The sequence below is a fragment of the Prionailurus viverrinus genome, chromosome A2, assembly GCF_022837055.1.
Source record: "Prionailurus viverrinus isolate Anna chromosome A2, UM_Priviv_1.0, whole genome shotgun sequence".
In the NCBI taxonomy this organism is placed as follows: Eukaryota; Metazoa; Chordata; class Mammalia; order Carnivora; family Felidae; genus Prionailurus; species Prionailurus viverrinus.
Window position 1 is genome coordinate 144,798,480 of NC_062562.1, and position 576,716 is coordinate 145,375,195.

General features: G+C 45.3%; 2 protein-coding genes, 3 long non-coding RNA genes and 3 pseudogenes across 5 annotated transcripts; 2 read left to right on the forward strand and 6 right to left on the reverse strand.

Moving 5' to 3' along the window:
- Nucleotides 1–15,160: 15,160 nt before the first annotated feature.
- LOC125160680 (uncharacterized) lies at nucleotides 15,161–22,951 on the reverse strand. Its single transcript, XR_007150341.1, has 4 exons — nucleotides 22,649–22,951; nucleotides 18,965–19,062; nucleotides 17,904–18,012; nucleotides 15,161–15,613 (listed from the first exon to the last, which is right to left on the reverse strand). It is a non-coding gene; the product is annotated as an uncharacterized LOC125160680 (long non-coding RNA).
- Nucleotides 22,952–23,267: 316 nt separating this feature from the next.
- On the forward strand, nucleotides 23,268–447,045 carry SND1 (staphylococcal nuclease and tudor domain containing 1). The gene is made up of 24 exons (XM_047848727.1): nucleotides 23,268–23,566; nucleotides 52,140–52,289; nucleotides 58,479–58,599; nucleotides 63,697–63,775; nucleotides 66,175–66,335; nucleotides 67,054–67,145; nucleotides 67,800–67,958; nucleotides 69,507–69,613; nucleotides 71,899–71,989; nucleotides 84,588–84,701; nucleotides 175,535–175,624; nucleotides 212,573–212,673; nucleotides 254,667–254,777; nucleotides 273,596–273,668; nucleotides 295,799–295,940; nucleotides 350,509–350,618; nucleotides 430,725–430,913; nucleotides 437,236–437,377; nucleotides 440,613–440,736; nucleotides 441,635–441,704; nucleotides 442,797–442,910; nucleotides 444,488–444,691; nucleotides 446,292–446,336; nucleotides 446,430–447,045. The coding sequence occupies exons 1-24, from the start codon at nucleotides 23,489–23,491 to the stop codon at nucleotides 446,493–446,495; spliced, it is 2,733 nt and encodes a 910-aa protein (XP_047704683.1). The 5' UTR covers nucleotides 23,268–23,488; the 3' UTR covers nucleotides 446,496–447,045.
- LOC125161396 (uncharacterized) lies at nucleotides 42,408–42,520 on the reverse strand (annotated as a pseudogene).
- LOC125161137 (bublin coiled-coil protein-like) lies at nucleotides 189,156–210,841 on the reverse strand (annotated as a pseudogene).
- On the reverse strand, nucleotides 228,571–231,490 carry LOC125160108 (40S ribosomal protein S8-like; annotated as a pseudogene).
- Nucleotides 277,874–279,365, forward strand: LOC125160109 (uncharacterized). Its single transcript, XR_007150136.1, has 3 exons — nucleotides 277,874–277,961; nucleotides 278,531–278,591; nucleotides 279,270–279,365. It is a non-coding gene; the product is annotated as an uncharacterized LOC125160109 (long non-coding RNA).
- LRRC4 (leucine rich repeat containing 4) lies at nucleotides 386,101–389,469 on the reverse strand. Its single transcript, XM_047848729.1, has 2 exons — nucleotides 388,714–389,469; nucleotides 386,101–388,535 (listed from the first exon to the last, which is right to left on the reverse strand). The coding sequence occupies exon 2, from the start codon at nucleotides 388,433–388,435 to the stop codon at nucleotides 386,483–386,485; it is 1,953 nt and encodes a 650-aa protein (XP_047704685.1). The 5' UTR covers nucleotides 388,436–388,535; nucleotides 388,714–389,469; the 3' UTR covers nucleotides 386,101–386,482.
- A 41,716-nt stretch (nucleotides 447,046–488,761) lies between the features above and the next one.
- On the reverse strand, nucleotides 488,762–510,266 carry LOC125160648 (uncharacterized). Its single transcript, XR_007150330.1, has 3 exons — nucleotides 509,080–510,266; nucleotides 489,206–489,448; nucleotides 488,762–489,099 (listed from the first exon to the last, which is right to left on the reverse strand). It is a non-coding gene; the product is annotated as an uncharacterized LOC125160648 (long non-coding RNA).
- Nucleotides 510,267–576,716: the final 66,450 nt, after the last annotated feature.

The following is a 576,716-nucleotide window of genomic DNA, read 5'->3' on the forward strand; positions in this document are numbered from 1 at the left end:
AAAGATATCACCATACTTATAGACTTCATTTTTTTTAGACCAGTTTTAAGTTCACAGCAAAATTAAGAGGAAGGCACAGGAATTTCCTGCAGACCCCCTACCCTCCACAAGGCATAGCCTCCCCTATTTTCAGTATCCCCCATTTGTTACAACTGATGAACCTAAGCTGTAGATTGTGTGGACATTCTTTATCAGGTTGAAGTAGTTTCTCTGTAATCCTAGTTTCCTGAGAGTTTTTATCATGAATGGATTTTGTTAAATGCTTTTTCTACGTCAGTTGGTACAACTTTTTTTATTCTTTAGCCTACTGGTGTGGTGGATCATATTGATTAATCTTTAAAATGTTGAACCAGCTTTGCATACCTGGAATAAATCCACTTGGTCACGGTGTACAATTCTTTTTATACATTATTGGGTTCAGTTTGCTGATATTTTGTTGAGGATATGTTAATAAGACATATTGGCCTTCAGTTTTCCTTTCTTTTATGTCTTTATCTCCTTGGGTATTAGGGTAATTAATGTTGGTCTCATACATTGAGTTAGGAGGTGTTACCTCAGATAGCCAACTTTGAGAATGAAGGTATAGTCTGTCAAGCGGATGTAACTCAGGCTGAAAGAGACACATAAAGCTCGTCTCCTGTAAGTGCATCCGGGGCAGTTCGACTCAGTAATTAACAGTGGGACCTTTATATCCATCAAACCTCAATTCCTATCCTATCCCTGCTATGTTAACGGCATGATCTTGGACCAATTCACTGTTAATTTAACCAATGATTATTGAACACCTACTATGTGCCAGACACTGGGGATAGTGGCAGGGAATAGTCAGAGAAAGACCCTTACCATGTGATTTCACTCATATGTGGAATTTAAGAAACAAAACAAACGAGCAAGGGAAAAGAAAATAAGAGAAAGAGAGAGAGAGAAACAAGCCAAGAAACAGACTACAGAGAACAAACTTATGGTTACCAGAGAGAAAGGGGGGTGGGTGAAACAGATGATGGGGGATTAAGTAATGTACTTGTCAAGGCGCCTGGGTGGCTCAGTCGGTTAAGCGGTTAAGCTTTTGATTCTTGATTTCAGCTCAGATCATGATCTCATGGTTCATGATTAGTTCAAGCTCCCAGTTCGAGTCTGCTTCGGATTCTCTCTGCCCCTCCCCTCCCACGCTGCCCCACACGCTCTCTCTCTCAAAATAAATAAACACACTTTAAATGAAATAAAAGAAAAAAGAAGTACACTTGTGATGAGCACTGGGTTATGTATGGAATTATTGAATCACTGTATTGTGCTTCTGAAACTAATAAAACACTGTATGTTAACTATACTGGAATTAAAATTAAATTAAATTAAATTAAATTAAGAATATAGGGGAGCCTGGGTGGCTCAGTAGGTTTATTATCCGACTCTTGATGTCGGCTCAGGACTTGACCTCATGGGTAGTGGGATCCAGCCCTGTGTTGGGCTCTGCACTGACAGTGCAGAGCCTGCTTGGGATTCTCTCGCTACCCCTCTCTCTGCCCCTGCCTCGATCGCGCGCGCTCTCTCTCTCAAAATAAAGAAATAAACTCTAAAAAAAAATTAAAAAAGAAAAAGACAAATCCTAGCCCTCTGGGAAAGTGTCTTTTTTTTTGGCTTACATCTTAAAAATTTCTGTGCTTCAGTTTCCACATCTTTAAAATGGGACTATGGTAGTACCTACCTTGTAGGACTGTTGTATTATATAAGTTAATATACATAAAGAACATTCTATATGAGTATTATATTATTATTGTTATTACTGTTATTACCACTACTGTTATATGCCAGTAAGTAATACCATTATCTGTTGACTGAGTTCAGTAGTTCTAGTCTAGGAAATTCCTAGTGCCCCCCGCCCCCCACTTGTTGCCCTTACTCTGCACTCCTGTCATTTCTGCCTATATGCTTCTTCAGTTGACCCTCCTGATCTCTGGGTGCATGAAGCCTATTGTATGAAATTCCTTCTCTGACCTAGAGTTACCTTACTGGGAGGTAGTTGAGTGGCTATCTTTCTGCTGCCTTTGAAATACACTAAAAGTTTTGCATTTTTGAAAGGGAGGGGGTGAGGAACAAAAGTCATCAGTGATCCAAGGTCTTTGTTTGTATGTTTTCTGAAGATTGTGGGCGCTTGGCCGAGCCTAGGACAGAGTGAGAGGGGACTGTGTTACTTTAGTCTAGCCATCACTGAAACTAGATCTGTAACAAGTCCTACGTGAGAGAGCTCAGTGCTCCCACTTGGGTAACTTTCCACTGCTTTGCAAGACCAAAGGCAATGGGGAGAAGACTCCCTCCCTAAGGATAAGGATCTTACCTCTGTCCCAGAAATCCAGAGCTCTTAATCTTTACTGTGCCTCCAAAGACCTCCCAAGCAACAGCTTCTCGGGCCAACAGAAGTCACTACCCTATCCAGAGATCAAGCTATGTAAAGATAGGTGGTTGTAAAGAAAGTCTCATTATTGTCTCTGGCTTGGCACCATCAGACACAATAACCAGACTCTGGATGGTCCATGGTCCCAGGTTTCATCGTCAGCCCACCCGGCATCCCCTCTGCCACCATCCTCAGCCCACCTGGTACCTCCTTTCTGGTCCTTGGGTCCGCTCACTCTTGGTTCTACATCAAACTGCCCTCACTTTCAAGTCTCCACTATCTGGAATCAATGATTTTAGCCTTCCCTGCATCGCAACACATTCCCTCCCCGCCCCCCTTCTTTTTTTCCTGGAAGACATGCAGCACTAATGCTTAGGGGAAGCCTCTGTTTATTCTCTAGTTCGCTTTCCTTCTCCCACTCCCCAGCATGTAGAGCGCCCACTGCAGCCCTGATTTACTCCACCCACTATGTCGCTTTCTCTTCAGTCACCTGGTGCCTTGAGTTCTTTCTGTCTCTTAGTTTTCATTATATTTTTTAATAATTCAATGTATAATAATAATTGTCCCAACCAAACGGTGGTTGGAGAGAAAGCTGGGTATTGCTGCTTGACCCCGCTGAGATCAGTCACTTGGGAGCCTGGCAGATGGAGGAGGTGGCCCTCTGTGTCTGCAGGCGGGCTCCCCCTGCAGCCTGCCCAGCGCTCTGCGTTTGGTGCAGACAGCCTGACAGTAGCTATGGGTGACCCAGAAAGATCCCATCTCACCTGAAAGCCTGAGCAGAGTGACTGTCAGGGGAGTCAGCACTAGGTCAGAAGGGTCAAAGGAGATACACACTTGGGAAAGACTTGGCAATTGCGAGTGCCCTGAAGCACCAGGTCCCCTCCAACCCCACATTCTCCCAGATCTACTCCCCGCATCTTGCATCACGTGTCTTTCTGCCTCCAGGGATGGAATTGAAAAGACAGACTCTGGAACCCAACAGAGTAAAATCTTTGGGGTATTATTGTCACTGTTAGAGGAAGCAGGTTTGAGAATAGAATTCCCCCCTCATTTTTTTTTTTCAAAAGAAAGCAGGGAATTTATTTTAAAACAACCAGTACAAATATCAGCCAAATTATCTAATATAAATGCCCAAAGGTATTAATCTCGGTAACTCAGAAAAAAAAAAATTGTAATTATGTAGGATCAGTAAAAATGCTGATTTTACCTCTGGTGATTTTTTTTTTCCCATCGCATGAAAATATACACAACATAAAGCTTACCACTTTAACCATTTCTTAAATGTGTGTAAGTGTGCAGTTCAGTGGCATTAAGCCATTCACAATGTCGTATCATCACCCTCCATTTCCAGAACTTTTCATCATCCTAAATTCTGCACCCATTAAATCGTAATTCTGCATTCCTCCCTCCCCCAAGCCTCGGAGCTCCACACTACTTTCTCTCCATGAATCTGCCTATTCTGGGCACCACGTGTAAGTGGGATCATGCAATATTTGTCCTTTTATGTCTGGCTCATTTCGTTTGGCGTGATGTTTTTGAGAAGGAAGCTCTTGAACGTGCTTCCATGTTCCCTTCTCCTCATTACCTTGGTGTCAAAAACTTAAAGCTGTTTTGGGGATTGTTGGTGGGGGCTTGAGGAAGAATGGAGGTGTCAGTTTATGAAGATAATGGGTAAAAACAAAGCAAGTCTGTAAAGATGTCAGTGTATCAAACCAGAGCCAACACCCTTATAGTTCTGAGTTCATATATCTTGAGTACTGGGAGAACCCCAGCTGAGAGAGAAGACAAGGCCAGAGACTGTAACAAAATACCACAAACTGGGAGGCTTAAACAACATAAATTTATCGTCTCATAGCTCTGGAAGCTAGAAGTCTGACATCAAGGTGTCAGCAGGACCACGCTGCCTCTGCGGCTCTGGGGCAGGACCTGTCTTAGGTCTTTCTCCAAACTTCTGGTAGTTCATTGGCTTGTGGCTGCCTAACTCCCGTGTTCACATGGTGTTCTTCCCGTGTATCTATCTCCTTACAAGGCATTTTTCATTAGGACACCTGTCATATTGGATTGGGGCCTACCATACTCCGGGATGACCTAATTTTAATGAAACTAATTACATCCACAATGACCCTGTCTCCATGTACAGTCACATTCTAAGGTCCTGGGGGCAAGGGCTTCATCACATGAATTTTGTGGGGGACACAGTTCAACCCATAGCAAGACCGATTCCATTGTTTCAATCAGAACCTTTCCTAAGGTAACCTCTGAGCACTGAGGCCTGGAGAGAGATAATTAGGCCAGAAAGGACCTAGGGTAAGGAGGAGATCAGGAGCTATCCAGGGTCCATCTGATAAAAAGTCCTCCAGTTAACTGACTGCGTCCTGCAAACACCTTGACCATCCTATGACATCTGGAATATGTGACTTGGGATGGAGAAAGAGGACGTGAGCTAAGCACTGGGCACGCTCTGCCAACAAGGCTTTGCTGGGCAGCCAGAGGGGAGTATTTGGCCATCAAGAAGGGGCAAAAGCCCTGGATGTGGGGATAGAGCTGGAACAAGCAAGGACTATTAAAGCAAATCTCCTCCTTAAAAATCATTCCCAAGAGTTCCATACCTTCTCAGATATTGTCAGCTCTGCCTGAACCCAAGAGGGAATTTAGAGGAGATTCCCTCTAATCTCGCTGTGTAGGAACAGAAAATTCTTTGGCAGAAAAGGGACAATCAAGTTGGAGAAAATGGAAAAAAATTTCCCAAGGAGCTAGATAAGTTTCTGTAGGAGGAGCACAGAGAATTGCCACAGAGGCTGGCAACAATGACTCACCTCACCAGCATTTTTTTTCTAGGACTGAAATAAAAAAGATCATTTGATGGGGAAAATAAAAGATAAGCAGGAAGCCTTGTGAAGTAAGAAACAAATGGGCAGATAAATAAGGTGAATGTTATTAAATGGAGGAAGTTTTTGACAAAGACTTCAACCTTTGGGTGGGGTGGGATGGACTCCTAAGGCTTCCAAAACAATGCTTCATGAATAGATTAGCTGATAGAAGGATTAAGATCTTGAATTTAGTAGTCAAACGGAGCTGAGTTGGACTCCTGTCCTGAGCCTCAATGTTATTGTCTTTACAATGGAAACATTCCCCCATGGGATTATTTTAGCAATTTCAGGAGATAATATAATATATTCAAAATACCTGGTACTATGCCTCCTACCTTGTAGAGACTGAATAAAAGGTAGTGTTTGTAATTTACAGAAGCACCAACAGAAGGCAACAAGAAGCTTCTTTGTTACCAAAAATGATGAACATGTGGGTTACGCAGGCATACTGAAGTGATGTCATGCAAAATCAGGCTAAACAAACAGCTCAAGTGGGAAAGAGTCTTCTGCAGTTTTTCTAGGCTGATGGTTTACAATCAATGGGGCTCACTCCTATCCATTCTCCCTCATCTGGGTGAATGCTGAGCTAGAAGCTAGAAAGGTGTTACTATCAATCATGCTGCCACTGGGGAGAAGCAATTTGCTCTTTTTCCATGGTGTACTCTGGGTTGTGCTGGCCAGTAGGCAGGGCTGGTGCAACTGAGTCCTGCAGAGTGGCCACAACACTATCTGAGTGATCAGGGCTGAATTTCTGGGCTTTTCTATAGCATTATAAACCGGCACCCCCCCAGAGGAGTGCTGACTCTTAAAAATGCTCTCCCTACAGAAGCTGGGGGTGGGAGGGAGGTGAGGTCCTCTGTGATCACCCAAACACTTCAACATTGCCTTGTTGGAGAAAAACTCTTCAGCCACCTACCTCCTAACCTCCTAACCAATTACAACCCTTTTCTCTTAGCATTTATTATGCTCCCACTATGGTTTTTTTTATATATATATAATTTTTTTAGTTTATTTATTTATTTTGAGAGAGACAGAGACACCAGGAGTGCAGGAGGGGCAGAGAGAGAGAGAGGGAGAGAGAGAATCCCAAGCAGACTCTGCACTGTCAGCACAGAGCCCGACATGGGGCTTGAACCCATGAAACCGTGAGATCATGATCTGAGCCGAAACCAAGAGGAGGACACTTAACCAACTGAGCCACCCAGGCGCCCCTGCTCCCACTATGTTTTGACTCTTTTTCTGTCTCTTGCATTTCCTGGCCCTAAAAAAGTTCTTATATTTTAGGTTGAAAGTCTTAAGAGAAAAAAGCTTGGGGGTGGACTTTTTGTATTGGGGGCGTCTGATTACAATGTGTTTGTTTTTAGTTTGGGGAAAGAGACAAAGTCATTTAGGAAGGTGAAGGAATCATAAGCAAGAAGAAAGATGAATGAGAGGAAGAGAGGAAGGAAGGGAAATGAATGATTAGGGGTGTCTAGGCAGCAGCAAACATTAGGGTAAGTGAACAGATTTTCCCACTGGTCTGTCATAGCTAGGAAGAAGAAGTTTGTCCCACATCTTAGAGAAGAGCAGCCTGGAGATCTAACCTCACTGGAATCCCATGGATAATAATTCCTGGGAAGAGAAGCCATCTTAATCTTTCCAGGGGAACTCAAACACTCAGATGTAAAGTGTCTAAAGTTACAGTTAAAATGAACTGACATCCTCGCATTTGCCCCTAAATCTGAGAATCCAGAGTTCAGAAGAGTTAGTGGCCTTGTCCTGCCCACAAGCTCTAGATGGGAAAGGAAACATTTATGTTTGTTCGGCTATCACAGTGACAAAGGTTGAAAGCCACAGGTTCAAGTACAACTTGGTTTGGAGCAGAGGTCTGAGATGGGGAGAACAGAGTGATTTGCTAACCTCTTGTTAGAGTTTGGGTCCCAAATGATTAAGTTGGACTAGGGTACTTGAAGAATAAAGAGTTTACTCTTTTAAGATTTGTATTTTATCAGTTGGTTTACAATTATGAATTTCTAAGCTCTGGGAGCAGGAGAATTTTCCCAAGGTTAAATCTCTCACCCTCCTATCTCATTTTGGATTAGGATAGCATGTAAATGGCTACAATCCCAAAAGATGCACTGAAGGGAGACAAATGAAATGATTCACAGTATCTCTAGAATTGTTGCTATGGATGTGATTGGTAAAAGAAAAAGCTCCTGGAATACAGGAGAATATCTTCATGACCAAATGCCAAATATACATAATTTAAAATGCCAGCCCTCATTAGAAATTAGGGAAATGCCAATTAAGACAATAATGGGATACTATTGTGGGAGTCTAACTTGGTACAACCACTTTGGAAAAAGTTTGGCATTATTCACCAGGGTTAAAGATATTCACAACCTATGGCCCCCTCTTCTTCCCCCAAAGAAATTCATGTGCATGAATTTTTGTTTATAGTATCTAAGAATTATATACAATACTGTTCTAGACACTGTTTCTGTGTTTTCAAACAATCCAAACTTAGAGGCATAAAACTCCCACCATTTTGTTATGCGTATGGATTCTGTAAGTCCGGAGTTCAGAAAGAAAGGACCTAAAGAAGATTGCTTGTCTCAGCTCTGTAATGTCCGTGGCTTCTGCTGCGAGGCTCAGAGGCTGTGACTCAGTGGTGAGGGGCTTGAGTCATCCCTGTTCTGGCTGTTGATGCCAGCTATTGACAGGAATTCAGCTGAGGCTAGGGACCCAAACACCTGAACGCAGCTTCTCTGTGCTATCTCACAGCACGGTAGCTATGTTCTGAGTACAAGCATCCCAAAAGAGCAAGGTGGAGGACGTACAGGGCATATTTTATGAAGTGACTTAAGAAATCAGTTTTGCTATAGTTTATGGGCAGAGGCAGAATAAAGGCTCACCCAGATTCCAAGGGAGGGGACATAGATTCCACCTCTTACTGGGAGGAATGTCAAGGTCACTTTGTAAAAGAGATACGTCTGTGGCCATCCTTTGGAAAATACAATCTGCCATAAGCCAAATGTCCATCAACAGTAGAATGGATAGATAGATTGTGGTGTATTTGTTACAATGGCACACCATATGACAATGAAGATGAACAAACCCCAGCTACATGAAAGGACAGGGATGAATCCCACAAACGTAATGTTGAGTAAAAAAAGCCACACAAAGGAATGCATATTGTTTAATTTCAGTTATAAATTTGTAAAAACACGAGCAAAATTACGGTGTTTTGCGATCCATGCTCAGAGAGAGCAATAATTAGGAGAGAGGGTTCCGGGGATGCTGCTGTCATTTTCTCAGCTTGGGTGGTAGGTAATTAATTACACCGGTGTTCACTTTGTGATAAATCATTAAGTTGTACATTTTCGTTTGGGGGACTTTCCTGTGTCTTATATTTCACAATAAAATAAGAAAGTGATTTCTATAATTATATGTGATTCTTTCAAAATAAGAAATGAATCTCTTGGCACTGAGAACTAGGTTTATTTGAAAAAGAATTCATTATGAACATTAGAAACAATAGCCAGAAAACTGACACATCATTAAACTCTATTAAAAATTCTGTTGAGGGGGCGCCTGGGTGGCTCAGTCGGTTGAGCGTCCAACTTCAGCTTAAGTCATGATCTCGTGGTTTGTGGGTTCAAGCACTGCATCGGGCTCTGTGCTGACAGCTCAGAGCCTGCAGCCTGCTTTGGATTCTGTGTCTCTCCCTCTCTCCACCCCTCCCTTGCTCGTGCTCTGTCTCTCTCAAAAATAAAAATAAACATTAAAAAAATTTTTTTTAATTATTTTGGGTTATTTTAATATATATATATATATACATATATATATTTTTTAATGTTTATTTTTGAGAGAGAGAGAGAACAAGTGGGGGAGGGGCAGAGAGAGGGAGACACAGAATCCGAGGCAGCCTCCAAGCTCTGAGCTGTCAGCACAGAGCCGGATGCAGGATCTGGACTCACAAACAGTGAGATCATGATCTGAGCCAAAGTCAGATGCTTAACCAACTGAGCCCCCCCAGGTGCCCCTGTTGGGTTATTTTTAATGTAGATATGTCTTCTTGTCTCGTTATAATCAATATGTAGAACTCTTTCATGTCCTGGGCACTATGCAGATAGTTTACACACATGTCATTTTAATAGCTACCTAGTATTTCATTGTGTTTACATACCACATATTTTCTTAACTATTTTCATATCTTTGGGGCTGTAGTGACTTAAAATTTTCAAGATCTTCATTATCGTCATCACTTTTACCAAACTTATTAAGAGCTCCCTAGATCCCAGGCACTGTAAGTAGAACTTTTTATTCATTGTCTCATTTAATATCACAACAACCTAATGAGACAGGTTCTATTTTTATTCCTATTTTACAGATGAGGAAACTGAGACTTGAAGAGGTTAAATAACTTAGACATTTTGCAAAGCACAAGTTTCGCAAACAGTTCATTCTCTGGCAATCACATCCCAGCGCCCTTACTCTCTACCCCTTTGTCAGAATACTTGATTTGGACTCCTCCCACCCTGACCCGGAACATTTTTTTTCCTTGGGATTTCCCAAAGTGGAACTGCCAAGTTAAACGTCTTAAGCAATTTTAGAAGGCTCTTATACATCTTCCAGATTATTCTTCATACACTCCAAACCAATTTAAAATGACATTGGGAGAGTTTAGTGACGGTTCAGGGTCACGTCAGGTTTAGGGAATCCAATTATACAGCCTCTCCATATATCTTCCCCTAGCAAAATGGTACGTGCCGGTGAATGATTTAACATTATTCTCTACACTCGACCCACTTAGAATATTATAGGTCTTGTTTTCCCTTTCTTACATGTTTTGCTTGACTGTCAGTACCTGGAGTTAGATATTTTGCCCTCTTTTTTCAAGCATATTTTTTTCCTTTATAATGATTGCAGCTTCCTTTCAAACTCTTGCTGAATTACTAACCAATAGTATTTCTTTAGGTTTTATGTGAACTTTTTATAAGAAAGAGCCACATTTCTGCATTTCTTTCAAAACTCTGCTAAAAACATCACCCATTATATTACTCATTGATTGCTCTTTAGATACGAGTCATGTAATGAAAACTTTCTAGAATGCAATGTCAAGGGAAAAGTCTGTCTCTTCCCACAAAATAATATGCTTCCTTTAGTCAGAGAGTGAGACACATATAACCTTAATGTGTCTTTTTGAATTTTTGCCTTTGTTGCAAATACCTCTAATCCAAATTTAAAGTTCAGCCATCATAATTATCCCAACCCAATTTTCTAATATTAGAATGTAAGCTCCCAGAAGGCAGAGATTTTGTCCCTTTTCTTCCTTGTTGCAGGGACAGAGCTCCAGGCAGAGGGAAACTGCTCAAAGGCCTTGCACTGAAAAAGAGAGAGAGGAAAAAAAAAAGGCATGTAAACATCACATAACTCTATGGTTGTTTAGCCTGTTTCAATTGCAGCATAAAGCAACATCCTGTCCTCTGAAGTACTCTTAAGAGAGCAAACTCTATTAACTGCTCTCCACTGAACAACAGGGTGTAGTATAATTTTAGAATTATCTTGCCTTTTCATAAAATCATTTCTTATTGGAATTTATGCCACTCTCGAATGCATGAAACAAAGACTTGGGTGAAGAGGAAAGTGAGGTGATTTTTCTGACATCAGAATGTCCCTGTGGAATTTTGTGGAATGTGACTGTACTATTTGACTTGAAATAGCTTTCTTTCGAGTGAATTAAGCTGGGAGAAATCCCGAACAGAGTACCTGAAAAAAAAAAAAAAATGCATGGATCGTCCTGAAGTTCGAGCCCCTTCAAGCTGCCACCTGAACCCTGGCCTCTTGCCTTAGCTCCACCCCTGCTCTTTCACCCTCATCCGATGACAAGTCTGCCTGGACTCTGGTCACTTAATGCTGGCAGCTCCAAAACCCCCACATTCCAGTTGCCCTGTCTCTGTCCCCCAAGCCCAATGCCCAGTTCCTAAGTCCTCATGTTTCCCCTACATTCCGCACCATCATCTCTCCCCTAGATCCCAACCTCTTGCAAGTGGGGCCTCTTTGTCATTCTGGCCCCTCAGCTCTGGCAGTTGACACTGGCTGTCCTGGTGGGGACTGCTGGCTATTCCAGGCCATAGACCTCCCTGGAAAGGGTCTCCTCATCAATCCCGGAGTCACTGCTTCCGCAGGAACGCATCCTGTCCGCTGTCTCCCAAGTTCTCCTGACTTTGTGTAGAAGATTGAGAACATCCAATGTGACCACCTCATTGTCTTTCTTCTCTTCCACAAAATGTTTCTGCATCATTACATAATCCCTCTTCCTTTGCTCTTGACTTTAAAGGACAGTTCTGTTAGAGTCCCTGTTAATGGACAGAAGAGCTGCAACCAGCCTGGGCCTTTGGGTGACTGTGCGGCTGGGCTGCTATGTGAGAGAGAATTACACCTCTGTATTATTTAAGTCACTGAATAATTGTTGTTTCTTTTGCTTCTGCAGCTGGCCAACCCTGCCTAAGCAGAGGGAAAAACTAAAGTTAAGGTATATGTGGTTGCCAGGGTTCAAGAAGAGGTGGAGACACAGACGATTGCTGGCAGGAGTTAAATCAGATTCACACCTCAGTTGAACTGCCTTGTGTCTGGACTTGTCCACTGATAATACCCCCCACTATAATCCCCAGCTTCCACCTTAAACACCCCAACATTCTCAATTTCGATTTCTAGCAAACACAAAAAGGGGCACCTGCGTGGCTCAGTCGGTTGAGCTTCCAACTTCAGTGCAGGTCATGATCTCATGGTTTGTGGGTTTGAGCCCCACACCGGGCTCGCTGCTGTCAGCACAAAGCCTGCTTTGGATCCTCTGTCTCTCTCTCTCTGCCCCACCCCTGTTCGTGCTGTCTCTCAAAAATAAATTTTATTTATTTATTTATTTATTTATTTTTTAAATGTTCATATTTAAGAGACAGAGATAGAGACAGAGAGAGAGAGAAAGAGAAAGCAGAGGAGGGGCAGAGAGAGAGGGAGACACAGAATCCAAAGCAGGCTCCAGGCTCCGAGCTATTAGCACAGAGCCTGATGCGGGGCTCAAACTCATGAACCGCGAGATCATTACCTGAGCTGAAGTCGGACGCTTAACCGACTGAGCCACCCAGGCACCCCATCTCAAAAATAAATTTTAAAAAAGGGGCGCCTGGGTGGCTCAGTTGGTTGGGCGCCCGACTACAGCTCAGGTGATGATCTTGTGGTCTGTGAGTTCAAGCCCCTCATCGGGCTCTGTGCTGACAGCTCAGAGCCTGGAGCCTGCTTCTAATTCTGTGTCTCCCTCTCTCTCTGCTTCTTCCCTGCTTGCTCTCTGTCTCTCTCTCTCTGTCTCTCTCTCTCTCTCAAAAATAATAAACATTAAAAATTTTTTTTAATAAATAAATTAATTTAAAAAACTTTCAAAAAAGGTTTTTTTTTTAAAGCAAAGTGGCATAATGCAAACTTAAAAAAAAGAAAACACAAAAAACTATGTGATGAAATATGGGAAGAAAAGAGAAGGTAAATAAGGTATCTCAGTCATTCATACAGACTGAATACTTCCATTTCATTCAAAATACACTCACTACACTCACTAAATAAGAGTGCTTATTCTTTACAAGGCTGTTCCAGGTCTGTAGGGAACACAAAAACTAACAAGATGCAGAGGTGCCTGTTATCAAAAGGCTCACTGGCCGGTACAACCGTTGCACAAATAACTGTGACACAGGAAGAGTATAGTACACACAATTGGAAAGGTATGACCCGAGGGGCCTAGGGATACAGGGGAGGTAGAAGTCATTTCTAATTGCAGGTGTCGCAGAAGATTTTATAGGAAAAGCTGTGTCTGCACCGAATGGAAGGGCAATCCAAGTGGAGGGAATTGGGCTCTGGGTATATTTAGACTGAGTTTTCTAGTGCTGCTAGAGCTGCTGCGGCCACGGTGAGCAACACAGGGCAGTGCAACACGTGGTTCTGGCTCAGTGACTAGAAGGCTTTTCCATAGGCAGAGAAGGTGGACAAGTGGAGGAAGTCCACATTCCCTCCCCTCCACAGAGGCAGGGCCTTTCATAGAGGAGATTACAGTCCAGAGACAGCAGAGAGGAAAGACAGGCTTTCTGCTTTTGGCTTTTTTAGTCTGGAAAGCATGAACGGACAATATTCTTCCTTGAGGAAGGAAATGGGGCTTAGAAATAGGCCAGGGGCGTCTGGGTGGTTCAGTCACTGGAGCATCCGACTCAGGTCAGGTCATGATCTCATGGTTTGTGAGTTCGAGCCCCGCATCGGGCTCTGTGCTGACAGCTCAGAGCCTGCAGCCTGCTTCGGATTCTGTGTGTGTCTCTCTTTCTGCCCCTCCCCGCCTCTCACTCTCTTAATAAAAATTAAAAAAAAAAAAAAAAAAAAAAAAAAAAGAAATAAGCCAGAGTTCTAGGGAGGGCAGACCAGGGCCAGAAGCAAAGAAGATGTCCAGTGCTCGGGCCTGCCCCCAGCATCCATTCTGGAATCCTTCTCCATTGTCAATCTAAGGGCCTTCTCAGCCTCCCCTGGAGCAACGTGAAGCCTAGGCCAGAGACTTTGGGAAGACTTTTGCTTTCCTGATAAAAATGGGCAGGTATTTTTGGTACTGGTCTTTTCCCTCTTTCTTGCCTTCTTCTCACAGTGTCTGGACCTGAAGCAGCTATTTTGCAACCACAAGGGAAAAGCTAACAAGATTACAAAGATACCACCCTGGGATGATTGAGCCTCTAAACAAATACCTCCAACCTCTTGATCTGTGAAAGAAAAAAGTATATGCTTAATCTATGGTTCCTCTAGTTTGCTATTACTTGCTCGAATGTTCCTAACTCTTGAGTTTGCTAGCCAGAGACTCCAGGACTTGAGGACAGAGAAGAGGAATCCTTAGGTTCCATCCCTGCTTGACCATCTCAGGTTGCAGAGAGGAGACAGATTCAGAGCAGCAAGCTGCTCTGTGATAAAGATGGCACCTCTGGGGCTCTCCTTATGCTTTTTTTCTTAGAGGTTTGAGTAGGGCAGGGAGGTCCAAGGTGACAAAACTCAACAGTGGTTAAAATTATGGCTGTAGCAGGAGAAAAATCAATATACAATTATCTAAGGTTGCTGAGAACCCAGAGGCATTGATTAATGGCATTTGGGAAAATGGAATTAAGGTTGGTCTTGCCATTACATGACAACAAAACAGGGTACAAAGTTCATGCACTAACTGAAATTTTGTAACTTTTGCCCAAAGAATTAATATAGTTGCATAAATGTGTATTACATCTTTTGAAATCCTTTACATTGACTTACTATATAGACAGGGCAAATTGGGAAGCACACATGATCTTTCTTAAGTTGATAGGAATTTTGTCCTAAGGTTTGTAAAGTTTGGGAAATAATGTCTAAGTCTCAAGCACAGGATAATTTCCCTTTCTTTCTTTTTTTCTTTCTTTATTTCTTTCTTCCTTTTTTCAAACAGGATTTAAGTTCTACTTTTAATGTTATAAACTTATTTTGTTGTTTCTTAAGTTTTTTTTTTAAGGGTGCCTTAAGCATTTTAATCATGTTTGGACTACACAAGGAATATAGAAATCACTTAATTTAAAAACTTATATAGAAAATTATGGCATCAGATATTCAAGTGTAATCAAGATTCAAGGTCAATCACCTACACTAGTGCAGTGTAATAATACATTAGTCACTAGCCTCATGGAGTTATTTAAACTTAAATTAATTAAACCTAAATAACAATAAAAATTCAGCTCAGTTGCATTAACTGAATTTCTTTCTTTCTTTTTTTTTAATGTTTATTTATTTTTGAGAGAGAGACAGAGACGGAGTGTGAGCGGGGGGAGGCGCAGAGAGAGGGAGGCACAGAATGTGAAGCAGGCTCCAGGCTCTGAGTTGTCAGCACACAGCCCGATGTGGGGCTTGAGCTCAAACTGTGAGATCATGACCTGAGCTGAAGTCAGACGCTCAACTGACTGAGCCACCCAGGTGCCCCTGCACTGGCTGAATTTCAAGTCCTCATTAGCCACGTGTAGCTGGTGACTACTGTGTTGGGCAGAGCATATACAGAATATTTCCACCTTCACAGAAAGTTCTTCTGATCAGGGCTGATCTGGACAACTTGGGTTTGGAGGCTTTTCTTTTAAGTAAACATACAGTGAAACTTTGTACTGGTCAGTTTGGACTAACAACATACTACAAAATGGGTGGCTTAAAAACCAGAAACGTGTTCTCATAACTCTGGAGGCTAGAAGTCCAAGATTAAGGTGTCAGAGTTGTCTGGTGAGAAGTCTCCTTCTGGCTTGCAGACGGCCATCTTCTCACTGTGCCCTCCAATGGTCTTTCCTCTGTGCGCCTGCAGGGAGAAAGAAAGAGATCTGGTCTCTTCCTCTTCTTCCTCTTTTTTTTTTTTTAACGTTTATTTATTTTTGAGAGAGAGAGAGCACGTGCATATGAGTGGAGGAGGGGCAGAGAGAGAGGGGGAGACACAGAATCTGAAGCAGTCTCCGGGCTCCAAGCACAAAGCCCGACGCAGGGCTTGAACTCACAAACCATGAGATCATGACCTGAGCTAAAGTCAGACACTTAACCCACTGGGCTACCCCGGGGCCTCTAGTCTCTTTTTCTTCTTAAAAGGACACGAATCCTATGAGATGAGGGCCTTATTCTTCCGACTTCATTTAACATTAATTCCTTCCATAAAGTCCCTATCTCCAAATTCAGTCACACCAGGGGTTTAGGCTTCAACGTATGAATCTGGGGGAGACACAATTCCTTCCACAATAAACATACAAAACAAAGAGGCAGAGAAAAGGAAGAGAAGGAAGAGAAGGAAGAAAAGCAGATCAGGGCCAGATTGTAAGGGCCTCGTGTGCTATGCTGTGGGGTTGAAAGTACCCTGAAACAGAAAGGGAGCCACTGCAGTGTTGAGGAGGGTTTCTGTGTCACTGGGATTTGCATTTTATTTCATTTATTTTTCATTTTTAATGTTTATTTTTGAGAGAGAGAGAGCACGAGCAGGGGAGGGGCAGAGAGGGAGGGAGACAAAGAATCTGAAGCAGGCTCCAGGCTCTGAGCTGCCAGCACAGAACCCAACACGGGGCTCAAACTTGAGGCTTGAACTCATGAACTGCGAGATCATGACCTGACCTGAAGTCGGACACTTAACCAAGACACTGAGCCACCCAAGTACCACTGGGATTTGCGTTTTGAAAGAATACCAGGTAACAGTGTGGATGATGGGTTGAAGTTGGAGGTGCATCAGGGAGAATGGAGGCAGGGTTACTCTAGTGCTGAGATTTCTCCTGTTTCCCTCAAGGAAGGTTACTGGAGAGTTGAAAACTCCTTCTTTGCCCAGCCTCCAGATCCTACAAGTGCAGGAGGAGGGCATGCTTGGTCACCTTAGAAGTCGGTTGGTTACATAGTTAACAGCAGACTATGGTCAGAAAGTTCTGGGTTCAAATTTTGATCCATCCCTTATTTGGTATTGACCTAAAGTTGGCTGCTTACCTTTTCTAAGCATTATGTCCTTTGTAGAAAGAGATTGATCATATCCATTTCAAAGGGCTGGTCTACAGATTAAAACATGTGAGGCAGATAAAAGCATTTATTTATTTTTAAAAATTTTTCAATGTTTATTTATTTTTGAGAGACAGAGAGAAACAGAGGAAGGGGTGGGGGCAGAGAGAGAGACACAGAGTCCAATGCAGGCTCTAGGCTCTGATCTGTCAGCACAGAGCCTGATGCGGGGCTTGGACCCACGAACTGAGAGATCATGACCTGAGCCGAAGTTGGGTGTTTAACCGACTGAGCCAACTAGGTGCCCTAGATAAAAACATTTAGCACAAAGTCTGTTGTTATTTATTTATTTATTTATTTCCCCTCCCCTAGTATAAAGTCTGGTGCTTATGTTTAGTGCTTAATATATTTTGGCTAATATTACTACCAGGATATATTTCCTAAATTTGCTCTCGAAGGAATACAGGAAGCAGGGTGTTTTGTTTGGTTGTTTAAATGAGTCTTGTCTGTCTCTAGACTCTGTGTGTGTGTGTGTGTGTGTGTGTGTGTGTGCGCGCCGCGTGCACCACACAGGAGTTACCTTTAAGGATTTCAAAGTCTCTTTCTCTCTTTTTCGCAAGTGGCTCCACTTATTTGAATAAATAGCTTGTAAATAAATCATTGGTAAACATTACAAAATTAAATTCCTTTTCAAAATCTTGCCAGTATACACAAAATTCACAAACATGCTAGATCCTTTAAAAAATAAAATACATTCAGAGCAGCCATGATATAAAATGCCTGACCCCTGTCTGGGGCCAGGGCCACCCAGAGACATCTTACAGCAGGTGTTTCTGCAGGGAGGTGGAAATGGGGGCTTTTAGACGGAAGGAAGTTTGTACTCTGGCCTTTTACCCCATCTGCTTGCATCTGACTTTTGATCCTTTTTCAAGGAGCTGCTACATGACTGAGAGAGGTGGCTCAGGTGCCCCAGGCTTAGTTCCAAGCAAGGGGTTGGGGTGCACCGTTAGGACCAGGAGCCTCACTATATTACACTAGGGGAAACCAGAGATTCAATCTCTACCATGTTTCTAAAACAGCAAATGCTGCTCTATCAACTTTCTTGAGAGAAGGTGAGGATTTCTTACCTCTACACCTGCTCGGTACTGCGTTCACCCACTGCCTCTGGTCTAATGCTGCCCAGGCACAGAAGCGACCAGAATCTACTTCTAAGGAAGATCAAAGTCTCTTTCCTTCCTGTAAAGGCAAAGTGAGCATGAGCTTTAGAGTCACAAGAACTGGTGTCAAATCCCTTCTCTGCCACTTACTTGCTCTGTGACCTTCAACAAACATCCTCCATGAGGCTCTAGCTCCTTATAGGTAAAATGAACATGATAATACTTTGGTCTCATTCATTTATTAACAAATATTGGCCGACCAGCTATGTTGAATTCCCAGACATTGGGCTGGGGATTCCACTGTCAATAAATCAGACTGAGTCTGATGACATTTTAGAGGGCAAAGAGACAATTATGTTCCAATCTGATAAATGCTTTGATAAACCAAAAATAGGAGGCAAGAGAACTAAACCTGTCATCTTCTCAATGCCTTTCAGGGGAGAAAGGGGAGAATGGTTTCCAAGTAGGAAGCTGAAGGATATGGAGGTGGTAGTCACGTGGAGTGAGAAGGGTGGAGAGGAGGACAAAGGGGTGGAAAGAGAGATCCAGGCAGACACAAAAGTATGTGCAAAGGCCTGGAGACAAGTGTTTCCTTGAAAGACCAAAACCAAGTTCACTTGGTCTGTTAGCTGTTTGAAGGGTAGAGCTGTGACAGGAGATCTGGGGTGAATAAATCACATGAGAGAATCAAGGAGAAGAGAAATGAGCAGATCTGCATTTTAGAAATGCCACTTTGACTACCATAGCAAGAATGGATGGGGTATAGGTAGGGAAGACTGGCATCGGGGATCTCTAGTATCAGCCTGGTGCAGTAGTAGTTCAGGTAAAAATAAGCCAAGTTTAAGCAATAGGATATATTAAATAATCATCATAAAAGTTTAACCCAGAGATGATCCAGACAGTGTTCTATGTATTTAACATTTACTAACTCATATAATCTTCAAGACCAGAACAACCCTAGGAGGAAGGTCCTATTATCATCTTTATTTGACAGAGGAGACAGCCATCGAACAGAGATACATATAACTTACTCAAGGTTATACAACGTTGGGATGTGAACCCAGGTGGTCGGGTTCTGGGGCCTGTGTGCTTGACTGTGCCGCTGTGGATCCAACATTTCAGATGTTGACTAGGAAGTGAGGAATGAAAAAGGGGAGGTGTCACTGATGATCTCCAGATTTCTGGTTTGCAACTGGGTAACTTCTGGTGTCATTATTGGGGCTGTGACACGTACTAGGGAAGAGCAGGTTTGAGAGGAAAGATAATGAGTTTCTTGTGAGACATGTTGAATTTGAATTCCCAAGGGGCTAGGTTATTATTATTGAACATAGGATCTGCAGCTGAAGAAAGAGATTTAGACAGGAGCTATATACCTATATTTAGGAATCCTTAGCATGCAGCCAGGGGAGTGGCTAAGATGTCTTAGGAAGAATGTTTCAATGATTGTTTATTTTTGAAAGAGAGAGAGAGAGAGAGAGAGAGAGAGAGAGAGAGAGAGAATGAATGGGGGAGGGGCAGATGGAGAGGGAGACATAAATCTGCCCAGAGCTGTCTGCCCAGAGCCTGACGCAGGGCTTGAACTCACGAACCATGAGGTCACGGCCTGAGCTGAAGTTGGATGCTCAACCAACTAAGCCACCCAGGTGCCCCAAGAATGTTTCAAATTAGAAAGGAAGACGCTTTGAGAAGAACCCAGAGGAACATCAATATCAAGTAGAAGCAAAAGAAATCATTCCCAATGGTGATGAGGAGGAGCAGCTAGATAGATGGGAGGAATACAAGGAATGTGGGAAGGAAAAAGGCATTTTGAGGAGCAAATAGTGTCAAATGTTATGGAGGAGGTGTGAGGTGTGAGAAGGAGGAGGTCAGTATTGACCTTGGAGAGAACAGTTTCAGTAAATTGATAAGAGCAATAGAGTGCAGTGTTCTGACAATTGAATGCAGGGTGAAGATATAGAAAGCAACAAAGAATTTCACAGAGGGGGTTTGTCTGTGAAGGGAGGAGAAGAGCTATCGAAAGAGGGATGTGGAGAAAGGGAAGATTTATTTAATTATTTTCACTATGCAAGAAATTGGGAGAATATTTAAATGCTAATAAGAAGAATCCAGATAAACTGAGAAGGTGTAAAAACAGGAGAGAGAATTATCTATTAAGAGAGTTCTTGACAAGGTGGAGGGGGGGTGGATCCAGAACATAGATAGAGGGGTTAGCCTAAGAAGTAGGGGGAAGTTTTGCTTTGTAATGAGGAAGAAGGAGAGGGATGAGAAAAAAGGTAAGGTTCCAGATTTGGTGTGGGAAATGGAGGCAGTTCTTGATGGCTTTTATTCTCTCTCAAGTAGAAGGCCTATCACTATCTGAGAGGGTGGGAGCCAGTGGAGTTGGAGTTAAGAGGGAAATAGAGAAGGTTTAAAACAGACTCACTGATATTTATTTTATTTTTAAGGTCATTTATTTACTTTCAGAGAGAATCCCAAGCAGGCTCTGCACTGTCAGCACAGAGCTCGACGTGGGGCTCAATCTCATGAACTGTGAGATCATGACCTGAGCCAAAATCGAGAGTCGGCCGCTTAACTGACTGAGCCACCCAGGTGCCCCTTATTTTATTTTTTAATATATATATATTTGCAACCTCCCTCTCCCTCCAGACTCACTGATTTTTAGGGCAGTGACACTACTCTGCATGACATCATAAAAGTCCATATGTCATTATACATTTGTCCAAACCCACAGAATGTACATCAAGAGTGAACCCTAATGTAAATTATGTCCTCTGGGTGATTGTTATGTGTCAGCATAGGTTCATCAACTGTAGAAAGTGCACCAGTCCGGTGAGGGGTATTGATAATGGCAGAGGCTATGCATGTGTATGGTCTGGGAGCATATGGGAAATCTCTACCTTTCCCTTACTACTGCTTTAAACCTAAAACTGCTCTCAAAAAATAAACTAAACAACAACAGCAACCAGACCTAGCGACCAAAGTGACTGAGGAAACAGAAGAACTCCAGGCAATGTGGGAGGGCCCATGAATTCACTGTGGCACCAATGTGCGCATTTGTGTGTTTTCTGTAGCTAAGTGGTAGGTTTGGAGAAGGCAGAAGGATCTAGAATTGGAGTTTTGACAGGTAGGTCGGATGGAAGACAATGGGAATTAGAGATGAGGACACTGAGAAGAGAGAGCAAAATGACAAGAGTCTAACCAAGGATTCAGGAGAAAGCAAAAGGGAACAGATTACAAAGATAGAGAGGTTCAGGGACTTTGAATTCTATGTAAAATTAAATAACAGTGTGTGATCGGCAGCCTCTAAGATGATCCCCAGTGATCCTGCCTCCTAGTATTTATGCGCCTGGATAATCCTCTCCCCTTGAAAGTAGTGTGAACCAAATGACTTTTCTAAGGAACAGCATACGGCAAAAGCAGCAAAAGCAATGGGATGTTACTTCTGAGATTAGGTTCAAAAAGACTCTGGCTTGCTTGTCTTTCTTGCTCTGTCACTTGCCTGCTCTGATAGAAACCAGCTACCAGGTGAGCTGCCCTATGGAGAGGTCCACTAACAAGGAACTGAGGCCCTCAGTCCAATGCTCTTGAGGAACTGAATCCTGCCAATGACTATGTGAATGAATTTGGAAGTAGAGCCTCTGTCAGCTAATAGACCTGCATGAGAACCCAACTCCCAATGACACCTTGATTACCGCCTTGTGAAAGACCTCGAGGCAAAGGTATTCAGCTAAGCCACGCAGAGATTATAAATGATCATTGTTTAATACCTAAGTTTTGGGGTAAATTGTTATGCAGCAATAGATAAGACAAGGTGTAAGAGAAGTAACTAAGTGAGAAAGTAGAAAGGGCAGCAATTATGATCAGAGAATGGGGTATCTGGAGTTCACAATTTCAGCTATGGAACAATTGCCATACTTTATCTGTACTGAACAGGGTGGCTAAACGGGGTGCACAGAGGTGAAGTTCACTGAAGATGAGGTAAAGGAGCTGAGAGGCCAGGGTATTGGACAAGTCAGGCTCATAAATGTTGAAATCATTCAGGATCACCGGGTGGAGAAGTGTGCACCAGGTGTTGATTTCAACGAATGACAAGGTGGGAGTTAAGGCAGAGAAGACAAGAACCTTAATGAGATAAGAGTGGTATAAATCTGGTGGAATGAGCCTTCACAAAGTTGTTGTTTTTCTGGAGAGGGTAGCAAGTTAATGGTATGGAAAGGGCAGCACTAAGGATCTAGGAAGATTGGTGGCCCCAAAACTTCACTGGGATATGTGAAGTGTGGAAGTATAGACAACCTCTTCTCAAAAGAGCTACAGGTGAAGTGGTATCCTCAACGTGGAGCCAGGTTTGAAGATTAAGATTAAACGGCATAAGGTCCTTGGCTCCACATAGTGAGCACTTGACGGATTATTAGTTGCCTTTAAACATTCACTTGCTCCGCACGCCTCTCCCCCAATCTCTTTATTCAGAAGAGACTAGGGCCAGGTTAAGGGATGGGATCAGGTGGTTGGAACCGGCATGGCTCTTCACAAGCGATCAAGGGACTGCCTCCTCTAGGCCCAGGGAGAGCTTGTACCATGGCTTTCCCTAACCTTCATTGGCGAAGCTGAGAAGAGCCCGAAAACGAGGGCCATTCTCTCCCGTGCACAGGGCACATCACCCCCTAAGAGAGATTTACCCAACCTCCCCCCCCCCCAACATTAATCGAGAGCCTTACAAGTGCCAGACACCGGCTACACAAACACGAGAGATACACTCCCAACTACAGGAAGGGTGCCTGGCCGCGTTCCGTCAACGCCAGCATCCGCAGATTTAACGATGCTCAGACTTTTCCAAGTCCTCCCCACACTTTTAGCTGACGTAAAATGTCGGAATTAGGTGTGCAGCCTGTACGGAGATTGTTCAGGTCCTCGCCTCCTTGGCTCCGGATTCCCCAAACCGCGCTCCCCAATCCGGGTGCGCCCTCCTGGAACTCAGCAGTACACGTGGGCTCCCCGCTGGCCCGCGGGGCGGGGCGCAATGGGCGGGACTAGACTGGAAGGAGAGGCTGTCCCCGCCCCCGGGGCTCCCATGGCCCCCCGCGCCCCGCGGCCAGATGCTGACGTGTCCTTTCCTTCCCACTACACCTCCCGACACTACCTACTACGGCTGCCCCGGAAGTCCCGCCTCATACATAACCCGTCACCGCAAATCAGCTCTTTCAGCGCTTCCTGGAGCTTGCCACCCGTTTTGGGACTAAGGGGCGGGGCTCCGAGAGCAGGGTGCCTATTGGCTTGAGGTCCGGCAGGCCCTGGGTGCTAATTGGCTGGAGGGCGGTGGCGCTCTGGCACGCTTGCGCGGCGAGTAGAACGTGTGGCGGCGGCGGAGAACGCGTCCCCTCTTTCGCTCTCAGTCCCGCTGCTGCTCTTGTGAGCGCCTGCCGCGTCCGTGCCGTCCATTGCCCGAAACCCGTCGCCTGCCAGCTCCCTGCCGCGGCGGCCTCCCACCAACACCGACACCCACATTGACACCTCCAAGCCGGCCCACCGCCTTACTTGCTGCCTTTCTATCTCTACACATGGCCTCCTCCGCGCAGAGCGGCGGCACCTCCGGGGGACCCGCGGTCCCCACCGTGCAGCGGGGCATCGTCAAGATGGTGAGAGCGGGGACCCGGACACTGACCCCACCGCCCGCCTCCGGGCGGGTTTTGGCGCTGGCTCTTCTTCCCCTTCCGCCAGTCTGCGTTGTCTCCTAGATCCCTTCCTCTACCCCTTTTCTCACTTTTCACCCATTCTCGGAATTCCCTTCCTAGACGGAACCCGACACGGTCTCCCCTTGGTACTTTGCTTCCGGACACCCTGGCATCAGGGGTCACAGTGATTTCCGTGGTCGCGGCACTCAGATCTGCTGTTTACTAGGACAGATCGATTACTTAATTGATTAACGGAGATAATAAATTGATATCTGCCCTCCCATCCCCCCGTTCTTCTGTTTGTTTTGACATCTGCTGAGCAGTTTGCAGCTTTTCGAGATCCTAACATCCTCTCTTCTCTGAAACTAAGCACTTGGCCATCTTGAAGATTTTCAGTTTCCACCGACGCTCACTTAACTCCCAAGTTTTCTGGCTCTTTGGCCCTCATATTCCGTCTTTTTCTCTCCACCTCTGGTGTCAAGTGTGCAATCCCAAGAGCTTTTAGTATTTGTGTTCCCTCTCCTTTTGACCCTTAAATGTTAGGCCAGTAGAAATCTTAGAGATCATTATTGTTCCTCCACCTCTTACGCCTAAGGAGACTGGTTTGAAGAGGGCAGTGACTTGCCTAAGGTCATCGCATGGTGGTGGCTTGGATTAGGGCCAGGACTAGAGCCCCAAGTGTTCGGATTCCCAGTCCACCGCGGTAACACTTGATTCTGCCTTATTTTTATATACCCTCACTCTCTCAATTCTTGAATTTTGAATTTAAAACCCTGCAAGGCTCATTCTTAAAAATTTACCGCCAACTCCATGATAATTTTGTAGTATAAATTCTTATTATCACTTGTCTCCTCTTTTCTCTCCCAAATGCTCCCAAATCCAGGAACTTGACATTTCTTGGTTAACAGATTTTCCATTTGTGATGACCACAGACTAATAGATTTCATTTCAGACTTCAATACTGACTTCCTTCTGGAACAACAGATATTCTTTGTGACATTTTCTCCCAAAGCTCCACAGTTTTTTGTAGTTGCAGGAAGTTTAAAAAACATTTTGTTTTCTTGGCTCATTGTCAGGGTTAAAATGTTCTTTAGCTTGCGTGTGTGTGTGTGTAAAAATTAGATTTTGAGGTTTTTCTTCCCAGCCTGATTCTCATGTGTTCATTTCTTGGGTGATGTTCTGCCACCAGTTGAAATTTCCAAGGTTTTCAGTATTGTTTCCCCCTTTATACATAATTGGAGAGTCAGAATTTATTAGAAACTGATTGAGAAGGGAATTTCCAAGGTTCACATATTTTCCCTTCTTTGAAATATTGATCTGACCCATGAGTAGATCCTTTTAAATTAGCTTTTTCATTTGCACTGGTCTTTCCCTTCACCATAAGGACACAGCATTGCTTGGCTGTCTGGTGGTGCGATTGGCAGCATTGAGTGGATCTGAGTGTTTTCCTTTGCTAAGGCTTGAACTTTTCTTAAAGGTCTCTCTCATTTGTGGCGTGGGAATGAGGCTGAACACGTTTTTGTTTCTACCAATGCTACAGGCTTTCAGGGTATCTGGATTCTATGAGGTGACCATGCCTGACAGATTACCCCCATGGATACTGAATATCAACATCACTTGTTTATTAAGGGTCACGTCTTGTGTTGAGTGTCTTGTTTATATTATTGCATTTGTAACACCTAACAAGTAGATCGCATTTTTGGCTGCATTTTACAGATGTGTAATCTGAGGTTTAGAAAGACTAGTTCACACAAGGACAGGCACTTTTTATTGGTAATAAGAGGCAGAGATGAGACTTGAACCCAGGCCTGTCTACCAAAGCATGTACTGTTTGACATGCTATGCTGCTTCTGCCTCCAGGGCAAGACTTTATAATGTGGAGGGTGGGGCCAGTGATGTATGACCACAAAATTGCAGGAAAGTGAAGCTGACTGTAATCAAGTTAAGGAAAGATTAGATGTTACTCCTTGCCTTATCCTCGAGCTGTTATTGTGGTCAGAGGCTTCATTATGTGCTTAGGAGAGTCATGTGGAAGACACATTTGAATCTGGGAGGAAGCTTTTATTTTTATTTATTTATTTAGTTATTTGGGAGGAAGCTTTTAAAATTCAGCCATTGAATAGTCTATACTGCTGGGTTTTTTTTCGTTTTTTTGTTTTTTTGTTTTTTTTGTCTGTGACCAAACTGCAGGGATGGGTGGGTGAGTTGAAGTAGGGATTAGGGGAGGGAAGCTGGATGAACTGCAGAGTGACTGGCCGATTTATGCCAGGTGTAAAGCCTTCTCTGGAATGAAAAATCGACCACTGGAAAATTGCTCTGTGTGAAGCTCTTCTGCTAAGCAAAGTTTTATTTTCCTGGAGAGTCATCATTTCCAGTGGTACTAGGAACTGCTTTGTAAGAAGTCCAGAAAGGAAGATGGAGCTCTGTGACAGGAAAGCGAGAAGGAAATAGTAGTTTGAAGAATTGGAAAATAGTAGTTACTGCCACTGGGAGAAGGGTAGAAACCGGAACACTGACTAACCAGGGGTGTGCTTTTCAGGGTGAGCCCTCCACATGTGTCTGGACTAAGGCCGAGTTGCAGGTCTGAAATGGTCTAGGGATGAGCTTTGCTGCAGTGAAGAGGAAAAGTCCTTCCTCTGTTTGAGGGGGCAAAACTCGGATTATAGGGCCACGGAAGGTGCAAGTTTCTAGTAAGTCCTTTGTTACTTTTTTAAGGTTAAAGAAGAATGAACTTGGAAAAAAAAAAAAAAGAAGAATGAACTTGGGAATCAAGTTGTAAAAAAAAATCTTTGCATTTGACCGGTTTTTAAAAACGATGGCGAAGGTAGAGGCTCTGTCTGCTCTGAGAGTGGGAGCAAGGGGACAGAAACAGAGTTGGTTCTGGAATGTGTTTAAGGAGGAAGTGGGCAGTAAGTTGACACAAGCATTTTGGAGCTGTTCTGTTACTGAAAAGGCAGTGAGGATGATGGAAAAACTGAAGGTGGATTTATATTTCTTGAGTTGGGATGAGACTGGCAAGTGTGTGGGCAGACAAAATATAACCTGGAAAAGTAAATGTCTTTGTTAAATCAGATACTGTTTTCTCAAAGTCCTGAAAGATTCTAACTCTGGATTTCTTTGAATGATATGCTAGACTTTCTGTTATCTCAGCAGATTATTTTCAGCACATGTTAAATGGATGAGGTTGAGAGAAGTCTTGGGGTACTTAGTATAGAATTTGGTCACCACACTTAGCAGCTATTAGAGATGGCTGTTTTCTCTGGTTTTATGCACCTGATTTACTTTCTGTTTTGAGGATAGAGCCCTTTTCTATGTCTTTTCACCCTAATTTTCCCATCTAACTTGTATTTGTGTGTCTTTCCAAGCAGGAGCACATGGATTGCTTTCAGGACAGCAGAGTGAGTCTGCCATGGTTCTTGAAGCTGTGTGCTTAGCAGAAGTGGCTATGGAAGCAGCATATCTGCACCTGCTTATGGTGTAGAAGGCCAGAGAGAGGACAGTGCGAAAACATTTCACCCCACCGCATGTAATTGCCTTAAGGAGAAAGGAACCCCTCTGCCAGTCTTTGGTTTTATGCTAAGAACCAAGATTCTCTACTGGACGACTAAGGCAGAGGGTCATCCAAAGGAGAAGATGGCCACAAGTTTCCTCCTTCAATGGGAAGTGTGCTGCCAGGTTGTTCTAAAGTGGGATGTAGGCTTCCTGGTGAGTAGCTTAGTGGAAATTTCTCCAGTGTACAGCTTGTAGGAAATGCTGTCTATAATTTAGATCTTAGGTTTCTGAACTAAGAAGTATGTGTCTTTCCAGAGTGTAGTGGGGACAAAAGTAGTAGTCCGTTGATCTGCTCCTTCCTACGTGCACTTAGCTCATGCAGACCGAAAGAAAAAAAAACACATCTTTCTTAAGCTACTTAAAATAGTCTTATCCTGCTACTCAAAGGGACAAGGTGGCTGAATAATATTTTAGTAGAGCCATTCGCAAAGAACTAGGTAGAATAGGATGGCAGGCTTTTCCCTATAGTCTTAAAATTGCCCACATCTCAGCAGGTGAGCATGGTGGCTTCCAATCAAGATTGCGAGTAAAAGAGTACTAAGTTTTTACTGTATCTTAAATGTTTTCTGTCATTTTTTTTCTGTATGAAAAGGAAGCATCCAGCTGGTTCTAGTCATGCTAACAGTGGCTGCTGCCATGTACTAACTAATGATACAGAATGATGAGCAATCATACTTCCTTTCTTTCTTGAACAAATTGTGCATCTAGCATTGTGTGGGTATTGGAGAAACAGTAGTAAAAAGTAGACCAGATTCCTGCCCTTATGGTTTATGAAGGAGACAGACAATAAACAGGTAAACAAGAAATGCACGATATTATGAGATAGTGATTTCAGGTAGGGGGATGGGACGGGGTGGTTGGGACTAAGGGAGGGAGTGGCTCCGTTAGATAAGGTGTTTAGGAAAGGTTAAAAAAATGCTGTTCGTCAGCATTTGTGCTGAGATCTGATGGACAAGAAAGAATCAACCGTAGGAGAAGTGTGTTCTTGGTAGAGAGAACAGCAAGTGCAAAAGCTGTAGGGTCCCCATGGATGTTTATCTTCAGTATTTTTATAGTATCTCTTTAATTTCTTCAAGTTCAGGGTGCCACATAAGTGGTATGGGTTTAACGTGAGCTATTCATTTGTGTTTTAGGGTGATAGAAGGCAAAAAAAGCAGCGCAGGTGGTTGTTCTGGTACCTTGGTGAGATCAGTATCTGACATTAACTTCACTAAATACACGTAAACAATGGAGAACTGATAAAAAAAAAATTTGCTGTTGGTCATATTCATGTCTCTTAAGGGGCCAAGACTAAGCTTTTTTGACTTCCGGTCAGCCAGTCCTGTGTATTCCTAAGGTTACCATCTTTCAACGAAAGGTACTTAGCTGAAAAGATAAAGGCCAAGAGCAGGCTCAATGAGAGTTAAATGGCATGCAGAACTTGTCCTTGTTTATATTTCTGTTAGCATTTTATTGCTACATGGAATAGTCTGCTGCTCCGGCCTCTGGCAGTACTTTTTAAAAAAATGTTTTTTCATGTTTATTTATCTTAGAGACAGAGAGAGCACAAGTGGGGGAGAGGCAGAGAGAATCAGAGACAGAATCTGAAATAGGCTGCAGGCTCTGAGCTGTCAGCACAGAGCCCAATGCAGGGCTCGAACTCACAAACTGAGAAGTCGAGCTGAAGTCGTACATTTAACCGACTGAGCCACCTAGTTGCCCCCCTGTGGCACCACTTTTAACCTAGCAAGCTGTAAGGAACAGTGATGGTGAAGCACAGAGTAGCGTGCTTCAGAGCTCAAACTAATGGTCAGAAAGGAACTAGCTCATGCACAGTGTGGCTTATTATCATGAGGGAAGACTCCTAAGGTTTGGTGGTGATCGGTGCTGGTAATAAATGGGCAAATGATTTAAAAAAAAATTTTTTTTTTTTTTACATTTATTTATTTTTGAGAAACAGAGTAAGACAAAGCGTGAGCAGGGGAGGGGGCAGAGAGAGAGAAGGAGACACAGAATCCGAAGCAGGCTCCAGGCTCTGAGCAAGCTGTCAGCACAGAGCCTGGTGCGGGGCTCGAACCCACGAACTGTGAGATCATGACCTGAGCTGAAATTGGATGCTTAACCGACTGAGCCACCCAGGCACCCCTAAGTGGGCAAATGATTTGGTGGAGTCTATGCCTCAGTTTACTTGGAGGGTGAAATTTGGGAAATGAGTGAAGGTTCCAAGGCCTTTTGTGTACCCACCTTCCAGTGGGTTAGCGGTCTAGCTGACAGGTGTGGTTCTAGCAGGGGGTGCAGTAGATATTCTTTGGAATCTGGTCTTTGGATTTATTTTATTTCATTTCTCCCAGGAACAGCATAGCTAATAAATATTGTAGGAAATTCTTTGTCTTATCCAGGACAAGGAATGAAGGGATTCAACTCTTAAGGGGCTTAATGTAGCTTTTCCTCTTATTTCTTGTTGGGAAATGGATAGACACCCAGTTTCTGTTGCTAATTCCTCTCTTGGGAGACTGACATATGCTTTTTGTTTTTACAGCACAAATTAATGCAGAATCACAGGTTGTGAACATTTGATGCAGATGGAGTGTTGTGGGATTTCACTTTCAGTGAGACTCAATATGATATACTAATGTTTTTTACACTTAGCTCTGATGTTTGGGGAAAAAAACAGTGGTTTCTGTTGGCATTTTTTGAAAATTAGGAAGGAAAACAACTTCTAGGTGAACATCATATGAAAATTTAGGTGACATTTTCACATGTCATTTTTGAGATGTTCAGTCAGTGATATAAACTGGACTTGGCACATTGTCTCCGTTTACAAGCTTATGACGAGTGATTTAAGGCACCATCTCCTCTCTTTATGCCTTGACACATTTTGAGGTGCTTTGGGTTCTCTCTGTGTGGGAAGTAGTCTCCTTGGGATGGGCTTGTAACACCAACCTCCTGTGTAAGGGGAGGAATTGAGGAGACTGGAAAATCTGTGCTTAAAGTTAATAAGCTTTATTAATTTATTAACATTAATATGAATTTATTAACATTAATTTATTAACTAATTTCTTAACATTGTCTCTGGGAAGCAACCTGGCAGAGAAGAGAGATCGTTGGCCTAGGATTCAGGGGATACAGGTTCTAGCCCAGATGCTGCTATTCTCCACTTGGGTGATGTGGGGTAAGACATTTCACCTCTGTCTCCCTCCCGTCCTCCCTCCTTTCCTTCCTAGCTTATTTATTTCAAAAGAGAGTGCGAGAGCGAGCAAGCGGGTGAGGGGCAGAGAGGGAGAGAGAGGATCCCAAGTAGGCTCTGTGCTGTCAGTGCAGAGCCTCGCGCAGGGCTCAAACCACAAACTGAGATCCGTTACCTGAGCTGAAATCAAGAGTCAGATGCTTAACCGACTGAGCCGCTTGGGTGCCCCTCAGACTCTTTCTTTTTTAAACGAAGTGGTAAACCTGTTGTCTCTAAGCTCCCAACAGTCCCAAAGGCTGTGATTGTATAAGAAACCTTACAATGCGTGTCTTTTAGGCATGATGAACCCAAACTGAGAAATCTACCTTATGGTAGGCTTCACTTTGAGTTGCTGCTTATTCTGCATGAAACATGTTTTCTGTTCCTGTTCCTGTTGCTTTTTTTTTTTTCTTTTTTTTTGAGACAGTAGATTATGAAATATGAAATGTGGTAATGTGGTTTTTGTAGTGTGGAAGACGAGAGTTAAAATTTGAATTAGACTAAGTGATTGGATAGTGGAGTGGGTTGAAGGTGGATAGAAATGAACTAGGGAATAGAACTAGGGATAGAAATGAACCAGTACTGGCTTCAGTACTGGTATCAGGATAGACTAGTGGGAGTGCTTGTTGGGGACCTAGAGAAACATGCCAGCGGTGGGTTTTAATCACACAGTCTCACCTCTGCATTGGAACACCCTGACATTCTCCTGGGGCTATAAGTCTTGAATGGAGAAGGGTAGAGATGAGGAGGGCACCCTGGGAACCTGTAGCTCATGGGGAGAGTTTATTCTGGCCCTGCTCTTAATTGGAGGAATCTCGGGGGGCTTGGTAGGGTTCTTAGCTTTTTCACACTTCAAGGCTGAAACTTCTTCCTGTAGGTGATCCTAATTGTCTTTTGCAGATCTTTTCCACTTTGTTTAATGTACAAGTATAGGAATCATAATCTGTTCTTGGTAATTCCTCACATGGTTTCTTTTCTTTTGAATTTATTTTTTATTGTACGCTTTCTTAAATCCTTTCTGCGAGTAGATTTAGAGAGAGGCCTCCCAGTGATTTCCTGAACAGATCCATGCTTCAGGACCACCTAGAAGGGCCTTTCAGAGGCACAGAAATAGAATCTCTGTGAGTGTGGCCTGGGAATCTGTTTTTTTTTTTAAAGCCTCTCCTAAGTGTTTCTGAAAGAGTCGTTTTTTGGATGGATCTGGGGACTGGCATTTGAGACCCACTGATCTTGTTTAACTCCTTTTCTGTATGTAGTTGAAGGGGCAGGACACAAATGACAGAAGGAACATAGTGTGTGGGGGGCGGGTACATCAGAATTTAATGAGGGGAGGATACTAGTTTCGCTTTCTTTTTAGCACTTATCTTGATGGCTGCCAGGACACTTTGCATTGCTTTTAATCTGTACTTCAGTATTAGGCTGATATCCTCAGGGGTCCGTTTACAGTGACTCCGAGATCATATTCTTGGGTCATAACTGACAGCTGAGAAGTTGTTGTTTTCTGTGCCTGATTTAGGCCATATGCTTATTTTAACACTCATCTGCCACTTTTCCTTTTATTTGCTTAGGTTCCTAGGATCTTCCTATAATTTGGCGCCAATAACTTGGCACATTATTACTCTGGAAGTCTTTAGTGTCCTCTACAAACATGATTCTGTGCTGCTCACTTTCTGCTTTTGTAATCCTTGGGAGCCACACACTTAGGCCTTCTGGTTTGTCTCTATCCTGTTTCTTGTTTATAAGCCCCATTGTTAACAACATCAGTAAAACCCCAAATGACCTCTTTGGTGGTCTCAGTTTTTACTTTTTATTCCACTTGTTTGTCTAATATGGAAATAAAATTTTCTTTATAATTCTCAAGTCTTTGAAGTCCTTATGATTAAGGGTTACATCTATAATTCCCTTTGTGGCTTTTCCTTGTTTTGAGCAGCAGTTTCCTAGTTCATCCCTGAATTCCTTCAGAATGTTCAGGTGAATGCCAACTAGCATTAATTATTTAATAATTACCAGTATTTAAGTTTTGGACTTAAAACCTGCTCATAAGATTTCAAATAGCGTAGAAGTATGTAAATTAAATATAAAAATCTCCCTCTGCCCTTCTCGGTTTTCTGTCATTCATTCTCATTCCCCTAAGAAAATGTGTTTCCAAACTTTTCATGCAGAAATGTAATACATGCTGTCTCTTTTTTTAAGAAACAGAAATGGGGTCATAATATATGTTTCCTGCAACTTTAAAAAAAAATTGTAATGGCTATCTATTATATCTCATTATAGATCCTACCTCATTCTTTAATGGTTGCAGAGTATTCCATCATTTGGGTGTATTTACTTACCCACTTTTTTGCTGATGTATGTTTTAAGTTTTTCATGATTCTAAACATTGCTACACTGACTGAATGTTGTTTTTACATCTTTGTGTTCTTGTTATTGGCATTTCTGTAAGATACATTCCTGGAAGTGCAGTTGCTGGTACGCTTTAATGTCAGTTAATGGTTTTGGTGGTTGTAGGGGGGCTTTACTTAAACTTAACCTGTTTATTTCTTACAAATACCATCTTAGATAAAATTTAGGGCAAACTACAGCTTAATATCTTATTATTCATTAATCACTGCATGTTTGGTAGTCCTGTTTCTCCAGGGTATCCTTGAACACCATTTTATCTCTTTGGCAGAGAGCAGGGCTTAACCACCTGGGGATCATTAAATAACTCCTTTTTACTTGCTTGAAGACCTTCAATTGTTTCAAGGTCCTGGTGTTTATTTATTTATTTAAATGTTTATTTATTTTTTGAGAGAGAGAGAGACACAGAGTGTGAGTGGGGGAGGGGCAGAGAGAGAGAGGGAGGCACAGAATGGGAAGCAGGCTCCAGGCTCTGAGCTGTCAGCACAGAGCCTGATGCGGGGCGCAAACTCATGAACCACGGGATCATGACCTGAACCGAAGTCGGATGCTTAACCGACTGAGCTACGCAAGCATCCCAAGGTCCTGCTATTTAAAGGAGAGTAGGCTCTTTGACCTTTGGCCTCATCTGCTTTCTCTGGGTTCTAGAGAGCTCCATGACTAAGGAAGTGTGCAGCTACTGAGCTACAGATGACATGAGGAGGTGAGAGGCAAGGTCACGTGGGAGGTTTGACTTTCCTGTGGCCTGGCACACAGCTTTTCCTCCTTTTTCTTCTCGGATGAGAAGGTGGCGATGGGAGGTGGTGGTAAGCATGACCACATCCTGTATGGGGAAACTGCCATTTTTAGAGTGGTTTGGAGAGACTGAACCAGGGGAGTTAGTGTTGGCAGCCTCTCAGTCAAGTGCTGATCCCAACCTTGGTGTTATGGGTTACCTCAGGTTTGCTGGGCTTCAGATGTGTGTGTATTCCTACCATGGTTTTGGCATGGGAACACTGCCTCTGCTTCTATTTCGTTTGAAAATCTTTTGGCAATCAACTATTCTGAAAATTGGAGTATTATTTTATTAAAGAAACTTTTTAATGTTTATTTTTGAGAGAGAGAGAGAGCACAAGGCGGGGGAGGTGCAGAGATTGAGAGAGACAGAGACAGAGGATCTGAAGTGGGTTCTGCTCTGACAGCAGAATGCGATGCAGGGCTCGAACTCAGAAACCGTGAGATCAGGACCTGAGCTGAAGTCGGATGCTCAAATCACTGAGCCACCCGGGCGCCCCGAAATATTATTTTTAAAGCAAACTTAATTTCACTATTGACAATGGGAAACCAGTGTTACTTGCCATAACTAGAAAGTACCTTAAAAAATGCACAATGAAAACAAAGTGTTATTAAATTCTAGCTTGGTATGGTGTTTTGCAGAAGGCTATGAAGAAAGTTTAACAAGTGATGAAGATGTGCTAAAGGCTTCTTGCCACCAGACTGGAACTTTCTTCTTCATTTAATAGGAATGACTGAAGGAGAATTGGAAAGGGGACAGTTCTTATGTGTGTGTAAATATTAAATTCTGGTATATATAACAGTTTTTCACTGCGATGTAAAACATTTTCTATTTTCTTTATCCCCCAGGGGAACCAAATAATCCAAATTTGTTTGGGGGTTTTGTGGTTCTCTATGCCAGTTCTCTAAACCTCCAGTCTCCCAGCAAGAACATAAATTAGTTATTTGCAAGGAACAGCTCCTTTACCTGGCCTTGGCACCTTTGTAATGACAGGGCAGCTTCCATCCCAGTCTGCCTGGGCTCTTGCTGTTCACACCTGTTGTCTTGGCATAATTATCAGTAACACCTCTTTTCACTTCAGAGTATGTGATTCCAGTGATGAAATGGATGTTTACTGTGCTTAGTAAGAACAGTTAAATCTGGGAGAGTGTGGGGTCACAAAGTTCGCAGAGACCTAAATAAACAGAAGGTAGGTGTTTCTGTAAATCTAGCAACTAGGATGGCTGAGGGGAGGGTCTCATGGCTAAGGAAAGCCTTTAATGGAGAGTAGGCAGCCTAGGCTTGAGACCTCAGGTTATGTGCTTGGTTCTGGGAAGAGCTTTGGTCTGATGAAATTTTAGTTGTCAGTCTTATTAAAATGTTGCTGTTAAATAGAGGTAGGTAGCTTTGTTTTATGGTGGAAAGGGGAACTTGTGAATTTAAGTATTGATGTTTTTTAGAGAATGGACGCATTGGAAAATCAAATGTCATATTTTCATATCCATTTGTTTTAAAAATCTTTTCTGGGAAGGTGGTGAAAGTGACAGGTCTTGACAGAGGCAGAGGAATAAAATGGATGAGATAAAAGGCAGGAGATATGGCTAAGTACAGGTGGGAATACTCAGATGGTCTTGAAAGCAGCTGTGAGTAATCCGGATGCAATGTGTAAGGTTAAGGCAACTTGCCTAAAGTGACTAAGTGTTGCTGGAAGTTTGTAGTAGAGAAAGGAACAAGAAGCGAGGCTCTGAGTCTTTGTTCCTAGTCTCTGGAATGGGAGGTTAGTGAACTTTTAAACTTTATGAATTCTGTTCCAGGAGAGGGAAAATCCATTGTTTTATAGCCTTTAATACCAGGGGCATTTTTATTTTTGGTAACAACCCAAAACAGTGAATTACTATGCCAAGTGTAATTTATCTGCTTACCTAATAGGACTCTCCAAGGTCTTCATGAAAAGTGGTGCATTCTTTCCCTACCTCCCTTTCCTTCCCTCTGTGGAAGGGGGGACTCTGGAGTGCTTGGGTCCTGGAATCCTGCTGAGATCTATTATTCTGTGTGCAGTAATTGCTTGTGTTATTACTCCTGGCAGGTGAGCCCTTTCACAGCCCAGAGGCCAGGAGGTTGCCTCTATTACTTTAAAGCCCAGTTATCTTGTTAAACTCCTCTCTTGTGAGAGCTTTAGAATCTCCTGAGACCTCCCGCAGGCTCTCTGTGGGGCACAGGCCCAGCTCCTGCCTGGGTAAGCCTGCCCTGCCCCAGTGTCAGTCATCAGATTCTAGCTTTGGAGGAATAACTTTCCTTTACGTGGCCAAGCAGCTATAGGGCTGTTGGCTCGACTGCTTGGTTTCCATTTAATTCTTAAGTGTTCCCTTATCAGTGCTCTTAATGAGAGTATCTCTCTCTCTCTTGTGTGGTAGAAAATGCGTTTCTTTGATTGTCAACAGGAGAAGCTGAAAGCCAATGTAGGGACAATAAGAAGCTTGGGACTTAGATTATCTGAGGGACAGGAACTTAGAAAATTGGTTTTTGAAAGTGGTTGATGGTAATGCTGAAAGTAAAGATGCTCTGTGTCTGTGAGCTGTCCGTAAACTTGGATTTGAAATTTCTATGCTTTATATGTTAAAGAAATGTATTTATTTTGTTATTCATTAGAGAGTGTGCTCCCCCAAAGGTGAGGGGAATCAGAGAGCTGGACTTTATGGTTAGCATAGGATATGTAGAATATTATGGATGTTTTTAATAAAAATGGAGGGGCAGTACCTGCAGTGAAGATAATGCAAGGAAATTCCAGATAGGCTAGATACCTTCTGTTTAGCTTCTTGAGGAGGTATGCAAATCTGTGCCTTGTGCTGGAGGATGGAGGGACTAGGCTGGGCCACCAGCAGGTAGTAGGGTGATCTCCAGGTGTGTTAGATGATTGGAGACTTCCATTTTTAATCCCCCATCATAGTTTTCCTAGGATTTTAATTATAAGAATCCTGGGATGGTGCATTAATTTAGCAATAAAGGACTCTGAAATGTTTATGGTAGATTTGTGATTTGTACTTTATTTTGACATCTAAAATTGACCATGAACGTTTCAAATAGGAAAAGTTTCCAAACAAATCTGGAAAATAAAATGGGAAAATTAATGTTTTTCATGGGTAGCATAGAAATTGAAGTGCATCCTAAGTTCTGCAGTCAGTCCTGCATATAAATCAAAATAAACGTATTAGATGTCCTTTAGAGATGATTCACTCTGAATAGTGCTGAGTATTATGCTTTATAAGCTGGCATCCCTATTGCTGTAAGTTCATTCTGAGGAAAAATGCATAGGACTTCGTGGAAACAAGCCTGAGAAATACTCAAGGTACTAATCTTCATTTCTCTTGGGTATTTCGGGATCTCTGGTGTGCTTTCATTTAGCTGTTTCTAGTGTCAGCCCTCTTAACCCTCCTTATCATTGGACTATGATGTGACCTATTGTACTCAGGGCCACTATGCCAGCAGTGCTGTGAGGAGTCAGGGATGGCAGCCACGGGAGCTGCCCTCTGGCCGCTGCCTCCCTGGATCAGGAATCATGGGGGTACTTCCCTCCTTCCTCTGAGCATTGGTCCTGAGGAGTCAGGAGTCAGAGTGGGGATGAGGGCTGGATGGATGATCCAGTAACCGAGTAGCTCCTGGAATGCACTCCCAGGCTTCTCCACCCTACCTTGGCCACTGCTGGTTCACCTCTCAGTTACTGCGCAGAGGAGGGGAGGTCTTGTTTGGGATCAGGAACAACTTTTTCTTGGGTTTCCTTAAGAGAAGAAGCCTGTGTCTTTGGGGATTTGCCTCCACTACCTGTGGTGAACACACAGAAGTTCAAGAGGCATATGATCTTCAACCCTCCTCTTATATGACTATCCGTATGCAGTAGTTCTGAAATGCAGAGTGGGCATGTATATGAAATGTATGGAAACAGAAAAACTGCATCAGTTATTGAAACCCGTAAGATAGGCTGAGGCCAGTTACCTTAGAAGTGTATATTTTGAAATGTTTAAGAAAAAGTACAAATCTGTAACTTAAAAAAATTTTTTTTAATGTTTATTTATTTTTGAGAGAGAAAGACACAGAGCGCAAGTGGAGGAAGGGCAGAGAGAGGGAGACACAGAATCTGAAGCAGGTTCCAGGCTCTGAGCTGTCAGCACAGAGCCCAACGCGGGGCTCAAACCCACGAAGCGTGAGATCATGACCTGAGCCGAAGTTGGAATGCTCAGCCGACTGAGCCACCCAGGCGCCCCCACAAATCAGTAACTTTTGAAAGTGCTTTTAGTGCTTTAAAATTTCTGATAGTCCCCAACCAAATCTTTGGATTAGGGCTCCTGTCCATCATTGTTTGGTAATCACTGTTACAGGTTGGGATGTGGAAAACATTCAGAAGGCACAGGCCTTGGAATTGTTAACCCTGCCCGTGACCCGCACAGGAACACATCTATAATACAGTGCTTCATCAGAGTCCTAGAGTCTAGAATTTGATTTTTTTAGTGGCTGCGTTGGACTCCAACTGGGATCTGGTGGTGGTGGGGGGAGGGTGTGAAAGGGTGGGGGGGGGGTTGGATTATGAGCCTGTTGCCAACAGCTGTGAGCAGCTGTGAGCTGGCTTGATGGTGGCCTAAGCTTGCCGGTGCCTTCTCTCAGCACTTCTGTCCCTGTCATGGTGTGTTCTTTCCCTGTCTGCTTACGTTTCTCTGTGAGTTGCTTCTCTGATGATTAAAAGGAAATAGTGTTACTTTCGTTGCTACCAGGTAAGGAATTCAAATATGTTTTTGTTACCTTAGGTATTTGGATATAGACTTTGGGGTGTAAATCTACCGAGAGATGCTTGTCTGTTAAATAAGAATAAATATAAGAATCGTGGAGAATATAATCATAGATGAAATTACTGCATTTGCTTAGTGTCCCTTTGGGGGATATGGGAAATGACTGAGGAAAGTGGGAAGGCAATTGAATATTGAACAGTTAATTGGGAGATTCTCCAGTGTGGTCTGGGATATAGATTTGAGTGGTTTCTGTTGAATAGAGTAGACTTGACAGCTCACAGGAAACAATCAATTGAGTGGTTACAAAGGAGTCAGGTAAGACATTCTTGAAGGAGGTAACAAGGGAAATTCGACATCACGTAATAAGAGGATTGTTGAGGGAAGGGGGTGCTGAGGAAAATGTTCTCAGCAGCAGCACAGACTTCCTAGGGGAGAATGGAATGATGCTGAGGACTTGGAGCTGCGTTATAGAGGGCAGAGAGAAGGCTGGACAAGGGACTGAACTCCGGGAGTGGAGAATACGGGATGAAGCGGACTGGGTGAGGACATGCCTGCCTGTGGATCATGCCAAGGGGGTGGGTGGAAGGCCTTGGAGAACATTTGGGCTACCTGTTGTCATTTGGCAGAGAAATAGGAAAACAGCTGTGAGTGTGGCACGTGCTCTTGAGATCCTGGCTCTCGTTAGCTTTGGCAAAAATCCACTAAGCTAGGAGTTGTTTAAGGACAAGGACCATGTCTTGATTGTTCTTGTCCCTTCTCTCCAGAATCTGGCACTGTGCTTTTTACACAGTAGGGCCATTCATTTATTCAAAGAATACTTATTGAATGCTGACTTTGTCTCTGGTCTTGTTTTGGGCTCGGGGGCTATCAGGGTGAGTAACATAGACCTGGTCCTTGCCGTTATAGATCTTGTAGCTTAGAGAGGAAAGCCAGTACTAAACAACTATACTATTTAGTGTTGAGATGAATTCCATGAGTAGAAGTATGGGGTAGTCAGAGAGCACACGTAGCAAGGCTGTCTGACCCAGTTCGGGGATTTGGAAGGCCTCTTTGTGGAGATAGTTTAAGCTGAATTTGCTGGAGAACATGTTTCTAAGCCAGGGAGTTAGGGTGGGGATAAAGAGGCAGGGAATTAATAACTTTATTGTGCATACCCATCACTCAAGGATCTTATTGAAATGCAGGTTCTGCTTCTGTAGGTCCTGGGTGGAATTGGTGTGTCTGCATTTCTAACAGGCTCTCCCGTGATTTCTGGTCTGTAATTTTTTTCAGAGGCTTTCTGTGCACCCTTCTCACTTCTGCCTTTTTTATTCTTTTGTTTCAGTTGAAAGATGATGGGACTCAACTGAGTCATTTTTCTCTCTACTCTGTAGCCATGGTGGCTGCAGTGACATAACTGTTCAGTGCTTTCAAGCTATAGTTGATTAGCAGTAGAGACTCTTCTTCCTGTCCCCTCCACATGCTGGCTGAAAATACTAGTCTACATTTTGATCTGGACAATCCACATTGTGGAGAAGGCCAAAGGTATGGAGGACGGGAGGAGGAAATTTTAGAATTCGGTTAAGAACGAAAGAAAATCCGGTGTCTTGCAAATTAACAGAATTTCTTTTGGCATCTCCCAAAACCACTCCTTGTAGATGAGAGAGGGGGGACTCAGGCATTGTTTTTGATAATCCCATTCCTCTATGATGATAAGGCCAACTCTGAGAGGTAAAGAGATTACAACCAAGATTCCAAGGCTTCACTGAAACCAAAAATGTGGATGGTGCTCTCCTCTCTTACAGAATGTTCTTAATTATTGTAACTGAACTTCCATCAGTTTTTCCTTAAAACTTTAGAGATGTTGAGGAGCTTCTGGCTTTCCTGACTATACAGCCTAATTAGACCACATATGTAAATTTTTAAAATTCCCACCAGATAACTAGCATAGGAAGAAAGAGGGACTCTCTTTAAAACCCAAGATCCTTTTTGGGTGTGATAGCCTTTTTGAACTGTGTGCTTAGAGAAGGTTTCAATTCTGTGATTCCAAAGCATTTTAGGGGTGCCTGGGTGGCTCAGTTGGTTTAGCGTCTGACTCTTGATTTCAGCTCAGGTCATGATCTCACGGTTTGTGGGATCGAGCCCCATGTTGGGCTGTGTGCTGAGTGTGCAGCCTGCTTGGGTTTCTCTCTCCCTCTGCCCCTTCCGTGCTTGTGCACTCTCTCTCTCTCCCTCAAAATAAAAATAAGAAAAAATAAATTTAAACAAAATCTCCAACAAAAAGCCCTGTTCACTACAGTAATTTTTCATCTTTAATATAGTGTAAGTACTTGACCTTAAGCATTTGGTAGAGGGGTCAAAATCCTTTAAGTGATAATCTTTTATGTTCTGAAGTCAATTTTTGCTTCTTTCTTTGGTAATTTTCGCACGTGACTGTTGCCCACTTTGAGATTTTCTTTTGACAACTGAAATGGATTTCTCTGAAATGACACATTTGCCTGACATACAGTTCTTCCTGAGTTCTCTTATTTCTGCATAACTGTGTCTCGATCTCTGGATCCTTGACAACAGCGGGGCTCAGCATTGAGTAGTGAGAACTTGGCTCTGCAGAGGACCATCATCCTGGGGACATCCTGGTACAGGCTTCCTGGAGATTGAGTCAGTTCCTTCATGGTGAGGCTTTATTTGTGCAGAAGTTACAACCTTGGTGTTTTATGTAAGCTATATATTAGTATATATATTAGTTTCGGTTGTACGGCATAACAGTTGGATATATAAAATGTTCACAATAAGGCTAGTTAGAATCTGTCACTGTACATAGTTACAGATTTTTTTTTCTTGTGATGAGATCTTTTAAGCTCTCTTTGCACCTTTCAAATATGCAATACAGTAGTTGCCATGCTGTGCATTGCATCTCCACGACTTACTTTGTTTTATAATTAGAAGTTTGTACCTTTTGACTCTCTTCACCTATTTTGCCCTCTGCCACCAATTTTTGACTCCCATTTCATATATATTTAGTATTTGGGGTTTATTGGAAGTGTGCTGGGAAGACGTGTGTCCTAGCTCTGATGCCATCGTATAAGTGCCACCGTTTCCTCAGAAAGTGAGGAGAATGGTGCCTGCTCTGCTTCCTCAGAGCATGGTTATGAGGATGCAGAGGGGTGGAGGATAGGAAGGAAGGGAAGGGAAGGGAAGGGTTAGGGGAAGGGGAGGGAAGGGAAAGGTTAGGGGAAGGGAAGGGAAGGGTTAGGGGAAGGGAAGGGAAGGGTTAGGGGAAGGGAAGGGAAGGGAAGGGAAGGGGACCAATGTGCCCTTAAGGTTACTGAGTACCTGCTAGGAGTCAGGTGCCGTGAGGCATCTCACTTAGTAATCCTCACAATCCAGAGAAGATGGTGGTCGTAGTATTGCCCTCATTTATTTATACAGGAGGGAACATCACAGTGCTTGGAATGGTTTTTACTTGAATTTGTTTTCAGACTCAAGACTGATTTCACAGTTCATGGTCACCTGAGGCTTTGATCGCCACCACTCTTTGTCAGGGATGAAGTTCAGTGCAGACATAAGATATGATACTTAACATTACCTTTGAGGACAAAAGTTCTGACAAACACATAACATTTACCTCTCTAGGGAGGGGGTATCTTATCTGGCAAATGGGGAAGGTAGATTATGGGTTATTTAATCCTTTTTTTAACATGTAAATAATATGAATTTAATAGTAATAACATTGGAAGTTTTTGAGCACAGACTTGTTCACTTCTTTAAGTCAATAAATTATTACTTAAGGAATTTTACATGTGATTCCTTCCAGTACCAACCCCTGCAGTTCCTCCAAAGTCAGAATCATAATCTTCAAAATAGCCCTTTTGAAAAGAATCAATCCATGGTTGTCACTGTCAGCCCAGGGTTCTTTCAGTTCGGCTTCTTTGATCTCCACTTGCATATGGACGTTCTTCAGATATTCCCCACCTGTAATCTTTGTGATCCAGTTCCTTTACTTTATGGCCCTAGAAGTAAAATTGTAGGAAGTACATTGATTGCTATTTTGGCAAATGATCTAAAATTATTATTCTTTAGTTCCTTCTGGTATTGAAAAGTTTTGCTACTTCCACTCTGCTTCATGAGCCTAGCAGGAAGTGTTACAGGTCTCACTGTCACCACTTCAATAAACTTGCTGTCATGGAAGCATCCCCTGTGTCTCAGTGTAGCCACTATTTAATCCTTTTTGACTGAATTCAGTTGTGGGAGAATTTCCATGATTTTGATATCTTCTTTTATACTCCTGGAGGAAATGTCCACCTTTTTCTATTGTACATACTCTTACAGTCTTTACTTGTGACTACAGTCTGAGCTGTTTTCTTCTTTTTTTTTTAAATAATGTTTTTAAAAGTTTATTTCTTTTGAGAGAGAGGGAGAGCATGCACAGGAGGAGCAGAGAGAGAATCCCAAGCAGGCTCTTCACTGTCAGCGCAGAGCCCAACGTGGGCTCCCAACCCATGAACCGTGAGATCGTGACCTGAGCCAAAATCAAGAGTCTGATGCTTAACTGACTGAGCCACCCAGGCTCCCCTCTTTTTTGTTTGTTTATTTTGAGAGTGAGTGGGCACAAGTGGGGGAAGAGCAGAGAGAGAGAGAGAGAGAGATAATCAGAAGCAGGTGCTCTGCGTGTCATCAGCTGTCAGCGTGGAGCCCAGTATGGGGCTCCATCTCACGAGCCACAAGATCATGACCTGAGCCGAAATCAAGAATCTGCCATTTAACTGAATGAGCCATTCAGGTGCCCCTTGAGCCATTTCTTATAACAATATTGGCGTTATGTATTGGGTCTTTTGATCAGCCTCTGTGCTCAGTGCTTTTATTCTCGTTTAGGTTTCGTAACAACTCTCGTGGGTATTCTTACATGTTTTGTGAACATTTATAAATGAGGAAACTGAGGCTGATAGAGCCAATTAACCACTGACACTGCTTTGACTCTGAAACTAAATTCTTTTTTTTTTTTTTAAATCTTTTTTTTAACGTTTATTTATTTTTGAGACAGAGAGAGACAGAGCATGAACGGGGGAGGGTCAGAGAGAGGGAGACACAGAATCTGAAACAGGCTCCGGGCTCTGAGCTGTCAGCACAGAGCCCGACGCGGGGCTCGATCTCATGGACCGTGAGATCATGACCTGAGCCGAAGTCGGCCGCTCAACCGACTGAGCCACCCAGGCGCCCCTCTGAAACTAAATTCTTATTGTCATATACCTCTGTTCTTCTCTGATTTCAAAAAGGAGCAGTTTGTATAACTTGAAGTGGTAGTCCTGAATTTATTTTTGCTGTGCACTTGCTATTTAGACTTCCATAACACTAGTTTTTATCTCCTTTCCTTGTCATGTCATAATATATAAGAGGTTGGCAAAGTGACTCTGTAAAGGGCCAGGTAGTAAATATTTTAGGCTTTGCAGGCCATACGGTCTCTGTTGAAGCTACTCAACTCTGCTGTTCCAGTGTGAAAGGAGCCATAGACAATTATGTAAATAAATGATCTTGGCCATATTCCAATAAAACTTTATTTATGGACACTGAAATTTGAATTTCATACTCTTTTCATATGTTACATAATACCCTTTTGATTTTTTTTTTCCCCCAGCCATTTAAAAATGTAAAAACCATTTTTAGCTCTTGGGTTGTACAAAAGCAGGCAGTGGGATGGATTTGGCCAGTGGGCTGTAGTTTGCCAATCCTGTTTTTATCATTCTGGAGTTTTCTTCCTTTGTGCTTCTTTTTTGGGTGTTCTTTTGTAATATTAGACTCTTAAGTCTCTGCTTGCGTTGCATATGGTGGTATTTAACAAGTGTTGGTTTGATTTGGAGCAGTAAGCTCATGGAAGCTTTACTTGCTTAGTCTTTGACACCTGCTCTGCTGACACATAAAAATGGAGATTTTACTTGGGAAAAAGATCTAACCAGTAGGTAACTTCAGATACCGTTTTAATAGATGTCAGCCCCCCCCCCCCCCCAAGCTTGTTTCTACATGCAGCATGGTGGAACATCAGGATTGGGGGGCTTTATGTCTAGTCCTTGCTCGGCCGTCAATACTTTATTGTAAGCAAAAGTCATTTTACTTGTTTTGCTTGCAGATTTTCACCTCTAAAATAAAAGGGCCTGGATGAGATCTTCTCTTAGTGGCCCTCTCTCTGTAGATGACCCTTCTGGTCCCTCTGAGATGTAAACTCCCCAGATTTCAAACTGAGGACCTTGTGGTATAGCTGGCCCCCGGAGCAGCTGCTTACTTACACTCATCTCTGCTGGATGCGCTGGTGCTCCTGCAGCAACTGAAATGGCCTGCCATGAGTCCAGGGGCTTCCAGTTCATTGTGTTTGATTGCTGGCCCTCTAATTTAGGTTTGCCTCTTGCTGTTGCCAGAAAAAGAAAGAAAAAGCTGGCTGTGTTGGCGAGTATTCTGGGAAAGACCTCCCAGACCACACAGCTTATGTTCTTTTGGGATTGCTTGCTCTTTGTCTCAATGACTTTTTAATTTTCAAGAGATGATTCTTCTTGTGGAGGCAACGGTGCTGGCTGCCAAGAAGTTTTTTCCTGATACACTTTTTCCGAAATTTTCCACAATTTAGTTTCTCTTCAGTTACTCTTACTTTAATCCTGGTTTTTTTTTAATAGTTTTTTGCTTCATGAAAATGTATTTAATGAAAGCTTTCCTACCCCATCCACAACAGCTTCTTCTTGATCCCCTGATGGTATTTTCAGGTAGAGAAGATTTCTTGTCCAGGGAAGGGTCCCTGGCCTGCTTCTCTGTCACTCTGACATACAGCCCCTGCACGTGCAACCTGGGTTGTGGCAGTTGCATGCTTCCAGATGGCACTGTGGATCTTTCAGCCCAGTGACTTTCCTCGTTCTTCTTTCTGTGCCACAGAGGGAAAGGAGTGCATTCTCATTGCTGTGTGGTTTCTCAGAAAAAGCTTCTATTGTTTTCAGCCATTTTCATCATTTTTGAGCTTTGTAGATTTTGCTGAAGTCCTGCTTCCTTCCTGTCACTTCTACCTTGTTATTTCTAGAGGACTGGAAAGTTTACAGTGGCCCTCCATTCTTTGGTGAGTCACCATGGCTGGCTTTTGCTACTGAGTCAACTGCCTTTTTTAAAACATTTTTTTGTTAGGGTTGTTCAGCAAAGCACCTAACCTTTCTGCTAGATATGGCAATCCTCTGTAGCGAAGTATATGTTTTATATCCTCAAGTTTTTGTACTTCCATGTTGGATGTTAAAAAAGTTTTTTCTTTAGAAATAAATTCACATACCATAAAATTCACCCTTTTAAAGCATACAATTCAGTGGCTTTTCCTGTATTTATACAACGTTCACCATTGTCTAATTCTAGAACATTTTCTTCAGTACTGAAAAGAGAAAGAAACCCTAAACCCATCTGCTCCCCTCCCTCCAGTCTTTGGGAACCACCAATCTACTTTCTGCCTATGGATTTGCCTATTCTAGACATTTCATAGAAATGAAATCATTAAGGGTGTAGCTGTTTCCATCGGGCTTCGTTCACTTATTGTAATGTTTTCAAGGTTCATTCATGTTGCAGTATCAATCAGTACTTCACTTCTTATTTCTGAATAATACTCCATTTTATGGATAGGCCACATTCTATTTATCCGTTCATCACTTGATGAACATTTGGGTTATTTTCCACTCTTCTTGGCTATTATGAACAACATTGTAATGAACATTTGTGTACAAGTTTTTGTGTGGACATATTTTATTCTCTTGGGTATATACCTAGGAGTGGAATTGCTGGGTCCTGTGCTAATGCTTTGTTTAACTTTTAAGGCACTGCCAGGCTGTTTTCCAAAATATCTGCATCACCAACAACGTATGAGGGATCTAATTTCTCCACATCCTTGCCAACACTTACTATTGTCTCTCTTATTGCTTATAGCTTTCCTAGTGGCTGTGAAGTGATATGTCATTGTGGCTTTGATTTGCATTTCCATGTACTTACTGGCCATTTGTGTATCTTCTTTGGGTAAACGTATTCCTATCTTTTCCCCGCTTTTTTTAAAGTTCGAGAGAGTGTGAGCAGGGGAGGGGCAGAAAGAGGGAGAGAGAAAACTCCAAGCAGGCTCTGCATCAGCCTGATGTGGGGCTCTCATGAACTGTGAGATCATGACATGAGCTGAAATCAAGAGTCCTACACTTAACCGACTGAGCCACCCAGGCCCCCTTTCCCATTTTTAATTGCGTCATTATTTATTTTTTTTTTATTTATTAAAAAAAAATTTTTTTTAACGTTTATTTATTTTTGAGACGGAGAGAGAGAGAGCATGAGCAGGGGAGGGTCAGAGAAAGAGGGAGACACAGAATCTGAAACAGGCTCCAGGCTCTGAGCTGTCAGCACAGAACCCAATGCGAGGCTCGAACCCACAGACTGTGAGATCATGACCTGAGCTGAAGTCGGATGCTTAGCCGACTGAGCCACCCAGGCGCCCCAATTGCTTTGTTTTTTAAATTGAGTTACAGTATTTCCTTATTCTAGGTACTAGACCCCTATCAGATATGTTTTGTAAATGTTGTCTTTTCACTGTCTTTATAGTGTCCCTGAGTCACTTTTTTGTGTTTTTTTTAAAGAGCATGCCAGCGGTGGAGAGGGGTATTGGGAGGGGGAGAGAGAGAGAGAGAGAGAGAGAGAGAGAAAGAGAGAGTGAGTCAGGGGGGAGAGAGAGAGAGAGAGAGAGAGAGAGAGGGAGAGAGAGAGAGAGAGAAAGAGAAAATCTCAAGCAGGTTCATCATGCTCTGCACAGAGCTCATTGCGGGGCTTGATTCCATGACCCTGGGATCTTGACCTGAGCCGATATCGAGAGTTGGACGCTTAATGGATTGAGCCACCGAGGCGCCCCTGAGTCACTGTTTTAATTTTGACGGCCATTTTATCTTGTTTTTGGTTACTTGTGCTTTGTAAGATGGTGTCTTATCTTAGAAATCATTACCAAATCCAAGGTCATGAAGATTTATACCTGCATTTTCTTCTAAGAGTTTTATAGTTTAACTCTTAAAGTTGGATACTTTCTGAGCTAAGTTTTGTATGTGGTATGAAGTAGAGGTCCAACTTCATTATTTTGTATGTGGATATTCAGTTTTCTAGCCCATTTTTGTTGAAAAGATTCTTTTCCCACTGAATTACCTTGGTACCCTTTTTGAAAGTCATTTGGCTGTAAACATTAGGGTTTATTTCAGGCCTTTTGGGAACATGTTAGTGTTCATCAGGTGGCTGCCCTTATTCTTTATATTAGGTCTTCATACTGGCAGGTGTTGCTAAGATATTTCTCTTGAATCTTAACAGGCAGATAGGGGCGCCTGGGTGGCTCAGTCGGTTAAGCGTCCGACTTCGGCTCAGGTCATGATCTCACGGTCCGTGAGTTCGAGCCCCGCATCGGGCTCTGTGCTGACAGCTCAGAGCCTGGAGCCTGTTTCAGTCTGTGTCTCCCTCTCTCTCTGACCCTCCCCCATTCATGCTCTGTCTCTCCCTGTCTCAAAAATAAATAAAATGTTAAAAAAAAAAATTAAAAAAAAAAAGAATCTTAACAGGCAGATATATATGTTAAGCTAGTTCTTCTTGCAGAGCTTAATGAGATGTTCTCAGCTAATAAGATTCCATTCTCAGGCCAAGATGATTTTTATTCTTGGTACTATGGAAAAAATATTGGCTTTACTGATATACTTAAATGGATTTCTGTACCATCACCTTCTTAACCAGTATACATGCTAAGTGTAGCATGACTAGGGTTTTCTATAAGTTTTCTGTCTTCCTCATGTCTGTGGTCTGGGGGTTTAAGACTTATGTGCACCAAATTGTCAGGGTCTAGTGAAGATTTAATGTGGTGTTCTGTTGCTGGGCAACATGTTAGTGGCTGCCCATAAAGCGTTTGACTTTAGGTAACTCTCCCAATAAACCTGTATGTGGGTGTGAACAGTTTGAGTTCCCATTTTCCTTCTCAGCTGGCTTGTCTCAGCCTTTGTCACCGTCCAACTTATGCCCTGAAGCCAGGTCCTCTGAATCACACCACGTCCCTTTGCAGCCTTTATTGGCAGAGCCGAGAAATGTCTAATCCATTACCTCAGTCAAACTGATTCATTGTGACAGCTGTTTTCACAAACCTCCTGCTGTATCAGGTAGGGCTAAGATCATTTTTCTAGAATATGTCATTTTATTAATATAATTGGATAAAGCAGTTACCATATGACTTGCTTTCTATGCCCTATAAATTAGCAATTAAGGATAATTACTGCATCCATGAAAGTTTGCAACGTGAATCAGTACAGCTTTGGCAGAACAATTATCCGTGACAGTTTCCTCTCAATCTTAACCTTATTCTTCTGAAATTAAAATTCTGATAAACTAACAATGTATTTTATTTACTTGTTATGTTTATTGTTTGTCTCCCCCTACTAGGATGTCCGCTCTCTAAGAGAAGATTTTTTGGTCTGTTATATTTCACTGAGTATGCCACTAGCCTGGAACGATACCTGGCACATAGTAGGCACTCATATTTGCATTGAATTAACCAATGAATAAATGAATCCGTCAATGAATAAAATTTAAAAAATTAATCCGCTTAGATGTCAGGTCTTTCACAGAGGAAAAAATGACTTGTTTTGGTGCTATAGGAGATAGAGTTTAAATTTGATACATAAACCTTGGTCTTTTTAGATTTTTTTCCAATGGAGCTACTTCTTCTTGGCTTTATTTGGTGAAGAACGTTGGATAAGAGAAGGCCATTAATATATTTTTATTGAGGAAGAAGTTGAGTAAAGACTATTGGCAAATGAGGCAGGTGAAAGGAGTTTAACAATTCTTAGAAGGAGAAATGGAGATAGCAAGAAGGAGGTGTAGTGTGTGTTGAACTATTTCAGTTCTATAAATAGTAGGAAGGAAACTAGTTCCTCTCTTATAGATAGGTCTCTTCTTTCTTAATGGTCTGCAGATGGTCTTTTCCTACTTTTCTACCAAGGCCATGCCTAAATGAGGGGGAGCAAGTTTTACTGGAGAGATGTACACGTGTCAGCCTTTTCCTCCTGGGGAGATAGGAATGGCAATGTCTCCCACGATGAATATCTATTCTTGTTGCTTAGGAGGTTGAATTGGTGCCTGCTGCTTGAATTTGTATACTCAGTAGTATAAAAGGTGTCAAGCAACCTGTAAAGTAAAAGTCTCCTCTCTCTAGTATTAATCCAAGCATTGACTATTGTCTGAATGGCATATTTGGTGCAGTAATGCAGAGATGTTCTGACAGCAGTCTTCAGAATAGCATTCAGGGAGAGAGGAAGAGGTACAAAGGAAGTTTTGCAAAATTCCTATGCACAAGTTGTTTGCCAGGGTAATAGTTATAGACCTATTGTCTCCCAGGGACCTGGGTTATTCGGTAGAGGCATTAGAGATAGCACCTTTCTGATATTTAGGGGACAAAGGAGGGTTCTTCTCATCAGTCATTCTGTTCTTAAGCTTTTCAGTGTGGTGTGTGTTTGTTTTGTTTTGTTTTGTTGGTTTTATTTTTTTATTTTTTTATTTTGTTTGGTTTTTGGTCAGACTTGAGAAATCAGGACTTTATTTTTTTTTCTTTTTCCTAGCGTGGGTCATTGCTCACTCATCAGGGTTTAACCTTGATCAACCAAGGTGGGTTTTCTTATACGTGGGCCTTAGCTTTTCCAGCTGGGCTTACTGAGAAGCACTAGGTCTCCTGGGAGTACTTTATTACTTTTTGTGAAAAGTTGACTAAAACTGAGGTGGAGGCATTGGGGACAGATGCTCTGGTTTGTATGCTGGATGTAGTTTGGCTCTCCTCAGCCCCATTTGGAATTTGTGCGTCAGTGATTTCAAGTACAGGTACTCTGCAATGTGCTATTCTCCTGATTATGACGAATTGGCTATAAATGAATCAGATGCAGACTCTTTTCCTTTACTTCCTTTGGTGCTTCTCATTTCAGGAACCCCAGACATCCTGTGCTCTAGGATACCTGTTCTTTCCTGGCTTCACTTTGAGAGCCTGTCTTTTTTAGAGTGTCAGTTCCCAGGGATGATGCCCAGGGCATGGGTTCTCAGGAGAGGCAGTTAGAAAGGCTGTCTGGTTGGAAGCTATAGAGTTTAATTGCTGGTGACTGGTGACACTTGATCAGAAAGGATATAAATGAAGAGCAGGACTTGCCATATATAAAGAAGACCATCATTTATTATATGTGTCCTGGTATAGCCAAGGAAGAGCCATTTAGACCAAGGTATGTGCTTCAGGTATTGGTGATACTGAGGCATTCATCAGAACGCTATTTTTTTTTAATTGGAATGTGTATATTTGTTGGACAGAGTTTCTGTAAGAAGGTAGTAGATTGGATAAATATGTTCTATTCATACAATGAAATATATAGCGATGAAAGTGAATAAACAGGTGTTTTACATCAACATCTATGAGTTTCACCAAAACAACATCAACAAAAACCCAAAACAGAAACAAAAAACAAAGGGCAAAAGAAGCAAGTGACATATGGGCACACACAGTAGACTCACTTTAGAGAGAGTTCGGAAATAGGAAAAATGAAGCTACATTGTATAGAGATGTATACCTAGATGGTAAAACTGTATAGGAAAGTAAGGGAGGGGTGGTCATAATGGCGGCGGGGAAGGGGCTACAAGTAGAGTAGGGCACAGAAGGGAGCTTAGGTTCTAGCATGTTCTAGTTCTTCACTTGGGTGGTGGTTATTCAGTTTGCTCATTTTTTTAAGTGTACATAGGTGCTTAAATGTGCTTCTGTATTTATATAAATATTTCATAATTTAAAGAATTAATTACAGTGGAGAGGTGAGGGAGAAATGTCAGCTAAGCAAATGTACATAGGGGTGGCTTCCTTTCCAAGCATCGTTCCTTTATGGAGAACTCTGCCGTGCTGTGTACCGAAGGGCTCTATGTTGGCAGATCTCGCCAGCCTATCACTAATTTTTCAGCACCTATTCCTTGTTCTGAAGCGTGAGATTGGGCGTCTTTTAGATCTAGTGAAGCCAGTGCTCCGTCCATCTGTTCATTAAATTGTGCCTTGCTGAGCAAAGACAACTTGAATAGCTTGGGTGACGTTTGTCATTTTTTTCTATACGCCTTTTCTTCTGTTCTCCCACTTGAGATCCTCCCTTCTCCCCTGCAGATATTTTAAGTTAAATCCTAGTGAGCTTCAGAGCTCTTTTGCAAGTGGGTTCTATGCCTGATGCCTTTGATTAGAGAGATAAAAGGAGCTACTGTGCTTGGGAGCTATAAGGTGCCTCGTAGAGCTAGAAGGTTTTAATCCTAGAGAGCGTGGATTTTCTGGATCACTTTGTGTGTCTCCCTTGGCCTAGACTGAGTGCTGTCCGCAAGGGACGTGCAGCATTGGGTGTACTTGGCCTCTTGTGGGTGGAGTGTAGGGGCTTCTTCCTTCAGCTTCCCCTTTTCTTAGGCCTTCCGTTGCTTGCTTCCCTCCTAAACGGGATGTGTGTGGGTGGAGACATTAACTTCTTAATAATTGAAAAGAGCATGGGTGGTGGTGCTTGCTGGCATGAAATTTCAGAGGTCCTTCGTCTCCATGTCTCACATGCCCTTTATCCTGAACAGTCTATTTCTTTTATGACTTTTCTGTTGTTTGTTTAATTCCTACTACTATTTCTGGGTCTGTCATTTCAGAATGTAGCCCAGCGTTTCCTGTGGGTGTTTCTCATAATGAAATTAAGAACAATCCCATTCGTTTATTTGAATGCCTCCAAGGTGCCAAGTATGTTGGGGATACGGTGAGGGAACACCTTACATTATGGTGAGATTACCTCTAGACCACTAATTTTCTCTTTTTCTCCCCCTCCGTAGGTCCTCTCAGGGTGTGCTATCATTGTCCGCGGACAGCCCCGTGGAGGGCCTCCTCCTGAGAGGCAGATCAACCTTAGCAACATTCGAGCTGGAAATCTTGCCCGCCGGGCAGCTGCCACACAGCCTGATGCAAAAGATACACCGGATGAGGTGGGTGCTTCCAGAGGCTTCCCTGAGGCTGCGGACCCGAGTTCTAGCCTAATGTCTTTGACTGATGCACATTTGTACTCTTTGTTTTCCTGTGTATTTTGAGTATTTTTGTGTCACAGGAACGATGACTCTGGACGCACCCGTGTGGCTGGCAGAGTTCACACACTCAACACCGCTAGCAGTGAATCCCTGGCCCAGCCTGTCTCTCCTGCCTTTCCTGCCTTTTCCCATAGGCTTCCCACCTCTGCACACTTGTCGGCATTGTCACTCCTTCTCATGGGACATAGGTTGGAATATTTCCTAGGTAGTCTCTCAGCCATTGGAGGCTGCCGTTGGTTATGGCAGCGTTCTTTTATTAATTTGTGTTTGAATTCTTCATTCACGTTCAAAATTCAGAAGGATATGGAGTGAAAAATCCAGTTCTCTCCAGGGACTACTGATGTCATTAGTGTCTTGTGTCTCCTTCCAGAGATACATTATCGCCTGTCCAAGCAGACATTCTCACTTCCGTAAATGGGAGTGTATTGAATGCCTGTGATTTATTACAGATTCCTAATCTTGGATCCATCTGTGAACCCCTTGAAATTGTTTGCAAAGTTTTGTGTAAACATGCATTGTTAAGGGAGGGAGTTTTTAAATTTATTTTTTATTTTTTAACATTCATTTTTGAGTGAGAGAGACAGGGCGTGAGTGGGGGAGGAGTAGAGAGAGGGGGAGACAAAGAATCCGAAGCAGGCTCCAGGCTCTGAGCTGTCAGCACAGAGCCCGAGGTGGGGCTCAAACCCATGAACCGTGAGATCATGACCTGAGCTGAAGTTGGACGCTTAACCGACTGAGCCACCCAGGTACCCCAAGGGAGGGAGTTTTTAATTGGTTTCTCAAGGTAGCTTATGGCTCAGTAGTCAAGAACCATTGTGTTATGGCAATTTGAGAGACTTACGAGCTTGTCCTGCCTTCCCCTCCTTTGCCCTATCACTCTACCTCTGTCTGTGGTCTACCTTGAACTCCTTGAGTTCTTCCATCTCCTAGTAGCTGCTGTGAGTCCAAATTTGGTATGGTCTAGTCTTCTTGGCTCCTATACTTTGAAACCTCAGTTCTTGTCTCTTCTTAAGTAGTGCTTTGGCTATCATTAGAAGTGAAATTTCTGGGTTCTAATTACTTGTCCTTTCCCCAACTTGATGATGTTGGGCAAGTTTGGTAGCTCAGCTTTCCTCTGCTGTTTCCTGACGTGGAAGTAAAGAAAAAAAGGGAGTTCATGGTGGATCTTCTGTTTAAGGAAAACATGTGTTTTAAAGAATCTATAATAAAAGGGGCATTTTGTTTGAATTACAGTAGTGAAGCAATATTATAGAAAATAGTGATAGAGACAACTTACCCATAGTTCTGCTGTCAACAGTAATCCAGTTAGATTCTTGGGATAATGACAAAGTAGATCAAAGAAATTCTTTTTCATTGGTCCTCCATCAGTGACCACAACTGTTGGGAATAGTGATAGTGTAGACATTGTTTGGGAGACTTAAACAAGATCATGTGAAGCACTTAGCACATGTCTATAATGTACTTGATGAATGTTACTTGTAATCTCTACTGCTATTTGTTAATTTGTTATAAATACTCCTAGTACTGTTAGACTTAATCCCTGAAGATTAATTCTCTCATAGCACTTTTCAAATTTTGCATGCTATAAGTGCTTTTCTTGACCAGCATTTTCAATAGTTCTTTACCTTTCAATTGTGTGTTGTGTAACAGCTTGAGTGCTCCTGTGAGGAGAAGTGTTGACCCTGGCTGGCTAGGGCTGATCAAGTTCATTGCCCCAGAAGAAAGAAGCAATGTAGTCTCTAAGAAAGAAGGGTTGGGTTTTAATTTCCTGTTTCGTGGATGGGAATCTAGGGCAGAGAAACACAAGGCCAGTTGGAACTTGTTCTAAAATATTTTAACTGTATCCTATGTAACAGTACAATAAAATCTTACAGGAACTCTTCTAGCTGAGAGAATACTCCGTGATCTGATCCCAGCCCTTATTATAGCTTCATGTATTTATACAGTGTGGTGCTTTTTTTTTTTTTTCTTCCCCCTCTTCCAGAGCAACCCTGTCTCACTAAGTTTCTCCTGGTAACTCTTCAAAGGTCCCTGAGACATGAAGTATTTGATGGCTACAGATTTCACCCTTTCTTAGCCACAGTCACTTCTTCTCTGTCCTGATAATCTAGTCTCTCTTTTCCCTGCTGTGATCTGGTTTTCTCCCCTTACTGTGCTTTTGAAGCTGCTCCGGCTCAAGGGACCAGTGATGCCCACTGATAACCCAAATCAGAAACCTGATTTCCCTTGCTGTCTCCTTGCCCTGTGACGTCCAGGCCTTTATCAAGACCTAGAGAGTCTGCCTCCTTTAAGATCTCTTCTCCATCCTTGAAACTTCATTACTACTCCTATTGTTCTTTGTTTCACTCTGATAGTGTGCTTGGAATGCTGAAATAATGGTGCTTCTGCCTTCAGTCTCCTCCCCTCTAAGCCTTTCTCTATATGCTCCCAGATCTTTTTGAAACAAAGTTTCATTTATTCCCTTGCTAGATATTATTCTCACATTCATTCCTTGCTTATATGTCTTTCTCTGCAACACTGTAAGTTCGTCTAGGGGAAGGACCTTATCTCTCATCTCTCTTCTTGTGCCCAGTCAGTGCCCAACACAAAACTGATACACAGTGAACCAACATGTGAACAATGAGGGTAAAAAACCTGAGCGTTTCCTTTGGGGGATCAGTGGATTGTGGAATGTGGCAGTGCCCTTTCTTTCTGGCTTTTTGCTGTTTTGGAGCAGGTTGCCCATTTTTTTCACATTCAGGTAGAGTCCAGGATGGTATTGCTCATTTGCTTCCCTTTGTATCACTGTCCCAAATATCATTTAGTTGATTATTCTCTGCCTTCCCACATCATACTTCCCTCATCATATCTTCTTTCAAAGAGGCTCAGCTCTCCCAAGCCGTGTGGCAGTAAAAGCGGCTCCACTGTATGTTCCCAGGCCTCTCTGCCCTGTTGCAGGCTAATCTCCAGTGTTGCCTAGCTACTCTAGGCAGCCTAGATACTGCATTGATGGGCATTGTGGGAATTACATACTTATTTCCCACAGATTTATTGAGTTCTGTTATGTGTGAAGCTCTGTGTTGGTTTCAGGAGAAATACAGAAATGAGTGTTAACAGTCCTGCTTTCAGTGGGCCTTTTGAGAATTAGGGTGGTAGGGTCGTGGGGCCTTGAGGGATTAGTTACATACACATGTGGCACAGTGGGTGGGGTGATAAGAAGGTGGGACAAGACGTATTGAGTACTGGGCCATGGCCAAAAGTAGCTAGTTTTAAGGATTTACACTCTCACAGTAATTCAGCAGTCCATCTGGTTCGAAGAAAAGATGGGAATTAAAAAACTCATTTCATCGTGGTAGACCTCAGACCTTGCTTGAGGCAGGGAGCAGAGTGCAAGCTGCTAGATTGCCAGCCGTTGGGCATTCTAAAGGAAAAAGGGAATTTTGAGTCTCAACTGCTTACTAGCCATTTGCTTCTTAGATTGAGCTCTGAGACATCATGAAAGGACCACAGCTGTTCTTCCTATTAGGCCATTCTGGAGCTTCCTTGATAAATGCTTTGGGCAACTTTCCCATTCTTGTTCCTAGAGTTGTTCTGGGAGGCTGTGTTGGGATAGCCCTCTCTAGCAGACAGCCGTCTGCAGGCTGTCCTCTGTATGGACACTTGCACAAAGATTTGTCCTGGAATGCCCTGTTGCCCTTGTGAGGAGTGGTTTGATCAGTAGCTCTCATGGGTCCCTGTTGCCTCTCTTCATAGCTAGTCTTGTGCAGTTAGTGAATTTGCCCAACCCTAGATGGAACACAACTTGAGAAGACTGGTTTAAGAAAGCAAGATTACAGAAATTAAATTAGTTTTCTTATAGGATTAAGTATATGTCCTTTCCAAGACCTAGAGTATGGCTTTCTCTTATTGCCTAGTGACTGACCAACTGTAAAACATGTCCTAAGAAAAGGGTGCTCCTTCAGCAAGTCTTAAAATCTGTTAGTAATTTTGTTTAGTTGGTAGAAATTGGAAGTTTCCTCATAGGTGCTACATAGTTCCTTGTGAACTGACCCGTGATAAATGAGTTTTTAATCAAGTTCCTTTAAGATTACTTGTTTTGTCAGAGCTTATGCAAGTTTTAGGCAAAGCGTGTATTACTGAATTTTAGATATTTATTAGCGTGCTACTCAAAACTGAATCCTGAACATCAGACCTGTAGCCGAGGATGTTTTTTAAGTGGATCACTAAGGTAATAAAAATGGAGGACGCTGTGCTAGTTTATTCAGTACTGTTTTTGCGATGTGGCTGATAATTGGGCTCATTTTTCAATTAAAAGACTCTTTTTGGTGACAGGTGGCTGTTTTCATTTTAAGGGGGTAGAGATGGGACATGAAAATGCGGTGAACTTTCTATGACCATTGAGTAATTGGCTCTTTTGCTCTTGGGTGCTTTGAGGAGAGAGCATTAGATGAGTGAGGATAAGCTTGTTTTTCTGTCTTTGAGAGCACTTACACAGGATCAGTTCTTCCTAGAAGCGTTCAGAACTGATGTTATACAACAGTACTAGTTTTGTGAACACCAGTCCGGCGGGTTGGTGAACTGCCATCTTTTGATTGACTTCTGGTTTCTGGGAAGTCATATGGGCGTTTTCTTTTAGAAAAGCTTGTTGGATAACTCCTTGGAATAATCTTAATGGCCTGAAAAGGTTAGCAGAGGCTTCCTTCCCAGGCCAGTCATGTACTATTTGCCTTTACTATGTGTAGCCCCAGCCCTGTGGCTCCAGGCGATTGTAACAGGCAGCGTACGCATGTTGTATACACTTTTCCTTTTTGTACTTTGCATTTTTCCTGCACGTGAGCTCCTGCAGATCATATATTCCTTGAACTCATACGCCCTCCTTCCTCATTTCTGTTCTGAGGGAACTTGGGGGCACTGAGCTAGGTCTAGACTGTAAATTCAAGTGTAGGTGGCTGCTGACATAGGACTGCTTCAGAGGAGACGTCTCCCTTTGTACCATCCTAGAAGTGATGGGGTGGGGATCTGGAGGTCACATGGAGACTCCTTGGCATTATGTGGATATGTGGCTCAACTCCTGTGTCAGAGCCTTAGATGGGTGACAGGAAAGAACCACAGTTGTCAAGATGACCCCTTACCAGGGCGTGTTACTGGTGTCTTCCCTGAGGTTGTGGGACCTGGGTCCCACAGGCACAGCCTCAGACTACAGCAGGAAAAGGAGACATTTTGGGGAGAATAGATCTTGCCCTTCTCAACTCTGTTGTTCTTAAAAAAGGTAGGGGGATTGGGTATAAGCAAGGCTCTTTCTTCTTTTTTTTTTTTTTAAGTTTTTTTAATGTTTATTTTAGAGAGATAGAGACAGAGCGTGAGCAGGGGAGGTGGCAGAGACAGAGAGACACAGAATCTGAAGCAGGCTCCAGGCTCTGAGCCGTCAGCACAGAGCCCAACATGGGGCCCGAAACCACGTACTGTGGGATCATGATCTGAGCTGAAGTCGGATGCTTAACCGACCGAACCACCCAGGTGCGCCAGCAAAGCTGTTTCTTGAGCAGGATACTCACTCTGGGAAATAGGAGCACTAGAACCTTGCACTTACTCTGACAGTGCCTTTAGCTGCTTTCAGGCTAGTTTAATAATTTGTGAAAGCACTTTGCAAACTGGAAAGAGACAAACAAATGGAGGTGGTTGTTCTTTATGTTTTCCCTTTGACTAGGTGAGTTCCTGGAGCCTGGACTTCCCATTCAGGAGTGGGCTGATAAATACAAAGCATTTAGAGTAGTGGCTGGCTCATGGCAAGTGCTGTAAAATTATTGGCAATTATTATTCATGAAGTAAACTATAGATCTGAATAGAAAGTGGTGGAGGAGAAAGTACTACTGCCAATATCTGGGAAGCTGTGAGGCCTGTTTTCAGGGCCTGTGCTAGTTAAGTCAACTGCTAGATTCTCCTTTTTTATGAGCCCCCTAAGTGTGCAATCTGTGTTGTGTGCATTTCATTTTTATATTCCCCTCAGGGCTTAGCATAGGGCCAGGGTATTGAAGGAATGAAGTTGCTTGAATGCTGATTATAGTCGGGAACTAGGCAGTTCTTACGTGACACATTTGTTTTGTCTTTCAGCCCTGGGCATTTCCTGCCCGAGAGTTCCTTCGGAAGAAGCTGATTGGGAAGGAAGTCTGTTTCACAATAGAAAACAAGACTCCCCAGGGGCGAGAGTATGGCATGATCTACCTTGGAAAAGGTGAGTTAGCAAGGAGAAAAGGACTCCTTTCTATCTATGTCTAAAGTTTCTCCAAAGATCTGATTTTATCTGGTGGAAGTCCAGAGTGAGTTCTGGTGGCGGGAGTTCTAGGACAGTTGGCTGTAGGTGTAATTGAAAGTCCTTTGAGTATCAGAGGTCAAGGTACAAAGGTGCAGGGGATTTCTCCCGATTCCTGCTCCTTGTTTACTCCTGTGTCTGCTTTCCTGGCCTGGTTTAAATGTGTGTACTACACCATAGCATTCTTCCTTATATTAGCCATCAGCCTGTGGAACTCCGTGGCTCTGTGCTTCTAGGTCATAGTGCTAATTGAATTCCTATAGATTTCCTATTGCATCTTCTATTTCCTTTATCTGTCTTGTGGCTTTTCTTCTCCTGGGGCTTTTTAAGAAAGGAAGAGTTGTTTGGGGCTTGTGGGATTTTGCAAGCCACTTGGTTTGTAATGAAATGGAAAGAACACAGGCTTTGGAGTTTTGTAGATGTGGATTAGAATTCTGGCTTCTGTTGGGGTGCCTGGGTGGCTCAGTCGGTTAGGCATCTGACTTCAGCTCAGGTCATGATATCGCAGTTTGAGGGTTCGAGCCCCACGTCGGGCTCTTTGCCGGCAGGCAGTTCAGAGCCTGGAGCCTGCTTTGAATTCTGTGTGTTCCTCTCTCTCTGCCCCTCCCCTGCTCACACTCTGTCTCTCTAAAAAATAAACATTAAAAAAAAATAAATAAAAAAAAAGAATTCTGGCTTCTGTTATCGTGTACCCTTACTTAAATCTTAACCTTTGTAAGTTCTAGTTTCATCTGTAAGCTATTGAGAGAGTTGAAAGAGATAGTATATGTAAAACAGTTGTAAAACAGATAGTATATGCAAAACAGCAGAGTATGTACTCAGTGTATGTGCGTGGGCGCACATATACCTATTGTTTCACTGGGCCAGATGGCTCATGGGACATTAGGTGTTCTGATCTTTTTTGGATTAGGTAGAGGGAGAGGAGAGTATGATTGTGGGATGGAGTTTGAACAGAAATCAGACATTGAAAGGATTGATTGGGAGGATATTCTCCGTAAAGCAGCCATTTTGGGAGTTATTTTGGGAGCAGATAGGGTTTTGTTTTGTTTTGTTTTGTTTTTTTATAATCTTTGATTAAGTTCTGTGATTTTTTTTTTTCTTAAATTTTTTTTTTTTTATTGTTTATTTATGTTTGAGAGAGAGAGTGACACAGACTGTGAGTGGGGGAGGGCCAGAGAGAGGGAGACACAGAATTGGAAGCAGGCTCCGGGTTCTGAGCTGTCAGCACAGAGCCCGACACAAGGCTCGAACCATGAACTGTGAGAGCATGACCTGAGCCAAAGTCAGACGCCCAACCGACTGAGCCACCGAGGCTCCCCAATTCTGTGATTCTTTGATGTAGTAACCTTCCTACTGAGCTGCTTTAGATAATCTTTTGACTTGGGTAGCAAGTAGTTGGAAATAAGTAAACAGGGTATGTGGCATGGCTAACAGCATCCTCTTAAGATTCTAAGCGTAGAGGTCTTAGAAAAGTGAGTTAGGGATGACCATGGAGTTGTCTTGTTTGATTACCCAGCAGACAAATACCCTTTTCACCCTCCCAGACAGATGGCTACCTGCTTCTTGATTGCATGGGAAACTATAGGATTAGTCATCTTTTCAGAAAGATACAAATTTGCTTTTTACCCAAAATTCAAATAACATAGTAGGATATAAAACACTTAAGCGTTATTGTTGGATGGCTACCAGTTAGAAAGAACGGAAGACAGAAGTGCACGGTCTTCAAAATGCAATCACTCAAGGATTTTATCACCTAAAAAATTGCAATTCCACAACAGCTGGTCAGTCTTCTGTCGCCCTGCCAGAGACCTCACTGAAACTACCGAAAATGTCAGGCATAGGTAATTTCTGTAGGGACCACCTTTAAGAGTTCTTTTAAGTAAACTCAGCCTTCAGCTAAAATGGCCTAAGTATTTATGTTGAGGGAAATTGACATTTAAAGTCTTTGTTTTTAGAAAGTTTATTTTTAAAACTGACCCAAATTATAAACTGGATATACTGTAGCATGCTAATGTACTAGTGTTTAAAATAAAACCTGGTACATGGGAGGTGATCAATAAATATATACTGAAAGAATGTTTGGAATTACTTACATCTTTCAGTTTTAAAGGTTTAAATGACTTAAAGTTTAATATTTTCACTCAACTCTTTTATCTCAATGCCATTTGTAATGAAATGTAATGAAATCTCAATGCCATTTGTAATGAAAGGAACAGTGGCTTAGATAATTAGTATCCTTATGTGTATCCTATTTCATGGTTTCTCCCTTTAAATTTTTTTAAAGTTTATTTATTTATTTATTTTGATTTTCTTAAATGTTTTTATTTATTTTTGAGAAAGAGAGAGTGTGCGAGCAGGGGAGGGGCAGAGAGAGAGGGAGACACAGAATCTGAAGGAGGATCCAGGGACTGAGCTGTCAACCCAGAGCTTGATGCGGGGCTGGAACCCATGAACCTTGAGATCATGACCTGAGCTAAAGTTGGACGCTTAACCAACTGAGCCACCCAGGCGCCCCTCCTTTTTAATTTTTTAAGTTTTACTCTTTATTTTTAATTTCGAGAGTGTGTTTGTGCCTGTGTGTGCTTGAAGGAGTGGCAGAGGAAGGGAGGGGGGAGGGAGAGAATCTTAAGCAGGCTGTATGCTTGTGCACAGCCCAACATAAGACTCGATCCCACAACCCTGGGCTCATGACCTGAGCCAAAATCCAGAGTTGGACCCTCAACCAACTGAGCCAGCCAGGCGCTCTACTCACTTCTTTTTATGTCGTGGAAGAATGGTAGAATTTGGGAATTTGTGGTTGATTTAGAACTTACTGGGAAAAAAAAAAAAAAGATTAGTCCTCTGACATTTGGAGAAAATACAGTCCCCTTGCTCAGAATATCGTCCCAATTGTGACTTGATCAGTTTTATAATTTGATAAGTAATAAGCAAAAGTCAGATCCTTGGCCTGCAAATTCCCCATTTCAGTATTCTATCCACCATGTTTTGTTGCTTCCTTTGGGAGTCCAGCCCAGGGAAATGTATTTTTCTCCCTTTTGAAGGAGCAATCAGAACTCACTTTTTAGAAGTGGGTCAGCCAATAGCCGTTTCATCGTGCTCTGTGCCAGGAAACTGAAAGCTGTTTGGTCTGCAACTAATTGGCTGGCTTTATGACCACACATCTTGTTTGTACCTGGGCTTTTTCATGCTTTCCACCCCTCTGACCTCTTGGCACCTTACTGCTCAACTTTTTCTTTCTTTCTTTCTTTCTTTCTTTTTTTTTTTTTTCAAGTTTATTTATTTTGAGAGAGCGTGTGTGCGTGATTGGGGGGAAGGGTAGAGAGAGAGGGGAGAGAGAATCCCAAGTACGCTTGTGCCGTCAGCCTGGAGCCCAACGTGGTGCTTGATCTCATGAACCATGAGATCGTGGCCTGTGTGGAAACTGAGAGTTGGACACTTAACCGACTAAGCCACCCAGGCACCCCTCAACTTTTCCTTTAATTGTTAAACCCTTAAAAACCCTTCCTTTTGACTTTTTGCTCTTTGGGATTCTTGTTGCTTTGAAATAACCAGTGCAATACTTGCTATTGTCAGATAGTTCTGTGTGTCTGTGTCTGGCTTCAACAGTAACCTCAGTGGAAAGGTTCTTATGATCCGTGCTCAGCCTCAGAAGCTGAGAATTCTTTTTTTTTTTTTTTTTTTTTTTTGAGGGGGGTGGGTGGAGGGGCAGAGGGAGAAGGAGAAAGAGAATCTTAAGCAGGGTCCAGGTGCATCACAGAGCCTAATGGCAGGGCTTGATCTCAATTGTGAGATCATGACCTGAGCCGAAATCAAGAGTCAGATGCTTGACTGCCTGAGTCACCTAAGCGCTCCAGAACCTGAGAATTCCTTGTAGAAATATCATTCATCTGAACTTTCTTTGGTAGGAAAAGAGGTTTAATTTGATTCTGTAGAAATTTGGACAATGCTAATGGCAAGGCATTTAGGCTGGGTTTGGGGGTGGTGTGTATATTGTTAGTGCTTATAGAAGTTGATATATAGTGTATCGAATATAAATCTCAACAGAATTTTATTCTGTGCTGACATTACCTATCAGCTAGACTCCTGTGTTTGTTTATCTGGGACCTTGTTCTCTGCCATATTAAAGATTTTTATGTGGCGATTCCTTTATCACTTTGTCTGACAAGCAGAGATTTAAGGGAATATACAGTCTGAAACCTTTTTCAATAGCATGGAAATGCAATTAATGTTTCAGGTGCCCAGGTAGAACCTAATCAGATTGGGTTTTAAGTTTAACTTCATTTTTCTTGCCTGCTGCTGTATGACAGATTAGAAACCTAGACATTACCTCTGCCCCCGTGTCTCCCAGAGCAGGAGAAAGTCTTTGACAAACGGTGTAGCTTGTCTTGGTGTCCTCTTGGAGCAGATAATAGGGCATCCTGGGAGGAATTGGACTTTCTGTGTAAAACGTGATAGACATTCCTAAACGAAGCCATATGATTGTACAGGTGTGACGACTCATTTGATTTGTTTTTAATTCCTGCTGTTCTGCTGAGCACTGTGCTAAGAGATTTACAGACATTGTGGTTTAATTCTCACAAAAAGCCACGTGGCAGGTACTCTTCCCTATTTACAGATGAATAAATTAAGATACCGAGAGACCTTGTCTAAGCTAGCAAGTGGCAGACTTTGTATTCTGCCCCAGACCTCTGCTCCTTAGGTCAGCGTTCTTTATACTCTCCTGGGCTGCCGTATATGCCTTGTTTTCCTTCAGTCCCCAAGATTGCCTTTTGCCTGGGAGATACACAGGAAAATTGGAAACAAAGTCCTAAGAAGATTTATAGACCTTTGGGTCTTTGAGAGTAGACATTTTAGGAGAAGAGGTTTTCTGAAAAACCCAACACTGTATTGCTGCCTTGTCCAATTCTCTGGCAACATCATTCTCCTTGAAGAGCTAAGGGTTAAAGTGGTTCCATTTGAGCTCTGCTGCTGCTGGAGGGAAATTTGAATCTTGTGTTTAATTCCCTTTTTCCTCCTCAGATACCAATGGGGAAAACATTGCAGAGTCTCTGGTTGCGGAGGGTTTGGCCACCCGGAGAGAAGGCATGAGAGCTAATAAGTAAGTGTTCATTACTCTTCTGTCCCCTTCTATTCCATTGTGAGAGCTGGGGTTACTCAAGTGGGGTGGGTAGTCAGCTCTACAGTGGCTTGCTGCATTTTCTTTCCTATCCCCTGGCATACAGTGGGTAACTTCTGGTGCTCTCCTGCTTTTTGGTACATTCCTGCCCCAGTGTGGATTATTCTGAGCCAGGAAGTAACTCAGCATTCATTAGTGGCATTTGACATGTATAACGCCTTTAAAAGTAGGCTTTGAGACAAGATACTTCCATTCTTTATATTCATAAGAGCCAATAGGCTATGTCTTATACCACTGACCTTCAGTTACACAGTATTTATCCATCCATTCCAAAAGATTTATTGAGCACTTACTATGTGCCAGGCTGTGTTCTGGGCACTGAGAATATAGCCATGAACAGAGATAGCTTCTGCTAACATTTTAATGGGGAGACAGACAATAACCCAATAAACAAATAAATATACAATATAGCATGCACAAGAAGTAAGTGCAATAAAAAATAAAGTGAAGTGAATAAATAGAATTCAAAGCAAAAAGCTGCTGCTTAGAAGAAGCAAGGGTAACTGATAAGGGCTCAATGGTTCTGTTTTTAAAATCAGGGAAAATTCTGTCTCTTTCCAAAGCCTTATAAGTCTGTTTAGGTCTGTAGATCTGTAGATGGTTAAGTAATAGGTAAAACTGTATTTGTTTAGCTAATGGCAGTGTGAACTTAATGGAAATGAGTATTAGTTATGTAAGCTTTATAGTACATGTATCGTGTTCAAGTTCACCAGTATTGGCTTGCAGTAGGATGGATTGCAGCTGGCTTTAATTAACACTTTAGTCTCTGAAAAGTGATATGTTACATCAGTAATTTGGAGGTTAAAGATGCTGTTTAAATCGTTAAGTCCTTGATATATTATATGTGACTGTTGTTGGTGCATAAAAGGCCTTAGGTAAATATTGCATGAACTGTACCAGTGATGGGAATGAGCAAAGGCAAGAATGTACTTTTTGCATTCTTCCTGCCTTCATAAACTTTGGGGCCAGCTCTTTCACCATACACTTCTGAGGGTCCTTCTTAACTGCAGAAAAACATTTGCTGGAGCCTATACTTGGGGAGTGAGCATGTGGGAATTTAATGAATAAAAACATTTGTCTTAGGTGGTGTTTTGGAAGCATGCTGAAGTTATATCTTAAGGACTGTTGGCATGATTATTGTTGGCAGTAGTTTTTAGGAATCCAGTTTGCAACTAGAATGAAAATTTTTAAGAAGCCCATACCTATATTGTACCATCTCAACAAAGAAATCTCCCCTGGAGTCCCAATCTTTATTTCTCTGAAGCTGTCTTTACTTAAATTCTCCTTTTCTCGGTTTCTATGTTTGCTTCTTTCTATCTCTGAAGTAATTTTTTATTGAATTCTGTTTGCAATCTTGGGTCCCCAACGATGTGACTGTCCTTTTTGGGGGGAAGGGGGACACAACAGTACTGAAGACTTCCGGCTTGAGAAATTGTAGGTCAGGGATCCCTGTTCCGGTATCCCTACTGCTCAACGTGGGAGACTGAATTTATGCATACAGCCATTAATGTCACCATTAAGGTATTGAGATTGTGGAAAGGCCCTGCAGTTCACAGTTTCCTTTATCTCGTGTGTGTGTGTGTGTGTGTGTGTGTGTTTGTGTGTGTGTGTGTGTGTGTGTGAGAGAGAGAGAGAGAGTGCGCGCGCGTGCACGCGCGACAGAGCTAGCGAGAGCATGCACTTTGTTTTTTGGTCTATCTTTTGGCTTTCTGGCTGTTCTCCTATATATTTGGTTTCTTGCTTCATGAAGAAGGAGTCTTCCATTTTCAAAGTGGAGGTTTTTCAAACTGTTTTTGCTGAGCTGGTCTTATTGAATGTGTAAGTAGTTTTGGGGTGACATCTATAATAACAGTATTTGCTCTGCATTCCCCAGCTCTGTTCTGTAGACAAGAGCAGTAAGGATGATTGTTAGTCCCTTTCTTTGTGCTGTGTCCTGCTGAGCTCTGCCTGGATTCCAGTTCCTGATTCTGGGATGGTTAAATGAAGCTGTACCCCCTGGAGTGGCTTCCCTGTGAGCCACCAACTTGTTCTCTTGTAATCACTGATGGTGGCAGTACCGAGATGTGTGTTCTTTGTATCTTCTCATTAAATGCTCTTACGAGCGAATCTGTTGTTTGAGGGAACAAGTCTGGAATCCGGAAATTGCATTCATGGTGATTATCTGGTTATAGGCTTGGGTCTGCAGCCATAGATCTGAAACGAGTGCTTTGGTATCTTCAAGGGGAGCAGATGCTGAAGAAAGAGTTCAAAGAAGAGCCTGATTTTTTTTCCTTCTTGTTGTGAACTCACTAACCCACACATGTTTATTTTTCACGTCCTAGTCCTGAGCAGAACCGGCTTTCGGAATGTGAGGAACAAGCAAAGGCAGCTAAGAAAGGGATGTGGAGTGAGGGGAACGGTTCACATACTATTCGGGACCTCAAGTACACCATTGAGAACCCAAGGCACTTTGTGGACTCGCACCATCAGAAGCCTGTCAATGGTGAGGCTAGTGGGAAAAGACCGACATGATGCAGGGTGATTTCTGTTTGCTCTCAAGTTTCTTGAGGTTTACCAAAACTATTTTACTTGGTATCTAAAGGAATTGTTAAGAGTGCAACAACACCATGGTATTTTGGAAGGTAACTTGAGTGCAGTTTACATAGGTTACATCAGGTATATTTTGACAGAAGTTAGTCCTTTGCTGGTGCAGGGTAGTAAATTGCTGGTAATTTTCCACATTGGAGATCTTCCTGTTTTCTAAAAGATGCCGCTTAAATAACATCCCTGAAATGTATATTCTGTAAAGATGTAAACACACACACGCACGCACGCACGCTATAGTTCTTGGCCCCGTTTTGAGACCCGGTTAACTACAGACTGAGTAAAATTATTAACAGATCTGACCCATTATTTTTTTGCTGGCACCTGGTACTCAGATAAGCATCCTAGCTTACGGATAACAAAGCTCAGGGATGAGCCGTGAGATCCCAGGAAGTTCAGAAGATGGAGAAGTCAGTCTAATCTGTATTCCCAGGAGTAGTTTGTAGAAGAGTCTGTTGTGTGCACACTTGTGATCTCCCAGTGCTTTGTCACTTCTCAGAGGGAGACTTTCTGAGGGTTTTGGGGAGATGAACTGTGTTAAATGCAGCTTGGTTGGGTATTGTTCATTCCTGGCATGACTTTTGCTAATGACTTAAGCTATTTTTTCTGTCACACAGCTATCATCGAGCATGTGCGGGACGGCAGTGTGGTCAGGGCCCTGCTCCTCCCAGATTACTACCTGGTTACGGTCATGCTGTCAGGGATCAAGGTCAGACCATACACTGGGCTATGGGGTGGATATAGGGTTTGTAGAAGCGTTCAGTGACAAGTGGATTCTTCTACTCTGGGATTTTGGACTTATTGACTCTTCCTAGTATGGGCCATTAACATTGACTAGAGTACTGTATACTGTAAGCTTTGCAGTGGGACTGTTCTCATTAGAGCAAATAAGATTAGAAAATTATTTTAAAGATTTTTTAAAAAACTATTTTAAAGTACTCAGTGTCTGTTTGGAGTGGGCTGTGTGGAGAGGTTGTTGAGACCCAGAGAGATGGGAGGTTCTGATGCTTGCTGAGAATGGTTTGTCTCAATGTGGGGTATCCATTTTTGATTTTTAAAAAATCAGGAATTTAAAACTAGGCATTGATGAATCTTTTCTTGGCAAGGGGTCATTTTCAACCATAATTTAAAATTTCCTCATGATAGTGACCTGAGTTTATTTGCATTACCAAGAAGTATGAGAAGATCTATTTCTAGTCACTTTTACCAATATGTTTTAAAAAAGGGGTTATAAGGCCTGATTTGAGACCTTACCTGGTTTAGCTTTGTGGAGTTTGTGGTTTTGGCTGGTTTGGTGTGGGGTGAGAGTGCCTGGCACTCAACATTTAGGCTGTACTACCCACCTACTTTACCTTTGCTTTAGTGCCCAACTTTTCGACGGGAAGCAGATGGCAGTGAAACACCAGAGCCTTTTGCTGCAGAGGCCAAATTTTTCACCGAGTCTCGACTACTTCAGAGAGATGTTCAGATCATTCTGGAGAGCTGCCACAACCAAAACATCCTGGGTACCATCCTTCATCCAGTGAGTGTGCCCATGCAGACTGGGCTGTGTGGGGTTGGATGGGGGTGGGGGAGGTGGGGTGTGCATTTGGTGTTTGATAGCCTGTGGTTTGCTTCTCTTCTTTTTCTCTGTATTTAAGAGCCACTTAAAGATCTTGGCAGGATTACCATCTGATTTTTGAGACATTTTCTAGGGAGATATTAGTTAGCTGATAGAGTTGGACAAATCTGCTGAACTACTACTCACTTTTAGAAAGTGGATCTCAACTTTTGAGTTCGTAAGAAGAGGAGCTCTTGACATTTCCTCAAGTGTTGGTCCTTGATGTTGAGAAGAGAAAGTTGCGAGGCTGCCACACAGGTGAGAAGTGGCACTGAAACGTGTGGAATAGGATTGCTGAGGTTTATATGTAGGTCTAGAAGGTAGCTTTTTATTTTTAAAAAAAATTTTTTTTTTCAATGCTTATTTATTTTTGGGACAGAGAGAGACAGAGCATGAACGGGGGAGGGGCAGAGAGAGAGGGAGACACAGAATCAAACAGGCTCCAGGCTCTGAGCCATCAGCCCAGAGCCCGACGCAGGGCTCGAACTCACGGACCGCGAGATCGTGACCTGGCTGAAGTCGGACGCTTAACCGACTGCGCCACCCAGGCGCCCCGAAGGTAGCTTTTTAAAGTATTGGTAGAACTATGATGAGGAATCCTTTCTATGGAAAAATTACTTTGTGTACCCCAGGCCTAATCCAGTTACCTCCTAACTCTGCTTTTGAGTCGGAAATAGGTTCTTTGTGTTATTTTAGTTGTGATTATCCGTTCTACCTGGGCATAGACTTTGGTAGGTGGATTTCTCCTGGAAAGGAAATGACCTTGTTTTATAACACCCAAGTGTAAATGCATTTTCATTATTGTTCCCTATGTCCAGTACAGAATAAACTCCTGTTACTCTTATTCTTTGGCTGGAGAATTCTTTCATGATGGCCGTTGTGGAAGGCTGGGACACTTGGTTTGGAGTGTGCCAGGGTCATGTCTGTTTCTTCTGGAGTACTCGCTGTCTGCCGGGGCCCTACCAGATGGCTCTGTGGCACAGTAGAATGGGAGTTGTAATTCATTGGGCAAAATGTAGCTGAAGTTATTCCTTTCCTCAGCCTGTTGTTCAGCTCTCTCCTTATGAAAAGGGGAGTAAGTGCTGATCTTAGGGAAGGAAATAATGAGGTGTAATCTCTACTAAAGATTAACATCCTCCTCTGCCCACAAGAAGAGCTATTGAAACGTCAATTCCATTCAATGCCACTAACATTTATCTTACTCCTGTTAAGTGAGAGTTACTGTGTTAGGTGTTGTGGGGATGGGAAGCCAAGGCTGTTAGGAGGGGCCGCAGAGTGGGGTGTCTCATCTTGGGGCTGGTTTCCTAATGAGAGAAACTCTACCCTCTCCTTTCCTTCCTTCCTTCCTTCCTTCCTTCCTTCCTTCCTTCCTTCTTCAGTGAACTGCAGTATAAATTGTGGCTGTTAATTTCAGAAGTCTAGAGAAATGGATTCTCTTATGCCTGCCTTCTCATGTGCCTTGTTTTTCAGAATGGCAACATCACAGAGCTCCTCCTGAAGGAAGGTTTTGCACGCTGTGTGGATTGGTCGATTGCAGTTTATACTCGGGGAGCAGAAAAGCTGAGGGCAGCTGAGAGGTAAGGTCTGTTAGGGAAGCCTTCTAGCCCAGGGATCTTATTTAGGATTTTTAGGGAAAGAAATCTAGTGGTCTTTTCTCCCCTATCTATGTCAGTATTTGTTACATTTCAATAATGGATTAAGGAAATTCCACAAAAGGGTAGGATCTTACAGAGGAGTGGTTTACTTATAAGTCTTTAGTTGTCTGATTCACTGCTGTACATTGAGGGCCTAGATTTTCACTTAGAAATTGTTCTTCACCAGATTTGCTGCTTTAATGTTTTTGGGTCACTTTTTGTCCAAGCATCTCACTTAAATTCTGGATTTTAGGCATTTGGAATGAAATAGCTTGAGGCTCGTTTGAAGATGATGCAGTCACTTACTGGCTGCTACCTAATAGGCAGGCTGGAGCCAGGGGTATGATGGAAACATAGAGCCTGTGGGTCCTAAAACAGGACCGTTCAGTGTTGTTAATGAAGCCTCATGCCCTCATTTATTGAAGCACATGTCAATTAAAAATGCTAATGCAACTATGAGATACTGTTGTCATGTTTTCAGCTTGGTGCCTCATGGTTAAAGCAGATGTAGAAGAAACTTATTTCCAGGAAAACAGTAGTCGATATTCCAAAGATTAGGTGGCTGTTTCAAGTATTGAGGTCAAGAATTTCTGGGCGTAGGTAAATTTCATTCACTTGACAGGGTAAATGGAAGACCATGAAGCAGGTAGCAAGAGTAGGTGAATAGAGATGATATTTGGGGAAAGTCCTGGCCACCATCTCCCAGGGTGCATTTAAGCAGAACACCACCAACCACTGATGCCAATGATTCACTCTCGAGGTGTGTTGTATGGCTTGTTTCAGAATCATAGAATTATAATTGTCTGGATAACTTTACATTTTTGGCCTTTGAGGTACACAGCTCAGAGATACGCAAGAACATGAATTGTATGACCATAATTTTCTTCCCTTGGATCTTTCATATCCTTCTTTGCCTATAAGCAGAAATACTTGTAACTTTTTATAAAAGTAGATTTTAATCTGGGCCATTAGATATGGCGTATCTGATTTAAAAACACCATGGTTCTATAAAATTTTTTTAGTCTTTACGTTCCACAGCTAAATTCAAAAGATAAAATACTCTTACAAATACAGCTTTCCAAATAACTCTGATTATTCTGTGATGCTCAGAATTTTTTTTTTTGTTTTCAGAAAACCCTGTAAATCCATTATTCTAAATACAATTTTTGTTGATAATTTTTTTTTGCATTAAGTTCCTGCCTCTCTTTGAAGAAAGTGAGTACAATGGCAGTAGTATCTACATGTTTTATAACATCTGTAGATTTTATGGATTTTTAAGAGGGCACATCATTAAAAAACAGGTTTAGACTAAGGAATGCAAATCATATTTCAATAATATGTGATTACTTGCCTGCTGTTTTGCATGCTGTATTTGACTTGCTTGCATTGTTAAATCTCTATCAAAGTATTTTATGTATTTTACAGCTACTACATGCTACTTTGTCTTTTTCTCCTTTTAGTTCTTCTTTTAAAAAGTGGCAGTACTGTTTTCAGAAATAATGATTCCTTTCCCTTTGACCTGTATCCGTTTATTTGTAAAGACTTGTCATTACAAAACACAAAAAGCTTATTTGTAAATCTAGCTGTTCATTGGCTTTAAAAAATTTTTGCACATATTCCATTTCCCTCTCTTAGCCTGACTGAAAAAATGCCTGATGGTTTTAGTACCATAAAACAGATTTTTGCCAACAAGTTTTTGCACTTTTGTCAGTGAACTCCTAGTGGATTTTTATCCCTTTTCTTACTCTTCAGATGTACTACAAAGGTGATTTGGTTAGCTGATAGTCTTTTTTTAAATTCAAATGGAAATTGAGCAGGCCTATGCTTTTTAAAAAAATACATTTGTTTGTTTGGATGTGGGTGTTCTTCCCACTTGAGAGCAGTTGCTCTGTGTTTGTCATTCCAGTGCGTGGCATTTACTAGTCACTGAGGAGATGCTGGATAAGCTAAAGAGCTAATTCTAGGTGGACTTGTACTGTCCGGGCTAGAAAGGCTGCACAGCTAGATCCCGGTCAGCCAGCCAGGGGCGTGTATGTCTTGGATGCCAGTTGCGGTACACTTTCTTGTTGCTTTCATACTCTGTTCTGGTTTGACCGGTGGCCTTGCCCTTGGGTGTCGTGTCTCTGAGTTAGAGAAGGATGCTGTACTCTTTGCTCCCATGGTGATGATGGGTTCCATTTGCTGACCTATTCTGTCTGAATGATGTGCATCCTTGTTTTTGTTGCCAGGTTTGCCAAGGAACGCAGGCTGAGAATATGGAGAGACTATGTGGCTCCTACTGCTAATTTGGACCAAAAGGACAAGCAGTTTGTTGCCAAGGTGAGTCATTCTCAGCGTCTTGAGATGCATAGTGGACATTGTCAGGCTAGTGACAATACAGTGATCTCTGAACCATCAAGCCAGGCCTGGAAGCATTTCTGTTGTAAGGCAAGCCAGTGGTGTGTGGATTGTGTGTGTAAGGGTTGTGTTACATGCATGTGTTTATTGCAGGGGAATTAGAAACCATAAGAACTTGTCATAAATTTGCATAACTTCATTAGGAATTCATGAGTTAAAGTTGTGGACGTTGCCACCTTGAAAGATCGCTCATATTGTCGGGCTTCTATTTGCCTAGCAAATGGCTTTCTCTTAGAGTTCCCATGTCAAAGTGTGTGTGACCTCAGGTTTCTCTTCTTTCTGTTTTGGGACTCTCGTGGTTTTGAGTTTTTTCTCATGTGATGTTTTTTTCCAGAGAGCTCTCCTGAAGTGTCCTGGGATGGATTCCTTTGACAGGAACTAGTGCTACTCAGTAGATTGTTTGGGTCCATCAGCAGTGCTGAGTGTTTTCTTCATTGCTGACTTTGGTACTGTGAGCGGTAGACCTGTTTTCCTCACTTTACCAAAGTGCTGTCATGTTTTCCAATCTATTTTTACTTTTGGCAAGAGATGCTTTAAGCTTTGTTTTCCTGAACTAAAAGAAGTTAATTAACATATCTATATCTGCTGAGAGGTGGCTGTCCCAAATGAGTTGAAGATGGAATACCACTAGGTGGCACTGTCAGCCTAAAAAATCCAGGTCTAGTTTCTCTTAGAATGGTCAAATTTTAACAGTCTCCGAGGAATTGGCTGAATTTCTTCACTTTCTTTTTTATGATGCCCAAAGCAATAAGTCACAGAGTGCTCAAGTGGCTTCCTTCCTTCTTGTCATAGGTGGTCTCCAGGCAGCTGTCAGGTTAACCATAATTGGGTCTTTGAGACCTAAGCATAATTAGGTCTTTTATCCTATTTAGGGAAAAGTTCCTGGTTGGATACTCCCCCATGCATCTTCCAAGTCTTGGTACAGACCAGAATGAACCCCTGCTTCCTTTCTGTGTGAGGACCGCACTAGCTTGGAAACTTGGACATGGCTGTTCCACCTAATTGGAACTACTTGGTTTTGCTTATGTTTCCTGTCATCTGTTCTAAGACTGTAGCTACACGGTGAAAGGGCGATCATTCACTCAGCAAGGGAGGCATGTCTTCTGTTTTTCACCATCATCACTCTGAGAGGGTCTGATATTTGTGATATAGATGAAGCTTAGGAGGGTCCCCGTATCTTGTACTGTCCCTGCTAGACCAGACCCTCTTCAGTTGAAACTGAGTTTATAGAGGGGTGCCTGGGTGGCTCAGTCGGTTAAGCGTCCGACTTTGGCTCAGGTCATGATCTCATGGTTCGTGAGTTCGAGCCCCACGTCAGGCTCTGTGCTGACAGCTCAGAGTCTGGAGCCTGCTTTGGATTCTGTGTCTCCTTGTCTCTCTGTCCCTCCCCTGCTCGTGTTCTGTCTCTCTGTCTCTCAAAAATAAATAGACATTAAAAAACAAAAAAGAAACTGAGTTTATAAGAGAAACCCAGAAAATTTTGCAGGGTTTTAGGCCTTTGCTGGTCAAGGTACTAATGCATTGCTGAAAAAAGAAATTTGAAAGAGTAGATGATTGAGTCAGTAGCTTTGTATTTTTCTTAAATATGGCTTTATTGGTAACTAGAGAAGAGCTGGCACATTTTCTCCTGGTTGTTTTTTTTGTTTTTGTTTGTTTGTTTATTTGTTTTAATCTAGGATCTCAGGATATGTATATATGTTTTGTTTTAAAACAGAGTGAGGCTTTCTTCGTTACAATGAAGTTTCATTTGTTAAAATGTCAAGTAGAGGAAATTGCCTCTAAAAACCATCTGAGGGTTAAGGGGAATAGCCATTCTCCTGTAAGTATCTTTAATATAAATTTAGGTCATTTGGATATAGGCCTGCTTCTAGAGTAGAGAGAGAAATGTAGGTAGGTAGGTAGGTAAATGGTTTCAAAACTTATTGAGTTTTAGAAATTCTTCAGCATTATTATTATTTTTTTAAATAGAAAGCATAAAAAGGAGAAGGAAAAACACTCATACTAGATGAAACTACTATCACACAGACTTTTTTTTTTTAAGTTGATTATACTGTTTATCCCAGCGGTTGACAGATGATGGCCCATGGGCCAGGCCTGGCCCTCCACTTGTTTTTGTATGGTCTGTGAAGTGTGGGTGGATTTTACGTCGAAAAAAATGTTTTGTGGCACATGAAAATTATATGAAATTTAAATTTCAGTGACATGAATACATTGGAACATAGCCATGTCTGTCCATTTCCATGTTGTCTGTAGCTGTTTTTGTAATACAGTGGCAGAGGTGAGTAGTTGTGACAGAGACCAGAATCGTCTGCAACGCCTAAAATATTTGATATCTGGCCCTGTACAGAAAAGTGTGCTGACCCTTGATCTTTCCCAGTCCTATTTGTAATGCCTTGATAGGATATAAGGCGCTTGAGCCAGAATGTAAATCAAGGCATTGCTTCTTTCATCAAGAAAAGCTTGCTACAGAAAAAATATCAGCAATGTTCTCAGTGATGTGGTTGATTTATGTTCTGGTGCAAGCTCCTACTCTCATTGCAGGCTGGCAACCACTTTTGAGTAGTACTGAGCTATATTATTTTGTATATAATTTTTAAGTTTTTATACTTTTATTTTTAATGCATAAAAGTTTAAAGAACTCTGTGGCTTATTAAGAAATGTACTAGTCTGTTTTCCTTTTTCTTGAGGCAGCCATTTTCAGTTCTTGGCTAGTCCATATCTTTGAATAAAATGTTTATGTTGCCTTCTTAATTTTTCAGTTTTAGGCACAACCCTTTTCCTTCATACCGTGGAAGATGAGGATTCACATGGGTGTGCATGTATTTTTCCTTAATCCTTGCAATAGGACTATATTCTAATTCTGGTTCAATGTTTACTTTGCAAATGCTGATAACTACTGAGCCCTGTAGCATATTGTGGCTACTTTTCATTTTCTGCAGAACTTTTTGTTTGCCCTGGATTTAATAATTTTAAAAGTTTGTTTTTTTTAATGAACTTGTTAATTCAACCCCTAGACTCTACCTAAATCTTCTCTAAAGACATTGATTCAGCCTGTTAATTTTATCTTTTTCAATTACATTTTCCAGGAACCTTGTGACCTATACCAATCTGGACTAGTTGTTTTGCTCTTCTTCTCACTGTTCTGGAGCTGTCATCTTTGGATATCTTCACCATTTGCCTCTGAAACCATTCTGATTTCTCCTCCTCAGATGATTTGGTTTTTCTTTCCGCAAGGTCTTAGCACTTGCTTTTTTATCCTGAAATTTCTCAGTGGTGCGCTGATTTATCCACGTGTGAGCGTATTCTTTTTAGTTTTAGCTCTTTGTTTCGGGTCTGGGAACTTTAACTGTTTTGTTGTTGATTTCCAACTAGCTTCTCTGCTATTTTCTAGTACTCCTGTTTGGATTTTTGACTTTGTTGACTGGTCTTCTAATTTTTGCCTCCTGTTTTCATCTTTGTCTTTTCTTCTTCCTAAATTTCTTCGTATTTACCTTTTAGCCCTGCTACCAAATGTTTTCTTTATGCTACTGTATTTTAAGACCTTTCTGGTCTTTGCTTCTCTGAATGGCTCTCATTTTTATTGAAATGTAGTTGGCATACAGTATTATATTAGTTTCAGATATATAACAGTGATTCAACAGTTGTATACATCAGTGCTTACTGTGATAAGAGTAGTTACCATCCATCATCATATGAAGTTATTACAACATTATTGACTATATTTCCTATGCTGTACTTTCTATCCTCATTATTTATTTCTTTTATAACCTCAAGTTTGTACCTCTTAATCCCTTTCACCTATTTTGCCTTTACCATTTCCCTTACTTTCCCTTACATTACCCTCTGGCAACCACTAACTTGTTCTCTGTATTTATGAGTCTGTTTCTGTCTTGATTGTTTGCTTGTTCACTTGTGTTTTTTTGTTTGTTTGTTTGTCTTTTTAGATTCAATCTAAAAAGCGAAATCATATTGTACTTGTATTTTTCTAACTGTTTCATTTAGCGTGATACCCTCTAGATCCATTCATGTTGTTGTGAATGGCCAGATTTCACTCCTTTTTATGGTGCAGTAATATTTCACATCATATATATAGTATATATACATATATATATACTATATATATGTATCTCACATCTTTATCCATTCATCTATCAGTGGGCACTTAGGTTGCTTCTATATCTTGGATATTATAAAGCTGCAATAAGCAGGAGCGCATATATCTTTTCAAATTAGTGTTTTTATTTTCTTTGAGTAAATAGCCAGACATGGAATTACTGGGTTGTATGGTATTTCTAGTTTTGATTTTTTTTTTTGAGGACCCGCCATACTGTTTTCCACTGTGGCGGCACCAATTTACATTCCCACCACTAATGCACGAGGGTTCCCTTTCCTCTGCATCCTCTCCAACATTTGTTATTTCTTGCCTTTTTTTTTTTTTTAATATTTACTTATTTGTGACAGAGAAAGAGAGAGAGAGAGAGAGAGAGAGACAGACAGACAGAGCATGAGCGGGGGAGGGGCAGAGAGAGAGGGAGACAGAATCCGAAGCAGGCTCCAGGCTCTGAGCTGTCAGCACAGAGCCGAACTCACAGACGTTGAGATCATGACCTGAGCTGAAGTCGGACACTCAACTGACTGAGCCATCCAGGCGCCCCACCCCCCTTGTCTTTTTGATACTAGCCATTCTGACAGGTGTGAGGTAATACTTCATTGTAGTTCTGATTGGCATTTTCCTGGTGATGAGTGATGTTGGGCATCTTTTCATTTGTCTGTCGGCCATCTGTATGTCTTCTTTGGAGAAATGTTGTTCAAGTCCTCTGCCCATTTTTAAATTTATTATTTTTTGGTGTTGAGTTCTATGGAGTTCTTTATATATTTTGGATATTAATCCCTTATCAGATATTGTATTTGCAAATACCTTCTCTTATTTGGTAGTTTGCCTTTTCATTTTCTTGATGATTTCCTTTGCTATGTAAAAAGCTTTTTAACTTGATGTAGTCCCAATAGTTTGTTTTGCTTTTGTTTCCTATGCCTGAGGAGACAGATCCAGAGAAAAATACTGCTAAGGTTGATATCCAAGAGATTACTGTGTGTGTGTGTGTGTGTGTGTGTGTGTGTGTGTGTGTGTGTGTGTTTTAGACTTTTATGGTTTCAGGTCTTCCATTTAGGTCTTTAATCTATTTTGAGTTTATTTTTGTGTGTAGTGTAAGGAAGTGGTTTAGTTTCATTCTTTTTGCATGTAGCTGACCAGTTTTTCCAACACTGTTTACTGAAGAGACCATCTTTATTGTATATTCTTTTTTCCTTTGTTGTAGATTAATTGATCACATAAGCATGAATTTATTTTGGGGCTCTTTATTCCATTCTGTTGATTTATGTGTCTATCTTGTTATTTTTTAATAGTAATATCACTTCTTCCAGAGATAAAATATCTTCTATTAACTTTCTGAGGAATTAATTATAATTTTTTGAAAAATTTCCTTTCATAGTCTGTATTTTCCATGTTGTTTTTAATTCTCTTCGGTTATTTTGGTCTCTTATTTTTCATATTAGAGGCTTTCCTTAGATGCCTGGTGATCTTTGGTTATCTTTCTTATTTAAGAATGAGGTCTCAAACACTGGGCTAAAATTAGTGAACCTATATATGGGATTTATGGTATATATCTTAAAATCCAGGTGCTTCTTACGTAAACCAAGTCTAGGTTTTGGTCCCATTTTCATCTCTACTTGAGATTCCTGATTTGACAGTTTCTTTGTCTTGGTGGGTGGGGGAAGTCTGCAGTATAAATCAGGTTGGCTATTATGTTTTCTTATCACTGGCTCAGGATTTAGCTTTTGTGAATCTGTGAAGTCTGTTACCACTCATCCATCTGCTTTCTAGCTTCCAGTGTTTTGTTGCCATATTCTTTTCTCCCATTATATTTGTCCTATTGGACTTAGGGCCAACAACAACAACAAAATCCCTTTATTTTTGTTTAAAGGTATTTAGGGAGGGCGCCAAAGTAAATGTTTGAGCTTGCTTTAGTTTGTTCATAATGTTCCATTGTGAGCCTGCATAATTTATGTAACCAGTCCCCAATAGGTCAATATTCATATAGTGTATAATTTTTCCATTATTTAGAAAATGGAATAAATCTCTATGTAAATGGCAATTATTTCCATAAGAATGTTTTGCAGCATATTTGCCAAATAGTTTTCTAGGAATGTTAACCATGTATTGCCCTATGTGTGTTCATTTTCTAATATGTTGTAGAACATAGGTTGACCAATTTTTTCTTAAAGGACCATATAGTAAATATTTTACATTTGGTGGGCCATGTAGTCTCTGTTGAAACTATGCGACTTTGCTACCATAGCGAGAAAAGAGGCTAGAGACAGTAGTATGTTAGTGAATGGGCCTGGCTATGTTCTAATAAAACTTTATGTTCAACAGCAGGCAGTGGGCTAGATGGCCCTTGGGCCATAGTTTGCCATCCTCTGTTGTAGAGCACGGGATACTACCTTATAGCCAGTAGGAAAAAAAGTGATTTGCAATTCTTTTCATAACCTAGAATCCAGCGGTTTTGTAGTCATATACCTGATTTAAAATGTCTGTTAATACTGTGCTACTTTTTCAAGAGAACCTAGAGGTGTCCTAAGGTGCCCTGGGACTTCACAAACACTCTGACCGTCCTACAAGTTTTTGCTAAAGGATACTTCTCTGAGGCTCATGTGACTGTAAGGCCTGAACAAATCGTGGTTCTCTCTTTCGCAGTCGCCTGCGCTGTCCCCTAGAAGTTAATTGTATAGGGAGCAGCTAAATAGCCTGAAAAGCCTGCGAAAGGTAACCTGAACTCTTGAACTGGGTGCCTCTCAGGTCCTGTAGGTGATTTTGGGAACTGATGCTGTAGATGAGATGTGCTGGCCAAGAGTCTCACTTCTGGGAAACTTGAAACTCAACAAAGTATTGTCTTGATACATGGTGTCTACTGAAAGAATGTGTTCCATCCTCTGCTTAAACTGTGTCACTTTTTAGGGAAGGAAATGCAAGCGAGGGCTCTCCTTGTCTCTCCAGGTTAGCAGAGAAGCATGTTCACTTCACAGCGATTAGCTGAGCCTGCTTGAGACTTTTGTGCCTGTCGTGGCTTGCCAGTTTCCTGCCTGCCTTCCCTGTGGCGTTTTAGCTGATCTGTGCTGTTTGTAGCCATATGGTCCCCTGAGCACGTGGCTTGGCTTCCCTGTCCCTGCTGCTGGATTCTTGGGCCTTGCTGATTTTATAGACCTGAATAACACTCAGGGGTGGTGGCAGGGCTGGGGAGTGACAGCATGTCTTCAGGAGGTGGAGTCTTCTCACTGCCCTGCCTGGTCAGAGGACTCTTGCTCAGTTCTCTTACCAAGTGATTGCTTAGAGCCCTTCTGCTTTGGGAAGAAGCAGAAGAATGAGAAGTGGTTCCTGCTTTCAAGGAGCTTGCCCTCTAGGGCTCCATCTGGGAGATTACTCTAAGTAGTTAACTGTCTGGACTTGTGGCCATGTGCAGTTTTGGAGGTCAGGTTGAAGCTATGCATGGATGCACACAGTGGACTCTAGGACTTACTCGGTGTGGCCCTGATAGCTTTTTGCTGTGCTTCTAGTCCTAGCTCTGAATGGAGTTCACTATCATGTCTCTCGGAGATGGTTTTTAAGCAAAGACACCTTTTAATATTTTTGGCATTATTTAGACTCTTCTGTTATGTTTGCATTTGGTAACGTGATGAGAATTTCCTGGGCTTCGGCCATAGGGCTTTCAGGTGAAGAGGAAGTTCTGGGGATGGTTTGGTTTGGAAGGTGACCTCTGCACCAAAAAGAGATCAAGACTTGGTTTGTAGCTTGCATTAGTAAACTGATTTGCTGATAAGAAAATAAAAATTGAATTAGAAAAGATTTGTAAAAAACACTTACCTGGCCTTTTCAATTCAATAAAATAAAAAATTTTATTTTTTAGAACAAGTTTTAGATTCACAGAAACATCGAACAGATGGGGCAGAGTTCCCACATTACCCCTGCCCTCATCCCAGTTTGCTCTGCTCCCTGACAGGAGTATGGTGCAGTTATTATAATTAGCATACCGGTATTGGTACGTTATTATCAACTGAGGTCCATACTTTAGTCGGATTTCCTTAGTTTTTCTCTAATCTCTGTTTTTCTGTTCCAGAATCTCCTCTACCATGGCACACTCAATTTAGTTGTCATGTCTTGTTAGGCTCCTTTTGGATGTGGCAGTCTCTCGGACTTCCCTTGCCTTTTTTTTTTTAAATGTTTATTTATTTTTGAGAGAGAGAGAGAGAGCAAGTGAGGGAGGGGCAGAGAGCTTCAAGCAGGCTTCTGTGCTGAAAGCACAGAGCCCGACGTGGGGCTCAAACTCCCAAATTGTGAGATCATGACCTGAGCCCAAGTCTGATGCTTAACTAACTGAGCCACCCAGGTGCCCTGGACTTCTTTTGCTTTTGATGACCGTGACAGTTTTGAGAAGTGCTGGGCGGACATGTTGAAGAGTGCCCCATCTATTGGAATCTGTCTGATGCCTGGTTTCCTTTTAAGTATTTGCTATTGACTAGTCTGCTTGCTCATGCTCAGGTGCCTGGAATTATTTGTATCAAGACATTGTCATGCTTAGTATTTTGTCAAGGGTACAGCCTGGCAGCTGTACCCTTCTGGGGAACGGCTCCAGGCCACTGCTGTAACAGTTGTGGCGTACTTTTAGTCGCTTCCTTTTAGTGGCTTCCGGTGCTGCTTCAGTTGTGTTTCCATGATTAGCTTTGGGGAGATGAGACCTAGCATACAGCCGTAGGGAGTAGGAGAAGCAGCCCAGTGTCATGATTTCAGATTTGGTGTCCCATTCTCAGTGGCCCCGTCAAAGCCATTCCTTGGTGGCATCCATAGAAGCCCCAGTGTACGCCGATGGTCCTTTTATTTTTGTCCAGCACTGACAATTTAGGCAGCTTTGGGAGTATTGGTAGTTGCGTTTGGGGAGCTATTCTGAGGATCTCTGAAGCTCAGGAAACTGTTGGCTCTTTTTGCTCATTTTATATATGCTGCAGGGGTTTACGAAGCTGAACAGTAGTTTCTTGGCCTCCCAGTGAACACGGTGGACAGGCTCTGCAGATGGGGAGTGTGGCAGCAGGCCAGAGATGGGAATGGATGTCGCTTGCCCCTGACAGAACTCTGCAGTTCTCTTGACTTGTGGCAGCCCTTAGCCTACACTCATCATCATTAAGCCACTCATTTTTTCCTTTTACAGTTGGGACTTCAAGAAATGGAGACATTGGGTTTAGGTCTAGTGTTTCGAGTCCAGCTAGTGACTTTGTGCAGACTTCTGCACCTGTCCCTTAGGTTATCTCCTGGAGTGTGTGGTATGGTAGGTGTGTATAGGGGTGGGCTGAGTAAGGATCTATTGGCTTGTGGAGAGAGTGAGCGATGTAGACATACATGGACTTATCCAGGTGAAAAGCACCGTAAGAAATATCACGGTTATAAATGCGGTCTGCAACGGTGCTGATGAGTAGGCTTTGAACAGTAATCCACTCTGCATTTTACTTATTGCACAGTACGTGACTATAACCACTATTTTATTGCTTCTTCTGTGTCTCTGCTCAGGAGCTGCTTGTTCTCTGGACAGTAATGACACAATTTAAAGAGGAATAAAAAGTCATAAGCCTCACTTATACACACATGGGCACACACACACATGCGCTCACCACACACCTCTTCATCCAAAAGCCGGGCCTCGTTCAGTTGCCAGCATCAGAGCGTGCAGTTCCTGAAGAGGAGGTTTCTAATCAGGGAGATGCCGAGCAGAGAGGCTGTTGCTGAGGCCTGAAATTTACAGCTCTAAGAATCCATTTGCTGCCGCTGCTGCTAAACATTATAAGGGGTGATGAATGCCAGTAACTTATCACAGGGGTACGCTTAGATCTTCACGTTCTATAATCGGGGTGAAGATGTGAGCACTACGATGCTTTCCCTGGTTTTATTCCTCTCTGAGCACAACTAGGGGGTGGGGAATGTCTAGATATTTCTCACATCTTGATTATGGGAATTCCCCTATGTTTTTGGCACTTGATAATTTAATAAGAGTTTTGGTGGGAGAGGAATGTGTAGCTCTGTCCATCATTGAGATTTAGCAAATACTGTGAGGTGTGTGCATTGGAGATGGTGGTCCTGTACTTTTGAGGGAGGAGCAGTGTTGATTTGCTATACTAGCTACTTTGCTTGGTGTGGCTTTCTGGAATTTTTCTTCTCTTTGGTTTGAAGGTAGGATAGCAGAATAGCATGTATCTTGGGTTCTTTGGCCCATGAATGTTTTATCATCCATTTTATGATACTTCTCCTTTTACCCAAATGTGGGATTTTGAAGAATAGAGAAATCATTAGCTGTGGTCTGTCTCTTTTGTGCAGTTGTCCAAGCTGCTACTGGTGCCTTTAGGGAGTGGGAGGAAGATTCCATCGTGATGGGCATTTTTGCTTGGCATTAATGTCTAGATGGCAATGGGAAGGTGTGTTTTTTCTTTCTGTTAGTGAATCTGTATTTTTGGTTGTACCTTCTGGGCTGTTTTCTAAGTCCTACATGATTGGGCTGGTGTAAGGGGCTCTTTGATTTGGAGGGTCCTATAGACGTTGGTACCACCCATACGCAGGTAACCAGCCCTGACCTTGTGGTCCTCATGTCACCCACCACAGCTCATGCTTTTGATTGCCTGGGGACTTGACTAATTTTTTCTGGCCAGGTGAGTTTTGGGTTCTGGCTGTCTGGGTTTTAGTGTTTAGCCTTTGCGATTCTCAGATCTATCAAAAAGGTTAAAGCAGAATGGCTGTGGCAATTTTAGACTAGCTTTTCTAGTCTAACTAACCTACTAACTAACTAACCTACATTGAGGTTTGCAAGTTAATCTTATGTACTTGAAAATTAAAAATACCCTCTTTCCTAATCTACACTGTTGGTTCTCAGACCTTTCATTACTCTTCTGATCACTGGCCTGTTTTTCCCTACACTTCCTGCTCATTACTTACGGTAGAACCTGGGGATGCCTTCCCATCTGCCAGTCATAGTCAGCCTTCCATGGACTACAGCTTGATTCCAACTGTCATCTTTCTTTTTTCATTCATTCTGTCTGATGGTGCTTTTTTCCTGCTATTTCCTGTCATGTATAATTTCTCACTTGGTTCAGATTGTTTGTTAAATCAGTCTTTTCTTTCTGGTATGTGGTTGGTTGGTTCTTTGGAACAGCCATTTTTTGGGGGTGGGGGGCAGGAGTCTGCAAGTAAATGGGTGTATTCTGTTTTAAAAGATATGAAGCCTTCTAGAGAATAGTGAGGGCTCTTTTAGGATACTTATCAGTGTGATATCCACCATAGCAAAGGGGAGTCTAGCTCCTTTTGTTTCTTGCTTGAAAGAGGAGGGAAATTTTGCGAGTCTGCCCTCACTGTGGCAGCTGACCCTGTAGTTTGTTCAGCTGCCTGTTGGCTCCTGATGGGGCCTGATTGAAGCCTGGAAGAGTTGGTTTTGATTCTGCAGACAAAGTGGATGGTGACAGTGATATGTAGTCAATAGCTACCTTGTAAAAAAGTATTACTGGTTTAAAAAACAAACAAACAAACAAAATAAAAACCCCAAAAAAACCCTGAATAGCCTTGTAACAACAGGCTCTGAATATAATCAGGTGAATTGTAGACCGCTAGCTGAATTACGGGTTCTAGTTGTAACCCTGATGTGATCCTAGGCCAGTTTCAGTGCGATTTTATTCTGTACACCTTGGTGGAATGTTCTAATAATCTCCTCAGAGGAATATTTGTGCTTTTGCACTTTGAATAGATATCTTTGGAAGTTACCCAAGAGTGGAAGTTAATCTTTTTTAGCTGAGAGTGGGCTCCAGTGTTTCTGATACTGGGGTCTAAAACAAAGTTGCCCATAGTAGTGCTCTGAAAAGTTGGCTTTTAGAGTAGTTGAAGTAATATATTAGCAATTTAATGTTTCTGCCCTGAGATTAACAGCTGAGCCTCTCCTTTACCATGCTGTGATGACAATTCTTTTTGCCCTTCACTTGCGTTTGATTTTTCTGCTGTCTTTTGGGGCATCCTGTTTTGGTTCTTACCTAGTGCTGATATCTTCTATCCAGCCCTTGCTTCGTTTCCTAGATTCACACTGAGTAAGGAATTTTGATTTTAGAATCTGTTTCAAGGAATATCATGAATAACATGTAGAGACGAGATTTCCAGTTTGTAAGCTTTGTAGTTAACTACACATCTTGGTCAGTTAACTTCACGTCTTTGTGAACGATACAGATTTTGCCTCATAGAGAAATCATAATAAGGTCTTTGGGAACTGATAATTATAGCACTGTTCTCTCCAACATTGTTGTACCATGAAGGATGATATTGAAATGCCCCAAATGGCTATTGATCTGACTTTTCTCCTTATGACTGTGGTGGGTCTTTCTCCTTAGCATGTGTGCTATGAGGTGGGCCATCTGAGCAGGTCTGAGCATTTTTGCTTCTTGCCCACAGGTGATGCAGGTGCTGAATGCAGATGCCATTGTTGTGAAGCTGAACTCTGGTGACTACAAGACCATCCACCTGTCCAGCATTCGACCACCGAGGCTAGAAGGGGAGAATACACAGGTGAGAATGGGGAAGGAGTGGAGCCTCTTTTCAAAAATCAAAAGGAAGGAGCTGGAGAATACTTAAGTATGGTACATATGTGTGAGAATGCTCACAGAAGATATTTTAATTCTCCAAAGTATTATTTCCTAGTATCTGCAGCCTGGCTGCGCAGGTATCAGTTTCTTCTGAACCACATTCACTGTTCTGCTTTGTTTTGGGTGGGCATTACTGGCATTCTGCTCTAAGGGGCTTGAGAGGGGTTAGGGCCAGGATACATGAGGCGGCAGTAAGTTTTGTTAACAAGATTTTCTTTGAGAATAAGGAGAGGAGAAGGTCCGTATCTCATGTGCATGAATGTGATGCCTGTTTCTACTGGTCATTTTGATTTGAAAGTTCTGTATGTTTTTGTTCGGGGAAGAAATGAATCTTGGCATCTGTATTCTCTGGGGTCACCTGCTTCGTCTGTTGCAAGTGGTAACTGAAATTATTAGTTACACTGTTTTGTGCTATTTGTTGGATCTTTTGGCAGCAAAGGTGCTTCCCTAACCAATGTGTATGATTGGGGTATATCAATTTTGAGAAATACTTAGGAAGAAAACTATTGAGTTGGTAGTCTGCAGGCAGTTTTGCTGCAAATTTTCTGCTCATTTTCTTTCCATTGTTACGAGTGGTGAGAAGTTGGAGATACAGACTGAAGTTTTTGTTGAATTACTTGTTTCGTGATATCTTGTTTTTACAGACCACTTTCCAACTTTTATTTTTGCCTTCTCGTGAAACTACAGTGTGTAACTGGGTATAGAACTGGGTCCATTGTGAGAGCTGGTGCCACAGGCAGGTGTTTGGACAGTTTTCGGAAATTAAACACAGCATGGTTTACGTTAGTGCTCTGTGCTTTAATTTATCCCTTTTGTAGTTCCAAAGAGGAGAAATTTGCTTTTCTGATGTTTTGCACGTATACGTGTCTTGGTGCATTTACAAGTTTAAATTCATGCCCTGTTTTCATTTGCATGAGAGTTTACAGACAGCCCATAAGAGTAAAATAAAAATATCGTGATTGTCTTTTGAATCTGATTGTGCGTAAGAAACACATACAGGAGGGGTTCTTTGAATGTCTGGCCAATCAGTTCGTTCTCTCTTTTAGTCCCCCCACAGAGGAGGCAATTTAATGCGGCAAATGGTATTGTGGTAAGGTTGAGAATTTAAATGCATGAAAGTCTAGAAATGCCAAAATAAGGTTCTCTCAGTAACTGTAGCTGTGCCTCATTGCACAGAGTAAATAGACATCTCCAGTTTTATCAGTATTGGGAGTACTCCACGATTCGCATCTGTGCCATGCAGTTGGAATTAAGGTTCCCACGGCAACCACAACTTTGAAATTCTTGAACGTTAATTTTTGTGCCTGCCTCATTGGCCAAAGCATTATGTTAATGTAGACTGTGTAGCTGAATTTCAAGCAGGTTTTAGGAGGGTGGGGATGTTATAGCTCAGGTAAGGTAATAGCAGGTGTTCAGGAGTAGGAACTACTACTGAGAATTTTTAGCTTTTCCAGGAGCCTTTGGAACTCTTCAGGGGGTAATGGATGGATTTTTCCCTTAGCCTACTGGATAATGGGAAGTTGTTGGAATATATTCCCTAGTTTAGGCAGAGTCCTGTTTATAGAATTCTTGTTCTTTACCAAGGAAGGTTATTTCTCACTTTGTGTTTAATTTTATTTTTAACTTCTGTTCACTCCAGAGATCTTACACCATTTTAAGGAAGTTTGAAGTAAGGCTTAGCTGTAAGAGTCTACAATATACAGCTTAGATGAAGTGAAGAATGATTTTTCTTATTTCTTCTTAAATTCCTTTCAAAGATTTTAATGAGGCAGTCACGTAAGAAATAAGTTAACATAATGCACTCTGAGTACATTGGCGGAGGGTGCCGTGAAGAACCCAGTTACAGTGGGCACTCGGGAGTCTCCCCAGAAGCAACTAGGGTTCCTCTCTTGAGTGTTCATGGATGAGAAGTTAGTGGATGGAAGAAAGGGCACTCTAGACCAACACCGACTGCTCCCTAGATCTATAATGCAAGCCACACAAATGAACTATATTTGTTATTTAAAATTATCTGGTAGCTATATTAAAACCATCAATTTTAATGCATTTTATTTTACCTGATATATCCAAAACAGTATTATTTCAATACTTAATGAATGGAAAAAGTTAATGAGAGATTTTACTTAATTTGATATTTAGTAAGTCTTTGAAATCTGGGGTATAGTTTTATACTTGGAACACATTTCAGTTTGTTTTAGTGTATTTCTAGAGCTCAGTAGCCACCTGTTGGTAGTGGCTTCTTAGAATGGACAGCATGGATTGAGAAATTCAAATGAATGCCATTGATAAGTATTTACCAGGTATCTGCTTTGCAGCAAATGCTATGGGAATGCAGCAGGGAAAAAACTTTCGTGGAATCACCCTCATGGAACTTTAATTTAAAACCTAGTAGGGGAGATACACAAGTAATTCCATTTATGTGAAATGCTATGAAAGAAAAGTTTAGAATTTATAAGAATGTACAATCTGGGAAGGCTTCCTGGAGGAAGTGATGTGTAAAGTGTAAAGCCTCAAGGGTGACTAGGACTGAGCTAGGTAAAATGTGGGGAGAAGATAGTTTCTGACAGAAATGGCGGTAATGACAAGAGTTGGGTGAGTTTGGGAAGAGGGAATAATAGGCACCGTGGATAGTGCATGAGGGGTACGATGCCTGTGGTACAAAGTGTAGGCAGGGCCAGATCACACTTGTCCTGTCAGCATCTCAGGATACTCAGAGACTATGGGGTATTTTGTATGACTGGAATAGAGGGTAGTTAATGCTAGGGAGTAGTAAGAAATGGGTTTGGGAGTTAGGCAGGGGCCACATGCTGAAAACGTGTGCCATACTTTTAGATTTTTGTGTGAAGAATTTTAAACTAGGCAATGGCATGTTTGGATTTGAGTACTCTTGCGTTGGTGGCTTGCATTTACAAAACATGAAAGTAATTTGCATTTATAAGGGAAGATCATGCTAGATGAAAACTCATCTGTAGGAAGGAGTTGTGGTGTTTCTTTTGCTAAGCCCCAGTTGACCATGGCCCTGGGGGCAAATGGAGTGCTGACTACGAACTTGTGGAAGTTGTTCTAGCAATTTCTATACAGGAGGATTCAGAGTTCTTTCCTTTCTACTAAAAGAATTCCCCAGATCTGTGCTTACTTTAAAGTTATCAGAGATTTACAATGTGGGTATCGGAATATAAGTCACCCGGGGATCCCAGTGAATCCATAACTTCATGTATGTAATGACTGGGAGAGCAGGCATCTGCTTGGAGTCTTTGGTTTTTAATATTCTTTACTGTATACCATCTGTTCTTGTAGCTACAAGGGGAGTCCAGTCAAATACTCAAGGCATAGATGTTGGGGCTGGGACCTCTGTTAACCCATATGGTGCCCTTGTGCAAACTAGAGAGGGCTGCCCCCTTCTTCCAGGGCACCCCTAGTCAGGGCACATGGCTTGGCAAGCAGAATGGCGGTTGAATTTCAGCTCCCATTCAGCCTCTGTCTCCTTGGCCAGTGCCCTTGAGCACAAGAATATATGGCTGTCCTAGTTAGAACAGGGCTGATTAGAATCTCCAGTGAAAATGTTGGTATGTTTGGGGAATTGAAATGGTCTTGTAGTTGCAGAAATGCGGCACGCTTGAGGATTGTCCGGAGACGACGGATGGACTGCGGAGGGCCTCAGATGAGACACTTATATTGCCTTCTGCCTCATCTGGGGGAAACTTTCCGAAGATGATTGACTTTGAAATGGAGAAAAAGATAATCTTACAGTTTATGGTTTTGGAGCCTGTTGTATGGTATTAGAGCAGAGTGGGAGAAGGTGCAGGTTAAGGAACTGGAGGAGTAGGTGAACAGGGAAGCGAAAGTGTTAGCATGACCTTCCTCAAGGGCAGGCAGATGGTGGGCAGTGTCTCCTGCTGCGGGCTAGGCCTCCCTACAAGCTCCCAGATGACGACCCAATGGGGCTTGACCTTCAAGTTAGGAAGGGGAGATTCTTTTAATGGTTATCTTCCCCAAACCCTAACAACTCTAAAAACCTGTCATCGACTTAATATAGATCTTCCAAGACATCTATCTATACATTGTGGGGATAGTAGGGCAAATTGGATTTTCCTTTTTTGAACACAGAGACAAGTTCATTTCTCTTAAATCATACATGAAGGCAAGGAGGTTTTGCCCAAGGCTAGCCGTATACTCCACTCCCCTTTTTTGGGTTACTTTGTAATGCAGCCAGAGGAAGGGCTCTGGACAAAACAGCATGATCAAAGGACCTGTTTTCATCCTAGGCAGCTGCTTTCCAGTAATATCCAGGAATTCATAGGTAGCCATTACTCCCAGAGTTTGGTTAAAACTGAATTTTTTGCTGGAAAGTTTGTCAGGAGAGTTAAAAGCAAGGATGTGTAATATTTTCCTCAAAGATTACAGTTAGATAGATGCCTGATGCTGTTGATTCTATTGCTGTGGCATTGATGCTTCTGGATTATTTAGGGTGAATCCAGTGTCAACTCTTTGCGATCTTAACTCCTTCAGGCTGAGGGCCATTTTGGACACCGATGTGTGGTGTTCCTGAGTACCTAAACACGTATCAGGGTTTCTCTAAAGGTATACTGGAGTTTGTTTTATGCAGTTGTTTGCCGCAGAGAGACAAGTGCTAAGTGTTTGAGGAAGACTGTGGCTTTTCTGAGCTACTGCCTTAGAGGAGACAACACATTGTGTAATCCCAGGACTTCTAGAGAGCATTTGACTTTGATCCGACATTGGAAAACATAATGCTCCTGGTGCCCAGGGCTGCCATAGCTTTGTGTCACACTTGGAGTGTTAATGACAAAAGATACCCCTCTGGCATCTGATGAAGGGGCTGACTTATTCCCCCTTAAAGTTGGTTTGGCCTGCGTAGTGCTGTTGTGGTGGACAAAGATATAGAGCTGGAATTTACCTCGAAAAAGGTACGTGATTTTCCCAACGCCCAGGTGTTAAGTGTAGAAAGTTTGCTTTCAGTTGCAAGGCTTTTTTTCCTCAAACTCCTGTCTATAGAGTCTCTCTCTCCCTCTTTCACACATGCGTGTACACACACACACACACACACACACACACACACACACACACACCTTCAGCTTGGGCCTCTGGGAAGTGTGGAAACCTGAAGGTGGAGCCTTTCCCCTGACCTCGAAAACCTATGCTTTCAGTTTGTATTTGATTCTATCACCTTATCTTTCAGCCTCCTCCCTGTGGAATTTACCACATAAATGTTCTTTCACAGCAGGCCTCTAAATATTTAGTCGTGGGCACCAGAGGATCAGTTTTGTTAAAGCTGTAATCTGCCTAATCTCCCAGTGTCCTTGCTGCCTTTTTTGGGGGTGTTTGTTTCTCAGGCCCGACCCCACGGGGTCTCTTCTGTAGGCACTCATGGTTGACAAGCTGCAGGTAGGCCCGTTAGTGATGCCCTGGGATTCCTAAGGGCGTTTTCTCAGAGGCAGGGCAGTTTCGGGTGCTAATAACTCCATTTGTTGTACAGGGCCCCAGGGTGCTTTGCCATTTAGACACGATTAAAAGCGGTTCTCAACCTATTCCCTTCAGTTGAGATTTTTGAAAGCAAGATGACTGGTCCCTCTGGACCCTAAAGCAGACGATGCTGCCACTGAGATGCACACCAACAGAGAGCTGTGGGGCCGCAGTCCCTAAGTGAAGCCAGGGCAAACCAATAAACCCACTGACTGTGATCTCGCGCATGGGACTGGGAGCATAAGGCAAATAGCAAATTAGAGCGGGACTCCAGCTTGGCATTAAGGACCTTGGAGAAAAGCAAAAGCTCTTTGAAATGGATATAGCATTTCACCGGTTTCCAATGGAGAGACTTGGGGACTGCAGCAATGTGATCAAAAGACGTAGAATATGTCAGAGCGCTGGCAGAGGCATTCTGTACCAGTTTCCGATTTGTTTGATCTGGGCGTTTTTGAGAAGAACACTTGAAACCTCCTTTGTGAGAGGATTGAAAAAAATTACCATTCGGAGACTGTGGGTGGGTCTTAGCTCATCTATTTAAGATTCAGGATGTACGTACTCTGTCATTTTTAAAAGATTAATTCCTGTTCCTCTGCTGGGGAGGACACTGGGGGCAAGCCTGACTCTTCTTGAGGTCAAGACATTTGCTATCTGGGTAGATAGCAGGGTTCCTCAAAATGTGAATTATAACTGGGAAAAGACAGCAATTGCCTGTTTCCCTTTGATTTACCTTCTTCTCCATATTACTACTTAAATTTTCCTTTGTTTCCTTTAGTTAATGCATCCCCTTTCTCATGATTTTGCCTATCCCCTTCCAATAATTTTTGTAGGATTTGAACAATCTCGTGGGGCCTGGTGCTTAATCCTTCCCCGAACCATGTGCATTTACCTTTTTCAATCCATCTTCCTCTCTTTCTTCTCTCTCCATTTAATCATCACTATTACACAGTTCTATATTTTCAATTTATCTAAATCTTCCGAGTGCTAGCGTGTTCATATTTCTTGCCTCTTTTCAGTCCTGTGAGCTGCAGTAATTCTCTGTTGTTTCCAGAGTTGGCAGCACCATCATATTTACTGTCCTGTGACCATTTACCATAGCTGCTGTGCTGAGGTAACTGTCTTTCTTGCCCTGGTTCTTGAAAGCTCCTTTAGGCCAGAGATTTCCATACCCACAGTCTTTCCCTCCTCTGTCTCATCCTGTACTGTTACTTATGTCCAGCCCGCTTTTGGTTACAAAGCCTAAACTCCACTGTGAGCCAGAGTGGAACTGGTTTTCTCAGCTTCATACCCCTCTCTTTCAGAATCTTGCAGAGTGCTGTGAATGCAGCAGGTGTTTAGTAAATGTTTATATCAAAAATATATGCTGAGGCTTAAGACCTAATGCATGTATTGCTTTTGAGTGGCATCATTGTTATCAAATCCATTTGACTGCTGCCTATAGTCATTCCAACTTGAGGCAGCATGTCCTGGTGTTGAAAGGTCCTGGGAGGGAGTGTTTTTTTCTCCTTCCTAATTGGATTGCTTGTTGTTGTTTTTTAATGTTTGTTTATTTTTGAGAGAGAGAGAGCACGTGCACAACAAGTGAAGGAGGGGCACGTGCATGGTGTGCGCGTGCGCACGCACACACACACACACACACACACACACAGAATGTGAAGCAAGCTCCAGGCTAGGAGCTATCAGTGCGGAGCCTGGTGCGGGCTAGAACCCATGAATCGTGAGGTCATGACCTGAGCTAAAGTCGGACACTTAACCATCTGATCCACCCAGGTGCCCCTTGGATTGTTTGTTTTGATAGCCAGGTTACCCATGGCTTCCTTTTCTGTAGGCACTTCCTCTTTCCCACTCCCAGGTTTCAACCTAGTTGATGCATTTGGATTGCCTAGCCCTGCCCCTTTCTGAGCCCTGGTTTTCCTCACACTGGCATTCCATTAGCATAGTATGGACTGGGTTCAGTCCACCAGAGGGGCTAATCTCAGGATTTTAAGTGATTTTGCAGTTGGTCCCCAATTGCCTTTCTTTTAACACCTCCACCCTTATTCAGGCTTTCCCAGATATCTTTCCTTCGTGGCAGTCCAGGTGTCTTGATTCATTGGAGTTTTTAGGTGCACTTTTTCCCCAAAGGCTATATATTTTTTTACTGTTGTCGACCTTGTTGGTTGTCAGATTATTTCTTTGCTTGGAACTAATTTTAAAATCAATTAGAGAGCTTTCCCTTCATCTTTCTCTTTTTATTTATGAGATACTGATTGCAGAGCTACCTACACTGTGTTTAGATAAATTACCTTTTTTTTTTTTTTTCCCCGCATAACATTTATATTCAAGGCAAGTTTAGTGCAGTCATCAGTGCTTTCGACTTCTGCAGGCCAGGGCTGTAGGTTTCATTCCTTGGTGGGCTAATTAGCTTTTTACTTGGAAAATTTGAGTTAGTTCAAAAACCAAACATTTCAGATCCTCATGTCCTATAGGTGCTATGGATCTAGGAAGTTATTTTTATTAGGGAAGTGTTGATAATTTTAGAAACGGAATTTCTAATCTCGACCATTTGGTGTATGTTGTGGTCACAAGGTGGATTTCAGACCAGATGATAGATTATGGAGGAAGAAGCCTCATTTCATGTCACTGCTTTGGAAAAGGCTTTTCAGAACTGAAACTAGAAGGGGAAGCTGAAGGACACAGATGCTTGCTTTTTTTCCTAGTAAATGACAGGTCTATTGCTTAGGCATATTTTTGATGTCACTTTTTATTTCAGCCCTTCTTTGAAAAGCTCCGGTCACTTTCTGGGTTGTTCACATTTCAGAGGCCTTCATTTCACCATCTAGTCTGGTTTTGGCTGCAGATGCCTTTGCCTGGTTCATTGTTGTGTGGTGGCCACCCTGGCACATTGCTGTCCCACAGGAGGGTCTCTAGAGAGAGAGAGGCCAGTTGATATGCTCTCCCTTATCCGTGTTTCACAGCATCCGTGAGGCTGAGTGGAAATCTCCTCTTTATGTGGCATCTGCTGCATCTTTGTGTTCAGACGCTGGTCCCAAAATTTGGTTCCTTCTGCTGTCCTGCTGATTCTGGATAACCCACACAGTGGCTGCCTGTAATTTCTAGTTTCTGCTTTGTAAAATGCTTTTTCTCTTCCCCGTTCCCTCCCCGCCCTTCCCTACTAGGTTTTTCCAGTTTGGTTTTTCTGCATCAGGTAGATTCCTCATTTCCTCACATCTATTGCTAGCTCACTTCCTGGCACATAGTTGATACTTACATGTTTGTTGCATAATGGCTTATTTCATTCTCACTGGCTGTCTTGTCACTCCTTGTTCATAATTTGGGAATGGGGTATGGGCAGAATACACCAACACTTGATTTTCGGAGTCTGTAGCTCTACCATTGGTAGGACATTTTTCTCATCCTTACTAGGGAGGCTGATAGGATTGTTTGATTTTCTGTGCAGTTATCTTTTGTAAGGTGGCCTGGAATTAGGAGAAAGCCACATTCTTATTCATATGGAGCTGCCTTTAGCATCTGCTTATCCAGCTGGAGGGGCTTGTTTTAGAAACACTGCCTTGCAGAAAGCTGTAGGTGGATCTCTGTGGAAGGGCTGCTGATGTGTTGCATGCCCTGGGCTCTCTTTGCAGCCTGCCTGCTCCCTCGGGCTCTGGCTGGAGGCTGGTCCCTATGGGTGGGATGCAGTCTGTACTGTCCTCCCTGTCCTTCTCGGACCCTTTTTCCTTTTTACCTCTTAGCTCAGCTGCTGTGCGTAAGCGCACTGTATTCCGCATGGGGGAACTGGCAGGTGGCTCCGTTTTCTGGTTTTGGCCACTGGGACAGCCAGGAGTATCAAACCAGTTTGTTCTTTAAGAAGAGGGAGACTTGGGGCCCCTGGGTGGCTCATTCGGTTAAGCTTCTGACTTCGGCTCAGGTCTTGATCTTGCGGTTTGTGCGTCGGGCTCTGTGCTGACAGCTCAGAGCCTGGAGCCTATTTCGGATTCTGTGTCTCCCTCTCTCTCTGCCCTTCTCCCACTTGTGCTCTGTATCTCTCTCTCTCTCTCTCTCTCAAAAATAAATAAAATGTAAAAAAAAGAAGAGGGAGACGACATCACTCAAAGCAGCGTCTTTTATTTATTTCTTATAGAGGAGAAAGAAGTTATCCCAGTCCTTTGCTATTCTTTGAGTGTGTATTAAACTAACAGCTCAGTGTTTTCCTCAGGAAAACATCCAGGGTTCCTCCCTGTCATTTGGGCCGGGCTCTGTCTCGCCTTCGCGGATTGCGTTGTGGTGCGGCCGCCTCACTGTTAAAGCTTTTTGGCTTCACCGCCTACCCCCACCCCCTTCCAGTCCTCTTCTCTTGGAGGAGTGAATGGCTCTTTCAGTCTAGACACTCCTGTTTGCATACCAAGTTATAATTATTCTGGAGGTGCTTATACTCAGTAATAGCAGAGTTCAGAAAAATGTCCGCTTCCCAATTGAAAAATCATTAAGCTGCTTTCAGTTTGTACCAGCGTTTGGGCTCCATGTTGTGGTTGTTTTTTCTTCAAGTAGAATTAACATAGTTCCAGGTGTACAATATAATGATTCAACAGTTTTGTACATTGCTCAGTGCTCATCAGGGTAAGTATAGCCTTAAGCCCCGTTCTCTCTTTCTCCCATCCTCGCACCCACCTCCCATTTGGCAACCACCACTTTGTTCTCTGTAATAAGAGTCATTCCAGTTGTTGTTGTTGTTCTTTTTCTTTTTTCCTTTGTTTCTTAAATTCCAGTGAAATCATATGGTATTTGTCTTTCTCTTACTTATTTCACTTAACATTGTTTTCTCTAGTTCCTTCATCCATGTTGTTGCAAATGGCAAGATTTCATGCTCTTATGGCTGGATAATATTCTTCTGTGTGTGTGTGTGTGTGTGTGTATCTCACATCTTTATCCATTCATCTCTGGATGGACACTTGGGCTGCTCCCATTATTTGGCTATTGTAAATAATGCTGCAGTAAACATAGGGGTGCATGTATCTTTTTGAATTAGTGTTTTTATTCTCTTTGGGTAAATACCCAGTAGTGTAATTACTGGGTCATATGGCACTTGTATTTTTAATTTTTTTTGAGGAATCTCTGTACTGATTTCCACGGTGGAAATGTTATTATCCATGTTATTATTAGGTATCCATAAAATACAGCAGGTAGGGGATAGTCATTGGAGCTCTGTTAGGATAGAGACATCTCTCTCTAAAAGATACAGATTGGTCCCAGGTATCTGACATGGTAGATGGAACCTGACAAACTGAAAATTCAGTGTAAAAATCCTACAGCCTTTCATTTCTTACCCTCATTACCCAGCGAGAAATGAATTCTGAGGGCAGAAGCTGATGGTGTTGAAGATCTCTGTCCTGGAATGTAATCGAATGTGCTCAGGTGGAAACATGCTCTCTCCTTGCTGCTGTGCCCGCCTCAGAGTTGGCTGCCTGCAGACTTGGGCCTGATGCGGCTCCTTTCTCCTCAAGCACAGTATTTTCCCCACCTTTGGTTCTCCAGAGTTTTAATACAGGCCGGTGCCTGTTCTTTTGTTTGTTTACTTTTGTGTTTTGACTTGGAAAGCTTTCTGAAGTGCCTGAACGGTAAGAGTATTGATTTGTGCCTCTGCTACTTTAGCTTTCATTCTGATTTCTTTCCGTTAATCTCCACCCCCAGCTCACTGCCCCCCTCCCCCCCGCTATAGTTCTTCCCATCCCCTCCCCCCCATTATGTCTCTCCTCAAGTACAGAGAGAGAGTTTGTAAACTTTGGTTTGGATGAAGAAGTCGCTTCTGGCGCACACGGTTTGGTCACTCCATTACCTGTTGCTGCACTCCTCACACAGGAGCTTGTGGCTGCTCCCTGTGCCCCCCTGCTCTTCACTGTTACTCTGACAATCTCTGTGCTATATTTTGAAATTTTTTTTTTTTTTTTTCAACGTTTATTTATTTTTGGGACAGAGAGAGACAGAGCATGAACGGGGGAGGGGCAGAGAGAGAGGGAGACACAGAATTGGAAGCAGGCTCCAGGCTCTGAGCCATCAGCCCAGAGCCTGACGCGGGGCTCGAACTCACGGACCGTGAGATCGTGACCTGGCTGAAGTCGGACGCTTAACCGACTGCGCCACCCAGGCGCCCCTCTGTGCTATATTTTGGATGCTGCATGAACCTGTGAGTGAATGCTTACCATTGTTGAAGTTCACTGTTGTCCTTAGCTGCCTTGCTTTGGGGTTCACTTGCTTTGGAGTGGCACCTTTAACCTGAATTCAGTAAAAATATTGATAGCAGCCAAACTGGATTGCTCTAGTTTTCTTGGATAACCACATTTAATTGCTTATTAAATATAATTTTATGTTCTAGGAAACTGCATTTGCTCAGTTTAAGCTAGGCCGATATCCTTCTGCTCCTAGAATTTACACAAATTGATACCTTCATTGGTCAAATGCCTAAATCTATAGCTGATTGATATTGATTTGAAGAAGTTGCCTCACTGATTGCTTTAGAGTCTTTGCCTTCATTTTATTAAAAAAAAAAATTTTTTTTAATGTTTATTTTTGAGACCGCGCGCGAGCAGTGGAGGGGCAGAAAGAGAGGGAGACAGAATCTGAAGCAGGCTTCAGGCTCTGAGCTGTCAGCACAGAGCCCGATGCAGGGCTCGAACCCGTGAACCGTAAGATCATGACCTGAGCTGAAGTGAGATACTCAACTGACTGAGCCTCCTAGGCGCCCCAAGTCTTTGCCTTTTAATGAGTGCTTGAGCCTGTACGGTGTGCTTGCAGTAGGACAGAGTTTTCCTTCTTTTGGCTTCTTTGTGTTAAAATGTTATTCATGACACTTGGTGGAGAACAGTAAGATACACCTAATTCGTAACCGTTGTGATAGGTGTAGGAGCCGACAGTGGGGTTTGGCAGTGGGGAAAGAGCTTGGGTTCTGAGTCCAAAAAGGAAAAGTGGGAATTTGTCATCAAGGAGCAGGGTGGGGTTGGGGGTGGTGGAGGATGAGGAACCCAATTAGATATTGAGAGTAATCAGATATTGAGGGTGGGGAAATTGGGCTAAACTGACTTAGCAGGATTCTTGGCAGAATTGGACAATGCAGAGATGAACAGAGTTCCCAAAAGTCAGGACCCTAGCTGAGAAGGGAGTTCAGAGGAGCCTGAGTAGAATTTGGTCAAGGAGAGAATCTTTGTCATTTGTGATGTCAAGTTTTACCCTTGCTATCTGTAACTAGTGGTAGAAAGTCCATTTCTTGAGAGACTGTAAGGTTCTTTTCCTTGGTGCCTGTGGGAGAAAACAGGCTTTAGACCATTGCAGCTTCGGATACTTTCCCCAGCTGCTTTCTTGCTCCGTCTTTCACTGCCATCTTTAGACTTTTCCCTCTCTCTAGCTTGCTCCTCAGTATTAGTATCTTTGGCGGTGGGCAGGAGTAATAGGGAGCAAAGAACTAAGGAAATGGTTTTATTTTCCTTTTTTCCTTTAACCGTAACTCCACAACGACCATGTCTTTTCTGCCCGGCTGTAATCTCCTGCCATGGCTAGTTCAGGGATGCAGAGCCCTGCATCATAGTAGAGTCCCTGAATTTGATGCTGCAGGAGACTTGGGGATGTGCAATCTAAGGAAGCAGTTTTGGACTCTCCCATCCTCGTGCTTGCATATCTTACAGCATCGCGGTGGTACTGAAGTGCCTGGAGTCCAGAAGCTGGGCAGTAGGAACTCCTCCCTTGCTCTTTCTGGCTGCCATTTGACTCTGATACATCTCTCTCTCCCTCTGTCCCCTTCCCTGTTAGGAAAATGATGCTTGTGTGTGTGGTTCTAAGGTATCCCCTGATAGGAAGTTCTACAAGGGGCACATCATTTGATTGTTAACTGTCAAGTTCATTTACAGTATGGCTGCTAACACTGTTGCTTCTCGTTTGCTACAAACAAGCTCTGTCTTTCTGGGTTTGCCCAAGATTCCAACAAGGACAGAGATTGAGTGGATCCCTGTTGATGCCATGTCTTTTGATTGAATAGCAACCTTGGAATGCGTACAGGGTTCTGCCCCTGCCCTCTCCTCCTTGTTTCCCTTCCCCTGCCCCGCCCTAGCTCAGATACAAAGATGTGTGCCCCTTTGAGTCACCATGAAATCCAAGTGAGAGCATTTCTCCTAGAGTAGAGGCTAAGTCAGTTTTTCCTAGGGTATGGTTTGTAAGCTCCTTGTGTTAGAATCCCTGTGGTTAGAGCCTGGTGGGTTCCTTTTTCACACTTGCCAGGTGTTTCCATTGTACTTCCACTTGAGGCTACTGTTCTAGATTAGTGTTCCTAGCAGTAGGAAGGTGGAGCTTTACCAAGGCTGGCTGTCCAGGATTTTGGTCACTGAGAATATAATTTTTCTTTCCAGAAGCAGACTTAGATGTGGTAACATCTCTGCTGTTTCCTGTGTGAGCTTTTCTTCCCCCCAGGTCCCAGAGCCAACCGCAAACCAGATATATCCCTTCTTAGCTTAGAACATCTCCTGAGGATTCTGACGAAAGGAGATAGGAGAGTTCTGTCTGAAGACATTTATCTGCGTCAGAGAGCAGGGCTCTTTGGGGAATAGTGGAGTTTCTTGGGGTTTATTACATACGATTTGAGCCAATGTCAAGTTTAGGTGGGGCCTGTTCACAGTTTCTGGGTGAATTTCATGACAAAAAAATGAAAAGATTTATGAAGTGCCTTGTTAGATCTGGTTCACACCTCATGTGCCATCATATTAACTGAACTTGGTACGCAGAGGAAAGGGTGCAGGGTAAAGAATGTGCTTGCCTTGGGTGTGTGCAAGCAGCCCTCGAATGGCTGGTACGTAATGGCACATACGGAGGGCCAGAGCCTGACTGCCGTTCAGGATACAGCACAGCAGAATCCTGGAGTGCCTTCTGAGTCGTGACAGGTGCACAGCAGTGCGTGGTGCAGGTGTAGTGTTGGGCGATGATGACTCTGTATTAAGACTGATGAGGGAGGAGGAAAGCTTGTCCATTTTTTAAGGCCTTACAGAAGGTCTTCTCAGCTTAGCTGCTTTCTAGGGCTAGCTCTGAGCTTTACAGGCTGTGAAATGCTGTCTGTTATACTGGTTAACTGATTTCGGCTAAAGGAACTCACAAAGATGTGATTTGTAAGTCCGTTTGTGGATTTATTAATTTATGATGCAAAGTCCAACTGCCAAACAGACCAGGATGTTCTGATGGGTGAAAGTGTTCTCTTTCTTGTGGAGGAAGTTGGTTTATTGTTTACAGAATTGGAGTGAAGGGGATTGCTGGAGACCGAGGAAGGCTGAGGGGCCCTGGATATGCCTGTGTGGCCCAGGTCCATTTCCATCCCTGTCAGGTCAGGAAACTTGAGGCTTGGGAAGACCAGAGTTTGCTCAAGGCTTTTTCTCTGGTAAGTTGAGGAACCAGGATTCTAACAGAGGTCTGTGTTACCTGTCTCCAGATGTGCTGCATGGACTTTCATGTTGCTGGGGTAGGCTAGTGACCCTCCGCCTTACACACTGTTGTGGTAGGGGGACTTCTCTGTACACTCCCATTTTCCAGAATTTCTGTCATCTGCCAGAAGCTGCAGCTGGTTGTCTTTGTTTAGCTTTCTTATTTCAATGTATTTTTACAAATTAAAGTATTTCCTGCAACCATTTTGGAGGTACCATACTTTATATCAGGAGATTCTAATTTATACTTCGAATGAGTGTTTAACATCAGAAAAATATATCTCCATATTCTTGTCTCCTGTATGAAGTTTTTCTGGCAGTAATCTTGCTGTTTAGAATGGTCAGGCCATCCCTATGAAGAGAGAAGAGATTGGATAATAAGGACTCTGAACACCAGTCCTTTTTGTACAGCCCTGTGAGCATTTGCTTGTATATACTTCATTATTTTCAATATTTTTTTATTAAAAAAATTTTTTTTTAGTGTTTATTTTTGAGAGAGAGAGAGAGAGAGAGAGAGCGCATGAGCGAGAGAGGGGCAGAGAGAGGGAGACACAGAATCCAAAGCAGGCTCCAGGCTCTGAGCTGTCAGCATAGAGCCTGAAGCGGGGCTCAAACTCACGAACCGTGAGACCATGACCTGAGCCGAAGTTGGAATGCTCAGCCGACTGAGCCACCCAGGCGCCCCCATTATTTTCAATATTTAATGTTCATTTATTAAACCCATTAGATGGATGGCTTAGGCTTCTGATTTCATCTAAATTTTCCACCTTAAATATTTTTTCCTTATTATAGGTGATACATTTATTTACTAAGTTTTGGGAAATTTAAAGAAGAAAATACAAATTAAATCTTACCATCTAGGGGCAGCATCACCACTGTTAATATCACGGCCTTCTCACCTGCTTCTTTGTGTTCGTGCTTCGTAACTGAGCATTTCTGTTGGCCTTTAAAAAATTTCCAAGGTTATTAAGTAACCTCCACACCCAACGTGGGCTCAAACTCACAACCCTGAGATCCAGAGTCTCATGCTCTACTGACTGAGCCAGCAAGGCGCCCCTCCAGAACATGATTTTTAATGACTGTGCAGTTTTTAAAAATGTGGATGTACCAAATCTGTTTCCACTAATTTTTCTGTGTATAAATTATTTTGAATTTTTATAGCTGTTATATCTACATTCTTAAAAGAGAAAATTTGCCTCAAAGAATGAAAAGGTCCGCTCAGATCGGAGGTAGCTCTTGGGCAAGTTGTGCTGTAGTACAATATAAGATACATGTTCCCACAGGGGCTGATATTTAGCCCCACTGGCAGTACACTCTCTAATCAGCTAATTCCTTATCTATTTGTGTTATTTAGAAGCAGGCTGTGATCCAGGCCCTTTGTGTTTGTTGCCAGGATGGCTCTCTCCCCCCAGCTGAACTTGCTGCATCTGAAATAAAGGGTAGAGTAGATGGTAAATCTTCTCCCGGGGACCACTGCTCTTTTCTGTTGCCCAGACTGGGATCTGGTGAGACACTTTAATGGGAACACAGAGGCTCCCGTGGCAGCTTTGTGAGTGCAGCCTGCAGTATTTGTTTCATCCCCTGAGCTGCTCTGTCAGTGACTTCCACAGTGCCACGTGCTTGTGAGTATTGGCACAATTACATTGCACCCTATTGTGATTAAAAACAATTATCCCACAAATAAGTGTATGTAAAACAGCTATATTTAATTAAGCAACAGCACTGATGTCCAGCAGATACTAAAATCACTATTGCTAATTTAAAGGAATATACCAGGCCCCATCTTGAGGAGGGGATGCTGCCCGCTCAAGGTTGGCAGGAAATGAGTCAAATGGGATTTCTGCACAACCCTCTGCCTGTCTGTGTGGGGAAACCTGAGCACTGGCAACAGAGTCTTGTTTGATCGCAAGAAGTGGAATGGTATTTACAGGGAGTTAGGGCTCAAATTGTTGAGGCCGTAAGCTACGGTCAGCATCACAGGTATTCTTTCAGGCAAAAAGGCAGCCACTGACAAATGCAGACGCAGGTACAGTGAACTGTGTTCCGTGTCACTCAGCAATTGAAGTGCTGCATTCTTTATTGGCTAAAACCTGGTTTGGTGCCTTGGGAGCATAGAGCGTCTTATGATACACCAACCCAGAAGTTACAATAACTCTTTGTATGGCTACCATCTCTATGGCATAATCAGAAGACACTCTCAGAGCCTCTAAACTGTTCACATGCACAATTTTGCATTCTTTTTTCTGATGATTTTTTTGTCTTTTCTCTGAAGGTTAGTACTTGCTGTTGGCAGACCCCCACCCCCAAGCTGAGGACTGGCACGTTTCCTTACTCCCAGCGTGTTGTCCCAGCAGCTGGCAGGATAGCTCTGGCCGCACATGAAGCTGTTTCTTTAAGGATCACCTGTGTGTGTGGGAGAACTCCATCAGCAGAAGGTTAGAGGGCCCCAAATGAAAGTTACATATATTTACAGTTTTTTAAAACTCTGATCCTTTTCATATCTGTCCTTCAGAGAGCATCATCTCTTCAGATAAATGTGGTCTAGGGACCCCAGGAGACTAGGGAGAACGGAGGGAGAAGAGCTGAGTCACTGGTCTCTGACTGTAGGAGGTGCTCTGTATGACCCCAGGGGTGGTCTTCACTCTTTTCACAGCTGCCTTCCTGCTTCTACTTGATAAACTCTCCCTGTTCCCCTCCAACTGGCTCTGCAGAGCCAGCTGTAAGAGCCAGTAGAGGGCTTTGGAAGGGCACTTACAGGGTTAGTTGCGTTGAGTGGAGATATTTTAATTTGTGCACAGGTGTGTAGCTTGGAGTGGCATTGGCTCCCTCTGGTTTGATTCCAATGAAACTGGGAGTGCTGGGTTTGTGCTGAAGTGTCTGCAATTTCAGGAAGGGAAAGAATGAGTTCAGGGCTGGTGATCATCTTGTGATATTGTGTCATTCATATGGGCCCTTCCCCATGGTTCTGAAGAAGAAATTAGTATATTGGTCATTTGAAAAAGTAATTTTAACTCCTAGACACCCTGCTACACTTGAGTAACTTCTGGAAAGTGTAATATTTTACCCAAATCCCATTAAATGTTAGGCACTCTTTCTACATTCCCTTTACTGTCCTTTAACTGATTAGTGAAATATTTATGTGGACCCAGAAGGCTGATTTATTTATTTTATTGTCTTTTTAAATAACTTGCCTCTCCCTCGTGCTGGGTGCTTTCTGAGACCCAGACAACCACCATGATTTCTTCTGCCCTCCCTTGGCCTGTATCCGCAGGGAACTGATTTTAGCTTTCCTGGCTTTGATGAAGCCTCTAGCTGTCCCTCCCCCTAGGTGGGTGGTGATAAATCCACCCCAGATGCCTCTACCAATGGACAGTGTAACTCATTTTAGGGTATATAGCAGATCAGCGGATAAGACTCAGCATTCTTTCTACCCCCGCAGATCCTAGGGAAAACCATGGAAGAGATGCCACATGTGAGAATGGACTTGGACCTCTTGCTCTGGGAGCCTTTTTTGTCCTAGGTCTGGGGGGTTGGGCCGTGGTTAGTTCATTGGCCAAGGTGCTTTAGAAATTTTTAAAAAAATTTTTTAAAGTTTATTTATTTATTTTGAGCAAGTGAGAGGGAGAGCTGGGGAGGGGCAGAGAGGGAGAGAGAGAGAGAGCGCGAGCATGAATTCCAAGCAGGGCTCCTTGCTGTCAGTGCAGAGCCTGATACGGGGAGATCATGACCTGAGCTGAAATCAAGAGTCAGATGCTTAACCCACTGAGCCACCCAGGCGCCCCCAAGGTGCTTTAGAAATTCTTAACCACATGCCTCTGTCTGGGTAATCAGGCAATCGCTGATGAGGATGGTTTCTGAGATGTTGCTCTGGAAATAGATGACAGAACTTGGGGACCAAATCCTAAAATCATGGTGGTAAAAGATTGGTCAGAAGAGAGCCTCTGAGTGGGGAGATACACTCTTCACAATGCACTTAATCCCCCCAGCCCTTCATGTTTGCCAGCATAAAGCATGTGACGTACCTTCCTGGCAGATCCCTCCTTGGTGAGCCCGTGCTCAAGTTGCTCTCCGTAATTAAATTCTCACTGTTGCCTGCAAGCTCAGGTCTCAGGTGTTGTTTTAAGGTTCAGGGCAAATCAGGTTTCTGTATTTCCTGCTCTAAGGCTAATTGGCTGCATTTGTTGGTAATGGACACATGTCTGGCTGTGTGTGGGGAGGGAGGGGGTATCTTTTACTCATCAAGCATCTTTTGAATACAAAACGCTAACAGAAAAAGACAGTAGCTTAGGTATTTTTTGAACATTAACTTTTTTATGTGTTGATTTGGAATCGTGGAATGAAAAGCACACACAGCTTGGAACCCAATAAAAGATTAATGGGAAACAAAACCATGAACTCATCAGTGTCTCAACTCCACTAAATTACAGTCTCAAAGAATCACAGTAACTCATCTGTGTGCCCTGGATACAACCGATTATTGCCTGCTTCAGGTCTGACTCTAGCAACATGGCTCAATCAGCAGAGCAATGCAGAGTGAAAATGTTAAGTGTCGATGCTTTTAATGCAGAGGTTCTCAAACCTTGGCTGCACATCAGCATCACCTAGGGATCTCTTAAAAATCCTACGTGCCTCAAGTCTACTGAATCAGAATTTTTAAGTGTGTAGGGTCCAGCTGGTGTTTTTCTTTTTTCTTCCCCTTTCTCAGATACTCCTGATGAGCAACTACGGTTGAGAACCTCCTTTGTCTGTGTCCTGGGTGGCTGTGGAAGTGGAGATCTGAGTGGGATTGATTCTGAGTGAGGCCTTAAGATTAAAAGTGATGGCATCTAGCCCAGATAAAATCGTGTAGATGTAAATCTTGTTAAACTTACCTTACGAATTGTTTAAAGTAATCTTGTTCTTCTACACATTGGGGAATTTTAACTTATTCCATAATAAAGATGTCATAGTCACTCATTTTCGAAATGACAAGTTTAAATATTTCCTTTCTGGAAAGCTATTCCCTTATAAAGCATTATTCCATATTCTTGTCACTTCTGGAGGTAGGGAGAGAAAATCATCATCATAGTTGTGATATTGTGATTTATAATAAGAAATATATATTTGGTCTTCCTCCCTATTCCTGGCACAGAGCTATTAAAACCCTTGGAAGTTCTTAAGCGGTGAGAGCGATGCAGGTGTCATTTGTATTGTTAATGAGGTGACTTTGGGAAAGCACTTGAGGATGGGGGCTGGTTGCCCAGAGAAGGAACATGTCCTCCAGAGTATTGGAACTTGGAGTCCCATCCACAGAGGGGAGAGGGGCGAGCAGCCAGTGATCTAATCACTTGTGCCTATATGATGAAGCCTCCATAAAAACTCTAAGGGATTGAGTTTGGAGAGGATCTGGGTTGGTGAACAGGTGAACGCTGGGTGAGAGTGGTGCACTTAGGGCATGGAACCTCCTCGCTCTTTCCCATACCTCCTCCATCTGGCTGTTCCCAGGTTTATATCTTTTATAATAAACCGGTAATCTAGGAAGGGAAGTGTTTCTCTGAGTTCTGTGTGCTGCTCCAGCAAATCAGTTGAACCCAAGGAGGGAGTTGTTGGAAGCTCCAGTTTACATCTGTTCAGTCAAAAGCACAGGTAAACCACCTAGACTTGGCAGTTGGCATCTGAAGGTAGCCGGGGGCAGTGCGAGAGTATGGAGCCCTTAATCTGTGGAATCTGACATTATCTCCAGGTAGATTGTGTCTGTCAAAATTGCTAAGTTGTAGGACACCCAGCTGGTTTCAGAGAATTGCTTGTTAGTGTGGTGCCACCCCCCTCCCTCTACATAAGAATTGGTATGAACCTTGTTAATATGGTCTGACTCTTGTGTTCCGTGGTTTGGGCTAGTAGTTGCCTTAAGAACTGGCAGAAACTTATCCGGGAAACTAACTCTTCTTAGTAATTCTCATAACTTATACAGATACCTGGGTGGGTGTTTCATCTCCTGTTCTGTGTATAATGAACTTCCTCAAGAAATAAAATGACTTTAAAATTTGTTTTAATGTTTATTCATTTTTGAGAGAGAGAGAGAGAGGGAGACACAGAATCAGAAGCAGGCTCCGAGGTGTCGGCACAGAGCCTGACGTGGGACTCGCACCCACAAACCGTGAGATCATGACCTAAGCCGAAGTTGGACACTTAACTGACTGAACCACCCAGGTGCCCCTAAAATGACTCTTTTAAATTTTGAATGTGATTTTATTTTTGCTGTTTTTATAAGCTAGGTCCTTGAAATGCCCTTTTCATGAAAGTTTATTTTTTGTTTGTTCCTTGTTTGTAACATAGTTTGTTAAGTTAGAGCATTACGTTAAAATTACCTGTGGAACTTCAAAAAAGAAAAAGACCAACCCTCAGGCCCCCACCAGAACAGTGAGTCAAAGTCTCTGGGAGTGGAGCACAGGCATTGTACCACAGGCGATGCTGGTTCTCAAACAGGATCACTAACCGCTATTTGAGTATTGCGTGGTGGTCTGCCGCTTGAGCAGCCCTTCATCCTCCTTCCTCTGTTTTTCTAACATTATCTCCAGGTAGATTTATTTTTTTGTGATAGCCCCGTGAGGGAGACCTAATCATTTCTCTTCTGCAGGTGATTTTAAAAGGCCCTCCTCTTGTTAGGATGGAACACCATAGACTCTTTTACTTTGAACTTTGCCTTTAATAAATGGTAATTCTGTACCTTATTTAGTGTTTTTTTGGGGGGGGGGGCGGGGAGCTCAGGTCTCTTTAAAAGCCTTATAATTAATCCTCACAGTCCTTCCCTAGAGTCAAGTAAGGGATTCTTTTTTGTTAAATATAATACCCTGAAATTGCTGGGCCTTGCTATCTTGGTCTCAATTTTTCTCAACTTGAATCTACCCCTACTGGGCTGGACAGGTTCCCAGATTGCCTTTTTGGTAATTTGAGCAGTAAGATTTACCACCTAGGTTTTCCTTAGCCCGAAGGTAGGTCCTCTAAGGCCTCCAGAAACATACTCTTTGTAATCTTTGGTGAAGAGATCTAGTTGATGGGCAGCTGCTGGCTGGGCTTGGATAGTCATAGATGAAGGATGTTCCGATGTTAAGGTGAGTGTGTGAAATTGGGCATGAAGGCTGGACGGCACCAAGGCAGAACCAGTGAGACCAGAGGACGTGTGCCACCACGATGTGTCTCTGGCTGATGTTTAAATTGCCTCAAATTAATGGGTATTTCTCATTCTCCATTGTGGTGTCACCAAAGGGCTGAATTAGTGTCATTTTCAGCAGCTTTGAGCTTCTGAACTGTCATTCTCCTTGAGGGTCATGAGGGGTAGTAACCCAGCATTTCACTTTCTGAAAAGGCAAGAAACTTCTCTGGAGGGCTTGTTTAGTTATTCCAGTTCTGCTGAACCCTACTCATCTTCGTTTTGCCTGCGATGCCTTTTTTGTTTTAACCTATAGTAAGAAGTCCACGTTAACTCCTATCTGTCGCACTTAAAAGAGCAAAGGTATTGAGGCGGTGGGGAGAGTGTGGCAAGCACCATGTACTTTTTCTTGCATGTAAGTGCCTTACAGACATGGCTCATAGGAACGTTTTCCATGTCTAATCATTTTCTAGCAGTGTAGTTGTTCAGGTGCTTACTTGGTCCTTGCCTTGAGCAGTGCATTGTTGCATTGTGTTGGGGATGAGGAGGGCTGCAAAGATCTGCAAGGTGAAGCCCCTCTGGTCAAATGCAGTTTGGTAGCAGGAATAACTGAAGCATATGTTAAGGTAGTATATGCTGCAGGGCTGGGAAGGGTACAACCCAAATGCTGTGGGGATTCAAAGAAGAGAGAAATTTCGTTTGACTTATTCTTTACAGCTTGGATTCTGGTGGTGGTCCTGCTTGTACCCCTCGTGAGGTACAAACCCAAACACGGGCCATTCACAGATTCTCACTGGGCAGGGTGGTGGAGGTGTAACATGTTGTAAACCTCTACACTCGAATTCTGCCTCAGGGATTTCTGTCTGTTTTTTCCATTTAAACCCTTCAGTCAAATCCAGCTTTGCAGGAGCCAACCTCCTATCCAAACAGCTATTAACTTTCCTCTTGGGGGAAAGAAAAAGATAGATTCCAAAGATTGATGGAGAGCTTGATACCAGGGATGGAACTGACTCGCAAGCTCGTCAAAAGCCCCAGAAACTGCAAAGTGTTGGTCATCAGTTGTATGTTTTCGCTTTGAAGAGGGGTCTCTGCAGTGTACAAGAACTTGAGTCTGCAAGGTGTTCTCTCTTGAAGCTCTGCCTTTTACCTAGACATTTTGTGAAGGCCACTCCTCAGGCAGCCCTTGTCGTTTTGCTGAATGTCAGCAAGCATTGACTGTCACCACTCTGATGCTGGGGAGGAAGGTGATGCTTTTACTTTCTCGCAAAATAGCCCCCGGCCTTTTGGTAACTCTGCACTTAAAGGTCAGCACCCTCTCTTTCCTTCTCTTGTCTCCTCTGTCCTCACTCTCATCTTTATAACCTGTTCCTTCTGGAAGCTGTTTTTGAAAAAAGCACTGGAGCTATATTTTAAAGAGCATCGCTTCAGCAAATCTGAAGGTTCTAATGTTGACTGTGAGCTTGAGGTGGTCACCTTGTTCCTCAGGAGGAAGTTCATGATTTATGATTTTTGGCTCATGGAAGAAAGTAGCATTGATTTTTGGGGGGTGGGGGGTTTGACTTAAGCCATGTATGATTATCATTCTTGGATTATTTCACAGCAAGAATATATTGTGATCTTGAATAGCTGTCTCACTGAAATCAGCCAAGGCAATCATGGTGGTTTTAGCGGTAGGATCTTTACCTCTTATTGCCCTGTTTCATTTCCCAGGCCTTGCACCTGTCTTTATCGACTGGCATGTAAATTGCACATAGATACAAATATTTTTCAAATGTGTAATGATGATGCTACTTTTAATGAAGAACCTAGAGTTGCTGTAAAAACTCCTTTTAAATTAAGTTTGTCGGTGGTGATTTTTAATGATAGTAGATTATAATATATCTTTCATGATGGTGATTAAGTTGTAAGTTTAGTCAAACATCTGTTTATTTAAGCAAAGTGATCATGAATATTCCCATTGCAATTAACACTGATTTAGGGAAGATCTGTATTTATAATTAATAGATATTGAAGGTGTGCTAAATATACTTAGGTTTCTGTTCTTTCCTATTCTTCAATGTCCTTTTAATTTTGTTCTTTTTGTACTGAACTTATAATATTAAAAAAAAATATCCATGTACTCTGATGAAACGCTCACTTGCTAAGTTAGTCACAGTTTATTTTGTACAGCCATATGTGGCCAAGGTTAGATTTGTTGCATGTACAGTGAACATAAATGTTAGTGCCTGATAGGGGCCCCCCATTTTTTTTCTGTCTCTTGGCCTGTCCTGCATGTGGAACATTTTGAACTGGGCTACTCAGGTTCCCATGTGAATATGTAAATAATGATGTGCTCATTTTCCCTTAGCTGTCCTATGTTCTCTCTCAAAGGAACCATCTCTGTGTGATTATCTTTTCCCTTTTTTGTGTTTAAGAAAATAATGTACTTGATGATGACTTCTAATCTTGGTCTCATTCCTGTAAAATGCAGAAGTGTAAGTGCAGAAAGAGAAGTGATTTCTAAAGAATACAAAATAAATAGTGGGAAGAGAGCATTGGGAGAGATAATAAATATTCCTGTCTATAAAAACATACCCATAACTTCCCTGAATGCTTAAGTGGCCACTTGGAGTCCATTTAAATTCTAAGATGACCACGTGTGTAACTGATTTTTTTTCAAAATTCTGTCTCATTTGCATTTTGCAAATTATGTAATCCCTGAGCAGGATTTCCTTTTTAAAACTTCTATTATGTTCATAAACTGATACTTAGGAAGATTAATTCCAAGAACCTTCAACTATGTAAAAATAGTACTGTTAATCCTTTAAACACCCTTGATAAGTAGAAAGATACTCATGAGATGAGGTGTTCACTCAACTGTGTGAAGATTTGGGAAAAGGATGGAAACAAGGGACTTCATTTGTTCAACTCTTTTTCTGTTGTTTTTACTGTTTTGTTTTGGTAGCAGCTTTAAGACTGTTGCTGTTTTGGGGTGCCTGGGTGGCTCTGTCGGTTAAGCTGCTGACTCTTGATTTTGGCTCAGGTAATGATCTCACGGTTCATGGGATCAAGCCCTGCTTCAGGCTCAGAGCTGACAGCTCGGAGCCTGCTTCCAATTTTCTCTCTCTGTCCTCTCTGCCCCTCCCCCACTTGTGTACGCTCTCCTTCAGAATAAATCAATAAACTTAAAAGAAAAAAAAAAGACTGTTGCTGTGTCTTATTTTCAGAATTTTACTACTTTGTTTACCAGAATTTCTGAGTAGTATGCTTATTGATTGTAACATTGTCATCAATGACTCGTAATGGTGGAGGGAGACATCTTCTTAACACAAGGGTGAAGTAAATTGGGATTAGGTATCTTTCACTGTCTGTACAGTTAAAATTGGTGCACACTTTCTGCTTGCCTTCCAAGGGCTGCCACGGATTATGTAATGGTGATTTTATCTTCTTTTGCTTACTGAGTGGCTTCTTCACGGACATAAATAGTTAAGTCTCTGATGACTCTTCCGACTCATGAAACCTTGTATAGTCTGATAAAATGCTGATTGTCAAAGATAGACCTGAATGGCCTCAGCCATTCAAGGGTCTGAATGTTTGGGGGAGGTATCAGGCCCCGGGGCCTCCAGCAGCAGAGCCCCTAACTTCAGCTCCTGTCTGTCTGGTCTCCTAGCATGTGCTCCGGTATTAAGAAGGCTTTGAGGCCATGATGGAGTACTCCGCTTTATCTGCTGAGAAGGCTGTAATTGTGTGCGCACTGTGTGTGCTGCTGTTGTAACTTATAAGCTCAGGGGGGAAACAGTAGGGACTACTTGAAAGGGAATGGTCGTGGGTTAAGAATTGTGTATCTTGAGTGTTTTTTTTTTTTTTTCTTTGTTTGATGGCATTAGTCTCTGCCTGCTGTTGGGTGATGCTTTGTAATTTTACAGATACTTTTAAAAAATGTATAGCTTGACCATATCGTCGTTTTACAGAATCAGGTAGAGGTCTTAATTTAATTTTCTTACACATTTCATTCAGCTCTTTCTTGCCAGCCCAACTAGCTTTTGAGCCCTCTCGCCCTTGTGGTCTTACAGTCATTTCCATAACAACCGGTTGTTGTGCCTCAAACTCCAGGGATTGTGATTTGAGGTGGGAGTGAATAGCAGGAACCAATGAATGCTTAAATGAGAAATCTGTGTAATGTCACAGACTCATCAGAGGAGGGCATGAGAGGTGGAAAAGAAGAATGGAAACACAGACATCCTGCTGGCAGATTGGAAGTTTCCCTCCTTCCCAGTTTTCTGTGCCTTATTTCATTGGGAGATGCTTCTTATTGCTTTATGTGGCTGCCCTTTTCTTTACTATTCTTTTCATCCTGTGAACATTCATCCTTTGCATGCAGTAATGTTTTGGGCTAGACAACTGAAGTCTGGCTTTGGTAGTACAAAAATACCCATTTATGATCTGGCTTGTGTAGCTTTGTTGATGTCCAGTCTTTCCTTTCAGTCCGTGCCACTTTTAGTGAGTTGCAGAAATGGCTAATACAGGCAGCTAACGTGCAGTCTTGGCTCCTGAGTAGTGCGCCTGTGTGGGTAATGTTTGACTACAGGTAGCCACTAAAACTTGAAGGTAAAGTGCTCTGGACTTCTTTGCTAGCACATTTTGCTCTGTATTATCTTTGGTATTAAAATAACTTTTTAAAAACCTTTGTTGGAATAATTGAATGAACACTTTAAGAATGGTTTTGCACTCAGTACACATGAGATGTCCTTTGATTGTGTATGTGGAGGATGTAGCTTGAGTGGCAGCGTTAAATTTTATAGAAATGAAGGGGAAATGTGATTTGCAGGCTGCTTTCCAGGTTGGCCAAGTTCTTCAAATTGACAAACATCTCTGTTCCTTTGAAAATTATAGACATTCTGGTATACCCTATCATTAAATGAATTGTCAAAGGCCCTGTGCCCTATGCTTTGGATATAAATAGCGCATGTGGCTGTAGAGAGGACTCTGTTAAGTGTAAGATTGCCTGTGGCAATTCCTGCCCTGTCTCTCTGAGGAATTGTGGAGTTGAAATAATTTTTCTTCTGTTTTTTTACTCCTGTAGATCACCAACACTTGTACTAACACAGCCAATTACTATGACACGCTGTTTCTTTTCCAGACTCACAGGGTATATTCCAAGGAATTGGCATTGGATATTGAGGGATGTTTGTGTGAGAATTTGTTCTCTGGACATGAATGATTTCTCTAGCTACAGTCTTGGAGGGAAATTAAAAGTCTAGTAACCCCAAAACTTCATGTCTAGGTTGGAAGATCTTTGAGAAAGTTTTTTTTCCTGACTGACAGCAGTTATCAGAGCCTGGTTGACATATTTGACAATACTGAACATTAGTGGTTTGAGAAAATGACTATTACTTGTGTAGTCCCACAGCGTGTTGTTTTCTTACAAGGATGGATTTTTCAGGGCATGCCACTGTAATAACTTTTAGCAGGGCTTTAGCTAAAGGCAACTGATGTCTTTCCATTATCAATGTCACCATATAGTATTGTCACTTAGTTGGGCTTTCTGTCCTTTTTCAACTTTTATTTGACTAATCTGGAAAGAAACTGTGTGTTGTAGATGGTATAACAGTGTACCTTGCTGATTGTAGAATTAATATATTTTTGTATGATGATGGCCAAATGTAGGTACTGCCCTCCTTCCTTACTCTTTTCTGTGTATGTGTTGTATTGCTTTGGATTAGGAAACTTCTTGGCCCTTTATATCTTAAATGTTTGGTTATCAGCTAAGTCACTGTTGTGCTAACTTGTTCCTTTGACCTTGTTAATGGCCCAGTGGAAACACAAGCTTACATGACAACAGGATGTTGAAGTGAGAACCTGGCACTCAAGAGAGTCATTCCATCTTGGCTGCACTGTGCCTATAATTCCTTTGCTTTCCTGACCTGGGTTCCTGTGTCTTTGTGTTGACATGTTGTCTCCTCCCTTCTGATTCCATGCAAGCAGATATGAATACTTGGTAATATGATTTCTGTGACGAGGTCTCTGCATCTTTTCTTAGGATGTCCCCCGTGAGCAGAGCTGGCGCACATAGTTATGTACTTCCAGAGCACTGACTGCCACCCTGCTGGAGGTACTGCTCCATGACCGTGCCAGTCAGGGGGATGCTGGCAGTTATTTGTGTGAACTGGTAGCCATTAAGTCTGTTAACCCACGGCTATATGGCAGAAGTAATTTTAAGATCAATTTATAAGTTTTCAAAATATACCCTAACAGTATGCAGGAGAATTAAGCTAAGTACCCAGTGAAGAATAGAAGAGTTTAAATATGTTTTTCTTTCTCTAAATTATAATCTAGTTGAATAAGCTCGAACATACAAAAAGTTTTTAAAAGAAGTGTCTTATGAAGCATTCTTATTTCTGTAGAAAATGATTTCATAGGACTGTATGGGTTGTTAGAAATTTCATAGGACATAGGGTTGTTAGAAATTGCTGTAGTTAAGAGACAGAAGAGAGTGTTTCAAATGGGTTAGAGCATGTTGGCTTTAGTAGAAGAAATGGCATTTTAGTAGGACTGGAAGGGTAGGTGGGTTTTTCTTTTTTTAAGATTTTTTTTTTTTTTTTTTAATATTAAGTAATCTCTATACATAACATGGGGCCCGAACTCACAACCCTGAGATCAAGAGTCGCAAGCTCTACTGCTTGTGCCAGCCAGGCACCTCTAAAAAGGTTTTTCTACATCAGGGGAATCATGAATGTCCCCAAATCATGAATGTCCAGGGGAATCATGGAGCGACTTAAAAAATACAAAGAGCAACAGTAATAGTCTGGTGTAGCACCCACCTTAATTAAAAACAAGATATCTGGGGTGAGGGGAGATATACAGACAGGGATATGCATCAAAAATTTCCCCCCCTGTTGATTCAGATGTGTATCTAGCTTTAAGAAGGTAAGCTTGGAAATTTTGCTTAGAACCAAAATTGAAAGTTCTCAAAAGCTACACTGTGGGTAGTTTTGGCTTCGTTCTGTGGGCAGAGAGGCCTTTGAAGATTTTAGAGCAGGCATTTGTGATCAAAGAGAGGGGTTAGGAATATTCATCTTGTGGCAGAATGAGGTTAGATCGAAGAAGACCCTACAGTGGAGGGTCAGTGAGGTGGCTTTTGGTGGGATTAATGATGAAGGGAAAGTCGGAATCAGGTAGTAGACACGGGCAAGGAAAGGATGCTGCAAGAATGTTCTTGCTATGAAAAATCAGCAGAGTTTGTTGGCACATTAAATTTGGGAGGGAATAGTTAAGCTGTATGTCAGTGGATATGGATTTGTCAGTAGAGAAGTAAGATTTTGATGCTGGGAGGTAAGAATTTAGGTAATGGATATTGGGGCGGCTGGGTGGTCAGTGGGTTAAGTGTCCGACTTGGGCTCAGGTCATGATCTCATGGTTTGTGAATTCGAGACCGGCGTCAGGCTCTGTGCCGAGAGCTCAGAGCCTGGAGCCTGCTTTGGATTCTGTGCCTCCTCCTAACCTGTTACATTAGGTAATAAATAGAAGTAGAGCTGGTTTGAGAGACTGGGTAACCAGAGGAAGTTCAGCTTCGGAGACGTTAGCACAACCTACAAGAGGGAGTGTTCACACGTGGAGTGAGAAATAAGTGAGGGGTAGCTTGGTAAAATGTGTGGCAACAAACATTTTTTGACTGACCTGCGTTGAGGTTTATTGTTAACCCAATGCTCGTGCTGCAGATGGGCTGGAAGATAAGTCTTGAGAAGACTTGGGGGTTGGGTTGGAGGATTTGGAGGCACTCATTGTGCTGGTTCCCATGAGTGGAAAGATTCAGAGCTGGCCACTGGTGCGAGTGATGAGGAAGATTCAGGAAATATAAACCCACAGCCCTCTGTCTGAAATCTCCTTAAGGGTCTGATGTTTCTGAACTCCGAAGTTTTTGGATTTGAGAAAAGTTATATTATATGGTACAGGTATGGTATGTTAATTGTACAGTACCCTTAGTGGAGTTGTGGGTAGCAACCCTATAATTAAACACGTTAATAGATCTGCAGTGAAATGTGAATATTCACACTAAATGGGATTAAAGACTTGAAAGTAGTCGTGCATCTGTCAGGTTAGGTTTTGCAGCAACTCAGTTCTAGTTAGGTTAAGTTTTACAGTCTTTTGGTTTTTAGAGCTTTTTGGAGGTCAAATTGTGGATAAGAGATATTTAAACCTGTAGTCTGAATTGTGAATTGGTAGCCATAAAGTCTGCTCTTTTTTTGACCTTTGACAGTCACCATCACCACCTATACCTCTTAACCCCTAAACCAGAGACTGGCAGAAAGTGAAAGGTATGATGTGGGAAATTTCCTTAAAAGGATGAATTTGTACTAGTTATCATTGCACCCTATACTCTTCTTCCCTTCCATTTAAGTGTCCTCCTGCTGAGCTGTGTGTAATAATGGTACTATGTGTTGGTAGTAGAATTTTTCTAGCTTATCAATGGCTCTGTTGAGGGCAGACCATTCCAAGTGTTTTGATGTTACTGAAGCCAATCTAAAGAATTAGAAAACACAAGCAGACAAATCCATTTTAAGTGGTGCTGGGGTTTTATTTCTGTGGTAGCATTTTTTTTTTTTTTTTTTTTTTTTTTTTTTTTTTTTGGTCCGAGCCTCTTGTTGAAAGGGGAAAAAGCAACCTAGATTGCAGTTTATAGATGGTCTGATTTGGTTCAAAAGAAGCATTCTTAGTTTCCCTGGATGGCTTTCACAGATTTTTGCTTTTTGCTCTGGGTGCTGAGACATTTGGTATCCTAGCCCATTAGCTAGGTGGTATGCATCGTTGAGAATATCAGGTGAGGAGTGGAAGCTTGCCTTTCTGACGGTGCATTGCCCATGTTAAACTGTGTACCATTCCCACTGTTTTCTCTGATTTTATGTATTATTTGAGGGATGGATTAGATGGGGAAGGTTTTCCAAGGCAGACTAAGCTACTGATTTGGGAGGGGGAGGGAAGGAACTTGGTGGAGGGAACCTTAGGTTATAGGTTTCGTTTGGCCTATGGACATTCTTTCTAGAGAGACTGGCCTCAATGTCCTCATTTGTTTGAAAGATAATGGTGTGGGGTTCTGTGTGACTCAGAGCAATATCCCTGCTCTGGCAAATCCTTGGCTAGGGCAGGTTTTGGAAAATAAGAAGTGTCTTTGCAGTTTTCCAGGATTGTTGTTATGAACAAATGACCCTATTCCATTCCCTAGTTCCTCAGCACCCTCTGGACACTGGCCTAGTCATGGGCAATTGGCTGTCCAAATAGCGTGAGCGGGTTTGCAGCCTGAGCTCTTAGTGAGGACGAGGCACAGCGCTTCCCCAGCTGACTGCTCGCGGGAGCATTACCCAGTGTGCAGCTGTTGCCTGAATCACAAGTAGCATCCGAGTGCAAGGCTGGCATTTGTCCCACTCCCCTTCCTTTCTACTTGCTGCTCTGTGAATATCTGATCGACGGGGCTGTGTGTTGGCTGGGATCCAGCTAAGCCAGCCATGTTGTTAGATGTAGCGTTTTAGCCTTTCCCCTTCTCATGTTCTTGGTTTTTGTCAATATCCTAAGATATTGTCTTCCAGATAGAACGAACTGGAGAGTTTATTACAGCAGGAATTGTACCGGTTGTGCTGGTCTCCGTATGTCGAAGGAGTGGTTTTCATTCTGCTCTCTGGTGTCTTGTGGTTTCTAAAAATGAGCGCGCAGAAATTTGGAGGGGGTAGGTATGTTGGTAAACCTGTGGGTGGAGTTTTGTTGTAGAGCCATCAGAATGCTTATATTCACAAGCCACCCAATGACGTACTTTATTAAATACCTCTTGTACACCAGATATGGGAAATCTAAGGATGAACCTGACCACTTTCTTCTAGGATACCAGCCAGCCTCTCATTGCTGGACAGGCTGCTCTGCTTGCTCCTCGGTGGTTCTACTGGTGAACTCTGGACTTATGGACTCTATTCTGGGATGGGGGGTGGGAGCAGGAGCAGAAGAAGAATTTAGAGAGAAGAAGGTAGGGGTTGGCTCATTTTCTTTTGTCTATAAGGGGCTACATGGTAAATAGTTTAAGTAAATATTAAGCTTTGTGGGCCATATAATATGTCACAACTACTCAATTCTTTGAAACGCCCACCTGCACACAGACACACACCCACCCACCCCTCCATGTAAAAAACATTTTCAGCTCACATACCATACAAAAATAGATGGTGAGAACTGGCCAGTGGGCAGGAGCCTGCCCAGCTCTCTGTATAAGGTTTTGGGCATTGGCCTCCTTCCTGCCGCCGTCCCCCCTCCCCCTGCTGTTGCTCTCTCAGGAGTGTCTCTTTGAAGACAGCTGGCTTAGCATTGATCGGGAGCTGTTTTTTGTTTCGGTTTTTGGTTTTGTTTTCCCCCTGCACTCTTGTTTGTGTGGTTTGGCAGCTTCGAGATAAACTTGGTATTGACCCAGTGATCTTAACTCACTCTCAGCTTTTTTAGGGACAAATAGCAACCCCCTTCAGGGCTTCCGAGGACCAAAGGTTCAGTGCCTGCGCCTGGATATTGAATTCTTGTCAGGTGTCTAAACTCAAGAGTTTGGTGTAGAAGAGCCTGGGTTCAGAACGACCTGTTTTACATTCTTACTGGAGAATGTTGTGCTTTTGGGAAGGTAATTTGGATGGAAATTTTTACTAACAGCCATAATGATAATAGGAAACAGTGGACTTTAATCTCTCAAAGAGCAGAGGTAGTACACAACAGGCTCATTGGAGCCTTGGATGCTGGAAGCCAGATGTTGTATGTAGATGTGTTGGGCATGAAAATTGAGATGTTGATTTTTTTCTTAAAAAAAATTTTTTTTTTAATTTAAAAAGTCCCTTCTACCCACATTCCCTGGTCCTGAGCCCCAAACCAAATCATTTTTTATTCTGTTCACAATTATTCGTTCTATAACAGGGCTGTGCTAAGTGTAGGACAGGAAAGTCTCCTAGGGTAACTAGATGCATAGTGCTCCTCATTTCTCTCTTTCTTTTTTTAAGTTTATTTTGAGAGAGCGAGCGAGCACGCGAGAGGGAGCACGAGTCGGGGAGGGGCAGAGAGGGAGGGAAAGAGAGAGTCCCAAGCAGGCTCTGTGCTGTCAGTACTGAGCCCAGCGTGGGGCTCAAACTCACAAACTGTGCCCGGTGCCCCTGCTCCTCATTTTTGATAAATCTTTTGATTCTTTGGAAGAAAATCCAAAATGTGTAACAGTCTGGTTCCTAGATTTTCCTTCCCCCAATATTGCATTCCTTAAGGTACTGTGTGTTGTGTCCTGCCTACTTAGGACTCAGAATTTTCCTGACACTGAAAAGCATTTCAACTCTTTATGTATCTTGTCTCCTGAACCCTGTATAGCTAATAAAATTTTGTAACAGTTGATTCCTGCTAAAATGGTTACTTCCCTTTGTTATAGCTCACCTATCCTGATCACAGTGAGAAAAGTAGAATTTTGACTCCTGAAGATCTAAAATAAATATCTTCCCCCAAATTTGCCTTTAGTAGAGGCCCCTGGAACCCTCAGAGCCTATTTATTCATATTTTATTCACATTTAGCCCAAAGTAGATTATCAATTAGAAGCGAATTGGATCTAGCAGCCTTAAAGCAAGATAGGAAGCAGAGAAAGATAAAACAGACACTAGACTTCCTGAGTATGTGTGTCATTATGTATCACGGTTTTTTTCTGTTTTGAGAACAGAAAATGATTTCACTGTTGGAATTGTATAGATTATCTTCTTGAGTGAAAATAAGGTTCAGGTTGAGGAGGTCAGGTAGAAGAAAAGAATTCTGCTTTCCTAACATGAGCTGTCATTCTTTGGAAGATCCTATTCTGCCTCTGACTGGATGTTTTGTTGCATTTCACTGCAGCATTAGTATGGATGCTGGGACCAAATTTCCTGTAGCCTTTATTTATTTAGTTTGATGGTTTGTTTATTTATTTAGCTAAGTTCTGTTGCAGTAACAAAGCTCTGGGGCTTGTAAAAAGTAGAGGTGTATATTTCACACTCACATATCCAGGATAGGTAAGCTGTGGCTCTGCTCATGTACTTTTCACTTTGGGACTCAGGCTGATAGATCATTCATTATCTGGGATCTTACCGGTATCCTAGTGGGGGGAAAGACAGACATGACAACCAGGAGCTGACTCTCTCATTTCAGTGGCCATTCCTGAGTTCACCAGGACAGTGATGAATAATCCTTCCCCAGGGAAGGGTTCTATAAGCTACATGGCCAATCTTGACAGTGAGGTAGGAGATTTTTATCCTCTCCCAGAGAGAGAGAGACACACACAATATTTTGAAACAATACCACAGACTTGATCGATGGCCAGACTTCTCCAGCCCCAAATGGAGAACCAACCCATATACCTTCGCTCTGGGGAGAAATGTCCAACTACTTTTGGCCTGCAAAAATTCCCACTGGTCTGATGGGTCAGTAATCATAAGCATTAAAAGCCTAAGGGAATATATTATTCAAGTTGTGGGTCTAATTTTCAATAGCATTTTTACTTTTAGAGAAGTTCAGTTTTACACCTGAAGAAATCCCTCTGGGTCCAAGGACTTGTTCTGATTTGCATATCTGTACTTAGCTCTGGGGCCGAGTTGTAGGGGTGATCTCCATAACCAACAAAAACAATTGGAATATCTTCCATCTGCCACCAACTTGTATTTTGGGTGAATGATGCCAAGAAGTATATTTTTTAACTGATACCTACTTCCTGTTACTTAAAATACTGGAGTAGATTCCTGCTTACTTATTTAGTACAGCATTGTTTATATTGGGTACCATAGTTTATTTGGGGTAGCATGGATCCTAAGAGGACTAACATCTTCTTCTTCCACAGCCAGTAGAGTAACAACTAAATGCCTACCTCTGTGCAGTTGTAGTGTGGAGACATCTGATTGAAGCTGAACCAAAAGGAAGTTCTGTTTGGAAGGGTTGTTCCCCCTCCCGCCACCCCCACCTTTCCCCTCATTCCCTATCTTTGCAGGAGAAGAATAACGTTTGGTGGTTTGACATGAGCCAAGTGCTGATGTTAAAACCCACTATCTCATCTGACCACATCTTTTACCCTTGCCAGCCAATCTGAGCATCAGAAGTTGAATCTGTCTTGTTTCAGAGACTTCTCAAAATACAGCCCTGCTGATGCCAGGTGGCCATAGGTGCTTTATATCTTGGGAGTGAAATTTAAAATCCCTTGATGCTGGTGAGGAGGAGGATGGATGCTGTGTTTCTGTGTCTGTGCCCTTCAGAATGTGTGGCAGTTGCTGCTCTCGTTTGACGTGGTGGCTCTGGCGCTGTCTGAGAGCGGAAGCTGCTGGATTCAGACTGGCTCCCTGTAGGATAATGAATTGTCATGCCTCTGCTGATTATCTAACAAGTTTGTACAACGTGTAACACAAGCTGACAAGACAAACAATTTTATTAATTTAAGCCTGGGGATAATGGGATTGCAGCGCTATATGAATGTAGGAGTTTTACCCACAAATATGGGAGTATGCTACCCCACAAATACTTGTATTCTGGGTTTGGTAATGGAATAGTTTTATTAATTTTTAAAAAACATTTGTCCTCAATAAAATAATATTCATTTGAATTTGAATTGAAAAATACTTATGAATGTTCAGGGATTTGTGAAGCTCAAATAAAATGAGCTCTTGTGTCAGCCTTTGAAGTATTAGAGCTGATAAATGCCGGTGGGCAGTAGATAAACTTTGGTTTTTACAAACCAATTACAACTGCAGGAGCTTTTGTCTTAAATCCGTCTGGAGTTTGGTCTTCAGTTGGGGAAGTGCTGGGGCCTTTGGGGAGATGGATTCTATTTTTATGGCCTCTGATCTGCAATATTTTCATTTCAAATTCTCTAATGTTCTTATATATGAATGCCACAGTTTGAGGTAGTTGAATCTTGGATTGTTGACTAGAAGTGATTAACCTTGTTTATGAGAGGAATTCATCATCCAGGAGAAACTGGGTAGGTCCAGGTAGATAAGAAAGCGGTTTCTTGTGAACTGTGTGTAAGCCGATTTCTGGGTTCTGAGAGAAAATGTTCCCAGCATGGAAAATGATCTAGCATAAGAACCAAGGAGTTTCAGAATCTGTAAGAGTACACAAATGTAGGATAATAACTTCAGCAAGAGTGGTTACATTACAGAGCTTCAGAGACCATAGCAGTGGGCTTTTCCTTTCAGGACTGGGTAAAGAAAGTAGTGGGCTCTTGTCATTTGGGTAGCCTACCAACACGCAGACATTTAGAGAGTGTAGGCTACAAAATGTGCCAAGTTGATGCGGCAGGCCATCAAGAATTTAGGACACTGGCATTAACAAAAAGTCAGTTAAAAAAAAAAACCCAGCCAGTAAATCTAAAGCAGCAAGAGTTTGAGGCTTTTGGAATAATTCACTGTTTACAACCCAACATTGTGATGTCACTGCATGTTAGCCCTCCTTCCCTCTCTCCTTGCACCTCCTTCACAACATCTGCTTAATAGCAGCTTATATACAGTTGACCATTGAAAGCATGGGTTTGAATTACTACACAGGTCCACTTACACAAGGGTTGTTTTCAATAAATATGGTACAGTACTGTAAATGTATTTTAGCTTGTATATTTTTTTAAATTTTTAAATATTTATTAAAATTTTTTTTAATGTTTATTTTTGAGAGAGAGAGAGAGCACACGTGCACGAGTGAGGGAGGGGCAGAGAGAGAGAGAGAGAGAGAGAGAGAGAGAGAGGGAGAGGGAAGGAGACACAGAATCGGAAGCAGGCTCCAGGCTCTGAGCTGTCAGCACAGAGCCTGACGCAGGGCTTGAACTCATGAACTGTGAGATCATGACTTGAGCCAAAGTCGGAGGTTCAACCGACTGAGCCACCCAGGCGCCCCTATTTAAAAAATTTTTAAATATTTATTTACTTTTGAGAGAGCCAGGGACAGAGAGTGAGGGGGGAGGGCAGAGAGAGAGTGAGGTACAGAATCTGAAGCAGACTCCAGGCTCTGAGCTGTCGGCGCAGAGCCCAACACAGGGCTCAAATTCACAGACCACGAGATTATAACCTGAGCCAAAGTTGGATGACTGAGCCACCCAGGTGCCCCAATGTTTGTTTATTTCATACACACACACACACACACACACACACACACACACACGCACACATTGTGAGTGGGGGAGGGTCAGAGAGAGAGGAAGACACAATCCAGGTGCCCCAGTGTTTATTTCACACACACACACACACACTGTGAGTGGGGGTGGGGCAGAGAGAGAGGGAGACACGGTCCGAAGCAGGCTCTAGGCTCCGAGCTGTCAGCACAGAGCCTGACTCAGGGCTTAAACCCAGGAGCTGTGGTATCATGACCTGAGCCCAGGCGCCCCTCTTGTATGGTTTTCTTACCACTTTTTTTTTCTAGCTTACTTTATTGTAAGAATATAGCACATAATACTTATAGCCTACAACGTATGTGATAATTGAGTGTTATTAGCGGCTCTGGCCAACAATAAGCTATTATTAAGTTTTGGAGAGCCAAAAGTTACACATGGGTTTTTCAACTGCAGTGGGGGTGGTCAGCATCGCTGATCCCCACATTGTTCAAGAGTCAGCTGTACTTCAGACTTGAGTGTTGTTGTTAAAGCAGATCGGGGGCAGTAGGGAGTACAGGTATGTTCTGTAAGTGCGTTTTGTAGAACTAAAAAAAATTCACAGACTAGAGAATAGTTGTCAGTGTGATTCCCATTTTGTCTTTATTCTTCTGAAGCAGAAGCTGTGTTCCCAGAATACGTAGCCTCTGTCTCTTACAGTGTCCTTCCCCTGCTCCTTGTGTTTTCGTGCATGTCTTCAGTTTCTTCTTACCACCCAGCAGCTGCACTTGCCATTCCTCTGAGATTCTTACCCTCCAAGTAGCAATACAGAATCTGGGCTTCCCCAACTCGAATACTTGCTCCAAAACAAATTTATATGCAGCTTCATTTTTAAGAGGTGGAACTGCCAGCTGCTACCAGAAATAACAATATATTTGCCTGGTGGTAGAAATTTCAAGTAATTTCCAGATTCTGCTCCCAGTGCTAATAAAAGTTATTCTTTGTCTAAGTGTAAATGGTATTACTCTGCCAATCTTTGCCACTTTCTGAAAACTTTTTTTAAAGAAACTCTTTAAATTGAGACTAAACATCTAGTTGTGTGTTAAGTGCAGTAATCTTAAGCGTATAGCTTGATGAATTTTTAGGTGTGTATATACCCATGTATCCAGCACCCAGATAGATATAGAATATTTTCCTATCCTAGAACATTCCCATTCTCAGTATTTTTCTGTGCCACAAGGTAACCATCGTTCTGATTCTCTATCATCACCAATTAGTTGTGTCTATTCTTGAACTTTATGGAATCCTGCATTAGGTGCCCTTTTGATTTTGGCTGTTTTCATGGGAACATTATGCGTCTGAGATTTATGCATGTGGTTACATGTATCAGTAGTTGTTTTGTGTATAATATTCCATTGTATAAATAAACTGTACTTTATGTATTCTCTTATTAATGGACAGTTGCATTGTTTCCAGCTTGGATCTATTATGATAAAGATGCTAATGAGCATTCTTGTATGTGTTTTGGTGAATATGCACATTTATTTCTCCTAGTGCATACCTCAGAATGGTATTGTTGGGTCATAAGGCTGATGAATGTGGATGGATTTAGGCTTTTTTTTTTTTTTTTTAATTTGCAGCTTCATTAATCTGTTTGGCTGATTTATTACTTGGGATACTGGATGATGAATGGCAAAGGAATGGACTTTAAAGAACTGGACTAGTGTATGTCTGAAACCAGCCTACCACTAGCCTCTGAGGCATTAAAAGGATAACAAAATTTGTTTTTGAATCTCTAAAATGGACGCTATAATGATGACTTTTCTTAGTTATTGTGTAGTAAATGAGGTTTAATTAAGATAATACATAGGAGACATGTAACAAACGTTCCTGTGTTTTTTGTTTACTTTTTAGGGAAATCTGATTACCTGATGATAGGCAAGTAAAAGTGTTTGACTTTAACACACTAATAATTTTGAACTTTCCTAGCTTTGCCTGGGACAGTCATCTTTGTGCATTCATGACAATAGGAAAAATGAGTCAAGGGGTTAATGTATAACTTTGTCAGTCTCAAAAGGCACCTCTCTGCTATATGGTTTGTCATTCTGTCTTCCCTTTGCCATTATTGAGGGATAAGCTTCTGCCAAACTCTTACCTAATTATCTCTATATCCGATGGTTCTTTTAAGTGCTAGCTTTTTGTCCAACAGCTTCCCCTTCTTCAGTTGTTTCTTCATACCTTCAAGCATTGAGACCCTGTGTGTCCAGGCATTTAATAATTGCTGGTATTGTGACATTATGGACTTGATGAACTAGAAACTGCGTTATAATTGCAAACTGTATTCTGGACAAATTTGTATGTCATTGCAATTTCAGTTTATAGCACAATATAATTTTTAGAGCACATTTAAAAAGTACAAAAAGATTTCAGAAATAGATTCCAAGTGGTTTATTGCTCTCCATATATACCTTAACTAGGGCTTCTTGAAATCACTGTTTTCATCATGTCTCCATATGGTTTTCTAGGCCATCTACCACTACCGTTTTGGCCATCAAGTATAAGATCAGCCTGCTGAAGAATTTTGAATATTTTGCCTGACTCTAATTATAATTCAGTTTCTACTAAGTTAATCGTCCCCAAACCCAAACAAATTTCTTTTTTTGTGAGGGGTGAAGGTTTTGGGGGAGGAAAGTGTTATTACCATTTACATGTGAATTCCTTTAGAAAGCAAATCCCCAGACTTGAGTGGTTAATAACTAATGCTGGCCACGGTTATCATTTGACCAGTTGCCGTTTTGTGGATTAGTTTTGGTGAATTTCAAGGTGGGTAAGCTGTGGCCATCATCTCACCTGGTATACTGGGGTACTTTACCTCCTCGATTCGCTGAGGAAATGTCAACTAAGAGCAGAAAGCTAAACAAAGAAGTACTTAATATGCCAAGGATAGAAGATTTACGGAGATCTAGATATTTAAAATAAACACATAGTCCTACTTAAACTGTTCTGTAACATTCAACAATCTCTTCCATCCTTATATTCTAGAAGTCGTCAGCCTTACGAACCTGAAAGTTCTAGTTTTGATGAAATTTCTTTATCCATGGTTCAAAGTTAGCATGTATCTGGTTCTACTGATCCTTTGACCTCATTCTCCACACCCCTGTTTCCTTGAAAGCTGTTAAAATTAGCTACATCTCCCTGCTAGAAGCAAGTTCTTCCTCTTATTTGTTCAAAGCCCTTGTGTCTTTAAATTATCCTGTTTCAGTTTTTCTTTGAAGGCACATCTTTTGTAGAGCAGGTGTGTTTGGTATATCCAAAGCTTTGTACCTAGGTACATTGTTGTTCAAAACTATTGGCTGTTTTTGAATATCCTCAAGAATTGTGTCCCAGAAATTAATTGATTTAAATTAAAAAAAATTTTTTTAATGTCTATTTATTTTTGAGAGAGAGAGAGAGAGGGGAAGCACAAGCAGGGGAGGGGCAGAGAGAGAGAGAGAGAGAGAGAGAGAGACAGACAGACAGACAGACATAGAGACATAGAATCCGAAGCAGGCCTCAGGTTCTGTGCTGTTAGCGCAGAGCCTGATGCAGGGCCTGAACTTCCAAACTGCGACATCATGACCTGAGCCAAAGTTGGAAGCTTAACTGACTGAGCCACCCAGGCGCTCCAGAAATTAATTGATTTAAGATTAAATTGTGGGTCTTTGGTATTGATGCTTAGAAATATCGAGGACTCTCGTTTGTGATTATCCTTATATTATGGTGTAAAGAGCTTTGGTGTGAAGAGACGTAACCCTTCCTTGATATTCTGCAGTCACAGGTGAAAACTCCTAACCTCAAAGAGCTTGGTTTCCTTATCTGTAAATGGAAGGGTTTGGAGTCGACTGAGAAGAGCATGGAAATGTCCTCAGGGGTCAGATTGGTAACTATTAGTTTGCTGGGGTTGCAGTGACAACATACCGCAGAGTAAGCAGCTTAAACCACAGAAATTTATTTTCTCACAGTTTCGGACGCTGAAAGTCCACGGACGATCAAGGTGGTGTTGAATTTGAGTTCTTCTGAGGCCTCTCTCCTTGGCTTGCACGTGGCTGCCCACTTTTCACACAATCGTCCATCTGTGCATGTGTGACCCTGGTGTCTCTGTGTCCTAACCTCTTCTTCGTATAAGGACACCAGTCACATCAGGCGAGTGCTCACCCTACTGACCTCATTTTAACCTAATCACCTCTTAAAAGGTCCTATCTCCAAATATAGCCACATTAGCATGTGAATTGGGTTTAGCATGTGAATTTGGGGTAGCTATAATTTAGGCCATAACAGTAACCTCAATTTACCAGGCAGGTTAGAGTCCAGCAGAGAGAAGACTTTACGTTAGATGTTATGTTTGCAGCTATGACTGAGTCCCAGGTTAGGTTTGACACATCATGCTGACTCATCTGCAGAAGGCTAGACATTCTTAACTAAATTCCTAGTTGAACTCATGACGATTTCAAATCGTCATGAACTCATGAACTCATGAGGATTTGTAAAATCCTCTTTATTTTTAAGGAATAATAGAGAAAAAAATGAGATGTGCAGTGACACCCTATCTTTTGTTGGGACCAAGTAGTCAAACTCACTAAAGATGTGGGTGGCTTCACAAAAAGTACATAATCTTCATCAGAGTAGTCACCCTTGTTAATCTCTGTTTAAGGAAAGGTTTTAAAGCAAGAGTCAAACTTTGTATCTGAAAATGTTCGCTGTAGCATCTGAAAATGTTCGCTGTAGTATGATCTCTCAGAAAAAGTAGTAGTAGTCTAAATAGCTAGAAATAGTATCGGTGGTCCATTAAGGTTTTCTTAAATTGAATTATTACTTTTTTTTAGTACAGTGTAGAAACCTTACGGGTACAGTTTGTTGAACTTTTACATTTGTGTATAACCATGCATTGCAATTCTGTATCTATGAAAATGATAAAGATTATGTGTCTACTGGGAAGACTAGGATACAGTGTTAAGGGATCAAAAAAGCAGAGATCATTCTATTTGTGCTACGATTATAATTGTACAAAAGTATAAGCTTAGAGTAGGACTGAAGGGGAACTGTTTTTAGGGCACAGTTAAACAGTTTTGTTTGGATAAAAAGTAGAATGATTTTTTTTTTCATTTTCATTTCCTTTAAGTTTTCTTTTAACGGGATTTGTCTGTATAACTGACTCTATTTCAAAGATGAATTTTGATGAGGAAGTGTCACCTTAAGGCTTTCCTGCATTGGGCCTCTCTCATGCTGTGGGTAACTATAATGTATCTTTTGAGTTCCTCTGAAACAGTAGTTCTCAACCTCTTTGATTTGAGGACTCTTGTATAGTAAATTTATTGAGAACCCAAAGAACTTTTATTCATATGGATTGATTATCTCTATTGATACCTACTGTTTTAGAAAATGAGACATTTAAAAATATTTAATTCATTAAAAACAACAGTAATAAGCCTGTCACATTAACACGTTTTCATGAAAAATATTTTCCAAAAAAATTGAAGAGTGACTTTACTTTTATTTTGCAAATCTGCTTAATGTGTGGCTTAATAGATTACCGCTGGACTCTCACGTGCTTCTGTATTTTCTCTCTTTCAATGTGTTATTTGGTTGAAACATTTGAAAAATTGTAACCTCACACACATCAGTAGTTGGAAAGGGAGGAAGAGAGAGGAGCTGGGGGTTTTGATCACATTTGAGAGCTGCGCTAAAACAACGGGAGATGTTTCCCAAGGGACATTGTCAGCCACACTGAATATACCACCTGAACCTTGTAGAAAGCTTTTGACTTGAAGTCGGCTATAGATTGTGGGCGGTACTGTTGATAAAGAAAAGGTACGATCTGTAAATCAATAGCTTGTGACAGTCCGCTTAAGTTGTTCACTTGGAGTTGAAACTTAGATGAAAGTATTCACCTGAAAGAGCGAATATGCTCTCTAATTATACTTAGGGAAGATAAATTCCTGGAATTGTTAGCCTACCACCGTTATCAGGGAACAGCAATACTCTCTCTATAATTGTGTATCCTGTGAGTCCCTTGTTTAATGTCTAACATGAGCTATTTTTCTGAACATTTGAGACTCTGCCACCATTAAGTTTTATAAATACAGCACTGGTTCCCAAACATGTTCAGGTGGCAAAACTCCTAGAACTCACTGGATATGGACATGTTTAATGCTGTCGTTTTAGTTCAGGGTAATTCTCCAGGTAGGAAATATATTATACATGAGTTATAGAAAATCAAACGTATATGTGTACCAGAATATGCATTCTGTTAATAGTAATTAATGTAGTAGAGTAGTAATAATGACTTGATATTGGGCATTGGTTTATTGCCATTTGATGTTTGATAGCAGATACTCTTTGTTTATTAAAGAAAAATTTAGGGACAAAAATCTCAAGTGAAGCTATTCTATTTATTGACTTAATTTTTGATAACATTATTTTAAGTGATTATGCCACTTTTTCTGTATTCTGTTTTGGAAGCACTAGTATTCTAGAAAAGCTACTGAAATGTTGTCAAGGCCTATTAAGTCTAATTTCAAATACTAATATACCTATGGAGTAGAACTTAATTCCAGTATGAATGTTAGGGCTTTTGCAACAGTAATCTGAACGTCACGATGGACTTTTTCCTTGTTGGTATATATATTTTTGATAATCTAATGATACTTTATTTAAAAAAATTTTTTTTAGATATTCATTTTTGGGAGAGAGAGAGAGAATGTGAGCAGGGGAGGGACAGAGAGAGAGAGGGAGACACAAAATCCCAAGCAGGCTCCAGGCTCTGAGCTGTCAGCACAGGGCCCGATGCGGGGCTCAAACTCACAACTGAGCCACCCAGGCACCCCTTCCCTGTTGGTATTGAAGAATTTCATTTCTTTTGCTAGAGGACAGCTCTCCTATGCTTTGTCCAGTCCTACATAATGGGTCCTTTGGCATTTCCTTTGGTTAGCTCCATTGAGTAGGTGCAGTGTGTGTGCGTGCGTGAGGTACTTGAATAGGGAGATTTGGCTTTTTCATGATCCTTAACTCTGGAAGGAACTCCACAGCCTCACTAGGTTTCTGATGTTGCTGGAGGGTGGTTGCTGCCAAAGGCTTCCTCTGCCCTGGGCTGCCATCTTCAGTTTGCTTGGTGGAGAGTCAGATGACAAAACCAAGCCTTGGCACGCATGTAGCACGCTGTGATTTTTATCAGAATGTATTTCTATGTTTGTGTATTTGAGCTAGTATTCGGAAATCTTATCCTGATTTCCCTTTTGCATTTCTGTGTCAAGTGAAAGATTTGGGATCAGAAAAAGAGTAATTTTTAAGTTGGTACCAAATGATGTTTCTAGGACTGGTTGTAGGATCAGATGTGAGTTTTTCAAATTGGAACCTTTTCTAATGGGCCCCTGGGAAATGTCTCAGCTAAATTGCAACAGTGACTGGCGAAGTCGATCGAGGTAAATTGCTCCCATTGCTGAGGGTTCGGAAACCAGGCAGTCAAAGCTAAAATTCCTGGGGAAATCGGGCAGAACTATTGCAGATGGTTTCCCCCTTGAATGGAGAAGGGGGCTGGTGTCACTGTTGATGAATGAGAGGAGATTAAAGCCTGACTTTGTGATGAATTTGTAACATGGTCTTTGGGAAACTAAAGAGAAATTTATGAAAAGACCGTTAGAATCATTTAGGTAATTCTTTTCAATATTGACTATAAATGAATCTGAGAACATACCATGAGAATATTGGATGTCTAGTAGTTTGCATTACAGAAAAGTAGCACCAAGAAACATTGTCGTGTATACCTTCAGTGAACTCAGAGGTGGAGGGATTCCCCAGATTATTTTTAATATCTGTTTAGTTAACTACTGAGCACTTTGCATTTAGAAAAATGAACCTGGCTGTTTTTGACTGTTCATGGTAATTATGTTAAAATCAAGGTCATCGAGTAAGTACTTGTGATTGGTTTCCTGATGGCCTGGCTTATGTCTTTCACAGGTACCTACTGTATATTTGAGAAAGCCCTTTAATCTCCCTGCAAAATGGGAATAATAGTAAATCACAAAATTTTGTGATAGTGGGCTTTTTGTAATTGATAAAACTCTACTAACAACATCTATCTGTCCATTGTGGTGAATCTCTAGTAAAGTACAGACAACACTAAATTAAGGACCAGGCTTAAATCCTTAAAGTAACCATTTCGAGACGGAGGCCTTCTGAGATACGGCTCATTGAATTGGTGGGGTACCTCGTGAATGTCTGGGAACACAACCTTTGTGCGTTCTGTCAGTGAAATTTCTTATGTGATATAGTTCTGTCTCTTGGAAATACTTACTTTGCCGATGTTTTTTTTTTTTTTTAATTTTTTTTTTTCAATGTTTATTTATTTTTGGGACAGAGAGAGACAGAGCATGAACGGGGGAGGGGCAGAGAGAGAGGGAGACACAGAATCGGAAACAAGCTCCAGGCTCTGAGCCATCAGCCCAGAGCCCGACGCGGGGCTCGAACTCACGGACCGCGAGATCGTGACCTGGCTGAAGTCGGACGCTTAACCGACTGCGCCACCCAGGCGCCCCAACTTTGCCGATGTTTTTGAAGCTCAAATCTTTTGTTTATCTAGGAGGATAAAGGACTTGATGGCTCCCTGAGTTGATGAAAATTGTGTAACTGTCACTTGCAAGGGCTGAACTTCATATACTTCAGGTTTGCAGCTCTCCCAGTCTCTAAGGTCATTTTTTGGACCTGTTTTTTGTTCCTTTTTTAAACATTTGGATGCGTATTCAGTATTCACTTAGTGAATTGCTTGGATGTATTAGTATTGCTTGGATGAACTTGTCATCATATGATTAGAAAAGCATAATTCATGTTTTATGTCAAAGGTGGAAGTTGTCATAGAATCACTCTGATATCAACTCTTTGCCTTCAAGAGTTAAGACTGTGAATTACTGATGGGTTGATTTTGGTTTGTGTAAATCCTCCTTTTACAGATCACTCCTTAATAATTAGTACCTTTCTCAACTGCCTCCCAGGAGTGTTCTTGCCTGGAATTTGGTGCAAGGAAATATTTTCCTGTTTTCCTCACCATTCCTCTCTCCATTTCTATTTAGTCTGAGTTCCTCCAGGCTCTAGTGCCTATGTTCTGTGGTTTGTAAAGTGTTGTGTACTTTTATAGCCTCTATAAATAACAAAATATAGCTCATGGCAGTAACACTGTGGCACCCTACATGTTTAGAGAAAGACAGGAAGAGAGAGACATATGTATCTTGGGTACAGAATGTCTAGCATACAAATCTGTTCATCTCACACCCATCAGTATTGATTCCAAGTTTTGTTCATTTGTAAGTAAATGACATCCCTTGATCTTTGGGACATTTAATGGAGAAAAACTGGTTGTGATGCTGTGGTTTCTCACTACTCTGTCCCCCTTTTAACATAGCAGAGATGAAGAGGGGTAAGGCTGGTTGCTAGCATGGTGAGATTTCCATCCAGATGTTCGTGTGCTAGGGGCCCAGCTTCCTATCCTGGTCTTCTGTTTTTCTCTTCAGTGGATCACTACAGGTGTCATCACATATTTGGGAGATGTGAAGAAGCTAGAAGCTAGAAGTGATTTCTATTAGCCCTGTCAATATAGTTTGATAAAATGCAAATGCCTTTAAAATGGGTAGACTTCCAATTAAAAGGCTCCAGCAGGGAGTCTGTTTTGATAATGAAAGTGATTAAGAAGTCTCTATTTTTTTCCGTTGGTATGAATGTTCAGCTAAAATAGCTTGGTTTTCTCTCTGTAATTGGACTTTGCTAATGGGGATCTAATAACTCTGAGGTTCTCATGATTTAGCAAATCTCTTAGCTATCTTTGGTGATCAGTGCTGGGGACCAAGACACAATTTCTGGATGATAGTGGTGTATAGGATTCCTTTTCTCCCTCATTCTAAGAAATCAACAAGAGTTCATGTTTCCTTCCTTTCTTCCTTTTATTAATTTTTTTAATGTATGTTTATTTTTGAGAGAGAGAGAGAGAGAGAGAGTATGAGCGGGGGAAGGGCAGAGAGAGAAGAGAGAGGGAGACACAGAATCTGAAGCAGGCTCCAGGCTGTGAACTGTCAGCACAGAGCCCGATGTGGGGCTTAAACTCATGAGCTATGAGATTATGACCTGAGTTGAAGTCGGATGCCCAACTGACTGAGCCACCCAGGTGCCCCAATGTTTATTTTCTTTAATTCTGTAATCTGAGTGCATCCTAGATTAAAGTCATACATATATAGTTTATCAGTGTTTATGTTTGGAATTGCCTTCCAAAGCTGCAGTTTAGAGGCTTAGAAGCAGTGGTTTTGATGTGTGAAGGGGAAGGACTGAACAACAGAGCTATGGAATTCATTGCAGATGAGGCTGTATCTGAGACCTAATTTCTACAAGTGTTTTAGTCTTCGAACCCTTTCTTCCATACATAGCCCCAAGGAGGAACATGAAAGAGGATATTCTGGTCAAACTGTGTTGAAGAAGTGAATATACTATCGCATAATCTGGGACATACATGTATTGAGCTAGAACAGTTGTTAGAGATGGGTTGCCCTATTTATCTCTCAGCACCTCATTAACAGCCTGTCACCCTCCCAGTTTTCCTTAATAGGGTCCTTGTTTTTGTTCTCTTTGATTTTAATAAAAGTCTGTCCTTTCACTGTCTATTTTTCTACCTTGTTCATTGCTCATTTCCAAAGGACCTAGGTGTTTGTTTTGTATCACTTTCCCTTATAACGAACTTGTGAGGCAGAGTATGCCTCTCTAGTAGGACAGGATTATAAAGGCAATACAAAGGAAATAACTGTCCTGAGTATGCTCCCTGACTCAGAATGGTCTCCTAATTTGCTTTGTTATTTAGATTCATAATCTTTTTTTTTCTTGCTCCTTGCCCGCCCCCCTTTTTTTGATGGTGCATCTGGATTTTGGGGACCTCTTGATTTGCGTTCCAAAATCTCTTACCTTACATTGTGGCCTTGTCTGTGTAGCTATCTGAATAGAATCTATGGGGACTATTACAGAACAAAGGTTTTCTCTAATCTTGATATTTGAAGCGTACTTTTTAATAAAATGATAAAACTGACTAAAGATTTGCAGGTGATTCGTCTTGACTTTGTGTGAACATTCCTGTGGTTGGAAGAGCCATTTTTCTCTGGTTTCAAACTTGAATAGATGATGTTCATATTCTCTGTAGCCAATTAAATATAGGGGAGTTGTGGTTTTTAAATTTAAATATCAGAATGACAAATTATAGTGGAGTTGTATCCCATTGGGAACTGCGGTCTAAGGTCAGAGTATGGGATAAAAGTTGTGTATAGTAAAAATGACCCATGAAAAATCTCTATATAGTCATTTTGCACAAACAAGAGTGCTTTAGGAAGGTCAGATACATTGTGTGGGACCAGGAACAGTTTAAAATCAAGTTTTTGTTTGTTTGTTTCATCCCCCTCTCGGTGTCAGCTGGCTAGATAGCTAGCAATATATAAACATATAAAATATATGGCAAATTCTTTGTCTTCTTTGCGCCTCTGGAATTCACAAGGAATTGCCCCTGAAGGAGTAAATCCCAGAAGATTCATATTACGTATAGGAGTGGGAAATAGGGACAGATAAAGTCTTGGTACTGTTGGTGAAATTTTGTCAGCTGCAGACCCACAATTAACAGTGGTCAAGAACGAGGCCTTGGGCTTGTTTCAAGAGGCCCAGAAACATGAGGTGGAGTGTTCTTAAGAAGTGCCAGTGCTGTACTTGCTTCAGCAGCACATATACTAAAAAAGAAGTACCAGTGCTAAACAACTGAACTCTCTCTGAATGGTGGCTAATCAGAAGCCTGTGCTGTCTTGCCACAGGTCAGACAGGTGTTTGTTCTTTGCCCAGGGCCGGCTGGAAAGGTGTTTGCCCATCTGTGTTGGATTCTTCGTGCCATTACTGGGTGACTTCTACCTAGGGTATTGAGTTATTGCTGAATTCTGAGAGCTGTTTTGGTTTCTTTCTAGCAGCATGTCCAGTTGTAGCTGCTTATTTTTCTGTCAGCCCCTTCCTGGTTCCTCATTTGTTAGGTATAGTCTGACCAGGTTCTATTCCTTGTCCATTTATTTATTTATTCCATTAGGTCTATTCTACGTATCTTGTTCTTGAGTAGATATGTCAAAATGTCCTTTCTTTTTCTGGTATAATGTTGGCAGAGTTTATATATATGTATGTGTGTATATGTGTGTGCCTATCTCATATGGAATTCCGTGTGTCGTTATCTTCTCGTGTCTTTTCTATTCCTTTTGCATTACAGAGGCGGCTGTATTAACTGGAACAATGCCCTTTTGTAGCCCACTACTGGAGTGTGTGTTGCTTAATCCTCTCTTGCTTTTTAAACTCTCAGCCTGTGATGAATTAAATAGTTTTTGACTCTTCCTGATAAGGGTATTTATGGGTCAGACTGGCAGAATTCCACAGAAGCACATTAGTGTCTTCTTTAAGTGGAAGCATTTATGTAGAGGCATCCTTCTGAATGGAGGGAAATGGAAATGCTTTGGGACCTCTTGCTGCCTCTCGGCTGCCTAGCCTTTCAGCTTTGTTCCACTCACCTTCACCAGAGTGCAAGATGCCAGGCAGCGAATACCAGGTCTTAAACCTGTTAGGCCGGTGTCATTCATGCTTCATTGCCCAGATATTTCTTTAGTTGCTTTGTAGAACTTAAATACCATTCAATGCCATGTTAGTTGTTGAGGGGATACAAAGGTGTTTCTGAAAGTAGAGTCGGGGGGATGGTATGTGGGTGAGTCAAGATAAAATACAAATAAAGACAGTGCAAAGTAGATTAACAGTGTTTTAGGAGAGGCACAAAAGCAACAAACCAATGAAAATCAGAGCAAGAAAGAGGTTTGAAGGTTGGGAAGTATATAGCTTGATAGTGCTGGTATTAATGATAAATAGAACGTACCATTTTGCATTTCCTCCGCTATGCCAGATACTCGGTAAGAGTTTTCCTGCCCTATCTAATTCTACACAAAGCCGAGCCCTGTGAGGTAAAGGTTTTATCATCTTTTTTTTTTTTTTTTTTTTTTTTGGCATGTGGGAAAACTGAGGCTAGGGAAGGAAGGTCATGTTACTTGTGCAAGGTCAAACTACTGTTAAGGGAAACACTTAGGAGTAGAATCCAGGCCTGTATCAAGGGTTGTACTTGCAACGACTACTAAATTCTCTTGATTTTTCAATTCAGTGTTCATCTAGGTCACCAGTTCTTTCAATTAAAAAAAGTGTGGTGAAATGAATGTGTTGAGTAATTTGTGTTGCGCTAAATGCTTATTGCTATTTCATGCTATACACTTAATTGCTTCTATATGTTTATTGCTTAATTACATAAAATGCAGTAGTCCCTTCATCATCTTTCTGCAAAACTGCTCCTTATTTATTATGACTTAAACCAATAAAAAAAAAAAAAAGCAAGAGTATGTGCTACCTTTAAATTTTGGTAGCCAGAATTCTTGTAATGTTTTCTTTATGAATGCACTGATCCCTCATTGGCTAAAGCATGTGTCTGGTGAGAATGCAACTATTCAGGATCGAAGCATGAAACAGCTGTCACTGTGTAGCATCTTTTCCAGGCACCAGGTTGACGTCTGGATTCAGTATTTTGGTGCAAGAGAAATGGGTCTTGGTAATCGTGTTGTGATAGGATCATACATCAAACAGAGCTGGGGGCTGTGTGTCTCTGCCAATTGCCTTCTGATCATTATTCACTCTGAGTTAATGCAAAGAAAATGATCCGCTTGGGGCCACAGGCGCATTCTCGGCATATACATACTATTGGTTTCCCAAAGGACCAAATTTAAGTTTCTTTATTTTCCCTAGATTGGTATAAGTGATTTGGATGATGTTTGGCCAAGCTGTAAACTAGATAGGTATTTTCTATCTTCTTAGTTTCCTTCTGGTTGGCACAGATAGTTTTAACTATTTGAGGTCCACTTGCTGGTAGAGTGATTATACTTGATATAAATGATATGTAATGAACATAAAGGTGGGAATAGCTATAAAGTGAACTTGCCAATAAGATTTTTTTAACTGTGTTAGATGAAAAATAAAGCTTTGCATTTATAAAGTAATCCTGCCTTCTTGACCTTATTGGAAATATACCTCATTTCTTTAATTCTTAAAAAATATGTCCACATTTTAATTTAACATGTCAGATTTAAGGATGAAACTTATTGTTGTAACTGATGGCTTTTAATGACTTATAAAATAATAGTGCATCTTACAACAAGTGGAATCTTGAATTTGATTAAGTTTGATAGCTCTGCTCACCATTACTTTGTTCTAACCTCCACTGTGATCTCGGTTTCTGTTGACTTGGTAAATTGCTTAGTAGATTTTGGACACGACACCTGAGTTCTTTTGGTTCTGGTCTGTCTGTTTAGTTCAAAAGATATGTTTCTCACTTTTATCATTGGGTGCTTTCCTACCCACTGGATACTTTTTTTTAATACTTCAGAGTTTTTGTGACATTTGAAAATTGTATGTGATGGAAAAGATGCTGGCTAATATAAACACTCCAGAAATGTAGTCTTCATAAATGTAATCAGTGCAGATGGACATTAGAGGAGGGGAGTGGAGTGTATATTTTAGTGATAATTTATTTGGATTTAATGCTGTTTACCAAGATAAAGAGTAGTAGCTGTGTCCTTGAATCTCAGAGAGGCAGAGACTTAAAGGAGACTGTGAACATGTCTTTTCTCACAAGTCAAAATTAGATTTAAGTTCTTCTAATGAATGGTCCTTTTCCACATAAACAAAGGTTGAGTATTTCCTCACCAGTTCTGTAAGATTATTTTCCTATGTTTGCGGTATTTTACCACAGATAGTGGACTTTGTGCCCTTAGTTCTGAAGAGATGCCAGATAGATGGATAGATAGATAGATAAAACTTAAAAAAAAAAAACAAAAAACCATGATGTAATGTTTTTGTCCCCTGCCCTGCTTATGGATGGTAATTTTTAGGATTGGAAGAAATGGATGGTGTTAGATCTAGTATCTCTGTTCATGCCATATCTAGATCCAGCCCTAAAACATTAATCACATTTTATACATTGTTATAAATCAGCAAAAAAATTCACCCAGTCTCTCATCTGTGCCACCAGCATGCTCACAGATGTAAAGGTATGTTAGAGGTCCATTTTGACACTGTCGTTTACAGGCTGCCTAAAAATAAATTATGAAACATACAGTTTCCATTTTTTTAATTACCAGGTAATTTACTCAACAGACATCTCCAGGCACTGTCTGGCAAGCAAATCATATGAACCAGATACCTTTATTTGATACATTTGTATTGATAGCAGAATGAATCCTCTGTGATCTGTGCATCTGAGAGGTCATTTGAATATCTGGTGATTTATGTCTTGGCCTTCAGTTTCTTCCTTAGTGACTTAATGGGTTTAATCACTTAATTTCAGTTAATAAGTATTTCACTATTTAACAAATCTTTTTTTTTTGTATTTGAAAATCTAGAGGATAGAAATCACATTTTAGTGTGTTCGTATTACGCTAAGCTTATTTGATTGGTATACACTAGACACTGTGTGGAAGAGAAGAATGAGCTGTGGTGATATCCTTCACTCTTAGCCCTATAAGAATGCAAGAGTACATTCTAAAAGTGGTGTTACGCGTACGTGTAATTGAGTGTGTATGTAAACATGTTAAAGATCATGAAACACCTTCGTAATAATGATGGCTCAGAAGGACAAGACTAATATTCCTGTAGAAGCGCATTCACTTCTGACTTAGATGAAACTTTTTTCCCCCTTTCTGGTTGTAAAAGTACATGTAGTCCCTGACTTATGATGGCTGAACTTAAAAAATTTCTATTTTATGATGATCTGGTAGAAACTGTACTTGGAATTTTGATCTTTTCCCGGGCTAGTGATATGCCCTAAAATAATCTCTGGTGATGCTGGGCAGCGAGCTGCATCTCCCAGTCGGCCATTCGATCACGGAGGTAAATGACCAATATACTTACAAATGTTCTGCACTCATACAGCCATTCTGGTTTTCACTTGCTGTACAGTATTGAATACATTACATGAGTGTTCTGAGCATGTTTAAGGTAGGCTAGGCTCAACTATGATATTCAGTAGGTTAGATCTTTTAAATGTGTTTTTGTCTTACTATATTTTCAGTTTATGAGGGGTTTATCAGGTTGTAACCCTGTTGTAAATTGAGGAAGATTTGTAGATTCTTACCCCCTAAACTTCAGGCAGTGTATTTGAGGATGAAAATTGTTAATTCCTCGCAGGATGGATGGAATAAGGGTCAGGGATATTTGTTGCAAACATAATTTGGAAATTAGAAAAGAACAAAAAGGATTTCATTAGCCATATTGAATTTCTTTTGATTGAAAACTAGATGGCCGCAAGTGTGTGCTTCGGGAAAATATTTCTTGCTACATTAACTAAAATTTCATTCTCCCTTGTTACTGCCTCCTTGAAGAGAACTGTACTATGTTAGATGTTTTCCCCCACCCCTGTTGTGTATTGAACTGTGTTTTTCCAAAAGATAAAGTTCTAATAACTGAGTATCTGTGGATACTACATTATTTGTAAAAAGGGTCTTTGCAAATGTAATCAAGTTAAGATGAGGTCATGCCAGATTAGGCTGGGCCCTGGATCCTACTCATAAGAAGGCCAGTCACACACAGATGGAAGAAGGCCGTGTGACCACAGAGGCAGAGATGGGAGTGATGTGGCTATAAGCCAAGCACTGCTGGCAACCACGAGAATCTGGAGGATTGAAGGAAGGATTCTTCCCTAGAGATTTTGGAGGGAGCTTCACCCTGCTGCCTACACTTTGATTTCGGAATTTAGGCTCTTAACTGTGAGAGAATAAATTCATGTTTTAATTCACCAGATGTGATAATTTCTAATGGTAGCCATAGGAAACTAACGCCTATGGGTTCTCCTTACCCCCATTTTTTTTTTACATCCTATATCTTGTAAGTAAGAATGGCTTTTCTTTTTTCTTCTATAACAAAGCCACAACATGTGGGTTTTTTTTTTTTTTTTTCAGGGAACATCAGGTATGGCAAGGCGTGTTAATTTGGAATTTAAAAATGTGTTGCTTTGAAATGCTTTCGTCAATCTGGCATTTTAAATTAACTGGCATTCTGGAAATTGTGGGGGCTAATTTCTAAATATTATTATCCCTCCTGTGGACAAGATGGCCCTTCATGTTTCACCTCTGGGTGCACCCTGGTCGCCCTAGTGACATTAGGAAACATTTTTTTCTAGCTTCTCTGCTTGTAGTTCTTCCAAAGCATCTGTCTCATTTCCAAGCCTCTTGTTATTCTGAGTGTTGGCACTGGTGAAATTTAGTTGGGAGTGATGAATGTAGAACAGAGGTTGGCATCTTATGAGTTGTGCGGTGTCTGTTTCTCTCATGAGACTTTTGCATATGGTCATGGGCAAACCGTCTCCCAGCTCTTGTTTCTAGAAAATAAGAATGGCCATTTAGATTAACTTAGTGGGTGTAATTGTTTTTAAAGGGTTAAGTAAACATTCAGAAGACCTTAACAAATTTTATGTATCTCTCTCTTAACTTCGGATGATTGTGACCTTTATATATGTTACTTTATATTCTGATATTTACAACTGTTTATGCAACCACTTTTTCCCCTGTTTTTACTAACAGCTTAATTGGGATATAATGGATAGTCAGGAAAACTGCCCATATTTAAAGTACATATTTTGGTAAATTTTGAGAAACGTGTATACCTATCAAATCGCTACAATCAAGATAGTGAACATGTTCATTCTCCCTCAGTTTTTCTTATGCCCCTTTGTATCTCTTCCCATATACCCTCCAGTCGTTGATCTGCATTTTCCGGATAATTTGCATTTTCCGGAGTTTTGTATAAATGAAACCATACAGTGTCTGTTCTTTTTTAAATCTGACTTCTTTCGCTCAGCATACTTCGTGATTCGTCTGTATTGTGGTGTGCTGTCAGTACTTCATTCCTTTTATTGCTAAGTAGTATTCCGATGTAGGTCCATACCATGGCTTGTCTCTTTGCTTGTTGGTGGCCATTGGGTTGTTTCTGCTTGTTTTCCAGTTTTTGGCAATTTACGTATAAAGCTTCTATAAACATTTGGATAGATTTCCATAGATTTCCTTTGGATATATGTCTTCTCATCTTATGGGTAAATAGCCTGGAGTGTGGGGTGGTTGGACCATTACAGTAGGGGTAGGCATCATTCTTTCTAATGCTTTCTTACGGTTCTTTCCCTGTCCTCAGGTGGTTGATACTTTCTGCACACTCCTGTACTAATCAGTAGTATGCTCAAGGGGGACCCTGTGTGAATCTCAGCAGTTCTCTGTGCTGCTCTCTTCTCCCTCTTGATGTGTGCCATGATCATACTCGAGCTGTCTAGGTCTTCCCAGACCCCCCACCCTCACCCCAACATGCCAAACCTCTTTCTAGGCGGTAAGCAATGGTTGGGCTCATTTATGTCCTGTCTCTTAGGGATTGTTGTCCTTTGTTGACTGTTTTCTAGCCTATTGAAAACCATGTTTCAGAATGTTTTTGTGTTTTTGGCTGTTTTAAGCAGGAGGAAAGATTTGATCCTTGTTCCATCTTGGTTGGAAATGGAAGTTCCACATTTTTCTTTATTTAAGGCACTTTAAAATTTTAATATACATACACATATTCCGTTATGCTCATATCTAATTTTCTAATTATTCCCTCGTTCCAGATTTCATTTTTTTTTTTTTTTTTTTTTTTTTTTTAGTTTTTAATGTTTATTTTTGAGACAGAGAGACAGAGAATGAGCGGGGGAGGGGCACACACACACACACACACACACACACACACAGAAACTAAAGTAAGTTCTAGGCTCCAAGCTGTTAGCACAGAGCGCTCGAACACACAAACTGCTAGATCATGACCTGAGGCAAAGTCAGAAACTCAGGTGACTAAGCCACCCAGGTGCCCCTAGTTTTTCTTAATAGTACTAAACGTATACCTTTTCATCCTATTTAGGATACTTATTTATTTATTTATTTACTTACTCAGAGTTAATTAACATACAGTGTAGTCTTGACTTCAGGAGTTGAACCCAGTGATTCATCTCTTACATATGACACCCAGTTCTCATCCTGAAGACTGTCCTTCTTAAGGCCCGTCACCCATTTAACCTGCCACCTCATCATCCCCATCAACCCTGTTTTGTTCTCTGTATTTAAGAGTCTCTTACATTGCCTTCCTCTGTTTTTATTTTATTTTTCCTTCCCTTCCCCTATGTTCATCTGTTAAGTTTCTCAAATTCCACATATGAGTAAAATCATATGATATCTGTCTTCTCTGACTGACTTATTTCGCTTAGCATAATACCCTCCAGTTCCATCCACATTGTTGCAAATGGCACAATTTCATTCTTTTTCATCACCAAGTAGTATTCCATTGCATATATATGCACCACACCTTCTTAATCCATTCATCAGTTGATTGCTGTTTGGGCTCTTTCCATAATTTGGCTGTTGTTGATAGCACTACTATATACATTGGGGTGCATGTGCCCCTTTGAATCAGCATTTTTGTATCCTTTGGATAAATTCCTAATAGTGCAATTGCTGGGTCGTAGGGTAGTTCTATTAATTTTTTGAGGAACCTCCACACTGTTTTCCAGAGTGCATGCACCAGTTTGCATTCGCACAAACAGTGCAGTAGGGTTCCCCTTTCTCCACTCCTTGCCAACATAGAACTATATTCTCAAAGTGGGTCAATAGGCCAAAGGATATATAAGCTAATTTTCAGACAGCATCCCATAAATACTTAAACTGTTGTACATGTAATTTGGTTTTGTCATGATTTTTGTTAGATTTCTTAGATTAGCGGGACCTTAGAATTGTTTTCATTTGCATATAATATTGCTAATAAGGATGTACACTTTATGTTTTACATTTCATTTACCTTTGTGTATACTTTTTATCTCCCTTGATTACTTTTTTTTTTTTAAATTTTTTAAATGTTTTATTTATTTTTGAGACAGAGAGAGGTAGACCATGAGCAGGGGAGGGGCAGAGAGAGAGGGAGACACAGAATCCAAAGCAGGCTCCAGGCTCCCAGCTGTCAGCACAGAGCCGACGCGGGGCTCGAACTCACAAACTGTGAGATCATGACCTGAGCCGAAGTCAGGAGCTTAACCGACTGAACCACCCAGGTGCCCCTCCCTTGATTACTTTTAAAGCAGAATAATTATTTTATTGACTATATGTATTTTTCTGGTGTGGCTTTCAGATGGGTTTCGCTATATGGCTATTTTTCTATATTTGGATATTTTGTTTTTCAATACATTTCATTTTGTAAAACTTTTTTAGAGTATTGATCATTTTATGTCATAAATTCATTGTCTTCCCATAGCTGGGATTAAAATAAATCTTTCTCCATCCTGTCCTCCATTCATTTGTTTTAGTGCTTAATTATGTGATGCAACTGGAACCTTATTGCAGTGCCTTTCGAAACAAGCAAAGCTCTTGTTAGAAACCAACTTTCTTGACATAGAAGTGACTGGTATCCCAGTTCATTCCATCCCAGCTCAAACCATCTTTTTAAAACTGCTTGTTGATGGGGCGCCTGGGTGGCGCAGTCGGTTAAGCGTCCGACTTCAGCCAGGTCACGATCTTGCGGTCCGTGAGTTCGAGCCCCGCGTCGGGCTCTGGGCTGATGGCTCAGAGCCTGGAGCCTGTTTCCGATTCTGTGTCTCCCTCTCTCTCTGCCCCTCGCCCGTTCATGCTCTGTCTCTCTCTGTCCCAAAAATAAATAAACGTTGAAAAAAAAAAAAAAACCTGCTTGTTGAAACCCTGGTTTTTTATTCCACAAGCTGCTTCTCTGAAATAGCCATACAGATATTCTGGAAGCCTACTCCCTAGTGATGAAACACAGAAGTTTAATCATTCCTAAAAATGAAAATCGGCTTTCACATGGACATTGGCCATTGCTTGAGACGGCTAGAATCCCCCCGAGTGTTGTGAATATGTATATGTAGAGTATGTGTGCACGTTTCCTTAAATTGCTAGCTGCTACTTGGAACTCTCAAGTGGCTTAGGGTTGAGTAGCCATAACAAACATTTTTGGGTGGCTCCTAAGGTACCAGATACTGCTTCTGAGTACTTGACATATATTATAGATTTAATCCTAATAACAGTATGTGTTTGAAAGGATTTATGCTCAACAGTTACAGATAAGGAAGCTGAGGCACAGATAGTTTAGTAAACTTGCCCAAGATAATGCCACTAAACAAGTATCAGCTAGTAAAGTTTGAAGCAAGAAAAATTAATTCTCTGACATTATACTTCATTTTAAGTGTGTGACTGCAGTATAGAATTACAAAATAGAAGGACGAATAGTTAGAAACCATACATTTGGTCAGGGTCCAAAAAAGTCAAAGAAGTTCACAGTCACAAAGTACAGGTTTCCTGACCAAGTAAGACTCAGCATACTGACTGCCGAGTATGAGCAGGATGCTGTAAATACACTGTGAAGCTCAAATGGTGCCATACAAAATGTGCCTGTTCTAGTTTGCTTTTTCTTTGAAACTAGAACTTTTTTTACATAGGCAACTAAACGTTGTTAGGATAGTAATCTGCATCATTTTAATAGAATTTTACTGTTCTACATAAGAGGAACTTACTGGCTATATAATGATCAGGTACGTCTAACTCCCACTTTCTAATGAGCACATGAATTTATAGCGACTCTTTCATTCTGTGGCCAAACTAGCATACAATCTTCATTTCGTTGGCTCTTGTCTGGTTGTTCTAGGGCAAAGCCTGGTGGAATCTGAGTAATTCATTTGTTTGGGTTGACCTTTAATGCACGGCATAGCATTTGAAATCGCTCTAATAAAAGGATATGCCAATTTTCCTCCTGATTTTTATGCACCAACTTTGATTATCTGTTAAAAGTAAAGTTTATATTTATCTTGTTTAAGATTCAGTGATTTGTTGTTGTTTTAAGAAGATGGGAAATACATGGGGCAGTGATGCTTTAAATTGGAAGATAAATGTGTTTGAAGTTTTGTATCCTGGAGGCCAGACCATGTAGGGTGCAGGTTCCAGGGCAAAAAATAAGAATAAATAAAGATATTTATTAATTTTAATAAAATATTCCTATTACCCAGGAACTAATTCTTCTCCTCCTACTGTTCATACTTTTCCTGGGGATAGTGTGGCAAAGGCCTGTAAGTATAAGTGGTAAGTAAAATGTGTGAAAATGGTAGTACCTGTATAAATGGGTGTAGTGAAGAGGATAAGGAGAGAGACTTTGTGTGTATGTGTATATTCCAGTTACTGTGCTCTTTAGACATCCAAGTGCAGGGGATAGTGTGAAACAGTGGGTATTTCTTAAAACCAACAGTTCAGGCATTTATGGCCAAGCCACAGGAGTGAGGATATTGGGGTAGTGTTCACTCTTCCAGGCTAGTGCTTATGCAAAACAAGGCTCCATTTAACTTTCAACTCAAAAAAGCAATTTCTGCTCAGGGACAGTTTAGTTTTAAGAATGTGATGACCTTTTATCCTCTGGGATCTGTGGATTCAGGGAAGGCACATTCCTCTTCTGTTCTCATCCACAGAATTGTAATACCTTTCTTCTGTAGTCTTCACATCCACCTGCTAGTTTTTAGCCTACTAGGGCCCATTTTATCCTTGTTCACAGATAGTGAATTTTATAACTATTAAGTTGTTATATGCAGGCACCCGGCTTGGTAAGAAGAAAGAAAGTCAGAGTTGTAGATTTGTCTTATGATCAAGCCCTCCTTATTTCCCCATAATGAGTGGAAAACCATCCCTATGAAGAGGAAGTGAGACCTTCATAAGGCAGAAGGAATTGAATTTAGGAAAAAGCTATGTTATTGTTAGATCGATACCTTAATGTGATATACAAAATACTATCTTGGAGTTGTCAGAAATAAACATTGAAAAACTCTCAGGAAGAGTTGATACAATCGTTCAACTTGAGGGGGAGGGTTCAGTAGAAGCTACTTTGGGATTGAGATTCTTTTAGCCTTGTAGCACAGACTTGGTTGTTCGTTCCTCTTGCTTACCAGGATAAATGCAAGAGCGAGTTCGGTTGTCTGTGTTTGGGGAAAGAGCCAGGAATGGGCAGTAGTGAAAGGATAGCTACTGTAATGCATGAGATTGGATTTTACGTTCTTGATTTCAAAAACACATATTCATAGTATACTGTAGAATAGAGTGCATTTTAGGGTTTTGAAAGGGAAAGCTCAATGTATTTGTTAAGCTTACACAAGAAAATTGGTTGACTTTGAGATTTTTATTTTATGGCAGAGTAATTTTTGACTGTAGCAGAGCACATAATGAACCTTCATACATTTCGTGAGGGAGAGGAGAAAGACCTTGTGTTTTGGTGATTTATTATGTGTATTCCTAAAGACCCTGCCTACAATTAGGTATCCTCATTCCTTGCATTTGCTATTGCTCGGCTTTGTGGCTCGTAGCTCTGTCAAGCTTCCTCAGAAGTTTGCATTTGATGTTAAGTTTTGCCCCTTACCCTCCAGCTAGGGTTTCTTGACCCTAACTGGTCATGTGCGTCTACCCTCTTGCCTGTCCCATTTATGCGTGTCTTCAAATTATTTGCCTTGTCATTGTTAACAGTAATTTCTAAATTGAGTGCTGTATGTAGAAAGAGGACAATTCCTAGTCAGACTGACCTGGGTTTCAAGTCTGTTTCTGTAGATTTAGTAGTGACTAACCTTGCATGAGTTATTTAATATATTTGAGCTCTGCCTTCCTTATTTGTAAAGTCATAGTGTTGAAATCTTAGTCTTTGGAATATTAAATGGGTCATACATAGTGCCTGTGCATATTAGGCATTCAGATATTATGTAGTTATCTAATAATTATTTTTGTCCATCACGCTTATTTAGTAACTCTGACTCACTTTGGGTCCCTAAATAAGAAAGTGCCTAAAAGCAGCTTCTGGCTTTTCATTTATCGTACATCCACCTCCCCTAACTGAGAGCTGCCGGCTGCTTCCCTTAGGTCTGATGATTTTTTTCCCTGTTGAAAGACTTATATTAATAATCTTGGCTTATATTTTGAATGGCCTATTCTCAAGTGTCATTTTAAGTTGATTTGTTATGCTAATGCCTTAAATAATGAATGTGCTTCCTAATTACTCCATATGTAATAAGGCAAGGTACCGACCTGCGTACTTGCATACCACAATTTCTATGCAAGAAAAAACCCCTTAGCTCAGCTTTGCACCATTGGGGGGGATTATTGCAGCACATGAAGAAATCTGTTCTCTCTTGGACATGAATGGTAGTGACATATTCCACTAGAGTAAATCATGAAAGCTAGGAATACATGGTTGTTGGAGTCATTTAAAATTGGTTTGGACAGTGTGCTGTTGAACAGAACACCTTTTGAATAGTTTTGGTTCTAATTATATCTCTCTGCACCAGGATAACAGCCTAACTGGCTTCCTTACCTCCAGTTGTCCATCTTCTAATCCAGTACTATGTATGACTACTAGGTCAGTCTTTCTGAAATATACCTCTGATTCCACCACGCACCTGATCCTAAACTTTCCTGGACAAAAGAGCCAAACTTCTAAGGTCCCATGATGTGGCCTAAGCTTCTAAGCTTATTTGGTATAATATTCTTTATATACTATGTGTTTTTAGACTAGCTTTTAATGGGGGGAAGTTTGAAATATGGATGGACAGTTTTTTTGTGTATGTCATTGGCTGCATTTTTAGTGGGTGAGGGCTAAATGTGCTAGATGGGACAGTCCTTACTGAGGATTTGACCTAGGAGTGGCTGTGGTGTACTCAACGAGCAGCGGTATGGCACAGTTTCGACAGACTGGATGGTGGTTTTCCGTACATGCTTCATGCTTTCTTTATTCTTTTCCTAATGTGCCTCCAGCCTGGAATACTCTTTTCCCTCATCTGTATGCCAGTGTTACCCCCTCGTCAATATTCAGACAGATAGGACCGTCTCCACAAAGCTTCTTCAGATCCTTTGTGTCAGAAGTAATCTCTCATGCTGAGCTGCCATAGCATTTTATCCATAAACATAAACGTAATTTGGTTTATGGTACCGTTTTCTACTTTGCATTGTAGGTACCTGCCTCATCTCTATTACTAGACTTCTAGCTCCTTTTGAACATAGATTATATGTTTGATTCATGCTTGTATCCCCCGCATATGCAGCATGATTCCTTGTAGGTCATGGACACTTGTTTTACTTAGGTAGATAAAGGCTTTTGTTCCTGCCTGGAATTGCTGCTAGTTACTTGAAAATCCCCAGTTAAGGGGCTGAAGCATTTTGTGGTAGTTTTGGTTTCTCGTGTTTCATATGTTTTATAATCATTCCCAGATCATACTGACTAAAGTGTGGTAGCTTCTACTTGTGCAATCTTGCCAACATATGAAACAATTAGAAAATTGTTTCATCTTTCAGTGCGTAGGATCATATTCTCTGAAGGAAGCAGTATGATGGAGTCAGAAGTCCTTTCACCAGTTAGGATAATGCAGTGTCAAAATGGTCAGTCTTCTAATGTGCACGTGTCCAGGCTCCTAATGTTACAGCATTTGAGGCCCAGTGAGGCAACACCGTGAATCCCAGTGGAAATAATTTCAGCATTGTCGTATTTGTTTTCTTCCAAATCTGAAATTTGTACTTAAAATCACCTGCCTCTTCCTTGGTAATTTTTCTTCTTGACGTAATGAAAGCCAATCCCAGTGTTCTGTTTACGGTTTAATTCACTAATCATAATGACACCATTAGTCTTTCTTATCTCTTTTGCTAGAATTGTTTCAGTGCTTTAAGTGACAATGAGAAGAAGAAATCCTTAATTTTAGATCCCTTTTTGTCCAGTTGGGTCATTTCGATCAGAGCAACAGGCTATAAGTAGTTCATGAGGAATGGGTTTCACAGTGCACCAGGATTTAGTAGCCTAAGCCACCCTGTGGAGGAAAAGTGAGTTCTTTATGATTCTGGCAGCATTTAGAATCCTACTGCACTACAGAGAACTCAGGTTTTATGACCTCTCTGTTAGGCTGCCCTGCAGAGAAACTCTAATATTGCACAGTCAGGGAGAAAGTTTGCTAAGTTTGTTCTGGTGAACATCAGAGAGTAAAAAACTAGGACCAGTTATAGGGAAACATATTTAAGTTTACTATGAAAAAACAACTTTCTAAGCAAGGTGTTTAGTAAGAGAGTGGGCTGCCCTCCAGCCGGGAAGTTTCTTTTCACGGAAGCCATTTACACATGGGCTAAATAACCGTACAATAGGAATGGTGTGGAGGGGATTTGACAGGAGGCTAGATGTAAGTTTTGGAGTTTCTGTTCAGCCCATGGACCTTGTGATTCTATGGTTTATAAATTCATGAAAATGACAAGACTGATTGATTTTACCATGGGAACAACACATTTGACCTATCTTTTCCTACATTCGTTCATTACAAGTGAGGTAGCTGGTTTTTGTTGAAGTTTGCCTTCACCATATGACAATGGTGTTTTTTTCCCCCTTGTTCATTATACTGATCAGTATAATTGAATTATAGAATTCATCAAGAAAAATGGAAACTGGTTTATTGCCTATGATTCTGAATTTCCTAAGTCCAGTTATGCCAGGTTGGTGGAGCAAAGATAATAGCAGCGTTTTGGGCCTCTTAGGACTTAAGAAGGAGGAAATTTTTTTGTTCCTTTGAATTTTCATTTGGAATAGAAGACAGGGTCTGAACCTTATATACTGGTTTGATTTATAAGTCCTACTTTTTAATCCCAGGAATGACTTTTGGCTAGCCTTAGAGCAAATTAGCCAGATGCTTATATATTTGATAGAGCTTTCTCTTCTGTTATTAATCATTAAAGTAAAAGCAATCATAATGAAATGTCATTGCAGTAATAGTGAAAATATTCCAAAGCATGTTCAGATTTGTAATCTCAAATACATGAGAATGATTGCTTTGATTATTCACAGTAATTTCCTACAGGAGAAACCCCCCTGATATTGAAATTAGGGAATTATTTACAGAACCTAGACCAGATTCCCTTTTTCTACTTATATAATGAGTTCCCATAAAAGTTACCTGGGGTTTAGAGACTAGTTATCTAAGTTCTGACCAGGTGTTTGTTTGGTTGTTTTTGGTATCTTTGTGATCAAGCTATAGTTCTGTGATCCAACTCAGAGCTGCACATCTTTTATAAAGGAAGGCAGACAATAGTTTCCTGCCCTGCCTTCAGGATCCTCAGTGACTATTCTTAGTCTAATACCTATTTACCTGTCTGATTTCCTGTTGGTTTTTGATTGCCTGTCTCAGGCCAGTGAGATTAATTTAAGCACACTGACCTCCTTTGTGGTTGTTGAGGATGATTACCATTGAGGTCTAATTTGTTTTCCAGGGAGAAAAGGGAAGTTAATTTTAAAAGATCTTAATCAGAATAGCATTTCCTGTGATTATATGTGTATAAGTTTGAACACCAGTACTAGGGTCCTACATTCTGACATTAGCCTGCGTGCTTTTTGCCAGGGACTTTGATAAGATACCTGGAATTCAGATGAGATGTGTAGTTCCTTTGAGATTAAGACACCTTTAAACAGCTTGGGGAGCTTATTTTTCTGTTTAAACCTCATTCTGTCATAGGTTACAATCCTTTGGGTTATTAGTTTGCTGAAAATAGAACTTAATTGGCTACTGTACAAAATAATGATTTTTAATTTGGCAAGAGAGTCATAATTCAATCAGGCTGTTAGGTCTTTAAAGTTGTATGAAAATAAGAAAAGGTAACTAAAACCCCACTTGGACCACTGCTCCTCTGTAACTACAGGTCTGTAGACTTCTTTTTGTGATTGTGGCTTGTACACACTGGAGCTTCTGACCATCATGTGTAGCTGGAGGGGGAAGTATCTGTCCCACCTCTGAGGAGTGTCAGTGACCATTTCATTGGCCTGGAATGAGTTTTTACAGCTGCTCTGCGTTTATTTGCTATAGAAATGCCAAGGACTACAACTGCCCAGCAGAGGCATTATCTTCTTCTTCTTGACTTTAGATTTTCCTATTTTGCTAAATGTGAGAGCGATCTATTGGGGTGGCATAGTAATGTTTTTGGCCAGTCATCTTCTCTTTAATTCAACAGAGATATGATATTTCAGGAGAGTGGGGACTTCTGGTAAGCATCTGCTTATAGAATACTGGGGAGGGAAATTCATTCTGGCTATATTTTCTCTAAAGGGTAGTTATCACTTCACCTTCTGAGGCATACGTGAGTCACTTTCCAGTGTGGTGCTCGTTTTCAGTTGAGTGTGGACTGCTATGGTGACTCTTCCCAGCAGACATTCAACCAGATGTGCCTGCTATTACAGAAGTGAAGTCTGACAGCTGCAACCTAACCTTTAATATCTTTCTGCTATTTCAGCCACTTTAGACTTTTGAAGCCTTATTAGATATGAGCAATTTTTGCCCAAAGAAACAGGCTTCCTATTCCCAGTGATTGACAAGATACTGGTCAGCAGACAGTGATTAACAGTATGCTGTGATTCCCATTTTCCTCTGATGAGTATTGGTGGCAACAGACTAACAGCAGCTTTGTGCTATAGCACAGTCATTTGGTGTCACAGGGAGATAGATAGAATTCCTTCTAGTTTTAGCTTTTATATGCTTGCACTTTACTGTGAAAGATGTTGAGTGCTCTTAACACCTTGATATTAAGGTTGCCAAAACTAAAGGGATAAGCCAAGCATACTTGCATGTTCCTCAGGACTCTTGTAGTGGCTGCACTTGGACTTTAGTTATTCTTTTTATTATTCTTTTATATTGTATATCCTTTCCAATTTTATATTGTATATCCTTCTGTTATTCTTTAACTTCATGTGACATTTCATGAAAGAAACTTCTCTTCAATCATCAAGTGTTTATTGAGCACCTACTGTGCCTGGATCTTTGTGCAGTATTGAAGACTTCGTAAATTTTCACAGATTTCGTTGTAACTTTACTCATGTTTTAAAATATTGGAATTTGAATTTGGGTAACTAGTTACTCGTTAAAATGGGAACATACACTCATTATTTTACTTTGATATTTTTGTATACTGGTAAGAAACATGTTAAATCGAAATCCTTGGATTCTTAGTAGATGTTTATGGCTTAATGCAACCATATCTAGATGGGTATTTCTAGGTATAAAGAAAGCAAAGCAAACAGAAAGAACTGACTTATGTTGAATTTCAACATGTGAGTTATATTGTGGTGACCCAGGCTCTTGATATATATTAATTGATTTAAACTTCAGATTATCATCTCAGAATTCTTCCTCCCCCCACTGGTGAAGCCTTCATCCTTTGTTTCACGTGTTGCACAAGTGTTTGGGCTCCCTGTTTCAAATGTCACTCTCCAGTCTGTTATTCCACACTGTTGCTCATTTGGTCTTTGTGAAGTTCAAATCCCATCATTCTTCTTCCCAAAAAGTTTTCTTTGTTTCTATACTCCACAGGTTAACACCTATCTGGCAAACAACATTAGGCCCTCCTTGATCTGTCCTTGGCTCCTTGTCCGGCATCACTTCCTTTTTCAACTCTTTATCCTTCCTATTGCTTCTCTTATCCCTCCCTCTGGAGAACTGGACAAAAAAAGTGCCCCTCCTCCTTCTGACATCATTGCTTCTTAGCACAAACAACTCATTCCTCAGAAGTTAAACAAACAAGGGCACCTGGCTGGCCCAGTTGGTAGAGCTTGCAGTTCTTAATCTTGGGTATAGAGATTACTTAAAAATAAAATCTGTTAAAAAACAAACAAACAAAAAAACCCAACAACATATAATTTAAGAATAGTAGATAGGCCTTCAATCTGGAGTAGTTTACAGTACATTTGTTCGAGCCCAGACATCCCCCACGCCCCACCCTTGATTTTGTGAAAACTGGGGAAATCTTTACCACAGGCTGGTCCTAGTTCACAGACTTGTGTTTTCGAACCTCTTGTATATGTAATAAAATTGGCAGAAAGGCCAGATATATGAGGATGTGAATGAAGCAGGGAAAATTTTTTTTAAAAGGTTCTTTTTATTGAAATGGAGAGTATTGGGAGAGGATAGTTTTTAGAGAAAGCCATGAGCAGTGTGAGAGCAAAAAGAAAAAAAGAAAGCTAGTAATTATGAAAAGGAGGCTGACCTAAAGGAAGCCATTTTAATTGACCTGTGGAAGGGAGGGATGGGTTAGTCAAAGTAGAAATTAATTGAAAGATGAATAGCACATGGAAAAAGCGGGGGGGGACATGAAGCCCTCCTCCTGGATTGTTTAATGACTGCTTGGAGTGGATTCCCGATTATACCGAGACAGAGTGATATTGATTCATCTTGTGAATTCTGGTGCAAGCTATTCAAAGAGGAAAGAAAGAAAATTCTTTATACAAGTTTATTAGTAGTGAGATGACATTCCTTTAAGAAATATCATCCATGGCGACCCTGGGGAACTCAGCCATCTAATAAGCCTTTTGGCCTAAAAGTAATTTAACAATTCTGTATCTTTCTGGGTGACTGAAATTGCTAGATGTTCGATAGTCGTGAAATTTTGTTAACATTCTTGCTGTTGAATTGATTTTTAATGTTTATTTACAAAACCTCAAATGTGTGTCCAAAGCCTTGAATGCTTTCCCAGAGCTATCCATTGTACACTCCCTAGATATGAAATATCAATTTTACAGGCTAGCGAAATGGTATTTAATGGTGGCTGACAGGATAGTGTTTAAGGACAATATGTATTTGGATACTTAAATTTTTCTATTATCTGACTCTTGGCACAGATCATTGAATTTAAGTTGTACTGAGATTGCCGAAGATCTGGCTGCCTTAATAGCCCAAGCTATGCTGCATGTTTGTTTAGTTTCGGGATCTTCCTTTGCCTTTCTGCTTTCTAAGCATATAGAAAATAAAATAAAACAATTTTGGTTTCTACCTTCACATCTACTTGCATTAGAACAAATGTTTAAAAAATGTGAGGGACATTTTCAGGACGCTTCCTGAAGCCTGGGGCATACCAGTTTTTTTTGTGATTTGTTGACATCAGGTTTGTTTGTTTCTCTAATATTTGCCTTCCTTGGTTATATTTGAAGACCAAAGGTTTTATCGCGTTTCACCTTAAATTTTTGAAGTTATTTGGTAAATCTACAGCTGTAAAGGATATTTTGTTTCATACCTATACATTTTATCTTGAATTTCTTTTTAAATTGATTACTGTATTTTAGGCATATGCAACGCCATCTTAATGACTCCTTGGATAATATACATTTTTCAATTAGATAAGTAAATGAAATCTTCTGAGTTACTGAGCATGACTCACTTAAAATCTCATTTGGAATGATTTCTCTTTCTACCCTTTGTTAACCATATATCCTGCTGGTTTGTGGCACTGGGACTTTGCACAGGAGGTAAACCATGAAGTTTAGTTTTGTGGATAACAGCCCCTTCTCAATACAAAGACTGTGGATCTCTTTCCTTTTCGTTTTTCCTTTGATCTGTTTTTGGCTTCACTTTCATCCAATGCTGTAGGTTTCTTAGCTGTTTATTTTTTCTTAGAAAACTGTGAGCACATGAGTTAAACTGCAGGGAATTTTGGAGTGATTTAATGGATGTGAATTCCTATACATAACCCATATGGGTTGTCTGAATAAGAAGCCCCTTTATGATAGGCCCATATTTGGATATTTGCTTAGAGGATCTCCACTGTATCTTTGTGGTGGTGCCTGTGATACACAGTATAAGCTTCCCATCTTTGCCATGTATCCATCTGCTCATCGGAACACTTTCTACTTACTCCTCTGCCCTTGCCACTCATAATTCTTAAATTATAACCTCAGTGTGGAATGGGGAGGGAAAATATCTGGTAGCATTGAAGACTATATAAACCTGTTGAGGAAATGGGATGGAAAGGAAGCAAAGCCATCATTGTTTTCTTAATCCCTTATATCCTCTCTCCTCTTGAACATTTTTTTTACTGGTGCTAAATTAAGTAATGATAATTTGTTAAATGTATGAGGATATAGTTTAAAGGCATTAGAAGTAGGAAGAGAGAAAGTATGTAGCTCCCCACTGTAATGTTCCTGGAATACTGCAAACAAAAATGACTATTGGTAAATCAATTTATGCTTTAGAAGCAATGGGAAAATACCTTTGTAAAGAAATGATTTCTAGGGGCGCCTGGGTGGCGCAGTCGGTTAAGCGTCCGACTTCAGCCAGGTCACGATCTTGCACTCCGTGAGTTCGAGCCCCGCGTCGGGCTCTGGGCTGATGGCTCAGAGCCTGGAGCCTGTTTCTGATTCTGTGTCTCCCTCTCTCTCTGCCCCTCCCCCGTTCATGCTCTGTCTCTCTCTGTCCCAAAAATAAATAAACGTTGAAAAAAAAAAAAAAAAAAAAGAAATGATTTCTATTTTTATTTTATTTTTTTTAATTTTTTTTCAACGTTTATTTATTTTTGGGACAGAGAGAGACAGAGCATGAACGGGGGAGGGGCAGAGAGAGAGGGAGACACAGAATCAGAAACAGGCTCCAGGCTCTGAGCCATCAGCCCAGAGCCTGACGCGGGGCTCGAACTCACGGGCCGCGAGATCGTGACCTGGCTGAAGTCGGACGCTTAACCGACTGCGCCACCCAGGCGCCCCAAGAAATGATTTTTAAAGTTTCTGTGTAGAGAGAAGAATCTTTTTATAATGCAAATAATCACTGTAGCATTTTTTCCCCCTGTTGGGCTATATATATATATATATATATATATATATATATATATTTTTTTTTTTTTTTTTTTCCTCCTGTAAATTTCAATCTGTGCTACTTGATTTCAGTTTGGATTGATCAACTAAATGTTTGTGGATCGATAAAGAAAATAGGACAAAGTGATGTGATTTACTAAGTTTGAACACATCACTATTTGGAGATTCAGTCTATGTTCTTTGAAAATAATCCCAGGCAAAAACTTTATTGCTAAAACCTAAATTTATCTTATTATTATTTTTTTAATGTTTTATTTTATTTTGAGAGAGCGTCAGTGGGGGAGGGACAGAGAGAAGGGGTACAGAAAATCCAAAGCAGGCTCTGCACTGACAGCAGAGAGCCCGATGTGGGGTTGGAACTGAGGAACCATGAGATCATGACTTGAGCCGAAGTGGGATGCTTAACAGGTTAAATCACCCAGGTAACCCGATAATACCTACAATTTAAATATTTCCTGTGGATTAAGCCCCACTAAATTGTGTCTCATCTGTTCAAAATCCGTGTAGATGGGGTCCTATTATTTTATATTTAAATTCTGATTTTGCAGTTTGAATAGAAGTTCTAGAAAAGGTTGGACAGATTTGAGGGGACAGTGGAGGTACTAAGGTTGTAGGTGATAATGATTGTGGTGAGGGGTGGGGCACAGTTTCCTGTCACTGCCTCATCAGTGCCTGGTTCTCTCTGGTATTTCTAGTATTGGACAGAGTTGACTTTGGATTTTTAAGGGTGTATGGCTTTGTTGACAGGGATATTGGTTATTCATTTGAGTTCTTCGAGAAACTATTGATTAGTGTTGATATTTTAATTTCTTACAAGTGTTTCTTATCTGCTTGCAGATAAGAAGGCATCTCTACTTTTGAAATTTGTTTCTTTTCTCTCTGTTCTTCCTGTCCTGCCTCCCTAGCTCCCAATTTGGATTAAAACTTAAACAGCCTAGGCCTGGAAGACAGAAGACATTTACACAGTTGCAGATTTATTATCTTTGGATTTTTAAAAATTAGCTTTTTAAAGGTTCCCTTTACATTTTTTAAGTTTCCAAGTAGTGCCCATATCTCTGCAGACTGAAGGAGGGGAAGGCAAAGGAGTTACACTCATCAATACATTTTCTGAACAAATCTGTCTTCTGTTTCCTTCCATGACCTGATTTATTTATTTATTTTTTTTTTTTTAATTTTTTTTTTCAACGTTTATTTATTTTTGGGACAGAGAGAGACAGAGCATGAACGGGGGAGGGGCAGAGAGAGAGGGAGACACAGAATCGGAAACAGGCTCCAGGCTCTGAGCCATCAGCCCAGAGCCCGACGCGGGGCTCGAACTCACGGACCGCGAGATCGTGACCTGGCTGAAGTCGGACGCTTAACCGACTGTGCCACCCAGGCGCCCCTCCATGACCTGATTTAATGAAGATATTTTCACCTCAGAGGACCATCTCAGGAGTACCATATAGTGTCATTATTAGGTGAATGGGTGTGGGTTTTGCCCTTGCTTAAATGGGAGTGTTACATCATGGCATATTTTCAAGGAGTCATAGGGAATTGACCCATTTTATCTAACAGTTAACACACTGATGGGCATTTATAGCTAGAAGGAACATCATTTAGATCCAGCCACTTCCCCGCCCCAGAGGAGGAAATTGAAGCCCAGAGAGATTAAGTAATTTTATTCAACAAACATTAATTGAGCATGCACCATATGTTAGACCCAGTACTAGGTGCTGGGGGCTACAGCGATGAGTAAGTGTAAGTCCCTCTTGGAGATAAATACATAGTGCTTAGATCATACAGTTTGTAATTAGCAGGTCAGGAAGTAGAATATTTATGAATCCTTCATATTCAATCAAGTCTTTCTATATTAATATGATAAAAAAATAATGTCATCCTTCTGTTCATTCTTCTACTTTCATTAAATCCTTTAATAAAGATTTTCATTTATTTATTTTTAGAACAAAGTTCAGCATTCTCTCTTTGACTTCAATACTGCTTAGCTCCCACTCTTTCTTGAAAGATTAGCGTACAGTAATCATCTACATTTATTCAAGCCCCTAAAATCGGACCAAAAGTACTCCAGCTGAAGTCATTGCCGTGTCTAGTTTTTATCTTGACGCATGTATTGTCCTATCTTCTTAAAACTTTCCATTGGGTTATTGATGCCCTGATTGTCCTACCTCTTTTCCTTTTTAATTTCCCTTAGAGTTTCATCTGCCCACTTCTTATTCCCCAAATGGGCCATATGTTTGCAGAACTTCTAGAAACTGGTCATTCTTCAAGAGTTAGGGTTCTTGAGGAGAGGTTATTCTAGCTCTCTGACCTTTTTAAGATTTTAGGTACTTCCATCTCTTTTCATACCACCTGTTTCCCAATCCTGTAATGTTATGCTTTGCATACCAAGTTTTCTTTGATTTTTTTCTCAAGAACTGGGACCATTTTCTCCAGAGACTGGCACGTGATAATGATTTTTAAAAATGTAGTTTATTGCAGAATGATTTCTCCCTGGCTCAGGCCACCCCTCCCTTCTCCAGCAGTCCGTCCCTCTGTTTCTCTTTCCAGCTCTCTGCTGGGCTCTATGAGCTGTGTTACTGCCAGGAAACAGCTTGTGGTGGTTCTCTGTTAATGGTGGATTTATAGTTTTATGAATTGCCAGTATATTAAGTAAGAAGCTTAAACACAACCCTTAGTTACACTCAAATCGATTGGCAAACCTTTTTAAAAAATTCATAAATTATACGTGCATAAACTTGAGCCTTCATCTGTCTGATTAAATCTGCATTCGTAATTAGTGTGAGACAAACGAAATTTTTTACAGCTAAAAGAAGGGTGTTTCCAGTTCTCACTATGGTTGAGAATATCCTACATGATGGTATTTTTTCCATACGTAATTATAACCTAAACATTTATGGTACATTTGTCCTGGGCAGCACTCCATCCTACAAAGGACAGTTTCTGTCCTTAAGGAAATATAGTGTATTGTAATTAAAAAAAAAAAAAGTATGCAGATGGATTTTCCCCAATGCCTTGTTAATGTGGCCATGATAGTTCTTTTGGGCCTGTTATCAAGCTGATCCATTTGCTGAGTTAGAGTATTTTTCTCTTGCTCCTCCACTTTGTTTGGGTTGCTGACCCTTCATCCTTTGCTCTACGCTTGTCCTTGATTAAAATTAGATCAATAAAGCTAAATCAAGGTAAAAAGTGGAATTTCCTCAGGAGTATAAGGGATCATATATTACAATTAAACTGTTGAGAAGGAAATATTAGATGGTTTTTTGTTTTATTTTTACTTACAGCCTTTTATTTCTGATTAGGACTGATAAACTCAATGGGTTATTCCTTGTAGTTTGAAGGTATGGAGGGAGGTGAAATGGATCTTTAAGCTGGTGTTTCTGAATTTTTTGTTTTGTTTTGTTTTCCTGTAACCTCTTAGTCTTGGGTTGTGTTCAAATCTCAAAGATTTATTAGGTGAACATTCTGTAGCTAAGTGGCAAGATGTTCTGGCTTCTCATTAGCGGTGACCCTGGGTAGTTTTCTCATATTCAGCAACATTTGTTAGGAGCCACCCAGCATTCTTGTCACCGAGTGGTGAGGCTGAGCTGGAGTTCTGGGTGAGGAGGTCACCTTGCATATGTCTCTCTAGGTTGGGGGGCAGGGGGAGTGCTTTGTAGGGAATGCTCAGGCTAATTGTGATTTCCCTCTTCTTTTTGTACACGAACTCTACTCTTACAGGACAAAATGCTTAGTGGTTGGAAGAAGGAAAATGGCTTTTTCTCCTTCCCTAAAGAAGGAGGAGCATACGGGGTCCTTATGCCTTGTAATAGGATCCAGTAGCTATGCATTGTGGAATCAGAGTTCAGCTTTTGCCCCTGGCATTTTCTACTGGTGGGACCTAGGGTGTAAATTACACTGAGCCTCATTCCCTTACTCTGTTGAATTAATTGTTTTTGAGGATTAAATACAGTTGGTTTAAAAAGGTGAGTATGATGCGGTTTTAACCTGGAGTTATAACCTATGAGATATAAGAAGTCTGTGTACTGACTTGGGAGAGATGTGCCGTGAAAAAAAAAGAATATTTGGTTAGAGAGCTCAGAAAAGGTTTCCTGATAGGGGTGGATGGCATTTGAACATGGCCTTTCAGAATTTTTGTCATTTTAGTAAGATTCTTTTTTTATTTTTTTTATTTGTATTTTTTTAAATATTCATTTATTGTTGAGAGACAGAGTGTGAGCAGGGAAGGGGCAGAGAGAGAGGGAGACACAGAATCTGAAGCAAATTCCAGGCTCTGGGCTGTCAGCACAGGGCCTGATGTGGGGCTCGAACTCAGGAACTGTGAGATTGTGACCTGAGCTGAAGTCAGATGCTTAACCAACTGAGCCACCCAGGTGCCCCTGTAAGCAGATTCTTTAGTGCTGAGATAGCAGTCCCGTCCAGGCAGAGGATATAATATATAAGAAGAGGAAGAGAAGATTCCATTGTGGTTCTTGTTCAGGAAGGAAACAGTTTGGGATATAGTTGTTGGGATGAGAACTGGGCTAACATGTTTGATTATACCCATAAATAGTGACCCAGTAATCAATCAATCTCTCTCTCTCTCTCTCTCTCTCTCTCTCTTTTGGTTCCCCTAACCAGAGATCTGGATTCATATGTAAACTCCCATGTTAACTTGGAATTTGATAGCATGCTGATGTTTCTCCCAGATTATAGAAATCAGTCTGTTGCCTTGAATGAGCTCTAGTTTTTTCTTGTGGTAAAAAACCCCTGACTTAAAATTTACCATCTTCTATATTTTTTAAGGGTACAAGTCAGAAGGGTTAAGTATATTCACATTGTTGGGGGACAGATCTCTAGAAATTAATTTTGTAGAATTGAAGCTCTATGCCCATTAAATAATTTTCCCCCTTTCCCCTCAGGTCCCTGGTAACCAGTGAGCTCCACTTTTTTTTTTTTTTGGCTGATGACATGAGAGAAGTTTCTAGAATCCATTCAGTAACCTTCTATGATAAAATCTATAATATCAAATCTGGTGTTATTTTTCTCATTCTTCCATCTTGCTATAGAAATATGACATGTTGTTGGTGTTCTATGCCTGTGAGTCTGGCCATGCCTACTAGCCCTCACTTTATTCCATTCCTCTTTGTGCTGTAGCAACCACCTTGATACACTGAAGGTTTTTACTTTTCCATCTTTACTTACCATGATCCCAACGCATGAAACCATGAATGTAGCCTTGCCGTAGTTGAGCTTTTTAAGATCACAGGAGGATTCACTATACAGAAGAGCATTTAACACATATCAGGTAGAAAAAGGTTTAGGGTACATTGTTCTCATTGCTTAAATTTTATGTTAACTTCATGGATTAGGCAGGTACTGGCTTAGAAATCTCTTTAGTCTACTGTTTGTGTTACCAGCTAAATCTTTCAAGCATTTCTCTCCATCATCTGTTTTAACAATGGAAGCCTTTCTTGTGCACCCCTTCCATTTTTCTTGTTTTTTTACATTGTAGATGGTCCTGATATGTGGGCACTGCCGGGTGCCAGTAGTCTAGAACAGGTCAGAGACAGTATTCTCTGGGGAAAGTGTTGGTTAAAGAGACTGGAACTATCTGGTGTTTGCACGTTTCTTTGTCCAGTTATATAGTGAAGAGGCTTTTGGCTATTGTCTTAGGGGATGGAAACCGTACCAGTTATTTTAGCAGATAAACCTGATATAAGAAATTATTAATCAGGTATGAGAATACTAAAACGGCAGAAAGAGAGCACTAAGGCTCACATAGTGGTTGGTGTTCATTATAAGATGCACCTACCACCTGTAGGGCTGGGAGGACAAATAAGAGACCAGAATATGAAAACTTAGAAATTTGAAGGATGGACCCATTGGAAGGGGGACACAGACCTCTGTTGAGCTGAGGTTTGTGTCTCTAAACTTGAAGGAGAAACACCACGGAGCTGGGACCCAGCTCTGCCAGGAGGGGCTGCCAGTTGATCGGTTCTGGAGAATGTGAGGAGGTGTGCTGAGACTTCTTCTGGGAGCGTTGGGAAAACTGTAAGCTGGAATCAGTTACCGCCACTGGAACAGACCACGATTGCTGAGAGGAGGAAGTGTGGCTCTGGAGCAGCCGACAGGAATAGGAAAGAGTTTGTCCCTTCTTCCTGTCCATTCTCCTGCTAACATCCCCTACTGGCAGAGCCTAACAGGGAACCAGCTGGCAAAGCAGAAACGTGCTTTGGCAGTTTTCCCATCTCAGCATCACAAAGTGGAATTTAAAAAAGGTTAGATTTAAAACTGAGTGACAGTAGGTTCGTAACTGGCACAAATAGTGCATCCAACTTCCTTAATCTCGATGAGCTTCCCGGGAGCTGGTGGCTTTGGGTGGGCATGCAGTACATGTTGAAATTAATTGACCTTTTCAGGTCTGTGGGGGATTGAGTGTGGAACCAGATGGGAGCGAAAAGCCTGTGGGTAATCTGTCAGTCTTGCCACCTCACTGGTATCGAGGCAGATGAAAGAGAGGAAGTAGTATGGGCTCTGGGGCCAGACAGCTCTTTTTTGGGATCTTCTGCCAGAGCAGACAACGTGTGTTGTCTTGGGCATGTTTTTCCTCTGGGTGTCTAACCTCTCGGTTGAGCAAAGCTAGTAATTCCAGTTTAATTGGTTGCTGTGGGGATTGGAAACGAGTTTTAAAGTACCAAGCACACAGTAGGCACTCACATCTTCGGGATGTTTATTTTTCTTTTTAACAAAGTGTTGTAGAAATTCTGGAGTGGAGCCAGCCCCTTGTGTTGGGGAGTGAAGTCAGAAGGTCAGCACTAGGAACCGCATGTGGTGGTCACAGTGGGATGGTGATGTGATTGACATAAAAATGTTGTTAAATAGGCACGGTTAAAGTTTCATTTATCAATTTAGAGTGACATTACATAATACAGGAGCTTAAACTGCATTCTCAGTGACCAAGATTCCAGCCTCGGATCCACGACACAAATGGCCATGGATGACAACTACTGTTGCAGACAGAGTGGGAGGCTCCCCACCCACACCCTCTTTTACCTGACTCTTCTGGGGATCTGGTCACTTGCCTATTTGTTCATCAGGTGCAGATGGCTGGTACAGAATAACCTCAACCCCTTCCTGACTGTGTTAATTCCAGATTGGGTGAAACTACAGTCTCTTTCTTAGCAGCAGCCTCTAGAGGTCTGGATTCCATTTTGTCAAGGTCTCCTCCTGCGGTAGGGCAAGGTATAATGTCTACATAAAGAAATTGCCTTGCCAGTTTGGGGCTGGACATGCATGTCTGTGCTGTTCATAGGGCTGGGAACTTGATTTGTCCGTATTTCTCCATGGTGGTAGTGGGTGATAAATGTTGTAGTTTTCTGATTGATGACACAGGTAGACCAGAGAGTAAAAGAGAGTCATCTTCGTTCTGTAGGGTTAGAATGATATCTGTCCTGAAAAGTCACAGGCCTCATTTTAGTGAATGAAACCCAGACGGAGAGTACTTTGAATTTGGTGGATAAAATATGTGGCACTAGACCTGACAGCCTGATTTAGACCTTGGAGTGATGCAACTGGCAAGTCAGAAACTCTGTCTAAAGGGAGACCTTAAGCTGCTCACTTACATAATTCAGTCTGGGGTTTTGAAATGCACTGCAGTTTATTGCACAAATTTGACTGGAAATCTGGCTCAGTTGAAGGTTCCACTGGCACTAGCTAAATAATGGTGTCCTATCCAGCATCATTTTCCCTCTGTGTTGTTCCAGGAAGAAACTTTAATAATTATTTTTTAATATGGTGAAGAAGGAAAGGCATTCACAAAGAAACCTTTCTCTAACAAAAAATTATCTTCTGACTGGGCTTCCCTAATCGTGTGGTCTGTTACAGAGAAAATTGGTTTCCTCTTGTAAGAGATTTATTTTCTTTTCCTCCTTTTCCTTCCTCCTCTTCTAGAACTGTGGGAGGGCTTGTGGCACATCACCGTGCTGGATGGGTTTCATCTGGCATGTAGCCTGTACTTTAAGTAACGGGGTTGTCTCTTCGGAGGGCATCGGCTCTCCATTTTTAGCCTGGGATGAAGGGTAAGAAATGTGGGAGAAGATTTCTCCATTACTAGAAAACATGATTTGGGGCCAACTGGTTAATTATGAGCTTCCAGTGAAAAGGAAAGCAGTTCCAGAAGGGAAGAGCCAGTTGTGATATACCGGTCCCTGCTGGTTTCCATTACCTCGCAGACCTCCAGGCCTGCTTTTGTCCTTGAAGATTCTTTCTCCCTGCTCCATTTTCCCTTCTGCCTTTAAACTCTGGTTTCTTATTTGCAGACGTTTTGTGTTCCTTCCATTGAAGGGGTTTCCCATGTTAACATTGATTCGTGTTTGTAATCGATCTTCAGAACTACTAGCTCAGTAGAAAGAGGCCCTGCTAGAGAGTCACTGATTATTTTTTATTTCCTCCCAGCTCCATTTGCTCATTTGAACAGCGCACAGAGTGTGTCATTCAGCATAACTTTGCACCTGTTAGGATTGTTGCACATCAGTCTCCAGAACACAGGAAGGGCCCTGCGGTCTTCCTGGGCCTTCTCTTTTCTTCTGTCTCAACCATCACAAAGCCCACCCCAGCACATGCCCTTGCCTGGGCTTAAGTTTAATCTCAAATGTATGAATTTGGGGCGGGACACTGGTGCTTTCGATTCCACATTAGGAAATCTGCTTTTATTTTGTAAGTTTACTATCATTTATTTTTGTGTTGAGCTGCCACACTTGATATTTTTAAAATATCAGTTCAGTTTTACTTAAATTCTGAATGGTACTGTAGGTGTGCTCTGATTTCTCGTAACCATTAGCTAATGATCAAGTGTATTCTTTTACCCACAAAGATTGTAAGTAATAGAATTCATTGTGTCACACATGCAGAGAGAACAGAAGAATGCTTTAAATTCTTAGCCAAGTCAAAAGAGGGCAGACTGATTTTGGATTTTGTATATTTGTTTTTTTCTAACATTACACGCCGCGAATTAGAGTATTACTTTTGCATTACTGCTTACGGAGAGCCTAGATTTTATATTTGTACAGTGAGATATCTAGCCTGGAACATTTTTAATCATTATTCAGTAATAGAATTTGTGGAGTATAGCATATTACTTGGTAATATTAGCCGGAAGGTAGAGACATTAGAAATAGCTCATATTCAAGTAGTGCTCTATGAGAGGCATTCATTCTGCTAACAACGGTATGAACCTACAGTGATATTGCCCTGCTCCCCCCCACCCTTTGTAAATTCACTTTGATATTTATTAACCAGTTCCATTTATTCCTATAATTGTAAGAACTGTAGGGGTGCCTGAGTGGCTCAGTCAGTTAAGTGTTCGACTTGGCTCAGGTCATGATCTCGCGGTTTGTGAGTTCAAGCCCCATGTCGGGCTCTGTGCTGACAGCTCAGAGCCTGGAGCCTGCTTCGGATTCTGTGTCTCTTCCTCTGTCTGCCCCTCCCATACTCATGCTCTGTCTCTGTCTCTCAATAATAAATAAACATTAAAAAAATTTTTTTAAATAAAAAATATTGTAAGAAGTGTAGTTTGAGTTTAAAAAAATAAATCTTTTATTCCCCCATTTTATTCTCTCAGCATGTTGAATTTTCTAGGAATATGGCACTATGCTAGGCACTTTCTGAGCAGTATAAAGATCTTTTTTCTCTTATAGCGATCTTCCCTCATGTGGTCTGGTAGGGAAGATAAGACCTATATGGAGTAATTAAATTACGGTAATACAAGGCAGAAAGTGATTAGTGCTGTAACTTTGGCTTATCTCTTCTGTCTCTTGACATTTTAACTCTTGTTAACATCCATGTTAGATGTTGTAAAACTTAACTCAGCTAAGTAGCTTTGCTTCTCTGTAGCACTGAAAGTATAGATTTGGTTTTCCCGTGGAATTTATATTACCTGAGATGTTCCTTGATTGTGAACTTAGAGTTGCTTCAATTTGTACTAATATATCTATCCCTTGTATGATTTTTACAGAGTTTTGAAATAATTTTGCCTGCTTTTCCCTCTTTTCACCTGCGTAATGCCAGGTAATTCTTAAATTGCTGATTCTTCAGAGGAAACTGAGGCAGATGAGCAGCCAGGAGCTGCTGGTGCCAGAATCATTGTTTAGAGCCCGGCTTTTTATTCTATGGATCAGCAGCAAGCTGCTCACTTACTCTTGATCATTTCTTGCCATCAAATGCTTGAGGAATGTTTGAATTCAAGGTCCAGGGCAGCCCTTTCGTCTCTGACTTCAGGAATAGTGAACTTGAGCTTTGTTCTCTTCAAGGATCCGATGCCCTTTCTGTCTCATTATCCAAGTCTTATCAGCAGAATCCTCACTATTCCTCTAGGAAAGGTGGCACAGACGTAGTTCCCCCTTGGAGCAGACTTCTATTTTCAGAGCAGTTGGTGAGTGGGGGAAAAGATTTTGCCCTCTTACTTGTTGGAAGCCGTCCTTGTGCGAGGAGAAGATGACAGGGCAGGACTCCAGAGTCTTTTTTATTTTCAGTTTTCTTCCCGGGTCTGGGACCAGCTCTGCTGTGGGTTACACAGCTTCTTCCTTGTGAGCACTGGTGTTCTCACCTTGTGAGCACTGGTGTTGAGGTCTGTGAGGGGTAGTGCTGTTCCTTTATTTCACTCTCTCCTATGCCTGCAGAAGTATTTGTAGCTAAGTGAAGGGACCCCATATGGTTTGCCGCTTGGATAATGGTTTTGGAGCATCTTAGAGCCTTTACCGTATTTATTCTTAAAGTCTTGACAGGGTCTTGGGGGAAAAAAAGACCTGATATTTGGCCTCCCCCCGTACACCCTCCTTTCCCTCTCTCGGCCTTACTGCATCTGAGCAATAAATAGCAAGTACTTCTGAAAATGCTCCTAGTTGGCTAATGTAATTGAGTAGAAGAACAGTCTCCAGAGACGTTTTTCCCCCTTTCATGATGGTCTTGAAAATGGTACTTTAATTTGGGGATGTGCAAGTTCCTGTGGAACATAATCATATGCTATGCACTGCAGATGACGGGTGAGTCCCTTCAAGGACATGAGGCTGCCTAAATATGCTCTGCTTCTTTCCCTCTTTGGATACTGTGAAGCCGTTTTCCTGGCAGGTTGCCAGAAGACATTTGTAACTGGGCCTGTCTTGGGGAATTGTCACTTCCTCGCTTTTGCTGTCACCGTGGCTAGTCTAGGTCTAGACCACTGTGTGTCCGAGGACGGGGCAGACAGGAGAGAGGATATGCCTACTTTTGCTGTTCCCTGCCAAGGGGAAGGTTGGTTTTCTCTCTTGATTCTCAGATTCCACATTTGGTCTTCCTGTAGCAGACTTGAGGAATATTTGAAAATCTTGTTTTGCCACCATTACTAGAATGTTTCAAGTTGCCTTATCTGTTTAGAAGTTCAAGAAGTATATTGAGTTACCTCCAACTACATATACAGAGATACATCTGAATTCCCTAGTTATTTAGTTGTTTATTTTGTTTAACCATTTGACATTAATCAAACACTTCAGTATTGCTTCTGACTTTTAAACCTTTAACCTCCCTTTACTTGCCATTGTTTTAAGTGGGGCTAGGTGCTCAAAATATATATAGCAGCATTTCTCGAAAGTGTGGTCCACAGACCTTCTTGCTACTTTCTAAAAATACAGAATTAAGGAAATCACATACCAGCCTTACTGAATCACAATATCTGGTGTGGGCCTGGCAGTCTGCATGTTTACAAGCTCCCAGGGGAGACTTAGGCACACCAAAATGTGACAACTGCTGGTAGGTGGTGATTGCTTTTTGGAAGTAACAAGCCAAGAGTACAGTGTCCTGCCCACCAGCAGTAAGCATGGGTCTCTGAGATAGCTGGGTCCACAGTCCTGGTTCTGCTGTTACCTGTTACAGGAGCTAGGAATGTTCCTGTTCCTTGCTGTAAAATTGGGATCCTGATCCTTGCCACCATCCAGGTAGCACTGCTGTCAGCATTCAGCCTGCTCGATAGGATTGTTATTATAGGTGTCATAGGGTGTCATTGTAGGGGAGGAAAGTTTTCCTCCCCCTCTAGGGTCCCTGTGTGGGTCTGAAAATAAAACTGACAAAGATAGATTATAAGGAGAAAGACATACAGATTTATTTAATGTAAGACTTATGTGACATGGAAGCTTTCATAAGGAGATAAAGATGCTAAGACACAGACCTGAGTATTTTTATGCTGGGTCAGTGAAGAATGGATTGCCCGGTAGAAATACGATGGGTGAAAGAATACGAGGGAAGTGTCAAGGCCTGTTGGTTTTGATTCTTCACAATGTCGTCTTTTCTTTGGAAATAAGGATGCTCTTTTCCTTCCCCCGAATACAGGAAGGCATCTCCCCCATGAGGTTTTATGACCTGTTGGAGGTGAGAAGAATAGGGATAAGTTCAAAATGACCTTCCTATTTCTATTGTTTTCTCATACTCCTTCTACTTGAACCCCATCATTAACAATAGTATTTATTATTATACCTTAAATTCCGGTGGGTTTTTTTTTTTAATGTTTATTTATTTTTGAGAGAGTCAGAGGGAGAGACAGAGCAGGGCAGGGGCAGAGAGAGAGACAGAGAATCCCAAGCAGGCTCTGCATTGTCAGCATAGAGCCCGATGTGGAGCTTGAACCCATGAGTTGTGAGAGCATGACCTGAGCCGAAAAGAAGAGTAGGACACTTAACCGACTGAGCTACCCACGTGCCCCCACATTCCAGTGTTTTTATACATGTTATTAGATCCTTAAACATGAGATCAGCAAGGTCAAATATGATTGTCAGAAAAATTAAGAAAAATTGAGGGTCCTATGAAAACAGTGGAACTTCAGGGGCATAATCATGGGGGTGAAAGTGTAGCCCTTCTAATCTTATACCTGTGAATTTTTATAATCACTTTTTTTTCTAATTTGATTTTCTAATTTCATTTTTTTTTTTTCTAATTTGATTTCTGTTGTTTACCATCCCCTCTTTGCCTCTTGGAGATATGTATGAAATGTATTGCCTTGTGAATTTAGGACTTAACTCAGACCGTGTCTCTTTAATAGACCCTATTTACCTTTGATTGGCAGGGTGAAATGGAGCTGATTAGGAATTAAACACCTTTTTTTCTATGAAACAACTCCTGGAGAAATGTTTGGATATACGAACTTTCTCTATATGGTCCTTTAGGTAGAATGGTACAAACTCTCTTCCATTTGGCCAAGTTTTGAACCTTTCCCCAGGTGCCGACTGTCGCTTTCAAGTTAGCTGACCACGTTTATTAAAAATATGCTACTCTGTGTTAAGGACCATAAAACAGTGGATATCCATGTGGATTCTGTCTCCTGGCTGCCAAGGGAATTGAAAGGTTCTTGATTGTAAATATGCCCAGGGCATGTGGTAATGTTCCTATGTTCAGTCTATAATTCAAATGGAAATAGGAGCCTCTGTTTATCAAAATGCATGTGTGTCAGGGCAGCTGGGACTGGCCGTTACTTACTGTTGGAAATTTTATCCATTTTAATCTGATCGTGTCTGTTCTTATTTTAGTTCAACGGTCATTTTTTAAAAATCTTCATAGAGTACAGTTCTGCTTGGCTACTTTAATTAATATTATTATAGTTCAGGTCTCCTATTAAAAACAAAAATCAAACTTCTTTTTGACCCTGGTTACTTGAGAGCGCATTTGTAGTTAAAATTTTCCCTTCTGTCTCATGGAAGGATATATCTATGAACTTTTTTTGTTTTTCAGGGACAAAATGGAATTTAATTCATTTTTTATGAGGAAAAGAATGGCTGTTTGTTTCATATTTTATTCCTGTGCAGTAAAGTATTCCCTGAGCAACCTTGTTGACCAAACAAGGTTTAGGGTTTGCTATCCCTAAACATTTTTTGCTTAAGAAACATTGCAACATTGTTGAATAATCTAGTAGGCATTCCTTTCTCGGCCTTGGTATTATACCACATGTGCTTCAGGCCCTCTTTTTTTTTCTTTTTTTCTTTTTCTTTTTCTGTTTCTGTTTCTGTTTCTTTCTCTTTCTCTTTTTCTTTTAAAGACAGAAAACCTCACAGAGATAGTTGGAAGTGCCATGTACTCATTCTCAAACCCATTCTTTCCCTCTGTTCCTTTTTTTTTCCACTGCCCATCTCACATCAGTAACCACTGTCTTTGATTTCTTTGCATTTTATACTTTTGTTGCTTATATGCCTCTATGTTGCTTGCTTGTGGTTTTAGTCAGTATTTAAGTGGGATTTTACTGTAGCATTCTACAACTTGCTTTTCCTACTCAGTATTTTTTGAAATTTGCTCATTTGTTGGGTTGCTTTAATTTAGCATAACAGCTCTGTAGTATTTGACTCTGGGGTCATACCATAAACATTGTTACTGTGAGTGTTGTTATATTTGCTTGAACATATGAGACTTTTCTACGGTATATACCCACCTCTAAGTAGAATTTCCTAATTATAGAGGTGCATATCTTCAACTTTAACCAAATGATGACAAGTAGCACCATGTCAAGATGCCATAGTATTTGAGCCATTTTTTACTCCCCATCTGTGGTTAACAGGGCATTTGCATTTCCCCACGTTCTCACCTTAATATTTTTGCCAATGTAGTGGATCATAATTTACTTAATTTCCTTGATGATTAATTAAAAATTACTTTTTTCATATGTTTAGTGTCCAGTTGGAGTTTTTTCGTGAAATGCCTGTTTATACCTTTTGTCAGTTCTCCTGTTGGATTGTTTCTCTTTTTTTCTTATTGAGTTGTTACAATTCTTACTTTCTTTACAGAGCAAATCGGAGTAATCAGAATATCCAGTGATTCTTACACCACATCTGCCGACCTGACAGTATTTGCATGCACACACCTGAGCTGAATTACGGTGTAAAGAAAGCCGCTCCCACCTTACCTATTCAAGGACATTGCTTTGGAAGTTCTGTCCTCTCTCTTCTACGTTGTCAGGTTTTTGCTCTCTGCTGGACCATTGCCTGTCTTTTCTCTTATCGAAAATGGAAAACGGAAGTACTTTCTCTTTGCCCTGCCTCCTCTGCCAGCTGCCACGTAATCCCTTCAGACTCCTTTGTGGCACAGCTTTCAAAAGCATTGCATGTGCTTGCTTTTTCCAGTCCTTCACTTCCCATTCCTGGTTCCAGTCAGCCTTCTGCCCCTGCTGCTCACCCAGAACTCTTCTTGTCCAGTTACTGATGGATGACCTCTACTTAGCTTAATGCATCATGCAAATCTTAGTGTCGCCCCCGCCCTGGTTTGCTGCACTTGACACCATTGGTCATTTCCTCCTTCTTGATTCACTTTCTTTTTCTGGCTTCTAGGGCCTAATGCTCCGGTAGTTTCCTCCTACCTAGCTCACTGAGTGCTCCTTCTCACTCTCCTTTTTTTAACGTTTATTTATTTTTGAGACAGAGAGAGACAGAGCATGAACGGGGGAGGGGCAGAGAGAGAGGGAGACACAGAATCGGAAGCAGGCTCCAGGCTCTGAGCCATCAGCCCAGAGCCCGACGCGGGGCTCGAACTCACGGACCGCGAGATCGTGACCTGGCTGAAGTCGGATGCTTAACCGACTGCGCCACCCAGGCGCCCCTCACTCTCCTTTTACAAATTCCTCTCTTAGCCCTTTTTAATGTTATAATGTCTCAAGGCTCAGTCCTCAAGTCCTTTTCAGACTCATAGCTTTAAACACCACCTATGTGCCAGTCACTCCCAAATGTGTACCTTCAGTTCAGAGCTTTCCTCCCAACTCCACCCTTGTCTATCCAGCCTGTAGACTTGGAAGTCTAGCATGTTAGGAACTAAACTCCTGATCATCTCCTCTGATGACCCCACCCGTTTTTCCTTTTGCTCACCTCAAAACCCTTGCAGTCATCCTTGGCTCCTCCCTTTCACGCCTCTCATGCCTTCTGTCAGAATATTTCCCGATTCTGATCCCTTCTTACCTCCTTCACTGCTCCCTCCTTGATGTAATCTACCAGCATTTGCTGCCCAGATTACTGTCCTAGTCTCCTAATGGCTCTCTTTTTGCTTTACCCTTTTCTTGCTGTAGTGTCTGTTATCAACAAAGTGGTCAGAGTAACCTTTACTGATGTTAAGTCAGATGTGTGTCTTCAACTCCGATTGCTCTCCCCTTGTGCATGCTGCCATAGCTGCAGTGGTGTCTTCGCTGTTCCTTGAACCCACTCAGGGTCTTGGCTTTGGCTGTTTTCCCCGTCTTTCTCCAGATGGCTCAACCCCATACCTTCTTCGAGGCTTTGTTTTTAACAGACCCTGATCACATTACAACTGTGGCTCTGCACTCCAGCTCGCTCTCATCCTGCTCTGCTTTTTCTATATCTGTTTCAGTTATCAGCTGCTAAGTGTTTGTGCTTTGGCCTGTCATTTTGTTCATGAAGTCTTTTCACTAAGGAACTGCTTTAATTTTAGTGGAACCACATTTATTAGTTGTTGTTGTTGTTGTTGTTGTTGTTGTTGTTGTTGTTGTTTTTTGCCTCATGGTTCCTCCCCCCACCCCCTTATTTTAAAGTTTATTCACTTATTTTTGAGAGCATATGAGAGGGAGCGAGAGAATCCCAAGGAGACTCTATACCCAGCTCAGTGTGGATCCCGATATGGGGCTCGATGCCACGACTGGGAGATCACGACCTGAGCCTAAATCAAGAGTCAACTGACTGAGCCACCTAGGTGCCCTGGTTTGTATTTTTTCAGGTCTTGTTTAAGAAATCCTGGAGCATCCCTAGGAGTATTAGATATTTGAGCTACAGGATGAGCTAGATAAAATTTGGTTTCAGGTGGAGGCCCAAAACTAGGGGGTTGAATATAAGGCCTTGATTGGAGGTCTCTTTCATTCCCTCTAAGTTAGCATTGAACGACGTTTTGGCAATAAGCCAAACAACTCCTGTAAAAATGCCAGGTGTGTCTTTAGATGCTAAGATTTGGGTGTTGGGCCTCCCTTTCCAAACCAGTGAGAGGTATAGATAAAGTTATCTCTAATGTAGGAGTCATTTCAGGGTCTATATGTACCATGTCCTTTCTCAGGATGAACAGTGATTACAGTACATACTGGTTTGTGTATTATCTGTCCACCAGAGAAAGCAAGAATTCTCTTCTATTTTTATTTTTTTAAAAATATTTCTGTGTAAATTAGATTCTAAACTAGACAGTCCTTTTTATCAGGCAAGATTCTGCTAAAGTCCTGTTTTCTCAGAATACATTCCATACCTCAATTGCCTCCTAGAGATTTCAGAGGCTTTTATGTACCTGGTAATTTGGAGGAATTGCTTTTATTTTGTGGTTTCCTAGGGACTTCTAATATCTCTCTTGTAAGATGTTTGCAGATGTCAATAGCTACTAGCTCTGAAGGGTTAGAGTAACAAGATCATTCTATTTTCACTTCTGATACCTTGTTTTCTGCTTGTGCTATTAGTTCTTTCCCAGCTTCATGAGAGACATGTAATCAGACTCTGAAGTTGACCGTTTTTTGATTGGGATATTTGTTGGCATAGTATTTACTTTTCCTTCATTCTTTGAGAGCATTTTGTCTTGGGTCAGTCCTGTTGAGTCTTTCTTATTCAGACAGCCATTTTCTTTCCTTTCCTTTCCTTTCCTTTCCTTTCCTTTCCTTTCCTTTCCTTTCCTTTCCTTGCTTTTCTTTCAATGTTTGTGTATTTATTTTGAGAGCAAGAGAGGGAGAGTGAGACCATGAGCAGGGAAAGTGGGGAGAGAGAAAGAGAAAGAGAGAGAGAAACTCAAGCAGGCCCCACGCTGTCAGCGCAGAGCCCTGATTGATCTCCTGAACCATGAGATCATGACCTGAGTCAAAATCAAAGAGTTGGATGCTTAACTGACTGAGCCACCCAGGCGTCCCCAGACAGCCATTTTCATTCATTTAGGTGTACCTCATCTCATGACCTTCATCTGAATTCTTGATAAAACCATATCTCTTAGCTTTTGTTCATTGTTTTGGAGTTCCAGTCAAGTGATACTGCCTTGTGATCTCTTTGGTGTTTCAGAAAAAGTAGAGTAAGGTTCATACATTCAGGTTCTGTGACAGATCATGAGACTATGCAAGGTAAATGTCCATACTTTGTTCAGTTCACTTTTTAAAATACTGTTCACTTAGGCTTGTGTAATTATACAGCTACTCTCTGTAAATAGGTTGTCCTCTATTGTGTGGTAAATATGAATATGCTGGCACTTCTTTATTCCCGGGGGCTTATTTTGATAACCATTGATTTTTGTCTGTATGAAAAATCCTGTTCATTATTGGCACCTAGAATCTTCTGTCTAGCCGGCATTCTTTCTGTATCGAGTGTCATCATAAGCTCTGTTTTATGGCTTATATATTATACTTGGCACCTTCGTCGTGACTCAGAATTTTGATTGGACTGCCTGGATATTTATAAAATATCCGTAACCCTGTATATCTGCCCTGTATTACCCAGAACTCCCTCTATCTGGGCAACTCTCATGTATTCCATTTCCCCTTTTCTTTTTCCTGTAAGAAAAAGTTCAGTTCGGTGTTACTGTTTCTTTAAAGATTTTCATATTCAGGGCCATACCTCACTTATTAGGCAGTGGTCGTGACACCCCAGGGCTTTGGTCAGGGTATGGCCATCGATGTTCCTGTTAAGAGCATGTGGAGGCTCACACATCCAAGAAGGAATAGAAACTTGGGTTCATTTCTGAACGTGCCTCCTTAACTTCCAAGAAGAGTACCATAATGCTGCTGCTGCCTTTTGGTCACTGTTGTTTGAACCAGAAGAATTAGAAGGCAGTTAGATGACGAATGTGAAGCTCACACTCAAATTATGTGTATTCTCATAAGAGGTTTATCATGGCGATATCAATGAATTGAAATGTTTAAATAACGTGTTCTGGACACCAAAGCTTGATCAGGGTCTAAGAGGAAACACCTATTTCAGTTCCCTTGACCTCAATCTTATCATTAGGATTAGTTTAAATATGGGGTATTAAAATGATAAAGATTTTTTATTTAGGAGGAGTTGGCTATTTATGAGAAGAAATAATTTGAATGCTTCTTTGAGTGTGGAATGGATTATAAAGAGATCTTGTTTTGTCAGAGGTGTAATAGATGGTAAAGGTAAGGCCGGGTGAGCTAACTGTACAGGATGGTAAGCAACAGCACACCTCTGGGTCAGGAGTTCGTCCTTGATTTTCTTCTTTATTTGTGAATTTTCCCTCCAGCGTTAATGGTCCAGGAGATTCTGAAATCTGTACATAGTCTTCTTCTAGCTTGGTTGCGTTTTGTGTGTTGTGTGTGTGTGTATGTGTATCTCTCTCTCTCTCTCTCTCTCTCTATATATATATATATATATATATGTGTGTGTGTGTCATTTTTCATATTTCTTTTGTATTTAGTTCATCCAGCCATTACTTGAGTATGAGGGGAGGTACTGTACTTAGCTCTAGGGTCACAGAATAACAGAAGTGGATGGGATTTCTGTTCTTTTGGAACTTCTGGGTTAGCTGGGGAGAGACATTAAAGTAATCATAGCAAGTGATCTAGCTAGCATCTCCCTGTTTCTTTTAACATCCTCCACCCCTCCATTCTCCCCATCAAAAGGCAAACTTTTCTAGACTCCATGTATGTGTCACCATGAGTTAGAATATTGGATTCTTTATCTGCTCTATCCATTCTGTTAATTCATTTCTTAAAATGCTTCTCATATCTCTTCAGTTTCCTACCCATTCCCTCTTCTGTCAAGTTCCTCTAGAACTTTCTCTCATATTCCCCAAGTTCTGTGCTTAGAATAGTAACCCTTTTCGGGAGAAGTCTGGGGCCTGTGAGATAATGAAAGAATTGTGTATGTCGATATTCATGCATGTGAGTGTTGTGTTGAAATACTATTTATTCCTGCCTCCTTTAGCTTGTTCTGTTTTTTAAACTCTAATTTTCTTCCTAGTTTTTTCTTACCCTGTAAACTCACATTAATTCAGTGAAACCTTGTCACCTTGTCAGTGAAACATTTCCTGATTACTTCTTTTCTTTCCACTTCCCTGAACTCTGATAGCACTTAGTCCCTAGTCTATATCACAGTTTAGCACTTACTCAAAACTGCTTTGTGTTGCCATTTCGTATCTTTTCTTGTGTTACTCTGTTAGGTTGCAAATATTTTGAATCTAGGATTATAACCTGTATTTACAGAGAGCTTTGTATGGGTCTGTTGGTTGGTAGGTGCTTAATAACGGCTTACAGAATAATGGAACTAGATTCATAGTGTATCTATGAATATTTGGAGGGCCCTAATACTTACTGAGCTTCTTCTGTACCACAGTTAATACAGGTGATGACCACTTAGGTTGTTTCCAGGTTGGGTAACTATAAACATTCCATTAGTTATTATTTATTTATTAAAAAAATTTTTTTTAATGTTTATTTATTTTTGAGAGACAGAGTGTGAGCAGGGGAGGGGCAGAGAGAGAGAGAGAGAGAGAGAGAGAGAGAGAGAGAGGGAGGGAGGGAGGGAGAGGGAGACACAGAATCCAAAGCAGGCTCCAAGCTCTGAGGTGTCAACACAGAGCCCCACGCGGGGCTAGAACTCATGGACCACAAGATCATGACCTGAGCTGAAGTCAGACGCTTAACCTGCTGAGTCACCTAGGAGCCCCTTCATTAGTTATTTTTGAGTCTATCATGTGAAAAAGATAATCTTATTCCCTATAAAATACTTCATCCAAATATTTATTAATTATTTACGGTGTATCTAGCACTTAGTATCTGTGATATGAGGAGGCAGTATATTTCCAACGTAGCATATTTCAGATGTATTTCATTGTCTGGTTTTATTGGCTGTGTTCATTTGCCTGCTTTTTGTTTTTTGTTATTCATTCCTGATGTGATACTTTGTTTTTCTTTTAGGATAAGAACAAGAAACTACGTCCCCTATATGACATCCCCTACATGTTTGAAGCTCGGGAATTTCTTCGAAAGAAGCTTATTGGGAAAAAGGTAAAGGATGACAGAAACATATTTGCAAATTGTTGGGGATCATCGTAAGCTGGGCCCTCGTCATGGAATCCCAGAGACCTGCAGATGACACTCGTCCACCAAGTCAAGTGGAATTACTTTCGATACGAAGAGGGGCGTGTCTGTGTATCGGGAAGTGGTATCCCATGGGAGAAATTGAAAATTGGGGCCCTGACCACAGTGTGATTGCCAAAGCCCTCACAGCATGCTCTTTCCAGGGTCCAGGCTCAATTCCAGTTTCAATAATTGCATATTGCCCTGAGCTTCATTTACTTGGCTCTCTCGTTCCCTTCAGCCACCTCCATTAAAAGTCGGTGCTGTGGGATATGCTATTGAAGGAAAGTTTCCTATTTTTTTCTGCCTCCCTTACTTCTGAGGGATAGGTTGGCTGTTGAGAAGAGGGGCTCTCCTGGATTGGGAGCGTGCTTCCTGAAGTGAACTGTGGGGCATATGCCTCCTCCACTTCTTCGGCTTTTGTCATATTTCCTGGAGCTTCTGCTGCAAGTGTGAGGGGAGCCTTGTGTGGTTTCCCAGGAGTTCCTGCGAAGCCTTTGGTGCAGCACATTGACTTTCTAGTCTAGTGCAACAGCTCAGAGACCCTAAGAGTGCATTTCCTTGTGTTCTTAGAGCATAATTATGACCAGCTGCAGAACTTGCCATTCTGGGAGGCTGAGAGTGAGCCTCTGAGCATTCCCTTATTTTCCCTGCCCTCCCCACCGTCAATATTCTGGGCAGGTGTCCGTGTCCTTGATGAACAAAGGAAATGAATGGCGTCGTTCCTTTGGTGGCAATTGATGGAAATCTGTTCAAGGAGAGACTGTGATTTGTCTTTTCTGTACTTTGCTTCAGTGAGGGTTGTTCTGGAAAATACCTTGTTTTGGGTTGATTTTTCCTATATCTTCAGAAAGATAAGGCCATTCTGCTGTATATCTGGCCTTAACACATTAATGCCACATTAGCATTCTTTACCTAAATGCAGATTTTTAATGATGTGACAAGTTTGATAAGGCTCTGGCTTTTGAACCAATGCCAAAGTAGTCTTTCATAAACATACGCAATTTTTATTGTATACCATAGTCACTAGAAATATAAATTATAACAAAGAGATTTTGAAGTTGGCACGAGATGAAATTGCTAATTTTGAAACAGAAACTAAACTGGATTTCCTAAAACGAACGTTAAATCTCCTCAGGTTCCTCCAGAGAATAGGCTCATTTGTCATTGTATAAAACTTGACAGAATGTTGTATTCATTCATGAAGTGTAGTGCGAATGATGGCTTTAAGCCTCTTTCAATTTCTAGATCTCCTGTTATCTGATCTAATGTCGACATCTCTATTTCACCAAGTGTATATCCTATCATTCATTTACTGGCTCATAAACAATAGCATAGAGGCAAACAAGGAATTCCCTCAAAAGTGTGGATTTCTATTGAAATCCATCCAAAATCACCTCGAAAGGAGTGGTGGCGCATATTTGATTCCTGTGCAGCTGTTTGCGTGGCGTGTGTTCTGACATCCACCTGGTTTCTTTAATAGTGCCCTTGCCTGATTCTGTTTCATCCGTGGGAGCATCGATCACAGCTATTGCAGCCAATGCTGAGTGGTCCTAGAAGGTTAGCCCAAGGTTCTGCTCTCAGAACCTGTCCAGGCCTCTGTAAAGACCTCTGTCTGTGGATAGAAGGACCGACCTCAAGTGTCAGATATGATGGCAATTCTTAAGCAATTAGGTTCCTTCTTGGTGGGAGAAGCGTTGTTTACTGGTTCTTCTGCATAAGAGTGATTGGATTCTGTTTGTGCTGAGCCCAAGTTTTGTCCCCCACGGTGACATTGTATAAATGATGAATACCGTATCCCTGCGTGGGGAGTAGGATGCCGCTCAGCTCTGCTGGGCCGGAACATTCCTGATGCAAACTGCTTTTCCTGACTCACCACCTGAAACCACTTGCCTGTCTTCTGGGCCCATCAGTTGCGACAGCGAACACCCATGTTTACTCTCGAGTCTGGGAGCAGGCAGGGCAGTTGCTGCCTCAGGGGGGTGGCTAGCACATCATTGCACATTTCTGCCAATTCCCTTCAGACCTCTGCAGCTGTTCAGCATGGCACATGGTGATTAAGAGGCACCGAGAGGGAGCATGTGTGCCTATGTGCCTCTGTGCACGAAAGCTGATTAGGGCAGCCTGTCACAGCTTAAGCAAGATAATGGAGGTAAAATCATCTTTTCTGCCCAGACTATTATTTGACCATCCCAGAGAGTCTATAATATGACAGTTTTGAGGAGTTTCTAGAATGTAGAGAAATAAGATTGAAAGTAAACTGCTGAGGTGCTTTGTTGGGTTCAGTGGTCTCCATTTCAGTTATGGAAATTCACTTCAATTCATTCCCAAGGTGTAATTCTGGCTAAGTGCCTTAATTAATGGAACCACGCACCTCTCTGAGCCTTGGTTTCATCACTTGTGAACGAGGAATATTATTTGCCTTCCCCTGTCTCGTGGGATTGTTACCAGAATCTAGGATATTAGCCTTTCATATTTTTCCAGATGCCAGTCTGTTGTGGTGTTGTGTTTAATAATGCTGCTTCTTATAGAATCTAGCACAGCCTCCCCTTTTCAGTTATCAATTTTTTTTTTAACTGGCTCTGAGGTCAAGAGATGTGAATCAGTGTGCAACTAATTTGACTGCCATCAGCCCATTGCACAGATTTTTCTTTTTAGATTATCTCTCTTTTTTAAAATTTATTATTATTATTTTAAACATTTATTTATTATTCAGAGACAGAGAATGAGCATGGGAGGGTCAGAGAGAGGGGGAGATGCAGAATCCGAAGCAGGCTCCAGGCTCTGAGCTGTCAGCATAGAGCCCGACGTGGGGCTCGAACTCACAAACCACGAGATCATGACCTGAGCCAAAGTCGGACGCTTAACTGACTGAGCCACCCAGGCGCCCCCAGCCCATTGCACAGCTTTGAGTAGTATTGGTTGGATGTGGTGTCAAGTTTCCAACTTCCACAAAATGATTGCCTGCTCGGGCATTTGTGTATGTGTAAAGTGTGTATGTGTTGTGTAAAGTGTATGTTTGTGTGTGTGTTCTCTGGATGAGAGAGACGTAGAAAGATACGTGTGTATCTTGGAAGTGTTTCAGAAGCTGTCTGACTTGCCATACTGCCTGGTAGAATTCCCTCCCCATCCTCTGTTTACCATCTGCCATCTGTGCTTTCACTGAAATCTTGACTAAGGAATATGCATGGTGAAGAACTGTCTTGTTACTTTCTTCTGGGGTTCTTCATGGCCCCAATATAGTGGAGAAATGGAATCCATGGTAACTTCCACACGTCTTTCAGTTTTGTGGTGTGATATCCTAGGTGTGTATAAGATGGTGAGAATGATGTCCTCCAAAAATAACCAGGGCTGCAGCCTTCTTCTAGCAGCGGGAGCAGTGTCTTTCTGTGTATATATATTTTTCTTCCTTAGACAAGGTCAGTCTATTGAAAGGAAGAGTGTGGGTGCCTAAGTCATTTTGTTCTCAGTGGAAGAAGGTAATGGTAACTGGGATCTTCACTGGGAATTTTCTCCCAGCTACCTCATAGAATCTCGAAAGTGGAATCTCAGAATATTTTAAGTCTGTGTAATACAGCATTTACAGATGACTTTTAAATCACTGTAACTCCTGTCCCTTAATTGCACAGTTTCCATCACCATGGGAACTGTTGCATTCAGACTTGTAACTTGTTTGGACAGTTGAGGGGTCAAAAATGGTCAGGTGGAAGAGATGGAATCGCAAGAATCAAGAGTGCATGGAAGCTTTGGCCCTGGGATTATATGCTCAGTCCAGGCTCTCCTATCTCCACTGAAAATTGAGCATTTTTCTTGATAAATGCAGACACTTGGAAAGTTACTGGGATATAAATAATACCAGGAGTTATTTCAAATTCATATTGCTTTAGATGATTCTTCTCTTTTGGAAAGTTTGTACTTTTCTTCCTGAAGTTCGTACTTTTGGGGGCATGGAACTCCTTGGGGTAGATGGAAACGATCTTCATGTGCACCAGACTCACAAATCCGTCATGTCCAAAACCAAAGTTGTGATATCCTGTCAGAAAATTGGGGCTCCTCCCGTGTTCTGGAAGTCATGCCTCTCTGTTGCTGTTGGAGACATCTTTGACACCCTCTCTTCCTTAACCCCCTTATTCCAGTCCCTCACCAACTCCTGCTGTGTAGATATGTGCATTTCCTCTTCCTTCCATTGTATTGCTGCTGTCTTGTCTTAGATCTCCTCTCACTGAGGCTCCTGGAACTTTTTTAGTGCTTTTCCCATAGCCACTCTTTCCCATTGCAGTCCATTCTCCACCTGCAGCTACTGGGAGCTTCACCAATGACAGCAACATTGTGCTCTGCCATTGCCTAAGGCTTTGGCTTCTCATTGCTTCCTTTGGCTTACTAGGTCCTGCATAATGTGGTTCCATCCTGCTTCCCAGAAAGAAGCTCCTACCCTTTTTCTTATCTACCTCCTGGCCCCCTTTCTGGCATTCCATTAGGTTTCTGAACTACATTATGCTCCCTCTCACTTCAGGGCTTTTGCACTTGGAATTTGTTCCGTTCGGGATACCCACTTTGTCCTCCTTTCCCCTTCCTTATGAATCTCACAATTATCCTTCAGATTTAATTTAAACTTGACTTTGTGGAGAAAGTCGACCCCCCTTTTCTAATATTTTCTTCCCAGTTTTTCACATCTTAATGTATTTGAGAGATTCTCTGTTACTATCTCTCTCTTGTTAGATTCATTATATTAGGCCAACTGGGGCCCACATCTGTTTTGCTCAGTACATGCAGTTTATGATGCACAGTAGGTGCTCAATAAATTTCTTCCAAATTAATTAACTTTAGGGGAAAATGGGGGCAATGGGATGAAGGCTGTGTGGATCCAGATATGAATATATTAAGGGTGGTAGGAACTGGCCCTACCTGATTTGCCTAGGGTTAGCCAGATGTGGAAGACGTGGCACGAGATTATCTCTTCGTGTCAGGACTCTTGAGTCAACCTGGAAATGGTTGATACTACATATAAATGATCTTCCCTCTATTTCTGGGTTAATGTGCTTTGAGAACCAGTTGGTGACCCAACTACTGTTAATAGCCTTATTTCCTTAGGATGCCAACTATAGATGAAGATGTGGCTTGTTCGCAATTTGGTGAATACTTAACGTATGATTTTCATGCTGTTCCAATTTGTACTGTGAACTAGACAGACTTCTTGGGACACTTTACATAACGCTCATTCAAGCTTAACAGGGTCAGAGCTGTCATTCATTGTCCTTTGTGGTAAGCACTGAGTATTTAATTTTACTTAATTTACTTAATTTTACTCCATCCCAAGATGTATCATTCCTGTTTTTACAGGTAAAGAAACTAAAGCTCATAGAAATTAAGTGTTTTATCTAGGTGTCTATGCATTTCATTGCTGTGCTAAATTAAAGGTCTAGAAAGGCCCACCACCATGTTGTGTTACTGAATAATGTAGATACATAGGGTCATGGTCCTCTTTGGGATAACATCAGTTCTTGTATATAACACATACCTGGCATACTACAAGAAGTTGATTTCTGTAGCTGTAGGATCCTAGTCTACAGATCTCAGCAGGTGATAAGAGCACCATAGATCAGCCCTTTGAATGCCTTCAGCCCTCTAGACATGATCTCATTAGTCTTTGAGATGTCCCTGTGAAGTGATGTTTCATCAAATTGTTCTTTGGAGAAACCTATGTCAGATTACATGTTCTTCTGCTAGTTACACAGACAATGTGAGGTCATAGGTAACATTGCTAAGCCAATGTTGAGGCTTGATTTCCTTTTCTGTTTGATCTCTTGGCATAGGTGTGACTTGGGAGCATCTGGGAGAAAGGAAAGGTCAGGTTGCTTTTTCATCTTGGCCCAAAGCCAGGGAGTAGTTGAGGCGCACTCAGTGCTCCTTCCCCTGTGCAAGGACAGATCTCTGAAGGTACCTGGAGGAACATTCCTTAGCAGAAGCAGTTTTTCACTCAACTTTTGGAAGCTCTTCAAGGACCTGGAGCTTTCTTGAGGAGCAACTCCTTCACTCCTTGCTTGTTATTTAACAGGGCCATCCTTTTCCTTAAAAACACTTCTAAGTTCTGTCTTTTGCAGTGTGTTACTTAATCAGCTGTGTTGAGTGCAAAGCTGGAAGTCAGCGGATTTTTGTTCTTAATTACCTGTGATGTATTTTAGTTTGGTTTTTGTAAACATTTCCTTTGTCATCTCCTCATTTTCCACTTCGTATTAATTTGATTCACTCATGATATGGAAAAGTCCTTTACATTAGTGATCAAAACAGGCCCTGAGGTTGTGAATGAGTTGTGATTTAAATTGACAGGTTTATACGAGGTTGCTTGTCCTTGCCTTCTCTGGGCCAGCTGTTACCATCAATGTGGCTGTAAATTTTTTGAATAAATGACTGTAGATATTCACCAAATCCAGAGATGACTTGAATGACTTATAATTTCTGACTGCTTTTTTCTAGTAAGACTTCTCCCACTTAGACATGAAGGCAATGTGTCAGGATGCATTGGAGACCAAGGGTCATCTACATGCCCTTTACCTTATGGACTTTGGGAATGATCCTTGATTCGTTAGCTCACTTATCTAGTGAAAGTAATTAACAAAACTGTAGAGTTGTCTGTTTCTGAAAATTTGGCCGTTCTCGGCAAGGTAGCTTTCTACCTGCTGCCACCTAAATGCCTTTTGAGTAATGAGTTATTGAATGTTTTATGTGCAGCTTTTGAAAAGTACCTCTGCGCTTTCAGGGCCGTCAGGGTGTGTAGCTGAGCACATTGCTTCTTGGTGAAAGTGTGGTATTTGTATGAGGTATATTGTAATATCCTCTTCAAAAAGCATCTGTCTCTAAGTTAAATGAAAAAAACTAAAACCTTCAACTGCATTCCTGGAAATTTCTGTATGCTCACCTGTGGGAAATGATTCACTAGCTACCAGAATCCTCGAGATTCTCTGATCTGGGTAATACTCTTATGTTGTTCTGCTTATTATTAAAGACTCTTCCCTGGACTCCCAAGTTGCTCACAGTTTTCTGGTGAAAGTTCTTCTGTTTAGAACATGATTTGTGGTCAGTCTCTCTTAAGCCACCCACTCCAGATCTTTTTGGCTAGGTTTCTGAAATGTCGTCCTTGGGGCTGGAACTTTCCATGCTTATTCTCTGCAAACTAGGATTTTATTTTAGGGGGAGATTTGTGCTGAATCAGCTCAGCTGTGTTTGGGGGTAGGGAGAGGACAGCCTTTTTTTCCCTCTTTAAAAATAACCCTTATGTGCCAAAAACCTTACAAAATGTGCTGAATTGCAAATCTTCGAACGTTCTATACCTCCTGGTTTACAGAGACTAGATTCTTTTGCACTTGCGCTCTGTGACAGTGTACAGAATGTCTCATGTTGTAGACGAGTGTAAAGTGGGATGGGGTATAGATGTACTCAACTGGAAAAGAAACTCGACTCTTGCTATCTTTCTCAATATTATTTTCTCCAATAGTTTCATCTTAAAAGGACCTATAGAGAGACAGTGCATGTAACTTTTCTAATAACAAAAAATTCTTGAAGAAACATCCTGTACGTGTTTGCAAAATAATACATCATTGAGAATCGGTGAATTCCATTTTTAAGCACTGACTTTCCAGGGTTTCCTTCTCTGTGACCTCTCTTGTTGATTTGTTTGTGTTTTTTACGTTCGGAGAGTTAGGCTAATAATTCTGGTTACTTGCATGTTTCTTTGCCGAGGGTGTAACCAACCTGTGTATGTACAAGAAGGCAGTGTATACAGTGTTTGTTGGTTCTAAGGTGGAGGTTTCGTCAACTCCTCACATCCGGGTGATAGAAATGGTGTTTTCGGACCATATCTTCATAATTAGGGTCGTGTAGTTGTAAGCTCCTTGTTTTAATGTGTTTAAAGTCTGAGTGAAGTCTTTTGCTCTTATCTGAAACAAGTTCATTTATTGATACCTGGAACTGCCTTCTTGTTTTCGCTTGCTAGTTAACTTTTCTCTGGCAAGTTTTCAGGTATGCCTAAAGTTTTGCAATGTTATTTCATGAGGATTGCTGGCTTGGGCAGTCTTTCCTGGTATTTTCATGGTGATAGGTGTAGTGGGCTCTGTAGTTTGCTGCCCCCCCCGGTTCATGTCCATTTGGAACCTCAGAATGTGATCTTAGGTGGAAATAGTTCCTTGCAGATGTAATTGAAGTTGAAATGAGATCATACTGGATTTGTGTGGGCCCTACACTCAATGACTGGTGCCCTTATCAGAAGAGGATGGGACACGGAGGCCAACAGAAAGCCATGTGATAGCGGACGTGGAGATTGAAGTGAGGTAGTTGCGAGTCAAGAAACGCCAAGGATGGCCAGGAGCCACCAGGAGCTGGGAAGAGGCAAGGAAGGATTCTTCCCTGCAGCCTTCAAAGGAGGAGCATGGCCCTGTCAACACATTGATTTCAAACCTGAAATATTCACAAGGAAAATAGTTTAGCTTCTTCATGTGTCTGACCACTTGGCTCTTGGTTAGAGTTCTCGTTCCTGGGTTTGTACCTTGGTAATGACCTCCTCTGCAAAATTAATCCAAAGGAAAGGGTCTGAATGTTCTTTTCACCTCTCGTCCCCTCCCTGCCTGTGTTGTCTTGCTTTTTTATCTTTGCACTTATTCTTTTGTCATTACTTACCTTGGTTTATGCATTTGCTGTAGAATAATTGATACTTGAGAGCACGTTTCTAGTTTTGTCAGTAGGCTCACCCTGACACTTGTCCCGTTTCCCTTCCTTGGAGGATGAATGCTGCTGTCCACTTAAGAAGGCTGCCATAGCCAGGGCCTCTGTGGCTTCTACTTCAGTAATTAGCAGCATTTTGAAATATGGCGTGCTCTGGGAGGAATCATTCCTGGCAATAGCTTTTGATGAACCATGCTCATCCCATTCAAGGGTGATGAATAGGACATTAGGAATAATTACAAGTCTGTATTCTGGAGCACCATGTCTAACGTTTTGCCTGCAGAGCTATGCATGAATTTCTTTCTGTAACGATAGGAATCTCAGGTTTTGTCTTCAACCAGGCCTTTTTGAGCCAGGTATTTTTTTCTGCAACTTTGCCTTTTCTCTTCTTCTGGTTTCAACAAGTGTTTGGATTGGGCTGTGCTGGGCAGATGAGCAGTTAGTCATCTTCTGAAGACAAAGGTCAAGTCGACTTACTCTCTTTGAGGACTCAGTCCCTGAAACTTCGGTGATGCCTAATTGCTTGATATGTTAAGAAGGCCAGGAGTGGTAGTCTAGTGAAATCAATTCATTTTTATTCATTTACCGGATATTTTTTTGAGCAACTACTATGCGGCGTACCTTATTCTAGGCATTTGGGGTAGAGCCTTACAAACTCCTGTTCTCCTGGACTTTTAGAAAAGGTACATATGATTATTAGGTACCTTCATGGAGGTAAAGTCAAGATGAATAAAATATCATCTGTGTCACCAGTTGCTTACAGTCTAACTGGGACAAGATTACGTCAAAACGGGTGAAGTTGAGTAGGAACGTATTTGAAGAACTGGCGAGATAGCAGAAATGTGTCTCTTGGCGGTATTAGCTTAATACTAATATGAATTATACAGACGATAGTTGTCTGTCAGAAGCAGGAGAGGTCTTAACCTGCTGTGTGACCTTATCCACTTACAGGTTTCCACTACCGCATGTACTGCTGACACTCGCATGTGAATATTTCCACTCATAACTTCTTTCTCCTCCTACAGATGTTTCCAGCTGCTGACCACTGGTTACTCAAATACAGATTCCAGTAAATAGGTGACATCTATTACATCCAAAATGTAGCTCATGGCCTCCATATGATTTTTCATCCCTGCCCACAAACTGTCTTGATTACCTTTGCTGTTGGTCTTAAATAATGTCTCCCCTGTCCATCGTCCTGAACTTTAGAGTCTGCGATGTCCTTATCCTAAGTTCGCCTGATTCTGCCACAGTTATCTTTTTCAAATCCTCCTTTTCACAATACTTCCAGTGACTGTTAGTCTCTTTGCTCCTTATATTATATCTCAATTTAATTATTGCAGCTCCACCTTAGGTGGTTGGCCTGCTCCTTCTGGTCTTTGCACACTTTCATGTTACTGTCAGACTGCCTTCTGTATGCACACTCCCGATCCTTTCACGAACTCTGGGGATCTCCAGATGCCTCCAGTAAAACATCTAATTCCTTAAGTGAACGTAAAATCAAAGGCGGTTGTGTATAAAATACCGTGATGCCATTTCCAGTCTTCCTATTGTATGTTCATAGAGTGTGTCACAAAGAATTTCTCACCATTCTGTGGACACGGCCCAGCCCTTTCACACCCTCCTGCCTTCGCACTTGTTTCTCTTTAAGCATCTTCCCAATGTCCTGTATTCCAGGCTCCCCATGTGAAGTTTGGGCTCTCCAGCCTCCTTGCATACTTCTATTTTCCCAGTCTGACCTCCCTCTCCCAGCCCTACAGGGCAGAGAGCTTACCTTACTTTTTGTTCAGCTCGCAGTCCCTGACGTCGGGAATCTGGTTTGATCCCCATCAAGTCTTCACAGAAGAGGTTGGATTTGTCCTGTATCTAGAAGGTCTTAAAGACTGGGGAGAAGGGAAGCAAAAATAAGATAAAAACAGAGAGGCAGACACTCCATAAGAGACTCTTAAATGCGGAGAACAAACTGAGGGTTGCTGGTGGGGTAGTGGGTGGAGGGCCAGGCTAAATGGGCGATGGGCATTAAGGAGGGCACTTGTTGGGATGAGCACTGGGCATTGTATGTAAATGATGAATCACTAAATTCTGTTCCTGAAATCGTTATGCTATATGTTAACTAACTTGGACTTAACATTTAAAAACAAGAAAGGTTGGGGATATGTAGATATACGGAGAAGGGATGCAGAGAGCTCACATTGTAGTTCTAAGCCAGGGAGCTGGTTTCCTCGTCGCCTGCTTTCTTTAATTTCCTCATCCTGAGAGACTTTGAGCCTGGCTTCAGTGAAACTCTAGGCATGGTGTTGTCTGAGAGACAAAGGCATTAAGAATATGTAGGATAAGTATATGCTTTTTCTCTTGAAAAAGAGAAATGAATTATGATTGTGAACTCACCTCCCCACCTGGCTCGGTGCCTAGTGCGGCCTGCCCCTCACTGCCAGGCTGCTCTTTGACGTTTTAGTGCTGCTGCCTGAGCAGGCCTTCCTGGGTGCTAGAGGTCTGGTCTGGGGCTGTTTCTGTGACTTTACTTCATAGTCAAAAGTGTGCAGTATTTGTAATTTGTTCTCTTTTAAATTGATTTGACAGGGATTTAGTGGGCAAAATTAATATTTTTTTATTTGAGTCTCCATTATTTTAAAACTTGGTGGCCCCTGACTACTCCCTGCTCTTCCCATCCTCCCCGACTTGGGGTTCTTAATGTCCCTAGTCTCCAATAATAGTTTGAATGAATTGAAAGTAAGTTGCTGACTTGCTCCACTTTGCCATTTCTGCAGTATATGGGGTACCTTTTAGCCTGGCAGTTTCCTGCTGAGCCCAGCTCCTCGGAGCCTGGCAGGCTCAAACTTTGATGGTAGAGGGATGAGAAAGGAGAGACCAGTTAGAGCATCTGACTTCTCCCTGCTAAGCCAGGTTTCTGCCACTTCTAAACCTCTGGCCCTTCTTTATATTTAAAAAAAATAAAAAAAAATTAAAAACAAACGGCGGGGAAGGGAAGAAAATACGGAATTAGAAGAAAGAAAGGAAGAAAATCCCAGAAGTGACTTGATCACTGGTTAGAAATTAGGTGAACAAGTTTTGGTGAGATGGTACCTACCACATGGCAGCTGGTGAAGTTCTTGTTTTTTTATTGACTCTCAGCAGCTAAGAGATGTAATCTTAAGTGTATGGTCTGAGTGTTCACAAAGCCTCTGTTTCTTCATTTGTAAATTGGACAGGATATTTTGACAGCTGTGATTTCTTAGGTGCACTAGTGTAGGGAGGGAACGGTAGCAGAGCTGTATTAGGAGTAACTTTTGGACAGGACAGAAAGAAACTGTTCTAAGTTCCTCGGGATGGAAATACAAACTAGTATCTGAAAAGCAGGCCTCCAGCTTTTTCTACAGCTTATCAGCCCACATTACAGTGAAGAGGTAGGACATTTCTGTCATTTCAGAGGCAGGAAGACATGGCAGCTAAAGTTTGTGTATGTTCATATTCTTACGCTACACACGAATTCCTTTCTTTCGGTGTGCCTTATTTGCTTAAATTGTGAGATGCGAAGGAATGGAACGGATGGAAAATACATCCTCTAAAAAGATGATCTTACTAAAAAAATCCAGAAAGGCTCAATTAGTCATCGTAGTATATCCAATCAGACTCTGGTATAACCACATTTACTGATAAATGTGTATTTTTCCTAGTAGAGACTCTGGGGCAGGGGGAGCACCACAGAGAAGCTGGCAGGTTTCCATGGCCTGAGCTGGCTTCACTTCACAGGATGGGCTGAAGGTAGAAAAGCTTGGGCACCTGGTGGCCCAGACCTGAAGTGCATCTTATCCTAACTCCATGACCTTGGATGTGTTCTTTTATATTAGCTCTTAGTTTCCTTATCGTGAAAGGGGAGCGAACTGCCAATCCCAAATATCTGTTCCTAAACCCAGTAGTGAAGATTTTTTTTTTTTGTCCTGTTAGCACTGATTGACCTACCTGATGCTTTTATATTTCTGGAAGTTTCATCTTTTGCTACCAAAGGTTTATTTAAAATTTTTTTTTCAACGTTTATTTATTTTTGGGACAGAGAGAGACAGAGCATGAATGGGGGAGGGGCAGAGAGAGAGGGAGACACAGAATCGGAAACAGGCTCCAGGCTCTGAGCCATCAGCCCAGAGCCCGACGCGGGGCTCGAACTCACGGACCGCGAGATCGTGACCTGGCTGAAGTCGGACGCTTAACCGACTGCGCCACCCAGGCGCCCCTCCAAAGGTTTATTTTAAATATCAATGAATGTGAATACCTGTGGTAGACAAAATGATAAGATTAAGGAGGTTATGTGTGTAAGACACACACACCTGAGTTTTGTGACCACTGGGTGATTCTACTAAGAGCAGTGAATGTCAGGAGACTGTTGGCGAGCTGCCATATAAATCTTTACCTACCGCCTCTATGAAGCAGCTCTAATTAGCTTTTACCCACCAGCTCTCTCCCTCCCCAAGAGAAGGCTAGGAAATTGAATTCATTCTTTTCCTGTTTGTGCTTATGTTACTGAGTTATAGTTAGAGCATCTTTTATGTCTTTTCATCTGAATGTTGGGTCTGAATGGTTATGGTTCGGGTTACAGTCTGGTTTACCAGTGGGGCAAGGGCCTCTTTTCTCCTTTTTTAGGATCTGTGTCTTCAAATGATTTTCTCCCTTTTGAGAGCTGGTGTTTGTTTCCTTCCATCATTCATCAATTCACTAAATTTTGAAATGATGGCTTTAGAAGCCAAATCCATCAGAATGATTGATTCTCTGACGTCTCGGTCTGGCACTGTTTCCGCGCTTCCACACTGTCCACCAGGTTCTCTCGTGGCCAGCGGTGCCGCCAGCTGTGTGGAAGAAAGGTAGCACGTGGTTTGAACTCTCCATGTGTGAAGTTGTTGAAGATGAAAGACAAAGACGAATCGTGTTGTTGCTCTTCCGCTCTTCTGGTTTGGTGGTCACTAATCATAACTTTCCAAAGGGAAAATCATAATGGGATCGCAAAATGTATTAGACTTAAATGCTATTTTCTCTACCAGTGGAGAATGAAAGTGGTGTTGATAGTCTCTTTATCCCTCCCTTTACGGACACAAAGTTCCTCTGCTTTTCCTTTTCTCTCTAACCTCCGTGTTGTTTTCCTCCCTCGATTTAGTCTTCCTTTCCCCTCCCATTTCTCTGCCTTCCATTTTCCATCCCGCTCCTCAAAGGTGCGCAGACCTTCAACACGAGCAACTTCAGAATTCATAGCCTGTAGTTGCTCTCATCTTCCAGTACACACACCCCATCTGCCGTACTGTCTGACTTGGCTGTGGCAGTGGATCCCTGGGACCTTTCTGGCCTTACGAGGAAAAAAGTGATTTGCTAAATGTCATTTTTTCTTGTTTCTGTTCTTCCTCTCAGCAGCATGAAACTTGGTTCAGTACCAGAGTTGCTGGAGCATTTGCTTCTCTGAACAAGGTCCACTTAGTTCGCTTGATGGTTCCAGGTTCTCTTTGGGCTTGGGTCCTCTTGGACGAACATGAAAATTTCCAGGCTAGATAATAATTGTGGTACATTCAAAACTCTTGAGTGCTTTAATTGTCATTTCTTAGTGTTTTGGGAAAAGGGAAGACACGAATGAGGAAGCAATTGCCAGTCACTTTTTTCAGTCTGATTTCCCTTCCCACAGGGTTTCTAGTTGATGGGCCAGGGTATGTGTGTCCTTGCTAGATGTTCTAATGCCACCTCTGCTTGGTGCTGCCCCAAGTACAAGTATGAGTGAGGGGCTTGAGCATTGTATCCACAGGAAAAGAGAAACTATTTGGATGGCTCAAGAAGCCTTGGGAAGCTGGTTGCGTGGCTTAACTTCCTGGAATTCACGTTCACGTTTGTTTCTTCCTTGGCTGCGTGTCATCATCCCTGTCCTCCAAATCGTGTGTGTCCAGGGTGATGAGTAGCAGTGCAGAGTTGATGGCTCTGGGTCTTGCTTTTTCCCTTCCTTCAGAGACGCTTTGTGTTGGTGTGATTTCCATGACAAGGCAAAGATACTTTTTCCTTATAGGATTTTTTAAATTTAATTTTTAAACAGCCAGGAAGACAGAATTCAAAACGTTTTTGTGGTTTTATTTGACATAGCAAGTTCTTTACTTAAAAAAAAAAATAGATGTAGATATCAGTTTTAGAAAGCACATATATGGATAAAGTAGTGATTCTTTTTTTATTTCCTCCTAAAGATTTTCATAGTCAAATCAAGAAACTAAATGCTTTTGGTTGCTTCATTTGCTGAAACAGAAATTTGGAAGTCATTTGGCAAGATAGCCAGTGCGGAAACCTAGGATATTTTTTGACAGACTATTGTATAAAATAGGCAGACATTTAAATTAGTTAACATATCTTTTATCTTTTAGACACTTTTATTTACTAGGAAACCAATAACATTGATTTAAGTTTTTCCCTTTTCTTTTTGGTATGGTGTTCACCTCTTATATTGATTATTTTGAGTAGGTAATTTGTTTCATTTGATTTCAAAACTCAAATGATAATAAAGGGTATACAGTTGGGAGAGCTCCCTTCTACCCTCCCCTGGTCCTTTGCTAATTCAGTTTTACCTTCTCAAACAACCATTATTACTATTTCCTTGTGAATCTTCCCAGAGATATTTTAGGCCTATATAGGCAGATGTTTGTGGGTGGGTGGATATTCTCCCTTTTAACACAAATGCTAGCATCATAAATACAGTTAAAATTTTGTACAGATAACCAGAAATAGTATCCTTGCATTTGTATTTATGTGCTTAAAAGTACTAAATGGTTGTTGTTGATCTGCACAATTTAGGGAAAGCTTAGAATCTTCCTACAAAATTTCAGCCTAGTTTTCTTTGCGGCCATAATTTTCCTACTTGAAAATGTAATTATGCATTCTGCTAATATTGGTGATATTGTCCATTCTATTTTGGTTATGATACTGTATTTTGTTTTTGGTGTTGTGTTACAAATAACATTTACTGCCTATTTTGTCAGTCACAAAAGCAACACTGATTGTCTCTTCTAAAAATATATTAAAAAAAAAGAAGAAAGAAAGAAAGAAATTAAAGCAAAAGGAAACTACTACCCAGGGGTAGTATCTATTAATACTTGAGTGTATATATTCCAGTCTTCTTTTTATATATTTGGGTATTTGCATAATTTTCAACTTAGCTTGTAATTGTATATAGTACTTACTGTTTTGTAACCTTCACTATGATGGTTTCCCTGTGTCCTTAGACTTCTACCTGAGATACTTTTGTCATTTAATATCAAGTGAATGTTTAATCAATATCTTAATGTTGGCTATTTGTAGTGGTTTAGCATATGGACTTTGGAACCAAACAGACATGGGTTTGAATCTCTGGGGTAGCATTGCCTAACACAGACCTGTCATGAGCATTAAGTGAGGTACTATATGTTAAGCATTAGGTACAATGTTTGGCATATCATCAGAACTCAATCGATAATTGCAAACTACTGAGTCAGGGCTTAGGAAAATTAAGAACAGGGAGCAGTATATAATATGACGACCACAACAAACTGGTTCTAGTCTCTGTCTTGATAAGGTTGGTTGAAAGCTAGAGAGAGGGGCAACCGAAAAGGCAACACGTGGGAAAGTGGGGAGGAATAGGGAGTGAATTTTTATGAGAAACAGCAGCCAGCATTCTCTTTTGCTTAGGCCCTGTTGCCTTCAAAGCCAGTCTAACAAGTTTAAAGTCTATTGCTTGCCCTTCTTCTTAAGATTGTCTTTTTGAGCCTAGGTGCTCTTTGGCCCTTGACTGGGTTGGCCCTGACTTGGGTGCCTGACTTAGTGAGGAAGTGGGAGTGGGCGTGGGTAAGCAAGAGCTTGGAGAGAACTTTACGTGCTGTTTCCTTCTTTTCTGAGAATTCTGGTATGTTTTTCACAGCCTGATAGAGTTCCCATGGGAACTGGCAGGAGCTCTGATGAGAATTTAATTTACTGTGACCCAAAGGAAGGGAAATAAAGAGACAAGTATGCCCCATCCAGCAATTCCCCCACCCCCTTCTTTCTGAAATCCCACACTTGAAGCTAAAAATTGACAAGTCTCCTAAACTTACCTATTCAACCATACCGTTTGATCATTAGAACTAAATGTTGGATACCCTGCCTTTCCGCTCTCCAAACGAAAGCTCAATTAATTAATTCAGTATTTCAAAATATTATTTATTTGACACTTTTTCTTTTAAAAGATTTGACACTTTTTCTTTTAAAAGCTGGACTGTTGAAGAGTAGTTAATTCAGATACTCATTAAATTTGAAGTAATGCTGTGAAGCGTTTATTTCTAATTCCATAGGCAGTACATTTTGTTTAAAGTACCGCACCTGATGCTTCAAGTGAGAGTTCTCTTAAGATTTGTATTATAGAGTGATGATTTTTGGTCGTGCATATCTTTTTTTTTTTTTTTTAATGTTTATTTATCTTTGAGACAGAGAGAGACAGAGCATGAATGGGGGAAGGTCAGAGAGAGAGGGAGACACAGAATCTGAAACAGGCTCCAGGCTCTGGACTGTCAGCACAGAGCCCGACACGGGGCTCGAACTCACAGACCGCGAGATCATGACCTGAGCCGAAGTCAGACTCCCAACCGACTGAGCCACCCAGGCGCCCCTGGTCGTGCATATCTTTAGTCAACACTTAAGCAACTGAGGATTTACTGGTGCTACGTATGGAAAATGAAGTACAAATGCTGCTTTATTTTATTATTTTTTTTAAATGTAGGCAAACTGGCTATACAGATACAGTGTCATAGTGTAATTTTTCCATACTGTTACTTTCGTTTCCATTGATTCTAAATGGTGTCCTTTTTTACTGTTTAGTGCATAATAACCAAACGTTTGATTGAAATAAATGGCCAGATCTTCTATACATCCTCAGCCCTGTTGTCATTTATCACTGCAGGAAAATTGACACTTTGAATCTGTCATAGAAAGGCAGTTATAAGAAAACTTCATTAAAAAAAGTAGTGAGGTTTTATTTTGCTTTTGTAAACATCTAAGCCAAATTCCCTCATGTAATTAAATCTATTTCTCTCCTTGGTCATTGGACACAGAACAAGTGTCCAAGGCCACCTCAGTGATTGCCTTCATGTTATCTGAAACTTCATAAGCCTATTTTAAGGGCTAAACCAACTTAGGTTTAGGATTGAGTCCCTTTGGCCAGATAGCCTGGAATGTGAATTCTGATTTCATTCATTTTCACTGTGTTAATCACTTCATCTGTTTTTGTCGTCATTGTGGTAGAGCTAGCATTCCCACTGCTAGGAAAAGAGGAAGGATTCCTTTGCAGTTTCCACAGATACAGATCCCTTCCTTCCTTCCTTCCTTCCTTCCTTCCTTCCTTTTTCTTTTCTTTTCTTTTCTTTTCTTTTCTTTTCTTTTCTTTTCTTTTCTTTCTTTCTTTCTTTCTTTCTTTCTTTCTTTCTTTCTTTCTTTCTTTCTTTCTTTCTATGTTTATTTTTTGAGTGAGAGAGAGAGAGACAGACAGACCAGGTGCCAGCAGGGGAGAGGCAGAGAGAGAGGGAGACACAGAATCTGAAGCAGGCTCCAGACTCCGAGCTGTCAGTACAGAGCCCGACACGGGGCTCGAACTCAAAAAACTGTGAGATCATGACCTGAGTGGAAGTCAGATGCTTAACCAACTGAGCCACCCAGGTGCCACCATTTTTATTTAAGTTTGCATTAAAAAATGATTGCAGAATGGAGTGTCTTCATTTTGGGTGGTTCTGACATCTTGCTACTGTTTATCATCCTGTTCCTTTAGTTCTCAACTTTGAAAGCTTTGCAAACCTCTAATCTTGAACTTTTTTGTGAATAACCCCAGTGACTTCCATCTTCGGTTGTGATTTGCCAGATTTTTTACCTGTGTTTGGGAGGAACGTTGTACAGTTACCATTGATTTGTAAGTTATTTTTGAAAATAAGGAAGTAGGAGCATATGAGTGCTGAATAAAACTTGGTCAGTAATAAAAATTGGTCAGTTGATTACAAGCCTTGCGAAGACTTACGTAGAGACAGCGAATTTAGTCTCCTCCGTTATCAGTGACACACAGGTTACTGCTTTCAGGAATGTCCCTAATGCTACCTTAGATTATACTTTAACTATGATGATTTCTTGTTTTTCTTCTATGGTTATTTCTTTTTTCCTGGTTATAAAAGCAGTATATGTTCATTATAAATTTGGGAAATATGAAGGAAAAATAAAATCATTTCAAATTACTGTTAACATTTTGGGGTATTTTTTCTTTAACTTCTGTTTCTACCAGAATCAAACTATATGGCCTCAATTCTTTTTCAATTTACACTATAACCTGGAACATCTCCCCACATCCTTCAATGAACTTTTAATGTAATAATTTCAATGACTCATTTTATTCCATGGTTGTATGATAATTTATTACACCAATTTGTTCATCTTATTTATTTATTTATTTATTTATTTATTTATTTATTTATTTATTTTACCTATGACAGTATGATTTTTATTTTGTTTTAATAAATAGTTCATACCATATGGTAGAATTAAATAGATTCACTGAGCTTACAGATTCACAGACTTCCTCATCTGGGAGTATCTAAAGTTTAAAAGAGTTATTCCATTCTGTTAATCCATGGTGGTAGGTGCTATTTTTAGATAGGATTTGGTCATTTAAGAAGTGTAATAGCTTCCCACCCCTTCAGCCCTGTGCGTTTTATCTCATTCAGAAATTCAACCTTGTATGTTTCCCGAGACTTTAATTCTCTAATGGTAAATATGAATTTTAGTCCCTTTTTTCCTTGGATTTCTTTTAACCTTGCTCAATTTTTTGACCTTCCATTATCCTCTTCATTATTTAAAAATAACATAGCAACAAAGTGATCTTGTAGTTTTATTTTTGATTTGCTTGTATTATAGATTAGCGGGGATAGCTGTAAATGGGTGGTATTGGAAGATCCAGAGTCAGTAACAAGCTGGAGGCCTCTCTCAGCCATCTCATGAACTACCTTTCAGCCACCTGCATTGTATCATCCATTTATTTTAAGAGTAGCTTCTTAAATGACTCAGACTTGGAAGATTTTTGGGCTAGCTCTCCTAGACTGTAATTCTCTCTAGGCATATAAGACTTAATTTACTGAAATGACTTCATTTTACTGTGGATTACTGTTCTTATACTTTCAGATTTTATTTGCTCTGATATTTAGGATCTAGTCATAACTCTTGCATTGAATTGCTGTTCAAATGTGGGGGGTTCACATAAGTCCACTGAGTCTGTTTTCTCTTGTATAGTGGCATGTGTTTGCCCTAGGGGATACTGCGGTCCCTTTCATTCTGATTTTAAATGATTTTAAATGGCATTCATTTACTTTATCCCTTCAAATCTCAATCAATTAATTGTTAGAATTTAAAAATGAAATCTTTATATAACATTAATCTTAATAATTTTTTTAAAAGTAACTTATTATACAGATGAGGTTCTATTTCCACTCTCCGTAAGCTAGCCTAATTCCCGATTGTATGACTTCGCTATTTTGATTTCTTTGGCCAGGGGAAGATTTTATTTTTTTAATTTATTTTTTTCAATGTTTATTTATTTTTGGGACAGAGAGAGACAGAGCATGAACGGGGGAGGGACAGAGAGAGAGGGAGACACAGAATCGGAAACAGGCTCCAGGCTCGGAGCCATCAGCCCAGAGCCTGACGCGGGGCTCGAACTCACGGACCGCGAGATCGTGACCTGGCTGAAGTCGGACGCTTAACCGACTGCACCACCCAGGCGCCCCAAAGATTGTATTTTTAAGTAATCTCTACACCCAACTTGGGGCTCGAACTCACAACCCCAAGATCAAGAGTTACATGCACCACCAACTGAGCCAGCCAGGCCCCTGCTTTGGCCATTTTGTATTGTAGAAAGCTGCCCTTGCATGATTTGGGGATGTGTTATTTAACCTGAGTAATTGTCATTGTTGTTGATGTTACTATAGCTTCCTCCTGCTGTACTGTCCAACCTCCTCTGAGCAGTTGGACAAATTATTTTCCCAGTGTTCAAGGGAAGCAAAAGTGAAGGGGGAGTGGTTCTCAGTTATAGGTGTCAATTGATCACTAATATGTAGTGGAATTATTAAAAGTTGGTTTTATTCATTCTTTTTAGATTTGGGAGTTGCTTATTAGATCAACTTCAGTTAATTCTTCTCTGTTCTGCTTTCTGTTTGCTCCAGATCAGAGTATCTCAAATATGCCTACTGTTTCTTACTAACTCTGGGATTTTTTTTTTTGGTTTTTGTACCCCATAGTTATCATTGAATATTTTATCGATTTAATTGCTGTATCATGTCTATCGTGATGATTACTTGCAGGAATTTTAGCAGATGTCACTAAGAATACTCATTTTATTCGGTATGAGACAGCATGTCAATTTATAGCCTTCTATCAATTATAACCCTTTTTTTAAAATGCAGATTCTACTTGTAAATGAATCACTTCATTTAAACATGCCTATGCATATTGGTTTATCTTTTACAGAGAAAATAGAGACAGCATACTATGGACCAATCCTCTCTATTTCAGCACTTAGTTAATCTGAAATTTTAGTGTTGTTCTTTAATCTATTTAATGCATTTCTCTTTGGTTTGATTTCGTGTGTATGTATATGCTTGTGTACACACATAAAAATAGATGTAGGAGTTTCGCTTGCTCTTTTTCTAATATAGTAAGTTTGATTTCTTTTTCCTACACCTATTGGTTGTTCAAAAGTACACTTTAAGTGATTGGACTTTAGATGATCGTTTTGAGATTGTTTGAAAAGTCTCCCTGTAGGTTAATTTGCACGAAGGTCTTGCCCAGTGGTTGCAGTAAAGTCTTGTTGATAGGTGGAAACTTCAATTGCTGGTTTTCTAGTGTTTGGAGGTTGGTATTGTTCTGTCATCTTGGTGGTCCTGTCAGGAGTGGCTCAAAGTTTTGGCTTTGTTCTTATTTCCCATGGAGTTGTCTATAATTTATGTAGTAATCCTTTATTTGGCAGCATATTTTAAAATATCACTGCCCACGGCCTTCTTAGGCTGGTCTTTCGATGATCAGATTAATTTATAGCTCAAAAAATTATCTAATGAGTAAACCAACTGTTCTGTTCTTGGGATGACATCTCATGGGCGGAGAGATAGAGACTTTTCTTTTTCTTTTATTTTAATTTTTTTTTAATTTACACTCAAATTAGTTAGCATATAGTGCAACAATGATTTCAGGAGTAGATCCCTTAGTGCCCTTTACCCATTTAGCCCATCCCCCCTCCCACAACCCCTCCAGTAACCCTCTGTTTGTTCTCCATTTTTAAGAGTCTCTTATGTTTTGTCCCCCTCCCTGTTTTTACATTATTATTGCTTCCCTTCCCTTATGTTCATCTGTTTTGTCTCTTAATGTCCTCATGAGTGAAGTCATATGATGTTTGTCTTTCTCTGACTAACTAATCTCACTTAGCATAATACCCTCCAGTTCCATCCACGTAGTTGCAAATGGCAAGGTTTCATTCTCTTTGATTGCCGAGTAATACTCCATTGTATATATAAACCACATTTTCTTTATCCATTCATCCATCAATGGACATTTGGGCTCTTTCCATACTTTGGCTATTGTTGATAGTGCTTCTATAAACATGGGGGTGCATGTGTCCCTTCGAAACAGCACACCTGTATCCCATGGATAAATGCCTAGTAGTGCAATTGCTGGGTCGTAGGGTAGTTCTGTTTTTAGTTTTTTGAGGAACCTCCATACTGTTTTCCAGAGAGGCTGCACCAGCTTGCATTCCCAGAGACTTCTTTAGTAGCACAAGAACAAAAAGTCTTCCCATACTAAACTATGGAGGAGGGTTCATTGGGTCTTTCTGTGTATTCCTGTACTACTATGCTATGGAAGAATTTGTTACTAGTTTTTCCGCAGTGGACTCTTAGAGGTAGAGGCAGGAGAGGCATTGGGTCAGCTGATAGGAAGAGCATCATTTAGAATTTGCCACACGTGACACATCAGGGAGAAATGCATTGCTATGTATACCAAGGATGTGGGCAAACAGGCTAAATAATGAAAATGTAAGAGTCCTGAATCCTGAATTATAGTCCAGTTCATTTCAAGTGAGTTGAGTGTATGCAAGGAAACTAGAAGCACATGCAGCTGGTGAGAGGGTAAAAGCTGTAGGGATTGTAATTTTTGGGAGAATCTTTCCATATGGTGTATCATTTTTGGCATCCTAAACAGTGGTGTTATACTGTTTGTCCTGAGCAAATGACCTGTTGTGAGGAAGTTTGCTTTCCTCTGAAGTGGCTGTTTGGTTGATCATTTGGACCATCCCCTGAGACTTAGTCACCAAAAGATTTGTGTTGTTTTTCCTTTTTAAAAAGTGTTTGTTTATTTTGAAAGAGAAAGAGCATGCAGGGGAGGGTCACAGAGAGGGAGAGAGAATCCCAAGCAGGCTCCATACTGTCAGCACAGAACCTGACACAGGACTTGATCTTGCAAACGGTGAGATCACGACCTGAGCTGATATCAAGAGTCCGACACTAAATTGAGCCACCCAAGCGCCCTGACGAAAGAGTGGCTTTTTTTTAAAAGATGGATTTGGTTGAGGTTCTGAAGTGAATGGGTTAGGAAATTAAAATAGTTCTCTTATATGTTTTGATTCTGATGCCTTAGCTGTTTTGGTTAATGATAAGTCTTCTGCTAATGCCATCAGTTAGTCTCTCAACTGATTCTCAAGCCATTTCATGGTGGTATAAAAACTAAGATTATTGCTATCATAATAAAATCTTTTTAGAGTGGTTCTCAATGCACTTTCTGTTTTTATAGCTGCAGTCTCAAATGTGTATCTTCATGGACAAACAAAATTGGTATACACACACAGTACATCTACTCTGTCATAAAAAGACATCAAGTACTGACAGAGAACAACCTGGATAATCATTAAAAGCATCATACCATGTGAAAGAAGTAAGACACAGAAGACCATTTACTGTACGTTTTCCATTTATATGAAATGTCCAGAAAAGACAAACTCAAGGAGACAGTAGATTAATGGTTCCCAGGAGCTAGGGGAAAGGAGTGAATTGGGAGTGGCTGCTTAATGGATAAAGGGTTTCTTTTTTGGTGATGAAAGTGTTCTGGAGTTAGATAATGGTGATGGCTGCATAGCGTTGTGAATATACCAAAACCCACTACATCGGTATACTGTCTCAAAGATGAGAAGGTACCTCTGCATGTTGGTGGAATGGCTGATGAATGAATGACAAGGAGCACTTGGTATTTGTTTCTTGATGCTCTTGCTGGTTGGCATTTTATACAATGAGTTAAGTAGTGGATGGATGGTAAGGGAGGCAGCTGAAATGTATGAGGAGTCCCCTCATTAATGGAAATGTATACTTGTGCAATGACTTGATAATTCATGGAAAGGCTGTTGGATAATCACTTTTAAGTTCGACATTTGGTTAATGTGTGATTGATTCCATTCATTTTGGTATGTTCACTATCTTTCAGCTAAACTTGGTTTTGAAAATCTCTGGCTCTCCTTTTTGGAGACTAGTTACTAGATTGTTGCCTAGGTGTAGATAACAAGCTTTACACTTTGAGATTTTCTGTTAGATATAGACATGAATGTAGGAGTTAAAGGTATAATAGGGCAGTGACTGGAGGCAGTTTATTGGTATACTGAACATATTTTACCATATTTTATTATCTTCAGATTATTTGCTGCTATGAGACGGTGTTCCATTACCACCAATTGTTGGCTCATGATGTCACACCCTTCGCTAATCTATGCAAGACATTATACTAAAACAGGAAACCCCATGGGCTGACATCAATTTTCATTGACGGTCCTGTGACGATTTAGGAAATGAATTCAGTTTGTTGCAGTGGGAAGTCTGTGCTCCTTGTCTGCTTTACCAATGGGAAATAGGATTAGGACGTGAATTGGGGATGGGGCATAGCCGTTCAGACAGAAGTAGCTCTTGGCCTTAGAACTAAAGAAAGACTAGCAGGTTAGCCTTCTGCAAAATACTGGGGCTTAGTGAATGGTCAGTTGGCAGAGTATGATTTTGTATCTTTCATCCACTATTCCTCAGCTATATGGAGGGCGGCAGTTAGGTATGATATCAACCAGTAGTATCAGACTTGTCAGTGATCAGCATGCCCAAATGCAGTTTCTTGTTACGTGACAAGTAGAGAAAGCATATGGCAGGCAGGTGGTGGCTGCAGCATCATTATCAGCTCACAGTGAGGTTGGCAGTTCATTTGCAGATAGTGATGCCCACCTGCCATGGAAACAGGACACCACTGGGCACCCGGAAGCCCTCATGATTGTGTCCTCCTAATAGTGTTTAGCCTGCCCTGTATAATTCTTATTGGTTGGCAGACGCTACTGAACGGTGACTCTGGCCTCAGCCTGGGAACTAGTGTGATGTAATAGATATTCAGCATTGAAGTGTATCTGATTGTGATCAGGCCAGTTTGTTGTTTGTTTCTGTTAATAAAGGTACATATTTTCTTTTGTATATTTAATTGCAACTAGCCATTTGCTTTCTTAAATTTAATATTCTTTTTTCTCTTCCAAATGTACCTTACAAATTTCAATCTTAGACATTCGTGCTGTGAAAATCTGAAGTACCCTATAATTGTACCTTTGTTAGGTATATTCCTCCAGATTCTGTTTCTATGTCTTGAATTCCCCCAAATGGGATTGTATTATATGTTCCAGTGAGCATTTGCTTTTTCATTTGGACATGTTTGCAAAGCAGAATATGTAGATTTCCCTTGTTTTCAACAGCTATAGGAAATTTATTGAGAAGTGCTGGTAATACACTGAGGGAAAAAATAGCCATGGCCACTACCAACTTGGAACTGATGGGCTGCTGTGAGGGTTAGATCATAACTTTTAAGTATGTGTTTGTGCTTAAACTACCATGAATGTAAAGGACAGAGCACTTGTATATACATCTTTGTTACTGTAGACTAAATTCCGAAAAGTGGAATTGCTGGGTCAAAGGACATCTCTGTAATATGTGTTAGTACAGTTGTCAGTTTGACCTCCAAAGATGTTATATACCAATTTAGGTTTCTGCCAGTAGTTGGAAAATACCGGTTAGTGAAGCACATGAAAATTGAAGATTCATTAGATAAAAGCGTGGGCAATAGTGATTAGATTCAGCCGGTGAACTAGACAGAGGTAGAAAAATTGTGGTGGGGCACATTGAAAATTCCCTGAAAGTCTAGATGTACACTTGACAGTTCTCCAAGGGAGGTCTATTCCTCCTGGAGGAAATGTGTCCAAGCACAACACATCCAAAATTATTTGACAATTTTATAGGAAGTCAATGAGCTGTAGATTACTCTGTCTTACTCTGTGACTGCCTCTGAGAAATGGTGAAGCAGGTAACATTTAGTTAGACTTGTGGTACCTAGACATGCAGCTTGAATTGGCTCTTCTTTTTAGAAAATAGGAAAATACATAAAGGTATTTTATGTCCTAAGAAGCATGGAATAATTTGTCGTCCATGACTACCTGAGACTTCTCCTTTATTTAAATGGATTATTGGACACAACTTCTCATTATTATTGCCTTTGGGTAAACATCTGTTTTCTGGGAATGTGAAATGAGATTCTGGAGTTAGCTAGGTCTGAGATAGGAGTTGTCTGACCTTTGCCTGGCTCATGCTGCTAAATTACGGTCTAATGGAATGTGTTTGAGTAGAAAATCCTAAGCCCCCTCCCCCCCCCATACGCATTTAATTGTGGTAAAATGCACATTACAAAAAATTTATCATTGTAACCATTTTTAAGTGTACTGTTTGGTTGCATGACAGTACTCAATACTACCAAACTCCAGAACCTTTTCATCATGCAAAGCTGAAACTATGTACCCATTTAACAACACCTCCCCATCCCCTTCTGCCTCTAGACCTAGCAACCACCATTCTACTTTGTTTCTTTGAGTTTGACTACTCTAGGTATCCCATTTAAATGGAACCATACAATATTTCTTCTGTGACTGGCTTTTTTCACTTAGTATAATGTCCTTGAGGTTACTCCAAGTAATAATAGCATGTGTCAGAATTCCCTTCCTTTTTAAGGCTGAATAATATCCCATTGTACGTATATGCCACATTTTGTTTATCCAGTCAGTCGTCAGTGGACATTTTGGTTGCTTCCGCTTTTTGGTTATTGTGAATAATGCTGCTGTGAACATGGGATAGAAATATCTCTGAGACCCTGCTTTGAATTCTTTTTGATTGAATGTACCCGGAAGTAGAACTGCTGGCTCTTATGGTAATTCTGTTTTTAATTTTTTGAGGCACCTGAGCAATATTTCTCCTTCGTGTCTCTTGATACGTTAGCAGTGGAGACTGAGGAAATAGAAGTCTCAGAGGTTTCTTTGTCTATACAGCTGCCTAGAGCTTAGCTTCGTGAATTTAGGCTGTCAGGTGTGCAAATGATGCGTTTAACCTAGGTTTATCATTCATTGTTATGTTCACCTGGTTTCTAAATATATATTTGTGTTTGTGGGCTGGGGAGTTGGCTGTGTGCATATAAACTGTTTTTTTGTTTTTGTTTTTGTTTTTTGTTTTTTTTTAAACAGTGACTACAATACAAATCGAGAGACCTGAATTTGGAGGTGGACACAGACACCATGCGGGATGGTCTCTGATCACTGTGTGTGTAGTTTCGGGCATTGACCTTAGTTGTTATTGCTCTGTGCACGCTGTGCCTTTGATCAAGAAACTTTGTTTCATTTAGTAGGCCTCTATTTTCTCTGTGAAATACAGGGAGAGGGTGGTGTGTCTAAAGGAAAAAGACCTAGAATGTTAACTTCTATCTTGGAATCTTTTCTTAGCATCAAAACCAAGAATAATTTATATAAATACAGAAGAGCTGGATCCTTTGGCTATTTTTCTTTGTGCCATTGGCAGGCATTCCTTAAGAATTATTATATTTTTCTTCATAATTCTCCTTGGAGGTCATGACTTTCTTCTTTTAGTCCAATTCACCATTCTAACTTTGGGCTTTAGTTAATTTACCTGAATATGTCTTCCCTTTGTCTAAGTGACTCCTAAATGCCAGCTCATGGGTATGCCGGAGAAACGGGTGTGCTTTGAACTGTAGTGAACGCAGGATGGCTTTTCTGTACTGGCTTTGCTCACCCAAGCAACACCCAGCCTCCAGAGCAATAGGGATTTATTGGAAGGCTTGACAGAGTGAATATGTTAGCCTCCACTTTTATTGCTTAGGTTCTCCAGTTCGGCCTTTCGGTGAGTGGAGACATTTTCTTCATTGACTGGCGTATATTTGCAGAGAAAATGTAACCTTTTGTTTTTATCCATGTCTTAATAATATCCTCTTTTCCCCCAGTAATTCTTCTCAGATGCCATTAAGCAAATCCTCTTTCTTCATATCCCTGAGCCTCTCGGTTTTAGTACTGCTCTTGTTTTAAAGACTGAGTGACACTGTGTGTATTCTACACAAAGGCATACATATCTCTGTATATTTGTGCTGCTTGTGTGGCTGGAACTCCTCCAGGGAGAATTCTGGACAAAATGATTTAATTTTCCTTGACTGCTGCCGACCTTGGAAATTTTGGACACCAATGCCTGTGACTGACGCTTGTGCAGGGGAGGAAAAAGACCCTCACATGACTTCCATCCTCCAGACGAAAGCAGTGGGAGATGGTAGCTCTGATGAGGAGTGAGAAGAGCCATACGGAGACACGAGGTTCAGTTTCCAGTATTGCTTCTAGGGCCCTAGCGTTCTTTGTTAGGGATATGATGGCATCATAGTTAGGTATGGGGGTGAGTTATATGATGATACGGTAATGAGTAAGAGGATGGAGTGTTTGCGCAAACACTGATTACACTTTTTACATATATTGCCTGCTTGTAAGGACTGAAGATTCAGAGGATTAATGAAAATACTAGCAGCTGTGCGATTCATATAGTGGTCTCTCTGTTTTTCTCCGTGATCCTCATCAGTTTTACTTGAAATACTTTTAGTTGTCAAAATGTACTTTCCTGATTTTTATATGTGCCCATTATTTACCTCACACATAAACTAAGGAATATTTTGAGACCATTTTAATACTATGGTTGTCAAGTTGTTATCACTACTTCTAGTAATCTTTGCCAGTCTCTAATGGGTCCTTATATGTATTGTTTTCACATGTACATGTGGATCTCATGCCTGTGTATGCTTTTAATTAAATATTTGCCAAACTGAATGTTTATCAGGAAGCAGTGATGTCCACTTAAATGAATGCCTGATGTAGGGAGAGACTCTCAGCCTCTCCACAGGCCCTGTATTAAGCTGGATTTCTACCTTTCCTCTCAGAATAGATAAAAGCATCTGCCCATCCAGCAAGGTGGTAGGGGGTAAGGAGTTCATTTTGTCAGAAATACATCAAATAAGAATGCTCCTCAACTCTGTGCTTACAGAGGTTTGTAAGCACTGTAGGTTAACATTCCATTGATGAAAATGGAATATGCTCACAATAGTTCTGACTCTGGGTGTGTGTGTGTGGGGGGGGAGTTGGGAAGAGTAATTGTAGATGGAGGAGAGAGAGCCACGTGAATGTGTGTGAATAAACAACCAGCCTTAACACCTAATTACAGTGATTTCAAAGGGGGGTGTTACACAGTACATCTAGGCTGGATTGGAGAGGTAGGAAGGGAGGGTTGTTGTTTCCTTATCTTTGCAGTGTAGATGTATAATTTTTTGTCATTATATCTGTAAATTGTTTAGGTTTCCCAGTTTGGCCTTTTGTAAAAATTGTTTTAAGAGAGATCAGAGCTCAGTGATGTCCTAATGAGACCTAAATTTCAGCCTTTTTATTGTGGTTATAAAAATAAATAGTTCTCATCTACCAAGTGATCATTTTCTTTCTAGTAATCAATACGCAGCAGAAATACTAATCACAAAAGTAGATTATTGCCTTAACCTGAGTTTCTAGGCACCATCCATCCATTAGAATAAATTCCAACCTCTTAGGGCAAAGAATTCTAGAATTATGTCAGCAAATCAAGGATCAATAAAATTCAGCCATTGAATTGATAGAAGTTGCTGGAAAGTACCCTTATCAAATACAGAACAGATTTCACAATGATAGTCATAAATTAAAGGATTTTTTTTTCCTTTCTACATATTTATCCTCCCACCTGAAATTTTTTTTAGGAACTGAAAGTTCTAAAGCTTTCTAGTTTAGTCGGGTAACAGTTTTAAAAGAAAACGAAGGATAAACATTTTATTTTTATATCTGGTTTTTCATGCCATGTTTGTTCGTATTTGGTTTAAGAGTGTTTACAGGGATTCATAAAATATAACAAGCTCACAGGAGAAAATTGAGAAAGAATCACAACAGGTAGGATTATATAATAGAGGAACGAGGCCTTAGCCTCTTTAAGACTGCTGTGCCTTCAGGGAGAGTATAGGCTCACACAGTCCCGTGTGGCGACTTAAGAGCCTTGGGTGGCTCTCGAGCACTTGAATGGACCTGGTCCTGATTGAGATGTGCTGGACCTGCAAAATACACAGCAGATTCCAAAGACTTCATATCAAAGAAAGAAAATAATATCAATATCTTTTTCATATTGGTTATTTGTTGATAGGATGTTTTGTACAGTGTTAGTTAAATATTAAAAATAATTTCATCTATTTTTCCTTTTTCCGATGTTGCTAACTAGAAAATGTGAACGTGTATATGTTGCTCTCATTTGTGATTCACTGTTTTTTTTGTGACCTCGTGCTGTCTAGGACGAGGTTAGTTTGATGTCCTCTTATGAGGATTGAGTGGCTCCACAAGCACTTGTCTCTGAGTAGCTTGGCTGGGGGTTGGGGGTGGGATAGTGGGGGGAGGCCGAGAGCATGCCCAGAAGCAGGACCTAGAGACTCCTTAGCAATTTGTTTTGAAGCTCATCCTATATTGAGGTGAATGGGTGATTAAAATTTGTTTCAGAATTAAAAATATATGTGTATCAGATTTTTACAATAAATACATAAGGTGGTTTTTAGCAGGGAAAGAAGATTAAGAATATATAAATATTGATGAGTGTTGTGGAAGGTCCTGTTTTATACAGAGCAAAGGGAGACTGATCTCTGTGTTCATTGTCTTCCTAATTTAGTAAGGCAAGGAGTATCCTCTCAAAATACTTCTAGTTAACCTATTAATTAATTGAGATTATTCCCCACACTCTGCTTTAATTATCTTTGGTAAATAAAATCTCCAATAACTGGTACCTGCAAAATTAATCCGGAAAATGTGTAAATAAATGCAAAATAGTGTATCATTCTTTAAAATAAGCCCTACTTATCTCTAAGTTGGGATGAATATGTATGAAGTACATATTCTTGTTTGCTGTGGCTCCTTAAGGAGAAAAGTATATTTAATTGAGCCTTTCTACCTAATGATTTCAATAGTCTAATGATTTCAGTCAACATGCATCTTATTTATGCATATATGTGTGTATTCATGTATTTATTTATCTCACATACACTTATTTAGCACTTACTTTGTGCCAGGCTCTCCTCTAAGAACATCAGTACGTGTTTATCTGAAAATAACTGACACATAGAGCTTACTCGGAATCCGGCCGTGTTCTAAATGCCTTGTGTATACGAATGCATTTCTTCCTGTAACTGTGAGGTAGGCCGAGTTATCCATGTTAAACTGAAGCACAGAGAAGTTAGGTAACTTATCTTAATTCACACAGCTCTTATGTAGAATTGCTGGGAACCAAACCTTTCCAGCCTGGTGACTCCAGAGTCCATGCTCCTATTTAAGCTGTATAAAATAGTGTTCTACTTACTTTTCTCTCCCAGGTGCATCAGCTGGACTTGCCCAGATGATGATACTGTCTTTTCTGGGGTTCATAGAAGCTTTTCATAACTACCTGGAAATTCTGTCATGAGAGTGATGGGTCATTTAGGAGCTTATTTCCAGAGGCAGGGTATTTATTATGGCTCTTTGTGAATTTATGATTGGCTGTGTGGAATAGTGGGCGGGATTATATGGTAATTATGCAAAAGAGCCTTATATAACAGCCTTATATTAATACTAAACTCAGGCTGTGACCTCGAAATGTTGTAGATATGCAGTTGTTTTTCTCCCTTCTTTATCCTTTATACATAGTTCAGATTTTGTCATTTTGTCATTTCATTATCACCATCATAAGGCCTGTGAAGGTCTTTGGTAATTTGATTTTTTTAGAGATCAGATGTATGAAGAATACGCATCCATAGATCCTCAGAATTCTTTAGGTGTGGCCCAAAGCTATTCTGTTGAACTAAATTACTTCCATACTTTATAAGATTGTGATTTAAATTTGGTCTTAAGTTTTCATCTTCATTCCTCTGAAAGGTCCTTGAAATTCCTTTGAAGGAAAATTCCACAATCTAATGGACTAAGGATGAATCAAATTAGATTACCTGCTTTTCTTTGAAAACATCTTTGAGAAACCAATAATATGGGACACTACATGTATTTTGCTTACTTAACCTGTTAGAGGAGGGGCTGTGATTAAAGCTTCATCCCGATTTCAAAATACTCTTCTCCCCCATGTTTTGTTTTTTTATTAAAAAAAATTTTTTTTTAATGTTTATTTTTGAGAGGGGGCGGAAGACAGAGCACGAGTGGGGAAGAAGCAGAGAGAAAGAGGGGGCACAGAATACAAAGCAGGCCCCAGGCTCTGAGTTGTCAGCACAGAGCCAGATGCGGGGCTCGAACCCACAAACTATGAGATCATGACTTGAGCCGAAGTCGAACACTTAACCGACTGAGCCACCCAGGCAATTTGTTATATAAAACCCCAGAAAGGTCAACAACTTGACAAAGTGGTCCTCAAAACTGAACCTGCTCATTTCAAAGGTGTTCTTTAGAATTTTATGTCTGAAAGGGCTCCTGACTACATATATCCATTCACACAACAGATATTTGTTTACAGTATACCCTCCAGCCACTGTACAGGCCCTGTAACAACAGTTATAGTGAAAGGCATGGCCTGCCTTCTCCTGGAGCTTACAATCTATGTGTTCCAGTTTACTGTAGTAAAGGTAAGGTAGGAATTACAAAGGTCCAAGAAAACACCATAGTATACACCATAACTGACTAAGTTATCTTTTGAAATCCGAGAGTTGAGTGATACTCTAGAGTTCTAACCCAGTGGTTTAATTTTCCAGGTGAAAAAGGGAGACCCAAAGATGGGATGGGACTCTTTTATAAGAGAACCAAGCAAGAGCCTAGGGCTCCTTGGAGTCATTGCTCCAAGATCAGAGATCAGGCCCTTTTGTGTTAGGAACATGTAAAATACTTGCATACTAAACATTCTAGGAGTACCTTTGCTTGAAAAATGAGGAACGTGTCTGCATTAACCTGCTGCTTTTTAACTCCTGCCGTTCCGTATGTACTCAACCCACAAGCACAAAACTCAGGTTATCTTTTATTCAGTTAAAGACCTTGCTAAGATTTACAATTTTAATTGAAACTGTTGAAATTGTGGCTCTGTTTCAAGTGATTGACAAGTCAGTGATGAGTATCTAGAGATGGCTCCAAGGTAGAGAAATATATCTCGGTATCCACAGGAGAGGGACATAAATGCTAATTACACATTGACTTTAAATCTTGGTTTGTCATAGCTGCCTGCAGGTATGTGTCTTGGCTGTGGGCTGTTCTCAGGGCTTCATTTGTATTTGAGATTTACTTTAATAATGTTGCCTCCCCAGTGAGCTCTTTAATCTCGTATTTTCAGTTCTTTTTCTAGATAAAGGAAAAAATTGGGAGATGAATATAATTATTAATTCTTTAGGTTATTGAGGATTAAAGTTTTCTTTGGTCTTCCCACTTAATTTTCCTGAAAGACTGTTTTTGGGATAGGGTGCCTTTTGGCCTTCTGAATTGGAAGATGGTCAGGTGTTTGTTTTTGTTTATTATCATTACCATCACCCCCCTCCCCCAACATCATCAGCATTACTCATATGGCCTTCTGGATGAATTTTTGTAGCCCCTCTCATTCCTTGGCCTGTCCTTGGCCTGTATTAACTCTCACCAGCTGCATACAGGGAAACTATTAAAACCTCTTTGTTGGGAAAAACAAAAAACAAAAAAACCCTCTTTGTTGGAGGTACTAGTTGTTAGAACCCATCCTGCCCTGCCCCCGTCTGATCATATCCCTCACATTTACCTGTCTCTTTAGCTTTCGACAAGTTGATGAGACCTAGAAGTAATTCCAGTGTATACAACTGACTTTAGGAGTCTTCTATATATCTTCTTCTTGTCTCTGTTGTTGTATTATGACAGCACTTCTCATAAGAAAGATTTACCTTACCTTCAGCCCTTAATTGGCTTTCTCTCCAGTAGGGCTCCCTGTTGCTTTTAAACCGTTATTAGATGGAGCATTCAAGTGAGTGATCTGACAGTCCAAATTTTGAGGCAGCTGTCCTTTTCAAAATTTCCGTATTCATTTTTAAAATGAGTTTTTGAGGAACAGACAGATTGAAAGGGTTTTAATGGTGCTCACCAGCACTGAGCTGAACTTGAGGTCTATGCAATATGCTGTCTTCAAGCTGATCAGTGAGAACTAAAGACATGCTTAGAAAACAAGATTCTGGACTTTCTGACCGTGAGGATGGCTTCAGGATGCTTGATCCAATGTATTTGCAGTGCAGATGTATAAACCTTGGCCATGGCCAAAACCAGGTATATATCTTAATTCTATAAACCAGACCCTGTATGTTTGTTAAAGGACACCACATACTTGTTTCTTCTTCTTAAAAGTTTTCATAAAGAAAGATCATTGCTCGGTATGTCTGTATCCATATATTGTATATTAGGATTAAACAACTTTCTCATTTTAGGTTCCTAGCTTCCTAATCTCTTTGTTGTGTTTGTTCACTTTTTTGGTGTTGGAGACTCATTTAATGAGGACACTCAAGACCTGGCCTGGACAGAGTGGGGAGTGCCCTGGAATTGGTCAGGCAGGCAGGCAAGGCATGTGGGTAGCAGGCCCACACCTGACCCCAGGAAGGGATGTCAGGTGGTGGGGAGTGGCTCAGGCAGGTAGACCCACCAGCGGGCCTGAAAGCCCTTAAAGGAATAATAAGCCAGGTGGTGAGTGCCCAGGCCAGAGCTTAGTCCAAGGAGGCAGGGCTGGGTTTGGGTGGGGGCTCCCAGGGTCGAGGGACTGACATTGCTAGGAGCCTACCCGAGTTGTGTCTGGAACTCAGGGCGTGTCTGCCAGATGGACTCAGGTAGCTTCTGGAGACAGCTGTGGAGGTGGTCCTTCTCCTCCAGGTGGTCCAGACAGGAGTTGGATCTGGTCCAAGGTGGAGTTAATGGCAGCATATTTCTGCTTCCCCGAAGCCATTGTCCTCACCTTCTGCACCTGCCTCCACTGGCGCTCCCAGCTCCCTGTTGGGTCCTGACATTGTGGTCTTATGTGCCATGCCCGGCTGAAGGTAGAGGTGTCGGATGGAATGTGGGGCCACCCTAAACTGTGTGTATGCATATCTTTTTTTCAAAATTAAAAAAATTTTCTCGTCCCTTCAAGCCTTCCCCCTCAAAACTTCCTAACTGCAGCTCTTGGTACTGAGTGTAGTTAGCTGTGTCATTTTATTTACATGCAGTGATACCAGTCCCAAGCATCCTTGTGATTGTCATCTTGTTTGTTCTCCTTAATGTTTCTTAACTTGGTTCTAGAGTAGTTATGGTAGGCTGAAATTATGTGCAGTTTTTCTATAGAGACATTTCATATTTAGAAAAAAGCAGATCATCAGGGGTGTTGAAAAGGTTAAAGAACTGTTTTACATAATGTTATCTAGGAGTCCTGCAGGAATATGGCCAACCTCTTCTCTGTCAAATGTAACTTCCGTGGGACCTTAAATGTTTTGCCATTTGACTTTCTCTTTTGGTATTGACCTTTTTTTTTTTTTTTTTTTTTTAAATTTTAGAGCAGTTTTAAGTTCATAGCAAAATAGAAGGTACAGAGCGTTCCCATATATGCCCTACCTCTACACAGCCTTCCCCACTATCATTATCCCCCACCAAAGTGCTACATTTGTTACCACTGATGAACCTACATTGATACATCATCACCTAAAGACCGTATTTTAACTTTAGGGTTCACTCTCAGTATTCTACATTCCATGGATTTTGAGAAAGGTATAATGGTATGTTATCTATCATTATTGTATGATGCAGAATAGTTTCACTGCCCTAAAAATCCCCTTGTGCCTTTCCTGTTTTTCCCTGTCTCTTCCCTCTATCCCCTGGCAACCTCTGATCTCACTGTCTTCATCATTTTGCCTTTTCCAGAATGTCACATAGGTGGAACCATATGATATGTAGCTTTTTTCAGGTTAGCTTCTTTCTCTTAGTAATATGCATTTAAGATTCCACTATGTCTTTTCATACCATGATAGCTCCTTTCTTTTTAGTGCCGAATAATACTCCTTTATCTGGATGTACCACAGTTAATTTATATATTCATCTACTGAAGGACACCTTAGTTGCTTCCAGATTTTGGCAGTTATGACTAAAGATGCTATAAACATGCTTATGCAGGTTTTTGCATGAACATAAGTTGCAGCTTATTTGGATAAATACCAAGGCATGTGATAGTTGGAACATATGGTAAAATATGTTTAGTTTTGTGAGAAACCACCAAACTGCCTTTCAGAGTAGCTGTGCTGTTTCGCATCCCCATTAACCATGAATGAGAACTTCTGCTCCTCCACAGCCACACCAGCATTTGTTGTCAGTGTTCGGATTTTGGCAGTCCTAATGTAGCTCTAGCTCTTCAGTGTTGTGATTTGTATTCCCCGAGTGATAGGTGATGTAGAGCATCATTGCCTTCTGAAGGTCTTTGGTGAGATATCCAGGTCTTCGGCCCATTTTTAAATCAGGTTGTTCCATTTTCTCACTGTTGAATTTTAAGACTTCTTTGCATATCTTGTTTCACAGTCCTCTGTCAGATAAAGACTTTTGCAGATATTTTCTCCCAGCCTGTGGTTCAGCTATCTTTTAATTGTTATTTTTTAAAATGTTAATCCCAGAAAAACTGAGTGAGGTGATCCTTGACAACTAGGCAGGCCCACCTGACTGCTAGTGAGCTGTGTTGCAAACTCTCAACCTTAACTCCCTTGCTTCTCTATTTTCAGGTCAATGTGACTGTGGACTACATTAGACCAGCCAGCCCAGCCACAGAGACGGTGCCTGCCTTTTCAGAGCGGACATGTGCCACTGTTACCATTGGAGGAATGTGAGTGTTGTAACTGGCAGGGGCTCAACCACAGCTACGAGTTGTGCTCATTTAAGTGTCTCCTTCCTATCCTCCCTCATTTCCTTTCTGTTGCTCTTAACACAGTGGTTTATAATTGTTATGTCTGTGTAGCACTTTACATTTGCAAAGCATTTTATAATCATTCATTAGCTAATCATATTCTTTCATTATTGTCATTTAAGATTTATTGGGCTCTGTGTGCTTGGCACTATGTAGCATATATTATTACTATTAATAATGCCATTTATTGAGTGTCAGTCAGGCCCTAGGTACTATCTGACATTAGGTACAAAAATTATCTGCACATTAGTTTAGGAAGTTCAATTATGGACCAGAAAAGGGGGGTGGAGAGGGGAAGAAGAAGAAAAAGAAGAGTTCATTGGGCATTTTCTTTATATAGATGTCTGTAATCAGTAGATGATGGGGACTTTCTTTCTCTTCTGTGCTGGCTGTATCCTGTTATATTCCAGAGTCTCTTGGGAACTTGGTTGATGAACAGTTTTTAAAGGGAGGTATCTGATGGGGGAAGAAGGAAGCCTGCAGCCTGCTGGGCCATGCTTGCACAATAAATATTAAAACAGTCAGTCCCCAGTAGTAATTCTTACTCTGCATAAAATACACCAGCATGATAATTGCTTCCATCTCTAGTTAACAATCTTAAATGCTGTTTGTTACCAAACTGGTATTTTTCTTCTCTTTTACGGGGGTATAGTGGAGGAGAAGAAAAGAATAGGTTTCTTCTCAAAACAGGGATTGTCTTATTGAAAGTACAATGGAGCCCATTAGGAGAAACACCTCTAAGCCACAGCATTCTTCTGAAAGAGAGGACCTTGTAGCTAATTTACCTTCTACAAACTCTCCTACCAAATAGGAGCCTTCTCTGCCCATTCGTGCTGTCACGCTTGAAAATAACTATTTTTTAGCCATTGTTATCACTCCTGTATTTATGTAAACATTACTGTTCACACAACCATCAGAGACTTCGTGGAGAGGAACTCAGTGTAGGATTTTGTTGTCATTACCTTAACACCATCACAAGTGACATGTTTTGTTAGCAGAATCTTGACAAATAAGATGATTTTGAAATGGGAGAGACTGGGACATAGTTTGGTCATTTTTCTGCCTGTTTAACTTGCAGTAATGATTATTGCCACTTTGTCACCACTTCTTAGGAGTTACGTGCATGCTACTCTACTATGGAGAGCTGGAAAGTTAGTATTCTTATATGTTAAAATTTTAACTGTCACGAGGAATCACCTCAGTAGATAACAGCTCTTATTATCTAATTACTGGTAAAAACAACAGCATCACTGCTGTAGAAATGCACACCTTTATTTTTGGTAGATGGTTTCCATTCATTTTAGCAATCCATTAAAGTGGATTATTTCATTTAGTTACCACTGAGGTGTATTTTTAAAGTAAATTTACACTGCTTAAATATTACATATTCTGGGGATGCCTGGGTGGTGGCTCTGTCGGTTAAGCGTCTGACTCTTGATTTTGACTCAGGTCATCATCTCAGGGTCAAGAGATCGAGCCTTGTGTCAGGCTCTTTGCTGTTGTGGAGCCTGCTTAAGATTCTCTCTCTGCCTCTGCCCCTCCATGTGCATGCACCCTCTCTCAAAAATTTACATATTCTGAGTGTGTTATGGGGATTTTTTTTTTAATACAGGACAGTTTGAAACAGCTAGTTTAAAAATTCCATAGTAGGGTATTATGGGCATGCTCCATGCCAGGACACCTTGAGGTTTCAACTGTGTTGATCTTGACTTTGTTGGAGATTACTCCTTCAGGCTAACGTGCCTCTCTGCAAAGGCTAAGTGACTGTTCTAGCCAAGGTTTTGGTCTGTAATTAAGCCTTCATAAGAAGTTATCAGCCTTTTTTTCGATTTGGTTGGTCAACACAGGTTGATTGTCTTTTTTTTTTCTTTCTTTTTTTTAAGTTTATTTTTTGAGGGAGAGAGAAAGCATGCGCATGCGCACAGGTTGGGGAGGGCAGAGAGAGGAGGGGACAGAGAATTGGAAGCAGGCTCCATGCTGACAGCAGAGAGCCTGATGTGGGGCTTGAACTCACTAACTGTGAGATCATGACCTGAGCCCAAGTCAGACACTCAACTGACTGAGCCACCCAGGTGCCCCCACAAGTTGATTGGTCTTAATTGACAGGAAAGATTGTCTGTACTTCAGGTTCTTGGCAGAGATGATAACCTTGACTTTACCTCTCAGTTCTTGTAACTGGAATATAAAAAGTACTATTTTTGTATGATTTACCAAAGTATTGACCACTGTGTCGATTCTTCTGGGTCCCTTAATTGTCTCCTTGGATAAGATCACCCTAAGCAGGGTGCCTGGGAAGCATTATGAGTTACTTTATAGAGTTGTTTCTACTAACTAGACTTTGTGAAGCAGTTACTGGTGTGCATTCAAGGGAAATAACTGAGATTTACTGACACTTGGGAGAGAAACTCTCACTAGACAGTAAGCTCCCTGAAGATAGGGATTTTTGTCATTTACATTCCCTTTTGTAGTCTTAGTATTCAACATATGGTAGGAGTTTCAATAAATTTTTGAATTATTTATTGTATTGCAGAGTATCCCTTTATGAAGCATAACAGGAATACTTACATGTCTCATTACCTGGGACACTTATTTCTGTTGAGCCCTGAGTTTGTTGTTACGTAATCAGTACTGGAAAAGTTATATTAGATAGTTTTCATTTTTTGTTTGGTTATTGGGACATCATTGCTTAAAGATAGGTCATGTCTGGAAAATGAACATTTTAATGCTTCTTATGCTTTTTATGTTTCAGTCGTACTCATAGCTTCTCTTTATTTTCCCTTTGCCTTGATTGTGTTTTATTATTTTTCTGCATTTTCTGTACTTTGGCAGTCAATCCAAATAAAATTGTACAAAAGTTGTATGAATAAATAATAATATTCAAATACTCAGCTTCTATTCAGAATTTAGGTATACTAACAGTCTTCTGAGTGTAATGGTTAACTATTCAAAAACATTGGCTAGAGAAGGGATTTTTTTTTTTTAAGTTTATTTATTTATTTTGATAGAGAAGGCATGAGCAGGGGAGGGGCAGGGAGAGAGGGAGAGAATCCCAAGTAGGCTCCACACTGTCAGCGCAGAGCTCAATGTGGAGCTCGATCTCACCAATCATGAGATCATGACCTGAGTCAAAATTAAGAGAGTGACACTTAACCAACTGAGCCACCCAAGTGCCCTGAGAAGGATTTTTTTTTAAAATCTAAAATACTTTCATTTCATTTAAAACATTAAAATGTGCATATATTTCTGAATCTTTGATACATGGGAAGAGTAGATCAACTATTTGATAACATGAAAAATTGCACAGTTCCCTCTTTAGAAGGAGTACTTGAGGGGTGCCTGGGTGGCTCAGTAGGTCAGGCGTTCGACTTTGGCTCAGGTCATGATCTCGCAGTTCATGAGTTCAAGCCCCACATTGGGCTCTGTGCTGACAGCTAAGAGCCTGGAGCCTGCTTCAGATCCTGTGTCTCCCTCTCTGTGTGCCCCTTCCCTGCTTGCACTCTCTCTCTCAAAAATAAATAAACATTAATAAAAAAGGAGTACTTGAAAACACTGATTATCAAACCCTAGATTTTCGTGATTTACATCCCCCTCATTTATTTTGCAACCATTTTAAAGCCGTTCATCTTATTGAACCTTTTCAAAGTATTCAGCTGTTTTCATAAACACATGTTTTTTTGTGTACTCATATTTCAGTTAACAAAATATTTGATGAAGTACATAATTAAAAATAACAAGCATAACCAGTATATATAGTTTTGCGGACAGAAACAAATGGCTCAACAGGTTGGGACAGAAGTGCACAGGTGTCTGAGTGGTCCTCAGTCATTCTGTTTGGCATCAGCTGAAATCCTAGAATTTGTGGGTCAGTTCAGGGAAGGTTAGGGGAGCTCCTGTAGTAATGCTGTCTGGGAAAGACAGTCTTTGTTCAAACTTGTAACAATGTAGAATTATCCTCTGGAGGCTTATACACCTACATGTGGGCTTTCTTAACATCTAGAGGCTTTCCTGTTATTCAAGAGATCAGCTGGGCTCTGGCTGTGGAAGAGCTTCTCTCAAGCTGCTGATCGTAGGGTAATGAGGAGAAGGAGGCAGATGAGATGGAGTTGCTCTCAGTTATTTCAAAGCAGATTTTTAAGTGTATTTCACATGCTAAAGTGTGTGAATTGTCTGTATCCTCAACAGGGTTCGGTCTAGTCCTTCTCTTTTTCTTTTTGGTGTATGAGAGGAGGTTGAGTCACAGGATCTCTGTGAGGCACCTCTGATGTGACAGTCTTCTCCCATCTCTTGCCCTCTAGAGAATCAATGGAAACGAGGTTCATCATTCCTCTAATAGATTAACATTTTTTTCTTGATTAACGTCACTGTAGAGTTGGCAAGAGTTGTTATCTGTTAATCAAAACAGTTTAAATAAAAAATAAAAAGATCAAACTTCGAGTTGTTTCTCATTCCCCGGCTCCCGGGCTGGGAATTAGCTGAGCCTTTTAGGCCTGGTTTGTGACATGAAGCTGTCAAGATGGCGCTTCCTGTTAATTACTTTTTATTGTATTTAAGACACTTAAATAACTCTTCTTGTGATTTAGTCTTCTATGTAATTAGCTTCAGTGATTAAAATCTCATTCTTTCTTTATTGTCAGAGCCTTCTTGAAGAGTGAGATTTTTCTGGGGTGACCTTTTCTTGTGCTGGACTTCCCAATTACTTGGAGCTCCAATTTGGCGAACGCATATGAGAATCTATTAACTAGTTGCTCACCTCTTTCTGCATGTCACCTTTTCAAAGAAAGGTCTTAAAAATTTTTCACGTTTATAAGGGGGCACCTAAAATATATAACTTAAGGGGTTAAACCTCACATACTCACATGAATAGTTATCACCACTCCAACCCTGGAAAATTGTAACAGGTCCAGCAAATGCAGTACCATTAAGATACTTCCCAGTGGTTTCCATTATGTGAAGTATTTCACAATGGTAGGAGACCGTGGACATGACCTGTTTTTGGAAAGTAAAGAATGGCATGTAGATGGAAGTGTACAATAGGAATAGTTGGAAAATGCCTGTTTTTGTACAATGTCATTTTGGCGGCGAGGGGGGGTGATTTTTTTCCTGACATTCTTTTTGAAACCATGTTTCCCTCTACTGCTTTCCTGCACTGCCTTTGTGCTGTCTTTGAATCTTGCATAGGCACTGCTCCCTTGATGTCCACACAAGTATGAGGCCTTGCTGCCAGAGGTATTGTCGAAGATCTTTTGGGCTTGGGACATCTTAGTTACCGCTTTGTTCTAGTGACTATCATCCAGCAGCCTCAAAGCCATCCTGTGAACTTTTTTTGTGTCTCTTTGGATTCTTCCTAGATAGAGCTCGTCTGTTATTAGATTTCTATAACCCAGACAGTCAGACTTGTAGCGAATGAGACTTCTGCTTCTGGTTTTCTATGGCTTTGGTTCTGGTTCGCAGGAATACTTCTTTCTTCAAGTGTTCTATTAAGTGACTGAAGCCTGAAGTCAGGTCTTGTCCTTCTTCTAGAATAATCCTTTTCTAATCCTAGTTTGGTTTTCCTCGGCCACAGGAGAATTAAGTGTCCTATAATCCCCACCGTTTCTGGCTTGAGTTCTGTAGCTTTAAGGCTTTCACAATCAGACCAAACCTCCTCTCTCTTGAGTTTTCAAATCTTAAAACATACTAATATCTGACTTTCAGGCTAAACATAGGAAGAAAGTGGCCTCTTGAAACCCTATTTTCAGGACTAGGGTTTTGACTTAAGAGTTGCCTGCACCATCCCGAAGGCACTCTTTTAGCGCCTGAAGAAGTGCGGAGACCTTATTCATGTCACTGACTGGGCCATGAGGTAGAAGCTGGCTGGTTGCCATCCCTTTTCTCAAGATTTATTCCTTATACTTTATCGGATTTATTGGGGGCTTTTTACCCCCCATTTTTCCCTGCTATGAAGGAAAAGGGACACATCAGAATAAGGGTCCCCCTGGGCCTTTAATTAGAAACACCTAACCTCCCCCGCCCCCAATTAAAAATATGTTAGATTGTTTACTGAAGCTCATAGGCTGTTTGATTTGTGTAATTGCTTCTGCTGTGTTTGGTAGAAGTATGCCTATCCGCCATCCTGAAGACACTGGAAGCTTCTGTGGCATTTAGTTTAGAATACCATGGAAAGAAATCGTTGAATAACTGGGTCTGTCTCCTGCTAGCTCAGTCAGGTATAGTGATCATTTTAAGAGACTGGTTCATAAAAGCACTTTAAGAAGGACCTTAGCTATTGCAATGGGGGTAGGGTGGGAATCAGGAAAATACTCAGTTTCAGACAGATCACTCTCTCATATGTTTTGTGGCTATCTATGGAAATTTCATGCTGCCAAATGTTATTTCTTTAAAGACCTCTTGGTTTCAGTTTACTGTATTATCTTCATCTCTATATGGAAGTTCAGTTAAGCTTTTCGTGAGAGAATCCTTGGATCATCTGAATCAGCAGAATCCATTGCTCAGCTCTGTGTTTTCCCTGTACCTGTCTACCAAGAACAGTAGATTTGTGTTTATTCATTCAAGGACTATTTGAACACCTACTGGGTGCCAGGCACTGGGAATATAGCAACGAATGAAGCAACAAACAGTTGCACCCGATGAGGTTCTCCCAAATGCTCTTCTTTCTTGGGATTTCTTGGCACTGATTCGTGCAGCCTCAAGCATCCTTGTGGGTATTCGCTGGCTTTGCTGCCCTCAGAACCTTGTTTATGTAGAGTTTTGCGTTAAGGAACACAAGTGACTTTATTTAAACAGTGCCTGAAAATGTTGTTTTCTGTTCAGTTTTGCCAGGGACTTGTAGAGACTTTACTGCTCAGAAATAGGATAAAATAAAATGAAACGTAGTTCCTCTTTATATCTTTATTTTTAGATGAATCAGTAAGTCATTTTGTCAATAGACAAAATGAGATGCTAGAGTGACTACTCACTGGCACCCATCTGCCCTTTTCCTCCTCACATTATAGTTCCTGGCTCATTCAGTGTACGTACAGTTCTGTGAATGCTGACAGCTCCCCTGTGGTTCCCATCCTGCTGCATGTTCGCTTTGGGGCTTAAAGCATCGCTGACTTTCCCCACTGCCTCCCAGAGATGCTTGCATAGAAGTATAGACGCTAACTTCTTTGCAGTGTCTGCTTTTCACTCTTGGAACAGTTATCCTTATAACTTTCAATGAAAAAATGTTTGAGTTTAAGCCATATGTATTTACTTCCTTACCTAAAAGATGAATATTTTTGAATGCACTGTTACTTCCATCCTTGAACCCCCAATTTTGTTATATTATTTAAGTTTTGCCATTAGTGAACTTTATAAAGTTCAGTTACTGTTTCTGATTAACTTTACAGAGTATTTCCCCCTCTGAAAGATTACAGAGTTAGAATGCTACCTTTTTCTGACTCCTCATTCCTTTTAAAAGTTTTTCTATTTCAAGGGGCACCCTTGGGTGGCTCAGTCGGTTAAGCGCCGTACTTTGGATTAGGTCATGATCTCACAGTTTGTGAGTTCGAGCCCCAGGTTGGGCTCTGTGCAGACAGCTCGGAGCCTGGAGCCTGCTTCAGATTCTGTGTCTCCCTCTCTGCCTCTCCCCTGCTCTCTCTCTCTCTCTCTCTCTCAAAAATAAATAAATGTTAAAAAAACATTTAAAAAAAGATAAAAAAAGTTTTTCTATTTCAGATTTGTTTGCATTTATTGTTTTCTGTCAGTGTAATTGTCTTCTAAGCTTTGCTTGTAAGTTGATCCAAAAATTTTACCCTCCACCTACCCCTGCATAGCAGTTTTAAGTTGGTTCAAGTAGGATAGCGTGAGAAGACACACACACAAAGAAATCCTGTGTCATTATATCCCCAGGGAAATGATGAGTGAATTCCCTGTGTGTGTGTCTCTGATGTGTGTATGTCCGTCTCTTTCTCCATTTTGGGCTTCTTCATATGCACCTGCCCCTTGTATCTCAGTTCCTTCTTTTTGTTGTAGTCCCTTTTCATTTGGTGAAGAACCTTGATTTTACATGTGTGGGTGGTAAAGTTTCTGAATTTCTGCATGTCTGAAAATGTCTTAATTTTGTCCATATTCCTGATTGCTAGTTTCAGTATGAAATTCTAGCTTCAAAACTGTTTTCCCAAGAGCTATGAAGGCACGTTGTTCTATTGCTTTATCAGTGTTTATGAGAATTCAATTTCCATTCCTTTAAATCTCCATTTCTTCAACTTTTTTTTTTTCCAGTCTCTGGAAGCTTTTACAATTTTCTGTTTATCTTTGGTTTTCTGAAAATTTATTAAAACATTTCTAGTGTGTCCTTTTTCCTGCATACTCAGTGGGCCAAAAACACTCATGTCTTCCTTCAACTTGGAGGTTTTTTTCCTATTCTTTCTTGAATTATTTTCTTTCTCTCTCTTTTGCCGCTGACTCTGGAAATTCTGTCAGTATTGTATCTTATGCTTCATATATGTGTAAATTTTCTTTCGTTTTTTAAAGACCTCCTTTGCATTTTGTTCTATATAGAAGGAACTGTCTTCAATGTTATCTTTTGGATTGCTTAACCAACCAGCCATGCATATTTTCCCTCACACACACCCTTAATTCATTCATCTCATTCATTTACTTACTCATTAGTTCATTTATCAAGCAGTTATAAAATGCTTGGTATGTACTAAGTACTGTGTTAAATATCAGGAATGTATTGGTAGTTCTAAAACTGAAATGAAATTTCTGCTATGAAATTTACAGAGACTGTTCTCTTAACCTAGCTTATTTTAATTGTTTATTTCAGCATTCATATTAAAATTTTTTGTGAAGTGTTTTAATAGCAGCCTGTTCTTAGTCCATGAATATAATACTTTCTCTGTCTCTGAGAGTATTATTTCAAAATTTAAAAACTGGGGCACCTGGGTGATTCAGTCAGTTAAGCATCTGACTCTTGATTTCGGCCCAGGTCATGATCTCACAGTTTGTGGGATCAATCCCCATGTCCGTCTGTATACTAATAACTCAGTCTGCTTGGGATTCTCTTTCTCTCCCTCCCTCTGCCCCTCACCCCCCTCAAAATAAATGAACATTTAAATAATTTTTTAAAACCCTCTTCCATTGACTTATCCCCCATGACTAAATGTTCTGTTTATTTTGTTCCATTTCTCTCATAAATCCTCAAATATTTGGGGAGCCTTGATTTATATGTATGCAGGAAGGACCAGATGGGAGTTGGCATGGTGTCCCTCTGTAGGTGTATTTACCTGCTTCCCCAAGGCATCTCTTTACGAAAGGGCATAGGTGAGAAGGAAGTATCAGAGGCAGCCCTCCTTTGGGGTGCCTGAACGTGTTTGGACCTGGAACGTAGAAGAAACAGGCAATTTTCAGACCCCGCTAAAATTGTCAAAGCAAACGCTGGGTTCCTTGGCTGGTAAAGAGCTTACGTGTACTTGACTGGGTAGGGTGAGAAGGGGATGTGATGTGCTTGTCTGACCGTGTCAGATGCTGTGCCTCTGCCCTTCTTAAGGCTACAACCTCCAGCAGAGGTCCTTTGCCAGTTAAGTCACCTACCTTCTGTTCTAGAACCTGTGTTTCTGTGAAGTGACTTGTCCTATACATGACCTTGGTAATCTGGGGACTCTTACTGGCATAATGTTGAAATTGTGTTGGTGTAGAAACAATATTCCCATATAGTTTAAAATATTGAATCTATAAGGGGTAAGCCTTCTCACATTTAAAGTGAGAGCTTTAGCAATACAGAGACTTATACAAAGAAAAATCTCAGAATGTGAAGTTGAGAAATCTACAGCAGTGTTTTCCTTTAGTGTAAGTCATGACTGCTTTAGTGTCTTCAGAAACCTTTATGCTTTCTGCTTGGTTAACCTTGATAGCACCCTGCAAGGGTAGTTGGAAAAGCTGTGAAGACTCTTCTTCCAGTCTTTGACAGTGGATTAATGAAGTCTACAGCTTGATTCAGATTTTATATTGTGATTATAATGGTGTCTATTGGAAACAAAGCCCCTCTAGATGGAGAGCCCTGGGGTTTAAGGCTACTCTGCCATTAGATATTTAACTGTAGCCCTGTTTATATTAGGGTTGTTTTTGCTAGTACTTGGACTAGAAAGTTCCACCGGGTTTAAGTAGTCTGCCCATAATCCAGTTTTTCTTCTTAAGCCCTGTTTGTCGAGGAGTTTTGGGTGGTTTCCTGGATTGTGAACTACTCAGGAACACACATAAAAGTAGTGATATAAGAAATGCCTCTACTTGCCGGTAGATTATTTCTTGGGTATTTGCCAAGGGTCAGAACCCTCTGCTCTTAATAACTTCGTGGGCATCATAGGGACAGGAAAGAGGCTGGCTGATCCAGCTCTTTTGAATGAAGGTCCTGATTAATTGCTCAGATGATGTCCCCAAAGTCTCCTCACTGTGGTGCTTTGTATTTTGTCAATAAAGGCCCTTGGGGTGCTGCCAGTTCTCCACCAATCAGATCCCATCTGCTTTCTGTCTTTCAGGATTTGTGCAAACTTTCTGATATGCTGTTAACACACTTTCTTGTTTTCTAGCACCATTAGAGCTCTATTCTTGTCCATATCTGTCTTTTCTGTCATTTCAGTGGGACCTTGTAAAGAATGTCATGTGGACATAAGTTCTCAGTCTGCCATTCTGACCTCCCTCAAGCATTCTTTATTCTTTCAGATAATGCAATTGATGTGATAAGGAGAGGGGACATTTGACATGGTTACCAATAAGCAAAGATCCTGTGTCTTTCATATGCCATTTTTTAGCACCTTTCTCTTTATAATTCCCGTGGCCAGCATAGTACAAAGTGATAAGGTAAATAGGACTGGATTTTTTATAGATTTCTTCTCTCTCCCGGTAGTGATGCTGCTTAACAGCGATTTGCTCCAGTTCATTCTGAGTGATTTTTTTTTTTAATAATAAAATATAGTAACGTTTCTAAAAGTTTAGAAAATGAAGGGAAATTACCCATTATTTAGTTATGCTAATATAATAGTTATTGTGTGGGGGTTACTCCTTTTGAGTGCTGGTTATTTTTTAAGAATTTAGTGTAGGAACAGGTAAATTGACTATTTTGCCTAGTGCTGACAAGAAGTCTAAGGCAAGTGATAAAAGTAGGCTTTGGAGATGAACAGATGTGAAGTAAAACCTCAGCTCTGCTCCTGGATAGCTGTCCAGTGTTGGACTTTAGCTTTTTATTATATAATTTAGATATAATAATCTCACACATCATGGGGTAGTTGTGAGGATTAAATGTACTAATGTATTTAAAATGCTCAGTGTATTTACTAAGACTTAACCAGTTCTCACATCAGCCCAAGCTTCTAGAGTGGACTGGTCACTATTGATCCAATTTTGTATCTAGTGGCTTCTGCCCTTTCTCTCTTTTTAAAAGTAAGTAAGTTAGTTAGTTAGTTAGTCAGTCAGTCAGCTAGTTAGTTATTTTAGAGAGAAAGCATGTGTGTGAGCAGGGGTTGGGCAGAGGGGGAGAGAGACTCTTAAGCAAGCTCCACACTCAGCATGGAGCCTGACACAGAGCTTGACCCCACCACCCTGGGATCATGATCTGAGCCAAAACTAAGAGTCAGACACTCAACCAACTGAACCACCCAGGCACCTCTATTTAGTATGTGTTTGAATAATCTGTACACCCAACACGGAGCTTGAACTCATGTCCCTGAGGTCAAGATTCGCGTGCTCTGCCAACCGAGCCAACCAGGCACCACCTTTCCTTTCTCTCTCTTTGTGCTTTCTTGCACACTTCTGGCCATTTGTTTTCATTTAAACTTCTTTCTTAAGGATTTTTCTTGAGCGTTGATATTCCATCCTCTTCTTAGTCTTTACAACTCTTCCTGGCCAAGCTCATCCACTTGTAACACTGCTACTTCACAGAATGTTCTACGTAGTAGGTGAAAGAAGATATAGGAAATGCCGAAACAAAATGCCTCATTGGATTATGCCTTAGCTTTTGTAGTAGTCCATTTTTATTGTTCCACAGCAGGCCCTTGGGTTGGATTTATCTCTTCTCTCACTTGGTCGGATTTATCTCTTTTGTCACTTTTTAAATTGTCATGGTGGCTAACTTACATCCATTTTTCCTCTAAATCTTAAATGTGTACTATGTCAACCCAGTAATGATTGATAAGTACTTCCATAAAGATAGAAGTGATATTCACGAGTAAGTTGTTTGTTTGTTTGCTTTATTTTTATTTTTATTTTTTTGAGAGAGAGCAGGGGTGGGGGGGAGTGAACGCGGGGCAGAGAGAGAGAGAGAGAGAGAGAGAGAGAGAGAGAGAGAATCCCAGATGGCAGAGGGAGGGGAAGAGAGAGAAGTAGGGCTCGCCCAAAGCGGGGCTTGTGCTCACCCCATGTGGGTGGGACTCAAGCTCACAAACTGTGAGATCATGACCTGAGCCGAAGTCAGATGTTTAACAACTGAGCCACCCAGGCACTCGTGAGTAAGTAAGTTTTAATGTTTCAAGAAGTTTAAAACAGATACAATTTATCCTTTAATAAAGGTAATTTATTGAAAATGTCTTTTGGGGCTCCTTGGTGGCTCAGTGATTTAAGCGACTGACTTCGTCTCAGGTCATGATCTCACAGTTTGTGGGTTCAAGCCTTGTGTTGGGCTCTGTGTTGACAGCTCAGAGCCTGGAGCCTGCCTGACTTGGATTCTGTCTCCTTCTCTGTCTCTCCCCCTCATGTTTACTCTCTCTCAAAAATAAGTAAATAAACATTAAAGGAAGGAAGGAAGGAACGAGGGAAGGAAGGAAGGAAGGAAGGAAGGAAGGAAGGAAGGAAGGAAGAAAAAGAAAGAAAAGAAAAAGAGAGAGAGAGAATGCTGTTCAAATCAGGAGGTGTGCTAGCAAGCAACCTACCTGGGTACTGTCCTCTAGGTAGTGATCTGCCGATCTGCATATCTGAAGTGATTGAAAAGGCAGAGGGCTACTAACCTTAAGTGTTTTAGGAAGTGCTATTCTATACCCCCATCTGAACAGTTCTCCTGAACTTTATATATTGTGTGGAGCTTACTGAATGACCCTCTCTGTTGTGACGCCCTTGTGAATTTTTGTACCATCAGTAAAAACATGTTGACAACAAGTACAACTTGGAGAGCATTAGGAAATAGCTGAATCTTTGAAGTCAATGTGTATGATAGCTAGGAGATGTTTAATAACAGCATGAACTTCACAACAGGTTAAGGAAAGTTGGGACTGCCTTCCATCAAGTTTCCATTGTGGCTTTTACATGCAGCTTTTTTAGATCTCTGATATATCTGCTTACATATCAACTGTGACTCAGCAGACCACTGCTTTAATGGGAGCTTCTATTGTGTTAAAAGTGTGATTTATAAACCATCACATATCAGGTCAGCAGCAAGGGGAATTATATTAAGGTTCTTACACCGTCTCTTCTTTCCCCCGCACCCACCCGCCCCCATCATCTCGGCATTGTTTGCAAAATCACTTTTTCTTTTAAGAAGCAACTATGCAGAGCATTTATTCTTGTCACCACTTTCTCAAAAACCTCCCTCTGAAACTGTTCTTCCCTTTGTCACTTAGCACAGGCTGTGGCTGTGGCGAGATCAGACCCTTGAGTGAGGGTTGACCACAAAGGCTTTGTGGTGGCTTACTGTATTTCAAAGCCAAGAACCAGAATAACCCTGCCCTCCCTGAAGGGTAGGAGAGAAGAAATTTCAAACCCGTTAGCTTTTTTGTGGGGCTCATTTGTTGCTTATACTAGAGCTAAGAATCATCTGGTGAAAAAGTATTATGTCTTCTAATTCTGAGAGGAAAATGTTGACCACCAGAAGACAATTTGGTTTTGACTCAGTTTTCTAAGCGGAGACTCATTTCTAGAACTTTTACTTGCAGAAGTCCTAAGCTTTATTTATGCAGTGAAAGTCTCAAGCAGTTACTGTATTCTAAACTGTAGCCACACTGACATTGGGCCTGGTCCTGTTGCTAATGGATTCTGGGGAACAAGAATGCCACTCGCCTTTTCCTGTGGTGCCAGCTGGCTGGGTTGTAGACTATAAACCATAACGGGACAGGTAATGGAATTCTTTACTGGGCCTTTTTTTGCCTTCTGACCCATATGACAAAACTTCTCTTGAGCTTCCACCCTAGGAAGCAACCTATGCGAAGATAATTTTTTCTAACTTCTTTAGATTGATTGGGCTTTGTAAAAGAACATAGAGTTACTCTTTTGCTTTTAGTCACTTCGTATTTCTCAGAGCAGAATGACAACCTTCCAGACCCTACAGTATTCTTTTGAACTTCTTCCTGTAAACAAAGCAATGTTTATGTATCACAACGTTCGCATGAACTACCGAGGACTTGAAAATGACTCTCTGGGGCTACCCTCTCCTCACTTCGGTCTTTACTAGACCTCTGTGATTTGGCTGGTTCGACCTTCACTGTCAGAGCAGATCATTCCAGATGCCATTATGTAATTTTCTGTCTTGGGGTATGTGTTTGTGTGGGCGGGTGGTTTTGTTTTGTTTTTAAGTGGTGTTTAATGTCAGGCTAATAATAAACTGGGTACGTAGGCCTGGTTTTGTCATAATGGCCACGAGTTTGCTTATTTGTCCCTGTTCCCCTGAAAGGCGGAAAACTGCCCCCTCCCCAAGTGATGCCTACATTTTAGAGGGGCCTCTGGTCATCTCAGCTGCCTAGAAAATCCTGCATGCCAACGGGCAGTTCTAGTCTGAAGAGACAGAGATGAGGAATCTGAGGAATCTTCTCTCTGGTTGCTCTCACGACCCATTACTCGTCTTCCTGTGACCTAAGTTGAACCAATAGGGATGAATTTGCTGTTCCTAAACCAATTCCAAAAATTGGTCTATGCTTGCCCATAGTTCTTAGGTTCTCATTATTCAGGGAGTGCCAGGTTCTTCATCACATTTATGATTCTCGGGGCTTTAAGTTGTGCTAGGTCATTCTCGGTCCCTTGAAATTTGGAAAAAGAATATATTAGTTGAACTTTCCTTTCTGGGCAGTTTTTCTCAAAACGATATGAGAGAATCACCTGGGGCACTTAAAAAAAGTAATGGTGCCCCATATTTAAAATCTAGGTACCCATATTTGTTCTTCTAAAATTGCTATTCTTCACCCCTAGAGGTTCTGGGTTTATTGGCCTGGCATAGGGCCTGGCATTGGTGTTTTGAATAGTGATTCTAATGTGCAGCCAGTATTAATAAGCACTATGAAAGGAAGTCTAGAAGAAATAGGAGGTTCCAAAACCAACATTCTTCTCTATTCTCAGGTAAGTATAGATGTGGATAATAGGAAGAATAAGAGAAACTTTGTAAATGTACATTTTCTCAGATCAGTTTGGTCCCTAAGCAGAGCCTTTTTTACCTCCACTAATTTCTCCTGTACCAACTCTGCTTAGAATAAAGTACAGAGTGGCAGAGCAGTGTAGGGGCTGAAGGGCTAATGGTTATTTCTAGCTCTGCCTTCAGCATGTAGAATGACCTTGGGAAGTCATTCATTCACCCTCTTTGCCTCAGGTCCTTATCTGACCTTTTTTGAGAGAGAAAGTGGCATAAACAGTATTGCTAATATTCTTTCTTAATCTCTTAGGATCTCTTTTGAGTAATCTAAGTTTCTTTAAACCTCTTGCCAGGCTCTTAAGAAAGAGAACTTTGACTAGGGGTGTGACTAGGGATGTGATCAGGGGTGAGAGTACCAGCAACAGTGAAGCCGCAAGTTTTCCCATTGGCTTTAAAGTCTAGCCGTGGATTTTTGTGTTTTCCAGAGCAATAAACACCTTTATTACATGACCGAGGATAGAAGGGAGAAGGATTTATTTGCCTTTCAGGACTTTGCTTTTCCTCAGATAGAGCTCTGAGTCCTTGGCCTCTAGCGCATAGCCGTCGGCTCAGCTACACTGGCCTGGTCTTGAAGTGATGCAGGGAAGATGCATGCCCTGCTGGAACTGCTCCTCCACAAGACTGCTGCTTTTGACATTCTCTTTCCTTTCATCATATTTCTTCTGGATTTTGTTTGATCGTGTTTTGTTTAAAATCTCTTCCTCCACGATAGTCAGCTCGGCCCCCTTCTCACGGCCCAGGGACAGCGCCTAGTGGGACTCGTACCACTGTCAGTAGGGTGTGCTGTCTTCCCTGGGGTTTTGGTGCTGACCGGTTTATCGGTGGCTTGCGTTCCTTGTTTTCCCCCTGCAACACTTGGGGCCCCGGGAAAAGTTCCCCATGTTCAGCCTCAAGGCATCGCACTTCTTCCTGCCTCCCCGAGCCTGCACTGTGTGTATGTGGCCTGGCCGATCTTGGTCCTGGCAGCGGGTGTCCCAACTCATACTTCCTTTTCTTATGGTAGGGCTTTCTCTTGCTCTGGTCTTATGGTGCTTGTGCCCGTTGTCCCGATATGCCCATCGCTCTCAGCATTGGCTGTGAAAGAGCTAGCCATGGATTTCCCCCTCCCCAGGATTTTGATGATAAGTGCTTAGTTTACTTCAAAGTCCATGGATTTGCAGAATCAGACTTGACCCAGATAGTTAACTCTTAGTGATCACTGCCAGTTGAGTCAGTGGCCTCTTTGCCATTAGCTGCTGGCATGACCTCAAATGAAAATGTTTACCTGAGGTAACAACGTACATCATTGGAGAGAGCTTTGAATTTAGACCTAATATTCTGTTTTTTACCTCTGTCTGTAATTATCAAATTCATAGAATTTCCTCTAGTTGGGAACTGTTTTTGTATTGTTTTGTTTTTTAATTTTCTCCTTAAGAGGAAGTCTTTGGCAGTATAAAGTGTTAATGTCTTTGTTCGTGTTGGTAGTTTGTTGCTAACTAACCCAAACTGTATTTTTAAATGCTTTTGGGAACCAAGGAAATTCAAGTATAATCTGTCCATTTGGTAGACACAATAAATGCCAGTTGTGGGGTTTATTAAAGACTCAAACCAGTAGGTAAATATTTAAGAAGTCCTGGAGTTCATTGTTTTTGTTTTGGGGTGCAGATTGATGCGTCTGAAATTAATGATGTATGTTTTGGTGATTGAGGCATAATTATGTGGCAGCCTTTAGTTTAAACTAATATTTACCTCAAGTGATTTGCTGTTTTATGCTGACGCCCTTCTAGAAACAACACATTTTTGACCCTGGCTGTTTTCTTACATGCCTTTCTATTTTTATAAATAATGTTAATCTGGTATGCACAGGTGTAACAAACTAGCCAGTGCCATAATGTTAAACATTTTGAATATTACCTGATTATAACACATAAGAATTTGCATTATATCCCCCGGTCTTAAAGAATTCTTCAAGACTTGTTTTCAGGGAGAGATGTCAATCTTGACTTACAGTAGGTTGGCAGAGAGGCGGAGGGTCTGGAACAAGAAGTATTCCTATTTTGGTTTGGATTGTTTGAATTGGAGCTATTTTCCTTACCTTACCTTCATTGATGAGCTTGTGTGTTGAGAGCGTGTGGTTGAAAATATTTGCCTGTAACTTTCAGCCCCAGCATCTCCTTGGCAACATTTGTTTTTCTAACCAGTGCACCGCCCCAGGGTAGAACCTTGACTAGTGAGTAGACGCCTCTGGAGGCTGTGTTTTTCCCATTCAGAAACTGAGTAGGTCTAGGTAGGTCAGAACCTTGCCCACCTGAGCCAGCTCCATGTTTTTCACCATGCTTTATCTTGGAGTATTCGTTGAGGGCTTTTATTTTTCACACTGGTAGATTATGTCCAGCAATAAGATAGTACTCATTGTGGATGAGGAGATAGTTCATTGGTGTCCTCTCACATCCTACCCTCTTCCCCCTCATGCAGCACTCCCCAGTTTACCTTCCATCTTAATATCTGAGTAGTCTTTTTCTGGAAAGTATGCTTTATTTATGGCAGCTCCAAAAAGCATGAGCTGAAGAATGAGTTCACTTTTCCTTGAGTCTGGCAGGGATAGTGGGACTGTAATCAGAATGTGCTTATTCTAAAATTTTTCTAGGGGCGCCTGGGTGGCGCAGTCGGTTAAGCGTCCGACTTCAGCCAGGTCACGATCTCACGGCCCGTGAGTTCGAGCCCCGCGTCAGGCTCTGGGCTGATGGCTCAGAGCCTGGAGCCTGTTTCCGATTCTGTGTCTCCCTCTCTCTCTGCCCCTCCCCCGTTCATGCTCTGTCTCTCTCTGTCCCAAAAATAAATTAAAAAAACGTTGAAAAAAAAAAATTAAAATTTTTCTAGATTAAACCTCTTTCCTGGGCAATAAAGTGTTAACGGCACCTCTCCCCCAACACACATACACACCCCGCAGCCAAAATAAAAAAATAAATTCGGCTAGCGTCAGGACTTACTTCTCCGTCTTGTCTTTAGGAAGTTATTCACCTCTCGATTCTGTTCCCGTGAGATTTTGAGATGATAATTTCCTATTCTTGACAGAATGTATATGTTACCCACTCTCTCTTTCTCCTATAATAACAAAATTGCTGTGATAGCCAACCAGTCAGTTTAAAAAAAAAATCAGGTAATTCATTTCTAAATTGGAACTTGTTTCTTTCTAATCAGCCTTGTAATGTATTACAGACCTCACTCTCAGCATTGGCTACAGAAGTGATTTAATGCTGGGTTTTAATGACTCCTTCATTAATCCTGGTATTCTGGGATTTATCATTCACTGGCCTTTGACCAGTGGAAATGATGAAAACTTTGATTTCATGCATATTGGATAACACTGGACTGTTGCCGCTGGAGCCATGAATCTTGCCTCTGCAGTGGCATGTGTGATTGGGAGTGCCACGGATGGATGGCTGCTCTCCCAGGCCAGGCGCTGCTGCTGAAGCGGTGAGCACGATGTCTTTATCGGCTCAGGGTGACCTCTTCCCAGGACCGCTGGACTGCAAGTAGGAGTCTGCTCTGATAGCTTCATCTGCTGGACAGGTCTCTCGACTTGTGAAGTCAGGCTCACCCTTTCAGCTATTTCCTGAAAGATCCTTGCTTTGACAATGTGTGTCTTAATGTATGCAACTTAGAACACTTTTTTTCTCCTAGTAAAATAGATTTTGTTTTGTTCCCACAACAACTGCATGAGGTGACATTCATGGTGCTGTCAGTCCAGCTTACGTATAACGTTTCTCTTGCTGCTTGCTGCTACTCCTGCTGCAGAGAGGACAGTGTTGGTTGCTTTCCTTGCTCTTCATGGTAGCATTGTGAATGTTTCCTGGAAGAGGGGGGCTCATTTATGTACTATTAGTCTTGGGGTTGCAGTGTAATACCCTAAGTATATGTCAGGTGTGCACCCACCACCCGCCCTATGCCAGTGCTGAGGAGAGAGAAAGTCATGTACTTTAAACTTCACAGAGGCTCATGTGTTACCAAGTGCCTCCTCAGTTTATCTTGAACACATTGATGAGCTTGATAAAACTTCAGTCAGTGCCGCATGAAGATCACATGGGAGGATTATTAAAAAGGAGCTAAATATTTTTGCACTGTGTAACACTTAACTCTGGTGAGCATGTCCCCTTTAACTGCATGTGCTGGGTGTCATAGGAAGTGACCTTTATTATTATTATTATTTTTTTAAATAGGCTCCACGTCCAACGTGGGGTTTGAATTCACAACCCTGAGATCAAAAGTTGCATGCTGTACTTACTGAGCCAGCCAGGTGCCCCAGCAAATGACCTTTTAAAGTTCTCCTGGGCATACCTGGGTGGTGCAGTTGGTTAAGCATCCAACGCTTGATCTCGGCTCAGGTCATGATCTCACGGTTCTTGAGTTTGAGCCCTCAGTTGGGCTCTGCAACAGACAACACAGAGCCTGCTTGGGATTCTTTCTTTCTCTCCCTCTCTGTTCGTCCTCCTCTCTCTCTCTCTCTCTCTCTCTCTCTCTCTGTCTCTTTCTCCCCCTCCTCCCTCTCTCTCTCTCTCTCTCAAAATAAATAAACTTAAAAAAAATAATAAAGGTCTCCTTAAAAGGGGGCACATGGGTGGCTTAGTTGGTTGAGTGTTCAACTCTTGGTCTCAGCTTATCTTGATCTCGGGATTGTGAGTTCAAGCCCTGTGTGGGCCCAGCATGGAGCCTATTAAAAAAAACTAGTTCTCCTTAAAAAGCAGTACCCTAAGGCGGGAGTGACAAACCTTTTCTGTACAGGACCAGATAGTAAATATTTTAGCTTTAAAAGCCACGTGGTCTGTGTTATAACTCTTCGACTCTGCCTTTGCAGTGCAAAAGCAACCACAGACAATATGCAAACAAATGGGTGTGGCTATGTTCCAATAAAACTTTAATTAAAAACACACTATGAGTCTGCAGGCCTTGTTCTAGGGACTCATGCTATGGAAGAATGAATAGATGCCTATAGAACAAGTGATTAGACCAGGTATCCAAATGTTAGTGACAATGAATCCTCGTGACTTAAGGAAGGTATTTCTGTCTAGCAGCATCATATGCCAATGCCAAAACTGTTACACGTAAAAATTTTAAGATGGAGGAGAAATTGAAAGAAATCTCTCTCCAAAAGTGGCTCTAATGATGCAACATTCTTTGTTGAATACATTTGTAGGGAGTATAGCTTGAGGACAAATATTTTTTTTTTTTTTTTTTTTTAAAGGTGAGTTATCTCAACGTTTATTTATTTTTGGGACAGAGAGAGACAGAGCATGAATGGGGGAGGGGCAGAGAGAGGGAGACACAGAATCAGAAACAGGCTCCAGGCTCTGAGCCATCAGCCCAGAGCCCGACGCGGGGCTCGAACTCCCGGACCGCGAGATCGTGACCTGGCTGAAGTCGGACGCTTAACCGACTGCGCCACCCAGGCGCCCCGAGGACAAATATTTTTGAAATGTGTTTTAAACAGTACTTCTAGATTAGTAAATGTTTTAAATAAATATTCGATGATTTCACTTATATCCAAAGAGTTATATATTCAAAATGAACAAGAAACTCTTCCCACCTCCCCCCCCCCCCCCCACAGGAAACCTGGTGTCCCTTTATGTGCCACTACATCTCTTGTGATGTTTTCTCTTGACCCCTACTAGAAGCTCACTTTCTGAGGAAATGTTGGTTTTGGAAATTGTCTCTAGTATAATCTGATGGTTTTTCACTTCCTTCTAATTGAACTGTCTCTACACCGGTCAGTGGCGATAGAACAATTCACTTCCTCTGTTTGGTGGCACAGTATCCATTCTACTTCTAATTGGTTGTGTTTTTCCAGTTACTTGGTCCTAGGAGCATGTCCTTGTTTTTCTAGGTGTCTGATTCCCATTTTTTGTATAATGCTACCTTGGGTCTGTCTAGAACACCCGAGTTTATAAAACAGCAGCGTCTTTCCTGTTAGTGTTGTATTATTTGCTACCCATTTAATTTTATGATTTCTTTCCTTTTGCCTTTCTCCCTTTTGTCACTGTCCCCAGACCAGCCCTGACTTAACCATATGTCTTCCCTCTTGAAATTTTCAGCCTAATCTAGTTCAAGGAAACACTGCCCTGCATAGTAGTTTTGCCAGCATCCTAGAAACAGATTTTCTTTTTGTTCAGCATGCCCCTTTTCAGATGCATCTGGAATAACAGCTGTATTCCCGTTCCTGAATAAAATATTTTAGGAAAGCGACTCATGGTAAAGCACCTGGACTCGTAAGCGAGATTGGGGGTAAACTCCAGATCAGATCCATCACCAGCAGGGTGGGAGGATCAATTTTTATGGGGTGGAGATAGACCACGCGAATAAGGATATGACCGAACTGGTGTTATAAGAGCGCCATTTGTATCTGCTCAATGTAAGGGATTAGATAATCTGTCATTATGCTAATTCTGGGTAACAGATGGTGGAGAGTTCTGCATCTCAACAGCAGTATTCACCATGGGGGAAATTAGCTTGCACCCAGATCAGCAGTCAGGCAGGAATTCCATTGAGAGATGAACACTACTGGTGATTACATTAGTGTGTCCCTCAAAGGACATCCGCACATATGCTGGCTTTCTTGAATTTCCCTGTAGTTTACTTACCCTTGCCCATTGCCCTTTCTAAGTTACCAGACCTCTTTGCTCCTATCTATAAAGGATTGGAGGTGGTTTCTCTCCATTTGGTTAATTTAAGAAGATCAGGATTAGAAGTAGGTTAGGTAAATGTGGCTCAAAGTGTTAGCATATTGCATATTTCTTTCAGAGAAAAGATGCCATACAGCTATCGAAAACAGTGCTGATTGTCAGTCTTTAGAAATGAACTTCGGAGGTGAAATGAGAAGGAGGAAAATGAATGTGCTCTTTCTGAGTACCGTACTTTGCCTTTGATATATATGTATTTAAAAGACATAATTAAGTCCTTTGGCTTCACATTCTCTAAGAGTCCATCTTGATCATGCTGTTTTTTCCCTCTGTAAATGATTTCCCTTCAGTATTTTGTTATGCAGAGCTTCAATCATTATCAACTTTATTTCTCTTTGCTTATCCCTCCTCCTAACTTACCATATATCTGCTTTCCATTACCATTTGTATGTCCTACTCTCATTTCAAAACTATTATGTTTAATACTAATGCTGATTAAAAATGGTGGCTTTCAAACTTGTGTGCCCCAGAATCACCTGTGTAGCTTATTAAAAAGCACCCCAGGCAGTGGAGCAGACCCAGCTTATGTTTTGCTCCCTAAAGTACCGTCGTCTTTCAGCTGATTTTATTTCCTTTCATATCAGTCTGTGACGTAGTGAGCTTGGACAGAAGCCAAGAATCTAGACTAGGATCATTGTGAAGAATTGTCCAGGTTGATTGGTCAGCTGTCAGAATTGATCACTGCTCATACAGGGTGTAGTTCCAGATGTACTTTACATAGGCATGGTATTGAGGGTTAATGGGTTGGTAAATTGGATTATGCGCCTTTGTTCAAAAAGGGGTGTGAACATTTTGGACTGGGATGCCTAAAAGTCGGGGCAAGGCAGGGACAAGCCATCCATAGCTTTAGTTCTCACCGGAGCTGAAATAACTGAGGATGTTTGATCCTGCCTTGGTGACTTTTGGGGACTTGGTAGAAGCGGTTTAATTAGGAAGGTGTGGTGGATTCCTTTATTTGTTAACAAATTCCCTTTCCTATTCAGTTCTTTCCTATTTACTTTTGCCCTCGTTCCACTCCTTGTACTCAACAACTCAGACCTAAATCAATTCAGTGGCCTTCTTGATAAGCCTTTTCTAACTGCAGGTTTTCCCATCTCCATTTCTTCCTGCATAATGCTGCCGGCTTAATTTAACATAAATGCTGTTTTCGTGTTAGTTCACCACAATAGCTATTTTAGATTTCACAGCTATCTTCAGTCAAGCCCCCTACTCTCTTCTCTCGCCCCTCATTCTCAGCAGACAGCCTCATCTCCTACAGTATGGAGAAAACATGGGCTTATCTGGAAAATGCCTTAAACTTGTTCTCGCAGCTGCAAACTTGTCTTCCCCCTGCTTGCTTTCTTATCTCCTGCCTTCCCATCTCCATGGAAGATTTCAGCCTCTTTCTTCCCAAACGAAGTTTTCTGCATACATGCTCTCAATTCTCTCTTTTGGTCTCCTTAGGGATTTTGTGCCATCACTTATTAGCCCCTTTCTTTTTAACTAATTTTTAAAAAGTATCCTCCAATTCTCTGTCTTTATTATAGCAAATTTTCTCCTTTTCTTCATAGCCAAGTTAATTAAAAGAGTTAAAAGAAATTTTAATTCTGCTTCCATTTGCTCTTCATTCCTTTACCATCTGCTTTGACCCTTCCAAATCATTGAAACTGAGCTGACGTAGGAGACCGAAGTTTCCCTCAAGGACACTTATCAATCCTTGCTTGTACTTGATCTCCGCAGTACTTAAAACATCACAATCTTTTAAAAATTTTTTTAGTACAGCATATTTGATTGGATTCTCTCTGTGACTCTGATTACTTCTCTTCGGCCCACTTTTGAGTACTCCTTAAATATTTGTGCTTTCCAGGCTTCCCTCCCTGTCAGTCTTCTTAACCCCACTGCAGCCTCCACAGGTGATCTCATTCATCCCATTGCTTCAGTTTTCACGTGGATACTGCTGATTCCCAAACCTAGGTCTCTAGCCCAGTTCTTGTCACCTGGATCCCCTCACCAGTATATCCAACTACTTACTGCACCTCACTGCTTAGAAACCAAAACCTGGTATGGCTCAAACTGAGCTCATGTTCTCCCCTTTAAAAGCTATTCCTTTACTTGCACGATCCCACATCTTGATTGATGGTGCCGCCGCTTAGTCAGTCTTGTGTTCCACTAATCAAAGTGTCATCTTTATATCCCTCTGTCTCAATCTGCATACCTGATTATCTACTGACGTATATCAGGTTCGTTCCAGCCTTTTCCTCCTCGCTACCTGTTTTATGCTGTCTCCATACTGATCTAACTGTTTCTAGTCTTACTCTTTTCTGATCCATTTTCCACACTACTGCTGCAATTGGCTTTGTGTTCCACAAATCTGATTGTTATTCTCCTGCTTAAAAGTCTTCATTAATCATCCACGGCCTTTAGGATTAATACAAACCCGTGATCTGGCCCTTGCTTACCTCTCCATGTTTATATTTAACATTCCCTGGCTCTCATCCATCATTTTTGTGGAAAAGAAACACAACTTAAACTGTTCTTGAAATCATTCTGCTCTCCGTGCCTGGAACATACATTTCTCCTAGCCAGCTCCTTCTCCTCCTTCAGCATGTCACTTCTTAGGGAGGCTTTACCTTAGGTACCCTGCCAGAACCACATCCTAACTGGGCATCTGTCTATGTGCTTCCTCAGCACCCTGTGCTTACCTGTTGTAATGTTCGCGGTGCTTACAACCCTAGGTCATCAGTGTCTCTCTCTCCCTTTTTTATTCCTAGTACATACTGTAATTTTTGCCACATACCGGGTCTTTGAACACATGTTTAAATACCTTCCATGGCTCCCTACGGGTTATCTCCTTTCTAGACTCGCCTGGGTAGACCTGAAATGCAGATGTTCTCTGCCTCATGGGGAACCGTTTAGATTTTTAGCTTTGTCTAGGACCCTAGAGGTTCTTCAATTTAGTCCCCTTGGTATGATAGAACAGAAAAATAGGACTTAAAAGGTAAACATCTTTTCTGAGGTTTCTTCTAATTAAAGCAAGAATTGAAACCAAGGTCTCATGATTGCAATCTAAGTGAAACTCAACTTCGTTTATATGTAATCCCTAAATTGTACCTTTTCATTTAGTAGGCCACATGAACGTAACATGTTTGTTTTACTTTTCTGCTTTGGTTTATGTTTCTTTTTCTTTTTTCCTTTTTTCTTTGTGGTCTATTCAGCAGATTCATTCTTGAGTACATTGATGTGCCAGGTACACCTGGCACTGGAAATAAAGTAGTGAATACTGTGAAGAGAAATCTGGCTTGGGGGGGGGGGGGGCAGGAACTTATATTTCAGTGGTGGCAAGCAAATAAATAGAACATGTAGAAATACGTAAGTGGTCATTAGAGCTATACAGAAAATAGGGGCGCCTGGCTGGCACAGTCAGTTAAGTGACTGACTCTTGATTTCAGCTCAGGTCATGATCTCGTGGTTCATGGGATCTAGCCTTACATTGGGCTGTACTCAGAGTGTAGAGCTTACTTAGCATTCTCTCTCTCCTTCTCTCTCTGCCCCTCCCCTACTCGTGCATGCTCGCTCGCTCTCTCTCGCTCTTTCTCTCTCAAAATAAATAAACTTTTTTTTTTTTAAGTGCTATACAAAAAATAAAGCTAGAGCAGGGTAGAGGAGGTAGGTACTCCGGGGTTGGAAGGAGGCAGATTTTCAGTAAGGTACTCGGGCCTCACTGATAGATGACAGGAGCAAAGACCTGAATGAGGTGAAGGAGCAAGTGCTAGGACGGCAAAGAGAACCCCAGGGACAAAAGGTCTTGTGGTGTAAGTGTGCCTGGTTAGAAAGAATGCATCGTGGCTGGAGCAGAGGGAGCGAAGGTGGGAGCAGTGAGAGATGAGGTCAGCAAGATAAGGAAGGGCATAGCTGACCATGTAGCCACTACGAGTATTTGGCTTTTACACTGAATGAGATAGAAGCCATTGTGAAGTTTGGAACAGAGGAGTGATGGCAAGTTTTGTTGACTTTAATCTTCAAAGGATGTATCCCTTCAAATACTATTCTGGATGAAAATTATTCTGATTGAGAATGGAACTTTGAGTCTTTGGTACTTTTCTTTGTAGTAAGTTTAAGTTCTGTTGACTTTTTCTTTAACTTCTATTTTGAGGTAATTATGTATTCACAGAAGTTGCAGCAGTAGTACACAGGTCCATCCCATGGACCCTTCAGCCAGCAGGCCCCCTGCAAAGGTTATATCTTTCATAATTAGAGGAAAATATCAAAGCCAGGCATCGGTGCTGTGTGTGTGTGTGTGTGTGTGTGTGTGTGTGTGTGTAGATCTCTGACCTTTTATCACGTGTGTAGATCCATGTGCCCACCATCCACAATCAAGACACAAAACTGTTCAGTCATCGAAGGATCTCCCTTGTTCTGCCACCATGCCTTTCCCCTCCCAACACCCGTGACAGCCAGTATTGCATTTTCCATCTCTTTGTCATTTCAAGAACATTATAGAAATGGAATCATACAGTGTGTGATCCATTGAGGGTGACCTTTTTCATTTAGCATAATGCCCTTGAGATCCATCCGAGTTGTGTGTAGCAGTAGTTTTTCCAATCTTTTTTTTTTAACTTTTTTAATGTTTATTTATTTTTGACAGAGAGAGAGACAGACAGACAGACAGAACATGAGCGGGGGAGGGGCAGAGAGAGAGGGAGACACAGAATCCGAAGCGGGCTCCAGGCTCTGAGCTGTCAGCACAGAGCCCGACGCGGGGCTCAAACCCACAGACCACGAGATCATGACCTGAGCTGAAGTCGGACGCTCACCTGACTAAGCCACCCAGGTGCCCCCCCCCTTCTTTTTTTTAATTTTTTAGTTTTTCTAATCTTTATATGAAACTGGGGGCAGGTTGTCATGGTGGAAGGATGCCTGTTTTATGACTTGAGACCTGAGTTCTAGTCCAGGTCACTCACTAAATAGTTTATAATATCTCTGAATCTCACATTAGCAGTCTGTAAAATGAGGGACTTGGAGTAGAACACTAAGACCCTTTTAGCTCTAAACTCTGTAATTATAATGAATGAAGTATTTCTGATATGTCCTTATAGTCTATAGTAATGAAGTCTACCTCTCTTGTTAATATTTACTGTGCAATAATCTTCTATAATCTCAAAAGGGCTACTAAAGAAACATCTCATAATTGCTTTATTGACGTGTTGCTGCTACTTACATTACTCAAGTGTAAGCCTGGTAGGTCAAAATAGTACCTGGCAAACTATGAAAATGTAAAGGTGACTCTGATTTTTTTTTTCCCACTGTGTTCAGTGATAAGATCAGTAGTAAACCTACTCTGCATAATCTAGTGAGCCACAGAGGTGCAAGAAATGTAATAAATTCCTGTTACATGACAGCTCTACTCTTGAATCAGTTCTTTGAACACATTTCTATTAATGAGTTAAGTCAGTTTCTTGCCACTGAAAAAAGTACTTTACTGAAGTAAAAGGAACTAGCCAGTGAAGAATCCAGAAGTTTGGACTTTGGTTTCCTTGATAGAAAATCTACCACATAGGGGCTCCTGAGTGGCTCAGTCGGCTAAGTGTCCAGCCTTAGCTCAGGTCATGATCTCACTGTTCGTGAGTTCGAGCCCCACGTCAGATTCTGTGGTGACAGCTCAGAGCCTGGAGCTCCTTCAGATTCTGTGTCTCCCTCTCTTTCTGCCCCTCCCCCTCTCATACTCTGTCTCTCTCAAAAATAAACAAACGTTAAAATAAAGAAAGAAAATCTACCATATATCTTTTATTTGCTCATCCCTTTTTTAATATCCCTCTTTTAATATTCCTGAACACTTGGGTAACATTATATCTTTTTTTTTTTTTTATGTTTATTTTTGAGAGAGTGAAAGCACAAGCACGAGAGGGGTAGAGAGAGAGGGAGACAAAGAATACAAAGCAGGCTCTAGGCTCTGAGCTGTCCGCATAGAGCTGGACGCAGGGCTCGAACCCACGAACTGTGAAATCATGACCTGGGCCAAAGTCGGACGCTTAACCAAGCCACCTAGGCGCCCCGGTAACATATTATATCTTAAAGAAATAGTGGACATTAAAGAGTTGAACACAATAATATTTGTCAAGAGTAAGTAAATATTTGTCGAGCATAAATAAATTTGTCAAGCAGCCTGACTTCCCATCCTTTACCACCACTGTGTGCACAGAAAGGATAGGGCTCTTCCAGACCCTCATAGAAAGATTGGAAGAAATTGTGCCTGCTGCTACAGTGCTCTACAAACCACAACCAGAAATGTATATAAACATATCTTCATGTTTCTATATTTACTAAAATGATACACAATCTACGTTGCCTTGAATATTATCAGCTAGTGCTATATAAAAATACTGGTAGAAATGTGAAGCTGTTATAGAATATGTATGACTATTGATCAGTAAGTGGTAGTTCATTTTTAAATTATGTCTAGCTCGCATACATTCTATCTAGTCTCATCTACTCCCTTTTTTTATAGATACAGAAACTGGTACAGGCTTAGCTCCTTTACAAGAGTTTAAACAGCCGGAGAGCTGGGGTAAGAACCGAGATCCTCTGCCCTGAATCACTGCTCTGTGCCATGAGTTCTTTATGAAACAAGCTCATAATTGCTCTCTATGGCCACAAAGGGCTGGAGGAAGTGAGAAACATTAAGTGGCTTTCACTATTGAAGAATAAATAAAAATGCTGTGTGTAACTTCTCTCAGAGAATTGATCAACATTTATTCTTAACATTTCTTTTTTTTATCATATTCATCTGTTTTACTGTGTTATCCTGTCTCTTCACTCATTTTTTATAATTTAGGTGATTTTTTTGTACTGTGTTATCCTGTCTCTTCACTCATTTTTTATAATTTAGATGAAGATCCTTTTGCCCCATGGAAGTGTTGATATGAGATAATGCCTTGTGTTAGACCCTCCTTAAAAAAAAAAAAAAAAAAAAAAAGAGAAACTCAGCCACACTGTCAATGTCTTTTTTAGAAAGTCAGTTTCCTCTTGTGTGCATTTTGGAAATAAACAGACCAAATAAACTAAGCTAAAATGGAATGGTTATAGTTCCTAATGATAAATTTTGGACCTGTTAAGCATTTTACCACCTCTAATTTGGTTTTTGTTTGTTTGTTTTCATTAAAATGAATGTAGTTGGGACATCATTTTTGTTTAGAAACTCATGAAGTAACTGGTAGAGTATCTCTTTCACTAACAGCAGACCTACTTTACATTTACCCATGTTCATTCATTGTTAGAAGCACTTATAATTGATCCTTACACCTAAATGTAGTAATATCTTTATAACAGCGTAGATACATGTTTTCTTGACTTTAAAAATATTCACCTTTCGTATATTACATGCGTTAATATGTTTATGAACATTCCTAAACTAACTTTTATTTCTTCTCCCAGTGGCTGTATCCTCATTCCATCCATACCTAGCTTCTCATCTTCTCCTGCACTTCTCCTTTTCTTTAGCAAGGTGACTGGAACTGTTGGGTTACAGGTTGGTTGGGGAACCTGAATTTAGTATTCAGGTTCAGATCACACCAATAAGTCCTTACCCAGCTAGTAGTGCAGGCAAGATAGAGTCGTCCTCCCTCCCTGAGTACCTAAGCAAAAGGTTAAAGATTAGTGCTGCCCCACCACCTGCTTTAGAATCTGTGAAGGGGTGACATTTGGATGATACAGTGGGACTCCGGGAAGAGAGCACCCTTGTGTGACCTTTGTTGGGCCTACAGACTTCTGCAGGCCTTAGTACAGCACCTACCTTTCACCCTAGGCTTTGGCTCCCAGGTTTCCTTGTTTAGAGGACACTGTGACCTGTGTAACCCATGCTTAGGGACTTTGTCTTTAAACTCTTGGGAATGCAACTTCATGCTGTCAGATAAATCCATTAAGATGCTCTTGGTTGCAAGGAACAGCAATAAGTTGTCCTAAAAAAGAAGATGATAGGTTGGGAAGTTATGAGGAGCTAAGAAAACTGACCGAAGGCCAGAGCATCAGACTTGGATAATAAATGGGGATCAGGGCAGCTCCAAAGGGTCAAGAACCAAGAAACAGGGTAGTCTTTACTTTGGTGCAGTGTGGCTCGAACACCATCACCATCTGCAAGGGATGCTGCCCCAGGGGCAAGACACCATTGTAAATGAATTCTGATTGCCTCCTCTCCTTCGCATCACTCCCGAGGCAGGAGTCTGTAATTGACAGAGCCATTGTCAATGTTTTCATGCGCTGGCTGCTGGGGACATAGTAGGCATCTGATGATTTTCATCTTCCATGGTACAAAGTTCCAACAACAGTGTATTGCTTTCTGTTAAAAGGGGATGGCAATTGTCTAACGTGTGAATATTTGTCTTTCAAACGTGTATAAAGACCACGCACAAAAGTATGGAATGGCTGCGATCATCGTTTGTAGCAGGACCTCTTCTGGGTCAGTGAATTAATTCGTGAGTCCAGGACAGGTAGGAAAGAGCCCCCTGAGTGACTACACAAATTCAGTTAATGCCCCCCACTATTACCGAGGGAGTGAAGTTTGAGGACATTCGCACCATACACCTCTGTCCATGCCTCCCACACTGCTCTTTTGCAAAATGTTCAATTCTTAAGGGAAAGGGGAGCATAGAAAATAGGAGATGAAGAAAGCATACTTAGGTTTACAATGTGCATTTTTACCTTGTGTTGGAATATATATTGAGAGAAAAGTCATCAGACATTTTGAATCATTTCTCCCTGTCCCCCCAAAAAAGTCCTCTGAATGCCTAGAAGACAATTATTATCATAATTGTACTTAATTATTATAATTAAATGTTTAGTATGTATTTTAGCTAATGTTAGTAATAGAGTGATCAATTTATAATATGTGGCTAGATATTTTTTTTAACGTTCGGCTAAATTTTGGAAATAGACTGAGAATCCGAAGGATCTTAGGTGCCCGTAGTGGTGGCGTCACTCTCTACATTTCTTTAGACAACCCATTTAAAAATATTCAGTTTCTCTCTGGGTCTGTCTTTCTCTTCTTTTGGTGGGTTTTGGATTGGTTTATCTCTCTGGACATTTTTTGCTCAAAAATTCTATGACTCAGTTATTACTTTGTTTTCATCTAATGCCCACAGAACCCCCTGAGAACTCAAGAGTGAAATCAGTCAGCTAGCCGATAAATATTTATTAAGTGTCTACTAAGTGGCACATTTTGGACTGGTAAGGAATATGATCTAGTTAGGAAGACCAGATTCATACACAAAGGAAGAAAATAAGATGCAGCGGTGCAAAGATGAGTGCAAAATGAGTGGTGCAGCCAGCAGCATATAGACGGGAGAATGCGAGACTCTTGGTAGCTAAGACGATTGAGCAGAAGACTGAAAGGCATTTAATGGAATAGGTGATAGAGAGATATATGAGGGCTCTGTTGCAGAATGCCTTTAATAGTCTGTGACTCGAATTTGTGGCACCGTTTAGTCAAAGGAAAACGAATTGGAACAAAGAATCTGGCTTCTAGTCATGGCTCTGACATGTAGAAACAGGATTGTTTGTGGTAAGTCTGAAACTGTTTACTGTTTATACATATCATCTCTGCATTGCAAGCAGGAGTAGATTAACATGCGTTAAAGGCCTATCCTGTAGTAAACTCCCAGTAGATGTTCATTAAATCCGAAATTATCTTTTGAGCGAAAATCAAAGAAATAGTTCTGTCATCTGATGCTTCATGAGGTCTGGGTAAGGTGGTTAGCAAGATCCTTTTCATCACTGAAATGCCAAGTCTCTGTGCATAGCCTTTCTTGGTTACAACTTGTCGCTTATGACCTTTATAAACTTTCTGTGCCTCATGTTTCTCATCTGCAAAATAGGGACGATGAGAGTTCCTAACCCATCAGGATTTTGTGACCATTAAGTGGTTTTAATAAATGTGTCAAGTGTCTTAGAATAGTACTAAAAACAGAGTCAGTCTCCCCTCTTTCCCTCTAACCATTTTCTTTCTCCTAACCCTCTCCTCCTCTTTCCTTCTCTCTCTGTGTCCCCCTTTTCTCCTTCCCCTCCATTATCATTGTTTCACATATGATAACTTAATATTTCTCCATATTGGATATTTTCAAACAAAAGCTCTCTTACGATTGTGGTGGGCTTGAGAATGAGGATTATTCTCCAGACCTATGCTTTTAGAGGCTTCAGCGCACAGTGTTTGGAATTGGTGGGCACTGCAAGGGTGGCAGGGAGGGGGCGGTGATGTAAGAAGCCCAGGTGAGAGGCAGTGGGACCCGCAACTGGGGTAGAAAGAAAGGAAAGAAAGCATTCATGAGAGAAACTTTGGAGACTTGAGTTCAGTTTTGACAACTAATTTTATGTGGAAGTAAAAGACATCAGGCCAAGGGGACTGGGAGTATGATGGCCCTACAGTTGGAGACGTTAGGAGAATGAGCTGATTTAGTAGATTTTAGAAAAGCTTAATCTGGGGAAGGGAGTGTTATTTTTGAAATGCTGAGTTTTACATGGTGATGAATCATATGAATTCACATGTCCTATGGATAGTTGGAAATGTAACTGCATGGCATATTTAGCATTGAGGGGACCAGTTTGGCTGGACTGCGAGTACATATTTGTTAGACAGTTTATTTTCTTCAAGCTAGATCCAATATTTAATTGCTTAATTGTTTTTGAAGGATCTGTTTATCTCTTGGGAAAGAAACATGCTTGTCTCATAGAGGAAGTGTAACTTTGGGTACATACTCCATGTTCTGTCCTATAGTATAAGGGAGATTCAGAAAAGTCCATGCATGCAGTTTCTATTAAACAGACATTTTTTTTCTTCACTGTTTTTCTTGTCTTATTTTGAGGGTTGCAGATTGGGGAAAATATTAGATATTTAATGGTGGACATCATTTTAACTTATACTTAATATGCCCCTCATACATCATCCAAGGTTCATCATTGTCCTAACTTCCTCAGATATGACTGGTAAGCGCAGCGATACTCAGAGGAGCTGGCATAATAGAGTATAATACCAGTTTTCCTTGTCTTATAAAGCCGTAACCATGATATTGCTGAGTAAATGAAACTATCACGTAAGAGGTGGCAATAAGATGACAGTACTGAAGAAATCGGGGGGGGGGGGGCGCAGAATAAAATTGTCTATTTAGTAAGCATAACTATTTTATGTAACTATTTGATGTTATGCTTCTTCCCCCTCCTTTTCTAAATCACTTTGACCCATATTTTTCAACACTCTTCTCTCCACTAGCCAGAGTTACAAAGTGGGTTACATGTTTAATTCTACTGCTTCCAAGTATATTTCTGTTGTATTTTCCTATCTGTTAGTTATTCTTTCAGGAGATCAAGACTAGGTATGATCTTGTGTAGGGCATGAGTGCAAATAAGGCAATGGGCGTGATAAGGCTCGGAGACACGTTGAAGTAGAGAATTACCTATTCTTGACAGGTTGAATATGAAGTGACATCTCTTCATCCCCCACTTTTGAAACCCTGGTCCCTAGATAGCTTTGCTTCTATTTTTCTTCCTAAATCGAAGAGTACTTACTGTTGGTTGCTCATTGAGACATGGCTGAAGCTCTGAGAGGCCCCTCTGAAGCTAGAGAGGCTTTGTCAGTACTCAGGAGTAAGCCTGTTATTAGTAATGAAGTTTTGATGGATGTGTGCTGTGGGCATTCAAGGACTTATCTGTCTACAAAACAGTAATTTATTCATGGAATGATCTTTGTTCTTTTTCTTTTCCCTCTGTCTTCCCTTTCTCCTTCCCTCCCTCCCTCCTTCCTTTCCTGTCTTTCTTTCTTCCTTTCTGCCAGCCTTGTTTATTGGCCTTCTTTGGTTTCATTTGAATTGTGTATCCTGTTGAATTCTTCAAACTGAAGTACGTCTCTATCAGTGTTCACTCTTTCCTTCTGCATCCTCCTCCCCCTGAGGAAGAATGATTAGGATTCATTAAAGTATAAAGAAAAGACAGTCGTTCCTAAGAGTTCTTGATTTTCGTATCTCAACTCTAGTCTTTAGAAAATGCTCTCATCGGCAGAACAGTTGTGTTTAGAACCTGTACATAATCTGAATGCTCATTAAATGTGAACTAAAACTTATCAGAGAGTTTTGTTCAGAAGAGTGAGTTGTTTTCCTTCATTTGCTTCTAGGGTGTTCAGGTCAGTCCCATTCCATAGTTGGTCGTGCTTGAGTCTGGCTTGCTTCTCTGTGGGTCATGCTGTGTCTTATGTTTCACGTAACCACAGCTGGGTAGGTGGATCTCAGAGTCTGGACCAAGGATGTCATATCTTAAGACTCCAGGTACCTTAATATAGCCCATGGTAACCACTGCTTTTCTCCTCATTTCACCCTCATCTCTGGCTAAGCCTGTCTAGGGACATCGAGGCATTTGAATCTTCCTCTTTGTTTTCAATTTGAGTCATGAATTCTGAGAAAGTCTCTAGCCACTCTTCAGGTCCTTTGGTGGTCATCCCGGTAACAGGACTTTTTAAACAGAAAAAGGAGCCTTTGAGAGTAAAATGATTAAAAAATCTATTTTAGTTATTTTTAGAATTACATTAGTTCAAAGGGGGAGTGAAAAAATAGGGAATATGGTAGGAGAGAGATTTGGTAAATCTATAAAGGATGTTGTGCCACCTCAGATGTTTCTAATTATTGATGCTTCTAAAACAGAATCTCCTGTCTACATATGCTGCTTGGTTATGTGGGAAGTGCCTCCTGGATGTATTTTAAGAAAAATGTGCATGTGGGGTGCATCATTGTTCCAGATTCATGGGACCTCAGTCATTGGAGATTGATTGGAGGATGAAGGACTGTGGGTGCAAGGGGCAATGTGTGATCCATTGGAGACTTACTTATGAGTTTTCAGAAGCTACTTGTTGCTCTGTAAGACTTTTTCCTAGTTTGAGGCCTGGTTGAAAAACAGTAACATGATAAAAGAGACCTATTCATTGCCCATTGTCTGTAGATGCCTCTCATCTAGAATTTCACTCTTGCCCTTTATAGCCTTATTTTGTCAGCCTATAAAAACTAAGTCTATCTCAAGCCTGAAATTATCAGGTTCCTGCCTCAAAGGACATAGATATTAGAGGTCTTAGTGTGAACTTGTAAAGAAGATCTAAAGGGAGCCTGGCTTTTGGGCCTGTGAGCCATTAATCATTTTCCCCACTTCTGCACTGTCTTTTAGAGTGGAGAGCCAACCATAGGATTAAAGGTGGACCTAATATTCTGAAGAAAACAGATTTCTCATCCTTGCTGCTTTCTGCCTACGTGTTAAATACTGTGGTGACCTCTCCCTCCTTCCTCTTTTCTCTTACCTATTTGCAAAGAAAGACGTCAGCACCCTTTAACTTCTCTGTGGTTCAGCCCCACAGTAGAACATCCCTATGTAGCTGAGGAAAAGTGAGATGTGCCATCTGGTATGTTAGAAATCAATATTGGAACCCTGTCAGCCGGGGATCTCCATCCCAGCACTTACGAGAAAGCCTGTCTTTATGGCAGAGGTACAGCCAATATGAAAAGAATGTGAAGGCAGTTTTTTGGCTTTCAGACATTGGACTCTTTGAGGGGTCATGGGTGACAGGGGGCCAGGCGACATGCCTGATGTCTTGTTGCATCCATGTTCTCACAATGAATAGCCATGGGGTGCATGTTGTGCTCAATTTATGAAATTTGACTACAGGGCCTTGAAGGTACTGTAAACATTGTATGGAAAGTGTGTGTGTGTGTGTGTGTGTGTGTGTGTGTGTGTGTGTGTGTGTGTGAGAAATATGAACCTCTGACAACATTGTGACTTTTGTAAATGAATTGAGCTGTTGATTATCTTTCAACCCTTTGTTTAGCCTTGACTAGAATATAATGTAGAGCCATTTCTTTATAGGCTTACATTATTCTGGATATGTGTCCACGTGTATGTTTGCTTTGAGGAAAATATTCCACTTTTGCAATCTCCATGGACAGCTCAGTGACTGATAAAATGTAGGTGTTTTCTAAGTGGTAAATGTTAAGCTCTAACAGCTAGATGAAGATCTGTGAGCCAGAGCCATTGAGAGTTATCTGTTATTCCTATTCAGATGCATGCATGTGAGCAAGTGTATGTAATGGTATTACTGTCCATGCCCACTCTTGAAGTACTTACCCATGTAAACCCAGGTTCTGTTTTGGGGGATTTTGTTTTGTTTTATTCATTAAGAAAATTATTTTTTAACTTATTTTAAAGAGAAAGCATGAGTGGGGGAAAGGAGCTGAGAATGGAGGGGGGAGGGAGAGAGGAAGAGAGGGAGGGAGAGGGAGAGGGAGAGGGAGAGAGAGAGGGAGAGAGAGAGAGAGAGAGAGAGAGAGAGAGAGAGAGAGAGAATCCCAAGCAGGCTCCACGCTCAGCACAGAGCCCAATGTAGGGCTCAATCCCATGATCCTGGGATCATGGCCTAAGCCCAAATCAAGAGCAGGTGCTTAACCCACTGAGCCACTCAGGTGCCCCACCCAGGTTCTGTTTTATCAAGTGATGCATTCCCTTTAAATTAGTTCTACTGTTAGGACCAAATCCTGGAAGTCACAGAATGTGTGAGACAGTGTATGTATGTATGTATGTATGTATGTATGTATGTATATAGCAAAGGTTACTCATATAAGTAAAACTGTTAAGGATAATGGAATACAGGTTTCTTGCTGTCAGAAGAAAAGGAAGAAAATGAAAACGAATGCTGTAGTGTTAGGGGTAGGATTGTTGGTATCTTTGTAAATCCTGGTATTATTAGTTCAGGTTCTCTAAAAAGCTAATGCCAAGACAGAATTAGACATGAAAGAGGTTAATTGGGGAAGACCCTTTTGAGGGAGAATGGGAAGGGAGCTGAAAGAGGCTGGGAGTGCCATCAGACTGCAGTGCAGGTCTAATCTCTGTGGCAAAGAGTGCAAAGAAAGGAAGGTTGAATTGGAAAAGTCTAATTGGCCAAGTTCTAAGAGAGTTACCATAAAGCCAACAAGGAGTCCTCAAGCCAGAGTTGCCATCAGAGGAGTCCCACATCTCTCAGCAATAGGCCTGCCTTGGTATCTGCTGTGCTCAGTCTAGGAGCAGCTGGTGGGAAGCATAGCCTTGGCTGAAACAGTGATGGATTTCAGAGCACAGCAGCTGGGACTGTCAGTCAATTACACTTCCTGCAGTTAGAGATCCGAGAGGCACATTTTCATGACTGCCGCACATGGTTTTCAGTAGTTATAGATTGATATAGAAATAAATGTATAGAAATAAAGATGTGAATGTAGGCTATTTAGATAAATGGCTAATTTCAGAGCTGCAGAAAACTGTACAAGATAAGCCTGGAATATGTTGTTCTACCAGAAAGCAAGGAAGTACTCAAGGAATGATGGGGGTGGAGGCATGTCCATAGGAAACAGAAACCAGCTTGACATGGCCCCCACTGGCCAAATTGGAAATAATTTCAACATTACAACAAATAATGATAGTAATGGATTATGACTTTAAATGAAATGATATTCCATGACATTGTATTGATATAATTAAACAAATGAGTAACTTGGGAGTTTGAGGGATGAAAATTGCATAATTCAAAGGGTCTCCTCAAAAAATACCTATCAATTATAAAGAGAAAATGAGTAACTACAGTGGCGAAACCTGAGAGACAGTACCCTAATTGAGTGGTCAAAGTGAACATTGTCAGTAAATTATGCATTTCATAGGAGGCCAAGGGAACAGTACATCCATCACTTCTGTGGTATTCCTGCCAAAACTGCATCACTTGTATCTGATCACAAAGAAATATTGGGACACACCAAAATAACTGACCTATACTCTTTAAAAGTGTTAAGGCCTTGGGGTAGCCTAAGAAAGATTAAGGAACTGTTCTAGACTAAGGAGACATGGATCTTTCCTCCCACTAAGTATTCCACTGGAATAATTGGCAAAATTTGAGTAGAGTTTGTGGATTAGGTGGCAGTGATGTGTCCTTCTTTTCATTTCATGTTTTGACTTTGTAGGAAAATATCCTGGTTTGTAGGAAGTGCACACTAAAAGTTTTGAGGGTGAGGGTATATCAGGTTGGTTACTCTCAAATGGATCAAAGGAGGGCATTTCTTTGTTACAGCGAGTTCAACTTTTCTGTAAGTTTGTTTCAAAATTACACACATAAACACTGCTAAGTTGGGACATTCTTAAACAATTATCTGACTTATCAGTGTCTTGGGGTAGGGGCTAGGCAAAATGTGATCAATTATAAACTGCTGTAATTCAAATCTGCTTTTGAAGAATCCTCTTCTCATGTGTAGGCCTAGAACACCTGTTCACCATGTTGGCAGAATATAGTACCCCGTGGTTTCAAATGTATCTTATAATGGGAAAGCGTGAGCTTTTTGCAACCTGCTTACTGTGGAAACAAGCGGGTAGGGAAGATGTCAACTACCTGGGGACCTTTTGAGAAAGCCTGTATGTGAGGCCTATGTTGTTTGTGTTTGTATCAGGAACACCCGATCATGCCTGATGGAGATGGTTCACTATTACCAGAATATAAATTTATCTTTTAGTTTGGAGAAGCGTTTCAGTCCCAGCACTAATTCCTTGTATTTCTAGCTGATACAGAGAGATGATTTCCTGTTAGACTTCCAAGGCTGTTAGGTCCCTTTTTGTATGCTGATTGTGAATTATCCATTCGAGCCAGACATGTGTAATTGGAGTAGAATTACTGATACACTCAAGAAAGCAGAACTTATAAATTTGTCTAAAGCAGCCTAATGCCATAGCACACAATTTAATGTTCTCTTTTTTCCACTGGGCAACTGATGAATACACCAGTGTCAGGTTATGAGCCATCGTTGGCCAAGGGGAAAATCTCCGGACCTTTCATTAGTGGCCAAAAGAAGTGAATGAGAGCATCAAGTACATGGATCTTGGCTAATTCCATTTTTTTGTCTCTCTCCCTCTCATTCTCTTTAATTTCAAATTTTAGATAATGGGGAGGAGAAAGACAAAAGCTAGTAAGGCACGTAGAAAGCTTTTGTCCTTAACTCTATGCAGGGCAAGCGTGGCTAATAGATGCTTAGGATAATAATTTTCCAGGGCTATATTTCCAAAGTGATTAGGTGTTTTTCTGATAATCCAAATGGTATCTCAACATTTTCAGGAGGTATTAAAATAAAATTAAATGTGATTTTGCCACATTTAAGAAGTTATCCTGGGGTGCCTTTGTGGCTTAGTCAGTTAAGCACCCGACTTCGGCTCAGGTCATGATCTCGCAGCCTGTGGGTTCAAACCCTGCTTCAGGCTCTGCGCTGGCAGCTCAGAGCCTGGAGCCTTCTTGGGATTCTGTGTCTGCCTCTCTCTGCCCCTTCCCTGCTCCTACTCTGTCTCTCAAAAGTAAATAAAAGATAAAAAAAAACCAAATAAATAAAAAGTTATCCTAAGTAAACTAAGTTCATTCAGGAAATATTTACTGCCTACTTTATGCCAAGTATTGTACTAGACACTTGGATACAGAAATATGCAGCCCTTGCCCTCTTAGACCTCCTAATTTAGAAAGGAAGATAGACAGTCAATTTATAATTGTAAGATGGTGTAATGAATTCTCACAAGGGAGCACACACCAAGAAAAAAATACATTTGATGTTATTTTCACATGCTTGGCTTGTAGTAAATACCCCACAATGACAGCTGTTATTATTTCATGTGCTTTTACTCTCCTTGCTGCTCACTAAGCACCAGCACCACTGTCCCTTCAGGAGAAATCTGTAATTAGGGATAAGAAGTGAACAGAATGTAGCTACTAACCCTCTAAGCTGTGGAGAGAAGGGAAAGGCTGGTCGTGGGCAGGTTGTGGAGTGGGAATCTGAGGCCTTACCTGGTTCATCTAAGAATGTCTGTTAGCTGATAGGTTACAGAAGGGAAGGTTTGTGCCCTTGGTTCTCTGCTGGCTGTGCAGGTCCTCAAGTTCAGTTCTGTAAATTGATTTGAACAGCAGTAACACGAGTGGATCATTAAACATTTGTACTGTTTTGCTTTGTTTCTCTATCTCTTCGTGTAGAAGTGTATTTGTGTGAATCTCTTCTTGCCTGTTCAGTCATTCCAGCTTTCTTCTCCAAACCCTGTGTGTTGACTATAAAACGTGAATGCACTGTAGTTCAAAATGCAGTAACAAATAGGTGTTTGTTCTTCAGGCATTTCAAATCCCCAAGACCTCTCAACTTGCCACAGGTGGGGGTGTCCCCGTTCTCCTCTCTGGCCTGTGGGTGGGTGGAGCCACCCTCCTGCCCTTCTGGGGGCTTTCTGGTAACACCCTCAATTAATTCTCACCATATAGCAATACCTACAGCTGCTGACTCTGGGCTGTTGGCATTCTCCATGCAGCCAAACCCCACTCTGTGATAATGACAGTGTTTGCCAGCACGCTTCTGCAGTGACTCAGGAGACAGGGTGGCCAGCAAAGCAGCCTCTTTGTGGGAGTGGATTTTGAGAAGTGCTAATTCCGCGGCGGTTTGGAGATATTAATATCGTGCTGGCAGTAGATAAACAGGCAGCAGAGGGGCACATAATGAGAGAGAATCAGCCATAGCATCTTTTCCTATTTTCTCTACCCTCACATATTCTGTTCTTCTTCTTTTAAAAAAGCAATTTCCTGGGTTTCGATGAAGAGAGCCCTTCAGTGGCTTAAATATGCACATAGGGTGGTTAGTCCAGTCACCAGCATCTCGAGTCTGAGGTTCTAAGAACACCAGTGTGTTAAGAGTTAACTACGTTTCCAAACAACACTAAATCCTAGCATATGGTACGGTAGCCTATTGCTTACCCTACCTCCTCCCTGAAGGGCAGTCAACCAGATGGTTTGAGTGGGGCCTTTGGTGTAACTATGACAGGCACAAAGGAAGATATAACCACCACTCTCCCCCAGCAGTATCATGCCTCTTGTCTTCCAGTGCTGGCTACAGGTAATTTTTGAAAATTCGGTTTTGCAGTTTGCAGCTTGTTTTTGCTTCACATCAAAGGTTCCTTTCCAGCTTGGGGAGGAACCAGGCGGATCTGCCGCATTAGTTGTCTGAGCGTCATTTCCAATGTACGCTCTAGTTAGAGTACGAACCACGTGACACCTCGTATTCTACTGAAGAAAAGAGAATTCAACACATTCGAGAATTGCTTGAAGCAGGAGTCTACTTAGAATATTCCTGTAGTCCTAAAAGGACTTTTATCTGGAGTATTGCTCCAGAGCTGCTCATCTCAGATTTTACATGTTTTGCTTTATTTGTTCCCCCATCTCGTGCCATTTCTTCATAATGGACTCTCATTCCACCACAGTAACCCTCCCTCCCAAATCCATTCATAGTCTTACCTTCTAGAAGCCCCGTTTAGTGGGAGAACCACTGTCAGGAGTTCTGAGGAGAAGAGAATTACTGGGGGTGTTATGTTAAACTAACTTTTCTAACATTGCCAAGCTGGAATAAGGCATTTTCTAGTTATACTATAGGCTAGAAAGGAGATTTTAAGAAATTTAGGTCATGCTTTTATGTGTTCTGTTTTTTATCTGTGTGCTTGATATTTTAGAGCAGACTTTTCTTGAGGGTAGTGGCTTGTTTATAACATTCTGTAAATAGCCCTGTCTAATGTGGGCTTTTTACAGATATTTTCTGCTGGTTCTTATGTATGGATTGATATAGCATCTGACTGTAGTAACCAGAAAGATGCTGAGCTAGGGAACTTTGTTATTCTACCTTTCATTTGGATTTCTAGCCTTAACAACTCACTGGTCTTGAAATCCTTGGCTTCTCCCTCCCCGTGTCAGGATGCGTTAAGACCTCCAGGTGCTAAATGTTATTATTTCTGTTGACTGAGCCCCATGTGTACCTCTAGTGCTCACTGACCTATCTTTTCTGTTGCAGAAACATTGCTGAGGCCCTCGTCAGCAAAGGCCTAGCCACAGTGATCCGATACCGGCAGGATGATGACCAGCGGTCCTCGCACTACGATGAACTGCTTGCTGCAGAGGCCAGGTGAGATGAGTAATTATTAAAGTGAACACAGTGGGACCCACAGCCCCACTTTTTTCTTTCCCACTATCCTGCCCATCCCTGAGCAGAATGTAATGGCAAGCAATATGCTGGGAAAGCTTATAGTATGCTTTTATCCCAGTTTTTCCCCATCAGAAGAAAAGGGACACCCTCGAAATGTGCTGTGTAACCTTGATGAAGTACTACTTGGGCCTCCGTTGTTTTTAAATCTGCAAAATAAGCATATATCAGATATGATCTTATTTAGATGTAAAATGACTCCTAGGTGAGAACATAATTGTATAAGATATTTTTACCACCACCATCCTGTCATTCCCTGGGACTAACAATGAATCTCCGCCTCTGTGTGCAGGACATTTGCCTCAGGTTCTTACCTCCAGAGACCTCTGCTCCCCAGCCCCTCCCATTTATCACCTCTCAACCTTTTGTCATGTACAAAGGAAATGAAAACATTTATTAGGAAATGAGTTTTGGTTTCACATTTCTGACAGCTGGCAGGAGAGCACTTGAGAAGCCTTGTGACATTTTACTCTTGTCCTTGATCCCTGTGGCCGGTTGCCCCAAGGACATGCGTACTGCTCAGAGTTATTTCTTACCAGTGACATTGCTTATGGCTCTTACTCACAGAGACTTCTGTCACTGGGTGGTGCTGGTAGTTTAGTGATTCCCAGATTTCCCAGGAAAGAGCAAAAAACGAGCTTCTCGGGGCGCCTGGGTGGCTTGGTCGGTTAAGCGTCCGACTTCGGCTCAGGTCATGATCTCATGGTCCGTGAGTTCGAGCCCCGCGTCGGGCTCTGTGCTGACAGCTCAGAGCCTGGAGCCTGTTTCAGATTCTGTGTCTCCCTCTCTCTCTGCCCCTCCCCTGTTCATGCTCTGTCTCTCTGTCTCAAAAATAAATAAACGTTAAAAAAAAAAACCAAAAAAAAACGAGCTTCTCTTGGTGAACTGACTTGGGTAGTTCAGCAGACTGTTTGGTCTCAAACAAAATATAGCCCATATTTCAAAGAGGTGCATGCCGCACTCAGCCACTTAGTTAGTTCTAGAAGTTTGGTAGTTACCAGGCTGTGCTCTACAGTTTGAGGGGGAATGGGTTTGGGCACATGTTATCTATACTTCAGACTTCGTCATTGAGATCACTTCTTTTGCTCTTTGGCCCAGAACATTGCCCTGATATGTGACATTTACCTCTAACACTGTGTCACATCCTGATGGATAGAGCATCTGTCGAATGTCACACAGAATGTCAGCTAAGAAATCAGTCTGTCAGACTGTTGTGGCTTTTTGGATTCTTTCTTGTGGGCTTTTCCCAATAGGCCCTGTCTAAAATCTGATTCATGAACACAAAGAGTTCAGTGAAAACACCGATATCTTTGGTTATTTAAGGTACTTTAATGGCCAGCATAAAATAACATGATATATGGTCCATAATTGGTGTTTCTCTTAATCCTTCCTCACTTCCTCCTCCTTGACCTGCCTATATTATCATTAAGGCAGCCTGGCTGAAAGAACCCATAGGGGGAAATGTGGCTTCATATCTCTGAGTACTATTTGATAACCTAGCTCTTCTAGGAAATGGACAGTAATTACACTGTACTTTGGTGGGACTTGGAGGGTGAGTCTGTCCTCAGCCTATGGGTGGGCTCAGCCAGGCCTAGTGGTAACTTGAAAAATAGGTTTATGGGGGCGCCCAGGTGGCGCAGTCGGTTAAGCGTCCGACTTCAGCCAGGTCACGATCTCGCGGTCCGTGAGTTTGAGCCCCGCGTCAGGCTCCGGGCTGATGGCTCGGAGCCTGGAGCCTGTTTCCAATTCTGTGTCTCCCTCTCTCTCTGCCCCTCCCCCGTTCATGCTCTGTCTCTCTCTGTCCCAAAAATAAATAAAAAACGTTGAAAAAAAAATTTAAAAAAAAAAAAGAAAAATAGGTTTATGAATTCCCAGCATAGCAAGAGCACTAAGCAACACAGTAGGATCTAGACTCCTGTTTTCTGCCTCTGGGTCACTCTGCCACTAGTGAATATTGGTGACAGGCAGATAGATAGACATGAAAATAATTTGCATAGATGCTCTGGAAAGGAAGTCCACAAGAGGCTTTCTGTTTCTTTTCACTTTTTTTTTGTTTGTTTGTTTACTTTTTTTTTTTTGAAAGTAAGCTATACATACCCAATTTGGGGGCTTAAACTCACAATTCTGAGATCAAGAGTCGCATGCTCTACCAACTAAGCTAGCCAGCTGCCCTAACAAGCTTTCTTACGCTGTTGGAAATAGCTATGTCATGCTAGTTTAATGAGTATGCATAGATGGTGACATTTGTACAGATTATGTTGTAAATATTTTCAGTTTTTATTTAAATTTCAGTTAACATACAGTATAATATTAGTTTCAAGTGTACAATATAGTGATTCAACACTTCCATACATCACCTGGTGCTTGTCACAAGTGTACTCTTTAATCCCCATCACCTATTTAACACACCCTCCCACCCACCCACTCTGCTCACCATCAGTTTGGTCTCTGTAGTTAAGAGTCTGTTTTTTTGTTTGCCTCCCTCTTTCTCCCACCCCTTTGCTCATTTATTTTGTTTCTTAAATTCAACATATGAGTAGAATCCTATGGTATTTGTCTTTCTCTGACCAATTTCGCTTAGCATAATACTATCTAGCTCTCGCCGTGTCATTGCAAGTGGGAAGGTTTCATTCTTTTTTATGGCTGAGGAATATTACATCGTGTATTTGTACACCACTTCTTCTTCATTCATCAATCATTGGACACTTGGGCTGTTTCCATAACTTGGCTGTTGTAGATAATGCTGCTCTAAACATCAGAGTGCATGTATCACTTTGAACGAGTATTTTTGTATTCTTTGGGTAAATACCTAGTAGTGTAGTTGCTGGATTATAGGGTAGTTCTGTTTTTAACTTTTTGAGGAACCTTCCATTCTATTTCCCCGGATGGCTGCACCAGTTTGCATTCCCGCCAACAGTGCAAGAGGGTTCCCCTTTCTCCACACCCTCACCAATACCCGTTGTTTCTTGTGTTGTTGATTTTAGCCATTCTGACAGGTGCAAGATGATCTCTGTTTGTAGTTTTGATTTACATTTCCCTGATGATAAGTAATGTTGAGCATCTTTTCGTGTATCTGTTGACCATGTGTATGCCTTCTTTGGAGAAATGTCTATTCGTGACCCTGCCCATTTTTTAATTGGATTGTTTGTTTCTTGGGTGTTGAGGATAGTGAAATTTTTTAACTTTGAGGTTTTAAGAAGAAAACAGCCTCTTTAGCACTCATTTTAAGCAGAATCAATGTAACAACATGCTTGTCTGCTAAAGCAGTGAGCAGCCTAGAGATAATTGTGTTGAGCCATTGCTTTCAGACTGATGGTAGAAAAACTGGCTTCGGGGTCATTGCAGTGTTGCAGGTTGAGTAAACAGAGAGGAATTAACCACTTCCCCAAACCTGTGAGGCACTGCCATAAGGCAGTACAGACCTCATAAAAAATTAGGAGAAATGGCTAGCGTGAACTGTGAGTCTTCCTTTAAAGCCGTATTGTTAGTGAGCCCCAGGAGGGCGGCCCTGTGCCATCTTCTAGACACTGACTCCCAGCGAGGTGAATGAAGATCCGAGAAAGACTGGAACACCTGCCAGATGGGAATGGGGGTTTTGTAGCTATTAAAAAATAGTTTCAGTGCAGAACGTACCTTCCCCCCTTTTTAGTGGTAGAGTTGACCCGCTGTTTTCTGGCACTCCGCTTTATTTTAGTTTGCTTTCGCTTTGAAGCACTCCCTTCCCCCATGATACTCTCCCCATGCTGCCTTAGCGTTCTTACTTGGTTCTGTCACGATACAACATGTCAGAGCTCGTTTTACATGCTTCTGCTGCCCCTTATCCTGCCTGTCCATTGAATATTATCTGTAGGTAGGGTTATTTTCCCCTAGATAGATTAGCTGTTTTTCCGGTTGAACTCTGCCTTATAATTTTATGCCCCTGTCTATGCAGATCCTCCACCTTCCTGCTTAGTGTCCTCTGCAGATCTCATTAGTGAGATGTTTACTCCTTTCCTGGGCCCTGAATAGAACCCCTAAACAAGAATGGCTTCGGTGTTGACCTCGAGTCTCTCACTGTATGGACTGTCACTTAACTGTCTTTTGATTATCACCCTTCAGCTACTTTTTAGTCTTTGGTGATTGTCTGCTGAACCCAGCCAATTTGAATTAATTTCCCAAGTCCAATTTCTTGAGGTACTGTATCTAATGCTTTAGCAAAGGCCAAATTAGTAACATCTGCTATATTCCTATCAGTCTTTCATCCTGGAACTTGTTGGGTAAATAATATGTGGGCGAAGGTAACGAAGCAAGGCCAGTACTTTATGTTAGCCCTTCCCCACCAGGGTGTTGACTCCAACAGATTACTTTGTCCCTGACCCCTGGTGTCCTGTCCCCGGGGCTGTCCCTAGTGGTATTGGCAGTGGCGCACAGCGCTCTTCCTTGGACTTTGCTTTCCACGGCACTGCTTGGCCATTAATCCTTTGAGAGAAGCGTAAGCTTTGGGGAAAGGGCAGCCTGCTAACTCAGCGGACTCCTTGGGTCAGCGCAGCGCAGGGGTTGATGAGCTTTCTCGGGGCTCTGCAGCCACTGCTTCCCCCGCAAGGGGGTATATTCTGCCGTCCTTCCTCAGACCATCTGATTGGAGCTCAGGGAGTGATGTGTTATGTACGTCCTGGGAAGCCAGGAAAGAGAGAGAGGAAGAAGAGTTTGAAGTTTGCCTGTCGCTTTCAGACCTGTCCACCTGCCTGCCAGAAACAGGCTCACACCACTTAGGCAACTGTGTTCAGTGTGCCGACCCTTTGAGGCCCCTTCATTCACATGCCTCTCAGCCTTTGGGAAACCCTCATTATGTCTCAAATCCCTGGCATATTTGGAGGAAAGCACATCTTTTTTGTTGAAAGGATGAATAAACCCCTAATCCCAATAGACACCTTCCTTTCCACTTTAGTTGTCTGTCATCGGCTGCCTCCTCCCTCATTACCTTGTGTCCTGGCAAGATAAGGTTTTGGCATTTTGCTGGTACTCTCCCACCTCGCTTCTCTCGTGGACTCCATTGAAAAATTGTTGATTTTTTTCCCCCAGAGTTCTAAGAGCTCCAGTGTGTGTGCTTCGTGTTTTTAATTAAACACACACACACACACACACACACACACACACACACACACACACACACAAAACCTTATATACAGCTGACCCACACTTTGTGTTGACACTCCTGTACTTGGTTCCCCCTATTAGGGTCCTCGTATGGGCTCCTTTGAGAGTCTGATGCATCATTTCTTTTCAGCACCATCCTAATTTTTCATCCCCATATTGACTCTCCAACATTTTCTGTTCCCATTTTATTTCAGTATTTCTCACTCAGCTGGCTCCCTGAATTACTTGGCTTGATGGGTGTTCTAAACTTAAGGTGGGACTTTTGACTCCTTCAGAGAATCTGTCTCGTATCCTTTTGAGGTATTTCCAAGATACTGAGTCATTATTGGGACCCTTCTCATTTTCTCTCCTATTCTAGCTTGTGTATTTGATATGACACATCCAGTTTAATTTGAAGTGGGCCAGAATGTGAATTTCCTTAGTGTTCTAAGAGGTCTTCCAAGTGGGGTTTTGCTGAGCTTGTTATGGGCACTGAAGATGAGCTGGTAATGCTTGGAGTCGCATCAAAGCCTGGCTGTGTGCCTTGTTTTCCTTGGATGTCCAGACCCGGAGGATATCATCTGTGTACATTCTCCTAAAGTTACCAGTAACTTTATTTAAAAACGTAATATTTTAAAATTTCCTAGAAACTGTTAGAATCTGCAGCTTGTTGCAGGAAAACACAGAAGTTATGTTAGCTCAGTGTTGGGACTTTATTCCTTTAAGGCACCTTTTACTTCTAAGATTTTGTAATTTCAACATAAGGATGTATATATTCAGAAAAGAAATTGATGCCCTGGCTTGACTGTTGGAAAGCAATTGCATCGAACAGTCTAGTGTCTGAGCAGACTTAAATGAATTTAGATTCATTCTGGACATACATAATGAGGTTAGGGTTATCTTGGGAGAAGAAAAAAGGGCAGGCTCTCCCTTATCTTTTGGTGTGTATTCTCTGTCTCACCCGGCACACTGCAGACTTAGAAACCTGGCGCTGTCCCCGTCGTTGAAAGGCGAGCACAGCCTGCCCCCGCTGCAGCTCCGCCAGGGCTCCCTGTCTCCCCAGTCTCCACACGGACTCATTTTTCTCATTGAACAAACCTTGCAACATGCCCTTGCCTCAAAAATGAAAACAAAACAGCTAGTGCTCCTGCCTTGCTGACTTTTGCACGTCTAATCTCCAAACCCCATAAACACCAGCCCTTGATTAAAATCCTATCGAATAGCTTTTGTGTTTACCTAGTATGGTTGACAGCTCCCTCCCTGTTGCAGACTTCTCTCTCCTTGAACCTCTAGGAAATCTGTGCTGGCATTGCCATCACAGACCGGTCAGAAGGCTAGAACTTGCTCTTTCCTGGGCCAATATCAACTACCCATTTCAGAGAGAAACTGAAGTAACATTCTCTCTGGGTGATGCAGTTACTGGGGGCTGAAAGGGGCTTACTAATGTTCGTGCATCTCCACTGAAGGGCTTTCAGTACCACTGACAAGAACCGCAGGTACCACAGGAGCTGCAGGTCTCCTACTCCTGATTTAACCGTAGCAGCTCCACTTTTTCCCTGACTTCCAGGAGTTTTTCCCCAAAATTTTGATAGGTGAAAAAAAGAAATTTTCAGCTGTTTCTTGGAAAAAATACAAAACTTTTGGACAAGGTCCCTTCTCTCTGTATGTTTAATTTAACTGGCATTTACAGTATTGGTTCTGAATGAAATGTGAAGACTTAACTCACTAGCACTTTCCATTGCTATGTTAAAACCTCTGGCTTTAGGATTCTGAAATGGAAGAGTTCAGCACTGCTGGTTTGACACAGTTCCGATTTGTTAAATCTCTTAATAAAAATCAAGTTTCATCTCTATACCAATCCAGTGAGAAAATTGATGTTGAGTTGTATGTTTTGAAATTTTAAAACTAATAAATCCTATCACAGTGTATAGATTATATGAGTTAACCAGTTCTCGAAGAAAACAAATCATTCCTCTCCTGGGAATAGTTGTTCAAGGCAGGTTTATCTTGGATGTGATGGCTTTGCATTCATTTCTTCTCTCCATTGTCATTTTCTTGAGTATATCCTGGGTCCCAGGCATTGGGGATAATAGTAATGAAGAAAAAAGATAATAGACTCAAGCCTTACAAAGCATGTAATCTCAGAGGGACCGACATTAAATAACTTTAATAATACCTCTGGATATTGCCATTTTCCCATTTCTTCTCTTTTCTTCCTGTTTTCTTAGCCCCTCCTCTTTTCTCCCTGTCCGTTATTAACACTGCCTGCCTTACATCTTCTTTTATTCTATCTCTCATTTCTATTAAATTTTCCCATGAGAGCATTTCCCTGAAATTCATCTCTTCTATCCAGCCTCTGTTCTTATCTTTTTGATAGTTTAATGGTACAGCTTTAAATAAACCAAGATTTCTCACTTTCAATCTAATGACCTCAACAAATGAAAATTTCTCGTTGAATAAAACTAGGTCCTACTGAATATTGTTAGAAACAGAGCTTCGATTGAAAGTTTTCTTCTTTACTGTTTAATTGTAGAATTGTGTGATCGGGGTGTCGTTGGGTTTTTAGCCCGAGTACCCTAGAAAGCTGGAGCCAGGTGAATGATCTGTACTCCCCACTCAGCTGCACTACGTCATGCCTGTGCAGGTTGGAGGCCAGCACAGAGAAAGGGGCTGTTCTTTCTCCTCAGTATCCTAGCGGCGTCCTTTCTTTTTTTGACCCTGGAAGTATACACCCGACTACATGTTGTCTTGCAGTTAGGTGTCATGGTTATGAGGTTGTTCGTGGGATTCAGCACATGTCAGTTGGGGGGTGGTTCACTGTTGGGGAATAGGGTAGACTTGCTATTACAAGTAGATGCCGTAACGGAAAATGCATGAAAAGAACTGGTGTGGGGAAGTGATTTGACGATACAGCTGAATGTGGGGAAATTTAGCTTTTCCCTTTCTTCAGAGAAGATGATGCACTCAACATCCAAATAGCAGTAATCAATCTGCATTTAAAGCAACACAAATGGCTACTTCGAGAGAGCTGTGTTTCCAGATAGTTTTCTCCCTCAGGATATTAGGAGGATCTGCTCAGCCTCTTTATTGTATCCTTCTCTTCTCTCCCTGCCCCCAGTTCCTTCTGGTAGAACTCAAGCTGTGAGATATCTTGATGACCACTGTGAGGGGTTGGGGACAGCTGGAACCCATTAGGGGTTTTTTTGCTATGTTATACACAAAGCCCCGGCTGGTTCTACAGGTCAGGGTCAAATAATGAACTCATAATAAATCTTCCTCGCCCAGTCTTGGCTGTAATCATTGGTGTGCTCTGGTTATATTCATTCAGAGGAAGTTCTGGAGTTATCTTTCTAGGTAATCTGATTTGTCTGCACATACCACAGAGTGGCTTACCTTCTCACTGTCCTCTTGGCTAAGAGGCTCGTGCTTTCACACAACACCTAAATATGTGGTTTCAAAATATGTTTCAGACATATTTCAAAAAAACATTTGAAGATTATCTTATTGGAAATGTAATTTTAATCCAAAATGAATTGTAACAGTAAAGTGAGAACACTTGACATTGACCCTTGACTCTTTCGAATGCCTTACAAGTTGACTCTGGTTCTCAAGAGTATGATCTTGTGGGCTCAAAGTATGATCTTCCGACCTGCAATGCCATGCTCACTTAGAAACTTTTTATAAAGGTGAATTTACAGACTTCCCCAAAATTTCCCCCACCCCAGACCTATTGAATCAGAAACTCTGGAGTTGAGTCCCAGCAATCTCTTAGAACATACACCTTGGGTGATTGTGGTACACACTAAAATTTGAGAAGCACTGCCCAATTCCTGACCACTGTAAAATAAGTCTAAATAGGTGTCCTTTTATGGAAGATTAATAATCTTTATTATAATTGGAATTAAGATCATGGTTCTCAGTAATAGAGAACAAACCAGGGAATGGAGAAGCTTTGGATTCCTTTGGATTGCGCTGCCTCGCAGGGCCTTCTCTGTGATCACAGCCGCACTTGTTCTCCGTCAAGCCAGGTAAACAGCTGCCTGTTCCCTTCGACTCTTGTCTCTGTCCCCTTCCTCATACTCTGCATTCATGGCTCCTTAATTTGATTCCTTCAGGGTAGCCTCCACCAGCTCTTGGCTAATTTAATGTGAAGTCATCTTGAGGGTTGCTGTGCTTTGCTTGATTTGGCTCATCTGCAATGTCAGGTGGTTGAGTGGGTTGGAGAGCTGAGTCTCTATTACCAACATCCCTATCCTACTTTTGCTCTAATCCTTGGAAATCTCTCGGGATGACTGTAGTTGGAATAATTAATCACTGATACATCAATGTGCAGAATTTTATAGCTGCTTGTGAAGAGGAAATCTGCTTCATAGTTTTCTTTGCACGATTCTTTGCATCTAAATTTCTTATAAACTCTCTTGTGCACTTTTGTTTTATCTTAGGCTGCCCCTGACTCTCCCCCTCCAGCTTTGGGCACAGAAGTTCAGAAGAATTACTTCCCATTCCTCTTGCTTCTGCGTCAGGTTCAGAGAGCCAGATCTCTAGTGGAACAGCAATGAATCTTTCCTAGTAGGTCCCAGTAAATGTAGCTTACATTGGAAAAACCATTTTCTAAACAGTGAGTCTGTTGCTTTTCACTCAGTCAAAAGACACATTAAAACTTCCTCTGATTTTTTTTTTCATGTTACAGTGACAAATATTTCATCAAGTACATTGGGGATAAAAACAAACACATGGTTTCGTGGGGATCTGGATGAGCAATTAAATCATTACAAATATAGTTGTAAGAGTGGAGATAAGGTAGGTATCTGGGAGGCATAGGGAAGAAGCACCTAAATCAAAGAGGTCTTATCCCCTGAGTCCATGAGGTGAGGCATGTTATGCTGGTTCACCTTGGCAAAAGGAGATGGAAACCACTATCAATATTTGTTGCCTAATGACACAGTGTATGTGTCCACTTGTATGAATTTATCCTAAAGAATGTTTGGGCAAGCACCCAACAGTTTATTTAAGTTATTCCTGGGGCACCTGGGTGGCTCAGTCATTGAGCCTCCGACTTCTCAGGTCATGATCTCACAGCTTACGAGTTCGAGCCCTGTGTCAGGCTCTGTGCTGACAGCTCAGAGCCCGGAGCCTGCTTCAGATTCTGTGTCCCCCTCTCTTCTGCCCCTCCCCTGCTTGTGCTCGCTCTCTCTCTCTCTCTCTCTCTCTCTCTCTCAAAAATGAAAAGAGAAAAAAATTTTTTTAATTTTAAGGAAAAGTTATTTCTCATGACATCGTTTATAATAGTATTATATTCACATAAGCAGCTAGCAATAGGTGATCAATTAAATTATGGAGTTTGCATCCATGTGATGAATTTATCTTCAGCGATTAAAATGATGTAAAAAGTAACATAAGGAAGTATTCATTTCGTTATCATTTCTAGCAGAAAAAAGAGACTACAAAACTATTCCGCAATTTTCTTTCTTTTTTAATGTTAGTTTTGAGAGACAGAGCATGAGTGGGGGAGGGGCAGAGAGAAGAGAGAGACATAGAATCCAAAGCAGGCTCCAGGCTCTGAACTGTCAGCACAGAGCTGGACTCGGGGCTCGAACTCACAGACCACAAGATCATGACCTGAGCTGAAGTCAGACGCTTAACTGGCTGAGCCACCCAGGTGCCCCTATTCTGCAATTTTCTTAAAGTATAAGTGGATGGGTGTGTGTATCAGCACTTAGAAACTATGTCAGTGGTGCTTCCATCTTGGAATAAAATTATGGATCATTTCACCAGTTTTTATTTCTAATGGCCATGTATTGCCTTTGTGATCAAGAAAGTTTTAAAAGCAGTTATCGTTGGGGCAGTTTTGAGCTGTCATTGCTTCTGATCTGACCTTTTTTTGTGGCCTTGTCCTTTCAAAAAGACTTTAGACTGATATTGACCATTTCTACCCAGCTCTCCCAGTCCTTTGGTCCTAATCTAGGACAATGGAGTTTGCTTGTGTTCCCTGGAAGTCTAGCACTAGGATACCTCTTCTCTGATAGTCGGCTGACATGGAGCTCACCATCTGCCTCCCTCCCCTACCCCCCTTACCTAAGCTCTGCAGATCTGTTGTCATGCCTGGCACAATAGCGTGTGTCTTGGTTTCTTCTCATATTAGTTTTAGATGAGATGATGGCTAAGAGTTCTTTGTTATTTGCTTTAATGCCTCATAATACCTACTGACTCATTAGTCTGCCTGCCTCCCCTTGACCATAGGATTCAGTTTTCTCATTTCCAGTCTGTGTGCTCTCCATCTTTTCTGTCTCTCTTATCAGTAATTCTGATTTCGTTGAAAATCCAGCTGCATAATCTTAGCACCCCCACCTACCATTGTGCACCTGTGCCTGCTCTGTATCTTATTTCCTGAGTGTCAGGACCCTGTTGTTTTCTCCAGCTGCCAAGGAACCAGTAGAAAGGCCAAAGGAATTGTTTATCGCTGCTGTGTTTCATTGATATCTATATTTGGTTCATGCTGAAACACTGTATTCACCAATGTGACCTCAAGCACAGTGAGAGGTGCTTTAGAAGTTTAGCAAGTTATTTACTCTTTGTTCTGCTTTTTAACCTTTTCTGTTGGAATTGTTTTCTTTTCCTTTCAGTCATCTATCCGGTATTGTCTAGTAGGAATTTCATACAACCCTGCCACTTTGTTCTGTTTCATTGTTTATGGTGATCAGAGCTTTGCTCTCACTTCACTGCCCATCTCCTCTAGTCCTCGACGTACTTCTGCTTCTGTTCAGAGGCCAGGCTGTAAGCTCCTCTGCCTGAACCATTCCAGGGAGCAAAACCAATATGCCTAAGAATAGGAGCATAGATCATGAAACTGTATCCAAGAGAGTCAGCAAGCCTCACTCTTTTGCCCTACAGTCACTTGGGCGTTATCCTGGTCTCCAATTTGAAATATTTTCAACATTCTGCATTAGTCAGTCACCAGTCATTTGTTCAGCTTTACTTGGCAAACAATAACGGAACTAGATGACCCTGAGTTTATAACGATGTGAACATAGCTTCTGTGTCAAATACCATCACAAATCTTACGGACAGACTCCTAACCCTCAAAGGGCCGGAAGTCTACCTATAAGAAATGAAGAGGAGCACATGGTGAACTTTGAAAGTAGCGTGTTACCTTCCATGATGGCGTGCTGACCCGAGTGACACGCGCACTCACATTGATAAAATGTAATGACTATATATATTTGAGTACGATTCTACCATCCTTTCATAGAGACGCCCAGCATACAAACTGCAGCTTACCTAGGACCCCAGGTTAAGTATCACTGATGTGGTAACTGATTAATGCTTGGGGCGAGCTTGTTGCTACAGATACAGTATAACTCTCTTCATTCTGTAGTTCAGACCTGCCTGGGCACATGTAATGAATAACTTTCACTCATGAGGCCTGGAGACAGTGGGCCTACTTGGATGGGAAGGAGTAACACGGGAAGCATGTGAAGACATAAGCTGCGAATGTATGGTAGAGGCCCACAAAAACCAAGCATTGTATTTCTCACTGGACATCACAGGCCGGTGGTCTTTGTTTTGGGTGTAAAAGGAAGGCAGCAGAATGGCGAAATGGATTTTTCTGGGGAAGTCGTGCAGCAGTGTGTGCAGTCAAATCAGCGTGACGTGCAGTATCAAAAGGGATTGAGCCAGTGAAAAGTTTCCTGATGTTGGGGCGCCTGAGTGGCTCTGTCAGTTAAGCGTCCAGCTCTTGATTTTGGCGCAGGTTATGCTCGCACGATTTGTGAGAGCTGGCTCCATGCTGGCAGCGCAGAGCCTGCTTTGGGATTCACCCCTCTCCCTCTTTCCCTCTCAGCTCCTCCCCCTGCTTGTGTACACATGTTCGCTCCCTCTCTCTCAAAATAAATATTGAAAACAAAAAAAAAACCTGTTTAATTTTCCTGATGTTATCTAGGAATAAATTGCTGAGGACCTGGCACACTAGGGTTACAAAAGGTCCAAGTGAGTTCAGTTAGGATGGAAGAGGGGTGCCTTGGTGGCTCAGTCGGGTGAGCATGTGACTCTTGATTTGGGCTCAGGTTAAGATTGCACGGTTCATGAGATGGAGCCAGAGCACGCGGTCCGCTTGAGATTCTCTCTCCCTCTCTTTCTGCCCCTCCCCTGTGCACAATCTCTCTCTCTCTCTCTCAAAATAAAGAAATAAACCAAAAAAAAAAAAAAAAAGAAGAAGAAGAAGGAAGGAAGGAAGTATTGGGTGTAGGTGATGAAGCCAAAGCCATTAAGAAACATTTTGGGGGGCGCCTGGGTGGCGCAGTCAGTTAAGCGTCCGACTTCAGCCAGGTCACAATCTCGCGGTCCGTGAGTTCGAGCCCCGTGTCAGGCTCTGGGCTGATGGCTCAGAGCCTGGAGCCTGTTTCCGATTCTGTGTCTCCCTCTCTCTCTGCCCCACCCCCGTTCATGCTCTGTCTCTCTCTGTCCCAAAAATAAATAAACGTTGAAAAAAAAAAAAAAAGAAACATTTTGGTTCCTAGTTACCAAGAAAGTGTTGTTAAAGGGAAATTGTGGATTCAGGAACTCCTGATCTCTCTCACTTCTACACCCTCCCCTGCCTCATCATCCTCCTGCTACCTCTCTGTTATATGCCATTTCTATAATCCACCACTTTGTTTTCTTTAGATCTCTTTTATGTATGAAAGCAGTTGTTATGAAACTGTGTGGGAAGTTCCTGTTCCCCAGAAAAATTCACGTGTGTAATTGTACCATTTCAGGGTAGTTTATAGATAGTCCCATCCTAAGTATGAGGCTCATTTAAGTCCCCCACTTAAGAATTCCTTTTTTTTTTTAAGTTTATTTATTTTGAGAGAGCGAGCTAGTGAGCGAGTGGGGGAGGGGCAGAGAGGGCGAGAGAGAGAGAATCCCAAGCAGGCTCCACACTGTCAGCGCAGAGCCCATTGTGGGGCTCGAACCCATGAAACTGTGAGATCATGACCTGAGCCAAAACCAAGAGTTGGATGCTTAACCAACTGAGCCACCCAGGCACCCCCCCACCCCAACTTAAGAATTTCTGATGAGACAACTGTTTTATGATTGGGTCAGGTTGAGTCTAACTGTAAAGCCTTGACTTTCTTTGTAATCACTCAAAAATATACATTCAAAATAACAGTCTACCACCATTGATTTGGAATTAAGACTGTGGTCCGTTTATGGCACAGGATGAACTGTTACATGTCATAACTGCCTTAGAGAGGTTTGGGCCCTAGGTTTTTCTGCCTGAGCATGGAATCCCAAAACCTTAGAGCAAACTCTGTTCCTTTGCATCAAGAGTGATGATATTCTCTGGGGTGCCTGGATGGCTCAGTCAGTTAAGCGTCCGACTTTGGCTTGGAGCATGATCTCACAGTTCGTGAGCTCGAGCCCCACGTCGGGTTCTGTGCTGACAGCTCAGAGCCTGGAGCCTGCTTCAGATTCTGTGTCTCCTTCTCTCTCTGCCCCTCCCCTGCTCATACTCTGCCTCTCTCTCTCAAAAATAAACAAACATTTAAAAAAAAAAAAAAAAGAGTGCTAAGATCCTAATCCTGTGGTGTTGAGGCAGTGGAGGTAATCTCAGTGTTCTCACCTGTCTTTGCAAAGTTCATGTTTTTACTTCTAGCAGGGAGATAGTAGCATCTCATACATGAGATTTTCAAACTTTGCTGTTTAAAGAAAGGAAAGTGTTGGGGCTCCTGGGTGGCTCAGTCGGTTAAGCATCTGATTCTTGGTTTCAGCTCAGGTTATGATCTCACGGTTTCAAGAGTTCAAATCCTAGGTCAGGCTCTGCACTGACAGCGTGGAGTTTGCTTGGGATTCTCTCTCCTTCTCTCTTTGCCCCTCTCCCAACTCATGCTGTCTCTGTCTGTCTCAAATATATAAACAAACTAAAAAAATAAAAAGGAAGAAAGAAAAAAAAGAAAAGAAAAATGTTTTCCAGTGATTGGAATGGGATTCCTCTCCAATACTGTGGCTTCTAGAAGCACCCTAGAAAGCTGAGTTTTCATCCCTCTTCTGCCCTGTTACCCCTTTGTATGCATGTGGACATATACTCCCTTTTCATGTCTGGTGATGATTTCTGTCCATTATCAACACTGCTTGGCTTTGCCATATTTGTACTGCTGCTTCCTGGAGACGAAAGCTTCTGCGAGGAGCAGACTGTGTTCGGCCCCACTGCTTCCTTTCTCCTGGCTGGCCGGAGCACCAGCCTGCTTTTGTGAGAAAGCAGCTATTAAGCAGACACAGCAGGAGAAAGTTTAGAAGTCAGGAGTTTCATTCCTTGCCTAATGAAAAGGGATGTTGAGCTGTGGTTGCAGCCTGCAGGGAGAGGGAGAGGGAGAGGGAGTGGGAGTGTGGGGCGGGGAGTCAGGTGTTTGCTCTGTGGAGTAGGTTTCAGTGGAAGCAAACCTGCTATTTCACTACTGTCCCAGGTCTCAAAGACCAAGCTTCCCAAACCTATCCCAGGGAAACCTGGTCACATAAGATGCAGGGAGGCCCCACTGAGAGGTGGTGACAGAGCAGTGGAAGCTGAATCTCCCCTTCATTTACCATTTATGCAGTGGTTAACAGGCAGTCATGTCACTGTCCTTAGAATCCTGTAACAAGATGTATGTTCTATGTCCTTCGGCAAAGAACTGTGGCAAGCCCGCTCCTCTTGGTGTTTGCTCCTTTCCTCTTTGAGGCGCATACATGAATTTCTACACTGGGCACTTTCCCCGGATGCTCTCCTGAGAAGCTCTTGCTGTGGCATCAGGCTTGTCTGCAGGGATGCCTCCCAGGTCATTTCTGGAGCAGTTTGAGAACAGGAGCCAAAGCAGCCTCAGCACAGGGAAGGAGACCCAAGCTGAATTAGACCGTGTAGCTAATTTCTCAGAGAACCCTCGTACTTTGCAGCCTGGGTCCGGTGCACCACATCCGCTTTACAGTGCTTCCTAGGTGGGCATTATTTGACTCAGTGTTTACAAATTCTTAACTTTCATTTTGCCACTGTTTTCTTAAGAGCTAACAGAACTGTTGCTCAGTTTATATATGATGATGTTAAAATACTGCTTTCTTGCTGCCTCTTGAATGTGCCTGAAACTGATCTAATTTAGCACTCATAAATCTGGTAAGATTAAGCCTTTGAAGATTTTTCCAAAATCAATGTCTAAATGCAAATAAATATCTGATAGGTAGAACATAAAGTTTTTCTTTCTTTCAAAAATTTTTATTAATACTTAATTCTAAAGAATTTTGGTTTTGTTTTTTTTTTTTTTAATGTTTAATTTTTGAGAGAGAGAGAGAGACAAAGCATGAGCTTTGGAGCAGAGAGAGAAAATGGAGACACAGAATCCGAAGCAGGCTCCAGGCTCTGAGTTGCCAGCACAGAGCCCGATGCGGAGCTTGAACTCATGGATTGTGAGTTGATGACCTGAGCCAAAGTCTGACACTTAACTGAGCCACCCAGGCACCCCAAGAATTTTGGTTTTTAAATGTCATATGTACACTATTATTCATGTGTTCTGGCTTTAGGGTACTATTTTTTCTCCCTCCAGCATGCTGAATCTTGGTTAAGTCCTGGATTTCTGCTTTGGGCACAAAACTACTTTGGGGTCACTAAAGGAAAACAGAGTTTTTGGTTTATCACCTCACTGCTTTTGCCTCGAGAACCTTTGTTTTCTAACTTACTGCCCAGGCCATGTTCTTTTTTCCTTGTAGTTTATGAAATGCTCTCCAGCCCCCTTGAAAGGCCACAAGTTCAGCCGTGCTGTCACATGAACCCGTCTGTTTATAGGGCAGGTCCATTTATTTTGGTTGTCCTTGTTGTTAGAAGAGGATAAGGCTGTAGGCATTTTGTGGCCCCAGAGGACTTGCAGAAGGCTTAGCAGGCCTCGCCTTAAAGGAAGGTGAGTTATAATCAGGGCTTGCCTGAGCTTGCCTCGCCTCACTGAGGCTTCTTGTTCTTCAGGCTGCTCCTTTGAGTGTATGGTAGCGAAATGAGGAGAGCCTGTTGGGGGTAGAGGCTGTATGCTGGGCTTTGTGGGGTAGAAGAGTCACATTTGTTGCTGGCTTGAAGCCACTGATTTTCCATACAACCATCCTCCTGTCCTCAGCCATTAGATTGCAAATCCCAAGGTTCTAGAAGCATAGCTTGAAAACCAGCCCCGTTGTGGTCACTTAACACATTCCCTGAACTATAAATTACTGGACTAATTTGCAAATGGAAAATTCTGACCCATTTGCAATTTCTAAGGCTGAAGCCCTGGATTCAAGTTCAAGAAGAGCCTTGGGAATTCAGGGGAACAATGAAGCGCTTTCATTCAGTTAGCAGCGCAGGTCAGAGTGACTGTTCAGCTTTGCTTTTCCTGTTCAACATCTGTACTTTCATTTCTTACCCTCTTCATGGAATAGAAAGTATAGACGGTAAGGAAACCATTGTTCTTTCGGAATAGAAGGCATTTCAGATTAGTTGAATGGGAGATCCCCAGGGTTGGAGGAAGGGGCAAGTGGTAGATGGTAACAGCTCAAGTATATAAGAACTAAGACAGTGCCACTTTGCACAGAGAAACAGCCACCCCATTTGATTAGTGTGATTTAAAAGTTAGGACCTAAAAGTAACCCCTGCTGAGTACTGGCCTTTGCGTCTTGTCATTAATAAGTGACAACCTGAGTGGGGGAAGGTCCACTGTGGTTGCTGGTGTGTAGTGTGAAGGTCCAATATACTTGTCCTGGTCTGGGCAGTTTTCTCTGCACTTTGGAATTCAAAAACTCTAAAAAGGCTAGTCTGCAGAGTGGGTACACCCCCGAATCCCTAGTTTTTATTCTCTAAACTCAAAAATGTTACTTGCTTTGGCCTGGAGTCTGGCAGTAGAGAGATAGGTCTTATCTAATAGTGTAGCGAGGTCTTGTTCCCTGGTCCTTCACTGTTACATGAGTGATCACACCCAGTGATGCTTAGGCTTCTGTCTCTGAAGCTACCACTCAAGGGATTAGGAGGTAAAAGATGAGAGATTGCAGCAAACCAACCAGTGGTCAGATGTGTGACAGAGTCCCCTGCTAAATCCGGTTATTATAACCTGTAACTGATTTAAAATGAGGCTTCATGTCAATTATGTAGCCTTTGCTAATTTTCCCCCACTGTTAGAAATGACTTCTGTACAGTGTTTCTTCATTCAAGGCAACTTATCTTTTTACCTGGGAGGAACTTATTTCCATTAGAATTGGAACACTAGCTGCATATTTTGCATTTAAAATGTTTCATGTGATTAAACGCAGAGAGAAACATTATTACTTCTGTTTCTTAGGAGTGTGCTCTTCCAACTGATTCTTCTTTTGTGCCTGGAACAATGCCTTTAATTTGGAAACAAGTTCAGGAGCTCTTTCTGATTCCCAGTCACACCGTTAGCTGAAACTAGCCGCCAACTACTTGTAACTGGGCTTAGCAGAGCAGGCTTGTCTTCTCCCCTCCACCAAACGCTCCTGCGGAGACTGGCTCCTCAGCAGTGTGCAGTGTGACTTGTGTGGTGATAGACCCTCCATGTGAATGACCTCTCTTCTCACCCGTTTTTCCCGCCCTCCTACCCCTTCCTGATGTGATTTGTATATTAATCGGGTTGTCTCTTCTTCCTTTACAGAGCTATTAAGAATGGCAAAGGACTGCATAGCAAGAAGGAAGTGCCTATCCACCGTGTCGCAGACATATCTGGGGTGAGTTGTGTCCCTGAATAGAGCTGTGTGGCTCAGAGGTGCCAAGAGCTTGGCTGCTTACTCACCAAAGGACTTCAGCTTATGTGTTTTCTGTAGCTCATTTGTTTTTAGACACAGAATGTGAATTTTTCCAGGGCTGCTGCTTATCATCTATGGAGATCCTGTTTTATATTCTGAAAAGGCAGAATTCAAACTAGGGCATAAAACCTCCATCTATCTCTTCACCTGAATTGGTACTGTGTTGCTTTTCCATTTTGTTTTAATGATTAGGAGATATTAGAAGATATTTCTTCCCAATTGTAGTAAAAAAAAAAAAATTGCCTCCTTTTTAAATCCCTGTTTAATTCCCCAGATGACTGGAAAGTCTTACTGGGAAAAGGTCAAGTGTAGATTTTAGGACAACCTTAAAAATTAGTTGTCATCTCCTTATGGCTTCTTTTCCCTCCGGTTGCTTCGAAATGGGAGGAAGGTGTGTGCTTCCTGTGAGCTAATACACACAGATGGCACAGAAGGATGGAAGGCACGAATACTTTTGAGCTCCCAAAGGGCTGTGTCCAAATGACTACTCAGTGAATAGGACTTTACCCTTGCACGTTTAGGATCTCTTGACTGAAGAAGATACCTTTGTTAGTTGAGAGTGTTTATTCATTTATTCAACAAGTGTTTGAATACCTGCTGTGTCTGAACTGCTCTGAGCACTTAAGGATGTAACAATGAACAAAACTGATAAAAGTCCTTACCTGCAAGTGGGGAAGGGAAACAGCAGTGTCAGGTAGCAGCAATGAAGAGAAACGGAACTGGGTAAGGGAAGAGTGAATGGCTCAGGTGTGGATTTCATCAGGTGCCCAGGGAAAGTTCGTTGGCTCATCACTTCACCTTCTGCTCTTGGGACACACACCATCCATTTCAACTCCACAGTAACTTAACAGTTAAGGAGGGGATCCAGGTCATGTGTAGGGGGCATCACATCGCCCAGGGGAGATGACAGAGGAGCAGCTAGTAAATCTTAGCTTGCATTCTCAGGGAGCTTGCCTTGGGCACCCAGAAGAAAATACTCCTATAAACAAGCTTCTAGATCACAGCCTAGCCCACAGCAGTGATGGATTAGAGTGTATTATCTTCTTGTTATGTTGTGTTCCCAAGCCTGGCTGAGACTTTGCTTGTTGTTCCTTGTGATCGTGTATTATAAATGTGTCTGGCCAGCAGTCCCTTGCCTAGGTATAGCAGTACCACGTTCATTTTAAGCATTGGTATTCCGTTGAGCTTTTCTTACTCTGTAACCAGTCAGTGCAGACTACAGAGTAAATAGTGTTCCCTGTGTTGAGTAGACTTTTGTTAAAAAGTTGTGCCTCTGCTTAATGAGTGAGGTATGTTGATATACGTTCTTCGTAGCTAAGATTCCTCTGAAGCCCAGAAACCTGGTGGCTAAGGTGTATCTGCTAAGGCTCCTTGTTAACAGGTGTGATTCCTGGCGTGCTGGTATTAGGCCTGTTTCCCCTGTGGCTTACCTTGCTGAGTTATTGTTGGCATATGTAATAATTGCTGCATGTGTCTCTTGTGGCATTCTCAACAATATTTTCCTTAATATTCTTTTGTTGAAGATGTTGGAGTAATCAAAGGGCAATTTTTTGGCTGTTCAACTGCAGGGAGAAAGAAGTTATAAATAATTGTTTTGGAAAACACAATGGTGACTCCTTTATACCCGGGCCAGATGTGCCCATCCAAAAACTTATGTCAGCTCTACACTTCGAGGCTTTCTGGAAGATGAATTAAACCTTGGGGATATTGTTCCCTTTTGGCCTGTGGAGTTCATGTTCTTGCTCAGATTTCCCACTGGCAGTGAGGTAAAGTCCTCGGCAGGTATTTGAGATGGAGGCACATTTGCTTCCGGGCTGTGCTTTTGGCACCTGCCAGCGTAGTGTCCTAATGATCTTTATTGCCATCTTTAAATCTCATGTTTATACCTTGTTGTGTTTTGGTGTTTTCTTGTGTTTTCCTTTTTGCAGCAACGGTCTTAATGAAACTTGTCTTCATTTTTTTTCTTCCTATTTTTTCGCTCCCCCCTTCCCAACTAGAGCTCATTTTTATACATATCTTTATTTTCTTTTCTGTATTGATATTGGAGAATTTGTTTGTTCTTACGTTATTTAAAAATACATGTGAGTTATATCTCCCTCAGTTACCGCATAAATAAAAAAAAAGAGAGAAAGCTTGAACAAGTGGGAGAAAGTGAAAAGGCTGTTCCATTTAAATAGATGTCAGAATGACCTTGCCTGCCTCCATCACACATGATTCAGCTCTGAATACAGGCTTTTTTTTTTTTTTTAAGTGCCCTCTGTAATAGAGGAGTTTTTCTCTCTGTTTCTAACCTCCCCTTCTTTCCTTCACCGTGTTGTGTTAAGTCTGTGTGTGTGTTGGGTTCCCTTGTGCCCTTTAAGTGAGATGAATGGCTTTTCAGCTTCCTGAAGCATGTTGGCCACGTTACTGTCCAACTGACAGGTGAGTGCATAGGGTCAGACAGGCAGATAGCTTACAGGTGGATCAAGACAAAACACCCCCAATAAGGGCAATGAAATACACGCGTGTATAATGGTTTTGTAAGAGTTTCTGAATCTTTTTTTTTTTCTTTTTTCTTTTTAACTGGGTCTCTTTACCTTTCATTGCTCCCCCTCTTAGTTGCAGGTCATGATGAATGGAAGTGTTTGTTGAGGTGATCAGACATGCAATATACTGCCAAAATAGCTTAGTATGATCCGATATGTATGCATAATGCCTCTTCTCATCCCAGTACACATCCTTGGAATGAAAACAAAAGACATATATAAGCTCATCACATTTTGTCTCCTAAACACACCCAAGAAATGTGCTATACAGAAGATGTCACGTCATGATTAAATTTGTTCTAGGCTTCATGGTCTCCAGCTTTTAGCATTGAGTTTCTCCCATTGTCCATACCTCTTCTCTTACATTTTCAGAGATGGTTTCGTCGTGTAAAAGTCCAGAGAGTATCTTAACAGGCCTTGTATGAAGACTCAGCACGTGTAAGGCCGCTTGGCTGACTTCCTGTGGTGGGAAGGGAATAATCCCAGCACAGGAGTGGGAAGAAGAGTGTCTGCTTTGGGCAGAGAGACACTGGCCTCTGGGCAATGAAGCCAGGAGGACTTTTCGTATCTGCTCCTTCCTGGGGCTGGACTGGATGCCTGCCTAGTGGCTACGTGACACGTTTTTCAACTTTGTGTTGTGCTCCACCATTAGAGCCTCTTGTACCACTTCCCATATTGTGACCTTGTTATGGTTTTTTGATTTTTGTAAAATGTTGTTAGCTCCCAGCTTTTGGGTGGTTCTTTTCTCTGTTATTTTCTTGTTAATACAGGGGATTCTTGCCATTAATGTCAGCGGAGTGCTGTATTTTCCACAAGGTACACGCATCTGTGGATACCACCAACTGAGTGAACCCCACCTTTTGGACAGGGGTTCGTTAAACTTGGCTTTTCTGCATCATTTGCATCTGGTTTCAGGGTAACCACTAAGGTAAAAAATATGGCCAGTCTGGTAATTTGGATCCTGAAGAAATTACTAGTTTCCTTTATTTCTCATTTTTCAAGATGAAGGAAGTGTGGTATTTTAAGTTATTGTTGTCCTTTCTGTAATCCTCTGGTTTCCCTCGAGGCCAGGATGTTCCTATGAATTTGAAACCAACTAAGAATTTGACAGACTTGGCACTAGATCTGATTTGATTTGGAGGATGGTTACGTGGTGGTTATTTCACTTCGTAGGTTCGCGTTTTTATTCTTCGAGGGGTTTGTTTTTCCTTGATCCCATCTCCCCTCCCTCCCTCACCGGCAGACAAAAGTTGGGATGTGCGTGTCAGTGGAATATAAGGCTGTTTCTTATCTTAGGTTTGTTACTGTTTTTGCTGTAGCCTGCTCTGTAATAAATACGATCTCCTGCAGATACAGAATGTAAAACAGGCAATAAAATGGGGCTGGTGCGTGGCTTACTGTTGTTCTGGTAAATCAGACAAATCAATTACAGTTCTGAGGAGCTCCCCACTCCTCAGGTTGCAGCCAGCACGCTACTTCTTCCTGCGCACCCCCCCCCCCCCCATCTCCTTTTCCGTTTGTGCGGGACCAGTACTCAGTGAGTCACACTGTCTGTTTCCTCTTCCTCCATTTCCTGCCGTGTCTGTTCTTTTCCTCTCTGGTGTGTGAGGAGTCTGGAACTCTGTTGACAGCAGTGCAAGATGACAGAGCCTGGGCCAGCCTCCTGTCCTCTCCAGTTGTACTTCTGCAGGTCCCTGGGATAGAGTTTTCCTTCTCTGAATGTCTCTGCCTCTTCATGATACAGGGTCATGGCAAGTCCTCTGTTCATATGGCTGTTGTTTGCTCTCCTTCCTTGCCTTCAGTAAACCCCTGTGTCTTTTTTTTCTGTTAGCTGCTGCTGTGTTCACTTGGACTTTGGTTCCTTGCTCATGTTACACACGCACTTTCTTATAACCTCCTCTCTCCATGATGATTTCGCTGGACGTGCATAGTATTAATGATAAGAATTTCCTTAAAGCAGGGGCCTGGAATGATCCAAAGACTAGCTCTGGGGGTAGGAGGTAGAGTGTGAAATTTTGGGGTCCCTCTTGCTGTAGTATATCGTGAAATGAACACTTGGGGAATTGACCAGTGAGATTCTAACTTGCAAATATAAAGGATCAAAGTGTTCCTTTAAAATAAATAAATCGGATTTTTTTCCAGCATCTCCTCCTGACCTTTCCCATCAGCTCCTAGTTTTTCAGTGCCTTTTTGTACTTGAATAGCACTGTCCTCTTTCCCTTGGGGTATTTAAGCTATCCTCCTTTTGTAAACCACTAGGGTCTCTTTAAAGAAGTAATCTTTCCCTAACTACCCATGGAGTTGGGCATCAGTGGAAGAGGTAAGTAATAATATTCTTTTTGGCTAAAGAGAAGTTAAAACTGGTTTGTCCACTAAGAAGGTGAAAGCCGCTCCCATCACCCAGAGACTTTGTTAGTTAGGTCTGTGTTAAATTAGTTTCCCTTTCATGTCTTACTGGCCCACATTGTTTAGATGGTATTCTTGTATTATTCCAGTCTTTTACAGCTACCTTTCTGTTCTGTCTCATCACTGTACCTTAATGGCACCATTGCTCATTTCTTGTTTGTTTTTTGTTTTAATAGCCCTTCCCGCTTTTACTCTCCCTTAGCCTCAAATTTCGTTCTGATGTCCCTTTTATACCAACCACACAAGGCCAAGGCCTATGGTTCTGCCCCGTGGGCTTCTGTGACCTGGAGGGTTGCTTAGCACTAGAGCTCTATTCACACCGCAGCCATGGCCCCACAGCTGGGCTCTGCATTTGCCACCCTGGGGAAATCCCATAGATGCCCTCCCTGTCTGCTGAACTTGTTCTCTAGAGCAAGCATGATACGCTCCGTAAATATGATGGCCCCTTGTGGAGAAGCCATGATTAGTCCTGGCGGTGGGTTCCCACAATTGTTTTCTCGCATCTCTCCTGTATATTTGGAAGCTCGAGTTGTTGCCAGGTTAGGGGAAGGCACCACTCCTCTGTCCCCTTCTTCCCCTATTCCCATTCAAGGTTCTTGAACTTCAAGTGGACTGCAGTATGCTGCTCACTGACTTGGATTCTCGCAGCACAGAAACCTGTACCGCAGCCTCCACAGCACAAGGTACCTGTGATGCCAGAGTGGCAGCTACTCTAGAAGTGTCTCAGCTACTAAGGAAGCGAAGGGTCTTTTCTTTTCTCTTCACCTTTTTCCTCTCCTCCCCTCCAGAGATGGATGTTGTTAAGGTGACCTTGATTGTGGCAGGGTAGTTGGCTTCAGCTAGCTGCTCTCCCTAACAGTTGAGGGCATCGCTTCATTGTCTTTTGTCCATTGTCCCTTTCAGCCATAGTCCTGTGTGGCCACTTCAGGTTTTTTGAAGCTGTCTATTCAAACTCCCCAGAACTGCAGGGGTGTCCCCTTCTCCTTCTAATGAAATTCGAAAGCAGTGGGCATCGGAGAGAAGCCTTTCTCAAATTGAACAAGTTTCTCAATAAAAACCTGGAAAGAAATGCTGGAATTGTTTCAAGACTGTATTTCAGCATTTAGCAGTTTGTGATGTTATGTTTAAGGCACCTCCTTTGACCAATTTAATCCACCTCTCACTGAGTTCTGTTCCTTTTATGTGTGCATCCATGGTTTTGTTAGTGGCGATAAGTTTTTTCGTTTTTTGTTTGTTTGTTTTGCACCATAGGGCACTAAATTTAGGACGTAGTATCTCACCTCCTTTAGTTGAGAGTGTCAGGAGAGATTGTTAAAGACTTTGGGACAGGCACAACGATTACTCAGTATTCTTTCACTGGAATGCTGAGTTCTGCCTGGTAATTCCTTTGGGGTTATCTGATTCTGTCAGGTCTGCTCCTTTGTAGCTGGGCTGTTTTGTACCTCTGCGGAGAGAGAATGTAACTTGTGAAGGCCTGATGTAATGCAAATGATTTCATTCTTGTACAGATGTGGTCCTGTACATATGACACAATTTATTTCTACCCTGTAAGAGAAATGGTTTCAAATGTTACATTTTCACCCTGCGGTCTTTCACTCTACAGTTTTGAGTCTTTAGAAAATTAATCTCGACATCCTAGTTGCGTATGTTTATCCAGTCCTCAGATTCTCTTTTGAGTAAGTTGTAATGTCTTATTGGTTCCCTCATTAATTAGTGGGTAAAAATAAAATACTTGATGTTTTCATTGTATATTTGTATTAAAGTCATGATTTTCCCTTTTTGAAAATTATTCTTTCAAGAGGGGAAGCAGTTGTAGAAACGAGGGAAATAAAAAAAAAAAACAATTTATAAATTGGGCATTAAGAGATCAATTATGTGCTTTGAAAAGTCTTTGTTTTATTACCTGCTGTATACCTAGAAATGTGAAGTGTCCTTTGGTTGTGAAAGTAATTTGTTTAAAAAAGTTCTAAAGTGAATGTCTCTTTCATCTACAGAATGCCTGGTTCCATGCCTGTACCTTACTTGGCCTACCATTTTGTTCACCAGTAGGCTTTTCTTATAGAAACTTCAGGCACCATAGCCAATTGAGGTGTAGAGATTGGACATTGAAGACAGGGCACAGTTTGACATTTGCTGAGTGTGTCCCAGCTGTGCAATTCAACACCTCTGAAGAAATGTTTGATCAAGTGACTTGCCCAGAGGTGGAACACTGTCAAAGACAGTCATTCTTTATTTGTTGCTTCTGAGAGTAAAGTTTCTTCTTTCCAAAATAATCACACTTGATATGTCACTGCACTGAATTCTGTTTTCAGGAAGTTTTCTGCCACAGATTTTTCTAGTTCCCGTCTGATTCCTTATTTAACTTATGACTTAACACATAGGAATGCATGCAACTGAGCCTCTTAGAAACAGGGTCCTAGCCTTCAATCAAGTGTCCTGAGCTATAATAATGACTTTTTACTTTCTTCCTTTGTTCAACAGAAGGAGAAAGGGAATTGAGGAAGTTCAGGAGCACTTTTTTCCAAACAAAATGACTTCTCTTTCCAAAGGGAGTGGCCTGGAGCCTAGATTTGGCTCTCACTGGTTCATGCTCTCGAGTTTTCCCATTCTCTGGGTGCATGTGGATCTTGTTCTTTGATTCTATTTTATGGATCCAAAGTGGTTAAATGAGCCCATTACAGGCTCGGCTAAATGAATGTTCGCGTATTTTGAAGGCAGTTGATAAAATTTTTGCTTCCCAGGTTCAGGTGTATGGTTGGGTTGTCTCCTCTGTCCCCATGGCTGCTGAGTGATGTGATAGATCCTGAAATGTTTCTGCCCAGCCCTGGCTTCACTCTCCACTTCACCATCATAACACTACTTAGCCCTAGATTGAACTCATTTTGCCCTGTGGCTGTTGCTTATATAAACATCTCAAAGTAAGTCATTTTTACTAACATAGACATTGTGCTTACTCGTATTTTAAGGCTTTATTTAGCACGCTTCTAACATATTCCCTAGAGAATATGTTGTACAGAATTTTGGACACTCTTTGCAGTGTTGACGTCCGGATAAATATCCTTGAATCAGGGCTCAGGGTCAGCTTGAAATTACCTAGTAATTTTGTGCCTCAGTTCTTTAGGAAATGGTGTTTTCAGGAAGAAATGATAAAAATCCCTAATACGGTATCAGCTCTGGGAGGTGTCTGAGAATATAAGCTATTACCAAGGTTCTGAATTTGTCGTTCTGTTGATAATACATTACCGCAGCATGTCCAGATACTTTACCCACTGTAGAGACCGTTTATTTTCTTTTACGTCATATGCAGTCTATCCCTGTTTCAGTTTCTCCATTCCGACTGACTTTGTTATTAAATGGCATTTCTTGAACAGCATTTCTTCTTCTGGGAGTGCTGTCTCTTCTCTTCTCCTGACCGTGCCTTTCTCCTCTCCCACGGTATCTCTTTTCTCCCAGGCAGTTTCCCCTTTTTATCCTCACTGCCTTCCGATCATGCCTTTCTTTAGCATTTCCATAATCACTCATTACCATGATATTGTGTTTGTTGGTGTATCGATTGTTAACTATTCTCAACCTGACGCGTGCAGTGGTTTTCCTCACTCGTTTCTAAACTCCTAAGAAGGGAGATCTTTTTTGCATCTCTTCACAGAGCCCAGTTTAGATTTGATTTGCCAAGCAGTGACCTAAGGCAGTATGATACTGTTTTGGGAAAAATATGTGACCCTGGCTACTGGGTATAAGGTTAACTGTGGTGGTTAGTACCTAGACAGGCTAGTAGCAAGAGTACAGATTTATTAGAATATAGTGACGCTATGGAGTCACAAGCAGTAGCATGGGTCCAATATCTGATCGCCCAAGCTCAAATCCTGGCTCCGTTCTTATTACTTTGCCACCTTGAGGAAGTTATTTAACCCCTCCATGCTGTGGTTTTTCCACTGTAAAGTAAATAATGCCCTTACCTCCGTAGGTCACCGTGTGATTGAATGTGTTAACCCGTGCAGAGTACTTACAGCAGTTGACGCAATGAGAGCTCAGCAGAGGGCAGTGGTTCACATGGTGGTGGTGATTATTATTAAATTCTTGAGCATGCTGTTGAGCCTATAGCAAGTCCTCTATAGAAGATAACTACCGTCATCATCATCAGTTGTATTCTAAACCCTTATCCAGTTCAAGTCCCAGATCATAGCCCTCCCTCTTCTGAGTTCTTTTACCGCCTCTTTATCTTTTGAGACATTTAACATATGCCATCTGGCCTGTTTTTTAAGTGCATTTGTCATGTTGAGTCAGTGAATGAGTGATCAAACAATAAGTATTATATTGAGTGCTTCTTATGTGTCAGACACAATGCTGGGTGTTGAAGACATAACATTGAACAAGACAGTTACAGTCCTTATAAGATGTACATGATTCTTTCTATAATTACAGTTGTGCTAGTAGTGAGTATGTGTGCTCAGGGCCATAGCTTATTCAGTGTGGTCAGAAAAAATCTTTTAAGTGATTTAAAAATGAGACCTTTTAAGTGATTTAAAAATAGGGTGTCTGGGTGGCTCAGTCAGTTGAGCATCTGACTCTTGGTTTGGCTCAGGTCATGATCTCATGGGATCGAGCCCCACATTGGACTCTGCACCCCGAGCGTGGAGCCTGCTTGGGATTCTCTCTCCATCTCTCTCTCTCTCTCTCTCTCTCTCTCTCTCTCTCTCCCCCTCCCCCCTCTCAAAATTAGTAAATAAACTCTAAAAATGAATGAGGCCTAAAGAAGGAGTTTTTCAAAGATCTTGTTCGGAGCTAAAGAATGAAGAAACTATGTACGGGAAGGTCCTGAGCTAGGAAGTTGCTTGGGTTCAAAAGGCAAGGCCATTATTGCTGAAATGTGAGGATTAAGGTGATAAATGATTGAAACATTTACAGTTTATGATCCTTGAGGAAAAATTTTGAAATTTTTCTGAAGAATCACGAGAAATCATTGACAATGGAGTGGAGTAATTAGGTCAGCATTTTATAATTATATATCTTCCCCTCCCCCACCCCACTGCCCTCACCTTAGCTGCTCTGTGGAGATAGACTTGAACCAAGAGCGGTGTTAGGATGCTGGTTACCGGGGGTAAACAACTGGGTGTCACAAGTCAGTGGTTGAGGAGAGATAAAATTTGAGATCCAGTTTGGCGGTAGAACTGGTAGAACTTGACCATTGCTTGCATCAGGGCAGTGAAACTGGGTGTCATGTGTGAGCACCCTAAATGCTCTGAGTACAAATAACTGGTGATTGGTGGTGCTGCTTTCCCATGTGGTAAACACTGATGGTGCAGATTTGGGGGGAAAATTAAGAATTTCTGGACATGTTAAAGTTGCGGTACCCATGAGCCATTCACATGGTCCAGATCCCCGAAAATTGGCCTGCGCTTCATGCATGAACTTAAAACTGTTGGGGATACACACACACACACACACACACACACACACACACACACAAATTCCCAGAGAATATTAAGAGAAGAGTCCCTAGGCCAAGCCCCTTGTTTCCAAAATTTAAAGATCATACATGGTGGGGGGAGGCAGGAGGCATTACCTGCCAGAGAAACTTGAAAAGGTGGTTCCTGAGCTGTCAGAGGAAACTCCTAGAAACTGAGAGGAGAGAGCCTTACAACACAAGACTTGATTGTGCTGCTTCGAGGTTGAGAAAGATGAAGGTTGAGAACTGTCCAGTGGATTTAATAACACCAGTTACTGGTGATTTTAGAGCAGTTTCCGTGAAATGAATGGGCATAGGGAATAAGAGCTGATATCCTCTTAACTGGACTATCCCCAGGAACAAGGTCTTACAGCTCTATGCTTTCACTTTTAGGAGTTTCCTAGGAATAGTAAATAGATAAATGTGTATAATGATGGTGTCTGTGTAGCTTTCAATCAGTGAGAAACGCAAAGCATTCATAATTACATATGCTCTCATAGAGAAAGACAGGACAGTGATGTGAGGTCCTCCAAATTTCTTCGGGTATCTTGATCAAAACTCTTTGAATTCTCTGCCATCACCCATGCGTTCTGGGGTACATCGTTTCCATTGGTAGGTTAGATCCTCAGAGTCTTACTTCTAGAATCCCGATACAACATCCACATGTGATTACGTCATACCAGGATTGCATAGTCACTAGGTTAGGCAGGGTTAAATCTGTAATTTTCTTTGGGAAGTATTAGAATTCTTCAGTACACTCAAAACACTACATTTCTTTTTTTTTTAATTTTTTTTTCCTTAATGTTTATTTATTTGTAAGAGAGACAGAGTATGAGTGGGGGAGAGGCAGAGAGAGAGGAAGACACAGAATCCGAAGTAGGCTCCAGAATCCGAGCTTTCAGCACACAGCCTGATGCAGGGCTTGAACTCACGAACCGCAAGATCATGGCCTGAGCCGAAGTTGGATGCTTAACCGATTAAGCAACCCAGGTGCCCCAAAACACTATGTTTCTAACTACCCTTTTCTAAAAGAGTAGTTTCATTATGACTTAAGCCTTTTATCACTTGAGAAAAATGTTGAATTTGGCTCAAAAACTGGAGAGACAGTTATCTGATCTGATTCAGCTCTGCCCAGATAAACTCACAATCAGCACTGAATGTTAATTTATTTTCTTTTGAAAACAAAAACTTACACATTTTTATACCACAAATTATGTGTCAAAATTTTTGGCTTTAAATGCAGCAAATATATTGGGGTGCCTGGGTGGCTCAGTTGGTTAAGTGTCTGACTTCGGCTCAGGTCATGATCTTGCAGTTTGTGAGTTCGAACCCTGCGTCGGGCTCTGTGCTGACCGCTCAGAGCCTGGAACCTGCTTCAGATTCTGTGTCTCCCTGTCTCTCTGCCGCTCCCCTGCTCACGCTCTGTCTCTCTCTGTCTCTCAATAATAAATAAACGTTAAAAAAAAAATTAAATGCAGCAAATATAAATAAGCCAAAAGAAGAAAATGACCTGTACCACTACTCTAAAAATTGAAAAATTTCAATAAAAATACATCTATTTACCAAAATGTGGGCTTATGTTAAAATTTCTTCGTTTTATTCGTAGTTTTTTTTTTTTAATTTTTTAAAATGTGTATTTACTTTTGAGAGAGAATGTGTGTGCAAGCAGGGGAAGGTCAGAGAGAGAGGGGGAGACACCGAATCCGAAGCAGACCCCAGGCTCTCAGTTGTCTGCACAGAGTCCTAAGCAGGGCTTGAACTCACCAACCATGAGATCATGACCTGAGCTGAAGTTCTATGCTTAACCAACTGAGCCACCCAGGGGCCCCTAAAATTTTTTTTTCTGCCCACTTTGCCCCTTTTTTAAATGATGTAAGCTATTTTTAGGAGAGAAACTTTAGTGCCTTGAACAGTGCCTGGCACATAGTAGGTGCTTAATTACTTTTTCCAGTAAATTATATTTTTCCAAATGAATGTCTTTTTGAACATATTTTTAATTAATTTATTTATTTATTTTGGGGAGAGTGCTAGCAGGGGAGGGTCAGAGAGAGGAGGGTGGAGGATCTGAAGCAGGCTCTACACTGACAGAAGTGAGCCCAGAGTGGGACTCGAGCTCATGAACTGCAGATCATGACCTGAGCCAAAGTAGGACATTTGACTGACTGAGCCACCCAGGTGCCCCTTGAACCATGCTTATAGTGTTTACCTGGTGTTATGTCTTCTTGATACACTATAATTTATTTAATCAGCTTAAGATTCTTGGATATTTAGTTTATTTGGATTGTTTTTTCCTTTCATAAACATTTGATTCCTTTAGCTAATTTATAGTCTGTAATTATTTTCTTAGAACAATCCCATCAATTAGAAACTTACGCAAAAGGAGAGCATATAGTTTTTTTTAAACATCAGCATCTGTAAATCTTTTTTGAGTAAAATGATAGGTTTTTGGTTTGATACATTCTTCTTCAAAACACTGATCACTTGTCTTAATTATTAATAAATGTTTACTAGGGCACCTGAATGCACAGTCAGTTGAGTGTCTAACTCTTGATTTTGGCTCAGGTGATGATGTCACGGTTTTTGAGATCAAGGCCCGCTTCAGGCTCTGCACAGAGCGCTGAGCCTCCTTGGGATTCTCTCTCTCCCTTTCTCTGCCTCTCTCACTCAGAATAAACAAACATTTCAAAAAATAATAAACTTTTACAAACAACTAATAAACAAATTAGTTGCCATTTCTCTCTGTGTCTCAAAAACTAGAACTTTCTCTTCCACATTTAAAAATTATCTATTTTTGGGGCGCCTGGGTGGCGCAGTCGGTTAAGCGTCCGACTTCAGCCAGGTCACGATCTCGCAGTCCGTGAGTTCGAGCCCCGCGTCAGGCTCTGGGCTGATGGCTCAGAGCCTGGAGCCTGTTTCAGATTCTGTGTCTCCCTCTCTCTCTGCCCCTCCCCCGTTCATGCTCTGTCTCTCTCTGTCCCCAAAAAATAAATAAACGTTAAAAATTATCTATTTTTGTTAACTCTTTTAAAATGTGGGTTTCAAGAAAACAAATTAGACCTAATAAAAAAACTTTAAGATTCACTGGATCTAAATTGGTATGTCTCCAGGCAGAAATGTTCAATTTTAGTCCTCTAATTTTTTATAATATTTCTTTTGATTTTAAATTTTATGTCACAGGTTGCTGATTTTTTTCTTTCCCCTATTTTTTTCTGAAGTTCTTATCTCAGGTGGGGTAGAGTTTAGCATGCCATTAATTTCCTTACCCCTGAGTTCTTGATTTGCCCATGAAATGAAACCTGTGCTTCATTAGACTGTCTTTTAAATTCTTTACTCTGCACATAGTATTTTAATTATCTCTCAAGCCATTTTCTGCTTCTGTAATAAATTCTTACCTCTTGCCTATAGAGACTTTGGAAGTGACAAAAATTGATCTGAAACTTTTAAAGAAAAATACATTTCAAACCTGTTAGTCATTTTCTTTCAATGTTTATTCTTTGTGACAGAGAGAGACCACGTGTGAGCGAGGGAGGGGCGGAGGGAGAAGGAGACACAGAATCTGAAGCAGGCTCCAGGCTGTCAGCAAAGAGCCCAATGCAGGGCTCCAACTCACAGACTATAAGATCATGAGCTGAGCCAAAGTCGGACACTTAACCGATTGAGCCACCCAGATGCCCCTGTTAGTTTTGTTTTTAGTCGTGGTCTTATAATTGACATCCAGAACAGTAGACTGGTTGGTGTGCTTTGTTCTAGATTCTCATTGTCACTAACCATGTGTAAGCTGTGTTTTTAGATCAGTTGCATGTCCTTTTTCCAAAAATGTTCAGGATGTCTACTGTGGTTTTCCTATAAAAAGACTCATCACTTCATTCTTAGAAAAGTAACAGCACAGTGTTTTTTTAACGTAAATGGTCTTTTTCTGTTATCATTGGTTGTGCTTATTTTTACCAGTTTAAAATAGAAATGGCACCTTTATATTTTTAAATCAATTTAATACTTTATTTATTACAAATTAGATGTCTACAATTTGGATAAATAACATGGTTTTTTGAGAAATATTTAACCTGAAAATAATTGGAAATAAGTCTTCCAGTGTGTTAAGCTCCTCTAGATACCTTATTACTATGCTGATGGATAATGAAAGGAATTTATCTGTTGACTCAGAGTACTTATGAAGAGAATAGTGTTTCAAAAGCAATACTATATTTACTTACCTGACCTCAGAGAGTGAAGACATTTTTATGAAATACAATTTTTATTATTATTTTTATTTTAATAGAAAGGAAGTAAACCAAGAAAGAGGAAGTTGTGGATCTAGAAAATACAACCCAGGATAGGATGTGAAGGGAATTTCCAGGGTCTTGGTGAAGAGAAGACCCAGGATATCCATTGTGCCGCAGGCCCCACAGGCCACCTTGCAGAAGTCAGCAGGAGGAAGGAGGGGAGCATTCTGGGGGGGGGGGGGGGGGGGGGCTGTAATGTAACAAAGTCTTAATGAACACTGAATATCGATTTAAGAAAAATCGTAATAATTTGTTGGGAAGTTAGAATATGGAGAAGTGGGAAAAGGGGTTGTTCGGGATGGGGGAAAGAAGGTGGGGTTTATTTTATAAACTTTTCTGGACCTCACAAATTCCAAATCATAAGTTTGAGATAGTTCTGTGGACCGGCAGACTTGAGGAAGGACGTTCCTTGGCATGCCGCCTCCATGGGCTCCACACCTCATCCAAGTTAGAGAAAGTGGATTGAAGGTCAGATAAAAGCAACCTTGGGTTGTTGATAGTTTATTCTATTTAGGTAAATAGTTACTTCTCCCACCATCTGCTCTTTCTATGCTAAACTTACAGTCCATAAAAGAAAAAAGTCATGTAGAATAAGCCAAGGGCGTTGTATTTTCTATTGATGATAAAAATGCAGATTTTTCCACTAAAAGGCAATGACTTCATTTCTAAAGGTTAAATTGAATGGTTATCACAGTATAATTTTAGCTGGTTAAATTTGGGAAATTGAAAGTCATTCAATAAAAGAATAATCTCTGAGCCAGTATAGAATTCTCATTTGATAGAGAATTGGATATTATTTTATTCACAGTAAGCCATATCACATGATTTTATTTCAAGGTAGGAAAAAAAATGTCAATGGAGATATGTACTTAGTAGTACTTTATTTGAACAAAACATTTCCTCTGTATAGCCAATTGAGGGTGACCTCAGGCTTTCCTTTAGCCATTACCCAAGAATTAATACTTTCTTATGCTGCTTTTGGGAGACCGATAAGACTTTTTTTTCCTTCCTGTAACCCCATGATTTATCTCATCTAAACTGTTTTCTGCTTGAATTTTTAAAAATACTTTAATTCATTGAATAGTTAGATAAAGTAGTTTATCTGAAGCATAACAAGTGTTTCATTTTGAACTGGTTACCCTGAGCTACTTACAAATTCGTTGACTAGGGAAAAAAGTTTTCTTAAGTTAAAAATTAAAATATTTCATAGTCTAGGCCAATTTTTTCATTTTTAAAATTTGGGTATAATTTACATACCTAAAAGGTATCATTTGTAGTATCTAATTCTATGAGTTTTGATAAACATGTACATTTTGAGAACCAATGAATACATGTAATCATCACCATAGTCAAGACAATGGAACTATTGCATCATCCCAGAAAAATCTTCTGGCCCCTGGGAGTCAACCTGTAGCCCTTCCCCTAGTCCCTGGTGGCCACTGATCTACTTTCTGTCCTTACAGCTTAACTTCGTGACGTGTCCCATAAAGGGAATCATGCGTTTGAGATCCGTCCATGTTGTTGCCTACATCCTTGTTACTGCAGAGTAGCATTCCGTTGTGTGAGTGGGCTGCAGCTGGTTTCTCCATCCCCTGTTGAGGGAGCTTAAAAGCTATTTCCAGTTTGAGGTGATTACGGATGAAGTCCAGACAATATTCTGGGGCTCCCTAATCTATTTCTGTAATGCGACTCGACTTTTTTCTTAGTTAGGCTGCCATGATTGTCCATCAGAATGCTGCTTTGCCCATTTTTCTTCTAAGCACAGGCAGTGTCTTCTCATCACCAAGCACATCACCAAGAGCTGCTTTCTTTTATCAGTATTGGACCTTTTGGGGAAAAAAATAGGTGGTAGACAAGACCAAGCAAATAGAAATATTTGTGGACACCTGTCCTTTGCAGGGTTCCTGAGGGTGACAGGCACATCCTTAAAGTTTCAAGTCTGATTGCAGAGAAATCTCTTTTCCTCCATATTTGGGACATGAAGCCACACTTGCGCTGACATGCTCTGCGGCTTTTGTACAGTTTGAGAAGTTCCTTCTGCCCTTTGATCTGTCCTTGGTTTGCAAGTTTGGAAGCTTTGCTTAGCCGGGTCGTCCTAACGTGATAATTGGTAGAGGGGTAAAGTCAGGGAGGAAAACGGAAGGTTGTGTTCTCTGTTGAGGGTGCCACCCATTGGAGCGCCAGCCTCCTGAGCTCAAAGCTGTCCTCCAGCTCAGTGCTCCTGCAGTTGTCCTCTTGCTTCATGCTCCCAGGAGTGGAGCCCAGAGCACAAGACATTGTTTCTCCTGCGCTCTGCCATGTTGGAGGCCTGAGTGAGGTTTAGTGCCAAGGAGGTAAATAGTGTGAGAAACTATAAACTACAGACAGCACTTAATGAAAGATTATTGATGGCCTGGCTCTAGCGCCTTTTTTTTTTTCTTGTTTCCTTATAATTTTGTGTTGTAGCCAAAGTGTTTTTCTCTAGGTTCTCTGCTATGTTCACTTCATTCCTGTTAAACTTGCACCTCACTGATGTTTCTGCCCCCGGTTCCCTCATACACACCTCACCAAGAAACATCAATAACCAACCAGGGAAGGTTGGTTGCCAATTTTTAAGTGCTTTGTTGTAATGTTGGAGCTGGATGGCACTCCCAAGTATCTCCCCCGGGGCCCCATTTTTATCTAGAGATTATCGCTCTGTACGCACAGCTGCTTACCATAGCCTCATTCTGTGAATTGAAACGTCAACTGGGGCCATAGAGCCCAGGTTGTGAGAAAGAGGAAGAGTGTGGAGTGATGGGTGACTTTCTTGCCCTTCTAGTAGGGGATGTACTACTTTTTTGTCTTCCACACAGCTGCAGGAAAAATCCTCCTGGTGTGAGGAGCCCTGAAAAGTTCTATAACTATGGCGATGAGTTGTCACAATATGCCTTAAAACGTGAGTGTGTTTGGGTCCTGTCCTTAGCTATTCTGATCTCCCCGTTCTTTTTTCCCCTCTGTATCTGTTACCTGTTCTTTTGTATACACAGATTCTGCCACTTCAGTATTATGATTGGTTGCACCCAAACAGCATTGTGCTCTGGGGCCCTTTAGCCTCGGGTCAGGGCCCGCAGGGTCCTCCTTTGCTGGAGGGGGCGAAAGCCAGGCAGCTTCGGTCAGGTTGGTGGGCTTCTTTCAAATTGAGTTGCTCAACCGCTAGTGGAGCACCCCCTCGGTACCCTAATAAGCTCTACACGTGTTTGTTTTTAGTTCTTTTTGCTGTGATGTTAATCTAAGAGCGACTGCGATGATGAAAACCAATTAGCAGTTCCCTTTTGAGACCTGCTCACGATAATCCTGATTAATGGTTAACTAATAGGTTTACTCTGATTCCCATTTCCCTGCACTGTTTTGTGTGTTGGGATGTTTGCTTCTCGCCAGTAACTGTTACTGTTAATGCCTACTCTGTGGATATTTTCAGTGGAAAAATCCTAGAATTCACTTTGCTAAACTTCTAGTACAATCTGACAGCCTCAAGCCTGTTCCAGAATTCACAGAACTTTGATCTATGTAAATTGTGCTCTTCTAGGATGCAGAGGCCACGGGTGTCTGAGTAGTGTACCGTGGAGCTGTCCTATGCCTGCCATGCCTCTGCCTTGCCCCTGCCTTGCCCCTGCCCTCTTCTGCCCCCAGCCTGCCCGCTCTCCCAAACTTGATAATTCATTGTACTAAATGATCTTAAATGTGTTTGCTTACACAGCGCAGGTACTTTGTAGAGACCAGTTGCAGTCTAACTGCTGAAGGGAGTTTCTTACAGGCATTGACATATGTGCCTGCATTTGGAAGAGGTTTAGCCTAACGGGCCGGAAGTGAGGACAGCCTAGGAGTATATAATGATGGTGTCTTTATAACCTTTCCCTCTCCCTCAGGGTCATCCTGCCTTTCTTTGGGGTCATTCCAAACCCCATTCCTATAAGTTGGAGGTATAGATATCAACATCCTTTGAAATGAAGTCACCCCAGGCACATTTGTTGCATCATTACTTTCTCAATTTCAAGGTTTATTGAGGAGGCAGAAACATTCCTTAAAGAGATGCCATCCACGATAACAAGTTAAATGTAGCTAATGCAACCTAAAATTAGCTTTTCTGGGATTACAGGAAAATGCTTATGTATGTTTTGTTTTGGAGCACAGGTAATGTGGAAACTAGCAGTGCAACAAAAAAAAGACTCACCTGCTCAGAAGTACAGTTGCTTCTTGATTATTTACACCAGTGGAGGGGAATATTGGTACAGAAAACTATAGCTAATTTATCTGCTTGGATTCTCAAAGCCTTGAGCCAGTGTCAGGCCAGGTAACTATGGCAAGTAGATTCCCAGGCCTCGTGTACGTGAGTCACAACATGGAAAACCTGAGGATGAGAGTCTCTGCAACCAGACTTCAAAACAGAAGTCTTTAATACCGAATATTCTTACCTCGAAACGAGCCTTCTGTGCCAGAAGTCTGAACGTTGTTATGTCTTTAAATCTGAGGCCTATAATTTTTAAATTTAAAAATACATTTTGGAGTACAATGTTATAAAGAAACCTTTAGTTTCACTAAATCTCACTAGGTCCTCCTTCAGGATTATTGGAGACTATCAAATGTCATGTTAATGGTGTCATTTGAACTTTCTCACTTTACTGTCCTTAGGGTCCACCTGGCATCTTCAACTCCTCAGTGGGACCTAAACTGCTCTTTATTTTACTGTTCCTCATAATCTAGTTTCTCTTACTTACCTAGTGTTGAAACCTTAGAAAGGAGTGTGAAAGACTGAAAAGCACATGGCTGTACGTACTTGCACGGGCTCTTTGGAAAGCCAGAGTTTAGCCACGTTCAGTCAATTTTATGGTGATAACAGTCAGAACTTCTAAAATAAATAAATCCCATAGCTAAATTAGCAGGGAATGGTTTATGGCTACATCACCTGAGGGAACTTGTCAATCTGACTTACCAGTCTTTTCATTTGAGCCACTGAAACAAATTTTCAGGTTTTTAAGAATTTTTGTATTGAAAAGGAACATGCCAAGCAAAGGAAGCAGTCGAGATGACAAGGAAAGACAGACACCATTGTCTGCCTGGGATGGGGATTTGAAAGAGCTGACATCCTCCAGTGCTTACATTCAGTTTAATTGACTTTATAAGAATTTTTTATTCTTAAAAATCTATGAACTTGAATAAAATTTCCGTCTTTCCCCTTAACGGGTGGTTCATAGGCATATCATCTTCAAGCCTTTGGAACGCTTGCCTCAAGAGGATAAGGGAGCTCCGTGTCTTGTCTTGCAGTTTGGCCTCTGGAAGTAAATACGGACAGTTGTGGTAGGCTTTTAAAATTTGTTTTCATGCCTTCAGTTGTCGTCTTTGGCTTTCACTTCTAATCTTTGTCATAATCAGTGGCATGTCACATTCTCTTTGCCATCTTCCCATATGTTGTCTCTGGATTAGGACTTAAATTGTAGATTGAAACTTAGGAGGAGTCAGGAACATGTGTTTTGTTTTATTACCTGGCTGATAGTCAGGTACCTTTTGTTTCTCCTTGGTTCCCAGTCTGAGAAATTATCTCTCTTGATAAAGTAGGTAATCCTCTAGCAAAATAGGGTGAGAGTCTGCTCCAACTTGCTTTTTGTATTAATATCTGTGTGTGTGTGTGTGTGTGTGTGTGTGTGTGTGTGTGTTGCTGTTATTCCTATAAGCACCTTTCTTTCCCTCCAGATAAATACATCCATAAGACAATGAGCAAAAGTCTGTTTCTGAAAAATATAGATGACTGCAGTTATGAGGGGAAAGGCCCTCTCTTCAGAGACATTAAGTTGCCTCGTGATTTGCGATAATCAATTTGATAATTGTTGTTGACTTACTGGCTCAGCTCATGAATAATGTCCCAGATTTAGACTAGTGTGGCAAAAGGATTTTAATCAGGTAGTGCTTTCTTTCTCATGGAGCATTTGTCTTGCTTGACTGTTCTGGACTTCCGCCAACTGCCCGAAAGGCATTGTCCCGCTGTATATGTATAGTAGAATATGTGTTGCTTAAGTGTTCACTGGGGGAGTTCCCAGCCCACTAAAGCTCATTGTTACCTTACCTTTTACCAGTGTGCCATTAGAGACACCGAGAATGATGACTGTCTCTCCTTTTCTCTGAGAATCTGTTTGAAGGGAAGGATGAATCTCATTACTATAAATATTGTTTTCATCGCAGCCTACCTCACTGCTTCTGAATGAGAGGAGCCCCCTTTGGCTGCTGTGAAAGCTCTCAAATACTTGATGGCTTGTTAAATTTTCATTATCTAATGTGCATTAATTTAGATACAATAGCTCTGTTGCTAGGAGCAGAGTAGAAAGGAAGAGCTTGGCGAGTGCAGACTGCTTGTGTCGCAGGAGTCAGGAAAGTGTGCAGAGCTTGCTGTCCTCAGAAGGAGTTGCCAGTTCTGCTGGCTGGGCTGAAAACCTTGGAAATTCTGACATCCGCGGACTATTCCCCCAGCACATGCAGTGTGATGTTTTGATTCTTGCTTACTCTATCATTTGTCTAATTAGCTTGAGAGAGAATGAAAACTGAGTTCTGTAGCTGATAGCTCTGAGGTTCAAAATGTCCGTGATTTGGTTACTCTTGACTACTCTTGACGGTAGAGTGCGTGCACTTTGTGTTTTGTGCGTGAAAAAAGTTTTAAAGTGCTATGCAGTTTTGTGTGTTTTTCTTGTTTCTATAATTATTCATGCTGACTTGATGTGATATAGGTCCCCATGAACATGTCCTACTGTTAGAGATTTCCCAGGCTGGGAACAGGAACAGTGTGCCCAGATCCCAGCTCACCCCTGAAAAGCTTGTAGAATAAGGCTTGCTGTACAGGCACCCAAAGAAGGCTGCACTCTTCACGTTCAAAAACAGTGAGCTCTGAATCAACATAACCTACTGAAGATTAAAGGCGAACTACTTTGAGTTTCTTGGGAAGGGGCTTTTGGTACCACAGCCTGGGAGTCACTTTTTTTTTTTTTTAAATGATAATTAAAGGTTAAATTAACCTCCAAGGAACGTTAGTATTGGTCTTCTCCCCTCAATTTATGTTGAAGGGAGAAAAGCCCTTTTTTCCATCCTGTGAAGAGTGACATTTTCATTTAAAAGCACTTTCCTAACTTGTATATCCGTTGAGTGCATAGGAACAGAATCGAGGAAAGCACACGGAATGTTCTGGAAGCCTCTGATTAACTATATTTCTTCTGTCGACATCACATGGGTATCTTGCCTATGTCATAGTTTCAGAATAGTCTGATCTTCTAGGGTTATTTGCCGACGAGCTTCCTGTGGTCTGCCAGACTTTTTGCCCTAGAACAGAGAGAAAGAATCATTTGCTCAGATTCTATTACTTTTTTCTAACGATTCTTTTCTTTTATCCACCAGGATACCCAAAAAGCAAAGCAGTTTCTGCCCTTCCTTCAGCGGGCAGGTCGTTCGGAAGCTGTGGTGGAATATGTCTTCAGTGGTTCTCGTCTCAAGCTGTATTTGCCAAAGGAAACTTGCCTTATCACATTCTTGCTTGCGGGTAAGTCTTGTGTGTTCTGTGTCCTGATAATTCTTCCTGGAGCTCAGAAGTCCTGCATGGAGGTCATGTGCCTTCCTTTCCCTTGTGTTGTGGATAGGACCTTGAACCCATCTAGGTGTTTTAGTCTCTAATTGAGACGTGAACACAAAATTTGTAGATTTGACCCCTCTGTTACAGCAGACCCAGCACTGCCCTCTCCCTGTTCCTCATTTCTACCAACCACAGGATAGAAGAGTAGAGTAGCTTAAAAGTAGCTTAAAAATGTATCCTTGCACAGCCTGAGTGAAGGGAATTCCAGACAAAGGAAAATCTTGATGGAATTCTCACAGTGGTTATTTCCCATCTGGGGTAGACAACGCCTGTCATGTTAGTCGTGTGCAATCACCCAAAGGGCTGACATACCCTCCCCTCGTATCTCCCTAGGCAGGGCCCTTTGTCTCTCTTTTATTCTTTTCAGGTGTCATTAGGATCCAAATCTTTTGTGAAAACTCAGACATGACATTACCTTCACAGACTCCTGCATCTATAGTATTTCTCTGTTGCACTAAGTTTGACACGCAAGGGCAAGCCACCCTTTCTTTGCTGACTGAACGTGCATCTCTCTTACCCTATCTTTTCTTCTAGTAGCTTAATATTTCACAACCCAGTAAGACTCTGTATCAACTGTGCTCTTCGAGCAATTTACATTTATGCATTCAAGGAGCAGACTGCTTTATTTCTTCCCTGATGGCAGATAATAAAGTTATTTATTTCTAGTCAGTACTTCGCAGAGACTGTGCTCTTTGAGAGAAAGTGTCATTTTACTCCAACACCCCACACTCCACTCCTATACACACAAGCATTCACTCACTCACAAAGGACATATTCCGCCACGTCCTCCTGGTGCACGTCGCCTTTTCTGTTGCTACTCTGTTCCCTCAGCACTCCTTCTGTTGGATTCTTGAGTAGAATTTGCCACGGGGGAAGAGAAATGGGAGCCACACTTGCTGTCCCCTGCCAGATTGCCTCAGCCTCCTTTTCCTAGAAGGCACCGAGAGTTTCTTCTCTGGATAAGGGCCTCCCCCAGGCCCTCACTAAATGGGTTGTTATGTGAGATAAATCACTCACCAAACACATGGCCGTGACGCTCACTGCTGCTGCTGGGCCGCCACTTCTGGCTGAGGCTCTCTCTCATACTCTTTAGAAGGTAATGATCACTGCACAGCTCTGCAGGCTTTCTGAAGGGACTAATTGAAGTACGACATGAAGCTCAGAGGCAGCTGCAGAAAGGAAGGACCAAACCAAACCCATACCACACTGGAGGGCTGTGCTCTTGTGAGTGTGGCAGGGGTACACCGAGGGGTAGTGTGGCAGTGTGTGAGGGAGGCCATCTGTGCCCTTTGCTTAAGATTTCCGGAGCGGAGAAGTTTCTTATCAGTGAATTCTGGTTGTTACAGAGTTTGAAGTATATATTCGGCTTCTCCTTTGGTCTGTACCTGCAAAACAAAAGCGTCCTCTTTGGCAGTGTGGAGCTTTATCCCTGAGGTGAACAAGAGAAAAAGGATCATTCTTTCTGGGAAGCTTGGCCACAGGTTTATAGGGGAAAGAAAACATTGAAGTTCTGGCTTCTAAACTCAAAACGACCTGAATGGAGCCAGCTCAGAGCTTAGACCTATCCTGGCTGGATTTTTTCCGCAGAACCCTTCTGGTTGTACTTTCTTTCCCATGGAGCATTTGTCTTGCTTGACTGTTCTGGACTTTAGCCACCTGCCAGAAAGGCATTGTCCTGCTATATATGTATAGTAGAATATGTGTTGCTTGAGTGTTCACTGGGGCAGTTTCCAACCCACTGAAACCCAGACTCATGCAGCCTGGTCACTCGCCTCTGCAGCAGCCAGTTCCTGTGGGGACTTGGCATTATTCTAAGCTTAGCAATTCAAAAGACAGTGCCTGCATTAACATATATTTTGAAAGATAGATTACCAAGGCAAATACATGATAAAATAGAAGCTTTTACAGTTTTCTCCTGCCATACTATATGCGGTTATATTCTGCATCTTCTGGTTTCTTTAGAAACCTAGCAAGGATACAGGACGGTGAAAAGTTGTAAGAGCATGCAAGCCTCGGTTTGAATCTGCACAAGCAGGTGACTTCAGGGAGGTTTTTACTCTCTTGAAGCCTTAGTTTACACTTCAGTTAACTAGAGAGTGTTTGTTGCCTCTTGGGATTTTTGTGAGGGTTTAATGACATGTACAGAGAGTTCAGAACAAGCCTGTCATAAAGTGGATTATCCCATAAATATGTTTCCTTCCCCTTCCTCTCACAAAGACTTGGTGAATTCATTCACAAGTAGAGCTTTTCTTAACTCTTACATGGAATGGTATACTTGTACAGTGCGAGTGCACAGGGCTCTGGCTCTACCGTGGGGACGCTGACCTACCCGAAATGGAAATAAATCAAGGAAAGTTACTGTTCTAGCCTCCTGCTGAATGAGCAGAAAGCTCACTGAAGGAAAGGCCCCTGGCTTTTTCCCTTTGAGTTTAGAGCAAGCAACTCTACATCCTGGTAAGACGTGGTCCTGGGTGTCGGGACACTCTAGAGGGAAGACAGACATGCAGACAAACTGCAGTATTGGGCACTAGGTGAGAGAAGTACTTACAAGGCACACAAGTAATACAGAGGAGGGAATAAGTGGTTACGTAGACAGAGATCAGAGATGGCCTCCCTGAGCAGCTGACACCTGAGCTGTGTTTTGAAGGACAAATGAGAGTTTGCAGTGCTGGCACAGGAGGGGCAAAGGAGGAAGAGCCACGTTCTAAATACAGAGGTGTAGAGGTTTGATATATCTCGGTGTGTCAGACAACTGTGACCCCTTTGGTCTTGGTGGAGTATGAAGAGTTGAGGGGTTCGGGTGGGATGAGGGTGCGAATGCAGACGGGATATACCGTGGACCTGCAGAGTCACTCAGGGTATTGAGCAAGAGAGTGACATGCTCACACCTGTGTTAAAGGAAGTTTATTTTGGTGAATACATTGGAGTAAATGAGGCTGGAGGCTGAGAAAGCAGTTAAGAAGCAAGAGGGGTGGGTAGCGGCCTAAAATCTGGCAGTGAAGAAGAGGAGAGGTCGGAATAATATTTAGGAGAAAGACTTGGTAATTCAGGGAAGGACTGGATTTTGGGGGGTCAGAAATGGGGGTGTCATTGAGGGTAGGAGGGAAGTAACTCGTCCAAGGCTCGAGTGTTTGGGCACATTGGGATGTCCACCAGCACGGGCAACACAAAAGAATTGGTTTTAGGAACAGATAATTGGTGGTGAGAGGATTAGGCGGAGAATCCTGGGAGTAATGTTCAGGAAGCCAAGAGAGGAAAGAATTCCAAGGAGTCAGCAGTGTCAGATTTTACCTAAAATATCAAGTCGGTAAAAACTTTGAAGCAGTTTTATACTGTTTATCAATTAGTAAGTCACAGATGACCTTTGTCGGTGCGATTTCATCAGACTTGATTCAGCTAAAGTCAGATTACAGGCGATTAGGGTGTAAATGTGGGAAATGAGGAACAAAATCAAAAATAGAGTGCTCATTACAAAATTCTCACAGAGAATGCAAAAGGAATGCATAAAAATGAAAGCTAAAGGGTCACAGTAACAACCTAAGGATGTCAGCGACTTGAATGCTTTTATAACCATAATTCTTTCTCAAGACTAGAACAGAACCTGGCTTGTAGTTGGAAAAGCTATTCAGTATACCTGTTGTTTTCTTTCTTTCTTTCTTTCTTTCTTTCTTTCTTTCTTTCTTTCTTAATGTTTATTATTCATTTGGAGAGAGACTGTGAGCAGGGGAGGGACAGGGAGAGAGGGGGACAGAGGATCTGCAGCAGGCTCCGTGCTGACAGCAGAGACCCCGATGTGGGGCTTGAACTCACAAACTGTGAGATCATGACCTGAGCCAAAGTTGGATGCTTAACTGACTGAGCCACCCAGGCACCCCCCGGGTGGTTTTCATAACACCAATTACAGAAGGTAAAACTTAACAAAATCTTCTTGGCAAATGAGGATATGAAAAGCATGGATGAGAAAATATCATAGGGAGCATGAGATGCACTGGTCTGAATTCTGAGGACAAGAAATGAAGAAAGGCTGCAAGGAAATTATTAGCAGAGCAATGACCTAAAGGAGACTGAAGGAATGAGATGGATAGAGAACAGGGAGGAGGGAGTGTCCTTAGAGGAGGGGACCCTTGGTCCCCTGAGACACCAACTACAAAGAACACTGAATGTGGGTGTAGACACAGATGCAACATTCACACTGTGGGGCAGTTCACCTGGTTCAGTGAACCTCGTTGCACGGCTTTGCAGGTGAGGGTGGATGTGGCTTTGCAGGTGAGGGTGGATGTGCCCTAGATCATGGAAAAATGGCTTTCTGCTGGAAACAATGTCTCTCTGCAGCCAGGAGGGAGTTTGCGCTGTGATTCTCAAGGGGAAAGTCAAGGGAATTGTTCAGCAATCCCATATGTGCTGCTCTCATTAATCCTAGCCTTTTCAGAGAGCCCTCTGGACTTCAAGGTGGGCTGGATACTTTCCATTTTCATGTGGCCTTTTTTGGGCAGACGGCCCCGCAGCTTGATAGGGAGTGGCATTTGGCCCAAGCCAGCTGGCCTCTCTGTCACGGTTCCTGCACCCCTGTATGCGGAATGGTTGCTTGGTCAGATGGGATGGCAGGTGGGGCTGGGCAAAGTCAGCTGTAGCTAACAGGTCAGTGCCTCCTGATAGCTATCGCCCTTTAGTCCTTTGAGCACCTGGCTTAGGTTTGGTCGGTGAGCAGGTGACCTCACACCATCAGAACGGAGACTGTTGACGGTCCCTCTGCTTGCTGCTGTGGCCTCCTCCTGTGCATACTTATTTCTTTCACGGAGGCGATCACAGTCAGGTCTTGTCTTGAGTTCGCAGAGAAGCCAAGATGCCTGGGCAGCCTGCATTTGTTTAAGAGCATCCTTTTTCCTATCCAGCATTTAGTGCACTCCGTGCTTTTCCTTCCATTAGAACAAAAGCAGTTTACCCCCACTCTTTGGTTTTCATTTCTTTTCACTTGTCATGTGTTTCACATTTTAGTTTCCTTGTCTGAAGGGACAAGTGAAGTGCACGTATTTGCAGATCACTTAGCCTTTGATTCACATTTTTATTTAATGGCACCGGTGGGCATGGAGAGTGTGTCATTGCTATGACCTTTATAGTACATTGCCTCCTTTTGAATGACTTTCTTAGCTCTGGGGTATCTGGGTCATGCTAAAGGCATGTAGTCCTGTTGGCTAAGCAGAGCAAGTATCCAGGTAGTGCTGGTAAACAAATGCCCAAATTATAAAAGAAGGATAATTTGAGGTTGCAGTGCAAAGTAATCCAGGTAGTCTTATATCAGGTTATTTGGTATCTTTCGCTAACTCACTGAGCTCACCCCATTTGCATTTCCTTGTTCCTGAAGCTAGGACAGCAATATGTATGAGGAATTGTGGACTCGGGTAGGTTTGGAGTGTGGATGCCAGTCATCTTGGTTGGAACTCATGGTACAAATCACCTAGAAGGCAGCAGCCACCTGGCAGGGGGTTCCCATGTAGATCACAGTAGGTGACTTTTAATTAACCAGTTACCTAGTCATATGAAACACGACTAGAAAATGAGACTTCCCTTTGCCTGCCCTTTGGCATTTTTCAATTTCTCTCTATCTCTCTCTCTGATTACAACTTCCCAGTGCAGCTGCATTATGACAAGGAAGGCAGTGAAAAAAGGTTCTAGATATCTAGGGTTTGATAAACTTTGATGTGCATGGTGGGTGAACTAAAGGTTCGACCGTGTGTCCTTCCACCCTGAATGTCTTTCAGTAAAGTAGCTCATGTCCTTTCTTTTTAACGCCTCTTCTCCACAACCAGTTCTAATAGGAATAACAACTGTCTGTTTCTCAGTAGACCAAAAACTTCAAATGAGAGAGAAAAGGGAAGGTGAACAGGAACATCATCCCCATCTCCTGGCCCCAGGAATGGTGGATCCCCATTGATTACCAGTGCCTCACCAAATTACACAATTAAAATCGATGTATGTTTGAGTGAGAAATCCCATTCTGCTATCACAGAGGTGCTAATGAATCAGGCTGTTACGTGGTTGTTTTTGCTGGGCTTCTATCCTTAATTAAGCAATTACGGGGTCTGCTGATACTTATGAATTCCTTTCAGATGCTTTAATTGAATTGCAACTTAATGGGTATTTGTAAAGTGGGGTATTCTCTCTCTTGGGACTTGGCCAGTTTGGTTCTGTCTCCACCGCCTACTTGCTTTCAGTTGGGTCCCAGTACCGGAAATGGGCAGCTTGACATGCCCATTTCTGGAGCTGCACTAGTTCTTCACTCTTAAAGATACCATTGTATGAAGTTTATGAATTATGTTCATGTCAGGATGTCCTGGAGGGCCACTCGTGAGGAAAACATTAGCGCAATAAACGGGTTAGGGGAGACTTTTTTAATGAGGCCAAGATTTTGTAAGCCCACTATAAGAAAAAGCAGTCTTTGATAGGTAGATTATGGACGATGCATAAATTAATATGACAGTTTCTGCTTCCCTGAATAGCTTTTAGTCTAATAGTGTAGACAGCTATGTGCAAAACTTGAACAAGGAAAAATAAAAAGGAGTTGTGAAAAGCATAGGCAACATACCAGGAGAGTGCAGAGGAAAAAAACAATTAATTGGGGAATGGCAGAGACTTCACAAGAGAGGTGGCATTTGAACATCCAAGATCGGGAGCGTTTCTTTTGGCAAGCTAGGTGTGATTGATCTAGGCAAAACGACTTAGCCTATATTATTAGTTCTCAGGAAGAGTAGCCTGAGGAAGTGGTTTTGCACAGGCGCGTAAACCTCCTTCACTGCCCTCCTGCCATTGAGCGTTCAGTGAGTGCTCTCCCCGCGGCTGCTGGCCTCTGCACGTATACGATACCACCAGCCCTGGTCATGTCACGTGGATGAACGTGCAGGCCTACCAAGATAGCCTGATTATCTCCCATCTTTAGATCATGAATCATCCCCAGAATGAGCCTCATCATGTTTGTGGGTCATTCAATGGCATGGCTATTTAATAATTTATTTCCACTTTGCATTGGCTAGGAATTTAGAAATACATAAGTTCCAGCCTTCAAGCAAAGTAGTTGTGTCTACTGAAGTAAAGAATGTATAGACATGGGGGCGCCTGGGTGGCGCAGTCGGTTGAGCGTCCGACTTCAGCCAGGTCACGATCTCACGGTCCGTGAGTTCGAGCCCCGCATCAGGCTCTGGGCTGATGGCTCGGAGCCTGGAGCCTGTTTCCGATTCTGTGTCTCCCTCTCTCTGTGCCCCTACCCCGTTCATGCTCTGTCTCTCTCTGTCCCAAAAATAAATAAAAACGTTAAAAAAAAAAAATTAAAAAAAAAAAAAAAGAATATATAGACATGAAGAAAAAAATACATGCTTAAGAAGGCTAAGAGTAGGGGAAGCATGCTTTAAAAACTATACAAATGAAAACCGCTCCTGATTTTTCTAAAATAATCATGTACATTGTGATACTGTCAGGAAGGCTAAGGCAATCCTGGTTTACAGCCCAGCAGTACAATATCCGAAGAGGGGTGGAGCTGAGTGCTGGTTCAGCGCAGGGCAGGGGAGGCCTAGGGTATGATACTCCATCCAAGGACCACCTTTTTAGGAAGGATGTCAGCAGATTGCAGAAGGATCAGAGGAGAGTGAGCAGGACGGTAAGAGACCTAGAAATGCCAGGACCTGAGGACTAGTCGTAGGTATCAGAGGAGACTCCCAGGATGTAATGGGTATTTCAGGGTCCAGAGGCAGAGATTCAGTCTGTTCGGTAGCCATTTCAATTTTTTTTTTTTTTTTTTTTGGAGTCAGTAATAAATAAAGACATCAATAAAAATAAGATTTGTTCAGCATGGTTTAATGGCAGTCACAGACCTGGGAGCTAAAACTCTTAAAGACAAATTCTTGCTCTGCTCTCCTGCTTCCTGGTTAATTATTTCCATCCGACTGGTCTGCTTATCTTAGTATGATGCTGGGACCTGGAGGTGAGGGAGACAGCAAGGCCCACATGGCAGTTCTGTGCCAGCCTGTCTAGAGACCAGCAACCGAAGGGAAGCATGTTAGCGGTGCACAACCTTCTGTGGAGCCCAGCAGACTGCCAAGGGTGGCGCAGCCTCCTAACTGGGATGCTTAGCCCTCGCCCTCTCGGTTGGGTTTTCTGTGCCAAGAAGAGAAAGATGTTGATTTATCCTCAGCTGTTACGGGATGGGCTCATTCACTCCCTCTGGATGGATGGGTCAAAATTAAGAGAAAAGAATCCTTTCCTCCCAAATCTTTGGACTTTTGCCTTCTGTTGCTTTTTACTCTTGATGCTTTTGAGTTTTAATAATAGTTGAGACAAGAGAAAAAATATCCTGGATGGGAATTGGACTGATTCCATGCAAAGCTAATAAGAGCTAGTAGAGTGGTACAAAAGGGTCAGACCTGGGAGCTTTTCCTTCAGGGTTCCTTTCTGTTCCTTCTCTTCCCCCCCCCCGCCCAATTGACCGTTCTTTCTGGGTCAGTTACAGGTTATGTAGGCTGCCTTCCACCTGGTGGGCCTGGTGGGACTGGTGGGGAGGGACTGGGAAGCTGCTCTCTGCTGGAGCGTTTCCAGTACCAGCACCTGTCTCTGGTTGTGCCCAGATACCTCCGTTCTAACTCCGTCCTTGTGTTTACCAGAAAAGTACATGTCAGTGTGGGTTTTTCATTGTCATCTTGTTAGCCTGTTGGCATTTGCCAGCAGCCATTTAGTAGAAGTGGTGGTAAGCAGCAACATCCAGGGTTGGGCTACTCTCCACTCCCCCTGCCCTGTGGGGTGTCTATTTGGCCAGCCTAATAGTAGAAAATGGCAGGACCTGGATGCGAGAGAGGGAGTATAAATGGTGTGGTAATTTGAAATTAAAGGGAAATGCTTTGAAATCTGGTAATGGGCAGCCCCGGGGTGAACAGTACACACTGCCTATAAGACTTCATCCTGGTTGCTATGGGAACCACCTCTCACATCCCCTTTTCAAGCAGAGCTATGACTGGGTTTAAAAAAAACATAGTTCCTCATCATGAAAAACTATCTTTGCCCCCAAACCCTAGATCATTGCTCACCTTGGATTCCTTTCAGAAAATTTTCCTGAGGCTTCCCCAACCTGGTGGACTGTCTGTGCCACTCTGTGCCTGGCCCTTGGTATAAAATTTGAATGAACGGCACTAACACTGACATGAGAATTAGAACACACTAGGTGCCCGGTGTGGGTAGCTGGCCCTAGCACACCCTTGTGTTGCCCCTGAGGGGACGCCACAGGTGTTTACTCAAGGAGCTGGGTAGAACCACTGGCCCCATGATATATATCCTCAGGCCTCATGTATGTGGGGCTCCAAGGAAGCCCAGAGATCTGCCCTTAGTCTCACTGCCATGGGATTGGTCCCGGATTCTGATGTAGGGCTGCCAAGCACAGAACTTGTGGGAGCAAGAACAATTCACAGAAGTTCCTTTCATATCTGAGAGACATCTGAGACACAACTGCATTCTCTGTCGTGTTCTTTCGCCATTTGCACTTTCCCCCATTTATTTAAATTACCATGTTAACCCAGACTATTAACTTTGGGTGTGTGTGTGTGTGTGTGTGTGTGTGTGTGTGTGTGTGTGCGTGTGCGCGCGCGCGCACGCACATGTGTGTTTTGTTTTTGCTTTTTTAACCACCCTTTGCCTAGGATAAAGTAAATGAAGTCTACATCTCTGTTCAGTAGCCTTTGAGTCCTGGACATATGGCTCCCTTCACGGTTGGCTTATAGGCTTCTAAGTGGGCTCTGGAGAAACTTTGTTTAAGCTTTCTGGATTCCCTGTAGTTTTTCCTTATTATATCTGTGCTTTGCAACAGTAGTCCTGACTAAACCCTAGTAACTCCCGTGCTTACCTTCACTATATGTAGGAAGTTACTTAAATTGACTGCTTCGTCTACAATGGGTAGAGAAGTTCCCGTTTCCCTGCCCTGGTGTGCCTCCTTCTCCTGAGCTTGTACATCTGCTAGTGATTTTTCTAGGGTTAATTTGGGTGTTTTTATTTTTAAATTGGAACATGGTGTCTGTCTCTTCTCTGTGTGTGTTTTGGATGCAGCCCCTGTGCTAGGCATGCGGTTATTAACTCTACTGATACACCAGTTCACTCATTAGCATTTGCATTTTAAATTACAAGCTAGAGCAGACGACATTTATGCTATATTTGTACCATTGCCTTCTTCATGAATGATGTCGTATGTGCAGGGAATTCAGAAATAACTCCTCTAGGGCCCTGATGTATTTTAGTCTCTTTCAGCTATTTCTTTTTCACTCTTGATTCTCATTGTTTGATAGGGATTTTTTTTATTCTGTTCTAAGTTTAGACCTATTTGTGAGTGCTACTGATTGGGAAGTGCTAATGACAACCCAACCCTTTGTATCAAAATAGGCATATTGCACAGAGTGGCCACCTTTCCCTTTCGCATTGTGCTCCTGGTAAGCAGTGCGCTTTGATTAGAAAGGAGGGAATTTTCTCCTCCACCGTTTGGTGGGCGAGAAGACATGGTAAAGGGCACTTGTTCTTGCTTGTATTCATGCTCAGATCCCTCCTTTTTATAGTTGATTAGTCCACGGTTATTTGTTAAACCTGTTATTGCATGGTGCTACATGGGGAAGAAAGGGAAACTGTATGCCTTCACAGAGCTTATTTTTGACAAGAAGCACATTTAGATTGCACTAAGGACAGCACATACTTTAATAGTATGAGACCAGGTTAGAGGTGGCCTTTTTAAGTTTAAGTTCAGTCCTCTTGGGGGAACTGTTGCTGTTGGCACATGGTGACTTCAGCACCTCGGGCACAAGAACCGAATCAGAAATGCCCACACATGGGGGTGCCCAGGTGGCTCAGTCAGTTACGCATCCGACTCCGACTCAGGTCATGATCTCACGGTTTGTGGGTTTACGCCCCATGTCAGGCTCTGTGCTGACTGCTCAGCCTGGAGCCTGTTTCAGATTCTGTGTCTCCTTCTCCTTCTTCCCCTCCCCTTCTTGCATTCTGTTTCTCTCTCTCTTTCAAAAATTAATAAACATTACCCCCCAAAAATAAAAAAAATTTAAAAAAGAAAGAAATGCACAGCCATGGATCACGGACCTGGGAGTGGAAACTTCCTAGGCTTAGGCGTGCCCAGATTAGCTTAAGCTGGTGTTTGGCTGGTTTCTGGCAGGAGATTAGGGGCAGAACTCTGGTACGTAGGTCTGTGTTCATGCCATCGTGCTGTTTCTTTGTGGTCTTCAAGTTTGGTTCTCTTGAGTTCTGTCACAGGGACCCTTCCATTTGGTGAAATCTAACTTAAAACATCATGAAAAGTCCCGGGAAGTCGTATGGGAAGTTGTGCATTCTGGGTAAGCAAGCAAAAAATTTTCCAACTAATATAAACAATTTCTGTTCCCTCCCTCCCCACTGTCCTTCTCACTGAAGATTTCCTCTCATGTAGTCATCATTCTGCAAAGTAGCTGCTGGAATAACCAAAACATAAAGAGTTGCATTTGAAGCTCGTGATCCAAGTACAGATGTGTTAGTTTAGAACCTGATCCCACTAAGGCGTGTCATTGTCACACATGGCATTTCATACAATAATAAAAGAAATTGCATGGTAATGGCATTTTTATTTTAAATGTTTATTTTTGAGAGAGAGAGGGAGATAGAGCATGAGCAGGGAAGGGGCACAGAGAGAGAGAGAGAGAGAGAGGGGCACAGAATCCGAAGCAGGCTCCAGGCTCTGAGCTGTCAGCACAGAGCTCAACACGGGACTCGAACTCAAAGATCACAAGATCATGACCTGAGCCAATGTTGGGCGCTCAACCTACTGAGCCACCCAGGCGCCCCACGCAGTAATGACATTTTAAGCCTACTCTTCTGTTGACCCATTTCATGCTATGAGACTGGCCTCATGGTAAAAACTGCCACATCACATTTACTCCTTATTCTCTTAGCAAATAGGGTTACCCTATGAATGAGTGCTTAATAACTTTTTTCCAGTTCCAAATCCTACTTCACATTTGATACAGCTCTGTATATTTTTCCTTGATTCTGTTAATTAGCCTTGTAATAAATTCTTACCTAGAAATCTGCTGATTCAGTGTTCTCCAGGAAACTCAGACCAACCACTACAAACATTGCAATCAGATCTCCAAATGGGCTTTGTTGTCTTGAGGGCCCCATAGGCCTGTGAGGGGTCCTTCCATTTAAACATGTAAGAGTTCAGGGACAGTTCTCCCTCAAAACTTTACATTGGTTCCTTTCCCAAAAACCAAAGACGTGTGAAGTCCTTTGGGAAAGCTCATGGACAAGACAATGTTAACAAAGAATTCTTACCTAGTCTGTATTCCTTTTTTTCATAGAGGTGGTCCCTGTTCGGCACATCCATTGTTTGCTGTGTACTTTAGTGGCTTCCATGAGCTCTGGACTCCAAATCCACGGGCCTCTGCGCCTCAGTGTTTTCTTCTAGCCTTTAGTGTCTTTTAGTCTCTGTGCCTTTTACCTGGCAAAACTGCTCTCCATGAACGAAGTTGGGCCTAACAGGGTGTGCACAAATAGCATGGAGGAGATGGGGGGATCCCTGGAGACTGGCGAGTGGTAAGGCTGGAGCCACCTGTGCAGTCAGATGACGGTGCATTTGGTTGTTGGTGGCAGGCATCTAGAGGGTTCTTTTCGGTAGCATTTGTAAATGCTGCCTAATGATGCTGTTGGAGGCAGTTGAGACAAACCACTCAGTAAAGAACTGAGGAGTTCCCACACACTGTCTTTTGTGTTTTCATTGCATGTGTTATCCAGGTGAAGGGCTGATTGCTGCCAGTCACTCCCTGTCCTGCTGAGCTGGTGCTTCCGAGGGGAGGGCTGGGGCTGCCTCTGCTCCCCCAGCTGCCTAGCCATCCGTCCCTCTCGTGCTTCTCTGCACCTTCCTCCACTACGTCGTTGGCTTCTGACAGAAACCTTGAATTAAGTGGGTTAGGAATAAACTGCTTGAATGCGTTTGTGCAAGATAGCTTCTCTCACCAGCTATCTGAAGTGCTTTTTGAAATACACGGGAGCCCTTTGTAAGCTGCTTTATAAGCTGTGAAGTCCATTGTTGCTGCTCTCTGCAGCCAGAGTGTCTCTAACCTAAGTAATGTCGACTTGGCTCCGGTCCAGGGCTTGGGATTGGAAACTCGCGTAAGCAGCAAAGCCGCCCACCAGAGTCACTAGCAGCTGTTGCAGGTTGGAGGATTTGCAGAAATTGAGATTGCTGTTCCCAGATATTGGCACTTGCCTGGTGATGAATGACCGAGTCTGTGCGAGGGGACTCTGTATGCTTTCCTTCGGACTTTTCTTCTCAGCCATCTATTGTGGCGCCTGCTCAATGGCCCCGTTGTGGAGGAGGGCGGCTGAATGAAGGGGTGAGTGGCCTGCCTCTGCCGCCATTCCCTCCCTCAATTGGCCTCAACTGAGACATTAATAATAGCTCTTTGATCCCTTGAACTGGTTCTTGGGGCAGGAATTTTCATGGCACCATAGCACAGATGCCAAGGGCTAAGAATCTAACCTCCAGAGGGTAGAGAAATGAACTTCACCTGAAAGAGTATGATGTGAACTTCGTTTTGATTACTCCGGTGTCTTTTGCCTTAACCTGCCTTTCTGTGCTAGCATAGCCAGAGAGGTAAGACCAAAGACCAGAAGTTTATTGTGATGAAGTCGTTAACCGCTAGTGTGTTTATTTCTGATAGGATTGCCCAACAGTGAAATTTTTAGAGGGTGGTGCCATTTTGTCTAATTTCTTCTTATCATGTGTACTTATGCATATTTATATATGCATATGCCGAAACCAGTGTTAGAATGTCATCTTCGTAGAGATTAAACTGCAAAAAAATCAGCACGAAAGGCCTCCATAAGAGACCTCCACCCTCCTAATTTCCATTCTCCCTCTCATGTCACCTTTTTATTTCATAGCAGTTGCCATTATCTGGAACTACTGGTTTATTCATTTGCTTTTTTGTTGACTCATTATATCACCAGAATGCAAGATACTTGAAGGCAGGGACCTTGTCTCACCTTATAGCTGTTGAAACCCTGTAGCGGTTCCTAAAACAGTACCTGACCCACACGTAGCACTCAGTAGACAGTTCTTGGATGAATGAATGAACAAAACACTGAAGTTTCTGGGCTAATACTTAGCTTATTTGAAAATTCAGAAAACAAAATACCTTCTTTCCCTTAGAGAATGAGCACTAGAGCCACAACAGCCCTAAAATAGCAAAGAGAGCACCGAACTGGATGTCTGTGTGGAGAACTAGATTAAGACTTAGAACTGTCCCCACAGTCCCATAGCCTCTCTGGGCCGGCCTTGGGTTTTTTCACTGAGTTGAGGGAGTGGATTATGTTTCTTTAGGGTCCGTAGCAGCTCTGAATCACTAATAATAATAGCTTCAACTTATTGGAAGTTTATGCTATGGGTTAATTCGTTTAATCCTTACCACAGCCATATTTGGTGGATATCATTACCATCTCCATTTCATAAATGAGAAACTGAGGCCTAGAGAAGTTCATTACGTTGCTAAATAAGCAGTGCACATTTTCTGGATCATGTTGTATATGCTGTCATTTAAATGCAGTGCCCAAATTGACATTGAACATATTGTTCCCAAGGTCTTAACCTCGTCTTTCTCCCGTCTTCCCTGCTTTTATCGCATCTGCCTATGTTCTCTTGTTGGGGGTTACCCAAAGAAAGGTTAAGGGGACATTGGTAGTGGCTCTCTTTAGAAAATGCAGTAATGAGGTTATGATATTTTAGTTGTTTCGGAGTTTGAATTTGTTTTCCGGCCCTCCAGATGACACCAGTAGGATCCCATCTGAGATGAGAGCATGGAGGCGACATGTGATTGTGGAGCAGCAGGCAGGTCAGACCTGTGGGATGGGTTTATGAGCTGGGGCATTTATGGACAAATTAAACTTTAGCCCTGAGTAAGCAAAGTCCTAAGCCAGTTATTACTGCTCTGGCACTTCTAATGGGTCCTATGCAACCCTTATAAATTATTCAGCTGCTTTCCTAATGAAGCCTAGTCCTGGTGGTACTTAAGCACAGCTTAGAACAGGTTAGAGGGAGAGAATATTTGCTGACCATTGGGGAACCCTCCTTTCTAACTTGGAGATGAAAAGGTTAAATGGGCTACTTGGAGTAGCAGACTTTTGAGAGATAATACATGAAACTGGTGTTGAAATGTTAACATTGTAGACTAACAAAGAGCTTTCCTCTGAGGAAATGCCTGCTTAGGTTCCCTGGACTGACCCGATGCACCCTTCACAGTGTCTTGACTCTGGTGATTCAGTGCCCCAGGATAATCCAACATTTAAGCATCACAAGTTGTTGGGATTTAAAAAAAAATAATGATAATTCCTGTGACTTTATTTTGGTGTAACTTCAAATTTATAGAAAAATTAGACCGTAATACAGAGATCTGCCATTTACTTGTCCCATTTGCTATCAGTGTATTTTTAGAATCAGAAGATTTTTGCCAGATTGCCTCTCCTATCTGTTAAACAGCATAAAATAATTGCTTCCATTCCATACAGAACACACTTTAAAAAAGAAAAAAAAGCTTGTGTGTCACCTTACTTGCTCCCTTGCCACAACCATGGTATTGCCCCAGTTTGGAAGGTGGGCTGCGGCAATTGTAGATCCTGGCTTTCCCAGGGAAACTCTTGCTTTCAAGTGCTGTGGTCAAAGTTCAGGCCTGGTGTCAGGCCAGTGGATCTTTCTGGTTCAAAAGATATCCTTATAGCAGCTTTGGGCCCTGTCAGGCTCAGCTGTTTCCAGGGATGAGCGAACAGAAGGAGCACATCCGTCAGGTAGTTAGCCCTGTCTGTGCACCACTGGGAGCCAGCACCCCCTCGTATCTCTGCATGCTTGCTGTCTTGAGCTTTTCGTGCTGCCCCTAGAAATGATAGGGGCTTTACAATCTGACTTCCTTTCTGATTTCTCTAAATAACGGATCAGATTAAAGCAAAATGATTCCTCCGTATATACCGCCAAGCATGTTTGGGTTCGATTTTTTAAAGGTGCACTTCAGATATCAGTGATTTCTTGATGAAGTTTGCATTTATCTGCATTCCAAGCTGCTGCGAGCTGCAGGACACCACAGAAAGGAATCTCAAGGCTGATGCTTCCCAACGTGCCCACTCAAAAGCATGATAACTCCTATTCGAGGACCCTGTCTCATGTTTCATGGCACAACATTTTAAAGGTCTCTTTTCTCTTCGCTTTCAACTTTGCACATTCTTATCATATTTGCTCTTCTGCATCCACTCTTCCGGAATTGTCACCAAAATGAAAGCCATGTTGGTATGTGTACTCGTCCTCGCTGATTGTGTCTCTTTCAATTGCACTAGGCTGTGGTTTTTTCATTCATTGGTGAACGGCCTTGATTTTTTATCAGCAAGAAGTGTCGTAATAGTGATGCCAGTGTTAATAGCATTTGTTCATCGTAGTCAAGCATTTTGCCCCCGTTGGTTGCCATGATCCTGCAGGGGACTTCAGCGAGATCGTCACCTTTTGGTACAGCAGGACGTTATTTGGCTTAGGAGGGTTGAGATAGGAAGCCTAATTATATGGGAATAAAATAGGTGAAAGGTGAGATTGCAATACTTTAAAGGAAAGTTGATAATAGAAAGTTCACCGGACAGAGAATTGGAACACCTCGTTCTCATCCAGACTTTACTGCTCACTGGATTGCTTTTAACAGGGTTCACACAGGTGTCTGCCCCTACTTCTACGACTCCCATTGGCTGTACTTTTATTGGCTCTGTCCCACTGTTATTAACCCCAAGACATTGTCCCAGCTCTGTGGCCTTGGATTCTGTTAAATGATAGCTGACATTCTTTCAAGCCCTAAAACTTTCAAGGGCCCTTCTTTCAGGGGCCCTTATGAGCCCTTACTCTTACTCTTGCATTTTGAGTTTGAAATCAAGTCAGCTGGCCAGTAAATTGAGTTGACAAAGTTTTCACCTTGATATAAATGTAATCTATGTGAGTAGGAGTTGACAGCGTTGAAGACAGCCAGTGTCTTCTCTCAGTTCATCAGATAAACACTCTAACTGGATGACAGACCTCAGTTTTAAAGTATCCTGGGCTTAAAGGTGAGCTAGCCAAAGGCTAATGCTAATGCCGTCGATCCAGTTCTCAGAAGAGCAATTAGGACCCTAATGAGATGAGGACCAAGGGTTTCTGGGATAGCACCAGAGAGAAGTCGAGAAGCTGCCTTACCAGCTTCCTTGAAGGCAAGCCGCTTGTTTGGGATGCACCCTTTGCTCACACATCTCCCCTGTATTCATGTAGGACGTAGGCACCGACATGGCCCAGCTGCCTTATGTTTCTCGTTCTCTTCTTGGTGGGATTATACATTCACTGTGCCTGAGCATTGGCTTTATCTGGAATTTGTTTTTCTTCTTCACGTGCCCATTTTTTAAAGCTACAGATTTCAACACTTAAGCTGAGAAATACTTAACGGGTAAAATTCCATTAGAATGCTGGTTCGCCCACTTCACACATGAGGTATATTAAGGGTTCACCTTTAGCAACAACCCAATTAGTAATTGCCAATACCGCTTATGTGCGGTGTGGGATTGTTAACAGTTGCTATGAGAACCTTCAGTTTTGCATTCCCTGACTCACTTTACATGAACAATGCAAATGTGAAGAGATTTGAAGTGGGGGGGAGATGATAAGACGCAGAGCTGGCAAATAAATGAAGCTGTTCTTTCTTGAATCATTTTGAGTGGTAAGTTCTCAGTGATCATTCAGTTCTTCCGCCTCCTGCCCTTGTGGTAGTTTGTTTTCCCTAAATCTTTAAGAAGGAAGTAAAATAGTTTGACCTTTATTTGCATTGAGCTTCAAAACAGTTCAAGTTCAATACTTAGCAGGAAGATTGCCTTTAATGAGCTACGTTTAGAGGAGGTGGATTTTAATCTCTTAGTGTTTGGAAGGAGATGAGATGCCCGTACACAGTGAGAAAGTTTGCAGCCTTATCTATTATATTTGAAACTGAATCACTCTCCCAGCAGCATTTAAGAACAACAACAACAACAAAAAACTGCGTGGGTTTCTTTTTGTTGTTGTTTTATTTTGGGGGGGCAAAAAAGCATCTCATCTATAGCATGTGCCTATGTGTGGAATCTTGAATTAAAAAAAAAAAAAAACCCCACTCAAGTAGCTCAGAAGTCCTCTTTCCTTGTTTTGGACTTCATCTGAGAAAGAAATTCTGGTTCCAGACCAAGCTCCTTCTCTTCCTTCCCAGCTCCCTCCCCTCCTCAGGGTGAAGTGTGGGTTAGAGTCTCTAAAGAAGGAAAAGGTGCTTCCTCAGCCTTTGTCAGCGCCAGCTGTCTTTAGTGCTCTATCACTTTGTTTTTTCTTTCCCTTGTTATTTGGTGGGCCTGGTTTTATGCTGAATAGAAGAAGATAGAAGATAAAGAGTGCTTAGTTATCCCTCCTCCTTCCTCTCATTCCTTGTCCTCTCCTTGCACCTGAAAAAGGATTATAATGCTAGGGTGGACATTCTTGGTTTGCATTTTGGAGCAGGAGCTTTATAGGAGGGCCTGTAGTCAGCATCCAATGGGAACTGGCTGTACTGACCACTTGTTGGTGTGAGTAGTAATGTGCCCTCAGAGTCCCAGGATGGTTCCCTGGCACTTCCAGATATAGCTCGAAAGCTCATCAGTCCCAGTGAGTTCTAGCATAGAGCTTCTCAAATTTGTTCAGTAGGTCTGATGCAGGGCCAGAGAGTGTGCTTGTCTATCAAGGTTCCTGGTGATGTCATTGCTGCTAATTTGCAGACCACTCTTGAATGGAAATGGTCTAGACTCTCTTCCTGTTTTGTTTTTCCTTGGACTTGGATATTAGGAAGTATCAATTGCACACACCAAACCTTAGTGGCTAAGAGGTCAGGTTTTAGAGCCAGTCCCCATCTAGTCTGAGTTTAGGCTCCCCACTTGCTAGATATTTGAAACTCTGTTTCCCCATTTAAGAAGTAGGGGATGAAATGGTGTTACTGTGTGATCAGCAGAACACTATGGGGCCATTTTGCACCCATACTTGATGCATGATTTGAATTCTGTTCACAGAAATGCCATCTGGGGCACCTTATCCTTGTGATATCTGAGGGCAGTCCTGTACTTGAACCAGGGCCATACTTGGCTTCCTCTCTCATCCATGAATGTAGAACTGTGTTCTTAATGTTATGTTCCTTTCCTCCTCTTCACATTAGTCCTTGTTTATTTTGCTGTTGGTGTTTAAAGTTTATTTATTTTGAGAGAGAGAGAACTCAAGCGGGGGATGGTGGGGAGAGCCCAAGCAGGCTCTATACTGTCAGCGCAGAACCCTAACTGTGAGATCATGACCTGAGCTGATATCAAGAGTGGGAAGCTTAACCAACTGAGCTACCCAGGCGCCCCAGCCCTTGCTTGTTAAGAGGTGTGGGGCCCTTAGTGCAGCATCCTAAGCTGGTCAGTCGTTGTGGCCTCATCTTCTGGAGCTGTAATGGATGTTTCCTGCCTTGATACCTATATTAAAATTCTCTGTGTGGAACAGCAAAATGGGGAAGTTAGCCCTCCATGAAGGATACCCAAGCATTGTTTTCAGTAGCAGTGGTAGTTGCCGATTGAATCTCAAATATGTAAGGTTATACACTCTCTAACAATAGAGGTTCTGTGTCTGCAAAGAAATTCTTTCTAGAGAATAACGTTGATTTATTCAGGACAGAATGTGATGGTTAAAAGTAGAAGATGGAAATGTGGGGCTGAAATGGTTGAAAGGCATGCCCAAGATCATAGGGCCTTTCACACATCCTGGTCCCTTCCTTAGTAGTGAGTGTAGGAACCTCAGCAAATGTCCTCAGGTGTCCTCTTGAATTATGGGGTGGCGGAGGACTTTTTCTAGGAGAAGATTCCTTGGTTCTTATTTGGGCCTGCATGTTGGAAAATCCACATTTGCCACATTGAAGTGTAGCTGGCTTCTATTCGTCCTTCACTTCCCAGCTTCTCATTTTTTCCCAGAGAACTTTGCTGACTCCTGGACTAGAGTAAGCCATTCCTTCTTAGGTGTTCCTAAAGTTCCCTGTAGTTCCCTTCCTTATGTTTTTATGCAAGCCTTCTCTAATAGATGCTAAGCTTCCTGAGTCTTTGTGTTGCTTGTCTCTCTTGTGTTCCTGGTGCTTAACACTGTGGTGCCTGGCACATAGCAGGCACTCAATAAATATGTGTTGAGTCAAGTGGAAACTTCATCTACTTCTGGAGCCCTGAATTCTTCAGTGGAAAATAGAGAGCAAGAAAGTGATGCATATTCTTACATACAGTCTCATCATATAGCAGCTTTGATGCTCATTTCTATTGGATATCATTTCCAAGATACTTGTGGAGTTTTGTTTGGTAGTTGTGTTTGTGGCACCAACGTGCATTTGTAATGCTCTTGGGAGCATATCCTGCCTCCAGGAACTGGGACTGTACATGAGTAAAAATCATCACTGATTTCCAAAGAGCAGGCATCAGCCACAGAGGGTGCAACATGATGGAGTAAGCTCAGGGAACAGGAGAAAGCAAACTTCACTTAGAAACTACTAGCTGTAGGCTAAAACCTCAGAACTCGTAGCTTTCCTGCATTTTTCAGACCCTATAGCCTTTGTGACCCCTGGAGATTCCTGAGCAGATCCATCAGGCGGGGAGGAAAGCAGCTCTGTTGGATTTTATCGCTTTTTGCTTTTGCTTTCCATGCTACACGACAACAACAACAATCCAGATTTTTTCTGAAGTTGCCTATCAAAATTGGAAGTGTCAGATACCCAATATTTTGAGGCCAGTAATTAACTAGAACATTTTTATTTATGTAGACGCCTGTAAAACATCTTTATCAATATAATCTTGACCTTTTTTCCTAGTATGGGTGATTGTGACACAAATAAGAAGAGCGTACAGTTAAGAGAGAAGAAAGCATCTGTGATTAAAGTGATTGACTTACTGAGCAGTTTCCACTCCCTCCGCTGTTCAGGGGCCATGTGCTAGAATGTTCTCTTCTTTCCCATTGAACTTTTCTTCCCTCCAACTTTACCTACCACCCACGCAAACTTCTCATTCAGAGATTCCTCTTCCAATCTTTTGTAGTTTCAATCCCATTTCTTCTTTATTTACCTCAGTTACTTTTCTTTTTCCTGCCCCTGGTTTTTTTTCTCTCCCACTTGCTTCTAAGAAGGAAACCTTTCTTTTGCGTGGCTTGTGAACTAGTGCCTGTGCGCTCAGTGCTTTTACATGGATTGTTCATTTAATCTCCCTTAACTTTGTCAATCTGCCCTTTATTTAATTTACTGTCACAATGATAGTTTGGGGGATAGTAAAAGAAATCAAGGAAAAGTTTTATATGCTTTGAATCAAATGAAATTTTTTCCCTCATACCATCAGTGAATCCTTTTCACTTACATCTGAAGCTATTGGAAAGCAAGTCTTGTTAATTTTCATTTATTCAGAGGCTGCTTATCCAATTTGGCAATTATCACTTCCTTCTCTGCACTCTCCTGCTGCTACTCTTATCTTAGCCTTTTCACTGTTCCTCCTCCACCATAGGGAAGGAGAGGGGAAAGGAAAGAAAATTTAAACAGTAAATGTTGCTCCTTATTTTTAATTAGATTTTTCTGAGGCAATATGTAAAAACTGACAACAGTTAGGTTCAGGAAATTGGATTGACTTTCTCAGATTCACTGTCTTATAAGTATCTATTGGTTTTGTGGGCAGACATGGATTGACTGATTGATGTAGACGAGAAGTTACAAGGGGCAACTAGAAGAGTGCCACCCGATGTAATGAACCTGGAGAACCTGTCTTCCTTCCTTCCTTCCTCCCTTCCCTCCCTTCCTCCCTTCCTCCCTTCCCTCCCTTCCTCCCTTCCTCCCTTCCTCCCTCCCTCCCTCCCTCCCTTCTTTCCTTCCTTCACACAGGTATTTACTGAATGTGCACTGTGTTCCAGGGACACAGCAGTGAACAGGACAAAAGCCCACCTCCATGGCGCTGATGGTGGGTTTTTGTATGGCGTTGCAGTACTGACGATCTGACCTATGGAACTGCGTATCTTCCTTCCCGCCACAATGCAGCACACGATCCTCCTGAGAGCAGGAGCCTTTGTTATTACCTTCTCAAGTAAGATTGTCAGTCTTTCCTTCGTTTCTGCTGGATTTCTTCTGTGTGATTAAACAGTGGCGCTGCTGGATACTTGAAGCAAGGGTTGAGAGAGACCCTGGGGAGACTTATTTCATCCTCTAATCTCTTATGTCTTCAATTTTGTCCCTCTTCCCCTGGAAGCTCAGTCTCCATCCATGTGACCACTCTCCAAGAGCGTTGTGTTTGTGTTGGCAGAAGTTAGGATCTGGAGAGCAATACTTCTTATGGATTAATTGCCAAAGTAATTATATTGTAAAATAATACGCGTGATTGATACTTAATATATCCCTCCCTAGGGAGCTGGAGAGCTTCACTGATTTGGAGAGATGAGCCAGTTGCTTGTTTAGGAGCAGAGCTTTGTGTGAAAAGCCAAATTAATAGCCTGGACGTGAAAGCGGGAGCAGATACTGGCAGATGGTTAGAGGTTAACCGCCTTCACCATAAAGGGTGTTGTACCAGGAAGGAGCCCACTGGTTACACTCAAGAAATGTAAATCTCTCGGGGGTGCCTGGGTGGCTGAGTCTGTTAAGCCTCCAGCTTCAACTCAGGTCATGATCTCACAGTTCGTGAGTTCGAGCCCCATGTCGGGCTCTATGCTGACAGCTCAGTGCCTGGAGCCTGCTTCAGATTCTGTGTCTCGCTCTCTCTCTGTTCCTCCCTTGTTCACACTCACGCTCTCTGTCTCTGTCTCCCAACAAAAACTGAATAAATGCTTAAAAAAGAAAAGAAAGAAATGTAAATCTCCAGGAGGTGATAAGAAGAGGTAGTTCTCTTGCCGAGAAGCGGGTCTCTAGTATCTGCACTGGGGTTGCTTGATCCGGACTCCCCCCCCCCCCCCCCCCCCCCCCCCGGCCCTCCTGCTGCCACAGCTGGCGCTGACTTGAAGGGTACTGGCTCCGAGCAGCAGCTCTGTAAAGTCTCTCTTCTTTCTTGTCGGGAAGAGCACATACAGCCTCTCGGTGTGGGCGACGTCCACATAACGAGAGCGCCTTATTTATTTTGGGCCCATGAGCTTGCGTAACGTGCCTATTTAACACCCTCCTAAAAGCGCTTTTCAGCACATGAGCAAGTAAGGAAGCCCACTAAATCCTGCCTCTTCTGGGCACAGTGGGCTGTTTAAGGTTGTTCCTGCCGCTGTGTATTTATGGACAGGGGCTGGAGTTATGACATTTATCTCTGTTGGTTGGGGCACTGATATATAACTGCCTGCGGCTCCCGTGGAGAGCGGCACCTTATCTTGAGAGGGAGCTGTAGGAGCACGCCCGTAACTCATCCTGCCATGCTCTGCGGCCATCAGTGTTGGAAACCACTTCACCCACCTGCTGGGGGCGGGGGGAGGGGCACACAGTCATACTTACAAGGGAGACTTTGGTGAAAAATTATCTAGGGTTTAAAAGCGCAAGAGAGGGAAACATTGCTCCAAATAAGCTCTCCTCAGGGTGGCCTGTTTTGACCTGCTTCCCGGCACGCTCTTCCTTCTCTGTGTTTAGCCATATAGATTTGGGTTGTTTTTAAAGAAAAGTTTGAGCGATTTCTTTTCTTTGCTGTGTTTTTGTTCTTAGGAAATACGTGGTAACTAATGAACATGTGGGAAATAGAAAAATTAAAAACGAACAAACACATAGTAAACACTGATATGGAGACATACCAGTCTCCAACATTTGCGTGTAAGTACTTTCCCATTGTGTTCTCAGCCTATTCCCTGCCTTCTCTGAGAGCCAAGAAAGACTTGGTTTGATCTCCAGATCTGATGCACAGGCCCTCAGTAGCTTGGATTAACTTGTCTGTTTCTGTGCCCTGAAAATATAGGATTGGTAAATTTAAAAGAGATTAAAAACAGAAAACTGAATAGAGAATTGGATAGAAGCCAGGCTGAGTCCTGTTGTTATATTGTCCTTGGTCCTGGCCCTTGGGATTTGTGGTTGAGCAGAAATTTAGGGCTCCTTTTGAACTTTTGAGACCCAACCTTTTAAGGACCAACAGCCACCCCATTTCTTGGACATATTATCAGGGATCCTTAGTGTATAGAATCAGTTTATTAAAATCTTCCTTCCAGACAGGATTCTAGTCTCTTGTGAGTCTTTCTGCTTCTGTTCTCATGACCCTCCTGATCTGCCTTCCATGTACCAGAGAGACCTTTCTAAAATGTACATCTGCTCCTGTCATTCCCCTGCTTGTGACTTCTCGGTAGTTTCTTTGCCTTCAAAATAAGGCATTTATGGCCGTCTGGGACCTGAGCCCTGCTCGCCTATAGAGCTTTGCCACCCTTCACCCCCACCAAACCTCTTCCTGAGCAGAGGCACTTGAAGTATCTAGAACCAGCCATGCTGACCTCGGCGCTGTACACATTCTGCTCGCTCAGGTTGGAGTGTCTGGTCCCTTCTCTCCTTCCATCATCACCCCTTCACCCCCAGGAGTCTGGCTCAGGTGTGTGCTTTCCGGGAAACCTTAGTTTAACATCCTGACTATCTGTGCACATGTCTGTCTGTTGCTCTAACCTGTATGTTCCTTGTTCATCTCTTCTGTATGAACATATGCCCAGCCCTTAGCCCAGTGCCTGGCCTGGAGGAGGAATAGGAGGAATGCGTCCCATGTATGCTGAATGAATGGAACAGTGCTCGATTTTCATACGGTAATCGCCTGCCAGGTCTCTGCTACCATTTGCTTCCTCTGGGACTGTGGGTGCTCCATGAAATCCAGAGCCCAGGCACCCCACTTCTTTCAGTTTCTCCACTATGTGCAGTAAAACCGTGGAAGATGTTTCAGATGGCATCCAAAGGAGTGACAAGTTTGTGTTGGCAAAGATAGCATACATGTGAAATCCGTTTAAATTGGTGAGGAAACGAGGCAAGGATGAGGTTACAGAATGGAAGTTCATGTGAGAAGACACAGTGAGGGAAAGCTCCGTGGAGCGCCTGGAGGCTCAGCAGAGACCTGAGGGCTGTTGCCTGGTCCACCAGTGATGATTACGGAGTTCGAAGGACAGAAACGAACCACAGTTGAGGGCAAATCAACTTGTCATCCTAGGCCTGGGCACTCCGGGTTTGGTGCTACATGTGTATGCACATGCACCCCTGCGTGTGTACAATTTTTGCTGTCTTCTCCCTGGAGGCCCCACCTCCCTTACTTTACCGTATGTCACTCCTCATCTGTCACATTATACAATTTGCTTGTTTATTATCTTTTTCCTCCATGAAAGCAGGAATTCCTTTCTCTCCATTCACCACCATAGAGGGAAACCTAGCACCTAGGACATCTCCTAGTCCATAGTGGGTCTTGAATCAATAGAAACCTTTTCCCTAAAAAAGGAAATGTAGGATAGGAGACCGTATAGAAAACGAGCATTTACCAGTCTGCTACTCATTGTTCTGTGGCCAGGGGAACTGGAGATAATGAAAATGCAAGCTCCTGAAGTTCTGTTCCCAGCTCCCCAAGAAAATAAGTCTAAGTTCAGTTTTTCTTCAAAGTTGTCTTGCCATGTTAAACCCACCACTTCTGAGCCATGGGAATAGAGAGGCGACGGTGTTGGGACCACATCAGCACCGTGTTTGGAGCCAACGGTAATTCGATAACTAGTTTCCTCTCCTGCAGAGGTTCTCGGCGTCCTGTCTGGATCTTGCCCTGCTGGAAACCCAGTCCTTCTCATGTGCTGTCCCTGTGCGGGTGGTGGCCAATTAAATGGCCATCTCATTGTGAAAATGCCTGTACGGAATTGAAACTCATTCCCTTATCTCGTTCTTCTGATGCCACACCTGCATCTTGTTGACTTAAAACAGAGACAGAGATTATGACCTCCTAAATTTTCTGTTTCTGGCCATTCATTGTGTTCCTTGGAAAGCTGTAGTTTCCATTCCTTTTGGTATGTACTTTTTAAACAGCAACAAAATTATGGGCTTGTCCTCGCTAGTCTTGGCTGTACGGTAGAGGTGGTGGGTCGTCGAGAGCAGGATTGCTCACGATTCTGAGAGTAAGAAGGGTGGGGTGAGAATAATGGCGGCAGGTAACTGTTGTGATCAGCGGCGTTTGGCTGCTGCTTCACCGGTGCAGGGCTCTGCGTTGAAGGCTAGGGGGGCAGGAGGATGCATGGGGAACCATGTGGACCAGCAGGCCCCAGCTGAATCTACTTGAAGTCCAGTAGTACAAGGCCTGTCCATATTCAAGAGTCAGGTCACCTATGGGAAGCTCCCTCCCTGTCAAATAACCCGGTCCTTGCTGCAGAGGGGTTTAGGATAAAGTGGTTTTCTCTTCTGAATTACTTTAGTAGGCACTTACTTTTCCCCCAACATTGTTAAATGCTACATAAATAGTAGCTTATCTGATTTAATATGTATAATAACCCTATAATGCATTTCGACTTTTATCTCTTTCATAGGTAAAGAAACTGATACCAGTTGGCTGTGTAAATGGCACCCCTGGAATGAATTGGGGCCTTGCAGGCACAGCCATGCATGGGGGCCCTGAGAGGCACAACTAGGGCTAACCCTGAGCTACTTTGAGTGTCAGAGTTGGCAGGCAGGTTACTGACAAGAGTCCTGTAAGACCAGAGTTCGGGTTCCTTCTGAACACGTCGTTTTAAAGAGACTATTTTATGTCATTTTCATCCATTCTTATGTATCCGGAGTGCTTGCTTCTTCTCTGTGGAACTGTGTCTGTTCCACTTTAAAACAGGCAAGTGGCCCTTTCCTGAAGCATCAGTCGCCTTTCATGCCTTCCCTCAGGTCTGTGCAGAATGCATAGGTGAGAGGGGTGCCGGGTGGCTCAGTCGGTGGAGCGTCCGACTTCGGCTCAGCTCATGATCTTGCAGCTCATGAGGTCAAGCCCCACATCGGGCTCCGTGCTGACAGCTCGGAGCCTGGAGCCTGCTTTGGATTCTGTGTCTCCCTGTCTCTCTGCCCCTAACCCACTCACATTCTGTCTCTGTCTCTCTCAAAAATAAATAAACATTTAAAAAAAAAAAAAAAAAGAATGCATAGGTGAGGAGCTGTGGGGAGAGTAAACTGTGAGTCCACATTCTGGAGGCATCAAGCATGAGTGCCAGACTAGAACCAGTGACTTCTTGGCCGCCTGGTGTGTGTCTGCACACACAGGAAATGTGACTGCAGGTGTGAGTTGAGGGTAGAGGGATAGAGAGAGAGCACGTAGCACGCTGGCATGTTCGCTGATTGCCACTGTTATTACAGATCTAAGGCAGTGTTGAATTAGCCAATTAATAAAAATGAATATGCCATTGGAAACTACGTTTGTGTGGGGCTTTTTGTTGTTGTTGGTAAATTGGCTAATTTGACACCATCCTAGAATGGTAGCGATTGTAATAGCAGCAGCCCACGAGTTCAGGAGAGGGTGGGGGTGATTCCCTCCAGAGCTTCCTCGGGCATTTCCACATGCCCTGTGCTCTTATTCTGTGAGGCAATGGGGTAAGCCGTATCTGCACATCAGCTGGCAGTGGCCTTTTGGACTCCACAGGATGCTGGCCAGACCTTCGTTGTCATGGGGGTGCCACTTAGGAGTTGTTCCCTTGCCACACTATGTTGCCATCGTTTTTAGAATACACATTCCTACACATATAGCTGTTAGTATATTTATTCATCCTGGATGCCATTCTAACAGTGACTCTCCATTTCACTCAAAGGAAAAACTAGAGTTTTTATTGTGGCCTCCAAGTATGGCCCATCTACCCCCCACCCCCACCCCCCCACCCCCAGTGTATGTATTCCCAACATGTGCAATTATGCTTGGCATGTGATAGGTGCTTGGTAAATATTTGTTGAATGAACAAATTCTGACTAGCCACAGTGCTCCCCCATGATGGGGATATCTAAAAAGCTGTGTTGGCAGTCATGTGGCGAGTGTAGGTTTTCACTTCATCCTCAGTACTTTGCAAACACCAACCAACGGAAAAGTCCCTTCGTGTTCTGCCTCCCTCCCCCAACCCCTTCTTCCCCAGAAGCCTGCCATCTATCCTCATCAGTTGGAGAGAGAGGTAGAAATAAACCTGCTTCTCAAGCTGCTGCCCATTTGTGCTCTGGAGCTGACTGGTGGGGAGATAAGGGCCAACAGTGCCTTTGTTTCTGTCACTTTCTCCTTTCCCAGTCCCACATGGCAGTATCTGGGCCAGTACTACAGCTGCTGGCTGAGACACCCTGTTTTTCTCACCTTTCTAGAATGGATCCTCATTACTGATTCCTAGCCATACTGGAGGCATAGACTTTACCTAAGACAGTTTACTGTGTGGGATCGCCTGGATAGGCATTACTGGTCTTTGTCACTAAATGCCATTAGCAGCTCCCCTCCTTCCAGCCATTGCAGCAACCAAAAATGTCCCCTACAGATTTTCAGACTCCCTTTGGAGCTGATACTGCTTCTAAGACCCACTAATCACGAGGTGAAGAAGAAAGAAAATATATCTATCTAGAAAATGAGGTGGGGTTACAGAAGTTTTGCTGAGCATCATACTTTTTTTTTTTTTTTTTTGAGGCCCTGGCTGAGGTTAAATAAAGATGAATTAATAATGAAGTCAAATCAGCCTGGTTATAGGACTTATCCCATTCAGCTATGCTCTACAGCCCTAGGGGCATCACTTGCTGAGAAAATAGACATTAAATCTGTATTCACCATGATCCTTTTGTGTTGATCTGTGCAGCAAAATGGACCAGGTTGCCATCTATATTCACATCTTCTCGGAGTTATATTTTAGGAGGGAGATTAGGGCCAGACTCTGAGAGCCTTTAAAGGATTATATCAGATGCCGCAGTGTTAACAGTGAAATTGGAACGAAGGCTCAACTTCTGAGAGGCTCGATACTAGGCTGCCAGTTGCCCACGAACATCCTGGAATGGAGTTTAGGGGAATCCCAAGAGGCGATAGTCCCGGGATGGACTTGGGGGCATAGAGAGGTCCTTGTCAGAGGTGCCTCAGTCAACTTCCCTTTTTTCTGTCCAGAGAAGCATTCATTAAATGCATCCTCATCCCTTCAAACCATGTAAACCCACACACACGTGGGCCCTCTCTAGGTTTCCCACAGTCAGAGCATTTTATCCAGATAGTTATTGGATATAATGAGAAATATATACTTAACCTGCTTTGCAGGATTAGGTAATTAAGGAGCGTGAAGTTTGAACGTATTACTGAATATACTTCTAAAATCTTGTTACAATCAGTGGCAGTTTTTTTCAGACACTAACTACAAATGGTGTTTACTTACAAATATTTTTTCTCTTTTTTACAAATGGAGCTACATGATGATGAGGTCTAGATTCAGGTATCTTCATTCTGAGCTGCATGAAAAGCAAGCTGAAGTAAGAAAATAGAAGAAAGTTTAGGATGATAACAAATAAAATTAAATCCTTTGATTGCCACTGTAACAAACACGTGCAAAAAGTACTCGTTTTCAAGAAAGGAAAAAAAGCAAAACCTAAAACCAAAACAACCAAAGTTTAAATACCACTTTTGCCACGTGAAATTGTCTAATCAGCCTCATTTTCTTCTATTGACATCATCAGCTTCTGTTTGTTCTGATGCTTCATTTTTAGTATCTTTATGGGCTTATGAAAGCAGAAAGATTCCCTGGGTTGGAACAAGCTTCTCTACCATTTCCTGTGGGCCCATTCTCAACCAAAATAAATCAACACAAATGCCAGTGTCTGCTCTCTTGCCAGGCCTCTGAGACCTCCTTGGAAGAAAAAGGGTATATCTTATCAAGCTCGGTGAAATCAACAAGCAGATTTAACCCAGAATACCCTCCTGCAACAACACTGTTCCCCTTTGGGGACAGCAGGGCATCATACCAGCACCACTGATAGCTGATTGGCCTGCTCGTTCTCAGCACATAACCTATGAGCTGCAGGGATCTGATCCTGTAAGCTTATTAAGATCATTCTGCATAACTTTTAGAAATTAAGAGAGTATAGAGGCGCCTGGGTGGCTCAGTTGGTTAAGCATCCGACTTTTGGTTTCAGCTCAGGTCATGATCTCACAGTTTGTGAGTTCAAGCCCTGCATCAGGGTCTGTGCTAACAGCAAGGATTCTCTTGGGATTCATTCTCTCTCTCTCTCTCTCTCTCTCTCTCTCTCTCTCTCTCTGCCCCTCCCCCACTCGCTGTCTCAAAATAAACTTTAAACAAATTTTTTTAAAGAAATTAAGAGAGGGGCGCCTGGGTGGCGCAGTCGGTTAAGCGTCCGACTTCAGCCAGGTCACGATCTCGCGGTCCGTGAGTTCGAGCCCCACGTCGGGCTCTGGGCTGATGGCTCAGAGCCTGGAGCCTGTTTCCGATTCTGTGTCTCCCTCTCTCTCTGCCCCTCCCCCGTTCATGCTCTGTCTCTCTCTGTCCCAAAAATAAATAAACGTTGAAAAAAAAAAATTTTTTTTTAAAAAAAAGAAATTAAGAGAGTATAAATGTAGGATAACTACATTGTGCATAATGTATTCCTTTTCTCATTGTGATTAAAAAGAAAAATAATTCCAGAGAGTTCTGATGTAAAGCCGTAGTACTTTTAACGTAAAGGAGTATGATGGATTCTCCTACTACTTGGAATTGCTGTGCTAGGAGGAAGATGGGGAAAGGGAATGAATATAGTCAAATAAATTAAGCCTCGAAACCCAGATCGTGCTGTGTAAGCAAGCTGACTACAAATCAAACAGAGAAGTGTTTGCTGAAGAATATGTGATCTTAGTTGAGGCTGAACAAAACCAGCCTCTTTGTACATATGTGTATATTTCTCTTGACATGTGCAAAGTCTGCAGTCCCAGATCCCTTTGGCAAAAAGTATCCGCCATCCATGAAGAAGAAAACTGCAGAGCAGATTTCCCCGGATAGCAAAGAGTAATCTTTGTCAAATGTAGATAAGCCTGTTGGCAAAGAGTAGATTGGACTTTTTTTCTGTGTGGTTTTTCTGGCTTTAAGGATCCCCAGATTTCCTGTGTTTGTTTATTGTTTTTAATATGTGAGTTTTATTTCTTAACATTGTTCTGGCTAGCATATATCAGCCTGAAAGATCAAGTCCTGGTGTGGGTCACAGCGATCAAGCCCGGTGTGTTTGATCAGGCCCATCATGCAGGCAACTTCTGTCAGCCTTTCTGGAGAAAGTACTAAAAACCGTCCAGCTTCTCATTTTACAGAGGAGGAAACAGAGGCACAAAGAAATGGAATGGCATTGTCATGGTCACAAACTCTTTGTAATACAGTGGGGGTTTCACCCCATGGACTTGTAACTCTACAGCTTGCATTCTGCAATAACACATTTCCTAACTTAAAACCTTTTTTGAACAGATTGCTTCCAACTCAGAGCCAAAGCTACTTTAAGCAGCAGTTCAAATGATACTGTGATCTCTTGGAGTCTATAGAAAACTTGGGAGTAGAGCATATTTTCCTTCTTAGAACCTCAAGTCAAATCAACAATTACTTTATAGCTTATTCTGATGATTGCATTCTATTTGATCTATTTTTCTCTAAGTTGTTCAACAGCCTTAGGCCAAAATCATTATGTTCTGACCTGAACAAGGAGATTGGGGCAGCTGGATTTGAAACTGTGAAATGCAAAGCATGAATAGGGTACAGCAAGTCATTGTCTTGGGATGAGTGTAGATGGTGAGTGAGGGAGTACTGGTGGGTAAGACTGGAGCTGTGTATTTCTCAATGGGGGGGCCAGAGAGGCATCTTGGGTGGAATGTTTACTCCTTGTCTGGACTTGCCATGAATTGCAGGATGTTGAACATCTTATCCTCCCCCCAGAAATACCACAGCACCCTCTGCCAGCGCGAGCACTGAGCACATCAGTAGACCGAGCAGTCCCACAGCAAGAGCTCCCAGAGGATGTTGCACGGTCCCCAGTGAGAAATCTGTTGTTTGGTACCACGGGTGGAGAAGGCGAAAGGTAGAAGCTGAGGGAACACTGCAAACTCACTGTCCTGATTCAGGACCTTGCAGTATCCTTTTCAGTAGGATCAGTGTTTACTGACCATGACATCCAGAGAGCGCACCCCCATGCCACCCTGATGCCTCATGTACAAGTTAGTGGCAAGAATGGGAGTGATGAAAAAAATGTTTGCTGAAATCACGATGGGGAAAAAATCCGTAAGGAATGTAATTTCTGTTTTCATGTAACTATCACTTGTTGCTATCTGTGCTGTAGCTTTCTGGGAGCCTGAATAACGGCAGTTTGATTTACTCTCTTCCTGAATTCCCAGCTGTTGTCTGTTCTTCATGCTTCACAAACCTCAGTCAGAAACAAGTCCTGGCATCGAGGAGATGCGGGCCCTTTCTTCCCATGTAGCACCCTGCCCCTCCTGGCTGATCATTACTCCTGTCATGCTTGTCAGAGTCAACAGTATCCTCAAATTATGTTTATCTGCACTAAACATGCTTTTCCATTAGATGCAGTTTAGTCTGCATTAACTAAATTTCCTAAAAATGTTTCTAAGAGGGCCAACAGGTATTTTGGGTGTTATTTGATCTGTCAGCAGTGTGGCTTCTTTTTTTTTTTAAGAGCACAAGTGGGGCAAGGGCAGAGAGAGAGAAAGAGAAAGAGAAAATCTCAAGCAGGCTCCACATTGGGTGTGGAGTCCAGTGCAGGACTGAGTCTCACAACCCTGAGATCACGTCCTGAGCCAAAGTCATTCAGTGGACTGACTGAGCCACCTAGGCAAGTATGGCTGTTTTTAAGCAGTGGTTTAGACCATGGTTAAATATGCTAAAATTTATCAAGACCATTATCCTCTAGAAGTATCCATTTGTGTAATAATACGTACTTTCTGGGTGTTTTCCCATTCTTCCCCCGTCCCCCCCCCCCCAAGATGTTTATCACAGTGCTGTGAGGTAGGGAGGGCAGTTGTCACTATGTAACAAGTGAAAAAACATGGAGACTCAGAAAAGTTGTTTCTTGGCCAAGGTCACACAGCTTAATTAAGGATGGAACTGGCACTTACTCCTCCACTATTTCCTCCCTCTCCTTTTCAGAGACTGAGGGAGGAGACCAATTTGATTTGTCCTCTTTGGATGTCAGAACAATGTTTCTTTTTTTAAAAGAATATTTTAAGCTTTTCAATTCCGATCTTCCATTGAGACAAGTTCTTTATTCTGCTGCCAACGAATTGTGACCTCCTGTCAATCAAATATATCTGTCCCTCTTTAACCCACTCTACTTGTGGTTTTGAAAGTTGTCTCAGTAACAGAGACCTGCAGTGCGTGTTGCCTGATGTATGTATGTAATGTGGGGAAAAGCCATTTCCATAGGAGTAGGAAGTTCACACATTTTGGAAACTGCAGATGAATTCTAAAACAAGGCCCCTTTCTACTCTTTCAGCCTCCTTTGGATTTCTCTGCAGAGGTTTGATAATTAGACGTTGACACAGGGAAGTTTAAGTTATGATAATGGTTCTCAAATAGATCATAATTTTAATTAAAAAGAAATCTGATAACATGAAAAGCTATGTTTACATATTAGTTATACATACAGAGTGTTTGAATAATTATTATCTGTTTTGATTTTATGAAATGGTAACAAAATTTGTTGGGACAAAGAATGCATAGGAGGCAGTTAGTTGTGTCCTACTAAGCCAGTTGTTCCTTTTCTGACTCAGAGGTGAGTTGTGGGAGGAAGATTTGTGCTCTTCCGGGGATCGGCTCTCATACAGCCTGACCTGGTCTGGGGTTCCTAGAAGGGACTCGTGTGCCTTCCCAGGACACACATGCAGACTTTGTTCTTGTTCCTCCTCCCAAATGCCACAGCACCTTTCTGCCATTTTAAACACTGGGAGTTTACTACCACCCCCACAGATTTCCTTGATGTATGTTCCTCTGGCCAGTTATTATTCTTAATATTCTTAAAGAATTATAAGAGTAAAAATGCCAAGGTTGACCCCTCTACAAGTCCTCATGGTGTCCCCTGCTGCCTGTGTCATCGCATGATCCTTCTAAGTGTATTATCGTTGCATTGCCTAGTAATTGTTTCTTTGTCTGGCGTTTTGATACCTGGGACCTCATGGAGACTCAGTAGGTTGGTGATCTGTTGGTCAGCCTAACCAACCACCCTGTCCTAAGGAAAAAGGTCATTGTGGAGTGTCCCTGTCTCTAGTCAGTCACTGTGAGCACCTTAAACCAGGGCAGGAGGTTGGGCTGAGCTTGTTTTTTGTCTTCTACCAGATCTCCAAGCAAGCAGAACCTGCAAACTCATGTGGGAGGTGGGGCATAGGAAAGAGTAAATGATCTAGCAGACGGGACACTCAGTGTCTGATCCTGGTTCCACTCCCTCATATATAAAACCAGAGTGGTGGACAAAGATAATCTCGGGGTCTCTTAACTCCCGCTTTGGGAATTCGGTGATACATCCCTTTTTGAGGAAGACACTTTACTGTATTCATGACAAATGTGGGTTTGTAATGGCCCAAAGTCTGGATCTTCCATTTATAAACCCTGCGGCCAAGGACAAGGTATTCAGCCTCTCTTTGCCTTAGTTATCTCATCTGTAAATTAAAGTACTATCTGGTGCCTAACAGCAGAAGTTAACACATTGTTATAGTAGCTGTCGCTGCTGTATTCATTTCTTTGTGATGAGACCATATTCTCTTGATATACATCGAAAAAACTATATGTAAGCCTAGCTATGTAAGTCGCCCACCCCACCCCCCATCTTCTGTGGAGCACTGGGTGTTAACCCTTTCTGGTATTTTAACATTGACTCCGGATTCTTGCCTATTTGAGTATTTTTTTTCCCACTTTGCTAATCCTTTTTTTTTTTTTTTTAATTGTATTTAGATCCAAGTTGGTTAACATATAGTGCAATAATGATTTCAGGAGTAGAATTTAGTGACTCATCACTTACATATAAAAGCTGGTGCTCATCCTGACGAGTGCCCTCGTTAATGCCCATCACCCATTTAGCCCCACTCCCCACCCACCTCCCATCCAGCAACCCTCAGTTCGTCCTCTGTATTTAAGAGTCTCCTGTGGTTTGCCTCCCCCTCTGTTTTTCATCTTCTTTTTCCTTCCCTTCCCCTCCCCTATTCTCATCTGTTTTGTTTCTTAAATTTTTCTCATCTGATTTATATGAAGTAAGTAGATCTTCAGTATCTTCACCTCATTTGTGAATAAATATCCTGATTAGGCCCTAGGGTACACTATCATCACTTGATCATTTTCACAGGACCACAGGGACAATGAACTCAAGTACTTAACATTCCTTCATTCCTTCAACTCGCCCATGCCCAGGCCACCCTTTGCAGGCACTCATTTTGCTGGAATTCAGCTCTGAGTTGTTCAGATGTCACCGTACCCTGTAGCTCAGTTTCCTTGCTTTTTGGGGGTGGTCTCGAGCTTTCTACACATCTAAGAAAACTACAGTCCTTCTCTCTCAAAAATGCCTCATATGTGAGGAGAGAAGAAAGGGTGTGGCCAGCTAAGGAAAAAGAAGGCCTTGAAAAAGCACTGTTATTCGAAAGGAGAAATGGTTTTAAATGGCCCACATGTCTGCTGGAAGAGGGACATTAAAGGCTAGTTGGAAAAGTCAGATACCCCAGTCTTTGAAGGGCCCTGTATCTGCAAGGTTGCTTACACTGTATCTCAGAGATAAGTTGTTGACAACTTTGAGTCACGGCCATTCTTACTGAATTTGAATCCGAAGAAGACTGTCTGTCTTCTCTTCAGAAAATATGTGCACACACAGATCTCATAAAATTTCATTAGATTCACAAACACTAGCCTCTCCCCCAAGCCCATCATTGACCACCCGCCACCCACCCCCACCCCCCCCCCCAGGTTGGGAACTCCTGAGGTAAGATCTAGGAAGAAATGAATGGTGGGTAACGCATTGTCATTTAAAAATTTTTAGGTATGACTATTACGCAGTAAGGCACACACAAGTATATACCTTGATTAATTTTTTTGAGAGAGAGAACATGAGCAGGAGAGGGACAGAGAGGTGGGGGTGGGAGGGAGAGAGTCTTAAGCAGGCTCTATTCCCAGCACCGAGCCCAACACAGGACCATGATGAGATCATGATCTGAGACAAAATCAAGAGTTGACTGAGCTCAACCGACTGAGTCACCTAGGCACCCCCAGCTTAATTTTATGTGTATAAAAATATACATATAACCCAAAGTCAGGTAACCTCTATGCACATGAAAATATAGAATAATCCTAGCACCTGGGCACATGGATGGCTCAGTCAGTTAAGCATCTGACTTTGGCTCGGGTCATGATCTCACAACTCATGAATTGGAGCCCTGCATCAGGCTCTCTGCTGTCAGCACAAAGCCAGCTTCAGATCCTCTGCCCCCGCCCCTCCCCTGCTTGCATTGTCTGTCTCAAAATAAATAAATAAACTTTAGAAAAAAAATACTTCTAGCACCCCAGCATGCTCTTTCATGGCCATTCTCCCCAAGATAACCAGTATTCTGGCTTTTTTCACCAAAGATTAGTTTTTACCTGTTTTGGACTTCATACCTGGAATCCTAATCCTACTTTACCCAGCTAACTGTCTGTGAGATTCATCCTTGTTGTTAAATGTGGTGTCTTTCCTTTTTCATTGCAGTATTTTTAAGCAGTCAGTTTTACCACAGTATCAAGACTTAGATTAGAGAGGATCCAAACTTAGGTCGACAAGTGTGGCTAGGAGGCAATTGCCATTGACCTCCTAAGACATATGGGAACCTGAACTAGGCTGCAAGGTGGGAATGAAGATGGAAGAACAGACCTGAGAACTCTTTAGGAGGGTTCTAATCTCTACAGTTTTGTTGGTTACTTGATAATAGAGGATGGAGAAGAAAGAGGACAGTTTTCTGGTTTGCAAATAATAGAACATTTGTAGGTAACCTTCATTACTAGGTCAGTTTTGATACCTTGAATATTAGTTGCCTTTGGATTTTTGCAGATCCAGATGAATTAATAGAAAGGTCAGAATTAGAGATGAAAATTTTAAGAGTCATCAGTTTATAGTGGATTTTGAAGCCCAAGGAGTGAATTTAATTGCCTAGGAGTTGGGTTTAGAGTAGGAAACCGCTAAAAACAGACCACCGTGAAGTTGCAAGGCTTAAGGAAGGGTCAGGAGAAGAGGGTCCAACAGCAGAGGCTTGGAGAAGCAGGAGAGCACCAGGAGGAAGGGTTAACAAAGAAGCCAAGCCAAGGGCAACGTCCATGTCACAGAGTCCTTAGATTTGGGAAGAGGAGGCTTTGAGGGTACTTAAGGTCAAGTGTTCTATAGCACCTCTCTTCCTGCCCCTCCTGTAGCTTTGTATGGTGTCTGTATAGATGCCTGTCTGCACTGAACTATGTGGATTTCAAGGGAGAGGGGCCATGTTCTCTCCATTCCTCATGACTCCAAAATCTGCCAGGGTAGACCTCGTACCTAGTAAGTGGTCACTAAATGTCCAGGTTGCACTTGTATCTAAGACAGCCCTGAATCGGATGACCTTCCCTGATCTGACCGCCTGCATCTCCTTGGGGACTGTCTTGCTGAGGGAGTGTGGGCACAGCAGCCAGGCTGAGTTGTGTGCCTGCCTTTTGGCAGGGGACAGAGACGGGTTTAAAGCCCAGCTCTGCAGAGGCTTCAGGGCAGTGAGCAGTGCCGCTCTCTGGGAACGCCCTCCTCTTCCAGCAAGCTACGTGGCTCCTTTGGTTACATAAGATGTGTGTGTTCTGGCAGGGAAGAGCTGCCTGAGTGAGTGTTTAGCAGAAATGATTTGTGTGGAGTTATTTTGAGACCCCAGGGGAGGGAATGGCAGCCAAACCCTGCAGTATTTTAAACCGCATCACTCATCTACAGAGATTAATACATTACAGAGTCTCAGCCAGCACTCCGGTAACAGGGAAATAAGAATGCTAGGGCCCTATCAAATTGTTAAGTGCCAGTTCTCCCAGTATACACAAGGTGACTGCAGGCATTTGGACGGAACTTGGTGTCTCGAGATTCCCCCATACTTCTTTGACCTTGTCCTCCCTGAAGACAGGAGTTGGGCAGGTTTCCTCCTGTGGGGTCGGCCTGGGCTCACTTTGGATCTGCAGTCTGATTGTGCTCTCCTCCACTGTATAGGGAGCAAGTTGGTTTTCTAAGAGAGAGGTGAGCCCACTTTCTTTGTGGCAGCCCAAATTACAACGTCATTTAGGTGATTGAGCTGCTTTCTTGTGGTTCCAGGCTGGCTGGGAGAAATCCCTCCTTCCCCTTCCAAAAGCACTCACCTTTTCTCCTGACTCAAGGATGAACAGCTGTCTGCTAAGGGTGGGTGAAGAACAGAACATAGAATTTTCCAGCTTAGTGACAGCCTCCGTATGAAACACTTACCTGTTTTTTTCTCTTGCCTATTCTGTGAAATTTGCCTCATCGCTCCCCACCCTTTTATTGACACCTGTCCTCTTTGCCATTCAGGAGCTGGTGTCTCCCTAGGATGGCTATCTGAGATGGAAAGGGCCTTCTTTCCCCCACTGCATCCACAGTTGTAGAGCCAAAGAATTCCTTGCACTGGGAAATCTAATTGCCTTCTGACCCAGTGGGATCCATTTGGGCTGGAGGACATCTAGGCCCTTGCTAGACCGCAGAGAGTCCCCAGAAAGAAAGAACCCTATCCATAACTGTCCACTTTGTTTTATATTTTTAGAAGACATACAATTACTTTAATGACAAAAACTATGGAAACGAAAAAGTATAGTTACTTAAGTGGCGATCACAAAGTATACAGCTTCCCAGAGTCCACAAAATTCTCTACAAAGACGTGCACCTTGACATATTTCTTTTGATTTAGGTACCTCACCGCAAGCCTGATCTACCCCAGCACTGGGCACAATGGGAAGATGTGGAGGGGAGCACTACTTGCAGCTGGGGCGGGGGTGGGGGCGGGAAAGGAGAGATCCGCTCCCCCAAGGAGCCAGTAACCATAAGACTTCAGCTGATGGCGTCTCCTTCCTCTTGTGATGCTGGACGAGACCAGCCTGGCGGGGAATGGGGCTGGGGTGTGGTGGAGAGGAACGAGAAACAAGTGAGGAGGCACGAATAAGCCAGCACCTGGTGAAGTTTTCAGGTTGGTGAAAGGGAGCTGGCAAGCAGCCTAGCGCTTTGGATGAGACGTGCAGGCCATGAGGCGGAAGGGGGGCTCCTCTCTCCTTATTCCTGGGAATGAAACTGCATTCTCCTGTGCGCTGTGCCGAGGGCTCCACCCATTCCTGTCTCTGGACTCTGCCACAGAAGACACTCCCCCTGAGTGTACATGTGCCCGTTGGTGGGTGCAGCCCCAGTGTCCTTCTCCCCACAAAGACCAGTTTCTGATCTGGGCCCCGTCACAACAGATGCTCTCTCCTGCCATAGGCTCGGACACGTGCGCTCAGCCCTCGGAGACGGCCCCTGCTGTTTCTTCACTGCTACCCCCTCAGTCTGCCTTCCTCCTCTCCCCCTTTCCAGCCCCACCCCCTGCCCTCTTTCCGTGAGCCAGTGAGCACACGCGAGTGCACACACACGGCACAGACACGCGCGCCCTGGGTTGTGGCGGCACCGGGAGTCCCCATCCGGCAATGTGCTTGACCGCCAGCAGTGTTCAGGAAGTTTAGCGCCCCGTCCCTCCCTCAACACTCGACCCCGCCTTCCTCACCTGTCACGCCCTTACTGCCAATCACGACATTTGGCAAGCTTCTCGTCCAGGGACCTGTGCGGCCCTTCAGTTGTGCAGTAAGCAGCACACCACAACAGCTCTCTTCTCCCTTGAAGACGGGCACAGCCTGATGAGGCAGGTTACTATCTCCCATTCGGCTGCAACAGATCAGGAAGCTTGTCTGTCGGGTACCTGGTTTTCCCTCTCGCTGCCCTCCCTTCTCGCCCGCTTTTCAACTGAAGCTTTGCATCCGGCATCCCAGTTCAAATCCTGGTGCTTTGGTGTCCTGTTGCCACACTGAGACGGGAGCTGAAAAGCCTCAATTAAATGCAAGTCGTGCATTCACCGTCCCACTGGCCACGGTGATGACCGAAAGAGTCATTTCTGCAGCGTCGCATCAGTGGGAAGTAAAGGATGCAGAAATCCTGTTCTTTCCCTTGGGTCTCCCAAACAGGGAAAATAATCACTTCAGTAGGACACTCTCCCTGAATTCGGCAAAGTGGATTCTAGGCAGTGGTTTGGATCTGCTGTTCCTTTTTATCCCCGAGAGCCCGGTGAATGAGAGAAGGAAATGAATAGACTGCTTGTCACAATACCACCAGGGTCTCCACAGCGCCTGGGGCTGCTGCTGAGAGACAGAGAATGGAAATGGGCTGGAATGGAGGCCGTGGCGGCAGGCGGCCTTCCACGGGCCAGGCTCCACCTCTCCCACACGGTCCCTCGAGGGCTTCCCTTCTCCCTCAGCCCAGGGATTCCTCCCGCACCAATGGAGCTGTCGGCACTGCTGCAGCGTCCTGCCCGGAGCAAAAGTCCACCTCTGCCTGCTCACGGGGAGGCAGGGCTGGTACGTGGGCTGTCCACGCCCCTCCCCGGTCAATCCCACAAAGGCAGAGGTCACACTCCAAAGGTGGCTCTCGAGAGCGTGTAAGAAGAGACATCCCCACCGCACGTGCCCCACCACCCCGTCAAAATTTTAATTAAGTCAACTAGAAAGACATTTCCTGTTTGACAACACCCTTAATATTACCTGGATTAAAAGAGGGAAGCGAGTAGAAGGGTGGGAAATCAAAACCCGTGTCTTGTGAGGACCTTGCGGTGTTCAGCCTGGAGGAAATAAGACAGAGGAACTAGAGGTGTTGTCTTCACATATTTGAGGGGCTGTTGAGTGGGTCATGGATGTTTTCTGTGATCCCAAGGAATTGGGCCAGATTTTAGAAGGCCTGGAATGTCAAGATTGTGGAGTTCTGATTTTATAATAAACTACAGGAAGCCACTGGCAGAGTTCTGAGCAGCATTTTATGCTTTAGGAAGAGTGATTTGCTAGCTATGTGTAGGAAGAGTCTGTGTAGGGCAAAATGGAAAGCAGGCAGACAGATCAGAAGATTCTTGCCTGGAAGTGACAGGAGCCTGAACGAGCAGAGTTAACGTTGACGATCGAGAAGGTTCCTTGGACTGAACAACAACCTTGGAGGTGAAGTTCATGGAATTGCCAAGAGGTAGCAGTTGCTGAGTTATATGGTGAAAGTACGGACAAATCTAAGATAGGTGAGGAGGACCTCGCCTTTAGAACAGGAGGATAATAGTAACAAAACCAGAAGGGGACAAGGGGAGAAGAGGAAGAGGAGTTTGGTTTTAGACATGCTGAATCCCAGATATTGGCAGGACCCTCCCAGGGAACATGTCTGTGAAACATTTGGGATTGGGTCTGTGGCTTAGAGGATAATTCGTGGGTTCTGCAGGATCACAATGATGGAGAACGTGAAAATAGATGGGCCTTCCAAGAGACAGTGCAGAGCATAAAAAGAAGGGACAGCGGAAGACAAGACAGGCAGCCCAGAGAGCTGGGACACCAGTCGAGAGAAGCAAAGCCAGGAAAGAGTTGCACTACAGGACCATTGCACGGTGTTGAATGCCATGTAGAGATCTAGTAGGGCTCCCACCGAGAAGAGATTATTAGATTTGTGAGTGAGGAGGTTACTTTTCCAAGTAGTTTTAGTAGAAAGATAAAGTCTGAGTACAAAATCATAGGAGCGAAGGCTTTCTGTACAAGGAGTGTAATAGTGCAAGTATATTGTCAGCGAGTGGAGAGAGAAGCCATTGTGGGAAGGAACAAAGAATGGCAAGTCTGGAAATTTCAAGTTTTGTGCTTATGGGGTGTGTGTTTTGAATGGGGAAATCTGAGTCTGGGGGAGGAGAGTGGGAATAAAGAGGAAAGATCTCACGTACAGGAGTGGGGCATTCCTAGAATGAGGTGCAGGAAAGGAAGATTGAGGGCCTACACCTGTGGTTAATGCCACCTGCCTCAGCCACTCTCCTTTGAACCACGTTTCCTTTCCTTTTGCCTTCTCTGTTGCATGACCGTAGGCTTTGTTAGGTATTGTTTTTATTACTTAGGGTATTCTTTCACTGTCACCTACACTGATGTTCTGGTTCTGGGAAGTTGATCTCTGCATTGGGTAGATTTTCTTTTAACCAGCATACGGCTTCCCTTTAAGCAGGAATTGGCAGACTTTCTCCATAAAGGGCCATGTAGTAAATGTTTTAGGCTTTCTGGGCCAGATAGTCTCTCTCACAAATATTCAACTCACTGTTGTACCATGAAAGAAGCCATAGACAACAAATGAGCGTGGCCATGTTCCAGTAAAATTTCATTTATGGAGACTGAAATTTAAATTTCATGTAATTTTCACATGTCACAATTTTTTTTTAACCATTCAAAAAATGTAAAAACCATTCTTAAGCTCATGAGTTGTACAAAAGTAGGCAGCGGGCTGGATTTAGTCTACAGGAAGTTGTCTGCTGACCTCTTTTATGTTATACTAACCAAAAACAACAACAACAACAACAAAAACCATTCTTCACCCACAGCCTGGAATTTAACCCATGTAACCCAAAAACCATTCTTCACCCACAGCCTGGATAGGATGTATTTGTATGTCAGGATCAGCCTATGCTCTTGAAGAATCTTGATCTTTCAGAATTCCTTTTCCTTTTTGCTTCTTTTTATTTATTTTTACCTTACCTCAGTAAGGTAAAGGGCTCTTAGAGATTCTCTGCTCTCAAGAGTTTTATTCATTCTCATTGGTCTGGGGGTCTTAGTATTCCTGACACTAGCTGATTTCTTTTTCTCCAGTTCTGCTAGCTGAGTATACTAACCTCTAGACATTTGGATTTCACTTGCCTCAGGAGGAGAAGCTCAGAACAATTTTCTGTGAGTGAAGGCTCAAGAAGGGCAATAGTTTGGAAGCACACTCCACACATTCTCAGAAGCATTTTGTTCAAATAACACAACACAACTTGGTTTAGAAAGTCACTCTAAATTTATTCAAGTAAGTAGCTTTTACATTTGGCTGCCAGGTGTGTGTCAGGATACCTTCTGGAAGCTTGTACTTGCAAGATCCACGTGGGTATTTCCTGTGGCTTTCTCCCCACCCTGTAGCTATTCTCTATCAGCCTGGACAGTACATTCAAATTCTCTTCTTTAGGTATTAACATGGAATTTAAGAGACCAAGATTAGAATTCTTCAGTGCCAAAAATGAAAGGGGGAAAAAATACATCTAAGTTTTATTTGATTCAAAGATAAAGATACATGTTTAAAATAAGTCAGAAAAAGCAAAAGTTGAGGTTCTCATAGAAACCAACTCCTCCTCGTTGCTCAGACATGGGGTTTATGCTCATTGGGTGCTGTCTCCATGGTGCCACGGTGTTACATAAAAGCTTGAGCCATGTTGATTTCTTGTCATCGGAAAGACCATCGTGGCCCTTGCTTTTGACTGACCTCCAGTGTTTTTTCTTTGTAATGTCCATATGAGGCTGTTGTGTTGATATGGATACTGATGAGAAACTCAAGGGGACAGTTGGGGGTCGGCACAGTGCTTTCCTATGCCCGCTTGTTTCATTGCTTTCTGAGTTGATGGCAATATTATTGCAGCTACTGCTTATAGCAAACCCAAAACAAATATGTGTATTGGGAAGCAGACAGCCTGCCATCTCCAACCTGCCCCCCCCCTTTCCAAACACCCCCAGAGACAGCCTGGCTAGATTGCTGACAGCCATGCTCTTGGGATGCCCCGGGGAGGGAAAGGCTTTGTTAACCAGTGAGAGTTCTTCCTCCCTTTAAAAATCATTGTTTTCAGATCCTGCTCTGCAATGGGAAGAATTCTGAAAGGTTATTCTGATGCTGGCCAAATTGTTATCTACTGCACGAGCTCCGTCTGAATTTTTTTTTTCCTTTTGGAAGTAGTTCTTTGGTGTCTAAACTTAATGACAAAGCTTGGTGAAGCCAGTTCACCATGGACTGAGCACCAGAAATCCAATAGAAGGCCTCTAAGCCACCTGTTCCTTGTCTCCTCCTTGGAAGTGGGCAGTGGTTTAGCATTTAACACTCATTTGCCTTAAAAATCCTAGAAATGATATTCGATTTCCTTATGAACTCACCAACTGTTCTGCATAGGACATTGTTATAACAGGTTTGTGGCATCTATTTCTGTTAGGTTTAACCTGTTTGGCATTCATTTAGCAAAACAGTTATTGAGTATCTACTCTATTCCAGATGCTGGGTATACACAGAGAACTGGCATTTACCATACCTCAAATAATCGTTGAGTGGGGATCCACCATTAACAGGCTAACAACAGCTAGAGATGAGACCTCAGAAGTCAGCCCTGTCCTTGTGATATCATACCCATGACTTGTATTAGAGAAATTTAAGGCACGTTTAAAGCCAAGCACTGTACAGTAGTCCCTCTTTATCCACAGAGGAATTGTTCCACAACCCCCAGTGGATGCTTGAAAAACGCTGGTGGAACCAAACTCTATATATACTATGTTTTTTTTCCTTTACATACATATCTATGGTAAACTTTAGTATGTAAATTAGGCACAGTAGGAGATTTACAACAGCAATAAAATAGAACAATTATAACAATATTCTATAATAAAAGTTATGTGCATACGGTCTCAGAATACCTTATTGTACTATACTCACACTTGTGATGATGCGAGATGATAAAATGCCTACACGGTAAGATGAGTTAGGGTGAATGATGCAGGCACTGTGACGTAACGTTAGGCTACTGGTGACCTGACAGTACCGCAGAAGTGGGGTGAGCTGCTTCTGGGCTGCATTGGACCACGGGTAACTGGAACCACAGAAAGTGGAACCAGGTGGTGGGGAGACTACTGTACCTCTTTTCTGCAGGTGCCTCTCCTTCACCCCCTTCCTTTCTTCAAAGGAAGTCGCAGTTCCCATCGCCTTATGAAGACTGGGTCATATTGCTTCTCTTCCCAATTAACTTCAGTTTCTCGTCTTTCAACAAATGCATCAAATATTACCAAATCAGAACAGCCCAATAAAAGTCTACCTTAACAGTCGGAATTATGAACTAAAAACAGCTTCAGTCTCAGCTCTTACCCGGTTCTGAGTCCCTGACTACAATTACCTGAGGAGTTGGATCTCTTTAATTAGGATCCCTTCATTCTTCTTTTATCCCTTTATTCTGATCACTGAAAGAGCTTTAGCAGTGACATATTCCAAAATTGGCCCACAAGATGCTGCCTCCCCGGAGGTAATAACATAGCAGTTTAGAGAACAAGGGAGAGAAGAAAGAATTTGAGACAATACAAAATCCTTGTTTTATTTCTGACCCTTTCAATACAAATCGAGGCCTCCTATCATGTAGAACTAACTCTTAGGAACTGGTCTACGATTTGCCTTGCTTTGGGGCCATTTGGGGAAATGGAGGACCAGCTGGCCCTAATGGGATGGTTTGCAGTTCTCAGTTGTTAACTGATTCATGGACAGCATTTGCAGTTTGAGGTCTCCAAATTAATTCTGATTTAAACCTTATGAGAGAGAACTCAGATAAGCTTCTGGTGCATGAGATGTGTTACATTTCTGAGAACTAACAATGTGGTGTGCTAATTTGGTTTTATACGTATATGCAGGTGATAACCACGTTCCTTAAAATTAGGCAGATGGCCTGTCTGCCTCAGCATTTTGTGCCATTGGTGTGAGAGTTCTGGATTTTGTTCTTGATGCTTAGGGAAGAAACAGCTGTCTAAACTTTGTTAACACCAAAGAATATTTGGTTTGGTTTGGTTTGGTTTGGTTTGGTTTGGTTTGGTTTGGTTTTGAAATTGACTTGAACATAGTTAAGTGTTCCTTTTCTCAGGCTATATAAGGAGCCTTATTCTCTGTACATAGTGAGGTTTTTTAATTTGTGTTTTGGTTTTTGGTGGGGGCGGGGAAGGCTGGCAGGGCAAAGTATAGAAATGGAACTAATTGAATCCGGGGGTAAAAATCTCTACTGAGAGTCTGTGAATTATAAATTGGCTAGCTGCAGCAGCAGGAACTCAGGCAAAGGTATTGGAGTGCAGTCAGTGTGACAGGAAGCTTATTTTGGTGTTCTTTCTGTGCCTTGCCTTGTCCTTGACGTTTACTCCAGGGGACTGTGTATTTAAAAAGGGAGACGTGTCTACAGTTTCCATCTGGGAAACTTTTACAGCATTCTTACCTAGGGTCTTAAAGGTGAAGGATGAAGGTGTCCTGCTAGATGAGATAGTGTAGTCTTCTGTCCCTTTCCCACCTGTCTGTCACCTGGCTCTGTACTCAGCTCCACTTAAGCTGTCAGCCAGGCAAGTGGCACATACTAGCAGATAAAGCCAGATTTTGTTCTGAAAGTCCCACCAGGACAACCATTTTATCAGGTTTGATCAACAAAAGAAAATGTGTTGGAATTTCAGGGAGGGGTGCCTGGGTGGCTCAGTCGGTTGAACATCCAACTTTGGCTCGGGTCATGATCTCAGAGTTCATGGGTTCGAGGCCCACATCATGCTCTATGCTGACAGCTCAGAGCCTGGAGCCTGCTTCAGATTCTGTGTCTCCCTTGCTCTCTGCCCCTCCCCTGCTTTCTCTCTCTCTCTCTCTCTCTCTCTCTCTCTCTCTCTCTCAAAAATAAACATTAAAAAAAATTTTAATTTCAGGGAGCAGCATTTAAAGCAGAGATATTTAGGGGGCGCCTGGGTGGCGCAGTCGGTTAAGCATCCGACTTCAGCCAGGTCACGATCTCACGGTCCGTGAGTTCGAGCCCCGCGTCAGGCTCTGGGCTGATGGCTCAGAGCCTGGAGCCTGTTTCCGATTCTGTGTCTCCCTCTCTCTCTGCCCCACCCCCATTCATGCTCTGTCTCTCTCTGTCCCAAAAATAAATAAACGTTGAAAAAAAAAATTTTAAAGCAGAGATATTTAAATTTGAATATTATTCAAGAAATCATTCCCAAAATATACAAAATAAAATAACAGTTCCCTGGGCTGGGCTGCTTTCTCATAAGTAGAAGGATGGGTTTAGTAGCCACATTTCAGTTTCAGGGTCAAATAACAGCATTTCCATTTCAATTGGGAAACTTATTTATAACCCACTAGTCATCCCCACGCTTGGTTTTTCTGATATTTTGTCCAGATTTCTCTTTCTCCTAATAATTACACCCCCCGTCCTCAAACTAAGCATTTTCCCTCCTTTCTCGTGTTTACACCTTTCAAATATTTGCAGATTGTTATCCTGTCACCCTCTTAGTCACCACTTAGCTGAACTGTACAGATTTAGCACCTTTTATCTTCCCTTTAAAGGCAGGCCTCCCCGCCCCTGAGTCATTTTTCACTGCTCCCTTGAAATGTGCTCCAGTTTTCTGTATTTCCATGTGGCCACAGAGCTTCCTCCGGCTGAACGTGGGGTTATCAGTGGGGATGTTTCCCTCCTTTGTTGTATCGAAACTGAACATCTTTGCGGTGCCCCGTCCTCAAGTCTCGCTGGCATTGCCGGTCCGCGCTGACCTCCTCCTCTGTTTCAGCTGCGTCCCAAGTGTGCCAATCCAAAGACCAGCAGGGTAGATGCGTGTAGCTGTGCTTGCCTTTTTTCCTCGAAGTGTTATGTAACCTTGGGAAAGTGGGATGTATGCAGTCAGGGATTCCTTCGGCCCTTCTCCTGGTATTTGTATAATGTCTGCATTAACCCTGCCAGTTCATTAGCCATTTCCTTTTCTGTGTATTTACTTTTTTTTCAGGAGTGTTTTCACTAATATTCATTTAGTCAACATTTGCTGAGGATCTCCAGTGCCACTGTGTGCTATAGCTGGTGTATTGGATGCGGGAAAGAATAAAATCTGAATGACAACAGTACCCAGTCTAAGAAGCGATTTAGTTTTAGTTTTATTCGGGTTGCCAATACCTGGTTCTCACGTAGGCTTGCTCATGGTTGCAGTAAAGGGAGAGCAGATTTCTGGGAATATCTGTGAAAATCTAACGGGATGTAAGCTAAGGCCCAGGATCCTGTCAGATCCTGGAATCTGGAAGGTGACTGTGGGTGTGAGGTTGCCCCAGGCACTCAACAGTAGCTCTCCAGTGGTAGTGCTCCAGTGTCCCCTCTGCATAGATCGCCTCCTTCCTCTGGCTCCTGATGGGCCTGTGTTGTGCACACTGCTGGATTCAAATTCCAGAAAGAGAATCTTATTGGCTCACCTATAGCTCCCATTTCTATTTGGACAGAGCCTTTTCTCCTCTGCCAACCTGACTGTAGATTGGCCACCCCTGAATCGTGTACAGCAGCAACTCTTTTCTCCCCCCAGCCCCCTGTCAGTCCCCCACTCTCAGCTCTGACCTCCATCCCCAATTTGCAGTGAGGGGAGGGGACAGACGCCCGGAACAAGGGCTAGGAAACGTAGTTGCCTGATGCCTTAGCAAGGGACTTGACATGGTGAGCCCCGCGATTGGCTTGTCCAGCACATTCTACCAACAGTCTCCCAGACACATATGTGTCTGCCTAGCACAGTCCAGTTACCACATGTTGTTTCTTAACAGTATGTAGCCTGGTAGGTTTAATAGGAAATTCAGTCACCAGTAACATACCTTGCACGATGATAGACAAATACAATGTTTTCATGCTGGTAATCAAGCGTGATTGGCCCAAAGTCTGTCTTTTTCATCATTGAGCCCTCCACTTCCAGCACAGTGCCTAGCCCAGCGCAGGCACTGATACGTATTTGTGAAATGGAAGGAGGGACCATCTGCTGAGTGAACTGTGGCGTTTTTAAGTATCGTAAATAGGCGGACGGGAAAGAGTATGTCTTCGTGCCTCTGGAGCCCTCCCTCAGTAACGTCCGGCGCAGCAGTGAGCACACTGGATGGGAAGTGAGCACCGTTGACTAATCCTTCCAATTGGTTATTGTTTCCTCTAGAGTTTTGTTTCCTTTAGCTAATCCCTGGTCTCTTGTTTGCTGGACAAAGTGCCATTGGGAAGCTGTCACTTCTAGCCAAGGCAGATTGCCACACACTTCCCTTTAGCTCCCAATAAAGGTAAAAGCAAACACACTTTGAGCCCAGAGGCTTAATTGTCATAAAACTCACCTACAATGTTAAATATTCAGAGCGATACATGACTCTCATAGCCATCAATAGAATCTCTTATATAGCCATTATTTTATCACTAACAAGAATTTGTACTTCTTGTTCCAAAGCTGACTGACCAAAGTGTTTGTGTTAATTGACCTAGTTAGTCAATGTCTCTGAATGTATAATTTCTTTTTAATAGAATGCTCTATAGCCCGGCATTTTACATTTGAAAGGGGGCATCCTGAACTCCAGAAGTCAAGTCTCGGGTGAGGAATCTCAGAAGGGCTCAGTCAAAATTGCGGGATTTCATCGCCAGGGGAGACCTCAGAGCTCCTTTATGTCATAGAGACCATGAGGCCCCAAAAGGTTTCATACTTCGTCACTGGCAGAGCAGAAACCAGAACCATGGTATGCTCATAGCTAGTGATGCATTTTATCTTCCTAAACCATACAAAATCAGGCACATCCTCTTTTTTATTTTAAATAGTCTTGGGCAACCATCATATCCCAGAAAGCTTAAAAAAAGATATGAAAAATAATGGGTTTTTAGCTATAGTCAGATAGGTCTGTGGGGCTTAAAAGAGGTCAAGAAGCCATATGGATAAGAAGGGTGTGTGTCTTATCTGTCCTTCACGGACATCAGCCAAAAAGCCCCACAGGGTACAGTATCTTTCTTCATTCTGGCACACCCCATTGTCGGCAAAGAAAATGTTTTAAGAATGTTTGGGAATTTTTTCATATCTTAGTGTTTTTTTTTTTAAACCAAATATTTTTGTTTTTTGAATGACTTGTGAGTGTCAGGAGTCAGTTTGGCAGTTAACCTGTACCTGCGGCATTTGAAGCACAGCAAAGTTTATATGTTCTTATCAGCAGGCAGGCAGCGCTGCACCCAGTGCATTGTCAGAAAAAGCAGCTATTAGCAGTACTATGCACAATCCAGAATTATGGGCGCTTTCTCACCTGGCTGGGGAGAGGTTCTGGAACTCCAGTGATACCTCATTTCATACGTACAGTCTTGGGAGCTCTCCATTGCTGCGTGGCTCAGTGGCTGCAGCCCGGGGTTTGCCTTCCGAGAACCCGACTTTCCTTCCCTTGATCTGTTTTCTTTAATTCTTTTTCCTTCTTTTCTTTCTTTCCCTTTTCCTTCCTTTTTCTCTCTTCTTCTCCCCCCCTCCCTTCCTTCCCTCCCTCCCCACCGTATTGGTAACAGAGGAACACCAGGTACACCAGCCCCGTCATGCAATCTTTGTTTGAATAAAGGTGCATCATGGACGGGGTTTTACTTATTGGCCAGGCTCTTAGGAAAAGAGGGCCAGGCAGAGCGCTTCCTGCTGGCAGCGTGTCTTTACCTGGTATTCAGCAGCAATAGCTGTCTTTCTGGGTTTAGAATAACACTTGTTTGGTTTCCTCTCTGTTGGTGGATAGCACATTTTTTGCCCTATTCCTTTTTCCCTTAGGACACAAAAGCAAGTCCAGAAACTGATAAATAAACATTCAGCATAGCCTTTGAACTCTTGCTGAGGGCCCTGACCCACTAGAGGCTTAATTCAATGTCATAACTATCATTTTTTCTCTTTAATGAAACAGAACAGAAAGACCATTGTTTTGTGGAAACTTTGTTATATACAAGTGTATATACCCATATGTAAATGTATATATGGGCCCTAATAAAATTAAAAGCCAGAAAACACTCAGCTGCACAGTTCTTTACAAGCAGAAGTAGATTCTGCCTCTCCCTTCTCAGTCCCTGTTGTGACATCCTTCCTAGCCACCCCCTCCATCCCCCCAAATCTAGCAATTCCCCTGCCCCTGAGTGTGGAAGCCGCCTACTATGGCGGCCCCGGTGCCAAGCACCCCTCTGCCTTACGTCCAGACACCAGCTGTGCCTGGACTTCCTGACCCTGCTCACCTGCTCAACAAGAAATGGAGGACATCAGGGGCACCTGGGTGGCTCGGTCGGTTGAGCATCCGACTTCGGCTCGGGTCATGATCTCGCGGTTTGTGAGTTCGAGCCCCACATCGGGCTCTGTGCTGACAGCTCAGAGCCTGGAGCCTGCTTCGGATTCTGTGTCTCCCTCTCTCTGCCCCTTCCCTGTTCATTCTCTGTCTCTCAAAAGTGAATAAACGTTAAATTTAACATTAAAAAAAAAAAAAAAGAAAGAAAGAAATGGAGGACCCCAGGCCCCAGACTCCTGCCTAGTCTCCATGACAGGTTGTAATGCTCTCTAGTTACAGTGGTAGTGAACTCCAAAACTGGGCTTTGTCTCAATAGTTTAGCATCTGCCACTTCGGGGTTCATATAACCACTTAGTAGCTTTCAGGCCGTAGTGATTTCAGGCCTTAGGTCTATTCACAGATAGCAGGTACTCAGTAAAATATTCATTTAACACCTCTCTTTTCCTCTTAGCTCTCATACCTAGGTTCCCACTTCCATTGGATATGTTAAGATACAATGTCTCCCTGTCCATCCTGAGCTGAGATGTGACTGAGCTGAGACGGGTTTTGACTGAGAAGGGGTTACTTCAGAGGAGACCAGTCAGAGAGAAGTGGGAGAACGCCCAGAAGAAAAGGAAATCAATGATAAAAGCAGAGATAATACTCTTGTTCTCAGGCAACTTTTCTGTTCCCTCCTTTCTTTTACCTACCTGCCCGATGGGAATTAATGTGCATTGACGTGTTTACTTTTTCCCCACCTAACAAGGTGTAGGGAGACCACCTACTTCTGCTTCTTCCTCTTGAAGAACTGGATGGAGCCAGGCTGCTGACAGCTGGGGGAACAGATGAGAAAGGCCCTTCTTTGCCTCTGAATCTGCTTGGAGTGGCTGAGTTTTGGTCACCACAGGCCCAAGGGTCTCTCTCTCCTGAAAGACATTTTGACTCCATTTCTGCTCGACTTGAAGGCTTGTTAAGCCTTCTGGATTTAATGGATTTAATCGGGATTAAATTAATCTTGTTTTCTGGATTTAATCACTTGGTGGCCTCCTAGAATTCAGAGAGGACTACTGGGATCTCTAGATTTCTTGAGATTTCTGAATACCAAGGTCATGACATCAGAGTAGAGTAGGTACATCTGCTCAAACAGTGAGACCAGGAAATCTTCTGTGCCTTTTTCGTGCAGTCTTTCCCCCAATTCCTGCCACCCAGTAAGTGTCCCAGCCTCCTCCCGGTTCCGGTCCCCAGTTCATAACCACCCCACCAATAGCACCCAGCTCAGCCCCACCCAAATGGCTGCTAAGGGTCAGAAGCATACTGGAAACATATTTTAGCATTATTCCTGTTCTGCAGCAAAGCCTTATCTATGGGTCTGTGGCCAGAAAGTTCAATAGAATTGTTTATTTCTCTCTCTGACAATTCTGTTCTTGCTTAATTTGCAGATAGAAAATGAAAAGTGGTTTTGGCTGTTGATGCTGTAGAAACCATGGGCTGACTTTCATTCAGTTTTACTCTAGCGCCATCTCTCCCTTCTGGGTTACGTCTCAGGCTCTTTGGCTCTGAGTTTATTGGTCTCTTTTACCAAAAATCAGTTCCACTTCTCCCACATAGCCTGGCACTGAAGTGCCCAGAACGAGGCAGCCCTAGAGATCTCACCCATGGGATGCTCGGGTAGGGCCTTCAGCTGTCCCATCCTTGCACAGCTGGGCGAGTGGCCTGGCCACCAGCCCAAGCCGTTGTCCTGCTGCAGTTGCTATCCTTCTGCTGCTCTCCCTCTCTGGTGTTTCCTTTGATGTGATGTATTCCTTTTGTGAGGCCTCAAGGCTTGGAGGGAAAGCTCTGTTCTTGAGCTTCTGAAAACCCGAGGTATAAACTATTCCCTTTCCTCTGAGCTTCATGACCTTGAATCTGTACTGTGGCCAGAAACATGAGCCGCCACCTGGCTTTGTCCATAAGAGACGCATGTTCTGTCCCAGCAGTGGGGGCCCCTTTGCCCAAAGGCTTCCTGGCAAGTGTGTGCAGTTGCCTAGACACCTTGCTTCTTTGCCTCCTGTGCCAAATCTCTTGTACCGGCACCCAAGGCCATTGGGAAAATGCCTTGGGAGGTAACGCCTCCCAATTCTGCCTTATTGCAGCAGGAGAGACCAGCAGTGATTCAGAGACCTGGGCATAGATGCATCCTCCCTCATATTTTGATCATTTCCTTTTATTGTGTCTCTAGCCTGCTTCAACGTTTTGTCTCACAATTACAGTTGCAGTACGAATTTTTTGGAAATACGGTGTAAGTAACTCAGATATCTAAATGTGACGTATCTCATGGTCTATCACTGATGACCACTGTCAGTGATCTAACGCTGATGATCACTGTTGCAAAATGAATGACTGAATCAAAGAGAGAAAGAAAAGGCAATCTGAGTTGGTTAGTGAGCACCTGTGTTGTATAAAAGACCATCTTTGGATATAAAGAAGTGTGAAGAATGGGATCCTCAGGGATCTTATAGGCTAGGTATGGAGTGAAAGACAGCTGAGGTTATGAGCGTGGTGACTGCTATAAATAGTAATAATAATAATAATAATGGTAAAACCATAAGAGTTAAAATGTATTCTACTTCTCCATAGGCCAGGCATTGTGCCACTACGTGTTTTTACATACATAATCTCTCCTAGTTCACACAACAACCATGTGAGGCAGATACATTATTCTACCAGTTTTACAAATAGAACAACTGAGGCTTTGAGTGGTTCAGCAGCTTGGCTAAGGTCACAAAGCGAATACGTGATAGAATTAGGATGTGAATCCAGGTCTGTCTGGTTCCAGACACCTAATACTTCATCAGTATTCTGTTTTTTCTGTTACTCATTCTGAATGAAAAACTGATGGTGCTATTGTCCAGAATATAGCCAGAGGACAGCAGGGGAAGCTTATGAAGAGAAAAATGACACCGCGTTAACACTTGTGAATTTGATGTGAAAGCCAGATAGTAAAGAGAAAACGTCTAGGAGTCCACTGGAATGACTCTCAGAAGGCAGAGTAGCTGGGGATAGCAGGACGATTTAGGTGAGAGAGCCATTTAGATAAGCGATGGTGAAGCCGGTGAGACCTTGGGACTGTAAGGGGGTGCATCCCACATCCGGGTGTGCCTGTGCTCCCCACACGTCTTGTTTGGAACTCCCCAGGTCTCTTGCTGATTCTCAGATGCTATGACCGGGAGCTCACCTCCCCTGCCCCCCTCTAATCACCGCTGCCCTGGTGATGGTTGGGTTTTCCCTCTACAGCAACTTATCTCTGATGTGATGGCATTCTGATCTAAGTCCTGCCCTGTTGAAAGTGTCAGGGCGGTGTCCCATCCTTGCTGGACACTAGGCCGACCAGGCCCCTTTTCATCACAGATTCTCCTTTTCTCCTGACACAGGCATCGAATGCCCCAGAGGAGCCCGAAACCTCCCAGGCTTGGTGCAAGAGGGAGAGCCTTTCAGTGAGGAAGCCACACTTTTCACCAAGGAGCTGGTGCTGCAGCGAGAGGTGGGACATCTTACGGTTGCTTCTTGTGTGAAGAGGGGTGAGAAAACGGGGCTCCCTTGGTCTCGTGCTTTCCTGCCACGTCAGAGATGAGTCTGACATTTTTCTGGTGCTCGGCCTTCCTCATCCACCATCCATTCTGTGTCTGCCCACATCCTGCTTCCTTGAGCCCTGCGTCATTGGCCAGCCACCCCCAGACAGCCCCCTGCCACCGGTGTCCTGGGATTGTGTGCTGAACACCAAGCCGGCCTAGGCAGCATCCTGAGGCAGAGGGCTTACGGCTCTGTAGCCCTGCTCCTTGGCGAATCAGCCCGCGCTGCCTGCCTCCAGCTGGATTTAGAAGCTTGACTAACCCTGTCAGGGGCCAATTTTCTTTGAACATTTATTTGTATCTTTGAGTAATTGCATTTTACGTAGCGGGTTTTCTGACTTAATTTAATTGTATTTCTGTTTCTGCCCGTTGGCCTGGCTCTTGCAGGCGGGAGTTAGGCTTCTCAGCTGCTGCGGTGTCCATCTACCTGCTAATTTTTATCAAGTCATAGTCAACTGATACATCTTCTTTCCAGGAGTATTGCAGTCATTCATCCTGCTAGGTGGGCACAAGAAAGGAACAGTGGGGGAGTGTGCTGGGCTCAGGCTGAGGATTTCAGATCTGCCTTTGTCCTCATTTCTTTTACAATCAAACCCATAGGGTCCCGTTAGCTTTCATGCAATATCATGATATGCAAGAGCTAAAAGATTATGGGGTCCTAGAGGTTAGCTCGCTCGTGGGGCTTTGTAGATCCTTGAGATCAGACGTGTGGGCTTGGGGATGTTTCTCATTTTGATTTGAATCGCCAGTGAGTATATTGGGTACTGGAGGCACAAGAGAGCAGGCTAGCCCAGGATGCTGTGTGGGACTGCCCGGACCTGTAGAAAACCACCTCTTTGACTTCTGGCTGAACGACACTATTTGCTTTTGGTTGCCACCTCTTGGGGATTTTTTTTAGCACTTACCTTTCCATTTTGTGAAAGAAAATGGGGTGGCAAAAGGAATCCTGAATTCTTAGTTCAAGATAGATGGGTTCCATTTCCCAAAATGAACTGCAACAACCTGGGCATTGCATAGGCTGTGCTGGCCGTATGTATAGTGGGGCGGGGGCAGGAGTGCTGGACCCCTTCATGCCTCCTCAGTCTCACACTGACCCCTGTTTATTTGTGCTGAGATGCATTCATGTTTGTGAAGAAGAAATCCTCATGCAGAGTGCCTTCCCCCTTCCCCTCTATTTTGTAACTGCCCAGTGTAGTTTGAATTCTTGTCGGTTAAAGATAAGCCCCTGCAGGAAAAGTATTTTAAAAATCCAAATAGTCCAGTTGTCTATCAGCAGCTGTTGCAATTTGGAGCACAGTAATTAGGTAGACGGGGCAAATATTTTGGAATTTCCTCTGTGTGGACCTTTGGGGAATGACCTACAGAGCAGCTCTGTGACAGGAAAAACAGGTCCACCCAAGGTCTGCGACTTAAAGTCATCGCAGAAGTAGCCTCGACAGACATCTGGTGGTCGTGCTTTGGACGGAGTGAGGAAAGGCCCTCGTGGGGTTCTCTGAGACTTTTCGTTAGTAACGTCCTCGTCACTTCCTAGCTGCGCCACATTTGTGTCGCCCTCCCCATTGGTCACCGTTGTCCTCCCCTGTTGTTTCACGGCTCCTGAAGTCTCTTTCCCTTTCTTTTTCAACTCTCAATTCCCCAGCCACTTTTCTTCTGATCCCATTTTCTGGCCCGCTGGTGCCATCCAAAGAGCACAAGGGGTCAGGGAGAATACTGGCCACTAAGTGGAGTGAGTGGGCCGAAAGCTCTTTTTTTACTCTCTTGGTATCGTGACCTTACCTTTGTCTGTACATTTGCTGGTATTTGATTGTTGAAAAAAGATAAATTTTCCCCCATCTTCTTTGATGCCCCTGGCGTGTGAGTTTGCAGATCTTGGTCTAATCCAGATTTGCTATGTGGCTTTCTTGGTTGTAGCACCCCAATTTTGCAGAGCCCTAAGTCGGGAGTCTCTTGATAAAGAAACTTTCTGCGTTTTCTTAGCTGCTTATATGATTGCCCGGCCTGACTGTTTTGAAAGGTCTTTCCAGAGGGAAGAGGAGTATGGCTGAAACTCAGGAGAGCTTGAAGTTTTAACTAAAGGAACCGGGTTTAACCTGTTCCCCTGGGCATTTCCCTTCATATCATACATGTAAACTGTTTTCTTGACAGTGTAGGAGTGAAGAGTGGTTTTTGTTTTGTTCTAAGTCGCTTTTACCTGTATTTTTATTCCATACGTTGTCCTGGGCACATGTCTCTTTGCCTCTTCCTTCCACCCCTCTTGGATCTAGGGAAGCCTGATGGATTGGCGTTCCTGGATGTGGAGATCCCTCCCGCCCTGAGGAGGAAGCACCGTGCTGCGGTACGGATGCCTGAGTGTGCGTTCACAGCCTCTCACCTCACGTAGCTCTTACCTTCAGGGCAGCCTCCACAGCACCCCATTCCACTCCAGGTGCTCTTCGGGGGCCGAGCCGCTGTTGTGATGGCCGCGGTTGGACAGGCTTTTGGTACCTTGTGCCAATCCCCTTGGTAATCAGACTTGGTCAGGTAATCGGGTATTGGCGATGATGTGATCGTCCTTGACCCTGCCCCATCCCTCCCCTTTATGTTTTTCTTTTTCTTATCTTAGTTTTGACCGGGATCTCTCTACCCTCTGCCTCGTTTTCCCAGTTACTATAAACTGGCAGAATCCAATAGGAAGGGAGAAACACCCAGATTTCATGATTTCACAGCACATCCCAGGCCCCCACAACGGCATGTCCGTCAAGTTAGACTCACATGCATAAACCTGTAAACTGACTGGAGAAGGACGTGTAGTGGGGGAGAGACTATAACGGGCACGCCCCTAGGTCAGCCCACCTGCCAGGGAGCAGACAGAAAGCTGAGGTGCAGGTGCCTGACTCCCTGCTTATGAAATACATTGTCTTGGCTTTGGGTGGCCAGAGCACAAAGTGCTACGTGCCTCTCCGTTTGGGGGGAAGAGAGAGTTGTAGTCTTTCTGTCCCATAGCCTCATGTGGAGCTTGCCAGAGTCTCACACGAGTCTCATCTCTACATTTCAGATGGCCCCCATTATCTGGACACCCGATAGCTGTGCTTCCCTTTAGTGTGTTTTACGGTGACACCAGTTAGCACAGAGCTACTGACATTCCTGGCCACCACTCAGCTCCATCTTCCTATCTTTCCGGTCACCTTTCATTGTATTTCTTCTTTTTTTTCCCCCATTTTTCTACGTGCTCCTTCTCCTTAGCCATTGGTTCCCATTGTCTTTTGTTCCTTCCCCTGAGCTAGGAGTCTGGAAGGACTGTTCCAGGTCAGTGGTCTGGGTGTTCTGACATTCTTGCTCCCGGGCAAGAAGAAGAGCAGTTTCTACCAGCATGTTACTGGACTTTTTGTGGCCAAAGCAGCCAAGGAACTCTGAAGCACGTCACACTTAGAGGAAATCCAGGTAGCTCAACAGTTCTTCCTCAGCCTGACTCAGTATATAGCAGGGGTGGGCAAAGTCGGCCCACTGCCAGTTTTCATGAATAAAGTTTTACTGAAACATTGCCACACTGTGGCTCCTCTCATACTCCAACAGCAGAGTTGAGTAGTTACGACAGAGGCCACGTGGCTCACAAAATCTTAAATATTTACTTATCTGTCTTTTTAGCACAAGAAGTGTGCTGACCCTTGCTGTACAGAGTATGCTGAGTTGGTTGGTTTTTTAGCTTGTTGTAGCCTGAAAATGACAATTTACTCTCAACATCCCCTGCCTTTGAGGCTGGGCTACTTCTGGGCCACCCAACGTGAGGTCATCGTGTCCCTTGCTGTAGTTGTGACTGTGGTCTATATGAGGGCTGTGTCCCACTGCATGGCATGAGCTGGTGATACCCTTTGTGGCCCCCGCCCATACAGCTGCCTCTTTCAGGCAATTCCCTGCCACCCTGCCAAGGACAGGAAGATCTGGTGAATTGTGCCCATCGCTAGCATCTTCCCAGAAGTAGTGGTGAGAGAGAGCGTTAGGGAATGGGTAGATAACTGGCTTCAATTTCCTGTTTCTGCACTCCAAGTATCATGTGGTTCTTTCCTGCCTTGGTATTCCTGTCTAAAACACTGATCTCACAATCCAAAGCCTTCGTCTTCCCTTTGAGACCCTTCCTGTGAATAAATAGTCATCTGGGATCTCTTCACACCTCGCCAGAAGGCCAGCTAGCCAGCATTCACTCACTGACCAGCCGCTGCCTGTACAGTAACGTGGTGGCTGTCAGGAAAACCTGCGCTCTTAGAGAAGGGGCTCTGAGGTATTAAAAGAGATCAGTGCCACAAGTTAACCCTCTTCACGGTTCCAGGCTGTAAGAGGTACATTTCCCTGGGGCAGGATGTGGGATGTATAGAGGTTTGGTGATCATTTCCAAGACCTTTCTCAGTGACCCCTTTGTCCTCCTGAGATCTCAGAAATTACCCTTTGCTGCTGCCTGGAAAATGTCCTCATGCTGGACAGCCTGAGCCGAAAACTGGCTGATTCCCTGACCTATTTCCCTTCTTCCTGCTGGCATCGAAAGGGAGGATGCCCCCCTGGGGAGCTCCTGCTGCAGCTTGCAGTGGCCAGGGCGTAGTCCTAGATCCCCTCTCTCCCACTACCCCCCCTGCTTTTTTGTAAACAAAGATGCACAAAAGCCTCACAAGCAACTGGTGCTGTCCGAAGAACATGTATTTACATTTCAGAGGAATGTGGACTTGGCAGTGAATATTGGTGCGTATTTATGGAGAGATGTGCGTCTGGGAGAGAAAACTTAGAATAAAAGGAAAATGGTTTCTTGTTTTTTTGTTTTTAGTGCCAAATGTGCTGCATCTTGTCTGAGAAAGATAATAATTGGTCTAAGCAGTTTCCCGTTGATTGAAACTGTTTCTGCACATTTCCCTCACAGTGCTGTGGTATATGCTCGCACCCTTCCTGTTCCCGTCTGTCAGTGCGGGTCCCTTCCTGGCCAGGAGACACACGGGAGGGGGAACAGTAGCAAAGTTAGATCTCTGGATCAAAGCACTAAGGATAGTTCAAGCCACGGGGAAACCCAGAAGGGCGAAGGACACCTGGTGCAGGTAAGGCCAGTGAAACACTGCTCACAGACTCTCCTGGGTCCCGTAACTCTCACTGAGCCACGACTAGTCACCTGCTGGGAAGGTGAGCCAGCTGTCTACCAACGTTTCACTTACTTGCAAAGGACACCCTATTCTAGATGATGTCCGCCACTGCCCAGGGAAGAAGGAATGCAGTAAGGTCACCTTTCTAAACTGCTCTCTTCCCTGTGAGGTGTTAAAGGCTGTTGGAAGCTAAGGCTTTACTTTTCCCTCCCCACACACTCTTAATGGTTCATCACCCACCAGTGTTCTTCTTTCAGTTTGTTTTCCGTTTAAGGCTATTTTCTCTGAAGAGGGCTCAGGTAACGACCTCCTATCTTAATAATGATCAGGTTTTCCATTTATATAGTATTTTCTAGTGTAAAAGTGCTTACACATGCAATGTTTCATTTTAATCTCAAAGCAAACCTACATGAGAAATATTATCTCAGTTTCCCAGTTCAGGAAACTGACATGCACAGTGATCTGCCTCTATTCACAGAGCTTGTTGTAGAGCAGATACCAACACCCAAATGTCTGCATTCCAAATCGGGTGCTTTTTCTTCCCCAGATTTTGCCAATTTTTCTATTAGAATGTGGTCATTCTTTTAGCAGTATTATATCATTTCTCAACCCTCAAATATCTGAAGCTAATTAATTTATGAAGGACTTCCCTAAAGGTCCAGCAGTTAAACTAAGAGTTCATCTTCAGTAAAGAACCACTGAGTCTGATTCTGGATGCTCACAAGACTCCAGAGGGATCTGAGGGATTTGCTGTGGCCACACCTTCGCAAAATATTTATTCTCTTCTTGTCACAGTTTTTACAGCTTTTGGTTGCCTGATCCTGCTTCATCTGTTGTTTGACTTCTGCGGGCCATCCTTTTTTAAATAATGATTCCTCTCTGGTGTATCTTGCTCCATTTCTGCTGGATCATATATAATCCATATTCCTATTTCTAATCTCTCTTAAAACACAGATCTAAGTAAGTTCCTCACTTATAAATCGATGCTTCCCCACTGCCTCTGGGATCAAGTCTCATTTCCTTAGTTGACATATAGCCTTGATTACCTCCCCAGCTCCATGTCTCACCACTACTCGTTTCACTGACCTTCCTGTACTCACAGTTCCCGGTATACACCTTCCCGTTTCATCTCTCCCATTCTTTCGATAGACCCAAGCTCCCCACCCTGCAGATCAGCCATCCTCCTTCTTTGATTTCTTGTTCGTGCCTACCTGTCCTTCAAGATAAACCTTCCCTGGGAAGCTTTGCCTTGGTCTCCCAGACTGGCTGAGATGCCCTTCCTTTGGTCCCCACAGCATCCTGTGCACACATCTGTCCTGCACTGACCGATGTTGTTGAAAGGATCTGCCCGTGTGTCAAGTCTCCACACTAGATTCTAAGCTTCTCAAGGACAGGATCCATGCTTTTGTCTTTGTGTTCTTTGTACTTTGCCTGGCGTACAAGAGATACTTAATAGATTCATTAAGTCAACTATTATATATGTTGTCCTTTATAGTTCTTTGGGAGAGCTCTTTAAGGTCACCATTTGTGGGTCAGGGAGGAAGCCTTGAGTATTAAGGCTGGACACATAGCTGCTAATTCAGAAGCTTCTCATTGAAAAAGTGCATTGCCAAGCCTGACTCTGCTTATGAGGGGACCCTGACATTCCTTGGTCTCCCTGGCAGTCCCACCAGGATACTTAAAGGTAATGAGATAATGATGTGTGAGTGTTTTGAAAAACGTCCAGTGTTCAAATTGAAGTCATTAGTGCCCCTGTATCATTCTCCCAGGAGGCTGCTCGTCTCTTCCCCTCCCTGTATATCTCCCATCCTTTGCTTTTGTGGATCAAACTATTAAGTGAGATGATGGGTTTATTTTGAAGTTCCAGTCAACAAATTCCTGTTCAGTGATATGCTGTAAGCACCATGTGAATACCAGGCTGTTACCTGCCCACTTACAGCCTCTTCATTTCTGGGCTCGTGGCCCTTGCCAGGTATTTCTAAAAGCCCTAGAAGGAAAGCCCTCGATTCCCATTCCAGCCCCTAAATGAAAATGGCATCACAATGAGAAGAGATGAGGGAAAAATGAAGAATGGGGGATCCTGTCACATTGCCCTGTTTTTCCCTTGCCTGGCTGCTAGGTCTCCCCTATCAGCTTTTCTACCCGTCGGGTAGCCGGTCACCGGTAGCCTTCCGAAGCTAGCTCAGCAGCATGTGCTGATAGGTGCCAGCAGTGTGCTGGCTCCGGTGGGATTCCTCTCTGCAGAGCTGCTGGCTCAGCTGGGCTGTTGTCTGTTTCCCTATTCTTCTGCTTAGAACTTTCATAGCCAGTCAAGCATAGAATTGCATCCATTCTTCTGAAATAGCTGCTGGGCCTAATTTTTCATTGGCTTGGCCAAGATCCTATTACCTGTAATTATGTCATACAGGCTGACTGGCAAAGTTTGCAGGCCTCACTGCCCTCCCGAGACCAGTGTTCACATCCCAGCCTGGCTGTTGGGAGTGGGGAGAGAACAAAATGGAGTCAGATTTAGGGCCACAAGAGATTTGGCCTCCTTGGGACGTGTAGGAACATCTCAAGGATAGAATTCCATCTCAGGGAAGAAAATCCTTTTCAGTGGAGGGATTCTTCCTTTCCCCGGGGAATTGGTCCTTACTAACTACTATACTCTTCCTTAAGAGATTTTGATGTTTCCTCTGCCCGTTCAATTTGTTCTTACCAGTAAAAGGAAATAGGAAGTATAGCCCTTAGACCTGACAGACTCTGTTTCCCCCAGAAGCAAGTGCCTTGTCATTGCCAAGGCACCTTTACTTTACTTCTAACCCCCATCACTCTGAGAGTAAAGATTTTGTAAAAGGCTCAAACATGACTTCCTCTTACATCTTTCCACTAGAATGGTCCCCAGTACTTACTTTGAACTTCATCTAAATTGAACCTGGAAGTGAGTATAGTGGGCACTGATTGCCACTGGAGAGTATATTTATTGGTTCGCTACAAGATTATCATTACAAACACAAGGTCATGAAAATCCTTCAAACCGAGCTTCACTGAGCTCCTGCCACCTATGGTATTCAATACTATCTGCCTATCTGACATAAAATTCTTTATGAGCCATCCCTGTGGATGACAGCTATTGCCAGGCACATCCTGGTCTACCTTCTGTATAGCTATGTAGAGCCTGTGACCCAGAACAAATGGAAAAATTCTGTCAGGAGGGAAGAGATTTCTGGACTCCTCATAGGTGGATTATGCTAGGAGAGCTGGGTGCCATTTATTTTAATTTGGATGTATCATATGCCCCTAGTAATAACTCCTGGTTTGTCTTACCTCTTCAATCATCCTGAATTTTCACTGCTTCTTGAGCTTTAGCAAGGGTTCTCTTTAAAAAAGAAAAAAAAGGAAGCTAATATTCTTAGTATAATAACAAAGGCTGAAGAAGAACAGCTCCAAATTTTTGTTTTTCAGATGAAATCCCTTATTTATGAAGTCTGTCCATTTCCTTCTGGGAGCCTAATTTGGAAAATAATTCTGTCTTCTGACTAGCAGATCATATTTACTTTCCACACTAAAGATGACCTCATGCAGACCTGCTCACTCTCTGTTTCCAGAAGAACTTCACATGGGACCGCAACACATTGGCCAGCACCCACGTGGACTTGAATGTGAGCCTTCATGCTGGCATGTTTGGGGATCTTCAGGCATCATGTCTCCCTTTTCAGTCCTAACCGTTCTCAGACACACCCACTGCCTGAACGTTACTATCTTCTCCTTGGAATTATATAATGCAACTGATCATCTTTTTAGAACACAGCCCTTACTATACAATAGCTGGGCTGTCAAAGCTGCGAGCAAGGAGTAAGCAGATTGTACATTTCATTTGCTCTCCAGGTAATAGTAACTCTCTGGCGTCTCACGTGTGACTCCTCCAAGGACACAGCGGTGACTGTTCTAGTGGATGAGCCAACCTTAACCCTGCCCTCTTCTTATCGTTAGCACGCCCACCTCTTGTGTCTGTTGCCAAGGACTAGACGAGATCTTCTGTGTTCCAAATCTGGCTTTATTGATGAACTTCCCTCTTGCCACTCCACCTGTGACAGTTTCTGGTCAGCTGAACTTAAATGGATTTTGAAAATGAAAGTGACCAATGGTCTGTTAGGAAATGCTGTGGTGCATGAAATAAGATTATGAACAAGCTTGAGAATTAACAGCAGATACCCTAACCTGGTCTAAACAACATGTGTCACTTACTCAAGAAAGATAAGTTCATTCTTAGACCCATATGCAGAACATTTAAGGACATCTTTCCTTTTCTGGTCACTTAAAAACTCTTGTCAGTAACATGTGCAGAATCAGACCTGCGTTCTTGTTCCAACCTCACCGTTTACTGAATGACCTTGGACATGATCCTTAGCTTCTCTAAATCCAGGGCAATCTCAGTGCATAATAGAATTCAACAGAATGGTGCCCCTTGGGTTGTTCAACAGTCCTGCTAACCCAGCTGCCTCACCTACAACAAAGGTACCTTCTCTGTAGGGTGATTGTAGAAATAATGTATACATGTGAAATTCCCAACACTGGTGCCCTGGTGAATGGTAAATACTTGGTTAACAACAGCTTGTCATCATTTTTATTATGAATGAAAATTCTTCTCTCGGAGTTTAGCTAAAATCTAGGATTAGAACTTCAGCGTGTGTGGATAAACCACGATATGAAGAGTAGGGAGGTAGGCAGGTCACAGGCATGTGTGCTGGGAACAGCATTCATATTAGAATCAGCAAAGAACAAAGGTTAGTCTTCTCCAGTGCTCTTTACGCTCCAGTCCCATGTATTTAAGCTAGTAGTGGCACGTAAACATGCTCCCCCCGTGTAGCACCCATGGCCGATGTTTCTGGTCACAGGGCTGCTCTGGCTCAGGGCTCAGAATCTGCTCAAAACAGGGTTCCTAGGAGCTACTACCACTTGAGTGGATTTGGTACTCGCACCGATACCTATTGGCCATTCTTGTTCTAAGCTCTCAAAAATTGTCTGAATACCATCGGGGGTTGGGTCGGGGGAGGGTGGGGCTGGTTGGCTCGGTCAGTTAAGTGTCCAACTCTTGATTTCAGCTCAGGTTGTGATCTTGCCATTCGTGAGATCAAGCCTGGCATCAGGCTCTGCACTGGCAGCATGGAGCCTACTTGGGATTCTCTCTCTCCCTCTCTCTCTCTCTCCCTCTCTCCCTCTCCCTCTCCCTCTCCCTCTCCCTCCTTCCTTCTCTCCCTTCCTCCCTCCCTCCCTCTCCCTATCCTCCTGCACTTGCTCGCTCTCTCAAAATAAATAAACATTAAAAAAAAAATTTTTTTTTAATAAATAAATAAATACCATCTGGGGTTAGCCGGTCATTTTTCTATGAAGATTGAGGAAACAGGGTCTTTTGCCTCTGCTTCTGCATGGTCCTACACATGGGAAGCTCTTCTTTCTAGGCAGTGTCACATTGAGTGGAAAAGTAAAGGTCTGGAGGTAATGCTGACAGAGTCCTAACCTATGCACAGAGCCTCTTCTAGACTTAACTATGGACAGATAAGGCCAAACATCACCAAGAGCCAGGAAGCCAAGATTCTACACATACCTCACAGATATCTAAGAAATAACGGCTTAAGTATCTTTGCCATGCAGTTGAACTGCCATACGGGTATTTAGAGGATGGTCTGCCAATACTCAGGGCTCTCTGTGACTTACACAGGACTTCTGACCTTGCTCATTTCCTGATGTCACTGTGACCTGAAAATAAGGAATATAGGGATGACCTCTCTAGATCCTAGCTGGCCCAGGCTTCCCTGTCCTCTGATAGGATAGCATTTGCTCTTTTTTGTCCCCTTACCACCTTCCCATGGCCACAGCAGTCTACAATTGCCATAGGTTTATCTTTGATCTGTATTAAATTGGAGAGTTGGAGGATAGTGGAGTGCCAGGCAGGAGCTCTAAAGAGAGATCTAGGTGTTAACCAGGATTGAAAAGGACCAGAAAAGGACCCAAGATGAATCCCTTGGGACAGTCACTGCAGCAAGAACAAAAGCTATCTATTGAGCCAGGAATGAAGAGTTGAAAGGAAACAGCTTCACTGTGCCATTTTTCCTTCCAGGTTAGCATAATGCCTCCCTCTTCTCCCTTTGCCTTCTCTCGATGCAGTGGAATCCTATCTAGTGGTACCAGAAGACGGTCTTGGCATTGAATGCACAGCTAGAAGTGGAGATTTTGCAGGTAAAACCCAACAGGTGCCTCCACCACTACCAGTACCCTGTATAAGCCACTTCACATGTCTCTACAGTGCTGGTGGTTGGTGCTGGATGCTATTACCTCTGGTTAAATAAATCTAAAACTACCGACCCAGGATTTTTATAGCAATGCTGCAACCCTATATGAGGAAATGCAACAAATAGTCCATTACCGCTGATTGGATATGGATTTTTGGCCTGGCCACTTGCCACTCGGTAATTTTAGAATAGGGTCACTTTCGGAATTGGAAGATTCCTTGTAGGAGGGTACTGGTGTTTGCTAAATAGTGTTTCTTATCTTCGTGCCTTCTCACCACCATGCTCCCACCTCCCGAGTGTAGGGCCAGTCTCTCTGTCTGCTTGGCAGAGACGGCCACAGCTCATCCTTCATCAGTTTACAGGGCTGCAGACGTGGCCATTTCCAAACGCCCAGGGTGCACTTAACCACTTCCTCCTTCTAATATCAGCACTTCCACTCTAAACACATCAGCAGCTTTGTAACTTGCATTTTATTTTGCTCTACGTTTTGGCCCTTCAGGTTATTTGTGGGAGGAAGGTGAGGGGACCGGCAAAATGTGTTGTCGCAGATTTCAGAATTACACAATTACACCCTGAGTCATTGTCTCTGGAGAATCATTTAAGCAAGAGTGCCAAGAGTGTCCTGAAGGGCTCTCGCTGTGGTCACGTGTGGGTTTTAAAGGTTGGGTTCTCTTTCATATTTGATACATGACTACCTACTTGATTTCAGCATCTGCAGAATGGGAGGGCTCAGCCCTGTTCTGCCTGGAGAGAGCTGAAAGGTAATTACTAAGGCACGGAGCACAGGATTGTCCCGCTCACACAGACGGTGAATAAGCACACGCGGGCTGAGGGTCCCGTGGTTGCTTTGTTGTTCTCCTCACCTGCATCTGAACAGGAAACCTGTGGTCCTAGAGCCTGAGATCTGACCACTGTTTACCTCATGGGCTTAGCTCTCATCGGCTTTCCCTTTTCGCTCTGCCATGAAATCTGTCTGTTATGTTGCCCTTTTCTTGACATGACTTTGGTTCTGATAAGCGGTATGCCCTAAACAGAAGCCATCCCAAAGCACTGAGTGGTTCTCACAGTCTTCCTTGTAGCCAGCTGGTTGGACTAAGCCCTCAAAATCAGACACAAAACGCGTATCTTCCTGTTACGAGTTCTTGTGCCTATCTGTTGTAACAGTGTGGACTGGTTCTCTGGGTGAGATTGATTTACATACAGTTTGTCATCTTGCCTGTTTGTGGGTGGTCATCGTCCCAGGCTTCAGGTCAGACCTCTCACATTTTGGCCCCGGCCTCTGATCTTTATGAGAGGTCTTTCCACCCAGGGTGTTTCAGAGGATAGGCTTGAAACCCCAGAAGCCATGATCTTTGTTATTATCAAGTATGATGCAAGACAGTTCTACTTTATCAGCTTCCCGCCTCGCTTTTTTTGGCATTCGACCCAGGGCTGAAGGTCAGTGTGGCAAAGCTGGAGTTTGCCCTTGAAGCTTTTGATTCTTGTTTCCCCATCCAGAATTATAGTCAGTTGTTGAGCTAGCCCAGCTAGACACCACTCAAGTACGACAACTTCAAAAATTTATGAGGCCCTAGGACCCATAGTCCCTCTCAACATACAGACTTCTAGCCTTGCATCAAGGGAAGCCATATGGTTTCACATGCCCTGTTGCCCTGATGAGGCACAGCACCATGAAGCGCAGAGGGAAGGCCCTAGGACTGCTCTCAGTGGCCAGCCCTTCAAGGTGTGAGGAAGGGCTCTTCGTGACACATTCGCACATGCACCCAAGCATGCCTAACACCCCGTGACGGGGAAACCAGCTCGGGGAACATGCAGCCTTCTCACCCTGCCCACACTTCTTTTCATCTGTCCTTCCTCCCTGATGGCTTTCACCCTCCCGGTTGTGTTTCTGTAATTTGTACAGTATCGTTGAGAGGTGTTGAAGAGATCAATAGCAATTCACCTTTTCCCTTATTGATTAAAGTGATGGCAAGTAAAAATGGCAGGCACTACCAATTCATTCATCATGAGCTGGCCATTTCCTACCAGGCCACCAGTGACCTCTCTGCCTGTTAGTTGCTGAGCCACAGCTGAGATTGCACTGGTTTCTAGGCTGCTTTAATGGGAATGAGAGAACCACTGTCTTTGGCTCCTACAATCAAAGCTGAGTGAGGAAGGAGACTGCAGGTAATGAGCAAGAAAATGACTGTAGAACCTGTTCTTCAACTCCGTGGCTTTATTTGAGGGGTTCACCACACGTGCTATACTCTCAGGAAGAGGCAGCCTGAGAGCGGATGATGGACATCACTGCCTCTCCCCTGTTCTTCCAAAGGGCACCGCCTTCCTTTATTATCCTACACAACGTAAACTGAGTGTGGTGCGTGAAAAGTCCGTGATGCCTGTGAACTAGTTCCGTTTTTGCTGAACGTGCAGAGGTTTGTCATTCCCTCTGAGACTTCAGGTAGTTAACTATGGCTCACCCTGGGGGAATATGGGGTGCCTGGGGTTGCGCTTGAGTCAGGGGTGAAGGAAGGGTTGGTTCTTCTACTTAGGAAGAAGGGTCTGCGTCTACCAAGGGATGGAGAATGCAGACAGTTCTTAACCACTTCTCAACTCCAGAAACAAGCACGGGAAGAGTGCGTGTGTGTGTGTGTGTGTGTGTGTGTGTGTGTGTGTGTGGTGGTGGTGGTGGTGGTGGTGGTGGTGGTGGTGGTGGTGTGTGTGTGTGTGGTGTTGTTGTTGTTCTGTTCTCCCTCAATGGAAATACCCTCTGACTCTCTGTTGAGAAAGGTGATAGAGACACAACCCATGACATTTCAGGTGCCATGCACTAAAGAGCTCATTTTTAAAACTGTGTCTCAAATGGCATACTTCTTGCTTCACTCACCTGGTGGTATAGGGCTCTTAAAAGGGAAGTTAGTGCTGACCACAAGGGCAAAACTCGGTTAACTTAGCTGCTTTTCTCTTTATGTACCATAGTTTGAATTTTGTCGGTTCTCTGACGCATACGCACACAGAAGCAGCTGCTGCCCACCACACCCAGCAAGGTCGCTCAGTGCCGTGGAGGGGCTGGGAGAGCGGGAGTCTGCTGCCTGGCTCAGCATGAACCAACTCCCAGAAACTGCTGTCTGCAGCATTTTGGCTGAGGGGGAAGTGCACTGGGGGGCCACCTAGAAGCTTACCCTGTTCCATGACCTCCACCCAGCAAAGGAAGCCACTCACCTGAGTGGGCAGTTAATGGTGACGAGCGGGACCTGCAGTTCCCCAGAGCTGGTCATTGCCATCAGGGAGCTTGCAGTCTTTTGCGTCAGCCCAAGTACACAGCCAAGCTTCCAGAAGAGCACTGCCATCACAGTCCTGTCTCCTGAGTGCCCAGTGGGTTTAGGTCACTATTTTGGATGCCCCTCTCCCAGTAGGGAGATTTCGCTAGAAACCCAGTGTCACTATGTCAGGTAGCTCTGCAGTCTGCAGATGCCAGACCTGGAGAAGGCAGCCAGCTCTCTGTGAAGCTGGTTAATTACATGTGAAGCTGCCAGCAGGATGATTGTTCTTTTCCCATGGATCATTAATAAAGCATTCTGGCCTGCGTGGATGGGGCAGGGGAAGTCTCTGACAATTCCGTCACCTTCTTCGGCTTTGTTGGACAGGTCTTCCTCCCTTTCAGTCTAAAGTATTCAAAATGGCTGGGAATGAGGAGAGGCGGGGGAAAGAAAAATCTGTTTCCATGTAATGCACACGTTTTTCTCCTCTAAGATGGAAAGTGGCCCCCGGCTTTCAGATTGTCTTGGCAGCCAGAGTACAAAGGGTTCAAGGCCTGCCATGGGTGGGAAGTGCTAGTGGCTCGGCTCCTAATATTTGCAGCAAACTACAAGCCGGACCTGATTTGGAGACGAGGCAGCTAGGGCAGCAGGTGGCAAACAGCCCTGCCCCACTGGGGCCCAAGATTGGCGCCATCTTCTTCTGTCAGCCAAAGCAGCCCCGTTCCTGCTATGCCTGAGCACAGAAAGCATTTGTGGTGTTTTAGAAACTTCCTTTTTAGGCAAAGATGGAAGAAGACAAAGCAAATATAATATGGGAAACCCAATGTAGTTAGAAATAGTCTCCTGTCAAACAACCTAAAGTAGAGCTTTTCCTTCGGTTAGAAGAATTTAGAATATACATTTCTCCATAGAGCATTGAGTGCAGATATTAAAAATGGATTATAAATAGAAATAAACATGACCCATGCAGTTTCCAAGGACTTGAGTATACAGCCTTCAGAATACTGAACTAGAGCCTTTGATAGCTATCAGGGCTCTACAGGTTACACAGTCCAATCGAAACAGTGCCCAGTAGTTGAGAAAACTAAGGCATGAAGAAGGTAATTAGTTGGACACATTCACATAGTAAGTCGTGGGAGAGTTAACATCTCCACGTTTCCATTGTATTGATCTTACCTGTACCCTCCCAGACAGCCACCTGTTCATCCACCGGCAGTATAGGTAATAATAGAAGGCTGTGACAGTGGCATATAAAAAGGGAGTGGGGTGTATCTGACAGAGGCGGACAGGGGAGGTGAACACGTGCATTCTCTAAATTGTATTATTTTAGTGAGAAAAGGACTCAAGGCTAAGTCAGAGGAGGAAGTTACCCAGGGCCTCAGCATTCTGTAAAGAGGACTCTTACTAGACAGGGGTGCAGAGAGAACGCACACAGGATGAGAAGCCATGCCAGAGAGGGAGGAGTACAGGTGTCTGACAAGCCTGGAATTTTCCATTGCTTTTCCTGATCAGCGATCATAGAAAAGCTGTTATCTTTTCATGCCAAAAATCTGAGCTTCAAAAAAGCCCCAAAGAAACAACCAAGGAGTACTAAACCATTTTAAGTTGAGGGGCTTGCTTTTTCCTTGGGGGTGGGGAGGCTTATTGTTTTGCTGCCCCCCCCCCCCACCAACTGAGAGTTGCAGGGCAGTGGTGAAACTTAACTGCCCACTAACTCCTTGGGCAGGACTCCAGCTCAGGCACTGTTTCCTGGTCACTTTCTGCCAGGACACAGAGTGGGCCCCTGGGCATCATCCCTTGCGCCCAGTGTCCTGTGCTGTTAGGCCTGCTCCCTCATTCTCTCAGGAGGCAGATCCAAAAGCCATGACATGTTAGCAGGCTCTGGGCCTTGCCCCCACCCTGTAGCTGAGACTGGTTACCCGTTTCGTTAGCAGTGACGTCTGTATGTCTTTCAAGGGCTTGTCAAGTGGGGGAGGAACAAATCACATTTTCCGGCAATTTAATTTTATTAACTCTGATTTTTCCCCCCCTTTTCCAAAGCACAGCTAAATGGAGCTAAACATACACATGAGGGCTATATTTAGTCCTGATGGTGTGGTAGAGTAGGGAAGGCACAAACAGAGGTTTATCTGCTACCTAGTAAACACAGGGAGGTGTCAGGGCTAGAGAATTCAATAGTAATAATAAGCATTTATATGATGCAATGACAACTTTGATACAGGGCATAATTTTCCGGGGATTGCTATTAATTGTGCTTCTGCCTGTGAGCGGCCCCCTAGTGAGGGGCTTGGAACACCACGCAGAGTTAAGCTATATTAAACATCAATTAAAACAGCGTAAAATAGAAACCAAATAAAATCTGCAAAGGTCAGAGTGGCTGTGAATGAGCAGACAAGGCCTTGAGGGAGAGGGGTTAGGGCCTGCTGAGTCTAGTATACTGGGGCGCTCACACTTCCAGTTGCTCGGAGCTGCTTTGAGTTCCTCGGTTTATTTAGTAGGTTTGCCGGAGAGTGCATGATGGTACCCTCTAGCTTCCCCCCACTCAATTCTTCCCCAAAGGGGTCTCAAAAACAACTCATTGTGGCCAGCAAGAAACGTGAGAAGACAACCAGAGTCTACCCCCACCATCCAGTAGTACCTTCTGCAGTGATGGAAACGTTCCTTATCTGCGTTGTTCAGTAGAGTAACCACTAGCCACTTATGGATATTGAGCACTTGAAACGTGGTTGGTGCAACTCAGGCACAGGATCTTTAATAAAATTTTAATTTAAATAGCCACATGTGGCCAGTGGCTACCATACTGGACAACACAGGACTCTAGACAGTCCTCGCCCACAGTAAATACTCAGGCAGCGAGTGATGTGCACTGCACTCTTCTTCCTGAAACAACCTCCACCTTCCCCCCCCGCCCCAGACCCCTGAATGTGTAATGTTTTGGGGGGTTTTTTTTATACCCAATCCTCCCATACTCTCAACTTTAGCTTCTAGATTCTTTGATAAGGGCCACACACAATACCAAGAAATGAGAAAGGCCAGTGCCTGCATCAGACCAGACAGCCATGGCCTTATCCTTGTACCCTTCTCTCCTGGCATCCCCCAGTCAAGCTAAGAGTAGGTGTTTCTCACTCCCCCAGACAAAAGAAGGGAGTGGTTCTAGATCTCTGGCTAAATGAAGATCACAGATCTGTGGTGCTATCACTGTTCCCACTGAACGTCTGATTCAGTTGCTGAGTCTGACCCTTGCATTCTCCAGAACTAGGGGACTGTAAAATTCCCAGGTCATCCAGGAAACTCAAACCTGACATTCTTTAGTCCTTTGGCACCTAAACTGAGAATACCTCTTCCAGTAGCTTTTGGAACACTTGTTGAACGCTTAGAATGGATCCATTCATCGAAATGACATAGCTAGTGTAGTCAAACAAAGCACTGTACTTGTAATAAAACATCCCATGTGTAAGTCCTGGCTCCTCCATTTACTAAATCCGCGACCTTGACAAAAATCATTTAACCTCCCTGAGGCTTCATCTTCCCACATAAAAATAAGCGTGCCAGATTAAATGACCTCTAGGACTGAGCGGACCTAGAAAAGAGATCCGGAGAAAGACACCCTAATTGCCGCGAAGTCCTGTGTCTCCGCTCAGTTTCCCCTGTCCAATGTCAAGCCTGCATTTCAAGCACCCCCTTTCCTGAGTCCTCCAGGATGCCTCACCTGTGTCTAGTTAGCACTGACTCAGACTTGGAAGTTGTCCAGTAGCACAGACACACCCTGAGCCAGCCATCACCTCCTGTGGTTATTATCGCACTCACATGAGCCTCTAGGAGTCCCAGACAGTCCCCCAAATTACTTTGAGTCATCCTCAGGGTTGGCCTTTCGGCCCTTTGTGGAAAGAAGGCAAGAGGTTTCTTGGCTTGGGCAGTGGGTCCGTAAAGCAAAAGAGGGGTTGGGGAGTTACCTGTGTGTGCCAGTCATCCTGGCTGGCCGGTTGTTTGCCAGCCCCCCTCCACCCAGCCATCACTAGTTACTGCTCCGGGGACTGTCCCCAGCGGCCCAGAGCCCCTGTGGAGCCTCCTGCTCTGCACAGCTCACAGAGGGCCTGTAGCATCTCTAATTGAAGAGCTGGTGAGCGGACGCCCTCAGTGGAGGTATTTTTAGCTGCAGTGATACAGCCTCATCTTTTCTGCTGGATGTTTAGTTTTTTTTTTTTTTTTTTAATAAAATAAATAAGTAAAATTGAAGGCTGTGGTCCCAAACCCTAGTGCCAACGCCCAAGAAGTTTTGGCACACCCCCTCACCACAGGCCTAATTAATCCTGTCTAAGACCAGGTGCTGAAGCTCTGAGTTTGCCAGAATATTAGGCCAGAGAGACAGGGTGTACAGAAGGGAGAAGAGCTAGAAATAGAGAGGAGGCATAATGCAGGCTGGCCTGGTGTGAGGTGCGGAGGGCCTTCTGAGCGGCCTGGGCAGCTGGGAACAACTCTTTGCAGGCCTCTTAGAACTTTGATGGATCTTAGGGATCGAGTGAGCCGGGCCTCAACTCCTTAGGTTATGCAGTGGGTCCAGTTCTGTACCTTGCTGACTTAGTGCTTTTGTGGTCCTTCTCTTTATCCTGTCCTGTGACTTGTCACCTTTTCCTTGGCTTTTTTACTAGACACCGTGTGATCAGGGCCTAAAAGACATTCAAGGAACTTGCATCAGACCCCTTAGCAGGATCCTGGATTGAGGGGGCAGTGGTTCTCAACCCTGGCTGCACACTGAAATCATGGAGTATGGGAGGTTTAGGAAGGATACTCCTACCTGAGCCTCCCTTCAAAGATTCCGGCTTCATCAAGCACCAGCTTTTTATGTTAAGATTCCCCAGGTATATTAGGTGATACCAAGGAATAGTTTGTTGATGTTATTGGGTGTGATAATGGCTTTGTGGTTATGTAAGAAAATGGCTGTATTTTTTAGAGATGCATACTGAAGTATGGAAAGGTGAAATGACATCATGTCTGGGATAATGCTTTAAAATACATCAGCAAAGAAAAAAGGGGGATAGATTAGGCAGATATGACTGTTTCAATGATTGCTGAATCTGGATGTTGATATATGGGAGTTCATTACTATGCTCTAATTTCAGTGTTTCAAACTTTTCAAATCAAAGGTTTTTTTAGTAAAACATGTTTTTTAAAAAACTTAGAATCTCTCCAGGTGATTGTAGTGTTCAGCTAAGGTTGAAAACCAGTGGCTTCAAAGATTAAATTTGGATCCCCACACCCTAGGTCAGCTCTGATTTGGGGCTTTGGATAACCTTAAGAGTGACCTTTCAGGGTAAGTTCCCATAAGTAATCTGGACCGTCAACTCTCAAGTAGGTGAGAAACGGGATGGGCACAAGGAACAAATTACACCCGTGTCTAGAATCAGACTTCAGAGTGGAAGACTAGACAGCTTTGTCTGTTCTACTGAGGGACTTCGGTGTCACCCAGCCCTGAAAGCTGTTGCGCTTTGTGGTTTACCTGCCTCGTCCCTTGCCAGCACCCCTGCACACCACCCCGAAGACCTCTATCCTCACACCAGGGATATAAAAGACAGCTACGTTGTGATACATGCACAGGAAGGAGGGCCCTGATTTCTGCAGCGTTCAGCACTTCACCAAGTGGGATTTTGCTAAAGCCGGGGTGGGGGGAGAGGCGGCTGAAATTGCACCTCCCTGCCCTTCCCAGGAGTGCACGTGCTGTCAGTTCTGCATGCAAGTGTGTGAAGGCTCTTCTGTGTCCTCAGGTGCCTGTCCCAACTCGCAAGCAGTATTTTGCTCTGGCTGCTCAGCAGGTGGGGTAAACAGAAGCTTGCTGCAGCCAAACTAAATGGTGCTCGGGAACTCAGGCTGGGAGTTTCCATGCAGCGTTGAAATACCACAGCCTGGCTTAGCGTCCTGACTTAGCACCTCCCCATTCGTGAGCAAGCTGCTGGCCGCCCTTCTTTATTCAGGGGGCTTTGGGATTTATACCTGTAAACAAGTCTGTGTGTTGCTGTGTGAAGCTGAAGCCGAGGGAAAGCTACAGGCACCCCAGGGTCACTCAGCCACCCCAAAGCTTTGCTACCAATAGTATTTACTGAGAGTCTGGTTCTCTTCTTCCTCCTCCCTGGGGAAGACTTGAACAGTCCTTTCAGGAAATGCCAGCTTGAGAGAGGTGCAGAAGTCACCCCCTGCGCCTCTGTAGGAGGGCCCAGAGCATCTGTCTTTCCCCAGGGTCTGAGTCACTATTGGTCCTACCACTGTCAAGTGCCTACATCCAGAATTCAAACAGGGAGTTTCTTCCTCTGCCCGCTCGTAAGAACAAGTAGCCTCAGAGGCACTAAAATTGAAAACTCCAAGCCATGTGGCCTTCACTGGACTGTTTGGATGGGAGGAGGCAGAAGCGTTCCCTGTTGCTCTCATTGCCTCTTGGTACAGATCTCCCATTGCTGCCACCCTTGGGCTATCCATCATATTATTTGCCCCGCTACAGGGGACTCTTCAAGGGCAAGGACCAAGTCTCTCATCTCCATTGTTCCTCAGCACCTGGCACAGTGCCAGTCACCGTACTGGCTCTAAATAAGCATATAGATGAGTAAGTGAACCAAAGGAGGGTTATGGCAGGGAATGCCAGTAGGCCAAGGGTCAGAAACCTAGCATTTTCAAAAGTTGTTTCTCATTCATTTGAGCTTATGAACCTGAACTGTGTGGCGATCTGAGCCCTGCCTGAGTTAGCTTGCAGAGCAGCCTGTGTAACCAGGGAAGGTTTCTGACGGGTAATGGCTAGAGAGAAACACACTATTCGGTTCTCTTTCCACTTTCCTTTGGAATAAATGGTAGTCTACCTGCGCCTTGGTTTCTCCCATTTGATATTCATGGGCCTCTGAGCAATCTCAGAGGCCTGAGGCTCCAAGGAGCCTGGGGCTCCAAGGAGGGTGGCATGTTTGTAGGAGGGTTTCCCTTTGTTTTTCCAGGGCAGTTAGTCAATTGATACTTGGCCAGCTCTCATGGAAGTTACTCCTTCTGAACCTTAATGAAACCTCAGGGGCACTAGCTCAGCTAAAGCAAAACTATGTATAAGAAGTGCTTCTGTAGTTAGTGACAGGACTGTCCTCCCTGTCAGAAACCAGTGTGACCACTGAGTCGTCCCCTGCTCCTTCCAGACTCTAGAGCAGAGGCTCTAATCCTGGGCCTGCCCTTTAATCACCTGGATGTATTTTTAAAATATCAAAATCCTGTCCCTACCCCTAGAGATGCTGCTGTATTTGATCTAGAGTCAGAACGTTGGTATTTCTTAACAGCTCCTCGGTGCTGGCAGTATATACTTGGGACCGAGAACCACTGTCCCAGAGAGTCTTCACTAGTAGGGGCTGTAACAGCACTTGAACATTCTAGCCCCCCCACCACCAAGGAGGGTGGAAGAGAAGAGCATGTGTTTGCCTTTTCTGCGCACCCCGTCGCCTTCCTTAGCTGGTTCTGAGACCCCGTTCCCAGGCTGTGCAATTGATGGCGCAGTGCTGCCACGTGCCCCGCCCTCACCGCTCATACTCTCTCTCACTGGGCCCGCCGCTCTTAACCTTGGGCAGGTGACCAGAGCAGAGATAAATATCTGGGGACAGTGGTTCGATTTTGTTTCAGAGGGCATTAGTGAGGGAGAACAATCCAGAACTGTCTGTGCAATCGAAGATGAATATTTCTCTTAAGATTTTAGCTCAAAGAATGCTTGCCCACCGGCTCCCAAATATCACACCCCATCCTTCAGGAGCAGAAGAGTCTGCATCAGCAGTGAGAAGCAAGGCCAGACACCAGTTGAAATCCCAGACAGCTTCCTACCCTCCTTCCATATCTTGTCAGATATTTCAAGCTTTAAGGCCTCATTTGTGCTCTGCCTACTTGGCTGGCTGTTCTTGCACTTGAGCGGCTTGTTTGCCTGGACAGGTCCAAGCTGTCTGGGCCATCAGCAGCTGCACCTCCTCCCTCGCGCCTTCTGTCTGAGCCAACCTTGATTCACAGTAGTGCAGATGGCCCCAGCCTCATCCAGCGACGTCTGCCACTCCCATCCCTCTCCTGCCCCGCTTTCCCCTAGACGAAGGGGCTGGGCCACGCCTTGCCCGCAGGTCAACCTGGGGCTCAGCTGAAGACCACTCTTAGTTCGTGCTCTGGCATGTTAACCTAGGAAACATGACAACAACTTTACCTGAAGCACATAAGACAAGGGTGCGGCAGGGTCTGAGTTCACGTTGTGTAGAAAATACTTTTCAGCCTGCCTCAGAACTAATCTGTTTTTGCAAACATGCTTAGTTCCACCCACTCTGCTTCCTGAGTATTACCGGGAGCTGAGAGAGACGGAGGGGAGCGATGGTGCCAGATAGCACCTTTCCTTCTTTTCCTTCCCTTTCCTCCCTTAAATGTAGACTTGACAACCTCTTGGTGAGCCACCTCTCAGCTCTGCAGTCCAGTTCAAGGTGCTGAAAGGTGGTGCCCTGTGATACACCATTGTTATCAATCCGTTTCCTTCTCCTTGTCCCTCTCCAAGAGAAATGAAGTGACGGGGAACAAATGTGAGAGGGGTTGTAGGTGACCTTGTACCAGAAGAACGCTGTGCTGAAGTAGCCCTGGGGCCTCACTCTGCCTTTCCCCACGGTAGCTCACTGCTGAGCCTGTGGGCAAGGCACAGGGTGTTCCATCTAATAGGTTCTCTCTGAGAGAGACCCATACCCATACCCTCTAGCAACAGCCGGCAGCAGGGAGGGAGCACTACTCCACCTGTGTGGTTTGGGATGGGGCACACAAAGCAAATAAACCAGCTTATTTCCATCATGTGTAAACCTAAGGGACCCCAGCAGCTTTGGAATGCCATTGGTTTAGCAGTACTAATATCCACATGATTCATCCTGAGGCTTACTTAGCTGTTACATTATTTCAAGACTTTTTTTTTTCCTGTGGAGAAAACTGTCCCTATCCTAGGCTGCTTACACAGGAACATAAGCCCCCAAAGCCAACCGTTTTTATAGGGGAATATCAGACCTGAGATATATTATCCCCTGGGGTGTTTTCTTCAAGGTAAGGATGTTTTTAATCCTTAATAATGATAAAACATCTCTGCTGGCACCCAACAACCAATAACATACTGACTGAAGAAAACAGAGGCTACTTGAAGAGGTATCTGCTTTTATCTCCATAGTTCCAGGCCGGGCATTTAGTGAGTGCTCTCTGTCCTAGCGAACATTGGGGCCATGTGGGTGAAATGGAATCAAGGGGCCTTATTCCACTCCAAATGTCATGGCTACCTACAACCTAGGGATGGAATCGGTTCTCTTCTGCCCCACTTGTCAGGTAAGGAAGAAAAGATCCTTTGGCATAGTCACTTACCCAGGAACCTTTTTGTTTCTCTGATGCCACATGATAGGTATCACCAAGCTGGTCAATTTCATGTTCTTCATGGCTTCCCTGTAGCATTATATGTTGCTCTAGCTTTCTGCTACCGTTGCTGCTTAACCTCCTAACCACAGGAAATCTACTCTTTTGGATCTCTTGTTGTCTACTATGACCGCATCTTAGTGACAGGCCTGCTTTTGTTTTTGATCCACAAATTCTAGTCAGTTAACACTGCTGGACTGAGAATGACTCATGGGCACTCTCATGAGTCAGGTTCTCAAGTCCAGGTTCTTGAGTTGGGTCCCAAGGACCCAAATTGACAGTATTTGAAAGTAACCATCAGATTTGTAGCCAGAAACCTATGGCAGATGCACCGCCACCCCATCCCCAATTATATGAACGAGGACGGCCCTGGAGTTGCCCAACTCCAGTCAGGGAGACAGCAGAGCTCCAGAGGGGGGTGCTGCCTTTCCTTCCTGCTGGGTCCCTCGTAACATAAGAGCAAGTTCAGAGGCTCGGAGATTGGGATAGGAAGCTTCTGCCCCCATCTTCTGCCCTCTGTACTCACTGTGGCACTGCCTGCCTATAAACCTGCCACAGCTCCCAGACCTGCTTATGCTGCCTCTGTCACCTGGGTGTCCGCTCGATGCCAGGATGCCCTGGACCTGAGAGGGTGCGTAAGGATGACTGCTAAGTGCTCAGGAAGATTTTTCCTGTTGTCTCAGTACAGGGCTACCTCTCAGCCTCCACGTGTAGCATTTACTAAAGTTTTAGACCTGAGAGATGGCTTCATTCTCCCAGGGGACAAATGGGGAAAAGACTCCCCAGCGGACATTTCCGGGGTCTTAATCCCAGATGGAAAAACCCACCGCCACACTCTTGGTGTCTCCTACTCTACGCAGCACACCTGATTGTTTCCACCTCAGGCCATTTCACGGCAGCAGCACTACTCATGGGCAAAATCCTCACCCCCGTGGCATTCTGTAAACTGGAGCAGTAAGGCCTCAACTTCCAGAATGGAAAGGAGATGGAATGACCTCGTGGGGGTGACAGGTACATTACAGCCAGCATTTATTTGGGTTGTTGATTTCCACATACCAAATGGTTCTGGTTGCTACTGAACTCCCTTGCCTCTGTGTGATGGTCGGGTTCCGTATCAACCGTGGCATTCGTGCGGGGACGGGGGAGAGAAAGCTTTGCTTTTGCTGGCACCTGAAGATGGTTCTCCAGGCAGCACGGAGTTGCCAGTGGGGAACTGCTGAAGTAGCACTCCGGAGAATCACCAGGGAGACCCCTCTATCTCCTGCCAAGCCAAACAAACCCTGCCCGTGCAACACTCTGAATCACACCTCTCCGCAGCTTCGTTCCTCCTTCCCCAGCTCAGCACACTGCGCCGCCTTACGGGAAAGTCCTGGGTGTCAGCAAGAGAGGCACATGAGGAGAAATGAACCGATGCAGGAAGGGGGAGTGCCGCTCAGTCATCTTTTAAGTAGAAAGGAAAAGGTCATCAGAGCCGTACGGGGCCTGGGTTGGATTATCGTTGACTCTGCCTTGCCGCAGCAAAGGGGCCAGCACCGGGCACTGCCAGCCCCATCCAGCTGCTGACAGCCCAAGCACAAAGAAACGCATGCTCTGTGTACACAAATGGGTCTGCGTGTCAGCGTGAGCCCATTTTTAGCCCTTGCCCGGGAAGGGCGGCCCGTGACATAGTAATTTAATTAAATTTGCCTCCCTCCATGGCCCACATATTTGAAGAGGTTTGGGGGGAAATGAATCTGGCTGAGGAACATTACCCTGCCGCTCTGGCACTGCCCCAGAGCCCAGCCGCAGGACCATAAAGGGTCTCGCCATCCTGAATACGGCCCAGGGCATCTGTCTGCACCGCAGGCTCTCTGGCCGGGCTGCCTGCTGGCACATCTGGCAAGGCAGCCTCTGGAAGCACTCCGGCTCCATCACAAGGAAGCCACCGGGGGCAAAACAAGGGGACTCCCCACCCCCTACTCAAGACCGCCGGCAGCAGCCTCAGCAAAAACTAGGGCCGCAGTATTATTAGCTTTCCCCACTGATTCAGTGTCTGAGAAGGGAGAGGGCAGAACGGGAGGGCACCACAGCCTCGGTAATGGCTGTCACCCCGATTTCCACGTCAGCCCACATCCTTGTACTTCTGCCCTGGAAATGATCCATATTTAGGGGCCAGAATTGATTCCAGTGAACTTCTCACCATGTTTCACATCTCAAATGCTCGTCAGTTTTTGTCCAAGGTGTCTGAGCTCAACCCACCCCCACAGTCCACACCCCAAGACCTCCCCCTGCTTTCCAACCAGCCAGGGCTTGTCTTGCATTGAGTCCGTCACTCCTCAGGAGGCACCAAAGCTTTCACTTTCACTTTTCCCTTTTGTCCAGAGTTCCCGCCCTTCTCCTCTTATCACTAACCTCTAACCTCTTACTCAGCCTTTCATATCCTAGGTCAGCAGTCCCGTGCCTGCTGGAAAAGAGCTTTCTTTCTCCTTCTCTTTCTCGCTCTCTACCAAGAGCACATCCTCCTGGCTGGCTAGGAGAGATTATCCTGCGTAATGATAGCAGCACCTCCGAGAGAAAGGGAATTTCTCTGGCACAGTTTGTCTCAACACCAGCAGAACACAGGCTGTTGCTTAGGAGTGGGAATCATTAGAGTCAGGCCATTATTGGAGGGGACCAGTCTCTAGGGGAGCTAGCAGAAATTACCACTCCTTAATAGACAAAAACTCATTTGCTTGAAGCCCCCGCCCTCCTCTTTATTTCTCTGCATTCTCCACCTCCCTTCTCTTCCCAGCTTTGAAGTCAAAAAAGAGAGGTAACGCTATCCCATCCAAGATGGCAAATTTCTGCTAAATTAACTTGGTTAAAAGATCCTTGGTTGAAAGCGGCTATTCTTTTAGAATGTTTCTACTGGGACTTGGCTTAAAACCATCACGAAGGAGACAGATTCTAATTAAATGTATGCGATAAAATTATAGCCAGGACCACTCCATTTCCCAACAGAGGATTTGTTGATATGGGGGAAGAGGAGACATTTAGTAGCCTCTTAGACTCTGTTTGAGGGAAGGCTCCGAGTCAACCTGGGCCGTCTAAGCTTTCCCCGCAAGGGTCCCCTCGCTTACACAGTACTGGGGAAGGCAAGCGACGTGGAAGCAGGACTCCGCTTGTCAGTGGTCATCTTGACCTTGAACAGACCTCTAACATGACTTAGCTTCTGTATGCCTTCCCTGCACAGGGATACGAGTTCTTTACCTCACAGCTCTTTGCCCTTGTGAGGGAAGGGGGAATGGCATAAGCAACAAATGTTCCTTTTAATGTATTACCCGTTTGGGCTGCCATCAGAACTCACATGCCTTGGAACATCTGTGGTTGAAGAGAAAGGAAAAGGTGCCTGATTCCTCAGCGCTAGCTGTTTGAATGAAGTCATGAGTGGTCACCGTCTCAGAGCATTAAGCACAGATAAGGTGCTGGTGTGAAAGGCCTTCCCCTTCTCTCCCTGGAAGCAAACTGTAAGGGATCGTACCAAACTGCAAACTCCAGGGGCACTAATCACTTTGTGGTTTCTGTAAATGGCACCCGCCGGATTTGTCAGTCACCGTGGCACTGTTGGTGTTCAGCAGTGCTGGGTTGAGAACCCAGACACCAGAGATCTGGTCTCTGCATCACCAGCTATGTGACACCTAGGAAAGTCCCCTGGACTTCATTTTCCTCATAAGTGAAATAAGGGGGTTCAATTAGATTCTCTGAGTTAACTTGGAAATTCCCTTCACCGTTTCCACATCTCTGAATTTTGAAGCTATAAACCATCACTCTGTCCTCAGTGTCTTGCCACCCCAAGGTTGGCCAGCCTTGATGACACCCCCAAGATGTGAAGGTGCCCTCAACGGACATGATACCACTGGTCAGAAGAGATGTGGACTTACAACAGGAATGTGGCATAGGGACTAAGGAAAGGGAAAGCTACCCTGCAGGCACAGCAGGCTGAAACAAGAAGAGTATGGAATAGGCCAGTTCCTTATTCTTCTTGTTTTCAGGCTTCTCTGTAGCTTCAGAGCCTTCTTCTGACACACATGCATACGATACACCCAGTAGGTGCACTCACTTCCCTCATCAGAGTAACAAAATGAAATGCAAACATGCTTCGAGATATCTCAGCCTTGTCATGTGTCTTCAAGCCCCCACCTCATTTCTAATTAAAAAATTAGAATTCCCTGATTCCTTTAGCAGTCTCTTCCTTGGCCCTCCCTCCTTTCTTATTCCAGACTCTCCCACTCCATCCCCTTAAAGAGATGAATTGGAAGAATATGCTGTCATGTCAGAAGGAAGCCATTGTCAAGTCTCACAGCAGAGCTAATAGGATAAAGTATTATCCGACTTCCCTTAAGTCCAGAAATTAAGTCTTCTTGCAATGGTAATAGATTATAACTTGTAACCACTGCAGCTGGTAGGCTGCAGGAACAGGCTGTGTGTATCTGAGGCCTCAGCTCCATTTCTGGGCCTGTGCTGGGCCTTTTGTGAGGGACACACTGAGCATTCCTGCAAACACTGCTGCCCTATCCGTGCAAGGAACTGCCTGTGCGGAGAGCTGTCTGTAACTCATTCAGTTCACCTACAGGGCGGAATCTGAGTGGGAGAAGCTGCCTGAATGGTCTTAATGAACCTGGATGAGTAGATAGAAGGGAAGGAGCCAGACCCTTGAAGACTCTAGGAAGAAGTAGCCGGAGGCCAAGAAACCAAACTTTGCATAGGGAACAGTTAGTGTGTGAAAGCTCTTCTCAGTCATCCGTGCTGACTCATTGAGCAGGTCGAGTGATTTAATCTAGTGACTACATCAGCACCAGTGCAGACATGGGGAAACCAGAGGTGAGACCTTAAAGGAACTTTCAGAGACTATAGATGAAGGAGTTGCCTTGGAAGAGGAAACGCATGAGGCCTGTCGGAAGAAAGAGCCATCAATCTTCTAGAGTGGAACGATCTTGCAAAAATGGCCTAGGTCCTATCATGGCAGATGACTGTACTCAGATGGGGATTATAGAGGGAAACACCCTGATATAAGAGTTATTGGGGCACCTGGGTGGCTCAGATGCTTGAGTGTCTGACTCCAGCTCAGGTCATGATCTCACAGTTTGTGAGTTCAAGCCCTGTGTCAGGCTCTGTGCTGACAGCTCAGAGCCTGGAGCCTGGTTCGGATTCTGTGTCTCATTCCCTCTCTGCCCTTCCCCCACTCACACTCTGTCTCTCTCTCTCTCAAAAATAAATAAACATTAAAAAAATGTTACTGGAGGGTGCTACTTATTAGTGGGGTTATAAGGAGGTGAGTGAGTATTAAAGAAACTAGTGGACCAAGGACTGTTCCTTTGGCATTTGGTAATAAAATCTCTAGTAATTGTTCTAGTATTGTTCCTAGGTGCACAGAATGAATGACCATGAAAGGCTGACTACTACTCTCCTCCATCTAGTCCCCACACCTGGCAATAGAGCAGCCTTTCCTCTCCATGCTTCCCTACTGGAGGGTCAGAAATCTTGATGGGGTAAGTTAGGGAAGACACCATCGTCTCAAATGCTAACACTGTTTGACAGGAGAGCTTCTCCCAGAGATGGCCCCCATAGGCCTCACAGCCTAATCTCTCTGACTCACTGCCAGGGTCCATGTCCTCATTTTTATGGAAAAACACAATTTATGTAATACCCTCCCTCTGGAGTAATACTCTTTTCGTGGATCCGCAGTGACTTGCACCCACTTCTCTCTCCCTGTCTTTGCCCTCATAGAAATGAGGAACCAGGTTCAGTGCAGACCCCTGAGTGAGCCGGTCAGGGTCCAGATTAGGTTATGGTCCTAAGAACTGGGCTGTTTCCCCCTGGCAGTTGGCCAGCCTGCAGGATAGAGAACAGGACTGTTGTGGGTGGTTTGGCCCAAGTACCGACAGCAGAGCTGGCATGTACCGGAGCACAAAACCTGTGATCGTCCGAAAATCGAATTCTAGCCACTCATTAGGAAATCGGAATGCTTTCTCTCTTAGACTTCTCTTGGAAAGTTGATCTCCCTGCTTTTCTTCTCCTCTGTCCCATGCCATGAATATCGGACTGGTCCTCCCCCATCCAGGGTCCAGCCAGCCTCTTGCTTGCTAGGACAGCGGAATCTCCCTGGCTTTCCTCCTTAACTGCATTGCACACCCTTAGCCTGTCTATCTGCCATATAGCTCCATTCTGCTCTCACTTGCTCAAATTCTGGTCTTCTTTTCTGCCCTTTAATTCTGCTTTGAAGCCCCAGCAGCTCCTCTCTGTCCTGCCTTCTCCCTCCAGGTGCCTCAGCCCTCCCCTGCCCTACCCTTGGCAAGGCACCCTGACAGAAAAACAGGGATAGGTGGAAAAGCCTCCAGGAAGCTTATCCTCTTAGGAAAGGAACAAGGTTTCTTAGGTAAAGGATTCCTGGCCCAGCCCTCAGCTTGTGCATCACCACCAACAGCAGCACCTTTCCTTTCTTCTGGCTTAGCGCAAGGAAAGGTAATCTCTTCCGGGACGGAAACGGCACCTTGGGCCAGCTGGAGAGCTGGATTAGGGAACAGAGCACAAGGCACTGGTTTCCTGGAGGGAAAAGTACAACCCCTCTTTCCCTCTGGGCCTGGCCTTGGTTACATGGTACTGTCCCCCTGTCCCCAACTTCTGAGTAAGCATCGTTCCTCTCTGGAATAGCTCAATAATGTTCTCTCTGGGCACAGATGAGGTTCTAGAATCGAGGTGGTAGTGACTGGGGGCTGGTCAGTTGGTCCTTATGTTTGTCATCAGATAACTACCAACAATACAGCGTTACTACGTGATGCCAGTCACCACTCTTAAGTATGACTTTATACATATAATTTCAGTTTTCACAACCTGTGAAGCCGTGAGATCGTAGATACTAATATGTCCATTTCACATATGAATAAACTGAGTATTTACCCAAAGTCACACAGGTAGTAAGCAATGGAGCTGAGATTCAACCCAGGAAGACCAGATCCAAAGTCTATGCTTGTAAGCACTACGCTATATTGCTGCTTTATAGATATGTACATTTCACTGATGTGGTTCCTGAAGCATTTGTCGCTGCTTCAAGAAGCAATTTGCTTCATTTGAAATTTAACGCAAAGATGAAAACAACCTTAATTCACCGCCCAAACCCTTCTCACCCCTTCAGGGGTAAAGGGTGTTTTCTGAATGCATGAAGACCAGGAGAGGTGCTTTTGAGCCAAAAACTGCCTTGCGGTTTAGCTGAGGCAGGATTTAGAAATGGCGTGAACAGTGCCCGCATTAGCCGATGGCATGTAGTGCTGAGCGCCAGCAGAGGAGATAAAATCAGACATATGTTTGGATATAAATGTTCTCTCTTCTTCTTCTCTAATTTTAATCCCCTGCCGCTTTGTTGCAGTAAAATGTTAGGGCCTTAATTGTGGGCTCTTGCCCCCTGAGGTAGTAGTCTGGGCTGTGTAAGGCCCCCCTTAGCCCTGTCCTAGTCTCTGTCCATCTCCACAGAAGGAAGCCAGAACTCTCCACTGTCAATGGCCATGGACTCTGGACCTCTTCCCCACCAATAACAGGAATTGTTTTGCCAGGGACTCTTTACTACATTGTTCTACCCAGCACCCAGCAAGTTCTTGGCCTCAATACATGTTAAACAGCCCTGATAAAGCCAGTGTCTCTAGACCTTAGAAACTGTCCTGTCTACTCTCCCTTCTTTGATAATAAGATGCAGCGGAACACCGAAGAGCATTAAAAGGCCTGGAGCAGATTATGGGAGTGGCAGCCACAGCATGGCGCTTAACAGAGCTGGGGCTGGGGTAGGTACAGTGGAGGAGAGACGTTAAGGACCCCACCCCCCCACCCCCCCACCCCCGACAGTCTCATTGTTGAGCCAAATAAGCAGAAACCATTCCACTGTGGAGAACTTGCTCTGGTAGGTGCTTTAAGACCTCTGTCAATCCTCAACTCTGCAGAGCTTCCAAGGCTGAGGATGGGAGAAGGCCAAGCTACCTTCCCTTTGTGAACACCCTGCCTGGTCTAACGTCACCCTTTCTCCAGCAGCCGTCTGCCACTGAACCTCCGAATCGGAAGCTGTTTTGTACAGTCCTGAGGATCTAACCCCTTAGTGAGCACACGTGGCCCTTTGGCCAGCTGTGGGGCCCCCTGTGGTCAGAATTCTGGTCAGACCTTGGGGGGCAGTACAGCCAGTTCTGAAGGAGATTGAGCACCCCAAAAAGGAGAAGAGAACACAGCGATATGTGGAGGAAGGTCCCATTTTTACTGCACCGTGGCAGGGAAAGAAATAGGTTCTTGATAGCCCAGAAGAGCCTGAGTGAAGAAGGCACATTTGACTTGGGAGTCCAGAGATCTTGGTTTCAGTCCCACCTCTTCCACTGACTAGCAGTGTGACCTTGGAGATATCTTTCAGTTTCTCTGGGGCTGTTTCCTTGACCATAAAATGTAAAAAGATTAGACTAAATGATCTTTCATGGCCCTTAGAAAATTCTTTAACTCCATATAATCAGCAGCAGTCTTTCCCTCTAATGTGTTGCTACAAACTACTCCCCTGAAGAGCTACCAACCCATGTCCCATAGCTTGGCCGTCAGGCCTGAGGATGAGTCACCAACACAGCATGAAAGCCTGCACTTTCGGTGCTCATGGGACTCCTCTCTGAAAAGCTGTCCCAGGTGCCTGCTACGAAGGAGGCAATACCCACCATTACGGCAATGGAGGTTTGCTGCTATAAAAGCTGAAACGGTGCCCAGCTCAAAGAGTGGGCCCAGAGCAGAAAGGAACTACCCTTGCAGCCCTAAGGACACTTAAACCCAAGAACCAGAGCTCAGTCTCCCCCACCTCCTTTCCGGTTTCTTCTGGAAAGCGCTTCTCCCTCAGATCCCAAGATGGCAACACACTCAGCCCCCGGGACAATGTTTGTTCTTAGGACTCTTCCCCGGGAATGTTTTAGGACCATTTCTGTACCCCTCCCCTCAGAGCTCTGGTTCAGCCACAGACCCTTCATCATTCCAAAGCGACTGTACAATCCCTAACTATCCAAATAGCTGCCAAAAAAGGTTAGGAAACCTGGCCCCACATCCTCTGTTTCTGAAGCAGCCGCTTTGTCCACAGTTGCCTCTGAATGTGTACCCAGGAAGCTGTTCTGAACAGCCCGAGTTGTCTTGTGGTGCTGGGAAAGGGATAATTTCTTGCTTTTTCAGCTGGTCCTGGCCAAGTCCCACCCTTTACTCTGCTGCAGTTTTAGCGTGTTATCGGGGGTAGCTACGGCGGTAAAAGGAGAGCCAGAGGGAACATGTATTTGGAGCCTGGAAATGTGAGTGACAGTTTCTAAAGGTATGCCATGCATGCACGCATGCTACCACAAACACCGAGACCCAGAAAGGACACATATCCACCCAGGGGATTAAGAATTGGCCCTTTTCTTAGCCAACTGCTGCAAAGTGCTGCCTGCCTCTCTCCCCGTTCAGTGCCAGGGAGATCACACCCACTCAGTCCCGATTCCCTGCATTAGTATAAAAATGCTGAGGAGACGCAGGGTCCCGGTTCATGCAGCCTCCCTGGACGTCAGTACTCGGTAAGCATCAGGAGACAGACACCCACCACCACCGAGACATGTTTGACTATTCAGCACCCAGAGAACAGAAGGAACACTGCCTGTGGGAAGTTTAAGCCAAACAGCATTATTGCAGACCTCTTAAATCCAGGTCCCCCAGGGTCTCTGGGTAGATAGAGCTGGTGCTGCCTGACCAGCAGCTTCTGCTGAGGTGGCATTTAACTTCTGGCCTGGTCCCAGGAGCTGAGGCTGACCCATTTCCCCTGCTTTTCCAGGGCATCAGGAATTTGGTTCTACCCCCAACAAAGCCAGGGACTAACACACTTAGCTTTTGGAAGGTGCACTAGAATTGGGGTGCTTTTTATTTAAGCTAAGGAAAGACTGTTAACAGCTTTAGCGTTTTCCCATACTTGAAAGAAATTTAACATTGTCTTCCCCTCCCACCTTACGTCTCCCCTCCCTTTGCCTTTTTTTCTTTAAATAGAAATGACTTGGTTAATGCTTATAAGGATCTATAGGACCTTATTCAATTTAACCCTTTGGGGACATTGGATTAAAAATTGAACAATATTTATTAAAATACAAAAATACACTTTTCTCACATTACAATCAGTGTTCTTTTGTTGGCATTCCCCCCCACCCACCCATCCCACCCCTTTCAAATCTGAACCCTTTATTTCTTTTTAAAGCTAAAATAATAAATGAAAGAAGTTACAGCATTAAATGGACCAGAATAACAGAGATCTCTGCCTTCCCCGCCCACGCCCACCCTTTCTCCTCCACCTCCTCCTGAGGTCGGCCTGGGAGAGGGAAGCCTTCCCCCCACTGTGCCACGTTCCACAGGACTCCTTGCAGAACTGACTTCTTGTGTGCATGTATATCACTTTTGTTTTAACTGTGGATTCACATCTTTTTTGTGAACCATCCTGTTTAGTAAAGGCTTCATTGTACTTGAAATGAGCCTGTGCCCTTTTTCTCTCTCCACTCATGTTCTGCCCCCACCCCATCACCACAACCAGTTGACATCAGCTGTAATAATCCCTAATGAATCAGCATTTAGAATAGTCACCAAATCACAAGCATGAGAAAAGCTTCCACTCCCCCAAGCTCCCCAATCCCAGCCTCTCCTCCTTCTCCACCTTAAAACAAACAAAACCTTTATAAAAAATCATAAAATGCCATCATTGTCTACAATCATTTGTCAGATACCAGGAACAACAGGTGGACATGGCACCATGCTAATTTATGGCCTCCTGTGAATACATTCTCTCTGCTTCTGCTCTCCCTTCCCACCCCCCCTCTGTGGCCGCACCCCCTTGGGGGGGGCCTCCTCCCCCTCAAGGGAAACCCTGAATAGACACATGCCCTGCAGAGAGTGGGTTAAACCCATCTGCAGGAATCTGGTGCAATGTGAAAGCATTTGACTGAGAGCTACGCCAGCCCCCTTCCTTCTCTGCTCCTTCCCGAGGCGCGCTGTCAGGCAGGGCACGCGCGTGTCCCGGTGCACAAACCAAGGAGCCTTGTGCACATGGACAGACGGAAAGACCGAGCCCCTTTAAGGAGTCATTTAAATTTTGGTGGTTTTCCTGTTTAGAATACATTTACAGATCTATCTTCCCCTTGGCCTCTGAAGAAAAAAAAAATTATTGCCTCTCGACACTTCAGCACAGTACAAATTCTCGGTGCTTTTTTTGTATTTCTTTTTAAAATAAATTTGCAAAGACAGCTCTCAGCTTAAGAAAGGTGTCTATAGAAATGGGTATTCCTGTATGCTGTGAAGCATCTTCTAAAAAATGACAGTCTACCCCCACCCCCACCCCACCCCTCAGCAGCCCACACCCTACCTCTTTAGGGATATTTGTTGTTGTTTTAGTTTATCTTAGCAGTTTCAGCCTTGTATCAGAAATCCCTTCTGGCATCATAGCAAGTTGACTTGTGGCTTCTACCCCACAACGTTCCCAAGAACCCCACTCCCCCCTTTAAATAGAACTTACAAGTTAGAAAATAGTTTTGTTTTGAATTTTTGTTTTTAAATTTTAATATAATCTGTTTCTTTTACCAGCCCGTAGATTTAATATAGAAGCATATACAAGAAAAAGTCTCTCCCCACTCTGTACAAAAGTTGCTGTCTTGTGTGTGTGTGTGTGTGTGTGTGTGTGTGTGTGTGTGTGCATTCTATTGCATTTTGTAAGTTTTTGGGGGGAGGGGAGTCATATTTGAGTTTCCTGTACCTTGTCCTTGGTATGGGTCTGAATTATATAAGGTTCAGAGATTGTGGTGACTGCGGGGTGCAGAGAGTTCCCCAGGCTGTTTTCTGTCCAGTGGGCCCCATGTGCTGGTTTGTAGGTGTTGTAGTTAATATGGTCATGAATTGTGGGCAGCACTACTGCCCCCTCACCTGATACACCGGACGGAGCTGCTGTTGCTGCCGCAGACGCCGCCGCTGGGATGTCTTCGTCCACCTGGATGATCTCAACTGTCCGGGCGGCTGTGACTGTACTCCTCTGCTGGTGCCTCTTACGAAGTTTGTAGAAGACAATCAACATGGCGGCAGCTAGCAGAGTCACTGCCACAAAGCAGCCAATGATGATCTTGGTGGTCTTCATGACTTCATCCAGGCTGGTCTGCATCTTATCATTGGTGTCTGTCGCGGGTACCTGCTTGGGCACACGGGTGGTCTGAATGAGCACCGTGGTGGAGGTGGTATATGCCGGCTGATAACCAGTGGACGTCGTAGGAACAGGCTTGTACTTGCGCGTCGTATCCTCAGGTGAGATCTCAGTGGTCTCCACTGTGACTGTGGTGAAGAAGCTGTAGTTGGAGGTGTTGAGCTCGGCCGTGCTCACGTTGAGGTAGGCCGAGGCGTTGGAGTTGCCTGCCACGTTGGTCACCATGCAAGTGTATACCCCGGTGTCTGAGAGCAGCACGTGGGAAAAGTTCAAGGTGCCGTCGTTGAGGACAGAGATCCTCGGGTGGCGGGAGGCGTGGCTGAGCACTGTCCCATTGGGCAGCAGCCACTTCACGGAGGACATTGGGGGAGTCCGACACTTAAGTTCCGCCATCCGACCCTCGGAGATGTTGAGATCCCGAGGGGCATCCATGATGAAGGGGGCAGAGCACTGGAAGGAGGCCTGGTCTACCTCCACCAGGTAGCGGCCACGCATGTGCAGGGGAGCATGACAGCGGCCGCAGCAGGTAGAATTGGTGGGTATGTACTCCCGAAGCCACCAGGCTAGCCACAGAATGTCACAATCGCAGTTCCAGGGATTGTGGTGTAGGTGCAACTCCACAAGGTACCTCAGTGGGGTGAAGAGGTCATGGGGCAAAGAAGAGAGGTTATTGTGGGCCAGGTTGAGTTCCACAAGTGAGGCCAGCCCATCAAAAGCGTTCCGCTCAATCAGGCTGACCTGTGAGTTCATGACCCAAAGCTTCTTGAGGGAGCTGAGGCCGTGGAAGGAGCCAGGCCTGATCTCAGGGAAGTGGTTCCCTGACATCTCCAGCTCCTCCAGCCCCACCAGGGGGGTCAGATTGGGCATATCTTTAATGTTGCACATGCCCAGGTTCAGGTACTTGAGGTTGAACAGTCCCTCAAAAGCGCCCTCAGAGATGTACTCCAGCTTCTTGAGCTCCCCCAAGTCCAAGCGCATGAGGGAGGGCACCCGGTTGAAGGCATAAGAGGGGATGCTTTCTATGGGGTTGTTGCGAAGCCAGAGCTCCCGCAGCTTGGACAGGTACTCAAAGGCCCCACTGGGGATGACTGTCAGCCAGTTGTCAAACAGCTCCAGGGTGTTGAGGCTGGCCAGGCCGTTGAAGGCCCCCACCTCGATCTGCCGGATGGAGTTCCTGCCCAGCTGCAGGACCTCCAGGTGGTGGAGGTGGCGAAAGGTGTCGGCCTGGATCATCTGGATATTGTTTTCCATGAGGTTGAGGTACCGGGTGTTGGAGGGAATACCCTGAGGGACCTCGGAGAGGCCCCGACGGGTGCACACCACCTTGCTGAACTGGTTACTGCACGAGCAAACGGATGGGCAGTTCTGGGGCCCGGCGGAGGCGGCAGCGGCGATGGCTGCACACAGAATCCACACTTGCGCCGTGAGGTAGACGACGGGGAGCAGGACGGCATTCCAGGTGTGGTGCACAGTTACCTGCCACAAGAGCTTCATGGTGTGGCACGTTCATAATTCACCATCGCCTGGGATTTTGGCTCGGAAAGGAGAACCAGCCCTACCCCGGCTTAAATGAGCTAGGAGCTCCTCTTTCCATCTGGAGAAGGAGGTGGGGAGGGGGCGATTAGAGAGACGGAGCGGACCGGCGGAATAAAAGCATGCCCAACTAAAGCGTGGCCCCTGTCTCCAGCCCCCCTCAAGGCAAGCCCTCGGAAAGCCGAGACTTTCTCTCCCCCGCGGCAACCATCCCCACCCAGTGAGTCGCTGTCACCTACCTCGGAAGGAAGGAATTGGCGTGGTGTCCTTAAGCGTTCTCCACGGGAGCCGGCCACGTCGTTGCCATTCTTACTTCTTAGTTTTAATTAACAAAACGGGGGAAGGGGGGGAGTGGAGGGGGCGGGGAGGGCGGAGGGGAGGGGAGGGGAGGGGAGGGGTGGGGGAGACAAAATGGCTTCTAGTAAATCCGGAGCAGGCTACGGCGAAGCAGCGGAGTTGAGGCGCGCCGGGGAGAGCCGAGGCCCGGCGGGCTATGCAGGTGCATGCCCCCCCCTGAGCGCGAGGAGCGGCGCCACCAGCGCTTCCCTGCTTTGTCCTTGGACCCTGGCACCGGCTCGCACCAGCCACGGGGGAAGCCGCTTCATCGCCGGAGCGTGCCTCCGGCGCCCCCAGCCCGCTCCCGCGGCTGCCACCCGGCGGGGGTGAGGGGGCGCCCCGAAGCCTCCCAGGCCGCGCTCGCTCGCTGCTGCGCTGCCCCCTCTCCTTGTGGCGGCGGTTCCGGCCGGAGGCAGCTGATGCAGTCGTTCGCCCGCGGGGCTGCGAGAGTTAAGAGGAGGTGTTCGTGGCTCCTTCGCCCTCCCCAGACACACACCCCCTTCTTTGCTCGCCTCTTCTCTCAAGGGTTAAAAAGACCAAAACTGGGCTTAGTTTCCCAGCCCGCCGTCTGCCGGCGCGAGGAGCAGCAGTCCGTCCAGCTCCCTGAGGGTCAGCGGCGTGGAGGCAGCGCCGGGACCAGGTCCGCCGGCCGGAGAAGCGCGCGGCGGCCGGGTCGCGCCCGCACCGCAGGCCCCTTCAGGGAGTCCGGGGGCGGGCGCGGGTCCGGCGGCGGCGGCGGCGGCCGCAGCCCCCGGTGGCGCGCAACCGCCCGCCGCCGCCCGCCGCAGCCGGGCCCCCGGCGCGCCGCCGGCTCTGGCTTTGTGCGGAGGGAGCGAGTTCCGGGCTTTGGCTCGCGGCGCCTTCAGTGGCTGCGCCGCCCGCGGACTGCTGCAGCGGCCCGAGCGCCGGCGGTGGCGTGAGCAGCGGGGGTCGCGGCTGCGGGGAACGCTCCGGAGCTCGAGAACATGGTCCGCGCTGGCTAGCGGCGGCGGCGGCGGCAGCAGCAGCAGCAGCAGCAGCGGGGCCCCTGCGCTCGGCGCCCACCGTCTCCTCCTCGCGCCGGGCTCGCGGTGTTGCAGGCAGCAGCCACGCAGACTGCTCTCTCATCCTTTTGTCCTTCAGTCAGAACGTGAATGTACTGCTGACGCATACTGTTCTGGGGAGAAGATTAGCGTGATGCAGTGCTCTTATGTATTAACACCGCTCCCCCTCCGCTGCCTGCCCTCGAGGGGTTAACGCCGGCGCCTTGCAGCGCCGCGCCGCGCAGCCCCGAGCTCCGCGCCTCCGTCCGACTCCCTCCCTCCCTTCCTTCCTTCCTTCCTCCCTTCCTTCCTTCCTTCCTCCTTCCTCTCTCTCCCCCACCCCCCACCCCCCTCCCCGGCGCTTCCTCCCCGCCCCCTTTTAGGCGAGGGGAGCGGAGCGGGCGAACGAGCCGGAGTGAGCGTCAAGTGAGGGGCCGCGCGCAAGTCGCAGGCGTTCGCAGCTATTTTGGTCCAGCCGAGGGAGCCGCCGGGTGGCCGCTGATAGGCTGGAGCGGCGGGGCTGCTGCGGGAGAGACCGCGGTCCGTGCCCCGCCCCGCCCCCGGGCGTCGGGCCCCCTCCGGCTCCGGACGCGGTGGGCTCCGGGGCCGGGAAGCGGGTGGCGCGGCGGGGTTGCTGCAGTTGGCCGGCCTCCCGCCCGGTCCGCGTCATCCTCACCCCCGCCGACTGCTGACGGGGCGCCTGGCCGCGCGCGGCCCGGGCAGCATACGCGGAGTTCGGCGATGCACGGTGGGGACGCGGGGGCGGCTGGGGCCTCTTGGAGCCAGAAGACCGAGAGCCTGGGCTCCGCGGGCCGCCCCGCGCTGCCGCACAGATGCACATTCGTCCTGCGCCGCCCCCCCCCCCCCGCCCTCGCAAATTTTCTCACCCTTCCTCGGTTTTAACTTTTAAATGGTAGTTTTCTTAATGAGGGCTGCAGGGAGGGCAAATGGTGGAAGGAAAGGCCAAGTGGGGGGACCCCGGGGAATGACGACCCGGGACAGCACAGCAGCCGGCAGGCAAGATTGAGGTGAACTACCAGAAACCAGGGGAGAACCCGTTCATTCACGAGCGGCGGCCACCGCTTCTCACTCTTGGCAGCCCAGTGTCGCCCTTTCTCTTCCCCAAGCCTTGAGAAAGGTGGGTCTTAAACCTTCCGCCCGAGGGCTTCACTAGCTGTTCTGTGTTGCTGGGTCTCAGTGAGAACTGCGTAGCAACCTGCTTCGCCTTGTGGGGAAGAGACCCTGGGGCATCTGACAGCCCAGTGTAGGAGAACAGGACTAGGTCAGCCTTTTCCCACCCCCGAAAAAGACTGCCCTTTTCTCTGCTTTGTGGGGGTGGAGCCATCTGTGGCTAAGCCCTGGGAAGCCCGTAGAATATGGCATTGGCTCAGTATTGCTTCTTTTCAGGCGCTGCCTCCAGACTCTTCTCCGTGTGCCCCCACCCCTCCACCTGGGCAAGCTTGCTTGTTAAACCCCTATCACCTGCTTGTGGGCTAATCCTGAAGAATGAGGAGGTCCTGGATTTCTCAGCTCTGAGTTCATCCACGCTCATATCTCGGGATTGCCCACTACCCAGTAACCTGGGCAAGGAGTTCTTGAATTCCTGGAAACAGTTCTGTTGTAGGAAAGCTGGATTCCCCATTGTTTACCAAGACCTTTTGATCATGCATTTGCAGTCAAATAACAACTTTAGTCGTTCATATGCTGCCTTAAAATTACGTAGTAAGTGGCGGAGCCAAGATGTGAACCCTGGGAGAGGGCAGATGTGTAGGAACTTGAGCATGGAAGTGATTCCCCAGTTTGCTCCCAGTGGATGAGAATTCAGGTTTCACTCATGTACTTCAAAAGTCATTTACTAGGATGCTTATCTACTACTGCTCTACCATACTAAGCATAGATGCTTGGATGGACAGCTGTAGACATAAAGATGTCTGTCTGGATCTGTCCTCGTTCAGTCTTTGTTTATCAAGTGAAGTAATTGCCAGAGTTGTCTCCATTTTACAGATGGAGGTACTGAGCACAGGCGGACAAATAACACGTTCAAGGTGGTACGTCCACAAAGCAACAGAGCCAACATTTCAGTCTGGTCTCCTTACCCTGAGCCCAGTGTTTTCATCGCTAACGGAAATGTCCATTGTGTCTGCACTGCAGAGAGTAAATGGCAGAAGCAAAGTTGGGGGGAAGACTGTATTAAAAAGTTCAGTCAAGGCTATATGAGAGAAATAGAACGAAGGGTGGGAGAGGAGGGGCTGAGAAAATACATTCTTTAACTTGTTTACTCACAATAATTAATCAAGAGAAAGAATGAGAGAAATGGAGGTAGATCAACCCTGATACCAGGCTTTATCTGGGCTCTTGAGTGGCTCCTTTTGCTCTCTTTACTAAAGCTTCATCTGTACGTCATCAGCTTCAAACAGGGCCTCCCCCCTTAGAGATCCAGGGAATGTAAACCTATCCTGATAGGGATCTGAGGAGGAGAATCAGAAGCTTACTGGTGGGAGGGTCCTCTCCTGGCCACAGCTGGCATTGAGCCGGTAGCACGCCGGAGGACACCCTGGCCACAGTCTGATAGCACCCTGGAGCACATGGCCGCCCCTACCTCCTCAGGCGAAAGAGGGGTCTGCCCAGACTGGTTTCCTGCCAGTGTAGGCAAACTCAGACCCCATCTGTTCACTCCAGGCACTGCAAACGGAAGGTTATGCCCCCATACTGTGTAGGTGGATGGAAGGGTGGGCTACCTCGGATCAAACCAGTACTGAGTAGTGAGGTGGTCTCCCAGGAAATATTTGCGAGTGATGGATGAACACGAACACGCCAGGCTTGGTGTTGGAGTTCTAGACGGGGCTGCTTTGCCCTCTGTAGGCCCGCTGAGCTGAGCGAGCACCGTAGAAGCTACAGACTAGACTGAGGAGGCTGTGGGGCCATGGCAGCACACGGCCCTCCTGAACTGTGAGTGGCGCTGAAACCTCTAATCCTGTGACCTGCATATCATTTAGCCGTCGCCTGTTGCTCTTCGTGGCCCTGGTTCCGACAGCTTCCTTGATTTGGAATGGTGCAACCAGGAAACGAAGAGAAGAAGAGTGCTTAAACTGTGAGAGGAAGAGAAGGAAGAAACACTGAGTCGAGAATGTTTCCACTTGTGGTTTCAGAGAGAGACTGGTGTCGTGAAGTGATGAGGCAAGGCCCTAGTCAGCAACGTGGTACCTGCCCTGAGATTGGGAGACCTGAGTTCTGGTTTTTCTGCCACTGACTAGACAATGTGACAGATCTTAAAACAGCTCTAAACAGTTTAAGAAAATAGACTAGAATGTTCCTTCCAGCTCTTTCCGGTTCTCATAGTCCCTGATTCCCACCTCTTCTCAGATACATAGCTCTGTGGAGAAAGTTGATCCATTGGGATAGTAGCCAAGTCTTGGAAATGAGCCACAAAGTTGAAGAGAACGCTTCCTTTAGTTTAACTTAGAGATCTACATTGCCAGAGCAGAGTAGATCGCGCTTTGTCTTCCCAGCTACTGAAAAGGCTCATAGATCACAGAATATTAAAGATACCTTGGAGATCAGCTGGACTCAACCTCCCACTAATATCATTAATCAAGTTCAGAGAAGCTTAGTGACTTACGTAAAGCCACACGACTAGTACCAGAGTCTGTCATTTCTGAGCTCCTTCCCTCAATCAGGACGACAGTGTTTTGGCATTTAAGCCTGGGGCTTGAAGATTTTTCCGAACACCTGTCTTCTGTCGTCTTATGTGCAGGTGGTATCCTTAGACCTTGTTGGACTGGGACAAAGATAGGTCTTCACTAGAGCCAGTCTGCCATTCTGAGTGACTTTGGAATCCTAATAAGAAATGAAAGAAATGGTCATTCAGGGGACTGACTCTAAGAGGACCCTGGACTACCTCACTCAGCCAGGATAATTGGGCTCCTGGTAAATCCCAGAGCAGACTACTCCCCACCCTGACATGGATCCCTGAGGCATTATCTTGAACAGCCACTAGATGTCCATAATGCCTCATAGGGTTTGCCAGGAGTGAGCAGTCTTCGGCAGGGTACTACTTTGGCCCCCGATAGGCTTTTGGGCCCCTTAAGGTAGGTCCCTCAGTGGTAGAAAGATCACATATGCTCTGAAACCCTGGTTCCTGTTTTCAATACTGTTGGGCTGCCAACCCTACTTAAGCACTTTTTCCATGTTTATACTTTTTATTCTTCCATGTGAGTGAGGAACCGAGCAAGAGCAGACAGGAGGAGAAGGTATTTGGGAAACAAGAAGAAAGGAAAAGAAAAAAATAGCATGAAAATCATCCTCCACAAAGGGAAGGAAAGACATCAGTTGATTGGTGAATCAGCAATAACAAAATAGTGTAAGAAACAGTCTGTATGGAAATAGTCACCTCCTCCTACCCAAGGCAATGAACACATGTTGTCTACCCGCGCCCTCCTGCGTTTGCATCTCTCACTCCCACCCGTGTATGCAAATACCCCTTCAGGGTCAGTAGGTCATGAAATTTCTGTTTAGTGGATAAAGTCACCATTGTGATAGTAATAATAAATAATAATAATAATGTTTTTCTCGACTGCTCCTTTAGCGAAGCTGTGGGTATGCTATTACTACCCATAGTTGTGACGGAAATGGATTTTATTCCTTGAGCCCAGTGATTCAAGGTGACACAGTTGATCTAGAATTACCTACTCTTCCAGGTGCCCTCAGAATCCACTGTTCTTTTCCCCCAAGAACTCTGTTCCTTAAGGAAATAAGAAGGAAGTGCACAGAAAAGCACTTTCTCTACAGGTCCCATCCAGAGCAATTTGCAAAAACCTGAGCAAAGAACAAGATGCTTAATGAGAAGGGCAGAAGAAACTATAAAATAGTAGGGACTTTCCCTCTCCAGAGGCTAGTTTACCGGGGCTTACGATTTCTTTGTGGGCTGCCAGGCCTGAGTGAAGGGAGAAACCTCCCAACGCCCCCCCCCCCACACACCCCCCATGGCCTCCTCTTTTAGAGAAGGTGGTTTGGTGCCTATTTTAGCCACAGTCTCCTGTGTGTTCAAACAGACCAGAAGCCTTAGAAATGTTCACCTCTGCAGGTACACTGGCCCATGATAGGCTCTTGTGTTCTGTCCTTCTGTTTAATTCCCTTTGGATAGCGGTAAGCGTAATGATGTCAGCAGCATCTCCTTAGGAGTTCGTAGGTACTTGGCACTGTTCTCACACATTTAATCCTCACACGTAAGGTGTGGTGGGTGCCATTGTGTTCTCTATTTTGCCGATGAATTTAAGAAGCTTTCTTAGGATCACAGAACTAGTAAGTGACTGTAGCAGTTTCTTGAGGCTGTCATAACAAATTACCACACATTCGGTGGCTTAACATCAGAAATTTATTCTCTCGCAGTTCTAGAGGCTAAAATTGCAAAATCTGGCAAGGCCATGATCCCTCCAAGGGCCCTAGGGGAGAATCTGTTCCTTGCCTCTTCCAGCTTCTGGTGACTGTCGCATTCCTTGACTTGTGGCCGCATCACTTCAATCTCTGCCTGTGTGGTCATGTTGACTCCTCTTCCCTCGGTCTCCTCTTTGTGACTTACAAGGACACTTGTTGGATTTACAGCCGATCTAGGTAATCCAGGGTGATCTCATCACAGGATCCTTAACTTAATCATATCTGCAAAGACCCTTTTTCCGAATAGGGTGATACTCGCAAGTCCGGGGGTTAGGATGTGGATATCTCTTTCTGAGGCTCATCCAGCTTACTATAGTGACAGAGCCAGGTTTCAATCTCAGATCTGTCTAGTGCCCAAATTTTAAATCACTGCCATGTGCCACTTGAGAGGAAGAGAAAGGTAGGGGTGCCTGAGTGGCTCAGTGGCTTAAGCGTCTGACTCTTGATTTCAGTTCAGGTCATGATCTCACAGTTTGAGAGATTGAACCCTACATCAGGCTCGGTGCTGATGGTGAGGGGCCTGCTTGGGATCCCGCTCTCTCCCTCCCCTGCTTGCGTGCGGGCTCTCTCTTTCTCTCTGTCTCAAAATAAATGAACATTTTTTTAAAAAGAGGAAGAGAAAGGGAAGGGCACGTCTGACAACCAGCAGGTGACTCCTCCACATACCTGTGCTTGAGGGACAGAGGAGCAGACTATGATCTGTACAGCCACTGGGAAGGGAGGGAGTCCCCCCTCAGTCAGCTCAACAGTTAGGACATAACACATGAGCCAACTGGAGGGGGCAGGCTGACTAGACAAACCTGAGGAGTCTGCATCCTGTTACGTTCTTTTTGCTTCTCATGATTCCTTTTCTTGGTAGTTTGCTCACTCTTCCTTTACATGGCCTCTAGATTTTATCCCAAAGATCTTAGAACGAATTTAAGCATTTACCAGTAATGGTGGAAGTACCTTTTGACATTATTACAAAAATTTGTTTCACCTGTAATCTTGAGCTTCCTGCTCATTGGAGATTAAGAGACCGGATCGGAGTCCCGCAGATACAGACATGGGACTGGGAACTATATGCAGAATGGCCTTTCGAGTATTGCTGCCATAAATTTGATCCTTCATCAGGTCCATGCCTGCAGTTAACCTTTCCACAGACAAACGCGCCATGGGTGTATGCATTTATTCATATTTCGGTTGCGAGAAGCCCAAACGATTTTTTCTCCCAAACTGAATCCCACAAGGTAATCAGGGCATGGGGGGAGGCGGCGGATGTATGCGTGCTTGTGCGTGTGCTAGTGGGCATTGTAGTGATGGTCGTGAAAGTATTCTGGAGTGAGAGGCCTGGGTTCAAATCCTGTTCTGCCTCTTGCACACTGCGTATAGAAGTTACTTCTTTAAGGCTCAGATTCTTCATATGTAGAGTGGGATTCATAACTACATTTACTGTGTGGTATTATTGGACTAGAAGGAAGTAAGGGCAAACAGTCAATCTTAGCTCACTGTAACAGCAGCAGCTATTATTTTCCAACATGGAAACTAGTGTGGAAACAAAATATTGTATCCAAAGTCAGTTATTGAGACAATCCTTTTTTTTCTTCCCCGCCCTCCAGGACTCACCTGTTCTTGGTATCAGATCTTATTTAGACCTTGTAATTCTACAGGAAAGATAACAAGATGATTTTTGTTGTTTTTACCAGTTAATTTTTTCTTTTAACTTGGAGATAGTTTTTTGATTTACGGGTCAAAAATAGTTCTGGTGTACCCTCTACTTGGTTTCCCCCAATGTAAACATATGACCATAGAACATTCCTTCAGATCAAAGAAATGAGCCTATTAAAGGCATAGATTTTTCCCTCTTGCCTTCTCCAGTGTATTCTCCATAGGTGCCAAATTGATCTTTGCGACAGCCTATCAAATTGTTACCGATTTGCTGAAAATGCCCCGGGTCTTCCCTTCCTAATTCAAATAATAACCAAACTGCTTATCGTAGACCCCAGGCCCTACACCGTCATTGCCTTGCCTGCACCTCTACCCTCTTGTTTATCATCTTCCTCATTCCCTACACTTCAGCTGTACAGCTCTTCATTCTTCCCTTGGAATAGGCTAAGCTGGTTCTCTCCTTTAGGGTGTTTGCTCTCTCTCTCTCTCCTCTACCTGGAATGTTCTTCCCCTGTTCTTTAGGTGGTTAACTCCTTCCAGAGCACGTTTCTTCTGAGAGACTTTCCACGACTACCTTGTCTAACCTAGTCCTACCACTCACAGTCACGTTTCTGGTTTTATATTCTTATCTTGTTTGACCTGATCTGGAATCACCTTGTTTATGTGTTTGTTCGCTTGTTTATTACACATCCCCATGAAAGCAGAGGCCCTTCCCATCTTCTGCCTCCGTCATAGTAGTACATTATTTCAGAGGAAACAGGAATATTCTTTGGCCCATGTGAATAAGAGCTGAGAGTGAGAGTTTTCTTGGCAGTTGTGGTACGTGAGGACTGAGCCGAAGAGTGAGTATAGGTGCACAGATACACTTCACTGTGCTCAGGCACGCATATTCCTGTCACTTTCAAATTTGCTAAAGTGCATTTTCTCCAAAGGGAGTGGGGGCTGTTGAGCCTGAAATAGGGAACACCAGGACAGTAAGATCAAATGCTTTGAAAGTGGCTGTGCCAACGCTTTTTGCTAATTAAAGAATGTTAGGACAATCACCACTAGCAGCAGTAAAGGGCGCCCCATTACCTCGCTTTATGGAGAGCTGGGTAAATTTAAAGGCAGCTATAAATATCCCACTGAGTGCCTGAGCTAGAGCACAGTCGGGAGGCGTCCAGCTGGGCAATGAGAGGACCCAGCGCTTCTGTCCAGGGTCCTCATCTCTATTAGCTGTCAGTCCCCAAATTCTGCACGACTAAAGAACAAGCAATTCCATCAACAAACTCTTAATTTAAAACGCTCAGGGCGAAGACAAAGCAAACAGCTGTGTGGGGAGCCTGACTGGGAGCCTCAGCCACCTGGGTCCCTCTCCAGCTTTGTCACTGACTTCCTTTCCCTTTGGCCCTGGGGGAACATATTTCTTCCTGTCGTGACTCCATTTTCCTCAACTATGGGTGTGTCACAGAGGTTTTTTTTATGGTCCCGTGGCTTTGAGCTATCCTCCTGGGAATATTCTAGAGCCCCTGACGGAGCCGCTCACTGCTCCGTGAGGGGGAAAACTTAAAGTTTAGAAAGTGTGAACAAGAGAAGAATATACTTCTTGATGCTCACCCGACGGAATTTCTGACTGAATTTGAGAACGGAATTAGAGAATTGGAAAAGCTCAGGTTGGAACTTTTCCTATGTCCTAATCTGTTCAGTTTAGCTTAAAACCTGTTGTGTCCTTTTCAGCACTTTCTTGAGTCCCTTGTGTGGTCTCCAAGCCACTGTGATGATCCCCTCGGTTTGCAGAGCGGTGCCATTTTGCCACTGCCTCCTCTCTGCCGGCCCGCTCCATCTGTCGTTCGGTTTCTTTGTGGGTCAGCATCTGCAGCCGTCAAGCTGCCTCGCGCAACTTGTTCATTGTTTTCAGTTCCGTGCTGCCAGCTTCAGCTATGGCTAGAGTTTTCCCGGTTCTGGTTGGCGTGGCCTTACTGGTTCACCATCCAGTACTGGCCTAGTAACGTGGGTTCATTTGATCTCATCTAAGGAGCTTCAGAGATAGAATTGGAGGGACCCTAATGGCAATACAGGCTTTTGTCTCTCAGTTGCCGTTGTGACCGTCCTCACCCCACCAGATCCCTGAGCAGGACAGGCTCTTTACCCGCAGAAGTGGAGGGGAGTGCAGACTGGGAGCACCAGGAGACCAGCCGGGAGCTCACACCCCTGGCTTCCCCGTGAGTCATCAAACGACTAATGGGGGGTTGGCTGACACCCAGGTTCCTGGACGCTGCATCCCTCTCTCATTCTGATGCAAGCCTCTCCAGGAGTTAGGTCTCCCCAGCCCCCAGCCTGTTCTTGGTCCATGTTTTTAAATGGCGTCCTATGTGCCGTGTCTCCAGTGGGAGTCACCTTTATGTCTAGAGGAATTGGGGGTAGATGAACATGAAGTATGGATCCTAGCACCCTCCACTCCTCTCACAAATTTAGAGTTAGAATTCCTCGGTTGGTTGGTCAGTTGGCCCTCTCACATTCACATTCTCTCTCTTACACTTGTTGTCTCTCTCTGTTCTGGATTTGGCCCGAACTGATAGGTAGATTTGTCTGTTTATACACAGAAGCAACATGACTCCCTTGAAACTTAAGCTTCGTGATGCCAGAATATCACCCCCTGGCCACGAATCCCCACCTTTCAGGTTTTGCCTCGCCACCAGCCAGGAGTGCCAGGCAGTGTGCTCTCAGGAACCTGTCGCGTCGATCTACTTTAAACTACTTCTCTGAAGGACACGAGACTGAAATAGCGCTGCTTCTGATGAGGGCAACTTTGGTGGGGCTGCCAGCTTAGGATCTGGAAGCCTCCTGTCGTGATATGTGGACACTGGCACCTTGCTAGGAGGAGCCCTCATTCTGTGTCACTTTCTTGGTGACTAGGGCCAGTCTGTGTGGCGGTCCGGCGAGGCTGCCGGATCTGTATTCGGCGCACAAGCCACGGGGGGAGAAGAGTCTGTTAGGAGCCCTGCCGGCCAGTAACTCTGAAAGGATTCTTTGTGTAAGTGAGTCGTCTCTGGGCTGGAGAAGGGCTGCCTGCCCCACCCCACCTCCCACTGGCCTCTCTGGCCTAGCAACTTGGTGGTGCTTTGGAGCTGGCACCCAGCCTGTGGGATCCCTCCCCAAGAGGAGGCCATCTTGGCGTCGCAGGTACACGGAGCAACTTCGCCTTCGCCCCTCGTGCCGTGGCTTCTGGCAGTCTGCCTCCACATACCAGTCCATGGGATCTATTTCAAGCCACGCGTGTGCCCACGAGACAGTACGTGAAAGAGAGACGAATGTGACAAGACCACGCAACCAACAAATTGGGGGCATTCTAATTCTCTGGCGGAAACCTCAGATAGGAAGATACAGACTGTCCACCACCGTGCTGCCCTGGTCCGTCCGTCTCTCAGCCAGCAGGACGCTTTGTTGGCCTGAGCCTTCTCAATTTCCTAGCCGATGAAAGCGGTCTTCTGCTCCTATGTCTGCAAAGGGGCAGGAATAAGACCCTCTGCTCCCGTGTATCTGGCAGCTACAGGGTAGACTTCTTTACCAACTTGAGACCAAGACGGGCTCCTACTCTGATAGGCCAGGCCCCTCTCTGGCCTTCAGCACCACCGTCAACAGCCTTACCCCATTTTCAGTGCCGCTCAGGGAGTTGGCTCCCCGCCAGCTCCTGCCTCCACCCGATTCTGCCTCTTTAAGAATGTTATTTGTTATTAGTGAGTCTGCCAGACACATAACCTTGACTCACTTGCTTAGGTGAACGAGACCGTTCTCATTAAATACTGTTTTCTAGGAAGAGGAAGAATTAAGTAAGTATTGAATTTTTCTAAAGCCTCACATGTGAGCCTGGAGCACAGTAGCGCTGGCAGGGGAGGCAGAGGAGGAATGTCTTAGTCTTTGACCCCCCGAAACTTCTCCATGTTAAGCTGCGTCTTAGAGAAGCCAAGAGATTGGCTGAATTTTGGCTCATGTAGTCCATCTCAGAGGTGACCCCAGTTCTCCCTGCCCCCTCATTTCGGCCCTGCTGGGTTCCTCTGTTCCTGTCTCCTTTGCCAAGGCTAAAACCCCCTTTATATCTCATTTGCCCTAATTATTTCAAGTATATCAATCATGGGCCCCAGGTCCAACTCTTTGGACAAAGATATGAAAAATAGTTGCCCATTTTTTAGTCTATCGTAAATTATGTGCCTGTACTAAACATTCCAATACTTTGTAAAGAGTGTCCGTTAGATAGGGCAGTGTAACCAGATAAATCCTTTTTTGTTTTTAAAAGCATCTAGAAGGGCTGTGGAGCTGAGAAAGACTGTGTCTGGGGCCCAGAAACCAGCAGAGTAGCGTGTCCTGCACTGGCCTGTACTTAGCCTCCCCTGAGGAATGTTCTCCCCCCAAAAGGAGCAGGCGCTGCCCCACTCAAGTCCTCACCCACGGACTCCGTACCATCTTGCGTGGATACTCGGAGAAGTTAAACCCGGGGAGATACCTCCGTTCAGCGGGAGGAGCATTTTTCCCAAACCCAGCTCCCATCTCCATTGCTCTGCTCCCACACTTGAGCCAGTGGCACCTGTGGCTTGTGTGTTATCCTCTCCTCCGCTCAGTGCGGTCCAGGAGCTTTGCCGCCCTGATGTGTAGCGCAGGAAGATTATCGAAGCCCCATCCGCAAAGGGACAAGGAAGCTTTTGAAGAAATGGGCTTTGGAGACAAATGCAGCCCTGCCTCTCTCCTAGAGCCCTTTGTTCTCTCCCCTCCCCCCCTCAGGTCAGATGAGCAGAAATTATGAAAGCCGGTGACCAAGGAATTCTCTGCGTGGGCCCCGTGTATATGCAACATGCTTATTTTTAAAAACTTTTCCTTCCTTTCTCTCACCTTGCTGAAGTCACTCATTGTTTTTGCCCCCAAAAGGTAATAAAAGCATTTAGAATAAAGAAGGAGGCTTGTCTTCCCTTTCTCCTCTGTTGCCCCACCTTTTACTCCTTCTCTCAATCCTATTCCCAAAACTTAGAGTTAAGAGAACCTTCAAGAAAGGACGGCTTTGCTCTCATCCTCAGCCTTTCCCCCATTTTCAGTCCTTTTTCCACATAGTTCACATGGAGTAGAAGGAGTGTGCCTGTTTGTGCATTGATGGGTCTCCTTCAGTTATTGGGTACTTTCGTGTCTGTGGCCTGCTAATGCCATTTGAGTTTCTGAAATCCTTATTTTGCAAATCCACTTGTGTCTTGGGTTTAGCTCCCGATTACAGGATTAGCAGAGATTATAGGGTCTGTCTGATGTCTTCTCCAAGCTTTCTATCAGATTTATGGCTACGCATTGAGAAATTCATGCAATGATAAATTGGAAACTAGAGGCAGACACAGACTTATAGACTGCTGGGGAAAAAAAGAGAAAGAATCTCTCGTAAAGAACTGGAGTGGGAACATCCCTGATATTTGGATCAGAAATCACTTAAGAACCTAGAAACCTAGACTTGCTAATTGTCCCTTCACAGCTACGTTGGATCACCTGTGCCGTCTTTTCTAGACAAGACTTCCTGAACGCTGGCCACCCGAGTCGTTGCATCCAGAATAAAGCTCTAAGCCAAGGCTCTGGGTGACTTCCTCTACTAAGAGCTGTCCTGTCGTCAGCAGTTCCTGTGGCCTTGATCTTGTCAGTGCACATTACATCGCTCTCCTGCTCTCCACTGAGGAGCCCAAGAGGCTGAAAAAAAGAGAGATGGGCTCGGGATACGGAGCAGGCCCTGTGACTCAGACATATTAGGGGATGCAGCTACCTAGTTTTGCTGTGAAAGCTGTAAAAAAGACATGTCACCATGGAAAAGGCTCATGGTATTTAGGCTGTAGATGGTTTATCCTGCAAGTAATAGAACATCCAGGCAGGAGATTTATTATCTTATATAAAAAGTCGATCCCAAAGTAAGGCAGCTCCAGGGTAGGTTTGACTGAGATGTCGCCCCAGGTCAGAATGGACACCTTGGTTCTTTCCATCTTTTCTGATGTGCCATTCTGTCAGCATGACCGCAAGTTTCTTTCTTGGCTGCAAAATGGTTGCCGTAGCTCCAGGCATTACATGCTCACATACCAATCTCCAAAGGCAAGAGAAACACAGGTTTTTATTTTATTCCTCCTCTTTTTAAAAACAAAACATCCTTCCTCGCATGACTTCTTTTATTTTATTATCCAGATTTGGATGACACTTCTTTTTAGTGTTTCTAATCTTTAACAAAATATTTATTTATTTATTTATTTATTTATTTATTTATTTATTTATTTTGAGAGAGAGAGAGTGTGTGTGTGCACACAAGCGGGGGAGGGGTAGAGGGAGAGGGGGACAGAGGATCTGAAGCGGGCTCTGAGCTGAGAGCAGTAAGCCCAGTGCAGGGCTATTACTCACAAACTGTGAGATCACGACCTGAGTCAAAGTCAGATGCTTAACCCAGAGCCACCCAGGGGCCTGGATGACACTTCTAAACCCTCGTGTGATTGGCTGAGACCAGGCATACATAGTGTCCATGAATTTGCAGTCAGATGCTCTACCACTGAGGTATACTCCCATGGGGTCCGTGAATTTGGATGGGAAGAAAATTACATCTTTATTATTAACCTCTACCTCAAACTTAGCATTTCCTTTCAACATGCACGTAAGCAACAAGTCATAGTAAAGCTAGTGTATCTATGACTTTATCACCAATGGAAATCAGATATTTTCCTATCACATCATAATAGTAGCAGGAATTCCAAAATATTGTTCACTCTTATCATTGCTTTAAAATTACAATTTTTAGGGGCGCCTGAGTGCCTCAGTCGGTTGAGCATCCAATGCTGGATTTCTGCTCAGGTCACGATCCTGGCATTGTGGGATCAAGCCTTGCGTCAGGCTCCATGCTGGGCTTAGAGCCTGCGTAAGATTCTCTCTCTCCACCTCTGCCACTTTCCCCTGCTTGCGCTCTTTCTATCTAAAATAGAAAATAGGGGGCGCCTGGGTGGCGCAGTCAGTTAAGCGGCCGACTTCAGCCAGGTCACGATCTCGCGGTCCGTGAGTTCGAGCCCCGCATCAGGCTCTGGGCTGATGGCTCGGAGCCTGGAGCCTGTTTCTGATTCTGTGTCTCCCTCTCTCTCTGCCCCTCCCCCGTTCATGCTCTGTCTCTCTCTGTCCCAAAAATAAATAAATGTTGAAAAAAAAAATTTGAAAAATAAAATAGAAAATAGGTAGGTAGGTAGATAGAAAGATAGATATTATCATTTTTAGACCTTTTGTTTGATCTTGTTATTTAGTGTGTTAATAAAGCACATGTAGGGGCGCCTGGGTGGCACAGTCGGTTAAGCGTCCGACTTCAGCCAGGTCACGATCTCGCGGTCCGTGAGTTCGAGCCCCGCGTCGGGCTCTGGGCTGATGCCTCGGAGCCTGGAGCCTGTTTCCGATTCTGTTTCTCCCTCTCTCTCTGCCCCTCGCCTGTTCATGCTCTGTATCTCTCTGTCCCAAAAAGTAAATAAACGTTGAAAAAAAAATTAAAAAAAAAAATAATAAAGCACATGTATTTACTATATCCTGATTTTGGTAGCTTTTAAAAAATATTTTAATAACTTTTGGTATAATTGGCTTCCTTTCCAATCCTGAATATTGGAATCTATTCTTTGAAGGGGTCCATAGACTTCCCTCCCTCCCTGCCAGAGAAGTCCATGGCCATAAAAAAATAACTTAGATTCAGCATTTTCCTGAGTCACCTACAGATGTCGCAAGAAAAAAATGATAAGGCAGTTAGTTGCCAGCAAGGAGAAGGGGAAATGACCACTGGATGGGCAATCAGTGAGCAGCCCTAATGCCACTGAGTGGTTCCTTCCCTGGTATTGCCTACCTATATTCATTTCACAACAGTGTCTCCCAAACTTCAGGTATTTTTATACCATTTATGTCATGTCACCAAATCCAGGTACCCCCATACTATTATTTCCTTAATACTTTTCTTTAAATCTCTTTATTTTTTTCTGGTATTAGTCATTTTAAAGGAAACCTCCTTAAATGGAAATGTGTCACTCACCATAGATGAAAGGAAACCTTAAACATATATACAAAGAGTAAGAACACAGAACAGTGTTACTGAATTCTGGCTAAAGCCTATGTGCCTGCCTGGCTCTGAGCCTGAGGTGTGCCCTCTTTTTGTTAAAGACAGGTTAGCACTAAACCAAAACTTTCTCCTTAATTTAATCAGAAGAGTTGAGGAATAACCGGTTATTGTTTTATGCCCTGTCACCCACTTAAAATAATTCAGTTCCCTGGGAAAAAGCAGGCTTATGATAGACCCCTCATCTTATGAGGTTAGTGTCACTTATGTTTCTGAACACGTGTCATCTCTTAAAGATCAGTGCTTTTTAACAGCTCACAAGCCACATCTCAACAACTGGTTCTGGGATTTGGTCCAGGACAGACTGTAAGCTTTGTTACCTGTGGTTCTTGAATTCACCGTTTTTCCTTTTCTTTGCCCTGATCCTTTTTCCCCTTTTCAAAGGTCAGACTAGCATTTGCCTGTCTCCTCGCTGCCAGCATCCCTTCTCTGTGATCCTGAAAGCGTATCGACTGTAATCCGGCAACTTTTGGTTAACTGATTAGGCTTGCTGTTATGCAATGGGACTTTAAGGGGGAAAGCATCAGTCTTGGAACCCCATGGCAGGAGAAGCAGAAGAGCCCCAAAGCTCGAAGAGAGGTGAACTAGATGAGCAAAGGCCTTAAAAGTCAGACTGCTGCTCCACAGCGGTGCCGGGCCCTGGTCCCGGTGAGTGACGTGCGTGCAAGAGAGGGGCTGGGGCGGAGCATGCAACTTCAAGGTTCAGAGCCAAGGGTTGGAGTTCAGGTGTTTGAGGGCTAGAAGGAAGTTCAGATCTAGTCTCATCCCATGAGGGAACACAAGCTCAGAGAAGTTAAGTGGCTAACGTGACAGTCACACTGATATAAAGTAATAGCAGAGCTAAGATCAGGACCCAGGGGCTATTTCCACTCATTATCTTAAGACTCATGTCCTTCTGCCCAGTGTTAAAATTGGTCTGGGGTCACGGTCCCACCTTCCCTTCCTCACTTGTCACTGCCTCACCCCTTCTTCCTCACTTTCCCCATGCTCCTGACGGTGGAGCAGCACTCAAGCCCTCTCATTTCTGGGACCTTCTAGGACTTGTATTGAAGCTGACAGAGAGGACCCAGACCTCTCGTTTATGCAGTTCTTTTTGCCTACAGGCAGCTCTTAAGACGGGGGAGGTGGGAAGGAAACCCCAAGTGCAGGGGTGAGCACTTCTTTCTCTGCTCTCTTACCTCCTCCCATCAAGGTTCTAGCTGACAGGTGTGGTGGGATCTGAGGTCTGCATTCGTCTTCTTTCCTGTTCTTTTCTGGACCTCAGAGAACACAAGAGGTAGACGGACGCTCTTGGTTGGGGAAGGATGAGCACACAGCTGCGATTTCCCGGGCCTAAGCTAGAGATGGTAGTGATTTTTTTTTTCCTTTTTTTAATTTAGGAAACCCTGTTGAGAAAGACAGGCTGACACTTGCTGACCATACTCATGCAGAATTTCTCCTGGTGCTGCTAGTCGTGTGCATGTTTACGAGTGGCGTATGTCTTGTGGGCATGCTTGTATGCGTGTGCACTGCCATCCCCAAACAGGCCTCACACGCATAACGCCCCAACTGAGCGCTTTTCTTAATGGTTTGAAGCACAAATGTTATTGTCTTTGAGTTAAGTGGTTCAATTAGCGCTGATTGGAAAGAGTGGGATGAACTGGGGAAACATGCAGCCTGTTTGTTAACAGCCAGGGGAATGAACGGAGGGAAGGAGGGGAGGGGTGTTGGCGCTGAACACTGCTTCCGGGGGAGCCTGGCCCATGCCATGGCTTTGGGGCAGAGCTGCCATGACCAATTTTTGTTTGGAGGTCAAGAAAGCAGAAAGCTATCGGGAGAGGGATAGCGTGGAGTTCTCGAGCAATGCGGAGTGGATGTGTATCATCCCTGCTGCGGTAAGAGATCTCGGCGTCCCCACAGCAACTGTTCATCGCTCGGCCGCGTACCGCCTCACCCCACCAGCTTGGGGCCGCACCCTTGCCGTTAGTGGAGAATGGTCTCTCTGGTTTGCAGAACCTTATTCCAGCTGTTGGCATGGGTGTCTGTCTTGCTGCCTCCCAGAGAACAGGACATTTGGGGAAGCTAAGCAGGACTGCAGAGCCTTTCAGAGCTTCGAAGCAACCTCAGATACCTTGCCCCTGTAGTCATTCCTGGGAGTAGACGTGGGGCCGGAACCTCACCCCTGATCTGCTCCCTCTCCGGTCTTTCTTTTTTGCTACACTAACAGGAGCAAATCCAGCATCATTACAAACCCTAGAATTGATCATTCTTCCCTTTCCATCCAGGTCTTTTGCATAAAGTACTGTGGAGGGCTCAGTGATTGATCTGTCACTCTGCCGTGACCCCAGAAGGTTTCCTCTCTCCACTCTGGGTAACAGAAAGAAGGTGTGGCTACTCCCTGCTTTTATCCTCCAGCCCTTCCTCATTTCCCCACGCTACCCCTGTTCCTTCACCTCCCACGGAGGACAGCTTTCTCTTTAGGTGCCACCCTGACACAAGGCCCAGCAGCCCCCTCTTCCTTCTCTCTCCTCTTGGGCCCACCAGGGTTCTAACCACACACCACCCCTCAACTCGCGGATAAGACCAGAAGACCTGAGGAGCTTTGAGACTAATGACATGTCTGTGCAGCAGGATAGCATGAGGGTTAGCAACAGGGACTCAGGAATCACACCTGCTTTTCAGTTCCAGCCCTGCCACTCACTGGCTGCATGGCCTTAGACCTAAGGCTCTGAACCTCTTTAACCTTCAGTGTCCTCCTTATAAAATGGGGGTATAATTAGTAAGTAGAATTATGGGAGGAAAGTCTCCAGAGAGCCCTAGGTGTAGGAAGGGATAGCATGGTGAGGTCAGGGGAGCAGTGGGTCTCTGGTAGGGATGTGAACGTGAAGGATGTTCTGAAATGATGTCGTCGGTTCATCCAGTGAAAGCTTGGCCGGATCCAGGGAGGCCAGGGTAAACACACACAGAGAAAAGGTTTCCCAGAGAGCACTGCATTCTGTAGCGAGGACACCTTCTGCCCCCGGCAGATGGCTCAGGTACCATATGATTGGTCCCATCCACTTTTCATAAGGAAGCTGAACCAAGAGCTGGTACACACACGTGTGTGCACGCGTGTGTGTGTAAGACCAGTGAACAGAAGGAGATGTTTACTGAGTTCACCCTTTTCTTGCTCTCCTTTTTCTTTTTGGCATGTGGAAAATTGTTTGAATACCCCTATGGACATGAAGAATTTATGCACAAACCACTGTTTTCTGGTGATCTTACCTCCATTTGTATATCATTTATAGGCCGATTGAGTCAGTGTGACCCTGCAGGTCCTGAAGAATCCCCACACCTCATTGTTCCCCTGCTGACCCCCTTCCCCAAACAACGTACCCCTAGAGCCTGCACTCTCACACCAAGGAAAGAGAGCCTGTCTAAGTTTTGCCTTCACCAACTTGAGCAATTCAGTTACTGTGCCATTTTGGGGAGATCATTGGTGCCCAGCCATCCAGCCAGAAGACCTTACTGCTATATAAAACCTGGGGAGTTGGACCCCAAGCAAGTCCCATGTGCCCTTGAGATGTCCAGGGGTTTTGCCGTCAGAGCAGTCTAGGAAGAAAGCTCACTTTGGCCTCAGGTTCCTAGCTGATTTGTTTTTGGTCCTCCCTCACACCATTTTCCCCTGGTCTTTGGGCCCAAATCCCTCTTCCATTTATCACGTCGCCCGCAAATCCACTTTCTGTGCTGCTGCCAAGATCCTTCTCTGCATTCCCACAGCCATCTACCTGTGACCCAGCCCGCCTTCCCCAGAGAGTTTCTATAATTACTTGAGAGAACCATTGTTCCAAGAAGATAGGCAGAGCTGCCGAGTTGAGGGGCTCCGGGAGGACACAGCCGAGTCAGCCCTCCCAGGCAGAGGGAGAACGTCATTTCCTAGATATTTCTAAGCTCTTCTCTGCCTTGTCTCCATATTTAACATAGACTCTTAACCCCGTATCCATCTGTGAGTGCATGTAAATGGCAGTAGCTTTGCTTTTCTGGAAGCCTTGGGTCCAGCAGATATGCAGGAGGAGGGGTCTGGGTTTCCAGAAGGGAGAATTCAGACCTCGTCCTTCTCTGGATCTGCCCTGCCTCAAGAGCTTCCCCCAGGCTCTCACCATAGGGCTTTCCTTCTCAAAAGCACTCGCCAAATCCTTACACACTGGCGTAGTACAAGTTTAAGTTTCTGCCCCTGGGTCTCTCTGCCCTTTCTAAAACTTGGGCAGAGGCCCAGAAGGCATGCTTATCACATTTGAGATGAATAAGATTGTGTTGTGTTAGAAAACCAAGGTTCAAAATTTCTTACAAGTATGGAGAGAGATGGGCTGCAAGTTACAACGTGAAATGTAATTTACCAGTTGTGACAAATGCCAAGTTCTGTGCTTAAGTTCAGAAAATCGGTTACACAATTACAAGATGAAGGTGACCTAGCTTGACAACCGTTCATTTGAAAATTACCCCAGGGGGGTTTGTTTACTACAAACTGTACACTAACAACAGTGCGAAGTGACTGATAAAAATTGCATTAATACAGAAATAGTATAGATCGAAGGAGGCAATTATTCTGCTTTGCTTAAGTAACATCTGGGACATTGTGTTCAGCTCTGAGCTTTGCAATTTTAGAGAGTTCTTGATAGCATTCCCGGGAAAGGACCGGGTGGTGTAGTGAGTGGGATCCAGGTTCGAGGAGTAATGGAAACCACTGGAGATGGAAAGAAGGGACGAAGCTAACATAAATAATAGGAATGGTGGTTTCACAGACGGAGGCAGGGAACGGGCACTTTTTGTGCACTTGCTATTGCTAAACACTGTGCTAGTCGCGCTCATAATTCTCATGTAATCCTCAAGGCGGTCCTCGGAGCTGAGAGGCATTTGGGCTTAGAGAAGGTCTTATTTCCTGGGTAAATAAGAAAAGGGGCTCAGATTTTGTTCCAAGTGGCTCCATACTACAAAACTTTGGCCAGTAGGGGCAAATACAGGTTGGTGGGTTTCAACTTGAAAGAGGACCTTTCTAAAGCAGAATGGATTCTTAAGTGGAGCACCCCCCGGTGTGGAATACTTTGATAGAAGCTCATCATCTCCCAGAGTTGTGAGGAGGACATCCATCCACACTGCGGGGGTAGGGGGAGATCACGATGATTTTTGGTTCGGATGGGGTGTTCTGGAATTCCCTCAGGCTCTCTGAGGGCAGCATCGGGCACAGGAGAACTGCTAGGCGGGGCCGGGGCAAGGCTAGAACTGCCAGCGCCCCTTCTTCTGCCTGGGCTCACAGATTACAGGCCGCTTACGCCAGCCTTTGCCCAGTGCCCCCGTTTGCTAGTCTCAGAACCCGAACAGGGTCTCTTCCTGGCAGCCCCTCTGTAAGGGCCAGAACCTGCCCTCCTCCCCTTTCTGACTCCGTCGTCACAGCTTGTCTTCCTACCCAGGAATGGGCATTTTGAAGAGGCTCCCTCCTGTCTCCTTTTCCCCATCTGTGCAGCCTCTTTTGCGGCAGCATCCAGCAAGGGGGGGTGGGGGGGGTGGGTACCGCCATCCTCACCCCAGACAGGATTGTCTCCCGAGCCAGGGATGTCGACGAGGCCTGTGCGCGTCTCTGCATGCTCACGCCGCAGCCTGATCGATGCCTGTCAGAACTGAGCATCAGAGTGACAGCCGCACGCCGGGCTGTTTGCTGAACACAACGCGTCCGTCAAGGGAAATCAGACGAAATCTATCTCCTTGTCCAAAGCCTGGCCCGATGGGCTGTGTCTGGAATGCCACTCTTCTATCCCACCCTACTTTGTGCCCTGAAAATCATTCCCCCTGGATTTCAGTGTTACATTGATGGGCCTCCTGGGGCAGGAGAATTACGGTCAATAAAATGAGGCGAAGATACCAATCCCAGCCTCTACCCTTTAGGGACATCCAGTTTAGAGCTAGTGGCTACTGTATGGACAGTACAGGTCTAATAAATACACAGAGTTATCTTGAATTGATTGGTATAAAATAGAGCATAAATCGGATTTGATTTAAAATTTTGCAGATGTATTTTGAGTAGGGCATGACCAGATTGAATGGTATGTGGGATATAAGACTGGCATTCTAGACACAGCCCGTGGTAGACAAGGGTCTCTGTAGAAGGTCTCATTAGAGAGGCAATTATGAGGTTTTAAGGCTTTCAAATTGACAAGGACAAGTGTTGGCAAAGGTTCTGTGTTTGTAAACCATTTGGGGCTGTGAGAATCTCTGTCACCCTGTGTCTTGGCAGTAAGCCAGCTAGCTGCTTCTCTTTCCTCTCCCCGAAGCCTCTTTATCCCATACAAGCCTGTACCTGAACCTTCACGAAGACCCTCTCTAACCCTCAGCCGCGCCAGCACTGGCATTTCCCAAGGCTGCCGGCTCTTAACAGAGGAACTCTCCTGTTGCCCACCTCTGGCAGCCGCTGTGCCAGGTAGTTCTCTCCCCTTCGCCTGCCCTCCCATCAGGGGTCTGAATGGCTCGCAGGTGTCAAAGAAAAATGTTGCAGGAGGCCAATCACTCTGGAAGGGAATTTTTTTTTTCCACCAGCTAGAAGACTGGAACACAAAATTGTTCAAAAGACAAAAATGGGATGTCTGGGTGGTGAGGGAAAGAGGTCAGTCAGCCCAGGAGCAGGAGGGTGGAACACAGCAGCTGAGAAAAATGAGGTGTTTTGGGGGGCGGGGGGGGGTGGGGTCATGAAACCAGCAAGCAGAGGGTGGGGATCCTGGACGAACGGGAGACTGAGGAGAAGCCAGAGTTTCGGGGTGGCCTCTCCCTGCTGCTGCTGGTCCTCAAAGGGCCTTTCAGGCTTGGGAAGGATTCACTGATATTGCTTCCCCGGGGGGCGTGCCCGAGGGAATCCGCCCCCCACCTGGGCCTCCTCGCCCCACACTGCCCTACTTGAGCAAGCGCAGCTCTCCCACCCCAGGCCTGCGGAGCGCAGCAGTCAAAGCTTTATTACCCACACACAGGAGCCGCTCTGCAATAAAATAAAATAAACCAAGGTAATGGGAATGGCTGGTGCAGGGGGCGGCCCCCCAGAGAGCTGAGCCCGTTGCTGCCCCTCTTAGCGCCACTGATCACCATTAAGGCGGCTGTCAGTAAGGCATCCGCCGTCCCCTGGGCCTCCTTTCCAGGGCTGAGCGAGTGACCCCACGCAGTGGTCAGTCGTAGGAGCAACAGCAGCTGTACACAAACGTCCTTGTTCAGCGCGCCGTAGACCGCAGGCCTTGGGGCCGCCTCCTCCTCCGGGCAGTAAGACAGGGAATTTCACCTCCTGAGGCAAGCCGGGGTAGGGAGGAAAGGAGTTCTGCCCTGAGATGACCTCAAGACAAGCCTTTATAACAGCCTCTGCTGTCTATACCTGGGGTAAGTGGCCGGTAACACAGAACTAGCTGCAGGAGGGGAAGTCGTGGACCTACAAGTGCCCCAAGGGAGGTGGAGGGAGGCACAAGCACCTGGCTGACCGTCCTCCCGGGGTCCCCACCTCGCATGTGCATTGTTCTGCACAGCAGATATTTATGCCTTGCACGGACGGTGGCATTAGCAGTGGTTCAAAGTCTCTAGTAATTTTCATTTTGTCACACGGCGTATCTGGCCCTTTGACCAGAGAGCTTTTAAATTCCTCCTCCGTGGCCCTTTCTTCTCCCCGTCTCCCTGGCTCCTCCATCCCCGGCTTGATCCAGACTTGTTGATGAGCCTCAGCTTTTCCCCCACACACGAGGCACTAAATCTTGCCTGCCTGCCTTCCGACCCACCATCATTTCCCGAGCTCACCTACGCCCATGAATGCTTAATTTAAAACTTCTGCTGCCGCGCAGCAGTTTGTAATTCTGAGGCCGCTTTCAACAGAGGAGACAAAATGGGCTGATGAATGTACTCAGAAAGGTGAGCAGAAAACCATCCAGCATCTCTGTGATGTGGGGAAAGGCTTTTCTTAACCATTTAGCTTAATAGGATGGATATCTGCAGTGTAGAGTAATTCTAAGAGAATGGATATCTGCCTGATCCATTGGCCTGTGGGGTGGTTATAAGTTTAAAATTTTCTCATCTACCCAGCAATAAATTCTCTGGGCTTTTCAATTGTAAACTTAGTTTTCAGTGGGGCAGCCGGAAGGGATTTTGTTTGGGTCAAAGGGTTAAAAAGGCAGATCCAGTCAGGTTGGGAGGCAGGCAGGTGTACCCGGCGTGGCTCATCCTTCATCTGCAGCTTCTCTGCTGCCTGCATTCCTCCCCCGGCACCTCTGTCGGACCACAGTTTCCCTGTGCTTATCGTCTCTGCGTGGCTCATGTTCCACCGCGGGGATCGAAAGGAGCCCCTGGGCCTTCAGAGGTTAGAGCCCCGCTGCGGGTGTCTGCGCTAGCGTTCGGATTGCGAGGGGCTGGCAAGGGGATGCCCTAGCCTGGCCACCTCCAGATGCAGGCCCAAGAGAAGGGCTCGCAGCCTGCAGCTCTCCCAGGCAGGCAGGGACCTGGTGATGAGTTCCCAGGGCTGGGTTCATGCTGAGCAACCAGCAGAGAGTAGCTGCAACGAGTCCCAGAGGGTAATGAGCCTAGAACGCGGCTAACTGGAGTACTCAGCATGGGATCATTGGGGAAACAAGCTCAGGCAAATCTGTGCAGAGGGGAATCAAAGCTTTCCTAATGACTTTCTTCCTTTATACTGACATATTACCTCTCTGCCCAAGAGCAGAGCAGCCGGGGCCAGTGGGAAGACAGATGACTCTCCTTAGGTCCACTTCCTGGCCTTTCTCAGCATGCCTTCCTCCCCTGCTCCCAGCTCCTGATAGCCTCCTACTCCCTGGGTCAGAGCTTCAGGAACTCCCAGAACCTAGGACTGTGACTCTCCTGGATGTCAGTGAATCGTTCTGCCCACTGAGTAGTGACAAAAGTCAGGCTCTGAAATCAGGAAGGATTATGTTCAAATTCTGGCTTCTCTCCTTACCAATGACCTTGGATACATTCTTTAGCCTCTGAGCCCCTGTCTCCTTGTCAGTAAAGTGAGACTAAAAATAACCACTTCACAAAAAGGCTATGAGGATTAACTAAGGCAACATGCTTGTCTGGGAACCTAATTCGTTGTGTGGTATACAGCAGGTACTCAATAAATGCTAATTCCCTTCCCTCTTCCCTATAGTGAGGAGCTGCTGGTCTTCCCTTCAGATGTGGCAGTGGGAACTGCAGAACCTTCTTGCCTGGAGTGTTCATGATCTACCCAATGCCCAGCCTGGCTGTCTGACAGAGGCTGTGTTCAGGGCAGTAGCTGGAAGGGTCCAGCCCTGACTTGGTGGGCCCTCGGAGCAGGGCTTTGTCCCGGTGCTGTATGCCAGGGACTGTGTTTGGATCAGTAATAGAAGAAAAGCTTAATTTCTCTCTGAGATTGTCTTCCCTTTATGTTCTTTGAAGCAAGCATTCTTAAAAGCGAAGACAAATCAGTAGATAAGTGCCAGTGATTGGCATCTGGGTCTTTTCATTCAGTCCATTTAACAAACATGTAATGACCTGTATGTCAGGTGCCATGCCTGGACTTGGGACCACAAAGTCAAGTGCCATGTGGCTATGTTTTCTGCCATCAAGGAGTTGGATGGCAGGCTCAAGAGCTCATCAGGAACCCAGAGTACAGGGTGATACATGTTCTGGGACTCACAGGATTCCCTCGGGGCACAACTAAGAGTTCAGGAAAGATTTCCTGGAGGAAGTGTCACTTAGGCCAAACTGTTAACAGTGAGTAGGCATCAGCCAAACCAAGGGTAGAAGGACATGCATTCCAGAGAGATACTAACGCATCAGTTTGGAATTACATTCAATTGCTGAAAACAGTTCAGAAACAGCAGTTGCTTACACAAGATTAAAGTTTACTTCTTTCTCATGAAAAACGTCCAGAGATAGACAGTCTTGGACTGGTACAGTGACCTCAGTGTCAACAGGGATCCACATCCCCTCCTCCTTCTGGAGGAATGGATCCAAATCCATTTCTTAGCATGCATGAATTCCATTCTCAAGGTCCAAGGAGCCTGTGGGGCTTCACCTATTCACACCTTCCTTCCAGTTAGGAAGCCGAAAGAAAAGGGAGAAGCCCATGGTGGCAAATGCTTTCAGAAGTCCCACTCAAGCACACTGCGCCTGGGTGGCGCAGTCGGTTAAGCGTCCAACTTCAAGCCAGGTCACGATCTCGCAGTCCGTGAGTTCGAGCCCCGCGTCGGGCTCTGGGCTGATGGCTCAGAGCCTGGAGCCTGTTTCCGATTCTGTGTCTCCCTCTCTCTCTGCCCCTCCCCCGTTCATGCTCTGTCTCTCTCTGTCCCAAAAATAAATAAACGTTGGAAAAAAAAAAAAAAAAGAAGTCCCACTCAAAAATATCAGCTAAATCTCGGCGGTGTGACCAATGAGAGAGGGACAGACTTTTAGCTGGCCACACCAATACCTGGACTAAAAGGATACTTGTTATTAAGAAGAAAAGAATGGAAACTGGGAGGTCTGTGCCACAGAGCCCGTGTGACATGACATTTCAGGATCTGTTTAGGAAACACCTAGTTCATTCTGCCTCGTTCCTTTCCTGCCACTAATACTTTTCCCTCTCGCTTTTGCTGTCACTCCAGTGGCTTTAGGTACTTTCAGGAGGTAACTGCAAAGCCCAAAACAGTGTGAGGAGCCCATGGCCCAGGGAGTTGGGGAAAGACAGGGAAGAAGAGGGAATGTGGCCTCGGTGCCAAGAAGCAGAGGAGTCAACACACCCGTGCCGGCCCACGCCCCTCCTGGCCTCTGCTGTCTCTGCCACCTTCCCTCTCCCTCAGTATCTGCTTATACCTCCACTGACCTCGGCCTCCCTTTTTGTCCTGAAATTCTACCTCACTCCTGCTTTCACTCTACCATCCATGACTATTTCTGAGGTATGATCCAGGTCATTCCACATGCTAGAGCGTGTTTGCCTGGCCCCACCTGTGATGTCCTGCCTGGCCCCTCCCTGAAGTAGCCCCACTGTCTAGCCCTCAGAGTTGGCGTGCTCCTGTGAACCCCTCCAGTGCCTGCCGTCTGTGCTACCATTCGGTGGTCATGGGTTTTACATGGCATTTTGTCACTAGTCGACATGAGGCAGCTTCGTTGTGTCTTCTCAACTGAAGCTCTCTGAAGACAGAAGTTATTTTTTTCTCTGTTTGCATCTATTGCAATGCCTAATGCAGTGCTTTTCTACTTAGGAGATGCCAAATAGCTATTTCTCGGTTGGTTGATTACAATAAGTCCTAGGTCTCCTTACACATCCTTAATGATTTTTATACATTGCAGTTCCTTCAACATCTGTCTTTCCATTTTGAAGAATCCTAATCATTTTTGGATGTTCTCTTCTCTTTAATCAGCTCAACTGGGCATCCCTGGTCCTTCTCCAGCCCTGCCGTATCTTTCCAGAGATGCAAGGCTGAACCACAATGATCTCCCCTTGCAGGGTACATTGTACTCTATTATAACTGTAACCTGCACTTTCTGCTGCTTGCCTGGCCTTGGAAGCTGTCTTTGTTAGGGAAGCTCTGGACAGCAACCAGAACATAGCCATGTGGAAGGTGTTGCCCAGAAACAAAAGAGCCCTGCCGAGCACAGTCGCCCAGGAGCCCCCTCCATCAAGCCCCTTCTAACACTGCCTAGAATCCTGATGCTTGGGCAATGACGTGGGGACTAGGTGTGGGTGCAAAAGAAACAGGCAACAGCCTCACTTGGAAGGGCATAATGTAAAAGCTCATGGATTACAAGAGCAGTCTAGTTGATTCAGGACTTAACGTGAGCACTAAAGATGGAGTTGTTAGAAAGAGTGAATTAGGTAAGGCTTCCTGGAAGATCTAAGTGGTGTGGGGGACTTGCCCCTTGGACACATCTTCACACGTTTTCTCTCGGCACTCCTGGCCAGAAACTTCCTGAAGTGGGGGTTCTCTCGGCAATCCCTTACTGGTAAACGGCCAGACATCTCTCTGAGTGTGCTCTGCACCTCTGCTCCTCCCTTGGCGGTGCGGGGGCCGCTGCATGTCTGACTTTTCCGGCTGTGATGTAGGGTTGTGGCCTCAGGGACCAGCCGGGCTACAGGAGGCGGGTTGGGCAGCTCACTCGGCAAGCAGATCGGCTGAGACAGAGCAAGGGGGGCTGGATTAGAGGAAATGAAGTTGGTGAGAAGGGGAGTATGGTGTACTTCGAGAAGATTCACGGTACTGAGAATCTCTCCTCATAGCCCTTCTTTTTCTTTTCGTGCTCCTTACGGCATGCCTTTTACTACCTGACTAAGACAGAGGATGGTGCTGGCCTTTCCTTTTTTTTCTTTTTTTCTGCTCTTGACCTTCCCACTGTCTGTTTTCCTGCCCACTGACTCCAGGCAGCAGCTCAGGAGCAGTGGGCAATTAAGAGCATCTTCAAATAGCATTAAAAGAAATCCAATTGCTTAAATAATGTTTACGTCGAGTGTCAGGGTGGGGGCAGGGATCTCAAAGCTTCCCCCCCCCCCCCCCCCCCCCCGAGGACACTGGCAGAAAGTCTGTGGCGGGAGAAGCTGCATTGACAGCAGTGGCTGCACCCACACTGTCTTCTGTCAGAAGAGCCTGGAGCAGGCACCTCGGCCTAGGAAAGCGTTAGGCTCACCACGCTTCCTCCAAAACCAAAGGTATTGTCTTAAAAGCTTAATTGTGCCTTCCAGAAATCTTAGCCAAAGATGCTGAGCATCTTCATTTCCTGTCTCCACTTCAGAGCACACCTACATTGGGAGCACTCCCCGTGTGGAGCAGAGAGCAGGTGTCAGTGGAATTCTGCTTAGTGTAACCAAACTGGAGGGGGGAGCAGGGCAAATGAGGCCACCCTGACCCCATTCAGAGGAACACAGGATAGCTGCTCCCTGCCTGAGAACAGGACAAGATCAGCCTGAGCAAATAGTAGGGCTGAGGGGCCACCCATTAGCTCCTGGGACCTCATTAAGCTGAGTCGTATTCGGCACATTTGGTTGAAATGGGGGAGAGAGAAATAATTGTGATTAATGGCGCTTTGAGTCCTGTCAAGAGGATGGGCAGAGAGTCATGTCAACAGCTAAGCTGCTGACCCATCCTATGTATTGTCCTTTCCTACCACTAATACTTTTCCCTCTCTCGCTTTTGCTGTCACTCCAGTGGCTTTGGGTACTTTCAGGAGGTAACTACAAATGTAGCCCAAAACAGCATGAGGAGTCCATGGCCCAGGGAGTTGGGGAAAGACAGGGAAGAAGAGGGAATGTGGCCTCGGTGCCGAGAAGCAGAGGAGTCAACACACCCGTGCCGGCCCACGCCCTTCGTTCCTGGTCTTTTCCTGGGCAGAGGTGGCCCGGACCAGCTGCAGACCACAGAGAGGTTTGGGAGGGCTTATGACATCTGAGAGCTCCACTCAGACGGTACAAGCAGTGCCATAGTTTCACTGTCAGTAGCAATAAATGAGCAGTGAGGAAGCCCAGCCTCGACCCCCAGAAGAGGGCAGGGGCCGGGACCAGGGTCATTGACCAGGCGATCTGGCCTCTGGCATACCGCACTTATCCCAATCTGGGCTATGTGTGCTCAGACCGTATAATGGGTGGCTTCTACCCACAGGCCCTTCTTTGTATTACAGAGAGGCCTCAGAGATCACAGGCCCTCCAGGTCATACTGAGCAAGGGCCTCATTTGCCCACATGACTGGAGGGTGAAACAGCCCTCGCCCACTGGCACTGCTGGAACAGGACGACTGTATCATCTGAAAGGATTTTTTTGTTTTCCTTACTGTGTTGACATAGGTTTGAGACAGACTTTGGGAACGTGCGTGAAACACAGTCAGAGTCCCTGAAGAGGCTGATCTCTTCTCCACTGGGCCTAAGAGAGCAGCCCCTGAGTGTGGTGAGAGGGGAGCAGGGGGCTTTCTCTGTGGCCTGTCCGGGAGTGTGGATCACAGGACTTCTGCCAGCCCCACCGCTTTGCCTTCCTGTGAATCGGAAAGGGGTGCCTGCCGAGGACAGCAGGCCCAGGGCCAGCTTCCTGCTGGCATGTGAAGGCAGCTGGATTTTAAGGAAGAATACGGATGAACACAGGGGCAGGGGGAAATAAATTGCCTGGCTCCTAGCTGCAAGTGTAAGATTTTTATCTGTTCCAAATTCTTTTCTCTTGTGCCTTTCTCTGGCCTGCAAGAGGGATTGGTGTCCATGTACCTATTCCAAGAGACCAGGTGATAATGAAGGAGAATGAGCTCCACATCCCCTTTCCCCTAGCATAGGACATCCCTGCCACAACCTGACAGCATTTTAGTGGCCCCCGTGGCCACAGCCCAGTTCTGAGAACTCTGAAGTGACTGAGCTTGTCCGAGCTCCAGATTCCCTTAAACCCAACAGCAGTGGCCTTTCCCCAAAGGTTTCCCTGTTCTCCTAGAAGGACCTGAGACCTGCCCACACTGGCAAGTGACTTGTAGCTTGAGGCTTTCTCAGCCCTGTGCTCAGATGTTCCCTCAGGCGACTGAGTCCTAACTGGGACACCTACCCCCTGGCTTGGAGGACTTAGCAGACAAGGTCTGGGGTCCTGTCCTGTCCTCTTAGCTCTTCCTCTGGCTGTCTCGTGTCTGCTTTTGCTCTTCACCCCTTCCTTGCTGAGGGATGGTGGCCAGGAGTGGTGGATGTGTAGGAGACCAGAGGGAGGCATACACAGCTGCCGCCTGTGTTCATGCCTGGATAAATAGAGGAATCCATCCTCGCTCCAGTTATATTCAGTACAGGCAAAGCCAAGTGCGAAACAGCCCCTTCTGCTCGTGACGTCTGGGAGCCTCTGAGTCATCAGTGCTGGCTGCACTGACCAAAAGCCAGTTTCTGCCCCTCCGGGCTCCTATGAGCAGACCTGCTCTGACAGGGGCATCTGTGGGAACATCCCTGTCACCTTAGAGAGGTTCTCGAAACAGGCCTTCTCCCAATTTGTTCAGCGCCACTGGATTTCCCCAAAGACAGTTTTCTGTCCCAGGAACTTTCCTTCTCCAAGTTGACTGCCAGTAATCTGGAGAAGCTAAGACCTCTTACCTTTCATCATCTGCTCACTGAATGCCTCCCGTGTGCCAGTAACAAGACATTAATAAGTGCCCATTATGATACTGTAATTAGTAGTGGTATGTGGGGGAAAGCATTACTAAGTAAATAATGTAATAGTTTGAGTGAAATCCCATCAGTGCAGAATCTTCATGGGCTGGGTAGGAGTTCACAGGTGCAGTAATAGGAGGAGCGTTCTAGCCACGGGGAGGAGTGTGTACAGAGGCCTGAAACGATGCATCATGTGTGTGGAGCTGGCGTTGGTTCGGCATGACCAGAGCAAAGTAATGAGGGCCAAAATGGTGGAAGGTGAGACCGGTAAGCACCCAGTGGTAAGAAGCTTATACTCTGCTGTGCTGAGGAATTTGGACTTCAGCAGAGAGCAGGGAAGGGTCTCAATGGCAGCAGAAGGGATCAGGTTTGGATTTTGTGGTTAAGTAACCCAAACGCACAGTAACTGTGTGCTTACTATCTACCAAACTCTTCCCGAGTATTTAACTAGAATCGGTTTATTTATTCTTTAGTAAAAATCATTGAAGTAGGCACCATTATTATGCCCATTTGACCACTTAGGGTCCCACAGCTAGTAAGTAGTTGAGCAAGGCTTGACTCCAGGTGGTCTGGCTCCCCAGCCTGTCTCCGACCATCGTGCTGCACTGCCCGTGATAAGCCTCATTGCAGCATTGTGGAGGGGCCATTAGGGACACTGGTGGCAGGGATACCAGTGAAGGGGACTGTCCCCCAAAGGTAGGACCTGAACTCAAGGAGTGGCAGTGAGGATAAAGAAGAGAGGAAGAATTCAAGCGACATTTATGAAGTAGAATCAGTGTGATCTGGAGATTGAGTGTGAATATATAAGGGAGCCGAGGATGACTCCCGAGCTTCTCGTGCTGCTGACTGGGATAAGAAATGCAGGTGGAGGCACAGGTTTTATAGTGACGATAGTAGATTCAGAATTAGACTCGTTACATTTGAAATTTGTCAGGTTGGAGTTGAATTCTGAAGAGAGGTCCGGACTGGAAATAAAAGTCATGGTGTCCTGTAACTCCGAGAGCAGTGAAAAGTGGGGGCTGTACAGCTTAAAGTGGCCCCCTGGTAAATATCCGTATTCAAGGGGCATGTTGTTGGGAAAGAATTCACGATTGAAACTGAGAGCAGGGAGAAGAAGCCACGATTGAGAATCACAGAGGCCTAAAAAAAAAAAAAAAAAAGTTTAAAGTGGAAGAGGGCTTCTTAGCTTGGTTAGATCATTCAAAAGGTCAAAATCGATGACATGTGAGAAGGAATTGTTAAAATTACAGTTGAGAGGTCTTGAGTGACTTAGAAGTCGCAGTTCCATTGCAGTATTGATAGCGGTGAACCATCGCAATGGATGGGGAAGAAAAAGAGAGTTCAGGAAATACTCTGGGTAAGGAGAAATAGGTCGACCGGGTGGGATAGGAGGTCAAGGCAAGGTTTTCTCGGATGGGCAAGATATTCATAGGCAGAGAGGTGGATGGGAGAGGGGATTGGAATGGTGACAGTATGTGAGAGGTAACTGGTAGGTGCCCGAGGAAGCCAAAGAGGGTGTGATCTAGAGTTAGGTTTCTTTTTCTCTGGGGTGGGAAGGAAAGAAGTAATTATGAATGACAACATAGGACCTTTTTGACAGCAAGATGCGGGTCCCCATAGAAACCCACAGCAGTTCAGGTAAAGAAGCCGGAGAGCTGGAGTCAGCAAAGCAGAGTGTGCCTGTCCAGAGTGGGCCTCGGGATCAGGGGGACACACAGGTCCTCATAAAGGGGGAACTGGCATTTTAACTCGACCTGATTGAACAATATTCGATTACTTTCAGACCAGGTCAGACATTTGATAGCCACATGTAGTTATTCCGTGTCAGACATACACTGATATGCCCTGACAAGAGGCCAGCCTTCCTCTCGCCGCTAGCTCGGTCCCCACAGGGCTCAGGTACAGCCTGAGGTACTCTGGCTGGGCTTTGGAAAACGCCACCGTGGCCGCCTCCGTGGCCCACGCCAAGGTTTGGGATGAAGAACTGCGTGGGGGCACCTGATGAACAGCAGTCTTGTCTTCGCTGCTCTTCTGGGCTGGCGCTGCTCTTCTCCATGTCAGCCAAGGAGGATGAGAGGAGCTGGGCCATTCGGTGTGCCCCACGGTCTGAAGGAATTCCAAAGCTTGGCTCGGTCTCAGGAAACCTGCGGGAAAGGGTGCCACCAGGGGTGCCCTGGACAGGGGTGCAGAATGAGGGCTTCCTGATTCAGGGTCATTCCTGCATGAATCTCAGAGAAGAGAGAGTTAAATCTCCTTCCAGCCTTTAGCCCCGGGTTTTCCTGAGAAGATGAACAATCTACTTTCCTCATTGTCTGCACCAAAGGAACAGATTGCGTCAGTTTATAAACTGTGTTACCGCCTGCAAAGGCCTGGAGTCAGCAGGTTTGCATTTCCCGGCAGACTCCGACGATGCTGATCACTTTGGCTGCCGCCTCTCTGCCTCAGGCAGGACCAGGAGCTGCCCCGCCCCCGCCCCCACCCCTACTCATCCCACCCCTCATCCCTGAGGTATTCTGGGAGAGGAAGAAGCCCTGAACTTCTAGCTGAGCCATCTTGTTCTGTGCTCGGGCCTTCCATCAATTTCCAGGAGCTTCTTGACCCCTCCGGCCACCGTGCCGACTCGGGCCTGATTTCCAGGCATTCCTAGGGCTTTGGCTTGGGCCAGCACATGGATGTCCGAGGGAGGTTTTCTGGAGAACAGTTGGCACTGTGGGTTGGACTTGAAAGAGTCATCTGATCTGGAGGTGCCGCGGGGTTAGGAGCAGGGGCGCTGATGGGGACCAGAGCGCTGCTTCTCCAGCACAGGGGAGATTTGTACTGCTGCCTGCCTCTCCTCTGCCCACTCCCTGCCGGCAGCTGCCGGTAATGAGACCCAGGAGGCATTTCATGGGCACTGCCTCTCCAGCTCCCAGAGCGTTACATTATTAATTGCAGTGTGGTAATGTTCGTCGTCTCTGAGAGACGTTGCTGTGTCTGCGCGTGCCTGTGAGTGGCGGGCACACGTTGGCTGTGTTAAGCTGCTACTATATTAAGGTGAGGTGTCTCTTCAAGTTCACAGCTCTAGCTGTGGCAGCACGTGACAGCCTTCATGCAGCATCAGTGATGGTGGAAAACCAGCTCTGCGGCGATGCGGCTACCTCTGTGTAACAGGCAAGGAGTCTCCGGTGCAGTCTGGTTGCTCTGGATCACTGCTCACATTCTGGCAGAAAAGTGGTGGGAGGCGTGGGTTCGGAAGAGGCTGGAGTGCCCTTTGTGCCTCTCTGCAAGTTTTCCTGCGGGGCCCAAGGGTTCGCAGGGGGCTTCTCTGCTTGCCCTTCTGTCTCCTCAGCCCCCAGTCGTACTGGTACACCACCAGTGCCACCACCCAGCCCCGACTGTCCCCTCAGCTAGTTCACAGCTGAGAGCACCCTAAAACCTTGGTTCTGCTCTCATTTGTGTGTGAGGAGACTGAGCCTGGAGGGGACGTGACCCGCGCCCCCCCCCCCCCCCCCCCGGCCCAGATCACAGTTCCAGTCAGTCCAGTGCCTTTTCTTTGTTCCTCGGTGCCTTGTCATCCGATCTTCCTTCCTGCCGTGTTCCTAGTTTCAGGCTTTTTCCCATACTTGTTGCTGGTGGCTTTGGGGGTGTTGAAAGCAGGCCTGTGGCCAGACAGCATGTGGGAAGGATAGAGGCTTCTGCTTGTCATTAAGGCCCCTGATGTCACCTCCCCAGAGGCAGCCCTGAGCAGTCTGCTCTCTGCCTTCTAGAGGAACTCGCAGCCTGTATAACCTCCATCGCCGTCACCTGTGCGGGAAGTCTTCATTTCCAAGGACCCCAGGGCAGGGGTGTCCTGTGCCGCTGCTCTTGTCTACCTGGCTTCACCTGTCCTGCCGGAGGCGGCCCACCTCCCCTGGAGGAGAGAGCATCCCCTCACTATTTTCCAGGCATTCCGCAGCCTCCCAACCGAAGAGGCTGTCTAAAGAACAGTCCTCTCCCGTGCTCAGGCACTGTGCCTAGAGGCGGGGCTGGCACACTTGGGGAGATCGTACCTTTTCTCCATCCTCTTGACACACAAAAAAGGAAGGTGGGTACATAAGTATGGGATCTCGCTGCCCTCCCCCATTGCCAGTCGCCTCTGTGCTGTACCTCCTTTGGCTGCCCTGAGTCACCAGTGGAGCGCGCAGCCCCCTGCTGTGTCTCCTCCTCTGCTCAACACTTCAGAGTTTCTTTGCCCCGAGCGCCCCTAGCTGCCTTGTTCAAGTTTGCCTTTCAGTGGAGGCAGCCTCCAGTGCCTTCTCCCTCCCCTGGCCCAAACTTCACCAAGACCCAAAGGAGGCTGCAGGAGGACCTGTGTCTTTTCAGCCTTGCCCCAGACTTGGAACCACTAGTCATCCAATATGGTTCCTGAAGCAGGAGAGGTAGGACAGCTACATGAACCCCCAGGGCAGTCAGAATTTCCTCTGTGGTCTTATGGTGAGCTCTGAAGTGACCAATCTCTCTCTCTCTCTCTCTCCCTCTCCCTCTCTCCCTCTCCCTCTCTCCCTCTCCCTCTCTCCCTCTCCCTCTCTCCCTCTCCCTCTCTCCCTCTCTCCCTCCCTCCCCCCCCCCCCATACACATATACTTTACATAAGGTTTCAGAATCTGAAGGCTTAGTGGCTGGGAAGGAGCAGGACAAGTTGAGAAAGAGGAGTAGTATCCATAAGACCCTCAGCCCCTGCGTGGCTTTCACTTCCCTTCCTGTGACCCCGTGCACTGTTCTAACCCTGCACTGCACCCCAGGCCCAGAATATGCCACACTGCCTAGAGAGAAAGATGACTCAGACCCCACTGCCTGCCTGATGGAGTAGTTCCTAAGAAGCTGGACAGAATCCAAACAAGGGAAAGGAGAGGCAGTGTGGAAGAGGGGAGCAGGACAGGGACCGAGTATATTTCTGGAGGCCAAGGCACTCCAGCCACTAAGGAAAGAATATAGGCAATGAAACAAATTCATGGCCACCACAGCTTCTCTCCTCACTTGTTCTCAGCCACGGAGAGCGAGCCAGAGCCGCTCCAGTTCTCCCCTTTCCTCCTTCCCCTTCTCCCCTTCCTCACGCACCTGCAGCTAGGAAGGGTGAGACCACAGCCCGGCTGGGTGGGCACTGAGGTGTGTGTGCTGCCTGGGCACGGGAGCTCTTCCTCAGTAATTAGGAGACATGCAAATTAACAGCCTGTGCCGTTTGTATTAATTTGGTAAATAAGCCAGAACAATTTCATTAGTGGCACATTAATGTGCTTGGGAGCAGGAGAACGTGTCCCACTGTGAGGCAGCGGGCCTGCCGGCTGCCCCAGCCCACGGACAGGCCGAGTCCAGTGTGTCCAGCTGCTCTCCCGCTGGGTGCGGCTGGCCGGGCCGTGTCCCCTCCCCTTGGCCCTGTGGCAGAGAGAGACGCCCCCCACCCCCCCCCTCGACTGAGCAGAACAGCACCTGGTTATTCAGCTGGGTGTGAGGACAATCACACATTAGCTCTTCCCATCATCCCACACTTGCCTTCCCTCCACTCTGTATTTTGCATGAGGCCCCCTGGGTGTAAGAAACCCAAACCTTCTAGATGGAGGGAAAGCTAAGGGGATGGAGCTCAGCCCGAGGAGGGCTGCTGCTGGCCCGTATTAGCTGAAGGGAAGAGGAAGCAGTTTTATGTTACTTCCTTGAATACATAGGACCCGCTTCTCTTTTTACGGACAAGAAAACTGGCTAGGAGAGGAGAGTTTGTGGGACTTCCCAAAAATCCCCAGCCAGAGCTAGGATTTGAGCCCAAGTCTGTCTGACTCCATGATCCATGCTCTTCCTGCCATCTCATTGCCCGGTCAGTACACCCAGCTCCGGGGAAGACGCGGGGTGGAGAAAAAGCTTTGGTCCCCCTTGGAGCAAACAACCTAGTTGAAGAATAAAGATATTTGGAAATAAAATAACTGGCCCTACTATGAAGTAAAAAGTTGATGCTGCTGCTGCTGATGATGAAGCACTTATGTGTCCAGTAATCTTCTACATGCTTAGTGTATGTATTAGCTCATTTAATCATAACAAATCCTTTGAGATAGGGAATATTGCAATGCCAGTTTTATAGTAAACAAGGGCACAGGGGCGCCTGGGTGGCTCAGTCGGTTAAGCGGCCGACTTCGGCTCAGGTCATGATCTCGCGGTCCGTGAGTTCGAGCCCCGCGTCGGGCTCTGTGCTGACAGCTCGGAGCCTGGAGCCTGTTTCAGATTCTGTGTCTCCCTCTCTCTGACCCTCCCCCGTTCATGCTCTGTCTCTCTCTGTCTCAAAAATAATTAAATAAATAAATAAATAAATAAGTAAATAAGTAAACGTTAAAAAAAAACAAGGACACAGAAGGTTAAGTGACTTGCCAAAGGTCACGTAGGTGGGAGGTAGATTTGAACTGAGGCAGTCTAGCTCCACAGGCTGCGCTCTTGACCTCTGTGCTGTACACTGCCCTCTAAATGCCAAAGGGTGGGTGAGCCTATAGGTGTCCACAGAGTGGTTCACTTGGGGATGGGTTCGGGAAGCCTTCACAGGAAGGCGGTACTGAAGCTGGAAGAGCTCAGCTCACAGGGCCTAGTTCGGACCAAAGATCCGCACCCGCTCTGTCTGCCTCAAGAGCACGGGGCAAGAGATGCTGGCAGATGGCCAGACCAGCCGGGGTGCCCAGTGAGGCAGCAGCACGGTGTCCTTCGGCGCCTGAGGAGCAGGTCCGACCTCAGGCGTCTCGTCCGCCCTCTTCCTCGTTCTCGCCCAACTGCTTCCTCAGTGGGATGCCATGGCCCCCCTCATGATCTCTCAGGAGGCCTCCTCCCCTCAGCTCTGTTTTCCTAGGCCTTAGCTTCAATATGAGCATTGAAGAGGGGAATGAAGAGAAGAGCCTCCATCTGTTCCCTGCTGACACCGCCTGTGTCCATGTGGACACGTACTCTGTGGTACCCTAAAGGCCGGATCAGCTCACGTGTGTCCACACCAAATGCCCACGCACAAATGAAACACTCCGGCAGCCCCCGGTCATCACCCAAGTCTTGAACTCCTGATGTCACATGGCCATTGTAGGAGGCCTCCCAAGGGAAGCTGTTGAGTCCAAATCTCTCCCTGAAACACTCCACAAGATGCTGAAGAGACAAGTAGCAATATTGTATAGCACTTTCCGGTTTACACAACACTTGATTATAATAGCCAGAAAGAAACCGGAAGGGGCTTCCTGTGTATTTGACATGAGTGAGCCTCCCCTAACTCCTGTCTTCAGTTTGAAACAAACTTGTAGGAAATAGTTCTCCGTATACCTCTAGGTAGTCAATCCTCATTCTGTGTGATTCCATTTTTGCAAATTCACTTGCTAAAATTTACTTGTAACCCAAAATCAGTGCTCGTGGGACTTTTTTTTTTTAATTTTTTAATGTTTTATTTATTTTTGAGAGAGAAACAGAGCGCAAGTGGGGGAGGGGCAGAGAAAGAGGGAGACAGAATCTGAAGCAGGCTGCAGGCTCCGAGCTGTCAGCACAGAGCCCGACGTGGGGCTTGAACTCACGAACTGTGAGATCATTACCTGAGCCAAAGTCGGATGCTCAACCGACTGAGCCACCCAGGTGCCCCATGGGACTTTTTTGATCATTTGTGGATGTGCACTGTAGTGAAAATTTCAAGTCTGCTGGTGAGCACATCTCCCACCTGAGGCTGAAAAAGGTGCTGCACAGCCTTCTTATTCACCTGTCACACCACACACAAGTGGTCCTGCATTTTTCCTTTTTGTGTGTATGCTTTCTCTTGGTGATTTTGTAGTTTAAAATGGCCTCCAAGCAGAGTGCTGAAGTGCTGTCTAGTGTTCCTAAGTGCAAGAAGACTGTGATATGCCTTAAGGAGAAAATACATGTGTTAGATAAGCTTTATTCAGGCATGAGTGATAGTGCTATTGGCTGTGGTTTCAATGTTAATGAATCATCAGTATATATTAAATAAGGTGTCTTTAAACAGAAACATGCACAGAAGAAGGTTATGTATTGGAAAGTTGATAAAAATGTGATGAGAGTCCTGCAGGAATCTAATCCTGTGTTTCCCCTGGGAGCAATGGTTCAGGATTCACTAATTCAGTGTTCATGGTGCCTTTATAGAACATAAGTACCACAAACACTGAGAATCAGCTGTATCTGTATATCTCCATATGTATGTGTGGTTTATATGTACTTTTTAACTAAGAGAAAGTATCAAAAACCTGGGTCTTAAAGTTGATCGGGAAAATAGAGCATATACAGACATTGGTCCATGAAATGTTATAGTCAGGCTACAAATTCCTGGCAATCGATCTGAGAGAAACATGAACAGTGAACACTTATACCAACCTAGGACCACCATGCTTAACCCTGTGCTTGCTCCCCGTGGAACTCTCCCAGGACTAGAGAAGGGTTAAGACTTTGGTCTTCCGATTGAATTCTTTGTGCCCAGAAGGATAGGTAGGGCACAGGGCTTGGCTAGAGAGGTCACAAGTCAAGATACTTGGGAGTAGCCCCATCCCTCCACTGAGCCCAGCCCACCTGCCCCTGAATGCCTTTGATGGAGAAATTACCTTGGTTGCAGCAGCCATAATGAAAGGGGAAGCAGAGACCCACAGGCTACAGTTTTATCTCCCTCTGTAACCCAAGATGGATTCGGTGAGAGGACAGTGCCCAAGGCTAGAGATTTCTTTCCTCTGTGCCTGGCTGGGCCCAGGGACTTGTCAAGCCCAAGTTAGCATATTGATTGCAGGCGGGGAGAGGCTGGTTAGTGTGAAGTCAGCCAACAGGGTTGGTAGTGTTGACCCCAGGAGTGGCTCCCAGTCACTGTCTGTTGCTAGTGTGAGCCCTTGAGAGGCCATCGTCTGGTTTGCAGCATCAGAGGTGAGGTGTGAATTTGGGGTTTGCTATGTGGAGTGAGGTCTAAGTGTGGGTACCTTATAGGATGAGAAGGATTGTACCTGCCTGGGTATTTCATCAACCCGTCTCTGGGGTTCTTGCCTCCATTCTAGCAATCGGGTGCCAAGAGGAATTATGCCAGGGAGCATCAAGCTTCTTGTCACCACCACACTGGCCCACCGCAGGCTTCTCAGAACTGGAAAGAGGTCGTGTGCTCAAGCAGGGCAGCTGTCCTCAGCCAACGACACTTGGCTACTAACATGGTAAAAGACCAGAGGTCCAGGAATAGGGGACCTACCTACCCACCTACAGAGTCAGCTTGGAATGGATCTATATAGTATCTTTTTTTTTTTTTTTCCTAGCTCTAATAAAGTCTTCATATCTGCTTCTGGGCCAGACCCCAACCTCAGGCATCGATGAACTTGCATTTCCACTTGAAGGGTTAACCGTAAGCCTTAAGTAGGAAGAGGGTGTTCAAGAAAAGGGAAAAGCCAGGGTCCTGCCTTCCTGGTCCTACCCCTTCTTCTCCCCATTGCCTTCTGTCTGCATGCCCAAGTCACCTCTGTCTACTTACAGGGTGCCATGTCCCCCACATCTCTCCCTGCTCTCTTCCCTCTCCTTCCCTCCGCTCTCCTCTCTAACCCTCTGCCCTGGGCTGCTGCTGCTGGCTCCAGCCCAGGCTTCAAAGAATTCCCAGGTATTTAGACATTCATTTTATTGCTTAATCGAGCTTGAAGCTGTTTAAATTAATACAAGTTTTCATATTTGGCAGCAAAGACTTTTACAAGCCCCTTTTAGCAGAGAAAGGAGGAGGTTGGGAGAGAATCAAAGAAGAAATTCACCCTGGGCCATTGCCTTCATGAGGTGGAAGCAGATCAGCTACCACAAGGGCCAAGGCATCAAGGCCACCCTCTTGGAGGAGCAGAGTCAGTATTGGGGTTTGGGGTCTTGGAGAGGCCCTCAGTGGAGGAGGCTCAGATGCCCCCGAGCCCTGCAGGGATCCCTGAGGGTTCTGAGGTTCCGCCACAGCATAAGGCCCCAAAGACTGGCCTGATGGTAGTGACTACACCCTTCTAGTCGCTCCCTGTCAGGAGCAGCCCCCTGCTGTGGTCACCCCACAAATGCCCTCGTGTGTTAGTAAACTTCCTGTTCGCATCCTTCTGCCCACCTGCCCCCTTCCCTCCTCTCCTCGCCTGGCTCTCATCCAGCCATTTTCATCACCTCTGTTAAGCATTAATTCCTTCAGCCGTACACCCCTCTCCCCAGGGATTGTCTTGCTTCCCTGGGGCCTGCCTGTCTTCCTAGAAGAGCCGGGGGTGGGTGGGCGCTAAAGAAGAGTGGGATGTTCCCGGAGCTATGTCTGCTGCTTGTCTCACTCCCGATCCCCAGGCTGCACTCACACGCACACGGCTAACGCAGACTCCCTTGCTTAAGCTAAGGGGAGCCGAGTTTACCCTAGGAGCTGTCTGCCAAAAGATCTGAGAAGAAGGAAGTTTTGAAGTTGCTTGGTCAGTGACGTATCTGTCAGGATGATTCTGGGGTGTGAGAGGCTAGAACGCGTAGGTCCCACTCACAACTGAAGCGAAGGGTTCTAAGAGGGTCAGCAGTGCAGGAGCTCCAGTGAGCTCTTGCTCTTGTGCCTGATGCGCTCCCGTCCTGTGGTGTGAACGCCCTGGCAGCTGGCCGGGGCCTCCCCCTGCAGGCTGACACCCCCTTTCTCTGTTCCCCAGGTAGAGGTGGAGGTGGAGAGCATGGACAAGGCCGGCAACTTCATCGGCTGGCTGCACATCGATGGCGCCAACCTGTCCGTCTTGCTGGTGGAGCACTCACTCTCCAAGGTCCACTTCACCGCTGAGCGCAGCTCCTACTACAAATCCCTGCTGTCTGCTGAGGAGGCCGCCAAGCAGAAGAAAGAAAAGGTACGGGTGTGGAATCGGGCCTGGCCGGGGAGGAGGTGGGCGCCACCCCAGAGCTCAGACTTCCCGCCTTCCCGCCCCTCCCAACACCACTGCCTCCACACAACAGACAGAGCGGTTATCCCCCCCCCCCCCCCCGCCCCGAGGGACCCCGCTTGGTGTTGGTCTCAGACCCCACGTCAGGAGCCACACGTGACCGAGGGAGAGGCTGCCAGCTTAGGCTTCCTCAGCCACAGGCCTCCTCTGGTGGACCTGGTGGAGGAGAACGCTGTCCGGAAGGTGACCTTGGAGCCATGGGAGGAGCGCCTGGGAGAGCCCCTTGTGAGCAGGAGACTGGGGAGTCCTCCCTTCGCCAGCCCCGACCCTTCTTTGCTGCCCTCGGAGCAGCTGGGCGACCCGCAGCCCACTTCTGAATTTCCTTCGCATCGCCCTGCAGGGAAGCCCATTTTGGAAGCTACCCCAGGAGATGCATAAAGCTGTTAGGACAGCAGATTTATAGCCCATCAGTCTCTGCAGACACTGCATTGAAGAGACAAGGGGGGTGGGTCGGAAAGCAGCTTTTGGAAACAAATGGACGATTAAAGAACCCAGTGGTTTGGTGGTGGGAGCTGGGCTTGGCACCCCCCGACTCAGCCTGTCGCCACTGACTTATAGTCCAGCCCTGATAATGGGGATAAATCAGCCGGCCACCGATTTGTCAGGGCTTCTCTGAGCTTGAGGAGGATTTCATGGGACAGCCGTGCTGAGCCATAAATTTGTTCCAGGAATAAACGTTTCCTTCCCCATGGGGCAGCCATCTGGCTTGCAACTCGCCTCCCAAAGTCAAGGCCCAGACACCTGCCAAAAGGAGTAGGGGGCATCAGGGCCCAGAGGCTCCTCATTCTCTTCCAACCCAGAGTAGCCACCTCCTCACTGGGTCCTTCCCAGCTGTCTTCCTTCAGGCACTGGCCCAGGGACTCCCGCCTAGATCTCTCTGTCTTTTCTTCCCGTCCCCTGGGGATTGGGACAGGTGACCAACCCTAATGAGAGTGGAAGAACTGTAGGGAATGGTGACCCACAAATCTTGGGACAGGTGAGAGGGACTGTCCATGTCTTGGAGGAATAGGCCACCATGAGGCCTCTGAGGACACTTCCACCCTTCCTTGTCCCAATTCTGCTCACAGTAAACCCCATCTTCCTAGAGTGATGGGGAAGCAGGCAACCTTAGCCCCTACTGCAAAGGAGCTTCCTCTTGGCTTTCCTGTTAGTGAGAGCTGAACTTAAGACTGCCAGCCCCGTGTCCTGTGCCTACTGAAGGGAAAGGCTGAGACGTGGTGCTGGGGCCTTGTGTGCAAAGGGCTGAACCTTCACCAAAGAATTAGCAGCAGGGGGTCAGCGTGGCAAGCACCGGCCTCTAAAGCCCAGATTCTGAAAGCGTCTCTGCCCCCAGGCCCTGCTCCCTTAGTCACTCAGCACACGAGCCTCTTCGGGTCTGAGTGACCCTCTGTTCTCTGAGATTAGAGACCCCAAAGGGACCCAAGAGAAGACAGAGGGGAATCTGGCCTGAGGTGGAGGAATGGGTGCCTTGCTGGGTGTTGTACTGGGCACCACTATTTCCTACGCAGTGGATTTGTCTGAAAGAGCCCAGGTCACCATTTCACTCTTGCCACATGATGATGTTGAGGAGTAATTACCAGTGATTAATTACTTCCACAGGCTGCGTGGTTTTGTTCCAGTCCAATTAAAATGCAGTGCGCCACTCAGTGCAAGGGCCTGCCTGCCTGCTGGGTCCCTGTCCCGCACATCCCATCCTCTTCGGGGGTCGTGGCAGAACCTAGTATGCCTTGCCTCTTCTGGTGGGGTTGGTTCCCAGGAGCGGGGTGTGTGTGTGTGTGTGTGTGTGTGTGTAGCACTGCAGCCCCCTCAGAGTTGGCTGGACTCGGATGAGAGAATTTGCTAGTCGCTGCATATCTGAGGTATTCCCAGGATGGAGGCAAGGGTCTCCAACCTTGCCTCACTTGTGACCCCATGAGGGCTGCCTTAGCTGTCCGGAGACAGGCACATGTGGCTGAGGGATCATGGTGGTACCTGTGAGCTAACCAAGGAAAGGTAATGCTGAGAGATTTTGTGAGACTAAGAGCATGCAGAAGTCTTTGGGGAATGTGATTGTGTGCGTGCACATTTGTTAGCGGGTCTGAGGGAACCTGGCAATGCTAGCTTCCCTTCCATGAGAACTTAGCTGCCTCCCTGCTGGGTCTGATTCCTCCCTGTGCCCTGCAGACTTCTCTCCTCACGAAGATGCTGGTTGGGCCCTCCTCTTCCTCTACAGGAAGCTAATGCCAGGTTACCCCCTTCTCCTCCAGGAATCCTGGGTGGGTCTGTGGACCAAAGAGGGAAACACAGATGGCAGGCACCAGAACTGCCCTCCCTCCCCGGCCCCCCCTTCTGCCCCAGCAGAGCCCTGGACAGGGCTGGGTTGGCCATTGATCGCCTTTTATTGAGCTTGTCTTCCCCACTGAGATCTTGAAGGCCTCCACAACCCTGGCCCCGAGCCAGCCCCACCCTTGGAGCCTATTGAGCGGAGATATTAAATAGGATTTAGAAAGGAAGGCCTCCAGCCAGTGGAGCCTCAGTTCACATCCCCTGTCTCCTGCCAGAAAGAGGATCTGGGACTCCCTGGGGAGGGTGTACAGGAAAGAGGGAGGGCCAGGGACAGGTGAGGACAGGAGGAGAGAGCCTATGCCCCTGACCTGGACCCACAATGTAGACAGGAACTGGCATGACAGAGCAGCAATAGAACAGAGAAGGGAGGAAGGAGCCGCCTCCCTTGCCCATTCCCCCACCTAGGTCTAAGGCCAGGGTCACGGAGGGGTTACCAAGGGGCCCCGCCTCAGGACACAGTGCCATCCTGGCCCCCAGCCTGACCACAAACCCTACCACGAATCAGAGGAGCTGGGAAAGGCCTTTCCACATTAATGCAGTCCGGAGGTTTTCCCAGAGCAAAGCAGAGCCCTCTTGGGTGGGTCTCCCAGCATGCCTAGGCCCTGCTGCTTAGACCCAGTTCAGGCTTGCCTGCACCAAAGGCCAAGAGCATTCCCAGCTTCAGCATCCCATCCTCTGGTCGGCATCTTGGCCACGCAGGTCCTTCCCCAGCTCTTCCATCTGCCCAGAGCCTGGAGGGAGAGCCATAAGGCACTGATTCTGTGCACACACAATTACTGTTCTCTCTGGAAGGGGTCTTTGGGTCTTCTTTGTCATCGCCCCATGGGTCCAGGATGAGGAGCATCCCTCCTGGGAATTCCCCAAAACAGGCTCCTTGGCAGGGATCTGAACTGTGAGAGGGCTAGGGATGGCTGTAGGGAAGTGGCACCCATCTGGCAGGTGCCCGCCAGTGTGTCCGTCCCCTCTGCCCCAGTTTGCAGAAAGGCAACATAAGCCATTATGGGCAAAACGTGCCCTTGTTCTAAGGGTGGGCCAAGCTCTCAGCTGACTGTCTCCTTCCCACCAAGAAGCCACCTAGCCGGGCTACGTTTACCGACTTGCTGGTGGCTAGGTCCAGGGCACAGATGGTCACCTCCATCTCCTGAGGGAAACCTGCAGGGCTCCACTATTCAAGGGGCCAAGCCAGCTCCCTCTTAGAAATGGAGTTCCTTTATCTGAGGAGCAGCTCTCCCTGTCCTACCCTTTGGCAATCTCATGCTTCTGGTGTCTTTTCACCTTGGCAGGCAGCGGCGGGGGGGGGGAGGGGGGGTACACCCTGCTGTGCCCCTCCTACCAGTGAGCTGTGGGACCTTGTCACTGGACTGGCCCCACTGCCACACTCCTTGTGGGAGCAAGAGGCCTGCAGGCCGTCCCTGAGGCTTTTGTTTGCATCATCCGTGACCTCCAGCTTGCTGCCCACCTGAGCCTGCCTGCAGAGGAGCTCCACCCTTCTCCCCAAGGAGGAAACCTGATGCTGTCGCCCAAGGCGCATTTACTTGAGGAGTCATTAGCAGTTCCTGCTCCCCCGCTGTCAGTCTGTTCCCAATTCATCACCACCGCTGAGGAGACTCCTTCCCCACAGCCCCCACAGCTGAGGGAAACAGGGCAGGGTTAGGATGGAGCCCAGAACGGCTCTGAGCCTCAGGCCCACTCCAGGCCAACGTCTGAGACGTGCTGGCTGCACCTGGGAGGGAGCCAGAAGAGCGAGGTAGATGGGAGAAGGGCCCACTGCCTGGGGGTGGGGCAGAAGGAAGGCTGAGGGGTTGGAGGGAGGGTAGGTACTGGCTGGTGGGGGGAGGCAGCACTTGGCTTCAGCTCAGTTGAGGCAGTACTGACAGTCCTGTGTCTCAGTGAGAGTCCCGTCGGTCCTTGAGCTACAGAGGTCCCAGAGAGGCTAGGACTGACTGAGTCGTCACCCCCCTGGGGAACTTTCCCCTAGCAGGGCCCAGAGAGAAAGTCTCCCTCAACAGGATGTGGGCCTTGGAACTGGAAGTAACCGTGGGTGGTCCCCCAGAGTGCTCCCAGCAGTGTGTGCCGTGGCCTCCAATGGGAGAGGCCCTTTCACAGGGAAGTCCGAAGGCTAGAGACGCCCTTGGGCCAGGAGTCTCTGATCTGACTGAGTTGAAGTCCTGCTCTCTGCCTCCTTTCCCGTGGCCACCAGTCCTCGGCACGTGGAAAGCAGAGGTGTCCAGACGCCAGGGATTAAGGGGGCAGCTGCGCCGGGACTGGTGCTGGGAGAGAGTGAGAGGGGAGACCTGTTTGGGTTAGAGTCTAACCTCAGATGGCAGAAGGCAAGGGCACTACTGCGTGTGGCTGGCCGAGGTTTGGGCCCAGGTGACGTCTCTCCCATCCCCCTCGGCCGTTCCCTGGCAGCCTCCCTCGGGCTCAGCCCCTGCTGTTCATTCCAGTTCTCAGGGCCCTGGTCCTCGGTGTCCCCTTCCAGTGGAAGAGTGCTCACACCGCATGAAAGGCAGGAGCGTAGCCTCTGCAGGTGGGACCCAAGAAGGTTCAGTAATTCAGACATCCCTGTCCTTGGGCTGCTTCCTCGTGCCATCCAGGGATCCGCAGGTCAGCTGAGTGATTCTGCGGTCATGTGGCACAGCCCACGGGTTCCAGGGGCCTCTTCCCTCTTGCAAGGAAGAAAAGGAGATGCAGGAGGTCTGTGGCTTGACTGAAGTCAAACAGCAAATTGAAGGACAAGAGCCCACATCTCCCACCTACAACCTTTCCCTCTGTGTCTAGAGGCCCCGTCAATGCCAAAATGTCCCCTTGAGGACCTTGAAGCTTGAAGATCTCTAGCACCTGGGTGTCCAGGTTCAGATCCTGGTCCTGCTACTTCTAGCAAGCCTGGGTGCCTCCGATCCCTCCTTTATAAAACAGGGTAATGTTAATACTTACTCAAAGGGTTGTCGTACGGATTAAAGGAATTAATGCTTGGAGAATGTTTAGAATGGCGCCTGGCACCTAGTAAGTATGTATGTTTTGGCTAATACTTTTATTACCCCCTGTTCTTGTGTGACTGTGGGACTCCGTGTGTGGTCCAGTCCCTCCCCGCCTTCTTGCTGCTCAACTGGACAGCCCCGCCCTCTCCTGCTCTGACAGGCTTCACTACCGGGATAATCTCCTGGCCTCGGGATCGGACTTGATGCCCCGTCACATCGAATCAGCTTCTGAGCTGCTGCAGCCCTGACAGTGCAGGGCCAGGGGAGGAGGAGAAAGGCGAGGGTGGAGGGGAGTGGCCCAGCTTCTGAGCTGGGGTCAGAGCAACCTGCTTGAGGTGAGGACACAGAAGTTGCTGAGGCAAGGCATTCCTGAACAGTGACAAGCCCTCCCCTCCGTGGCCTGGGGCTGTCACTTGGAGAGCTTCCGGAGTGCCATGGCCATGGCCCTGGGCGGTGCGAAGGCCTCAAGAGTTCAGAGTGACCCCTACTGAGTGATGTCAGAGAGGGAAGTGGGGTCCCAGAACCGCTGCGACACCAAGGTTCTCACGCTCTGGTTTGCATGAGGATTGCCTGGGAGTCTGCTTTGGTTTGCTTCACTTTCTCTGGGTGCAGTTACAACAGACCCTAATTTGACATACCTGTGTCAGGACCCAGGGACCAGCATTTTTACTCCCCATTTGCTTCTGACACCTGCCAGAATTTGAGAGCTGATCAATCAGAAGAATTTCAGAGTACTCTCCTTACCCACTCAGACATACGAGAGGTCTAGGGACTCAGGCCAGTGTGACGTGAGTGCCCTGTGATGACCTCCGCACTCCTTCACCCCAGGGGTGACCCCACTTGCCCAAAGACCTTTTCCTGCGTTTTTTCTGGCTTCACTTCTAAACCTCCCACCCCCCACCCTTTGCTGCCCGCACATGCAGGTCTGGGCCCACTATGAGGAGCAGCCCGTGGAGGAGGTAGCGCCCGTGCTGGAGGAGAAGGAGCGCTCGGCCAGCTACAAGCCCGTGTTTGTGACGGAGATCACTGACGACCTGCATTTCTACGTGCAGGATGTGGAGACCGGTGAGTATGCTACCTCCAGAACCCACTCTGCTCAGTGGGAGGGAGGGGCACAGCCCACACGTTCCGGGGACCTCTCCCAGTCTGTGGCTGCTCCCCATCCCCCGGGCCCCGTGCGCTGCTCTGGGGCTCATTACATGCACTGCCAGTGAGCCCTGGCATGGGCAAGGCCAAGCAGGTCCTCTGAGGGCTGGTGAGGTAGCCTGTCTTGTCTAGGTGGTATTTGGAGATGCTCGGGAAATTGTTTTGCTCTCGGACACTCCTGGCTGGGCCGGGCGTGGGGATTTGTAGCCCTCGGAGTGTATCAGGAAGCAAAGAACAGATTGTCTCTATGTGTGGTCAGGAAGCACAAACCAGCTTCACTTGGCCCTCCTCCCCCTCAGCTTCCTTGGGAAGGCAGCAGGAGGAGAGGAGCCTGGGCTTTTTTTCTCTGGGGCTTCTCCTTCTCTAGAGGTTACCATAGCCCTGAGTGGTAGTCAGTTGCCATGGAAACAGGCGGCGCTCTAGGGAAGTCATCCCTGGGCAATCTTTCTGAAGGACCCTCTCTCTCCATCCTCCTTCCTCCTGCCTTCAAGTGATGTACACTGTGGCCAGGGCCTTCTCTGCAGAGACCTCAGGCTTCTGGAGCAGAGAGGACGGTAGAGGTCACTCTCACGGTGGTGGCCCTGTGACCCCTCTAGATGGACTTCCTACCCCCACTGCATTTGCTCTGTCTACCCTGACCTCCCTCCTCTCATTGACACCCTGTGCAGGGAACCATTTTAGTTGAGGGCAAAGGAAAAGGCTTTTTAGAGCTGCCTCTGCGTCCAAGGAGCCAGATCCTTGCAAAGCAGAGGGGCCCGAAGATGTCGCTGGCACCCAAGGCAGTCCCGTGGGTGGCAGGGTGCGGCTCTGCCTGGCCTCCTGTGCCCCCTGCCAGGCCCACTCCAGGTCATCAGCCTCATGCCAGCCACTTCCCCTCTAATGATATTTCCCAGGCAGCTGCTTTTGTGGCGATGTTATTTCACCGAGGAAAACCAACCTTTCCAAGCCCTCGTCTGGCTGTACTTGGGAGGGGGAAAAGCTAGCAGGCGGAGAGATGGGCTGATGAGCCTTCAGGATTAGGTTCCCCTTGAGGTCAGCTGCAGTCCTGCTGCACAGTGGCCTGGCGTTGCCAGGTCTGGGTGGTGTGACGAGGAAAGGAGTCTTTCAGTGGTGGCCTGGGTAGGAAGGAGATCGGTTTCTGAGCACAGGAGCCAGAAAGGATGGCCCTCAGGAAGCTCGGGGGAAAGGGAACTCAAAGAAGACCCTGCCCAAGGGACAGCAGCTCCCTGGCCGGCTCTACCTGGCCTCTGCATCCTGTGAGGTAGGACCCACCTTGGATAAGACCAGGTCCTGAAGTCTCGAGGGGACAAAACTTGAGGGTTCAAGGCCTTCGGCCACATAGTCTCTGTAATTTCAGAGGTTTCCTGTGCATGCCCTGTACCCTGCCAGCTGTCTCCGCAGCTGTAGGGAGCCAGGACCCTGTAGCAAGTGGTGGCCAAGGCAGAAAATACGGAACAAAGGAAACAAGGGGGAAACCATGTATTCTTGGAACATTGGAGAAGGGAGTGAGGTGCTTGTTGGCACGCCACCTGGAGGGCTGCAGTGGGCTCCAGAGAAAACCCTGACCTCAGTTGGTTCCATAAAATCCATGAAAATAAACTTCAGCATGTACAGCCTCCCTCTTCTGAAACCTTTCATCCTCTCTTAGGGGACGTCCTCTTGCCCTGTCTCTCTTCTCTTAATTAAAGCCTGCCTTCAGGAAGGATCTAATGAAATGATGAAAGCATTGCCATTAGCTGTAAATGACCAGCCAGACTCTGTGCAAGGACCTGTTTGCGGGAGCCAAAGTCTGCTTCTGTTGCCTTGGAGCAAAAAAATAAAAAATAAAAATAGACCACGTATAGAAGGAATTTGTCTGTGTAGAGGGTGTACTGCTGGGTGGGGGGAGGGCAACTGCTTCTTCCCAAAAGTCTGTGTTCTGAAACCGAGGCTCATGAATGCTGGGACAGTGGGCTATGCAGAGGCCCACGAGTGGACACGTCCTTGTGTGCCTACGCAGAGTGCATCCTCGATACAGTTGAATTCTTAAGCACCCTCCATGCGGCAGATTTACTAGACCTTGCAAGAGTAAACAGAACCAAGTGAGCAATGGTCTGTGCCCTGAAGGAGCTCACAGTGTAGTGGCAGAAACATAAACCCAGACAGGGAACGTAGAAGGCCAACTGTGACAAGTGTGCCAAAAGCCAACATGTGTTAGGCACCTGTTACAGTGTGGCTTCGGGCCCTGGAGGTGGAGAGAAGAATCCTGTACCCACACCACACGAACCCAGCTACCCTCACCTCAGAGAGCAAAGGGGGCACGGCGGGGCTTGACGCAGAGCTAGAATCAGGGCCAAGAGGGATGGAAGGGTAAAGCCACTGGGGACCGGTGCTTAGCGGCATGGGGGGTGGGGACACAACAGGAAGGAGCAAGGAGGGAACCTGAGAGGACCCTAGGTGTTGCCAAACCTGGTGATGACCAGCTGACGAGCGGCAGGGACTCGGGATTTGGGAAGGACCAGCAGGAAAGAGCAAGGGATTCGGTAAGATAGGCAGGGAAGGAGACTGTCTCCCCTAGTCGAAGAGGGCCCCGGGTTGGGCTGAGAGCTTGGAACCCCAGCCTGGAAATACCGAAGTTTGCTTTTGCATGTACTTCACAGGGTGAGCGAGGTCAGAGTAGCCCGAGGCCCTTTCCTTGTCCAGGGTTGGGTGGGGGCCATCCCTCATTTCCATGTTTCCCCCTGGGAAACATAGCAAAGAGTGGCTGCTGTCAGTCACCGCCTCTGTGACCCAGGCCGGGGCCAGCCCTTGTAGGAATTAAGCTGGGCTGCTTCCACCCAGAACGAGGCTGGTTGGCTTTGCTTCACACCCCCATGCTTTCTCCACCTCCTTAAGCAGAACCCAAGGAACATTCCCGAGGGCTGCCACTGCCACCGCCAGTAGGTTGGAGAGCCGAGGTTGGAAGGAAGACTGTGTGCCTCTGAGGTGTCAGCAAGCCCCTGTTCCACTTTTGAAGACCACATGAACCTCTTGAGCAGATGCCACAGAGGACTTCCCTACGGAAAGGGGCAAGCCAGTGCCATGGGCGACCTACAGAATTCCACATGCTGCCTGCTCCCCGGCCCCATCTAGAGAACATGGCGCCCAGGTCTCACTACCTCTTCCTCCCCTACAGGCACCCAGCTAGAGAAGCTGATGGAGAATATGCGAAACGACATCGCCAGCCACCCTCCTGTCGAAGGCTCCTATGCCCCCCGCCGGGGAGAATTCTGTATTGCCAAGTTTGTAGATGGAGAATGGTAAGCCACTTGTACCTGAGCAGAGCAAAGAGTCTTAAGCAGGAGCAGTTGCAGGTCTGTCCTCAGGGCACAGGCCTACAGAGCTACCAGGTAGAATTCAGGCATTTGCCTTAGCCACCTGGTTTCACTGGGCTGTGGTTGTTGACCTTGGCCAGCTCTCCAGTGTGGGCCTCTTCATTGCCTGCAGCCCATCTGGGGCCTGTGATTTTCCTGCAGCCCAGTCAAGCCTCTGGAGTATAGAAGTGGTGTCTCTCCTCAATCCTGGGAAACCCTGTCAGGGGAGCCCTGGCTGGCTGGCTGGGACTGACACTCCCCTTACCCCACACAGGAGAAATGATGTCACGTGGGGTGGTGAGGGCAGAGGCTGGTTCTCAGTGAGCCCAGATCAGCCACCCCACCCTCCACCCTGGCTGTCTGGGACATGAGCAGGCGCACTCACAGGCTGCAGGAAGGTCACTCACGTCTGATCTACCAAGAGTAGGGCCCATGGCTTTCCCTGGGTGACGAAGTGACTTGGATGTGTTCCCTGCTGCGGCCTCCCAGACAGATCTGCCGGCTAATTACAGCTGCTGTTTAGTGTGCTGGGTTTAAACAGCAGACATCAATCTAGTCATTAGTCTTGTTGCTTTATGCCCCAAGGACACATTAATCTGCTTCACATGCTCCCTTCTCCCTCCCTCTGCTCCCAGCTATGCTCTGATTCCATTAGATGGTGGCCACAGCGCCGCAAGCCTAGGCCTTAGTGGAGTCTGAGAACTGCCCTCTGTGACACCCTTGGGTGTTCACTCTGAGCCCTGGGCAGGGAAATGGTGTATCCCAGCCCTGCTATCACTGAGGCTCCAGGGAGGCCAGACTCTTCAGGGCTCTCCCTTGAGCTCTTCCCACAATGCCATTGCAGGTACCGCGCCCGAGTGGAGAAAGTCGAGTCTCCTGCCAGAGTGCACGTCTTCTACATTGACTATGGCAATGTGAGTGTGGGAGACCGGGAGGTGGATGAGTAGGCAAGGGAGGGGCGCCAGGTGGCTGCCAAGGGCCATTCAGCACAGTAGTCCCCTAGGTCAAGTCCCTCTGACCTCTCAAAGGTCCCTCGAAGCTGTGAAATCACTTGCTGATAGAACAGTGAGCATGTGGGCATCTCTACTATTTGTGTAACAAGTCACTGACCCCTGAGCGACTGGGCAAAACTGATGTCTCTGGTCAGAGGTTTTTGAGAGCTGAGAAGTCTCCTTTCCAGGCCCCACGGATGAGTGCCCAGCCACACCCACGGTTCCTCATCTTCTGCCCAACCTCTCTGAAGAAAGGGCCGGTGGAGACCCTCCACACCCCACGGTTCCTGGTCCTCAGGCTTGACTAGGTGCTTGTGTGCCGATTCCCAGGACATCCCCAAACCAAGGCTTTCTGGGAAGGGAATCACAAGGTGGCTGCACCTGGGAGTCTGTCGACAGTTCTGGGGGATTCCCTCTGGGGAAAAGCAAGTAGGAGAGAAGGTTGTAGTTCAGAACCATGCCACTCCCGAGGCGTGACGATGGTCATCTGCTTTCCTCAGGGACTAAGGTTGAGGGTCGATTAGCAGCAGCCCAGAGTTGGGCCATGCTCCCAACCTGCCACCCGGGGATACACAAAAGAAGAGGTCCTGCCAGGTCACAGGACTGTAGGGCCCCTTGTCTTGGTGTGCTTTCCCAGCAGAGCGCCCCCTGGCCAGTGGAAACATATTCAAGGAACCCATGTCCCAGAGGGAAGGCGTTGGAAAAAAACAGAGGTAGAGGTTAGTTAGATACCAGTTATCAAACCGATTATTTTTGTAGAGCCACCAGGTGTGCCAACACCAGGCCCAGGGTGAGAAGGTGTGTCACGGCCGACCGCCTACTGCAGGGGCGAGCGGGACATGTTCCCCCAAGACGTCACTGACTGGACAAGCCTGTGCACAGGGCTGAGTGGAAGCAAGTCATGGTGGGAGGACCTGAGTTAGAACTCTCGGAGACCCAGCCACCAGAGTTGTCCTGTGAGAGCCAAGGGGGCATCGAGTGTGTGATGTTCTTGGCCTGATGTGTCCTCTACAGAGAGAGATCCTGCCATCCACCCGCCTGGGTACCCTGCCACCTGCCTTCAGCACTCGTGTGCTGCCTGCTCAAGCCACAGAGTATGCCTTCGCCTTCATCCAGGTGCCCCAGGACGTGAGTCTACACATCTTCCTTCCTTCCTTCCTTCCTTGCGTCCAAAGGACGGGTCCGGTGGCACTCAGCCACTGATGCGGCCCTCACAGACTGACAGGAGAAGGTGGAAACAGTGACGAATGGTCTGTTAGCGACGGGACTCGAGAGACGAGAGCGACCAAGGAAGTTGAGGGAAGTTGCCACAGAGGACGGGGCATCAGAGCGTCTGAACTGGTTCTTCAGATGGATGGGCCCGGTGGGCCAGGGCACTTTGGGCAAAGACTGGTCCACACAGTCGGAAGTCAGGGACCTTGTGAGCAGTGGCAAGACGTGAGAAGGGAAAGGCCTGGGGGTTGGGGAAGGGTTTTCAGCAGAGGTGTGACGTGGTCAAATCTGGTTCTGAAAGTTCCTTCAGGGGGCGTTGTCAGACTGGATGGAGTAGCGGGAAGCAACTTGGAAGTCCAGGCTAGAGACAGTGACAGCCAAACCGGGGCCACACCCGTAGGGGCCAGGTCTCAGTGTCCTCTGTGGATGGGATGCGGGAAACGAGGAACAGAAGGTGACTGGATTTCTTATGTGTGGCTGTGTTGCTGTTGGCCAAGATGGGGGGACGAGAAGGAGTAAATTAGGAGCTGTGGGAGCTCTGGGCGTCTTGATAGTGTTCAGTTTGGAAAGCGAGAAGCCCTGGAATCCCGGATTCATAGCTAAAAGCATGGGCACCTACAAGGTGAGCGTGCGGAAGACAGGATGGGGAGGAGAGCGAGGCTTGGCAAGTGCTAGCCTTCAGCAATCCAGGGACGAAGAACCTGAGGCAGAATGTGCATCCAGAGAGGAGAACATGTGCTCAGAGTCAAGAGCCACCCAGTTCCCAGAAGCAGGGAGCTGGTCTGCAGTGTCCAGCTCCCCAGGGAGGTCAGGCTCAGGCTTGGCGGATACCCTTGGCTCTGGCACCGAGGGAGGTCCCTGGTGCTCAGAGCGAGCAGTCTGAAAGCCTGGTTAGAGCTGCCGCCAGATGCAGGGTGCTGAGGAGCCTGATGCGGGCTGAATTTGCGCCATAGAACGTTTTCTGCTTTTTCATGAAATTTGCTGAAGGGCAGAAGAGAAACAGTAGGAGAAGAGGGTGACAAAATAGGTCAAGGGGCAGTCTCTGGGGGGAGGGAGATGTGAGTGTGGAGAGAGCCTGAGAGGCCAGTGAATGCACCAGAGCAGGGACTGTGTGGGGTTAGTGTGCTGGAGCACAGTCCTGCAGAGGTGGGGGATGACGGGAGCCAGAGCGGCCAGTGGAGGTTAGTTGGGGATGGTCAAAAGCCACTGTTTCTCCGAGACACAAGGCAGGTGGGCACGGTACTGGGGTGGGGGATAGGGATGGGATGTACGCAGGAGGCGTGGCAGGGAGGGAAAGGACAAGATCAGGAGAGGGGGCACTTTGTATCCCAAGGCTGTTTCCTTCCTTGGTAGGATCTGAGCAGGGAATGAGATGCTGGCACCTGCTGGACACTTGCTTGGAGGAGGTCCATGAGCAGGACCCGGGGTCCACGTGGCTATCTTTCAAGTTTGCACTTCTCTCTCCCATTTATCTGCATGCAACTCTGCCCCAGGAGGACGCTCGAACAGACGCCGTGGACAGTGTGGTGCGGGATATCCAGAACACTCAGTGCCTGCTCAACGTGGAACACCTGAGCGCTGGCTGCCCTCACGTCACCCTGCAGTTTGCTGATTCCAAGGGGGATGTGGGGCTGGGCTTGGTGAAGGAGGGACTGGTCATGGTGGAGGTGCGCAAGGAGAAACAGTTCCAGAAAGTGGTACGTGATGTGGAGGTGGGCTACCAGGGTAGGGGCAGGCTCCTAATGCCTCCCCACTGCCGTCACAGAGGGGCTGGGGGCTGCACCAACAGCCAGTGAGGGAGCAGGGAACCCTCCATCTTGCTGCTTCTGCTGGGGAAAGATAATGGATTTGGGTTTGTTGGGGTTTAAAAAAAAAAAAAAAGCTAATTACATCCCAAATTAATTGGCTGCAGGCTTGGCTGAGAATGCAGCGGAAAATTTGAGCTGGGGGGGGGGGGGGGGGGTCCCTGTGCATGTGCCCCTAGGGGGCAAGCTGGAAGGCCTTGCCAAGGGTGGCCGGAGAGGTCCATAGCCTGTCACTGCCTCTCCCTTTCTCACTTCCCTCTCCCATACCCTGCCGGGTCCGTAGCCAGCTCCTTGCACACAGGGCCACCTGAAGCCAGGCTCGGCTGGGATGAGGCCCCGAGGGACTCTGCCCCTCCAGCCCTCCAGCCAGTCTGAACAGCCCCCGGGGCTTGGAGCCCGGCCTGAGACCTCTGATCATGAGATGAGTTGAGCGCCCCAGCCATGCTGGCTTCACGGGGCAAACCATGAGGGGCTGGTGGGCACCTAGGAACTACCTGCACTTGCTGGGAGTTGGGAAGGGCACGTCTCAAGTCAGGATGGGCTGGTGGGAAGCGTGTGCCCTCGTGCAGCGCCCAGCTGAGAGGAGGGATGAGAGCCGGCGGCGCTCAAACGAGCGTTCCCTCTCCGTTGTGCCCGTTGCTTCGCCTTTTCCCAGGCCTCTTTTTCTCCCCCTCTGAGTCCGTGGCACTGGTTATACAGGGCTGTAATTCATTTGGAACAAGACCCCAGTGTGAATTGCTACCATGTCTGTGGACAGAAGTGTGACACCCTTAGTCCTCTCACTAGAGACTCCCAGTGTCTTGAGATTGCCCTGGGAGTTAGCGTAAGTTTCCCTGTAGAATTTTGAGATCTCCCTGTCTCCCCTGTGAAGCTACCCATAATGTCTCTGGTGTCTAGAACATTCCTTTGCCCAGCGTCTGAGATAAACACTCTACGTGTGTTCACTCATTCATTCATTCATTCAACAAGCATTTATGGAGGGCCTACATATCTCCATGAACAAGAGGCACCATTTCTGCCCTGTGGAGCCTCCACTGAAGCATGAGTTGACAAAAACAGCAACATATATACTAGATGAATGAAATTGAATGTTAGGAGACAAATGCAATGGAAAAAGAGAAGATAGAAATAAAGGATATCAGGAGTGTGCGGGAAGAGGTGATTGGGATTTTCAGTGGGGTCATTTCATTAGGCTTTCATTGAGGCTTCATTAAGAAGGTGATGCTTTACCAAAGACCTGAAGGAGCAGGATAGGTAGCCAAGTAGACCTGAGGGGAAGAGCATTTCAGGCAGACGGAACAGCCAGCACAGAGTCAAGGAACAGCAAGGAGGCCAGTGTGATGGTGCACTTTGAATCTTATTCTCAGGGAGCTGGTGATCCACTGAGCAGGAGAGTGGTGCAGACCAGACCTGGGCAGTCTCCAGGGTCATTCTTGCTGCTCAGTTGCAAATACCCACTTTGTGACCTCCCTTTCTTCCCTTGTCCCTCCAGATCACAGAGTACCTGAACGCCCAGGAGTCAGCCAAGAGTGCTAGGGTGAGTTTTTGCCTCTGGGGCTCCAGGGGGGAGCTGAGGAAAGCAGCTTAGCAGGGCCCACCTCCCTGACGGTCGCTTTCTGTCTTCTCACAGCTGAACCTGTGGCGCTATGGGGACTTCCGGGCCGATGACGCTGATGAGTTTGGCTACAGCCGCTAAGGAGGGAATCGGGTCTGGCCCTCAGCCCCGCTCACACCAGTACCTCCTCCTCTGCAGGGAGGGTGTTTTCAGCTCCAGACCCCAGATCAGGGGTGTAGATTGGGTCCAGCTTTGCTTCAGTGTATGGAAATGTCTTGTGGGGCGGCATCTGGGCTGGGGGTGGGGTGGGTGAACCCGAGGCTTTCAGGAGGCAGGCCATTGTCTTCTGAGATGACAGGCACTGACATCCACAGTCTCTCCCAGCTGATTTTGTGTTTTTATTCGGAGGTTTGTTTTTTTTAAAAAGTTGTCCGCAAATCAGGAAGAAACATGAAAGACTTTGTCCTAACATAGGGCGTGACCCTGACACCCAAGGCCAGCTGCCTGCTGGTACCCCACTTCCGTTCCAGATGGCCCTTCTTCCCAGTTCTCTGTCCGGCTGTTGATTATGTGATTCCTCTGATACGTCCATTCTCAAATGCCAGCCTGTCTACATCTGCCCCCTACCAGCCCTCCCCACTTCTGTATTTAAAGCTTTTGAGGCCCAATAAAATAGTACCTGCTGTCTGCAGTCCTTATTGGTCATGATGGAGCCCAGAGCCTGGAATCTCGGCAGCCCCCACAGGAGGAGACTTGGGCACGTGAACGACCCCCGACATAGTCATCCACATCCCTGGCCACAGTTCTGGAATCACAGCCAGCCCGGAAAGCAGGGCCATTCTTCAGAGTCATGGGCAACTCCTGGGGCCCAGGAGGCATGATGGCACCATGACCATCATGCAGAAGGCTGGAGATCTCCTATTTTAATGCATCAGTCCAGGCCCCCCGCTGCACATGGCTGCCCCCAAGGACCATGGAGATTTAGAGCAGCTTGGCAAGCAGTGCCCAGGACCGGCCACACATGGAAGGCCAGGCTCAGTCTTAACCGGTCCCCTGCAGAGAGTCACTAGTCCTGTGCTTTGCCAAGTTCTGCCAGAGCCCCAGCGGGAGCCAGAGGGGACTCTTCCCCTCTCCTGCTGTGGCTGGGGTAAAGGCTAACGCCACACAGGCTGGCATAACAAGGGGTAAGAGTGGGGGCCTGGTGCCTGCCCAGCTCCCTCCACAGTGTGTGTTCATTGGCAAATGGAGCTGGAAGACCAGGTTGGGTCCAAGAGGAGTCATGGCTGTCCGCTGAGGAGATCCTGGGTCTCGAGGTTATTAGCGCTTGCTCTGTTTGACTTAATGAGGTTATCCCCCAGGTGGAGCTGGCCACAGAGCTCAGAAGACCCAGGCTGCTCCTAGCCCCTGAGGGAGGAGGGAGGCTTGAGAGCAGCCCCTGTGGTGTGCAGTGAGGAGCCTGTTATGCTGCTCAGGGAGTGCCAGGGAGAGAAAGCCGTGTGACGGGGAGGTCACCCCTACCAGCTGTTTCCCATGACTTTGTACAGCCCATGATGGGGCGTGAGAAGTCAGCAGGAGTGTGAATGTCCCCGTCTGTCCCCACTCCTGGAGAAGCTGTCCTGCCCCAGCAGGTAAGCCCACTCCCCGTGGTGCTTTTCTTCTCCTGCATCATGGAGATCTGTCATGGAGAAGACAATGCCCGTCTCACCCATTTCTCCATCTCCTGGTACGGTCGAGAGCTGGGTCGGTGTGTGTTACCCGGGAGCACGATCAACAGAGGGGTGAGATGCCAGCCCGCCCTTTTGTAAAAGGGTCTGAAATCATCTCACTGTCTCCACAGTTGCCTTGGTTACATCTGTGCCCAAGGATAAACCCTCCATGGTTCTGCAATTGAAATGATGCCTGAACCTTCCCACTTCTTTTCTTTCTCTTGCAAGGCTGGTTTAGACAAAGGTCAAACCATTCACCAGGCCTGAGGACGCTGCTGCCACTTCCTCTCAGTGTCTGTTCAGTTCCTGGGGTCTGTCATGGCGGGGTGGGACTGAGGCGAGGCGAGGCGAGCCAGGCACCCAGCATGCCCAATCTCGGGGGGCACTCAGAGTGTGCGGGCGCCTTGGAGGCTTTGCCATTTGCCTGTAGTCGAGACCAGTCAGCATCAGTACTTGCACAAGTAGCACCAAAAACCCCCCTCAGAGTTCCTTTCCCCACTGGAGTTACAAAACATGTTCCCCCATCCACCTCTCACTTGAACACCAAAACCTCTTGAGCACCTATTATCCATCTGTCCACCCACCCGCCAAGCCTGGATTAAGAGCCAGCTACCGGCATAACACTGGGTCCAGTGGGTGCCAACCTGTCTCCACAGGCCCGAGGGGCATGCACGACCGCTGTGGAGCAGTGGGCAGTACTCTGGGACAGGGGCTGAGGCCCCAGCCTGGTGACCAGGAGGATGTCACAGAGGAGGAGGGCAGAGTCTAAGCTCACAGGTGACAGGAGAGCAGCATTGCTAACCTGGACAGGCTCTGGAAGTTTCCCATCTCTGAGGGCTGATGCATCAGAGCCCAGGGTTTAGGCTAACCACCAGGGAAGGATTGCCACCCAAGACCCTCCCTGGTCTGGGCCAGTAGGGGAGGTGGGGTAGGGGGTGGAGGGAAGGGTTTGTGCAACTGCCTCTACTTTATTTATGGTTTTGATTATGTCTGCATTCCAGGAAGAGCCGATGCACCCCTTTTCTTGAAGTAGCCCGTGTTGGGAAGCAACAGGGAGGGGCCAGAGAGCTAGTGCCTCAAGAGTGGTTATTGATGTCCTAATTACAAGAGGATGCTAATTTAATTTGAACCTAATTACAGTGCACTACCCTGGGTGGCATGTGTTTTAATAATTAACGTCCTTCAGATGCGTAGGAGTATAATAATATTTACACTGGGTTGGCTAGCAGCCTGGGGAGGCGGGCTGGGGGCCCATACGTCACCCTCCCCCCAGACAGCTTGGCTGCTAGCAGGTGGGGAAGATGGCGTACAAGTCTTGGTTGGCTAGTATCTTGTCATCCTTCCCAGAGAATATGCTTGGGCCTCATCTCCAGCCACTTCCTTGACCCGGCAGGCTGCTCTGCTCTGTGGGGTTCCAGGCTGGAGCCCTGAAATAACATGGTGACTGTGACTGTGACACCAGCCTTCCCACCCCAGGCCGAGCCATGCAGATGAGGGCCCCATCTGGCTGCCCCTGCCTGCCTGGACCCATCCTGGGGAAGGGCTTGTTCAGGCAGGAGGAAAGAGCTGCTTAGTTTTTCCTCCTTCTCTTTTTACTGGTAACACTTAGAAGGATGTACACATTCAGCAAAGGGCCCGAATTACAAGGGTACCACTCCGGTTTTCACAAAGTGAACATACCCTATGTAAACACACCAATCAAAAAACAGGACATCGCCAGCCCCTCCTAAGCTTGCTCCTCAGCCACTGTCACCCTCAAAGGCAGCCCCTCTCTTGACCTTTATCCCAGTAGATGTTTCGTCTGTTTTATTTGTTGCGTTTTATTTTTCAATTTTGCCTGGTTTTAAATTTTTCAAAGGTGGAGTCCTGCGGGATGTATTATGTGCCTGCCTTCTCTCATTCAATACATGTGTGGGCTGTGTCCTTGTTAGCTTCGTTTTGGTGTGTGCATTCTTGTTCTGTATGTTCTATTGTCTGAATACACCACTTCTTGGTTGTTAGGAAGAAGTCAGATGCTCAACAATCTGCTAGAGCCAGAGCTGTGCCAGTCCCTAAAGGAGAAATCTGCTCATCCTAATTATGCGTCAGGGGGACAGGAGGTGAAACTAGATGAGATGGGGTAGCAAGATGACAGGGCAGGGCAGTTCCACCCACTACAAACATGGAATCGTGTGGTTGCCAGTGTGGCTCCCATGCCCAGTCTCTCAGAGCTCCCAGAGGTGGGGGAAGGGTCTGTCAGCAAGTTCTAGAAGCCAAGCAGACGAACCAGGGGCTTAAGAGATGACCTGAGGGAACTTCAGTACCTACCAAGAAGCCTCTCTAGGCCAGTGCTTCTCAAAGTGTGGCTGGTAGACCAGCTTGCTCAGAATCACCTGGAATGCTGGTTAAAATGCAGCTTCCGAAAAAGTGCCAGGACCCACTGGGAGTGGGGGTGTGACTGGACCATCCATCACAGCAGGAGGACAATGGGTAATGTGTGTGGAGTTGATAAAACAAGAACTGGCCTATTGTTGAGCAATAAAAAATCCAACAGAAAATCTAAAATAGATGATTAAAAGCGGTTGCCTGTAGGTGACAGCTGGGACTTGGAGTGCTTATTATAACTCCCTGTGTACCAGTTCTTTCACCGTAGGTGAGCATTTCTGATTCTTCTCATTATCAGGTAAATATGTATGTATCACTTCCCATTCCAGAGCCACTCCCTCAATTCTGGTGGTCCAGGGCCTGGGAATCTGCCCTGTGAACAAGCTTCCTAGGTGATTCTGAGGATTGCTCAAGTTCCAAGAATTGGCTATCACTGTCCAAACTCATTTTACAAGATAAGGAAGGAGACCTAGTGACTTGCCCAAGGCCATCCAGCTTCTTTGTGGCAGGGCCGGGAATAGAAGATGGGTCCCTGGCCTATCTCTACATCATGGCATTCACCTTGGTGGGTGTCTGTCTCGGTGGGCCTGGTCCCCAGAGATCTGAGGGAGGAGCCGAGGACCTGGTTCAGTTGAAGGAAGCGAGAGTGCCTTGCCTGGGTGCAGGCGGGCGACCCCTTCAGCAAGCAGAACACTTACGACGTTGCTTCGTGTGGAGCCAACGCAGGGACCAGCACATGCAGAATGCCACTGCTCCTGCTGTCCTGCCATCAGCAACATCCTTCAGTTGTTTCCTCCGTAGCAATGGGTCTGCCCTGAGCCCGCAGCCCCCTGAACAGTCAGGCACTTAGCATTTACTGAGCTCCTTCCTACTAGCTCGAGGCACTGTTCTAAGTGCTAAGATAAAGAGGAATCCGCCCTCGCATCATGCGTTTGCAGTCTACTGAGGACAGCAGATACTGGTGGTAGAAAAGCCCAGTTAGCTTTACTGACTTTAACTTTACACAGTTAGCTATGTACAAATGCGGTGGCATTAGCTTGTCAAGTTGACTGTGCGTGCCCTGTGAGCCAGCAGTTCCCTCCTGGTTCTGCGGCCAAGGGCTACCTGCACGTGGGAGAACCACCACCATCGCCAGAAGCCCCATGCCAGGATGTTCACTGCAGTTCTGTTTCTACTAACACAAAAACAGCACCACAGACACCGCAAGGTGTATATACTTACAAGGGTAGATTATTCAACAAAAATGAATTATGGCCACACAGAACCAACGTGGATAAATCTTAGAAACAATAAAGTACATCTCCGATGACTTCATACCATACGATGCCATTATTATAAAGTTCAAAACCAAGCAATACCTTGCTTACATACACATGTATACTGAGTGATCATGTAACTAATGGGATGTGTTTGAGAGTATAAAGGGGCACAAATCCTTACATTTGGGCCACAAACTGGCACTTTTTTGACCAAACTGGGACACGTGGACACCTTTGAAATATGTAATGAAGTACAAACCAAAAAGTAAAGGGATGCTAAAACACAAAAGTCTGGATGTGATCCTCCCCAGGTGGGGCAAGGAAGGAAGTCAGGGGACGTAAGTTACTAGGAATGTTCTAGCTCTTGGTCTGGGAAGTTGGCCCATAGATGTTTATTACATTATTAATTAATAAGGTGGTGTGGGAGCTTGAAGGAGAAAACATTTTTTCCTAGGAGTTACAGTTGGAGAAACCTCAAATAGGAGGAGCACTTCAGTCCACTGAGGAAAGTTACGGAAGGTTTTTCAAGGACAAGGTGACTCAGTCGGTTACCAGATGTCGAATGGGTCTAGTTGAGGGGACACACTGGGCAAAGCTTTCTCCTGGCTGGTGGAACTCTTAAGACTGCCTGCCTGGGTTCCAGTGTAGCGTGTGGCCATGCACCGCAATGACAAGAGCTCAGGCCTGTCCTCACCAGCCCTGGGTGCTGACCAGCTGAGGTCCTGCCACCTCTTTGGGAAAAAGCAGCCAGTGTAGGTGGGGAAGGCCTGCAGAAGACACTTCAGGGCTCCCAGATCATTTTTCAAGTTGTTGTGTAATTTTAAGGTACACAAATCTTAAGAATACAGTTTGTGGGGGGTTATAAACCTAAACTTCCCTGGAACCGCTCAGATCACACTGTAGAACATCAGCATCCCAGAAGGCTCCTTGATGGCCCCTCTCTTCTGCCTCCCCCCCCCCCCCAGTACACACAAAAAATGTAATGACAGAACTATGTCACCATAGTCTTGGCTGCTCTTGGTGCCAGGGTCTTTCAAAAGACATTTTTTCCAAGAACAGTCCTGGGGATGTGAAGGGGCCACAACAGTCTCCAGGGACCTTTTTGAAAGCACCTAACCTGGGACTAGAAGGACACCGGGAAGGATGGCGGCCTCCCAGCTCCACCACGGCTGCCTCAGGACCTTGGACAAGGCCAGCAGGAGGCCACAGTCCCTGTCCCTGCCGCCTAAGGGCATTGGCTGCTGCCACCCTGGCAGCACAGATCCATCATCCCAGCTCGATGGAGTCGTTCTCTGCCCTGGGCCCTGCCGCTGTGTCCTGGGAGTGGGTGACATTGATGCGGTTCAGTGAGCAGGCGGCCCCAATCCATAGCCGTCATCTGGGAGCCTGGGCCTAGGACGTCGGCTCGCCCTCTACTCTGGGGCAGATCTCCGGTGCTCTTCTGCAACCACCCAAGTGCCGGTTCAGGCCAGGTGAGTGTGGCTCGGGCACAGAACCCGAGGCATTAACATTTCGTGTTCCCAGCTGTCTGCGTGGAAGCAGGAGAAGCCAAAGCTGCTGTCACCCCACCGTCAGCAGTACCTGTTTGCACCCTCGGCCCACCACGGTCAGCCGGGTCTGAGCCTCAGACGCCTCCCAGGAGGCAGTGGCGTCGATGGGGCAGGGTGCCCAGCGGTCCTCCCTCCCGTCCGCCGCAGGCAGCTGCCCCGGCAGGCTGCACACTCCCCAGCCTGTCCTGCTGCGCTTGGTTCAGAGTTTGGGTTTCAGAGGATTCCTTGCTGAGCCTCAGGCTGCATTCAAACATGGAGTCGCTAGAGAGATGTCAACCAGACTAGTAATTATTAGGCTGAGTTGATGCCGGTAGAGAACGTGAAAATGAGATTTACCTCAAGGAGTCAGTACACCATCGTGGATGAGGACCCGGCTCATCATCGTGGATGAGGACCCAGGCTGGAGGGTCTGCCCTGGCTTGCCTCCTACTTGTGGAGTGCCCTTGGGCAAGCTCATTAACCCTCTGAGGCTGTTTTCTCACCTGAAAACTGAAGATAAAAAGAAGTTCCTGGCTTTACAGTCGCTGTCAGAATTCAGTGAGGTGTATTTTGTAAAGCCTGTTGCTCAGGGCCCAGCACAGACCCGGTGTTCGGTGATGGCTGCTGTTACAGCTCAGGGAGAACCCGGTGAGGGCAGCCCACCTGCGTCTGCGTGGCCCGAACCTGGCACTCAGCCGGGAGTTGGGAGAGCCCAGAACTGTTTGGTGAAAGGAACTAGCAAAGATGCGACCAAACCCAGAGACCAAGAGGCCCCCTTCTGTCGTGAGAGCACCGTGGGGTTCTGGCCGGACGGGAGCCAGGGTGTGGGAGGAGGGCCCGGGAGCTGAGGTCACTTGGCCGAGTCCTGTCTGTCTCCGGCGGGGCCCTAACCCTCCCCGCTCCAGGGGCAGAGGGGTGGGGGTGGGAGTCACGTACACCGGATCTGGTGGCCTGGGTTGGGCCTGCAGCTGAGTCAGCCCACGTTTGCTGAGCGCGTGCAATGTGCCGAAGACACAACAACAGAACAGAGGCCCGGGCACCACAGACGAACGAGGGCAGGTGTCCATACTCCTCTGGGCATGGGGAGACTGCAACCAGCCAAAAGTTACGCACGGACACCTTGCCTCAGAGCTAAACTCTGGACCTGGTAGGCAGAAGGAAAAGATGGTGGTAGAGGTTGGCTGTGCGTGTAGGTGTCTCTTAGCAGCCGATCTGATTAGCAGACCTGATAACATGCCACAGAAAATGACTCCCACTGACATGAGTGAGGGGTGGCGGGCAGAGAGTGGGGTCGGGGGAGCTCGTGGCAGGAATCCCAGCACTCGGGGTTACCAGGGCACCATGCCAGGTAGGAAATACGAACACCTATGTGTAGGTACTTCTAGACGCCCCCCTCACGTCCACCAAAAGCCTGGGGTCATGGTCTGATCCAGAACCATAAAGGACATGAGAGCATCGGAAGCCTCACGGAGGCCCACCATGGTGGCCAGTTATGTGGTCCCCTAGCCCCCTAAGAAGAGACAGGCCCGTGTTGGCAAGTCAGGTCTGGGGCTGGATTCTATCCCTCCGGCTGTGAACATCTGGGGAGGGCAGGCCCCAAGGGGCCACAGCACACCGACTGAGGGAGGTTCAGTGGGAGGGCGGGAGCAGCAGTCATCACTAGGAACTGGCCTGGCCTCATCTTGCCCGATCTGTAGAGGGCAGCTCCCAGGGTAAGACCTGAGGCAAAGATCTCAAATAGTACCAGGAGATCGATTGATAGTGACTCCCTGGGGTGCTATGTAGAAAAGGATTCTGAGGTCATGCCAGGAAGTCCACTATAATCGATTACTGATACCTACCAAGAGAGTGGAAAAGAGGGGTCATCATGTGTGTCCCATATATTTGCTATCCTTGTCTTGGCGCTTTACGGGAAAGGGATTCAGGAATCCTCTGACCTCATCAAAGCAGGGCTCACTTCCTTCACATCCCTGACAGCAGGCATTAGCTTCCGCTTGAAGAGAGGACTGGAAACTCCTTCTCAAGGCAATGGTGCCCCACCTAGTTGGTTCTTACCCTGTTCCTGAGCCGTGTTCCAGTCGTGAAGAATGTGTTGCGGTTTAACAAACATGAGCTAAGCAACTACTCTCCTGGGCACAAAAGACCCACAACTGGGCCAGTCAAGTCCCCTGCCCTGTCAGTGGGTGTCCTCTGAGAATATCTGACTCTCGTCAACTTTAGTAGGACTGATTTTCTTTGGGAGGGAGAGGCACCTAAAGGAAAGACGGGGAGTTCCCCAACAGCAGGAAGAGTTGAGCCCCTAAACCTGAAAGTATCTGAGCCCCTTGGGCCTTGGGAATTTCCTGAAGATCGGCCTTCCATTTTCCTGTGGAGGAGGCAGGACTTTCAGGTCAGCAGGCCCTGGAACAGTGCTTCTTAAACTTGAACATGCTTATAACTCATCTGGGGATCTTATAAAACACAGGTTCGCATCCAGTAGGCCTGGGGTAAGGCCAGGAGTCTGCATCTCTAACAAGCTCCCTGAAAGGTGTTCAGGCAGTGGGAGCAAGCCCTCCCCACTCCCCTTTTCCGAGCCTACTGGGAGGAGGTAGGCAGAGAAGCTACCCGGCCCCCAGAGAGGGTGCGGTGAGGCCGACTCAGACTAAGGCCCGAGTTTGGAGACAGGCAGAGAAAACGATTCATGCTCCACAGAGCCAGACATCGGAGGGAACGAACCAGATACTGACTTGGCTCTCCAGGCTGGTTGAAGTCTCTCCTCTAGGAGTGCTAGGCACAACGGCGAGAGCAGCAGACCTACAAGATGGAGTGTAGGGTCTCCGGTCTGCAAGCCCCGTTGTCATCATGACATTAGCGACAGCTAACAATTGCGCGCTGGCTTAAGTACTAATAGGTAGCCTTATGAGAGAAGGACTTTTTGGCCCCATTTTACAGATAATCTCCAGAAGACGGGCCATGTGTTACCAATTTACGGATCCCTAACCCTGGCACAGTATTTGTCAGCAGTATGTAGTCAATAAATGATTTATGAATGAATGAATGAATGACTAAAGTGCAGCTGAGCCCAGGCAGAGGGTATTGCATTGGAACCAGGCCCAGAGAGAGAATGGGAAACAAGGCTGGAGCCCTCAGAATTCCACATCCCCCCTCCCCCCCACCACCACCCCTTACCTTCCCACCAGGCCTGGCAGGACTCCATCGGAACAGGTCAGCTTAGGAACCTGTAGCCAGACTTTACTTGTTGGACAAGGAGAAATCCCTAAGCCTCATTGTACCGGGTTGATGATTCCCTAGTTCTTTTTGGAAATTTCTAAACCCGGGTCCACTGTGCTGAGGCAGGCAGGGCAGCACCTGGCAAAGTTTAGGGCTAGTCAGGCTCTCGTTATCCAAATTGCCTGAAATATGGACCTCTTCCCTTGTGCCAGGCTCTGTGCCAAGCACATCACATGCCTGCTTCCCACAGCCACGTTCCTGTGGTCCAAGGTCGTACGTTGGTCCAAGGTCGCAGACTGAGGTGGACCGCTAACTGCGGCGACCACGCCCATACTCGAGAAACAGCGCCCCCTAGGGGACAGGACGAAGCGGTGGGGAGACCAGACTTGGAGGTGGGCAGCCGGGTGCCACCGAGGGCTGGCGGTCCGCGCCCTGTTGTGGTCAGCGACCCAGGAGGGAGGCTATGAAAGACCGTGCTTCCGAGGACACTCGCTGCTGGCGTGCGAGCAAAGCTTAGGAGATCACTGGCCTGGTTTTTGCAGGGACTCTTCTGTGCCTTCCACATCACAACTCCGTAGAGCCTCAGAACCGAAAATCATCATTCCCCCCATTTTGCAGATGAATTAGCAGAACTAATTGGGAGCGGGGCCGGGATGGGGGTGGGGCGGCCCGGTCCGGCTCCCGGCATCGGAGTCCCCGGCCCGCCGCCCCCTCCTCGCCGGTCCCCCGTCCCCCTCCGCAGACGGAGTCGAACCAGTAGCGGCTCGGCGGGGCGTGGGGCGCGCCAGGCCAGCCTGGACGCTTCGCCCTCGCGGACGCCCCGGGCCCCACCTCGGGTCGGGCGGCAGGTCCGGGGTGCGGGGGCTGCGGCGGCCTGGAGCCTCCCGGCCGGGTGCGTCCTGGATGCTGCCCCCTCGCGGTGGGGCCCGACCCGCGCAACCGAGGGCAGCTGCCGCTCCGAGCCACCTGGCCCTTCGCTGCGCGCGCGCCCCGCCTGGCCGCTCGAGATGCGGGGGGGGGGCGGGGGCCGGAGGCCCAGACGGCAGCTGAGGGCGCGCAGGAAACCGGCGCTCTCTGGGGCGGCCGAGGGACCCTCGACCCCAGCCCCGGAGAAACCCACCGTCTCCTGGTTTCTCTACCAGTCCCTCTCCCTGAGGTCTCTGGACGCTTTCTAAAATTGTCCTTGCTCTCCCCTCTTCCTCCTCCCCATCCCCGCCTCACGTTCTCCATTCCTGTCCCAGGAACTGTGATGCAGGCACCTAATTTCCCCCCATTCCCCACTCTCGACTGTCAATAATCCCTCCCGCTCATCAGGGTTACAGAGACACAAATAATCCCAACGGTTCTAAAAATACGGTTCCCGGATCGGCAGCATCAGCATCATTTGGGAACTTGTTACAGATGCAAACTCTCAGGCTCCACCTCAGACCTGCTGAAACACAAATACTGTGTGGAGCCCAGCCGGTGACTGGGATGCACACCCAAGTCTGAGAGCCGCTGATCTAAACGTGCATTCGTTTATTCATTCACCATTAGACTTTTGCAGTTCGGCCAGTGGAGAAGGAGCCCCCTGAAGCCCCAAGGTGCCCCACCAGCTGTCGGTATGGAGATGCTGTCAATAGCTTTGGGATGGGAGACAGTGCAAACCAGGGAATCAGGAGTCGGGAAGGAGTCCCCAGGTCCAGGCCAGAAGGAAAATGAATGGCTGCTAAGGGTTCTCCGGGACGGTGGGTAGGAGAAGCCCCCTGGGTTTGCCTTCTGCACTCACAGCACCCAGCATCTAAGCTGTAGGGGCGGGGAAGCGAGCCTCTCTGCATCTGGCAAGCAAGGATAGTCTCTGGAGCCTCAGGAGTCTTGCCCCTAACAGAGAGGAGGTGGTCTGGGGCGGGGGGGGGGGGGGGGGGGGGGGTGGTTGGGGTGGTGGTGGCAGTCATTCATCTCCCAAAAGTAAGCACTCCCATGGGCTGTCCACCTGAGAAGGAACCCGGGCCAAGGGATTCAATGTGGAAAAGGTCAAAGTTCTGAAGGGGAAACTTTAAGTGGAGGGAACGAGGAATCCTAAACTACGTGGGTCAGGCCAGTGGGGCTTAACAACAACCCAGAGTCAGTTTCCCTTGGCTGCATTCTGGTAGGCAGGCCACCAGAGAGGTGGGGATACATCGCACCCTCCCTCTGGCCGGGTGGAAGGGGATGGGACTCCTGTGTCCGGCCTTGAAGAGGACTTCGAACGGGGATGATGCCACACCCCACCCCGCTCCAAATTATGGCATCACGCGGAGCCTAATGTTGTTTGATGGCATTTTGGGTGCCCCAGAACCCCGCCTGCCATGAAGTGATGGCTGTTATTTATGCCTCGGCCCCGCTCTGATCTCAGGGAAAATATCTCATCATAAATTGGCATGCCATGGCAAACAATTAAAAGAGAAAAATAAACCTCAGTGCAATCTCAGGGTGCTTGGAAATGAGGAATTACAAGGTGGTGGCATGAAAAAATTATATAAAAATCTATTTTTACATCACAATAATGTGCTTTTATACGGGTAGTAATTTCTGGATGTGCAATAAAGTGGCTTTTACATCAGGCAGAATCAGAGTTTATAGGCAATTGGTGCTTTTATCTGGGAAAATATAACTCACCCATCCCCACACCATCCATCCTGCAGGCAGCAGGCCTCATCTTCCCCAGAACCATCAGTATTGAGGAAATAATTATGCAATTAAAGTGTCAGCCCTCTGGCCCCCATATCTCCCAAGGCATCTTCCAACTTCTGTTATTGACTCTTCCCCCAAAGATGGCACAGCCCCTGGGTCCGGAACAGGGTGGCGGATCACTGTCCCATTGGGCCAGAAAGGATCCCAGGGCTCAGAGGAACCTAAGTGCCCCCCACCCCCACCCAGGGCCAGCAAGCACTCCACAGACACTGAAGGTCTGCTACCGGCCAGGCACCGGGCTAAGAACCTAGGAAGCTGGTTTGGGGTCTGCCTGGCTTGGAGAGCTTGCAATCTGGTGGCAGTCGTGCTGTGGGCAAGGGGATGGAAGTTATGACAGGTAAATCCAGGGAGCCAAAGAGGCGCAGAGGAGCTTGGGGTGGGGTGGGGTAAAGTGTGGCGCTGAACCCGAGGCCTCCATTGGAGAGGGGGCGAGTGAGATAGGAAGGTATGAAGATAAGTGTGTCCGAGAGGGCAGGCCCCAGGCCAGGGGTGTCTCCAGTGGGACACGGGGGCAGGCACAGGAGAGGGAAGAGTAGCCGTCCTCACATGCAGAATGCCACAACTGGCCTTCACTGTCACCTAGTCTAAGCCAGCATTTGATGTATTCTTTTAAAATATCACTGGGGCGCCTGGGTGGCTCAGTCAGTTGAGTGTCTGACTTCGGCTCAGGTCATGATCTCGCGGTCTGTGAGTTCGAGCCCCACGTCGGGCTCTGTGCTGACAGCTCAGAGCCTGGAGCCTGTTTCGGATTCTGTGTCTCCCTCTCTCTCTGACCCTCCCCCGTTCATGCTCTGTCTCTGTCTCAAAAATAAATAAATGTTAAAAAAAAAATTTAAAAAAAAATCAGACCCTGGGGGTGCCCGGTGACTCAGTCAGTTAAGCATCTGACTCTTGATTTTGGCTCAGGTCATGATCTTAGAGTCCTGAGATCGAGTCCTACATCAGGCTCCATGCCACTGAGCGTGGAACCTACTTTAGAGTCTCTCTCTCCCTTTCTCTCTGTCCCTCCCCCAGGTGTTTTTCTCTCTCTCTAAAATAAAATACTGGGGGTGGGAGGGAGGGGAGGGTGGGTGATGGGTATTGAGGAGGACACCTTTTGGGATGAGCACTGGGTGTTGTATGGAAACCAATTTGACAATAAACTTCATATATTGAAAAAATAAAATAAAATACTAAAAAAATAAATAAACAAAAAATAAAATATCAGACACTGTATCGTCTGTCAGGTAACATATTTCATTCAAGAAAGGCATATCATGTGGGCACCTGGGTGGCTCAGTCGGTTGAGCGTCTGACTTCGGCTCAGGTCATGATCTCGTGGTCTGTGAGTTTGAGCCCCGCGTCGGGCTCTGTGCTGACAGCTCAGAGCCTGGAGCCTGCTTCAGATTCTGTGTCTCCTCTCTCTCTGCCCCTCCCCTGCTCATGCTCTGTCTCTCTCTGTCTCAAAAATAAATAAAAACATTAAAAAAAATTTTTTTAAACATTAAAAAAATTTTTAATAAAAAAAAAAAGAAAAGAAAGGCATATGCAGACATGAAGGTGAACGAGTCGAGTTTAGGGCAGTCAACAAGAAATGAAGCAGGATCCCAGGGCTGGCAAGAGAAAGGATCTGTCACCACCCCAGAGGAGGACAAGGAGCGGGGGCAGTAGCTGAATGAAGAAGGCCACCAGACAGGTGACAAGAGTCGCTTTCACCTGAAAAGACGAAAAAAAGAAGGGCGAAGGGAATGAGGCAGGCTTTGACGGAAGTGGGGAGCCAGGGGAAAACCCTGCTTCACTCTTTAACCCTAACCCTAACCCGGGCTTCCAGTCTCCCATGGTCGCCCCCAACCTGAAGCCAGCCATCAGGGATGCTGGCTGGTGCTTCCCAGACAGACCCGCCTCAGGGCGGAGAGCAGGGTGGAGAGCAGATCTGGAAACAGATCCACTTGCAAACAGAAGACAGCCAGCATTAGCAAAGAGTGGCAATCACTGGACAGTCTGATAATCTGGCAAAAATGTAACAGGAAACCAATGACTGTGACTACTATTTCTATGCAGTGAAACTTGGTAGATTTTCTCCTCTCACATTTTTGGTTCCCCAGAGCCCATCCTCAGTGGGAGCCTCAGCAGTCTTATCTGACATCATGCACGGTTTCACGACCGGGGAACCTGTGTGACATGGTGGAAAAGAATTCACACAGTAGTGTCGATGGGGTGTAGACAGACGTGGCCTTTATGGCCAGTGAAGTGACGGTCCCGAGGAAATGTGGGCTCTGCTTACCCTGAGATCCAGCGTTTCTGCTCCCGGCATGGGCGCCAAAGAAATCCTCACGCACAGTCTCAGAAGGGGCCAGGCAGTATCCCTGGAGGTGGTGACAGGTGGAGGGCCCCTCCCTGGGAGGCTGGCCGGGTAAACTGCGCTGGAAGCAAATGGCTGGCACTCTGCAAACAGCAAGGAGTCGTGGTCCTCAAAGGGGTGTTGAGGAAGAGCAGGAAGAATGCGATCCAGAATTCTGAAGCACGCAGATAAGATTAAAAACACGCGCACACGCGCACACAAACATTTTGCAAGCGCTTTTACAAACCCAACACTTTTGAATGGCTAGCTAGCTTTCAGACGAGAGGCGGAGGAGGGGACTGGCAGTGAACGCGGGTAAATAACACCCCGAGCAGAGAGAAGACTTCATGGATTCAATCAGAGCAGCTTTGCTATATGACCTTGGCATGCGTTCCGCTGCCTCATCTTTAAAGGAAACAGTAACAAATAGATCCCAAGGCATCTTTATGAGACCAGATGCTGATTGGGGGTGGGCCACGGGGGGTCCCAACCATGCAGGAGGCGGCCCGCGGAGTCAACACACATCGGGGTTGACCAGAGCGGTGACAAAGGCCCTCAACGCAAAAATAGGTCTCACCGCCTGGCCTGGCACAGGACCGACAAGCCACCGTTCCTTTCGTAAAGCCTCTTCTCCACTAAAATGCAAAATATGCCCCCCTCCCACCAGCCCATTTTGCTGTCAGCAGTCATTAACAGGTTCAGTCATGAATTCCCGCGCTGGTTTGAATTTGTCTATAGGATCAGCTTCCTATCACCTGAAAAGCTGAAAAAAGAGGCCTGAGGGCTGAGTGGCGAGCCTGATACACTTCGATGGAGAAAACAGTGAGCGTCAAGGAGGACCACTCGACGTGGGTAGGGTACTAGAGCAGGGGGCTTGGGCTCTCCAGGGAAGGTTCCTCAGTTCGAAAAGTGTCCCACACGGAAGCAAGAGAGGTGATGACAAGCATGAGTTTTGCCAAGGAGCTTCGGGGGCCCGGAGGCGTCAGCTTACACTTGGCTCCTGAGTAGGGTAGGGGCCGTCCTCGTCTGCAGCTTGCACCTCCGCGGTGCTCTGCCCGGACTTCTCCGCCCCTGCCGCCGCTGTTTATTCCCTCCCTTCTCTGCCCTGGGTGGCCACACATTCCAGAAGGCTGAGACATCTTTGCTTTTAATCCTCTTTCTGCCTATTTCTTCCTTTTTTCTGGCTTCCTGGCCAGTGGGAGGAGAAGAGCTTACTGGAAGCCTTTCCTCTGTGCTCAGGGCTTGGACGTGGCCACGCTTCTCATCTGCACCTGCCCTGGGAGGGGAGTGAGCAGCTCAGCACAGAAGCAGCTCTGGGGCAAACAGCTTCTTCCAGGAACCTCGTGCCCTCTGACCTTGACGACCTATAGCCAGGGAAGAGAAGCAGCACCTCCACGAGTGCCTGGCTGTAGTGGAATAGTGCTCCCCCAAAGGGTATGTCCAAGTCCTGACTCCTGGTCCCCATGAATGTGACCTGATATGGAAACGGGCCTTTGCAGATAGGATTAGATTTGTACTTGAACGAAGGAAGGCTCTCAGGATGAGATCCTCCTGGACTCAGGGTGGGCCCTGAATCCAGCACCTGGTGTCTTGTAAGAGAAAGGAGAGGGAGATGTGAGACAGAGAAAGCCGTGTGAAGAAGACAGTGTGGAAGAGAAAAATCACTCTCCGTCCGTCCCTCTGGGTTCTTAGCCGAGCCCCCTGTAATAAAAGACAGATGAACAAGAGAGAAACAAACACAAGTTTACTGACACGCATTTACACGGGAGAGACGCAGGGGAAACTGAGTAACTCCCAAAGTGCCTTAGAATTCGGGATTAATTACCATCCTAAAAGGGGGAAAAGGGCAGGGGGAGGCCGGCCTCCCAGGGGAGACTAGACAGAGGGGCCCTTAGAAAACAAGAGGAGAGTATGCTAGTTTGTGACAAAGTCTGTTTGGGTATAGTGTCACTTCTAGTGTCCTCTCCTGCGACGAGAGTCACTCTCCCCTGATGAACCCCCCAGAAAGAGGATTCGTGTTAACTGAGTGTCTTCTGGAGGGTGTATGTTTACGCGGATGAGAAAGCCTCTCCCTGCATTTGCCATTTTCAAGTGCCTGCAGCTCAAAATAATCAATATGCCAAAGCAGCATATTTCGGGGTGGCAGGTCCTGAGCTCCGACAGTCGTATTTTGGATTCTGCCACCCTCAGCAGGCAGAGAGGGAGAGATCAGAGCTGTGCCAGCACAAGCCAAGGACCAGAGGTCCCCAGACTAGAAGAGGCAAGGAATTCTCCCCTAGAGCTTTCCTCTACGGAGAGCAGGGCCCTGCTGATTTGACAGAAAAGGGAAACTGAGGCACCAGAGCCAGCTCTGCTCTCCTTGGGCATGAAGGGCCAGGCCCACAGTCGCACCTGACAGGGCATAGACGGGGCGGCAGCCAGGCTCCTGCCTCCCAGCTGATGCCCTCCTCCTCCCTCACGATGCCAGCCCTCCCCAGTGCTCTGTCTGGGGCCAGAGGGCAAGGAGCACAGAGCAGTGTGGGAGCACCCCTGAGCCAGGATCCCTGGCTGCCCCCCTCCGCCGCACCCCCCCACACCCCCTCTCCCCTCTGCCTTGCCCTCGGAAGACGAGGGCAGTGCGCAGCCCGTGTGCCCCGTGATGATTTCATGCTCCATAAGACGGGCAATCAAAAATAATAGACACACAGCAGCCTGCCCGGGGCCTGCCGCTGCAGCGGGCCATGCTGAGGCCGCTGCCTGCAACATAAACCGGTCCCCAGGCCTGGTGGGGAGAAATAACAGCATCAGCGAGGAGCCGGAGCCGCGTCTTGGCCTGCAAAGCCCCAGCCAATAAGCGGGCTAAAAATAAGCAGTGTGCCCTCCTTTCCCCGTGGCTCTGGTTTCTCCTGTCCCTGTCCGGGCAGGTGTCTGTCTGCCGCACAGCCGCCCTGGCTGGGGCGCCCGAGTCCGCCAGCACTGGCAAAGAGAGCAGGAGGGGAAGGGCAGGGGGTTCCTGTGGCTCCAGGGGGCTCCCTGTGGGACTTTGGCCGGGTCATCTGGCCCCAGGCTGCTTCCTCTCAGCTCTGAGCATCCAGCCCCTGGTGAAAGACACTTTCTGAGCAGCATGATGAAGCTGGGCACCTACGGAGCCCGAAGAGAAAGCCCCTGGGGTCCACGTGTCTGCACTTGGTGGGGAAGTACGTGTAGAACCCCCCCCCCCTTCTCTGACTCTCTTCTGGGTTTTGTTTGCTTGGTTGTTTGGTTTTTGTTTGTTTTTCTTTTCCCTCTGGCTCTCTTTGAACACCGCCCGTGACCCACAGAAAGGAGACCCCAGTGGGCACTGGGCTGCTGGCTCTTCCAAGAGCCTTTAGTGGTGCCCAGCGTGAATGCCCGTGCCTCTAAAGACTGAAGTTTTTCTTTTTTAATTTTCAGACAAAGGATGAAAAATTTTAGTGAGGAATTGGGTGAGTGGGGGTTCTGGAAAACATTCCCCTGGGGCCAGGAGGCGAGACGCAGACTTCTCTCAGTTATGCTGCTATGGCTGAAACACACAGTTCGGTGATGCCTCCTTTGAAACAGTGAGAATGTGAGTCCCACAGAGATGTTCCTAATGGTGCCTTTTCCTCACACGTCTGTCTCCTCCCACCTCAGGATCGTGCACACCCCTGCCCATCGCTGGCTCCAGCTGGCCACGGGTTCCCAGCATGTCTTACCTGGAGGATTGCCAAATCCCTCTGACATCTTCCTGTCTTCAACCCTGTCCCCCTTAAGTCCCTTCTCCAGCTTAAAAAAATGTCAAGGGGTGCCCAAACTGCTTGGCCTGACTAGCACCCCATCTTTTCATCCCATTCTGCCTTTGCAGTTCTCATTTTCTAGAACACCCCACTCTAGGTTTGCTATCTCTTGAATCCCTACTAATCTTTCAAAGCCAAGTTCCCGTGTCATCTTCTATCCCCAATTTATCCCAAAGAAAAATCAGTCACTCCCTCTCTTTGTGTCCCACGGCTTCTATCACAGTGCCTCTGTTTCCAATTACAAGTCCTGGCTTGTGTATCACCCCCGCGGGCTGGCTGGATCCTGAGGGGCCTGACTGACAACAGTGCCTGGCACACGATAGGTGTCTAAGAAATGCAGCCAAGCCATAGTTGACCTGCAGACCCACGATATAAATGTTTTTTGCAACAAGCTGCCGAGGGTTTTTTAGGGTGCCTTGTTACACAGCACTACTGTGCCGAGAGCTGACTGAGACACATGGGTCAGTACATGGAGAGTGGAGTGTTTGGGACTGAGTGTACAGGACTAGCATAAAACTGGTCCACAGGCAGGGTGAGTGCTGGGAGCCAATGTTGGGTGGGGGGTAAGGGTGCTCTCAGTGGGGTGAGACTGCCCAGCTTCAAGTCCTGGTTCTGCCCCTTGCTGCCGTGTGTGTGTCTCTGGGCAAGTGACTCATTTTCCTCATCTATAAAATAGGGGTGGCAATAAAAGCCTCTGTCTCATGGGGCTGCTGGGCGGAACGACAACAAGCCAGTGCCTGGCGCGCAGCAAGGGCTCCACGAGTGGTCGCTGTTAACGATTATGACTAATTGTGATTGATCCTCATCTGCCCCTCCTTCCCTGGTCCGGCGGTCCCGCCCCCCTCCCCCCTCTGCGCCGTCCATCAAGAGCAGCTCCAGGGAGGGAGGCAATTTTCCTCTGTCGTTTTTCATGGTTTCTCTTGAACTTTGATGTCTCACAAGGGGCTGGCAGCAGCCTGTGCCCTGTCTTCCCGCAGCAGGGCCGAGCATGGTTCCAGCTCCCTGCTCAGAGGGCGGTGAAAGTCACAGCGCAGGGAGGCGGGGCTTGACCAAAGCAAGGGATGGAGAGCGGGAGGGGGCACGGATGGTGACAACTTCATCTTCCCGGCTCTTGTGAGTCGTGAGTCCCATTCCAGGACGCCCGGCTTCTAGAGATGGACAAGAGGCTTGAAGTCTCCACTTGGCCCGCGTGGCGGTCACATCAGCAGACAGTCATGCTACCACTTCCTCAGGAAGCAGAAGCCGTGGGGTTTGGGACACAGGAAATATCTGAGCAAGTCACAGCATCACATACTGACAGGACTCTCAAAGCTACCCAGCAGCAGATCGCATGAGGAAGGGATCCCGGAACCTTCCAGGCAACATCTGAGAGGGGCTGGAAGGATGGCCAGGGCTTGAATAAGTGGAGATGAGGGCAGACAGAGGCATCCTGGGCACCCCAGGACTCACCCTGTGCAGAAAGCTGGGACTGGCTCATTACCGCCACAGCAGCTGTCCCCTCGCAGACTCTTCCAGGAGGAGCCGGGCCTCACCAGCAGCCTCCTTCTGGGTTAAGCTGGGGATGATTCCCAGAGAGACCCCGCCCCCCCCACTACGGGCTGCCATTCGCCAGGTCTCCTGGGACCCCAAAGCCAGACATAGGAGACGGAGGAGGACCCGAGTCCCGTAGACATCGGGCGTCTCCAGGCGCTGGTGCTCATGTGAACAGGACTCCCCCAAATCCCAACCCCCACCGTGGCCACAGCATGAGATGGGGTGTCAGCAGAAAGATGGGCTGGAAGAATACTGGCCAGAGAGTGTGCGGGCCCGAGCCGACCTAACCGGCTGACCCGGAGCCGGCCACTGCCCCTCGGGGAAAGTGAGGACACCACCATCTTCCCTTCCCCAGCTGGGCCCCGGCAATGAAAGAGAAACACCTGGAAATGCAGCAGAAGGTCAGGGTGGGGGAGGAGGCAGATGTTAATGCAGGGTAGCTTCCTCCTCTTCTAGAAAGGATTCCAGGCACACAGCCCTCCCCAGGGGGAAGCAGCATCTCTCTAGACCCATCTGTACCCTCCACAACTGGCAGCACTGAGGCCAGCATACTAATAATAACAGCAAACACGCAGCATTCACAATGTGCGAAGCCTTGCTCTAAACGCTTCCTATCCATCTACCCATTTACCCGTCACACCCTATTCTGCAGATGTGGAAGCTGAAGCTCAGAGAGGTTGAGTCACTTGCCCAAGGTCACACAGCTAGTGAGAGACAAGGTCAGATTTGGACCTGGCCGTGATTATAACCCCTCTCTTATGCTGCCTCTGCTCCTCAGTAAACCCCAGGACCCTCAGAACAGCTCTCTCGCCCAGAACTGGAAAGACTGAGACAAAGCAAGGCCCCACGTGTGCCAGGAAGCAGTTTTCTCTGTGTGGTGCTCATTCGAATCGCCCAGAGTAACTTGGGGCAAGGACAGGGTGGGGAGCAGGGATGAGAAAGACAGGCACACTAAATGGACTGAAACAAAGAGACGCACGAGGAACTAAGAGCAAACGAGAAGCCAGAGAGGGGACCGGAAGGTGCTCCTGAGAGTATTTTGAAGGGAAGGAAAGAGAAGGGCCCTGGAGAGACAGACAGGAAGCGGCAAACAGGCTCCAGCAGGGCGCAGCCACCCCTCAGAGGCCCGGGCCCTCTCCTTGGCTCACGTATCTGGCTGTCGGCTCTCACCGAGGCTCCACCAACCTGGAGGGAAAGCACGCAGGCTGGGGGACTTGCGGCATCAGACGTGGGGGCTTCGTCTGTCACTCATGAAGGGACTCTCTGCCAAGGATGTGAGCGTTGCTCTCACACCTGCAGTGCCGGGCTGGCGGGGAGGAGGACTGGGTGGGGGGAGGCAGGGCAGCATCAGGGACCGACCACACACCACATCCTGTCTCTTTGCGTCCTGGACTCACCAGACAGAGATGATGGGGACTGGCCACCCCCCCCCACCCCCACCCCCCTGCGGCTCACTCACTCCCCTGTCTGGCGGCTGATCTGGCTGAGGTTGGAATCTTGGATGAACAGCTCCATGTGGCCTTCCTGTGTGGTCTCTTCGCAGCACGGCAGCCAAGTGAATATCTGGGGAAGGGTGTTCTGGGCAGAGGGAGCTGCCAGTGCAAAGGCCCCGAGGTTTGGGACAAAACCAAAGATCTTCTAGGTTTGAGATTTGAATATATACATCTCTACCTCTGCAAGGGCAGGTTCTTCCAGAGATGGGCAAAGGGAGGACCAAACAGCCTAGACCAAGCCTCTGCTTTGGGGTCAAGCCTTTAGGTCAGCAGGTGTCTGCCCACTGCAACCCCTCAAGGGGCAAGCAGGCCCGTGTCTCACCCCACACGAACTCAATAGCTTCCCAAAGGGCTCATTTCGGGACAAAGAGAAGGGTGGTCCCAAAGACAGACAAATCCAGGTTTCCATCCTCCATGACAGATTGGCTTTTAATCTGAAAAGAACACCTTTCCAATATTCCCACATTTGACGTCCAGTCTTTCTAGTAACCTCTACGTACTTACTCCTTTTTTTTTTTTTCTGAGGCCACTATACCTGTGAAACCCTTTGAAGAATGACGGTTATCACCACCTTTTGCAATTTGGGAACTGACTTTCAGAGAGGGCAATTCCCATGCCCAGGGCCACATGGCCAGTCCCTCCTCCCCATCCTCTTTGCACTGAGAGGCTGTGTATCTTTGGCCAAATGACTGGCCCTCAAATCCTCAGGTGGCCCACTGGGAAATGGGAATAGGCCCACTTCCCAGGCCAGTGTGGTGAAAGACCAGCGAGGTCTTAAGAGGACCCGGCACAGGACAGACGCTCCATAGATTGTCAGTATTATAACTGCTCTCGCCCTGCGGATGAGAAAGTGGGCTCAGGGTCTATCAGAGGCGGCGGTCACTCCCACTCAGTTTGGCCGCCCGGGTCCCAAGGGGAAGCACAAGGGCGCGTGCTGGCGGCAGGGGGTCTCTGGTTTGGGGCTGGGCTCCTCCGGGCTCTCTGACCACTTTCCATCTTCCCTTTCTTCACGAGCTGCAATAGTTTAACAACCTCGGGAGTGAAAAAAAGATAGCTGGGGGAGCAAATGTGGAATAGCTTAAATTAAAATTAAATTGAAATAAATTACATCAAATGGGCAACTCTCCGGCGCTCATCTCTCAGGCCAAATTATTGTGAGGCACTCTGGCCACAGAGGAGCCCGCCCCGGTAGCGGGTTCTGGAGCTTTCCGGGCGGCTGCCTAGAGGCCAGAGGTGCAGGGCGGCCCTCAGCAACCCGCCCGCCCCCTCGGCGGCTGAGGCCTCGGCTCCCGGCCGAGGGCGGTGCTGGGGGAGCAAGCCGGCCACGCCCCTCGCCCATTCATCCCGCCAGCTCCCGCCGCGGATCCCAGCAGAGCGGAGACTTGAATCTGAGACAGCCGATCCCCAGCCGCAGGTCCCTGGGCTGGGCGGTGCGTGTCCGGTTGGCAGCAGTGGGGTTTAGAGCATCCACTCTACCCCTTGGGGTTCTGAGGCCTAAATGATACTGCCGTGCTCTGCCCCGCGGGACACGCGCCCCTCGCCCCCCCTTGCCTCCCAGTGGCCCCTGGCGCTTCAGACCAAAGCAGACCACACTCCAGGTCGGGTACAGGGGCAGGCGTTCCTTCAGCTTCCCATCAAATCCCCTCAGGGTCCAAGAGTGGAGAAAAATTTGCCACAAGCACAGAATTTCTTTCAAGGACCAGTTTTGAGTGAAAAATGCATGTGCATTTTGCATTCTGTCTCGTAACGTATTCATGTTTATTTTAATGTATGTTTTACAGTGTTTACCAATGAGTAAGACTGACATGGCCAGAGGCTGTGCCCCTTGATCCTGAATCTTCCTGTGTAAGAACCAGCCTCACAGTCTGTCTTCACCCCAAACTCACCCTCCCCAGGCTGGAATCCTAGAAGGTGGGAAAAATCCCAGAGTCAAAACCAAGGGCATTTGCAACATGGATGAGCCAAGGACATTATGCTAAGTGAAGTAAGCCAGTCACAAAAGGAGGAACACTGACAAGATTCCACTCACATGAGATACTTAGGCTAGTCGAATTCATAGAGACAGAAAAGTAGAATGGTGCTTGCCAGGGACAGGGGAGGGGGCGTTATTGTTTCATGGATACACAGTGTCAGATTTGCAAATTGAGAACATTCTGGAGATGGATGGCACAACAATGTGAATGTCCTTCACGCAGCTGTTCTGTACACACAAAAATGGCTACCATGTTAAAATGTATGTTACCTAGGTTTTACCACGATTAAACAAGAATGAAGGCATCCAGGGTCAGAGAGGTTAACAAGCCAGAGTTTTACAGCAAGGCAGGAACAGGGGCAGATTCAGGGGCAAGGGGCCGGCCCTCCTTTCCCTAAAGCACCCTAGGGACGCCCGGGTGGTTCATTCTTGATCTTCGTTTAGGTCTTGATCTCACAGTTCGTGACTTCAAGGCCCGCCTCAGGCTCGGCACTGACAGTGCAGAGGCTGCTTGAGATCCTCTCTCTCCCTCTCTCTCTGCCCTTCCCCTGCTCGCTGGCTCTCTGTCTCTCAAAATAAATAATATAAACATTAAAAAAAAAAAAAAGAAGACCCTGTCCCTGTCCTGTTCCCTAAGGAGGTGGCAGTAGATAAGACCTCTGGCCACCTGGGTCGCCCCCCAACGTTGGGGCCGGAGGGACCTCTGGAAAGCAACCATTCCAATCCCTGAATTTTACAGATGAGGAAACTGAGGCCCGGGAGGGGGATCCATCTCTGCAAGCCACACGGCTAGTATCCAGCCTAGAAGGAGAGTTCTGAGGGGTGAGTCCTCTGAGGGAGAGAGTCCTCCAGCAGCTAGAAAGGTCCAGGGTGAGGCAAGCAAAGCCTTTCCTCCCACTGCCCCCACCCACAACTTCTAAAAGGGTGCAAATAACCCTTGTCCCCTCCCCAAGCTGCAAGGAGGCTGATTAATTAATTAACCCTCGTTAAGGGACCAGGCACAGGCTAATCGACTATAGGCATTCTCATTATTATTTTTAATCAGACTTTGCAATTTTATAGCTCCCATCACCCGGGGCTATCAAGTGTCTCTGGAAGTTAATTAAGCCTGCCAGGGATGGGCTCAGGAGGGAGGAGGAGGCAAGGGGCTGCACTATGCCGGGAGAGCCTGGGGATCCGGGTTCCCTTCAGGCTAGCCCAAGCCTACAGGGGAGGCAGAGAATGAGCAGGAATAAGGACAGGAGAGGGTGCCCAGCTCCAGTCTCTGATTCTCACTCAGGGAAGGCCTCCTGCTCTCAGTTTACCTCTCTGAGTAGTGGGGATAATTAGGAGCAAGAGACAGAGAGCAGTCATTTCATCAACAAATACATCCGGGGTGTGTCAGGCCTGACCTGGAGCTGGAGATAAGTGAAGGGTGCAGGCGTGGTCCACCCCACTCAGCGCTCCCTGGTCCGATTGGGATGAGATTGGGACCGTGATACTTGGCCCATGCTCTGGCTGGGATGAACAGCTGTAAACGTTCTGGGAATCCCTGGTGTCTGGGGGCGGGGGGCTCCCTGCCAGGCAGCACAGCCACCACCATGTGGGCCCCCATCCCGTGAGGTCTGCTCCCAAGCTGCCCACAGAGAGCTTGCTTCTCTATGGAAGCAGCAGCAGGAAGGAACTGCCACAGAGTTAGGGTGTTTGGGACAAAACAGACAGCAGGGGAATGGGAACCCAGGGGACTGAGAATATTGATCCTGGCCATCCAGGCAGGGCCTCCAGCTCCCACACTTACAAATGGGGCTCCACCTTCTCAGCTGCCCGACACAGCAGGTGACACTGGAGGGCTCTGTCCGGGACCCAGGGATGTGAGTCGTGGTAGTCAGGACCACTCAGGAAAGCAAGACCCCACCAGGCACCCCGGGGCTGTGTCACCCCTTAGAACTCGCCTTGTCACATGAAGGTGTCTAAGGACCCTGCCTCCTGGCTCTGTCTGCTCTGGGACCTGACAGGCCCAGCTCTTCTGTGGAGGGAGAGCTGAAGGGAGCTTTCTGTAAAGACAGCAAAAGGATTCCCCGAAAGCGGCCTGCATGAGAGCCATATATGGTTTGCTGTCAGTTACCGCATTATGCACAAAGGCCAATGGACAGTATGCGAACCATTCTGATAGAGATTTCTCTTTCTCATGATTTGGAGTTTGAGTTTGCTTCAATACATGAATCTGTTCATTTTAGAGATTATATAAAAAATAAATCTAAAGTATCCATTGACGAAACTGTCTTGTCCCTCCCCATCTCCAATGGGAGCCACTATCATGATTTTGGTGTGGATGCTTCAGATTGAAAAAATATGTATTTTTAAATCTATTAGATAGACCAACTATGTGTGTGTATATACACACACACACACACACATATACATGTATACACACATATATACATATATATAGACATATATACATATATGTATATACACACACACATATATATAGTATTGCTTTGGGCGTGTGCTTTTAAAAAATATAAATTGTATCTTATATATTCTGTATAGGGAAGGAAAAATAATTTTCCTTCTATCCTTCTAGGTTCTTGGCTGAGACCCTTCTGTAAGAGATGAAGAGGAAAAAACCTGGGGTGGCTGGGTGGCTCAGTTGGTTAAGCGTCCGACTTAGGCTCTGGTCGCGATCTTGCGGTTCGTGCTTGGGCTTGAGGCCCACGTCGGGCTCTGTGCTGACAGCTCAGATTCTGTGTCTCTCTGTCTCTCTGCCCCTCCCCCCTAGCGCTCTGTCTTTCTCTCTCTCTCTCACCCTCTCAAAAATACATAAACATTAAAAAAACAAAAAAGAGGGGCGCCTGGGTGGCGCAGTCGGTTAAGCGTCCGACTTCAGCCAGGTTACGATCTTGCTGTCCGTGAGTTCGAGCCCCGCGTCGGGCTCTGGGCTGATGGCTCAGAGCCTGGAGCCTGTTTCCGATTCTGTGTCTCCCTCTCTCTCTGCCCCTCCCCCGTTCATGCTCTGTCTCTCTCTGTCCCAAAAATAAATAAACGTTGAAAAAAAAACAAAAACAAAAACAAAACAAAAAAGAGGAGAAAACCAAATTTAATTATTTAGGTCCAGAGTCCCACAAGGATACAAGACTCAAAGAAGTGAACTGAGCGGGAAACTTTTATATCTTTCAGACGAAGAAACAATACATTTGTGAAGGATGGAGAAGACAAAGGTGTTCGGCCCGGGGAAGTGTAGTGGTGAACAAGTAGCAAGGTTTATTTACCCACCCTCTCGGCCCTAAATCCTCTCTGAGGAGAAGGATGCCTCCCACCTTCCTGTACAGGGTGAGTACCTTTCACGTGGGTCATTTACTTCCTGCTTCCAGAGGGACAAAGGAGGGTCAGAGTGTTCTTGCACTAGCTGTTTTTCAAGTACCTGTAATTCATTTTTTTTTTTAACGTTTATTTATTTTTGAGACAGAGAGACAGAGCATGAACGGGGGAGGGGCAGAGAGAGAGGGAGACACAGAATCGGAAGCAGGCTCCAGGCTCTGAGCCATCAGCCCAGAGCCCGTCGCGGAGCTCGAACTCACATACCGCGAGATGGTGACCTGAGCTGAAGTCAGTCGCTTAACCGACCGAGCCACCCAGGCGCCCCTCAAGTACCTGTAATTCAAAATAATCAATATGCCAAAGTGGCATATGATAGGGTGACATATTCTGCAACTGACTTTTTCACTCACTGTGTATATATATATATATATATATAAATTTTTTTAATGTTTATTGTTGAGAGAGAGAGACAGAGCACAAGTGAGGGAAGCACAGAGAGAGAGGGAAACACAGAATCTGAAGCAGGCTCTAGGCTCTGAGCTGTCAGCACAGAGCCCAACACGGGGCTCAAACCCACAGACCGCGAGATCATGACCCGAGCCAAAGTCGGATGCTCAACCAACTGAGCCACCCGGGCACCCTTCACTCACTGTTATGTATGTATTTTAAGTTTGTTTGTTTATGTTTCTTTATTTATTTTTGAGAGAGAGAGAGCATGGGAGAGAGAGCAGAGAGAGAGGAAGACAGAGAATCAATCCCAAGCAGTCTCTGCACTGACAGCAAGGACTGGGCCAGGCTTCCCACCCACTGATACTTTTCGCATCTGTATACATTGATACATTTAAACCTCCTTCATTCTTTTTGGCTGCAGGGTCATCTTCTGTCCTAAGAATACAGCACATCGTATTGCTCTCTACCACTATTTTGCTATTTAAAAAAAATTTTTTTTCAACGTTTATTTATTTTTGGGACAGAGAGAGACAGAGCATGAACGGGGGAGGGGCAGAGAGAGAGGGAGACACAGAATCGGAAACAGGCTCCAGGCTCTGAGCCATCAGCCCAGAGCCCGACGCGGGGCTTGAACTCACGGAGTGCGAGATCGTGACCTGAGCTGAAGTCGGACGCTTAACCGACTGCGCCACCCAGGCGCCCCTATTTTGCTATTTTAAAAATACCTCAGTGATCATTCTTGCACATACCTCAGTGCACACGCGTGTGCACACTCACCAGGGCCGACACACAGAATGACTAGGTTGTAGGATGTGCACATATCCCACTTTGAGCAGACTCCATCAAGCCACTCTCCCAAGTGGCTGTACCCGTTCACGCCCCTCCTGAGCGCACCCCTTTCATACTCCCTCACTAGCACTTGGTATTATAAAACAAGATTTTTTAATGCCAAGCTGCTGATGAAAAACAGTGGAGTTCTGATTCACATTTCCTTGATCACTCCTGGGGTTAAGCATCTTTTGTTTATCATTTATATTTTCTCTTTTGTGAATTGCATACTTCGATCCATTGTTCATTTTTTTCTATCGGGTGGTTTTTCTTTTTCCCTGCTGATTTCTAAATGTTCTACAAATGCTAGATTTTCATTCCTTTTCTATATATTTAAAATGCTTGTCATCAGTGTGTGGATTGCCTTTTAAGTGTGTTTATGCTATTTTGTACCAAAATTTTTTATTTTGATTTGCCAAGTTTCCTTTATGTAAAAATCTCCCTTATGATTTGGTTTGTAGACTTTGTGTCTTGTTTAAATAAGCCTTCCTTACTGGAAAGTAAAAAAAGATGGTCTTTTATAATTTATTCTAATATTTTTAAAGTTGTCTTTCTACATTTAAGTCTTTAATTCATCTGGAGTATTTTTTAATCGCAATGCTATACTCAGAACTACATTTCCCAGGGGTGCCTGCGTGGCTCAGTCGGTTGACATCCAACTCTTGATTTCGTTTCAGGTCATGATCTCAAGGTTTGTGAGTTTAGCCCCAAATTCGGCTCTGCACTGACAGCTCAAGATTCTCCGTCTCTCTTCTCTCTGACCCTCCCCCACTGGAGTACTCATGCTCTCTCTCTTTCTCTTTCTCTCGAAAATAAATAAACTTAAAAAAAAAAAAAGAAAAAGAACTACATTTCCCAGTCTCCTTTGCAGCTAGGGGCTCCCATGGACCCTAGCTCTGGTGGTGGAGTGGGAAGCAAGAAGCAAGCAGTCTGTGAGGATTTGGGGGAAGGTTTACTTTCCTGCCACAGACATTGCCCTTTTCTCTTTCTCACTTCTTTCTTTCAGTGCCTGGAATGTGGGTGTGTTGTTTTGGTCACAAGAATTTCAGAATTAGTTTGTCAAGTTGCGCAGAAAAATGTCTTTGGAAGTTTAACTAGGATTTGTATCAACTTTGAGCAACAGAGACAGATACATTTTAAATAATAAAATTGTGGGCCACCTGAGTGACTCAGTCCGTTGAATGGCCAGCTCTTGATTTCAGCTCAGGTTATGATCCCAGGATCTTGGGATCAAGCCCTGTGTCAGGCTCTGCACTGAGCCCAGAGCCTGCTTAAGATTCTCTTCCTCCCTCTGTCCCGTCCCTGCTCACCCCCCCCAAAATAAAAACATTGAGAAAGTAAAAAATGAAATAAAATTGTTGGTGTTGCATATTTAGGAAATCCACAGAATGAAGACCAAAACTGGTACAGAGATGCCCATGATGTCAACAAGACATCGAGCCTTCTTCTTTCTTCTCTACTTTTATTGGTGTGTGGCTTTTATGCTGTTGCACCCAGGATGTGCTGTACCCTAGGCATGTCATCTTAATAGCCAGGCAAACTAATGAACTAGGAAAAACCCAATAACAAACATCCAAGACCCATATGGAATCTTCCCACCCATGAACATGGTATAGCTTTTATTTGTTCAGCTCTTTTCTTGCACATTCTTTTGGAACGACCCTACTTGATCATTGAGTGATTATTTTTGTATGTGTGTTTACAAGTGGGAGGGACCTCTGGCTTTCCCATGTGCTTTCTGTGTCTAGGTCTAGGGTCAGGTTGATCTCAGAAAATGAGATTGAGACTCCCATCTCCTTCTGGACTCTGGAAAGTTTATACGAGATGGGATATTCTTTAATAATTAGAAGGTTTGGTTGAACTCCTCAAATACCATCTGGGTCTAGTACTTTTTGAATTTGGTCCCTGAACCATTTCTATTTTTTCTCTGTTTAATTGGTCTATTTGGGTATTTCACTTGTTCTTGTTCTTCTATTTTTGTCATTATTTTTGCATAGTTTTTCACATTTATTAGTGAAATATTGTGTTTTTTTTTACATTTTTAAAATCACTTCTTTCTGTACTTATATCCATTTTTTTCACTCTTAATGCTGTTTGTTCAGGGTTTTTACTTTTTTCTCTGCTTGGCTAAAGTAGCACTTGCCTAAAGTTTGTATTAATGATTTTAAAGAGCCATGTTTTATATTTGTTGATCAATTCCTGTACTGTTTTTCTCTTTCCTTGAATCTTTTTTTATCATTGTTAATTCTTTTACTTTATTTGCATTATTTTTGTTGTCCCTCCCCAGATTCTTAATTTGAAAGCACAATTTGTTTATTTTTTACTTTCTTACTATCAAAAAAATGTATTAAAAAAATTTTTTTTAACATCTATTCATTTCTGAGAGACAGAGAGAGACAGAGCACTAGCAGGGGAGGGGCAGAGAGTGAGGAAGACACAGAATCCAAAGTACACTCCAGACTCTGAGCTGTCAGCACAGAGCCCGATGTGGGGCTGGAACTCATTAACCGTGAGATCATGACCTGAGCAGAAGTAGGACACTTAACCTACTGAGCCACCCGGGTGCCCCTCAAACAAATGTATTAAGACTATAACTTTTCCGGGCGCCCGGGTGGCTCAGTCGGTTGAGCGGCCGACTTCGGCTCAGGTCACGATCTCGCGGTCCGTGAGTTCGGGCTCCGCGTGGGGCTCTGTGCTGAGAGCTCAGAGCCTGGAGCCTGTTTCGGATTCTGTGTCTCCCTTTCTCTCTGCCCCTCCGCCGTTCATGCTCTCTCTCTGTCTCAAAAATAAATAAACGTTTAAAGAAAAAAAAGACTATAACTTTTCCTCTAAGCATGACTTGGCTATATACCACAAGTTTTATAGTCTCTCATATTGTTCAGTTATAAATAGTTTATAACTTTGGATTTTCTGTTTTGTTAACTTATTTAGATGTCATAAATGCTTGCACCTTGAAATATATTTTGGTTGATATTAATATTGTTAGTTTTTAATAGATCTTATTACTATCAATCTGACCATATACATTTATAGATAATATAATTTTTTCTCATAGAAGTTTCTTAGGCTTTTCTCTTTATTCTTGTTCTTAAATTATACAAAGATGTGTCAGGTTATGAAGTTGTAACAGCGGGCCCTTTCAACCTGAAACTAATATTTTCCTTAAGTTTTGGGAAATTTCATATCTGTATTTCTACTCTGTACTCCATTAAATATAACCTTCCCTCTAATCACTTTTTTTGTTTTCTGAATACCTAGTAAGTGGATGTTGGAATTCCGGATTTGTTCTCCATGGTTTGCATCTTTTCTCTTATGATTTACATAGCTTTATACCTTCTACCACATTCTGGAAGAATTCTTTGTCTCCATCTTCGAGCTCACTGATTTGCTTTTCAACTGAGTCCCTTCTGTTATTTCCACTTACTGAATTTATTATATATATATGTATATATATGTTTTTTCTTTTTATTTTTAAGGTTTATTTATAATCTCTACACCCAACATGGGGCTTAAACTCATGACCCTGAGATCAAGTTGCACGTTCCACTGACTGGGCCAGCCAGGTTCCCCTTCAATATATTTTTTAATTTATATTTTTAATTTATGTAATAGCCTATTAAATATTGTTCAAAATAGACTTTTTATTTCATAGATGCCTTATCTTTTTGTTCCTTTGAAAATATCTTCAATATTTATTTTAAAATTCTCTTCTGGGGGCACCTGGATGGCTCCGTCGGTTGAGCGTCCGACTTTGGTTCAGGTCATGATCTCACAGCTCATGGGTTCGAGCCCCGCATCGGGTTCTGTGCTGACAGCTCAGAGCCTGGACCCTGCTTCGGATTCTGTGTCTCCCTCTCTCTCTGCCCCTAACCCACTCTCATTCTGTCTCTATCTCTCTCAAAGATGAATAAACATTAAAAAAATTTTTTTAAATAATAAAATAAATAAATAAATAAATAAAATAAAATTCTCTCCTGCCCGTTCTATTAACTGCTTCCTTGGGTATCATTCTTCCATTTGTTGTTGTAGTCACCAGGTATGGCTTTCCTCAAATGTTTGCAGGAAGCTTCTGGATCTGTATGAATCTCCAGCCTTGAGAAAGGGGCAGGAAGCAATTGTTTTCAATGAATGGGGAGGGCAGGGGAACATACACAATCAGAAAAGGGTTTCCAGGGGCGCCTGGGTGGCGCAGTCGGTTAAGCGTCCGACTTCAGCCAGGTCACGATCTCGCGGTCCGGGAGTTCGAGCCCCGCGTCGGGCTCTGGGCTGATGGCTCGGAGCCTGGAGCCTGTTTCCGATTCTGTGTCTCCCTCTCTCTCTGCCCCTCCCCCGTTCATGCTCTGTCTCTCTCTGTCCCAAAAATAAATAAACATTGAAAAAAAAAATTTTTTTTTTAAAAAGAAAAGGGTTTCTGGGTTGTTGTCTTCCTCTGCAGTGCTCCCTTCCTGTTTCTCCCACCCAACAGCCCTATTTTACAGCCTAAGCTCTCACACTCATTGCTCCACGTGAGACGAATACCTAGATCATTGCTGCCAGACCCAAAGTGTTGTGCTTGTGCGTGCACGTGCATGTGTGTGCCCATGTGTGTGTGCACCTGAGTGTGCGTCTGGAAGCTTCAGCCAATCACCAGTTGTCCCTGGTTCTTTTCGCCCCCAGGATTTTCCTCCTCTGGTCGTGAGGCTCCTTCTGGTGCTTAAGAGACATACTAAGATATGTTTTCTAGTTAACCGTTTTTAGTCAATTTGTCCTTTCAATATATAGATTTAAGTCTTCTCTTATTTCAGGGAAAAGCTTTCTTTATTTCTTAAATAACTTTTTCTCTTCCATTGTTTTGGTTTCCTCCTCTGGGGACTGTGATCACATGATGTTGAACTGCTGTTGCCTGACTTACATATCTGTCATTTTCTCTCCAATGTTTAAAATCACTTTCTTTATTTCCACTTTATTTTGTTTTCTTTTTCTCATTTATACAGTGTCTATTGTCTTTTGCGCTCCCTGTTCTTTAGTCCTAAATTCGGAAATCGTTTTGTCTTTTCTATTCTGGGAACTGGAGTGGGATTTACATTTTAGCAGGATTGCTGTGGCTGCCCTGGTGGGAGGGGGTGGGGAGGCTGGAGCACTGGGAATTAGGGAGGAAGCTGGAGGCCGGTCAGGAGACTTGCAGATGACCTATTTGGAAATGAGGCGACTTGGAACGAAGGGTAGAGATGGAAATTGTTAGAAGTATTGATTTGGGGATATATTTTGAAGGTATCACTGACAGAATATGCTGTTGGATTTGATATAGAATCGGAGAGACAGCTCTGGGAATTTGCTTTGGGGCGTGTTAACTTGGGATTTCTATTGGCAATTGGATGTTTGAATCTGGAGGTAGAGGAGAGGTTGGGGCTTGAGATAAAGATTTGGAAGGCCTCAGCATACGGTTTTTAAAGTCTTGGGACTGGAAGAAATCGCTTGGAAAATGACGGGGGGAGAGAGAAGAAGTCTGAGCAGGAGCCTTGGAGCCCTCCAGCATTTACAGGTCACTGAGGAGGATCCAGCCCAGAAGTCTGCAAAGGAGCAGCTGGTGAAGAGAGTCAGGAGGGGTAAACAGCTGTGTGGCTTACTGCTGGGGGACAACGAATCCCAGGACTGAGACGTCACCACGCAAAGTAGCTGATGACCTCGTATTATTTCCTGATTAGATGGAAGAATGAATGGGTCCATCCTCTTTGCTCTTTCTTCCCTCCTTCCCTCCCTTCCTGAATAATCCGGTCCAAAAGCCATCAGGTACAGCTGGGCCAGGTAGGTATCCATGGTTAGGGGTGGAGGGGGCCAGCCTGGCACAAGGTGTAAGGACCTGAGAGGGATGATGAGGGCATCTGTGGGGGTGGGGGAGCTGGGCTGGTAGCATCAATACAAGATCGGTTACGAATGGGGCGCCTGGTGGCTCAGTCGGTTGAGCATCCAGCTTTTGATTTCGGCTCAGGTCATGATCTCGTGGATCCTGGGATCAAGCCCCACATTGGGCTCTGCGCTGACAGCATGGAGCCTGCTTGGGATTCTCTCTCCCTCTCTCCCTCTCTGTCTCTCTCTCTCAAAATAAATAAATAAACTTTTTTTTTTTTTTTTTTTTTAACATTTGAGAGACAGAGAGTGAGCAAAAGAGGGGCAGAGAGAGACAGGGTCAGAGAGTCTGAAACGGGCTCCGTGCTGACTGCAGAGAGCCCAGTGTGGGGCTCAAACTCACAAACAGTGAAATCGTGACTTGAGCCGAAGTTGAATCCTTAACCAACTGAGCCACCCAGGCACCCCAAAAAATAAACTTTTTTTTTTTTAAAAAGAAGATTGGTTAGGTATGAGGATTCATCAAACAAGCAATGGGGTAATGGGATTCAGGGTTCTCACAGGTGGCAAAAAGTTATAAATATAAAAAGGATAAAATTAGAAAGAATCCTATTAGATGTAGAAACAAAGATAGATGAAAATTTATGTAGAAAGATTCCTAATTCTCTCCACTGAGAGGGCCTGGGAGCAGTACCATCCAAAATCAAAGAGCACACCGAGTGCCAGATCTTGGTTTCTAAATACCACTGTCCCCTAAAAGGAACCAGAGTTGCTTGGAGAAATGGCTGATTCCAAGACTGGAGTAGGAAAAGCACAAGATGAGCCTCGAACATCTTGTACCAGAAAGTAAAGAAGTTCTCAAAACATGTCAAAGGGACGCAGAAGCCAGCTGGATGAACTCTCACTCATCAAGTCTGGGGCTATTGGAGCATCAAATTAAATAATAATAACAGTGGATTATAACCCAGTGAATAAAGTAGGATTCCATGAGCCTATACTGATAGAAAGAAGCAGGGTGGGGGACAATGACAAAGCTCTTCGTTATAATCAAATGCCAACTAAAACATATGGGAGGAATGATGGAATCGGAAAAATTGGCAACTCTCATAATAATAATGAACTCAACCAGGAAATGTCAATGGATGCTAAAACTTGTGAGTGAAAGTTGGAAGAGGACATTACAGAGCTTCAAAATACGTATTGATTACCAAGAAGAGAAGAACAGCTTTCAATGCAGAAACCTAGCAGTCACTACCTCAGTCAACTAATCAAGGTTAACATCATCAGCGATGGCACAAATGGAAATCACGTAACACCTGCCAGGACTCAAGGCGAAGGATGCAGAATCACCTCTGAGCTACTCCTACCAAAGATGCATAACCTGAATCTGTGAGGAGATATTGACCACATCCCAATCGAGGTATGCTGTACAAAATAGCTGGGCTGTTATCTTCAACACTGTCAAGGTCCAGGGGCACCTGGATGGTTCAGTCAGATAAGCGTCTGACTTTGGCTCAGGTTATGACCTCACAGTTCGTGGGTTCGAGCTCCGCACTGGGCTCTTGTGCTGACAGCTCAGGGCCTGGAGCCTATTTCAGATTCTGTGTCTCCCTCTCTCTCTGCCTCGCCTCCCCACCTCTCAAAAGTAAATAAACATTAAAAAAAATTTTTTTTAACTGTCAAGGTCCTGTAGGTAAGGAACTATTCTAGACTGAAGGAGTCATTGCAACTAAGTGACACACACAATTCTGGATTGTATCGTTTTGATAGAAAAGACATTATTGAGACAATCAGTGAAACGTGAATGAAATGTGCAAATTAGGTGGTGGTGATGTATCCGTGTAAATTTCATTTTGCTGGTGGATGTAGGAGAATGTCCTTGTCTGTAGGAAATGTTCACTGAAGTATTCTTGGCTGATGGGCATCAGGTCAGCAACTTATATTCAAGCAGTTCAAGAAAAAGAAAGTTTATCATACTGTTCTTGCACTTTTTCTTTATGCTTGAAATATTTGAAAACAAAAGGGAAAAGAAAACGACAAAGACAACGAAAGGAGGCACCTGGATAGCTCAGTCTGTTAAGTATCTGACTCCTGATGGCGGCTCAGGTCGTGATCTTATGGTTCATTGGCTCGAGCCCTGCATCAGGCTCTGCAACAGTGTGGAGCCTGCTTGGGATTCTCTCTCTCCCTCTTTCTCTCTGCCCTTCTCTGCTCACTTGCACTCTCTCTCTCTCTCAAAACAAATAAATAAGCATTAAAAAAAAAAGGCACATGAAAGAATACACGGATGAGAAAGCCAGCAGACAAATCAAGACAGTGGACCATTGTAGGGGTGCCTGGGTGGCTGAGTTGTTTAAGCATCCGACTCTTGATTTCGGCTCAGGTCATGATCGCACAGTTGTGAGATTGAACCCTGCATGGGCTGAGCTGAAAGCCTGCTTAAAATTCTTTCTCTCTGCTCCTCCCCCCACCCCTGCTCTCTCTAAAATTAAAAAAAAAAAAAAATAGTGGACCATTGTATGGTACAACTGACGAGGTTTCCTCAGTATGTCAGTGAGATGAAAAAGGGCAGGAATCAGGGGGAGGGGCTAAGCTAGGCAAAAGACACAATAAGAGACACAGTAAACCAGTGTGGATCCTGATTCCAACCAAAGAGCGGTAAAAAAGACACTTTAAAGTCACTCAGGGAAATCTGAACAAGGACTATTAGATATTACTAAGTAATTCTTGCTCATATTTAAAATGTGAAAAGCCATTGGGATTACATGAGAAAATGTGCTTTCTCCCCCTAGATGCACATTCGAGCACATGGAAGCAAAATAACATGAGCCCTGGGGTTGGCTTTAAAATACTCCAGGAAAAGGGGCACCTGCCTGGCTCAGTTGGTAGAGCACGTTGACTCTTGATCTCGGGGTTGTAAGTTCGAGCCCCACACTGAGTGTAGAGATTACTTAAAATAAAAAATTTCAAAAATAAAATAAAATACTTCACAAAAAGGAGACAGAACAATCCAGTGGACAGAAACTTTGGATAATTGTTGAATCTGGGTGGTGGGTATTGTATGAGGCAGCGCAGGCTGCCACAACAAAATACCACAGCCTTACACAACAGAAATTTATTTCCTCACAGTTGTGGAGGCTAGAAGTCCAAGATCAAGGTGTTGGCAAGTTTGGTTCTTCTGAGGCCTCTCTGCTGGGCTTGCGGGTGCAGCCTCCTTGCTGGTCCTCACACAGTCATCCTTGGTCTGTGCTGTCTGTGTCCTCATCACCTCTCCTTCTGAGGACACTAGTCCTATTGAGTTAGGGACCACCCATATGACCTCTTTTACCTTAGTTACCTCTTTAAAGGCCCTGTCTCCAAATATGGTCACATCCTGAAGGATTGGGGGTTAGGGCTCCAACATATGAATTTGGGAGGGGGGCAGGGACACCAGGCAATTTACAACAGGCAGATGGGATTTTATTAGACCATTCTCTCGCTTTGGTGAATACTTAATTCTTCAAACTAAAACCTGTTTCATAATAAAAATCAATGCAGAACCAGAAAGCGAAGCTAGCCAGTGTAGATGGATCTTTTGAGGAGTTCTGCTGCAGAAGATGTCGGAGAAATGAGGCCATGCCTGGAGGTGGGCTATGAGGTCAAGGGAGTATTTTTTTTTCTTTAAAAATTACTGTTATTATGGCATATTTGTATGCTAATAGGAAAGATCCAATAGGGAGAAAATTTTGATGTACAATGGAAGAGAGAGGGGATAATTGCAGTGGAAAACCTTTGGGTTGGCAGAAGGTCTGGAATATTCGGATTGGGAGGGAGTGCTGCCCAGCTCCGTGTCCCCTTAGGGAGGAAGGCAGACTGTGGGAGGCAGCTGCGCAGTGGGAAGCGGGAATCCTCTCCCAAGTGATTATGTGTCCTCAGTGAAACAGGAAGCAAGGGCATCCATCAGCTGAAGGTGAGGAGAGTGGCTGGAGCAGGGAAATGTAGAAGGAATGCCAGGAATTAGTGAGCTCGTCTTTGAGGGTCAGAGCTTTGATCTGCAAATATTGTCTCCCAGTCTGTAGCTCGACTTCATCCGACGCTTAACCAACTGAGCCACCCAGGCACCCTTACAGTTTTCAGTTTCAATGAAACCTGATTTGTCAATTGTTCCTTTTCTAGGTCCTCCTTTTGGGGTTAAGCCTAAGAACTTTTGGCTTAGCCCCAGATCCTGAAGGGTTTCTCCCATATTTTTCCTAAAATTTGTATAGTTTTTACATGTCACAAGGAGGCATGTGATTCGTCTTGAGTTACTTTCCGTTTAAGGTGTGAGACCCAGCTCAAGGTTCATTTCTTGGCCTATGCGTGTTGCTTCAGCATTTGTTGAAAGGGCAATCTCTCCTCATTGAATTGATTTTGCACTTCGGTAAAAGTGTCTACAGACTACCCTCTTTGTGTCGGGTCTATCTGGGGGCTCTCTATTCTGTTCCGTTGATCTATATGTCTAGCCCTTTGGCAATATTACACAGTATTAGTTACTTTACCTATATACTAAGACTTAATGTCGGGTAGGATGAGTCCTCCCACCTTATTATTCTTTTTCAAGATTATTTTAGCTCCTAGAGGGACTTTTGCATTCCATATAAACTTTAGAATAAGCTTGTCTGTTTCTGCAAAAAAATCTTGCTGGGATCTTAATAGAAATTGCAATAAACCTATAGATCAATTTGTCGAGAACTGACATCTTCACTGTGTTGAGTCTTCCAATCTATGAACACAGTATGTCTCCCCAGGTATTTGGGTCTTGTTTGATTTCTTTTATCAGCTTTTCATCATACTAACAGAGCCAAGGTGGGGCAGAGATAAGTGTTGCGTCTGATGTCTTGCACTGGAAGCTTGGTGCAATTTTCAAGAAGAAAATTATTACGAATTGGTGAAGACCTTGAACAAGTTTGACTAAAAGAATTTGCATAGTCTGGTTGAGAGTGGATTGTTCCCGAGTCACTCATTTTCTGCTGGGGCAAAAATCCCCAAAGAGGGTGAGCTGGGGGCCAGGCATGAAGGAGGAAGGGACCCTTTTGCAGGCAGCTAGGGATTTGCCACCAGCTTCCAAGATGGGCTGAAGGGGCAAGGCGTCTGGATCGTGGAACCGGGCCTTGGGGACCAAAGGGGGCCAGAGGACTCGGCCAGGCCCTCGCCCCCGGTTCTACCCTGGCTTTGCAGGGACCCTCGGTCCTCCTACCCAGGCTGAGCCTCCCGCCGGCTCCGGGTCGCTGGGGCCAGGACGCACCGCGCAGTAGCTGGAGGCCCCACGAGAGGGCGCCCGAGCTCAGCGCCTGCGGTGGAGGCAGGCGCGGGGCTGCCGAAGGACCGAGGGGGCGACCCGCTACCGGCCCGGCGGGTCCCGGCAAGCCATGCCCCTCAAGAGGATAAGCTTTAGTTGAGAAACACGGCAGAGCCCTAACAAGTTTTTGTTGATTGAATGGATGCATTATAAACTCAGTTACACTGAGAAAGTCGAGGTTTAACTTATATCCCCACCCTATTCCATCCCCAGATCTTTACATCTTAAAAAAAGACTCTGGAAGACAGCAATTCTCGCTCAGAGCTTTGTGCTCTCTCTTTGGAGAAGCAGCGTCCGAAGGATGGCGTGGGTGGTGGGAGCCGCGATCAGGTCCCACCGGCCCTGCGTTACCGTCTCTACTCAAAGGTGCAGCTAAGATGCCCCCAGGCCCCAGGGAATTTCCTTACCCTGAACCAGTGTGTTTCAGGTTAATGACAACACCTCAGGGCGAGAGGGAAGGTGAGGTGTTACCTGGGCAGGGTAAATTGCTTCAACCCCCCCCCCTTCCCCTCCGCCTCCCCAAGGACTCTCCTTCCCTTACCCTCTCCTTCCCTTACCCCCACCCCTGGTTCAGACGCAGGTTGGTTGTGGCTGTTCAACCCTCCCTGTCTTGGGCGTTTCTTCTCCAAGAGACCTCCTTAAACAGCTCCCCCTGATGCCCCTCCGTTGTTGTGATGGCAGAGCAGAGCTTGTAGCTCTGTAGACCCAAGTTCAAATCCTCGTTAACCAGCTGGGTGATGGGTGGCAGGTTACTGTTAAAAAACAAAATCCAACCGAGTAAATCTGAACGTCTAATTGGCTTTATTAAGAGATTCCTGAATAGGTCAGCATCTCCTCTAGCAAGTAGAGAGATGTTCCGAGGAGTCGTACAAAATAGGTTTTTATAGGAAGGAGGGTGGGGTTAAGAAGTTATTGGAAAAAGAAAAGAAAGGATTGTTTCAGGCTAGGACTTCCTTCTGGGGGGAAGGGATGGGCAGGGCTTTTATCATGCAGATTATTTCACTAGGGCTGATCAGAAAATTAAGATTGACTTTTATTTATTTTTATTTTATTTTAATTTATCTTAATGTTTATTTATTTTTGAGAGCGAGAGAAAGAGCGTGAGCGGGGGAAGGGCAGAGAGAGGGAGACACAGAATCTGAAGCAGGCTCCAGGCTGCTGTTCGCACAGAGCTCAACTCGGGGGCTCCAAACTCAGGAACCATGAGATCGTGACCCGAGCCCAAGTCCTTTTACTGAAATAAAAAAAATAAAAGGTCACATTCCTGGAATAGTTTGAAACTGTAGTTGTGGCTTGTAGTCTTGGTTTGCTGTTGTGGGGTCCATAGGACTCCAATTTGGGCTTGTTTTTTTTTTTTTTTTTCTTTTTTAGCATTACTTCATCTTTCAAACCTCTTTTTCCTCCCATTTACACGGAGAAATGGGATTACTGAAGGCACTGCCACGTGAGTAGCTTGAGGATTAAACGAGTCGTTCTATTAAATCCTTAGAACAGGACTGTGCCGTGTGTACCTTTTCCTTGTTGTAGAGCAGGTGGCCATTTCTTCCTCAGCGGACCCAGGCTCTTCCAGGGCAGGGGACAGTTTCCTGCACCCGGTGCCAGGCTCAGTGCATGCTGATGGGGGGTGGGGGGGAATAGAATTCCAACATCTGAATTGATACAAACTTTCAGACCCGAGCAGCTTTTTATAACGGAAAGATAAAATACACCTATAGGCCCATCCATTAGACTCTTAGCTGACTTCCCATTAGCAGCGATATCTGCCGGAAGACCATGGAGTAGTATGTTTAAAGCCCCGAACTTATGTGCAGCTAAATGGTCATGCAGGAACAAAGACAGAATGAAGATATTTGCAGACATAGCAAGACACAGAGAATTTACCTCCCATGGGATGCACCTCACAAAGAAAGAGCGACTCAGCGAGACACGCACCCAGAGGAAGACACGGGGCACCATGAACAACAGACAGCACAGACGTAGATCAAATATGTTAGTAAATTCAATGAACGGCCAACTTCAAAAAGAAAGGTTTTGTGATTTTAAAGAGGTGAAACTTGGGGCTCCTGGGTGACTCAGTCGGTTGGGCGTCCAATTCTTGCTCAGGTCATGGTCTTGTAGCTCCCGAGTTTGAGCCCTGCATGAGGCTCCGCTCTGACAGTGGGGAGCCTGCTTAGGATTCTCTCTCCCTCTCCTTCTTTCTCTGCCCCTTCCTGCCTCTCTCTCTCTCTCTCTCTCTCTCAAAATAAATAAATAAACTTAAAAAAAGTGGGGCACCTGGGTGGCTCAGTCAGTTAAGGGTCCAACTTCGGCTCATGAGTTCGAGACCCACGTCAGGCTCTGTGCTGACATGTCAGAGCCTGGCGCCTGCTTAGGATTCTGCGTCTCCCTCGCTCTCTGCCCCTGCCCTCCTAATGCTCTGTCTCTGTCTCTCTCTCAAAAATAAGAAAAATTTTAAAAAATAAAAAAAAATAAAAATCATCTTAAAAATTAAAAAGGTGAAACTTAAACGCTAAAAGGACAGTAAAAACAGGGCCGGACAGGAAGTTGCCGACTCAGCAGGTCCCAAAAGGCCACACCACAAACTGACAGTGGTGGGGGGTGGGCAGCGGCTGATCCAGTCCCTGGCTTCCTCAAAGGACTCAGGAACTAGCAGCCCCCACACAGCTGAGACTGGGTGTGACGGGTGGGGGTAAACAGGGGTAAGTGGTTGAAAGCTCTTCAGGAACCAGCTAGACCCCTGGATCTCAGCCCACCCCCATGCCCCCCACTCCACATTCCAACTGCTGGGCCGAGCCCACTCCCATGCCGGCAGAGGTCTGGGGGATTACTTTGGGATGGAGAAAACCAGGTAGGAGGGATGAAGACTGAATCCAAGGAAAAAGGAATTCAGTTAATATATGCTTTATGCATGCAGAAACTGCCTTGCCTTCTTCCCCACAAGCTCCCCAAGAAGAAAGAGTGAAAAGGTGTCACACTGGGCCTACACCCGAAGGTCCATCCAGAGGGCCCCGTGGGCTCAGGGCTTCCAGACAGCTTTGTGGCTCTGGCTCTTGGTCGTAAACACACAAGCAAGGATCGTCAGCATCTGAAGAAAGCCTCGAACGTGAAAGACAGGGGCCAAAACAGCATTAGAAAGCAGCCGGCACAAACAGACTAGGAAATCAGAAGACAAAAATAATAGAGCTATCAGAAATACCCTTGGAGGCAAAAGAGGTTTCGCGTCCATGAAGTGAGAACAGGAGGCAGTTCCGTTTCTTACCAAGGTGCTGAACTGGCACAGCTTCTGGCTCCTTCTGTAGAAATCGGTGTCAGAGAAACTTTATGGGGAGAACACCGAGAAGGCTCTGAGGACCCCTGGGGGCCACTGGACTTGCTGTCTTGCTTCTCCCCTGCCATCACTTGGGGATAAATGGTGTCTGCTCTGTGCATAGATGCTGTGACTCAGACTTTTCTGGTCCAGGGGTCGGCGGGAGTGAAATGGAAGGCCTCCACCTGTGAGCAGCTGAGAAAAATAGAGACGGATTATTCCTGGGTGGTCTTCGCCCCGCCCCTCACTCTGCAAACCCCAGAGCTGGTAAATTATGATCTAAGAAGTATCACCTCCTAAGGCTGCTTTCCCTGGGAAGAAGGGCGTGTGTGTGTGTGTGTGCACACGTGTGTGCACGTGCGTGTGCGTGTGTGTGTCCCTGATGTAAGAAGTTGTTTGGCAGGGTGAGTGCTGAGGTTTTCTGATGTCTGCGGCTCTCCACCCAAAGTCTCATCTGCCCCACACCCACCCCCGCCCACAGAGCTAATGGGGACTGACAGGCACAAAAGTCTGGGTGTCCTCTGTGCCTGACAGAGTAGCCAGAACCCCAGGGGAAAACGAACACCGAGAAGGACAAATATTTCAAAAGAAAAACAACATATTGGATTTCAGATTCCATCAGAAGCATAAATATTAGAACAGATGGGCCAAATTTTCTAATTAGCCTCATAAACATAGCAAGATAAAGGAAGATATTAGTAACATGAAACAAAATAAGAAAACAAGAAAGAACCAAGCAGAAACACAGAATTGGGGATGAAAAATGTAATAGCTAAAATATAATATTAGACACGGAAAATATAAGAGTTGAGATAACAGAATAGCCAGGGTTTTTACAGGCTGAAGAGTGAATTGGAGGGTTGGGCTGAGGAAATCCTCAAGAAGGAAGATGGAAAGGGCAAAGAAATAGAAAATAGAGAAGAGAGAAGAGTCAGTTAAGTGTCCCACTCTTTTTTTTTAATTTTTTAAAATGTTTTTATTTATTTTTGAGAGAGAGAGAGAGATAGCACATGCGTAGGGGAGAGGCGCACACACACACACACACACACACACACACAGAATCCAAAGCAGGCTTCAGGCTCTGAGCTGTCAGCATAGAGCCCCACGCAGGGCTCAAACTCACAAGCTGTGAGATCATGACCTGAGCTGAAGTCAGACTCTTAACTGACTGAGCCACACAGGCGCCCCAAATGTCCCACTCTTGATGTGGGCTCAGGTCATGATCTCCTGGTTCATGGGTTCGAGCCCCTCATTGGGCTCTGCGCTGACAGCATGGAGCCTTTTTGGGATTCTCTCTCTCCCTCTCTCTTTACCCACCCCCCACTCACATGCTCTCTCTCTCTCTCTCTCTCTCTCTCAGAATAAATAAACTTTAAAAAAGAAAATAGGGAGGTGCCTGGGTGGCTCAGGTGGTTAAGCATCCAACTTCAGCTCAGGTCATGATCTCGTGGGTTCCAGTCCCACATCAGGCTCTGTGCTGACAGCTCAGAGTCTGGAGCCTGCTTCGGATTCTGTGTGTGTGTGTGTCTCTCTCTCTACATCTCCCCTGCTCACACTCCGTCTCTTTCTCTCAAAAATAAACATTAAAAATTTTTTTTGAAGGGAGAAGTGTCCAAGAATTACGGCTACTCTATCCACCACACTGGGGGCGGATTTTTCTTCTCAATGCGTCCTCAATGCCTGGGATGAACGAGATTGGTGACTTCCATCAATTTTAGGAAATTCCCAGCTGTAATCTCTCCCATTCTCTATTTTCTCCTCTTGGACTCTTGTCAGACATCTACCGGATTACCTCGTGATATCTTTTAACCCTTTTTCCAGTTTCTGTGCCCTCGTCTGTCCTAAATTATTGGCGATTCCTCATCCGGATCCTCCAGTTCACTAGCCTCTCAACTGTCTTCAGTTGGGTCCAATCTGCTAGTCAGCCCTGAACTTTTTATTTTAAAATGATATCTTTCATTTCTCAAAGTACTGCGTGTGTGTCAGTGTTGGTCAGCTCCCCCCAAGTTTTGATAATCTTCCACTGGTAGCCCAGTTTTGTCATTCAGGTTCTCATTTCTTTATACTCACTACATAATCTGTCTCCTCTAATGATTCCAGTATCTGATATCCTGGGGGACCTAACCCTCTTGTTGGCTGTTACTCCTGACCCTCACCCATGAGAATTTGCTCTCTTTGGAATTTTTTTTACAGATTTTATTTTTAAGTAACCTCTACACCCAACGTGAACCTTCAACCCACAGCCTCAAGATCAAGTGTCACATGCTCCCCCAACAGAGCCAGCCAGGCTCCCCTGGAGATTTTTTATTATGAGCCCTCACGGATAGATATTAAAGATATTCATCTGTGGGGATCTTTGGGCCCTACCTGAGGATGAATTTCTCCAGAGAAGGTTTGCGTTTGCTTTGTCTGGCATGCCGAGGGATGTACTGAACCAAGGCCGTAGTCACCTGAGCCATCTTTGAGGGTCCCCACTTATCGTAGGTGTTTTGAGTTTAGGTCGTCTTTGGTGCTGGCCAAAACGTTATCGTGCATCACTTCCAAGCATGGACATTTGCGCTCAGGGTGATCCCATCTGTCCCATATGGTTATAATGTCACACTTTGGTTTCAGCTCCCATGGTCCCCTGGAGATTTCACTTACTCTTGCAGGATAGATATGATGGTAGCAACAAGACATGGCAAGTAAAATACCCTCCCTCTGCTACTTCCAGAAGTGAACGTCCTAGGAATTATTTACTATGAAAATATCCAAAAGAAAAAAAACAGAACTAAACAAAAGAATCAGCGAAGTTGCCGAGTTTGACATAAAAAAAAAAAACCCATCATATTTCTATACACAAGTAATAACCAATTAGAAAATATAACAGAAAAAAATGTCATTCACAATTGCAATAAACTTTAAGATACTTAGGCATAAATCTAACAAAAGCGATGCGAGACCTGTATGGAGAAAAATCACAAAATATCACTGAAGAACATAAAAGAAGATCTGAATAAATGGAGATTTTTAAATGTTCACAGGCAATATTCATGGGTTGGAAGATACTATCATAAAGGTGTCAGCTCTTCTGAATTTAAACTATAAATCCCATACGGTACAAATGAAAATTCCTGTGAAATTTTTTGTGGTGCTTGACAAGCTTTTTTAAATATTAATATGGAAGACCAAAAAAAAAAAAAAAAAAAAAGAAAGAAAGAGAAAAAGGAAAGCTAAGATAATTGTGAAAGGGTGTAACAAGGGTGGGGGCGGGAAGGGAGGAAGTTTCCATACAAGATATGAAGATTTATTATAAAGTTGTACTAAGACATTGCGGTATTAACATAGGGACCGAAAAGTAGCTCCACGGATGCAAATTGACTAGAGTCCAGAAAATAAACTCACTCATATTTGGAAACCTGATATATGAGAGAGGCTGCATTACATTAGCCGGGAAATGAAGGACTATTTGATAAATGAGGCTGGCACAAATGATGATCTTTATTGGATAATCAGTCATCGTAGATACCATACAGAAACTCTTTGTAGATTGAAGACTTTAATGTGAAAAACAAAACTTTGTAATTCTTAGAAGAAAGCAGAGTAGAATATCTTCGTGATTTCAGGTTGGGAAGAGAAGGATATCTTAAGACACAAAACCTCCCAATTATAGAAAATGATTGATAAATTTGACCTCATTAAATTTATTTATTTAAAAAAAATTTTTTTTAACGTTTATTTATTTTTGAGACAGAGAGAGACACAGCATGAACGGGGGAGGGGCAGAGAGAGAGAGGGAGACACAGAATCCGAAACAGGCTCCAGGCTCTGAGCTGTCAGCACAGAGCCCGGCGCAGGTTTCGAACTCACAGACCGCGAGATCGTGACCTGAGCCGAAGTCGGCCGCTTAACCGACTGAGCCACCCAGGCGCCCTGACCTCATTAAATTTAAAAACTCTTGTACAACAAAAGATACTATGAACGCAGTTAAAGACAAAACACAAATTGGAGAAATTTCTTTTTCCCTCTCTGCTGGAATAATTTTAATTTTTGTCATTTCATAGTTACTGGGTGTCAACTGTGCCCTCACTATAGGAAGAAGGGTATTTTCTTTTTTCTTTTTAACTTTCTTTTTAATTTTTTAAAATTTACATACAAATTAGCATATAGTGGGGCGCCTGGGTGGCGCAGTCGGTTAAGCATCCGACTTCAGCCAGGTCATGATCTCGCGGTCCGTGAGTTCGAGCCCCGCGTCGGGCTCTGTGCTGATGGCTCAGAGCCTGGAGCCTGCTTCCGATTCTGTGTCTCCCTCTCTCTCTGCCCCTCCCCCGTTCATGCTCTGTCTCTCTCTGTCCCAAAAATAAATAAAAAACGTTGACAAATTAGCATATAGTGCAACAGTGATTTCAGGAGTAGATTCCTTAGTGCCCCTTACCCATTTAGCCCATCCCCCCTCCCACAACGCCTCCCGTAACCCTCAGTTTGTTCTCCATATTTATGAGTCTCTTCTGTTTTGTCCCCCTCCCTGGTTTTATATTGTTTTTGTTTCCCTTCCCTTATGTTCATCTGTTTTGTCTCTTAAAGTCCTCATATGAGTGAAGTCATAGGATTTTTGTCTTTCTCTGAGTGACTCATTTCACTTAGCATAATACCCTCTAGTTCCATCCACGTAGTTGCAAATGGCAAGATTTCCTTCTTTTTGATTGCTGACTAATACTCCATTGTATATATACACCACATCTTTATCCATTCATCCATCGATGGACATTTGGGCTCTTTCCATACTGTTGATAGTGCTGCTGTAAACATGGGGGTGCATGTGCCCCTTCAAAACAGCATACCTGTATCTCTTGGATAAATACCTAGTAGTGTAATTGCTTGGTCGTAAGGTAGTTCTATTTTTAGTTTTTTGAGGAACCTCCATACTGTTTTCCAGAGTGGCTGCACCAGCTTGCATTCCCAGAGAAATTTTTTGCAATGCAAATAACCAGCAATGAGTTAGCATCTAGAATATATTAAAAAGTCCTACAAGTTTTGTTTTGAAGTTTATTTATTTATTTTGAGAGAGAGAATGAGTGGGGGAGGGGCAGAGAGAGGGAGAGAGAGATCCCAAGCAGGCTCCACAATGTCAGTGCAAGGCTCTATGGGGTGAAGGAGGGGAGCTCAAAGGCATGGACCATAAGATCATGCCCAGAGCCAAAGTCAGTCACTACCAATTGAGCCACCGGGGGGGCCACTTACAAGTTGTTCTTTTAAAAGACACTGGGAAGGGGCGCCTGGGTGGCTCAGTCGGTTGAGCGTCCGACTTCAGCCAGGTCACGATCTCGCGGTCCGTGAGTTCGAGCCCCGCGTCAGGCTCTGGGCTGATGGCTCAGAGCCTGGAGCCTGTTTCCGATTCTGTGTCTCCCTCTCTCTCTGCCCCTCCCCCGTTCATGCTGTGTCTCTCTCTGTCTCAACAATAAACAAACGTAAAAAAATAAAAATAAAAATAAAAAAATAAAAGACACAGGGCACCTGGGTGCTCACTCGGTTAAGGGTCCATGGAACTTGGGCTCAGGTCATGATCTCACAGCTTGTGAGTATGAGTGTCACATCCGGGTCTCCACCGTCAGCACAGAGCCTGTTCTTCTGGTCCCCTCCGCTTCCTTGTCTCTCTGCCCCTCCCCTGCTCGAGCTCTCTCTCTCTGTGTCTTTCAAAATCAAGATTAAAAATAAATAAATAAAAAGTCACAATAAAAAAAATGGCAAATGATGCAAATAGGCATTTCAAATCGTAAGGTCCCTGTGGCGCCTGGGTGGCTCAGTCTGTTAGGCGTCTGAATTCAGTTCAGGTCATGATCTTGCGGTTCATGAGTTCGAGCCCCACCATCAGGCACTGTGCTGACAGCTCAGAGCCTGGAGCCTGCTTCAGATTCTGTGTGTGTCTCTCTCTCTCTGCCTCTCCCCCACTTGTACTCTCTCTCTCTCTCTCTCTCTCTCAAAGATAAATAAACATTAAAAAAAACAATCAAATCGTAGGGGCCCAGATGGTCAATAAGCCAACCTGAAAAACTTCTTGACATTAAAAGTAATCAGAAAAATTGTACATTAAATATATGCCAAGAATCCTCAGATATTAAACATCTAGTATTAATACATGTTTACACTTAAAAACATTTTTTTAAACATTTTATTTATTTTTGAGAGACAGAGAGAGCGCATGAGCAGGGGAAGGGCAGAGAGAGAGGAAGACACAGAATCCGAAGCAGGCTCCAGGCTCTGAGCTGTCAGCACAGAACCCGACGCGGGGCTCGAACTCACAAACCGCGAGTTCGTGACCTGGGCTGAAATCGGATGCTCAACCTACTGACCCACCCAGGCGCCCCGTGTTTACACTTTTAAGGGTGCAAGCCGGTATAATCACTTTCAAGAGCAACTTGGGAAAATCTAGCGATGCTGAGGGCTATGTCCTTACACCCAGCAATCCTCCCCCTGGGCGTAACTCCTAGGAAAATCAGGCATGTGCGTCATTATGCATGTGCGTAGGGAGACCGCAAACAGAAATGCTCACCCAGCACTGTTTGTAATAATGAAAAACTGGAATCACGTGAGGATGGATAACCGAATACAGAGCCACTTTTCCAGTAAATGCAAGAGCTACATATATCGACGTGGATGCCTCTAAAACCAGCGTCTCAATCAAGCAAATTATAGAAAAATGCACGCTGTCTGATGCCGTTTATAAAAAGTTCCAGAATATGCAAAACTAGCGTGCGTATGGTTTATGGTTATGGTTACTACATAAACTTGTGGGAAAAGTATAAAAACATGGATGGGAAGTCAATACAAAAAAATGTTAAAAATTGATAAAGCTGAGTATTTGATGAAGTGGGCACATGGGTATTTCATTATAGCATTCTCTTTACTTGTCTCGGTTTTTGAAATATTTATTTTTGAAATAAAAAGAGCACTCCATAGCTGGGGGTGGGGGACGGATTCAAGAGGGACAAGGCCCCGTTGGTGGCTTTGGCAGTGGGGGAGGGAGAGGTGGCAGGTGGCTGGGGGAGGGGTGTGGAGAGATGGGGACAGAAGGTGGGATTTAGATTTGTCCCTGTGGATGTGGCTATGTTTTTGCTTTGTTTTGTTTTGTCTTGAACACTATGTGGATGGGGAGGCTCGGTAAAAATGTTAACGTCGGACAATTTCAAGGGTTGCCCCTAAGGTAGCACAGCGCTGGCCTGGGTATAATCCATTCAGTGGTTTTGTTGGCAATCCGGTGGTAATTCCACTGCTGTTCAAACCCATGTGCAGGGAGACCCACGCGAGAACCTTCAGTGTGGCAGCCATCCCCGTGTGCCACCAAAGGCGGATGGATAAGCAGTCTGTGTGGAACCCTATCATACCTATTTTAGGTCTTTGCCAGACTAATCCCTTGAAATCTTGAGAAGCTTAACTAAAAAGCTTCTGCACAGCAAAAGAAACCATCAACAGAATGAGAAGCAACCTACAGCATGGGAGAAGATATTTGTACATCATATATCCGATAAGGGGTTAATACTCAAAATATATGAAGAACTCGTAGGACTCAATAGCAAACAAAAACAAAAAACCCAATTAAAAAAATGGGCAGAGGAACTGAATAGACATTTTCCCAAAGAAGACATACAGATGGCCAACAAGTGCATGAAAAGGTGCTCAATATCACTGGTCATCAGGGAAACGCTAATCAAAACTGCAGTGAGGTGTGAGCATGAGGTATGCAATGAGGTATGACCTCACACCTATTACAATGGCTACCATAAAAAAAGACAAGAGGTAAGTGTTAGGGAGCATGTGGGGAAAGAGAACCCTTGTCCACTGTTGGTGGGAAGGCAAATGGTGCAGCCACTGCGGAAAGCAGTATGGAGGGTTTTCAAAAAATTACACATAGAACTCCCTATGATCCAGCAATCACACTTCTGGGTTTATTTTCAAAGGAAATGAAAACAGGGTATCAAAGAGATATCTGCACTCCCGTATCCATTGCAACACTATTCACAGTAGCCAAGACATGGAGACAACCTATGTGTTCACCAACGGGTAAACGGATAAAAAAGCTGTGAATATATAAATATATATATACAGTGGCATAGTGTTCAAATTTGCCACCACGTAGATGGCCTTGAGGGCACTATGCTAGGTGAAATAAGTCAGACGGAGAAAGACAAATACTGCGTGGTATCACTTATATGCGGAATCTCAAATTAAAAAGGTCAAATTCATAGAAACGGAGAGTAGAAAAGTAAGTTGCCAGGGGCCGGGGGGAGGGGAAGCAGGGAGAGTAAAAGATACAAACTTTCAGCCATAAGATGAATGAGGCCGAAGGATCCAATGTATAGCATAGTGGCTATAGCTGATAACACTGAATTGTATAACTGAAGTTTGCTGAGAGCAGACTTTACATGTTCTTGTAGAAAAGAAAATAAGCAGGGGCACCTGGCTGGCTCAGTCAGTAGAGCATGTGACTCTTGATCCCGAGATCATGAGTTTGAGCCCCACATTGGGTGTAGAGATTACTTAAAAAAATAAAATCTAAATATATATATATGTGTGTGTGTGTGTGTGTGTGTGTGTGTGTGAGGTGATGATGGGTGTGTTAATTAACTAGATGGGAGGACTCCGTTCACAATGTATACATATATCAAATCATCACAATCTACGTCTTAAATATCTTTTAATTTTATTTGCTGATGCCTTTCAATAAAGCTAAAGAGAGGGAAATTATCCATTTTCCCATGATACGGAAATGCGAATACGCGTGTATAGTCATTTGTCATCTGACTCTTCTTGTGGTGGCCTTTGCCTTACAGACTTTTAAAAAGTTTCTACAGGGGCGCCTGGGTGGCGCAGTCGGTTAAGCGTCCGACTTCAGCCAGGTCACGATCTCGCGGATCAGCCAGGTCACGATCTCGCAGTCCGTGAGTTCAAGCCCCGCGTCAGGCTCTGGGCTGATGGCTCGGAGCCTGGAGCCTGTTTCTGATTCTGTGTCTCCCTCTCTCTCTGCCCCTCCCCCGTTCATGCTCTGTCTCTCTCTGTCCCCAAAAAAATAAACGTTGAAAAAAAAATTTTTTTTAAGTTTCTACATAGCCGAATCTATCAATCTTTTTTTTTTTTTAATTAAGTAATCTCTATGCCCAACATGGAGCTTGAACTCAAGACCCCAAGGTCGACAGTCACGCTCTACCCATGGAGCCAGCCAGGTGCCCCCACCAATCTTTTCTTTTATGGCGTTTAGGTTTTCTTTTGTACTTTAAAAGATTCTCTTCAGTTTGAGTTCTAAAAATTTCTCCTGTGGTTAAAAAAAAAAAAAATGAGATCAATATATACCAATATGAGTAGATCTCGAATAGTGTTTAGCGAAAAAACAAAACAAAACAAGGCGCCTAATGATATGTGCAGCATAACAGCGGTTTATGTAAATAAAAACTGCAAAAACAGTTACATATTTTCTGCGAACACAGTTATGTACATAAAATGCATTTTTAACAATTGGAAGGAACTCACCAAATTCAGCACAGTGTTCCTCCTGGTGGTGGGAGGAGATTAGAATGGGGTGGATGTGGACGTCAGGAGAGACATTAGCTTTATTTGTTATGCTACATTGTCTCAGTAAAGGACACTGTATTCGTATGTTATTTATATACGTTTGAAAGGTGTAAACATAAAATGCAAGAAAGAAAAGCAATAATGCCAAGATGTTTTACAGAGGTCATTTCTTGGGGGCCAGAGTATAGACAATGACATCTTTTTCCTTGCATTTGTTGGGTATTATTTTCATAAAAGATTTGAACTGTTTGCCGTTCAGGGAGGTGAGGAAGAGCAAATAAAGTATTGCATATAGGACAGTTTGTCCGTAAGCAAAGGTGTGTTATAATAATTCAGTCCCAATACATATTTGCTGGTTTGGAGGTAGCGAAAGGGCCACAGCCGCTTTGGAGACGTAGAGCAGAAACCGGACTCTTCTGCTGTGCTGGGGACGGAGGCACGGGTGTGTGGGTGAAGGGGGGTGCTGGCAACTCAGCAGGGTGGGAGTGGGGTTGATTGTGGTCAAGAACCCAGGCTTTTGAGTAAGACTCGCTTGGGTTCAATTTCTTAGTCTGCCTCTAAGTGGCTATATACATTTCAGGCACATGACTTAAGCTGTCTGAGCCTCAGTTTCCTCAGCTGTCAAATGGGGGTAATAATGCTTACTTTGCAGAGGTGCTAGTAATCACTGAGCCAGCTCTGGAAATCTTAAACTTGTTTAGTTCTGTCCTGCAAATACCCACCGCCATTAAGGGTTCAGAATCCTGTCCCCTTTTCCTGGGGCTTGAAAAGGGTATGGAAACGTGGGGGGGGGGGGGGGGGGCGGGGCAGGGAGGGGCTGCACGGTGTAGCATTTAGGCAGGAAAGCCAAAAGGCAAATCCTGTAAAACATTGCCTCTGCTGGTGGCCATCAGGCCAGGGTGAATGCTGGTGGAAAGGGCAGTGATGTGGTGGATGTGGGTGCACGTGGGTGTAATTATCAGAATGGAGGAGAGGTGCTCCCAGGCACTCAGCCCCCGCTGGGTGCCAGTGTTTCAAATAACCCTCCCTGTAGTGGGTTTGGCCGAGTCTACCCCTTGAGCCCTTCCTTTTCACGTAAGGCTCCTCCTCTTCTTAGGAAACTACTTGCAGGAAAAGCCTCCTTCCTCCTCTTTCCTTTCAGAATAACACGATGGCTCATCAACCTGGAGCTAGTTGCCTCTCTGGGAAGGTATAAGCCCCCTCCCCTTCCGGAGCAGCAAAAGAAGGGCAGGCAAAGGGAAGAAAGCCTGAACTCTCACCCCTGCAGCAAAGGGAACTGAGACCGTGCGACGCCTGGCAGTGGCAGGTGCCCACCACGTTATTGTAGCCAAAGTGCCTTTCTCCAAACACTGGATAAGCAAGTGATATTAATAAGAACCCGACAAATTGAAGAACTGCTGATTTAAACAAAGTTAAAGAGGCCGATTGGGCGATCTGCCTGAATCTTTAAATTCTACTGCTCCTTGTGGGTTCCCAAGGAGGATTTTACACAAAAGGACTGCACGCTCTTCCCTTAACTTCTGCACCGTGGGGCTCTGGTCCAAGGAGTACATGCTAAGTGTCTCGTGGACATACAGTCCCAAACACCATGTCAGAAATAGGTGATGTGATCGGATTACAGCAATTGTGATGATCATTCTTTGCCTTATGAAGCCTGGGCTTTCAGACTGTGGCTGACGGTTGGGGGGCCACCAGGCCCAAGCTCCCAATTCCATCATCTTGGGATAGATGGGTGACTATTAATTGTGGAGGGAGGGGACAAGGCGGGGCTTCCATATTTGAATCATCCGGAGAACTTCTTCAGGCCACACCACCTTCTCCTCCCTCTCCCCACCTGTCTGAGCACCCCAGGGCCTCATGCATTCCCCCCTGAATCTCTAGCTGGCAAATACAGGGCCTGGTGCAAAGTAGGTGCTCAGCACATGTTGTTTTAATCAGAGTAGAGTTCTTTACCGGGGCATAGTTTTGGTGTTTGTTTTGTTTTGTTGTTTTGTTTTGCTTTCTTTTATGTAGGCCTAATGCCCAGCGCAGAAACAGTACTCCAGGTCATGAACTCAGGACCCCAAATTCAAGACCTGAGCAGAGATCTAGTGTTGGACGCCTAACCAACTGAGCCACCCAGGCGTCCATCCCTACCTGGGCATAGTTTTTAAAGAATTTTCTTATTTCTAGGGTGAGGTAGATTAAAGTTTCTAAAGATTTGAAAAATAGATGATTGTATTTGGCTAGGTGGGGGGATATATTTTTCAACATTTATTTATTTATTTATTTTTTAATTTTTTTTTCCAACGTTTATTTATTTTTGGGACAGAGAGAGACAGAGCATGAACGGGGGAGGGGCAGAGAGAGAGGGAGACACAGAATCGGAAACAGGCTCCAGGCTCTGAGCCATCAGCCCAGAGCCCGACGCGGGGCTCGAACTCACGGACCGCGAGATCGTGACCTGGCTGAAGTCGGACGCTTAACCGACTGCGCCACCCAGGCGCCCCTCAACATTTATTTAATGAGGGGCGCCTGGGTGGCTCAGTCGGTTAAGCAACTGACTTCGGCTCGGGTCATGATCTCACAGTTCGTGGGTTTGAGCCCCGCATCGGGTTCTGTGCTGACAGCTTGGAGCCTGGAGCCTGCTTCCGATTCTGTGTCTCCCTCTCTCTCTGCCCCTCCCCCACTTGTGCTCTGTCTCTGTCTCTCTGTCTCTCTCTCTCTCAAAAATAAATTACAAAAATGTAAAAAAAATTTTTTTTTTAAAAAAACATTTAATGAAAAATTTCAGACATAGATAAGAGTAGAGGAAATTGTTTGATGAACCCAGTGATGGGATTTTGCTCACAAGATTAGGTCAGCTTCTAACTTGTTGAGTGGGACTTATAAGCCCAGATTTTAAAAAAATGTTCATTCATTTATTTTGAGAGAGAAACAGAGAGCACGAGAGCAGGGGAGGGGCAGAGAGAGCGGGGAGAGAATCCTGATGCAGGCCTCGATCCCACAAAACATGTGATCATGACCTGGGCCGAGATCAAGAGTCGGACACTTAACCGACTGAGCCACCCAGGGGCCCCCAAGACCTTTTTTTAATTAAACTTTTTATTTTGAGATAACTGTAGGTTCACAGGCACCTGTGGAGATGATCCAGAGAGATCTCACGTGCCCTTTCCTCAGTTTCCTACAGTGGTAACATCTTAGCAAACTATAGCCCAAAATCCAAACCAGGAAAGTGACTTTGATACAATCTACTGATGCTGTAATTTTCCCAGTTTTACATGTACCTGTGTGTGTGTGTGTGTGTTTAGTTACACATCACATGTGTAGCTTCGTGTATCTACCACAACAGTCTATCTATCCCCAGAGAACAGATCTATCCCCATAAGGATCCCCTTCTCTCACACCTCCAGTCAGGGGTTTTGAGTGTTTCGTGTCAGAGATTAAGGAGAGGGAGGCAAAAAAAAAAAAAAAAGGACAGGACCTAGTATGACAAAATAAGAAATATACGTTTGATCTCTGCCCTGGTTCCTGGCACAGAGCTCCTAAAACCCTTGTAACTTCCTAAGAGATAGGAATGCTAAGAGCATCTTTTTTCTAACATTTGGTATTTGACCTAGAGCTCCTATAGCCCTAAGAATATCCTGGGTGATAAGAGTGTTTTCTTTTTTTTTTTTCTTCAATATATGAAATTTATTGTCAAATTGGTTTCCATACAACACCCAGTGCTCATCCCAAAAGGTGCCCTCCTCAATACCCATCACCCACCCTCCCTTCCCTCCCACCCCCCATCAACCCTCAGTTTGTTCTCAGTTTTTAAGAGTCTCTTATGCTTTGGCTTTCTCCCACTCTAACCTCTTTTTTTTTTTCCTTCCCCTCCCCCATGGGTTTCTGTTAAGTTTCTCAGGATCCGCATAAGAGTGAAAACATATGGTATCTGTCTTTCTCTGTATGGCTTATTTCACTTAGCATCACACTCTCCAGTTCCATCCACGTTGCTACAAAGGGCCATATTTCATTCTTTCTCATTGCCATGTAGTACTCCATTGTGTATATAAACCACAATTTCTTTATCCATTCATCAGTTGATGGACATTTAGGCTCTTTCCATAATTTGGCTATTATTGAGAGTGTTGCCATAAACATTGGGGTACAAGTGCCCCTATGCATCAGTACTCCTGTATCCCTTGGGTAAATTCCTAGCAGTGCTACTGCTGGGTCATAGGGTAGGTCTATTTTTAATTTTCTGAGAAACCTCCACACTGTTTTCCAGAGTGGCTGCACCAATTTACATTCCCACCAACAGTGCAAGAGGGTTCCCGTTTCTCCACATTCTCTCCAGCATCTATAGTCTCCTGATTTGTTCATTTTGGCCACTCTGACTGGTGTGAGGTGATATCTGAGTGTGGTTTTGATTTGTATTTCCCTGATGAGGAGCAACATTGAGCATCTTTTCATGTGCCTGTTGGCCATCCGGATGTCTTCTTTAGAGAAGTGTCTATTCATGTTTTCTGCCCATTTCTTCACTGGGTTATTTGTTTTTCGGGTGTGGAGTTTGGTGAGCTCTTTATAGATTTTGGATACTAGCCCTTTGTCTGATATGTCATTTGCAAATATCTTTTCCCATTCTGTTGGTTGCCTTTTAGTTTTGTTGGTTGTTTCCTTTGCTGTGCAGAAGCTTTTTATCTTCATAAGGTCCCAGTAATTCATTTTTGCTTTTAATTTCCTTGCCTTTGGGGATGTGTCAAGTAAGAGATTGCTACGGCTGAGGTCAGAGAGGTCTTTTCCTGCTTTCTCCTCTAGGGTTTTGATGGTTTCCTGTCTCACATTCAGGTCCTTTATCCATTTTGAGTTTATTTTTGTGGATGGTGTGAGAAAGTGGTCTAGTTTCAACCTTCTGCATGTTGCTGTCCAGTTCTCCCAGCACCATTTGTTAAAGAGACTGTCTTTTTTCCATTGGATGTTCTTTCCTGCTTTGTCAAGATGAGTTGGCCATACGTTTGTGGGTCTAGTTCTGGGGTTTCTATTCTATTCCATTGGTCTATGTGTCTGTTTTTGTGCCAATACCATGCTGTCTTGATGATTACAGCTTTGTAGAACTGATACATGAATTCAGCAAAGTTGCAGGATACAAAATCAATGTACAGAAATCAGTTGCATTCTTATACACTAATAATGAAGCAACAGAAAGACAAATAAACTGATCCCATTCACAATTGCACCAAGAAGCATAAAATACCTAGGAATAAATCTAACCAAAGATGTAAAAGATCTGTATGCTGAAAACTATAGAAAGCTTATGAAGGTAATTGAAGAAGATATAAAGAAATGGAAAGACATTCCCTGCTCATGGATTGGAAGAATAAATATTGTCAAAATGTCAATACTACCCAAAGCTATCTACACATTCAATGCAATCCCAATCAAAATTGCACCAGCATTCTTCTCGAAACTAGAACAAGCAATCCTAAAATTCGTATGGAACCACAAAAGGCCCCGAATAGCCAAAGTAATTTTGAAGAAGACAAAAGCAGGAGGCATCACAATCCCAGACTTTAGCCTCTACTACAAAGCTGTAATCATCACGATAAGAGTGTTTTCTTATTCTAATGAGACTCTTGGTGGGCTCTTGGGTGGGGGCTGGCCATAAAGAAAACCAAGCCACGATTAAAAGCTTAGGACTTTCCACCCATCTCCCATCCTCCAGAGAAGGGAGAAGTGTTGGCAATTAGGTGAGTCATTGATCTGGCCTACAGGATGAAGCCTCCACAAAATCCCTGAACTATGGGGTTCGGAGAGCCTCCAGGTTCGTGAACACATCCTCTTGCTGGGAGAGTGACATACTCCAACTCCGTAGGGACAGAATCTCCTACATTTGGGACTCTTCTGCACCCCACCTGAGGACCTCTTCTTCTGATTATTATCCGTATCCCCCATCATTTCCTTTGTAACAAACCAGCAAACATAAGCAAGTGTTTCCTGCATCGTAGGCTGACATAACAAGGTATCGAACGTGAGTAAATTACGGGAACCCTCAGCTTGTAGCCAAGTTGGACAGAAGTGGGAGTAACCTGGGACCTACTACTTGTGATGGGTGTCTGAGAGGGGAACAGTCTGGTGGGGCTGAGCCCTCAGCCTGCAGGGTCAGTGGTAACTCCAGGCGGTTAGGGTCAGAGTTGAATTCTGGAACACCCAGTTGCAACCAGAGAGCTGGAGAATGCTTCAGCGTGGATAAACTGCTTCCCCCACCAAATTTGGTGTCCGAAAGTGTTGAGCAGGAAGAAGAAGCAGTGAGTGTTTCGTCCTCTGAGGCAGCTGCAGTGCGAGAAGAACTTTGTGGAAAGAACAGGGAAGATTGAAGGGGATTTTAGGTTTGCAGTGAGTGGTATGGCTCCTCTATTTCCTCCCAAATCTAAAGAATCACCCATCAATTTGTTTAGAGTTGGATTTGGCTGGGAAGGGCGTGGTGAGGTACTGATTTGGGTTCAAATGGAATCTCAGCTGATCACCACCACTGCCTGGGCAGGAGGTATGGTCTCCATGTCTGAGGGCAGAGAAGAGATCGAACTGAAGGGACTTATCCAAGGTCACACAGCATGTAGGCAACAGGCTCTGGGAAAATGCAGGTTTGGAACGCACTGCTCCCTGGGCTCATGTCTGGCTGAGTCTGTCAAGACAAAACTGGAGTCGGGGAGCCTGGGTGGCTCAGTGGATCAAGCATCTGACTGTTGATTTCGGCTCAGGTCATCATCTCATGGTTCATGAGTTCGAGCCCCAGGTCAGGGTTCAGATAGTGCAGAGCCTGCTTGGGATTCTCTCTCCTTCCCTCTGTCTCTGCCCCGCAACCCCCCATCCCACCCCACCCCTGCACTCTCTAAATATAGATAAATAAACGTTAAGAAAAAAACAAGACAGGGACCCCTGGGTGGCTCAGTCGGTTAAGCATCGAACTTTGGCTCAGGTCATGATCTCGTGGTCTGTGGGTTTGAGCCCCACGTCTGGCTCTGTGCAGACAGCTTGGAGTCCAGAGCCTGCTTCGGATTCTGGATCTCCCTCTCTCTCTGCCCCTCCCCTGCTCACACTCTCTCTTTCTCTTTCAAAAATAAATAAACATTAAAAAAAATTTTTTTTAAGAAAAAACAACACAGAAACAGAAACAAACTCAAAGGGGCCCAGAGGGAATGCCTGCTTAACCCAGCTCTACCCCTTCCTGGGGATCCCCCAGGGAACAGAGCCACCCCCAAGTCACCCTCCACTTGTGTCCTGCTCTCATCCCCACATCCTGTGAATCAGGGTGTCCTGTGCCTCAAGGCATCTTAAACCCTTCTCATCACCTCCACCATAACCACCCCAGTCAAACCTCATCACCTCCCGATGGATTATTTTGCAAAAGCCTCCTAAACAGTTTTTTTTAATGTTTTATTTATTTTTGAGAGGGGGGGCGGGTAGGGGCAGAGAGCGAGGGAGACACAGAATCGGAAGCAGGCTCCAGGCTCTGAGCTGTCAGCACAGCACCCGCCGCGGGGCTCAAACCCACAGACCGTGAGATCGTGACCTGAGCCCAAGTCAGACACTTAACCAACTGAGCCACCCAGGTGCCCCTAAACAGTTTTATTTTTTAAAGTAAACTCTACCCCCAACATGGGACTCGAACCCACAACTCCAACATCAAGAGGCCCATGCTCTACCGCCTGAGCCAGCCAGGAGCCCCCCCATAGTTTCTTTGCTTCACCTGTCCTCCAGCCTGAGTGAGCTAAGTCAAGGGTTGGCCAGCTACAGCCTGCAGGCCAAATCTGGTCCATGAGCTAAAAGTGATTTTTACGTTATTAAATGGTCGGGAAAAAACTGCCGAGAGTAATACTTTGTGACACATGAGAATATGAAATTCAGGTTTTATTGTCCCTCAGTACATTTTATTGGAACACAGTCACACTCATATGTTTCTATATCGCCCGCCGCTGCTTCCGCAGAGCTGAATAGTCGCCACGGAGATCAGACGGCCGGCCAAGTCTAAAACCTTCACTACCAGGGCCTTTACAGAGAATGTCTGCTGACACCACCCCTTCTCCAGTCTCTTCAGTGGGCCTCTTCTTCCTCTCAGAGGGAGATCTGCAGTCCCAAAGGCCTCCACCCACCTCTCTGACTCATCTCCTGTCCTGTGTCTCCCCCACTATCACACTTCGTCATGCTGGGTCCCCTCCCCCCATTCATTGTGCACTCTAGAACCTTTCCTCCTCAGAAGCGCCGTTTCCCTGTCGCAGTGCTCCTGTGCTCTTCTTTCCAGGACTGACTCATTTTTCTCCAGGTGTCCACTTCAGTGTCGCTTCTTCAGAGAGGCCTTCCTTGTCCACTCCGGCCCCGTCCCTGTTACTCCATCTCGTTCCCTGCTTATTTCTTCATTGCACTTTTGCCTCCTTGCTTATTTCCTGTCCCCTGCACCAGGACACAAGCTCCATCTGGGCAGAGCACTTATTAGATGCCCGATGATTGTGGCCTAAAAATGAATGAATGAATGTATGTATGAACGTGAAGCCTTTCTTGGCCCAGGAGCTGTGTGCCCGTTTCCCTAGCAGGGTAGCCCCTGTCTCATAGATGGACATATTCCCACCAGCTCCTCCTTAGTGTTTTTTTCTCCTCTTGGCCCCGCTGCTGTTATTAACCACCATGACTTTCTTGTATGTATTTATTTATTTATTTTTAATTTTAATGTTTATTTTTGAGAGAGAGAGAGAGACAGAGACAGAGTGTGAGCAGGGGAGGGGCAGAGAGAGGGAGACCGAGGATCTAAAGCAGGCTCCATTCTGTCACCAGAGAGCCCAACAGGGCTCGGATCCACAAACCGTGAGATCATGACCTGAGCCAAAGTCAGACCCTTAACTGACTGAGCCACCCAGGCGCCCTGTGTATTTCTTTTCCAAAGAAGTTGTTGGCCTCAAGGTCATTCTGCAAGAACCAAGGAGACGGGGGTACTTAACCAGTTTAAGGAAGAAATGTTTCCCCTTCTCAACAGGTGAAAAGGTTCCTTCTTTTATCATCAAGGGCCCCAGGGATGCCTGGGCGGCTCAGTCGATCGAGCGTCCGACTTGGGCTCAAGTCATGATCTCGCAGTTTGTGGGTTCGAGCCCTGCATTGGTCTCTGTGCTGACAGCTCAGAGCCTGGAGCCTGCTTCAGATCCTGTATCTCTCTCTCTCTCTCTCTCTGCTTCTCCCCCACTTGTGCTCTGTCTCTCTCTGTCTCTTAAAAATAAATAAACGTTAAAAAATATTTTTTAAAAAAGAGCCCCAATCCATAAAAAAGATTAGTCATGGAAACATTCGCATTTAGCGACTGGCACAAACATAAAAAGTTTCAACTCACTTCTAAGTAACAGAAAGCAGCCTCAGCCAATGGACCCAGAAAATTGCAATGTCATAGGCAGACTGGGGTATGTATATGTGGAAGGCACTGTGGCCAGGGTAGATTCGCGAGATTATCCCACAATAAAAAAATAATCTGCACGCCTGCAACCAATATCTCACTGTATCTTAACTAACCAGATTTGACGTAAAAAATTTAAAAAGGAAGAAAAAAAAAAACCCAACCCCCAAAGCTCGCTGTCTGAAAACAACACAACTCCATTTCTTTCTCACATTACACTTCCATCCTGGGTTGGCAGAGACCTTGGAACATGGAACCCGGGAACCCAGGAAGGCAGAGCAGCCGCCATCTTGAATGTTACCCCTTTCTGTGCCAAAAAGAGACCTTCAAATGCTCTGACGGACAAGGGCAGAGCGCTTCCGCTCATCAGCCAGAGCTAGTCCCATTCACGAGGGACAGGAGAGCAATCCCATCCTGTGCCTGGAAGGCAGACGGTTGGGAGTATTTGATGAACAGCAGTAACCACAACCACACAGGGCGAAGAAAATTTGTTCTCTTTAGAGGAAAAATAAGACCAGGGAAGGGGAAGGGAGGGCAAGGAAGGTAGGAGGTGAGAAGAAAGGCCTCAGAGGCTCCCACGGGCCTGCCAGTCAGCCCAGCACTCCGGTCACACTTGTTCGTTCACCTGGGCTGTAAATTTCTGTGTGTCATCTATTGTCACGGTGTTTGAAAAGCTGCTTATGCCCTAGTCTTCAACTACTCTTGACTCTTACACATGTATAGCACCCTTCCAAATGGGTGAGTCACAGCAATCCTCCTCGGGTAAAATTATTCTCCAAGCTCTGGCTTCAGTGAGCAACAGCATATAATCCCTGGGCAACCCACGACACCAAGGCATGAACTCGGGAACGGGCACAGGGGCTGACAGTGTTTCACACGCACCTACCAGTAACGACGGCCGATCAGTAAAGGACGCCTCTGGTTTCTCTTTCGGGCTGACCCTCAACCGTGTTTTCCACTGACGTCCAACCCTTCCAGCTCGGTGGGGGAACTTCTTTTGGAGCCGTGCGGTTCACCAGAACTTTCTGCAACAATGGAAACGTTCCGCGCCCGCAACTGTCCAGTAGGGTAGGCTAGCCGCCAGCCAGATGTGGCTATTGAGCGCTGGCAATGTGGCTAATGAGACCAAAGGGCTGAGTTTTGAAGTTTACTTAATGTCGAGGAGTTTAAGATTGAATAAATATTCCACGTGACTAGTGTCCACTGTATTGTACAGCACAGCTTTCGGGAAGAAAAAAAAAAAAAAACCTGCAGCTTGTATTCAGCCTTATCTGTGCTTTGCCAAGAAAAAGATAGCACTGGGCCAGGAAGACCAATACGAAAGCCGGTCGTGGTGTGTTTGATTCCAATACCTCCTTCTGACTCACACTGCCTTGCTTCAGATCTCTTATCCGGGGAAGATGTCCAGACTGTTTCTTATGTGAGTGGCCTCTCATTGGATGGGGGGAGGACTGCTGACCAAGGGCTACCCTCCCGGCGGCGGCGGGCTGCCTAGAAGACTCTACCGAGTCTTTGAAGGAGCAGAGGCGATTGGCTAAGTCTAGCAGTCTGCCTTCCCTGGGATTTGAAAAGGTCCGGCCAATCAGCAGTGAGAGGAGAGCCGGAGCAGACCAATGGAAACAAGAGAGGCCGGTGTTCCTGACCTCTGCGCGGGTTCAAATCCCCGTTCCCAGCCATAGATCCTTAAACAAACATGCAGCTGAAGTACCCTTTCCCTGAAGGTGGACTGAGTGACTATGTGTTCTTTGCTTCGAAAGATATTAAGTAACTAAAATTCCTCCAATTCGGGGTCTCTCAACGTGGCACCATTGGCATTTGGTGCTAGGTGATTCTTTGTTGTGGGGCTGACCTGTGCATTGCAGAATCTTTGGCTTCTATGCGCTGGGTGCCTGTAGCACTGCCCGCCCACCCCCTGCCAGTCACGATAACTAAAAATGTCTCCAGACATTGCCAAATGACCCCTGGTGGGGGAAGGGGGACAAAAATCTTCACTCCCCGCCCCCTGGAGAATTAACTCTCCGACACTGTATCCCAAGTCGACCTCTTCTGGCCTCCTTGAGGACAAAAAGATAAAAGCAGCCGTTTATTCCTAGCAAATTCACAGCTCTCCCTCCCTCTCTTCTCCAGGCTAAATAAAGATAGCTTTTTTAGTCTTTTTCCTAGAGTCTGTTTCACAGATATTGATGGCGACATCTAAAGATGAGGCTGGAACCATTTGGTTGAGAGGGACTCTGTTCCCTTAACTCTACCTATTTATAGAGACAGAGGAACAGACACATCCACGCAGCCCTGCGACACTGGCAGCTCCCTGGTCAAGGAAATAGCACCTCGGAGCTCAGTGCTGGGCTGAGCCGTTCTTCGTTCCTCTGGTTCTCCTCGTGAGCTGATTCAGACCCGCTAAGCCATCAAATTGCTAATTTACAAAAAAAGAGGGAAATGATCCTTCAAGCCATCGACATTCATCTCTTCCCATCCCTCTAAATATTCCAATTGTTTCTGCCATCGCTCCACTTGCTATTCTCAGAGAAACCTCAAACTCAACCAAAACCAACCCCCTGGTCTTCTTCCTCAAACCCATGCTGTTGCCAGTGTTTTCTACTGTATCCACCTAGTTTCTCAAATCAGAAGCCTGGGAGTCATCCTCTGAAAGGATGCGAAAGGAAAAGACTGATACAAGAGTCTGCAGAGGGAAATAGTGGTCAACTCATGGAGGGTTTTGTGTGCTGTTGCTAAGGCTTTTCCTTGTCGATGGCTGCCTCCCCTTCCTCATCAGCCATTTCCTCGCTAACTTGCCATAGTTTGACTTGCGTCCCATCTGGCCACTCTAAATGCTTCTACTGTATTCACATATCCCACCCACGGGGAGGGGTCTATACAGGGTGCGTGCACCAGAGGGCACAAATCTCGGGGCCATCTTGGAATCCTACCTCCCAGCCCCTAGTGCTGTACCCTGCTGCCCCTGTTTCAAACTCAACATTCTTGGAGACGAATGCTCTCCTAAACTGACTCCATGTTTCAACTTCACCATTTAAGGAAATGAGGCAATGACACAGACTGTTAGCTCTAAATCCCTCGTCTTTTATAGAAACAGAATCCGCTTCTACCATAGCTGATATGACAGCATTTTTAGCTGGGTAGTTAGAAAAGGCCGCTTAGAAAGCAAAGACCACGGGCTACCTGGGTGGCTCAGTTGGTTAACCATCCGACTCTTGATTTCAGCTCAGGTGATGATCTCGCGGTTTGTGAGTTCGAGCCCTGAGTCAGGCTCTGTGCTGATGGTGCAGAGCCTGCTTGGCATTTCTTCTCTCTCCCTCTCTCTGCCTTGCACTCTCTCTCTCTCTCTCTCTCTCTCAAAATAAATAAACTTAAAAAAGAAAAGAAAACAGAGACCACACTTCTTAGCATCTCTTGCAACCAGGTGTGACCATAAGACGAATTTCTGCACAAAGGAATATAAGTGGAAGTGATGAGTGGCGGCTATAAGGAATCCCCCTCAAGTGACCCTAGCTCTTGGCTTTTGCCAGTTCTTCATTCCTTTCTCCATGTGGATACTGGAACTCAAGTGCCACCACCTGGTACCATGAGAATAAAGACCACGCCCCAGGATGGCAGATGAGTGAGTTTTCAGAAGCCTTGGTCTCCAAGAACTTTGTGGAACAGAGCTGCCCTCCCAGCTTTGAACTGCAGGCCTCTGGACCTACAACAGGTAGAGAAATAAAGAAAAAAATGGCTTTTGTTTAAGCCATTGTTGATTTGAGTGTCTGATACTCAGAGTTAAATATAATCCTAACCAACACAGGGGTTATTTCTTCAGTCCCACTAGACTTGAAAACTTAAATTTATTTTTCTTCCCTCAAGCCTCTAATCTCTTGTGCCCACCAAGGTCCTAAATCCTGTTGATTCTTCCTTTGCGCTTCACCTCACACTCATCCTTTCTTTTCAATTTCCACTGCATGTTCTGATCCCAGCCTCTTCTCCTGATTCCATCTCTCTCCCTCCAAGCAAGGCTGCAAAACCCCCAGATTCCTCAGGGATCATATTCATCATGTCACTCCCCGTCCTTAAACCCTAAAACCTGGGTTCCTGTTGTGCTTCATAGGATGAAGACCCAACATTTCACCCTGTCATTAAACAGTTCTGACGGTATAATCCCAACACTTTCAGCTTCTCCTTCCTCCCATACAGATCTCCCCAACATCCAGAGAGTCCCCCAGACAGCCCATTTTGTCCTTTACTTTGTGCTGGAGATCCTCAGCCCTGGTGGCACATTAGAATCATCAAGAGCCATTGAACGTGACTAGCGCCCAGCATGTTAGCTCTCAATACATGAAGGTGTTCTCTCCTGTGAGCCACAGAGCAGCTCTTCTGGAGGCAGGTACTCTCACCATTCTACGGAAGAGAAAACAAGAAATTTATGAAGTTCACAACATCACTCCTGGTCAGATGGCCAGCGAGTCAGGAGCCAGGATTTCAACAGAAAGGACTTCCCTCTACACCCTCTAAACTCCTGGATAGTCTTTTGTACTATATTACAGATAATTACAAATTAAAAATAGTTTCTAATAGCATGGAACATGATTATTTGCCAATAAATCACAAAGTACAAATGAACATTTAAAAACTACAAATGTCTGGTCCTCACCCGAGACCAGCAGAATCTGAATTTCTTGGGAGTGGGGTCTGAATATGTTTATATCATCTTCAGTTTTCTCCCAAGGTGATTCTAAGGTGCAGCCGGAGTTGAGACCCACTGCTTTATACAGTCGCTCTCATCTACCTGTCTTCCTTTCATGCCCTCCCTCCACTCCAGGCCCTACTTATCTTTCGGGGTTCAGTCCAAGTGTCAGTGTGTAGCTAGCCAGCTTTCTCCAGCCTGAGTGATCCCTTTTCTGAATGTTGGTTGCAAAACTTGTCCACACCAGCTGAGCTGGCACCTCCTCTACCTCTCGGTTTGAATCCAGCCCTTGGTTTCATGCCACTGGATCCTTGGCAGGTTTCCCAAATTTAATCATTTGCTGCTCAGCTACCCCCACCTCTGCCCCAAAGAGCAGCAAGCACAATTGTTCCTCTATCAGAAGCAAGACCTGAACTTAGGGTCCTGCAAAGTCATAGCCTTGGCTAAGCGCTCCCCTCTCAGCAACTGGAAGCCAGGAAGACACGGGGAAATAGACTGTGGTTAAGTGGAAGGAGGACCAGCCCAGTGGAGGAGACAAATGTGGACAAGGGTTTTCCAGGACTCTCAGATTCAGATGTGGAGGTTGGCAAAATGATGATGGGGCTGATGATGCCTGTAGAGAACACGCTGGACTCATGTACTGGGTAATGTTGAGAGCAAAGCCTGGGCAGGGCCTGGGATAATATTTGATGGTCAAGGAACGAACTGAGAAGCTAATTTGAGTAAAAGGGTCATGTGACCAATTAAAGTTGTTGAAAAACTGAATGAATGGATTTTCACTTGTGTTACTGGAAGAATTTAGGGGCTATGGCATCCTTGTTTAGTACAGGAGGCTGCCAGACAAGAGAGGCTAGGAAGGCATGAGATGGAGGGCCGGATGGGGAGGAAAGGACCCATGGCCAATAGAGGTCCAGCCAGCTGGAGGTCAAATCCAAAAAGAGCTGCCCACTCTGCCACTTGCCCACCTACAGCCCCCAGGTTCAAGGATCTTGGGGCTCCGGTTGGCTGGGCCAATTTTTAGTGAAGACAAGAGTACGGCCAGGTCTCCATATCTGTGCTGACAACCCTGCTTGATTATTCCATTCCACCATGAAGCAGGTGAAGAAAAGAGTCTTAGGGAGGGGGCATCACGTGTCATGAGTTACATGATGACTCAATGGCCAAACTGGGATTTGAAGCCAATTTTCTTTTCTTTTTTTTTTTTATTTTTAAAAATGTTTTTATTTTATTTTTGAGAGAAAGACAGTCAGAGTATGAGCAGGGGAGGGACAGAGAGAGAGGGAGACACAAAATCTGAAGCAGGCTCCAGGTTCTGAGCCATCAGCACAGAGCCTGACGCGGGGCTCAGACTCACGAGCTGTGAGATCGTGACCTGAGCCGAAGTCGGACTCTTAACCGACTGAGCCACCCAGGCGCCCCGAAGCCAATTCTCTTAATTCCCAGCCCAGTGCTCTTTCTTCTTGACTCTGTGGCCAAGTTAGTCACTTTGCCTTTGCAGGGCTCAGAACAAGGCCTCCAGTGGGAGACTGGAGGTCTCTCCTCCCGGCCTCTCTGTGTTCAGCAGGAGGTCCCAGGTCTTCTCTGACTGAACCTGTTCCTGCAAATGAAGTGGAAGCTGAGTGTAACACAGCAGCCTCTGGGGAGACAGCTGGCAGGTTCCTCCCTAGATCACTGGCTTTCTGGTCCCATTGCCATTAACATGACACAGTAAGGTCAGCCACTGCTTTCGGGGCCCCGTGGGAAGCCTGGCATGAAGATCAGCTCTGCAATGAAACTCGCTGCCCACATGACAAACAATATCTTGATCTTCCCAGGCTTGGGGTAGAGGAAGACAAAGTCTATTCCAAAGTGTAATTGTATGGGAAAGGCCAAAGTGGTCAACATATCAGTGGAATCTTTCCAAGGAACATGCCATTCCTACAGCTCTGCTGGGGGAAGTCATGACCACTTAAGTTCAAGCAACCCCCCACCCCTACTGGGGCCTCCTCCAGCCCAGCTGACCAGACCAGTGGGGGATGTCCGACCCAAGGGTTGTAGATCTCTGCACATGCCAGGAACCGAGAGGTGGACTGGGTCAACCTGGGCTAGCCAGGAACCTTGGTATTCACTTGGGTCCTCAGATTCTCCCCTTGCTAGTAATTTGAACTGGAGCTTGGAGAGAAAGCCAGAACGAAGCAAGTGACAAGCGAGTTGCTGAGCAGTCTTCCAGGCAGCACGCCAACACGGGATCTTGCAGCTCCTGATGCTTTTGGGGCTGCGAGACAGCCCAGGCAGTCAACAGAGCCCCCCTGGATCCCAAACAGCCCTCCAGGTCCCCCTTGCTTCCCAGTGTCCGCCACTTCTGAACATAGCCAGAATATCCTTACTGCCTTACCCACGCACGTCTCTTCACAACCCGGCCGGTTACCTGTGGCAGCAGGAGTGAGTCCCCATCACCAATGCTGCAATGGCAGCAGAGACGCACTTGTGCAGAGGTGCATCTGGGGGGCAGAGTAGGGTGCTGTTGCTCCACTCTGCGAGAACCCCTCCAGTCCCCACCTTGGAGGAGAAGGAGTGCTACATTAGGGGATCTGGCAGGCCCGTGGGGACTTACAGTCTGAAAAAATAGATATGCCCACCAGCCTGGGATGCACAGCCGAGACAGTCTCTGGAAGCAAAGCGGCCAGGGTGGAGCTGGGCCAAGAATGAGAGAGTCACAGGCCTGCATGTGTGTGAAGGGGGCTGGTAGCTGCCACATTTTCCCTGGCGGGGACAGAGCCCCTGCCTCACTCTGAGGGTCCAGTTTATTGTTGTTCACTGAGCAACTTGCTGCTGCGGGCCCAGATGAGACTAGGGTCTGTCCTGTCATTGCAAGACACGGGCTTTCCTGCCAAACAGCTGATTGGGCAGATTTCGGCTCTGCCCCCATGGGTCTCTTCCTTCCCTCACTTCCCCCTCATCCTCCCAGGTTGCCAAACATACTCTGCTCTTTCCCCCAGAGTAGAAGGAAAGTGAGAAAGATGCTCTCCCAGGGCCTCCCTCCTGAGGGTGGAGTGGAACGGGGCGTCTTCACACTGACATTTCCGAGGTCTCTCAGCCCTGACCAGCAGAGAGATCCCCGTCAGCATCATTGTCCATCTCAGGCCAGGCCCTCGGCTGAGAGATGACGAGCAGACCTGCCGAGTTCTGCATGTTCTGTGGGGCTGGGCTGGGCACGGCTGGGCTATGTGGGGCACACGGAGGTGGGCAAGACCCAGTTTTGGCTCTGAGAAGTTACAGCCCAGCAGGGAGATGTGTGGCTTACAGAGAACGGTAATTCAGGACAGAATACGACCGATGCCATGAGAGCTCCTCCAGGGGATCCAGGGACTAAGGATGGGTGAGTTCATACCCCCAGGGATTAGAGGAGCCTGCATAGAGGAGCTGGCATTTGACCCAGGCCTTGGGGACCATGTGGCCTTTGACTCTTTGTGGAGAGATAGATGGAAATAGTGGGACCGGGGCAGGAGACTCCCAAAAGAGGGACTATCAATCTTTGGTTTACCCACAATGAATATTAGCTGCTGTGCCAGGCACTGTGCCGGGAGCTGCTGGGGGAACAGAGTGCCACATGGTCCCTGTCACGGTCCAGAAGGGAGCTGGACAGGTAGATGGGGGCCGCAGCTCAGTGAGACAGGAGCTGTGCGAGAGAGGGCAGGGGTGGGGGGAGAACCGACCAGACAGCCCTAGTGCGTGTCCCCCTAGGAAATAAGCCTAGAGACAAGGAGACAGAGCCAGACCCTGCCACCCTACTTGATTGAACTAGAAGGCACTAGAAACCTGCACTGAGGTTTTGGTCAGAGGCTGATAATGTGAAGGAAAAGAGCACAACCTGTTTGAGGCTAGGGCACTTCATGCCACTATTTTCCCAGTGTCCCTTGATGAGTTCTCCCCAAAGATGTCACTAAGGAGTGTGTATATGTTAGGGAGTGTGGGTTTGTTCCCTGCTAAAAGAACCACCCACAGCAGGGCAGGGGCAGGAATAGGGAATGCCATTTCTCCAGCACATTCCAGGTACCATCTCTTATCATCTCAACAGCCTATGGAGTGGACTTCATGACCCCGTTTTACAGGTGAGGCTACTGCAGCTCAGAGAGGGAAAGTCACATGCAGAGGGGGGGACACACAGCTCACAAAGGTTAGGGCCAGGCCTGTCCTCTCCAAACCTTGTTCTGTGGTTCCTACTGGATGGGGACAGCTGGATTTGTCCACGAAGGTCAGTGCATGGTCGCCTGTTCATCACCTCTGTAGCCAAGAGGAGAAAAGGCCAAGAGGAGGGTACGTGGGTGTGTATCTGTATGAGAAGCATCACCCCCACCCTTGCTGTGGGAAGGGGCTTGGGAGCTGTGTGAACCAAGTCACTGTCGTGAGCGCTGCGCACACGCGCAGAGACAGCGTCCTTGGGGAACGTGTCCCTAAATCCCAGGCACACCCTCTCGCCCACGTCCCCCAGCCAAGAAAGAGCAAAGGCGAGACAAGCCGAGGGCGTAATGAACCGGAGACCCCTCTGCACCCCTTATTAGATTCCCGAATGGGGTCTGGGAAGCAGGGGAAGGCTGTGCCCTCTCAAATAACACTCCCTGCTGCCCGACCTACACTCAGGTTCGCGAGGGAGCCTGCGAGCACCACCCCCCACCCCAGCGCGCGCGCGCGCGCGCGCGCGCGCGCGCGGCCTTCACGCTCCGAGAAGAGCGCCTCTGCGCGCCGCCTCCCCGCCTCCTCCGACAGTCCAAGGCTAAGCGCTTGCTATTTCGACCCAGAGCAGCGCTCTCCTCACCCTCGGAGAGGCTGAGTCAAGGGCCCAGTAAGGGGAGGTGGGAGAACTAATAAAGAGCCTCTGAAGCCGGGTGCTCACGTTTCAGGCACATCTCCTTTCTGAGTGCCGAGCCCTGCCGAAGGCGGGAGAGGGATATCGCTCAGAAAAGTCGGTCGCACCCCAGCCCAAACGATTTTGGAGCCTGTGACAACAACCCTGGCCCCCAGTCGTTTTGTCCTAAATCAGTCCTCCTCCCCAGATGCTAGAGTACCGTGGCGCCAAAGTGTGACCTGGCCCACTCCCAGCCGGGGGGTGGGGGTGGGGTGGGGAGTGGGGACGGGTGTTGGGGGCTCTGGAGGCTGCTGTGTCCCTGCAGCCCCCACCTCGAGGGGTCTGTGTGCGGCCAGAGGAGAAAGCGCCGGGGGTGCACTTGCCTCTTGGGCGAAACACCTTCCTCTCTGGTCCGCATGTGTGGGTGAGGATAGGCGCGTGGAGGGAGGGCGCCTGGCGGGGCAGCCTTGCGGGGTCGGAGGGCCCGGGGTGGGGGGTGGGGGTGGAGGGAATTCGTCCTTGAACATCAGCAAGGCAGGAGGACTTGACCTGTCCTTTTACCCTGGGGATTTGGGTACACACACCCCAGCAGGTCCCTGGAAGCGCCGGAACGCAGGGAGAGCCTGCCAGAAGGTAGATAGACCTAGGTGTGGTGTGCGTGTGCGTGTGTGTGTGTATCTATCTGTTAGTGTGCGCGCGTGCAAGGCGAGAGGGTCTCCGCGTACCCCGCACCCTCTCTCAGGGATTCTATATTTTCCCTTCCTTTGTTCTCGAAATAGTAGGCTAGCGCGGACCGCGCTGCCCAGAGAAGGGGTGGGGGCCGTTGCGCGCTCGCTCTCGCGCGCCGGAGTTAGCTGCAGGGTTACAAACAGTCTCTCCCTGCTCCCCCGGCCTGAATTAATGTGTTACTATTTTGGGCGCGCCAGTGTTTCCAGGGGAAACCTAATGACGCAATGACGTCAATGCAGGTCAGCAGCAGACTCTCCGGGAGGGCGGGCGGGCTCCCGGCTTTCAGGCTCGGCGCAGTCTACTGGCGGGAGGGCGCCGGCGAGGTGGCGAGGGCGGCGGGCGCGGGGGCGCGGGAACCCCGGCCAGGCCCAGGGACCAGAGGGCGCCCCCTCCCAGCGCCCGGACCCGGGTAACTTCCCGCAACCCGGGACGGAGTTTCTCCTTTGCCCACGGACATGAGGCGGCGTGGAGGGCAAGCGGGGTAACCCCTACTCCCACCCTACCTTTATCCAGGGGGAGCCAGAGGAGCCAGCAGGTCCGGACTCGCTGAGGGGGCTCCACGCCGGGCCTCCCACGCACAGGTACGCTCAGGTCCTCAGGGTGTCCCCAGCATGGGGAGGGAGACCTTCACATTCACTCCTGTCCACATTCCTCTCGTGTTCTGGACCGTAACTGGGAGTTCAGTGGAAGGACAAGTGGTGTCTGAGACCTACCCCCTTCGCCTGTGTTCCCCCACTCTTTCTGGGCGTAGGAGCTGACTGACTGCTCCTCTCCAGTACCTTCGCAGGTCCAAGGCTAGAACTGGGGCTCCCCACTGGCTATGCCTCTCTTGGAGGCGCCATGTGAGTGAGGCCAGGGAGCTAAATGGGAAGGACGTCCAGGCCAGACGGGCTGTGGGGATCGGAGACTGGAATGGGAGCCTCGGCAGCCTGGAGGGGGGCGGGTATTGCCCGTGTGCAAGGTGCATGTATGGGACTGCTTGCTTGGTCTGTGCCTGGTCTGGGATCGCACCCTGTGTGTCCATGGGGTGTATATGTGCGCACTCACAGAAGTCTGCTGTGTGTGTTTGCCAGTGCCATACGTGTGAGAACACATCCCACACCTCTCCTTGGCCTGCAGCTGGGGCACCTGCCCGGGGTGTAGGGAGCCAGGGAGGGGCCAACTCAGGTCCAGGGTCTTTTCCCTGCTCATCTCCCACAGTTGTCCCAGATTGCACCCTACCCCCAGCTGGGCGGTGGCCGGCTTTCACCTCACTGGCTACAGCTTCGGGCTACTGCAGACTTCTCAAAGCTCAACCTGCCTTCTTGCCCCACCTCACTTGTACCCTTGCCTCCTTGGAGCGTCAGTGGAAGAGGAGGAAATCCCTTTCTATCCGCCCCTTCTCACCTGGGGTGAAAGGCTCTGGCTACACTGACTGCTCTCCGCCCCGCTTGGCGGCCCGCCGCTCTCTGTTTTCAGCACCAGGGTCCGGACAGCTCCACGCCCTCCCCAGCGCCACCTCTTTCCTCATCAGGGCAGAGCTCAGAGCCTAGGAAGGAGCACCCGTTGCTCTGGCCTTTCTGATCTCTCCCCGCCCCCAACGAACACAAGTCTGGTCCTTGCCTCCCCATCCCGATCTCTGACCTGTGCCCGGGTGCTTGAAGGGGCAAAACCATCCTGCAAAATCTCTGAAGCTGACTGGCAGGCATCACCATGTTGCCTGGGGCCTGGCTTCCTTCAAGGGTAGTGACTCGGATCAGAGGCTTCCAAGGCCGTGCTACAAGCTCCCCTTCCTACCTCAGTTCATTAAAATAAATAAATAAGGCCAGATTCGTTCTCCAAAAGAGGAGCCAGCTTTCAGGAGGTGCTGGTGAGGTCCAGGATTTTCTAGATTCCTTAAACACAATTAGTGGCCCCTGATATCACCTTCCGGACAGTCTCACAGCCCTGCCCATTCCTCTTTTCCTAAATCCAGGCCTCACCTGGTGGAGGGGGGGTAGGGATGAATCCTGCCCACCTCTCTACTTCCCCCAGCAGTCAGAGAGTATTCGGCTAATGTCGTGGCTTTGGGGGCTCTGGATAGGGTGATGTCTATGTGAGTTCTCACTGGACTGTCAGAGAAGCCCCAAAAGGCATTTTTGTGGTGACACAGTTCTGTGTAGACCACACTTGCTGGGCTGTGGCCACACAGAAACCTCTGGAATAGCCCCCACCCCACACTCTCCCCCAAGTGGAATCTAGGACACAGCAAATCTACTTGTGGCTCTCCATTCCTGGATTCCTTTGGCTGATGAAAGCACCAAAGATGTCCCAGACACCTCTCTCCCCCTTGCTCCGGTATTGTCTTACTGTCATCCCAACTCCTCCAGGCAGAGCAGACAGGGTCTTTGTCATGCCCCAGCTGATTTAGGGATGGATGAAGGAAGCCAAGGAGAAGTCCTCTCTTTCCGTCCTGCCCCACCCTGTTTCAGAGACCTTTGGCAAGTTGGAGACTATGACCCCCTTTCTCTCCATGAGAATCAGAACACTCTCCTCCCTAGATATTCTCCTCTCTCAGGCAGCAGAGATTAGGCCAACCTTGTCATATCTGACCCAGGGGCAGATGTTGTCTTTCTCCTACTGAGCCCAGAGCACTAGAGGAGGTCTGGGCTTGCGGGGGGAGGGTGCCTCTTTACAGAAGCTCTGGGACCTGGAGGGAGGCATACACACTGTCAGCAGGAAATGGCCTTTTCTCTGAAGAAGGCATTGTTCTGCTTGCTGCTAAGCTATCAGAGTGAGGAGAGGGGGGGAAAAAACACAGAAAACAAAAAACAAAACACAGTCTAGGGACAAGGGAAGGAGAGGCAGTCATCCCAATCCAGTGTCACTTCCTTCTTACAGGGTAGAAGCCTAAGAAGAGATCCTATGACATCTTTAGTTTCCATGGGTCTCAAAGGGGGGTCAGGAAACAGCTGTTTTCCCAAAGGAATTAATTTTCATGATAGAGCTGTGTGTGACTCGGTTAAGGAGGTGGCAGCATGGGCGAACTATGCGAACAGCCAGGGGACATGCCTACCACCGAAGGACAGTGCCCACTGCCCCACACCCTTCCCCTCACACCCCAGAGTCTCTGCAGCCAAAATTTGTTCCTCTGGGAGGCAGCAAACTCCCACCATCTGCCTAGCCCCACGCCTGGCTACTTTCCAAGCTTCCCTGGCTCCCTGGCCTCCTTCTGTGCTCAGCTGGGTAACATCTGGCTGTGGTCTCAGGGGAAGGCTGGCCAAGGTCAGGCAGATAGAGAGGTGTTTACCCTGTGGATCTGAGCCTGGCTTCTCCTCCAGTTGTGTGGAGCCAGGACCTAGGGAGGAGAGAGGGGAAAGGTGAGCGGCCCCACCCAGCCGGAAGCCTGCACCTGACATTGCACTGGGCATTGGGGAGATCCCAGGTCTCTAAGGTTGTCCTTGCCTGACTGCAGGCATCATGGGCCAGAGGAGCTTCTAGTCCCACTCACCAGGGTCAGATGTTCAGCAGGGAGCTGGACTAACTCAGCACCTCTCCTAAGGCAAGAGACCAAATTCTCCTGTCAGCCCCATGCTGATTCTTAAGCAAGTCCTTATGATGCGCCTTATTCTCTCCATCTGAATGATGGGGATTAACTGAAGCAAAGATGGTCCCCACTGAAAGTAGACTTGTTCTGAGCATGCCTGACTCTTGCATGAGCACCTGAAATCAGAGATAACTCCTAAAGAGCTGGCTCCTAAAATATATGGGTTCCTGAGAGTCTCAGCATGCCTTGGGGAATGGGAGAGGATGATTCTAGGTCCAAGGGTAACTTTACAGGCCACAGTCTCAGCCTCTCCCTGTGGGGAGAAGCCCAAGCCTCATCATTCAGGAACCAGGGACTCACTGCTATTAGAGAAGTGCCCATGGGAAGCGTGTGTGAAGAATAGCTCTGGGCTGCCCAAAATCACACAGCTCTAATACCCAGCTTAGGGCTGGAGCTGGAAGCCCCATTCTCCCAAACAAAAGAACAGGAGAGTTAAATGGAAAGAGTCCTAAAGTTTACTCTTAAGGCCAAGAAGCTCAGAGTATTCGCACCTACAAGGAATCTTGTGGAGGCCCCCTGATCACCTCACTGTCCAACAGTGGGACCCCTGGGCCCAGCTTGGACTGAGACAAGATCCAAGTGAACTGGGACAAGGTTACTGTGTTCTCTTCTCTATGAGAAGCTTCCCAGGGGGCATGGATCTCACGCCAAGGCCAATCTTTGGGTTTCGCAGCCCTTACAGAGGTGAGACTAAGAGGGCTTTGCCTCAGCACAGGGGAGCAATCCCCATGGGCAGGGCTTCTTCTTCCCTGAGGCTGTGGGTCACAGGGTTGGTGCTGACAGTGGGTTTGGGAGAGCGTTGACCCAGCCCTATCCCTCCTGTCTGTGTGATCTTGGACTGGTCATTTCTCTGCACAGCATGAGAACAGAGATAAACCATCTGTCACGGCCCCTCACAGGAGTTAGTCTGACAAGATACTGCGAAGACAAGTGTAGGGGGTGAATGGGTAGGAGATTACTGACCCTGAGAGCCTGAGAAGACCCCAGGATGCCGTCTCCCCAAATGCTATCTGGTCAAGTTCTGTTGTCAGGGTCTCATTCATACCCTGGGCCTGGAAGTTCAGCACCACCATTCAGGAATACAAGGAGGACCCTCCCCCCAGAATAGGGATTTAGAGTATAAAGCAATAGGACCCACAGTCTTACTAAGCACCCCCTGTTCTGGCCACTTCCTATTCACCTATTGGGGAAGGAGAGGCTCCCTGTCCTGAACGGTATGAGACGGTTGAACACACAACACAGATGATGCACAGCTGAGATGGGCAGCAGTTCATTTGTCACACACGGTCACAGCACAGGGGAGGGCACCATATGCCATGCATGACCGCACGAGGGTCGCCCTCGGGAGCTGCACTTGGGAGCAGTGAGCCAGCAGGGCTCTGTTGTGGCCCCTGATTCTGAGCATGCCTGAGGTCGTGAGCTGAGGTCACGATGGGCTTGTTTGGGTAATTTCTTGGGCTGGCAGGGAGGTGAAACCCATCAGGTTGAAGAGTGGGTGGCGTGCAGCTAGGGGCGCTAGGCTGAGCGGAGAGGCTTTCTGCCTGAGCGGGGAGCATCTAGAGAGAGCAGAGAAACTCACGGTTAGGCCTTTGGGACCCGAAGTTCTTGACATTTTAGACCTTATAATACAACGTCTCGGGTCCTGTGCCTGATCTCAATTCACCTTCATGACACCCTGTGAGATAGTTACATTTCACAGATGAGGAAATGGAGGCCGGGTAATAAGCCACAACCCATCAGATCGGGCTGGGTGCCGGTGCCTCCTGGCTCCACAGCTCATGCCCTCTCTGTGCTGTCCGTCCGTGAGAACACCCACAAACTGCAGCTACTTCTCCAAAGAAGGCACAGTGAGTGGGGCTGGCCCCGGGCAATCTGGCCATCTCCAGATGCCCCGAGAAAGCCTTTTCCCTCTTCAGGGCAGGATTCTCTGCAGCTTCGCCTCTAATTGGGTTGTAACTAGAGAGAACCTCAGGCCCGCTTCGGGTCTTCTAGATTCTGGACGGTGGAGCCGGCGGGTGGATTTGCATATTAAGTCATTGGGTTTCCATTCTGATGGTGAAGGTGAGGACGAGGCATGGGTGGAGCTGACCAGACGGGTGGGGGAAAACTGGCTTCCAGCCCAGCTCCTTAATCACTGTGTGGCTTTGGGTAAATTCATCCTTCTCTGGGCTCAGACTTCTCAGCAGTACCCAGAGGGGGTTGGTTGAACGCCAAGGCTCTGTCAGCTTTGTTGTGCTGTGAACCTCAAGGACTCTAACTGTAGGGATACAAAGCTCCATCCACGCAGATAGAGGCATTTGAAGCAGGTGACAGGGAAGCAGTTTTGTTCACGTAGAGCCAGGGAGAGTCACGTGGATTTAGTTCCTTGGGGTGACTAGATGGTGGGATGCTGGGAGTGTGAATCAAGGCCCTCCCCCAGCCCCCGAGCCCCAGCTCACCTGTCCCAGGGAATTGCTGAGCTTTGCTGGCTCAGGCCTATTTCCAGAAGATGCTCCGGGGACACAAAAATTGGTGTAATTTTGCCACCTGGGAGCCCTGAAGCCCCCAGCCCAGGCTCAGCTCAGCCAGGCAGGCCCTCACCGGAGCAGTGGTGGCCTCCTGCTTTAGGCCCGTCTCCCCCCAAGGAACACTTGCTATTCCTTTTAACACCTTCCTTCTTCTCCTGGAGGCTTGCTGGATTCAGCAAATACATATGCAGACTGCCCGGTTACATTTTAAGTTCAGATAAATACAGAAAAAATGTAACTATAACTCAATATAAGCGTGCTCAAGGCTTCCCTGGTACAGAGAACCTGCCCCCAGCCTTGAGGCCCTGGGTCTCCGCTGCCTCCAGGGACAGGAGTGTGTTATCTTGGTCTGGGGCCTTTGTATATGCATTTATGATGCTGATAAAACAGATAATAATAATGATAACAGCAGCTAAGGAAACGGAGCCCAAGCTCATGCAGCTGGAGGTGGCAGGCTGGACTTGAACCTACATTTTTGGTATACTTTATTTTTTTATTTGAGAGAGAGAGAAAGCATGAGTGAGAGTGGGGGAGAGAGGCAGAGGGAGAGAGAGACAGTCCCAAGCAGGATTCATATTCAGTGCAGAGGCCAACCACGGGCCCCATCCCACGACCCTGAGATCGTGACCTGGGTCGAAACCAAGAATCGGCCACTCAGCCAACTGAGCCACCCAGGCGCCCCGAACCTCCATTTTTTGGCGTTCGTTTTGTGCCTTTCCCACAGCACCAGCATAGACTTGCAGAGACAGCTCGGAAGAGAGGAGTCTGGCACGAGCCTGCAGGCTCCTTGCCGTGGGTCAGGTGGCCGCGCTGCAGTGCGTGCAGAAGACAGCGGGTGGGCCCTGTCCCCGCACAGCGCCGACCAGCCCACCGTGCGGCATCCAGGCTGCAGGCCAGGCCGCTTTGCAGGGGTTGTGTTCGATTCCACCTCTCGGTCGGCCTGTGAGTGCGAGCCCTCGTGACGTCCCCTCTGGCGGCCTGGGCTGCCACGGAACCATCTGTTTCCTAGCTGGGCCTGCAGCTGGGAGCTCATGCGTGACAGAGATTTCTCCTGGCGAGGGGCCTCTGAAGCCAACCTGATAGGTGGGGAACCAAGTGGGCACCACGCATCAGAGAGGTGAAGACAGGCGCCCGAGGGCACTTTTCCCAATTCTGTTCGGGGCGTCTCCACTAAAATTGGGGTTAGGGAGGGCATGTACTTGTAATCTCATCTTAGAGATGAAGCTCGATTAACTTCTTCAAGATGATACAGTACATAACTGGGGAGCCAGGCCTGGGATCTGACTTCACACCTACTCTGTATCCCAGACTCATGATCCCTCAACTCCGCAGCCATTCCTTGGAGGCAGAGCGTGAGAACAATGGCTCTCAACTCTGGCTGCCTATTTAGGGTCACCTGGGAGCTTTAAAACACACAGGTGCAAACCCTAGTGATTCTGGTGAGGGTGGGGCCCGGGCATCGCCAGGTGTTAAAAGCTCCCCAGGTGATTCTAATGAGCATCCGGGGTTGAGATTCGGCACCGAGGAAGTGAGAGATGGCATAGGGTAGGGGCTCCCCGATTTACTGTGCACTGGAATCAGCTGAGAATCTTTAAAATATGGCCACCTGGCTCCCTCCCCTAGATATTATGATGTAGTATATCATGCACCTTGGGCATCGGGATATTTTTTGAAGCTCTCTGGGTGATTCTAATAGTCAGCCAAGTTTGGGAACCACTGGTGTAGGATATGGCCTTGCTTTTCCGAGTGTGGTCTGCAGACCGGCAGCGTCTCGAGACCACGTGAGAGCGTGTTGGAACTGCGGAGCCTCAGGCCCCACTCTGGACCTATTGAGTCGGAATCTGCATTTTAACAAGTAATTTGGATGCACGTTCAAATTCGGCCTGAGGAGTGATGTGAGGAAGAGGCAGATGAGGGTATAATTTTTTTAATCAAACCGTCTGCTCCTTCATTTGTTCGGCCATTTACTGGTAATCACAGAGCGCTTGCTATGTGTTAGCAACTGCCGGGCACCTCTCATTCAAAGATAAATAAGGAGGCTAGGGGTGAGGCAAGAACATAGCTGTCAGCACACGAGGGTACGTGTAAGCATAAAGGGCACACTGCGCAAGAATATAAGAAAGGATGCCCTTCACTGTCTGAGAAGCAAAGGACTCATCTTGTAGGGCAGGCGTGTTCAGAGGCTGCCGTGCAGGACGGAGAAGAGTGTTCTGTGCCCTTAAGAGGAGCCTCAGCTTTAGCTGTGGATGATGAGGTGCCTGTGGAGGCTTTAGGTAAGAAGGAATAGAATGTCATGGTTCAGACTTGTTTTCTAAAGAGAACTTTAGAAAAATAAGTGGGAAAACTAGACTAGAGGGAACCTGGTGGCCACGGAGACCAAATGGGACTGTTAGAAAGACACCGAAGAGTCTAAAACAGGGTGGAGAGGAGGGCCGGGTTTGAGAGATGGTTCTGAAAGAGGATCCACAGGATTCAGGGGCTGATTGCATATGAAGTGGGAGGGAGCAAAGTTGATCATGACCCTCAGGTGCGCTGTTTGTGGAGCTCGGGGGAGGTGGCACCACTGAGTGGGATAAAGAACACAGGAGGCCAAGCATGTTTGGACAGGCTGAGAGGCAGCTGTGCATTTGACAGTGGAGCTAAGGAGAGGAGTCGAGGCTGGCTGCACATCTGGGAGTCAACAGCATCCAAGAGTTGTTGAAGCCATAAGTGGGAGATCATTTGGTATTGGAAAGGGAGAGGAGGGGGATACACAGAACCCTGGGGGCATACTACTTACGGGAAGATAGGAGGAGGAAGAAAGAAAAGGGGAAGGGGGGTAGAGATGTGGGAAAGATCCAGCAAAGGCAGACTTGAAAGAACGGATCAGAAAGGGAAAAAGAACACTAAGAGGATGCCTAAAAATAAAAACAGACATTCAGGAAAAAGAGCACATGGTTCATGGAGTAAAACGCTACAGAGAATTTAGGAGATGAAGACTGAAAATAGGAGTTGATAATTAGGTCATTGGAGACCCTGTGGTCCAGTGGCAGGGTGATGACAAGGACCAGACTGCAGTGGGTCAAGGGTACTGAGCAGGAAGTCACAGGAAGTGTAGATTAATCTCCAGCATCAGTGGGAAGAGAGGGGGAGACAGATTGGTGGCTTAGAAGAGAAGTAGGACAAAGGGGCTTTTGTCTCCTGCTTAGGCTGGAGAAGATGAGGCAGTTTCTGAGCTGAGAGGAAAGAGCTAAAAGTGGTTAAAGATGCAGAGGGAGAGAAGATCACCAGAAGGATCTTAGAGGCACTGGGGAGACATGATTCAGAACAGAGAGAGGAATTCATCTTGGTGAGAGAAGAGGGACATTCAAGTGGTTCCCAGTCATGTTCTGTATGTTCTCTGACTGGGGGCCGGTCATCCCCTGACAGCCAGGACAAAGTAGTATCCTGGGCAGCCTCGGGGACACCAGAGGTTCTGGGGAGCAGGAGAGAAGAGGCAGAACCAGCCGGGGGGAGACCCACATCTGCAGTAGTCCCAGCAGCCTGCACTGCTTTGCATATTTCCCAGCCATAGTAGCCCAGTTGGGTGAGAGACTAGAGATGGCTGGTTTCCTTCAAGTTTGAGGATTCATTAGGCTGAAGGGCAAGTAAGGAAGGGCATCAAGAGTACCGTGGAGAACAGTGTTGACACCATCATTTTGAGGGTCAAGTTTTCCTGCCCTTCTCAGGAAGGTCAAGTGCAGGGGCAGTCCGTCCCCCCCGTTCAGTGAACCTCTTACATGGGGGTGGGGACTACCGGAGCTGCTGATATCTTGGCTCAGCCAGTTCTATTTACAAAGAGGAAGCCCCCACGAATGCCAGAAGCAGTGGCTGCTCTATACCCACCAGCCCAGGTGGCTCTAGAGACTAGGGAATGCCTGACTCCCCTGCCCTCCCTCCAGCTCCTGAAGGGATCAGAGGATCAGAGGGTTGGAAGGAAGCTTAGCAATGATCTATTCCAGTGGTTCAGAAGCGGTGACCTTTGGGGGCATTTTGCAAACACAGGGAGGGAATTTCTGATTGTCACGATAATTAGAGGCACACACTGACACCGAGTGGGTGGAGGCCAGAGATGCCTGTCCTCTTGCAACGTGAGAGACAGTCCTGCGCAGAAGAGGCTTGTCTCACATCTCCCATGGCTTTCAAATGCCTTGCTAAGCAGTAGAAACCTGATCATAATTATCTTTGAACTCTGGTTTACATGTAAACACAGTTGAATTTGCTAAGAAGGTCTCTGTATATAAATCAAGGAGAGATTGTGCTTCGGAACTTCACCAAGAGTCGTGTGTGTGAGTTTGGAAAATCAAATCTCTGAAGGCAAAGCTCCCGCAGTAATTGAGCATTGAAACGACACACCTGTGTCAGTGTGCATTGGCATCAGTTGCATTCACGATTATTCTACATATAGATGCAAACATCTCACTATCTCCTTCTATTATGCATCATCATGCCTGAGCGTTTATATGTTGAAACACATATTCCTGTATTGTGTGTGGCCTTCTTATTTTCATATTTCAATTAGGGAGTTGTATTGATTTTTCAAAAACATGTTTTTTTAAGTAGGTGTTACTCTCTGTTACTTTATTTCAGCATGGTAAAGAGACTGCTATCAAATATTTGCTATAAAAGCGGGTGTTTTTAACTCTAGCAGAATTTTTAAAAACCTAGCCTTATCTCTTGACCAGTGAGTTGAATTCTCTCTACAGCAACTCTAACTGCTGGTTGTCCAGATCTGCTTGAACATTTCCAGGTCAGGGAGCCCATGACCTCTCCAGGTAAGCCATCTCATCATCAGAAAGATGGCTGAGCTGGGAGGTGAAAAAAGTGATTGCATGTAAGGAGCTGAACCTGTCACTGACTGTCTTACACCCTCTCACTTGTCCTACTCATGTCCTCTGAAGCCACATTGAAAGTGTCAGTCCCTCTATATGAGATCTTTCTGATATTTGTGGGTGTAGGATGCCCAACCCCCTATTGCAAGCCCCCCATCATCTCCTCTTTTCCAGACAGAACGTTTGTAACACCTCACTGTTCTGTGTGTGTCATGATTGTTGTGTACTTTGTTACCCTGGCCAAGCATACTAAGCATGAGGGGTTCAGAGAGATCAGTAGGTTCCCTTCTGTTCACAGATATTTTACAGACGGTTGACCGATGCCATTCACTGTGCTCAGCTCTGGGGACACAGAGATGATTGGGAAACAGCTGTTGTCCCTAGGAGCTCAGCCAGTGGTGAAACAGTCACATGAAATGGCAGATTGAACGTGTTCCGATCTCCTTTCTCTCTCAAGACCCCTCTAGACTTAAAGGGAGAAGGTTTTCTTTAAAAAATATTAACAGACAATGATGAGAGACCATCAGCAGATGAGAGGTTTCCACAAAATTCTAGAAGATTAAGAGCTGGTGAAGGTATGGAATGGCGCAGAAGAGAAGTGGAGAAAGCATGAGCTTACAGAGCTCAAGGAAGGGGATGTGGAACAGAAGGGGCTTATTTGCCCCTAGAGAACCCCTGAGAACTGGTCCCCAAAGGACCAGGTGCAGCAAAAGGCAAGAATGAGATCTGGTACCACAATAGGGAGATTCACTGAAAGTCTCTTTATATAACAGTTGACCCCTGACACCAAAATATTTACAGCCAGGGCACTGGAGCCTTCTTCTCAGGAAGGTTGGGTGATCTCAGAAAACAAGCACATGAGGGTCCCCCACATAACAACCAGATCTAACTAGGAACCCAAAACCAAAATCAGCCACTGAGAAAAACCCACCCGTGCACGCACCACTCCCAAATGACATTTCAATGTCTTGTTCTTAAATATATGAATGGATAAAGATAATCCACTCCAAGGAGATCTCCAACACAATGAAACTGAGGGGAACACAGAGAAAGAGAAGACCCCTGAGGAAATGGGAAAACCATAAGAAACTAAAAACAAACACAACCTCTAATTAACGTCCACAGAGACAGGAACAAAGAGGAAAACTCAGAGGACAAAGAAAGAGTGCTTGGAAATAAAAACGTTTTGAAAATGGCTGCCGAAACAAAATATTGAATAGGAGCTAAGATGAAGGAAACCTTCTGGAAAGTGGAAGATGAAAATTCAGTAGATCTGGCAGATAAATTTGAGGAAATGTCCCGGGAAGCAGACTAACAAGACTGATGGAAAAGATGATAGCAATGAAAAGAGAATCGATCTGGCCATTCAAATTGGACTAATAGGAGTTCCAGAAAGAGAGAATAGAGAACACTGAGGGCAGAAAACTCAGATCAATAATATAGGAAAATTCTCAACCTAAAAGTGTAGAGGTCTCTACAGAGTTCACCGAGTCCATTCCAGAGCACAGAATAAAAACAGACCCACAGCAGTGTATGTCCACTTTAAATTTCAGTATATTGGGGATGAAGAGAAAAACCAAAAATCTTCAGAGTGAAAATACAAAATCTCAGCAAATGTTTCGTTGGCATGGGAATTCCAAATGGCAACACTGGATGCCAGAATGCAGAGGGACCAGACCTTCAAAATTAAGAGAGAGAGTAATTTTTTTAAGTTTACTTATTTATTTTGAGAGCGAGCGAGAGAGACACATGCACACACACAAGTGGGGGAGGGGCAGAGAGAGAGGGAGAGAGAGAATCCCAAGTAGGTTCAGCACTGTGAACGAGGAGCCCGGTGAGGGGCTCGATCCCACCAACGGTGAGATCATGACCTGAGCAGAAACCAAGAGTCAGACTCTCAACAACAGACTGAGCCACACCGGCACCCAGAGAAAAAGTAATTTTAATCCAAGTTTCAACTATCAGACAAATTGTCCAGTGTCAGGGTAAAACAAAAACATTTTTCACAAATACAAGAGCTCAGCACCCATTTAAGGAAGTTACTAATAATGTGCTCCACAAAAAGGGGAATGAGGCAAGAAAGGCAGAAAGAAAAATAGAGAAACAGTGGCTCCAATCTGGAGAGCAGTCAGAAGAAACCCCAGGCTGGTGGCTATGCAGTGAGCCCAGGGAGCTGTGTCCAGCTTGGAGCCTCAGGACAGGGGGCTCATGGCAGGGGTCTCCTGGTAAAAGGGAGGTTCCAGAAACTACCTGGGGTGCCAGAATTTCTGAAGAAAGCATGGAAAATTCTTACCGGGGATCATGACAAAAATTAAATAAGGACAGCCGGAAATTCCTAGAAAAACAAAAATCTACACACCCAAATAAAATTTAATCTTTGTATCCTAATGGAGTCTGCAATCGCCATGTTTACGTGGCTGCAGTAATGTAAACACTATTTAACCAAAGGTGGTTAGAATAGATAGAATGGGAGAGGCCACGTGTGGGCAGTATAATAGAACTGAGCCCTCGTCTTTTATATAAAAGGTAAAATGATGTATGCATTTGACGAATCAAGATGTAACTTTATAAATGTGTATATAGAGATAAGACAGTAAATAGCCAAAGAAATGGCTTCAAGAGTTAATAAAAGTGTTTGCCTTCAGGAAATGGGACGGGGGCTTGGGAGAGGTGGCCCTGTGATGATGTCTTCTACTCATTATCAGTCTTTTGATGCAATTTGATTTTTTAACCATATACATGTATTGGTTGAACACACACACACACACACACACACTCATTCATTCATTTAAAACCCTCCAATCAAGATGTCGTAAGTGGTGAGCAACGCGCTCCGAGTGAAGATACACACACGGTAGGCCCAGAGGTTGGCGGTCGTTAGGATCGCTGGCACAGGCTTAGGTATTATTAGAGCAGAGTCCAAAATGGGCTGTGGGGAAATTGGAGATGGCTGAGTGGGGCCAGGCAGGCCATGGAAGCCCTGTAGACCCTGTCAGGAGCTTGGACTTCATCCTGGTGTCAGGAGGGAGCCACTCATTTTAAGAAGGAAAATGACATGTTTGACTTTGTGTTTTGGAAATACACCTTGATAGCAATAATTCTGGAAGCTGGGTCTAGAAGGGTCAGGCATGGAGAAGGAAGATCCACATAAGAGGCGATTGACATAACCCAGGTGAAAAGTCTATGAGGCGCTGAATCAGGACAACAGATGGGGTGGAGGGAGGCAAACTAAGACAAATATTTAGAAGGTAAATTTGTGGCAGGACTTAACTGACTGAAGGGTGGGATGAGGAAGAGGAAGGAGGGGAGAGGTGGGTGGATGGTGGCACATGTCCCTAAGACGGGACAGAAGTTTGGCCGTAGAGATGATTGATTCAGTTTTGAACGTGCCGAGCTGAGGGGCTTGCAGGAAACACAATGGGAATGTCTAGGAAGCTGTTGGATATACAAATAGATGCTCTGGGGAAAGGTCAATCCTGGAGCCATGGACTTGGGAGACATCAGCCTGTGGTGGACAATCGGGGTGGTGGTCCAAAGAAAGCATCCAGCCAGAAAAGCAGGGGACCAAGAACAAAAATCTAGATGTTAGCATTTTAAGGCCATGCTGATAATGCCCTGGATAAGTTGAGCATCTTTTCATATATTCATGAACCATTTTTATTTCCTCTTCTGTGATTTACCTATTTTGTGTCTTGATCATTTTCCTATTTATTTCAAAGCAAATCCATCATCTAGCTTAATGATAAAACTATAGACAGATTCCCATTAGACCAAGGAGCAGTTAGATTAAGTGTTAACTAAAGCAGTTAAATAAGGGAAAGAGCGAAGCACCAAATGAGAAAACAGGAAGTAAAATTGTATCAGTAACGTAAAAATGATGTGATTACATAACTTGAAAACCCAGGAGAATCGATGCAAAAAAGTGCAAATCGTAAGAATTCTATGGGATTGCTGATGCAAAATTAAAACGGCGAGTTAGGGGCACCTGTTGGCTCAGTTGGTTAAGCGTCCAACTCTTGGTTTCCACTCAGTCATGATCTCTTGGTTAGTGAGTTCGAGCCCCACCTTGGACTCTATGCTGACAGCATGGAGCCTGGTTGGGATTCTCTCTCTCTCCCTCTTACTCTACCCCACCCCCCACTCTCTCCCTCTCAAATAAATAAATAAATAAATAAAATGGTAAGTTAATAACATTCCAATATAAAACAACCAGGAGTTAAAAAATATAATGGAAGCAGGGGCGCCTGGGTGGCTCAGTCGGTTGGGCGTCCGACTTCAGCTCAGGTCACGATCTCGCGGTCCGTGAGTTTGAGCCCCACGTCGGGCTCTGTGCTGACAGCTCAGAGCCCGGAGCCTGTTTCAGATTCTGTGTCTCCCTCTCTCTCTGCCCCTCCCCTGTTCATGCTCTGTCTCTTTCTGTCTCAAAAATAAATAAATGTTAAAAAAAAATTAAAAAATATATATATAATGGAAGGGAAAACCCAGTTGTAATAGCAATAAAAGGACAGGTCCATATGAAGAATTTTAAAACTTTTTGGGGAATACAATAAGAGAACTTACCAAATAGAGTGAAAAACCTCCTTCTTGAATTGGAATTGTTGATCTTAAGCATTCTAAAGATGTTAATTCTTCCTAAATTATGCTGCATTTTTAAATATCTAGATGATTTTTTTTTCTTAAAGCCAGACAAGCTTATTCTCATATTCATATGGAACAATACACATACACAAGTGGCCAGGAAATTCTCATAAAAAGGAGCCTTGAGAAGAGATCAGCTCAACGTCATGTGTAAACATAATTAAAATGGAAAGGTATTGGAGAATATTCAGTCAGATCAATAGAGCAGAATAAAGGGGTCAGACACAGGCGCAAAGTTATGTGAGAATTTAGAATAACAGAAAATAACGTTTCATATTAGAAGGGAAAAGACAGACGGTTCAATGAGTAAAAGTTGATTCCTACTTCACTCTTTACATCAAAATAATGCAGCAAGTGTGTACAAGTTAAAACAGGCATGAAGGTCGCCTGGGTGATTCAATCAGTTAAGCATCTGACTTCGGCTCAGGTCACGGTCTCACCGTTCATGAGTTTGAGCCCTGGGTCAAGCTCTGTGCTGCCAGCTCAGAGCCTGGAGCCCGCTTCGGATTCTGTGTCTCCCTCTCTCCCTGCCCCTTCCCTGCTCACACACTCCCTCTTTCAAAAACAAAAAAGATTTTAAAAAATTAAAAAAAAAATTAAGGCATAAAGCCACTAGAATAAAATAGGGAGCATCACAAAGTATTATGTAATTATATATATAAACAAATAAATACCTTGGAGGAGGGAGAGAACTTATACGACAAAAGACTATCTCACATCTATTACATAGTAAATCAACTATGCAAAAGTAAGATACATCTGCATGGAAAAATCACATACCAGCATGATCAAACGACAAATGACAAATTCCAAAAAGACATCTGCAAACATATATGGCAGACAGATGCTTACTTTTTCTGCAGAAAGAGTCACTATCCATCAATATAAAAATGAAAAATTTAGAAAAAATGGGCAAAGGATAAGAGTAAGGTTTCATAAAGCAAAATTCATTGGTCTTATACATGTGAGATGTTCAACCTCACTTATAATAAGGAAAATGCAAGTTAAAATCACATTTATTTACCCATTAAAACTCAGCAAAGACCAAAAATAGCATCGTTGCCTTGGCAAGGACGGGGGGCCACTCATGTGTATTGATGAGAGCCTGGGTTGGTGTAACCAGGATGTATGGACAAGGGGAAAAAGCAAGGGCAGGACAATTTGTAAAGCATGCTGCCTGCCATTTGCGTTTAAAAAGATAAACACATATATTTTGTATAGACACAAAGCAGCTTTGGAAGAACACACAAGACACATGTTTCCTTCCTTCCTTCCTTCCTTCCTTCCTCCCTTCTTTCTTTCCTTCCCTCCCTTCCCTCCTTCCTTTCCTCCTTCCTTCCTTCTTTCCTATCTACCTTTCCTCTTTCCTTCCTTTTTTAAAAAACACAGAAATAAAGTGTGGCACCTGGGTGGCTCAGTCGGTTCAGCATCCGACTTTGGCTCCGGTCATGACCCACGGTTTGTGAGTTTGAGCCCCGCGTCCGGCTCTGTGCTGACAGCGCAGAGCCTGGACCCTGCTTTGGATTCTGTCTCCTTCTCTCTCTGCCCCTCCCCACGTGTGCTCCCTTTCTCTGTCTCTCAAAAATAAGTAAATGTAAAAAAAAAATTTTTTTTAACGGAAATAATTGTATTCTTCCAATTATAAAAGTAATATTTGCTTCTCACAAAAAAAGAATTAGAAAATACAGAAAGAGGTCAAAAAACCATGAGAGCACCTTCAGTCTTACCACTCTGAAATCATAATGGACAGTTGGTATAAGTTCTTGCAGACATTTTTTTCTGACACATTTTTTTTTGAAATGGTATTCTACTTTGTGCACTATTTTTAACCTGATTTTTCTCACTCAATAGCATCTCTTTTCATATCATTAAACGTGATATCTGTATCATAATGATATTTACATAACATTAAACTGATATTGACATCATGAATACATCATCATTTTGAATGTGTGGATGTCTCATAACTCATGTAAGCTAACTATTAACCAATATTTGGGACATTTCCAATGTTTTATGGCTGTAGGCAATAATGTGATAAACAGCCATGTATGAACATTTTTGCGAACGTATGTCTATCTATAAGAAAAATTCTTTTAAAATTGAGTTGTTGAGTAACGTGTAAGCATATTTTAAAGGCCTCTCGTCAAATTGCCCCCAGAGGGCTTGGAACAGTCTACCCTCTACCCCATATGGGAGAGGCCTCCTCACCCTGCCTTAAGCACTAACAATCTTTTTTTTTCAACGTTTTTATTTATTTTTGGGACAGAGAGAGACAGAGCATGAACGGGGGAGGGGCAGAGAGAGAGGGAGACACAGAATCGGAAACAGGCTCCAGGCTCCGAGCCATCAGCCCAGAGCCCGAGGCGGGGCTCGAACTCCCGGACCGCGAGATCGTGACCTGGCTGAAGTCGGACGCTTAACCGACTGCGCCACCCAGGCGCCCCAACAATCTTTTAAATCTTTGCTATTGTTATAGGTGGAAAAGCAAATCTCATTTCTAAAAAAATTTTTTAATGTTTATTTTTTTATTTTATTTTATTATTTTTTTTAACGTTTATTTATTTTTGGGACAGAGAGAGACAGAGCATGAATGGGGGAGGGGCAGAGAGAGAGGGAGACACAGAATTGGAAACAGGCTCCAGGCTCTGAGCCATCAGCCCAGAGCCCGACGCGGGGCTCGAACTCCCGGACCGCGAGATCGTGACCTGGCTGAAGTCGGACGCCCAACCGACTGCACCACCCAGGCGCCCCTTTAATGTTTATTTTTGAGAGAGACAGCACAAGCAGGGGAGGGGCAGAGAGAGAGGGAGACACAGAATCAGAAGCAGGCTCCAGGCTCTGAGCTGTCAACACAGAGCCCGATGCTGGGCTCGAACTCACAAACCATGAGATCCAGACGTGGGCCGAAGTCGGACGCTTGACCGACTGAGCCACCCAGGCACCCTGCAAACCTCATTTCTAAAAAAAAAGAATTGCATTTCTTTGATTATCAGTGGAATTGAACATCTTTTATGCAGTCATTGCTGATTTATAAACCTTGCTTATTCTCCTACTGGGATGGTCAGCATTTGTATTCCTTTCTAAGAGCAATTTACATATTTAGGAAATTTGTGTGTCATATCGCAAATATTTTTTTTTATTTGAAATTTTTATTTGAATGTGTATAATGGTTAAAACGTTTTCTTTTGGAAAGTTTCAGACATATAGAAAAGAAGGCTGAGGGGCACCTGGGTGGATCAGTCGGTTAAACATCCAACTCTTGATTTCAACTCAGGTCGTGATCTCACCATTCGTGGGATCAAGCCCCGTGTGGGGCTCGGTGGTGAGTGTGGAGCCTGCTTGAGATTCTCTCTCTCTCTCTCTCTCTCTCTCTCTGGCCTCCCCCACTAACGTGCTGGCTCACTCACTCTCTCTCTCTCTCTAAATAAATAAATAAACTTAAAAAAAAAAAAGCCTTGGGGCGCCTGGGTGGCGCAGTCGGTTAAGCGTCCGACTTCAGCCAGGTCACGATCTCGCGGTCCGTGAGTTCGAGCCCTGCGTCGGGCTCTGGGCTGATGGCTCAGAGCCTGGAGCCTGTTTCCGATTCTGTGTCTCCCTCTCTCTCTGCCCCTCCCCCGTTCATGCTCTGTCTCTCTCTGTCCCAAAAATAAATAAACATTGAAAAAAAAAATTTTAAAGAAAAAAAAAAGCCTTATAGTAAAGTGCACCTCTGCATATCCATAACCCAGCTTCAACCATTATCAACATTCAGCTGGTTTTGATTCATCTGTATCCTTCCCACTCCCCCTCCCATTATTTTGAAGCAAATCCCAGTCATCATATAATGTCATCTGTAAATATTTTAATTACATAGTGTCTTTGACATATGGACATTTTTAACGTTTCAGTAAGTCACATCCGCTCAGAAAACAGTCTTCATGAAATCCCAGCACCATTTCTTGAATTGCACATTCTTTCCCCCACCGACTAGGAAGACCGACCGGATTTTCTGTTCCATTCCTTTGACCTGCCTGTTCTTTCTGACGCTAATACCTTACTGCCGCAATTACATAGCTTTGAGATGTGTTTGTTCGTGTTTGACGTGACAAGTGTCAGGGGACGCTCACATCCAGGCTTGTTTTTCTTCAAATTTTCTTATGTACCTCCTCACATGTGTTCATCCAAATTAATGTGAAATTTATTTTATCAACTTCTATTCAAAGACACAATTGAGATTTTGATTACAATTATGGAAATGTACAGACGAGTTTGAGGAAGATTGACACTTTTACGGTATCGAGTCTTCTTATCTTGAAGCCAAGTATGGCCCCCTGTTTATTTGAATTGTTGAGTAAAGTGTGAGAGCTTTTCTTCATGAAAGTCCTGCAGTCTTTTTGTTAAGATTCCTCCCCAATACTTTACATTTTGGTTGCTAGTGTGAATGCAACCCTTTTCCCCATTATATTTTCTAACTGGTTGTTACTGCTATATAAAAAGCCAATAAATTGTTCTATATTTCTTTTGTAATTACCTGCCTTATTAAGCTCTCTTATTAATTATCATAATTTGGGGCTCAGTCAGTTGAGCGTCCGACTTCCGCTCAGGTCATGATCTCGCGGTTTGTGAGGTCAAGCCCCGCGTCGGGCTCGGAGCCGGAGCCTGCTTTGGGTTCTGTGTCTCCCTCTCCCTCTGCCCCTCCCCCTCTGATGCTCTGTCTTTCTCTCTCTCAAAAATAATAAACAATAAAATTAAAAAAAAATTTTTTTTAACGTTTTATTTATTTTTGAGACAGAGAGAGACAGAGCATGAACAGGGGAGGGTCAGCGAGAGGGAGACACAGAATCTGAAACAGGCTCCAGGCTCTGAGCTGTCAGCACAGAGCCCGACGCGGGGCTCGAACTCACCGACCGGGAGATCATGACCTGAGCCGAAGTCGGACGCTTAACCGACTGCGCCACCCAGGCGCCCCCCCCAACATTAAAAATTTTTTTTTTAATTAATTATAATAATTTTCGCTTGAGGGGTGCCTGGGTGGCTCAGTCAGTTGAGCATCTATCTGACTTTTGATTTCGGCTCGGGTCATGATCCCAGGGTTATGAAATGGAGCTCTATGCTCAGCATGGAGCCTCCTTAAGATTCTCTCTCCCTCTATCTCTCTCTCTGTCCCCTCCCCCCCCCCACCAAGCTCTCTCTCTCTCTAAGATAAATGAAAAGAATTAATTAATTAATTAAAAAATAATTTTCACTTGATCCTCAAGTTTTCTACAGAGTCCATCAGGTTTTTGACTCTCTCTTTCCGATAATTCTATCGCTTGGTTTTCTTTTTTCCTCGCAGTTGACTAGAACTTACACACAGTATTTCGTGATAGCTGTAATCAAGGACATCCTTGGGTAGTCGTGGGGTAGTGTTTCATCTTTAAGCATGACATTAGCTGCCGGTATAGATTTGTTTTTTATCCCACTTTGGTATTACCCCTCTATTCCTAGTTTGTTAAGAGGGTTCTGAAAAAATATATATGTATATGTATATGTATCGTATACATATACATATATATATGATATTTTGTCAAATGCCTTTGGGCATCCACCAAATGATAGTACGATTTTCTCCTTTAATCTACTCATGAGATAAGCTGCATTAATAGATTTCTTAATGACCGTCTTCAAATTCCTGGAATAAACTTCACTTTGTCATTTATACTATTTTTATTACTCTTCTGCTGGATTCTATTTGTAATATTTTTTCCCGTTAAAGTTGGTATGCGAGGCAGCAGATTACTCTTTCGAAAAGCTTAGCTGAGAAGGGGAGGAAAGAGAACGGAAGCACAAGAGACTCAGAAATAAGGAACTCTGTGTTTTGAGCATATTACTGGGCTTTGGGGACACAGCCAGGGGAGAGGAAGAACTTGAGGAGTTAAGAGAAAGGGGATGTGACTGGCCCATACGTTTGGGCGGAGAGCACAGGCAGCGGGGTCAACACACCAGGGGCCAGGCGGCTGGGAGCAGGGGGAGGGGCAGCCCCCGCAGAGGCTGCTGGGAAAGAAGGCAGGGCAGGTGAGGTAGGGCCAAATCAGACGGAGCAGGTTATGGTTGGGGGCCTCAGTTGTCATGGGGGTTAAGGAAGTGAGGTCGTCTTCCCGTGTTGGTGGGTGAGGGCTGAAGGCAGATCGTGAAAGCCCAGAACAGTCGCTGAGAGAAACAGGCAAATCAAAGGATCGTCGTGAGATGCCTAGGCCCCCTGAGGTTAAAGACCCGGATTTTTTGTGGCATCAGTTTGCAAGATTATGTAGTTATTTTTTCTAGGAGCTCTGAGGGGGCAGAATAGGATTGTGGGGCCCACACAAGGCTGGGCTCTCGAGGGGTGACTGTGGAAGCAGAAGATGGGGCCACAGAGCTGAGCAGGTCCCCCAAGTCAGCAGTGGTGACAGGAAGGAGCTGGGAGGACATACACAAGTTGGTCCCTCCCTGAGACGGCCCATATCATTTGTCTTTGTTTTGGTCTCCACCTTGAGGCAAAAATTTCCACTTTTGCCCTGTCGCAAACAAACAGAATGCAGCATGGCTAGAGCCAGATAACTTACGTAACTGATTTCATGCTCTGCCACGTTTTTGACAGTTACAAAAAGTCTGTGCCGTTGGGACGTTATGTTGGGACCACAGGGAGTATGTTCTGATGTGGGGGGAACATGGGGATGGGGGAGGGCACCCGAGCCCCTGCTCCCCACACGGGGGCTGTTAGGGAGAGGTTCAGGTGGTCTGGCAAGCAGGCCCGGCCGGGCAGGGCAGTGAAGCTGCTGGCCTGGTGACCCGGAGCCGGGGGACTGGTGGGGACAGGGCAGCTGGGGGCCAGCCGAGGGTATGAGTGCCCAAGGGGAGCCGGGGGGTGAAAGGCCGGCGGATGAGCATGTCCAAGCCCAGGAGGCTGGCCTGATGGATGAGCCTGCCGCAAGGAAACTGAGGACACCCCAAATGAAGCCGGGGCCGGAGTGGACGGGGAGACAGGGAGCTGGGACGGAGGTCTCAGCGAGTGCGGGGAGTGTGCAGGGAGCTGGGGGGTGGCAGCGCCGAGGAGGGGGGTGGCCGGCTGGAAGGCCACCCTGCAGAGGAGGGATGGGGTGTGTGAAGGCTGCAGTGGGGAGGGAGGAGGAGAACACCGACTCACCCTGAGCCCTGTGACTGAGCCTGACATGCCCTCCTGAGGAGAATGAAGCCGAGTGGGGCCCCAGCCGATGCCGGCAGGGTTGGGGTATACATACGCCCAGGTCCCCAGAGGGACAGCAGCCTGCCTTCCAGCGAGGGCGTGACCTGTAGGCACCGCCTTCCCCCTTTTGCAAGCGCTGCGCCCAGGGGCCTCCCTCTGCCCTCCCTGCTGAAGGCAGCCTCTGGGTGGCTTGGTAAAGTGTCCAGACTTGAATGTGGCCTTGCACCGGGATGGAACACCCTTCCGGGTAGGACCAAGGAGCTCTGTCTCCGTTTCATAATGGTTCAAGCCCTGTCTCTCCTTCCTGGCATGTTCTTTGGGGGCTGCCCCCTCACAAATGAAAGAGGGGTGTAGTAGGTATGGATGGGATCGGCTTCTGACGGACTGGGTTCAAATCCCGAGCGTACCATTGGGCAAGTGACTGTCTATTTCCAGATTTCTTACGTGCGGAAAAAAAAAAAAGAGTCTATGTGTCACTGGCGGAGCCCCCCCTCCCCCCCACCCCCCGCCCCGGGTTCTGCAGGAAGCTGATCCTGGGAGGTTTATTAGGGAGTGCTCTCAGATCCACACCCGGGAGGGGAGGGCCCTTCAGAGCTGTCCCGAGTGAGGAGCTGATGCGGTTTGCCCTGGGAAGGAGACAGGACTAGGCAAGGTGAACGCTCTTCAGTCAAGGACAATCCTGGAAGAAGGATGGGGACTGTCAGGGTGGCAGCAGCTGGGAAAAGAAGTCCTTCAGTGGTAAATCCAGTCCTGGGCTCAGCCCCCGCGTGGATCGGTTGACTGGGGGGAGCCATGAACCCTTGACTATCGTGAAAAGTTGAGACACCCTCTCTGAGGTGACAGTCCAGTTTCTATCTTCCCAAAGGGCTCTGTGATCCCAATTTTTAAAAAACATTACTTCAGGGTCTCATTCCAAGTGGAGAAGGGGCTTCCTTCACCTTCTCACTCCACAGTCTGCTTTTCCCCAGCTGGTCATGTCTGGGAAGCCCCTTCTAGACCGCTAATACCCTGGCCCTCTGAGCCCTCTCGTCTAATCCTGTAACCACCGCGCCAGTCCTAACCTAAGAGGCGGGGAGGGAGCCTGAAATGGGTGTGGACCTCGGTGTAAAACATCTGGATATAAACCCTAATCCTGCCACTCACCATCTATCTATATGGCCTCGAGCAAGATTCTTGACCTCTGTGAGCCTTGGTTTCCTCACCTGTGCAATGGGAATAATTATACCTACATGATAACTACATTCTGAAGATGAATTGAATGAGGTGGCTTAGGGACGTGCCCTGCATAGCACATGGAAAAGCGTAATCCACACGACGAAAATCGTTTTCTTTCCGAGATTCAATCATACTCTCCCTTTCCCTATCTGCCTCTCCTAGCACGTCTGAGCATAACTGGATGATGCCTCAAAACCTGTATGGTTTAAATCCAAGGGCTCCCCACCCTGGGACCCCCATCCGCAGTCCCCGAGTAGAGGCTGGAGCCCTCAGTAGGTTCCCTTGCTCCCGAGCTCCTGAGAAAATTCCTGATGGGTGAGAACCCCAAGCTCCTCAAGCATTCGCAAGGGGCCTTCCCACCCCGCTCTCCCGGCGGTGCTTAGTAGTGGGCAGAGCAGGGATTGCTTCTCCATCTTCCAGAAGCAGAAGTGCATTCCACCCAGCAGCGCCTTCACCCACCATCCTCTTCGGCTGCTACAGTCCTTCCGTATCCCTTCCCTTGACCTGTAAACTCCTAACCAATATGGGTAAACACCTGCGCCTCTCTGCTCTCCCCTCTGTCCTTCCCCACAGCCCCCTCAGCTCTCTGTGGGCTCCGAAGTTTCCTTCCCCTCAGGTGGCTCGCCTCGGGGAGGTCCACTCTTCCCCAAAGCCCAGCTGGCATTCGGATCTGCTCGCTCCCTGTTTCTTCCCCCATCTAAAATGGTTTTTTTATTGTTTGCTGGACGTTACGGATGAGACGCTGTAGGTGGCCTAGTCTGTGTTTTCTTCCTTTAAAGAGTGTTGAGTTCTGTCCTAGTGGACACTACAGATGGATGGATCCTCTTGGTCCTACCAGGCTGGTACTTTTCTTTCCCGTGTTTTTTTTTTGGGGGGGGGGGGGGCTTTTGTCTTAGAGTATGGCATGCTTGTTAGCCCTAAGGTGGTCCCTTTCTGGAATCACACCCGAATGATCAAGTACTTCCTGAGATCTCTCTGTTTTTTGCTGGACTGGAACCCCGTGCATAAGCCCTGCAGGACCCATAGTAGCTCAGGACAGCAGCCACCCTGCTGGGCTTTGTCGAGTCCCGCCCTGTGCAGAGCAGCCCAGTCCTCAACCGAGCTCCGTGGGGAGCCCCCGTAGATGCCACGCTCTCCGTCCAGGACCCTCTCTATGTGTCGTTTTCCTCTGCTAAGGCTTCCATAACAAAGTACCACAGGCTGGCTTGACAGAAAGTTACTGCTTACAGTTATGGAGACTGGAAATACCAGAGTAAGGTGTCTCTGTGTATCCAAATTCCCTCTTCCTTTTTTTTTTTTTTTTAAACTGCTTAACTGCTTATCTATTTTTGAGAGAGAGAGAAAGAGAGCACAAGTTGGGGAGGGGCAGAGAGAGAGGGAGACACAGAATCCGAAGCGGGCTCCAGGCTCTGAGCTGTCAGCACCGAGCCCGACGCGGGGCTCGAACTCACAAACCGTGAGATTCGGACCTGAGCCGAAGTTGGACGCTTAACCGCCTGAGCCACCCAGGCGCCCCTCATGTATGTCTTTTTTGTCAATAAGGACAGTTCTGTGCTGCCTGTCACCCAGTGACTGAAAGCAGTGGCCTCATGCGTTTCATTGTTGAATTCAGGAGGGTAAGTCCAGTCCTAGAGACTCCCTCGTGCTGCCAGCTTTCCCCCTTCTCTGCCCCAGGTCAGGGGTCAGCATTACTCTCCACGCCAAACACTTCCCTCACCCACACCTGTGAGGGTCCCGTCTTCCTTCCCTCAGACCACAGTCAGGCTGTGGCTGTCAGCAGATGGCAAGTGAACTTTGGCCTTGCTGGCTCCAAGTGTCCCTCCCAGTGCTGCCCTGGTCTGCTCACCCTGTAGACCTGAGATGGGGACCAGGTGGCAAATACCTTCCCTTTGATTTTCCTCGCTGCCTTTTCCTCCCTCGCCTTTATTTGCTGCCTGAGGAAGAAGAAAATCAAATTCCCACGGGAGGTCGTCTTGATGGGGAGACAGGCAGAGAAAAAGAGAGGTGAGGACAGAAGGGGGAAGACAAAGGCCTAGAGATCTTCCACCAGAAGGCAAGTGAGGTGGGGGGGGGGGGTGGGGAGGAAGGAAGGGAAGCGAGGGAGAGGGACAGGGGACCAGGGCAGTGGCTGGCTTTTCTTCAGGGCTTCACATGGGCCTATGCTTTGGGCCCCGAGTCTGGGTACGACCTCAGGAGAGTAAGAAACACGATCCAGCCTCCCAGGCAGCATAGGGGCCGGGGTCCCAGCTCACTAATAGTAGAGAAGACCCAAAGGCAGGTTTATTCCCTGACCGTGGGTGGAGAGGGGTGGGCAGTAATTTTCCAGGGCCTGACATACTCTTGTTCGGCAACCGCCCACTGCCGAGTCAAGAACCGCAGCCCAGGAGGCTGTGCTGGTCACCAGAAGACTTCCTGGCAGCCTGGAAGGAGATCACAGTGTGGTGACGGGTCCGGAGCCAGAGGGAGGGGATGGGCCCTCCCTCTTCCGGAAGCAGGCCTCCTCCCTCAGGAGCCGGAAAACTGGCCTGAGCTTGTTCCCATCTCCCTGCCTCCAGATTCCCTCCAGACCAGCTCTTCTACGTGCTGACCACCAGCTCCCAGTTACTTGGACACATCAGCGCCCTCAGTTCCGAGCCCCAGTCCATCTCCAAGGGCCTCTCCAGGCAGGCCGAATAGCACAACTTCCCGGACCCCTCCTAGGGAGCCGCATATTCCCACCTGTGCCATTTTATGTTGCTTCTTGCTCCCGCTGAGTTCGGAGGGCGATGCTCCCGGGCCTGGTCTCCACCTGGAAACGCGAAGGACAGGGATCTCTTTGCACACGTGGACATCTGACCTTTGGAGAAACGTTCTTTCTCCTTGCGGTCAGATCCTGGAGAGCCCCGGTGTGACGGCTTTCAGATTTTGAGGCCCTGTCGTCAGGGTCCAGGTTCCCGGAGACAGAATTCAGATGGGTAGAGTGGGTGTAGGAGGTTGGATTTCTATTAGCATCAGAAAGAAACAAATCAGGAAACTCTAAGATTATTTATAGAATGCAATTCTATAAACTGCAGCACCTCAATTCATGCACCATTCAGGGTATACAATAGTTATTTTTATCTAAATTATTTCCTGAATGAGAATAAGACTCAGATGTTAAACAACTGTTACTCTATTTAGTTTCATTTTATGGTTAATGAAACTATGAGGACAATAAGAACTTACAATCGACCAGAAAATATTATTACTGCGCTGATAAAAAAAAGAATGGTCCATAAATTAATGAGTAAAACTTGAATAAGAAATATTTCTATTCTAACATGAGAGAGGAAAATGTGAATATTAAAGGGGGAGAATGACAAGGGACAGCTCGTTACCAAGCAGGAGACAAATCAAGAAGTATGAAGCTAAGGGGTGCTGGGGGGGCTCAGTTGGTTGAGCGTCTGACTCTTGATTTCAGCTCAGGTCAGGCTCACAGGGTCGTGGGATCGAGCCCCACATCAGGGTCCACACTCAGCATGGAGCCTGCTTAAGATTCTCTCTCTCTCTCTCTCTCTCTCTCTCTCTCTCCCTCTGCCCCTCTCCCCCACTCATGCTCTCTCTCTCTCTCTCCAAAATAAAAAAATAAATAAAATTAAAATAAAAAATAGAAATATGAAGATAAAATGAAACAAGACATATGAAAGGTGGTTCAGCAGGTGAGGAAGTCACAATGTAAAAATGCCTCACGTTTAGCCGGAGTTCTTGGCGTGGGTATAGATCGGACGCGTATGTGAGGATGCCATCTCCTGGAACTCTCTGGGAAACGGGGGTCATCTGGGGTGGTGACAGCTGTCGCAGGAAAACACAGCCCTCCCTCCCTCCCTCGTTTCTTCCTTGCTCTATTCCATCAATGCTGACTGTGGGTGCTGGGCATACAACAGCCAACAAGACAGACAAGACATCTGTCCTCAGGGGTTTACAGTCCAGTGGGACAGGCAGACATTAAGCAAGCAAACAACAAATCACGCTCATAAATATATATTTACAAAAGGACATGAAGTGCTGGGAAGAAGTTCGGGGTGCTATGCAACAGACCCCACAGTGGATTTCACTTGGGGGCTCAGGGAAGGTCGGTTAGAGGGAGAGACAACGAGGCTCCGCACCGCAGGCTGAGCGGGGGTCCTCCAGGCGGAGCAGCAGGGCGGGCGCTCCCGGCAGAGGGGACAGACAAGGGCAAGGTCCCCAGGCAAGCTCTGCAGTTCAAGGAGCTGGAAGAAAGCCAGTGTGGCGAGAGGGACAGACTGATGCAGGAGGAGCCCTGGGGGCTAGGGAGGGGCAGGTGATGGAGTTTTAACGGTGGCAAGAAACCACTTAAGGATATTTTTTCAGCAGGGGAGGGACTTGAGATTTACATTTAAATAAGATTACTGTGGCTGCGGAGAGGCGAGTGGGTGTGGAGTGCGTAGGTGGGAGGCTACTGTGGTCCACAAGGTCATGGGGGCAGGGGCGGCTATAGGGCTGGGGCAGCAAGTGGGTGGATTCAAAATGCATTTCGCAGTTTGAAATTGAGACCTAGTTGAAATGAGGGGTGAGGAAGTGGAGGTGCCTGCGTGAGGATCCCCTGTGTGTCTGAAACTCTCCTGTTTAAGGGGCGCCAGTGCTGACCTTTGAGAGGGGCGCAGTGACACTCCCACAGCCAACCTGTCAAATGGGAAGACCCCGCCCTACCCCAGGGCACTGTGCTGCCTCCCCCGCCCCCTCCCCGGGCCGGATGCCCCTCCTGCCCTCGGAGCTGAGCTGCCGGGCAAGGTTGCACTCCTGCTGACCCCCTCGGCCCAGCCGGGGCTGCGGGACCAGTGTCCTGGCGGCCTCCACACACCAAACTAGAGCATGCGGGAGGTGTCTGCATGCACCCCTCCCTTCCCCCCACTTTGTTTCTCCTCTCTGGGTGTCCTCCAGCTTCTATTTCCGCCTCCCTCTGTCCCTTCTGCCCTTCACATATCACGGTCACTGTCAACTCGTACACCTTGAGAGGCGAAGGTGACCCTGAATGTGGTGGGGCTTCCACACCTGTTTATTAAATCGGACCGTGTGTTATAAGTGATCCAACCGCCTCGCATTCCCTGTTGGCCCCTCCGTCCTCGCGGCTGGGACCCCTCTCCCAGCCTCCCAGACAACCTATTACGTTGTCGTGAATCTGCTGCTTCAGCCCCCCACCTTTCGGGTCGGGTCCCCATTATCTCTCAGCAGAATTGTTGTAAAGCCTCTGACTACCCGCCCCCCCCCCCCACCTCCCCCTGCTCCATCATTTCGCAGATTTTTTTCTACTCAAAACCTCAGGGGCTGCCCACAGCCTGCTGGAGCATTGCCAGCTCCTCAGCCTGAAGACAACTTTTGGCCTTTCTCCCCAGCGCTGCTCCCACAAGGCCTCTGTGATGAAGCCTCCCAGGCCCCTTGTCCTCACCCCTACCCAGCCCGGGCACCCCCGCAGCCCTGGAACCCTCCCCAGGCACCCATCGCTGCCCACCTTGCCCAACACTGTCTGCGCCGGTGCCCTTGGCAGAGGTGTCCCAGGAAGGAGATGGGGCTCCCAGGGAGGCCGATGAGCTCGGTGCAGGCTGAGTTTTGTTTGAGGGACTCAGGGCATCCAGGAGGCCACATCTATATTTCCTTTCTGGGCTGGGAGCTCCCAGAGGGCAGAGTCCACGGTTGGCTCAGGTTGGCTCATCCCTGCACGCACTCAGTTGACATCTGCCAAGTAAACAAGTGAGGGGCAAATCAATGGCCCGAGGCCTGTGCTGGGGGATTCAGGAAAGGGATTGAGGAATCTGAGCGAAGGGTCGGTCCCGTCTGGGCAGTGTGCCAGGCAGAGGGGCCGGCAGGACAGCAGGAGCTCCAGCCTCCCCACCCCCACCCTGCCGGTGGGTGTCACCCTCTCCCTTCAGCAGGAGAGAGGCCCAAGCAAAGCATTTCAGAGGAGCTGGTCCAACAGCCTGCATGACACAAGCAGGAGCAGGAGCGAGAAGCCGAAGCCCTCTTCCTCTGAGCCATCTCATTCTTCATGCTCTCCAGATCCAAACAGGGACCCTGGGAAGGTGAGAATCTCAGCAACGTACACAGCTTATTGCCAGAGGGGTGAGGCGCCGGGATCAGAATAGCTCGGCCAGTCTTGGTGTTGGGGGTCGGCGTGCACGCTCAGAGACACTTTTGGAGGCAGAGCCTGGGACTGACTGGAAATGGGGCGCACGGTGGGGAGGCACAGTTGCCTCGGACGAGCTCACTTAGGGCTGAGTGTAGAGGGAGAGCAGAGACACAGGGCTGCCCGCCAGGCCCCCAGGATGCTCTGGAACTGGGGGGCAGAGAGATGAGGAGCGGTCAACACTCAGGATGCAACCAGAAAGGAGCGGCCAGTGGGGCAGTAGGTGCAGGGAGGGCATTCCTGGAGCCCAGGAAGAAGGTGTTTCCAGGAGGACAGAGTGACCGACTGTGTCCAAGGCTGTCCGTAGGCCAGTGAGATGAGCTCTGAGAATCAACCACAGGGTCTAGCAGTGTGGACATCACGTGACCTTGACAGGAGTGGTCTGGGGACAAAAGTGATTGCAGGGGGTTCAGGAGAGAGTGCAGGGTTGGGGGGGAGCGGTGGAGTAGCAAATACACTCTGAGGAGTTTTGCCTTCAAGGTGGGCAGTAGCTAGAGCCTCTCCAACTGTGCAGCCACGGGAGGGCTGTTGTAGGGTGGCGATACCTGGGAGGGGAGCACTGACCATCCAGTAGGGAGCAGGTGATAGCCCGCTGACATCCATGGGGCGGTCCGAGGGGCGGGATTCAGGTGTAGGGGAGAGGTGAGTCGTTAGGCAGGAGCAGGTGGCTCACCATAGATCGGAAGGGGAGGAGCTCAAGGGTCACGGGTGGGGGCAGGTGGAAGCAGGTAGAAAGATTTGGTAGCAGGAGCATGAGACGTTTCCATTTGACCCAGACACAGGGTGTTATGCCCACTTTAGAGGTGGGGAAACTGAGGTACAGAGCTTGCCCTGAGACTGGAAGGCAGCAGAAACTGCCCTAGTGGGAGGAGGGGAGAGACTGGGAAGGAAGGGATGGAAGGGACCATCACAGTGGTCTAGCCAGGCTGTATCCTGGAGGCAAAGGGCAGAAAGAGCTGCATGGGCTTTAAGGTCAGAGGGTCCAGTTGAAGCTGGGTCTCAGCCACTCACTCGCTGCAGTTAAACAGGTCAGTCTCAGCTCCCTCCCCTGGAAGGGGGTGTTACCTGCATCTACTTCCTCAGGTCACCGTGAGAAACAAGGGAGCAGCACCGAGCTGGCTTCTAGTGAGCCCCGCACAAATGGAAGTGCCTTAAACGCAGGCGTCAGCGGAGCCTTGGAGGAGGGGCCTTCAGTGATGCCAAAGACCGAGCACCCTAGGACGCGGTGGGAGGAGCCCTGTGCAAGTGGGGAGGGCCTGGGCTTACTCCCTGTGGGCCTGCGTGTGGCCCAGTCACCAAGGCCTGCGTGGTTCCGCTCCAACCCACCAAGTGTGCCTCCCCCACCTCAGTGTTGTCCTCTTGCTGGTTCTGGCACAGGCTGCAGCTGGGGAAGTGGGGCAGGAGGGAGTGGAGTCCCCAGAGAGATCCCGAGGGAACCCTGCCGGGAGAGGGGCAGAGCCAGAGGGCCCCCGGAGAAGCCCAAGCTCAAAGCTGGCTAGGGGGGGCGTCTTCTCCCCCTGTGAAGACCCCGAAGCAGACAGCTGGCCCTGTCCTCGAGATGTAGCTGCCTGCCACCTGGAGTCACCGCCGGGTCTGGATTCCCCGGGCCAGTGGCTCAGCAGCGAGGAAGGGGAGGCCTGCTCCCCGGGCAGGAAAGAGCCTCCTTCTCTTCCTCCTGAGAGCCAGCTGGAGTCCCAGCCTCTCTGAAGCTCAGGCCTACCCGTGCAGCAGCAGCATGGAAACCTGTCCAGGTAGGACACTCTCAGAGCCTTGGCCGTGCAGTGCTCTCCCCTACAGACTGCCCTGTGGCCACAGGCTCTCATGGCCACAGGCTCTCATCTATGGCCACCGGTCTCACATTTTGGTCTCTCTCCTGGACCAGCCCGCAGAGCAGGCCCGGTGTCTCCAGGTGGCCTCTGTTTACAAGCCTGGGTTGGAAGTCTGGGAGGGCATGAGGCCCACTTTCTCTGGCAGGACCCAATGCCTCTTTGGCTCCTTCAGGAAAAGCCCAGCACAAACCATCCCATCCTGAGCTCTGCAGTGGACCCACAGGCAAAGCCACCCATTCTGTGGACCTACAAGGTTCAGTGTGCTAGGACTTCCTCCGCTCCTGGGTGACTGTGGCCCCCGGGGGGTCCTCCAGGTAAGGCAGGTAAGTACCAAGCCAGGCTGGCTCAGGGACTTCTGGGAAGTTTCGCTGACTTCCCTTATTATGGAAGCAGGAGGGCACTGAGATGGGGGGAAGGGGCTTGTCTGCCACCTTTGTGGAGCTACTCATTTGAACAGGGGCCGGGGACGTTTCATCAGGCTAAGCCAGCTCGAACTGCCTCCAAGCCCTGCTTTCCCGGTAAGAACAGCATCTGCTGAAAGCCGAAGGCATTGTCAGAACAGACTGAAGGCCCATGCCTGCAAGTTCAAAGTGGTCTGTCCCCAGAGGTCTCATCTAAGATGACATCTTCTCGGGACTGGTGTTTTGTGACTCCTGGGGAGTCCCCAGTGGGAGCTGGGCGCACTGATGCTGTGGACCAGGGACGGTGCTTTGGTCCGTATGGGCCCGCCCCTCAGCAAGCATGGAGGCTTCACAAGGACCCCGTGTCAGATTGACTATCTGACTGCACCTCAGTCACAGCAGGAGGCTAAAATGCTCCAAGGTCAAAGAGAATCCGGGGAGGCTTGGGCCCTGAAGGGGAGCCGGTGCAGGTTCAAGCAGTCCCTTGCCTGGGAGTGCACTGCAATCCCAGATCTTCCAGGGGAGGCCCCCTACAAACCCCAGGTAAGGACCAGGTTGTGACCTTGGGTGGGTGGAGGGAGGGATTACGATGGGATTTCTGCTTCCCACCTGCTTCCTGGGGCTCTCAGCTCCCTTCTTCCCTCTCCTCCCTTCAGGTCCTGGCTCTGCCTCCCCACGGATCCAGGGATCCAGCCAGCTGAGCCCTGGAGGGTTGCACCCACCTTCCCCTCCTGCCCTCCTGCCGGAGGAGAGCTGCAGTCTCCTTTGGATCTTTTTGCGGTCTGGGCTTGCTGTTCCTCTCAACAGTAGTCAGGAAGCCCTTACCCCAAAAAGTATCTGCGGGAGGCCTTGTCTACAGGGGTGATGCCCCCCCAAAGGGTCCAGGTGTGTCACAGACGAGGGACAGCAACAAGTGGGAGTCATCAACCTAGCTTTCCCTTAGAGCTGCTGGTTGGCCTCAGGACAAACGCTGAGCCTCTCTGTGCCTCAATGCTCTGCTACACATTTAATCATTTATCTGCGCACAGTGTCTAGTGGGAGGTTCCATCAGGTAAAGAAAAAACAAGAGTGGCTCGATTAAAGGTGTGGACACTGTGTTGGTGGCTTAGCTCCCAGCCTGCTGTCTCCTATTTGTAGACCATCTATCTCCCTCTGGGCTCCTTTTGGGGAATTGCCTCTCCCACCCCACGGGCACGCCTGGTGAGATTGTCACTCAAAGCACCTTGCCTTGTCCTGCCCCCTCGGATAGGAGACCCAAGACAGGCCTGGGAATTGGAGTCCTGGATGGAGGGACGCAAGATTGGGAACAAACTGATCCCAGCGGCTGTGCTAAAGAGAAGACTGAGCTTGGGCCTTCTGCGTCCCCTGAACTGCCTAGCGTCTGCCCTTTCTTAGCCTGGACCTTCAAGTGCCCCCCTCCTGAATCTGGCGAACCACCCCCAAATCCTTCCAATAAAATCCTCATTGCTTTAGTTAAGCAGTCAATATTGTTGCTTGCTTCGGGATACAGAGACCTCTAGGGGCAGGAGGTGGGATTGCTTACCCCGGAGAAGGGGAGGGGGGCGGCTGGCCTGGGGGCTTGTTACCATCCCTGGGGAGGCTCACACGGCATCAGCCCCTAGGGGACAGGGGACAGAGCAGATGCCCCTAGGGGACAGGGGACAGAGCAGAGGGCGAGGACCACATACAAGGCCTGGGTTAGGGCCCAAGGAAACATTCCCAAAGGGGAGAACAACATTGGGATGGACAGAGCAGGACCTACACAATGTGGAGAAGTTTAAAATAAAGGAACACGGGGTCTTTGCTTTCTTTATCTGGGGATTTCCTTATCTGGAATCCTTCTATCCAGCCCTGGGGAGCTACTGTGCCTGGGCAGCCCAAGGTGGGGGACACGATCTGAGGCCTCCCCAGACCTGCTACCTGCTACAGGTCACACCACAGCCACAACCTGCGAGAAACAAGGCAGCAGGAAGTTTCCTTCCTTATGCAGAAGCCGCCAAGAGGCAAGTCTAGGCCAACACTGACACATGAACTGGTGTGTGGCCCACACTGAATTCGAAGGTGCTGAAGGATCCTAAGTGGGGCTGTGGGTTCACTGTGGGGATTCAGGAAGAAGGGCTGGGTGTATGGGGACCTGTAGCAATTGTCTCAGTGAGATCAACTGAGACCCCTCTAGATGCAGCCAGACGTGAGTGGGAGAAGGCAGGACAGTGACAAAGGCTGCAGGGCTGACCAATGCCTGTGACTGTGAAACTCCCTCCCCTGGTGCTACCCTGACCTCCCATTCCCACCCAGCTGCTGGCTGGGCCTGGCTTGGCCACCTGCCCCCCAACGTGCCTTGGGGGGGAATGTGTGTGCAGCTCAAGGGTGGCATCGTGTGGTCATAGTGAGGTAGTGCACCCCACAGCCTCCAAAGTGCTCCACTTCTAGGTCGCTCCACCAGCTGGACTCTGCTCTAGGAGGGCAAGGTCTACAGATTTTCCCACAGAACCGGAGTTTCTTTGAGAAGCAGTCCTGAGAGCTGTAGCGGCTGAGAGGGATGGTGGAGAGAAGAGAGAGTGGCCACAAGGAGTGGTCCCCGCCCTAGAAAGGCAGGCCCCCGACTGAGCCTCGGAGTGTCAGCTCTGGGGAGGCACCGGCTTGCTGCCTGTGCATTGTGACGTCTCTGCATTTGTGCGTATGTGTCCATCTGGCAATACGTTGTTTGACTGAAACCAGCCATGGTTGCGTGCCCCCTACCTAACCCACCCAAGCAGATGGGAGGTGTGCTGAGAGCCTGCGGGTTGAAGTAAGTCAACAAGGATGTGGGGGTGGAGGAGCAAGTCTGCTAAAAGGCTGAGCCTTTGGGAGAGGGAGGAAGGAGAGGGGGAAGTGGCCTGGAAAGGGCAAAAGAAAGTCAAGAGAGGAACAGAAGAGAGGGGGAGAGCGCGCGACGACAGGGGAAGTCTCTCCAGGTGGCTGGTGTCCCCCCGCAGCACCCGGCGAGGCATCCTTCTGACCCACGCTGGGCCACCCTGCCGGAGTGACCTTGCACGGGTCCACTTCCTTCTCTGGGCTGCTACTTCTGCACCTGTAAAATGAGACAAAGTGCAGGATTCGTCCCCTCAGCCACCTCCTCCCCTCCCAGGCCACCTCCCTGGCAGGCGAGGATGGGGGCCCAGCAGCGGTCCTTGAGAGGGGGGCCGTTGAGGGCACCGGAGGGTGTGCCGGCCGAGGGTGGGGGCAGGCTGAGCGTGAACGCCAGGCTCTGGGAAGAAGGAGTCAGAGAAATTACCAGTAATGAAAACCTGTAAGTTTCTCCAAAAATACCATTTGAATAGAAATGTCAAGTGCACCTGGAGTTATTACACCCTGGAATCCGAATGACATATAGTCCGATATACCAACGTGATAATATCCCGAGCGTGTATGGCAATACGGCCGTGCATTAATCCTGCCTTTCTCCACCGTGAGCTTGCGCATCCCACGGGGCCTACAGAGCCTCCTTTGTTCTTCCCAGAGGTGGCTTCATGCCGATGGGGCCTGTGTAGTCGCAGCGGGAAGACCAACGTGCTCCCAGAATGGAGCTCTTGTGTCAGTAGCAGGGGCATGGACAGTTGTCACTTGGCGCTTTCCTTTTTGCCCAATCTGGGGTGTGACCTAGTCCCCTGGAAGCTGCTAGGCCCGACCACCAGCCCCTCCCTTCTCCGCCACCCTCCCACTCTATCCTTTCCTTCCCCCGCTCCTCCTTCCCCGTCTCTTCTTTCCCAGCAGCTAGGCCTTGTTCTGCCAAGGATACCCTCAGACATGGTTCTTCCCTTTGAGAGCCCCTACGGGTAGTGGGTACTCCTCCTGCTGGCTATGCTCCTTAGCTGCAGGGTTTGGGGCTGGGAAGGGGGAGCAGATCGTTGCATGGGCTGGAAGCAGCGCGGTTAGTGGTTGGTGGGCAGGGGCCTTTCAGAATAGGGACAGAACATCCAGGCCAGTACAGCACCTCAGGATGGACCCTGGGCTTGTCGTACCTACAGCGTAGCCCGTGCCCGTCCCCGGGATGTAAAGCCACGTTTGCTCTTAGAGCAGGACATCTTCTGGACTCCTTTTAAGGAAGTGGGATTTTTAAGGTCAAGGTTGCACAGGGCACACCATGCAGGAATCCCTTCCCAAACCCCATACTCCTGTGCTCAGCCTTGTAGGACAGCAGGTCTAGAAGTGTGGTCCCGGTACCAGCAGCTTCAGCATTACCTGGGATCTTATTAGAAATGCACGTTTTCTGGGCACCTGGGTGGCTCAGTCAGTTGGGTATCTGACTTGATTTCAGCTCAGGTCAGGACCTCACGGTGTGTGGGTTTGAGCCCCGCGCCAGGCTCTACGCGGACAGTGTGGAGCCTGCTTGGGATTCTGTCTCCTCCTCTCTCTCTCTCTGCCCCTCCCCTGTTCTATCTCTCTCAAAAATAAATAAATAAACATAAAAAAAAAAAAGTACATTCTTAGGTCCCGGTGCCAAGGGTGTGCTGGAGATGCTTTGTATCACCTTGGGAAAACCGGTGGTGCGCGTTCCCTCCCTAGTTCCACATTTAGTGACAGTCACATTGGGGGGCTCGAAATCAGCCACTGTAGGAATAATTACACGGGGGGAATCGGCAAACACTACAAATCTGTGCGTATTTTACTGAGACGTTTCCAGAACCCCATCGGGCCCCATCCAGACCTACTGAATCAGAAACCCTGGAGGCAGCGCCCAGACATCTGCGTTTTAATAAGCTTTTCAGGTGATTCTGATGCACAGTCAAATTTGAGAACCCTTGTGTAGTTGGTTAGCGCTGGTGGGATCATGAGAAAGACTGGAGGAATCTAGAGGTTGGGAATAAAAAAGGCTGGGGATATCAAAGTAGCCAAGGAGTAAGGTTTTGCAAGGGAAACTTTGGGGGAAGGTAAAGAAAGAAGAAAGTAAACCAGACACTGGGCCTTCCCTCCGGGCAAAAGGGCAGCCGACATTTGGCAGGAGGCCCTCCGGGACAGAGGTGAGCCCTCCAGCCCCCGCGCCGGGAAGAGGTGCTGGGGAGGTCTGGGGGCAGCCTACTTTGAATGCTCTGGTTTTTCCAGATATCTGGATAAGGGAGACCAACTAATCGATTGCTCTGAGTCACGAGATCAGGAGGGCATGGAAAAATGCCCCTCCGGATGATATTTCTGCAACTAAGAAAAAGACATTTACAAGCAGTCTGTTGGAGATACAAAGAAGGGAAATTCTGACACAGAAAATGGAAAATCACAGCACCATATCCGTTACTGCTCATGTAAATGTGTGCGAAATGCCATGGGAAATTTCTTTCCTTTTTCCAATTTTGAAATATTTCCAACATACAGAAAAATATAAGGAGTAATATAACAAAAGCCTTGCACCCACCACCAGGAATAGCAAATGTGAACTTAGGGCCACGTTCATGTCGGATTCTTTAAAAAAAAAAAAAAAATACAGCCTTACGAACATGGCACAGTCCCCTTTGTCTCCCTTTTCCTTCCTCCAAAGATGTAGGCGCTATCCTAAAATTGATGGGTATTCTTCTCGTACATATGTTCATACTTTATCACATATGAATTACTCATACATGACACCTAGCAAGGTTTGGAGTGCTTCTTAATTTCCATAAGTGGTATCACACTGAACCTATCACTCTGGAACTCACTTTTTTATCGCCTAACATGATGCTTCTAAGGTCTGCTCATGTGGCTGCAGGAAATCCAACTCATGCATTTTAACTCATGAGTAACAATAAACTGTATAAATAGACCACAATTCATCCATCAACCATTGGACATTGAAGTTATTTCTTTTTCTTTCTTTCTTTCTTTCTTTCTTTTTTTCTTTTCTTTCTTTCTTTCTTTCTTTCTTTCCTTCATCATCTCTACACCCAACGTGGGGCTCGAACTTATGACCCTGAGATCAAGAGTCACCTGCTCTTCCGACTGAACTAGACAGGCGCCCCAACTGAAGTTATTTCTAATTTTTCACTGTCCCAAGTGATTCTGCAGTGAATATCCTTGAACTTGTTTTTCTAGAGTATGTCCCTGGAAGTGGTGCTGCTCGCCCTTGGGAGAAGGCATTCCCAGTTATAGACACGTTGCCAAATTGCTCACAAGCTTGGCTGGACCAGTTCACGCTGCCATCAACGTGGGTATGATACATCCTAACGCGTTCCTTATTCAGTGTGCTCCTGGGTTGTAGTCTTTCCTGAATGTAAAAGCAATTATAAAGATTTTCTCAAGTTCATTTCTGACTTTTCTCCCAACTTTACTTTCTCTTCAAGGCTTCGGTTCTTCAGACACAAATTCTCCTACCACTGGGGTTTTCCCGAATCTGAACCCAGTGGCCAAGAAGAGATGACTGGCATGGGCACCGTAAGGTGAAGTGGTGTGTGTGTCTGTTCGTGTGTGTGAGTCTGTGTCCGTATCTGTGTGTGTAGCTTTGTACCAAAGCCAACAGGAAGACGGACTGGGCAGGGTAAGTCTTTCACAATGTCTGCTCAACAATGCATAAAACCAGGAGAAAGGTACCCGGTATAACCTGGAATCTACTCTCACGCTCCGGGTCCCTTCCGCTCCCTGTCTCGTTTGGTATGGGTTAGGGAAAGACTGGTCCCAGGACGTCAAGCTGCCGTTCTGTCTTTCCTGCTCCCCCCCAACCTCCAAATACTTCCTAAGCCATGTAAACAGGGAAAGAGGTGTGCTGTGCAGGGGAGGGACAGTTCCCGCGTGCTCCATCTGGGGGAAAGGGCTGACTTTTTGGCCCTGAGCCGAAGAGCTCTCTGTCCGTGCCAAGGGCTGCCTCCTGCGTCTGGCCGTATAGGGTTGGGAGAGCTGCCAAAATCCTAGCCTGGGCAGTGACGATGGACAGCCTAGATCATGGCCACTGACCCTGACCCTCAAGCCCAGGGCCATGCAGAAATGGTCTGGGCTGCCTTCCCTCCTGGGCCCTGAAGCAGGGAGCCTTCAAAGCCCCTGAAATAAACTTGGGAAGAGGGGGATACATTGAAGAGACCTCCACAAAATCACCTGTCTCACACTAGAGGTATTTGAAGAGGAAGGAACCCAAAGTGAGCAAAAAGTTTCAGTTCACAATTCCGAGGAAGTACGGAGGGCCTTGATCCGAGGACTATTTTTGAATGGGAGTTTTTTTTTGCCCCCTTAATGCTTTAAGTATGGCCAGCATGAGGTGTTTGTTGGGGGGGGGGGGGAGTACTGTATTTATCCTTCTTCAAAAATATGAAGCCTGAGACCCTTGGCTTTCTGGTTCCACAGAGTCTATTGGCCCTAAACAGCCTGCCCTCATGGGCAACAGGTAGCTTACCTCAGGCTGGAGGATACCCTTATGCCAAGGAGGTCCCCAGGGGAGACCTCACCTCTGAGCCCTGGTCCACCGGCCAATGAGGATGGGCGGAGGTGACGTCACTACATCCTGTTTCCCAGCCCAGCCTGAGAGGATGGCACCAGCTGAGGAAAAGAGCCAGTGTCAGTGACGGATGCCATGACCGATGTCGGTAGAGAAGTGGTGTAAGGCAGATGAGTCAGCAGCAAGTTTAAGCAACGAACAATTGCACCATGGGGTGTTTCTCAAATTCTTGTCTACTTTTAGAAAGTATGCAATACCATTCAGCTGAGCATCTTGATTCTGAAATAGCTACAGAAAATGTGAAAAATGCTGTGGGTGAAGATGTGCCCGCCCGTGCCTCTTTTCTAAAACAATAGTCAACAATTGGGCTGCGTGTCCCTCAGCAAGTCTTCCCACCTGGCTGTTCCTTCGTTTCCTCGTCTGTAACATGAGGGGAATGTATGAAAAATGTCTCTGGAGATTCCTTCCAGTCTAACATTCTGTGATTTGGTATCATGCTCACATTCTTAATCCTGGCTGGGCATACACAATGCCAAGAACACCAGCCAGTTCAGTTGGTGTGGACAAAACGTCCTCTCCAATCAATTCTTTGGCACAGTGTCGATAAAACAACTAGTTAATTGACACAATTTTTCATTTCACAACTGGTTGCCCTGGCATCAGCTTGACCAGCGGTTCCTCCGCGGGGGGGTGTCCTGACAGGCTGCATGTCTGGAGCAGTTATAAGGTGTGTCACAGGCGATGTGCTGTTGCTAACGAACTACCGAGGTTTTGAAATGACTGATGAGTTTTTTATCAATTAGGACAGATTCAATGTATGCCTGTGACAATCTCTATCACTCACTTGCATTCTGATATCCTACCCCATAGGGAAGGAGAAGGGTTGGACCTCTAGCTTCCAGCCGGGGATTGCCTGTGGTCCTGAGCCAATCAGAGATGCCCATGGGAGGTTATCGTGTGTTGCACATGTGAGTATCATCCGTTACCTGCAACGTGGCATTTGAGGATGACTGATAGAAACCTCTGATACGTAGTTAGATGGCAAGCTTTGGAGACCCAGGCCCCGGAACAATCTGATCCGGATGGGGACGGCCGTCAGTATCCTATGATCCAGCTGCAAGCCAATGGAGAAAGAAAGCGCTGAACAGAGTACAAAATGAGAGGCCTGCTCATTACGCCTATCTCTTGATCCAACAACTATTTCACCATAATCCGTTCAGAGTTGGAGAAGGGGAAAGGGGTGCGTGAAATCATGTTTATTGAGCATGTAGGTGCAAAGTCCTGTGTCAGATACTCATGGCAGGTTTCAGTGCTACCCGCCGTGTACTTTCTGTTCTTGGCTGGCCAGTGGGATTTGCACTTTGTGGTTTGGAATATCCATGTAATATTCGGCCCAGTGACTTGCAAGTACAAGCAATGTGCGTCAATTCAATGCCGCCGACCTGGACTGCTAGCTTTAGACCCTCCAGTCTCCCTTTCCTCTACCGTAGGGGCTGGCAACAAACCAGGGGCTGTTCCATCATCAGCTGACTCCTGGAGGACTACAGAGCAGAGTCCCCAGCCAACTGTGATGCACATGAATGACACATCACACGGGAGGATAACGTAAAACTTGGTTGATATAAGCCACGAAGATTTTAGGGTTGCTTGTTACTACAGCACGACCTAATTTTATGCTGACCGACGCGATGTTTTGTATTACACGGTAACGTAGTGGGAAAATGCGAGCTTTTGAGTTTAAGGGACTTGGCTCGAATCTTAACACTCACTGACCTTGAACAAATCCATAACTTCTCTGGGTCTCAGCCTTTTCATCTATAAAACAGTAGTTTATGATTCCTATCTCGTGATGCGATTAGGTTGGGAAATGGTATTTATAAAACACCTAGCACAGGATTTGGCACATAATAGATGTTCGATTGTAATTATCTTAATTTTCACTGATTCCTCAAAATAGGCCAATGGGTAAACAGAGACCACAGGAGTATAAGAGGAAGGCTCATTAATTATTGCTGTTTCAAATGCCATGATACGTTACGGGGGACACTGGCCAGGGACCCCAAGGGTAAGCGGATGTGTGAAGTTATCTGTGCCCACCCTCCCCCAAGCTCAGAGAAGCTCTAGAAAGGAGAAGGGGCCCCAAGGATACCATGTCCAATTTAGCCTTTCTATTGCCAGAGGAAAGGAGGATTTCACTTACAGAAGCGATTCTTGATAACTTCAGCATATAGAACAAGAGTACGGCAGTGGTGAAGGCTGGAACACTGTTAGTTTCACTGAAGCTTGTTATCCTATGAAGCAAAGTGCCAGCCAAGGTCTTTCCCAAAGGTCCAATGAGCTGAACTCTTCCCTCAGATCAGCTTATTAGTAGCATCATGCCCACTTCAGCCAGCTCACTCAGGACCCAGGAATAATCTGGAGAACAGAATACAGAGGAAGGGAGACGAAGAGAATACACATGGGGTGGAGGAGGGGGGATTGAGGGACCCTTTGCCTCCTCCTGCTCCTGACCAAGCCTGGCCTGATATAGCAGCAGGGGCAGAGCCGGGGAGAAGGGGACAAACTCTACAAATCAGAGCCTGCCTTCCTTCTCCCTTCTTTCTTCTTCTTTCCTTCCTTCCTTCCTTCCTTCCTTCCTTCTTTCCTTCCTCCCTCCCTTCCTCCCTTCCTCCATTCTTTCTTCCTTTCTTTTTTCTTTCCTTTCTTTCTTTCTTTCTTTCTTTCTTGAGCTAGTTTACCAAGGTATGCATAGCTTTTGGCAAAGCCATTTCTTTCATTGGTAAAGCTATTCCAGGGATAGGGTAAAAGAAATCAAGTTTGTCTATGGGAAGAAAATAGCTCTCTAAAACCTTAGACAGCTATGAGAAACAAAAACAAAAATAAACATAAAATAAAAATAATACTGATAAAAACTTTGACCAGATGGGCTGTGGCTCCAGCCCCTCTGTTGAGACGATGAAGTAAAAGCTTTCGCTGAAGTCAAAAAATTACATGTAAATATTGGCTTTTATAAAGCTGCAAGAGTCTGTGAAAATCCTCAGTGGAAGCAGTGGTCTTTCACGGTTGTGGATTACAGGGAGCAGTCTCCAGCTGCCTAGTCTTGCAGAGGAGAGGACACTGGGGACTCAGCTGACTGCCCCATGCAGTGGGGCTGCTGGAGGAGGGACACAGAGCTTTGAATCATCTATGGTTAGACTACATTGTGTCCCCTCAAAATTCCCATACAGGGGCGCCTGGGTGGCTCAGTAGGTTAGGTGTCGCACTTCAGCTCAGGTCATGATCTCACGGTTCATGACTTTGAGTCCCACGTCAGGCTCTGTGCTGACAGCTCAGAGCCTGGAGTCTGCTTCAGATTCTGTCTCCCTCCCTCTCTGTCCCTCCCCCACTCGTGCTCTGTCTCTGTCTCTCTCTCAAATATAAATCAACATTAAAAAATATGTTTTTAAATTCCTATACTGGAGCCCCAACCCCAGATGTGACTGTATATGGAGACAAGGCCTTTAAGAAGGTAAAGTTAAATAAGGTCATAAGGGTGGGGCCCTAATCCAATAGGACGGGTGTCCTTATGAGAAGAGACACCAGGGATGTTCGCACACAGAAAAAGCCATGTGAGGACACAGTGAGAAGGCGGCCATCTGCACTTCTCACCAGACATTTACCCTGCTGGCACCTTGGTCTTAGATTCCCAGCCTCCAGAACTGTGAGAATATAAACTTCTGTTATTTAAGCCACCCAGTCTGTGGGGATATGTGACGGCAGGTCTGGCCAACTAACACAATCTACGGAGAATCGCTCATTTTCTGGTTTTTGTCTGCTTATTGATCAGTTTTGCAATGTAAGACACCTCTCCACAATTCTCCAGACCCTCTCAGCCCTGCCTGAGATTCTCAGTGGTGCCAGTCACCCCCGCTGTGAAACCAAAGGGTAAAACCTCGCAGGCTGAGTCACAATATTGGCAGATTACCATAGCGGGGGAGGACGGAAGCTGAACACGGGAGAACTCAGCTCTCTCAGCCTCTGGCTGTAGGATCGTGGACAAACTCTCATCCCCTCTCTGCCTCAGTGTCCGTGTCTGTAAAATGGGGCAAAAGTATCATCCTCCCTTACAGGATCACAGTGAGGATAAAGCAAGATAATGTGACAATAAGCCCATAGCACCTTGCTCAGGGAGCCGTCCTTCCTGAAGCCCAGGCAGCCTGGCGGGGAGCCGGATCTGCTCGCCCAGGCAGCGGTGGGGGTCGGGGTACCTGGGAGGGTAGGATCTTTCCTCCCCGGTGACCTGCACTGGGCGGGGAGGAAGTTATCTGGCTAGAACGGCTCTCTTGCCATCAAGACCTGCCCCCAGTTGAATTCTCTCTCCTGCTTGTTCCCAAACAAGATGAGAACTGCCTCCTCTGTGGAGAACATTGCGCGTCTTCATAAATAAGATAATGAAGTAAAGCTTTCACAGACAGCCTGGTTCTCAGCAAGCCCTCAATAAACGTTACCGATTCCTATCTACACACCTCCCACCAGCCGTTTTCACGCCACCCCTCAGGGCAATTGTGGTTACAGGGCTGAGCGTAATTTGCACCCTTTAGATAGGAATGGCACTGAGGAACTTTATTAATCAACTTGGTGCGGCTTTTCTAAGAGGGAAAGCTGTGTTCACGCCCACGTCTTCCCCAAGCTTTCCCGAACGCCTGGGATTAAACAGGCTGAAGCCCACCCCCTAGTGACTCCAGCCGAGGGGCAGCAAGGCCCGGCAGTGGTCCTTCCTGACCTCCTGATCTTCCTCACCACGTGGGCTGTTGGACAGCTCGGCTTTGTGGCTTTGCTGAACTCCAGCCGGCTTGCCTCAGGGCTCTCGCGTCCTTCACCAGGACTGAGAGCACTCGTGACCGTGACCGGGAGGAGATAGAAACCAGCGCAGACAGGAGGAGATCTGCAGCCGGAAATGGCTCCACTGACAGGTGGACTGAACCCAGGGCGGGTTGCCTCACTGAGTCAAACTCAACGAGCTGTGACCTCTGGGCCGTGGTGCCGGGCGTCTGACACCCTGGGTCAGGCTGAAAAATGACCGAAAGCTCTTCCAGCACTTTTCTGCTTGAACTTCCCCGGGATCGTGCTGAGCACACGGGGATGCTCGGGTAGACGTCCCTTTTTGCTCTGTGTCACCTTCTGCTTAAAAAGTACTTTGAAAGCCATGTTCTGGGATGGCCTGCTTTGTACCCACAAAAGAGCAGGCTCTGCAGAGTCCAATGACATTAGGGGTCAGCTTACAATCTAACCTTGTCAGGGACCTGGTTGCCAAGGGACCTCTCAATGGAGATTAGAGATAACTAACTCAGCAAATAGCTGACACTGAGGAAGGAATTCAGGTAAGGAGACTCTTCCTGCTGATTCAGAAACAGGCGGTCACAAGTTTTGAACATTCTAGAAACATCGCACCTCACTATAATTTACTCTCTCTCCTTCTCTCTGCAGACTACAAGGAAACAGGGCTAAGACAAAGACAAAAACAGAAGAAACCGAAGCCCTCTTCCGAGAAGTTATGAGGGGGTCAAGAGAGGTCCTTAATTGAACACTGGAGATCAAGGCTGGAGAAAAGCCGCAGACCAGGACCCTTGACAAATCCGATCAGATTTGGCACACAGCTAAGAAAGCTAAAAGACTCAGAGTCCGTGAATTCTCCAGAAGCCTAAGGAGGACCAGGCTTACACTAAATAAAGGACCCCAGCACGGGTAACGAAGACACCGGTTTACGCCTAGGTGCTGGCATTTCTCTGGCTTTCACCCCAACTGCATATCTTATTTAAAAATAATATTTTTAATTCTTTGTTCTTGGCTACTTTAATAAAAACCCTTGTGTTCATTTATTGAAAGAATACCAGTGCCACTGATAATCTGAAGCACACTTCAATCACTAATGCCTTCGGGGAACTAAGCCCAGTTTATCACTGATGCCTTCGGGGAACTAAGCGATTCAAGCCCAGCTGCCTGGTGGCAGTTTGGTCTACGCACGGAGATGAACCTCAAAAGGCCTAGACAATCTGTGTTCAAGAGAACGGTTGTTCTGTTCTGTGTTGTGAACCCACAGAGTTCTGGTAAATGCCGTAATGTTTGACCAGTACTCATTAATAAACCCCACCCTGGCAGGGAAAAGATTTTAAAGCCTGAAAATACAGATAGCCAATGTTCTAACCACGAGTGAACTGACCGTGAGGGGGAATGGGACACAGCATTTCTCTGGGGTGATGCTCCCGAGCCTTAGGAAAAATGGGAGTGATCCGTCCAGGCAATAGGGCCAGAGGGAGGCCCAGGACTTCCTTCTGGCACATCCTCTTCCTCTGGCTCCATTTGTTTAGGTGGAAGGGACGACAGGAATGTTCCCTAAAATCCTCGCACACACAGAGCCGTGTAAGTTCTGTAGCAGAGACGGTGGGGACGTTCTGTGCAAAGTGAACTCCGACTCCTTGCAGGTTCCCAGAGCCCAAGCAAGATCCTTGGGGTCCTGAGATACCCTGGGGCAGCTCCTTGGCTCGGAGATGTAGACAAGGAAACACTGGGATCCCAACAAAGAGATAGAAAAGTACCCGGCGTCAGAAACACATCTTTCTCACCAGATATCCGTGTACTCGTCCACACTCCCAGCTCTTTTACCGTCTCTCGCGAGAGAGATGTCAGGGCAGGATGTGGAGAACTCCTCCAGCAGCCTGAGTTCACTGCGCGCGAACACGAGAGGCCTGGAGGTCCGAAGGCAGAGTTCCCGCGGCGGAGCCCGGCCGGATCTATGTTTCCCCATCTACCTTATCGATCCATCCATCCTCCCATCTGACCCCTCTTTCATTCGAAAGGGGGCTGGGACAGTTGGAAAGGTGTTTAGCCTCAGCAGTGTGCCCTCCCCTTCCCTGCACCCCCAAGGACCCCAGCCACCCTTCGCTGTGATTTTTAATTTCGTGTGTTAACCGGGCTGGGCCAAGGTGTCCGGGTGGTTGGTCACACCTTATGCAGGGAGGGGAAGGGCGTTCTGAGAGGGTGTTTTTGGATGAGGTTAACATTTGATTAAGTGGACTTGGAGTAAAACAAGACTGCCCTCTATAATGTGGGTGGGCCTCGTCTAATCAGTTGAAGGCCTGAACTGCAGAAAAAACAAACAAAACAACGACCAACCATCACCAAGTAAGACAAATTTCTCCAGCAGACAGCCTTCAGTCTTGAACCGGAACGTCTGTCTTTCTGGGCCTCCAGCCTACCAGTCCACCCCACAGATTCTGAGCTTGTCAGCCTCCATAACCACATGAGCCGATTCCTTATTAGATTACCCTTTTGGTTGTGTTTCTCTGCAGAATCCTTATACATTTGCCCACAGGAAAGTAGAGTGGATCCCTGGGCCCAAATGTGGAGAAGGGATGGGAGTCCAGCCAGGAACACTTCAAAGGGGCCAGGAGCCCAGACCATCCGTGAGCTGCTTCCGTCCTTCATTTTCCAAAATATGATCTGTCCCTCCTCCCGCCCTGCTGACACCTACACCTTTTAGCAACCAGTGTGTCAGTGGCTTGGGGCTTTAGGGCGTAGCTCCCCAAAGCCTGTTTGCTGCAGGTCACAGCCTCCTTCTTTCTGTGGGCCCGGCCCAAAAGGAAGGACTGCTCTTAGGCTGCAGAGCAGGGACTTCGGTGGTCGGGAGACGTGGCTAGCTGTTAACCAGTCCAACCGCAGGATCAGGAATGACAGCATTCGCCTCTCCTGCACACTGGGCTGCCGGAGGATGAACGGAGAATCACAGACGTGAAGTGCTCCGTGAACGGGAAGTGTGATGCAAATGTGAAGTGCTGTCACCCCAGAGTCACTCGTTTCACAAGCCCACTGTCTGCCAAGAGCTGTGCCGGGAAAGCCCAGGATGAAAGATACGATCTGTTCTCAAGGAGTTCTAGGGGCTGAGATGGACCGACAGACAAGGGAGTCTAATAGGGTGTGGGTGTGCCTGGGAGACCCATGTCCTGGGTGAGACGGTCATGGTCCCAGAAGAGGGACTCCTTCCTCATCCCAGAGCAGTGGAGGAGAGCTTCCTGCAGGAGGTGACCTTTCTGAAGGATGGGCAGAATTTAGCCAGATGAGGAAAAAGGGGAAGGGTGTTCCGGGCAGAGGAAACTGCAGGTGCAAAGGCACGGAGGCATGAGAGCTGACACGTCTGGAGTTATGGCCCCCCGCCGTCAGCAGCCCAGTTTTGGGCCAGGAACATGAGGAACAGAGGATGAGGGTACAGCCTAGGGGATGTGGGGAGGTAGGTGGAGGCTGCTTCCTAGTCCCATGAGGACGAGGCCCTGTCAGTACACCATCCCACTGTCAAAGACCCTCCCCTCTCTGCTGACACTGGTTACGACCAAGAAAGCGCCGGACTGCCTCACAGCCATGGCTTCCAAGGTAGAATCTCACGGAAACCTCCCTCAGCACCAAGGGCAAGAACACACACACACACACACACACACACACACGTTAACACTCAGACAGCAAAACATGTCCAGAGACGCACATGGGGGCAAAACTTTAGGATCCTGACCATAATTGCCTAACACAAAAACGGCACACCCCCACACACTCACAAACTAAAAATGCAAGGTCCTACTCAGAACTTGCCGACACAAACCGAGCCCAGCCGCTGTCGCTGTCGCTGTCGTAGTCCCTGCCCCTCAAAACAGTCCCGCCCTCCCCACCGTACCCCCTACAGAGCCCAGAGCCACCCACTGCTCCTCCAGTCAGCAGTCCCAGTTCGGATCCCACAGCCCCATTGCCCCCCCTTGCTCCCCTTCCCCCCCCCCCCCCCCACCGCAGGGATGGCCCCGCCGGGTTCTTGTCACAGTGAACACTGGGAGCCGGAGATGCTGTGCTTTGCAACCCCCTGAACCCTTCAATTTTTTTTTTTTTTTCTGGAGAATACTTAGCAGTAAAGCCTAATTTATGAAGTCCCTAAAGATTTGAACTTTCCGCAGAATTGGCTGCAGTTTCTAGTGGGTTAGAGTCACACTGGAGTGGAGCAGAAGGCAGGAGCTCAGGAGCTGTGGTGGGGGGCGGGGGGGACCGGGAGGAGCCACAGTCTGGGAGCCACACACCAGGCCAGGGTCCCCCAACCATCTTCCTCCCCAGCAGGGAGCTGAGAGTCCCCAAGAGCATGCTGGGGGCGCAGGGGGAGAGTGTGACGCGGGGCGGGGGATGAGTCCAGGAAGGCAGAGGCCCCCCCCACCCCCACCCTGAGATCTGTGGTTTGCGAGACCACTCATCACTGCTAACACCCTAGACAAATCCAGAAACTCCCCAAGCGCGTCCACCCTTCTCTCCCTCCCCGGGTCGCAAGATCAAGCATAGTTTTAAGACTACTTCTCAGATTTTGCTCAGGTCTGGGGCCACACCTGCCCTGGGCCCTGGGGTCGAAGATTCACATACCTTCCCTGAGGGCAAGGCAGAGATCTGCCGGGCAGGGAGGAAGAAAAAAGGAAAAGCCAATTCTCCCTGTTGAGAAAACAGCAGAGACTTCCCCACTGCCACTCCTCTCCCTTGTCTTAGAGCATTTACTTTCGGAGATTCCTAATTGCAAGGGCTTTCTCTGTCTCTCTGAAATGTATGTAAATCTTTTCAGAAGCTAAATAAGCCTCTTGCCAGCTTTATGACCCAGGCCTGCCTTTCTCAAGGACCCTGGATCCGTTTCTTTGAAACACAATCATCCGGGAAGAAGACATCGCCCCATCTCCTAGTTTCTGTGGGAGGGTCGGACCCTAACTTGGGCTCCAAATTACAAAACCAGCTCTTGTCATAAAAAGACGAGATGTTTCCTTTCCTTGGAATAAAAGCAATTAGCAAACACAGGTGGCCACCCCCAAAGCCAGGTGAATCAATCGGGGAGGAACTCTGCGTGACAAATGGTGCTGTCACCCGATGGGTGATAGCCACTTATATAACAGGGCGATTTCTCTCCGTCTTTGCAAACTTTTAGCAGATTGCCTGTGATGGGCATCAGCTCTCCTTTTGTTCCCCCCCCTCCCCCCCCCCTCACAATCCTGTTGAGCAGTTCTCTCCCGCTTTGCATACAAAGCCCAGGCACGATAGGTGCCTGGTGGAGGCTGCAGATTCCCATGCTCTCTTTCCCCGAGTCCCCTTTGTTCGCACCGAGAGGCTCATTCATCTGGACCTCGTTCATGACCATTTTTTTCCCATCACTTTTCTACGCAAAGACTAAAGTGCACTTTGCTTTTTCTGTGAAGAAAGATTATGTCGAGTAAATTTGTCAACGAGTTTGCGGGGAAGCATTTAATTGACTCGAGTAAAGACTTTTCCCGAGCATTTAATGATGTCTTTGCACACTGGATTGTTGGATGTCGAGCCTTCTCTCCTTTGTCTTTCCTGCCCACAGCTGGCTAGGAAGCCCACAGAGGGTGGTTCCCTGTCCCCTGGTCTCTGACCTGCTCCGGCTGGGGCCCCTAGGCTGCCTAAGGGCCTGGAGAGGCCATTTGGTTCAAGCCCCTGGATTCTAATTCTCAACACAGGCCAGGCCACACTTTTCTCCATCACCTTGGGAGCTTTAAAAATGCACGTGCCTAATGCACATGTCCCACCCCGGAATTTCTGCCTTCATTGGGTGGTGCCCAGGGCAACCGTCTGGCTTAAAAGCTCCTGAGCTGTTCTAAGGTGAGAGGGGTGAGGGCTGAGAGGCAGCGTGGCACAGGTCAGGCCGTCTCTCTTAGGCCGCTCATTAAAGCACCTGGGCAGCTCTCCAAAAATACCAATGGCTGGCACCAGGCCTAGTGATTGTGACTTTTTTAGGCTCGGTTCAGACCTGGGCATCAGGAGACACTGATAGACAGCCAGGGCGAGAGCCATCCCGGCAGGGAAAAGAACCCTGACTACTCAGACTGATCACGACTAGAATCGGGGCTCTGCTGGGCGACTTTGAGCAGGTTGATTAACCTCTCTGAGCCTCAACTTTCTCATTCTCAACATCGGAATGGTGTTACCCACCTTGAAGCTGACACCTTGGGGGCTTTCTCCACGCTCCTGGCACTGCGTGGGTTAAGTGTCTCAGTAACCCTCTCTCTCTTGCAAATTTACTGTCAGTAATCAACTGTACTACCAGTAAAAATTCAGTTTGTATTAGTACAAGGGGCTGCTTTTTGAGATGGGGAGCAGAGGATGCCAGGGCCTGCTGTCCTTCCAGTCTTGGGGAAGTGTCATGACAGTGGCTCCTTATCCGGAAAAAAACCCACCAAAAACAAAACAAAAAAAAAACCCATTTCATGGTGCTGGCACTTCTGAATCAAATTTCAGCTCATTAAATCCTCCCCTGCAATTTACCAGGAGAACTCTTGGCACATATTTAGATTCCTGTATGCCTGATGGTTAAGAAAGGCACTCTTTGCTATTAGAAATAATCGTATTTGTATCACAATATAAATATGAAGCAGCTTGGCTCAGGAAATGAGCCTCAAACTTAAAATCTGATGACACCGGGTCTACACCATTTGTGTGCCTTTGGCCGAGGTCCCTCACCCCCTCCAGCTTCCATTTGCTCAACTAAATTTTAATTTTATTTTATTTAAAAAATTGTAATCTAATGATTTATTTTTCATAATTTACATCTAACTTAGCTACCACGTGGTGCAACAATGATTTCAGGAGTAGATTCCTTAAGCCTCTCACCCAGTTAGCCCATCCGCCCTCCCACAACCCCTCCAGCAACGCTCTGTTCTCTGTATTTGTCTCTTCTGTTTTGTCCCCCTCCTTGTTTTTATATTATTTTTGCTTCCCTTCCCTTATGTTCATCTGTTTTGTCTCTTAGAGTCCTCGTATGAGTGAAGTCATATGATTTTTGTCTTTCTCTGACTAATTTCACTTAGCATAATCCCCTCCAGTTCCATCCACGTAGTTGCAAATGGTAAGATTTCATTCTTTTTGATTGCCGAGTAATACTCCATTGTGTATATATATATGTATATATATATATATATATACACACACACACACACCACATCTTTTTTATCCATTCATCCATCAATGGGCATGCATTTGGGCTCTTTCTATACTTTGGCTATTGTTGATAGTGCTGCTATAAACATGGGGGTGCGTGTGTCCCTTCGAAACAGCACACCTGTACCCCCTAGATAAATGCCTAGTAGTGCAATTGCTGCTCGTAGGGTAGCTCTATTTTTAATTTTTTGAAGAACCTCCGTACTGTTTTCTAAAGTGGCTGCATCAGTTTGCATTCCCAGCTCAACTAAATTTTAGATTGAGAACCTAGAAAATGGGTTTGAAACGTCCGCAGCTCCTATGAAGAGCACACGTTTCCAGGGCTCGTGCCCGATGCCAACGTGCCGACATCAGCGGGCAGAAGGGTGCAGCTGCCCAGCACTGCCGGGCGTGCAGAGAACATTCTGCTCCCAAGGCCACCCTTCTGTCAGACTCTCTGAGCCTGATGTTGGTACTGTGATCGGCCAGGTGCGGAGGAGGATAAAGATAAATTAGGTGCGGATTCTGCCTGCTTACCCTCCAATAGAGTGTGGTCTCGAAGTTCAAATAAGTCATGCATGTAACTCACTCTAACACAGTGGAGAAGATGTCCCGCGGCAGGTCAGGGCAGGTGCGCTAGAGGAGGTAGTGTTTTACCGTCTTGAGGAGGAGGGGAGTGAGGGTCATGGGGCAGGAAATGCTTCCTCCCAATGGCACAGATGCCAAGGAGCCCAGGATGCAAATGGAGAAGTGGAGTGAGTGAAGGGGGTATAAAGAGAATCAATGGGAAATTGATGGGAAAGGCAGGTGGTTGGTGGGGGGGAGGGGCTTGGATTACTTTAGGGTATTCCTACAGGTGAAATTGAAAGGTATGCATATTTTAAGGCCTTTGGTATACATTGCTCAAGTGCCCTCCAGAAAACATGCTTTCATGTAGGCTTTGCTGGCCGTTAAGGTGCCAACAGCCTTGACCTTGACCTGAAAATGCAGGACAAGGAAGTGCAGAGGCTGTGAGTTGGGGTAGAGTTTGTCATGTCAGTTCAACAAATATTTACCAGTCCCTGGGCTGGGGGTGGGCGAGCAGCGGGGAACAGACACAACCCTGCCCTTGGGGAGCTCAGTCTGGTGGGATAGACAGACCACAGTCCAGAGGCGTGGGCACATCTGGGCCTCCCTTGAAAGCTACAGGCAGGTTTTGGAGCTGGGAAGTCTGTCCTTTCTGAGTCCTTCCTCTTTGAGGAACTGCACTCACCTCTGCCGGGCTCCTGGGTTCCATCAATTCTGGGCAGGTTACCCGGCTCTCCAAGGGGCAGCTAAATTTTTTAGTTGCATATCAGCTGACACCATTTTCTGCTACATTCCTTGTCCCGGCCACTTTCCTTCAGCTTTGGGGGAGTTTGTAAGGTACTTGGTGGCATCTCCCCAGCTCCCTGCAAGTGGTATGGCTGGGTCTTCTCAGGACCATGGGGTGTCATCAGGGGAGCCCTTGCAGTAGGCTTCCAAGGCCTTAAAATATGCGTACCTGTTAACCCAGCCCGTGGAAATGATCCTAAGGAAGTAAGCATGAGTATGTGAAAGATTTATGTATAAAATTATGCATGGGAGCATTGCTTATGAGATGAAAAAAAAATCATTGAAAAGCATCTAAATTTTCAACCAGAAGAGATAGGTTAAACAATTTATGGCATAGTTGAACAATAGCACTATAAATTACATCATGGAAGAATATTTAACGACATGAAAAGAGCGTTGAAGACAATTGAATAAATCACATTGGACAACAGTATCCACTGGATGATCCTATTTGTGATAGAAAAAAGTACATATACACGTAGAGCGAGGCACATGGAAGAGAGAAAAGTTATGCGTAAAAAATATAAAACATTAGTTGATTTCAGGGTAATGGAATTATAAGAAATGTAAAGCATCTTCTCCGGATGTGTCCTACAAGAAATGTTTATGACTTGTATAACCAGAGCAAAAGATACTCTATTTTTTTTTCAACGTTTATTTATTTTTTTGGAGCAGAGAGAGACAGAGCATGAACAGGGGAGGGTGAGAGAGAGGGAGACACAGAATCGGAAACAGGCTCCAGGCTCTGAGCCATCAGCCCAGAGCCTGACGCGGGGCTCGAACTCACGGACCGAGAGATCGTGACCTGGCTGAAGTCGGACGCTTAACCGACTGTGCCACCCAGGCGCCCCACTCTATTTTTTTTTTAATTTTTTTTTTTCAACGTTTATTTATTTTTGGGACAGAGAGAGACAGAGCATGAACGGGGGATGGGCAGAGAGAGAGGGAGACACAGAATCGGAAACAGGCTCCAGGCTCTGAGCCATCAGCCCAGAGCCTGACGCGGGGCTCGAACTCACGGACCGCGAGATCGTGACCTGGCTGAAGTCGGACGCTTAACCGACTGCGCCACCCAGGCGCCCCCCCCACTCTATTTTTTAAAGTGACATCTCCCTGGACACAGGACAAGACACGCCCAGGCAGGTGCCAGGTGCTGGGGAACCACATTTCTGGGAGCAGGCCCGGCCCAGGAGGGTCCTCCAGAGCTCCTAACCCTGCACGGTGCCACGCAGCAACCCTACTCACGCAATGTATTGCAGAAACGCGCTCGGCAGCCTTGCTCAGCCCTGGGCACACAGACCTTCCCACTCTTCAGCCTCACCGTGGATCATGACGGAACAAAGCAGGACTCGGACCGGCCAGTTGCATAAAAGCAGAATGGACGGATTTTCTGGTCACACTGTGTTCCATCCAGCCCAGCAGGCACATTCGAATTCCTTCCCTCTCTGACTGCCCAGCCCATAGAAACCTGGTGCCTTCCGCAGGAAGCCCTCCAGACTTGACCCCACCACGCAGTGTGCTCTGAATGCCCCTGCTCGAATTAATAGTTAACATTTGTAGAGTGGTTACCGAGTACTTTTACCTGAATTAACCCAAGCTGTCCTCACAACAACCCTATTAGGTAGGAAGACAGCGCTCTCATTACAAATGAGGAAACCGGCAGAGAGGGGGTAAGTAACTTCCCCGAAAACACCTGCTAATAAATGGCAGAGTCAGGATTCCAACCCAGGCAGTGTGGCCCGAGGGTCAGCCCTCAGAAACACCGTGCCACACGGGCACTCTGGCACACAATTGATGTCACAGTCATGTTTCCATGGTGATTTTGAATTGTTCCCAGATTTTTCCTGGGAGACTGAATTCTTTAAGGGTCCCGGAGGAGGTGCTGCACACACCCAGCACAATCACTACTCTAACTGCAGGAGAAGTGGGTGTATCCCACTGAGCTGGCCTCTAGCTGCTGGAGCGTGTCTACAGGTGATTCTGCAAGCATCCTGGTAAAACACCTCTTTCAGGGACAGACGTCATGCTGGAGACTGGAAGCCTCAGGATGCGTCAGTTCTCAGCTTTCTTCTTGCCGTTTCTCTGCAGCACCTTCCCAAATGCCTGTTCAGTCCCCAGGTTCCTGGGGAGGGTCCAGATCTACACAGGATCGTGGCCCGGGTCCTCCCACTCCAACCGCGAGGAGAGATTCGGTGAGAAAAAAAGAGCACGCAGCCCAGAGTGTGAGCCTGTTGGAGTCGACCTCTTGGCTGTCATTTCTTTCTTCAGAGTCTCCAGGCTGGATTCCAAGCCAGGATGCAAGAGGCTGTTACGACGCCTGGGCAAATCAGCACAACCATATTAACAGGGGTTATCTCAGCGTGGGGGGATTAGGGGCGGCTTTTTTTTCATGGCTCTGCTTCTTTGCATTTTCTAATTTTCTGCAATGAACATGATTATTTGGGCAATTAAATAATTAAAGGCGGGAGGAGGGGAAAACCGTACGATTCTTGCTCTGTTCTTCACAGGGCTCTTTCCCCAACCTTCTGCAGACAGCCAAGCTCCAGGGCACCCTCTGCTTTGTGGGGCTTCCTCAGAGCTCCCTCTGACCTTTACCCCAGCAAATCTCCCCGCTTCTTTCACACACCCCCACTGCATACTGCTGTACTCAGACCTTGCAGATTACACAGCGTTTCACAGGCCTGAGCCTGCTGGTCCGCACAAACCTGATGTCATGAGAAGTCATCCTTCCTGTCTTTGAAGATGATGCCTGGAACCACATCTCCAGCCTCGGCGTCTCGCATGGACTTCAGCCCCGGTTCGGTGCTGGGTGTCCGCAACTGGCCATTCCAAAGAGCCACGGTCACCAGCATGGAGGCCCCAGCCTGCCCTCTCCCCATCACACCCAGGTGCCTCCCACTTCCCTTGTCTCTGACAGCAGCACTGTCACTGAGCCGTAGGCAACAGAGTTTATGGAACCATGACTGCTTTTCCCTCCTAGGGCTGGTCATTCAGCCAACAGGGAGGGCTGGTGTTCTTGTCTTCAAAACATCTCTCGGGTCTTCCCTTCCTGTTTCCCCACGCCCCCTCACTCATGCTCCAGGACCATTGTAGAGGCCAACCTTACCATCTCTTCATCTCTGGGGTCTAGCACAGGACCCAGAACACGTATGCTCTCCATGTATGCTTCCTGGTTGAATGACTGAATGAACAAATGGGCAAAAAACAATCTTTGCTAATTTTCCTCCATGATTTCAGCTTTTTCCTTGCAATCCTTCCTATATTTTTCTGCCGGCTGAATCTCCCAGAATGGTTCCTTGACCATGTGAATCCTCTGTGGTGCCTTTAATGGTTCCTACTCTTTGTCAAGGCCCTTTAAAATCCAGCCCCTCTTTACTTTCCTTTGTAAAGAATTTGATCTCTCTCTCCCTAAGTCTCTCCTCCACTGACATGACCCTTCAGGTGTAATCCCATGGAGACCAGCAGAACTCATGGTGGGTTGTCTGTCCACCTGGGGCACTGCGGGATTATCTGGCACCCTGACCCTGCTCTGCTCCACCCCAACCTGTGACAGGTGTATTTTCAGGAAGTCACTGTTGTTCAGTCAAGGTTTCTCTCATGGATATTTACCGAGGGCCCCCTATGAGCCAGGCACGGCTAAAAACTAGGGATACAAACATTTGCCCAAAGCTTTATTTACCAGTTTATAGAGCCCTTACTGTATATCAGGTCCTGATCTGGACCCTCTTGGAGCTTACATTATCATGATGCAGGTAAAAATACAGACAAATTAGTAATTAACTGATCGATTGATTGACTGATTATACTTTTTGATTGGTTCTATGTAGAAATAAACAAGGTCCTCTAACATAATAACAGAGAGAACATCAGTCATCGGCAGAAATAACTTAGACCATTCGTGCATCTGACGGGCATTTATGGAGCCCCTACTATGTTATCCGGTGCTGGGTCAGGGGCGGGGAACGGTGAGGTGCCTACAAGAAGGTCTTTGCCCTTGGGGAGCTCATGGGTAAGGGGCCACATACATACCAGTCCATCCCCCCATATACACATATTTAATATTAATTTTATTTAATAGACCTATTGTTTGACTGAAGTATCCAGTTGCTTTTTTTTAAGTTTACTTATTTATCTTTGAGAGAGAGACAGAGACAGTGAGCAGGAGAGGGGCAGAGAGAGAGGGAGAAAGAGAATCCCAAGCAGGCTCTGCACTATCAGCCTGGAGCCTGACGTGGGGCTCAAACTCACAAAATCTGACACCATGACCTGAGCCAAAACCAAGAGCTGGATGCTTAACCAACCGAGCCACTCAGGCGCCCCTCCAGTTTGCTTTTTTTAGTCCAATTCATAGGCCGGTGTAAACTCCTCCTCAATGTAGATTGAAAGGCATATTTCATACAAGAGAAGCTCCTTGGGATTACCTAAAACCAGAGCGGAGATTAAATCTCTGTCTGCCTATCTTCTCCCTCAACAAAGCACAGGGCTCTGTGAGGCCACCCTCCAACCCCAGTGCACCCTTGTGATCCTGAAGCTCATGGCCGACATCCGTGCAAAACCACAGGGGCCACCTTGACTGACAACTGTGGCATCTAATGATGCCAGTTGCTGGGCAAGTCCTCTGACCGTTCCGAATCTCAGGCTCCCACCTGTAACGAGGGAGTAGGACCTGCCCTACCTCTTTATGTGAGTTACTGCCAAGATCAGATGAGATTATGAAAGCGCTTTGAAAAAGAAAAGGCAGTATTGAAATCCAAAGGGCTAGATTACCTTTTTGTTTATTGTGAAGGTTGTCAAGGCTCAAACAAAAAGGACTTTTAAGTGTTACTATTTAATAATAAGTCAGGTCTATCAGACGTTTGATAACACACCATAGTTGAATACAGCACGCACTATTTGCTGTGTACCCAAGAGCCATTTCTACTCTCCTTCCAAGGTCGTTGAACCCTAACTCTTTCAGGTAAGGACAGAGCTTTGCTTCAACTACCTTGATCTGCCCCAGCCCCAGGGGGAGACTTAGGATTGGTGGAAATCAGTCATGGCAATCCCATTCCACTTTGCCAGCGATTGGTCTAGGGGTGGGCATAAGTCCCAGTTCTAGCCAATGAGAAATAAGGGAAAATGTGACTTCCCTTCCCCAGCTTGAAACAGAATTTCAAGACAAGAAAACCTTTTGCCTCTGTCTTACTGGGCACTCATGTGAGGACACGATGGCTGAAGGGGTAGGATCTCTCTTGCAACTGTGAAGCAATAG

Excerpts from the sequence above, each read along its gene's own strand:
- LRRC4 (XM_047848729.1), bottom strand. The coding sequence starts at position 388,435 with ATGAAGCTCTTGTGGCAGGTAACTGTGCACCACACCTGGAATGCCGTC.
- SND1 (XM_047848727.1), top strand. The coding sequence starts at position 23,489 with ATGGCCTCCTCCGCGCAGAGCGGCGGCACCTCCGGGGGACCCGCGGTC. Across the intron at positions 175,625-212,572 it reads AGAAGCTTATTGGGAAAAAG|GTCAATGTGACTGTGGACTA; the intron begins GTAAAGGATGAC and ends CTCTATTTTCAG. Across the intron at positions 350,619-430,724 it reads AGCTGGTGCTGCAGCGAGAG|GTAGAGGTGGAGGTGGAGAG; the intron begins GTGGGACATCTT and ends TCTGTTCCCCAG.